Source organism: Osmerus eperlanus, chromosome 1 (genome assembly GCF_963692335.1).
Source record: "Osmerus eperlanus chromosome 1, fOsmEpe2.1, whole genome shotgun sequence".
Lineage (NCBI taxonomy): Eukaryota > Metazoa > Chordata > Actinopteri > Osmeriformes > Osmeridae > Osmerus > Osmerus eperlanus.
In genome coordinates this window covers 8,293,556-8,855,674 of record NC_085018.1, presented here as the reverse complement: position 1 = coordinate 8,855,674, position 562,119 = coordinate 8,293,556, and the positions used below count along the sequence as shown (strand labels likewise).

General features: G+C 40.8%; 17 protein-coding genes across 62 annotated transcripts; 6 read left to right on the top strand and 11 right to left on the bottom strand.

Moving 5' to 3' along the window:
• The first annotated feature begins 5,377 nt into the window (after positions 1-5,377).
• Positions 5,378-53,802, top strand: cast (calpastatin). 27 transcript variants are annotated; one of them, XM_062457178.1, is made up of 33 exons: positions 5,976-6,245; positions 7,023-7,091; positions 25,812-25,862; positions 30,029-30,097; positions 31,920-32,063; positions 32,463-32,546; positions 32,945-33,076; positions 33,860-33,991; positions 34,324-34,368; positions 34,506-34,610; positions 34,800-34,880; positions 37,743-37,784; positions 42,139-42,234; positions 42,357-42,431; positions 42,829-42,906; positions 43,436-43,513; positions 43,929-44,033; positions 44,159-44,275; positions 44,718-44,813; positions 44,983-45,060; positions 45,177-45,269; positions 45,946-46,023; positions 46,433-46,537; positions 46,781-46,897; positions 49,364-49,588; positions 49,735-49,839; positions 50,019-50,111; positions 50,562-50,606; positions 50,798-50,926; positions 51,046-51,132; positions 51,578-51,607; positions 51,825-51,931; positions 52,298-53,802. In XM_062457178.1, exons 1-32 carry the CDS (start codon positions 6,216-6,218, stop codon positions 51,921-51,923), a joined length of 2,913 nt encoding a protein of 970 aa, XP_062313162.1. In that variant the 5' UTR covers positions 5,976-6,215; the 3' UTR covers positions 51,924-51,931; positions 52,298-53,802. The 27 variants fall into 27 exon arrangements, with proteins under 27 accessions (XP_062313171.1, XP_062313223.1, XP_062313241.1 ...); XM_062457187.1 differs by lacking the exons at positions 5,976-6,245; positions 25,812-25,862 and adding an exon at positions 5,378-5,517; XM_062457196.1 differs by lacking the exons at positions 5,976-6,245; positions 25,812-25,862 and adding an exon at positions 5,394-5,517 and having other exon boundaries at positions 7,026-7,091.
• A 214-nt stretch (positions 53,803-54,016) lies between these two features.
• Positions 54,017-56,524, bottom strand: cd8a (CD8a molecule). 2 transcript variants are annotated; one of them, XM_062457423.1, is made up of 6 exons: positions 56,392-56,524; positions 55,515-55,829; positions 55,311-55,409; positions 55,007-55,117; positions 54,875-54,914; positions 54,017-54,701 (listed from the first exon to the last, which is right to left on the bottom strand). In XM_062457423.1, the coding sequence occupies exons 1-6, from the start codon at positions 56,447-56,449 to the stop codon at positions 54,650-54,652; spliced, it is 675 nt and encodes a 224-aa protein (XP_062313407.1). In that variant the 5' UTR covers positions 56,450-56,524; the 3' UTR covers positions 54,017-54,649. The 2 variants fall into 2 exon arrangements, with proteins under 2 accessions (XP_062313407.1, XP_062313416.1); XM_062457432.1 differs by lacking the exon at positions 56,392-56,524 and adding an exon at positions 56,275-56,378.
• Positions 56,525-65,514: 8,990 nt separating this feature from the next.
• On the bottom strand, positions 65,515-71,824 carry cd8b (cd8 beta). The gene is made up of 6 exons (XM_062465840.1): positions 71,611-71,824; positions 69,943-70,317; positions 68,684-68,776; positions 68,466-68,552; positions 66,695-66,728; positions 65,515-66,413 (listed from the first exon to the last, which is right to left on the bottom strand). The coding sequence occupies exons 1-6, from the start codon at positions 71,657-71,659 to the stop codon at positions 66,404-66,406; spliced, it is 648 nt and encodes a 215-aa protein (XP_062321824.1). The 5' UTR covers positions 71,660-71,824; the 3' UTR covers positions 65,515-66,403.
• A 1,442-nt stretch (positions 71,825-73,266) lies between these two features.
• Positions 73,267-82,243, bottom strand: zmat1 (zinc finger matrin-type 1). 3 transcript variants are annotated; one of them, XR_009929756.1, is made up of 8 exons: positions 82,077-82,243; positions 80,712-80,818; positions 80,319-80,402; positions 80,069-80,216; positions 79,160-79,441; positions 77,449-77,539; positions 74,787-77,305; positions 73,267-74,337 (listed from the first exon to the last, which is right to left on the bottom strand). XR_009929756.1 is itself a non-coding variant. In XM_062457142.1 (7 exons), the coding sequence occupies exons 4-7, from the start codon at positions 80,202-80,204 to the stop codon at positions 76,288-76,290; spliced, it is 1,527 nt and encodes a 508-aa protein (XP_062313126.1). In that variant the 5' UTR covers positions 80,205-80,216; positions 80,319-80,402; positions 80,712-80,818; positions 81,928-81,961; the 3' UTR covers positions 74,654-76,287. The 3 variants fall into 3 exon arrangements, 2 of the variants coding, with proteins under 2 accessions (XP_062313126.1, XP_062313112.1); XM_062457142.1 differs by lacking the exons at positions 73,267-74,337; positions 82,077-82,243 and adding an exon at positions 81,928-81,961 and having other exon boundaries at positions 74,654-77,305; XM_062457128.1 differs by lacking the exon at positions 73,267-74,337 and having other exon boundaries at positions 74,655-77,305.
• Positions 82,244-82,456: 213 nt separating this feature from the next.
• Positions 82,457-84,144, bottom strand: gnrh2 (gonadotropin-releasing hormone 2). 2 transcript variants are annotated; one of them, XM_062457163.1, is made up of 4 exons: positions 83,999-84,144; positions 83,417-83,562; positions 83,032-83,115; positions 82,457-82,777 (listed from the first exon to the last, which is right to left on the bottom strand). In XM_062457163.1, the coding sequence occupies exons 2-4, from the start codon at positions 83,552-83,554 to the stop codon at positions 82,739-82,741; spliced, it is 261 nt and encodes an 86-aa protein (XP_062313147.1). In that variant the 5' UTR covers positions 83,555-83,562; positions 83,999-84,144; the 3' UTR covers positions 82,457-82,738. The 2 variants fall into 2 exon arrangements, with proteins under 2 accessions (XP_062313147.1, XP_062313139.1); XM_062457155.1 differs by having other exon boundaries at positions 83,973-84,126.
• Positions 84,145-90,405: 6,261 nt separating this feature from the next.
• ptpra (protein tyrosine phosphatase receptor type A) lies at positions 90,406-116,381 on the bottom strand. 4 transcript variants are annotated; one of them, XM_062457446.1, is made up of 23 exons: positions 116,015-116,381; positions 106,911-106,957; positions 106,565-106,646; positions 105,700-106,140; positions 105,383-105,397; positions 103,694-103,796; positions 102,614-102,687; positions 101,925-102,061; positions 101,423-101,513; positions 100,737-100,813; positions 100,603-100,639; positions 100,388-100,485; positions 99,984-100,103; positions 99,461-99,627; positions 99,078-99,213; positions 98,523-98,684; positions 98,260-98,353; positions 97,877-97,953; positions 97,500-97,634; positions 96,559-96,684; positions 95,797-95,948; positions 94,685-94,820; positions 90,406-93,435 (listed from the first exon to the last, which is right to left on the bottom strand). In XM_062457446.1, exons 2-23 carry the CDS (start codon positions 106,929-106,931, stop codon positions 93,361-93,363), a joined length of 2,556 nt encoding a protein of 851 aa, XP_062313430.1. In that variant the 5' UTR covers positions 106,932-106,957; positions 116,015-116,381; the 3' UTR covers positions 90,406-93,360. The 4 variants fall into 4 exon arrangements, with proteins under 4 accessions (XP_062313430.1, XP_062313445.1, XP_062313439.1 ...); XM_062457461.1 differs by having other exon boundaries at positions 98,535-98,684; XM_062457455.1 differs by lacking the exon at positions 105,383-105,397 and having other exon boundaries at positions 105,685-106,140.
• A 239-nt stretch (positions 116,382-116,620) lies between these two features.
• idh3b (isocitrate dehydrogenase (NAD(+)) 3 non-catalytic subunit beta) lies at positions 116,621-126,288 on the bottom strand. Of its 2 annotated transcripts, none has more exons than XM_062457115.1 (11): positions 126,139-126,288; positions 125,542-125,718; positions 123,708-123,828; positions 122,996-123,056; positions 122,776-122,908; positions 121,123-121,256; positions 120,824-120,926; positions 120,522-120,668; positions 120,138-120,232; positions 119,944-120,004; positions 116,621-117,168 (listed from the first exon to the last, which is right to left on the bottom strand). In XM_062457115.1, the coding sequence occupies exons 1-11, from the start codon at positions 126,184-126,186 to the stop codon at positions 117,091-117,093; spliced, it is 1,158 nt and encodes a 385-aa protein (XP_062313099.1). In that variant the 5' UTR covers positions 126,187-126,288; the 3' UTR covers positions 116,621-117,090. The 2 variants fall into 2 exon arrangements, with proteins under 2 accessions (XP_062313099.1, XP_062313092.1); XM_062457108.1 differs by lacking the exon at positions 116,621-117,168 and adding an exon at positions 117,201-118,826.
• Positions 126,289-136,667: 10,379 nt separating this feature from the next.
• On the top strand, positions 136,668-148,750 carry wdr1 (WD repeat domain 1). 2 transcript variants are annotated; one of them, XM_062457096.1, is made up of 15 exons: positions 136,668-136,827; positions 137,649-137,770; positions 137,938-138,028; positions 138,147-138,294; positions 141,130-141,310; positions 142,612-142,689; positions 143,028-143,108; positions 145,030-145,263; positions 145,845-145,934; positions 146,167-146,321; positions 146,416-146,503; positions 146,683-146,793; positions 146,976-147,149; positions 147,260-147,404; positions 147,793-148,750. In XM_062457096.1, exons 1-15 carry the CDS (start codon positions 136,812-136,814, stop codon positions 147,897-147,899), a joined length of 1,821 nt encoding a protein of 606 aa, XP_062313080.1. In that variant the 5' UTR covers positions 136,668-136,811; the 3' UTR covers positions 147,900-148,750. The 2 variants fall into 2 exon arrangements, with proteins under 2 accessions (XP_062313080.1, XP_062313070.1); XM_062457086.1 differs by having other exon boundaries at positions 145,845-145,937; positions 146,170-146,321.
• Positions 148,751-177,928: 29,178 nt separating this feature from the next.
• Positions 177,929-419,875, top strand: slc2a9l2 (solute carrier family 2 member 9, like 2). 9 transcript variants are annotated; one of them, XM_062456972.1, is made up of 15 exons: positions 177,966-177,981; positions 178,112-178,159; positions 182,350-182,447; positions 185,003-185,101; positions 186,984-187,144; positions 197,788-197,912; positions 199,690-199,835; positions 216,676-216,808; positions 219,672-219,704; positions 222,313-222,500; positions 224,885-224,995; positions 237,899-238,000; positions 238,622-238,697; positions 275,230-275,357; positions 351,731-352,264. In XM_062456972.1, exons 3-15 carry the CDS (start codon positions 182,367-182,369, stop codon positions 351,989-351,991), a joined length of 1,644 nt encoding a protein of 547 aa, XP_062312956.1. In that variant the 5' UTR covers positions 177,966-177,981; positions 178,112-178,159; positions 182,350-182,366; the 3' UTR covers positions 351,992-352,264. The 9 variants fall into 9 exon arrangements, with proteins under 9 accessions (XP_062312994.1, XP_062312956.1, XP_062312965.1 ...); XM_062457037.1 differs by lacking the exons at positions 177,966-177,981; positions 178,112-178,159 and adding exons at positions 179,412-179,457; positions 348,550-348,617 and having other exon boundaries at positions 351,731-351,859; XM_062457010.1 differs by lacking the exon at positions 178,112-178,159 and having other exon boundaries at positions 177,929-177,981.
• An 11,510-nt stretch (positions 419,876-431,385) lies between these two features.
• On the top strand, positions 431,386-432,192 carry LOC134036075 (uncharacterized). Its single transcript, XM_062481230.1, has one exon. The coding sequence runs from the start codon at positions 431,386-431,388 to the stop codon at positions 432,184-432,186; it is 801 nt and encodes a 266-aa protein (XP_062337214.1). The 3' UTR covers positions 432,187-432,192.
• A 35,066-nt stretch (positions 432,193-467,258) lies between these two features.
• Positions 467,259-470,416, bottom strand: drd5a (dopamine receptor D5a). Its single transcript, XM_062465707.1, has one exon. It carries the CDS (start codon positions 470,195-470,197, stop codon positions 468,815-468,817), a length of 1,383 nt encoding a protein of 460 aa, XP_062321691.1. The 5' UTR covers positions 470,198-470,416; the 3' UTR covers positions 467,259-468,814.
• A 2,726-nt stretch (positions 470,417-473,142) lies between these two features.
• otop1 (otopetrin 1) lies at positions 473,143-481,196 on the bottom strand. Its single transcript, XM_062456951.1, has 6 exons — positions 478,866-481,196; positions 478,562-478,698; positions 478,260-478,318; positions 478,042-478,172; positions 476,009-476,922; positions 473,143-475,223 (listed from the first exon to the last, which is right to left on the bottom strand). The coding sequence occupies exons 1-6, from the start codon at positions 479,236-479,238 to the stop codon at positions 475,053-475,055; spliced, it is 1,785 nt and encodes a 594-aa protein (XP_062312935.1). The 5' UTR covers positions 479,239-481,196; the 3' UTR covers positions 473,143-475,052.
• A 1,088-nt stretch (positions 481,197-482,284) lies between these two features.
• On the bottom strand, positions 482,285-484,922 carry tmem128 (transmembrane protein 128). Its single transcript, XM_062456939.1, has 4 exons — positions 484,700-484,922; positions 483,141-483,273; positions 482,834-482,995; positions 482,285-482,555 (listed from the first exon to the last, which is right to left on the bottom strand). Exons 1-4 carry the CDS (start codon positions 484,797-484,799, stop codon positions 482,456-482,458), a joined length of 495 nt encoding a protein of 164 aa, XP_062312923.1. The 5' UTR covers positions 484,800-484,922; the 3' UTR covers positions 482,285-482,455.
• Positions 484,923-490,240: 5,318 nt separating this feature from the next.
• Positions 490,241-506,641, bottom strand: lyar (Ly1 antibody reactive homolog (mouse)). The gene is made up of 8 exons (XM_062456926.1): positions 506,198-506,641; positions 505,853-505,967; positions 505,394-505,501; positions 505,190-505,273; positions 504,669-505,017; positions 504,303-504,368; positions 503,591-503,676; positions 490,241-490,994 (listed from the first exon to the last, which is right to left on the bottom strand). The coding sequence occupies exons 1-8, from the start codon at positions 506,317-506,319 to the stop codon at positions 490,857-490,859; spliced, it is 1,068 nt and encodes a 355-aa protein (XP_062312910.1). The 5' UTR covers positions 506,320-506,641; the 3' UTR covers positions 490,241-490,856.
• Positions 506,642-506,682: 41 nt separating this feature from the next.
• On the top strand, positions 506,683-513,191 carry zbtb49 (zinc finger and BTB domain containing 49). 2 transcript variants are annotated; one of them, XM_062456913.1, is made up of 9 exons: positions 506,683-506,717; positions 506,811-506,893; positions 507,293-507,488; positions 507,687-508,783; positions 508,948-508,994; positions 509,160-509,233; positions 509,446-509,528; positions 510,383-510,544; positions 510,886-513,191. In XM_062456913.1, the coding sequence occupies exons 3-9, from the start codon at positions 507,337-507,339 to the stop codon at positions 511,614-511,616; spliced, it is 2,346 nt and encodes a 781-aa protein (XP_062312897.1). In that variant the 5' UTR covers positions 506,683-506,717; positions 506,811-506,893; positions 507,293-507,336; the 3' UTR covers positions 511,617-513,191. The 2 variants fall into 2 exon arrangements, with proteins under 2 accessions (XP_062312897.1, XP_062312889.1); XM_062456905.1 differs by having other exon boundaries at positions 506,711-506,893.
• Positions 513,192-516,233: 3,042 nt separating this feature from the next.
• nsg2 (neuronal vesicle trafficking associated 2) lies at positions 516,234-523,105 on the top strand. 2 transcript variants are annotated; one of them, XM_062457073.1, is made up of 5 exons: positions 516,234-516,382; positions 516,709-516,858; positions 517,924-518,040; positions 519,815-519,925; positions 521,137-523,105. In XM_062457073.1, the coding sequence occupies exons 2-5, from the start codon at positions 516,730-516,732 to the stop codon at positions 521,335-521,337; spliced, it is 558 nt and encodes a 185-aa protein (XP_062313057.1). In that variant the 5' UTR covers positions 516,234-516,382; positions 516,709-516,729; the 3' UTR covers positions 521,338-523,105. The 2 variants fall into 2 exon arrangements, with proteins under 2 accessions (XP_062313057.1, XP_062313048.1); XM_062457064.1 differs by having other exon boundaries at positions 521,134-523,105.
• Positions 523,101-553,350, bottom strand: stx18 (syntaxin 18). The gene is made up of 11 exons (XM_062457050.1): positions 553,108-553,350; positions 527,417-527,484; positions 526,849-526,964; positions 526,557-526,634; positions 526,091-526,157; positions 525,643-525,740; positions 525,292-525,383; positions 525,020-525,078; positions 524,641-524,710; positions 524,460-524,540; positions 523,101-524,056 (listed from the first exon to the last, which is right to left on the bottom strand). Exons 1-11 carry the CDS (start codon positions 553,258-553,260, stop codon positions 523,961-523,963), a joined length of 978 nt encoding a protein of 325 aa, XP_062313034.1. The 5' UTR covers positions 553,261-553,350; the 3' UTR covers positions 523,101-523,960.
• Between the last annotated feature and the right edge of the window lie 8,769 nt (positions 553,351-562,119).

The window sequence follows — 562,119 nt, the reverse complement described above, 5'->3', positions numbered from 1 at the left end:
GAGGTTCTGAAACTGCTCAGATAAAACGCAGGCCAAAAACAGACACGGGTTAGTGTCAAACTCCCATACTCCTTGTAAATGGGACAAAAGCAGTTTTACGAAACAGGATTTTTTATTCATGAGATTATTGTGAAGGTTTCCGAAGGAAGTGCCATGGGAGCAAAATGGCACAATATAATCATAAATGCGCATAAAAGAGTTAATTGGCAGAGCTCATCATAATCAGACGGGACATCAAAGCATGACCCAACAAGAACCTCATGAGCAAAATTTGGATCTCATGAGAATTAGCATCGTTAATTCTGTTTCCTTTTTTATGAAGACAACGTGAATGTTTCAAAATGTATACTCAATCCTTTGATTATGGTCTGAAAAAACAAACAAATCTGTTATGTAGATGCTGTTCATCCAAATTAAAATGCATATGTAAATTGTTATTCGGTTCAGTTTGTGTTTAAGCCAGACCATTTAATAAAAATGTGTGAGCTTTTGTAGTCTCCCATAAAAGTACACACCTGAGTTTCTTACAGAAATTGGATGACATGATATAATCATGTGATAACTGATAATCAATTATAAAAACCCAATTGTATTTTTTTGTCACATACAGTATGTTGTTATAATTTATTCCTGCACTTTAAGGTATACATATGAAATTCAAAGCCAGAGAAGCCTATGTTTTTCAGTCCTCTACTTGTGGAATACAATGTTATACATGATGTACCTTTTAAAGTAAAAAAAAGTACAATCCATGACTTTAGGGGTGGGCAATGCCCAGGGCCCCCCAGTGCTTGGCCTGATTGAAGACAGAGCAGATGCCATTGGTTGTAATTCAAACAAAGAGGTTTGAGTAGATTGTTATTCAATCTAGTATTTTCTTTTTTGGTCGACATGATTTTTTTTGCCCTTTCTTGTTTTTAACCTGTAGCACTTTGAGATTTTAGCTAATATGAAGTTCATTATAAATATTATTATTAGTATTAGTAACCCAATGACTAATTTAACTTTGTTCTACCAGAGTGATGTTAATGGGGACACAAGGAAACAGATCTTCCTTCCAGGATTCTTGTCACCTGACCTCACTGAGCAAACAGGACTGAACCAGGTCCTAAGCGTAATCTTTAGTCTGCCTAGCAACATCTGTTTGCATTAGGGCACTCACTGAGGCATGCCATGAAAGACTTTTCACTGGAAAACCTGGATCATAAGAGCAGGAGGAAGGGGAGACGGTCTATCTCGCTGATATTTGCGGAACATTGAGATGAATCACCGACATTGTGGTTCCACTCTGCGATTGCTGTTCTATGGGTGTAATCACTGTCTTTGGCTCTTTTCATCCAGTACATTTTTTAATGAACTCGAAGTTCTATTTTTGAAACATCCAATGTGATAATTTAAATAGATAATTGACTGCTTTGTATAGCCAACATCTTGAGATGACACTTACTGTGCTGTGTCATTTGTAGTTCACTTGCTACCACCCACTTTATGAAAACAAATAGAAATGTAGTCAACCCAACTGGCTCAGTGTTCATTCATTTTGTGTTCCTTATTCACACACACACACACACACAATTTCTCAGAAAAAGGTGGCTCTGCTCATTACAGTCCCCTAATTGTTGTTTTTCCAGGTCCAACCAGCTTGACTAAATAGAGAGTCACATTTCAAGGAAAGCCCATGTGTAATGATGTGTGGAATGACGTTGGTGGATCCGTTACAGCTACAGTACATGAAGCTACAAGAGACAGGAAATTACAGAGAGCTGTGTGGCCACCGTGAGTCAACTCAGAACATGTCACTCTCCACAAACGGGATATCTTCTCTGCTTTTCAATTGATACATCTTCATAGTGTTGGCCATGGCTGTGCTGGTACCCCTTAAAACAATAAAACAAAGTTGAACTACCTGCTTTTAGTTATAGTTATATTCCTTCTGTTTCTTAATAGCAATAAACATAATCCATACCGTACACTCAAATGGGCATGTACATTTTCAAGAACATCCACACCAACTGTTCGCAACACCCATAAAAGTGAGGGAGTGGTGAAGCATGCAGTTCTCATCCGCTTTCTGGATGGATTGCTTCTTTTCCTCAGAAACACTCTCTGCTAGGAGTTAGAGAAGGCCATACCTGTCAGTCAGACAATGAGTTTATACTGTATATCTTTCAGCGTTTCCATCATTCTGTCTGTGTGTATGTGTGTACAAATAATTAAGAACACCTTCCTATTATTGAGTTGCAACCCCCTTTACTCTCAGAACAGTCTTAATTTGTTTTGGAGTTATATTGAGTTGCGTCCCATTTTGCCATGAGAACAGTACGGTGGCCGACATGTGCAAACGCGCTGCAAATTAAGAAAACACATGCAGCATCAATTTGTTGTGACCTGAACTCTGCAAAGTGTCAGAAGCGTTCCAAGGGGATGCCATTCCATGTCGACTCTAATTATTCTGCAACAGTCTCGAGTTGGCTCGTGGTGGATCTCTACTCTAAATTGCTTGTTCCATCTCATGGTCTTGATACATCAGTGAACTCTGCAGGCTGCTTGAAACACCTTTTGACCCCCTTGTTAAACCCCTACAAGCACACCAGACTTTTTGTTTCGTTGAACATTCGACCAGTGAACATTGAAAGACAAAATGGCAATGATGGCAGTAATGACATCCTTTGCTCTCCCAGTCTCAACACCTTTGTCAGTCAGACTTGGCAAATGTCAAATATGAGCAGTCTGATTGTGCTGCCACAGCCATTGCAATCAATGGAGACAGGCTGCTATCAGTATTGAGACTGGGAGAGCTTCTGGAGATAAAGCTGACCTTCATATTTTATTGTGAAAGCCATCCCCATCCCCATTGCCATTGCTAAGGAAAGTAGAGCAGACCTCCCCACCCCAAATGTCCCTGATCCCCAAGATCTGTGAACCCACGATCAGAGCACATTGCCCCTGGCCTTTACGAAAACAAAGAGTGGGGAGGAGATAGAGGAAAGCAGAGAAAAATAAAATGGTCAAAAGGGCAAAGAAAATAGGTTAAGTGAAAAATAAATGCAATAGAGGGAGGGAGTGGGGGTAGAGAAGAAATACAAATGTATGACTTTAGGGGGTAAATTACTTGTGAATTGTTCAAATAAGCCTGATATAAATCTATTTACATCAACCAAGTGCAGCCAAAAGCCAAAACTTCACAAAATGTGAAGTAACAGCTGACGTCCTCTCTTCCCAAAAGTAAATTGTCACAAGTTCAAATTATTTGTCCTTCATACTAAGATGTCAGAATCAACAAAAAGAGGTTTTGTGCAGCAGAACTCCTCAGCACCTTGCTGGCAGCTACAGCCAACTCTCTCACTTGCTCGCAGGACACCATATCAGGAAGGACTCATTTCCTGTCTTTGTGCATCGCTCATGTGTGACACTGATAACATTTAGCAACACAAAGGTGCTCTATGGCCGAAGCCATTTTCTAAGCATCTCTCAATTCGACCTCAACCAGCAACACAGAGCCTTGTGTAAACACTCAAGTGGTACCAAACTATGATAGGGTTGTTAGAGGTAGGTGTTGTGGAAGGTGCAATGTGTTGGCAGGAGAGCACAATCTAAATTCTAAGTGGTCTGAAAAGCCTCGCCTTCCACACAGTGTCTATTTGCAGTGATTCATCACTGACATTCTGTGGTGCAAAAAACGTCTAATTTGTCCCCTAGTGCACACAAATAAACACACACACACGCATACACACACAAACGACTTGATCTCAGGGTCACTCTCAGTAATGTTCACACACACACCACTCGGGCTGGTGACGCACATCTCACTCAGTCGTCATAGTCCCCAGGAGGACACGTGTGAAGGAGGCACAGGGGGAAGGGTCTTGGTCCATCTTTTTTTTTATGCTGTTGCAACAGTCAAGAGTGATGACAATCAAATCACAACATGAATTTTGATGTTTTTTTCCTATTAATGGATTTTAATTAACTGGTTAAATGTCATTTATTAAAATGTTGTCGTTTTAGTTCAGCAAAACTGTGGGTTCCTTTCCTTTCGACATGAACATAATGTGTTGTTTTCAGTATATGCAACATAGAAAAAAACTATATTTCACAGCAGTACCCACAACCTAGGCATTAGTGAAACCTTGAAGTAACTAGTTTTGGCACTGTATCAATAAACTACCTAATGACTCCACTAAAACCAGTGTCCTTTGAAAAGCTTGAATAAATAACAGAATGGCGCAACCTCCTGGACAGAATTGTTTAATTGCTCCTTGTTGAAGTTATCCATTGCATTCAACAAAGGCTTTGTGGCATTGTAACGGTACCAAGAAAGAAAAGGAAACCTGGATGCAAAGAAAATGTATAATTGTTTGGTTCAGATTGATAGATGGTGCACATTACGTACAGTAGAACACGTTTAGGCTTTAACAGATACAACTTACCCACCAAATAAATCATTGTGTTGGATTGGTATAAAATATATGTTGAGTGTCTATTCTGAAAAGAGCCTCTTTAGACATACAGATGGAACAGTTTGTGGCCAAAGTATATGTCTAGCCTTACTGACAAACAGGTGAGGTCTTCAACACACTATAAGTGGTCTAATACAAGCAGCCAGAAGTTAACCACCAATGGATGTAGCTAAAATAAAATATAATTTATATTTCCATCTAAATATATTGCAGAGGAGAACAGTATATATTTTATCTGCAGCCTGTGAAATCGACTGCTATGTCCGGTGCTGACCGTTAGGTGCCACTAAGGAGCATTATGTGTCAGTCATGCAAGACAAAAACACTGCGTGTGGTGACTCATTCTCTAATTTTGGGGTGTGCCCTCCCCAGACTGACCGCTGTTTAAGTCTATCAGACGGGTTTGGAACTGTAGAATTCAGAAGAGAAATACGTGAACATTACAGCACATTTCACTTAAATATATAGGATCTAGATAGTACCTTTTTGATACGAATAATGCGAATGTTTGTAAGATCGGTTACATTCCCATGTACCCGTGGACTGTGGTTTGGCATTTCCATGCCCACATAAACGATACATGCGTTTGTGTATTACACACTGGGCCGTTCATTTGGAGGCTTCTGCAAATTCAATAGAAGGAAGGAAAGGCTCAATCCGACATAAAAAACAATGAGGTCTCGACCCTATGAAAAACAAATAGCCAACGTATTTTGCATAAGCACAAATGCAAACGTACACACATAGGTGTAGCACGCATGTAGCACTCCTGTACATGTAGCACCAGCAAAATGCGATAAGACACTTTTCTGAGGTTTCTAGGTGTGACAATTTAAAACCAAATTATTTTTGATGAATGCTCGGCCTCAATCTCAATACCATAGGAATGTGCTCTTAGCGGGAGGGGCAACATCATGCGCGATGAGGGGCAGAATCTACGCATTTGTTTTCCATTCCCAAGCGCCAGGCCTGCACACAGTTGGAAAACCCTTGCTGCTCCGCCGAGATGCCTCACAAAAAAAGAACTCATGGCCATCGTAAAAAGGCAGGACATGAGGTAGGCTACCTCTTTTGCAATGCAGACGGCACATTTTTTACAAAAAGCATACCGTGTTTACAATAATCGACCCGCAAGGGTATATAATCAACAAGCGATTTGAAAGGTTGGGGGCTAAACATTGACCATGGTGCGCCAGACCAAGCGCTACAACCGATGCAGGGATGTCCGAAAAACTGCGCCCATACAAGTTTTGTAAAGAAAAAACGTACTGCATGACGCAATAAACCGTAATAATTATCGCGACAAGCTTAAACAGGCCGTTTGAATTTGACAAAAGGTGCTTACATTGCTGTCTGAACTCGAGACAGATAAGCGCATTCTGGTGCCTCTTTCCTTACGCATCTGTTGCGCAATGTCTCCATCCAGCCCTAAAACACGTTTTGTGGTCTTCCTCGAGCTTTACTCATTATCCTACTGCTCACTCGATTGTTCTAAGGCTATGCGGATGGCTCTAAACCTAACATAGCTAATAACACAATAAAAAGTTCTACAATGCAAATTAGATAGCCTTCATAGTTAAAACACAGTTAGACTATAAGGTAATCAGACTACATTGTTCGAACTTCCCGGGAGTGGCACTTCGACGGAACGCGTGAGATATTTTGGAGAGCATTGTAGACTAGGAGACTTGCCAAAAGGAGACTTCTGACAAACAGGTATTAGATTGGTTTCGTCTTGAGAGCTCCTTGTACCCTATGGCGTACGCTGCATATTGGATGAGCCTCGTGAGTATTATGTCTCCAAGACACTTTAATTTTAGCACTGTTTTGATCCCTCCTGCTCTTTGTTGATAGCCAGTCTTTTTTCGTGAAGTTATTAATTCTAGGATGAATTAGATATAGGCTACAGAGTAGGATCACCGTTTAAATTCAAACACACATTCCACGACAACAATTGTTTTCAGAAAGTTGACATCTATCCAAGTTAAAGACAGCAAAAGACACACGGAACCTATTGTTTCCAAATGAATGAGTTATGTTAAATGGCATAAAAGGGTTTGGCCATATTTCTTGCCAGTTATAAAAACTATATAACAGGGCGTGTTACACTGTTTGCTTACTAACAAGATATGATTACTGCACATAGCCTACCTACTTAGTACTGTAAAGTTTTTCATTGCCTATCCGTCAGTCCGCGCCCACTGAAACTCATTTGGGAAGATATATATTCAAATGTTGTCACTGTAACAATTATGTAGTCACTGCTGAATTTTTTAAATACTTATTTGTTGCCCACTATACAAGAAAGACTAACGTGCTATTAACTCCCAAGATAACCATATCAGCACACCTTACATATTCCTGTAAAATTGCACTGAATAGCACGTTGAATATATTGTAATACACAACGAATGTCAAAACTATAAGAAAAGGACAAGTTCAAATGGTGTTTAGCATTATTTTTTAATTGTCTTTCTCTTTACTCTGAGTGAGTTTGTGTATATATTCTGTATACAGTTGTGTGTATGTGTCCATGTTCATATGTGTGTCTGTGTGTACCAGCAGAAAACCACTGTTGGAGATCAGCAGGGTGGCGGACCTACAACTCATCCTACTTCAGCAGCGGCTAAGGTAACACGTTGTATAACCATCCGAAGTGGACATCCAATCTATTCATTGGGCTCAGTTAGTGTCTCCCCCACCGGTCAAATTATTTCCGACTAAATGGTATCTATTTGACATGATTTAGATGTTTATGCACTCACATAAGATGAAAGACTAAACCCTAAAATATCTTTGAGCTCGGTAAATGTGAGGGATTTTCTATAGAGGTACTAAGACTGTAGATGTTAAGATATAAAGGTACTTAGATTGTAGATTTTAATCTGTAGCCAAATGGGTTACAGATAATTAAAAAAACAAACATGTTCCAGTGTGTACAAAGGGTTAGAGCGTTTTTGATGTCAGTTTTTCTTATGGCTGGCTGAGTTGAACAAGACAATGTTGAAATGCAATTTATTTAAAGATGTGGCTGAGCTGCCGGGGAATTGCTAGCAGTGTAGTAAATGCTAGATAAGGGTCCACACCTGTGAGCAAAAAAACAGAAGTGTCAGAACACGCTCCTACTTATCCTGTCAGAATAAAGTCAAGTTTTACACATTTTACTTGTAATTTTTATAGTGAATTCCTTTAACAGATACTTTGATCCAAAGTGACTCACAAACAGTGCATTGCAATCTGCAGGGGCTGTGGGACTTGAACCTATGATATCATGCACACACTGCACAGCATTGCTGGATGGAACTTTTGTTTCTTGGTGAAGGAGTGGGATTCAAACCCACAATGTGACTGCAATCATGTTTAGTACCATAGTAATATTTCCTATATACATTTCCAGGTCAATGTTTTTGTCCCATTAATGTATGGGACAGTATACAATTTCTTTAAGTAACATTGGTGGTGTACACTTTTATAATTTGTCGCCATCTAGTAGAGACAAGAGAAGAATCAGCAGCAGTTATTTGGATCAGTTTAATGACGCCATATGCTGTCTTTGGATCAACTGGATAATCCACCTCTTTGATCCACTTTAGGGAAGCTTACTGGTACTCACTAACTACTGGTGTAACTTACAACATTTTATATTGTGGATAAAGTGTTTGTTGCATATTATGTCTGTCATCTTCTGTGCTAACTCCCCCTTGGGAGAACAATAGGTATGAAACATTTATTTGTTGTAGATTCCTGCCTCCATCGTTCCTTTGTTACTTTTCTAGAGACATGCAAGAGTAGCCATTTTGTTTGGAAACTATACAAATGTCTTCTTCCAATGTCACACATGTGAGAAAAGAATTGTTTAATAAGCAAACAACTTGAATATGTGGCCTATAAAACAATATTGTGCGTGTCAAGCCTTTGTATATCTACAGTGGAAATGTATGAGGTAGCAATTGGCAGTGCCTCCCTGTCTCACGACAGAACCAGGGACAGTGATGAATGTAGACGTTTGTCTAAATTTAGCTATGAGCACCACTTCATAAAGGATTCTTGTTACATACACTCACAGCCCAAAGATCAGTGCCAACGCTTTTCCCCCTCTCCAGAGTGTTGACAGAGGGTAGATATGGTGACCCTAAGCATAGGGTCCCATGTTTCCACTAATATTATCAGACTTATACCTGTACACAAACTTGTAAGTGCACACACACAAACACATGACACATCAATATGTACTATACAGCCAAATTCATATATTTTCAGTTATGTTCTGACGTGATCTTCAAGACTAGTGATGCCCAACAGACTTCCACAAGCTGAGTTTCGGTGTATGCTGTGTTCAAAAGCAGTCAAGTATCTACATACTGATTGCAAAACTGCTGGGTTATCATATTGACAATCTACTGTAGGTTGCATGCCTTTCATGGGTAGAGTGAAAAGTATGTTCAACTTAGTGCTATGTGGGGTTTTAACAAAGGTCAGAGGTGACAGGGTGTTTCCCCATGATGCATTAGCTGGTTTTACAGGCTGGGCAATGTAATGGAACAGAAGACCTGCAAAGGTGTGTGAATGACTGTGCTCAATGATGGGTGGGGATGATATGTTTGGAATGCGTGTGTGTGGGTGTGTGTGTGTGAAACATGTACACTGCGTGTGTGTACTTTAGTGTTTCTGTCAGCATGTGTGTTAAAACCATATGGGTGCCTGCATGTATGTTTTGTGTGTAAGGTAGGTAGACAAGGTAGTTGCAATCTGTATTTTATAGGGATGGACCACAACTTTATGCTACAGCTACCATGGCCTATTCTACTGCCCCCTACTGTAAGGGATGACCTTTTTCAAGATCTAAGCTTTCACTGGCCAAAGTCCTGAACATAATCAGTTTGGGGTTCAAAATAAAACATGGCAAGCTTTTATATGGACTTTAACAGCCTTTATACATATAACCAATCTGCATACTAGGCTATACTAACTATACAGCTTGAGGTACTCATAACAACATGAAAACTTAACAGTATTTGTAACTGACACAGATATCATATTAAGTACATTCATCTTTCTCATATCATATTTGCCGTAGCACACAATATGTATAAATATTCCTTCTCAGAACAAGTGCACCAAGGATATGTCCAGCTTCGTTTGGTGTCATATGGCAGGTACATTCTTCTTTCACAATCTCAGTCATGGGATCTTGTCACGTTTCTGTCTTGCGTGGAGGACTATCGCGCAATGGCAGTGGTGTTTGGACGGGGTGGGAAAATTAGGCTCCAATATTTTTTGGCTAAAATAGCTCTAGATATTGGGTATCAACGATGTTGATATCTGAAGATGGAAGTGGTGGTCATCATCGTTTGTAGGGAAGAGTCATTTAAATGTTGTCTTAATTACAAACAGCTACTTCACAAAGCATAATGAGATCAAACTCTGCTTTGTCTTTATGCACTGCCAACAACTAAACAATGCATGCAATGCCATTGTTTTTAAACGTTTATCAATAAACCCTCATGTAAAAACATTTTTGCAACACTTTCCCGCAGAAACATTGATGTCTGGCCCAAAGCCAATTTAAGAAGCCATGGTTGCTTGACACTCTTAAACATGACTCGAAGCAAAGGTAATTCGATATAGTAGATATTTTCATTATGCTGGGTTGAACTGTCCCTATATATAGAGAGGAGGAAGAAGAGAACAGAGGAGCTTACATGGAGTAAAATGAAAAAAAATGCAACACAAAATTTATTTATAATCAATAAAAGTAATTGCTCAAACAAAACCATGAGTCAAAATGAGAACTTGAGACAACACCCAGTCCTCACAGTAGCATTTGTCATAACATTTACACAACCTGAACTATGGATGACAAAGGCCTTACCATTAGCTTCTTGTTCAAGCGTTAGCCTGTTAGCATTAGCCATCAGTGGCAATGATCTCACTGTCCAGAGTCCAAGTTGAACTTGGCCTCACTTGGCAAATAGCTGAGATAGCTGTAATTTAAAACATTAGTTCTGGGCCCTACCCTATTCCTTTGGGCAATTAGCTTCTTAGCGTGCACAACTTATCTGTAACTGCTCTGTGTGGAAGGAAGATACTTGTGTTATTGAGGGTGTGGGCCTACTGGTTTTTATAGTTGTTGTTCGTTTTTGTCTTGTAAGTGAATGTGTGTGTTAGAAAAAAAGATCTACACCCTTATTATAGTCAGTGGTTGTACACTGCTGTATTGTAATGTGTGTGTGTTTGTGGGTTTGTGCAGCCCTATGTCAGTCTCTGCCTTGTCTGCTTCCCTGAGAAGTAGCTGCTTGTGCTCCTTCATCAGGCTGGGGTCACTCCGTTTTCACCGTCAGAAGTGTTCCTTTTATAGCCCAAACTCTACATATGGCTATACCCCCCCTCCCCCTCCCATTCCCATCCCCTTACCACCTCCCCTCCTCTTACCCCCACCCTTACCCCAGCCCCCTGCTCTTTGCCACACCCCCTTTTACCTTGCACCCTCCCCTTCCCTTCCTGTGCATGCTGCAGCTGAGAGGCTAGGCAGAGTCAGAGACAAGTCACACGCTCAGACAGACGGCAAACATGGGCCAGTTTCTCAGCTGGATCCGAGCTCCTCGGGACAATCAGGGCCTTCAGGATGTGTCCGTGGAACAGCAGGTGAGGCTGGAACCGTGTGTGTACGTGTGACTTTGTACTTGTGCAGTTTTATGGACATTTTTTGCATTTGTGTTTGTTCAATTGCATTGATATGCGACGATTTAAGTGGTCATGAAAAAGGGTCTGCGCGTGCAATGTGTGCAAGTTTGTTTATGTGACGAGCGAGACATTTATGCGCGTGAGCGTGTATACATTTTGTGTTTGGTAAAGGCTTATACGGGAAGGCATGTCCAGAGGAAAAGTTCTCTTGGCGTTAATCCAAGTCAGACCTCTCGCTCTCTCTCTCTGTCTCTCTCTCTGTCTCTCTCTCTTTCTAACTCTATCGCTCTCTTTTTCTGGAAAGGGAGGAGGAGTGTTGGAATGTTTTAGATTCAGATGTCAGTGTCTGGTGAATTGCATAAAAGTCTGCATTATGAGAGTGAAGACACTGTATGTTAGGGTTTTTATTCGCTGTGTTACCAAAACTACGTCCCTTGGTCTGCTAAAAGATATTATTATTGATGCACATTTTTCTGGCTTCAATTTACATTACTTTAACACCCTGTATTATAAACTAGATATAGGTTAAATTAGAGAAAGAATGATCAGAGTGAAGTTAAGTCAAAATGTGGTCATGTGAATTGTAAATATGAACCAGATAACATTGCAAATTAATGAAATCACGTACAAGGCCAACATTTCAGAGTAAAACGAATAATGACTAAAAACTAAAACAATGATAACAATCAACCATAATGATTGGAAATTAGCAAGAAAGACACATTTAAGGCCACAAAGAAGAGCCAGTGGGAGACGAAGAGAGAAAAGAATGGGCCACATTCACTATTATATCCCATGCATCTATGAGAATCTTGTGATAAACAACGAACCAGACCAAATATTGACTCTAACTGGTCAGCATACATAAAAACCCCATCATGAGGTGTGAATACTTCCGAAAGTCTCAGAATACAACTCTTTAGTATGAGAGGTGGGGGAAGGGCATGTCCCAGCATACAAAACAAACCGTCGCAAGGACAAAGGTTGATTTGTTCATTGTTTGAGTGAGGCTTCAAGCTAGGCTACTTGTGGATGTATATCAGTGTGTAATTGTGTGTTTGTTTACAGGATACATGTAATAGTGAGTGCATTTGAGCACCCAGACCACAATAGAAGAGATTGTGGAATACTCGTGTATGCATGCCTGTGATTTGTTTGTGTTTGATATAAGGATCCATTTCAAAAGGATGAACACTGTATGACAAGTCAAGTAGCCTACAAATCCTCAAAAACACATGCAAAGGAACTGAAATTAACACATAAACTTTACATGTGTTTTTGAGGATTTGTAGGCTACTGTATGTATTCTTTGGTCATAGACAACTGAGACCATTGATTCATTTGTGGACAGTGATAGTGGTAAAGTTATTATTATGTTGGCATGTGTCTGTCTCTGTGTCTCTATGCAAGGATTTGACCTTATGACCCTGTGTCTCCGAAGAATTGATATCTGAGACGTGCTGTGAGGGAGACTCCAGTAGTATATCGGTTGTGGGCCAGTTTCCTACGCTTCCTGCACTGTGAATGTTGATAGGAAAGGAGAGACAGCAGCAGCACTCACTCAAACATGGAATACTATCTTGAGGTGTGTGTTTATTGAAGGTAATAACTTGACAGTGTGGACGACCACCCCTACTTGGCCTATTCTGCCCCTAAAGACTACAACACCCATGGCTTCATCACAGAGACAGGAAGAGGTGCTGGGAGGACTTGATACTGCATTGTCAGTGGAGCTGGATGTATATGTGTGAGGTGTGACATTTGAGACTTGTATTGGTACACTGTGATGAAATCTTTCAGTCATGAGATATATTTTGTATTTCTCAATACATCACATGTAGTGCAGCAATATGGAAATCCATGCTCAAAACATGCACATATTTGAACCAGATGTCAGCATGACGTGACACACATTGAAAAGGTGTGCTGGATATAAAAAGAGGCTGTAACGCAGACTTTAGACAGAGCAACAGGAAATAAACGAACTTGCTTTTCCCTCTAGTCCATCTGAGATTACAAATATTTGGAAGAAATAAGTTTCAGGCCTACATATATAAAGCTAAGCTTTTATGAAGGTTTCTGCAGGGATTCCTGCAGTACTCTACCCATTCTGGGTTGACAATGCAGAATGTGGTAACGTTTGTTTTAGAAAGGCCATGCACTGCTATTGATCACATGCATTGACAGGAAGTTGGGTTGGGCATAGAGCTTTCTCATGTGTGGGAAAGAGTGATAATAACCTGAGGCAATGCTTGTGTGAAAATGCGTGTGTGTTTGTGCATTGAAGGTCAGAGACAGAGAGCATATAATCATCCATCCATCCATCCATCTTCCGCTTGTCCGGGGGTCGGGTCGCGGGGGCAGCAACCTAAGCAGGGAGGCCCAGACTTTCCTCTCCCCGGCCACTTCCACCAGCTCTTCCTGGGGGACCCCGAGGCGTTCCCAGGCCAGCCGAGAGACATAGTCCCTCCAGCGTGTCCTGGGTCTTCCCCGGGGCCTCTTCCCAGTGGGACGTGCTCAGAACACCTCACCAGGGAGGCGTCCAGGAGGCATCCTTATCAGATGCCCGAGCCACCTCAACTGACCCCTCTCGACGCGGAGGAGCAGCGGTTCTACTCTGAGCCCCTCCCGGATGACCGAGCTTCTCACCCTATCTCTAAGGGAGAGCCCGGACACCCTGCGGAGAAAACTCATTTCGGCCGCTTGTATTCGCGATCTCGTTCTTTTGGTCACTACCCACAGTTCGTGACCATAGGTGAGGGTAGGAACGTAGATCGACTGGTAAATAGAGAGCTTCGCCTTTCGACTCAGCTCCTTCTTCACCACAACGGACCGATGCAGAGCCCGCATCACTGCGGACGCCGCACCGATCCGCCTGTCGATCTCGCGCTCCATCCTTCCCTCACTCGTGAACAAGACCCCGAGATACTTGAACTCCTCCGCTTGGGACAAGATCTCCTCCCCGACCCGGAGATTGCACTCCACCTTTTTCCGGTCGATAACCATGGCCTCAGATTTGGAGGTGCTGATTCCCATCTCAGCCGCTTCGCATTCGGTTGCGAACCGCTCCAGTGAGAGCTGGAGGTCACGGCCCGATGAAGCCAACAGGACCACATCATCCGCAAAAAGCAGCGACCCGCATATAATCAAGCATAATTATATTCCCATTCGTATCTATATGATTTCGTATCTACACTCATTTTCATATGAGTGTATGGAAATATATTATTTACAGTTTAGGACACATTTCTTTTGAGAGTCACTTTGAGTGTTTGTGTAAGCTTTTGCACAGCACAGAAATATTCCACTCTATCTACTTATTATTTTTCTCTCAACATAAAATAGCAATTGTGTATCAATGTGTCATTGCATGTGTTTGTGCGACAGGTAAAAAGTGGTTAGTTGTTAGATTTCTCCCTCAACTGTCAATTTGGCTCTGCTCTTCCAGCTGATGCCATTCCAACATACTAATCACAACACATTCTCATCACAAGTAGTTATATAAAAGCACTGTTGGGAGCTTGCCAGACCTCCAGGTTTCACCTGAGAATGTGTTCTCACTAGCAGGGCGTTGAACACAGCACACAGTTTGGTTTTCAAAATAGTTTTCTTCTAATCTCTTGGATAATGGCACGGTTGACTGTCCAGATAGTGTAAAAATCGCTAGGACTTTCTGGGGCAGATAGGAAATACCCTACGCTGTCACACACTCCTGGAGAAATAGGCAATGATATGAACCAGAGCTCCACAAAACAAAACAAAAAGACCCAGGCCTAGTATTACCAGGGGATGGACTACAATCCAACTATGTTTGCTAAATGTTATCAAATATCCTCCTAGTGCTGGCAAGCGGTATTTGATGGTAAAAGGCCTTGGAAATGTGAATGCCCAAAACATTTCGATAGCGATTCGATTTTGGTCAAAAGGTCTGGACTTTGCGTGTGAGACAGGAAGCGAGGACAAACAAACTACCTAGAATGTACAGTGCTAAATATAGCAGTTTGGACGATACAGAGCACTTAGCTAAGTAAAGGATAACCACAGTTAGCAGAAAGAGAGCGAGGAGCGGGATAGAGAAATAACGTGTTTGTGTGTGTGCATGTGTGTGTGTGGGGGGTGAAATGTTTGGAAAGTGAGCAAGATGGGGTGGATAAAGAGAGTGGAAAGTAAGTCAGAGAGGATTGGAAGTGATGGAGAAAGAAACTGATGGCGGGATAAAGAAGTGAGAAGAGAGAGAGAAAAAGAGGAAATGGCCGTACAGGTGAAAAGAGAGGACGGATCCGGTTCCGGTACACCTGCAGTATGGCCGCACTAACGAGAGCTCCGCTATTACCTAGCATTTTGTTCGTGTTTGTAAGTTGTTGATTTTTTTGTCGATTTTGCAGAGTTGCTCAGGTTAGTATAGGTCTTGTCTTAGGCTAGTATAGGTCTTGTTTTAGGTTAGTATAGGTCTATAAGGTTAGTATAGGTAATTATGTGTATTAGTGTATAGTGTGTATTATTGTATATTGCATACTTTTTTTGTATATTAGGATGTTTATTACTATTATAAAAAAAAAAATCTATTTTATTTGAGCTTATCATAGATGTAATATGTTCTTAGTACTTATATGTTATGCTAGGTTGCTTGCGTTGTCTTGTCCCAAGAATTTCAGTGCCCAGTCTGACCTTGTGGTGTTCTGTGCACCTGACAATAAAACTTGAAACGGATGAGGGGGTCAATGAGAGAAAGAGTGGGGGATTGGGTGCACACACTGTGTACTTCGGAGAGACTGAGGCCCTCATGTACTAACGCTTTTGCGCCCACTTCAGGCGTATTAGTTTCACAATTTGTGTGTAAAAGCATGGCGAGGTATATACAAACATGCCACACTGAGGTAAAAGCACAGACTGCCTGTCGCGGGAACTGAAAATGGCAAATTGCGCTTTTCCGTGTCATATGCATTCACGGGAGGGTCAAGGGGAAAGTGGGAGTTTCCCATAAAGAGATGGGAGGGGATGCGTAAAGTGCGCCTAATTATGTATTCTGCGGTATGTACAGAAACCGCCCGTGAAAGTGCACCTCTATTTTGCGGTGAAAATTCTGCGCCTCTTAAAAGCAGGTGTAAACCTGGATGCAAACGGGTTCCCTCGCATATGCCTCCTGGTGAAATGACAGCAGTAATCCGAGCAAGACGAAGACATAGGCCGAGGAGACGATCTGAACCTGGACCTAGCCTGGTCCTAACCAGACTCGTACATTTCATTTGTACAGAGAGTCTGGCCTCACTCCATTGACAAGCGTTGACTTCCTTGTAGGCGGGTACTCTGTTGAAGTTTAAAACTATTGGATCTGCCCAGAGCCACTCTGATCTGCCATAACCAATCGCTAGCGTTCGCCTTAGCCAATTCCTTCACCACTACTGTAACAGAGCTAGCTGCCGTAGCTGGAAAATCTAACTGTTCCCGAACCCCGTGGGGAGGGGGGCTACAACATCATGGCCACCAACAAAACTCAGCAAAACTTGTTCTTGCTCTGGCTTTAGCTTATGGATATTCGGCAGCGTTGCCACAACGGACCGAATGGCTTCGCTCGCATCTTTCTCCGCCGCCATTACGGAACTACAACACAAACTAGCGCACGACAGCCACTCTCTCTATTCGCTGATTGGCCGGTAGAAAATTAACCGGAGACATTTGACTTACTTACCTCATGGCCAGACCTAGTACAGATGCAAAATCAAAATTGAGCGGAAGTACGTAGGAGGGCAGAGCCAGGCTATGGAATTCCGGCCTTGTATACTATTTAAATTCGCTGTTACCTAATGAACAAGCACATCAATTTCGTTATCACTAAATCTTTTGTTTTTGACTTTGGTGACTTTCTCTCTGTGATAGAAAGAGCGAAGGAGGCCCATTCAATTGCACGTTTAAATGCTCGCAATTTACGGTATAGTGGGCGGAGAAAGGCGCTGATTACCCGATCAACTGCAGGTTTCGTAAATACGACGTAAACTGAAGTATCACAGCGTGCGCAATCTGCTGGTTGGCCATGGCGCTAATAACGCTACGTTTGCAAGGGGGCCTCTACGTACGAGCAGTGGCGGCCGGGACTTTGCAGAGTCCCCCGCAAAGTCGGAGCTCGAGGCCCCTCCCCTAAATCCACTCAAAATGTATCTCCATACTATCTTATACATTGCTGTCTACCTTTAAATATAGCATATATTCACCAATGTGAGAGAAATAAAAAAGTTTAAAAATAATAAAATCATAATAGCAGCCTATTTGTGTGGCGTCCTGCAGAAACCCGTCGGATGTCGCGGCCGCTCATTGTTGGCTATAAGCCATAAAAGATCGATTTTTTTTTTCTGTTTTCTATAGTTAACACCGTAAACTTAATTGTAATGTACAAAAAGTATAGCTTCTGAAAAACTGTTAATTTCAACGTTTTTTGGACATGTCAGCTATAGCAAGATTTCCAAGCCATTTCAAATCAAATGCTCAGTTTGCTTGCTCTTTTGAGTGCTGCAGCAGCCCCAAACAACTGATCAATGAAGTCAGGCTGTTAAACTTCAAAAAATAACTTGCTGAGAAGTTATTAATGTAGCCTATACTTAAACTGACATTTACATTCACAACGTGATTACGAACAAAAGGATTTCCTTTCCATATTCGCCACAGAATTAGAATGAAACGGAGTGGAATGCAATTTTCTCGCTTATCACTTTATTGACACAGGTCAACTTTAAAATTATGTAACTTCAGTTGTGATAAAGATATCTGAGTTATTTAAACAGATTTGTATTCAGGATAGTTTGTAGTTTCCAAATATGTATAATACCCAGAAAGACCCAAATGTTCACGATGTGAAGGGTTTCCGCAGGCCGCCACACATTTGTCATTGTTTAAACCAAAGACAGCACTAGCCTTCTGATAGTTCAGCACCAAGGATAGCATCGCCGAAATAACACACAATCAATGGAGGAAAGGAAAACATTTATTCTTGCCAATAAGTAGGCTAAGCAAGTATATTTATTGTTGGTTGCTGGTGAAGACGTGCTGCTGCTAGCTACCTGCGGCTGCGGTAGTGTTTCGTCTGGAGATGTTGATAATATTATTCTCTGGCTGGTCTAAATAAGTGTGTAATCTTCGGGTGTTTTGCTCGAGCTTGTTCAGACAACAGTTATTGCGCTTTTGAGCACCGCGTGCATATTTTCTTTTACTCATGTCTCTACCGTCATCTAGCACGTAGCCTAATGATTAGTATTTTTGAAATGTGCGCATTCAATAGGCGTAATGGCCCAAAAGGCACGTAAGATACGCAAAAGCCATTGTTGCCAGATTCAGGGATTTTTAGACTATTTAGCCTATTTAGATCTGTTACGTTGCCTACATTACGGAATTCCTTTACCTGGCAGTTGAAACTTGGGGCTCTCAATGAGCGCCCTCAAAGAGTTTTCCTTGTTTTTTATATATATATATATATTTTTATATAGGCCCAGTCTGTTTTTTGATATGCAGGGCGGGGCCCTTAGGAAGTGGGGGGCCCCCCCGCCTTTCGGGGGCTGCGGGGGCTTCCCAGCCGCCACTGCGTACGAGGCCCTCAGTGAGACAGAATTAGTACAGTAAATGTGTATGTGTGTGTGCATGCTTGTTCTTCAAAGTAAGGGCCTACATGACCTCATGACTGTGTGTGTATTTACGGTGGTCATTAAGCCAGGTAGATAGTTGGGTGTGCTTTGCCTTCGGCAAGGGCACAACCTTTGTTCTCTCACATATATATTATTTATTATTGTTTATTTTCACCCCCCTAAGGATCAGTCAATATTTGGACTACATACACAACGGCGGTGTCAAAGGGTTCGTCTTGGTAGCGATTACGTTGGTTGTATTTTTATTTAAGTTCCGTTGCATGGTTTAAGTAGAAATTGCGTTTTTGTGGTGAAAAGTGAAGCTAACGGTGGCTAATTTGCTAGCCACAGTCACTGACGTTACTAACGTCACTACGTCACTAACGTCACGAAAACACGCGTGACTACCTGTAGCAGAACATTCGTTTCACGTCTGTTAACTTGGGGGATAGCTAGGCTAACTATAGCTTTACTGCAAGGCAGCTGCAGAAACGCCACAAGCAAAGAGGCCATGGTGATAACTATTTACTCATTTTACTTTGTGATGTGAAACACAATTATAAAATGTAATGTACAATATTAGCTGATATTATTAAGGAAGTAGGCCCACATCTACTTTTGGAAACGGTAGTCTACTATTTCACTGAAGCATTAGCATCATGACATTAACCTCTGTTGCCCGGGCAACACATACTACAGTGGTCTATGATGCATCTGTTTTCAATCTTTAAAATAAACATTCCTCACAAATACATTTTCGTTGTAGGATTTATTATGACATTACATTACAAGTAAAGGATTTGTGGGTGAAATTATCATTACCTGTGGTTTCAAACCAGTGTTGCTCACTGCAACGCTGTGGCCTACGCGAGACACTACAAAAACATCTACACAGCTGTAGGAAGTCAAACGGCGACAGAACATGTTCGGCACTCCCCTTACTTAAATCAAAAGTCTATCTAACTGCTAACCTTAACTTCATTGCCACAGCCTAAACTTTGTCAATCTGTTCGTGAAAATAATTAATTTCAGCCTAAACCGTACAACGGAACGTTAAATCCAATTCAACCAACGCAATCGCTACCAAGACGAACACAGCAGTAGTCTACTGTACTGAAGTAGTACAATTTACCGGGGCAGCTTCTCCACACAGGGCTATATCGCACTTTGCGTTGTTACTGACAATGATCGCTACCAGTGAGCTTTTTATGAAAGCGATTTTCCACTAAATAAATGTCAAGCTTATTTACGTTTTTGGGGGCATATTTTCAGTTAGAAGATGGTACTGTTTGAATCGCGATTCAATCTTCTACTGCCGGTAACGTAGAATAATCTTCAAAGGGGGTTCTTTATTCATGAATGAATGCAATATGAGTAGGCTAAATGCCTTAAAATATCACGAGAAGGGAAAAACTTAAAAGGACGTTTACGTCATAGAGATTAGGTCAATTTTTACACCGGTCTGCGAAATGTATTCGTTTTGATTCAACGATGAGGATGCCTTTTGCAGGGGAAATGAGAAGATCTATTTCATTCTACACTTCACTCGTATTTTCAGTTGTAAATGAGCAGCAAAAAAAAAATGCTTTTAAATCTATGTAATCTTTATAAATAATAAGTATGCATTTTTATATAAAATATACAGAAATATCAGTTTTAAAAATGTCATTCAAAAACGGACCCCTGTGCAACCGACGCAAGCAAGCACACCCTACAATTTCCCCAGAAATTGTACCCTCTCTAGTTATTATTTACAATGCATCAAACCCCTTGTACATGCCATGATTCTTGTACCAACATTTAGCTGATGGCAACTTGTTTCCATTGTTTGGGCAAGCTCAGCCTTCTAGTGCTAGGCAGAGTCTGTTCTTCTTTTTAACCAATTCATTTCAAATGAATCTCAATAAGTTTGTCATGAGGCACAAATGTTCTGAAGCCCTCCCCCCCCCCCACACACACACACACACATACACACTGTATTTTTTATCCTAATTGGATACTTACTATACTTACTTACTATTCTAAACCACACCTGAATCAGAATCCCTTGCATAAGCATTTGCTGTCAGACAAAGGCTAGGAACATTGACATTATGGATTAATCAAGTTGTCAAGAGTACAATATGGTTGATTGTTTTAAAGACACTCAATAAGCTATTGCCGCATCAAAGTTCATCTTTAGGAGTACAATAATTTACGCTTGCCTCATAAAACCTCAAAAATGCCACTTCTTATCAGAACCATCCCACCAGGACTGGTTTGTTCCAACCTCGAGGCCAGACATTGGATTGGTCTGTTCCCCTGGGATGGGTGGAGCACGGCTTAGCTCTGGCTCTGGTTTAGATCGATGTTGTCAGGAGAGATAAGAGTTACCAAATAGCAAATGTGAAGGAACCATTGGTTACTGTGGTTTGCCTTTTTAGGATATTTTTGATGAATGCGATTTTGGTTGGAGGAATGCAGGAACCATTCTGGAGAGACAACTTGCGGGTCACATTCCACAAGTCCATTAATATGACTTTATAACTCTCTCACTTTAGTGGACAAGTAACTCTCCCACAGTAGTGGACAACCATTAAATGCACTGTTAACAAAGCTTAGTTCATGTTTGGCGAATGTCAAAGAATTTCCAGATTAACAGTTGTTTTTTTATAATTCATTTGAGGAAGCATTACTTTATCTGTGTGTTCTTTTACTGTGTTATCCAGTTGTCAGAAAAAGGGAGGGATGTGAGCTACCAGGCAAAGATACAAACCATGTCTCACCTTGTCTCTCACCGGTATTCTCCTTTTCAGGATATTAATTAGTTCACAGCATGAGTTTTGCTAATGTACCCTCTCATGGTTTTAAATGTCTCAGTGCAAAACGTACCACACAAAACAAGTTCTCCCAGTGTGATTACACCCATGTTCTGATGCAGCATGTTCTAAAGGTGGTAAACTGTCAATGTGAAATGTAGTTAGTCAGCAGTCTGACCTTTGTGGTGTATTCCGATTCTAAAGATCTGAAAATGGTATTCTCAAATGAAGTTAGACTATAAGGTAATACATTAAATTAGGTTTAATGACTTGAACTGGAAAAGTATGGATTACCATTTGCCACTCATCAATGAGTTTTAGTTACATTGGAAATTTAAGAGGTAAAGCATTGTTTGGGAGAAGCAGAGAAGTGTAAAATTATACATTACAGGCCTGGAACAATCAGATATAGTGCAAGGAATTTGTGATAAGGTGCATTTGATATGCCTCACAGGAAATACTACTGGTTGTTATTGCACTGGGTAAAAGAAAACAAGTTAACCCATTAATTGCATATGGTAATTGACCCAGGCTTACAAGAATGCTCATTTGGACATTCCAACAACTTTTTTTAAATGCTACAGCACCCCCTACTTTTCAACAGTAGGGGGTGCACATTTTCTATTTCTAGGATGAAATTCCTTCTCTTTAATGTCAGAGATATACTATCTTTTCATATTGTGAAAACACCATCTGAGTCAAACCAGTTTGAATTTATTCTAGGCATGAAACCATTTTAAATAGAGATTTTAATAAATCTGTTTAATTGAAGCCTTGTGTCCATCATGTATACAGGTATGCCAAAACCTCAGTAACCTCCCCAATTAGAATCATCAAGCTACATTTTGGCACTTATTTTTCTGCTTTGAAAACTATTTTGGTGGAGAGAAAACATGCCGAAGCTTGTATTTCCAGGCGCATAGTTGCTCTGTTTTAGTCTCTTTCATTTCCTCCCTCTCTCCTTGCTCCCTTTATCTCTTTCTCTTTGCTCTCTTTTTTCCACTACCGCCCTCCCTCTCTCATCACTCTCCTTCCTCAACCTCCATCTAACTCTCCTTCTTTCTATAAAGGGTGTGGTTTGGGCTAGAGGCAGAATGACGCTTTCTCTTTTATACCGTCTGCATCAATCTCTCTCCTTCTTTCCTTGCACTGTTGTCTCACTGAGTTGCTCTGCGGCCCACATTCCTAAGCAGTGAGTCTCTCAGACACGCCCGAGCCCTGCCAAACAGGCCTGCAGAAGAAGATCAGCTTCTGCCCAGCCATGCGTTTGTAAACCTCCCCAGACAAATCAATCAATCAAATCGATATCTTTGGCCGACTGGCCGGCACGTCCCGTAGAAAGTCTACAACCACGCTCCCTTTGTCCTATGCCAGTGTTCTAGCGTCATAACTTCTCCCTGCCCACATGTATTCTCTAAAGCCCAGCCTAAAGTTTCCTTCACACATGGAAACTGACTGGTCTTGTTGATTTTTCTTGGCTAGCAATGAGAAGGAGGTGGTCACAGAGCCTCTTTCCGGCCAATCGTGTCCTGGCTGCTTCATTGCGCAGTGGAGGAAAGGGAGGAGCTAGAGCAGTACTGCTTTGTTGAGTTACTTCCAGTGGGAGGAGCAGGGTGTGTGTGTGTGTTTTTATTTGTGTATGAACGTGTGCATATGTATGAGTGTGTGTGACACATATAGACTTCAGTGCTCCTACAGAGAGAATCTAAGGTAATCTTGCTTTAGGTCATCTTGGAATATACTATTATAAAAAGGACACGCACAAACAAACTGATGGTATGTACATTGATACAGCTTCTGAATGTACGAGTGTGTGTATTTGTGTCTGCGTTTTAAGTTTTCCTCTCCATTGGCAACTCTGCCAGTCTTTTAAATAACAGTTGAAAGAAAGGACTGTGGTATTTACTAAGATTTATCTTGCATATGCAGACCTCCAGATTAGCTGTGCTGTGTTTTCAGTTGAGACCTACAGTGTAGGTCAGTCAGCTGAGATCAGCACTGTTTTCCTCATGAACAAGCCAAGTCTCTTAAAACTTGTCAAACTTAACGCCAAGGAGGTTTACTCCACATGCTATTTAGGATCGTTAACACATGAAAAGGGGCTACCCTGTGGGGTCTAGGAATTAACATTTTTGATATCATCAGAATGCTGCTGTACAGTGATGATACAGCAACTCAGAAAGGGTACTGTAGCAAGTTAACCTAGTTCCAGCCACATTCAAATTGGAAGCACACATACTCTCAGTTTTGCATGTTACTTGTGAAAGTCATCTATCAACTATGCAGCCAATAATTGTACACCTCTATTTCTAGTTATGTTACATGTTGTCCAACTATTCCAAGCTGGGTGCAGTTGTTTATTTTCATAGACAAAACTACTAGCATTAGCTTTCTAGCTAGCTACAAGCAAATACCTTGTTTTTATCTATTTTGGTGTTACATTCCAGTACTAGATGTACGGTCTGAGAACCTACTGTGCCTTTTTTCATGTAACGACAACCTATTCAGTCATTATGTCATACCACATTTGGTTAACTCTTTAACATTGTAACTAAAGGTAGCGTTATAGCATTTATCCACCCATTTCAAATCGTCTGTTCATAGTTGGTGGGGTGGGGCTCAGTATTAGTCAGCTTCTGCTTGCCTGCTCAGAGACATCAAAACAGCTTATTTTGTTGACTAGGCTCCTACTTCATCTTAAATAAAATAATTGTATTCCCAAATGACAACCATGCTTTTTAGAAATTCTGTATATATGGGACAGCAGCTTGCCAGGCATATTTTGTCTGCTGTATGGCCTGTAAAATGCTGCATGCTGGCATAGTTTCAGATGAGCTTTGATGTTTTTAGACACCTATTTGATAAGAATGTCTCCAAGGGTGTGGCCAAATTAAAACGGAAATAAATCGAAATGTTTCCAGTGTTGTAGACAGCCACTGTTTAAAATGTTGGCTACAAATAACCACAATATCAAACCACAAATGTTTGCTTGAAGTAAATGTTTGAAAAAGTGGGGTAGGACTATAGCCTAGTAGTTAAGCTCTCTTGCCATGACAAGGTTTGGAGTGCCACGTTTTAGTCGTAGATACCGGTGGATGCCTTACATTTACATACGGATTTCCCGGAAACAATGTCAACCCGATAAGCATAGTGGGAAGTAAAGCAGCTGGGACCATAGATATATATGGCTGGGACTGAGTCCTGAATCCTATTCTTCACTGGTTGACACTGTGGATGGCAACCGAAGTCTAGGTTTATTGACAACGTGTGTATCGTGTAGGCGCGGTCATTTTTGTCTAGTTGTGTGTGTGCTCTGTTTGTGCGTCCCCCCGCGTGTTCGTGTCTTAACATTATTGTATATTTTGTGTGCGTGTAAGTGCGCATGCCCCTGAGCATGTGAGTAGATCTGTGTGTTTTCATGAACCGCTGTGTCTGTTGGTGCAGTTTGTATTGTGGCTTTTGCTGTGTAGGCCAAATGTTAACTTGGCATTGTTACATTTATGTTAAATTCGGATCGCTATGTTGACTCGGTTCTTTGAATCTCATTCAAACAAATAGTTTTCTTTAAAATTATTTTCTATCATTTGCGTCAATGTGGCGCGGTTGTGCTGTCTGAACAAACGTTCAATGATTTGTTGAGTTCTAATGATGAACAAATTTGCTTTAGTTAGCAAACAAAGTCAATGTAGCCGTACATGCAAATCCACTTAATTAACATGTAAATTCAATTCAAAGACAAATTAGAAAATGTTCGCATCTGGTGGAGTGATTGTTAGTCATAATGAGCCACTCACTACATTGTTAACCATGTTTTGTTTTGTCCACTTGTGTCAGTTGGGTGCTGTACCCTCTGAATGATGAACAAAATAATCAAAAGCTGTGCCACTTTAATTGTTCACGGCTAAACTTAAAAAATATATATATTCGTGCATTAATATATGCTGTCACTGGTTTACAATCTAAACAATGGATTATTATTATCGGTTAGTGGGACCTATAGTTAGTTGGAGGTTAGAGATGTTGGTCGCAGCAAAATACGTTTTCCCGAGTCAGTAATGATTTGATGAAAAGGATTTTCCTAATCCCTCATCACGCAGTAGGCCTAATGTACTCATTTATTTACGTGCACCTGCATACATTGTGAAGTAGCCTGTGTGTGATTTTCTCTCTTTGTTTTTTGTGCTTGTGTAGCCATGCATCATGTTCATATGTTTGAAGTAATATCCTGCAACAAATATTCTTTCCTTCCTGTAAAACAGACACGCGGTAACTATCGCCCTATTCCTTGTCCCAGACCTCAATTCAGCCAGGTACAAACTATGCAAGTGCAAAATAAATAGTCTACTTTGAGTTTGTTGACTGCAAACATGGACCAGTCATGGTTGGTCGCATCTTGGTTTAGCCTCTTACATACTTGGTAACTAAGACTTGCTTGTGGAATGCTGGTATGTAGCAATTATATTGGAGAGACAGGTTAGGAGACAGTTATAGCATTCTTTACAGAGAGACTCTCAACGCAAAGGTGTGTGTGTGTGTGTGAGAGAGAGAGTTTCCTGATAATGGTCAGTTTAATAGAGAAACCTAAATTTTCCCATTGGTTGCATGGTTTTGGAGCAATTTCTGGGGTGTGTGTTTTGCAAATCTCAAAAGTTTAGTGAACAACATTGATGACCCGTTAAATAGTGACAGCTAGACCTGTTGTGTTACATTTCCCAGTAACGGCAGATGTACATCTTTGTTTTCATCATTAATGTTAATGACTTGCTTATTATAAGAGGAACAGAAGTACTGTAGCAAAGGATTTGTTTGATAACCACATGGCTGACATTATCCTCTTCTGACAACCTCTATTGACAAAGAGTCATTATATTCTTGAGTCAATGGAAATATGTTGTCACTACATGACATCATGCTTGCTGCCCTTGGGAACTGCCTTAAATGATCAAGGATGGTATTGAATGTTTTTAATGGACTGTATGCCATAGGATTGACTGTTTAGTTGGCTGTTTTAACCCTCGTGCTGCCTTCGGGTCACATGACCCAAAGGTTCATAACGAACCATCGTTGTGTTTACCCAATTTTACCCAATACAAAAACAAATTAAAATAATTTTCTTTTAACCTTTGCAATGTGGGGGGTCTGAGACAGCCCAACGGTTAAAAGAAAATGCTTCACTTTGTCTTTGTATGCGGTAAATCTGTCGCAATACGACGGTGGGTCACAATGACTGATGGGTCAGAATGACCCGAAGATAACACAAGGGTTAAATAATGGGCTGGGTGATTCACCTTGGGTGCTTTCTCAACCTGTTATGGACGGAGTGTGTTCTTTTTTTATTTGGGGTGGACACCATGTCATGTTAGCTATGAGACCACACTTTGGTGATGAACATCTTTGTTTATCTGTGTTGTTTTATTTGTGTAATGGCACGAACATCCAAAATATGCACCATGTGTGGTTCACTGTGTAATGGTCACTTCTTTAATACATTAACTTTACTCTATTTCTCTCTCTCTCTCTGTGTCTCTCTTTATGTTCTCTCTTTACATTCTCAACAAGCTAAACCACGTAGGATTGGTTTTATATCAAGATGAGTCCAGTAAAATTAAGCATACTCTGTACCATACCGGTTTTCCTTCTCTTTCTTCATTTTGTTTGGCGACAGTGTGTGTTTCGTTGCCTAGCGGCGATCAGTATTTACACAGAAGAAGCAGGAGCAGCATGACACATGTTTTTTTAGTGGCACTTTCAGCCTGCTCATTTGCCCCACCCCACTTCCACCCTAAGGCCATTTTGAACAGGGCCTGATTTCAAGAAATTCCTCCTTAATTCTTTCTGTATTTTAGGCTTTGTCTATTACTTTTTCTTTTTAATATTTTCCTTGTTTTGTTTTTATAAACATTTAATTTGGTAATATGTGGGACACATTGTAAAACCATTAGAATTGAGATTGACTATTTTTTATTAGGATTGACCTAGGGGTCATTTACTTATTTGACTCATTTGACTTCTATGACATGTCATGTCATCACCTTCCTCCCTCTTAGAATGTTACACAATGGGAAAACTTATGAGTTTTGTCCTTTAGGAACCCTTCAGCAGTTGAGTCAAGAAACATCTTTGGTAACTGATACAATCAAGACATTAGTAATTTTTTAGATTTAGTGTACTGGATAGTATACTTTAATTGAGTATACTATCCAGGTCTACAGGACACCTATCATATAGTGATATATCTTCATTGCCTCTGTAGATATATATGATACGTCTGTATCTCTCTCTCTCTATATATATATGTAGATCTACATATATATATATAGAGAGAGAGAGAGAGAGAGAGAGAGAGAGAGAGAGAGAGAGAGAGAGAGAGAGAGAGAGAGAGAGAGAGAGAGAGAGAGAGAGAGAGAGAGAGAGAGAGAGAGAGAGAGAGAGAGAGAGAGAGAGAGAGAGAGAGAGAGAGAGAGAGAGAGAGAGAGAGAGAGAGAGAGAGAGAGAGAGAGAGAGAGAGAGAGAGGAGAGAGAGAGAGAGAGGAGAGAGAAGAGAGAGAGAGAGAGAGAGAGACGGAGAGAGAGAGAGAGAGAGAGAGAGAGAGAGAGAGAGAGAGAGGAGAGAGAGAGAGAGAGAGACGAGAGAGATACAGACAGAGATACAGACAGAGATACAGACAGAGATACAGACAGAGATACAGACAGAGATACAGAGAGACATACAGAGAGAGATACAGAGACATACAGAGAGAGATACAGAGACATACAGAGAGAGATACAGAGACATACAGAGAGAGATACAGAGAGACTTACAAACATAGAGAGAGAGAGATACAGAGAGACTTACAAACATAGAGAGAGAGAGATACAGAGAGAGACATACACACAGAGAGAGAAACAAACAAAACACAACCAAGCTTATGTAAACTATTTGTTTGTGTGTATATATATATCTACATATATATATATATGTGTTTTGTTTGTTTCTCTCTCTGTGTGTATGTCTCTCTCTGTATCTCTATGTTTGTAAGTCTCTCTGTATCTCTCTCTGTATCTCTCTCTGTATGTCTCTGTATCTCTCTCTCTGTATGTCTCTCTCTCTGTATCTCTCTCTCTCTCTGTGTGTATGTCTCTCTGTATCTCGCTCTCTCTCTCTCTGTGTGTGTGTGTGTTTCTCTCTGTATCTCTCTCTCTCTGTATGTCTCTCTCTGTGTGTGTGTGTGTGTGTATGTCTCTCTCTGTATCTCTCTCTCTCTGTGTGTATGTCTCTCTCTGTATCTCTGTGTGTGTATGTCTCTCTGTATCTTTCTCTCTCTGTGTATGTCTCTCTCTGTATCTCTCTGTGTGTATGTCTCTCTCTGTATCTCTCTCTGTGTGTGTATGTCTCTCTCTGTATCTCTCTGTGTGAGTTTATCTCTGTTTGTCAGTCTGTTTCTGTGTGTCTGTCTCCCGTGTCTCTCTATGTATCTCTCTCTGGGTGTGTCTGTCTTTTTGTCTCTCATATATACATGCCACAAATCTGGAATTTGGAATCTCCTAGTTGATGTAGACTGAACACTGAAATGGAATAGTTCGGTGTATGCATTGACTGTAGTCTTTTGGTTATCACATAACAACAAAAATGTAAACACTGTCCCAACTACTGCTAACTCTATAGAAAGATACACACTTTCCCATCTCTCAATGTACTGTGTTTCAGTCATTTAGCAATACACATGGACTGCTCTCTTTGTGGCTGGTGATAGAGTGAAATACTGCAAATGCTGGTATCTTATCAATAGAGAAGCTTAGCAACTATGGGTACCTTGTGCTTAGTGATAGTTGGAAGCTGAGATGCTAGTTCTTTTTCCCAGTTTTGTGTTGCAAAATGTGTGAGTTGAGTCCAAGTCTTAGTCAGCAGATTATTTACCTGTTAAATTGAGTGGCATGACTAGTTCTTTTTAAAATAAATGATGATTGTATCATTCCTTTTCTTGCTTCCACTTTTCTTGCCAAGATCATGCATAAAGATCTCAAATACTCAGAGATATTTTGACCTATCTTCATTGGCTGTTTTTAATAGATGAGCGATGCTAGTTCAGGCATGGCAATCGGGCAGCGCGCGTCATCCACTCATTACCACACCTGTGTTAGCCAGCACAAGCCCATTGGGCCATGTCTGATAAGACGGCATTAAAAGGCTGCCCGGATACGCACACAATCACCCCCGGTTGTTGTATGATCAGTGCTGCTGCCACCATCCCCTTCTCCCCCATGCTGTCTGTATAGTCTATCCATCAGGGGGATTATATCTCTATTGCTCTCTGCCTCATGTCATGTTTGTATGTGCCGCATCGACTAGGCAGGGAGCGCTTCCCTTAGAATCATCCACTCCGCCAAAGTCAAACCTATTTCCATGTCATGGTATCAATAAATGCTCAAATCTAATACGTGATTGTCTTGACTCAACTTGATCTCTTTTTCTCTCCATCTCTCTGGTACCCTCTAGTCGCAACCCAAACATGCCCCACCAGCCCCGGCGGCACAGGTCTCCTCCATGAAACCAGCTCAGTTTGAGGTATGGTAAACTACTTCACACAGTTCCCCCTTCTCTCTCAGATCTTGTATTTCGCATCCTTTGTCTTGTTCTCCAGGTCTCACATCTTAATGTGTCCAGTTTCCATCCCACCCTTCTTTTATGTGTGCATTCCTTTATTTTCTTCCAACTTGATCCTGTCCACGTTCAAGTCCCAAGGTCCATTCTTGCATCCAGTGTAGTTTACCTCTGACCCTCTTCTTTAGACAGTGTTTTGAATAGCTAATTTACTTCCTGTTTTTGTTGATTGGTGCTTAGAGTTCTATTACCATAACACCTTAAAGAAGTGTAAATGGAGGGTTGGGATCCTTAAGTTGCATCTCTGCTTCCTCCCACTCAAGGCAATGATAGTTTACACCCAACTTTAAAGGACGTGTTTAAAAAAAATCATTGTAGGTCTGGAACAATAGTAGGAAGAGCTGGCCATAGTTTGTGTAATTTCCGTCCTTTGATGTTTGATGTGTTCAAGTTCAGAATGGAAATGATTGCATAATATTTGTTATGTTTTATTGATATACCAAATTGTACCATCATGATGAGGAAAACATGTAACATGTTAACTTCCTTTTACTTCCTGAAAATTTGTGTTAATGGTTGATTACTCACAGAACCTTTGATTAGTTAATTGGTTCTCAAGTCAAAGAACAAAGCTTTAGCAAATGTAATCAATTTACAAAAGCAAAACTGTGCACAGTTGTACAATGTTCATTCTATGCAAATGACCTACTGATGTAGCATTACATCACTAAGATTTAAGTGTGCCGCCAGTATTTGATGTGTAATACAATAGCTCATCCAATTAAAAATAAGAAACAATGAAGAAAATGTATACTTTAAGTTGTGTTGATCTAACAAAACCAAATGCTGCTCTGCTTTCACTGAATAAATTGTAACTATATGCACAATGTCTTCACACAATATATGTATCCATCAAGCAGGTATTTCTTGTTCACAACTATTTGAGTGGATCTCTTTCCTGTGCCCACAACCCAAGCAATGACATTTGGCAGAGATGCCAACCTCAGGGAGGCATATTCATGTTTCGAATGTCACCTATTTTGGTGCCTTGACTATTGTTAGGTTTTGGTTGGACATGAGAGAGTATGCTAAAAGAGGCTATGAGTACTATGAAGCGGTATGAGGTGTATACTGTCAGCATAGCATGTTTTGTTAAGGACATCTCCAATGTAAGAGTACATTATGATAGTTTGAGGTAAAACAGTAATAAAGAGATTTCTGTTAATTGTGTTCTTTTCTACAAGGAGTCAACAAGGAAGTGGTTTCATTGACTGTGTTCTTGTATGTTAGTTTTGTGTTACCCTTGTAGTGCTATCTTATGGTCCTATTCAAAGACTTAACCTAGTTTCTCCACTTACTTTCACTAAGATCAAGTCAGAGATGGAAGCATATAAAGAACGACAGATTTATTTTCTGGACCAGGGTTACAACCGGTCTTTAGGGGCCCACTCATGTGTTATGGTCTCACATACCGATACAAGGTTAATTTAAGTGGGGTTAAAGAAGTTATTTATCGAAGCAACACCCCCAGGAGCTATGATTGATGACCTCTGGGTATCTCTCCTTCTGCCCTTAATCCCTGAGACCCAGAGTAAGTTTTGATTGTAAGACGTGTGTTTGCTTACTTCGTCCTGTGTACTGTTTGTTTACGTACTGAGTAATATAAAAAATCTCATATTTTTTGATTAGTTGTCTTTGAGTTTGAGACAGAACACTTTGGCTATGTTATTTAGTGGTGTTTAAATATAAATGGTAAACAACTTAGTAATAACTTGTTATATTACAGAAGACACCTGTTACATCTGCAGCATCAACCATGGCTACAAAGCCAGGAGTAACCACGACAACGGGCACTACCACAGGAAGTGATGTCAAAGTGTTTACCTCTGCAGGGGTGACACAGAAAGGGATTGCCGTAGTCAAGCCGGAGGTAGAGACAGAAAGACAAGATTGGGTCTAACAAGAGACTGTAGTACTGGTGCTTGTAGTGGTGGTGGCTTATGGTGGCATGTCTAACAGATGTCTTGGCCTTCACTTTCTTGACTCCACTTTGCTCCTGGTGTATGATAGGTTTATGTCTGTTTGTTCTTCTCATCGTGCCCATCTTCCACTGCTTCCCTCAGTCACCTCCACTTTCAGTCTGCCATCTTGACCTATGACACACTTGCATTTGTTTGCCACGCTATTCCATCAGAAAAATGGCCTTCTGCTGTGGCCTTTGGGAATGTGGTGAACACTCCACTTGCAAAGGGAATAGTTCATTTATTCTGTGTCTATTCTGTGAACCACACCCTCTTAACATTTTCCACGCCTTCATCTTGGTTTGTAGACTTCATTTGTCTCTCCTAACACCGGGGTAGCAGGTGCTACAATTATTGATATGACCGGAGGCAGTCCTAAAGAAATCCTCAAGGTAACCCTATTAACATATAGCCAGCTGAATGTGCTGAATATAGATTTCCATGTTTCTTCCCCTGACCCCTTTGTGACAGCTGAAGGACTGTTAAGTCTAGATGTAAGTTGTCTATAAACACAGATCTACAGAAATGCACCAAAGATTTGGTACTCTCCATTCTCTTAACAGGGAGGGGGAACTTCGGATAGATCTGTGTTTCATGGCAAATACATCGTATGCTGAGTTTTGACAATCCTTCCACCTCAAACTAAATGACTAACTTCTTACCTCCATGAGTAAAATGCGTATGAACGCGTGTTTGCACATATTGGAATTGAGATGTGCTTTGAATGTGCTCTTCTGTCTGTTTATTGTATACAAGTTTGGAGTGCTGACATGTTGGTTCTTGGTTGTAGACTGCACCTGTCTCTCAGGCCAAAGCTCCCACCACCTCGGCTGGAACAGCCAGCTCAGCAGGAGCGGCCGCAACCGTGAAAGCTGAAACAACCAAGCCAAAGCCTACTGACTCTCCAAAACAGACGGTCAAGGTAGACTTGAGACAGCAGTATTAATATGATATGAGGGGTGTTTCCGACTTGGGGGTTTCCTCTTATCTGCCCTGGATCTTTTGACCTCACTCCACTGTAATTTCTTGGGTGACTTTGTATTTGAAGTCTTTTGGTCCAAAATGCCTATGGTATGAAGGTGCAAAGCTTCTTTTTTTTCATATACAGTACCAGTCAAAAGTTTGGACACATTTTCCCATTCCTGTATATTTTTTTTCATTCTCTTTATTCTCGTTTTCCTTCGTCCTCTTCCAGACTTTCACGTGGCGTTACGCTTTTGTTCTTCCTTTTTGAGGTGACTTTGGGCTGCTTCTGATTTGGAAGTGTCAGACACTTAAAAGGGACTTGTTGACTCCCGATTCCTGCTGCCAGAGAACTTCATGGACATCATCACTTGTCATACTTGGGCTCACACTCATATAATTTTTTCTACCACCTCTGCCTTTAAAAATAACCTGCTCCTGTCAGGTTTCAGGTTTGCTTCTCTGCCAGTTTAGGGTGGTGAGCTACTGTACATGTTCAGCCCATATATTTTCTTGTTAACAGTGCCCTCTCTTTTCAAACTAAGTGGTGGATCAGTTTGCTAAACCGTCACATCCAAATAACAAACACAGGTGTACGCTTTAGACTTTCCACATATCTTTCATCTTAACCAAGAGTGCAGGAGAAGAAATACAATAACTATGATCTTGAACAAACAAAATGACCACTCCGAGTCATGTAATGTGTTGGGTCTAATGCCGTCAACCATCCTGCGTTTTATAGAGTGCACCAGACCCGGCGAAAAAAGTTGACTCAGCTAAAATTGATCCGGCTAAAGTGTCAAAGCCCGCTGAAGCTGCCAGTGTGGATGGGAGTGCCTCTGTGAAGGGGAAAACAGATGTGAAAACAACTAAGGTAGAGGTGGTTTGACAATTTGGTGTTAAGTTATCTCCTGACAGAGGAGGGAGTTTTGTGAAGCAATCTGGAGGAGGATTGTTGTGGACATGTACATGGATTGTTGTGGACATGCACTCTAAAGGAAAACACCCTGCTTACTAAAATGAACAGCACCCTGTGCTTTTGTGCCTACTTTTCTGTGATATATATTTCAGCCACTGAAATATGGGACCAACACTATACAGTACATGTTGTGATATTTTTTGTTGAGTGTACAGTGTATTACGACTACATACTGTACACAAACATGTATAGTACTACGTTATTCACTGTCCTGGTCTGGTTCCTAGGTACAGGTAGAAGTTGGGCCCCCAGGAACGAAGGCATCCAAAGAGGTAACCAAGTCCCTATATTTCTTCTGTCTAAAGCTCTGTTGTGCTGATGCTGCAATTTACACTCTTGCGCTGATGCTACAAAAGTAATGGCTGGATGTAGTGCTGCTTGAGTTTTGAGATATACTGCATGTGTGTAGGCACCTGAAGTGGACCCTTTTGATGCCTTGGCTGCCATTTTGCCATCATTAGACTCTGTCGCCCACCCAGCCCCACCCAAATATACTGGTCCTGAGGTCAAAGAGGTAGAGCACGTGTGAATGTGTCCAGTGTGTGTATGTTACTGAGCGTGTTTGTGAAAGTGTGTGTGTGTGTGTGTGTGTGTGCATGCATATGAAAGTATGTAAGGTTATGAGTGTTTCTTCATTGTTAGACAGCATGTGTGTCATGTGTCATGGCAGAGTGCTTAACGGTGTGTGCTGCATGTATCACAGCATGGCTTGACAGCAGAAGATGCCATGTTGTGTGGGGTCAGAGAAGACACTCTACCGCCTGGATACAGATTTGAGAACAGGGTCAGTTTCTTGGTCATCCCCCCCCACACACACACACACACACACTCCTCATTGCCATGCTGTATGCCTGCCATTTCTTTGAGTGTTATCAATCAAGAATGTGCTTTTGCATTGTTTTACATTGTTCGGCAACCCCTCTGTGTTCTCTCTGGAAAACAAATCACCATGTATTATTGGAGGGCTTGAAAGTGATATACTCATCACCTGATTTACACAAATCGTTAATAAAGTCAGTTACAATGAAAATGAAATCCACCGGAGTTCGTATAGTGAACAAAACTCCAAATCTACAAGCCTAGTGCATGGGAATAAAGTCTTCAAGAAGTTGAAGATGACTGTCTTAAATACAGAACCCACAGATCTAACCAGATTGTCTTAATCAACAAAGAGGAAGTCTGAAAGCATACAAATTCGAATTGGACCATCACGTCCTTACTCAGTGGCTGCAGTAGACCACATGTGATGCCTTTTGGAAGACAAGGGAATGTGTAAACACATTTTGAACCTTTGCATGCACAAACTGTAAAACCTGTAAATATACATTGTACAAGTCTCACGCATTCGCCGTGTGACTCACGCATTTCAACCTATTCTCACGCAAAACCTTACAGTTAGGTCCATAAATATTTGGACATTGACACAATTTTCATCATTTTGGCTCTGTATACAACCACAATGGATTTGAAATGAAACAATCAAGATGTGCTTTAAGTGCAGACTTTCAGCTTTAATTTCAGGGTATTTACATCCAAATCAGGTGAACGGTGTAGGAATTACAACACATTTTATATGTGCCCCCCCCCTTTTTAAGGGACCAAAAATAATTGGACAAACTAACATAATCATAAATCTAATTGTCACTTTTAATACTTGGTTGCAAATCCTTTGCAGTCAATGACAGCCTGAAGTCTGGAACCCATAGACATCACCAGACGCTGGGTTTCGTCCCTGGTGATGCTCTGCCAGGCCTCTACTGCAACTGTCTTCAGTTCCTGCTTGTTCTTGGGGCATTTTCCCTTCAGTTTTGTCTTTAGCAAGTGAAATGCATGCTCAATTGGATTTAGGTCAAGTGATTGACTTGGCCATTGCAGAACATTCCACTTCTTTGCCTTAAAAAACTTTTTGGTTGCTTTCGCAGTATGCTTCGGGCCATTGTCCATCTGCACTGTGAAGCGCCGTCCTATGAGTTCTGAAGCATTTGGCTGAATCTGAGCAGATAATATTGCCAGAAACACTTCAGAATTCATCCTACTGCTTTTGTCAGCAGTCACATCATCGATAAATACAAGGGAACCAGTTCCATTGGCAGCCATACATGCCCACGCCATAACACTACCTCCACCGTGCTTCACTGATGAGGTGTTATGCTTTGGATCATGAGCAGTTCCTTCCCTTCTCCATACTCTTCTCTTCCCATCATTCTGGTACAAGTTGATCTTGGTCTCATCTGTCCATAGGATGTTGTTCCAGAACTGTACAGGCTCTTTTAGCTGTTTTTGGCAAACTCTAATCTGGTCTTCCTGTTTTTGAGACTCACCAATGGTTTACATCTTGTGGTGAACCCTCTGTATTTACTCTGGTGAAGTCTTCTCTTAATTTTTGACTTTGACACAGATACGCCTACCTCCTGGAGAGTGTTCTTGATCTGGCCAACTGTTGTGAAGGGGTTTTTCTTCACCAGGGAAAGAATTCTTCTGTCATCCACCACAGTTGTTTTCCGTGGTCTTCCGGGTCTTTTGGTGTTTCTGAGCTCACCAGTGCGTTCTTTCTTTTTAAGAATGTACCAAACAGTTGATTGAGCCACACCTAATGTTTTTGCTATCTCTCTGATAGGTTTGTTTTGATTTTTCAGCCTAACGATGGCTTGCTTCACTGATGGTGACAGCTCTTTGGACTTCATATTGAGAGTTGACAGCAACAGATTCCAAACACAAATACGATACTTGAAATGAACTCTAGACCTTTTATCTGCTCCTTGTCAATGAAATAACGAACTCCCATGAGGGAATAACATACACCTGGCCATGGAACAGCTGAGCAGCCAATTGTCCAATTACTTTTGGTCCCTTAAAAAGGGCGGGGCCACATATAAAATGTATTGTAATTCCTACACCGTTCACCTGATTTGGATGTAAATACCCTGAAATTAAAGCTGAAAGTCTGCACTTAAAGCACATCTTGATTGTTTCATTTCAAATCCATTGTGGTGGTATACAGAGCTAAAATGATGAAAATTGTGTCAATGTCCAAATATTTATGGACCTAACTGTATATTTCTCATGATGAGAAGTAAGGGATAATGTGTCCCGCTATATACCCCCCCAAAAAAATTGAATAAGAAACTAATACATATCAGACATGGCCTTTTAAAAGCTGTTCAAAACTGTATTTACAGGAAAAACTACTTTTAATGATAATTTCAGTCTTCATCCATTCCTTTTCCTCTCCAACTGTTGCGATACCCCTCAGAGGCTTGGGTACTCCCAGATGTGATGATGCAGTCTGTTAGGAACAATGCTTTCCACAGGGGAGGAAGGCACTCCCCTCACACTTCTGTTAGCATGTGGATGAAAATGCAAAGCCTGGAAATCCATAATGGGCCATGAATTAGGTACTCCCAAATGCTACAGCTATAGTGTAATTCTTAGCTTTATAGTTGTTGCTCAACACAACATGAAGGTATCCTGCAGATATGATGATCAATATCTAGGAGCAAAAACACAAGATGGCAGATAGTCAAGCTACAAATATGATTGTTGGATAAGTCTCTGTCTGTGCTGTAAGGTCAGCTGAAACCTTTCGCCTTGTTATTAAGACTTAATGCAACCCTGATATTGATCTAACATTTGCGTATTTTTACAGGGCCCAGCTGGCAAACCAGATGTTGTGAAAAAGGACATCCCGGTAAGTTGCTCAGTCCTGGTAAATGATGTCCTTAATCCTTGATGAATCAGTGCGTGTTTGCATCCTCTTCTCTCATTTCACACACCCGTCTCACTCTTTGCCACCTCTCACAATCACATACACACTCTCACTCCCAGACCCACACATACACATGCCATTGCTGTGACCTGTGGCTCGCAATTGACAATGTTAGGTAGCTCTACAGTGCGGAATGTTACACTGAAGTCTGGGTGTTGGCTCAGCAAACAATACTAGGCGCACCTCCTGAAAATCTTACCAGCTTGTTCTACCAAACCCAGTACTTGGACACACCACACGTTACAGGACATACTTAAAAACACCACACCTGATTTACTCAACACTCATTTTTCTTTCATATGCAACTGCCCTCGAATGTTGTTGAAACAGCACATGCATGTTCTTTGTTCGACCAACACTATTGCTTTCAAGCAACGGACACCAAACTTTTATGTCAAGTTAGTTGTTTGTATTAATGAAGCCCCTGAAACTTTGAAACACAACAAACCTCTCTCCGTTGCTTCATCTGGTCTATGGAATGCAATGGGTGTGTCTGTACTTTTCCTCCTAGGTTGACACATGTAGGCTGGTTTGGATTATTTGGTTCTGTTTTGTCTCTTTGAGTGAGTCTCAGTCGCCACCTAGAGGAAAGCTTTACAACAGAACTAAAGTCATATTTCCTTGTAGTTGTGTCGCAGTTGAGTATCCTCCCATTGTGGTTCAGATTGTGTAATTCAATTTAGTGTGTATATTTGACAGTGCATATACATCACTGGCTAGCTCATAGCACAGTTAACTTGAAAATGCCCATAGATACTGTAGGGGGTTTAATATTGGCCAAACATCCAAAACTATTCCCGTATGTTTGAAGGAAACTTAAGTGTATTAACATGAACCAAATAATGCCAATACAAATAGAACTAGAGAGGGTACAATTTCTGGAGAAATTGTAGGGTGTGCTTGCTTGCATCGGTTGCAGATGGGTCCGTTTATTACCTGTAATTTTTACAACTGATATTTCTGTATATTTTATATAAAAATGTCTACTTATTATTTATGAAGATTGCATAGATTTAAAAGCATAGCCTACATTTGTTGCTGCTCATGTACAATTCAAAATACAAAAAGTGAAGTGTAGCATGTCCCTGTACTTACTGTAAGTCGCTCTGGATACGGGCGTCTGCTAGCTAAATGACAATGTTATGTAGAATGAACCTAACCTATATGACTTAAACGTCACCTTAAGTTTTTCCCTTCTACAGTAGTGATATTTTCAAGCATTTAGCCCACTCGTATTGCATTCATTCATTAAGAACCACCTTTGAAAACAAGCTGAACCCCCTTGAAACAAGCTATTCTAAGTAACAACGTTGTCACTGGCAGTATTAGATAGAATAGCGATTGAAACGGTACAGTACCATCTGCTAACTAAAAATATGCCCCCAAAAAAAACGTAAATAAGCTTGACATTTATTTAGGGGGAAATGGCTAATTCAAAAGAAGTTTGCTGGAAGCGATCATTGTCAGTAACAATGCCAAATACGACCATTTGATCTTAGACTAGAGCCCTGCATGGTGGAGAAGCTGACCTCGGTAAACTGTGCTAAGCTAGCCTACTGTAGCTGCTGTTGCTAGACAAACTTAAGGCCGGGGATTGTTTGAATGCGCCGGAAATGAAAAACGTTTCTTTTGACATCAAGTTTAGGCTGTGGCATTGAAGACAGCGACACACCACACAAGCTTGAGTTTAAATACATTATTTAATGTGAAATTACTTACTGTACATGCAAGTCTTGAATTACTTAAATGTATGATCAGAGAATGTCTAATATAGAAACAGGCTCTGGTATGATGCTACCAGTAGCCTACTGTGCGCAACAGTCTTACTACATCTATGCACGTCGTAGTTATGCGTCGTTGGTAACGTGTGCTGACGTTGTGACGTTGGGCTTGCACTGATTCCCTTTGGCGACAAAAGGCACTTTTTGCCACCAAAACGTAATTTCAATTTAAACCGTGCAACGGAACTTGAATAAAAATACAAGCAACGCAATCGCAAATAACACGAACCTTTTGACACTGGCGTTGTCTATGTAGCGCAAATATTGATTGATCCTTAGGGGTGGGAAAATAATAAAAAATAATAATATATATGTGAGAGAACAATGGTTGTGCTCGCCGAAGGCGTGAGCACACCCAATAATAAATGTGAGAGAACAATGGTTGTGCGCGCCGAAGGCGTGAGCACACCCAATTACAGTTATTTGACTCTATGGGTTAAATCAAAGCAAGAATGGTAGAAGTAAGGTTAAATTAAATATACATTTAATAACATTGCAAATGAATGGAATAAATTACAAGGCAAACATGTTACAAAATGAAAGTTAACTCTATTCACTATTCTACCATGATTATTGTAAATCAGAGACAGAAAGCAAGAGGAGAGCAAGGAGAATGATTATAAGGACAAGCCAGAGCTGAGGAGAAGGTCTCAGGAGATCAAGAATCCACAGAACAATGCTTCACATTTCCCTTTATACACAAGGACAACCAATCAGACCACTTCTTGACCCTTACTTATCAATATATGACTAGCAAGGCGGGTGGGGGCAGGGTGACACCCAGCCTTACAATACGAAACTAGAGAGGGTACAATTTCTGGGGAAATTGTAGGGTGTGCTTGCTTGCGTTGGTTGCACAGGGGTCCGTTTTTGAATGACATTTTTACAACTGATATTTCTGTATATTTTATATAAAAATGCATACTTATTATTTATAAAGATTACATAGATTTAAAAGCATTTTTTTTTGCTGCTCATTTACAACTGAAAATACGAGTGAAGTGTAGAATGAAATAGATGTCTTCTCATTTCCCCTGCAAGAGGCAGCCTCATCGTTGAATCAAAACTAATAAATTTGGCAGACCGGTGTAAAAATTGACCTAATCTCTATGACTTAAACGTCCTTTTATGTTTTTCCCTTCTCGTGATATTTTAAGGCATTTAGACTACTCATATTGCATTCATTTATGAATAAAGAACCCCCTTTGAAGATTATGCTACGACGTTACCGGCAGTAGAAGATGGAATCGCGATTCAAACAGTACCATCTGCTAACTGAAAATATGCCCCCAAAAACGTAAATATGCTTGACATTTATTTAGTGGAAAATCGCTTTCATAAAAAGCTCACTGGTAGCGATCATTGTCAGTAACAACGCCAAGTGCGATATAGCCCTGTGTGGAGAAGCTGCCCCGGTAAATTGTACTACTACGGTACAGTACTAGACTACTGCTGTGTTCGTCTTGGTAGCGATTGCGTTGGTTGAATTGGATTTAACGTTCCGTTGTACCGTTTAGGCTGAAATTAATTATTTTCATAAACAGATTGACAAAGTTTAGGCAGTGGCAATGAAGTTAAGGTTAGTAGTTAGATAGACTTTTGATTTAAGTAAGGGGAGTGCCGAACATGTTCTGTTGCCGTTTGACTTCCTAAACAGCTGTGTAGCTAGATGTTTTTGTAGTGTCTCGCGTAGGCTACAGCGTTGCAGTCAGCAACACTGGTTTGAAATCACAGGTAATGATAATTTCACCCACAAATCGTTTACTTGTAATGTAATGTCATAATAAATCCTACAACGAAAATGTATTTGTGAGGAATGTTTATTTTAACGATTGAAAACAGATGCATCATAGACCACTGTAGTATGTGTTGCCCGGGCAACAGAGGCTAATGTCATGATGCTAATACTTCAGTGACATAGTTGACTACTGTTTCCGAAAGTAGATGTACTTCCTTAATAAAATCAGCTTATATTGTACATTACACGTCACAATTGTGTGTCATATCACAAAGTAAAATGAGTAAATAGTTGGCCTCACCCTGGCCTCTTTGCTTGTGGCGTTTCTGCAGCTGCCTTGCAGTAAAGCAGTTAGCTATAGCTTAGCTATCTCCCAGAAGTTAACGAGCTGCTAAACTAATGTTCTGCTAGAGGTAGTCACGCGAGTTTTCGTGACGTTAGTGACGTAAGTAGCGTCATTGACTGTGGCTAACAAGTTAGCCACCGTTAGCTTCACTTTTCGCCACAAAAACTTAATTTCCACTTAAACCATGCAACGGAACGTAAATCCCAATAGAAGCAACTCAATCGCTACCAAGACGAAACTTTTGACACCTAGGTTGTCTATGTAGGCCAAATATTGACTGAGTTTTAGGGGGGCAAAAATAAATAAAAATTAAAATAATAATAATATATATATGTGAGAAAACAAAGGTTGCGCCCTTGCCGAAGGCAAAGCACACCCAATTAAAGGTTTTTGTGTCTTTATTCCTCTCAGAAACCCATGGGCACAGACGAGGCTTTGGATTCCCTTTCTGCCGGGTTCATGACCTCAACTCCCCCGAGTCAGAAGAAGGGAGAAGTGAGTCTCAGAGTGAGCTTGTAGAACAGCTTAGAACCATACGGATGGAACCGTAACAGATTTTCTTTAGAATCCTGTAATGCATGGGGTGATAGATATCATTTGAATTCTGTGTTTATTTTTGACCTCCACAGAAAATAGAGAGTGTGGGTGCCATTAATGCCTCAACTGCTGGCTTCTCCAACTTTGCTCCACCACCCCCTGCCAAGGTACAGTGAGGCTGGTTAACTTGGAGCTGTGTGTGATTGCTTATGTCAGTGCATGTATGCATTGCTGTCATTGTGAAAAAAATATTATCATCTGCAATACCTGACTGAACAGTGGCAAATATGCTGTTAATTTGTTTTAGCAACATAAGTGTTCTACATATCCACACATTACATCTGGCAAATGACTGTCGGGGACAGGAAAAAATAAATAAAAGAATCCTATCACTTTTTCCACTGTTCCACATTTCTTGTGCTGTTTAATTTTCTGTAGGCTTCTATAGATTTTCAATACTTTTGTGCTCTTGTACGTTAAACTAGGTACTGGCAATGTCAAAGTATAACTAACCACTGTGCACAACTAAATTTGAACCAAACTATTTTCTTTTCAAATTTTTAGAAACCTGAAGAGTCCAAGACTGCCCCTGCTACAAAGTCTGCTGTTCTCCCTGCTGACAAGAAAGCCAAAGTTGAGAAGGTAATTGGAAACCGAAATGTAACGATGTTTACATGTGTATTGTGTGTAGCCATACTGTATAAGGCACTCCTACAAAGCAGATTTTAAATTGTTTGAAGTACTGAATGTAGGAAATGTGAATTGTGAAATTCCACAAATTTTAGTAGTCCGGTTTATTCCCGGTAACAAAATATTAAGATTCGATTCAACCATGTAAAACAGACTATAATTCAGTGAATGTAAAGAAGCCAAGTATATGATTTCTGTGAAAAATACAACACTATATTTAAACCACACTTATTGGTTCTTGGTTTGGCATATGAAGATATATTAATTTGGAAATATAGTGGGGGGGGGGGGAAACAAAATCAAATTTCACTGGTGTGATTTCTTTTCTGAAAACCTAATATGTCACTTCTTCCTTTGAGTCCTTCCATTCCATTCCTTTTTAAATTCTTAGGGCAACAAAAAAGGTTTTGTGTCAGTGTGCTACTCAAACACACATTCTCTACATTACTTTCCCCCATCTATTTCTGTTTTCCATTTTTAGAAACCTGAAGAGTCAAAGCCTGCCCCTGCTACAAAGTCTGCTGTTCCTCCCGCTGACAAGAAAGCCAAATTTGAAAAGGTAACACGAAAGATACTGGTAACACTGAAAGTTCCAAATCAAGCAGCACAAGCACATATGCATTGTTGAAATGGTGGACCACACCAAGATGTCATTATGTCATACAGAAATGCTATTAAGTCTTATTGGAGTCATATGAAATTGTTATCCATTAATTAGCATTGCAGTTATCTATTACATAGCCTGTCTGTTTTAGGCACCCTTAAAGAGCTGTCTGTCAGTCTTATAATCCCGCTTAATTCCACCATTTCTTCTTCTCCACCCATCTTTCACTTTCCATTATTTCTTGCCCATCTCTATGCACAGCTCTGCTTGGCATTTTACCAATAGAACTGTAAAAAGCCAGTGTCAGTAGTAATAAACTGTTTATTGTCTCTTTCGCTCCCTCCCCCACCCTCTCCCTCCCTCTCTCCAGGATGACTCCATGTCCCTGGATGCCCTCAGTGCTCTGGGCGACACCCTGGCTGCTCCAGAACCAGCACCTGAACCTGCCAAGCTCAGACCCGAGGATATGGTCTCGGTACGGACTTAAGCAATAGAGCAGTGACTGTTTTTTCAGTGTGGTGGCTTGTAAACCCTTTTGACTCGTTAAACTTCTGTTGCTATTTTAACTTTCTGTATTCATCTTACCTTTTTTGTCTGCAGGAGGGCAAGTTGAAGAAAGAGAAGGGTGTGCGTGTGGGTGAGCGCGAGGACACGCTTCCGCCTGAGTACAGGTTGAAAGACGACAAACACAAAGACCTTCCTGCACCCAAGCCTGAGGTGAGCCTTGTAATGACATGGACCAGTTTCAGTGGTAGAACCAGAGGTCTTTTTTGTGGCTCTCGCAGTAGATGATGAGCATAGTCCTGCCAGAAAAGGTCCCTTCTGAGGACACTTCTTGTGGACACCATGTCCACTTCTGAACAGATTGATATAAACATTCAAAGACTATTTTGACATTGTGTTAAAAAGCAATCCTTAGGGGGTAGTAGATAGTAGTTTATGGGTGAAGTGCTAAGAAGTCACCAAAATTATTGTATGGCTATTTAGGCAGTTTATTAAGTCCTTTGATCTAACAGTATCTTGAAGATGGCATAGGAATATTATTTGTGAATTCAGCCTGATAGAATGATGATTGTGAGCAGCAGTGAAACTAGTCAAAGCTCGTAAATAAGTAATTGATTCCAATGATCTCTCCCTCCCCTCCCTTTCCCCCTTTCAGCCCTCCATGGACTCTGGTGAGGCTCTGGATATCTTATCTGGAGACTTCATGACATCGTCTGTTGCGCCAGCTGCACCCCAAGCTCTTCCCAAACAGGTGACACAGACCCGTTATTGTCTAACAGCTAATCCATCCACACATTGGCTAGCAAACAAATCAATTCAAGTCAATCAACTCACGCTTCTGTAAAGTCCTCCAGTACTTCCTCGTTGTTAGTAATGCATTCAGTTGACTGAACTGTGATGTTGTTTTCTCTCTCTCCAAGCCTAAGGCAGATGTTGTTACACCAACTAAAGCTTCCACAGTCCAGGCCCCTGTTGTTGTTCCTGTACATTCTCCAGAGGTAAACCGTGTGTGTATGTTAGTAATGTTAGTTTTGTCTTGTCATGTAGCCTGGCTGTTCTGTTTGGTGACTTTTGTTGTGTTTGTGTGCCTTCCTCCTTTGTCTCTCATTTGTAGATAGCCATTTGTCCTCCATGTGTGCCACAACCTCTTGACAGGATCCCTAACCCTGTTCCAACTGTGTGCCCTCCAAAGCCTAAACTTGAGAAGGTATCATTAAGATAAATTACTTGAACATATGATTGATACTAGAATTACTTTGTATTGGAAATACAGATTTAAAGATACAACTATAGATACACATTATTTTGCTCTAATACAGGGAAATAGACCAATATGAAGCTTTGTGATGGATGGGTAGATAGATGGATAGAAGACTTTAGTTTACAGGGATTGTGCACCATTTAAGTAATGTGTCAAGGGCCACCCATAACTCAATATATGCAAGGTTTGCCTAAATGTTTTGCTCATCTAGTTGGACAATGTGTAAGAGTGTCAGTGTTGTGTGTCACGTGTTTGCTAGTTGTGTCTCTTCATCCACATGTTTACTGTTTGAATCATTGTCCTTCAAACCAAACCAAGTGAAAGGGTTCAAGTCAGGGTTAGTGCTGCTTTAAGTGTCGATGAAGGGACGCAAGTTGAGAACAGATCGCTCACTCAAACATTCACCCTCTTCACATTTTCTTTCTCTCCATCTACTGTACCCTACCGTACCTCTTTCCTGCGTCTGCATCTTTCGCTCTCTCTGTCTCTCTCTCTCACTCACTTCTCCCTTTGATTGTTTTTTAATTCTTAGGGAAACAAAAAAGGTTTTGTGTCAGTGTGCTACTCAAACACACATTTTCTACATTACTCTCCCCCAACTATTTCTGTTTTCCATTTTCAGAAACCTGAAAAGTCAAAGCCTGCCCCTGCTACAAAGTCTGCTGTTCCTCCCGCTGACAAGAAAGCCAAACTTGAAAAGGTAACACAAAAGATACTGGTAACACTGAAAGTTCCAAATCAAGCAGCACATATGCATTGTTGAAATGGTAGACCCCACCAAGATGTCATTATGTCATACAGAAATGCTATTAAGTCTTGTCGGAGTTAAATGAAATTGTTATCCATTAATTAGCATTGCAGTTATCTATTACTTAGCCTGTCTGTTTTAGGCACCCATAAAGAGCTGTCTGTCAGTCTTATAATCCCACTTAATTCCACCATTTTTTCTTCTCCACCCATCTTTCACTTTCCATTATTTCCTGCCCATCTCTATGCGCAGCTCTGCTTGCCATTTTACCAATAGAACTGTAAAAAGCCAGTGTCAGTAGTAATAAACTGTTTATTGTCTCTTTCGCTCCCTCCCCCACCCTCTCCCTCCCTCTCTCCAGGATGACTCCATGTCCCTGGATGCCCTCAGTGCTCTGGGCGACACCCTGGCTGCTCCAGAACCAGCACCTGAACCTGCCAAGCTCAGACCCGAGGATATGGTCTCGGTACGGGGCCCACACACTCACCGTGGCATGGACAGGATGGATAGGGCACTTCTATTCACAACATAGTGTTCATAGTGACACACCGCATGGTCATTCTGTTGACATGTGCCGGTGTTTTTGTAATTGAAGCCCCCCCCCCAAGTAGAAACTGCATAAGATTACATTTCCCACCGTATTGAAAACTGATGAGTGCATGGCATGGTCACATGCATCCACTTGATGTCTATTTGTATGTGTGTGTAGGAAGATAAACTGGCCTCTGAGAAGGGTGTGCGTGTGGGTGAGCGCGAGGACACGCTTCCGCCTGAGTACAGGTTCAGAGACGACAAACACAAAGACCTTCCTGCACCCAAGCCTGAGGTGAGCCTTGTAATGACATGGACCAGTTTTAGTGGTAGACCCGGAGGTCCTTTTTGTGGCTCTCACAGTAGGTGGTGCATTCATCAGCTGACTTCTGCACTCATCTCAAATGGCATCAGCTGGGACATGTAAAGAAGTCATTGAGGTCCCATACTGTTCGCTGACTGTGCAATTTTGCCTGGCTTGAAACGCCTTATATATTGCAAAATGGTTCACTAAAGATGCCTGAGTTCCAAAATTATATAAGTGTGCTGATATGTGACAACTTCAGGGGTTCAACTGAAATGCTACCTAGACAGCAGCCAATAGCAGACACTTTCATCCAAAGTTAACAGTAAATAGATTTAGAAAGGCTATGAATGGTCAATTTCCAAAGTAAGTAAAGCAATGGTGAAGAAGGCCAAGAGGGTGACGTCTAAATAACGCCCAGCAAGTCATCTCAATACTTAGCATACGATCATGATTTACTACTGTATTTATTCCTATTTAAACAAACTAATTCTAGGCTCATATTACAGCTAAAAACATAATTGTGTTTCATGGGAACGCAAAGAACGATGTCTCATGGTTTGTCACTGGGCCCCTAGAGCAGGGGGGTTCAGTTCAGAATGGTCGTTATCAAGCTATGTGGAAGCCTGATAACGACCATTCATTTGAATCAGGTGTGCTGGAGCAGTGAAACATCTAAAACAGTGTTTCTCACTTTTGGGTTGTGAGCTGGGGCCCGTTCTCCGTACGTTGCTAACTCAGTTAGCTGTATTTGATTGTTGACGATTTGTCATTATCTTGGATTGTTCGGTTCTTCGAAGCTCATCCTGGACTTGCTGTCATAGCAACAGGTCCGTAAGCTTAAACCTGCTCGGGAGCAGGTTTATTTTATGTAAACACTATTAGATTGAGGCTTTACAAGCAGAGGTGATACAGGAAGTCTGTCACAGACATGTCTTGTCCGCTTTTACTACAGGAACCTGTTGCAGAAGGTGCAAGAATAATTAGCAGAATTTAACATGAAACCGAATTAATTGCTCATTGCGTGATAGATAGGCTCCTTAAGCACAGCGCGATATGCTAGCCTATACTTTTTCTCGGTTTTCTCGTGAGGGTGTCATTTACATCATTCATTTGTTGGAACCACATTAAATTATTATATGACATTAGATGATAAACAAAGTAATTATGAAAATAAAAAAATACAAAGACAAATAGGCCTAGCCTACTGTAATAAGCGATAAAACATCTAACGTGGTCACTACATTTAATTTGTCTGCTACTTTTTGCCAGCCCTCTCCTGTATTTTGCTGACTTTGAGGTGTTCCCTGCCGTTTGGTTAAATCTTCCAATTTGGAGTAACCTTCAAGCAAGCTCTTGCTCTGTTTGGCTCTGTTACGGAAAACACGGGGCGCTCTTTTTGGTCATGGTGAGCAGCCATAGACTTATGTGAGCAGCCAATAGCAGCATTGCTGATCAAGATTTCTACTATCAATACATACCCCCTTTTAGACCAATGCATAACTCAATCCAGCTATACTAATCATAAACAACAAGGGTGTTGGAAGAACCGAATTAGCCAGATCATGATTAGCATGATGATGTCTTCTTGGATGTGTCATTTGATCTCGGATGTAATAAGCGACATACGGAGAACGGGCCCCTGGTGTGGAGTGGGTTGTGGACGTGTGCTTCGGCTCCATCAAAAAATCAAAAGGTGCTCAAGCCTCACGCATTCACCCTGAGATACCTAGTTGATAGCCGTCTTGAGTTATACAGAGTTACATGCCACCTACCAGCCAATCAGAAACACCACAAGCACCCCCCACCCCGATCGTAACTTAATGACCAAGGACAAATGTGGGGCCACAGGTTAGACCAGTTGAGAAACACAGAAACACTGATCAAAACCATACAGGACACTGGATCCTGAGGACACCCCTGCCCTAGAGTGTCAGAGTTATTGATCATTTTGCGGTGCTCATCCAAGAGCTTTGTGGTGACCTTGACTGTTGTAAGACTCTTCAATGCCTTCCCTAGTCTGCACGAGGGGTGCTAGGACTTTGGATTGACAGAATTACTTGTCATGGACACCTGTGTGTTGCACACCTTGGGCATCTTGGTACTTGCTAGGCATGTCAAGGACCACTGATGACCATGTTTCTAATGTGGACTCTTATTTTATAAGATCCTGTCACTTTTTTATTACAGTATGTGGCATTTGTCATTAGTCATTTGTGGCATGTATATTTTGTATTGTGCCTGTCAGTGGGGGATCAGAAAGTAATACTTTACTCTCTCCTCTACTGGATGGGGGTCTAAATAATAGAGTTCAGTTGATAGCTATCTTTGTTTATCTCACTTGTTTTCTTTCTTTCTCTCCTCCTCTCTCGCGCTCGCGCGCTCGCTCTCTCTCTCTCTCTGTCTTTCTCTCTCTGTCTCTGTCTGTATGTCTCTCTCCCCCCTCCCCCTCTCCAGCCATCCATGGACTCTGGCGAGGCTCTGGACATCTTGTCAGGAGACTTCATGTCCCCCTCTGCTGCTCCTGTCGTCCAGGCTTCCATCCCCGCTGCTGCTCCTCCTGCATACACTGATGACTTTGCCCTGGACGCTCTGGCTGGAGACTTTGCCCTGGACGCTCTGGCTGGAGACTTTGTTGCTCCCGCTGTGGCTCCTGCGGTCCAGTCAGCTGCTGAACGCCAGGTACGCTCCTCTCTCGCCCATACTCACACGTATACATAGAATGGCACGTGCAGTGTTGGTGGCACGTGCAGTGTTGGACTTAATAGTTGTCACCAACAGTGTGTGTGTGTGGACAGGCGCGTTCATATGTGCACGTGTGTTCTCAGCTCTCCACAGGAACAGCAGACGCCTTGGACTCTTTGTCAGACACCTTGATAGACGCCACTCCTGTCCCTGAGCCCGCTCCCATCCAAGTCAAAGACATCATCAAGGTGCACATCTACAGATAGATCCTGAAACTGGCCTGATTCCAAACGGAAAGTGTCCTTTCCCTCTTCTCGTAGCAAGCTAGTCGGTTTTAAAACTGCCTAGGCTCAGGGTTTCCAGTCAGTGTGGGCTACTGTCACAGCAACATTAAGATTGACCGTATTTGTGACATCTGCCCTCCCAGGAGAAGGAGGTTACAGAAGAGAAGCTCATCAAGATGGGGGAGAGAGACGACAGCCTTCCTCCTGAGTACCGGCCAACAGAGAAGGACCTGAAGGTAATAAATGGGAAATGCCACATCTTAACACACTCTTGTTTGGACCCAAGCCCAGGCCCCAAGCCTTGTGGTGTAGTCTATTGTGAAATGTGCATAATGTTAACTTACCCATACCCCCCTCTTCTTACCCATATCCCTCTTCCCTGCGACACCCCCCCACACATTTATCACTAGAAGTTACACTGTTACCAAAACATGCAGAAGAACATGACCCTATTCCAAATGTAAATGTGCAACAATGAAAAAAGGAAAATTAGGCAGGGGGCACATGTACAGTATACACTATACTGTACATGCTGTACAATCCTATGTACTAGTATCCGTTCTCTCCATTTCTGTATTGACTTGCACATTTCTTGCTCTCTGTGCTTCTGTTTACTTGTTGGTCCGTAGACAACACAATGTTGCATTGTAGTTCTTTCTGACAGTTTTCTTGTATTCCCATCCAAGGCGAAGGCCAAAGCCAAGGCCAAAGCAGATGTCAAACCTAAACAGGTGAGATACGCATTAAAAAAGGACATTTCTTGGTGTTGACCAATCTTGTCCAACGATTTTTCAAGGGCATTCGCATCAAACATTCCACTGGGTATTGTTTTGACACGGCAGACTCCTTCTCACATGTCTTTTATTTACTTACTTTAGAGGTGAGTGATCAAGGTGTAATAACCATTGTTTATGGGCCACAGAAATCTATGGATGAAGCTGATGCCCTTGAGGTGCTGTCTGGTGACTTCTCTGCCTCCGTCACCCCTGCTGCCTCTGTCGGGGTCTCAACAGTGCTGGTGCCACCCTCTCTGCACCCAGAGAAATTGCAGGTTGGTGCCAACTGTGGTCTAATACTATATCTAGGCTATTCTTATTATTAGATTCTGTGGTAAGGTTTTTGTTGTTTTGCTGTGTGTATGTGTTGAATGGCCATGTTGTGTGTTTTTAGGCTGTGTCCGGCCCTGTGTTGGACTCTCTGGCTGACACTTTGCTTCCAGATGTTCCAGAGTTCAAACCAAAAGGAGAAAAGCCAAAGGTGAACCTCCCAAGCATAAACACCGCCCTCTCAAACACAACATCGCAAATTTATCATAGGGGCAGCCATTTTTTGTCATACAGTGCCCCCTAGAGATGTTCAGACACATTACACAGCTTACCTCTCAAGGTTAAAACTTGATTGCAATGTTCTCATTCCACAGGTGATCCACAGGCTTCAAAACCCAGCAGTTTATTACATTTTTTATAAATGTTTGCAAACAGAAAGACTGGACTTTAAGCTTAAACTTTCACTTTAAGCACAAAGAACATGCGCCTTAATAATGTAAACTCATTTCACATGAGTCTCTTCTGTGGCCTTTGCCTGCGTCTTGTGTATTGCGAGTTGTTATAGGTTGAATACTGAAAGGTTTTGGGGGATAATACTGAGCACCCAGGACCCTTTAACAGGATCTCTTTTAACAAAGATGTCGACTTTGTTACAGGGCAAGAGCAAGTCAAGGTCAAAATCCAAAGTAAGCCTGATGGCCTAAAAAAATGCATGATGCAAACCAGTTTCTTAACAGCATGTTTACCAAACAAAAATAAACATAAACTGGCATGCAAGCGTTTTCATTTTTATTTTTTACTTATTGCAGATAAGGGCCAAATGCAAGTCTTCGGTCCGTGGTGTCGTGGTTTGTCTGTCTGTTGAGTATATTGGTTGTTTGACCTTTGGTCTTTGTTTCTTAGAAATATCAGGCAGAGGACCCTTCAGCCTTCGACACCTTGTCTGGAGAGATGAGCTCAGACGTAGTGCCTACATCCATGAAGAAGGGTGGCAAGAGCTAGACATTTGGGTAAGAAAACGTTGATTTAGACGGGTTGAAGGTTGCTCTGCTACAAACTGAATACAGTATACAAATACAGAGTTGCACAACAAACACTGCCAAACATTAGTTAAGCTATTCTATCTATAGGCTATTCTGCACAATTCTGATATTTGTATGTACTAGTGCACAGTGCCTGTGATAAAAAAAATCCACAGACAGACAGAGACTCCTGGCATTATTACCGGGTATGTTCTTTTTCACAGATCAGTGCAATTGCACTGGTGAAACTGGTCAGACTGCATTTCATTGACTTTGTACCTGTACTCTGCACAGGTACAAATGTGAATATAATTGTATTGTACGTACTGTTAACATCTCTGTCATATGTTGCAGATTCCTGGTGCAATACATCTCCCCTGCAACACAGAGGTGCCATTTGTGGGAGTAACTCTAAATAAGGATTCTATTTTTTTCTAAATGATGGAGAATGTATACTGGATGAACGACAACATAACCACACACACACACACACACACACACACTGTGTGCCATGCCTTGACTGCTTGGTGTCACACGACAGGGGATGGTTGGAGTTTGACTGAGGAGTGTTGGTTTCTTGTCCTTGAGAAGTAGAAAGAATAGCATGTAACTAAGAAAGAAAGAATAAAGAAAAATATATATATATTTAAGAAGAAAAAAAATGTCCTAATTTGGAAAATTACCTGGAGAAATATCCCCCAGGAGATGGGCCGTCGTCCTAGCTAACAGTTGACATTTCCACAACATTACATGCTGTTGCTACTACACAGTATTAAAGTTGATGCTGCTGCAACGTTGGGGTAATAGTGATTGTGAGCAGGTGCGGGAGCAGTACATTGTCTGGTCCGCAGTATAAGGATGTGGGTGCAATTTTGTATACAAAAAGAAAGTAGAGTTTTTTTTCTATAATGTGGCAAGCCACCATACAGACACTAGAGCACAGCATAGTCTGCTTAGTTTGATGATCTTAGTTTACAATACTGAACATGTAAAAGGATTTACAGGATGTGGTCTGCCTAATGCAGCTGAGAGATACTTGTGACAATTTATTTTACTTTCTGTTAAGCAATATCTATAAAACAAGGGTCTTTTCATGTGCACATGGCCTTGTAGATGCAAATAGTGGTTTCTGAAAGTACACTTACAAGTGTACTGGAATGGTTGCTACCTCTGTAAACTGCCTTAATTTGTAAACTGTAAAGGAATGTTCTACTGTAAAATGTACACAGTCACAATAGCTATCACTACTAGTCAGAACTTCAAAAGGTGAAGTGGATATTTGCCACTTTTGTTGCCAACATAATTTGTTCGGGTTCAGGTATAGCTCAAAAATCTCAAAAGAATTATAAATATTTGGGTTAGTGTTTTTCATGCATTCAGTCATCAGGGGTCTCAGTGAACAAATTGTTCAACAAAGTAGACAACAGAGAGCCCTAAACATTTTACCACAAAATTATGAAAATCTAAAATAATTCTCTAAGTTAACACTACACACTCAAAATGGGGTCATTTGGTAAAAGTGGTGTAGCCTAATGTAAAATGTACAAATATTATAGTTAAAGGGAAATATTTGACAGTCGTTTATCACGTCTAAATGACTTACTTCTCCTAGTGTGAGGCTTGGTGGTTTTTCAGTGTTCAAAGCTCTAGAAATGTGCTTCCTCTTCTGACAGTTGTGTGATTTCGAATGGGTGTTTCAGATGTCTTAGCAAAAAGTTATTTTCAAGGTTTTATCTTTGCCTGGAGTGGCCTTGGACACTTGCGCACTTGGGTGTAATAATTGATGGGAATGAGGAACATACAAGTAAAAGGATTTCAAGTGTTGTAAAAATGCAAATAAAAAGCTATGTAGTTGTACACTTTCAGACTTGTTATTTTCCAAACGGTATTTCAAAAGTACATTACCGCAAGTGATAACAAACATACATGAGATGCGGACACACACACATACACACACATTTCCCTTGCCCCTGTTTATATATCACGTAGCTTCATTACTTAGCTAGCTCACAGAATAAGCATTCATTAAAACAATTTTTGTGGGATTGAGCATTTAAGGCACACAATTGTAAATCAGTTGAATATTTTTATTTATTTAAGAGCTTGTTTCTGGGTTATTTACAGGCAAGCTTTAAATGTGTTATACTAGAAGCATCCATTTCAGAGCCTTTAATGGATTATTTTCCAAAATCCCAGGTTTTTGATGGAGGAAGAGAGGAAAGAACATGAAATCATTGTGAATTTAAGATATTAAAAAAGAAAAATGCATAAAAGTTATATGTTAAATTTTACTCCACATCGTCCCATCTCATCCCATGACTTTCTTGACAGTCTAAAAAAAAGAATTAACCATGTTATCATTGAGACAAACAAAAAAGTCTGTAGCTCACGAAATCAACAAAAATGTAACAATTTGACAATGGTGCAATTGAACAGGAATAGAGTTTACAACACAAAATAGTACATAGGAGTCAGAAGAGTATATACAATTATTGGTAAGGAGTACTCTGAAGTATGATCCAAGTAGAACCTCACTGTGTCACCAAGCCTTTTTTAAGCTCTAGAAGATGCTGTTTGAAACCCAAATGTGTTTTTCTAACCTCAAAGTGTTTTAAATTAATTGTTTTGTCTCTGTAAAGTAGTATATGTTTTCAAATCGTTCGTTTATTGTTTAAAAATGTTTTAAAGGAAATATACTTAATGGCATTAAACATGTCTTGTAGCCATAGCATGTTGCTTTCCTTGTGCTGTTTGTTTCCTGTGAACAAATAAGAAAGAAAGATCAACAGTTTTTTATAATAAATCAAAAAATATTAAGAAATGGTCACAATTGTCTCAATCCAATTGCTTGTGATACAACAGAAAATCAAGTGGTGACATAGTTTGCCATTTCTTTGTATTTTTGGATTGCATCAAAAATGTTCATCTTACTGTCTTTTGTAATGATGAGGGCAGCGTCTGGTTCTAATACCTACAGAAAATGTATGTTGTTATATAGTTAGAATTTATTTTGGGATTTGAGAATGTATGTGTGTCCGATGTGTGTGTATGTTAAGGACTCACGATTGCAGTAACATATGGTGACTATGAGAAGGAGGACGAGAAGGCCACAGCCCCCAGCCAGTGGGCCCCACATCAAAGGATCACAGGACAGCCCAGAGTTCTTCTTCCCCACTGTTAAACATAATTTTTGTAAGAGTCAATGGGCGACTGGATTAGTATTGTTCTAAAATAATGAAAACAATAGAAAGTATTATCTCAACCTTGACCTTATTATAGCTGAGGAAAAAATTAAGAATATTTTGTGTGTGTGTGTGTGCACCTCATATACATTCTATCAAGGTAAGAAAAATTATATCCATCAGACCTTTATCAGAGTTACAAGCACACGACTTGGGTGTTGTGGATTGAATGGATTGGGCTGTCTTTGCTGGTGCTTTCGTTGTTGTTGTCGTTTTTGGTGCTTCTGAAAGAAAGTTAAGAAAACGTGTTATGGAAAAATGTTGACCATTGAACAGCCATGGCTCTCAAATAGTGTTTTTTTCGATATTATTTTAAGCTATGGAATCACCTGGTCCAGCAAGAAGAGTAACTTCGCCAAACATAAGTTCATTTCTGTTAATTGACATACAGCCGTAAGAGCCACTGTCGCGTTCTTTCTTAAAACTCTTAAGCATGAGTTTATTTTTCATTGTTGGTTTTTTGAATATGTCTTCGTTTATTGGTGCTTTCATTGACCCGTCTGGAGCCATTGTGGTAATAAACTCCATGGCTACGTTGTCCGTCACTCGAAACCAAAAAATCATGGAACCAGAGATTGGTGGCTCGCAGGTAATGTCAACGCTACTTCCATCTTCTGTTACAGTCCCAAATGTTGAAGGTATTCCTGCAATGTTTTTGATACATCAAAACAAATCTGATCTGTTAGGCTTTGTTGAAAGAAAACTAAAGACAGTTTTAAGTGTTGGCTATTGTTTTCTAGATCAAGTCCTAATGGGCCTAAATAATGTGGGGGTATTGGCTAACAGCATGGGTTGTTTATAGCGGAACTGCAACTTCAATTGCATATCAATAATCTACAAATCAATCATGCCCATATATTTCCAATAGACATACGATGTTCCCATAATATATATTTAACAGTTTATCGTCGGCATAGTCAAATAAGAAGGAAAGAACATAACAAATAAACTGCCAAAATCAATGTGTGTGGGTGTATGCCTTGACTGCCATTAGGCATTAGAATATCCTAGGGAAAATATGAGTTGGGCCTAGATTTACATTTTTAGCCTATTGATCTGAGAAAAACAATTATATTTAATATAACTTACTTTGACAAAAGAGCAGTAAAACAACTGCCTGCCTGATCCAACTTTGAGCCATTTTATCTCCTCTGTTTAACAATTTAAGTTTGTCCTCCTGGGTATAGAACACAATGAGCTACTCACCAAGACCCCGCCCGCTGCTCCTGCGGAAGTATTTTACATCACTGTCAAATAAGATCATTGCAGGAGTTTTGCAGAACAATCGTGCACCTCAAGGTGGTCTGCTGCAAGGTTTCTTTGGAGCCTTCTTGTTTTTGTTTTTTTTGCATACGCAGCTTAATTCCAAGGCAAAACAATTGCAACTAGAGAGGGTACAATTTCTGGGGAAATTGTAGGGTGTGCTTGCTTGCGTCGGTTGTACAAGGATTTTTATGCCATTTTTACAACTGATATTCCTGTATATTTTATATAAAAATGCATAGGGCCTACTTATTATGTATAAATATTACATAGATTTAAAAGCATCTTTTTTTTTTGCTGCTCATTTACAACTGAAAATACGAGTGAAGTGTAGAATGAAATAGATGTCTTCTCATTTCCCCTGCAAGAGGCAGCCTCATCGTTGAATCAAAACGAATACATTTGGCAGACCGGTGTAAAAATTGACCTAATCTCTATGACTTAAACGTCATTTTAAGTTTTTCCCTTCTCATGATATTTTCAGGCATTTAGCCTACTCATTGCATTCATTCATTAATAAAGAACCCCCTTTGAAGATTATTCTACGACGTTACCCGGCAGTAGAAGATGGAATCGCGATTCAAACAGTACCATCTGCTAACTGAAAATATGCCCCCCAAAACGTAAATAAGCTTGACATTTATTTAGTGGAAAATCGCTCATTCATAAAAAGCTCACTGGTAGCGATCATTGTCAGTAACAACGCAAAATGCGATATAGCCCTGTGTGGAGAAGCTGCCCCGGTAAATTGTACTACTACGGTACAGTACTAGACCACTGCTGTGTTCGTCTTGGTAGCGATTGCGTTGGTTGAATTGGATTTAACGTTCCGTTGTACGGTTTAAGCTGAAATTAATTATTTTCATGAACAGATTGATAAAGTTTAGGCTGTGGCAATGAAGTTCAGGTTAGTAGTTAGACTTTTGATTTAAGTACAGTAAGGGAAGTGCCAAACATGTTCTGTCGCCGTTTGACTTCCTAAACAGCTGTGTACTGTAGTGTAGATGTTTTTGTAGTGTGTCTCGCGTAAGCTACAGCGTTGCAGCGAGCTACACTGGTTTGAAACCACAGGTATTGGTCATTTCACCAACAAATCGTTTACTAATGTCTGAATAAATCCTACAACGAAAATGTATATGTGAGGAATGTTTATTTTAACGATTGAAAACAGATAACGCTACATCATAGACCACTGTAGTATGTGTTGCCCGGGCAACACAGGCTAATGTCATGATGCTAATACTTCAGTGAAATAGTAGACTACTGTTTCCGAAAGTAGATGTACTTCCTTAATAATATCAGCTTATACTGTACATTACACATCACAATTGTGTGTCATATCACAAAGTAAAATGAGTAAATAGTTATCACCCTGGCCTCTGTGCAGCTGCCTTGCAGTAAAGCTATAGTTAGCCTAGCTATCCCCCAAGTTAACAGATGCGAAACGAATGTTCTGCCAAAGGTAGTCACGCGCGTTTTCGTGACGTTAGTGACGTAGTGACGTTAGTAACGTCAGTGACTGTGGCTAGCAAATTAGCCACCGTTAGCTTCACTTTTTGCCACAAAAACTTAACTTGAGCCTAAACCACGCAACGGAACGTAAATTCCAATAGAAGCAACTCAATCGCTACCAAGACGAAACTTTTGACACCTTCGTTGTCTATGTAGGCCAAATATTGACTGAGTTTTAGGGGGGCAAAAAGAAATAAAAAAAATAATAATAATATATATGTGAGAGAACAAAGGTTGTGCTCTCACCGAAGGCTTGAGCACACCCAATGACGATACATTTGCCATAATCAACTCAAATGAAATCAAAACAGACGTTTGGCATGGTTGGGTTATAAAAACGACAGGCCTGGTCAGCGCAAATTGAAAGGGGAACCGATAAGTCAGCCGTAGTCAGTTCAAATGAGAGAACAGTTAGCCATGGTGTGAGAGACTGATGGCAAAGCGCGTGTGGATCAGCTGCGCGCTACCAACCACACAAGGTTCGGTTTTATGGTTTCCAGAAAGGGACAACACAGCCTTTAAGTTTATTGCAACTAGACATTATAATACATTTATAAATAATAATAAAAAAAATAATAAAAGCTAAAAGACACTGCAAGTTCCAAAAAACAATTAGGACATTACCTTACAGGAGAAATTGAGAGTAAAAATATACGCTCCTATCGAAGACAGATTTCAAAGACTCCGATAGGCTATAAGACTTGCAATACAGAGCATTTGACCTAAAAGCTACCATAATCAGCGTATAGGCTACGTATTCATAATAATTAGCCTAGTCGCTAGACTCCATTGACTAACGACCTTCTAGTGTTGCTCAAAGGGGAGAGGCATCCTGTTTAGCACACTGAAAATAGCTAAATTGAAGGCTAAATTATTCACTTTGTGGCACGACTCGCATAGACCCATGATGTTGCCCATGTTGACGCAAGTTTAGTTTCCCCGGTGCGTAATAGCACTCCCTCATATTTTCGCGTTGTGGTCTTGCAGTTAACTTCTCATGGTTCTGCCCTTGATTCACAAATCTTTCAACGGTTCGCACACCGTTTGACCAATGCACTGAATGAAATGTCCCATGCCACCAGACATTTCGCTATGGACAGACATACAGACTTACATTGTCTGTCACACTATCGCCGGCTCGAGCTGCCCAATCAGTAGCCATCAACCTGACTCGTGCACCTCTGCATCCTCAACGCTTCAGGGCAGTGATGGTCCTTTGCGTAAGTCTAATTTTCAATGTATCTGTTTAATTTCCACCTATCACCATACAACTGCTGTGAATTTCATTCACAGGCTGTGTTTTAGTAGGTATATCAGATTAATCTGATTGCAATTACGTGTGTCCCTGGTCGCCCTGAAAAAAATAGCCAGTTTTTGAGACTGATAACATTGGCCTAAAATGTGATAAATACACACGCAATTTTTGGCTTTAGCGTTAAAGGCTTCACATTGCATAGGGAAAGATTAATCAGAATGTAGCTGTAACCTACATACAAGACAAACCGAATAGGCTATCTTTTTAAATCCACCATTCATTGTATGTTCACTTAGGTATCTGCGGAAATGGAGACATAATCTCATAAGGTCAACGAAAGTAAGCCTACTTTGTTTTTCTTAACTTTGGCTATGCTTATTCACTGTAACCAGTATTCGTAAAATGTGGCGCAATGGTGCGCATTTCCTGTTAAATTATGGAGAGTGGGTTTTAGAGGCAGTCAATATTATGTAAGGTAGCATGTCAGACTGGTTTAAGTGGGCGTATTAACTTTTCCACTGTCGTTGCAGAGAAAACACATGAGTTACTGATATAAATGTCGCTACACTGACTTTCTGACTTTGTTCATGTTGCAATAACATAATTGCGACATCTTGTGCCTGCGCTTCCTCGGTCTATGAAAAACAACAACTGCAATTGTGATTAATCACCCCCGCAGTGCCGTTTCTAGACTTTTTGGGGCCTGAAGCCGGAATTTATTTGGGGGACCCGTCACATGACAACATAACATAGAAGGTATTGTCGGTGGAATATCATGAATGGCAGCCTAAGTAGGCAATGATAAATTGTGTAATACATGAAAATCATGATAATCATACTATAATGCCAGGAATTTGTGTGTGTGTGTCTGTGGCTCAATTATCTCTCGAGCTGGGCACTGTCTGAAGTTGAATTTGGCATGTGTGTGGCTCAGGACCCAAGAACATGCAGTGAAGTTGGTGAAGTTGTTTGGACAAGACAAAAAGTATATTTGAGAATATATAAGGGACACAGCTTTCTAACAGACAAGGCAACCCACCAGGCTGTCCCAGAGGGTTGATAAACTGCCATATTAGCTAGCTAGGTTTGATATGATATCCTTAACATTCTCATAGTTTGAATTAAATGTCAATAAAAGGAAAATTAAGAAGATGTATTATTCATTCTCTCAGGTTTCTATACCAAAAAAACGTTGTCTCTTCCATTTATAGAGTTGGTCTTTTATACTCTGTGAAAAATGTACCAGGTTGTTCAACAAATTGTTAGGCATTTTGATTATACATTGGGAAAAGTACAAGAAAATGCACATTCTGTCTTTTTAACTAGGGAAATAGGGAAATGTACAAGAGAACAGACCTGCTGTCAAATTAGAAGAACTAGCAGCCATAACCAGTCATAGTTTAGTTGCCAATGCTTTATCACTGGCTGCATCACGGTCACTGGCATCACAGGCATGGGTACTGCACTATCATATTATAATTCCAGGAATCTGTGTGTGTGTGTGTTTATCTGTGTGTCACCATATCAACTAACCAATATCTTAATCACCGACTACATCACGGTTGCTGACACTGTACTTGTGATAAATAAGTCCCAAATGTTCTCTTTTAACACTGGGACCACCAGGAATCGAACACCCTGTAACCAGGTTTATCTTTAAAAAATCAATGATGGGCCATTTATGGTACTTCACCAAATATAAAAAGAAAAAAGACCATCGGTAATAAATCAAACACGTAAATGTTCACTTTAGTGAAGTGGAAATATTCTGCCCCCAAACTACATGTCCTTTATAGTCACCAGGGGGATTCTGTTGATGTTCTCTATCAGGTGGGTGTCCAGGAAGACCTAGTCAGACAGAGAGGCACTCTGAGTGTTAGCCCACTCTGAGTTCCATTTGCCTTTTTCAGTGTTGAGTCATACACACACATTCAAATAATCTCTCTCTCACTCACACACACCTTTATGGTGCTTTCTCTCACTGAGTCAATGTCCCCCACCTGCATGGGCTTCCCTGTCTTAGTCACACATGGGATCTCCAGCTGAAACAGAGCAATGTGAGTATGCATGTGTGAGTGTGTGTGTATGTGTGTGTGTGAAAGTGGTGTAGGGGGTGACCAAGGGATGCCAGTGACAAAGAGAGTCCCCTGAACATAAGAATAACAGAATATGACTAACATTCCATTCAAAGAAAGAAAGAAAGAAAGAAAGAAAGAAAGAAGGGTTCTACCATATGAATTGCAACAGACGATCTATCCGGATACTATATGTTAGCTTCGCATCACCTCTATATTCCAGACCCTAGGTGCATTGTGGGAGATGTGGAAAGCAACCTGAAACAGCAGTGTGAAATCATGGACAGTAAGTACACACCAAATCACACATGCACACAAGATTACATACACACAAATATATTCAAACACATTGTACAGTTGAGGTTGAAATGTTTCCAAAATCTTGATGCTGTAAATATAAAGATGATCGGTTGTAAATGATCATCATTACCTTGAAAAAGCCCTGATGGTATAAAATGAATGCTGCTACAATATAGAGCTGGACTTTAGTCCGCACATGTATGGTTGTTACATGAAAGACTTATTTTGTCATTTGATAAGGTCACTAGATTAGTATCTTATATCTTAGTCAAACCACTGCATGTTCTGAACATAATCATGTTACTATGTTGATTTGGGTAATCAGAGTTGACCTTTAAGCTTTTAAGAAACGTACTGTTGTAGAAATTGAAGTAACAAATAAGTAAGACTGTAAATGTATACTATTTTGTCAAATCTATCACTGGATGTAATAAAAAGTTATCTAAATAGATGAATTACCCTATGCTCGGTGAAACATTTATTGTGTGTGGTAGTCAGAAATACCCTATTAATAACAAAGTAGAAAAATATGATTGTGACATTATAAAATTGTTGTACTATGTACAGTCTAGCCTTTAATTATGTAATGTTTTATGTTGCATGTTACATTTAGTACTCAAATACGATGATGGTAAAACATTTTCATACAATTAAATGTGTCAACATGATCATTTGTCTTAAACACTCGGAAACAGTGGGATTGTGTGCCATGGATTGGTATCCTAAAAGCATCAAGCCACTCGAAAGAACACCTACCAGCAAAGGCCTATATAGGTTTTGGACACTATATGGTTTTTGACACCATGTGTTATCGCTGTAGAGAATGATAGTCTAACGTACCTCTTTCATACATTGTCTGAGACTTCCTCACTGCTGTAGCATTGGAAACTATGGTCAAGGTACAAATGTTAGGATACATGACAAAACATTTACATTTAGTCATTTAGCAGACGCTCTTATCCAGAGCGACTTACAGTAAGTACAGGGACATTCCCCTCGAGGCAAGTAGGGTGAAGTGCCTTGCCCAAGGACACAACGTCATTTGACACGGCCGGGAATCGAACTAGCTACCTTCAGATTACTAGCCCGCTTCCCTAACCGCTCAACACAATAGGAAAGGGTTAATAGTTCGCTGTAACGTTTTTTAAGGTTAAAAACTGAAATTTGAGATAACAACAATGAAGAAAACAACAGCAAAATCAAATTAAAATCTTACATGTTTAGGTTAGTGATTGAATGATTTTATGAGTGGCAGACAATGGAATTGTCAAGCAGTTGTTCAAGAAAAAATACATCCTCAAATCATGAGTCAGTGTGGGGTAGGAGATTTGTATGAAGATCATATAAAATAATAGAAAAAAGTTTAAAAAAAATAACTTGCAATAGGACAATTGCAATTTTCAATTGCATTTTTAAATGCCAAATCCAAAATTTCTTAAACGCTTGATGACTGCATTAGAGTTGCTGGAGGAAGTAACCTATAGGTTAGATGAAAAAAAATATTTCCTTTTCTTTTCCTTTTTCCATATCTCATTTGTTATTTTATCATATCTGTATAGATTTATTGAATTTACACTGTTATTGGAAATCACACACTGCCTAAAAGACAAAGCGATGTAAGCTTCTGCAGTTCTTCTTTTTTGTTTGTTCATTCTTAATTAGTTTTTACAGTTATGTATTTGACAGGAAAGACACAACATATCAACACTGTTCTAAACAACAGTATATTAATTAAAATAACCAAAGTTTAGATACAGTTTGTACCACCCTAGTATACGTATGGTTTCACCTTCTCCTTCCCTTTCCTTCTCCCCCTCTCTGTCTCTGCCTCTTGACTGTGGCAAGATCTGTGGTTTTTGCTGTGGTCGTTTTGTTTCAGTTCGAGCTGAGCAACTCAAAGGTAAAAGAATAGAGAAGGAGAGCGATAGTATCTCAACATGCATGTCTTCTCTTTCTCTACCTCTCTCTTTCTTCTCTTTCTCATTCTCTCAACGTTGCACAGGAAAGCGTCTTGTTCACTTGCTTAGACCTAAAGAACCGCTAAAAACAGATGTTTTCTGCTTCTCTGGTTAGAAAACTTCTCTGGTTAGAAAACTACAGGTGTCATAACACTAACCTGATGTGCCGATCACAAGCTGTCAACAACTGGATTGTATCAATAAACATAAACATCACATAGGATTAGGATTAATTTATTTTGAAATAAAAATGTGGAACCTAGATACAGGACTTATGTTAGAGTGATAGGAAGGACCAAGCAGGCTGAAATAATTCCAATGTACCTGTGCTTGTACTTGTTGCAAATGGAAAATAAACTGAAAACTTGAACTACATTTCCATCATGTCTGTGTATGGTGTCTCTAAAAGTGTATTTAATGCAATACTATACAAGTGATCAAAAGGAAGGTAAGAAATTGTCCCACCCATTACTCTCCCACTCTGCTTCCTCCAAACTAAATATTGAAAGAGGGAAACACTCCACCCACTCCACAAACACACGTCTGTAGGTGTGTATTTAGGAAACAGCTCGTTCATAAAGAGTGCCTATAGAAAGTTTATAATCCCTTTCAATCACATAATTGAATCGATTACTTCACTTTCCTTCCCACCTGTCTACACACAGACAAACAGTTTTAGCAACGTTTGCTGATGTACTGACAATCTTAATTACTCTAGCAAAGTATATAATCCTTAGATTGACACATACATTTTCCAAATGAAACAGAGAACAGGCTTTAATGATCACCTCAAAAGAGAGACTTTCTTCGGTACAATCAGAAGAGAACAAATGCACAGTGTAAGACAACATTTCTGTACAGTTTCTGCTTCATTTGAAGATATGCTACAGTCGAGAAATCAGCATCAGGGTGAATGTTTGAACCCTGCATGACACCTAACCAGACTTTAATGAACACGCACAAAGAACGCACACACACACGCAAACATACTTATTCACTTATACCCTGAGTCTTGGTGGATCGTGAATTCTGTCTCATAAGCTTTAGAAAAGATTGCAAACAGCCTTAGTCTCTCACAAAAGACTCTTACATTTAGTAGACACTCTTATCCAGAGTGACTTACAATAAGTACAGGGACATTCCCCCGAGGCAAGTAGAGTGAAGTGCCTTGCCCACGGACACAAAATAATTTAGCACAGCGGGAATTGAACCGGCAACCTTCTGATTAATAGCCCGATTCCCTAACCGCTCAGCCATATGACCCCCTCTTGTGTAATGATGGTGTAGATGTAATTGGAAACCCAACTTTATTGAAATTAGCACGTGAAAGGGCTTATGTTATACTATTCTGGATGCAAGGTTTGAACCTCTGTATCTTGATCAAATAAAAGACTGATTAAAGGTGTTTAGCAACATTCTGTGGAAGAAAGTGGAAGGTTCAACAATTTGTTTGTGATAATACAGTCTTCCTAAGCTAATCACAATAATTACTGTAGCATTAGATTATCCTATGAGTTTGATTAGGTTTGTAGATTTGTTTTCAAATATGGTTGGGACATGTTAAAAAAAAAATCCTTAATAAAGTGTGTGTGTGGGGGGGGGGGCAGATTTGCCATGTTCAAAAAGTGGGGGAGACGTTGTAGTCATGTGCTCAACTGCTTGAATTGCTACTTCACATAGGCAACATTTATGAAGAGATGTTTGATACACTAAAGTGGTACATGTTATTGTACCACTGCTAAATGACTGCTAAATGACTAAATGTTATTACGTGAACACATTACATTTCCACAATTTCGCCTCCCCACAATTTCGCCTCCCATAAGTGAAACTTGGTATGGGAGTGTAAGGCTTTCGGTTCTTCAAGGCTAAGTGGATGTTAATGCTGTTACACCCCTCCCCCACATGGTGCCTTACACTATTGTAGTAGATGCTAACCTGTAATAGCACGTTATTACAATTCCTACATACTTGCAAAGTTTTTTTTTAGCTTTGCTCTGTTGTTACATGGTAGTTAATGTACACTTTCCCAGATGTTCGTTGATCCTTGTGCTTTTTGTTGACCTTTTCCTTTAACTCTATGTCTAATTATCTCTTATTTCAGCTGAATGTTAATGTTAATTAACATGCATGTTACATGTATTCAGTTCCAGAGCCTGGTGAAGACCAGTATTATGAAGTTAATTCAAAGGTGGGAGGTTTTGAGAGAAATTAGTTCATTAGAGATAACATTATAACAGTACATTTACATGAAATTATGGCAAGGACCACATTAAGCTAGAATACATGCAGAGAGGGTTCATAATTATATACAATTAGATATATTTATCAATTATGACATTTTACACACAGCAGTGCTATACAAAAACAAGTTCTGTTGAGATACATGCATTTCTTTAGAAATTATAAGCATTGATTCTAAATATTAAACATATCAAGAAGAACTTGGAGTTGGGCCGGATCAGCAGTTGAGATGTTGAAAGTGATGAAAAGCTGGTAGTTTGCGTCAAATTCTCCTCATATTGAAGAACAAATTGAAGTCCTGAGGCGGGTCCTCTACAAACGTGAACCCAATCAGGTGTTTGGATGAGTTGACGTCAATAAACGTTAAATACATTTTTCAATGGAAAAATCCTGTTCTCTAACAATATTTATCGTATAAAAATATAACCTATTTTTTTAAACATAACCTGGACAAATAAGTTGGCAATAATTGTGGATTGCGTTCTTCAATGTTTCAGTCAAAGTGGGTTTCCTGGGATTGACCTTTCTTGTGTTGAAGTTCAACATTATAAGTGTCCATACAGACACACACCTGTGCCCATCTGTAGAGTAGCCCCTCCTTTTCAATTCAACTACCTCTTCCTATAAAGCAAAAAAGAAAAACATTTTAGAGTAAATAAGAATTCCTGACAAACTGACAATATCATTTTTGGGATGATCAAAAATGGCCTGAAATACCAACCACTAAACAAGTTCAGTTGTGAACTGTGTCCAAAATAACTAGTTATATCTCCTAAATGTATGTACAATAAGTTAGAAACTGTACATGATAGTAATGATAGTAAATACAAATATTCAAATATTCATATGATGAAAACATATATAATTCGGCAACTAGTGTGTTGTGACTTGACGTTACTTACTTGGCAAACTGATGCCTGCACTTTCTTGGTAGTCCTATGTGTGTAAATGAAAAATATATATACATGTTAAACATAAAAAAACATGAATGCAGTTTCCAAATGAAGCATGTTTATGGCCATATACTGTGAGCAGTATATGTGAATGCAGACGGTCAGCTCTAATTTGCAGGCATTTTCCATATTGTTGAAATCAAAGTGTATACAAATTCACAATTTTTCACCCCCCTCTTACTTACTAGTATTTACTGAATTGACACCACAGCTGTCCTCCATGAGGCAGGTGAATAGATGTGTGTGGTTAGTGCAAGCATAAGAGAACTGTCAATATCGAGTCTATTCTATGCTTTGCTTATTGTCACTGTTTGTGGTGCAACAACATGATAAACACAGTGGTTGCAATGCAAACTAAACTGTCTGTCATAAAGTAACATAAAAAATGTACATATATGGGACAAAAACTTGGGCAGTCCTAAATCAACCATGTTATTCATTTTCAAAATGAAAAGCAGAGATGAGCTCAACTATTTAAAACTACCCGTGAGACCAAGATAGATGACCAAAGTACCCTCTCTATTGTGAGTGAGTAAAAATGTACAAAAACTGACAACAGCCCAACATTCACAAGCCTTCTCCAGGATGCAGCCTTAGGCGTTTAAACCTGCAGAACCTCAGTAAGCATGAAAATCATTTAGGCCAGGTTACATTATGCTAAATAGTACCTGAAGAGCTTAGACAGTTGTATTCTAGACAGACATAAAACAAAGTGATAAAGACAAATGAAATAATAAAATTATAATGGCTCAGGAAACTGGATACTGGCTCCTGCATACTCTGGATACTGGCTCACTGATGATTTAACTGGCAGCAACAGTATTAATTCTGAAGTTTAAATTAATATTGAATCTGCTCAGAAACAACAGAATTCCTCCAGCTTATTGGATGGCGCGTCATCATGCAACAACAAACATTCTACCAAAACAACCAAGGAGACTCCAATGGTCAAATGATTCTAACTGTTGGCTAGCTAAATAGTTGACCCTATCCGAATCAAATAAAGTATTAAAGTAAAAAAATTAAAAAAAAAAAAGTTAAAAAATTAAAGTATTTTACACAAAGGACAGGAAACTGATGACAACCCCCCCCCCCCACCCCCCCACCCCTCCCAAAGAGCAGGAACTGAAGACTGCCGCGGCACAGGCCTGGAAGAGCAACATTGTCCGCTGATGATGCGGCCGAGAGCTTGATGATGTCTGTCGGTTGCCGACTTCAGGCAGTGATTGTATGGAAATAATATCAACTTTTAAATAAGAGTATTTTATTGTAGATTATGTTAAACTGTCCAATAATATTTGGTGGTGTATCATACATAGGGAGCCTGTCTTTGGAAAGTGGTATAATTAACTAAATGGATTTTTTGATTTGTAGGAATATCCTCTCAAAATGACGGTGAGAGTCTGCACTTTAATCTAGTTGTTACGATATCCTGACCTACTCAAAGTAAAACACTTGCTAATTGTCAAATTAATATATTGCCAATATTGATTTATTGCCAAATCTAACAGCTTACAGCTCATGTAGGAAAGCGTACATTAAGAAACCTTCTTCATGCAAGTCTCCATAACACAAGTTTATGCCAAGCCAATATATGTTGTGGATGTGGTGGAGGTAATTCAAACATCCTAATCTCATTATGAGGAACAATAAACTACCATGGAATGTAGTCTGCCACAGTCTTTGAACAGAATTTCCAGAAAACAAGACAGACACTCACGACTGAAGTAGTAGAGAGTGGAGATCAGGGCGACCGCCAGGCCCAGAAGTATTCCGACCAGGGGCCAGAGGACCATGGTGCCACAGCCTAAAATACAACACCAGCATTTACTCGTGCAGAATCAGTTACCTGACCCGTTTTATTAAACAAAACACCATAATCAACCAAAATAAGACATGTTAACTGACACAATTAGGGAATTATCAAACAGAGCTTACCTTTAGGGTGATTACTTCTGCTGATGGTACAGCGGCAAATTGGAATGATTTTCCTCTGTGGCTTCGTCACAGGGGGAGGAGTTGGAGGAGATACTGAATGACAAAAACACACAGATATTGTACACGGACATACAATTAGAAAATGATTCAAAATACTAATCAATCAATCTAATAGATCCAACAGTTAAAACTGTTCAAAACCAGATAAGGTTTACCTCAATACTGTGCTGTTGAAGTGAGATATTGGTCTCTCTAATGTTCATTTTGGAATAAATTCATGATTACTATGATGTACAATTTATTGGTGTATAGCCTTGTGTCAAAATTGCAGACAATTGTGTAAACTGCTCTCATCGAACATACGTTGAGCCTTTAACAAACATGTTTTTGTTTGTAATTTTGTGTTTACTTTTTTCCCTTTGTCCTGACCTATTTTGCTTCAGCAAATTCAGGACCTGAATGTGAGAGACTAGGTTATCATACCAAACAGAATAAGGTGCAGCGGCTCTGCACAGACTTCTCTTTGCAACTCTGATCACTTCCTCGATCAAACACCTGACACCTGGCATTTCTAGAATGTGGGATAATGTAGCAGCTCATCATGTTTATAGTGCCAGGCACTGGCAAGGCATGACCTATGTCCTCTGAAGTCCACTTGGTTGGCTCAAAATGTGAAAGTACGAATTTGCCATATGTATACTTTATAGACACTTTTGATTTGTGTAACTCCATGGGTTATCCTTTTGTTTGGAACTGACCATGGGTGACTTCTTGGTTCTTGTTTTGTTGACAGTTATCTAACTTCAAGGTTTTTCTTGAAATGATGAAAAAGGGATATACAGTGGACCTGCAGGCATTTCTCCATAGCCAGCATCTAGCCACTCAGTTTGGCAACCCATACAGTCATGGTGGTAAGAAAGCAGTTTTTTGTGGACTGGGAGATTACTTAATTTTACAAAGCAAGAACAACCCATAGACATGAGTGGAAATGGTGGAGTTGTAGCATTGTGCAATTCAATGCTGTCTAAGTTCCAAGGCATTGTATTTGTGTGTTGAAGTGGGAAGGTAGAGACGTGCATCATAAGTTCCAACTCTAAATACATATCCTGTGTAAAGTCTAAAAGCACACAAATGTGTAAGCAAATTCCTGGTGTTGATAATTCAATACTTTTTTTATTTATCAGGATATTTCTAATACCCATTTAATCCGAATTTGATTTAAAGCTGAGTGTGGAGCTTAACATTTGGGTTACTCTCACCTCCAGGCCTCAGCAGAACCCCAGATCTCAATGGTTCCTGAGGCGTGTTCTGTTTTCGGAATAAACAGAAGTAAAATCCTGCATCCATCTCCGTCACAAAATGTATGCGTAGCAAGAAAGCCACCGTGGCCCCAGAATCTCGCACACTGATCCTGTAACGCTCTTGATCCTTTGGGGCCATGTCAGACCTGTACTTCAATCGCTCTACCTTGTTGGCGTGGACAAGAAATTGGAAGACAGAGCCGTTTTTGCTGTGTACACTGCGGAACCAGAACACATCAATGCAACCGTTGGAGCAATCGCAGGTTAGGGTTTCATTGTCAAAGATCTTGGGGTAGAGAACTTGGAGGGTCATTTCAGGAGGCTGGCTGGACACTGGTTGACAGGAAGAGAAACAGAAAGATTTAGGGTGTGACAATGTGATATGGTCATTTACAGTACCTATAGCAGAATGGAGCTCATTCACATTTACATTTATTTGTGTATGTTGTAAGCCAATAGGTGAGGGGTCAAAGAGCAAACTGTATGAAGAAATGTGCACAAACCAAAGTGTGAATTTTCATGTGCTGGACAGTGTGGTTAGTGAGACTGGACCTAACTTCGTCTGCTTGGATATCATGAATATGTTAAATATCATAAGTATAACACACAAGGCAACATAAAACCTTGTCCTTTTTACACTAAGTTACCGTCAAGAATACATTGGTGTGGAAAGAAGGCAGACTTGTTTGAGCCTAAGATGGCACCATGTAGGATGAAGTAAGCAAGCTTTGACACGTGTATTTATATATATGTCTCAACATGCAACTGGTTGTTTTGCAACAGTGGAAATTTGATAATGATGTTGCTTTCAAACAATTCAGTGGCAGCAAGGAAAGAAAGGAGTTATCTAGAAAGGTTAATGTAAGGCAGGTATTGCGATATTTTTGTAGATCCACTGTGTTTGACAATGATAAAATATGACAATGATGAAATATGCCATGCTAAGCTAGATCTCATTATAGAATAGCTCATGGACCTTATTTCAGAAAATCTCAGTTTTCTGTCTGAAATTCTGTTTGTTTATAGGGGCCGACATTTAGTGCAGGTCTTGGTGCCCTTTGGTCCATCAGCGATAAAGGTCAAACTTGGCACAAAAAAAAATAATAATTAAACTTTCTAACTTGAAGATTTGTTTGTGTGTCAATATTATCTTTATTGTTAGTGCTGGTTAAATAGCTACAGCGTTCAAAAATAGCCATGAAATTGTTGTTTCATTCCGTATTTATGAATTGATCCATTTGTAAAAAATGTATAGAAATAATGCAAAATGTCATCCTATAGCTACAAAACCGAACAGAATCATATAGTATTAATACATTAAAATAATTATATTTTGCATAAAAATATTGGAGTAGAGTAGGACTGCTGTCGTCCATTGTGCAATGCCTCTTAGCTATTTATTTGATGTCCCATTCATGAAATTCCCATACATCTCTACAAAATAACAAAACCATTGCTCTATTTCTGATATTTGAGCTAAATATGTTGAAAATAATGACATGCAGCCTAACCAACATTGATTGACAACTCAAAACACCCAACGTTAATCTAAGGACAGGTTCCCCCTATGACAAAGCGTGTCATATAAGTATAAAAAGACTGAGAGAATTAGACATGGTGACCTACCTGTGGTCCACAAACACATCGCTGCCCATGCTAGCGCTAGTGGGGTCATCCTAGAGGTCAGGAGTGTACGCCTCGAACGTCAGTTGAAGGTCGGCAAAAACAAGCTTTCTTTTCCCTCTCTGTAACTGTCAAAGATGAAGGGAGGAACTGAGCTGTCAGGGCCAAGTGTCGCCAAGCTAACACCCCTACGTGACTACACAGATCCACATACAGGGGGCCTATCACAGACTGAGTTTTACAGATAGCACACACACTACTTATACTGTACAGGACAACACACACACACACAGCTAACACACAGATTGCAGAGATACACTTACACACACACATTCATGCACATTCACAAGGCCCCACCCAGTGATATGCCTTGAAACAGACTTGGACATGCGTACACACACATCGATCCTCGCCTAAATATCCAATATAAAGGTCTTAATCTCAGGACATATTTAAAAAAATATTTTTTACAAATACAAAATCTACTTAAATAGTTATTATTTATTTACATGTATTGTTACACTTTATTCAGTTCTTTGAAAAATTGATGATTACAGCTTCAGGTGATCTTGAGTGTGCCTTGGTCTGAGGTCATGCTCGGATCAGGTTCTCTGCAAGGATCCCTCCATTCGTCATTCATTTAAATCCAATCAGTACCCTGGTCCCTGCTACTTATATGTATGTCCCCTTGGTGTGATGTTGTGATCAACCTGTTTCACCGTAGGGATGGTTGTAGTCAGGTGTTGAGCAGTACCTGGTATTCGTAAAATGTATCTCATGGTATCAAGGCCATCGCGTTAAATTTTAAGTGCCGTTTGGAACTTAAAATTCTAACTGATTCTTACATGTCATTTACTCAGTAAATGCTTCGTTCTAGCCACTCTACAGTAAAGGTCTGACTGATGAAGAGCAGCACATTCATCACCTCCCTAATCAAGACCCTTCCTGGCAAGGCTAGTTTGGCCGGACGACCAGCTGTACAAAAGTGTTGATGGTTCCAAATGTCTTAGTTTTTTTCCTGTAATTATGGAGCTCAATGCGCTCACCATCTCTATTCTGTTTAACACAACTCTATCTCAGAATTATACATTGAGTTGATTCAATTTCATAATTTGGTTTTTGACTTAGTATGGGACCTCATGTATGCAGGTGTGGGACTTTCTAAATTATGTCCAGTTCAAAATGTGCCACATGCAGAATCTATGAAAATTAATTCCATTCATTTTTGAATGTTTAAAAGATGGTAACACAACAAAATGGAAAAAGTGGTGTGAATACCTTTTCAAAAGCCAATATGGACAAAACTCCTGGACCAAGAAGTACAATAAGAAAATATCCCTTTGTTCCCAAAATTGGATTGTAGCAGCTGAACTAATTATATGCAGTATACACTGCTTAGCAAAAAACAACATATCTTCTATTGACAATATTTCTAAAGACTGACAGACCAAGACACACGGAATGGCTTTGTCATTGAGCAGTCACCCCTTGAAACGTATAAAAGCTGTTGAGACTTCTGAAGCAACAACCAAAATGAAGAACTGTTTTATTATGTGGTTTGCGAGTTATAGGGCTGAATCCCTTTGCTGAGCCCTAACCTCTGGCCCAGGTGTGTGACCCAGAGGAGCCCAGCTGTGACAGCACAGCATGCCGTGCTAAATACCGGGGGAGAGAGCCTTAAAACCAGCAAAATAAGACACACAACCCGCCAGAGTCCTTTTTTCTTTTTCTGAAAGAAAAAGCGGGAAACTGACCACTATCAGTGTGTCGTAAATGTTACTACTTTGAATAAAATGTGAATAAATGTACCTTTTTCCATTTGTAAGTCACATAATACCATGCACAGATTAAATTGACTAATGAAAAACTAGCGCATTGAGAAGCTTTTGATACTGCAACCTTGGATGTAACTATGGAATCAAAAGAAAGCGTCTCCACATTTGTTGTCAACACAAAGTTAACACTATAAGGAAGGTAGATCACTGTCAAATAGATGTACATATGTAAATGAACCAAAGTGGCACATATGATAGAACACTCTTAAACTGTTGGAGCGAGTTACAAAGGTCTCAAAAAGGGTCAAAAGCGTACCTTCCAGAAAACATTGCTTGGAAGATCACATTGAAGAATGAAAGAAAAAGTATATTATGTTGGGGACAATACACTTTCTTGCTTCTGAGAATCCATACAGGTAATTAACAGTAATCATGAACGGATAACCCTTTGATTCACAATTCATTTTTTCATGGCACACAGAAGACTCTGATATTTTAATGAAATAAAATACTGCTATATAGTTTGGCAGTGTGTCGTGTGGGTGAGGCTGAGGAATTTAGGAGGCATGGGGGGTGGGTGCGGGGGCACATTAAGGTCTAGGTGGGGGTCGTAAAGGGGAGGATGTGGGCACCGCCTGGCTCTACGAGGGTCTGGGATTCGAAAGAGACAAAGGAACGTGACCACAGGATTCTTTGAAAACAGGAGATCTCAGGGGGGCTTCATAGTATCTCTCTCTCACCCTACACACCTCTGTGAAAGTCAAAGCCTTTGTTGGTGTCTACGACTCAAGTTCCAAAGCCATGTGTAGAAATGTTTTTTGTTGTGTGTAGTGCAGACATAAAGACACAAAGGTCTTTAGAAGTTTCTGTTAAACAAAAATGTCACATGCTATAGTACTTTAAACAACGCAAGGTAAAACATGCACATTTTGAAACTACTACATTAACCCTCGTGCTGCCTTCGGGTCACATGACCCAAAGTTTCATAACGAACCATCGATGTGTTTACCCAATTTTACCCAATACAAAAACAAATTAAAATAATTTTCTTTTAACCTTTGCAATGTGGGGGGTCTGAGACAGCCCAACGGTTAAAAGAAAATGCTTCACTTTGTCTTTGTATGCGGTAAATCTGTCGCAATACGACGGTGGGTCACAATGACTGATGGGTCAGAATGACCCGAAGATAACACAAGGGTTAAAGACCACTACCTAGAGTGAATAGGCATTGTCTCTAATTGAAAATCAGAGTTTAAATATTTTAGTAGTACTCCAATCATAGACCTACTGTAAATTCAAGCTTGAGACAATCTTTCTCCAACACATACACATACATTTATTGACATTTGGGGTGGTTTCTAGGACTATGAAGAATCTCTAATGAGAAAATTCGGATACCGGCACACAAATGTCGGGATCTGAATTTGTTTGGATGGCACTTTCCTAACAAACTGCTTTGTGAATGTTCTAAATTGTACGATGTGGGTGTCAAAAAATACTGTCATTATTTGCTGTGGAAATTCAACAGACATGTAGACATGTGGTAGTATTCACACAAAAACATGCACAGTTCATTTTTATTTAGCCATTCACTAAAGATTATTAAATAAAATGTTTTGGGGCAGTCTTAAGATTATCATAAAAACCTGCTACTTTACAATGACATTCTCATTGTAAAGTAGCAGGTTTTTTTATGTCTACAGTTTGTAAAAGTTAACATTTCAAGGTTCCTACAACTCATCTTATTTGGCCATTCTAAATGTAGTGTCTTGTCTGCTTTTGTATCTTGTCTGTTAGTTGTAGATATTGCGTGTGTGGGAGTTTGGATGACAAATGAGCCACAGTATTACATTCTAGAGCACAAAATAATTTCAGAAACAGAAAGGTTTACTATGGCTCAACAGCACTATCTAGTGGTCGCCATGGATATTGTTATCAGGGAAATGGGATATAATATTATTATCAGTTTACTATTTTAGGTAAACCACCTCTTTCACTCCCCGGTCCATTGAACTGTTGAATAATAAGTGTGCAAGGGTTGGATAGCAAGATAGCAAACCATATATCAACGACATATGGCACGACACGACATATCTGTACACACGTATTATTTCTCAGGTAAATATTGCTTCCTGGTGACAGATTGTTAGAAAGTATTATCAATGTCTCTACCCGTCTCTATCACTCATACAATAGAGTACTTAAAGGCCTTGTATTGTCTGCAGTGTACATTTACAGAATTGGACTGGTTTCATTGTAACGGGTACACTGAAAGTAGAATAAGTATTTGAAAGTAAGACCCAGGTCTTGTTAGCTGAAAACGAAATAAATAAGGGCCCTTTGTTTCCGAGGCTGCTGTTGTGTACCTGATCAAAACAGGTCAAATAAAATGTATGGAAAATAATGTACTACATTGTGGAAATCAGGCCAACAGAACATTGAATCTATGCATGTGTGAATACCGCTTATTGAATCTCTCTCTCACAAAAAGATTTGTATTGTGATGGTATTTGTATTTTGTGAGGTCTGTCAAAACAGTATCCATTCATCAGAATACACAGTTATAATGTAAAGGTACAATACAGAGGCTGTTTTTGGGACAAAAAATCTCACATTGGCTTAATATTAACTGAAAACTAAACAAACATGACCTTACTGAAGTCAAAAGTTCTCAGCCATCATAGACAAAGGTGAACCATGCGTGTTTCATAACATCAATTTCTTTAACATTTTGACAAAGCATGTGGCTGGCCTTCTAGCATACACTGATCAGGCTTTGTGTTGAGAGTGTACAGTATGTCTCTATATATACTGCAGCTAGTCTGGTCGCTCACTAACAACGTCCTCATGTCAAAACAATGTTACACAAGTCTTAATGTGAAGGGAACAGTAAAGCTGCTTTGCTTTACAAGCCTAGGATAGACTCGTCCCATAGCTTTTCCTCCTCTGTCCTGGTGTCCACTTTCTCCTTCATTTTCCTTTTGTCTTTCCTATGCTTGGGTTTATTCTGTTCCCTCTCTTCCGAACTCTCCTTCGTCTCTGACTGCATGTGGACCAAGGTCTGTTCTGCAGATCCGACATTCTCTTCCACAATCTCTTGCTTTTTGACATTCCATCCCCCATATCCCTCTCCGCTGTCCTCACGTCTTCTTTTTACTGACTGTCCCTCTCCATGTCTGGAACTCTTGCTCTGTCTTTTTCTACTCTTCCTTCCCCTCTCCTCCTCCGCTTCATTCCCTCTCCCTTTCCTTCCTTCGGAGTCGTCTCTTATCTGCATCCCCCGCTTTCTCCTCCTCCTCTCCTCCTCCTCGTCTCTCACCCTCCATCTTCTCTCCTTCCTGCTCTTCCCCCTCCCCCTCCTTCTTTCCCCGTGCTCGCTACTGTCGCTGTAGCTGGTGCTGCTGTCACTACTGCTACTGGTATACGAAGAGGGGGACGAGCTCGTGTAAGAAGAGGAGGAGCTCGAATGCTCCCTGGCCCTCTTCCGGGCTGATGGATGGCCATGCAATCTCGACGAAGTCAAGCCTGGGACCAGGGGCTGAGGGGGGAGGTGAGGGAAGGTGGGGCCCCAACCGTGGCTGTTCCGGTCAGTAGGCGCAACCTGATAATGCGGACGCCAGCCTGTGGGGGGATAAAAAGCAGTGGGGTGTGGGGGACATAGAGGATGTAAAGAGAGAGGAAGGTATGGGGTTTTGGCACTGGGTTCTGGGCTTTCGCTCTGGGTGCTGTTCCCTCTTCCTCCCCCGTCTTCCTCCTCCTCCTGCTCCTCTCCTTTGGTTTGTCCCTTTCCCCTGGTGGAGCCCACATTGGTCTTGGGAGCGAGCCCACGAGCCTTTTGGACCTGGACATAGTCAGCTAACTCATCGGTAAACGAGCTGTACGCCTTCTTTTGAGACTTGCACAGGTCGAGAACCTTCTTCTCTCTGTTGGGGCAGGAACAGAAACAGCCTGGAGTGTATCTTATGAAGAAAAAATGTAGCATGGGGCAGATTTCAATACGTAATCCTTCTATATATTTTTTTAGAACTCGAATCAACTTTATTTCTCAGTGTTCTGATGGCCCTACCTGATCTGATGCTTATTTCCTTGCATGTGAGCCTGGTACATTTCCACAGAGTTGAGCTTGATGCTGCATATCAGACATGTCAAGCAGTTTTCTGGAAGATACAGTACAGAAAGAGAGAGAGAAAAAAGTAAAAGGAGACATACACACAAATATAAATGCACAGGCCAAAAAACACAAAAAACTTCTAGCCCATCTACGACAATCACTTTGACCTACTGACCTGTCTAAGCCCTAGAAAAATATATTATAACAACAATATTTTGTTAATTTAGCAGACACTATATCCAAAGCAATGCACAAGGGGTCATTGAACGTGCCCGACTCCACCTGCAGGTGGATCACAGACTTCCTGTCTGACAGGAAGCAGTGTGTTAAGCTGGGAACACAAGTCTCTGACTCCCGGTCCATCAGCACCGGATCTCCTCAGGGCTGCGTCCTTTCCCCTCTGCTCTTCTCCCTGTACACCAACAGCTGTACCTCCAGTCATCCGTCTGTCAAACTTCTGAAGTTTGCGGAGGACACCACCCTCATTGGGCTCATCTCTGACGGGGATGAGTCTGACTATAGGTGGGAAGCTGACAACCTGGTGACCTGGTGTAGCCAGAACAACTTGGAGCTCAATGCTCTTAAGACAGTGGAGATGGTTGTGGACTTCAGGAAGAATACAGCCCCACTCTCCCCATCACCCTGTGCGACTCCCCAGTCAACACTGTGGAGTCCTTCCGCTTCCTGGGCACCATCCTCTCCCAGGACCTCAAGTGGGAACTGAACATTAGCTCCCTCACCAAAAAAGCACAACAGAGGATGTACTTCCTACGGCAGCTGAAGAAATTCAACCTGCCAAAGACAATGATGGTGCACTTCTACACAGCCATCATTGAGTCCATCCTCACCTCTTCCATCGCCGTCTGGTACGCTGCTGCCACTGCCAAGGACAAGAGCAGACTGCAGCGTATCATCCGCACTGCTGAGAAGGTGATCGGCTGCAATCTGCCTACCCTCGAGGACCTGCACACCTCGAGGACCCTGAGGCGTGCAAGGAAGATTGTGGCCGACCCCTCCCACCCTGGTCACTCCCTGTTCCAGCTACTCCCCTCTGGCAGAAGGCTGCGGTCCATCAGGACCAAAACCTCACGCCATAAGAACAGTTTCTTTCCATCTGCTACTGGCCTCTTCAACAAGGCCAAGGACTCCCATTGACATTCATTCACTTATTTAACTATTATAAGTCCATCTAATGGCAATTTCAGTATGCATAAGCCACTTTATCTCAGTATCCGATTGCACTATGTTGACCATTCACGCTGCTCATTATTCTTATTTTTATATATATTTTATTTTATATTTAAATTGTTGTATTCTTAGATTGTTTAGTTCTTAGAAATAGTTAAACTTTTGTACTTTTACTTAATTTAAGATCTGTATATGTTTAGTGTTTTGCACCTCCCTGCCACAGTAAATTCCGTGTTTGTATAACATACATGGCGAATAAACCTAATTCTGATTCTGAATCTACAACCTCTTGAAACGCAGTAAAATGCTCTAACCACTTACCTATACTCATCCCTAGCAGACACTATTCCCCCCATGGCAGTGTATGGGGACAAAGGCAGGGGTCACACAATCAAATAAATCATCCCAAGTCTCTTAGCCTGACTACATCCTGAAACGCTGAAACAGCACTCAGGCCCCAGGTGTAGTGTGGGTTTACCCTGCACGCGGTCATTTCCCAGGTCTTGGAGCAACTGCTGGCGAGAGTGGTTCCTCTGGTGCTTGCGCCCATTGTAGTGCTGCAATGCCATGTGGGGGTTGTTGAAGGAGGCGGCGCATAGGCGACAGTGTTTGTTGGGGTCACTGAGGTCCACATCTGCAGGGGCGTAGGGGTCCGGGTCTGAGTCCTCGTTCCCCTCCTCAGACATTTGGGGGCCCACCGTGCTAGGAGCTTGAGTGGGAAGGGGTAGGCTGGTCTGGGCTACATTCTGATTTGAGGCGCCTATCAACATGCATGGAAAACAAACGAATAAATGGTTGGAATCTGGTGATATATTTTATAATGAGCATCTTTTATCAGAATTGTTCTCTTTTTTTGTTAGATGTAAGACATAAAACTTGCCAATACCACTTAAATGTATTAAAAAAACTGACAGCAGTAGCAGTGGTGGCTGTGATTCATATAAAAGAAAGTTCAGGCTACATTCCGTCTCTGCCAGGGGATACCAGTAGCGCTATATGACGTTACTACAAGCTATTTGACGGTACACTTGGTTGCTGCTAAGGTGACTGTCATGGTACTTCACTGCACTTTGCAGCAAAAGTAGCCTGACCCTACAATATGTTGCTCACCTTTCTTTGTTATGAAGCATTTTAAATATACATACCTACTGTACAGTTTCCTCAAGTCTCAACAATTACATATGACAGATTTCTGCTTTTATGCTCTGACTGTAAATTATCTAATTTTCTAACTCATTTTCATGGCTCTGTGATCTTATAATAAATAAATGTGTTTTTCCTGACTTTGGTAATTGTACATGTTTTATTATTGTAATCGTGACTTGTTGATGAAACCTAGATTTAGGAGAACTAATTACAATTATTGAATGCATTGAAAAATCCTTGCCTGATGGATTGGCGGTGGGGTTAAGGCCCTGTTTGCGCAGGTTCTTGGCATGGACCTTCCCTCTGTAGTGTGAGCGTGCTACCACAGGCGAGCTGAAGACCATGTTGCACAGCTCACAGAAGCGCTTCTTGTCCATCGTAATGCACCTCTGCTTGATACAAAATATTTACCTCATTACCTCAACGAAGAATTGAATACAAATAATGTGTTTGTAGTGGGGATGTCAATGTAAAACGAGAGAGAGACTTACCTGAGAACCGCTGGAGTCTTTATTCCGCTTCTCATCTTTCTTTACTTGCAGGTAAAGTCTCAGCTTCTGAGCGTGCTTCTTTCCCTGTCGTGATGAAGGGAGGTCAACAAAATATCATGCTTTCCCTTGACTTGCGCGTTAATATTTGAGATGTCCATAAATGTATATGAATGTAGACAATTAGATGAATATTCTCATATTTTAAGTTACAAACTTTGACCAATGATTCCCCAGTTGAATGATACAAACCCATGTTGATTTGCAAAAGATGCATCACCACATCAGAGATGGATAGATTGCACATTTTCCTTATACAGTGCACCTTCAATACTGACATAGACAGCTTCACTTTTAGCATGAAATTCAGTTTCAAACATGGAGGCAACAGCACACCTCGTAGTGCGAGACCCTCTGAGACTCAAACAGCAGTACGGCATCACACACATGGCAGTGATCGTCAGTCAGCAGTCCCTTCAGTGTCTGGTCTTCCCCAAGGTCTCCTTAAGTGACAGATAACCAAAAACAAAATCTTCTTACATGTAGGTACAGTAGGGGATTCCTTTATGGGCACAATTAATCATTGCAAATAATACATCCCCAGTGTAGGTTCTTTTTACTCTGCAGACTTGATTTGGATTTTCTTTTTCTGGGTTTTGAAAGTACAGTTTGATGAGACCATTCTGATGTGACATTATACAATAATGTGTGGTAAAACAAAAAAATAGTTACCTGTTTCAGCTTTTCTTCATGTATAGTCATTTAAAGTCAGCATGTCAATTTAATTTAAATAATTTAAGATTGTTTTAAGATTAACTATGTTTAAATGTCCATCAAATCTCTGTATTTGCCCTGGAATATGTGATTTGGAAATGGAGGTGTTCTATGTTTAATATAACACATCAATGTATTTACAATAACCCAATATATGGTTCAGTCTATATATTGAACATATTAATATGACAGGCATGTAATCATTGCTGTGAACAAGGATTTCATATGTACCTGGGCATTTTTCATCCAGGCATTATCCCACAATACTATACCAATATATTTGTTAGTCGCACACAATAGGCTACCCAAAATGGACTGTCAGAAGTGAAGTCCAGGTCAAAATGCACATCTACAATGAAGGTTGAATTGTTATCGAGGACAATTTGAAGATGTGCATTAACCTTTAGCTAGGTCAGACAGAATAAATATATGTATGGTTGTCATTCATTTCCATTTCCAAATAGATACATCCAATTACGTTTTAGAAGGGTACTAGAGCCTAGCCCACATTACTACTACTAAGGTCTTACTATGGGATGGATAGAAAAAGGTTATATATCAAGCAATTAAAAAATTATTTGGCCAAAGTTGGTGGGGGCCGTGAGTATGCTATTTTTGCTAGCTACAGTAACGTTTACTGGTTGCTGGTTGGGTGGCTAGTGCTAGCTCTAGTCTAGCACTGCAGATAAACCACGTAGCTATAGCCACTACTGTGCTCGAATACAACTACTCTTACAACACCTGGGCAGATTTGTAGCTGATTATTAAAGCTTCAAACATGCGTTAAACACGCGCATTATCTGTTAGTTAATGCTAGCTAGATTTTTTGTTTGCTAACCAGCTTGCCTGTTCGACGTAACGTTACGTTAGTAGTACTCGCAGGTAGCACACACGAGCTAAGCTTTGTACTACTGTAGGGAGTCGGAAGTTAGCTAACGTTGATAGCTCAACCAGGCACGTTCATTTTTACACTCTAACCAAACTCACCTTTGAGCTGGGAACTATTGATATTATAAGTGTTTATTACTGTGTCAGCATCTGAAACTGAAGATATTTTAGGAATACTATTAATGTAATTTTCAGTATCTGCCTTTGCCATCGGCAGAGGACAGATACTTCGCTCCTCCATCTTTGTTAGAGTAGCCTACGAACATGCGTATTTCCTGTGCGCAAGATAAATATACATTTGCTGCTTCATCATAGTTATGTTTAACTGTTTTGTTGGACCGCACCTCTGCTGCCAGAATGAAAACCACTTCAAACCTAGGCAGCGGGGTTCAGAACACGTTGCACAAATATGTGAAACCAGCGTGTGAAAAACTTCCATTAAACTGCAATTTAATCTTGATTTGCTGCACAAATTATAGGCACCAAAATCTAAAAATAACACAGCGGGGGAAAATGTATAACAAAATAGATGCTTTATTACAGGAAATTACATCTGTGATTCAGAGTCAATATAAGAAGCAGAAATTGTTACCACAATTGTTTAATTTTAATTTAACGAAATATGCCACCATAACAAATAAATAAAAAAAACAGAACAGTGGGCTTACAGAAAGGACAAAACCACTGGTAAAGCCATCAGCCATTCGTTTCACGGTAAGCTGAACTAGAGCCAGGTTATAGGGTTACCACGATGTCTGATGTTACTTTCTCTTCTGGAATTCTCTGGCCAGGGCATCCACCTATGAAGAGGGTTATAAAAACTGTTTTAGCATGACCGCTAAGATAACAGAAGCAATTTGTGTTGAACACATCTCATTTAGTTTTAATTGGACGCACTTGAGATTTGTTTAACATCATAGATGCAGTTGGCCTACAAAATGTGTATTCTATATTCCTTTTAAAAAGTAAAATTAAAATACATTAGTAGGAAATTCAGTGACATGTGCCATCCAAGTTGAATTATGATTACGGCTTTTCCACACCATTCACTCACAAGAATGTTCTTCAGGATGTTTCTTTGCTGAGGTCTCAGGTAAGTGCACTCTCCTGCCTCACATAGTTTTATCTCCTCAGAAATCTGACAGGAAAAGACGAGGTGGAGAAGATACAAGGTTTAAGAAGTGATTTAAGGTTTATGGCACTGATTTTGTACCAGTTTAGCAACATCAATTAATTACAGCAGAATCTGTGGCAGTATACTTTTATTTGCTCAATAGGCTAATTAGGTTGTGTTTTTTATAGGTTAATTCATATGAGAAAAATACAAATGCAATTTAAAGACAGGTGTCTGTAACTGTTAATTACAAAAGTTATCTTGTACGCACACACACATACAGCCATTTCATACTTAATGCCATTGTCCCTTTACGGTTACCCACCTCTGAAGTGCTGAATGAGTTCAGCTCCCTCTTGCCCCCAGGGTACCAGCCATGAGACCAGTGCTGGGAAGAGGACAACTGGGCTCTCAGACACAGCAACAAGCCCAACAGTAACACCAGTCTAGCCACACACACCATCACTAAAGCTGGAGGAGGAAGGAAAAAGAGAGAAAAATGAACAAATGCACCATCAAAGCACAGACAATGGGGGACGGAGGGGAAAGATTGGCAATGGGAATGAGAAACAAAATGGTTGGATCAAGATATCTTACAAGTTTCAGTGTTAGTGCGTTCATAATTTAAAGGGTAAAAGCCTGATTCTCAAAAACCAACTTTTCCTAACAAAGAAAATTGTTTTAGTATTTCAAATTAGTCTTGCTGTTGTAAGATTTTCACCAAAGTCCTAATCTAACCACTAATCAGGGGCATGGTAGAATAATAGCCTAATCAAATAATAAACCAAACACAATATACAGGTTATGAACTCGTGTTTTTTTTCTATAAATAATAATACAAAAAGTAACAGTGTTCCAAAAGCCACTTTTGACATCCTTACTTTTTAGGTCCTACGTTAGTTTATACCTTCGTGCTACACAGTCTGTCGCTATAGTTGTCCGTAGATCTTCTTATGAGCCGACTTTGCTTCTGTTTCTTCACCTGTTGGAACCTTGTGGCAGACCAGAGATCCCAGTGAAAATGTTGAGTGCAGAGAGAATGGAGCTCTCTTCAGCCTCCTCAATTTATGCCCCGAATTTAAATGTTCCCTCCAACCCACACACTCGCCCTGCCCATCATTGACCCCTGTGGTCCTTTCACTCCCAGTGGTCAGATGATAGTCTTGGGGGACGATGGGTTTGCGTAAAGCCCGCTCAATTCCAATTATCATGTTCAAACAGTCTTGAACCCTTGGGATCGACTTGTCACCCCACCCCCTGCCCTTCTCTACCAATCACCCTTGCGGTAAATCAACAAATAAAACCGTGCATGTCCTGATGTACTTTCATCTTGTGATGTTTAATTACACAGCAACAGTCCGGAAGGGGGATGTTTACACATGCCAACTTCAATGGTAATTTTAAGGCCTATAACAAGATTCAGATTGAGTAACATTTTAGACTGTGCTTTAGAATAGGGCCAGATCTCTTTAGAATCAGAATCAGAATTCGGTTTATTATATGTTATACAAACACAGAATTTACTGTGGCAGGGAGGTGCAAAACACTAAACATATACGAATCTTAAATTAAGTAAAAGTACAAAAGTTTAACTATTTCTAAGAACTAAGCAATCTAAGAATACAACAATTTAAATATAAAATATATATAAAAATAAAAATGAGCAGCTTGAGTGGTTAACATAGTGCAATCGGATACTGAGATAAGGTGGCTATGCATACTGAAATTGCCATTAGATCGACTTATAATAGTTAAATAAGTAAATGAATGTCAATGGGAGTCCTTGGCCTTGTTGAAGAGGCCAGTAGCAGATGGAAAGAAACTGTTCTTATGGCGTGAGGTTTTGGTCCTGATGGACCGCAGCCTTCTGCCAGAGGGGAGTAGCTGGAACAGGGACTGATCAGGGTGGGAGGGGTCGGCCACAATCTTCCTTTCACGCCTCAGGGTCTTCGAGGTGTGCAGGTCCTCGAGGGTAGGTAGATTGCAGCCGATCACCTACTCAGCAGTGCGGATGATACGCTGCAGTCTGCTCTTGTCCTTGGCAGTGGCAGCAGCGTACCAGATGGTGATGGAATAGGTGAGGATGGACTCAATGATGGCTGTGTAGAAGTGCACCATCATTGTCTTTGGCAGGTTGAATTTCTTCAGCTGCCGTAGGAAGTACATCCTCTGTTGTGCTTTTTTGGTGAGGGAGCTGATGTTCAGTTCCCACTTGAGGTCCTGGGAGAGGATGGTGCCCAGGAAGCGGAAGGACTCCACAGTGTTGACTGGGGAGTCGCACAGGGTGATGGGGGTGAGTGGGGCTGTATTCTTCCTGAAGTCCACAACCATCTCCACTGTCTTAAGAGCATTGAGCTCTAAGTTGTTCTGGCTACACCAGGGGTCTCATTTATAAAACTGTGCGTAGGATTTTTACTAAAAGTGTACGTACGCCCAAAAGCCTAAAATGGCATACGCACACAAAAATTCAGATTTATAAAACCGTGCGTACGCACACCTGTACACAATGTTCCCTTTATAAATCACAGATTACCCACAAGTGTGCGTACGTGAATCAGCATTGTACCCCGCCCTGAACACGCCCATTTTTTTACCATAAATAGTCAATGCAAAGCACCTCATGAATGCTAATCTAGTATCTCATCATGACCCTGGCATGCGATTGTTCTTTACGGTGAATCATAGCGCATGACAACTTCTCAGACACTGTTAGCCTATTGGTGGAGCACGAAAACTCCGAAAATTTGGTGGCCGGTTGATCACCAATTAAAAAAAACTGCGAGTGGCGTCAACTGTGCCAGTGATACCGCGAGTCGAGATACAATTTGAAAACAAAAGCGTTTTGTTATGAACAGTAATCTATTAAAGTCTGGACTGATAACGATGACGTGGAGTGTAGCGATTGCGCGGGAGCTTAACGACAGTTTTTGACATATGATGATATATGCACAGTATTAAATAAATATATTTAGTTATACACTGTATTCTGCAGTTATTTAAAGGTAGGATATGTGATGTTATGTGCATTCCATGCAGTCTGGCATTTCCCCCTCCTGCACTCCGGTAGTGGACAATATGATGGTGAGACAATCAACCACTCAAATTTTAAATCAAAATTCAGTTGATTGTACAAGGTGTTTATGGAACAATTATCACTCAGTACAAGCTAAAATAATACTGCTGGATTAAATCTTCATGATAATGATGAAATCGAGTGAAAAAAACGTGTGTGAGGAAAACAAAATATATAAATATTACGAGTAATCGTTCTTCCCACATTTACTTTCTGCAGTCTGACTTGAGTACGGTCATCTGCGTCGCCAATTCCAACTGTTTCCAAAATGTGCGTAGGCCTACGGGAGGGTCAGAGTTTGCGTGGAGGACCGCACATTCTCCCGTCAAGTTTGTTTTTTATAAATCACAACCTTTGAGTGGAAAGTGGCTTACGCACATTTTCAGCCCCGTTTTGTGCGTACGCAAGCTTTATAAATGAGACCCCAGGGGCCTCATGTATAAACGTTGCGTACGCACAAAAAGCTTGCGTACTTTGGTTTTCACGCACACTTTGTGATGTATAAAGATTTACTTGACGTGAGAATGTGCGGGCCGTCACGGAAAGTTTTGAGCAGACGTGAGAATGTGCGGACCGTCCGCAAAGTCTTGTCTGGCTCTGTAACGTGGCGAATTCTAACTGAAAAGTGCCGAAACTCACCAAACATTACAAAATAAAGTTTCCACTACTACGTTTATGACGTTGACTATTCAAAAAACATAAAAATAAAAGTTTGATCATTAATGTGGATGATCACATCAAAATGCCAAAACCCAAAACGGGAAATGCTATATAGCCTTCTGTTTAATCCGCCACCACTTAATAACATGTTAAACTTGAGGGTGTCAAACGAACGACAAAATCACTCAGGAAATGCATGTCACGCTTAGCCTATCTGCCTTGCTGTTACGATGCGCCACCACTCGTTTCTTCATTTAAAGTTTTACATCGGACCATTTCTTCTTAATTTCTGCCATGGTCCAGTTCTCTGAACCCACATCATTTATGGCCCCATAATAATAATAATGATTTTATTTGTAATGCACTTTACATTTAGCTAAATCTCAAAGTGCTACAGGTTAAAAACAAGAAAGGGCGCAAATAGTGACAGTTTTCCACTCCGCCGACTTTCTTTTGTCGCCAATACCTGATGACAGGCCGACAAACAGGACACATTTTCTTGCCTCCACCTCTGTTGTCAGAACCTCGATCTCACAGTCACCGTATTTCTTCGAATAAACGCTGCGGCGTTTATTAAATAACGTTCATTTTTGGTGCAGCGTATATTCGAGGGCGGCGTTTATTCAAAGAAATACGGTAATTCAGACAAAGAAATGACCTCAGGAGCGCATTTATAGTCCATCTGCATATTCATTTATGGGAGGAGGCAAGGCGGGGTCAGTGGCTCGTTCACATGCGGTCAATCTCACGTTGATTGTGATTTATAAAGGAAAGGTGCGCAGGACCTGGCATACGACCGGTTTTATACATGCAAATATTTCTGTGCGTAGGTACTTTTCGAGTTTTGGCCGTACGCCATCTTCTGGTATGAAAGCTGCGCAATCCTTTATACATGAGGCCCCAGGTCACCAGCTTCCCACCTATAGTCAGACTCATCCCCGTCAGAGATGAGCCCAATGAGGGTGGTGTAATCTGCAAACTTCAGAGGGTTAGATTCAACCATTAGGGGAATCCCTATTTAGAGTATATCAGGTATGCGGTTTTCAATGCGGAACAGAAGTTCTTTGGTTCAAGACCCTTTCCCCCAAATTGTAATAGTCTGTGTAATGTGGAAACACTGTGGATGTGCAGCGAGAAACGCTGGCGAATTCGAAAATTGTGGAGAAGAGACAGTCCAAGAAGCGAGTAGCATCTTCAATGATTGACCCATCCATCAACTACAAAGGGTCACACTTTGTCAAATTTCCCTCAACTTCAGCAACCCTGCCGGGATGCATCGTAGCCTAACTAAACCGACCATTTATTTAAAAATATATATATATTTTGGTGAAATGTTGCGGATGGAGGATTTTATGCACGCACATGCCTGTGGGTCAGAAGCGGCACTTAAATAGTAATGTTGTTTTGTGGCTTTATTATTTCTGCACCTACCAATACCTCCTATAGGCTATACAGATGTAGATCTATCACACATTCACTCCCTACTACACTACTGATTCACAAATGATCACATTACGTCTTGTGATTTTTATTTCTACTTCTTAGGTAGACTATTCCATGGCACCTCACGTGCGGACTCCCTTTTTGCAACTAGGGTCTTCCTCAGAGCCACGTGTGACATATAGACCCCCACTATGCCAACATTACTCTCAATACGTGACAGACTTCACTCTTGCAAATAGGATATGACTTTGAGACAAGTTACATTTCAGGTTTAAAATGCAGGTCGAGGCCCTTTTCAGATAGTGTTTGACGATGTGTCGGATTTTTGTTGACATAGTTGATCTCCCAGGACTGACCCTGTGACCCTCCAGCTGGCGTGAAGGGATTGGAGGAAGCGAACGTTTACCATGATGGAGAGGGCATGAGTCACCAGAGACGCCCAGATAGCTCTTCCTGGAGCGCAGTGCGATTGTGCGGTGAAATAAGGAACGTCGTAGAGAAGCTTCCCTCTTGGCCAAATCTTATTTGATAACCACCACTAAAATGAATGAAATTAGCCCACATATGCAGGAAACCACACACAATCTTCTGATTAAAAGATAGATTTAGCTTTTGTTACTATTACTGTTCAATACACCAAATGTTTCAAATGCAGGAATATAATTTTAGTTTTATTTTATATTTGGGTATCTTTCAGTTTTAGATTTAAGATTTAACTGCATTGACAAACAAGATATTTCAGCAATATTAGATTTAAGTTAGATATGATACATTTCAACCAAATCAACCACTGGAACATGGTTTGAAGGTTTTTAAGTTAAAAATGATATTACAATAAACAGGCCTACATTAATACTGTAGGTTGCAAAGGAGGACATGCATGTTGCTTTGAATCTCTATTTCTACGCAAAAATTCCAACTTTATAATTGAGTTTAAAAGCATCATGAATATTTGAATGAGGGTAGGGTTCAAACACTGATTGACACCAGTCCATACAAACAGCCAATAAGAGTGCATGACCCGTCTGAGCTCAACTGTAATGAGACAAACTACCATTAGTCATAATTTAGAATAGCCTTAATTAGTATTGCGTGTGGTACATTGTGGTGACTTAAGATGGTGTGCAACCTGATGTGCATATTGCAATATTGCTATTCGTATTATGTAGGAAAACTACACGTGTAAATGCTACCCCAACTATATACACACACACAATTATAAAATCTCAAGCACTTTATTAAGTTTGAACTGTATCTTGCTTAGAAAGGCCATTTGGCATTATATAATTATATATAATTTTAACATATATATATAATTATATATATACATATATTCAAATTTTGAATAACAAAACGAGAAAATAAACAGATGTTAAGTCAAATAGGAATTTCTTAAGACAATACCAAATTTAAAATGACCAAAGAGAGGGAAACATCTAGTACATTTCAAAATGGTCCCAGTACAGTTTCAATATACATGTTCTTAAAATAAAATAAAGACAATGAGATAATAAAATGAAAAGCAAGGCAGCAGACAGGAATGAAATATAAATAACCTTACATTATGTACAAATGAGAGTTGGGCAATGACAGATCTCCAGGGGAAAGTGAGGAGAAAATGTGGGACAGAAAGGGAAGTTAAGAGGAACAGGTTAGAGGTGAACTGTCTTTTCAACTGGAAACATATGCTTACCGTCATATAAGCTTGAATTTTATGAAACCCCACCACAAAACAGCTTTCTCTCCCAACACATTCAAAATGCTCTTAGGGGCTTTAGCTTGGGTTAAATTGAATGGCAACCAGTGGGAGCATGGAACAAGGGCTCAGACACACCAGGCTTCCCTTTGTAATGATAGGTCAATGACACAATGGTGAAATGATTTTAAGGGTTCATTTGTCATTATATAAAAGAGGGCTGTATGGTCCAACAGTGGATAAAATACAGGAGTCACATGACACTTGACTACATAAATCAAGGGCTTTCTAATGAAATGGAATGAGATGGAGTGGAGGAAAGATGAACACAACCATCTATGGAATGGACTTTGATTTGAAAGTGAACCCTGCATTGGCATGAATGGGAATGGAACCTCTAGGACTATTAGGCTACCAATGATTGACAATCTTCCTTCTTTCCCAAAAAAACAAACCGTGAGGCACTTTTTTGTTGTTTTCTGCCACCATGAAGCCTGGAATCAACAGGGGTTAGATGTTGGCACAGTGTCATTCCTCTGGGGTCAAAAGTAAAGACAACTAAGGTAACAATCTGCCAAACAGACACAATCATTGACAAACCCACATTATTGAAGAAAGGATTGACACAAACATCCAAACAACTGTCTTGAGACTCCCCATTGCTCCACAGACACAGCACTGCTTACCAAATGTTCTTAGATGTTCTCCATTTAAAGAAAACAACAAATCCAAACAAAATGTCATCAACTGTAAGCTATGGGCACTTGATGAGCACGTGATGCTTTGGAAGGATGTGCCAACATGAAATGATGACAAAATGAGAACAGCTCAACTGATGAACTGAAACGTGTGGCCTTTAAGGTGGATCATGTTTAATTAAAATGGTGAGCAATAGACCTAGCTTGAGACTTAATTAAATGAAATGCCCCTTAATTTCTCTAAGGCCAAGACACTTGTCTGGCGTTACATATTCATTGGCTTACTTATTTTGAGGGCTTCTTTTTGGTGCAAATTGACGCAAGGCGCAAATCGATCATCAAATCTATTATTTTTTCTTGATAAAAAAAAATACACAAGTGCTGGATATTTGGTACTTCTACTTTTAACAACACTGTGGAAAATCCAGAACAAACCATAGCCATCCACTACAACATAGATGGAGTATCTAATCCTTATGGTGTTGACTAGCCTCAGGTAAAGCTTTACCTGGGTTTCATGGCTCTTATATAGCTGTTAATACTAAAACATGGAGATAAATGGAGAACTGGGAACTTAAAACAATACTATTCACCTAATTGGACCACCTCAGATCGCGACTTCTCTTACTTCATATCATCAAATATGTAGATGTCTCAGAGACACCACCCCCAACTATCGTCAGTTACAATCATTTTACAATCAGACCGGTTGGAAACAGTAGACTGGTCCAACAGACCAGGATAGGGGTCAGTTCAATTTCATCTCAGTCAACAGATAAAATAGACAGATATTAAATTACTTAACAGGAAATCGTCAGGAGAATACACAATTTCCAGTCATATCCTGCCTTGACCGAGATAGAATGGAGGTTACCTAAACTGTGTAACCGAAATTTTACCTTTCATTACAATCACATCTTAAAATGTTACGAAGACTCATAGGAATGCTTTCAGGTTAACCCAAGATTTCCTTACGCTGCAAGAAGACTTTTCTGAAAGAAACAATCACTGCAAAATATTTCAGGGCACTCTTCATTAACAAAAGGTAACAATGTATTCAATGTCTGAGCAATATCAAAAGTGACAGGATTGAAATACAACATTCTTCAGTAAAGGTGACCTGCTGATGTCAATAATGTAATTCAGATGATCAAAACACAAGGTGAAGCTAAAAGGGAAAGGGTTCTGCAGATGGGTTATTTGATACTATACTTCAACCAACAGAATCAAAAAGGAAATACAGTCAAATGAAATACTAGTCCAAAAAAGGGATGAGTGAACATGTATTATAATTTTCATTTAAAATATGAAAAATACTTAAAATACATCATAATTGGTCCTTAACAACAATGGAGTAACTGATAAGAAAATGTTGAAACCAATGTATCTAGAGTGCAAATGATTAATGTAAGAGAATCCATGAATGAGTCTCTTTTGCAGTACAGGACCATAATGTTTTAACAAAACCAACGTTTCAAGATAATTTTGTGAAAGATATTAGAATGCATTTGACCAATTCTTTAGTATTTATATTATTTTCCAAAATGCTTTACTGCCCGGTTATGCAAATAACCAGAAATTATAGTGTCCTTAAACACAAAGCAAATCCATCCATAATCTAAGACTCACTCACGACTTAGCTGAGAGAATCCTGTTGCAGTTTAATTCTAAAACTGCAACAGGAAGATAATGGATGGGCTTTGGCACAAAGGCGGAAATAGCAATAGTAACAACGTAGCTTATGGCATTTAGCAGACATTATTACACTAAGCAACATACAGAAAGTTATCTGCAGAAATCAGCATGTCTTAAAAGAATAGAACATTTCACATTTCCCTATTTATTTATTTATATATATATTGTTTGTGCCCTGAGAGGAGTTGGTGATAGGGCGGTATGCTTGTGCACTTGTGTCATCAGGTCAGGAGTGCAGTGTGAAAGGAACAACAAGATCCAGACAACACATGATCCACCTTTGTTGAACCTTGACTTCTTGTGACTCTAAAGGGGATTTGGGGCAATTCACTGAGCTGTTGTGGCTGCCCCTGCATTTAGGCTCCCAGATAAAGCATGTGGTTCGTGTATGTGTTTGTGTGTGATAAGACGGAAGAGAACAAGAGTTGTGATAGGCTCTGTAAATGCTTACTTTGAGTCTCACAAACTAGCTTTGACCTGCTACAGCTTGACTGGTGAACCCAACAGCCTTTTATGTGTCTGTCACAACTGCAAAATAATAATAATTAAAAAAAAATACAAATAGCAACACCACAAAGAAAGCCCCAACACCGTTTTCCCGACTCTTGATTTTCAACATAGGCCATTATAGCGTCAGGTTGATGTTCATATATATTTATATTTATATATATACCAATAAAATACACTATAAATGTCATCCTAAAAATGTTGAACTTAGCTGCTTAAAAAAAGAAAAAAAGAAGAAAGGGTAAGTATATATACATTTTGAGGTTGGGGGCAACAAATAGGGCTGTATTAACAAGATCAATATTACAAAATATTTAAGAAGGCATCTCTGATATTCATATTTGATGACTGCACTGCCGTTGTTGCAACTAACACTTCTGTTTCCCTTTTCCTCAGTGCAGTCCGTCCACTCATCTAGGCTGTGAAAAGTTTGTTTGCTTCTCTCTGTTGGGTGCGTGTTTGTGACGGCATATGGGTGTCCATTCTCCTGTTGGTCCCTACTTGAAGTTGGCGTAGTCAGAAAAGGCATCGATATACTCCTGGACCACTTTGTAGCAAAATTCATACTGCTCCTAAAGGGGTTCAAAAGAGGAAGATGAAAATGAGAACCTGCTACTTAAACTGCAGTGCGTAAAAGTTACTTTTTAAACTACCGGTTACTGAAAACAACTGCGTCAAAAATGTACACTAAACCACAGTGCCTAAAAGGTAGGTACTTCAAGTTGAGGTTTATTGGAAATTGGCAATAGCTTTTTTCTCGTGGATTAGGTGAGTCCTTCTCTATCCAATGATGTCATTTGTGGATATTTTAGTTAATCATTGTTCAATTTAAAATGTATATCCTACCCTTAAGCATCCAATACAATTGTATTTATTTTTTCCATTATATTGATAACATTTAGTTACGTTAATAATTACATACATGTAAATATACATAGCACACATTGTGGTCCACTAAGTTGGGAGTAAGAGATTTATAGTCAGTGACCAGAGATGGTTTATGTTTCCCCTACCATTGTTTTGGAGGGAAGGCCCACCCCCCCCAAAACGACCTCCTAAAGAATTACAAAAAATATATAGGCTATAATTACGCTATATATTCCCGGAATATATAATAAAAAAAGCACTTTTGGTGTCAAACCGAACAAGTGAAAAGGCTGAATACATTGTACCGAACAATTACGTTTTTAATGACTCGATAAAATAGAAAATATGGTGCAGTGAGGCGCGCGCGCTTTATAAATGCAACAAACTTGTCGACAGTGAGGAAGCATTACAAAGTGCCCAAGAAAGATGAAAAAATTACCGTGGTAAAGTTAGTTTGATATTCAACAGATATTTGGACAGCCATTGTTTCATCTTGCCGACTTTACTACACGTTCACCCGGGGTTTAGCACCGCACCCATAGGTCTTTATTTACAACCAGCCAGCCACCTAGCCAATGTAAATGTTTAGTGACCGTCAACAAACTACTGAAGAAGTAGGCTAAGTAGGCTTGTGTCTAGGATGATCCTTTGTAGTGGGTTCATCCGCCTTTTTGCACTCTTTTCAATGCACTCTTTAATTAACTACATAGTACGGTACATTCTTTCAGCAGTCAGTTATAGGCCTAATATAAGCTATTAAAAGGCTTTTGTCCCTTGTCTGAAATGCTAAATGTTATACTTAGCAGTTTTAAAATTAAAATGAATAGTTGAAACTGGCATCCTGAAAATGTGTCAATTGAACAACCAGCCTTTTTAAGATTCAACATTCATAATCCCAATGAAAATACGCCTTGTTGTGTATGTTGTAGGTGAAGCTGGTGAGCAGCCTCTTACCAGTGTCTGCACCATGTGCGGCCTCTGCAGCCTCAGGCTCTTCACTGTCTGGAACACATCCAGGATGCCCTCTGCCTTCACCCGCTCTAGGACCGTGCTGAGGGCACAGAAGGTCCCCGTCCGCCCTGCCCCAGCACTGAAAAGAGACAGACACAGACACAAACAGACATACACACACAAACACAGACAGACAGACACACACACACACACACAGACAGACAGACAGACAGGAAGAAAGAGGAAGAAACACACATACACAGATTAGTGCTCAGAAATATTAGGTACAACTACACATATGCAGACCAATACTTGCATTGAGCATATTGGCCAAGATGTCACCCAGAATTACATAAATGTTGCTTCATAATCACAGGCATCAATTTAGTACCTACAGAAAGCTACAAACTGCCACATGATCTAGCTCCACAGATGGGTTTAATGGAGCCAGTAACAGGTAACAAACCTTTTGATTAATTCTTGCTCCAAAACTTCTAATTATAGCAAAGTTAACCTTTTCTCACTGTCAACCAAAGACGTCAAGGTTGATTGTAATGCAGTGAGACATTTAATCATTCTGTGAAGTTCTTCTGGTTATATATTCCTTCCTTTTGAGCTTACTTCCTAAAATCACTGTCAATCAAACTTAAACTGAAGGAAAGCACGGTAGTTGGCAGCACTGTTTCTCATATTTAAATGTATTTATAATGTTACCTTGCAGCTTTAGAGGATAATGCCCACATGAAATCCCCATTATTACATTTACATTTTCATTTAGTCATTTAGCAGACGCTCTTATCCAGAGCGACTTACAGTAAGTACAGGGACATTCCCCCGAGGCAAGTAGGGTGAAGTGCCTTGCCCAGGGACACAACATCATTTTGCACGGCCAGAAATCGAACCGGCAACCTTCTGATTGGTAGCCATATTCCCTAACTGCTCACCCATCTGACCCCCTATTATTGTTGCTTTTGAATTCATGCCTAACTATAACATCCCATACTCTGCTGAAACATTCAATTTCATAAATTAGTTTACATAAATTAGCTTACTGTAGCTGAGCTTGATTGATCTAAATAGCGAGGACGAATCCATTATTATAGAATTCTGTTTACCTGCAGTGCACTGTGATGGGGTGATTGCCTGACTGTTGTTGCTGTTTCTGCACGGCAGCGATGATGTTGATCATGCCTTTGCCGTCGGTGGGGATGCCCACCTCAGGCCAGCCATGGAAATGGAACAGCCGTACCGCTCTGGCCTTGTTCTCCTGCAGTCGGACACAGATGGGGAGATAGGTGAAGGGGAGAGGTAGGTGAGATGGACAGAGAAGGAGAGTGAGAGAGAGAGAGATAATGAATGGTGATTCAGGGGTGGGGAGGAATGATAAGAGAATGAGAACACACTTATAAATCACTGTGGTAACTTCAATTATAGCACAACTATGGTACTACAAGCAGAAATGGTTAAAAATACAATCTTACGACACGATTACTAGAATTTAAGGCTGGGAATTAATGAAAGAAATTGGTTTTAAGTCATTTTATTTTAATGGAACAGATTCAGTTGACCCAAATAACAGGTTTATGTTGTGACCATTAACATTTTGTCTTAAAGTATTTTAAAAGTAATCACATCCTAGCTGATTAGAGCCGTATATAGCGACTATGCATAACTAACTTATGTACAGTCACCACATATGCATGTAGATCTGTTAAATAAATGTGGTTAATATAATAATAAGGAAACAATGAATAATTGAAGACAAGTATATTCATTTAATTCCCAATGTCATTTTCTACAGTATAGTTCATACAACTAACTATGTTAGTAAACTATGTCTGCTTGTAGCACAGTGGCTCCAAGGTGGCCATCCTTACTCTGTTGTTGGTGACCAGCAGGTCTCTGACGGTGTAGCTCTCACTCTCCTCCTCTCTCTTCAGCTCGATGGAGATGTCGCCGTACACCACCACACCGTCGCTGGGCCAGTACTGGGCGCACTTCTCCTATGGAGAGATGGAGAGGCAGAAGGAGGGAGCAAGGAGAGAGAAAGAGACATGGTAAGATGCTTGGGTCCGAGATGAAGTATTACCCTCCCTGTCTAGCTATAGAGCTTTCTTATCCCTCTTTTACAACCATCAGTAATTGATCCCTCTCTCTGTGTTTTCCCTTCAGTCCATCCTTTTTGTCTCTCATCCCTCTCTCATCTCACCATACATGGTATAACAAATGCGTTGTGTGCTACAGATTAATCCTGAATAGAATTGTCCTTTAATTTATAACAGGGTTGTCCAACACTAGTTTAAATATGGTGTTTGTATATGTATATCTTATATATAAAAGGTAAGGGAGTCAGGTGGCTGAGCGGTGAGGGAATCGGGCTAGTAATCCGAAGGTTGCCAGTTTGATTCCCGGCCGTGTCAAATGACGTTGTGTCCTTGGGAAAGGCACTTCACCCTACTTGCCTCGGGGGAATGTCCCTGTACTTACTGTAAGTCGCTCTGGATAAGAGCGTCTGCTAAATGACTAAATGTAAATGTAATGTAAATGTAATTATATTTTTATGGGAATCATATTGTTCCAATTTTGTGACAGCTGTACTGAAATGTTTTATAGTGATTTACATTCAAATTGTATTTAATATGTGCTGGTCCAACTTTGCAACTTAGTCCCGGTCCTGGAAAGTCCACTTAATTAGGACCTTTGTTACTAACTGTTACTGTTAGTGTAAATATACATCTCCTGCTCCCACTCCCTCTACCTTCCCCCTTTCCTATCCTCCTCTCCCTCTGTCGTTGTCGGGCCTCTCCACCCTCCGTACCTGGCCTCTCTCCTCCAGCTCGGTCAGCATGACTATGGAACAGCTCCTCCACTCCCAGATCATCCTCCAAAAGTCTTCAATGGTGTGCTGCAGCGGACCCTGGCAGGCCATGTACGAGTCCTTCTGACGGTAGCCCTGGGGTCCAAAACAAATACACACAAAACAGTCCAGTCAATGTTTTTTGTTTTTTTTTGTTTTTATTGTGCACTGACACAAAGTGTCAAAGAAAGGAGTACTGTATGTATATAGAAAAAAAGATAACCAAAAAGAGGGGAAGATAGAAAGTAAGAGGGAGACAGAACAGGGAAGAAAAGTAGACATGAAATAATATGGCAGTGCAAAAAAAGTCAATTAAATGAAAGGTATTTCATACTCACATCGATAAAGGAAGCGTTGACATAATCTGTGTTCTCCTCACCCCTCTTGACTGGGATAATAACTCTGTTGAACTCATCTACAGTCAAGAGTGAAGATGTATTTAAAGAACACAATAGACAAAATCTTTCCTGTGAGGAACATAGTACTGCAAAAAAAATCTATAGTACATGAACACAGTGCATGAATAATAATACATTTGGAAATAAAACATTTGCAATGGCATAGAAAATGTGGTCCTGTAAAATATAAATTGCAAAACAGAACCATGACATTCATACATACATTCGTACATTTAGTGACCAATTGGAAATACACTTTTATTAAGAGTTCAGGCTGAATTCCACAACTGGCCATACACACACGTGTAACTATCCCCACTCACATGGGATGATCTGGAGAACTCTGTTCTTCTTCATGTTAGCAGGCAGGTTTCCTGTCCTCATCTTGTCATTCTGGATCTTGATAGAGGTCAGTTTCTGCACAGGGTCAAACAATGGAAGAGGGATTCATCAGTAGATTTAGAAACGTGCAACAATACAGCCTACTTAAAATATTGTAATAGATTCGTAATTTCTTCTTTGAAAAGAAAAAAAAAGAAAAAAATAGAAAACATGCGCGCGCCCATACAAACCCACACACACTCACATACACACACACCTTAAACTCTGCCTCCATCCCCCCACAGCCGGCCCCTGGTGAGGGGGCGTAGAGCTTAGCCAGATGGGACTCCAGGGAGGTGACCTCCAGCTCTGTATCCCCATACAGGTAGTGCTCCAGCATGGCCTGGAAGATGAACACGTACTGCATCTGTTGACAGGGAGGGAGATGGGAGGGAGGGATGGAGGGAGGGAGATTCCAAAGAGACATGGAGAGAGAGAGATAAGGAAGAGGGGAAGAGGGAGAGAGAGCGATGGGAGGGAGGGTGGAGGCAAGATGGAAGGAAGGGAGCGATGGGAGGGAGCGAAGGATAGAGGGGGATTTCAGGGAGAGATGGGGAGAGGGAATGAATGATGGACAGAGGGAGGGATAAGAAAGAGGGGAAGAGGGAGAAAGAGCGATGGGAGGAGGCAAGATGGGAGGGAGAGAGGGAGGACCAGAGGACGTGAAGGAGCAACTTCGCACAAACTTTGAGTATGAAAACTAACGCATGTACAGCCTATAGTTATTGAACTCGTTAAGGTCGTTTTCAGTCACACTCACGTCGGTCTGCACCATCTGGCAGCGCTGAGCCCGGATGCGGGTGACAAAGCCGAACACGTCCACCTTCCTCTCAGTGTTCATCATGTCCAGCATGGCGTCGATCACTATAAACGTGCCCGTCCTCCCCACGCCCGCGCTGACACAGGGAATAAGAAGAGCGAGGAAAGACACGCCTCTGTATCAAAACCCTGTGTTAGTCCCCGCAGGTAACACGTAAACCTAACCCAATATAATTCCCTGTAGGTAGCACACCCTACAGATTTAACCTGAAACCCTAACCCAATATAACTTCCTGCAGGTGTGTGTATGTAGGTATATCTCTATCTATCTCTGCCTCTCTCCCTCTTCCTCACACACACACACACACACACGTTCACACTCACCTGCAATGCACCACTATGGGCCCAGCGTACTGCGGGTTGCAGTTCTTGACCTTCTTGAGGAATTTGAGCATGCCTATGGGTGTGAAAGGCACACCAAAGTCCGGCCAGCTGGTGAAGTGGAACTGGGTCACCAGACGCTGGGGCTTCTTACCCGACACGTCGCCCACCTTGAGGGAGGGAGACAGGAATGACTATGGATTATACATATAGAATCAACACCAAAGTTAACCTTGTTAGGAAATTTGAAAGAGGCAAGGAGAGAGAGGGAAGGAGGGGGAGAATGAAAGGGAGAGCGTGGGGGGGAAACGAGGGAGTGGGTCAGAGAAGCAGAGAGAGAGGGACGGAGAGAGAGAGGGAGGGAGGAACAGTGAGTTACCTGCTGGATGCAGAAAGGCAGAAAGGGAAGGAAAGAGTGACAGAGGGAGGGAACAAAACAGAGTGAGGGAGTGGGTCAGATGGAGAAAGAGTAAGAGAGAGGGAAGGAAGGAGAGACTGAGAAAAGGAGGGAGGAACAGTGGGTCACCTGCTGGATGCAGAACTTGCGGATGGTATAGTCCACCAGCACCATCATGTCCTCCACTGACACACGGATGTTACCGTAGGTCCAGCAGCCCTGGTCCGGCCAGTACTGGGCACACTTGCACTGGGGGACGGAGGGAGGAACGGGATAGAGGGAGAGAGTGAGGAGGGGAGAGGAAGAGAGAGGGGAGAGTTATAGAATAGAATTTCGTTTTGAAAGGATAGTCGGATAAAACCCCCAAAGTAGCTACTATGACATTCCATGTCGTTTTGCTTTAACCACGTTGTTTTCTTTTTCTTTGCTTCAGAACCTTTGAGTGGCACCAGCATGGATAACCTTTCACACACACACAGTCAAATCTAGCACCACATCGACGCCTTCCATCTTTGCCCTTCTCTGTTCTCTACCTCTTTTCTCTCCTTCAGATTGGTCACCATGACGATGGTTGCCGTGTTCTGCTCCCAAATCATTCTCCAGAAGTCGTTTACCGTCTCCTCCTTTGGTCCTGAGGGAGACAGAGAGAGAAAACTTGATGTATAGCTGTCAACCAGCAAGAATTCAAATGACTAGATAACTAGAAAAAAGACAAGTGAACGCTCTGATCTAACTGTGCAGTACTTACCTTGCGCAGCAATGAATTTATTCTTCTCCTGGTAACCCTGGAGACAAAAAAAGGAGGGAATGTGCATGAGTCTATTATCCACCACTTTGGATTGAAATGCGGTAATCTGGGCCGTGTTCTCATAACACACTCACATTGATAAAAGAAGCATTGATGAAGTCGGAGTCTGGGACTCCTTCCAGAGACAGGAGATGCACTCTGGAGTGGTCATCTGGAAGAGAGAGAGAGAGAGAGAGACAGAAAGAGAGACAGAGATAGAGAGACAGAGACAGAAATAGAGAAACAACGGAAACAAAAGGAAAGACGGACATATGCCGAGTCTCAAAACAAAACCATCATTAAGTATTCAAACTATCCTTACCCCTTGAAAGATGATACAAAGCTATCATTTACATCATAGAAACAAGAACACTACCCTAATGCAATTTTACTGGCATGGGAGTGGACCTTTTGAAGAGTTCCACTACAAAATGCAATTTGAACTGAACATAAAATACAGTGCCAGTCTCCACTTGCACAATTACACAACCTTTATGTCTGTGATACAGTGTCTATGATACATTGTATGATATTGTGATAACGGCATGCTACTGCTCCCCCTTTTCCTTTACTTCTCCCTTCCCCTCTCTCTCCCCTCCCGCTTTTCTCCCTGCCTCCATCTTTCCCTCCCTCTTTCTCTCCTTCTCCCCACCGCTTTCTTAATCCCTCTCTCCCCCCCCTTTCTCCCTTCCTCCATCTTTCTTTCTTCCCCTCCCTCTTTCTCTCCTCCTTCTCCCCACCTCTCTCTCTCCTCCCCCCCTCTCTCCCCCTCGTCACTCACACGGCAAGATGTTGACGTAGCGGTTCTTCTCCTTGTTCTCCTCTTTGGAGGCGGCGTCGCACGAAGCCTGGATGGGACACACCGGCAGCGCCTGGACAGACAGATGGAGGGAGACGTGTTAGGGGGAGACGAAGGGACAAGCCTGGTTGTACCAGCTCAGCGCTATGGACGGCGTTTGGTATTGCGGCGTGTTCCGTCATGCATTTCTTAAGTACTGGTGATATACAAGGTGGGAAATGCATTGATGTAATATCGGTGCAAATGCATAGATCACTTGGTTGTGAGTGTATGTGTTTACAAACGACTGTGTTAGCATCTGCGTGTGTGAGTGAGCGCATGTTTGATAAGACTTCACACTTTTTTGTGTCTGCTTGTGTGAATGAGTGCGAGAGGGAGTGTGAGAATGAGAAAGAAAAATCTGATAAATGTATGTCTGTGTGGAAGAGCGGGTGAGAGAGTGGAAAAAAACAAAAACAGGGGGACTAGGTGTACTTGGGCTTACATTGAACTCCTCCCTGAAGAGCTTGTTGTCGTCGGCCATGCGACGATTCATCTCCTCCTCCAGCTTGTCGACAGGAAGGGGCGGATACTTCCTGTTTGTACTGGGAGAGCGGGCCAATAGCGGCACACTCTGTAGCTCTGAGCCAGCAAGCAGGAAGGAGAGGAAAGAAACAGGAGGGAAGATAGGTGGAGATACCGAGTAGAAAAAAGGAGAGAAAAAAAGTGAGACCTATACTGTTGTGAAGCAAAAAAATCTAAGCAGCATTATTAAATTCACCTACCAAAACCCAGTAAAATATAAAAACAAATGTATTAGGGATTGTAAAAACCACATTCCAAAACACACGAACTCTCAACATTTACTGTCATACCACACCATGAACACCTGATGTCACTGTAGCATTACACTCCCACTGAGGCACAGAGCGCTAGACGCAGAAGGATCTTAAGTCATTCCAATGAACAATACACTAACAACATTGGCCCAGGAGTTTGTGGATGACAAGGTTATTGGTCAAGATTGTGAGGTCCATCTAATCGTACCCTGGGCCACTTAAATGTAACCAGGTGTGTACACAAATGTACACATCAGATGTGGACTGAATACAACATCAGATGATAGACGTCCACGTATGCTTGCCACACACAAGTATAACGGCATACGCAATACAGCAATAGACATGATTTTACCTGTTTCATCTGATCTGCCGTTGGTCAGCCTGAAGGAATTGGAATGGCTGCCCGCTTGCTTGTACTTCTTAAACCTGTCAATCACCCCATAGCATACACACACTAGGATGAATACATATTTCAGGAATCTCACTCCAGAATCACAATCAGTCATTGCCATGGTAACTGCAGCACCCTGGGCCATCCCCACAGGTCTCCAGCTTGAAGGAACCAATTGATTGAGTGTGTGTTGAGATATGTGACCACATGTTAACATATTTTATTGGGATGTGCTCTAGTGCAGCCTCTCGCAACCCTGGTCTTCAAGGACCCCCTGCCCTGCACTTTTTGACGCTTCCCTCTTTCAACACACATGATTCAAATGAATGGGTTGTTGTCAGGCTTCTGTTGAGCTTCAAAACAATCCATTAATTGGAATCAGGCATGTGGGAGCAGGGACACATCTAAAACATGCAGGGCATCTTTAGGACCAGGCTGCACAAGTGCACACTGGCAGAAGATGCCATGTTGTAAATTTCTCAACACAGGAAGCACATGTAGGTGTGAGCTGCTGAGCAGCACTAGAGACTGAACAACCCCCTGCTAGGCGACACCTGACAGTTTAGCAAGGAAGACCTAATCCCAGATTAAGAGTGGTATCACTCCAATTAGCAATTCATTCGCAAAGAACAATTCGTTCGCAAAATAGAGACAACCAAAACTACTGCTATTTCACCTGTATGATATTACACACGAGCTACATTGCGTTAGAATATTTTTTTATAGAGTGAAAAAAAAAAATTACGTCGACAAAAATCACATTTATATCTTTCTGACTACTTATTTAACCAAAAGAAAGACTTAAAAGAACACTTGAATCGGACAGTCTGCATCATATGAACAGAATTGCGTGTACTGAGTCTGTTGCAAAAACAATTCTACAATATGGATTCAGCTAGATCGAATCACAGATGTCAATGGGATGTGTCTCATTCTGTTGTTCTGACTAACAGACCCACATGACTCGAGTTTGCCGGCTATCTCTTGTACGGTGTGGCAGAAGGGTTTTGTGTGTGTGTTGGCATGTGTGATAAGTCTGACCTCAGCATGTAAAGGATGATGATGATGAAGACTATGACAAGCAGGGAGGAGAGGGCCACCATCACAGCGATGATGGGCATTTCATCAGAGGGGGGCTCTTGTTCTGAGAAAAAGAGTGTGTGTATGAGAGATAGAGAGGGAGAGATAGGAAGAGAGAGAGAGAAATACTTTTTTTTAAGAACAGTAAAAGCACATGTGCCAGGTCTCAAAGTAAATCTGTGACAGTGGTGACAACTTGAGGGTTCTTTTTCCATTGTCATGAGAAGTCTAATGTCATGGTGTCTCTGTTAATATGTTATGTGCTCACAGAGATAAAGAACTACATCACTAGGGTGAACACTCTGTCCTGTGTAATCACTAAAAAGATACATCACTATTTAACTTATGGGCCAATTCCCAAAAAAAAATTGTACCATATAGAACATTTGACAAAAATACGTATTTTTTCAGCATCTGATGCAAGACATGCTGAAGAGTCATGAGTTATTTTTCCTGACATGCATAATTACATTGGATATCAAGTCTACGCACATGCTTAAAAAGCATATTGTTTTCGACCTCACCCTACTCACAATACATTTCATATGCACTGTAAAGTGAGCCCTGTTTGAATATTCTAGAAATAAATCCATCCTTCTGTTCCTAGAGGCAGTATCTGATCTTACGTGATTAGATGAGTCAAGTGTCTCTTCTACACAGTTGTTACAAATCTATTGACATTAGATCAGGGATTTACGAGGGAGGAAGGGAGGAAGAGAAAAGATTAATTCTAACAGCTTTCAAATAGGGTCCAAGAACAAAACAAACGTCAGTCAAGTTTTTTTTCCTCTGATATAAAGGGGCATAATTTGACGTTCAACACACGCCTGTGGTGACATGTCGTGTTGAATTAAATATAGATTAAGATGCAGCTAGCCAAGCAACAATAAACCCTGGAGTGAAACGTTAATAAATAAAATACATAAGTACAAAGTACATGAACAAATACAAATGAGACCTGAATTACTCAATATACTCCACTCAATTGCTGTCGACCAGTATAGTTTCATCACATCTACCACCCCCGATTGGCATGCAAGCAATTCATTTAGAAAATCTTCAGCTGCATCGCAACACCCCTTCATAGAACATTGGATAGAGAGTGATTTACTCTATGTGGAACAGTGTATACATTCTAACGCATCCCCCACAATGGTGGACAGAGAGGCTGACATGGCAGAAGACTGGTCGCCGGCTAATGCCTAGCAACAGAGGAGCCATAGATGGGAGGAGGAAGACAACCCTAACTAACACATTGGGGACAGTCTTATATAACTGACATATAGCAGCTGCTCTGATTGCTGACGACATCTGTTGCATCTCTCCGGGGGCGATATAAGGAAAGACATGCACGGTGGTGTGCTTTGAAGGTGCATGATATGTTGGTTGAAAATTGAGAGACTTGCGGTTTCAGGGACGCTTATGTGTTTACGATGAAAGCGTGAGGGTCTATTGAGGATATATCGGGTAGTTAATAGCCAGTTTTAAGCTTAAGTCTATGATGTTGTTGGTATCAAAGGAAGTCCCTCCAGGGTACAGAATGATAACATTTCCCTGAGTCTACCTTTAGGTGTTTTGTATCCAGTCCATCCTACCTCCATCTGACAGTCATTACTGTACTAGTTTACACACAACTGAGGGCTGTCTCACCTGTCTCGTTGCCACCTGTGAACGAAAAGACAAGAAAAGCGTTCTCACCAAGTCTCGACAGAAATGGCAACATATCAGAGACAACCCATGCATTGTGTTTCCCAGCTTGCTAATCCTATTACTCAGAGGTACACAGGCACAAAAAGCAGGCACCGTGCACCGTGTTTACATATTCAAATCTCTCTGCTTCCTGCGAGAAAAGCTCGAAAAAACGGCACCACGTTTTGTAGCGATGTGGACAATGGACATTCAATATTCTTCTTCTTTTTCATTCATTTAATCGACCCAGTAGAGTGACCGACCACACACACACACACCTGGAATGTTGTTGCTGTTGGCCGATGTGTGCTCAACGGTGGTCTCAGTGGAGGTCTCCATCTCCAGGGAAAAATCTGTACCCATGTCTGTGTACAGCGTTGTGCCTTCCGGACCAGAAGGCCTGGTTGCGTTGTATGCTCCGCCTCCCCCATCCTGGACGACGGTTGTTGAGACTGGGGACTGCACTGTGGTCGGGGGGGCCAGAGGGTCTTTGGTTGGGGCAGGGGGAAGATGGGGAGCAGGCACGGGGGTGGCAGCAGGACCCCCTGTTAATACAGCCTCATTGTTTGTTGTTGTGGCGATTGTTGTGGTGGTCGTTGTGGTTGCAACTGTTGATGCTGTGGCAATTGTCGTGGTTGGTGCAACAGGGGGCGTTAGCACCGTAACATTGAGGAGGGAGGCCGCAGTAAGGTTTGGGGGTTTGGCAGTATGGATTGGACCTTACAAAAAGATGGTAAAGGAGAAACACAAAACATTTGAATTCCAAATCCCTTCTCTTATAGCATTCACGCAAGGTGTCCTTCTGGCTCTCTTTAGATTTCTAAAATTAGGGTCGCATTTCCATGAAACCCCACCATCAAGCGGCAACCATAACTGACATCACATCACACAGCATGCCCTACATATTATGCTTTTAGGAAGTCAAATTACAGTTCCACAACATCACAAGCATTTTAGTTGATGCTCTCCTCATAGAAAAGGTTAAACTCAAGTTCAGTACCAATTCATAGATGATCTTTTCTCAGATCTTTTACAGGTGTACTTTGCTCAACTTTAGCAAGAAACTGCTGTACATAAAATGTCAGCTCCCTACTTTTTAGAGCATCATAGTCCATATTGTTGTGATACGTGTCCCTGTCTTACCTGTCGGGGAGGGAGGTTCCTGGGCAGAGGTCCCCAGGGCTAGACTGAGCAGCAGGAGCAGGGGACACATACCCATACTGCCCTGCACGAACAAACATAGTTTTAATAAGAATCAACCAGAATATTGTCCAGTCATAGATGAAGTTATCAAGATTATGTCTGGATTATAATCCAGTTCTTTAATCTCTAATCTTAATCCCACTTGCTCAATTCTGGACAGTAATCCCATTCAATTTAAGCAAGCCCAGTTTTATTTATTTATTTTCGCTAAATGTATTACTATGTTTAGACGAATATGGCAATGGGTATTTGAAGAGAATGTGATCATTTTAAGGTTTATTCTCACCTTAAAGTGCGAAATTGGCATCAATCACTCATTCGCACAGTGTGGTCCTAGAAGAAACAGAAATGTCAATTTGTTATTTGTATGCTTTTGTTGATTCTAATATTGTCTCTTTATTCAAACTCACGATCAATTCATTCCTCAAGTTTCCCAAGTATTCATTATTTGAAATAAGGTTTTGTTGTTACAAAACACACGTCAAAGCAAAATTCTAGAATACAAGTCTGCACACAAAAAAAGACAACAGAGCAAAATCTCTTGGGCACTGCAAAATCCCAGCAACTCTCCTCACAGCAATGCATATCTCTTGTATACAGGTGGTGCTCTGTAACAATATGAATAATAAATGATAGACATTATTCTGGGACACCAAGGAAAAAGGCCTTGTGTATGTATTCCATCTTGGGTTATGAGGAAGACTGGAGAGCCAGCTATGCTGGGAAAAGAGGCATTTTCAGAAACATGAATCTAAATTACAATGTCAAGTGAACTCCTCGGTCCTTTTCAAATTCCTCATTCAGTTTACACAGATTTACACTGTAATGGAATAGTGTCATACTTGACTTTATGAATTGACTGGATTAGAATTGGACCTTGCTTCTAACTAATAGCATTATTGAAATGAGCTTGAATGAGTTGAGGGCCAAGAGGATAGATAAAGAGCATGGCAGGATGGGTTGACTGACTGTCAGCCTTTGGTGTAAACCCTACCCTGTCCCTTGATGCTGTCTCACTGACAGAGCTGTGATAATTCCGGGCTTAATCTGGTGGTCCTGGCCCTGAGATAATCCAAACCTTCTGGCTCTCTTTATAAAATCTGCAGCCCAGAAGCGAGGGCACTGTAACGTTAGACACAGAATTGCTGGATTTCACAGCAATGGATTACATGAGGGGATTTGCAAAATTAGGTGCTGAAAACAAATACTGTGCCAGTTTAGTGCTTGTGGTTATATAATAAGATACATACAATAAATATAAATGTTTTTGAACAGGGTCACCAAACGATGTATGCCTGATTAGGTTACATCTAAGACCACTTTAAGCACAAGGCCACACCAAAACGACTAACCAGAGCACAGCCAATCTTTGTGGTATCCAATCAAATTTGGTGCCTAATGTCATTCCTTACTTCCAAATTGTGTTCCACCTCCTTGAAATGAGACACAAGAAAGATTGCAATCCAGAACTGCCATGGTAACAGAACTATAATGCTCCATCGTGACAAAGTTATTTTCAGGGATGATTCCAGCCTCTATCTCTTCTGCTGATTCAGACTCCAGGAAACTCATAAAACAGAGAGCTCGCCCTTTCCTGCCCTTGTCGTCTAGCCCAGTACAGCTGGTAGCCACCCAAAAACTCAAAACTTGTACAAAAAAGGGGCAACCTCCTGATCTTTGACCCCTTTCAATGCAACGCCTAAATTCTCATCCAACCACAAGAGGACCAAACCCCATTAAAACCAATAACATAATAGCCGGTAGCCATTACATCAATAATGAATAGGGAGTTAGCGACCCCAAAGTTTGGTACAAAAGGTACCAGTCTACAAATTGTACAAAATGTTGCCCAATTTAGCTTTAACTTAGTTTCAATCGTGATTTTGCCAATGTGAAATCAGTTTTGTGTCATTCAGAGCATTTCTGAACGACCTTTTTTATTGCATGACTCATTGTCACATTATAGATTAGCTGTCGCTCTGCATGGGGTCTAGCAGTGTGACATCCCAGAGTGCGAGCGCTGACAGGAATGCTTTTCAAACGGAAGTCAGCAGCTCGATCAGTAGGTCAGGGTGCGTCTGTCTTTTGAGACCAAGTTGAACGCGTTTCTACCCTCTGAGCACACCCTAACCTTTTCTGTGTGTGTGTGATGTTAAGTGTTCCTAGCTCAAGCATACTACACTAAGCACAAGTGCTGTCCTGTTCCTACATCCTCTGGAGTGATGTGCCCCCTTCTCCCACCCCCCTCCAATGACACTCAAAATAGCATAAATAGGTGAAAGAAAGTGTATTTGTAAATGGGGTATGTAGGTTGGCCTTATGCACTCCCACATATATCATTTGACAATATGGAACGGATCACGTAATAAATATTGAATAAACATCAAGCAGGTTAATTTACTAGTGATTTATTTGAATACTGCGGGATGGTGATGGGCCACTAGATCTAGGCACTGAGTTCTACAAATCACATCTTCTCATGAAAAAGATTTTCCTGGTTGCCAGACATATGCTCTTTGCCATGAGCAGTGGATGCTGCGAGAGAAGTTCTCCCCCTCTTGCTTAAAAATGGTTTCCTGTTACGAAAGCTTTGTTGACAGCCATGGCCAATCAAGATATTCTCCTTCTAGAAGGGACAAAGGAATTAGAACATGCTGCAAGTTCCTGTCTTACTGCTAGATCTTAATCTGGTTCTGTACTGACAATTACAAATCAAACACAAACACGATCTCCATGTTATCCCCTTGGACCTTTAGGTTAGTTACAGTTCTTCAGAATGTTTCCAGAAAACAATGCACAGTTGAGGCTCCCCAGTGCTTAATATTGCTTACCTGGGTTATCAAAATCATGCACACTGTAGAATAAATGCTGTATGCCTCACCTGGCATCATCAGACCAATTCGCTAATGCGTATTCATCTGGAACCTCTCAGTTCCATTTTTTGATTTCCATTAAGTGTTCTTAATGGGCACAGACCAAAATGCCTCTGGGATGCAATTGGATAGAAACAACCAATCAGAGCAACAAAAAGTAATCTTGGTTGCTTACAAAGATGCTTCATCGGCGCTCTTCTGTATTGTCATTGTATCAAACCCGTCCCATTCTAGATAAACAGTTGTGATGTCACTTTTCATGCCAGAGCAAAATCTGTTGGACTAGGAGGGTGGCCAGACCTATCTGCCAGAGCAAATAAATATGAGCTCGCAATTGTCTGGTACCCAGGCTACTATATCTGTACCCATCTTTAGACAAATGTCCTGGTTCTGTATGATAGTTTATGTCATACACTTCCAGAAACCCCTACCAAAAACAATTCTAGAAAGATGTCGCCCAAATGTAAGGTTGTTTTATGAGGGCTAGGCAGCAGGATACAATAGGACGAGGTGGCAAGGTGAAATCTGCTTGAGTACAAAAAAAAACACTAATTACAAATCAAAAGGAGCCATCTTGGGAGACAAATACACCAAAGAGAGTAGTTGGACAACCCATCTGGCAAAAACCTTTATTATGAAATATTCATCATAGACGACTATCCAACCATAGATCCAGTGAGAAAACTGTCGATCACCTGTATGCTTATTTAGACTGTTGGGTTGGTATGTACCAAACCAGACATCTGAAATGTACCTACCATAGACTGATGGTTATCAAGCCTCTCTGCTCCTTTCCTTCCAGGATGTGCCCAGTTCAAGTGCCAAAACTATCCCACCACACCCAATTAAATAACCTACACCAATTAAGCGATATTATAACTTACAACAAAGACACTCTGTAGCAGCACAGCAAGAAGGTCCTATGCAAAAAAAAACAACAAATAGAACTCTATGCTGCACATCCTTACAAGAACGAATGAATGAATCCAACCAATTTGGACCTTCGAAACGTGCCAAGGATATCCCTTTGGCAGAGACCAATCTAAAACCCTATTTTTACACAAAACAGGCAACCCGTTCAGTCTACAAGCTGACCCATTCAGTGTCAATGCTGTAATCCGGTTCCATTGACTTTGCGTAGGCCCTCATACTCATACATATGTTGTGCGTGTTGAATCCGGCGTGACTAATGAATACATTGTTACTCTGCCTGTGGTCAAGTGTTGGCCTAATTAGTGTGACATTTCAGAGTGGACACAGGACTCATGCTCACATAGCATCTGAACTGTATCCACTTAAAGCTGGCCAGTATCAAGGAGGACATGTGGAGGTGTATCTGCCAAGTCCATCTCCATGCCAAACTTAAACTATACAGCATGCAGAACTTCCTTACTTCAATTTTGTTAATCTTTTAGCAGTCCCAGTAGCATCATGGTACTGAATCACATTACTATGCTCACTTTACAAAGAACTGTAACATACTGCCTTCATAGGATGGATTTGCTACACTGTGCTACAGAACTTTGAAAGAATCTAGTCCCTTAGTATTACAAACATAATGCCAGCGGAACCATACCATATTACAGGAAGTCACAGGGAGCTAGATAGTGTGTTCCATCACCAGCCTACTCATCTTGTCTGTGGTGGGTAGGTTTAGACTAACAACATTAGTGTGCCTGGAACCTCATTGATTAGAAGAAGCTCAATGGCCTTGATGCTTTGACAAAACCAACACAAGAAAGTACTGGGAGTCTGGGGGGGGGGGGGGGGGATGATTCAGCAACTGTATCGAGAGGGGGAGTCGTGGGGGGAGTCTGCCTTGCTGACTCCAGGGCACACTGCCCCATTGAGAGATAATGGCGGTCTGTCTGTCCTCCATTCATGGCATATTAATACTCTACTGACTGTGCCCTTGGGTGGGTCTTGTGTGAAAGCCATACTTTGAATTACTCTCTTCATCACAGGCTGTAATAGGCCTTCACCAGGGCCACGAGGGCTCTTCCCCCGAAAACAGACCACAGATTATACCTCCTCAATGCCACATACATTGACCACAATCCATTGGACTTTCCTTTTCAGGGGCTACTACTCTTCCTAGTGTGGTTTGTGTTAACTTAAGCCTCATTCATAACCATGTAAGCTTATGAAAAGTGAGGGAGGGATCCAGGATTGGCACCGTGGGTAAACATGCATAGCATGTCTCCCTGTCTGTCAGCTGCATGTGTGGACAGCTCCTGGTGGTCAAAACATGCCAGGCTTTTATGGCCCAAGACATTTTTCTGTCTCTGGGAGTGAACTTGAGTGAGTCAGGCAAGCTGTGTAGTCTGTGCCCTGCTTTGTTGTGGGGTTTTCTCACAGAGCGTGCAAGGGGCCTTTACGGTCAGCCCACATCATACGGAGTTAGAGGATGTGGCAACACTAACAGTGGCCTTGCCCAAAAGCCGCTCTGACCCGGAGTGTGGCGGTGGGGCCGCCATGGGCTTGCTTAAAAACCCACACTCACTTCTCTAGTCATTCAAACATAGTTTGGATTGCTGGGTCCCTTACTGGCAAACTAGAAAGCACACATATGCCGTCCGGCATATCACTGTAGTCCTACTCAACAATTGCACAAGAGGAACTTCCAAAGTGCCTGTATCTTCACTTGTTCCATCATCTTCCTGTATACAACAAGAGACCCAAACCTAGCCCATCAGAAATCAAAACGTATTTGTAGGGACTGTTGTGCTGGCGTAGGCTACATGGGGCTGTATAATTAATCATATTCATGCTGAAATTGGGATTTGAGCCAATTTTCTTTTTGCTTAATCAGCAAAATGCAACAATTTGGGTTCATGTAATTGACACAGAATCAATGATCAAATGATTACACCTGTTAATGATAATTTGTTTTTGTCGCTTCTTACTACATCTGAATTGAGCAAATCAAGCTACCTTTTTTCCAAAACAAGGTACATCTTTGTAATTTCCTTCTAATACCAAGATACCACTCTAAAATACAAAATTATTTACAATTGTATAGACTGACAAACAAAACGGAATGTGTGCTAGATACATTGAAATGGTACAAACCAAATCATGACTGCAATTAAAATGGCAATATCCATTGAAATAATCATTGTATGGTATTTCAGCCATATTGCACAGCTCTACTCTACACCATGTGCCATCAGTGTATGTAGACTAATCTAAGGTGGGGTTGAGAGGTCACTAGAGGCTTGATACAAGGATGTTCCATGGATAAAACGAACTCTGGCTTTGCTCTTATGGGCATTGTACAACAGAGCCTGGCCACATATCCTCAACATCTGAAGTAATGGATGGAAAAGACACAAGAACAACCAACTCCTATCATTGCTGAAGTCCAAGTGTCTCAGTCAGGTTTAGGCTGTCCTAGAACTATCTTGGTACTCTTTCAAGTACATGAGAGGCACCAAATGACAATATGAAACACTTGGAGCCTATTTATAGGTCTAATGAGACAATTTAGGTCTGAAGCAAATGAAAGGCAGACAGCTAGTGGCAGGCTTGAAAATAAGATAGCAGTTAAGAGCAGAGACAATCTAGCCTAAATTCTGCATCAGACATTCGGTCAATGAGCATTCTAAAATCATAGATACTGTTAATTTTGCAGTTTCTCCCTGAGAATTCCATGAGATCAAGTGACTAGCAAACACCCCTGAACCCTACGGATTGGCTGAATTGTGTTGAAATTGCTCACAAGCTAGCCTGGACATGAGCCTGCATCTTTGGTGGGAAGTGAAAGGAAAAAATAAGATTCTATCTAGGCTTGTATAATTAGATCAAGTACCTTGATCCATTCAGTTGACTGACTGTAGCTTATTAGTCAGGCATGATGGGAAAAGACAGAAACAACACAACTGAAATACATTGATCTCACCCATTAAGTTATTTTTTATAATAAACATGTTCCCACTTTTTAAATATGAAGTAGGGGGATTACTCATTGCTAGATGCAAGCTAAGTACAGCCAACCTGACTTGCTCGATGGTTTGTTACACATATCCATCTGGGAAACAGTTTGGAAAAGGGTAGGCACTTCCAGAAAATCCTTGCAGCCGATTGGATGAACTATCCCCATCCATCACAGGCTAATTTCAACCACGCCCGTAGCTGCCAGCAGTTCCTCATCTGATGCCGATTGGTTGATTCGCAAATGCAGCACAAACACACCAGGATCATACTTTCTTTTTTGGAAACACACCCTCCCAACCCGGCAATGCCCAATTCTCCACCACACAAACAGCTTAAAAGCCGTGGCAATTTGGGGTACCCATAAGACATTTCAACTTAAGTTTAACGCACCCACAGACCCAAACATGGGCACATTCTATCATCTAAGGTTGGAAAATAGGCTAATACCAGAAGGGAGATAGGAAACCTACCACACAGATAAAATATCAAATCTCTTTCCCTTCATGAAAAGCTGGTTGCTCACCAGAAACAATCCTAACCGCATTACATCCAGTCACTGGTTTAAAAGGATTTACTTAGAATTTAAAGGAAATGGGTCTAGCTTCATCTTGGTTCTCTATTAGGCTATGTGACATTAAGGTTATTTTCCCCAAATCACTTTGCCTACCATATTCATTGCTACTGCAATAGTGTGAGTTAAACTACAGACCTTACTATACAACCCATTCAAATATACGCAAGGAGGCCATGGTGAGCGAACAGCATAATGTTTCTTGTTGACACCAAACTCCAGCTGTTGCAATGGATGTCTTGAGGTGTCTTGACAGAGTTTTTTGGGAGGAGCAGTGACAAGTCCAGGCATGAAAAGTCAAGGTCAGAGCAGGCCTGCCAAGAAGCTTGGCCAGTCTAGATCTGGTGAGTCATTGTCAGATAGAAGCAGTCTCAGCTGTGCACTCGGGTAGCTCAGACATGACATACCGAGCTCAGTGGGGGGGAAACGGGATTCAGGAGCAGCACAGACATAGCTAAGTGAGTTGGAGACCATTGTAACAGTTCACTGAAGCGCTCCAGACATGACAAGTCAAGCTCCAGGCGGAAACAGACGCAGCACAGCTCGCTTTAGATATGATATGCTAGCCTTCGCCATACATGCATGGTTTCTTTACAAGCCCTTTAATTCATGACCTTCCCCACATTTGCAGAAATTTGTCTTTGTGACAATCTTTCCTTTGACTAAAACTTTTTTTGATTTTTTTGATTTAGACAAGAGGATGTTACAGTCAATACGCTATAGTTTTGCATTCTTATGGTCTACACAGCAAATAGGTTTATGTGTGTTTGTGTTCCTTCATTTTGTTGAAGTTTGAATGTATCCCCAAGGGAAAGAGAAAGGGTATCAGAGTGCACTTTACTCAAAAGCTTTGATGCAGAAACTGTGATGCTCTGAAGAAGAACAACTTAGGCCTATTATTAGAAAGTGCCACTTTCGGAAACTCTACTGAAAACAGGGGACTATTGTTTTCCATTTAGGTGGTTTACCTTTGCATCATACCACCTCCCGGTAGAGTTTAACAATGATTCAATGTTCAGTAAGATGCTTAGCTCTTCTTGCAGTGTTGAAGAGTTTGATTCTTGACTCTCTCCCTCTCTCCCTCTCTCTCACAAAGTCTAGGCGAGTGTCTAGGCCTACTATTGAATAGAAAGCAGTAGTTAACGGTTAACAGTTTAGGATAATGAAATTAAATATCAAAGCCACTGACTACACTGAAGTTTAAACATAGCAACCAACAACTAAATTAGCAAATGTTTCTTGCTTCTCTTAAAGTCAACACAAACAGATCTATCAATAATTACATAAACCTGTTGAGATCCACATAGGTCCTGATTAGGTAAGATTCAGATCAAAAGTTCGATATTGGCTAGACTGATTATTGCTTTCCAGTCAGAACAAGTAATACCCGGAGAAAGCCAAAGAGCATGAGAGAATATGTGAAAGGGTGTAATGATTATGTACTGAACGTGCTTGAAGGAGAAGACATCTGTTGTGATTTGATGGGGCATGGGTTGTTTCAGACGACCTAATTCCGGGGCTAGAGTCCCACGCAAACCCGCACTCCCCACCAACCCCACCCTTTCGAAACGTGTAGCAACAAAGCGTTGATCAATATGTAGTTTTCAGTTGGGTTAGAACGCACTGGACCCCTTTAGTTTTTTCGCTTTACATTGTTGCGATGAATGCGTTCACAGAACACACTACCGGGCTGACCTCTGATAAAGATATGCTGTGGCACAGTTCCCTCGCCCCCTTTCTCGCCAGACCCCCCCCCCTCCCCCCTCCCCAAATTATCCCTCCCTGCCTCCAAGCTACTTCTATTTTGTTCGGGTCGCTACAGACATTATGGGAAGTTATTTTATGACAGTTATGTAATCCTCAACATAATTATTTCATCTTCTACAATAATCGCCACGGCTTTGCAAAAACATGCGGGACGAGAAAGTGCTTGGGCGACATGGGGTTTACCAAGAGAAAACACGCAACATTATAACAAGTGACAACTAATCACAGAATAAATATACTCACCGGGACTCCAGTTTCGCTTACAAAAGTAATATAATGTTTTCCCTTTTCCACGTTTTAACCCCGGCCCCAGTCTCCACACCCCAGGAAGCAAGAGCGTGTTTGGTGTGGGGGGCCTGGGTGATAGGAATTATCTGGTACACACACAGCCAAACTGGGAAGGTAAGAGCTTGCGAGCCAGTATGTAAACAGGTGTCTAGAACGTTTCTTCAAAATTCCTTAAATTCCCCAAAAGTTGTCCCAAGAAAGTGGTGTCTCTCAGTCTTCCTTAAGGCAGATGGGGACGTAAATCCCACCGTTTATTCACTGTATCCGGGCGTGTCGTCTGCCTCTTCTAGTCCGCCATGTTGTGTGTCTGCAGCAGGAGGAATGGGAAGCAGCAAATTCCCAGACCTGGCATGTCCCGTCACTCCATTGCATCGCAGCGCCATCTAGTGGATAAATGTCGATCTTTTTTAAATGAACATGGTTGGAGAGGTCTAGAATGATGAATTGATCAATCATAAATCATTTTATAAAACACTACATCAATTCCGTCATCCACATTCATGTTTCACATTCCCTGATTTCACATTAAAAATAATGTGTACAACAAAAGCAACAGATGTACCAGATTTAGGAATTTTTATTACTGCTCATAGATGCAAGCAAATTATGGATAACAGTTCCTGAGAATAAATACAATAAATATACCGACACAGTAAATACATCTTGTGATGGAGTCTAAACAAGGTTTATATATTTAATTGTTAAGTTGAAACCACAGTACACTAGTACATAATGGAATGTGACTCATTTGTATGACATTTATAATACACACACACCCCCAAACCATTGCTGGAAACAATACTTGTCTTACCTCCAGCAAGGGTTTTGGCATGTGTTTTTTGCTGGACAAAAATTGTGCGTTTGATATCTATTTGCATTTCTTTTGTCAGTCTGTAAACTGTAATACACACGCAGTTCCTACTTGGAGAATGATGTCTGTTTAAATGGTTGAAAGATTACTTTGACAGGAGATAAACAAAGACTACTGTGTGTGTGTGTATTGGTAAGTGTGAAACGGGGTAAGGGCCATTTTAGACAGCCAGGTTAGCAATGACAGCCCTGGTGAATTCATCGCTGGTGGCGTATCCTCCCAGGTCTCCTGTGCGAACCTGCCACAGACAAAAGAACACCATTACCCACCCACTCGCACATCAGCATCTGCCTTACTCACACAGTGGATCAAACCATCACACATGGGCCACTGATTCAGCATGTTAGAGCCTTGAATTTAGCCATTGCACACAAAGTCCAATATTATAGATTTGTTGGTTGTTAATCTATTTTAGCACTGCTTTCAAAGTATTGTCCACACATTTAGTACCACACAGACACACACCATCCTCTGAGGAACACCAACACACAACTCCTCCTCATCATCATTTATTAGGCATGTGACCACATTGGTATGCATTCAGTTGGCATGCATTCAATCGGCTCTTGCAACACTGAGCCCAAGAGGTGTCTCAACAAGTGCTGCTTAAGGATCAGTTTGTTTCATAGGCTAACCCCTTTCTAATTAATACACACATTATCAGCATTTGCGCTGATAAAACACAGGCCTGGACAATGGAACCAAAAGTTGGCATATACATAAAACACATGGACATATCTGACAATCTCAGAATTATCATTATGGATTTGGGTGTTACAGCAGCATATTCCTTAGAAGGAAACACCAAAAGCCATGGATCTCATGAAAATGGTTGTCACCATTGTACTACTAATGTTTCCCTCCTGTTTTTTGTACATTTTACAGCCCGCACAGAACCACAAAACCCACTGAGATTTCATTCATGCATTCCAAGGCTGAGAATGACGACAGTGTTGAGGATGAGATATTGCCAATCAAAGACAGCGATAAAGATACTGCCACACTTTAAACAGCTGATCAACTTGGCTCGATGTCGGGTTTATTGATCAGATATACAATATCTAACACTTCACAAACCAGTGTAACATTTCTGTCCATGACAATGTATAGTGATTCAATGATGGTGTATCTGATATGAGTGGACACGCCAACACGTTCAGTGGTCCTTGTTTTTCCTTTTCCAAGTCCAAGTGGGTTCCACTTTTCCCCTGTAGAAGGGAATACACTTCCTCTTTGTCCATGATTGTGAAATGTGAAATTGTGAACTTTGAGAAAGTCATCTTGACTGCTTAGAAAGACTTAAGATACTTGACTTTTTCAGTGAAACGAATATATCGGCAGCAAAAAAAGAAAACAGGCACTCGACTAAAGAAAAGCGACTAGAGGTATCTTTTACTTTCTAGTAAAAGATCAAAACAAAGTAGAAGGAAAGGAAACATGGCACAGAGACCAGAGAGGTCTCAAGTATAGAAAAAAGTTGAGCCAAGACAGGTGAAATTAAGACTCAATTAAGACAGGCCAGAGATGAACACCAACCCTAACCCGCATGGGGAAAAAGAACGATACCATAGGGCCAAGGAGAGCAGCAAGAGAAAATGTGCTAATGCAGAGAGGGTGCAAGAATGTTGTAGAAAAGCACAATTGTAAATAGAAATTTTGAGTGAGAGTCACAAGGAAGTTGTTAAAAGAGCGCCTACAATTTCAGAGAAACAAACAGAGATAAGCAGAAACGACAGTGCTTTGGTTCTGGCCCTGTGCAAAGGGGCAAGTTTGAGATCTGCTAAACAGCTGCCCTGATGAGGCTTTTTAGGAACTGGGTCGGTGCCGCAGGTTGTCCACAACAGCACGCACAAAGTCCCCAGTCATGCAGTAACCACCAAGGTCTCGTGTCCGTACCTGGGACAGACGTGTACACACACACACACACACAAACAAGCACGCAAAAAGGGATAGGGTGCAAGGAGGAGAAGGGCAGAGGGATAGGGCACTTCAGACACAGTGGACTCTCGTGGACAGCTGGACATAAGACTTTCTCCAACACATTCCACATTCACACCACACACATCTGACTACCAGTATCAACCCCCCTGCTCCCAGAAATGGTAAACTGTTCTATTTTGGTGGGTAAACATTATTCCCTCATACGTCAATACCAGCTTCCCATCCCTCCACAAAAGACTTCCAAGCAATACAAAGTTATGTTGATCATGCACTTCTTCAATACCACATTGTAAAGCATGCATGTTGTGTGTTAGTTCCCTGGGGCTGCAACGCATATAAGTCTTTGTTAAAGAGTTGGTTTCAACAGCAACAGAGATGTACGTAACTATGCGATTTGGATTTATATCAGGGACAACACACAGTAGGGCGCTAACCCACACACACCTCAGGTGTTAACCAAATACCTCAACACACTGGTGTGAAAGTCAATGCTTGATAAAATTGTACATTTCACAGAAGGCAATTTAGGGTTATGTAATGCTAGTTAGACATTGTGGCATTAATCCACGAACTACGTACATATTTTTCACAGTTAGTGTGTACTCATCGTGGTTCATGCAAATCCTATCCCACAAGAAAAGTAATGTTTTCTCAACAGTCTTATTATGCAGACACAAAACCATACACATTCTCTCAGCTGCAGAACAATTAGCACATGCACAAATGCCAAAATAAGCCTATTCTCACGGGGACAATTTTATATACATCTTCTCCTCCTATCATGGGATGATTAGAGGATAGATTGCTTTTGATATGGTAGAGGGCTGAAGTACAGTCTTATAAGTGAGCAGGGAATTTCAAAATACACTACAATTCTTAAGGAAACCAGTCAGCTGGCCACTGGAGATTTGTCTGGGGCTTGTAGTTTAAAAGTTATTTTCTAGAAGCTAGAATCATGAATTACTCTGTGAATCAATGTATCAGTCTAGAAGTCTGGATCTTCTAAGTCTTCCTCACGTAAAAATGTTTCAATATCCCAATTGGATCAATCCACACACACACACAATCTTACCTTGCCCTGCTTAATGACCCTCTTGACAGCATCAGACACCATGTGAGAGTGGTATTCCAGGCTGTAACACAACACAGTCACTTGAGACAGGCCAAAAATGTCATGCCCATATGTCTGCATGGGTGCAGTATTCAGAATGGGGTACTGAGAGTCATGGACACACACATGGAAACCAAAGACTTTGAACGACTCACTTGAGGTGCTTGAGCATGTTGGCGGCGCTGAGGAGCATGGCAGTGGGGTTGGCAATGTTCCTGCCAACTGCCTGAGCGAAGGGATGCCTTGCCCCCTGTAAGAGAGGCAGAGAGGGAGGGTGGAAAATAAAGAGACAGAAGACAAAAGAAACAAGAAGGAAAGAAGAAAAATAAAGAGAGAAAGAAACAAGAACAATTGGCAAGGTGGGGGGGGGGGGGGATGCAGTAAATAAAGATGTCAGAATATGTGTTTCCAAGTACTCATCCTATGGCTGCACCAATCCTGCATCCACTAAATAAAACATACACAAAAAGAACCGTAAACCATCCCACACCAAGTTGTGGATGGTCAAATTTCTACAGACAGAGAAGAGACAGACTCACAGTCTCGAAGACGGCATATTCAGCGCTGTAGCTCTCCCCTGGCACCACGCCAGCTCCACCCACCAGGCCCGCCGCTAGGTTATCAATGATGTTGCCGTAGAGATTGGGCATGACCAGCACATCAAACTGGTAAGGGTTTTGGACCAGCTGAGAGACCAAACAGTGGGCGAATAGTTAGAAAATAAAATGTAGCATAAAAATTAATTAAATCAAACATCACGCCCACTTATTATGTAAATTCTGTATTGGCAGTGACTAAATACAGTACAGTTGAGGGGGGAGGGGAGAAAGGACAAACGCACCTGCATGCAGCAGTTATCGATGATGATGTTCTCGTATTTGATTTTGGGATACAACTCAGCCACCTCGGCACAGCACTGCAGGAAGAGGCCATCTGCTAATTTCCTGTTTCGAGATCAACATTTCTTTATAGGATTCGTACAGTGTTCATATCACTCAAGTTGCCCTATAATTAGATGAGATAAAATTAACAAATTGTAATGTTGTAACTTCTTACCAAGACTTTATGGTACTTCAATTAACCAAATTCACCTGAAACTGATGTTAAATCCATGAAAGTATTAGGCCAAGAAATACTCACATGATGTTGGCCTTGTGTACAGCTGTGACTTTGCTGCGTCCTTTCTTGGTGGCGTAGTCGAACGCAAACTTGGCAATGCGACGAGACTTTACTCTGGTGATGATTTTCAGACACTCAATGACACCAGTAACACTCTGGTAAACCGAGAAATGGTAGCATGTTAAATCAAAAACATAGTATCATGATTACGGTCTGAAACTGGCCTTGGATAGCCACTCATAACATTACTATTAGATCATGTTGTGAGAGCTATGGATTCCTGTGTTAAGTTAACATGTCAGATCATGTCTGACTGGTTTACACAGACTGAATCCCTACAGATTAATTCCCTATAAAATGCCTTAAGCCACGTTCCACCACAAAGTCCCCGGAGCTACTTTTCAAGGAACTCGAAGGTTCCTTCAGCCCATTGCTGAAAATTCAAGACTTTCCCCAGAGAGTTAGGCAAATGGTCCTTGATTTTTTAATAATCTTGCTTGAATTTTTAGCAGATCTATAGCTTGCTCAATCGGTCAGTCGGCAAAAATGGCCCACCCTTTGGCGGCCACAGATTTTTATCGTAAGAGGCTGAAATTTGGCATGAAGGTTAAGTGTGTGCTGTTGAAGATGTGTGCTTGTCTTCATGCCAAAAGGGGGCTAGGGATTGGTGGAAAAACAGCCAAACTGATCATACCAATTGGCAAAAAGGGGGTGTTACAATGGTAACACAATGGTCTACCAAAAACAACAACAACAACAACTTCTTAATGTATTTACATTACATAGCCAAACTTTGTAGAAAGACACACTCCAACATACACACTTCTGCCAGGTATCATTGGAGTTCCTTTCTCACTGGTGTGAAAACCACACCCTTTTCGTAGCTTATAAACCGTTTGTCATACAGCCTGACTGGAGCCTTTATAGAACCCAGTAGAGAGCAGTTTTTAGCTGCGACTACCAGCTTAATAGTTCACTCTGTTAGTCTGCCCACAAATGTTGCATGCATGCGTTTCGCAGTGTGAAACATTTTGCAGATTTTTCAGAGATTTACGTCATAGCGGGTTGCCAATTCCAATTGCTGCTGGATTTCTGAAATGCTTAAGAAGAAGGCTGATGATCCATCTATCATATGTTCGTTTTGTTCTCCATATTTATGTGTGTGCAGGGTTTTCCCTGCATTGAAAAGGTTAAGTCTAAGGATTTTCTCACACCGCCTATGCCTTTTTGCACTATTCGTAGCAGAAATATTTCTGCGCTATTTCAAGCAGAAATAGGGGTTGTGGTGTTCACAACCAACCACCTAAGCCTATTTTTTTGGCTGCAGAATTAAAGAAAACGGTGGTTAAAAGGTAGCTTGCAATCCGATTGTTGCTGCAAGTATTTAACCAATCAGATATGTTAAGCACTAAGTCCCAACACCTAAATTCCTGTATTTTAGAAATAACTAGACCCAGAGCAGGGACTTCTTGGTTCGTGCTTTCTCCTTCCCAAACTCAATTTAGAGATGGGTTACTTAGGTGGAAACATAGTGAGTTCCACGGTTAAGTTCCTATTTCTGAGGGAAAGTTCCTGCGGTGTAAACACGGTTTTAGTCACTTCCTTCTGTCACACATCTTATAACTTTAGACTTCATATGAAGGTAAAGTTGTGCTGTGCAGATTTGCAGTATACCTCATGCTCCAGAGAGCTGTACTCTCCTTCTGTCTGTTCACGGATGATGACCAGGTCAAGGTTGTTGTGGCGCGTGCTGTAACCCGGCAGGCTGTTCACATGTACCACGTTTGCAAAAAGGTCCAGTTTACGCCTGAGAACAACACGGGGTGTGGTTAAGAAAAAGAAGAAAGGACACACTTCCATCAAGAAAAGCCAGTGCTAGTGACTTTGGCATTACCTCAGTCTCATTTCATAGGAGGCCAGCTCTCCCTTGAACTCCATTGGAGTGTGAATCTTTCCTGCAAAAGCAGAAAAGAGGACAGAAGTTTAGTCTTTAGCCTACTATCTACTACTACTGACACATACAACTCATAAAACTTGACTGATTGCTAAGCAGTTTAAATGACCGTGTATCCTATCAGCCAACTTTGGCTTCTATCAGTAACACTCATTCCACACAGCACGCATAAAGCAAGTGAGCATTGTGTGAATAATAATCGTGCAAGCATTATTATTCAGTGTGTCCTGATGTAACAGGCGTGATCATCGGCAGTGCCCACACGTCCTAACCGTTCGTCACTCGACTCAAACTTGGCACCACCTACTCCGCAGGCGCGACCACTACCAGCTACACCAACAACAAGCTAAGCTTCTAGCTGGCGTGGGTGGTCTGTACTTATACTGAGGAGTGAGTTTAGCCAATCCACATGGGCTACACTGACTCAAGACCCAAAGCATCCCATCCACACATTAGCCCCACATTCATTTTTTCAGATGTCTCTATGACCAAACTCTTGTATGGAGAGAATGTGTGCAACCGGTTTTAATTTGTTCACTCATGATATTTGTGGAATATGTGTATGAGCATGTGAAGGCATACAGATGAGAAGGAAAGCTAATCTTGTCTGACACCAAAGCTGAAACCCTCAATTCCATTAACTCTCCATTACCTTTCATGGCCACCCTGTTGGTTTTCATTGACGCCAGCACCTGATCAAGCTTCTCCTCGCTGGCCATGTTCTGGACCTCGCTCAGGTGGAACTCCTCAAACTCTACAGGGACGTCAGCTGCCTGAAAGAAGAACAAGGTATAAAAAATATTAGTTAAAAGCTGAGGGTGATTACAATGACTGCTGTTTGGATACAGGTCAAAAAGATGTGAATGTAATGGGGAGAGATATTTCAAGGTGGAAGACGGTTGTTTTTGATTTCTAAAAGTAGCAAATTATAGTAGTGGGGTAAGTCTTTTTAACCCCTTTTGTCATCCTGTTTTGCCCGCGAGACAAAAATGCTGCCTCCCCCTCCCTCAGTTACGACGCACTAAATTCTAACAAATATATTTTTTAGACGCTACACGTTATACATCATTGGAAAGCTACGATTCTTGTGCTTCCATTGAAATAAACCAATTCAAGATCAAGTCGCAATAGCAAGCAAAGTCAACGTCTTTTTCCGGTGAACATTCCTTCAACAATGCCAAAGAAAAAAGTTTTACTCACCCTAAGTGGTTCAAATAGGTCCAGTTGTGCAAATCATGCCATCAAAACTTGATCTGCGTAAGTCCCAAGGGTTCAAAGTATCTAACCATGTAAAGTAATTCGTCCAAATACAATGTTTTACGTTCATGAATAGCCATTATCCTTTGTTTCATTATGCAAGTTAGCCGACGGAAGAAACAACTTGTTCACATAAAAGTGTTCTTTTCTCCGGTTAGCAACGGAGTATTTACAATATGAAGGCATCAAAATGTCCGTTGAACCCTCCCCTTTCGATTGACACCTTGTTTGACCCAATAGGAGCTTCCATGCCCCGTTGACAGCCCTCTAAAGCCAACTAGGTCTGTGCGTCCTGCCCCCCCCCCGCCCCCCCCCCCCCCGCCCCCCCCCCCCCCCCGCCCCCCCCCCCCCACACACACACTCGTTCTAAACAAATTTCTCGAACTGGCTTCGACTGGCTCTGAAATTAGCTCGTTAGCCTTGTAGCTGACAGCTAGCTGAAAATGCCAATACCTCATTTGTATGCGTCTGTGGAGCCTTCAAAATAACAGTCGATTGCGCAATATGGTTGACAGAATCAGTGTTCTTTGTGCGCCAATCCTTGGAATCAGATAAAGCACTCCGATGTGTTCATGCTTCAGTTTTTGTGTTTCAGTAATACTAATTAGGGATTTAGCTATTATATATATATATATATATGATAGTTCTAAGTACCACCTTTCATTAGAGATAACAATTATGAAAAATAATACCTTTTTATCCTGAATATTTGACCTTGTTTACAAAGGGTCATTTTGGAGTCTCCAAAAGGCCCTTTTAGAAAATGCCTGGATGTACTCTTATAAAAACATGTGTCAAATATGAATATATTGTGGTATTATGTTTGACTTTTGATTTGAATTGGGTAAGGCTTCAACCTGTGGTCCAATTTAGTCTTCCAGCTAATACCTACCACCTCTAGGCCTCTTCAGGCCTCTGTTTTCAAAACAAAATCTAGGCGGAAATAGAAATTTTCACTTTCCTTGTGTTCAAGCTTCTATTACTCAACACTAGTAGGACTGACAGGGGTCCTGACAACAGGGGACATAACTTCAGAGTGTCAGCTTTCAAAAGAGATCATTTACATGCATGTACTCCAAATGGTTCAAGAACAGCTTCCAATTTACTTTGGGTATGCTGTTTAGGCGTTTTTAGGCACATTTAACAGGAGGCTTAAGAGGGAATCTCAATTAACTTTATTTAAATGCAAGGTCACTTGACTTTGATGAGGCTTGAGGGAGCGACAGTACCTTGAAAACATCCTTGACAGCAGTCATAAGCTCAGGTCCCACACCATCTCCGGGGACCATGGTAACCTTGAAGGTGGAGTCGGCGCGTGCAGGGGGAGCCTCGGGTCCAAACAGTCCTGTGGTGACACTTAAGGTACGGGTGGGCAGCTGCTGCCACTTGGGACCCGCAGCGAGGCCCTTGACACAGGAAGAGGATGTTTACATTAATTTACACAGCTAACTTTAGGGACGTATACCATACATTTTAAGAAGCCTACGGTAGACTAAATGTTAACATGTGGTATATCTTATCTACATCATACCATCTTCCAAAAAATGTATTTTGCATTCTGTTCAGTATTAATGAAAATCCAAACTTTCTTATCAATAATAATAAAAATACAGTTTGCCAAAATTAAAAGATAGTATAGTTATTGTAAAAGTGTGTTGTGACAGAGCAGTTGCCCAAGCTAGCTCATCCTAGCTTAGCCTTGTGACCGGCGTCCTTCGGTTAAGTAATCATTTGTATAGCAAAACAAGGACAATCACACCTATGACAAAATGTTGTAAAATATACAACTTTGACGTGGTTGCCCTGAGCATCTTCAAACGACTCACCTTGACCAATGTTAGAAGGCTTCCTCTCAAGGCGGCCGCCATTGTCATGTAACCTACTTGTTAAACTGCGAAGGAAATGGCCTACGACTTTCTTGGTAATGCAGGGAACGCAACAGAATATACCGCCACCCAGTGCCATGGAATGTAGGACATTAAACATTATAGCCTACACGGTGCGATTGTACGGTGGCCCACGGGTGCACACCACAGCAACATTAGCGAAGCAAACAAAAGTTGAAAACACAACAACATTAACACACAACACAACGACATTAACAAAAACGAAACATTTATAAAAACGCTACATTTCAAAAAACTAATCTAATCTACTACTTGCAACACAACAGCATTGGTTCACACCACCAACATCAGCCGAGAACACAACAGCATTAGCCGAGAACACAACAGCATTAGCCGAGAACACAACAGCATTAGCCGAGAACACCGCAGCATTAGCCGAGAACACCGCAGCATTAGCACAAAACACAACATTTGCAGAAACGCTGCATTTCAAGTTCACACCAAATCGTTCTTCAGACCACTAGGGGCAGTGCAAAGTGGAATTAGTTGGGTTCTCACCAGGGTTGCCAGGTCTGTGTGACAAAATCAGCCCAATGGCCAATCAAAACCAGCCCAAAAACCAGCCCAATATCAGAACTCAAAATATGCCCCTGCCAAACCATATACACTGCTTTTAAAGTCCAACAGCATTGCTATCATTGCCAAATGTATTGTAATATCTACAAAGTAACACCAAATGTTTAGCATGCCAGCATTAAAAGCAGTTTTCAGGAGGTTTTCTCCGGAGACTGAGAGCATTAAGCACGTGTGCACACGCACAGTGCGTGTGTGTATGTGGGCTTGTCAATGTCAATGTGTGTACGTGCTGATCTGGAGTCAGTTTGGTAGGATTTGGGAATAAATAAATTATTTCATTTAAAATATGGATTTTTATTTTAAAATATTCATGTAATTTACATGCAAAATAGGTCTACCCGAACCAGCGACAAAAAATTCAACCCGCGGCAACACTTCAAAAGTAGCCCAATTCCGCGGGAAAACCGCGGACCTGGCAACACCAAAAACACCCCACTTTGCATGCACTGCCCCTAGTGGTCTGTCGTTCGTGAACGATTCGTTCATTTTGAACGAACATTTACAAGGACTCGGGAGTAACGAGTCCTCTCAAAGAGTGATTCGTTCATTTTCTCGTGGCCGCGCATCGAGACTGTTGCATAGGCTCGTCCAAGTAAACAGAAATGATTCATTCATTTCCCGACTCGGTCTTCGGGTACGAGTCTTTGGATCATTTTTCACGTGACCTGCATAAGCTCTGTAGTGGTAGCTAGAGGAAACGCTAGAGGGAACGATTCGTTCATTTCCCGACTCGGTCTTTCTACGAGTCTTTGGATCATTTTTCACGTGACCTGCATAGGCTCTGTAGTGGTAGCTAGAGGAAACGAACGATTCGTTCGTTTCCCGACTCAGTCTTTCTACGAGTCTTTGGGTCATTTTTCACGTGACCTGCATATGCTCTGTAGTGGTAGCTAGAGGGAACGCTAGAGGGAACGATTCGTTCATTTCCCGACTCGGTCTTTCTACGAGTCTTTGGATCATTTTTCACGTGACCTGCATAGGCTCTGTAGTGGTAGCTAGAGGAAATGAACAATTCGTTCATTTCCCGACTCGGTCTTTCTACGAGTCTTTGGATCATTTTTCACATGACCTGCATAGGCTCTGTCCTGGTAGCTAGAGGAAACGAACGATTCATTCATTTCCCGACTCGGTCTTTCTACGAGTCGTTGGATCATTTTTTACGTGACCTGCATAGGCTCTGTAGTGGTAGCTAGAGGAAACGCACGATTCGTTCATTTCCCGACTCGGTCTTTCTACGAGTCTTTGGATCATTTTTCACATGACCTGCATAGGCTCTGTACTGGTAGCTAGAGGAAACGAACGATTCGTTCATTTCCCGACTCGGTCTTTCTACGAGTCTTTGGATCATTTTTCACGTGACCTGCATTGTATTTTTTAGTAGAGTAAACAGTTTCCTCATTCCCTTTCGCGTGGCCGCTGTTTTAGTAAAACGTGAATGATATTCGCTCAAGTCATCATACTGACTGGTTTTGTTATTTTCACTTTACATTTACACACAGTTTAGTGCAGTGTAATTGTTTGCCGTGATAATTAAATGCTAGTGTGATAATAAATGACCAAATCATACAAACTGTCATGATACATTATTTTCATGCAGGAATTTCTTTTAAAATGGTATCTGCTGGTGCACATGTCATGCACTAACCTACATGAGAATATGATACGTGTTTGCAGTGGACGGATAGCCCCCCCCCCCCCCCCCCCCCCCCCCATTGAAATGAACGAATGACTCGAAAAAAGATTCGTTCATTTTACTGAACGAGATTCAAAGAACCGAATCAGTAAAATGATCCGAACTTCCCATCACTAGTTTGTGCTAATGCTGCGGTGTTCTCGGCTAATGCATTTCTGTTTACTTGGACGAGCCTATGCAACAGTCCCGATGCGCGGCCACGAGAAAATGAACGCATTGAGCTCCAAGTTGTTCTGGCTACACCAGGTCACCAGGTTGTCAGCTTCCCACCTATAGTCAGACTCATCCCCGTCAGAGATGAGCCCAATGAGGGTGGTGTCGTCCGCAAACTTCAGAAGTTTGACAGACGGATGACTGGAGGTGCAGCTGTTGGTGTACAGGGAGAAGAGCAGAGGGGAAAGGACGCAGCCCTAGGGGAAAGGACGCAGCCCTAGGGGAAAGGACGCAGCACAATGCACTACTCGGCTATAGAAACTCCCCTTGCTTAACCCACTATACAACAGTTCAGGGACGCAGGTTTGATATCAGCTTTGGCAGGGACATCAATAGTTAATGCGAGCGCGCACATTTCTTTCGCATTCATTTGAGCGCAAATACTGTTTTTTGAGTTTCATGTAATATTGTTTTTATGTTTTAGTCAAAATGAGAGGATCGGTAGGCCTATCATTTAGAAACTACCTCAATTCTGACTTGTGTGCAGAGTCCGACACCTGGGGCCTCATGTATAAAAGATTGCGCCAAAACTTGAAAAGTACCTACGCACAGAAATATTCACATGTATAAAACTGGTCGTCCTGCGCACATTTCCTTTATAAATCACTAATCAACGTGAGATTGACCGTACGTGAACGAGCCACTGACCCCGCCTTGCCTCCTCCCATAAATGAATATGCAGATGGACTATAAATGCGCTCCTGAGGTCATTTTTTAGGTGCGTTCGACATGGACTGACTTCATGCAGCGCTGCAGCCGGCTGCAGGCGGCTGACTTGAAACAGTGAATTCTGGTTACGCTGCGTTCACACTGCAGCGTTTTTTAACGCTCTGCATCGCTTGCCTTCCCAGTACACCACGCACGGGGGTGTGTTAGACAAGTTAATACAGAGTTGTAGTTCTCTAAGGTCACTGTTGTAGTCATGGCCAAGCGTGCAGATTTGGGTTCATGTACTCACAATATCGATCAAAATACCACTTTTACACAACATTTATGTAAGTGCAAGATTTTGCTAGTGCAGGATTACAGTAGAATACATGTTACGCCACCGGTCACTCAACCAGTCGTTTGTAGGCTGGGCTAGCGAGCTAGCAGTGGCACAGAACAGTCACGTAATGTGACGAGACTGAATTTAAAAGTAGGCTATAAAAACACAGTAGGAACAATGACGACATCGGCAACCATGCACCATGCATTATTAGTTTAATGTAATCTTTAAATTCAGGCTCGTCACAATAGTAACTTTGTTCTGAACAGAACTGGGTGTGCAGACACATACGAAAAGTTTCTCCTCCATCTTGAAATTGTGAAACCTAGAAATGTTTATCATGACCAAAGGTTGCTACGTTACAAGAAACAAGAAAACAATCCGATTGGCCAACGCTAGCGTTTTCACGCTCCTCATTTACATAAAGTTGAGAAAATCCAACTTGCAACGCTCCGCTCCGCTCCGCTCGCCTTCCCACAATGCCCTACGCGAGCGTCAACGCCTGGTTTCATTGAAAATGAATTGGAAGCCGACGCCACGCGCCGCCCGCTCCGCTGTAGTGTGAACGCACTGAAACGCTGCGTTCACACTGCAGCGTTTTTTAACGCTCTGCACCGCTTGCCTTCCCACAGTACACCACGCTCGGGGGCGTGTTAGACAAGTTAATACAGAGTTGTAGTTCTCTAAGGTCACTGTTGTAGTCATGGCCAAGTGTGCAGATTTGGGTTCATGTACTGACAATATCGATCAAAATACCACTTTTACACAACATTTATGTAAGTGCAAGATTTTACTAGTGCAAGATGACAGTAGAATACATCTTACGCCACCGGTCACTCAACCAGTCGTTTGTAGGCTGGGCTAGCGAGCTAGCAGTGGCACAGAACAGTCACGTAATGTGACGAGACTAAATTTAAAAGTAGGCTATAAAAACACACTAGGAACAATGACGACATCGGCAACCATGCACCATGCATTATTAGTTTAATGTATTCTTTAAATTCAGGCTCGTCACATTAGTAACTTTGTTCTGAACAGAACTGGGTGTGCAGACACATACGAAAAGTTTCTCCTCCATCTTGAAATTGTCAAACCTAGAAAAGTTTACCATGACGAACACGTTACAAGAAACAAGAAACCAATCCGATTGGCCAACGCTAGCGTTTTCACGCTCCTCATTTACATAAAGTTGAGAAAATCCAACTTGCAACGCTCCGCTCCGCTCGCCTTCCCACAATGCCCTACGTGAGCGTCAACGCCTGGTTTCATTGAAAATGAATTGGAAGCCGACGCCCCGCGCCGCCCGCTCCGCTGCAGTGTGAACGCAGCGTTACAGTGCGTTCACACTGCAGCGTTTTTTAATGCTCTGCATCGCTTGCCTTCCCACAGTACACCACGCTCGGGGGCGTGTTAGACAAGTTAATACAGAGTTGTAGTTCTCTAAGGTCACTGTTGTAGTCATGGCCAAGCGTGCAGATTTGGGTTAATGTACTCACAATATCGATCAAAATACCACTTTTACACAACATTTATGTAAGTGCAAGATTTTACTAGTGCAAGATTACAGTAGAATACATGTTACGCCACCGGTCACTCAACCAGTCGTTTGTAGGCTGGGCTAGCAGTGGCACAGAACAGTCACGTAATGTGACGAGACTGAATTTAAAAGTAGGCTATAAAAACACACTAGGAACAATGACGACATCGGCAACCATGCACCATGCATTATTAGTTTAATGTAATCTTTAAATTCAGGCTCGTCACATTAGTAACTTTGTTCTGAACAGAACTAGGTGTGCAGACACATACGAAAAGTTTCTCCTCCATCTTGAAATTGTGAAACCTAGAAATGTTTATCATGACCAAAGGTTGCTACGTTACAAGAAACAAGAAAACAATCCGATTGGCCAACGCTAGCGTTTTCACGCTCCTCATTTACATAAAGTTGAGAAAATCCAACTTGCAACGCTCCGCTCCGCTCCGCTCGCCTTCCCACAATGCCCTACGCGAGCGTCAACGCCTGGTTTCATTGAAAATGAATTGGAAGCCGACGCCACGCGCCGCCCGCTCCGCTGCAGTGTGAACGCACTGTAACAGTGCGTTCACACTGCAGCGTTTTTTAACGCTCTGCATCGCTTGCCTTCCCACAGTACACCACGCTCGGGGGCGTGTTAGACAAGTTAATACAGAGTTGTAGTTCTCTAAGGTCACTGTTGTAGTCATGGCCAAGCGTGCAGATTTGGGTTCATGTACTCACAATATCGATCAAAATACCACTTTTACACAACATTTATGTAAGTGCAAGATTTTACTAGTGCAAGATTACAGTAGAATACATGTTACGCCACCGGTCACTCAACCAGTCGTTTGTAGGCTGGGCTAGCAGTGGCACAGAACAGTCACGTAATGTGACGAGACTGAATTTAAAAGTAGGCTATAAATAGGCTCGTCACATTAGTAACTTTGTTCTGAACAGAACTGGGTGTGCAGACACATACGAAAAGTTTCTCCTCCATCTTGAAATTGTGAAACCTAGAAATGTTTATCATGACCAAAGGTTGCTACGTTACAAGAAACAAGAAAACAATCCGATTGGCCAACGCTAGCGTTTTCACGCTCCTCATTTACATAAAGTTGAGAAAATCCAACTTGCAACGCTCCGCTCCGCTCCGCTCCGCTCGCCTTCCCACAATGCCCTACGCGAGCGTCAACGCCTGGTTTCATTGAAAATGAATTGGAAGCCGACGCCACGCGCCGCCCGCTCCGCTGCAGTGTGAACGCACTGAAACGCTGCGTTCACACTGCAGCGTTTTTTAACGCTCTGCACCGCTTGCCTTCCCACAGTACACCACGCTCGGGGGCGTGTTAGACAAGTTAATACAGAGTTGTAGTTCTCTAAGGTCACTGTTGTAGTCATGGCCAAGTGTGCAGATTTGGGTTCATGTACTCACAATATCGATCAAAATACCACTTTTACACAACATTTATGTAAGTGCAAGATTTTACTAGTGCAAGATGACAGTAGAATATATCTTACGCCACCGGTCACTCAACCAGTCGTTTGTAGGCTGGGCTAGCGAGCTAGCAGTGGCACAGAACAGTCACGTAATGTGACGAGACTAAATTTAAAAGTAGGCTATAAAAACACACTAGGAACAATGACGACATCGGCAACCATGCACCATGCATTATTAGTTTAATGTATTCTTTAAATTCAGGCTCGTCACATTAGTAACTTTGTTCTGAACAGAACTGGGTGTGCAGACACATACGAAAAGTTTCTCCTCCATCTTGAAATTGTGAAACCTAGAAATGTTTATCATGACCAAAGGTTGCTACGTTACAAGAAACAAGAAACCAATCCGATTGGCCAACGCTAGCGTTTTCACGCTCCTCATTTACATAAAGTTGAGAAAATCCAACTTGCAACGCTCCGCTCCGCTCGCCTTCCCACAATGCCCTACGCGAGCGTCAACGCCTGGTTTCATTGAAAATGAATTGGAAGCCGACGCCCCGCGCCGCCCGCTCCGCTGCAGTGTGAACGCAGCGTTACAGTGCGTTCACACTGCAGCGTTTTTTAACGCTCTGCATCGCTTGCCTTCCCACAGTACACCACGCTCGGGGGCGTGTTAGACAAGTTAATACAGAGTTGTAGTTCTCTAAGGTCACTGTTGTAGTCATGGCCAAGCGTGCAGATTTGGGTTAATGTACTCACAATATCGATCAAAATACCACTTTTACACAACATTTATGTAAGTGCAAGATTTTACTAGTGCAAGATTACAGTAGAATACATGTTACGCCACCGGTCACTCAACCAGTCGTTTGTAGGCTGGGCTAGCAGTGGCACAGAACAGTCACGTAATGTGACGAGACTGAATTTAAAAGTAGGCTATAAAAACACACTAGGAACAATGACGACATCGGCAACCATGCACCATGCATTATTAGTTTAATGTAATCTTTAAATTCAGGCTCGTCACATTAGTAACTTTGTTCTGAACAGAACTGGGTGTGCAGACACATACGAAAAGTTTCTCCTCCATCTTGAAATTGTGAAACCTAGAAATGTTTATCATGACCAAAGGTTGCTACGTTACAAGAAACAAGAAAACAATCCGATTGGCCAACGCTAGCGTTTTCACGCTCCTCATTTACATAAAGTTGAGAAAATCCAACTTGCAACGCTCCGCTCCGCTCGCCTTCCCACAATGCCCTACGCGAGCGTCAACGCCTGGTTTCATTGAAAATGAATTGGAAGCCGACGCCACGCGCCGCCCGCTCCGCTGCAGTGTGAACGCACTGTAACACACGACAACTTTGACGCGTGTTTTGTAATTATTCTGACACCTTCAGTTTCGCCAACGCTCAAATCCGGACCAAACTGTTTAATTGAATTACAAATGTGTTGAAGAAAGGGTTTTAGTCCGCCTCTTCACTAACGGAAAGACTAAGTTTAATTAGGCTATAAATAAAGTAACGTAAGCAAACAGCGCTTGATCGGCCATGACTGACATCAACGCAGCAAAGAGAAGCTGGAATGTCCGACTTCACAGAGCAGTTTTCAACTCCTCCCCGACTGCAAGCGGCTACTCTCACCGGTCGTTTCATGCAGCCGCAGTCCATGTCGAACGCACCTATTAAGTGGTGGCGGATTAAACAGAAGGCTATACAGTATATAGCATTTCTCGTTTTGGGTTTTGGCTTTTTGATGTGATCATCCACATTAATGATCAAACTTTTATTGTTATGTTTTTTGAATAGTCAACGTCATAAACGTAGTTGTGGAAATTTATTTTGTAATGTTTGGTGAGTTTCTGCACTTTTAAGTTAGAATTTGCCACGTTACAGAGCCAGACAAGACTTTGCGGACGGTCCGCACATTCTCACGTCTGCTCAAAACTTTCTGTGACGGCCCGCACATTCTCACGTCAAGTAAATCTTTATACATCACAAAGTGTGCGTGAAAACCAGCGTACGCAAGCTTTTTGTGCGTAAGCAACGTTTATACATGAGGCCCCAGGACTTCTGCAGTGGCTATTTGGCAAGCTCAGAAGAGTGCCCTGACATGGAATTCTGCGGGCATCGGCATGTGCTTTGATTGGAATACTGCGTTTATTTTTTCCGGCATTATCAATCTAAATGAATGCACTGACTAATAAAATAAATTGTTAAAACTCAAAGTAGATTTTACTGGGGCACAGCAGATTTATACTGGGGCACGTGCCCCAGTAAAAAGGGTCTAACAACGGCTCATGGGAATTTTCTTTACTCAACTTTGTCCTGAGGGCAGAAACGTTTGTGATTGGTTTAATTTGACAACCAATCGCAAGAGAGAAGAGAATTGCAGAGGCGGGGCCACCATTTTCAATCTTTTTGGATCGGAACTGGTTATATTTCAAAGTATTCAAAGTAATGTAAATGTAATTTTCACACATTTAAAAAAAACGTGTTTGTTTTTTTACCTCCTAGTGCTATCAACAGCGCTAGCTAAGCTAGCTAGTCAAGCTAATCAGGTTAGCTAGAAAGCTTAGCTAAGCTAGCTAGTGTGGAAGAAATTGGGATTTCCTGTGTGCTTACATTATTCACTAATCAATAGAACTAGTCATTGGATACTAGTTAGTACGTTCTCATGTAAGCTTGCTATTAATAAGAGTATATTGTGTCTATGTGTCAGGGTTAATAGATGTTCGGGGTCAGGAGAAAGTACTGGCTAAACGTTCCTTGTCATGACTACAAGGAGAGCTCCAACTATGAACTCTCTAGTCTGAGAGTTGTCATGTGTTGGGAGCAGTGAATCTCTTTCTCTGAGACTGTTGAAATGTCATTACTGCCTGACTGTCACAATCTATGTTTACATTCTTGTGCCCTATAAAAGATGGTCCTCCGGCTTTCGGAGCTGAGAGAGACATGATTGAGACCTAAGCCTGGTGTTGTGTTGTCATTTATTGTCAGAGGTCTGGTTTTCTCTCCCAGTCTGCAGATTGATAAATACGTATTAAAATCCAGAACTCAACTGAACTTAGTCACTCCGTTTATGAAGAGACGGACAAAACACTTTCTTCATCACTAGTCAAGCTAATCAGGTGAGCTAGAAAGCTTAGCTAAGCTAGCTAGTCAAGCTAATAAGGTGAGCTAGAAAGCTTGTTAATGTACATTGCATTAAGCTTTACTGTACTCGTATTCAAAAAAACAATGGCTATTTAAGGCAGTGTAATCTAATTTATATATTTGGCTTTTCTTCATGGCTGTTTAGTCTCATCTGGTCCCAGGGCAGAGACCATCGTTTCCCGCAATTTTGTCTGAGGGCAGGTGAATCTCTGCTGGTCTCAGGGCAGAAGTCATATTTTTCTGTTCTCAGGGCAGGGAGTCAGTGCTTCCATTATTTTGTTGTGGACATAGATATGGTGATAAACTCTTTGCTGTTCTAATTAGGGACCAAGTTGTCAATTTTGGGGTTAATGCAGCCAGATGCCATACTAGGGTCACTACACTAACTCAAACGAGAATGTGCCAAGACCCTTCCAGACTAGAAAAGTCTCTCTAAAAAGGACATCAGTGCCATTCCAATGACTTTAATGTAGTGTTTTGGGGGAGTGAACACCAGCGTTTGGCATCAGCGTTGAAGCTCTGGATTTGCATCTTTATTTATAACCAGTGTAAAAAGAATAAACCAGTGTGAGAAAGCGAGTGCAATGTAAGTGACCCAATGGATAGTACAAAGGCGTTGTCTTTCTGTAGCAATTAATCCAAAATGAATTTAGTAGCCTAATTTTGGGAACAACGCATGCGTAGTTGGAGTTTTTTGTAGGTTAAATTCCACAGCCCTTACACTACCATATCAGAATTATCATAGGCTATACTATTAGCTTGTATGGTTTTGGTGAATTAAAATATTCAATCAAACGTCATTTCCTTGATAGGCATTGGAGTGCAAATCGAGTGGGTGGCGGCTGCTGCTCGCGTCGTTGCTGAGTTTACTATATATGGGCAAAGACAAGCATACCGAGTGTGCTGTTCGCTTCCGTGTTTGTGCGGATTAGCTGTCTCCAACCCGGTGTAGAGACGTACAGAGGTACGGTGTTTCATTCAATCGGAGGAATAAATAGAGAATCTGCAAACATGTCCTACGAATTGAGTAAGTCTTCTACTTTTAAATATATTACAATCTAACGAATGTGCATAGAAAGATTAATGTACTCCTTTTCTTAGTACAATTACGAGAAACTCATGCCAGTCATTGACAGAAAGTACGCTTTGCTGGTTACCTAGCAAACTGCTAGCCAATAACTAACCTCGCCCATCCTCAAATCACATTCTATGCCCTGATGGACACACATTTAACAGGCCAGTGTAAATCCAATTCGCCTTATTTATCCACCAACAATGTATAATATGTGAAACACGACATGACATACAAATGCGTTCAGTGGCTCAGTTAGCTTTACTATTCTAGCTAGCTAGCAGGGAAATACGCCTGTGCACGGAAATATGCAATGCATTGTTATGACATGTCACAGAATGTGGTGGCGCGTGTGACTTTTATTTTTTAATTCTAAAAGCGGGCAGCAGTGCCTTATTTCGTGCTGTCCAAATTCAGTGCCGTCTGCCATATTCCTAGTCTTTTTCTGAAATTGTCGTTCTTTTATTAACGGCTGATTCGTGATCAGGACACATCCCATAGTGCATATCAATTAAAATAATCAGTCGTGCATTTTTTGTTGATTGGTCTCCTTTGAAATGCTCTTTAAAGTGCACAGCTTTTTTCAAGCATTATTTGGGATTTTAGGTCGAATTGTATTCGTTCAGGATAGTTTAAATAATAGTAGTAGTGGTTGTAAAACTAACAGCAAACGTGAACATTATTTAATTGTTGCTACGCCGAGGACCAACGTTTCACACTTCACTGACAAAATACTGTACACTACAGCATTAACACACCCCTATTTTCTTACACAGAGCATGTCTTTGCCAGCCTCCCGCAGATGGAAAGGGGAGTCGCGAAAGTCATAGGTGGCGATCCCAAAGGCAACAACTTTCTCTACACCAACGGGAAGAGCGTCATCATCAGAAATATTGATGTAAATCTCACACATGAGTTCTAATAAAGATGATCTAAAACTAATCTTGATTTATAAAAACACATAAGCAGCCCGACATGGCAGCATGCATGTGCTACAGAGGACGAGAGTAATGTTTTACTGTACACAATTATAATGCCCGGTCCTTTTGTATTTGGCCGCCTAAGAATCCTGCCATCGCCGACATCTACACCGAGCATCCTCATCAAGTTACGGTGGCCAAGTATGCGCCCAGTGGCTTCTACATCGCTTCTGGAGGTAGCTTATTTAAGATAGTTAATACATTTGAGTGTACATGCATGTGCTTCGCCACCAACCTTTTTACAATCGGTAGCCCAGCTTTACTAATCGCTCTAATCTAATTCATCCTTTTCAGATGTGTCTGGGAAAATCCGTATCTGGGACACCACCCAGAAGGAGCACTTGCTGAAGTATGAGTACCAGCCTTTTGGGGGAAAGATCAAGGACATAGCCTGGACAGAGGACAGCAAGAGGATTGCGGTCGTTGGAGAGGGACGTGAGAAGTGAGTCTTCTCTTGGTGCAACTAAAAAAGGGTCTAGTCACTCTTAAAAGGGATTTTGGTTTGCTATATCTTAGCAGCATATTGCTGTTGAATGTTTTCATGCATTACCACAATGACACACTTAAAGCAGACTTCACTTATGCTGGAGTGCCATATTTACTCTACAGTAACAGTGTTTCCCACAGATCCAACCTCAATGTGTGGGGGCCGACCGGGTGCCGACCGGGGGAGGGGGGGGGGGGGGTTGCGGGCGGAGGAATCATTCGTTCAATATTAATTAGCACAGAACTTTATTGGCGTTAATTTAAAACAAGGCTTTCTCTCCCTGACCCTGTCTTTTTGCCTGAGCAGCACTGGTTGAAGCCTGAAAATATTGTAAACAAATTAATAACAAAACTAAATATAGCTGCAAGCAGCGATGCGGGTTCCTCCGCAAAATGGCAAAATATTATAAACATGTACACTGTAGATGATCGAGACTTGGACAACAAGAGGTAAAATTTCAGAATGATGTCTGCCTGTTTAACTAAACAAGTAATCAAAATTATGACAGGCCAATAGACTGTGCCTGGATACAAACCTGTGACCTTGCACTTTGTAGGACACCGTTTCAACCCATTGAGCTACCCTCAAGGCTGATTATACGTGGTCAGTTACTGTACAAAAAAAGGAAGCCGTTTCTCCTGAAGCACGGATTGTTCGATTTGGCCAAAGTTTTAAACAGCTGTAATTCAATGATCTTTTGACATATCAAGGTGAAATTGCGCATGGTACTTCAGAACGATGTCATCCTGTTTAACTAAACAGATATTTAAATTTAAGACAGGATCAAACACTGTGGCTGGCTTCAAACCTACGACCTTATACTTTGCAGGTCACCGTCCCAGCCCATTGAGCTATTCTCAGTGTTAAATATTGTCATGTTCAGTTACTGTATGAAAAAGTAAGCTGTTTCTCCTGTGGTAAGCGTTGTTAGATTCAGCCAAGGTTGAAACAGCTCTAATTCAATCATATTTTGACATATCAAGGTGAAACTTTGCATGGTACTTCAGAGGCATGTCACCTTAAAGCTTATTAGGTTTGAACCATCCTTCAAAAATACATTTGATTTAGTGACACAAACATATTGAGGCAATGTGGACATTTACATAAATACACCCATTTCAGCCATTTTGTACTTGATTCAATTGCCTTAAGTAACGTTTTTAAATACGTCAATGATACATATCTGTACCAAATTTAAAGTCAATTTCACCTTTGGTTCAAGAGAAGAGGAATTTTGAAGGTTTTCCCAGATTATCACAGTACAGGAAAATCCATCATGGCGGACCTTATGGGTCCTTGAGGCTTTTTTGTTCCTCATGAAAAATGAGGCATGCACACCAAGTTTCAGAAGAATTGGAGCAATGGGGTGGAAATGCCATCACTTTGAAAATCGGACATTTGGGCGTGGCCTGTGGCGCCCCCTATGTCCGATGTGGCCCATAATTGGTGTGGGGGTACCCACTTGGATGTAGTATCAATGTGCCAAATTAGTGACAAGGGACTTTTTGAGATATTGGGGCGCAAGGAGAAGAAAAATAATAATAAGAATACCAACAATAACAATAGGTTCCCTCCTACCGGAGGAACCTAATAAGAATACCAAGAATAACACTAGGTTCCCTCCTACCGGAGGAACCTAATTACTATACTGGTCGGACTGTTCAGCGCTGTTTCAGACTGATACCTCCGGTTCTGGCTGGTCCTCATCCTCAATACGTGCCTTTTTCAGAAAGTACTTTTCTATACTCATCTGGATTGAAGCAGCAAACGTGTTAAAGTAAAAACATTACATAATATTATTTATAATACGTTTATTGGATTCACAGCTGCTACATATAACCTAGCATAATGTTTTTACCTCGACAACCCAACTGCATTTTACCGAAAACTTCCGACTAGATAACTTTCAGGGAATCGCTTGTTTGCTAAGGGTCGGGTCGGGACTCCAACATTAATACACTGACAACATTGTATTGAAATATAATATTTTTTATAGCACTTTTTATTGTGTAAAGAGATACCAACCTTTCGTAAACTTTCGCCAGCCGTCTTCTCTGCACCAATTAGGCCAAATAGGATGATCTCGTTTTCATGACACGCGAGACAGACGTGGTGTGCACGGAGGGGAGGGGCTGTGTGTGAGTTTGTATGTGAGACGCGTGAGTGACAGACACGGAGGGAGAGGAAATGCAACTGAACGAGTACGCTGCGTGTTCGTAATAGCGTAAAAAAACGAAACTCAATGTGTGGCGGCCGGTGTTTAACCTGTGGCGCACCGCCACGAAATAGTCTATGTGTGGGAAACACTGAGTAATGTGAACACTGAATGCTAAAGGAGGATTAGGCCAGAGGTGGCCAACTCTCCTTCCAAGTCACTCAGGCTTTTCCAGTTCAGTGTTTACATACACCAGGATTTTACTCATCAGTGTTTTCATTTTAGAACCAAGACAAGTGAAATTAACCTTGTTAATCATGGTAGAATGAAAGTATTCATACTCTGGGGCACTCAAGGAACAGTCTTACTCCTACCTAAATCAAGTGGTTATGTCTTTACGGAACATGCAGTAGTACTGCACCCTCAACTCGAAAAGAAAAACTGACACTCCAGTCCGGTGCTGTGTATCGGACACAAAATGGCTGAATGTCTGCCTTGGATTTTCATTAACAAATCAATGGTTCTGTTTGGCACTCTTCAAATAAGTCGATTGGATTCCAATATTAAATGCAGTTAACTGAACTACTTTGTCAGAGCTCTTTTGTCACGATGATTGTGTGTGCTTTTGTTGATAGATTTGGGGCTGTGTTCCTGTGGGACTCTGGCTCCTCTGTGGGAGAGATCTCGGGCCATGTCAAAGTCATCAACAGCGTGGACATCAAGCAGACCCGCCCCTATCGCCTTATCACTGGTAGCGATGACAACTGCAGCACCTTCTCTGAGGGACCCCCTTTCAAATTCAAGTTCACCATTAACGTGAGTTTAAGATTAAGTGCGTAGCGCTTGGATGGCTCACTTCCAAGTGGAGCATCATGTTGTAGATTAGGGTCAGAGGTGTACAGAGACGACTTGAGAAGCACGAACACTCAATCCCATTAATCCCTTTTTAATTATTTGATGTTCTGGGAGTAGGTTGGGGTTGCACCTTGTGGAGCATTATGTTGATTAAGAATGAAAAAATTATCATGTTTTGGTTATATTAATCTTAAGGATTCAGTTGATACATGTAATACAAGGATACCTTAAATTCCTGTGTGGTATATTGCTGAGTTGCTTTATTGAATTGTATTTCTGTGAGGAGAAAGGCTGAATAGTCTGTTTTGGAAATTTGTGGTTGACACTTGACACCAATATATCCTTTTACTGCATTAGGAGAAGTAGACTACTGTAAGTCTCAATTCAAATACTGCATTTTAAAGGTTTTCAGTTCTTCTTAGTTTGTACCATTTGGGAAGAACACATAGCACGGTCTTGTGCGCCTGTGCACATATTACAAAATTCTCAGGAAATTCAGAGGATGTTTGTGAACAAAACATTCCTCCGAAAGGATCTCTTACACGGAAGAGGGAAACCATTTTTAAGGGGTATTCTGCTGTTCCGATTCCTTTTTTCTTTACCCTTCCCAACCCCCCAGCTAAAACATTGCTAGAGTAGGCCTGTACTCTGGCACACTTCCTTAATAAGAACATGACCTCACTGCTGTAGTTTTCTTCCTTATTCAGAGAGGCTAGGCGCAGTTTTCTTTTTTGCTAAGCAATTACAATCATATGATCAACTTCGGCACAACTTTTCAGGTTAATGTTGAAAGAGATTAGGCAAAGTAGGCCTAACCATATATGATCTGTGAGGATCTTGCTTGCTGTAGCCTTCCAGTTATATGTGGGTTGTGAGTCACGGAATCAGGTATCTAGTCAGCATGTCCAAGGTTTCTACAGTAGGATACAGTATGCTGATATTCCTTTACTGTGATTGTCATGCAGCGTTTCCCGTCAAGTATTGCATAACCCAAACCCTAGAATTGTAGTCTTTTTATTTAAGGCTATACATTTATCAGGGTTTGTTTGGTTCGGTAGTTGGTTGGTTATTTCATGTTGATAGCCCCAGACAGTTAATGATCAGGAGAGCTGCCAAATTGGCAACCCCACTTGTATGATAAAATATCCATATATAAAAAGTATGGTATTTGAGAGAGTCTGTGTTTTGAATAAAAGACAGCAATAGATCTTGAAGAACACATTTGACCATTACATAAAACCTTTTCTCCTCTTATTTTTTAGGACCACGCTCGGTTTGTCAACTGCGTCCGCTTCTCTCCAGATGGCAACCGTTTTGTCACTGCTGCCGCTGACGGTCAGGTGAGTGAGGCCTCCTTGAACAGTGTCTGAAGGAGCAGGGTTCAAGATGAGCTTGCAAAAAGTACCCCTAATAGACCATCCAGTGTTACCTTTTGGGTTGGAGGGGTATGTTTCCTCTTTTGGTAGAAACGTTTGGTAGTACATAATAGATGAATGAATAAATAAATCCCCCAAAGAGGGTTTTTTTTACAGGGAAAACAATACCAAAATGAAATGTGGTACAATGTTTCTATAAATAAGTTTGATTTATAAAGGTTTCCTTGTAGCTAACTCATATGATTAGTAGCACGTTAGTCAGACAAGAGCACCAAAATGATCACACTGTATTTTTCCCTCAGATCTTCTTATATGATGGGAAGACAGGAGAAAAGATTGGCTCAGTCGGTGGAGAAAAGGCCCATGAAGGTGGAATCTATGCTGTAAGTTTCTTGAATGCAGTTAACATGCAAACTCTTTCAGTGGAGTTATTGCTTTCACTTGTGCTGTACTTTTGGTTATTTAACTGAGCTGTTTCCTCAATGTAAGTAGCTGTTTGTGAGGCTACATTGCTGAGATAGGAAAACCTAATCGCTGAAAGTTTGAGTGCCTGCAACAGGGAGTATTGAGTAAACAAGTTAAATGGAGGCCTTCCTTTTCAAATTAGAAGGGCTGTGTTATACTTTGAGAACACAACTTTCCTTCAGTTACTTTCTATTCAGTGTTGCTGTTTAAATCATATTTTCTTGCCAAATCAATTGGTAATAGTCATTCATTCCTCTGTATAACTACAGTGTTTCCTCTACGATTTTTTTGTTAGCAGCCGAAACAAAGTTCTAACCCTATATTTCGGAGCAGGTTAATGTAATAGTCTAATGTAATATAGCACATATTTTCGTCCTATTTTCCCTAAAGCAATAAAGTTAAGCTACTTAAAGACACCTTCCAGTCATAAAGTATGTTCTAAATGGGATAAATGCTGCCGTTTAATAATTGACGTAACAACTTATTGTAAATGGTCAGTAGCCTAGCCTATCAATTTAAGGTACTCGAAAGCATCAGCTTCATTTGATCTGGATAGGCTAAGCATTCTGTAGCAAAAAATAAAAATAAAACCACTATTTATTAATTAAAACTACTTCAGCATAATAATGCACTTAAAATACAAACGTGAGCAAGGGCAGCAATCGTTATCGAATCAACAGACGTGCAATTTAGCTAGCAGGGGAAGAATACAAACAACGAAAATAACCAGTTAACTTAATTTAAATTTGCAAGAACTATAGACTAATACAATAACAGGCTTAAATGAACTGACAACATAAGTTATAAGACTTACAGTGCGTTCACACTGCAGCGACGCGATGCGAGCGACAACGTGTTTTCCATTCATTTTCTATGGAGCCAGGCGAATCGCTTGCGTGGTGCATTGTGGGTAGCGACGCGACCGAGTTGAGATTTTCTCAACTTTATGTAAATGAGGAGCGATTTTCGCTAGCGATGGCCAATCGGAGTGTTTTCTTGTTTCTCGTAACATAGCAACCATGGTAAACATTTCTAGGTTTCAAGGTGGAGGAGAAACGAATCGTTTGTGTGGCTGCTTACCCAGTCCTGTACGATACATAGCTGTATTCGTACAGATGTAAAAATCGACGATGCATGGCGCAAGGTTGCCGAAGTTGTTGGTGCTTGTACTTTCAAATTCAGTCTAGTCACATTACGTAACTTCGTTCTGTGGTAACTAGCTAGCTAGCCCGCCTGGAACTCCCTACTGTATCTATTAGCAGAGACTTCGAGTAATATAATAAAACGTTTTTTAAACATGTCAACGTGTATGTCTATTAAACAGTTTTGTATTTTGTATACAAGTTGTATTTTGATCGATGTTGCGAGTACATAAACCCAAGTCTGCACACTTGGCCATGACAACTACAACAGTGACTTTAGAGAACTACATTCTACATTAATCTGTTTGAAACGCCCCCGAGCGTGGTGAACTGTGGGAAGGCGAGCGATGGCAAGCGATTCGCATCGCTGCAGTATGAACGCACTGTTACAGTTCTCAAGGACGCACACACGCAATCCCAACTGCGGTGTGAAGCGCGTGTCCATGCTATTCTCCGACATGCACTCTATCACTGCTAATAGACGGCCTTTTGTACAGCCCTATTTCTGATACCCTGGCGGCAGAAATTTAAAGGAAACACTGAACTATATGGTGGTACTCGGTTGTAACCCATTTGTTTCTCAAAGGGATTTCAATTGGGATTATTTGGTCTTCTCTGCTCTAATGTCCCTCATTCCATGTCTGTTCAGAATACACGCATAACTTGCCCACTCATTCTTTTTATTGTGACCCTCCAGGTCAGTTGGAGCCCTGATAGCTCCAAGCTTATCTCGGCCTCAGGGGACAAGACAGTAAAGCTGTGGGACATGGGGACCAGCATGGCCCTGACCACCTTCAACATGGGTGCAGATGTCATGGACCAGCAGCTGGGTTGTCTGTGGCAGAAGGACCACCTCCTCAGTATTTCCCTGTCTGGCTATATCAACTACCTGGACAAGAACAACCCAGACCGCCCGCTCCGCACAATTAAGGTCAGGCTCAATTGTTTCAAGAGTTCGCGGGGGTGGGGCTGGATTAGCCACTTCAGAAACCGTCCAAGGATTATTTCTGAAATCTGATTTTCAGTGTTTGTCAGTCAACACTAGTCAGTGTCTGACTAGTGTTGAGATTAATATATGTAACATGATAATAATCGAGTCTAATTGTCTAAGATGATTTTGTTACACACATTTTACATTACATAGCTTGGGCTACTATGATTTGGAGTTGTCTATTGTGTGGCCAAGGCAACATTTTAAGTGGTGGAACTCATCAATTTATCAAAACCAATTTCGGTTCTGCAAGACAGACTCATTGGGTGTTATTATTCATGACAAGTAGCTGTTCAGTAACAGGAAATGCATCACAGTTGCCAAGAGTCCACAGGATATTTGACTTTTTTCAGAAACTAGGGTTGATTATGAAACTATTTTTTTATTGCATGACAAAATATTGCCTTTCTATTGTCAAAAGCAAAAGTTTCACATGGATCTTTTGAAATTCAAAAGAATACCGAAGAAACACTTTATTCAGCACTTCAGTTACTACTGTCTGATTTCTATGCATCTTTTAGGGTCACAGCAGATCCATTCAGTCGTTAACTGTTCACAAAAACAAGGGAAGGACATACATCTACTCTGGCAGCCATGATGGACATGTCAATATCCTTTCACCACATAAGTGAGACTGCTTAAGTCATGCTTTAGTTATTGTGCATGTTATTTTCTTTACTTATGTAGTTGTTCTGGTACCCGGTAAGTGAACCTTACAGAAGCTTTAATGTGAATTGCTCTTCAGAAGATCAAAATAGCTATACATGAGTAATTTGCTCCTCACTACAGTTCCTAAAGTAACTATACCTGGGGCCACAGTCTTTCCTTAACAAAGCTTCACATTACTGGGATTCTGAATCCGGGGAAAACGACGACTTCTCTGGGAAGGGCCACAGCAACCAGGTGAGCAAGATGGCGGTGGACAGCGCCGGCCAGCTGGTCTCGTGCAGCATGGATGACACTGTCCGCTTTACCAACCTGGAGAAAAAAGAGTACAGGTGAGTCCATGAGTATATACAGCAAGATCTGATTTGAGTGGTATTACATGTTTGTTTTGTGGGAGGAACCCTTTGACACCTGCTGCTTTCATAGTGCTTCCGACTTGGTGAAGATGGACGTCCAACCCAAATGCGTGTCTGTTGCGCAAGGAGGATTGACGCTTGCTGTCTGTATCGGACAGGTAACTGTCTCAACTTGACACAGTCTTTCAGACTAAATACTTTTTCGCAATAAGAACTTTTTACCATGTCCATCTTTAAACTTTACACTTGGGTTTATTATGTTTTAGCCTTTTGGCATTAAAAACGTTTCTTGAATTGAAAATATCTCATGATTCCTCTTGATTTCTGCTGTGGCCAGGTGGTTTTGCTGAAAGACATGAAGAAAGTGTTTACGATGGACAATCTAAGCTATGAGCCCGAGGCAGGAGCCCTCCACCCAGGAGGTGCCACTGCTGCTGTGGGTGGAGCTGTGAGTACCGGCCTTTTAGTGTGACTTGGTGGAATGTAATAGAAATGTACAAAATATATAAATGTCAAAATGTTACAACCTAGTAAAACTATTGTATTACTATATCAACTCAAGAATGTTGAATGTTTTTGTAAAACAACATTATAATTATTGTTTTGTGTGTTTTCCCCTTCTCTCTGCAGGATGGCAAAATCCATCTGTATACCGTCCAAGGGAACACACTAAAGGAGGAAGGTCAGACCATGGAAGCCAAGGGGGCGGTCACAGACATGGCCTACTCCAATGACGGAGCCTACTTGGCCGTCACTGATGAGAAGAAGGTTGTCACTGTCTTTACTGTGACAGATGGGTATTCGGTATGTACTCCTCTCATGTATCCCTTTGCTTTCAACTTAGCCTATATGGTTCCCCAAAGTCGGCCTTAAATAGTAATATGGAGACTGTGTTGCAATATCGCCACCCTTAGGTCAAAAATGACTTTTACGGTCACCATGCGAAGATTGTCACTCTGGCCTGGTCACCTGATAATGAGCACTTCGCCAGCGGCGGAATGGACATGATGGTCTACATTTGGACAGTCAATGATGCTGACAAGAGGCTGAAAATCCCAGGTGGGGGGCACACGCACACACTGCATGAACAAATTTACCTATCTTCTGTTTACCAATTGGGCTATTTTCAATCGTTGTATCTGATCATTTCAAACTGACACCACCTCGTTTCCTGTCTTTATCTTTAGACTTTGTCTTATAGCAGTTTGTTTCCATGGCAGCTTAATATTGCTCTGTTTTGAAATAGTTTGTTTATTTACTTTTAAATAAACTGTTCAATACAGACGAAGGAAAAAATTACCCAACCTTTCATTTGCACAACACATTTATTCACACAAACATTGCGTAACGTCAGTAGTATTTGTCTTTCATACAAATGGATGTTTACTAGTCACCTTTTTAGCAAGGTCAGTGAATGAAATCATCTGAATTGATTCTCTCTGCACAGACTCTCACCGGCTGCACCACGTCAGCGGCTTGGCCTGGATAGATGAGCACACTCTAGTGACCACCTCCCACGATGCCAGTGTCAAGCAGTGGACTGTTAAATTTTGATCTGTCCAAGACATACAATGATTGATCATTAGGAACAAGGACTAATGTAGACCTACATCTCTCTCTTCTCTTACATCTACAATGTTTTCCGTATCTAAATTACAGTCAAACGCATTATTGTCAGACAACCCCTGAAATTGTCAGTGTGTTTCATGGCACGGAAAAGCTCATATCAAAGATCCCTCAAGCGGTGTTTTTGATAACATTTTAAATCAGTTGACTAGTGCACGATGATCAAAACGTTTAACATGAAACAAAAAAAGCACTTGATATCTTGAGCTTTTCAGGGGGTAAGAATACCTCTGGGCTCAACATTCCATAGGCAACAGCCTTAATCTCAGTCAAAACTGAAATGCCTGTCTGCACTGTTGGGGTCAATTCTTCTTAAATGGTAGTAAATGTATGGAATTAACTAAAATACAAATTATGAATTGAATTGTGTTGCTTGTTTCCAAATATTTGAGTTTAGAGTATTTTGTACTGAAGTAATCGACCTCAACTTTGCCCACCTGTAAATTTGTTTGCAACAGATGTGAACGTAACTGTTTTTGGAGATGGGTCTCTTGCTTTTTTTTTCACCTCGTCTTTGCCTCCATAACATGTCTTTGTCACTAAGAAAACAACAAAGGTCTGAGAAAGATGTGGTTGGGGGAGCAATAATAGGAACCTAGAGAAATGAAAGGAATATCACAATATGTTGTGTACGCTCCTGTATTGTTGCAGTGTTTTTGTGGTTATTCTGGCTCACTATGCTCCCATGTCTATTTTTATTATTATTTTGATGCCTCCACTTTTTCTGAAGGGTGGAAATGATTCATAATATTAATGATAATAAAAACACTTTTTATGCATGTGTTGCAATCATGTTTGTTTTCTCCTGTTCCATTCTGCTGTAAAGATGAGTTGGCTTGTTTTGGTTTTGTTGACAGATGTTCTTGGATATTGGTGCTTGTATCGACACATGAAATGGATAGTTTTGGCCATTTATTTTTGCACAAAGGCCTTTATGTTCATTCTTGAATCAGATTATTCCAGATTAAATTTTGCCATCAGAACTATACATAGTTTAGCTTCCATTTTATTTTACAGGGATCAAACACTGTCAAGAACCTTCATGAATAACTCTTTGGATTAACTTTGGATAAGTTTGGATTGACGCTGAACTCCTTTTAAGCACCACATTGATATTATATATATTTCTTTTAAAGAACAAATGGTTGTCTTGAGTTCCTTTATCACTCAAATAATTGTTTACAGTCAGAAAAATAATTTCTCAGGTGTGACTTGTTAGGTGGTCCCTTAATGTAATTCATTCTCTGTAGATTGTTTCTGAGGTGTCCATACAGGTGGTTCCATATATATCCATATATGTCCAATATATATAACTGGTTGCATCCAAAATCTAGAAGGCTGTTTGTTCAGGTTCAGTAGACCTTCAAATGTGTTTGTACTTCCTATTTGAAACCATTTTGGGTTCCATGTTGATTGTCATATCCACCCAGACATATGCAACACCCCTTGTTCATCTTTCCTAGAATTTTCAGTTGGAGTCAAGTCATTCCAATACAAAGCTCCTTCCAATTTGGATAATCTTCCTCTGGAACTTTATGACCTATTTTTGCTACTTCAAGTTCAAGTATTTCATTGTCAAATGCACAGAACAACACAAGGTCAGACTGGGCACTGAAATTCTCAAGACAAGACAACACAAAGCATCAGGTCATCTTTATGTTAAAACAACCTGTTCATGCTTGTGCATTTCAATCTTCAGTTTATTTGCTTTAATTGCTCTTTATGCTGATGTTATCAGGGTCACTGTAACAAATTTTTCTTTTACAATAGCAGAGGTGTGAATGGTAGAGAGTTAGCAAGCTATCTGTATCTGTAGTGTATGTTATGTATTGCTGTTAAGGGAAGAAGAAAAAAAAACACCACCACCACTTATCTTTGAAGGACAATTGTTTTCCTTTTAAATGCAAATTAAATACATTAGGTGAAGACGCTCCACACCAGCCCACCATACCTACTAACTCCAATCCACCTACCCTAACACCATGATAACACACCAACATGAAGAAAACCAATAAAACAACAAGTATACTAATAATATAATTAGAAATAACAACACTAATAAAATAAAATCATTTTACTGTCACTAAACCATACTGTACAGCCAGTTAGGATACTCTCTACAGCGCTGGTGTAGAACCGTGTGAGGAATATTACGATTCATTAGATGCCGTTAGCTCTCCCAGCTGAACGTGCCCGACTCCACCTGCACTGGGATCACTGACTTTCTGTCTGACAGGAAGCAGTGTGTGAAGCTGGGAAAACACATATTTGACTCCCGGTCCACTGGATCCCCTCAGGGCTGCGTCCTTTCCCCTCTGCTCTTCCCCCTTATACACCAACAGCTGCACCTCCAGTTACCAGTCCGTCAAACTCCTGAAGTTTGCGGATGACACCACCCTCATTAGTGTTACGCGCAGGCCTAGTGGCAGGGTGAGAGGGAGGTTTAGATTCCTTTCTCGGGAGTAACTTTTAAATATAACACTTTAGTGGCGCGGCGGCCTTGCACCTGGTGGTGATTGGAAAGGGGAGTGGAACGGTGTCCTGATCGGGGCCCAGGTAATTAAGGGGAGGAGTTTATTATTTTTGAACTCCCGGATGGCAGAAAGAATGGGGGAACCTCAGAGTGGTAGTGAGAGAACGTCACCCTCGATGCCGACCGGTTGTTTCTGTTTCCCCACTGTTGCCGATGTTGCTGTCTTGTACAAACGCCGTGCTTAATGTACCGACCATCCATAAACTGATCAACTCTACGAACCGCGAGCGAGCTGTCCGCCGACCTGAACGGTGGCTTGGGCTGTCCTGGAGACCGGGGTGGGAGTCTACCGGGCTGGGGTGAGTGTTCCCGTTTCTCCTTTCCCTCCTCACCTGTCTGGGCCCGCCGCGGTTAGCTTTATCCTCGGTTTCAATCGACTAGCATACCCCCTAGACAACGACGACCGTAACATTAGGCTCATCTCTGGTGGGGATGAATCTGACTACAATCTGAAGTTGACAACATGGTGATCTGGTGCAGCCAGAACAACTTGGAGCTATATTATTTCAAGGCATTGGAGATGATTGTGGACTTCAGGAATAACCCAGCCCCACTCAGCCCCATCACCCTGTGCGACTCCCCAGTCAACACTGTGGAGTCCTTCCGCTTCCTGGGCACTATCCTCTCCCAGGACCTCAAGTGGGAACTGAACATCAGCTCCCTCACCAAGAAAGCACAACAGAGAATGTACTTCCTGCGGCAGCTGAAGAAGTTCAGCCTGCCAAAGACAATGATGGTGCACTTCTACACAGCCATCATTGAGTTCATCCTCACCTCCTCCATCATCATCTGGTACACTGCAGCCACTGCCAAGGACAAGGGCAGACTGCAGCGTGTCATCCGCGCTGCTGAGAAGGTGATTGGCTGCAATCTGCCATCTCTCGAGGACCTGCACACCTCTTGGTCCCTGAGAGGAGCAAGAAAGGGCTTCACATACGCCCATAGAACTGCCCCTCAGCCAACCTCAACCCTGAAGGAAGACAAGGAAAAACTGATGTCCACTGGCGACCAGGTCCAACGTTAGCAGACCGACGACCAGGCAGATGCTCACAGCTCAAACCCCCCAAACCACAGGGGAGGTGTGGAGGAGGGTGTGGAGGGGGGACAGAAAGAAGAGAGCAGGAATTGGAGAATGCAGGGAGCAACTAACAGTTACAGTAATAGTAAGAATGAGGTCTCCACCGGTCAAGTGTGAACTAATGCAGCAATTTAGCAGACCAAAAAGGGTATTTGATGTAGCCCTTGACATTAAGACAGCGCCAGCCATCCTCGATCGGAACATGAAATCTGTTCCAGGGAAGAGAAACTCTAAAATAAGAATGCCCCGTCCCCCGTTGTCTCCAACTAGCAACAGAAACAATATCAGTAACAATATACAGTAACAGGTTTACTTTATTTGTAAATTCAAGTTATATGATACCGATGTAGACATATAGATGCTTTATTTGTAATTTAAAAGTTATATGATACATATGCAGACAAACACACACTTCAGGTTTGCATTATTTGTAGTGAAGTTTTAAAAGTACACACACACACACACTTTAGCAGCCATAGAACTGACTAAACAGAAAGGTTTTTAACCTAACTTTGAATGTCGAAACGATGTCAGCCTCCTTAATTTAGACAGGTAATTTGTTCCAGAGAAGAGGTGCTCTATATGAGAACACCCTGCCTCCAGCAGTTTTCTTGTTGATTTTGGGAACCACCATCACGGCATCTTGGGATTGTAGTGTTCTTATTGGGTGATACGGTGCAAGGATACCAGAGAGGTAGGGCGGTGCTAATCCATGGAGAGATTTGTAGGCTAGTAATAGGACTTTGAAATCAGCCCTGGCTTGGATTGGGAGCCAGTGTAGAGAGACGAGAGTAGATGTTATATGGTCATATTTTCTGGTTCTGGTCAGTAGTCTTGCAGCAGCATTTTGCACCAGTTGTAATTTTTTTATGTAGGTACTTGGGAGGCCAGAGAATAATACATTGCAGTAGTCCAATTGGGATGTAACAAATGCATGTATCAGTTTTTCAGCATCATCCTTTGAGAGGAAATTCCTTATTTTAGCTATGTTACGTAGATGGAAAAATTCAGTTTTGGTAATGTGCTTAATATGGAACTCAAACGAGAGGTCTGGGTCCATTGTGACTCCTAGATTTTTGACAAGCTGGCTTTGGGATTATTTCTGTATTTTTTAGGTCAAAAATTTTGCACCTCCGTTTTATCTGAGTTGAGAAGCAGGAAACACGTTTCCAGAGCGTGTGGTAGTTCTCCAGGCTTTAGGGACATGTATAGCTGGATCCCATTTGCATAGCAGTGAAAATTTACTCTGGAGTTTCTAATTATGTTTCCTAGAGGCAGCATGTAGAGAGAGTGCCTAGGACAGAACCCTGCGGTACTCCGTATTTTACAGTGGAGCTCCTGGATGAGCGGCCATCATAGTGGCGGTGAGGGAGTCAGGTGGCTGAGCGGTGAGGGAATCGCGCTAGTAATCCGAAGGTTGCCAGTTCGATTCCCGGTCATGCCAACTGACGTTGTGTCCTTGGGCAAGGCACTTCACCCTACTTGCCTCGGGGGAATGTCCCTGTACTTACTGTAAGTCGCTCTGGATAAGAGCGTCTGCTAAAATGACTAAAAAATGTAAATGTAAATCAGTGCCGGGGAGTCAGGTGGCTGAGCGGTGAGGGAATCGGGCTAGTAATCCGAAGGTTGCCAGTTCGATTCCCGGTCATGCCAACTGACGTTGTGTCCTTGGGCAAGGCACTTCACCCTACTTGCCTCGGGGGAATGTCCCTGTACTTACTGTAAGTCGCTCTGGATAAGAGCGTCTGCTAAATGACTAAATGTAAATAGTGGACAAATTGTGATCTGTCAGATAGATACGATCTAAACCACTGGAGTGCCGTACCATGGATCCCAACATAGTTCTCCATATGTTCCAGGAGAATTTGATGATCCACAGTATCAAATGCTGCACTTAAGGGGGTCAAGGGAGGGGGAGGGAGCCACAGGCTGAGCTGATCCCACGTGTGACGGTTGCATTCCCGGCTCAGTAATATTCTCGTAGCGGGCTTTGTTTGCTGTGTCTGTGTGTGTGTTAGGTACTGCAAATAGCTAGGTTAGATATGGAGGGAGACGGGAGCCAAGCCACATCTGGGAGCCCTAATGATTCGCAACACGACCCGGGTAAAATGTTTATCGGTGGCCTCAGCTGGCAAACTTCACCAGACAGCCTTAGAGACTATTTTAGTAAATTCTGGGAAATCAGAGAATGTATGGTGATGAGGGATCCAATGACAAAGCGCTCCAGGGGATTCGGATTCGTTACATTTGCGGATGCTGCCAGTGTAGTAAAGAATATATTGTGCTTATTAAAGTTATGCATTGTGCTTATTAAAGTTATGAACTTAGAAGTGTGCTCAGGCTTAAACATTGGGTCTCACACTGGGTGTGGGAAGCAGGCTGTTCTTTGTGTCTCTATCTCTTCATTTTCAGAAACAACCTTGAAACCGGGTGGAGACGGCACCCGAGCAGGTGGGACGCGTAGGCAAGAACAACTCCCTGATGCACGAGAGAACAAGCTCAACCCTTTTTTAATACTTGTGTTTCAATTGCACTGTATAAATATATGCTGGGGAGGGAAAGATAGCCAGTTGGACTTCGTGAACCAGCCCAAACTCTGTTGCGGGTAGGGAAACTTAGACAACCCCAGAGCTCTGTACTTGTTGATTTCCAACTGCTGCATTAAAGCTGATATTATCGGACCTCTGCGACTCCAGACCACTCTTTCTAGAACACAGATTTGTGTCATTGGATACCATCATTACATATTGGAATAGATACATATATAAGAATCCTAAAAATGGTGACCCCGACGCTGAAAAGAGGGAGTCCAGAGGGTTCCGGCCCGACCGACGGATCGGGGGAGAGACCCATACACCGGTGCGAGGAGACAGACGTAATCGTCAGAGGCCTCAACATAAAAAAAGGTAAGCAGACACCTGTTAATTCAAAGTACTGCTATTCGGAACTGAGAACCAAATTTAGACGATTACTATGTTTCATCGTACCTAGTCAAACCAACAGTGGTGGGAAATCAACCGTTTTTGTGTTTTGTCCTTGTCCAAGGGGAGGTTCGAGTCCTTTCCAGGGGTTAGAGTCCCTAAACTCGTTGTCCTTGTCCAAGGGGAGGTTCGAGTCCTTTCCAGGGGTTAGTCCCTAAACTCGTTGTCCTTGTCCAAGGGGAGGTTCGAGTCCTTTCCAGGGGTTAGAGTCCCTAAACTCGTTGTCCTTGTCCAAGGGGAGGTTAGAGTCCTTTCCAGGGGTTAGAGTCCCTAAACTCGTTGTCTTTGTCTTTTTCACTGTCTATTTGTGTGGAGTCAGATTGAGTTTAATAAAAATAGAGAGGAGTGTGGTGTGTCTTTTCTTTGTCCTCTCCGGTACAAGAGGGTTACAGAATTGAATTGATGTGAAAAAGTAATATTTGTGTGGAGTCGGGTTGAGTTGAACGGTATTTTAAACAGATCTGTCGTTCTTTAAAAAATAAAATAAAAAATAAAAAGATCCACTAGGTGTCCGCCAAGGACCATAATTGCCTTCGGTGCAAAGTCTAACAAGTTTTTAAATTGTGAAATCACTCACTTTTATCAATCTCGTGCTTTTTTCATTTGACCAAGAAGTTACAGAAATCCCAAGGAGAGTTGGAGAAAGGTCGGGGCTAAAAGAGTCCTGTTACTTGAGATCTTACAAAGGTGATCCCAGAGGGTATAGTTCTGCATAATTATGTGAGTATTAATGCTGATAGATGTGTTCGTTTAGATGAATCCCAAGTTTGGTGGTTAACAAATGCGTGATCAACATTTGTTATAATTCCTAGCCAAACAGGGAGGTTTTTTGAAGCCTTTCCGACCAGAACTTGGATTTATAGGCGGAAAATCTGTGATGTGTGACGGTATTCAGTAAAAATGCAGAAATTGAACCCCAGGTTTATAAATTGGTTCTAATACAATTGGAAGAGTTATACTAGAGCAAACCAGCTGTGTTGGTCAAAGAATGGTTTGAGGAAATGTATGTGAAAAATTATGAGGAAGCAATTGGAAAGTTACATAAAGGATTGGTTTAGAGAGGATCATGGAAGGTTATGAAATACAACAAGAACGTTTTGTGGATGTGAAGAGATGATTGGTTTAAACACTGATGTTTTGAAGAGGAAACTATGAATATACTTTGATGGTATATGGGATAACATTTTAAGTCAAAATAGTAAAATCTAGGGTTTTTAAGAGTTTTGATAAAGGTAATAGATATAATTTGGTTAAAAATGAGAAAGAGAACATAACTAAATGTACTTTTATTTGGAGTTTAATTGTAATTTGGTTTTAAGTTTTATTTGAGAGTTTTATCAGAGGGTTAGGGTTATACTGTTTGGGATAAACAGTTAGGCTGTGATAATGTTGTATTGATAAATGGCATTAGTGCATGAAGAGGGTTATTATAACATTCAGTTCTGAAATAATTTGGGAAGACTCATCAAGTCTGATAAATTGTGGTTATGATGGTTTGAGCTAATTGGCTCGTTTTGAACTGCAGCAAAACGAGTTATGAAGTTCTACCTATCTGACCTTTATAGAAAATATATTTGGGAAAAATGTTTGGTTAATAGCTACATTAAGAACATTATTTGGTCTATATTTCATTTAAGAAGCATACGGATTCTGGTTTGGCATAATGAAAATTGCTTTTATCATATCTTTGATAAAAAGAGGTGTGATTTGGTAAAATAGAGAATCTAAAACAATATTGGTCTTAAACTTAACTGTTTTAAAAGACAGAAAAGGTTTTTTGGAGTGAAAGAAATTAAACTAACAGTTGATTTTCTAAAGAAGGGAACAAAGAAACAGATTGTCATTTCTAGGCATGACTAATAGGAGTTGAATATGGGGGCTCGTTATTAGATGCTGTTACATGTGTTTGCTCAACAATAAGAAAACTGAAGGGAAAATACTGCCTGGTAATTATAGATACAGTATGTTTACTATGTGAATTGAAGTATTTCCCAGTCCTATACCAGGTGCATAACACCATTTGAATTGATTTATTGGAGATCATATGTAATACCACAACTTAAACCTTTCACATAGCATGATAAAGAGGCGAATCAAATGGTTAACCAATTTTATAAAAAAATGCTAACTAGAAAAGAGATGTCTTCTGCTAAATTCTGTTCCAGGTGAAGCAGTAAACCAAAGAGTGGAGGAGTCAAACGAGGAGATTGGGTATTGATTAAAGTTATCAATGAAAGGAGGGATCTTATGAGAACTTTAAAATATCCTGTCTAATTTCTGGTTTTTCTATTTGTTTCGAATTTATTTTATTTTATTACAATTCTAAAAGCTTGGCTAAAGTTGTATGTATGTGGTGAAGGGGGCCTGTGAGCATGTCCAGGTCTGCCGTGGATACATGGATGTCGAATGTCCACTCTGGAGTGACGGTGGGTTTTCCCCTATAACATCATTAGGGTTTTCCCACTGTGTCCAGTGTGTCCACACCACTTGGCTATAACGCTGCATAGTCTCATCATTATTGTATGTCAACATTGTGTAATCGGTAATGGGATATTTTGGGAATTTGGGTTTGTTGTCACACCCTATAAGGGTGTGAAAGGAGGGATTTATTTGAACTTTAAAAATATCCACTTTAAATCCTGAAATGGGTTCTTGATTTCAATATCTGTGTTTAATCATTGGTGTTCGACTGTTCGCATCTCATTTGACTCAGTTACTGCTTGATCATGGGAGATAAGGTGATGCTGGGACTGTAACTCTTTTCTGCTTCAGGACGAGTCAGACCGGCGGGTCTGACTACCTAACCCCTGTTCTAAGGCCCCATTCCCCTGGAGACCCTGCCCCATCTGCCCCTATGCCCCATCAGACCTAGGAGTGGTCTGGCCCCCCCTTCCCCTTGAAGACCCTGTCCCACCTGCCCCAATACATCATCAGATGTTCGGGGAAGCCTGTTGTACATTTATGGACAGGACCATTCAAGGTCATCGAGAGAACCTCGCACGCCCTAAGGGTGCTGGGGAAAGGAAGTACGTGGTACCACTGGAGCATGTGTTGTGCTGCTCCAGAATCCAGTCGTACGTTGCAGGAGTTGGTGGAGAAGGGCCAGTGAACCTTTTGCTATTGCTACGAATGTGAGAGTCCAGAAAAGAGGTTTACGACTAGGCCAAGAGTGATACTGCTTGACCACACTAGAATTGTACTGGACTAAGAAGGTTTCCGCTATTTTACTTAAGAGTGTGCTATATCAACATGATTGTTGCTGTATCCCATGTATCAGGTCCCTGTGTAACAGGATCATTGTCTCGGCTGAGGAGAACCCGACGAAGGGGTTCCAAATGCCGTTGCTGGGGCTGGCTGACCAGGACGAGGAGGTGGTGGTTGGTCCGGGCTATGTTGATTGATCTCTGGTGTTTTCAGAGATCAAAAGAGGGATTAAAGAATATATTGTGCTTATTAAAGTTATGCATTGTGCTTATTAAAGTTATGAACTTAGAAGTGTGCTCAGGCTTAAACATTGGGTCTCACACTGAGTGTGGGAAGCAGGCTGTTCTTTGTGTCTCTATCTCTTCATTTTCAGAAACAACCTTGAAACCGGGTGGAGACGGCACCCGAGCAGGTGGGACGCGTAGGCAAGAACAACTCCCTGATGCACGAGAGAACAAGCTCAACCCTTTTTTGATACTTGTGTTTCAATTGCACTGTATAAATATATGCTGGGGAGGGACAGATAGCCAGTTGGACTTCGTGAACCAGCCCAAACTCTGTTGCGGGTAGGGAAACTTAGACAACCCCAGAGCTCTGTACTTGTTGATTTCCAACTGCTGCATTAAAGCTGATATTATCGGACTGCCAAAGGTAGTCACGCGTGTTTTCGTGACGTAATGACGTTAGTAACGTCAGTGACTGTGGCTAGCAAATTAGCCACCGTTAGCTTCACTTTTCGCCACAAAAACTTAACTTCAGCCTAAACCATGCAACGTAACGTAAATTCCAATAGAAGCAACTCAATCGCTACCAAGACGAAACTTTTGACACCTACGTTGTCTATGTAGGCCAAATATTGACTGAGTTTTAGGGGGGCAAAAAGAAATAAAAATAATATTAATAACTAGAGAGGGTACAATTTCTGGGGAAATTGTAGGGTGTGCTTGCTTGCGTCGGTTGCACAGGGGTCCGTTTTTGAATGACATTTTTACAACTGATATTTCTGTATATTTTATATAAAAATGCATACTTATTATTTATAAAGATGACATAGATTTAAAAGCATTTTTTTTGCTGCTCATTTACAACTGAAAATACGAGTGAAGTGTAGAATGAAATAGATGTCTTCTCATTTCCCCTGCAAGAGGCAGCCTCATCGTTGAAACAAAACGAATAAATTTGGCAGACCGGTGTACAAATTGACCTAATCTCTATGACTTAAACGTCCTTTTAAGTTTTTCCCTTCTCGTGATATTTTCATGCATTTAGCCTACTCATTGCATTCATTCATTAATAAAGAACCCCCTTTGAAGATTATTCTACGACGTTACCGGCAGTAGAAGATGGAATCGCGATTCAAACAGTACCATCTGCTAACTGAAAATATGCACCCCAAAACATAAATAAGCTTGACATTTATTTAGTGGAAAATCGCTCATTCATAAAAAGCTCACTGGTAGCGATCATTGTCAGTAACAACGCAAAATGCGATATAGCCCTGTGTGGAGAAGCTGCCCCGGTAAATTGTACTACTACGGTACAGTACTAGACTAGCGTTACTGCTGTGTTCGTCTCGGTAGCGATTGCGTTGGTTGAATTGTTTTTAACGTTCCGTTGTACGGTTTAGGCTGAAATTAATTATTTTCATGAACAGATTGACAAAGTTTAGGCTGGGGCAATGAAGTTCAGGTTAGTAGTTAGACTTTTGATTTAAGTAAGGGGAGTGCCGAACATGTTCTGTCGCCGTTTGACTTCCTACAGCTGTGTAGATGTTTTTGTAGTGTCTCGCGTAGGCTACAGCGTTGCAGTGATACACTGGATTGAAACCACAGGTAATGATAATTTCACCCACAAATTGTTTACTTGTAATCTAATGTCATAATAAATCCTACAACGAAAATGTATATGTGAGGAATGTTTATTTTAACGATTGAAAACAGATACATCATAGACCACTGTAGTATGTGTTGCCCGGGCAACACAGGCTAACGTCATGATGCTAATACTTCAGTGAAAGGTAGACTACTGTTTCCGAAAGTAGATGTACTTCCTTAATAATATCAGCTTATATTGTACATTACACATCACAATTGTGTGTCATATCACAAAGTAAAATGAGTAAATAGTTATCACCCTGGCCTCTTTGCTTGTGGCGTTTCTGCAGCTGCCTTGCAGTAAAGCTATAGTTAGCCTAGCTATCCCCCAAGTTAACAGATGCAAAACGAATGTTCTGCCAAAGGTAGTCACGCGTGTTTTCGTGACGTTAGTGACGTAGTGACGTTAGTAACGTCAGTGACTGTGGCTAGCAAATTAGCCACCGTTAGCTTCACTTTTCGCCACAAAAACTTAACTTCAGCCTAAACCATGCAACGGAACGTAAATTCCAATAGAAGCAACTCAATCGCTACCAAGACGAAACTTTTGACACCTACTTTGTCTATGTAGGCCAAATATTGACTGAGTTTTAGGGGGGCAAAAAGAATAATAATAATAATATATATGTGAGAGAACAAAGGTTGTGCTCTTGCCGAAGGCTTGAGCACACCCAATAACTAGAGAGGGTACAATTTCTGGGGAAATTGTAGGGTGTGCTTGCTTGCGTCGGTTGCACAGGGGTCCGTTTTTGAATGACATTTTTACAACTGATATTTCTGTATATTTTATATAAAAATGCATACTTATTATTTATAAAGATGACATAGATTTAAAAGCATTTTTTTTTTGCTGCTCATTTACAACTGAAAATACGAGTGAAGTGTAGAATGAAATAGATGTCTTCTCATTTCCCCTGCAAGAGGCAGCCTCATCGTTGAAACAAAACGAATAAATTGGGCAGACCGGTGTAAAAATTGACCTAATCTCTATGATTTAAAAGTCATTTTAAGTTTTTCCCTTCTCATGATATTTTCAGGCATTTAGCCTACTCATTGCATTCATTCATTAATAAAGAACCCCCTTTGAAGATTATTCTACAACGTTACCCGGCAGTAGAAGATGGAATCGCGATTCAAACAGTACCATCTGCTAACTGAAAATATGCCCCCCAAAACGTAAATAAGCTTGACATTTATTTAGTGGAAAATCGCTCATTCATAAGACCACTGTAGTATGTGTTGCCCGGGCAACAGAGGCTAATGTCATGATGCTAATATTTCAGTGAAATAGTAGACTACCGTTTCCGAAAGTAGATGTGGGCTTACTTCCTTAATAATATCAGCTAATATTGTACATTACACATCACAATTGTGTGTCATATCACAAAGTAAAATGAGTAAATAGTTATCACCCTGGCCTCTTTGCTTGTGGCGTTCCTGCAGCTGCCTTGCAGTAAAGCTATAGTTAGCCTAGCTATCCCCCAAGTTAACAGATGCGAAACGAATGTTTTGCTACAGGTAGTCACGCGTGTTTTCGTGACGTTAGTGACGTAGTGACGTTAGTAACGTCAGTGACTGTGGCTAGCAAATTAGCCACCGTTAGCTTCACTTTTCGCCACAAAAACTTAACTTAAGCCCAAACCATGCAACGGAACGTAAATTCCAATAGAAGCAACGCAATCGCTACCAAGACGAACCTTTTGACTCCGCCGTTGTGTATGTAGGCCAAATATTGACTGAGTTTTAGGGGGGCGAAAATAAACAATAAATAAATAAATATATATGTGAGAGAACAAAGGTTGTGCTCTCGCCGAAGGCTTGAGCACACCCAATAATATATATGTGAGAGAACAAAGGTTGTGCTCTCGCCGAAGGCTTGAGCACACCCAAATATGGTAGCAGAACAAAAGATAACTGCTGCAGGCGGACCAAAAGAATGCCCATTATTTGAATGTGTATTTGATGACCCATTGTTCACAGAAATAAACATCTTCATCCATCCTGAGAGTTAAGGTCCTTAAAAAGCAGCAAACACAACGCAGGTTACACATGTAAACAGGATTGGGTCCCGCACTATCTCATTCATTCACATCGCTCATGACGTCCACCTTAATTGTCCGGTTGCAAAAACTAACTTGTTACTTTGTTGTTGATGGTTGTCCATGTTGACTCTGTATGTGAGGTTACTGCGTTTTGCAGGCTGTTGTTGCAGTTGGGATTTGTCTTAGTTTTTTTCTATGGTTGTGGTGTTCTGATGTTGTGTATTGGTATCCTTCATGTTTTGGTTGTTTCTGTGTTGAAACGGGGACGTTTTTTTTGGGAGGGGGGGAGGTATGTAAGCTATTTTCTTGTGAGCTTTTATTGTGAAAAAGGGGGTTGTTGTTCAGACGGTCTAACGAGAGTGTGGTCCTGAAAAATAAAGTGAGACATGCGGTACCGTCTTGGTTTCGGCATCGGAATCCCGTGTCCTTATTTTACAGCCAAAAATAATAGCTACTGTCTAAAACCTTCGGCTAAATAACTATGAGGCTGCCTCTTGCAGGGGAAATGAGAAGACATCTATTTCATTCTACACTTCACTCGTATTTTGAATTGTAAATGAGCAGCAACAAAAATATGCTTTTAAATCTATGTAATCTTTATAAATAATAAGTATGCATTTTTATATAAAATATACAGAAATATCAGTTGTAAAAATGTCATTAAAAAACGGACCCCTGTGCAACCGACGCAAGCAAGCACACCCTACAATTTCCCCAGAAATTGTACCCTCTCTAGTTCAGTTCATGTAATACATACAGCCCAACCGTTCATCATGGCCAATATTACCACTGTGTGTACTCCCTGCCTGAACGTTATGACTATGGCGAGCAGCTCTCTCCCCTCTGACCTTTCTGTACTAGGGGTGAGGTCCACTGCACGTTAAAACATCACATTCAACATTTCTCTCATGACAATTCACCCAGTTATTGGCACACACGTTTAAAACAAATCAACCCACCAGTCACCTCCAACACAAGGAGCAATGTTATCAAGGTGAAATATACACACGTATGGTACTTAGTGGCCTGAGGTTGGGGCGCTGCGAGGAGCCACTGGGAGAACTGGCCCAGAGAGTGAATGACTTGTCCAAACAGGGTCGACCACAAACTGGTTGGAGCAGTAGACAGACAACAGGGAACAAGTCAGTTCGGTCGGCAGTGGTCCTTGTCGAGTGGTCGTGTACAGTCTGCTTCCTCTCCGTGTTTCCTTCTGCTCTTGCCGACATGCCAGCCCTTTTCTCCTCTCCGCGTCCGTATTCCCACGCCGCTGAGGGTCAATTAATGACAGGACCTTTCCTGTCAGTCCATCCTCACTGTGCTACATCACACAAACACAATATACCATGGAGCCTGTCCATCGCGACAAATTTACAGGTCTGTTTGTCCAGAAAAGCTCAGGAGTTATGTACAGAACAATTCTTTCAACTTACATCTACAACAATGAATATACATGTAAACGGTTGAGAGCAGGTAAAGCTTACAAACTGCTTGTAGAAGCTCATATAAGTTCCCTTATCCCTTAGACCTAGTTTCCCCCAAAGCACTGGCTAGACTATTAGATGGGGCTAGATCTCCTTCCTATACTTTCACAGTGTACAGTTTCTCTCCATTTCAACCCCCTGTTGATGAAATCCACATGGTCTTCTTGAGAGCAGGGCTGCCTTCCCATGTTTTCTTAAATTTCTGCAAATTAAGTTACCCTCAACCATTCCTCCCTGATAATGCTAACAAAGTTAGCGAACCACTAAATGAAGACCTGAATAACTTGAATAAGAGGATAGTCACAGAATAAGTGTGCAAGAGACCAGAGACTAAAGACAGAAAGGGGCTGTAGTGGTAAGTTTTTGTTTCTCATATTTACATTGAAGAGATTGAGTTGCATGACTGTCATATTTAGGGTTCCTCCGTCAGGAGGACCCTATTGTGTTTGTTGGTATTATTAGGGTTCCTCCGTCAGGAGGACCCTATTGTGTTTGTTGGTATTATTAGGTTCCTCCGGTAGGAGGGAACCTATTGTTATTGTTGGTATTCTTATTATTATTTTTCTTCTCGATTTTCAAAGTGATGGCATTTCCACCCCATTGCTCCAATTCTTCTGAAACTTGGTGTGCATGCCTCATTTTTCATGAGGAACAAAAAAGCCTCAAGGACCCATAAGGTCCGCCATGATGGATTTTCCTGTACTGTGATAATCTGGGTAAACCTTCAAAATTCCTCTTCTCTTGAACCAAAGGTGAAATTGACTTGAAATTTGGTACAGATATGTATCATTGACATTTAAAAACGTTACTTAAGGCAATTGAATCAAGTACAAAATGGCTGAAATGGGTGTATTTATGTAAATGTCCACATTGCCTCAATATGTTTGTGTCACTAAATCAAATGTATTTTTGAAGGATGGTTCAAACCTAATAAGCTTTAAGGTGACATGCCTCTGAAGTACCATGCAAAGTTTCACCTTGATATGTCAAAATATGACTGAATTACAGCTGTTTGAACTTGGACCAAATCTGACAATGCTCGCCATTGAAGAAACAGCTTTTTTTAATTATCCAGTTATTGAACTTTGTGTATTCCATGCCTGGGAATGGCTCAATTGGCTGAGATGTTGTGCTGGTAATCAAGGTTCAATACCAGTCAGAGGCATAGTTTTAAATTTTTTATTCTGACCAAACGGTTTCTAGTCTCCCGATAAATCCTCTGGTTGTAAAACATAGCAATGCGTGTTTATTTGAGCCCATCACAACACTCCGATCATCTGTTTAGCGAGACTGTGTAAACCACTGCAAAACAAGCCAGGTTCACCACAGTAGCTAGCTACTTGTAGTCATGATAGGCATGGTAGAGATAACTCTAATGGTTATCTCTAATGAAGTAAATTAATTGTTCAGGTGGATCCCTTGCCTGTTGCACAAATTCATTTCAGTAACCTGAGCCAGGACACATCCCCACTGATGCTAGGCATGATTTGAAATTTGACAAGTTATGGCACTCCTAACAACCTTTTTAAAATAACTATGAGTAAGTTATTCTTTACAGCAGCAACCCAGTCATTACGTTGTCCCGTTTTTATAGGAAATGTACAAGCAGTTTCAACTTTGGACGAATCTTACAATGCTTACCACAGGAGAAACAGCTTATTTTTTTATACAGTAACTGAACATGACAATATTCAGCACTGAGAATATCTCAATGGGCTGGGATGGTGACCTGTGAAGTATAAGGTCGTAGGTTGGAATCCAGCCATAGTCTTTTGGCCTGTCATAATTTTGATTATCTGTTCAGTTCAACAGGATGACATAATTCTGAAGTACCATAAACAATTTCACCTTGGTATGTGAAAATATGATTGAATTAGAGCAGTTTCAACGTTGGCTGAATCTAACAACGCTTACCACATGAGAAACAGCTTACTTTTTTATACAGTAACTGAACATGATAATATTCAACACTGAGAATAGCTCAATGGGCTGGGATGGTGATCTGTAAAGTATAAGGTAGTAGGTTGGAATCCAGCCATTATCTTTTGGCCTGTCATAATTTTGATTATCTGTTTAGCTAAACAGGATGACATCATTCTGAAATACCATGCACAATTTCATGCAATTTCACCTTGAAATGTCAACTGTTTCTTAACCTTTGTCCCAATGTTGACCAAAGCTAATACTCTGCCCTTTCTATTCAAAGAAACAGTTCTATATCTCAACAGTTGGTGTGTAGCAGAGAGGATAGAGAGACTGCTTTGTTATCTTATGCTCATGAGTTCAAATCCCCATTCAGCCTGTTGTTGGCCAAACATGAAGTAGTTTTGCTCTCTTGTTTTCCAACTCTCGATCTTCGATAGTGTACATGTTTATAATATTTTGCCATTTTGCGGAGGAACCCACATCGCTGCTTGCAGCTATATTTATTATTATTATTATTCTAGTAATTTATCTCATGAACACATTGGTAAAAAGTTTTGAAATTTGGCATATTGATACAACATGCCACAACTACGGCCCAAACACAGACTGGCCCACATCAGATCATAGGGGGCGCCACAGGCCCTAACCCAAATATTGACTGAGTTTTAGGGGGGCGAAAATAAACAATAAATAAATAAATATATATGTGAGAGAACAAAGGTTGTGCTCTCGCCGAAGGCTTGAGCACACCCAATAATATATATGTGAGAGAACAAAGGTTGTGCTCTCGCCGAAGGCTTGAGCACACCCAAATATGGTAGCAGAACAAAAGATAACTGCTGCAGGCGGACCAAAAGAATGCCCATTATTTGAATGTGTATTTGATGACCCATTGTTCACAGAAATAAACATCTTCATCCATCCTGAGAGTTAAGGTCCTTAAAAAGCAGCAAACACAACGCAGGTTACACATGTAAACAGGATTGGGTCCCGCACTATCTCATTCATTCACATCGCTCATGACGTCCACCTTAATTGTCCGGTTGCAAAAACTAACTTGTTACTTTGTTGTTGATGGTTGTCCATGTTGACTCTGTATGTGAGGTTACTGCGTTTTGCAGGCTGTTGTTGCAGTTGGGATTTGTCTTAGTTTTTTTCTATGGTTGTGGTGTTCTGATGTTGTGTATTGGTATCCTTCATGTTTTGGTTGTTTCTGTGTTGAAACGGGGACGTTTTTTTTGGGAGGGGGGGAGGTATGTAAGCTATTTTCTTGTGAGCTTTTATTGTGAAAAAGGGGGTTGTTGTTCAGACGGTCTAACGAGAGTGTGGTCCTGAAAAATAAAGTGAGACATGCGGTACCGTCTTGGTTTCGGCATCGGAATCCCGTGTCCTTATTTTACAGCCAAAAATAATAGCTACTGTCTAAAACCTTCGGCTAAATAACTATGAGGCTGCCTCTTGCAGGGGAAATGAGAAGACATCTATTTCATTCTACACTTCACTCGTATTTTGAATTGTAAATGAGCAGCAACAAAAATATGCTTTTAAATCTATGTAATCTTTATAAATAATAAGTATGCATTTTTATATAAAATATACAGAAATATCAGTTGTAAAAATGTCATTAAAAAACGGACCCCTGTGCAACCGACGCAAGCAAGCACACCCTACAATTTCCCCAGAAATTGTACCCTCTCTAGTTCAGTTCATGTAATACATACAGCCCAACCGTTCATCATGGCCAATATTACCACTGTGTGTACTCCCTGCCTGAACGTTATGACTATGGCGAGCAGCTCTCTCCCCTCTGACCTTTCTGTACTAGGGGTGAGGTCCACTGCACGTTAAAACATCACATTCAACATTTCTCTCATGACAATTCACCCAGTTATTGGCACACACGTTTAAAACAAATCAACCCACCAGTCACCTCCAACACAAGGAGCAATGTTATCAAGGTGAAATATACACACGTATGGTACTTAGTGGCCTGAGGTTGGGGCGCTGCGAGGAGCCACTGGGAGAACTGGCCCAGAGAGTGAATGACTTGTCCAAACAGGGTCGACCACAAACTGGTTGGAGCAGTAGACAGACAACAGGGAACAAGTCAGTTCGGTCGGCAGTGGTCCTTGTCGAGTGGTCGTGTACAGTCTGCTTCCTCTCCGTGTTTCCTTCTGCTCTTGCCGACATGCCAGCCCTTTTCTCCTCTCCGCGTCCGTATTCCCACGCCGCTGAGGGTCAATTAATGACAGGACCTTTCCTGTCAGTCCATCCTCACTGTGCTACATCACACAAACACAATATACCATGGAGCCTGTCCATCGCGACAAATTTACAGGTCTGTTTGTCCAGAAAAGCTCAGGAGTTATGTACAGAACAATTCTTTCAACTTACATCTACAACAATGAATATACATGTAAACGGTTGAGAGCAGGTAAAGCTTACAAACTGCTTGTAGAAGCTCATATAAGTTCCCTTATCCCTTAGACCTAGTTTCCCCCAAAGCACTGGCTAGACTATTAGATGGGGCTAGATCTCCTTCCTATACTTTCACAGTGTACAGTTTCTCTCCATTTCAACCCCCTGTTGATGAAATCCACATGGTCTTCTTGAGAGCAGGGCTGCCTTCCCATGTTTTCTTAAATTTCTGCAAATTAAGTTACCCTCAACCATTCCTCCCTGATAATGCTAACAAAGTTAGCGAACCACTAAATGAAGACCTGAATAACTTGAATAAGAGGATAGTCACAGAATAAGTGTGCAAGAGACCAGAGACTAAAGACAGAAAGGGGCTGTAGTGGTAAGTTTTTGTTTCTCATATTTACATTGAAGAGATTGAGTTGCATGACTGTCATATTTAGGGTTCCTCCGTCAGGAGGACCCTATTGTGTTTGTTGGTATTATTAGGGTTCCTCCGTCAGGAGGACCCTATTGTGTTTGTTGGTATTATTAGGTTCCTCCGGTAGGAGGGAACCTATTGTTATTGTTGGTATTCTTATTATTATTTTTCTTCTCGATTTTCAAAGTGATGGCATTTCCACCCCATTGCTCCAATTCTTCTGAAACTTGGTGTGCATGCCTCATTTTTCATGAGGAACAAAAAAGCCTCAAGGACCCATAAGGTCCGCCATGATGGATTTTCCTGTACTGTGATAATCTGGGTAAACCTTCAAAATTCCTCTTCTCTTGAACCAAAGGTGAAATTGACTTGAAATTTGGTACAGATATGTATCATTGACATTTAAAAACGTTACTTAAGGCAATTGAATCAAGTACAAAATGGCTGAAATGGGTGTATTTATGTAAATGTCCACATTGCCTCAATATGTTTGTGTCACTAAATCAAATGTATTTTTGAAGGATGGTTCAAACCTAATAAGCTTTAAGGTGACATGCCTCTGAAGTACCATGCAAAGTTTCACCTTGATATGTCAAAATATGACTGAATTACAGCTGTTTGAACTTGGACCAAATCTGACAATGCTCGCCATTGAAGAAACAGCTTTTTTTAATTATCCAGTTATTGAACTTTGTGTATTCCATGCCTGGGAATGGCTCAATTGGCTGAGATGTTGTGCTGGTAATCAAGGTTCAATACCAGTCAGAGGCATAGTTTTAAATTTTTTATTCTGACCAAACGGTTTCTAGTCTCCCGATAAATCCTCTGGTTGTAAAACATAGCAATGCGTGTTTATTTGAGCCCATCACAACACTCCGATCATCTGTTTAGCGAGACTGTGTAAACCACTGCAAAACAAGCCAGGTTCACCACAGTAGCTAGCTACTTGTAGTCATGATAGGCATGGTAGAGATAACTCTAATGGTTATCTCTAATGAAGTAAATTAATTGTTCAGGTGGATCCCTTGCCTGTTGCACAAATTCATTTCAGTAACCTGAGCCAGGACACATCCCCACTGATGCTAGGCATGATTTGAAATTTGACAAGTTATGGCACTCCTAACAACCTTTTTAAAATAACTATGAGTAAGTTATTCTTTACAGCAGCAACCCAGTCATTACGTTGTCCCGTTTTTATAGGAAATGTACAAGCAGTTTCAACTTTGGACGAATCTTACAATGCTTACCACAGGAGAAACAGCTTATTTTTTTATACAGTAACTGAACATGACAATATTCAGCACTGAGAATATCTCAATGGGCTGGGATGGTGACCTGTGAAGTATAAGGTCGTAGGTTGGAATCCAGCCATAGTCTTTTGGCCTGTCATAATTTTGATTATCTGTTCAGTTCAACAGGATGACATAATTCTGAAGTACCATAAACAATTTCACCTTGGTATGTGAAAATATGATTGAATTAGAGCAGTTTCAACGTTGGCTGAATCTAACAACGCTTACCACAGGAGAAACAGCTTACTTTTTTATACAGTAACTGAACATGATAATATTCAACACTGAGAATAGCTCAATGGGCTGGGATGGTGATCTGTAAAGTATAAGGTAGTAGGTTGGAATCCAGCCATTATCTTTTGGCCTGTCATAATTTTGATTATCTGTTTAGCTAAACAGGATGACATCATTCTGAAATACCATGCACAATTTCATGCAATTTCACCTTGAAATGTCAACTGTTTCTTAACCTTTGTCCCAATGTTGACCAAAGCTAATACTCTGCCCTTTCTATTCAAAGAAACAGTTCTATATCTCAACAGTTGGTGTGTAGCAGAGAGGATAGAGAGACTGCTTTGTTATCTTATGCTCATGAGTTCAAATCCCCATTCAGCCTGTTGTTGGCCAAACATGAAGTAGTTTTGCTCTCTTGTTTTCCAACTCTCGATCTTCGATAGTGTACATGTTTATAATATTTTGCCATTTTGCGGAGGAACCCACATCGCTGCTTGCAGCTATATTTATTATTATTATTATTCTAGTAATTTATCTCATGAACACATTGGTAAAAAGTTTTGAAATTTGGCATATTGATACAACATGCCACAACTACGGCCCAAACACAGACTGGCCCACATCAGATCATAGGGGGCGCCACAGGCGACGCCCAAATGTCCGATTTTCAAAGGGATAGCATTTCCACCCCATTGCTCAAATTCTTCTGAAACTTTGTGTGCATGCCTTATTTCTCATGTCGAACAAAAAAGCCTCAAGGGCCCATAAGGTCCGCATGATTGATTTTCCTGTAGACTGATAATTTGGGAAAAACTTCAAAATTCCTCTTCTCTTGAACCAAATGTCTAATTAACTTGAGATTTTGTACAGATATGTATCATTGACGTATTTAAAAACGTTACTTATAGCAATTGAATAAAATACTAAATAGCTGAAAGGGGTGTATTTATGTAAATTTCCACATTACCTCAATATGTTTGTGTCACTAAATCAAAGTTCATTTTGAATGATGGGTTTTCAAACCTAATAGGCTTTAAGGTGACACGCCCATGAAGTACCATAAACAATTTCACCTTGATATGTCAAAATATGACTGAATTACAGCTGTTTGAACTTGGACCAAATCTGACAATGCTCGCCATTGGAGAAACAGCTTTTTTTTGTAGAGTAACTGAACATGCCAATACTCAACACTGAGAATAGCTCAACGAGCTGGAACGGTGACTTGCAAAGTACAAGGTCGTAGGTTCAAATCCAGCAACACTGAGTCTATCTTAATTGGAATACATGTTTAGTTAAACAGGATGACATCGTTCTAAAGTACCATGCGCAATTTCACCTTGATATGTCAAAATATCATTGAATTACAGCTGTTTAAGCTTTGGCCGAATCGAACAAGCCATGCTACAGGATATACATCTTTTTTTCGGGGGACAGAAACTGATCAGAATTTCTCAGCCTTGCGGGTAGCTCAATGGGTTGAAGCGTTGTACTGCAAAGCATAAGGCCACAGGTTCGTTTCGAGGCATAGTCTTTTGGCCTGTCATAATTTTGATTACTTGTTTAGTTAAACAGGCAGACATCATTCTGAAATACCATGCGCAATTTCACCTTGAAATGTCAACCGTTTCTTAACCTTTGTCCCAAAGCTGACCAAAAACTAATACTCATATCACGCAGTCGGAGCACAGCTAGATAATCAGCGTCAGCACCCTTGGGTACCCAGCATGCAGTGCGGCATATCAAAAAACGCAAAGACTTGTGGAAAATAGTTGGTTACAACAGCCGTGCAAGGGATTTCAGTTGTTGTGTTCGTTCAGTTAGATGTTTGTAATGTTATTGTTTGTTAGTTAATATAATCTTGTTGGTCACCCTGATTGTGCATGTTGTGTAGTTTAATGGGACCAGAGAGTCGGCTGCTGTACTGTCACAGGCTATTCTCGCAAGGAGCTGAATAATATGAGTGCTGCCCTAGCCCAGTTGCCCACATGACTATTGTTTGTTGTGCATTGACTAAGAGTCTAGAAGGAGATCAACTCAAGAAGAGTTTCAGTATCCTATAAAAAGTTAATAATCAGCCCTTACTAATCATAAAATCTCAGCAGTTGGTGTGTAGCAGAGAGGCTAGAGAGACTGACTAGTAACCTTATGCTCATGAGTTCAAATCCCCGTTCAGCCTATTATTGTTGGCCAAACATGAAGTAGTTTTGCTCTCTTGTTGTCCAAGTCTCGATCTTCTACAGTGTACATGTTTATAATATTTTGCCATTTTGCGGAGGAACCCGCATCGCTGCTTGCAGCTATATTTCAATTTATGTTTGTATCATGTTGTTAATGTTAAATTTAAAATAGGCACTCTTTATGTAATATGACTTCGGTATTCAGCGCAGGATTGTTTGACTGGTCTGGCTGTATGTGGATATGGCCAACAAGCAAGTAACCAAAAAGAAATGGGAAATATTTTTGTACAAATAAAGTTACCCTGGCTGATAAGGTCTTTTGTCTTTGGAAATAATTTTCTGGACACTGATATTGACTTGGAACCCATGGAAATTGCAACCAAAACCAAATGTGCTCTTGAAAACAACTTATTTTTGTGAATGTTCATGTATGAGTTCATTTTGCGAGTGTTCATGCAGTGGACAAGAAACACGTTTTGTGGGCTGGACCTTTCTGGAACTGTTTCAGGGTAGTCAAATTAGTATAATGTTCATTGTTAGTGAAAAACAAGTACACATACTCAATCTACTTTCCTATTAGGATCTATGTTGCCATGCAGGTTAGATCTGTCAAATTTAAGCATATGAGCGTATGAGTTTCTGCGTTGTTTGAATCAGTTTCTTACATTTTTCTTTTTAAATTATTGACATACTCAACATTTATTAATCTGTTGTATCTTATGGTTTCATGTCACCAGAAATTACATTCAAGTAGAACTTATTTGCTTTTTAATGGTGTTCCTCCCATGGATGAAAAGCTGACTGCTTATGATTGAGTAATACAGTGCAGTATAGCCAAGAGAGAGTTCTCAGATTACTACTTGGTTTTCATTCCCTGGTGATTTCTCACTGTGGCAACAGCAGTGTTTCAGTTCCAAAGGTCAAAAGCAGGGAGTTCACAAGACATTACAATCCCAGCCTTATCATCAAGCCACTTGTACAAGGTATTGTAAAACTGAGTGAGTGCTTTGGCATCATGCGTCATAGATACAGAATTGTGGTGTAGATGTTTTGCGGGTTGATTTGATATCTTTATTTTGTCCCTGTTTGTATAGAATCTATCTTTATATGCACCCAGGAAAAAAAGAATGTAGGGAGTATTTTGGTAGTTCTGTTGCATATTCTGTTGCAGTCAAAACTATAAATTGTCAAAAAATATACAGAAATGCATTTTTAGGAGCACATGGCAACAATGTATTGCCTTTCATACATACCCATACAGACTACCACCGAACAGCATTCCAGAGGTTCAGGCAAACTATTAAGAAGGATTAGTAAAATGGGTTTTGTCTGAAAGAGATTTCTTGGTGGTATAAATATGGATCTGAAATTATTAAAATAAACAAGAATGCTTGTTTCACTATTAATTAAATATAATACTCTACCTCAGCTCTTTTAAATCTGTCCTTTCCCCTTTTTAAAACACAGTTTAGATGGGCATGTTAAAACTAAACTAGAAAGGTCAGTAGAAGGGAATGGGAAAGTGCCATTGGTTGGTAATAAAATCCATTCAGTGTACAACTGTACATTGAATGCAGGTACCTGACAAACAGTTACCTTCTGCTACCTTGGTAGGATGAGGGGTGGCAGAGACACACTGAACTGACACCCCAGCGCCCCCTTGGGTTTCCCCTTGCATACAGCAGATGTAGTAGTGCTGTGGTCTTGTCTCATCAGTGACAGGGTTTTGGCAAGTCACTCCCACTGATGACTTACCAGTAGTATGAGTATGGCATTAGTCATGTAAACACCATGCTCTGATCTTTTTTTGTTTTTTAGGTGACATAGTCCACTTAAAATCTATCATTCAAAAAGTGGAAAAATGTAAAAAGATATAATACAGCTGCAAGCAGCGATGCGGGTTCCTCCGCAAAATGGCAAAATATTATAAACATGTACACTGTAGAAGATCTTGGACAACAAGAGAGCATAACTACTTCATGTTTGGCCAACAACAACAGGTTAAAAGGGGTTTTGAACTCATGAGCATAAGGTTACACGTCAGTCTCTCTATCCTCTCTGCTACACAACAACTGTAGAGATTGTATGAATAGAAAGGGAACAGTATTAACTTTGGTCAGCTTTGGGACAAAGGTTAAGAAACGGTTGACATTTCCAGGTGAAATTCCATGAAATTGCGCATGGTATTTCAGAACGATGTCATCCTGTTTAACGAAACAGATAATCAAAATTATGACAGGCCAAAAGATTGTGGCTGGATTTGAACTTACGACCTTAAACTTTGCAGGTCATCATCTCAGCACATTGAGCTATTCTCAGTATTGAGCATTATAAAGTTCTGTTACTGTATAAAAAAGTAAGCTGTTTCTCCTGTGGTAAGCGTTGTTAGATTCAGCCAAAGTTGAAACTACTCTAATTCAATCATATTTTGACATACCAAGGTGAAATTGCTTATGGTACTTCAGAGTGATGTCATCTGTCAAAATTATATTTGATTTATTGACACAAAGAAATTGAGACAATGTGGATTTAAATAAATACACCTCTTTCAGTCATTTTGTATTTGATTCAACTGTCTTAAGTAACTGTCTTCCTCCTACCGGAGGAACCCTAATAATAATATTAGGAATACTAACAAAAACAATAGTTTCCCTCCTACCGGAGGAACCCTAATAATAAAACTAACAAAAACAATAGGTTTCCTCCTACCGGAGGAACCCTAATAAAAAAAAAAAAAACACATACACCACAAGCTGCAAAACCCCCAGCACATTTCCAGCAGCAAGCATAGAGTAGCAGATTGGTAGGCTGGCATGTGTCACTGGGGTGGTTTGCTGATGATTGTGGTTGCATTGCAGCTTTGCATATTTCATTTTCTTCATTTACCAGATGGTTTTATCCAAAGAAAGCTACAAATCGGGCATATAGAAAGTACAGCAGAAGATCAAGGATCAGAATTGCATAGTTCTACAGTATTTCAGTGGTTAGAGTAAAGGGACAGTCTGTTTTTACTAGACGCATTGCAAAGTAACCACATCTCAGCTACCAAGCACGCTGAATAAAAAAAGAATATACAGAACAACGATAACATATCAATGACCTAAATATACGAATCTTGATTAAAGTAACTAGCGAATTATTGTATGGTGAACAAAGAATTAGTACAATAATAAGATCTCAACTCCTCAACTATAGTCTCACAATAATGTCTAAATGACAGCATTTCATAGTAAAGTGCAGCAAAAAATTACATAAGTGCAACATCAAGCACCCATGGGTGCAATCTCTTTCCAGACTGTGAGAACAGGATCGTGAAAACAATGTGCAGAGAAGGGATGTATTTCAAGGTATCGGTAAGAGTAATGAGCTGCTATAGTACCGGTAAGTGTTGCTTTTAGGTGCCTTAGGTGGCCAGGCAATAGAGAAGTTAGTCGTCATTCACCACTGTGGGGCACGGAAGTAGAAGCACCACATAATTGTGGCAAGCCATTTTAACATTTATTTCTACAAACGTACTAGTCACTATTTTGAGGTTACTAGTACTTATTCTTTAGTTACTAGTAACTAATCCAATAGTTACTAGTATCTATTCCAGTTTTACTAGTAACTTTTCATTAGTTACTAGTACCTATTTTTTAGTTACTAGTAACTAATCCAATTCTTACTAGTATCTATTCCCGTTTTACTAGTAACTTTTCATTAGATAGTACCTATTCTTTACTTACTAGTAACTAATCCAATAGTTACTAGTATCTATTCCCATTTTACTAGTAACAAATTGCACAATTTTACAATTGTATTCTATGGGGCTCTGCTTTACAGATATCTACTATTTGTGTCCAACTAGTATCTATTCCAATAGTTACTAGTATCTATTCCAGTTTTACTAGTAACTATTCATTAGATACTAGTAACTATTCTTTAGTTACTAGTAACTAATCCAATAGTTACTAGTATCTATTCCCGTTTTACTAGTAACTAATCCAATAGTTACTAGTATCTATTCCCGTTTTACTAGTAACTAATCCAATAGTTACTAGTATCTATTCCCGTTTTACTAGTAACTTTTCATTAAATACTAGTACCTATTCTTTAGTTACTAGTAACTAATCCAATAGTTACTAGTATCTATTCCCGTTTTACTAGTAACTTTTCATTAGATACTAGTACCTATTTTTTTGTTACTAGTAACTAATCCAATTCTTACTAGTATCTATTCCCGTTTTACTAGTAACATTTTAATTTTTACTATCAAGTAGTCATTTTTACTCGTCATAAGCAATGACGAGTAAAAATGTTACTAGTAAGAATAATAATGTTACTAGTAACAATTGTAATAGTTACTAGTAACTAAAGAATAGTTACTAGTATCTAATGAATAGTTACTAGTAAAACTGGAATAGATACTAGTAACTTTGGATTAGTTACTAGTAACTAAAGAATAGTTACTAGTATCTAATGAAAAGTTATTAGTAAAACTGGAATAGATACTAGTAAGTATTGGAATAGTTACTAGTAACTAAAGTATAAGTACTAGTAACTTCAAAATAGTGGCTAGTACATTTATAGAAATACATTTTAAAACGGCTTGCCATACATAATGGGAATGCGAGGACCCTTCTTTCTTTGAGTAGGAACATCTATCTATATATTATCAGGTCATGAGAAGACCTGATGTTGCAGATTAAGCACCCGAGTCACATACACAGACATCAGAGGCATGAGGGGGATTGTCCCGCATCAAAGCTGTGTTTGGATGAATCCATTGTAAAGAAACCTCCACCTAATGAAAATGAAACGAAAATGACATTGGCACCATGATAGTAAAATCAGCACGTTTTATGTATATTTCTCTCCATGTCTAATCCATTGTCCATAATTACCAACTGTAGAAAACACCAGTTGCCACCAAAATTCGTTAAGCTAGCAGGTGCATATTAGTCTGGAACATCTCCGTAAATGTTTGATTTCCATGGGGTGTTGTCAAGGGGCGCACACTAAAATACATTGTGATGCAATTGGATAGAATTGGATGGATACATCATACATATAATCATCAGAGCAACAAAATGTCATCTTGGTTGTCTCGCTCCTCATCACATCATCATATCCTCATCATATCAAACCTGCTCATATTTTATTGACGATTGTGATTGGCCCGGTTCTATCCAGGTCGCATGGAAATCTGTTTGAATGAGAAGGTGGTCCGCATTATCTGCCAGAGTAAATAAAACATGAGCTTGCAGATTCTTTTGGTTCCCAGACCTGCTAAATATCTCAAATAACTGATCCAACTGTTACGGCCTGTGGGCCTTTTGTGTATTGTTCGTCTGCCCTATCGTGTTTGCCCCTCCCCCTTTTTGTTCTCCCTGTCGTTGTCCGCAGGTGTCTGTCCGCGATTGGCTGTGTTGTTCCGGATCTCGTCCAATCCCGATCCCGTCCGTCTTCCTCGCAGCCTCTAAAACCCCGGAACCGTCTTTGGAACGGGAGGCAGCCATCCGCATTCTGTCTTGTGTGCACATGTATGTTCTGTCGGTAGCAAGTCCTCGTGTTTTGTTGCCTTTAGTGTTGTTCGTTTGGTTGTTCACAGGAGAGAGGGGACAGGTAAGCCGCCCATGGGCATACACTGCCATCACGCAGCTTACTCCCTTGTTAAACTCACTAGGCAAGGAACGGTGCCGCCCCTTGTAATTTTGTTAGAGAGGCATTATTTGGGTTAGGCAGGGTGTTTAGCACTTTTATTGTATTCATTCCTTTGGCACCGTTCATGGTCCCCTTGTTCTCCTGTGACGCCTTTTCTGTTCATAAAATAAAACGCACGGTTGTCTACATATACCTTCGTTTGGAGTTCATGTTGGCTGCTGGTTTGCTGGTTGTTAGTCCCTCCTTTGCCCCTAGACATCGAAAGCCTTAGTTTATTCGGTTCAGTCAGGGAGGGTCGTAACACCAACTGACCGACCAACCTACTTTAGCTATTTTCAAGGGTCTCCCATTGCAAGGTTAACCTACCATAAAGAGTATAGTTGCCTTCTAAAATGCATCAAACTAGCTATTCTACATGTGTCAAAGGATACTTAAACTAAAAAAATGCAATAAAATGCAATAATAAATAAATACTATGTCTTGTGTTAAAGACTAAGACCAACTCCCTTGTTCAATGGAGTCCCACAAGTTGTGGTTGTCTGTGATTCATGATGTTACTTGAATATTTGATCTCTGATGTATCTGATACAGGTTACCTCACCTCTGTTCCTCTGTCTTTTGGTTTGCAGATTCTAATTCATTTATGGACAGAAGCATTGGCAGAAGGTCCGACAGATGCGAGAGAAGCCATCTGTTTGTGTCAGTAAGTGTGTTTTCTTTGTGTGTGTGTGTGCACGCACACGTGTTTGCACATTGTCATTTTCTTATGTTAATCATTTGACAGGGGGAGTTTTTATTGACACAGCACTCTCATGTTTCCTGAATGGATATAGGTCAGTTTGAAGTTTTTCCTTACTGCTAGCTCACTGGACTGACTGGGGGTGAGTCAACATGTTAGTAAATGTGGTACAAATACCGGCAAGGCACACATTTTAAGGCATTTGTGATGCATTGTGGTGCAGCGTTGTTTGATTATATATACACTTTTCCTCTTAATAATGATTTAGTATGAGTTGATCTTCAATATGTAAATGTGGCAGTTAAATTAAAGTTTTAAACAAAAGGGATTCTGGTTTATAAGTCTATACTGGAAAGTAAGATGATGTGCATGATTTGACTACATGACAGCTATAAAATAAAATAACACAAAAAAGTTGCGGAGGTGTGAGGTTTCCCAAAAAGAACATTTCATGTTCAGTTGACACCTTTTATACAAACTTCTTTAAAAAATGTATGCTAATATGGAAAGATATTCATCTAAACTGATATTTCATGAAATTAATTTAAGTAGCCTAATCCAAGATGGCACACGTCTTTTCCAGATCACCAATATTTCTACCTACGTGAAGTTCTTTGTAAAAAGTACATTCAGGTTACTACGTAGAAATGGCAGGTTCACTTCTGATGCAACACTTGTGTTGTGTAGTAATAGTGAGCACTGAAAAGGCTGACATACTTATTTGATCAATCGGTTATAAGATATTTGAATTATTAGTAAAACATCTAAAATACACATTTACATTATCAGATGCATTGTTAAATGTTGGTGTACAAATACTCCTAACAGGTTAACATTTGTCTTAGAGGGACACAGTTCTGTTTTTTTAGTTGACCTTTCAAATACAGTATTTAATTATCAATCAACACAAAAATATGCATTTTGTCTTTTAGACTTGTACTGAGAGAAAAGTTATACCATTACTGTTCCAACTTTTCTTGCACTGTTTTTACTTATTCAGTTCAATAAAGGTTTAGTCCTCATTTACTATAATAAAAAACGAACATGTACTCAGTGTGCGAATTATACAATGACAATCGGGGGGGTCAACTCGTGGGGGTCAAGTCACTCTTCTGTATTGCACACTGCCTGGTCACTCGCGCGCGGTGTTTATTGAGTTTTATTGGGCACTAGTCACTCGCGCTGTGGTTATTGAGTGAATTTTGACTATGGCAGTCAATGTAATAGTGTGTGATATTCCCTGCCATAAAGTCAACATTTCTGTGTATCGCCAACCTGTTATTGAATGAATATGGTAACTATATTTTTATATTTACGATTACAGGTAAGAACGTTATATAAATGCATCGACCCCCCCGACCTGTGGTTTTTACCTCTTTTGGGGGGGGTCCGAGTCTGCAGTCTGTTGATGATAATAAATCCATTCCACAAGCTCATGGGGTACGTACCACACAACAACTTTTGGAGTCAGTGGTCACCAACAAAGTATCGTAAAGCAAAACTGGCAGCAAGTCAGACCCACACACACAACAGCAGACCATAATTTCCGCTCAAACACAGACCCACACAGTGATGTACCAGAACAAAAGACACTATCAACATTACAGGTAACAATCTTTTTTTTAATGACCACCAAGACCTGTTGTTCTTACCTCTTTTTTGGAGAGGGGGTCCAAGTATTAATTAGGGGGGTCAGACCCCCCCTAAACCTTCCTGTAATTCGAACTCTGTGTACATATATGCTGTACACAGAGTTCGAATTACAATTAGTTATAATTCAGCAATATTGTCGATTGATTTGATGTAATTCTAAAAGACCCTTGACCAAACTCCTCTAGGAACTATACTGAAAAAAGTTTCTGTGTCAGTCAGTTTGCAGACTTGAGTGTATGATGCACTGTTGTTCATTGACTACAAAAATCAGTGTGAATGGATATTTATGTTTCATTGATTGCTGCATCCAGTTGAGCACACTTACAAATAATATACTTGACTATAAATATATTGACTATCATAGATAAAAAGTGACTTATGTGCTGCCATTGCACCAAGGCTGGAAATTGATTGGACATAAATGAGTACCACCTGGATAACTATCATGCTTTGATTAGGTTGCAAGGAGCCTTATTAATTCCATTCCCTTTTATATATTTTTTGTAATTGGAATGACCTCACCTTCAGTGTTTACAAAGCTTTGGTAATGATTTACCTATTTATATCAGTTCACATGTCATGTACAAAAAGTTTAAACACTTGTTAGTAGAAGTCATTGACGCGAGGCACCCCATGTGAAAGCTGAAATTTGTTTATACTGTTCTACATACTACTACGCCACAGAAGATGAATCACCTATAGTTAGGGCCCCGGTTGTACGTTTGAATGTCTTTTTATTTAAGGCTTTGTGCAAAGTGTTTCTCATAACAGAAAACAAACATCAATTATCAAACATCATTTAGCAAACATGAATTATTGGCGTAGCCAGAATATGTGTTGCAAGTGTGGCAAGATGAACCAAACTGAACAGAAAAGGGTTGTACTAAACCAAAGTGTGTACCATGTTGTGAGCCCTCTTGTTAACAGATACTACTGCCCTTTGGACGTCAGCTGTTTTTCATAAATGTTTTAAGTCTGTGTTTCATTTCCTTCTGAGGGGGAACTTGTATCATCTTCAGGGTTCTCTGAGAATGGAGCAACCCATTCCACCTGATTTGTTAAAATGGAGTGCACTGTAGGGGCCATGTATTTGTTTTTGGCACCATCTGTCTTTCATTTGTATCTTTATATTTAGCTATAGACAGTAACTGAAGCTCTGTCAATGCAATTGAAGGTGGTAAAAACTATCAAACACCTTCCCCAAAAATGTGGGGCATAACAAAATTAGATGGTACTGCACAATTCAAATCACAAACAAAGCCTAGTTAACTGTGCATGAAAAGTACCGATACGAGCCTTGAAAGTTCTGGAACAGTAGTAGGGACAGAGGAGATGAAAATGAACCTAAACCAGGCGGAGGAAAGAGGATTTGCCTGTTGAAATAAATAAATAAATGGCCGTTATCCATCTGTAAAACATGGTTGGAGGTAGTGCTACATGTGTAAAAGTGCTTGCCTCATAAGATCAAGGTTCCAGTTACTACTGTCATTACTCCACAGTTCATTCCTTCTGTTATTTGCATAGCTATCACATTTGTTGGCAGTGTATTGTGGGGGAAAGTATGTAACTTACCAGACTTTGACCAAGGTGCAACCTTTTTTGAATTACTACTTTTTGGTGAAGTAATCCTAACCCACACAAGTTATAATTACAAATCCTCAACTGACAAGATATATTGCTAACCATAGGGCAGTGTCAAACTGAAATCCTAATTCTGGGATTATTGAACATGCGATTTTCTAAGGCAAGAACATTTTGACTTTAGGGCATTAAGGGTATTTATATAATTGTTAACACTCATGATGAAGCAAAGATTGTTCAGAATGGTACTGCAGATAAGCCCATGAAGATTGTCCGTACCATTGCAAGGTTGCCATAACTGCATCAATTTATGTGCATGCCACGACCAACCAACAAAGGGAGTACAGCTTATCCATGTGCTGTCTAGATTCACGTATTCATGTCATTGATGAAACACACTTAGAGCAGTTATTTGAAAAACTCTGTGTGTTTATCAATGATACATGTTTATGTGAATATGTTTATCAATGATAATTGTTCACACAGTCCCTGGGTAGCCAGTGGCAAAGTATGGGGGTGTGCCAGTGATCCTTGAGTTAGTTTGCATTTTTTGTTGCATCAGTTGCATTTTTTTTCTCAGCAAATGCTAAGCATTAGAGCATTACTATGGTAATTCTTTACCCCTCTTGACCTCTGGTTGTTGCACTTTACAATTAACCACTAGGTGGCAGACTAAATATAGCTTATGCTGTCTAACCCTCAATTAGAGAGCCATATCTTCATCTGATGTTAGCATTGTAGCCTCACCTAGCCATCTAAGATCCGACTTGATAAAATTATATCTGGAGATTATCCAAATATAACTTTTTTTTTACACAAATATGCTTTATTAAAGAGTGTCATGGTTAGGCTTATACTCTCTATTCCACTCTGGGCATACATTACATATTGAATGTTAGAGTGCACCATTGTGAAAAATATACTGTTTGTACTGTATATTATATATTTTACTAGAATTTTTGCTTGGTAGCAAATTTCCTCTTTACGTTGAGAAACACATTTATTTCCCAAAATGAACCACTTCCTTAATCACATTTCCTGTCACCATGTCTCACCAGAGTGAGATAAGTGAGTAACTTGACATCACTCTCATTCCAGTGCCCTGAAAACTAGACATGGAGAAAAACGGTCAAAGTCAACATGTCGAAACAAACAACAACAGCAAGACAGACAATTCCAAAGGCCAACCCAAAGAAGTGAGTATGTAATTTTAGTCGAATTGCTGGATAAGCACAATAGTTGTTTTTTCCTCACCCCCGTCACCATCTCAACTGATACATCTGTCAATCATTCATGTGTAAAAAGTAGGTGGTTGAGATAACAAATATGGGACAAAGCTGTGTCTAGGAATGCTAGTAACCTCTTTACAGACTATTATGCCCCTTGACCCTGACCCATGCTGATAATCAGATGTGATTATTATTGCATTATTTACTTTATGTACAGTGTCTTATGGTTAATTATACAATTCAGGACATGCTAATAAAAAAACTCAGAACGTGGTTTTGTGCAATACCACTTGTTTTAACTAAGCAATTTAAGATGTGTTGAATCTGTTCCATTTGTAATTGTGTTAACACAAATTCACTAAGGATGTAATTTTTCACACTCAAATCCATGTGTTTGTACACAGATCAATCATATCCTATTATAGTTTCTGACAAGTACTTAGATAGCTTTTAACTGACAACTATGTTAACCCTTGTGTTATCTTCGGGTCATTCTGACCCATCAGTCATTGTGACCCACCGTCGTATTGCGACAGATTTACCGCATACAAAGACAAAGTGAAGCCTTTTCTTTTAACCGTTGGGCTGTCTCAGACCCCCCACATTGCGAAGGTTAAAAGAAAATTATTTTAATTTGTTTTTGTATTGGGTAAAATTGGGTAAACACAACGATGGTTCGTTATGAACCTTTGGGTCATGTGACCCGAAGGCAGCACGAGGGTTAACAGACCTGTTGCACTTCATCCTGAAATACCTTATTTAGGTTTTCTGTACAGACTATGATATAACTCTGAAAGTAAAAGCCAACTGTTGCTTAACATACCTGTAATTTCTTCTCTTCATCCAACATTGATAAAAATATACAGTATGACATTACCTTATTCTTGCCTTATAATTAATGTCACATTATGGTCATAGAGGAAGTCAATATGTATTTCCTCTTTCAGTATTTAATGAATGCTATTTCTGTGCAATGACAAGTTATCTTTTAACACTATTATTGGAATTATAGCCCCAGGTTGCATTTTCCACAAATCACTAACATATGTAACCCTCTATCACTGTTAAATCTAAAAATTAACTTGACCTTAGATGAACCATTGAAACCAAGGGCTTGACACATATATTGTTATCAGTTCATACTGAATGTTTAAAAAGATACAGTATTTCCTTATTGCATGGTAATAAGGGGAATACATCTTCACAAAATTGGTTTGTTGGTTAAAAGTAAGGTAGAAGTATGTGGGGGGAGGAAGGGGGTAATTAATACAACAACAAAAAAACATATACACACGTGCAAAACCAACACAACACATAAGACAGGTAATTTAATTCCAAAGTAGTTTAGAATACCACACAAAGCTGTGTCAGGATGACAAAGTGATAAAGGGTACTAGATAATATGACTGGAACCTACAGTATACATCAGTGGTATTTGGGATTCTTCAAGCCATTTGTATGTACTGTAAATGCATGTATTGGAATCTTACACATATATGCAATCACTAAGAGAAACCTTGAGTTTGCAGCAATCCATCTTTTTTCAATCCTCGCACATAGTAGGCGTGCTTGGAGTCCCTATTCCTGCCATTTCAAAGAAGGAACTTGTTACCAATCTGTTGGCATTCACTTGATCTGACATTTTTTGTCAAGGCTGTAGGCTGCTTCCTTCTTTACGGTATGTCCTGAGAGTCAAGGACATATGAAGTAGCCTTCAGTTGTTGCCATAATTTTTGGCAATGACAAATTTTGTGTTTTGCAAAGTTTGCTGGTTCAGGATTTGTGGATAATTTTGTCACATTTCTATGGAATACTGGAAAACAATGACACACATTTCATAGGTTTTAAAAGCTTTTATTGGTGAAAAGGTTCGATATATGGAAATACTCCCCTCTTTTACAGCAATCAATCTGCTCTTTATAAAATCCAATCCGAATGATAGACTGATTTCAGCTGACTGGAACAAGTTCAAACTTTCCCATATGCTGATGATATTACTTAGTGAAATTATGTTAGCAGTCATTTTATGCCAGGGCCCAAAAACTGTGAAATGTGGGTTTTTGTGATGAATTTTGTTGGCCAATGAAGCTTTTATTTAAAAACCATCTGATCACTCCTTGGGGGGTAGGTTGGTTGAGGGGCAGTTCTATGGGCATATGTGAAGCCCTCTGTGACATGCTTGCGTGTAAAAAGGGCTATACAAATACATTTGATTTGATCACTCAGCACAATAATTGAGTAGCAATGTGAATCAACACCACAACAACTGAAGCAGCAAACTTTGCAAACACAAAATGTATGTCACTGCCAATACATTTGGACACAACTGTATATTTTAAGGCCCACGTGGAATGTCCTTACTACCCTTGTTTGAAATGTCACCTTGATTGAACTAAAAATACAGTTCAGTGCCATAAAGGTCCCTAACTGTTTTGTAAGCAGTATGCAGTATATGTGTTTGTATGTAGATTTTTTTATTGCATATTAAAATGACCTCATACAGTATGTGTATTACCCTGCAGAAAATCACAGCCTGCCTGGTGAGTGCAGCCTTCTTCAGTGCTCTGGGGTCATCTTATCTCTATGGTTATAACCTTTCAGTCGTCAACGCTCCAGCATTGGTGAGTCTAACTATTGGATACTTGTGTTGATAGCCCCGTTGGAGGGTTGGGGCTTGTCATTTATGTTCTCATCCAAGGCCTTGTTCACACGTCATGATATATTGCACCAACTAATAATATGGGATTATTAGTTGATTCTGAAAAATTGAAACAATATGACTAAGATATCTAACAACATCTTCAAAGGCTCAGAACACAAGATCATTGAAGCATGCCAAATGCCTCTTTAGTGCTTAGAATTATGATTGCTGCTTGATTGGAAAACATCAAATTTTAATCACATGTATCTCCTGAACTCCCTGTTAACAAACCAAAATGGCTGCAATTAAACCTCATGAATAGATTATTGAGAAAGAAGGAAAATCACCAAAATAACCAAACATCCACTCAATTCTAACCGGCCCATTTGGGAATTTGATGAGATTAGATTGGTTTGTAGCAAGTGTCATAGCCTTTACATAATCACCCAAACCTCTGTCAATCTTTTTTCACAGAGCCCATCAAGCAGCTCAATGATAGGGATTATGAACAACATTATAGAGGACCCATTTTGAGTTTGCAACATGTGTATGGAATGCACAATACAGAGACTCTGATACATTTTTGTATTGCTAGCAAGAATGAGTTGTGGCTACTCAATGGTAAAATATCATCTGTATTTTGCAAAACACTCAACAGAATGTAGACGCTTACAGTCTCAGTGGGTACACTACTCAGCAGTCATTCTTGGGTGGTTCTTGGCTTTAGGGACCAGGCAGAATGACTGCCATGGAATTAGACATTCCACTATATTTCTTGAAAGGGAAATTAAACTCCCCATTAGTTGGTTAATTTGGTGTCCAGAGACATGGCCTATCTCGTCCATAGTTTTTTCCCGTCAATCTATTTCCCACATTGACACACACACATTCAAACTTAAATTGTAGAACATTCAACGTTCACATGCTAGACATAATTTCAATATAATAATTTCATTTAGACATCTATGAGCAAGCACACAGACAACAAGAAAGGAGGTGGCCAAGCACATACTGTAGAGAAGTCGTTGATAGTTTTGGTCTTTACATTTATAAGAAACATTTATTGGTGGATGGCGTTTGGAAGGAAAAGTTCAAGTAAAATAAACTGAAGCTGGAGGAAATGCGGTTTATTGCTACCCTGCAGGTGAGATGTTGCAGTAGTGTAATTTATTTTGTATTTGTTCCCCTCAGTCGTAAAGTCTAAATTTAAAAAGGTTATTCCTATTCAGACAAGACTTAATAAGGCAATATTTAAAATTCCTGTAATATGGTTCATTGTCATTTCTCACATGTGACAATGAACTATTCTTGTCACGCTCCCACCAGGTTCCCCAGTCATTCCACTACAGCACTCACCCTCTCCAGAGTACTAATCACCATCACCTGTTCCTCATCAGCAAGCTCCACCAGTACTTCAGCACACACCTCTGTTACTCAATGTCTAACCTTGAACATGGTAAAGGACTCCTTACCTGCTCGACTTAAAATGATTAGCAGCGTAAGCTTAGTTATTCTGTCTCCAACGTTTCTCTCCAGCGTTCTCCTCATCTTCGTGCCTGTACCTCGTCCAATAAACTACCGGTCACACTAGTCATCTGTCTTTGGGTCTGGTTTATCCTGACGATTATAACCTACCAAAGAGCATACATAACTGTCTTGAAAAAGAACTGCTACAATCTGTGAACGATTGCGTGACAACTAGAGATCTTGTTATCTGTCCACCTATTTGAAACATGTGGCACTCAAAGGTTATGCAAAGGTCTGTGCCAATAACAAAAAAGGCTTTCATAATTTATCCATCAGTTGTGAATTATAAATTGCTTTGCTAAGTCACTTTCCCCCTCTCCCTCTCATATGCACAGTATATACAGGACTTCTACAATAAGACCTGGATTGAGCGATATGGAGAACCAATCGGAGAGGAAACAGTGAAATTGCTGTGGTCCATCACAGTTTCTATATTTGCCATCGGAGGCCTGATTGGAACACTTGCTGTCTCCCTTCTCATTAAAGTAATCGGAAGGTAGGTTGGACGTCAATGTAATATATAACGAAAAGTGCATTTTGGGGTTAAATCAAACAAAGACACATGACCCTTGAGAGATTAGGTCCCCAATGCAGATTATTTTATTTTTGTTCTCCCCTTTGTCTATACCCCATAGTCACATGTTCTAATTTATGCAAAAGAATATTCATAAGAGTTAGGGCACTGGTGGACGTTTGAATGTCTTTTTATTTAAGGCTTTGTCAAAGTGTTTTTCATAACAGAAAACAAACATCAATTATCAAACATCATTTAGCAAACATGAATTATTGGCATAGCCAGAACATTTGTGGCAAGTGTGGCAAGATGAACCAAACTGAACAGAAAAGGGTTGTACGAAACCAAAGCGTGTACCATGTCAACTATCATGCTTTGATTAGGTTGCAAGGAGCCTTATTAATTCCATTCCCTTTTATATATTTTTTGTAATTGGAATGACCTCACCTTCAGTGTTTACAAAGCTTTGGTAATGATTTACCTATTTATATCAGTTCACATGTCATGTACAAAAAGTTTAAACACTTGTTAGTAGAAGTCATTGACGCGAGGCACCCCATGTGAAAGCTGAAATTTGTTTATACTGTTCTACATACTACTACGCCACAGAAGATGAATCACCTATAGTTAGGGCCCCGGTTGTACGTTTGAATGTCTTTTTATTTAAGGCTTTGTGCAAAGTGTTTCTCATAACAGAAAACAAACATCAATTATCAAACATCATTTAGCAAACATGAATTATTGGCATAGCCAGAACATTTGTGGCAAGTGTGGCAAGATGAACCAAACTGAACAGAAAAGGGTTGTACGAAACCAAAGTGTGTACCATGTTGTGAGCCCTCTTGTTAACAGATACTACTGCCCTTTGGCCGTCAGCTATTTTTCATACATTTTGTGTTTCATTTCATTTTGAGGGGGAATCTTGTGAAACAATTTTGACATGAACAGTCCATTAAGTGAGATGTTTGGCTTCATGCCAAGGTCCCTAGTTCCCTTCTAATCTGTCATTAGAGAGACTGGTGGGTGTTGGGTTTTGGACAGGACTTAAATGTCTTACAGACACATTCAAATGTGTAAACAGGGAAGACTTTCAGCTCCAGCACAGCTCTGGCTTTATTTAATGTAAGCTACTGTATTCAGGTGCTGTTTAGTGTAACCTACACACCATGAAAAATGGCTGGGAGCTTTAATATTCATTATAGTCTACTGGGTCAGTAATTATCATGGCACAGATATGAAATTATAACACAAAGTAAGTAGCTTCCTAAGTCGTGCTCTGTCTATTGTCTTAGGACATTTAATGTACTTTCATTGTCCCCGTAATATACTCTCAGGATTGTAGAACAAAATTATCTGCAACAGAGGGTCTGTACACCCAACAGATTTAACATTGGTATACTGCTCTAGGAATTTGTGTGCAACCTTTGTATATGTGCTTTCTTAAGTTCAAACAATCCAGCAGATTTCATAGCATTAAAAATCCCCAAATGAATCTCAGAACCAGACAGATTCCTTTTCATTTAAGTTAGATTTTCAGTTTATTCATGCTGATGATTAGATAGTTTCAACTGTCCGTCATCATCAACTCTTGTTTTCAAGATGAATATTGAGAATACAATGCTAGCAGCAGGCTCCGTATGACTTTGCCATATCCTTAGCGTAGACATGAGAGGTTGTTTCTCTCGTCAAAGCCCATAATGATTCAGCAGAGTTAGATTCCCCCAGTTGCAACTCTTGATTTATGAACTGGGATAGAGGGTGATAATGTAAACCCTAGTGGCATGTTGACACCAGCAAGCAATCATTCCTTGTTTACCGTAAATCCTTAGGGAGCTAGGTGAGTGAGCAAGAGAGAGAGAATGGCTAGACAACCACTTGCTGTAATGAAAGTCAAGGTGTTAAAGTCCCTTAGCGTCATTTATCTCACATTTCTATCAGTAAGAATGTTTTTATGATTGCATAAAAGCATAGCCAGAATGGCCACAACGCAATCCAAAAAATCCTGTATCTCTGAGATTAAAGAATCGCAGTGAAGAATGGTGAGGCTGTCTCACTATTTTGTAAATAAGGGGATTTGTCTTTGCCCCAAGAGAAATTGTCCATAATAGCCTTATGGATATGATCCACAAACACTAATTTGTTGTATGTTTCAAATTGGGTTGATTTACTTTCAGCATGGCCTAAACTCACTTTGCGAATGTGCTAATGTGGTAATGACAGAACATTTTGTGAGGAATGCAAAGTGCTATCTTTGAACAGAATGAATGTAAATCAAGCATGTCGACAGTGGAGTGTAGTGAGGTCCACAAGACCACACGGAGCCAACATCTTGCCACACCTGAAGAGTGATTCAATCACATCAGACAAACCTAATCAGCCCTTGTGACACCCTCAGTATGCTGATTACCCACCAAACGCCGATGCAAAGGAACCATAGAATGGGGGGGGGGGGACCTCCCCAATCTACCTAATCAGCCCTCCTGCTAGCTTGCAAGCTTCAAAGGGCCTGATTTAGACAACACGTCTCCAGCGACCATTTGCTATCCGTTTCGGCGGCGATTTGAACAAAGAACATACCTTGATCAGAACTTTTGAGGAAAGTTCTTGAGACTTCACCTTTACCACAAGAGTACAAGGTGGAGAATTATGAGAGGGATATTTGTTATGTTTGTTACTTTGTTTTAATGTTGTGTTCACTGAAATCTTGATTCTAGTAACAACTCCTTCTTCCTGAAAGATAACCACGTCATTCTTGGTATCTACACGAAGCTATCATAATAAAACAATCATTCAACTATATTTTGTAACTGTACCAAGATGTCCAGAACAATATTTGAACCATTGAATGAACCAGCCAGAGATCAGATCACACCTTTGGTAGGTGTGAAGGAAGGAGGGGGGAGTTGAGAACCCAGCTTCCCCCAATCCACATCTGACCCCAGACGGGTCCTCCCTCGAACTGTATAAAGCCCTAAGATGACCATCAATCTCTGACTCCAGCAAAACCGACCATGGCATGAACGCCATCAGGATTGGCGTTCCAAGGACGTCGCCAAGCTTCTCCTGAGATTCAACTTTATAGTGATCGCGACACTATCTGGACGTTTCAACAGAAGAACCAAAAACGCAATTCCAAATGCGACTTCACTGAGATCCCGCAGACTCAGTCACATGACCCAGCGCAGCCGCGCTGTGACTTCAGATTCTTCAAATGGACCTTTGGCGCAAACCGCCCTCAACATCATTGATCAACCCCTGATCAAACGTAACTATGGCTAACACTCTTTCCTCCTCGACATGGCATTGGCGTGAGCTCTGTTTATGATTTGTAAGGATGTAATCACTGACTGTACAATTTCTGCCTTTCTTTAAGTTAGACCATTTCATTCTGTTCATTGAAACCAATCTCTCATATCAAACCCATAATCCAACTTTTCATAAGATCTGTTTACCTTACTTGAATAAATTCATGGTAAAGATATTTTGACGTGCGTGTTCACTGATGTTACGATTGGCTCTACTCTTAGAACGAATTCATTCCTAAAGATAAGACTGATTATTACATATTAAACATAGGATTCCCTAATGTCCTAAACCAATATTAGGGTGGTGCCCCAGACTTTATGATAAATTAAGTATTTCTATCTTTAAACGAGCAAACCCCGCTACAGGAGTGTGTGAAAATAAGCTGTGGGAAGTAGTACATGTAATAGCATTATGTATTTTAAATACCTTAAACATTAACTGTAATAATTCATGGCTACTTGAAAAAAGAGTAAACATACTACAGAAATGCTTGATGAAAAAAAATGCTTGATGCATTATTTAACAATTACAAAAACAAGTTCACATCAAACTGGTAGGGCAGATTATATTTTCAGAAATCAAAGGAGACTTTTACTGCTCTCCAAACATAGGCCAGAGATCTTTCTATAATCTAAATTAATTATATAGTTTGAATCAATGTTACTCTAGAGTAAAGTTCTTTAAGTCCATTCTAATTTATAATTACCTATGGCCAGGTCCAGGTTTCATTGTCTAGTGTTCTTAACTGACAGTATATTTGTATGATACAATTTAGAATACTGGCCACAGTTCAGTACATATACTGTTATGGGTTGATTTGCTATTGATTTTCCAGACTGAAATCTGTAGCCTGCCAGCAGAGTTGGGGATTGGTCTTGGTCTGATCTATGCGATTCTGTCTGCCTTGGCACAGTTGGGTTGACACTATGGTGTTGAAAGGACTTTGATCTATAAGAATATTACATTCACAGGGTTATTGTAAATAAACAATTAACAATGGAAGGTGTACACAAGTCCCCAATCAACAGCAATATGTTGTCCTAAATCTCAGCTAAGCTAAGCCCTTTCAAAATGCTTCTTGGCTTCATCCCAAACAACAGAGACTAGAAGGCTATGGCCCATGTTCAGGTCATGGGATCCAGCATTAACATTTCAGATGAAAAGATGACTATGGGACATTATGATAAAGAGCAACAAACTCAGTTGTTTAAGTAATATTATTTTATGATTGCTAGGGAAACAGCAATGGTGGGTGCCAGAGCACCTCACCATGAACTACACACAGATTTATGCTCTTCCCAGTGGGACGTGCTCAGAACACCTCACCAGGGAGGCGTCCAGGAGGCATCCTTATCAGATGCCCGAGCCACCTCAACTGGCCCCTCTCGACGCGGAGGAGCAGCGGTTCTACTCTGAGCCCCTCCCAGATGACCGAGCTTCTCACCCTATCTCTAAGGGAGAGCCCGGACACCCTCCGGAGAACTCATTTTGGCCGCTTGTATTCGCGATCTCATTCTTTCGGTCACTACCCACAGTTCGTGAGCATAGGTGAGGGTAGGAACGTAGATCGACAGAAACGACATTACATTAACTCAAAAACACATTATGTTAACTCAAAACGGAAAGGGTTGGTACTACACTTCGTCGCTGATTGGATGCAGTAGGCTAACTAACAAGAAATAAGAAATTGATCGACAGAAGTACAAAATGCAATAGCCTGACCGAGTTACGTGCACCAGGACATTTGTTTGGCTATCGAAGAATGTAGCAAATAGTACACTTCTTATGCAAAAGTATAAATTGCGTGTTAAACGTAAAAATCGATAGCCAAACAACCATTATGGCATTTCGTACTTCTGTCGTGGACTATTAGTTTTTTCTTCTGAAAAGTCCTGCTTCCTTCAACTGCGTTTTTAGCGTGCGCATAGGCCTACTTATTTTAATGTTGTGAATTGTTAACATGTTTCTTCTTTTCTTCCAACCAAAACGATCAACTTCATGATAATGACAGAGTTATGTGGACCAGGATGGTTGTTTGGCTATCGATTTTTACGTTTAACACGCAATTTATACTTTTGCATAAGTAGCCTACTATTTGCTACATTCTTCGATAGCCAAACAAATGTCCTGGTGCACGTAACTCTGTCAGGCTATTGCATTTTGTACTTCTGTCGATCAATTTCCCATAATTCAGGAAATGGATCATGGGTGCTTGGAATAAGATGTATACCCTCCCAGCAGCGGTAATCTGCTTTTTTACTCAAGTGCGCTGCCTTTGTAAATACGGTTTTATGTCTTTACCCGCTATTGTACACCTGAAATGGGCGCAATCCTCATAGTAAATGAGGCCCTGAGAGCCATAACAAAATATTCAAATGAGAGCCATGACAAAATGAACTTCCCAAATAACTAAATTTACATTTCATTATTTTGGGTTTACTGTAAGACCTCAAATAAACAGACTGATTGTTAGCAAAAGCAATTAATTAAAAGTAATTTATATATGAGACCAGAATAGGTAGAATTCCAAAACCATGTACAAATAGTAACCCTGATAATATCAGCAAATTACCCAAAAGTTAAGGATTATTAGTTAGTAGTGCACAGTGCTCGTGATGCAGTCAATGATTAAGATGTCAGTGAAACACAAATACAGATTACTTGAACTATATATAGTGCACAGTGACCATGATAAAATTGGTGGCACACACACACAAAGATTTTTGGAATTATAAATAGACCTCCACATCATCTATTTTAGTCACTTATGCACATCATAAAATACATTTCTCATTATTTTAAACAAATTGCGCATGCTGTGGTACATTCATGCAACTGATTATGTAGCCTTAATTTGTCTGCTGTTTCCTACATTATCAATTGCTCATATTATGTTGATCAAAATGTATTCAATTGGTTCTCTGTAAAATTGTCTTGCCACCACAAACATCTAGTTCATAACATAAGTCATTACATGCACAGTGGTTGAACCAGTTGTCATAATTTTAGGCCTAATTCACCATACAGCACTTGCATGTACAGTTCTTTCTAAGGGATTTCTTCCTAAGGGGTATTTGCTATGTTAACATTAACGTTTGTATTTTTTCCTTTGTGCTATGCAATGTTTCAAAATCGTCTTGTAATTTCAGAATCATAATACCCAAACAGACAGAGATTCTTGGCGATATTAGAGAAAATTGTATGCCAAATGCATGTTATTTAGTTGGTGCATGCTCCTCATACTAGGTAACAGGTAACATTGGAACGTGGTGGTGGGGGACTTATTTAACTCTCCAGGATATAATTTCAGCGAGTTTTGTAATTAGAGTGCCAGGTTTTGTGCTCATTTTGTTCTCTGTGTTGCTTTTGCACTTTCAAGCTTGACCTGCCTCCTAAATTTTCACTCCATTTCTCAGTAGTACATGTTCATTTCAATTTTCTTGGGCTTTGTTCATTTAATAAAGTAAAAGAAAATATCTATAATGGTCAAGGTTGAGATGGCCCTTTGGTTTGGGATTGGACTCAATTTGAAGAGGGTTCTTCAGAATCTGATCTGAGAAAAACTATGTATTCATCATTCTTACATAAATATACCTTATCATTCTTACAGTACATGTGAGGCAAGTCACAGGGGCACCTGGCATAGTATCTTCTAAAACAGCTATTCTGGCAATATGATTAAATAATTGGAAGAATTATTAAGTAGGTGAATAGATATGTATAGTATGTGTTAGCATTAAATATTGTAAGTCAATCCATAAAATTGGCAAGATGTTATTATTTATTATTTATTTATTGTCAGTGTGTTCTTAGGGGGGTTTGTTGAAAATAGATTAATAGCATGACAAGCTTTCATCTTGGCTTCTTGTGAAATAGATGTGAATGCAGCCTAAAATAAACTAATCTATAGGTTTGGATTTTGAATATTCAAGCATCACACAGTATACAAGACAAAATATGGAAAAGTCCATTTCAAAAAGTACATACTGCACTGTGTCCTTTTTTTACTTTGACATATCAGTGCCTCTCTAGATTTAGATTCAGCCCATTAATTGCTGGTGAAATAAAAACCTAGGTGTTATTCAAGGGAATGTATTCACATTGAAAAGGACTACAGGGTCTTTATTACAACAGACATACCGGTAAAGACCTTTGTTGGATTTCCAGCTCAATCACTTGCACTTGATGATGTATTCTTGGTTTGGAGTCAATTATCCTTTTAAAGACTGGAATAATGTCTTGGCTTCATCTAATATTTTATCCAATCAAATACAAATATTCTTGGATTTGATCAGGATCCCATAGAGTTCTTGCTTGTCAACTAGTGTATATGGCAAAGTTAATTATAATAAACTCATATCTCTAACTACCTCTAAACACAGCTGGAATTCCTTGTTGTGCCTTGAATTTTGTATCATTATGACACTCATTCAATAGTTCATCTTAATTAAAGTTTCATCATTATGAAAATTATTAAGTCAAGGACATCGATTTGAACCCTTTGTGCCAGGAGAAATAAGTATTTTATACCATGGTCTGGGTGAATAGCCTACTCAATTGGCTGCAGGGTGTCCATTAAGTAAGAGATAATGCCCGGCGAGGTGTCCATTAACGAGGTATCCATTATGAAGAGTTAATTCCTTATAATGAACACCTTTGTCTAGCATTATCCCTTACATATACAAGACTCAGATAATTGTTTTTTAAATAAAGTGTACAAAAAGTGTCAGTCCCCAAAGCCATTGCGCTGTTTCTGTGTTTTACACCTGCAGAATCCCTAAAGTTGCATTTCTCGGGTGAAAATCCATTTCAGGTTAATGATGTAGCTACAGAGGTCCAGAGCTTTAATTCAGTGAACCAGGCTTTTATTTTCATTTCCCAATCAACAAGCAATGCACAAGTAAGGGCACTTTTAATTACTACCCATCACATAATTATTGACTTGTTTAGGAAATGTTAAAAAACATTTTTGATATGGTCAGATATCCGAGTTTTTGTGAAAATTGTTTGGCAGTCACTTTGCAATGGCAGATGATGTGAGCAATCTATCTCAGCCTTCGTTGGTCTTTTTCTTGAAGGTGCTTTGTCTTAAGTCATTTTAGCTGATGCTGGCAGACAGAAAAGAGAACTGAATGAAAAACATAAATGGATCAGAATTCCATGGTCTAAGCAACAAGCAGTACGCCATCAGACAGCAAGTACTTAGTTTTGATGATAGATGACTTTGGCCTTTGGAGCAAAGTGAGCAGAAACCAGTCATGGCCTCTAAATGTGCTGTCTCCAGAAGAACCATGCATAGATTTGAATGTATCTTTTTGACAGTTTGGAGGCACATTTATCCAATCTCTGCAGAAAAACTATGGAGGGGGTTATTTTGTATAAAAATTGAAATTATGACTTTTTCTAAAGAAGGGTTACAGTATGCTGGTTTCCTTCCCCCAAAAGGAATAAATGCCTAATCAGTGTATGCCTTCATTGTATATGGTATATGGAGAGTGTATATGGACCAATAGCCCTGTGTCTGAATGATTGTAAAGAAATAACCATTTATAGGAACAAAGAATATGATTATATAACCAATAAAAGCAAAGGCACGTTATCTGTTCTCAAGGGTTCTCCTGCTTTCATCTTATTTTGTTGTAATTGAATCGGATGGACTTGGTGAAGCGTGAAGAAAACGATCACAAGCTTGCACAATAATAATAAAAACTGGATAGGGAACCAATGACAAATGTAATGAGTTCTAAACACCAAAAAGAATTGCAGTGATTTTTGGCGTAACACCAGCTGCACTTGGCATGAAGAGTGCATGTCATGGCTAACGTATTATTCCAAAAATATACAATGATGCCGTTTTTTGGTGGATGGGTTAGGGTTTGAATTCTCAATCAGGTCTTAGTTACTCTAATGGAAATGTGGCTGAGATTCCTTCCCTGAATTGCCAATGAAGATGGTTATGTTGCGTTTCCGAATGACTTCTGCTGTGATTTGTACCCCTGAGGGGATAATCTCCTTTCTGTTCTCCCTCCTCTACCTTTCAAGTATTCTTATGGCAACATGCTGTCAGGGTTATCTATAGGGGCTCCCCATAGATATACACTGAGGGATTTTTTTTTTGATCCACTGCTGATTTTATATGTTTGCCCACTGACAAAGAGATGATCAGTCTATAATTTTAATGGTAGGTTTATTTGAACAGTGAGAGACAGAATAACAACCCAAAAATCCAGAAATACACGTCAAAATTGGTATACATTGATTTGCATTTTAATGAGTGAAATAAGTATTTGACCCCTCTGCAAAACATGACTTGGTGTTTGTTGGCAAAACCCTTGCTGGCAATCACAGAGGTCAGAAGTTGTAGTGGGCCACCAGGTTTGCTCATATCTCAGGAGGGATTTTGTCCCACTCCTCTTTGCAGATCTTCTCCAAGTCATTAAGGTCTCGAGGCTGACAACCTTACAACCTGTGAGGTGTTCCATTTCCACCATGCTGTTTTGTTTGAAGTAGCCTATGGTATATAAATAAAATAATAGACAAGACCTGCAGAAATAGACTACCAGTATGCCCCTATTAAACATGGGTTTTGGGATAAACAATGTTAGGTATGAATAAATGTAAGGTAACCAATGTAGAGATGTTTCTCTGTCTCACAAGCAGGCATTTTAATCAGTATCCTATATCCACTGTCATTGTTCTTTCAAACATATTAGGCCTATTTGATGCAACTGACATCTGACATATAGATAGATATCATTAGTTTGTAGCAGTAATTAAGAAAATGTTATTGTTATTTTATGTGTCATGTCCTTGCAATGTTACATGTCAAATTACAGTACATTTACATTTATGATTTAGTCATATAGCAGACGCTCTTATCCAGAGAGACTTACAGTAAGTACAGGGACATTCCCCCGAGGCAAGTAGGGTGAAGTGCCTTGCCCAAGGACACAACGTAATTTGGCACGGCCGGAAATCGAACTGGCAACCTTCAGATTACTAGCCCGATTCCCGAACCGCTCAGCCACCTGACAGTATATCTATCCAGACAGATTAAAGTTTTACTTAAAAAAACAGTACAGTATATACTGTACATACAGTACACACACACACATAAATACATACTGAATAAGCAGTCCGAATCCACTACTGTATGATATGCAAATTAATGGTATTTTTAAAGCAAACTGTTATGCTATTATTTTCACCAATAAGGAATTATCCTCATAACCACACACATTCTCCCCTCTCAGCCACCCATTCTTTTTTTGCTCTCTCTTTCTCCTCACTCTTCCGTCTCACCCTCTTTCTTGCTACAGGAAGGGAACCTTGCTCCTGAATAATGTCTTTGCAGTGATAGCAGCTTTGCTGCTGGCCCTGGGGGAAATGGCAGGATCTTTTGAGATGCTCATCATTGGCCGTCTTTTAATGGGGGTGGACTCTGGTGAGTGCCTTTTTCTACAAGGCTCAAGACATGTTCCCCATTATATTTGTGCTCTGGACTCCAGAAATGTTGTCATGCCACAGCTAATGGAAATCTTCCCCACCCCAAAAAAGAGAAAAAAGGATCCTTGAACTGCTAATAATAGAAATAGGGAGAGATTCAATATTCTCAGTTGCTGATTCATAAAGCCTTCCATACTGTATAAGGGAATGAATCAGTGCCAAAAATTCCTTAGTCGTAATTAAACTGCAGAGAAAAAGCATTGTTTTTGTTTCCTGCACCTCCATGTAGAATCACAATGTTAGTCAAACTCAAGTATCCAACTTGTGTACAATGCACATTTTCCTTTGGACATGGCCGCTATACTTCTTGTAGTATGCAATGCGTCAACTACTGCATCCTGTAACAGTAATAATTTGAATAATTTAGTAATAATAGTGTAATCAACTTGGGTTAACAATCGTTTGTGTAAGTTAAGTCAACGGTATTGAGCATTTCAACTGATCGTTCGCTAAATTCAATAGCTGTAATAATAACTTGAATGACAGAGGCTTCCACATTTTTGGTTGATCTTACTGGGCAAATACTGAAATAGATAAATGTAATTAAAATATATAGCAATTCAATATGGTTGACCTCAAATTACCTCAGTAATTGTCAAAATGGGAAATTGGTAGCCATTCATTATTGCAACCCTGATAGTAAGACATTTCCATAAGTACTTAATTTGTGGGGAGATATTTCACATCACTTAGCTATTACATACGTTTTTATATAGAGCTCATGTTACAAACCAAAAACAACTGGCTGACGTAGCCGCAAATACAGTTGAAGACAACACATTTTTCTTAAGGCTACATGAACTACCATGTAACTGAATAGCAATACCCATTGAAAAGTAGTGTAGGGACATGTGAATTGTTATGTAAGTAAATATAGTAATAAGTAATGTCATACATTTAGTTTCAACTGTATAGGCAATTACAAAAGTGTAAGAAGGCACAGAATGGGGAAGAGTTGTAAGGGTAAGTGGTGTTAGAAAGCTCAGCCTCTCAAATAATAAGGTTTATTTGTGTAATAACTTGAACCGCAAGGAAGTATAGCATTCCTTTGTAACTACAATGTTGTTACTGCACTGTAGGTCTGGCTTTGTAGTTACATGGTAGTTGTCCAATAATGACAACATATTATATATTCTCGTTAAGCTTCTCAAATGTGACTTTAAAAGCTTACATCTCTGTGTTTAATATGATACACATTAAGGACATTTGTATCATTGCCTTTGGGAGTGTGTTGAATTTATGAGATTACCCTGAAATCATTAATCCATACAATTTGTGCGCCAAATCTTTTCCCCTGGGAATACATATATGCATGAATAAAAAAGAAAAGAAAATGGTATAACTCTTTTGTAAGTTTTGCAGCAACGTGCTTGATTGCTCTCATTTGTATTCATGGTGCACCTCACTGATTCACTGGTTCAAAATCAATTTGTTAACTTCAAGCCAGTATAGTGTAGCTTTGTGTCAGGATACTGAGTTCTTGCTAATTAATTCTAAATCAACCTAGCTCTATAACGAATCTTCATAGCCTAATAACGGCTGTCCCAACAACTCCTATTAAACTCTACAGTAAACAAACCACCCATATCTATCCAGCCTATACTGTCATTGTCTTTGAATGTTCTAGACTGAAGCAAATTAGTCTTTTTAAAATCCATGAAGCATGATGTCCTACATTTTGTGCCAATTACGTTGTTTGTTTTTGTTTTGGATAGGTATTGCCCTCAGTGTCCTACCCATGTACCTTGGGGAGATTTCCCCCAAAAGCATAAGAGGCTCCATTGGCCAATTCAATGCTATCCTTATCTGTTTGGGGGTGTTCACAGGACAGGTATTGGGACTTCCTGAACTACTCGGAAAGGTAAGGCTTTTATTGAAGGGGTTGACTGTTTGAATGTTCATTAGCTTAATAAAAAAAATGGGCATTATTAAGGACTGTAGTGATCCTCTTCCATTTGATAGGACCCCTTTCTGGCCAGCCACTTTTTATATCTATATTCAAATTGTAAATTTAGCAGTTGGGGTTACACACACCAGGTTTGCGCCCTGAACCCATTATGCATTCAATATTTTGTCAGGTTTACTGTGAACATATACTTGTTGACACATATTTCCTGGGGGGTGTTGCTGGCGAGGTGAGAGGTAGAGTTTGATTTTCGCAATGAGTTGCTTGGCTTTGTCATGACTTTGAAAGTGAACTGGAACATAGCCAGGGAACATAGATTGATGCTTCCCCTACAAAAAGTGTCATATAGTAGGTTACAATAAATGCCATAGGCAACCAATCCTGAAATCTAGGTTAACCTGTGGATCAGATACTTATGGTGCCTGCTTGGTTTTCTCCTGATTATTTCAATTTGGCTGACTGAACTTCTGGGGCAGCCACACTTGAAGACCAGACCTCTCCTATAGCCACATCCACATCTTCCTGAGGCAGTGATTCTTCCCATTTCAGTAATAGCCTCTATAATGCTTTCAACCCACGTACTGTACCTCTAAAAGGTTCCATCTGTTCCAGTCCTACTCAATAAGGTATCAGTTGGAATTCTCAATCAGGTCTTGGTTACTCTAGTGGCAATGTGTCTGAGATTCCTTCCCTGAATTGTCAATGAAGATGGTTATGTTGCATTTCTGAATGACTTTTTCTGTGATTTGTACTCCTGAGGGGATCATCTCCTTTCTGTTCTCCCTCCTCTACCTTTCAAGTATTCTTATGGCAACATGCTGTCAGGGTTATCTATAGGGGCTCCCCATAGATATACACTGATGGATTTTGTTTTTGATCCACTGCTGATTTTATACGTTTGCCCACTGACAAAGAGATGATCAGTCTATAATTTTAATGGTAGGTTTATTTGAAGAGTGAGAGACAGAATAACAACCCAAAAATCCAGAAAAACACATGTCAAAATTGGTATACCTTGATTTGCATTTTAATGAGTGAAATAAGTCTTTGACCCCTCTGCAAAACATGACTTGGTGCTTGTTGGCAAAACCCTTGTTGGCAATCACAGAGGTCAGACGTTGTAGTGGGCCACCAGGTTTGCTCATATCTCAGGAGGGATTTTGTCCCACTCCTCTCCCTCCTCTCCCACTCCCTCTCCAAGTCATTCAGGTCTCGAGGCTGATGTTTGGCAACTCGAACCTTCAGCTCCCTCCACAGATTTTCTATGGGATTAAGGTCTGGAAACTGGCTAGGCCACTCCAGGACCTTAATATGTTTCTTCTTGAGCCACTCCTTTGTTGCCTTGGCTGTGTGTTTTGGGTCATTGTCATGCTGGAATATCCATCCTCGACCCATTTTCAATGCCCTGCCTGAGGGAAGGAGGTTCTCACCCAAGATTTGACGGTATATGGCCCTGTCCATCACCCCTTTGATGCGGTGAAGTTGTTCCTTCTGGCCCTTAGCGTGTTTGACGGTGGAGATGGTGTTGTTGGGGTCATAGGCGGGATTCCTCCTTCTTCAAAAGTTGAGTTGCTGCCAAAGAGCTCAATTTTGGTCTCATATCAAGAGTCAGGTGGCTGAGCGGTGAGGGAATCGGGCTAGTAATCCGAAGGTTGCCAGTTCGATTCCCGGTCATGCCAACTGACGTTGTGTCCTTGGGCAAGGCACTTCACCCTACTTGCCTCGGGGGAATGTCCCTGTACTTACTGTAAGTCGCTCTGGATAAGAGCGTCTGCTAAATGACTAAATGGAAATGTCATATGACCACAACACTTTCACCCAGTTCTCCTCTGAATCATTCAGATGTTCATTGGCAAACTTCAGACGGGCCTGTACATGTGCTTTCTTGAGCAGGGGGACCTTGCGGGCGCTGCAGGATTTCAGTCTTTCACGGCGTAGTGTGTTTTCTTGGTGACCATGGTCCCAGCTGCCATTGAGATAATTGACAAGATCCTCCCGTGGAGTTTTTTTTATCGATTTTTTTATACATTTATCAAAATTTTGACATGCGTTTTTCTGGATTTTGTTGTTGTTATTCTTTCTCTCATTGTTCAAATAAACCTACCATTACTGTATCCCCATGGCGTGAATGACTTAAGACACCAAAATAGCATTTTGATCAGTGAACCAATGACAGTTTTGTGGAAAGTGTTTTTATTTTAAAAAATCTATATGTATACATTGTTAGTTGATAACAACTTTTCATTTAGGATGGGATAAATCTTCCCTGTGATGCCGAACATATTTAACATGCATACAAACGTTAGCAACAGCAAACATATTCAAGACAAGTTGATCAGAAGAAAACGCAATATTTATTTTTATTAACAATGTGTCACTAGCTCTTATTGCCCTTTGACAGCTTTGTTATCTCCTTAATAAAAGAATGTGATAAAAGAATGGTTGAATGCTGACAGTATGAATTTCCTTCAGAAGAGAGAGATCAAATCCTCCTTGAATTAAGCAATATCACACAATGGGAAGTGTTTTCTGAATATCAGCACGGCTGGGACCTAGGTTCGAGGCCATAAGCCAAAGTTAATCATCAACCAATCAGCACTCATGGAATAATAATAATAATAATAATAAATTATATTTATAATGCACTCTATATTTAGACAATCTCTGAGTGCTACAAAGCATATAGTAATACAAAATAAAAAAATAAAAAGAATCAAAAGCAAAACCTATAAAACACATTTAATGAAAAGCTTTTTTTTTTAAGATAAGTTTTCAGGTTTCATCTGTCGTCTGAGGGGCCCTAAGATGGTCAGGGAGGGAGTTCCACAGCCTAGGCGCAGCAGACGCAAAGGCCCTATCACCCATGCTGGATAGCTTGGTTCTAGGGGCTTTAAGGGTGTGTAATGTTGCAGATCGGAGGGTGCGTGAGGAGGTCTGGGGGGTGAGGAGTTCCTTTAGGTAACTGGGGGCATGTCCATGAAGGCACTGGTGGGTGAGGAGGGAGACCTTGTATTGGATTCTGAATGGGACAGGGAGCCAGTAAAGAGTTTCCAGGATGGGGGTGATGTGATGATATTTGCGCACCCTCATCAGGATCCTAGCAGCGCTGTTTTGAATGTATTGCAGTCTCTGCATGCTCTTGCCAGGGATCCCGATGAGGAGTGCATTGCAATAGTCCAGCCTGGAGGAGACAAAAGCATGGACAAGCTTCTCTGCATCTGCCAGGGTGAGTGTTGGATGGAGTTTGGCGATGTTCTTGAGGTGGTGTTTTATGTGGGTGTCAAAGGTGAGCTGAGGGTCTATTTTAACACCCTGATTGGTGACAGAAGCAGAAAGGGGGATGTTTTGGCCGGAGAAGGTGATACTGTTGATGGTAGAAAGGCGGAGCTGATGTGGTGTTCCAACTTCCGTTTTGGAACTATTTAACTGAAGGAAGTTGAGCTTCATCCACGCCTCTATCTCCTCCAGGCAGGTGGTCAGTGTGGATGTTGGCAGGGGAGCAGAAGAAGTGGGGTTTGTCCTGAGGTAAAGCTGTGTGTCATCAGCATAACAATGGAATGATATACCGTGCCTGCTAATGACTTCGCCAAGGGGGAGCATGTAGATGGAGAAGAGGCTGGGGCCCAGCACAGAGCCCTGAGGGACACCGCAGGTGACGTTGTGGGTGTGAGATTTGGCTTTGCCCAGGGCGACGTGCTCAGTTCTGCCGGTGAGGTATGAGATAAACCAGTTGTGAACATTTTCTGAGAGTCCAATGGTGTATTGCAGGCGGTGGAGGAGGATGTTGTGATCAACTGTATCAAAAGCAGCTGTTAGGTCCAGGAGGATGAGTAGAGATGAGGAACCAGTATCTGCTGCCATCAGGAGGTCGTTGGTGACCCTGACCAAGGCTGTTTCAGTGCTATCGCCAGGGCGGAAACCATACTGAAACTTTTCAAACAGGTTATTTTGTTTGAAGTGATCATGGAGTTGTGCTGCAACTCTTTTTTCCAAAACCTTTGATAGGAAAGGAAGATTGGAAATGGGTCTGTAGTTGGAGAGAACTTCTGGATCCAGAGTGTTTTTTTTTAGTAGAGGTCTGATGACAGCAGTTTTTAACGCAGATGGGATATGGCCGACCAGGAGGGAGTGGTTTATGATCTTGGTGATGAAAGGAGAGACGGCAGAGATGTTGGCCTGGAATGCCTTGTCCAATCAAGTTACTTGGTTGGAACAAACTGTTGTATAATATATTGTTAACTGGCAGTGAACTAATTTCTGAATCATTTAACTAAGCTGTAATAAAGTGAGTAATGGCCAGAATGCAATTAACATTAACATGAATACAGTATACTTATTAATATTTCCATCATTTGGGTAAATGTTTATTGAGGAAGAAGGGTTGTGTCAGAAACCTGGCATTTTAAGGAATCTAAAAAAGACTGATTGACAAATTATTTCATAATAATTGTTTAATCAAGAGAATATGAATAATCAAGTTCAAATTTATATTGTATTGAATGTAATCTTTGTCATCTTCTTCAATGATGTAGACACTAGCCATTGAGTGTAATTCCTAGAATGTATGTTCATTATCTTTGAGCAACAGGTCAGAGACAGAAAGGTTTGAGGAGTTTGTTGAGGTAAGCCTAACCCTAATCAAACACTACAATGCCCAACCATAGCCACTATAATCTTTTTATGAATTCTTTGTTGTTGATTTTGACAAAAAAGATAGTTTTGTAAACAGAGTTTAGGCTACAGTAAAATATGATAATGTTAGTCAAAAGATGCCACAAAAATGGGAAGAGTAGGAACAAGGACAGAATTATCACCCTCAATGTTGACAATCAAGTTGGTGTCAGAATACAATGACTATCATTGATAATGTGATAATACCAAACACCATTGGTTAGCTTTAATATGTACAACAGTGTTGTAGTACTCAAGACTGGTTTTGAGACCACATTTTGAAGGTCTCGGTCTTGTCTCGGAATCGACCGAATTTTTACTTGGTCTTGTCTCGGTCTCGGACAAAGAGAATTCTGGATTTGATTTCAAGACCGGTCAAGACCACAACTGCGGGAATATCACTACATTTCCTGTGCATTGTAATTTATTTGTTAATATCATTACTGTTATTGGATGTAAAATGTCACGCTTCAAATGCAACAAATAACTTAAATCATTTCTCATTTGAAATTAAATTTACATTTATTCATTTAGCAGACACTTTTATCCAAAGTGACTTCCAAGAGAGTGCTTTACAAAAAGTCCATAGGTCAATGATTATAAACAACGAGATAGCCCCAAAAAACATTGCGGGAATCCAAAACATGAGCATACATTGTGATAAGCAACCAAGTGCCAATGGGAAGAAACATAAAAGCAAGTAGTTAAACAAGTTACAAATTAAACAACATGAACCTCAAAAGTGCAAGGGTGTACCTATAGGAAAGCAAGCAACAATAATATAATTTACAGCGAGTACAAGTAGTTAACTCAGTTACAACTAACCAACAGTTACAACTAACCAACAAGTGCAACAAGTCATTGTAAGTGTCATTGTGTTCCTGGAGGAAATAAACTAACATCGGATCCAACAAATCTTTCTTAAGTACCGTTGTACTCCCAGAACAAGTGCGTCTTTAGCCTTTTCTTGAAGGTGGGGAGACGGTCAGTATCTCTGATGGAGGTGGGGAGATGATTCCACCATTGGGGGGTCAGACAGCAGAAGAGCTTGGGTTGGGAGCGGGCGCTCTTGAGAGGTGGGACCACCAGATGGTTATCATAAGAAGACCGTAGGTGGTGGGTGGGGGTGTAAGGCTGGAGGAGAGACTGGATGTAGGCAGGTGCAGTCCCGTTCACCGCTCGGAAGGTCAGTACCAGGGTCTTGAATCTGATACGGGCTGTGATGGGTAGCCAGTAGGGATGAGTATTGATAAGATTTTAACAATTCCGATTCCTTATCAATTCCTGCTTATCGATTCGATTCCTTATCGATTCTCTTATCGATTCTTATTGGGCAAGGGGGTGGGGGGGAAAGAGCACAAACGGGTTTATTTACATTAATTTTCTTTTATATAATTTTCTATAATGCTGCACACCATATACAGTATGTATACATACACATTTACATTTTTCCGTTGCTCTTCTTCTACACTTCTATTAGCTACGCTAGCTTAGCTATATAATCTTCCATTTTCAGCCAAGGTCAAATCATATAATATGACAGTGTCAAACATCGGCCATTCTGTTAAACAATTAAAATGCTAAGTTTAATAATGGATAAAAAATCGATATGCTCAGTTTAATAATGGGTTAACACGACAACGTTTGCTGATAACACACGCCCTCCGATAATTAACATGAAGTGATCAATAATGGGAGACGAATGCCGGAGCTAAAATGTATGCTTCAAACGACGGGACAGAAGATAACATGATTGACTACACACAATAAAGTCAAATTGCTTCACACAGTGACAAGTGGTTGTGATCACTTTTAAGGAGTTTAGCTCTACCTTGGATAGTTAGGCTAGAGATGAAGTGCAAACGTTAGCTGCGCTGCTGCATGCATCGAACACATGACATTCCAGTAACTTCATTCCATGCTGTGTGTTCAAATGCTTCTTCATATTTGTTGTATTTACTCCCTTCGGCGAAATAGACTTTTTACACGTGTTACAAGTGGCGTTGTTGTCATTTTGTCGTGTGAAATACAACCAAACTTTAGAACGCTTCTGCCTAGTTGCCATGTTTGCTACAGTCTGAATAAACTATAAAAGTTCACGCATGCGCAACGGCACAGAGAACCGTTAGCAGAATCATTAAAGAATTTGGCTGACGATTCCAAGGAATCGGTTCACTGAGAACCGGTTCTAAACAAGAACCGGTTCTCGATACCCATCCCTAGTAGCCAGTGAAGTGAGATGAGGAGCGGGGTGACATGGGAGCGTCTGGGTAGGTTGAAGACCAGGCGGGCTGCTGCGTTCTGAATCCTCTGGAGAGGGCGAGTTGCGCATGCTGGGAGACCGGCGAGAAGCGAGTTGCAGTAGTCCAACTTGGAGAGGACAAGTGCTTGGACTAGCAGCTGGGTGGAATGCTCAGACAGGTATCTCCTAATCTTCCGGGTGTTGTAGAGGGTGAATCTACACAACCGGGAGACTGCAGCAATGTGGGCTGTGAGGGATTGTCATCCATGGTAACCCCGAGGTTCCTGGCAGAGGATGAAGGGGTCACCGTCGCAGATCCCAGGGTGATTGAGAGATCGTGGGAGATGGAGGGTTTGGCTGGGATGATGAGAAGTTCTGTTTTGGCAAGGTTCAGCTGGAGGTGGTGCTTGTTCATCCAGGCAGAGATGTCTGTGAGGCAGGCTTCGATTCTGGCTGAGATCCCCGGATCAGTCGGGGGGAACGACACGTACAGCTGGGTGTCGTCAGTGTAGCAGTGGTAGGAGAAGCAATGGTAGGTGATGATCGGTCCAAGTGAGGTGGTGTACAGGGTGAAGAGGAGGGGTCCAAGGACAGAGCTCCTGGGACACAAGTGGAGAGCTGGTGCGGGGATGACACTTTGCCTCCCCAGGAGACCTGGTAGGACCTTCCCGACAGGTAGGATGTGATGGATTGGAAGAGAGGAGAGGGGAGGAGAGAGGACTGGATCAAGGGGACAGGAGGTGGGGCGATGAGAGAGGATGAGGTCAGAGATCTCTGCCTCGGACAGGGGAAAGAAAGAGTTTAGACATTTAGTTGGATTAGTCATAGAGGGTGAGTGAATAGGAAAGATAGGTTCAGGAAACTGGCTACAACTACTTTCTTCTCAAAGAAGGAGGAGAAGTAATCTGCTGACAGGGAGGAGGGGGAGGTGGGTTAAGGAGGGTGGAGAAGGTAGAGAAAAGTTTGTGAGGGTTGGAGGCAGAGTTAATTTTGTTCAAGAAGTAGTGAGTTTTAGCACCAGTTATGTGAGCAGAAAAGGATTTAAGGAGTGAGTGATACTTATCGAGGTCCAGTCCGTCTTTGGACTTGCGCCATGTCCTCTCTGCTGCGCGAAGGGTGGATCATTCTTCACGAAGAACATCCGTGAGCCACAGGCAGGAGGGAGAAGATTGTGCAGGCCTGGTTGACAGGAGACAGAGAGTGTCAAGTGATGCAGTTAATGTGGATATCAGGGTGTTGGTGGCAGTGGGGTGAGACGTGAACTCGTCAATGGGAGGGAGGATGTAACAATGGAAGACAAATGGGAGGGGGATAGGGAGCGGAGATTGCGGCAGAAAGTTACGAGCGGTGGGGAGGTAGGAGGAGTTGGAGGGAGAGAGACAGAGACTTGGATAAAGAAGTGATCAGAAATGTGTAGTGGGGTTACAGAGGTTACGTTAGTGATACAGTTACGTGTCAGAGGTCAAGCTGTTTTCCTGCGTTGTGGGTCGCCGGTGTGTTCAACAGCGTCAGGTCGAAGGAAGTCAGGAGAGACATGAAGTCGACGGCCTTCATGTCCCCATCATCACCCTCGCACCCCAAAAGTGAATGAGGAAGATAAGCGAAACAGTGGCTGTCTGAAGATGTTGGCCAAATCAGCTATAATTACATTTGGTTACCTGAACCACAAAGTGAGTTTACAATAACGTCCAAAAGAAAACACACAGTTTGTGTAAATTCTGCAAAGAGTTTTACTGGCATTTAGAAAGAAAACATTAAAAAAAAGTAAGCTAGGCGTAAGTGACAATGTGCCTCTGTACCAAAACTCTTTAGAAATCTTTTCCCCCACTACACAAAGAGATTTAGCTAGTATTAGCTATGTAACATACTGTATGTTTCAGGGCGTTAGTTTTGGTTGCTAGCCAGATTTGGTTTGTGATAACGAGCCAGGCCACATAAAGCAATGTAGCTAATGATGAATATAAAGTTATGTTACATCAACGTTAACTCATGTCAGCTGCATATCTCTCCCAACCTCATAATGTTAAGTTAAACGCTGCGGTACCGCGCACCTTCACTTTTGTGAGAGAGAGATGTGAAAGCAGAGACCTAGAGTACTAATGCACCTCTAACAAAAAGAAGAAAAAAAACATAGGCTGTTTTGCCTGGCCATAAGCACACAGCAGTACTTTAAGAGTGTTTTTAAGAGATTTTTTGTCCAAATGCAGTTACAGATCAAATCTAACTTATTACTTAGTCAAACCATACTGCTTGTGTATTTTGAGTGGTCTGGTCTTGACCCGGTCTCGCCCTGCCTTGGTCTTGGTCTTGACTCGGTCTCGCCCTGCCTTGGTCTTGGTCTTGACTCGGTCTCGACTACAACACTGATGTACAAGGAAAATATTCTACAATTTTTAAAGCCTTAAAAAGGTTGTGGTAGTTCGACAAGAGGGATCAGTAGTTACATCAAAATTACACAGAAATAAATTGTTTACTGGCATTTCATTTGAGCATTCTATAGTTAGCTTGCTTTAACAGAAAGTTGAACAGCTCTTCTCTGCAAAAGCTAAATATGTTTTTACAATACAGTAGCAGATTCCAACGGTTATTATATGCGTCTTTCTTCAATGCCTCTTTCTTCAATGAGTGAATATACAAAGACATCTGTTTGTCTAAAATAACTCAACTAAATTATTACAGGTACATCTGAAAACTATGTATCATCCCTCCCACTTAACACTTACATCAATAGATGTTGGCTCAGTAAAGCTAGAAATCAATTCATTGTGGATTTTAAATGAGTTCTTGAACTTCAAATCCCCCTGGAATTCTTGGTGTAAATTCCTGAGGATTTGACCAAGTTGCGTAAATATGGTCCTATCTCTGTCACTTTCAGTTTGGACTGACATTTATATGTCAAAAGTGTGGCAACAGGGCACATGGCGAGCTCAGATGCTCATTTTTAATTCATAGGGATTGGCTGATCTCATCAATCATTCCATCCTCCAGATCACCTTCATAAATATTGTATTACAATGCATATGTAAAAAATGTTTTCAATCTTTTACAAAGATCTTTTACCCTAGGAAATAATTGCTCTGTCTACATAAATGGCAGACATGACTCTTTGTTGGCCTTTCAGTGTGAGACGAGACTCCATGCAATTCAAACAGGTCTCTGGTGCTTTGTGACACTTAGTGGCAGATGACCTCTGTTGTCAGTCTCTCTCTGGGTGCAATTTCGTTATAGACTTTGACGAATGATAATCCTTGTGACCTTAACGTATGTCTACCGACCTCCTTGCAGTGGATAAACACAATCATTTTAGCTTTATTCAGCAAACACCTTTGTAGCAATTCCATAAGGAAATTCCTTCTTGAGGAACATGCCTTCAAAAAGGTATACTATTGTAATTGGACAATCAATTGTCTGAATAAACTTCTTATCTCTATCATCAAATACTTTTACCATTTATAATCCTGAAATGTATGTGCTGGTTGATAGCAAGTGGAAAGAAAATCTATGGGAAGTCTCATAGGCATGGCCCCTGGAGTGCAATTCATCTCAGTGTAAACGTATGCTTGGATGGACGATAGAATGTCTTCAGGAATATAAATGTCTTAGCAGACAAAATCGGTCATTGTGTTTCTGTGGAGAAAGTGGTTCGATTTTGTGTATTTAATATTTTCACATCTTAGAGCGTGTCTCTGTACTTTTGTATTTGTGTGGGCAACAGTATGTGCATGCAGGACGGTGCATGTTTGCACTGATTGTTTATATTCTGGTCCACTCTCTTAGTATCCAACCCTAGCCACTGATTATGAGTCCTCTCTAAGGGAATTGTTTGTCAGGCCATGCTGAATGATTGGCCTTAATCCCCACTTGACACACTCTGCCATGGAGAATGTGAACACAGACTAAACATTACTGCATTTCAAAGCAGAGGTAGGTTGTAGAATAATGTCTTACTTACTGGTATATCAACCGTATTTGTAGTACAGCATTTACAGCTTGTGGTATTTGAGTTTATATGCATACAATTGTACCACTTTTACACACCAGAGTTTGTTGCACTGTCTAATAGAAAATTAGCCTGGTCCTAAACAGACTCTCGTACATTTCATTTGTACAGAGGGTCTGGGATCGCTCCATTGACAAGCGTTGACTTCCTTGTAGGCGGGTACTCTGTTGAAGTTGAAAACTATTGGATCTGCCCAGAGCCACTCTGATCTGCCATAACCAATCGCTAGCGTTCGCCTTAGCCAATTCCTTCACCACTACTGTAACGGAGCTAGCTGCCGTAGCTGGAAAATCTAACTTTTCCCGAATCCCGTGGGGAGGAGGGCCACAACATCATGGCCACCAACAAAACTTAGCAAAGATTGTTCTTGCTCCGGCTTTAACTTTTGTTGCTGGTTGTTTTTCCCGATAGACTCTGGTTATTAAGCATGTCTCTTGAGTTGCTAATAGAGATTGATCTGTGGGACAGATTAATTTATGTTAGACAGATCCGTCTAATGCACAACATCCGCTGTTGGTTTATTTTGGTTGCCCTTTCTTACCATCAATGGTCAATTTAATTTTGTTATTTTTTACTCTCCCCATCACTCTAGCTTGAGTGAATCTATTTCACCTTGGATCTGAATGTGGTGTTTGGTCTCAATAATTTACGATTCAAGTCATGATTTCCCACTGAGATGTATATTAACAGGGGTGCTTGTATGGACTCGGAATCAGTACCCAGGAAGAATACAGAGTCAGTGGCTCACTTGACTTACTCCACCTACCACCTCCGCCTTCTTCCTTTTTTCCCTCCCGTTGATGCACACACACACCCACACAAACAGATTGGTTCACTTAGCCACATTTGTTATGCTGGAGATGAGAGCTACAATTACACACACCTTGAAGATCTATGTACGATAAATATCAGAAAAGCATGTAGAACATGTATTATTAAGTATAGTTTTTCCTATTAAGTATATTATTTTGTATTATGCATACATACAGCATATGCATATATTTGTTTAAAATTGTTTTAGTCAAGTGTATTTAAGTATATTAGAGTTTAGATATTATCCCGAACCCTACAGGACTACAGGTTCATGTTGGAACAGGACAGATCTTCAGACAATTGTTTTGGTCTTTGTTGGGCATAAAATTTCCCTCTGTATTGTTTTACTTCACCACTACAAACTGTTGCTACTGTTTTATCTTGGAACTGCAGTTCGAGTATTTTGGTCTCACTTATATCCTGTAAGTGAGATGAAAACTGTACATACTGTGGCAACCAAGCGGCGCAGCCAGGACCGCACGGCACAGCACCACTCAAAAGCACGGTTTGTGATATGCCAAAGCAGGCGTTTATTACCATAAACAACCCCAAAAAATTCTTCCTCGGTTGAGGGAACGGTAGGGACTGGTCTGGGTGGGCTGTCTGGACTCCTCATTCTAGCGATCTCCCTTTGCGGCAGGGGTGGCCCGCCTTTTATAGTGGGGCCATCCTCCATCCCACTCATGAGCCGCACCTGTGGAGCTCGTTGTCTCTTCTTGGGGCGGAGCCCGGACATACCTTCCCCCGATCACCTGACCCCGGGCTTGCCGGTGCCGCTGTCCAAGGTGCTGCGCCCCTGGGTTGCCACAATACACATTTGAAAGTGTTTACATGTGACTGGTTTACAGAGAATGTATGTATGCATAAGCAATTCACTATTAGGTAAACATGTTTTTAAGTCCTAAATGTCTCCTCATATTGCACAGTTTTTTAGTTTTTTTGTGCATTTTTTCTGACTGTATGTAGAGTGTGTTCATGCATATGCATACTTGCTAAGATGTTTTGGCATGTGTATGCTTTCCTTGGAGGTTTTACATAGCCAAGGGACATTGGAGCAGAACAATTGAGCCAAAGAAAACATCCCTTCATACGAGACCTGTAGAGTAGTGTATCATTAAGAGGCAGTAGACTTCCATCCTTATAGGTTCCTCTAAAAGACATGGCAGCTCACAGTGCATAACTGAGATGTGTGTTCTGCTACCGCAAAGGCACTGATGAACCAGCTAAGGCTCTGGGGTACAAGCTAAAGCACTGGTGTAACACTTGCAAAATTACAATAATTTAGTACCTTGCTCACACAATTAATCCAAATGTTGGAGACCTGCACCACGATGTGGGTGGAATGATTGCATAATTGAGTAGTATCGTGGAAGTTTTTGAGAGAATCAATCGTTAAGCTGAAGTCGGGTGAAGTACAGAGTTAATGTTTATTTGACATATACGTAATAACGTTACCAACATAACATCATCGACACACAAACATAAGACAATAACACAAAGACAATTCCATACAGCTCCATCTAGAATTCTAGAATGGAACCGGAAGAATCCAGCCCACCAGCACTACACAGCTGATGGCCCTGAACCCCCCAGAAAATTCTTCAACAGACCATTTTATAGATACGACAGTTCTCAAAAGTCATTGGTCGATCCTACAGACATGCAGCTATACCAAATCTCTTCTGTTATTGGTTAACTCCTTAGAACAATACAGTTGAATCCACAGTCCAACTGCTTCTTCCTCCCTAGGTGATAAGAACTCTTCTAGTCAACCAGACTTCACGTCTCCTAGACTTCACATCTCCTAGTTAGGTGTCATAAAACTGCAGGTGGCATCTCTGCTAAATGGAGTTGAATCAACATTCATTGTATCAAGCTTCTTAGCCAACTGTAAACTTATTTTAAAACACATTCATTGTACATAAGCCCAAAATGTATTTCACAGTAGTGGCTAGTGACAGTTGTCCAACAGTTCAAATGCAGGATTGTGTGTGAGTAGGCTATAACTATGCAGAGATTTAGGACAACCTAAATTCCTCAGGCTGACATGGAAGTTCGCCGACATAGAAATCCCAGATCAGAAAGGCATTTTCATGCAGCCATATTCTTTCTATTTACATATTGGGACATTGACAGCATTGATTGAATGCGTATTGTCTCCGAAGGGGGACTATGTACAGTCCGGCGAGATGAACCAGGTATTCAATGAACAATCATTCATGTCAGCAAACCGTCCTGAGCTTTGCACTGGTTAGTTGATAATTTTGTAATATAAAAGAAACCCGTGCTGAGCCAAGTTAATACAGCAGACATGAGTGAGTTAACTTCTTTTATACCATGGTCTAGGTGAATACTCGATTCTCGATTCAGGGGTGTCCATTATGTAAGGGATAATGCCCGACGAGGTGTACATTATCACCTGATAATGGACGATGCGGAGGCGTGAACCGTCTGAAGCGCAGCGTCTTGATTTGATTTGGGGACAATGACATGGCTGGATAGCTGGCTAGTCTTGTTGTTAAACATACTGTCAAATTATATTTACTGTTAGTCAACCCAGTGCCGGTCCTTGCTATAGGCGACATAGGCAGCCGGCTAGGGCGGCATGAAGAGGGGGGCGGCAATTTCCCAAGTGCATCCAATTAAATTAACCCTCCCGCTGTCCTTGAGTTTCAAACGCACTACCAACAGAGGGTGCCAACCGCGGCATGTCATATGTCCTTGTTGCCCCATATGACATTTTGTCTGACTTCCTCCAGACACCTACCTCCTACAGGGCTCCAGACTCCAGTTGGGAGAGGAGTTGAAAACGGAGCCCTCAAGTCGGATGTTTTCTGCTTTTCGTGGTTTGCTGCGTTTACATCAGTCATATGAGTTTAGATAAAATGTCCTACTAATGTAGGCGTATTTAAATGATTTTGTGTGCTTGGAAATTGCTTGGTCCGGATTTGAGCATTAGCGAAATTGAAGGTGTCAGATGATACAGTGACCAGTCCACCGTTCTATATGTTATATAACCAATTGAACTTTATCTTTAGATTCTTAACTTGAATGCAGATTTTAGATTGGTTAATACTAGCCATCAATCACTCCCTTTCACTGCGCTTCTTCTATTCGTAAATATTGCCGTAACGAGTGAGATTTGACGATATAACTAGAGAGGGTAAAATTTCTGGGAACATTTTAGGTGTGCTTGCGTTGGTTGCAGATGGGCTATTTTTTTTAACTTACATTTTACATTATATTTTTGTCTTTTAAATAGGCTTAAGTCACCTATGCAGACTTATTATTATTGTATAGATTAAAAAACTATATGACTTAAACTGACCCTCAAGTTATTTCCTTCTGGTGATATTTTAAGAATCTAATCATATTGCATTTTATTGCCCTTTGAAACAAGCTGATTCTAATAACGTTGTCATTGGCAGTATCTTAGCTGGAATCGCGATTCAAACAGTACCCTCTGCAAACTGAAAATATGCCCCCAAAAACATAAATAAGATTGAATTGTATTTCTGTAAAACTGGCTGATATAACAACATGTAACAACATGACTAGGGGGTCATGTGACCAGCTATCCACGCTTTAAGTAGGGAAAACCGCCTTGCGCCTATCCACTCCAATCGTTCAAATGTATTTATAATTATTATCGATTGCTCTACAGGACTTATGATCATCATTTGATAGCCATCTCATGTTTAATTGCTTTCATAATATATCAGTCCCACCACAACATAGATTAAAAAGCATACATTTGTTGCTGCTCATTTACACTATACTAAGAGTGAAGTGTAGAGTGAAACAGGGTTCTCTTCTCAATTCCTTTATTGCAAGAGGGAATGGCGATAGGATGTGTGGCAGTATGCTTTTAAATCTATGCAAACTTAATAAACAATAAGTATGCATACTTATTTAAAATATCAGTTGTAAAATGTAAGTACACTCATGAACATTGTCAGAATATTTGGATGTTTGATATTAGTTTAAACAATAGGTTTTGTAAGTGATATAGTAAAATAAAATGGCCCAGCTGCAACCGACGCAAGCAAACCTCACAGTTTCCCCAGAAATGTGATCCTCTCTAGTTTTATTTACTTTAGTCATGGTGATGTGATGGTGGCTGATAGGATGAGGTCTTTCGGTGGTATCCTATCAGTGGGTCACTAACTCATTTTCTGGTTAGAGTCGACCGGTCCTGTTGTCTGCATATCGACGTGACTTAATAGCAAACATTGTCTGCTTGTTTGCCCCGTCTTAGTCTACAGCATGTGTGTAGGGGTGCTTTTGGCTATAAATATAGAGAATAAGACATACATTTGTAGCAGTCTCATCTGACCACATCATTAAAACACAATTGGCCTTCTTCGCCATCCAGTATGCTCTGATTACATCACCAAATGCCCATACAAAGGAAACCATCTCTCCACACTGCATTGTCATGGCCTCATCTCTCCCAAGTAGCTTCAAAGGTTTTTCCTAGACAACCTGACTCACCAGTTGTCTTACCAGTCTCCCTGCAAGATAACCAAGTCATCCATGGGATCTACTTTAAACTAAAATTATAAAACAAATTATTTAACTATATTTTGTAACTTTAGACCAGAAACTATACAAGAAAATGAAAATTATTGTGAACAAACATAAGACCAGTTTACATCAACTGTAAGTGTGGATGAAGTAGGGGAAGATGGGATAACCCAATCCCAATGACCAATCACCTTCTGACCTCAGACACAGGAATCCTTTGACTTCCCTCACGAGTGGTAGATCATTTCAACTGCAGCTAAAAAATTATTTACTCTACCACAACACTTTGTTCTTGCTAAAGCCTCTCTTAAAACTCAACTGAAAACACACCTCTTCATTCAAAACACACTCATCACACTCTCGTCCCCACCTAACTACAATAACTGCTTCAAAGTTTAAATAACATTTTAATAACATTATTAGTTATTCATTTGATTTTGTTTTCAAGTCATTATTACAATGTTACAGAATATGATGTGATTATATGGTGCGGCTTATACACCGAGCTCATGTATTTTTCTTATCTCTTGGGTTGACTGCAGGAGTCCAGATGGAACTTCCTGTTTGCCTTCCTGGCGTTGCCTGCCCTGCTCCAGCTCTGTGTTCTACCCTTTCTTCCTGAGAGCCCCCGCTACCTTCTGATGGAGAGGAGAGATGAGGCTGGAGCAGAGAAAGGTACACACTGTGACATGGCTACACAAACACGAGCACTCACAAACGAACAAAACGAAAATATCTGAAGAGAATTCCCATTGTGCACTCCTCTGTTGAAATGAATGAGGCACCATTTTTAGCCTTTGTGCCTCTTTAGGCTGTCAGCTCTACTCTTGGCTTGAGACCATGGATGGATTTGAGAATAGATCACTCTTTGTTGATTAAATATATTACTCCAGCCCTTCCTATGTACTTCCTATGTACCGTTTCCTGCACTTGAACCAAACTTTATTGTCTGATCCTTTGGCCTTATTGAAAATGCTTTGTGATGCATACAATTAGCAAACACTGTAAAGTTTGAATATTGTTTTCCCACTTACACGGTTAACAACCTTTTAGTACTATTTGTAGGTAGTAAGCATGGTCTTCGACCATGTGTGAAATACATTTTGACTTACATACAGTAATTTCAATAACACACTGAAAACAATACAACACATCCAGCTGTCACCTACCAGTTGTCCTCTTTCTTTGTACTACAAATAATTGGAGCAAACATTCAATTATACCAATAATGACATTTTGATATCAATACAGCAGTGTTAAAACTTGCCAAACACATTCAATCCCTTTACGCCTGTGTCACACAGTTTCAAGTGTATAACAAAAATGACTGTGAGTCTGTCTACATCTGTACAGTTTATAGACCATGAATCAATCAATGTTTTGGAACAGTGTGATGAAGGCTGAAAGACAAAGAGAGAAAGTGCAGGCATGAATAATTACACTTTACTTGGTGTATCAATGAAGCCAATGAGAAAATAATATTAATAGCTTATGCCTATTTACTTTAAGTGTGAAAAAGGTAGTGAAATATGCAATTTATATATAGCCGATTAATTCTTTATCAAAGAGTTCCCACCCATCCACCCTGCGATGCTTCTCCGTTCTAGCTCCCCAGTGGTAGACAGAACTCCCAGTTCAACTATACACGTACCACTGCTGAAGTAATGATGCCAGAATGGTAGACATTGGTTATCCATGGGAAACAGAAGAGGGAGGCCAGCACCCCACCAGTGGCTTAAACAATGGCCCGATATTTGGCAATGATTGAAGTATTTTTCGAAATGTTTTCCCCATTTGGTTGAACTATTCCTCTCATTGTTAAAAATAGTGTTGGGCGGTATGCCTAAAATGGAGGTCTATATCACGGTATAATTCTGAAGCACGGACGATAACGGAAGCACTATATATTTGTTTTCCTTCAAATGTCATAACAATGCAATTCGCACCACTGCGGCTAATCTACCACACTCTGATGTGTGTGATGTTTGCATAGATTGATTGCGATATTTGCATTAAGGTTGATGCAGTGTGGACAGTGAGCTTTATCATGTGCGCACAAGGAACAATCATCAATAAAATGACTGGAGATAGGTCTAAGAATGCTTGAAAACCTAAAGACTTAACCAGTCCCAAACTTTTCAGATGCTAGGAGACCTTAATTGATCATTGATAGGCTGTGTAAAGAAAAGAAAACATGCTGAGAACATGACAGGTTCTGTTACCTTAGGCCTATGATAGTTTTGGGTGGTTGTGATGCAATTTATTTGATGTTTGGGTGGCATTTATGGGTAAACCGTGTGAAAGTGAAAACACTGTGTTTTAAACCTTCACATGAAAATTGTTAATGATCTTAATGGTTGTGCTGTTGTAGTGCTCTCTTCCTGTTGAGCTCTTTCTTATCTCCTCTGAAATCTTGGGTTAAGTGGAACATCCATTGAGGCCACTTGTCAGGAGCTGGAGATCATTCAGTTTCACATGGAAGATTCAAGGTTTGGGTCAACAGAATGGCCTGCAATCAAATACATTTTTTTGAGATTTGTGTTGTACTGAGCAGGTGGGAGTAAATAAATAAGGTAAATATCAACATTTATTTGACCAATGCCAATTAGTACTCACAATGCACCAACATATAAAATAGAAAATCAAGCATAGGCTACTGTACCAATAATACTGTAGGATCTATTCGTTATCCACTTAATTTAAAGCCATCACACATGTTAAGTTATTTCTAAAGCATTGATTTCGGTGTAAAATTGCGAAACATTAAACCACATTTTCCTGGTTATGATGGTACAAAAGCCTTATTAATTCCAAAACTGTACCGACATTCCAAAATAGTTTTCGAACAGATTACTTCATCCATTATTTATTAAAAAAAGATCTCTTTCTGTATATTCAAGTAATAGCTTCTGTTTTCATTCAATTGTAATACAATTTTTACTTAATTTTTTCTTAATTATTCATGATATCAACCTTTTTAAATGCAGTACAAAGTTCAATTTCACTGCACTTAGCTGTTTGCAATAAAAGGGGAAATTAGGTTAATGTGTCTATATTGGCCTAGATTTCTAAAGGTGATTGGTGGCCTGATGGACTGGAATTAGATTGTAGATGGCCACTCATATTGGTCCCCATCATTCTGCCACAGTAATGAAAACCTAAGTATGGATCAGTTTTTTACTTCTCCAATTATTTTTTAATTCTGCTTGCTCTTCAGGATTTCCATAAAGATTTGTGTAAAATGTGTATTTGTTTGGAGTGCCTTTCCAGTGCTTTTGTTTGCCCCTTTACAACATCCACTATGTATACTTATGCTGTTGAACCAACCTATTCCACTATAATTTAATACAATTAAATTAAATAGAAATCTTTTTGTGCCTACAATGATTTTACCATAGATATTTACTAATAATAGTTAATAATCTAAATTAGTTTATTATTAATTTCTTAACATAAATTGTTTTCATATGTTAACTAATGGACTGGTATCAACCCATAAACTCTCAGCCTTTCTGGCATTTGCTAACATTTGCCACAGTTTGCAAGTTGTGTGTGTGTACACAGCATACAGGTGGGTGAGTATATACAGTTAGGTCCATAAATATTTGGACATTGACACAATTTTCATCATTTTGGCTCTGTATACCACCACAATGGATTTGAAATTAAACAATCAAGATGTGCTTTAAGTGCAGACTTTCAGCTTTAATTTCAGGGTATTTACATCCAAATCAGGTGAACGGTGTAGGAATTACAATACATTTTATATGTGCCCCCCCCCTTTTTAAGGGACCAAAAGTAATTGGACAATTGGCTGCTCAGCTTTTCCATGGCCAGGTGTATGTTATTCCCTCATGGGAGTTCGTTATTTCATTGACAAGGAGCAGATAAAAGGTCTAGAGTTCATTTCAAGTATGGTATTTGTGTTTGGAATCTGTTGCTGTCAACTCTCAATATGAAGTCCAAACAGCTGTCACCATCAGTGAAGCAAGCCATCGTTAGGCTGAAAAATCAAAACAAACCTATCAGAGAGATAGCAAAAACATTAGGTGTGGCCAAATCAACTGTTTGGTACATTCTTAAAAAGAAAGAACGCACTGGTGAGCTCAGCAACACCAAAAGACCTGGAAGACCACGGAACAACTGTGGTGGATGACAGAAGAATTCTTTCCCTGGTGAAGAAAAACCCCTTCACAACAGATCAAGAACACTCTCCAGGAGGTAGGCGTATCTGTGTCAAAGTCAAAAATTAAGAGAAGACTTCACCAGGGTAAATACAGAGGGTTCACCACAAGATGTGAACCATTGGTGAGTCTCAAAAACAGGAAGACCAGATTAGAGTTTGCCAAAAAACATCTAAAAGACCCTGTACAGTTCTGGAACAACATCCTATGGACAGATGAGACCAAGATCAACTTGTACCTGAATGATGGGAATAGAAGAGTATGGAGAAGGGAAGGAACTGCTCATGATCCAAAACATACCACCTCATCAGTGAAGCATGGTGGAGGTAGTGTTATGGCGTGGGCATGTATGGCTGCCAATGGAACTGGTTCCCTTGTATTTATCGATGATGTGACTGCTGACAAAAGCAGTAGGATGAATTCTGAAGTGTTTCTGGCAATATTATCTGCTCAGATTCAGCCAAATGCTTCAGAACTCATAGGACGGCGCTTCACAATGCAGATGGACAATGACCCGAAGCATACTGCGAAAGCAACCAAAGAGTTTTTTAAGGCAAAGAAGTGGAATGTTCTGCAATGGCCAAGTCAATCACCTGACCTAAATCCAATTGAGCATGCATTTCACTTGCTAAAGACAAAACTGAAGGGAAAATGCCCCAAGAACAAGCAGAAACTGAAGACAGTTGCAGTAGAGGCCTGGCAGAGCATCACCAGGGACGAAACCCAGCGTCTGGTGATGTCTATGGGTTCCAGACTTCAGGCTGTCATTGACTGCAAAGGATTTGCAACCAAGTATTAAAAGTGACAATTAGATTTATGATTATGTTAGTTTGTCCAATTATTTTTGGTCCCTTAAAAAGGGGGGGCCACATATAAAATGTGTTGTAATTCCTACACCGTTCACCTGATTTGGATGTAAATACCCTGAAATTAAAGCTGAAAGTCTGCACTTAAAGCACATCTTGATTGTTTCATTTCAAATCCATTGTGGTGGTATACAGAGCCAAAATGATGAAAATTGTGTCAATGTCCAAATATTTATGGACCTAACTGTACCTGTCTAATGAAAACATTGTGAGAAAGCATTCATAGAAAGAAAACGTAAGTTCACACAAAAAAGTGAATCTAATCCCAGCTCCATTTTCTTTCCAATTACCCTTGTTCTTCCATCTTTGTTAGCAAACACATTTGTTTTTTTTGTCCAGACATTACCCCCTTGCTGTAGTAGGTTCCTATGCTATTTTGTACAGTCTGTCTGGTCTTTATAAGAACCTCTCTATTTGTGTTACTCTCCTCATTTCACTGAAGAGAAGGTCACATTTCAACAATGGTGCCATGTTGCCCCACAGCCGTCCTTCTGAAAACAAAATAAATCCCATCACAGACACTAAGTCTGTATGTACTATATTTATATTTTCCCCTGCTGCAAGAAAAACCCCATGTCTCATCAAACGCCTAAAATTTGCAATATGAAACCATGCCACTCATTCTGACAAACCCAGCGTGCAGCTAGATTAAAGTGCTTTTTTAATTTTCTTGATTACTGGAGAAAGGGGCCTTCCTGTACACATGATATGCTAATTTGTCTCCTAATTAATGCACATGTTTCTCAAATTAAGTTTACACCGTGGGCGACATGCACAGTTGAATATTAAGTTAAACATAAAATCTTAGAACTCGTGATTCTCATGTCAGTGAGAATACCTGGTATGGAACAGATACCATAACCGTAACCTTCCATATAGATGGCATGGCAAAAGCGCAGGCCGCACTAACAAAAAGACACCTTGTGCTATATACAAACAGTACCACATAATGGTGTACATATTGCAATGAAAACTGGTAATGATGCCAATGAAAACCTGCCACATCCATAGCTCATAACTCCATTCCATGCTCAAGTTCTTGGCCAAGTTGACACATTATTTACTGAATAAAAGAGGCACCTTGAGAGCACATGCCAGTGTAAATGTATTAGGTCTGTGTTTGTGACAGCCTTTACAGCCTTCTTGGGGAAGAAGGATGTCAGCAAGGAATTGGATGAGGTCCACGCAGAGTGTAGAGCACAGAACAGTTTGCAGACGGCTTCCGTCCTTGAGCTTCTGCGTACTCGTGCTGTACGATGGCAGATCATCACTGTCATCGTCACAATGGCTTGCTACCAGCTGTGTGGCCTCAATGCAGTAAGTGGCACCTGTTTTCCTGTTTACCTGTTTTAAGGTGTTTGTTCACCTTATTACTTTGTTATGTCTCATCTGTGTCATATGGAAAAAAAACAATACAACACCTCGATGATAGTAATAACAGTATCAGTACAGTAAGTAATACCTGTAATAACAAAAATGTCCTGATGATTATAATAATTTGGTCAAGTATTTTCTTTTACAAAACCAGAGAGGTATTCAGAATCACCTTAATTCACCAAGTTCACACAAACAAGTAATTTACTGTGGCAGGAAGGTATAGGTATAAGGCATATGATAAACATGAGTCAAAATATAAAATTTTGAAAATGTACAACAGTTATAAATAATTCCAAACAATACTATACAATGTAAAAAATTAAATAAGAATAAGAATAAGAGAATAAAATAAGATAAAATAAATCTGATAAGACATGATTGGTGCATTTTGCAGTGTACAATAAAGTGATAAATGTTGGTAGTTCTGGGCCTTATGAGGCCAGCTGTGGATGGAAAGAAACTGTTGTTATGGCGTGAGGTTTTGGTCATTGAGAATTCTCTCAGTGTGTGAAAGCATAAGAACAAAAGTTTTTCACTAATCCACTATCTGTAACACTATCCACAAGATTAAATAGTACAGTTCCTTTAATGCTTCCTCATAGACAGGGCCTACTTGAAGTCAAGGTCCGATTCATCAAACTGTACAAAGAGACTGAACCATTATAATCAGAAGCTGTCTGTAATGGAAACCAGGGCATTTGAATTAACATACTGGCAATGTCTGATACTGACAGAGACCATCAAAAATGCGACTTTAATAAATAATTTCAAGAGCTGATATTTGCCAGATAAATATGTTTATGGCAATTTCCTGTATGTAAAGAATGCCCATCAAGCTTTGCAGACAGATTAGGACAATAAATGGAATAGAGAATAGAGAGCATAAATAAGCAGTTGTAGGCAGTATGGGTGGTAAATACAGCCTTGCAACAGAAAATTGGAGGATTTACGATTCCTAATGTTAGGGAAAATGCAAATGTAGAAATAACATCAGAATTCGACAGTTCACCGAGAACTCACAAAAACATTACCTTAAATTTCTATTTAAAATGTATTCTGTTAATGGCAATTTTGATTTGATGAGAGCTTGACAGGCAAGATAAGATGGTTTATAAGCATGAGGGCTCATACTGAATAGGAGGTTAAAATAATGTATCCAAAGGAATACTGTAGGTGAACAAGAACAAAAGGGACAGCAAGGGCTTCATGACATTATTTGACCTTCGTACTGTAATGGGCATACAATTCACCAGTTTTCTAGTCCATTAAATTGACTACCATGTGACCATGGGATTTTAAAGGAGTACTGATCTACTGTGGCATCAAAACACAATAGTCCAGTGTATATAGTACAGAATGTCCTCACTTAGACATTATACATACAGTTTACATTGCTTAGTTGAAATTACAGGGATTCCTTATCTTATTTTCAATAAATTAGGACTGAAAAGGGGAAATTACATCTCAAACAGTTTGGGTTCAACAGATGGCAGCAATAGTTATGTGTACAGTTATGTCACAGTTGATGTCATATTTATACTGTTGTTTACTACACTAGCCCCCACTCACTTGCATCTGTAACCATCTAGGCTGAGAAGAATAGAAAATAGGAAACTCAAGAATACAGATTGTTATACAATTGAGTATTTAATGTTATAACATTAGTTGTCACTTAACATTTCCAGCTTTTCACGTGAATTGATGAGCAGTGATCAAGCTACACACTTGGCCCCACCCTTCTAACATCCATAGTTGCCTATAAATTCTGTGAAATTCCTCAAAGGAAAATAAAACGTCATAAATATGTTTTTAGTTTTAAAAATACCTTAAATGCCTCATACTTTTATAATGTTTTACCTAGCTTTAACAAATGTTACCTGCCTGCAGATGGCACATGGTAAAGAAAACTTTTCTTGTGCCACTGACCTTGGGGACTGGATTCATATTCATGGTTATATCAGTCTTTTACATTCTCTTCCCACCCCAGTTAAATACCCCAGCCACTTGCCTCTTTTCTAATTCTGTATGGTCTATCACTGAAATATTGATAAGCCTTCATGTATGTAGTGAAATTGTGTTTAAAATGTTCATTTGTGGCTGGGGAAACTGTATTCAAACACAATGCGAATGGAATATTACGTGATGTGCATTTTGATATTAGCATGCATAATTACCCTGTATATTTTTCTACAAAATCTTGTTCTTTTTCCATTATGTATAATATATATCTGTGTATCTATTCAAAAAGCTGATCTTCAAATTCCCTTGTTGAAGTAAGTGTGAATAATCTGATTGGGTTTGTGGCTTTTGGTTATTCTCAACAGATCTGGTACTACACCAATGGGATTTTGCGAGAGGCAGGATTTCAAGAGCAACTAATCCCATACATCACTCTCAGCACAGGTGGCATAGAGACTCTGGCTGCCATCATTTCAGTGAGTATGATGGACTCTAATGCAAAAGCAGACAGCAAAAATGACACTTTAACAAGCTATAGTAATAACGCTACATTTAAAAAAGTAGTTTCACCTGTCATAAAAGTACTATTATGATGAAGACTAATCAGTTTTATTATACAGGTGTTATCAGACAGTTCATTTAACTGGAAGAATGTCAAATTACATATCAGCAAATTAATTGAAATATAACCTAATACAAAATATAACATTTCAAAATTATCATAATATTTGCTTAGGTCATTCATTGTTTTGTTCCCAGTACCAAAAGAAACCCTCTACCTCTTTCCTTTTGTCAAAAATGACATAAGTAGTTTTCATTTTTGCTTTTTGATCCTTTCTTCTGGATCAATTTCTGCTAATGCAGCCGACTTGACTGAAACTGCAATCAGGCATATGAACTAGGCTATGTTTGAAGCTGTGTCCCAGCGAATTGTCATATCAAAGTTCATTGACTGTGAATGCATGCATTCTGAGTAGCTTTGAAAAAAGTTTGAAACAGACAAGATGTGATCTTCCATTAAGATGGAGTTGCTTGGGACCTAATGTGATGGGCCTCATCAGGGCTGTATTTGCACTGGAAGGAGCTCTTGTCTTGAAAAAGCAGTTTCACAATAATGAAAATTAGCTTTTTCATAGGCTATCATCAAAATGAGATCAAACCATGAGTTAAAAATGAGGGATTACATTTTCTTCTTCAAACATTGATATCAAGCAACAACGATGACAAGGTACACAACCAGTTTTTACTGTAGGAACTGTTGTAGCGCTAAATAGAGTTTCATAAAGTGGTTGCAACATTTGCTAGGAACTGACTAGATAAGTTGTTTTTTAAAAGATATTCTTTGGTCTTTTTTCGGCTAGATATATACACTACCGGTCAAAAGAAAACACCCCCATTTTCTAAATTTTTATTGATATTTAAGCAGTTCAAGTCCAGGGAATAACCTGAAATGGTACAAAGGTAAGCGGTAAACTGCCAGAGGTAAAACAAAATAGTTTAGGAAGACAGACAGACCATTATAACCCTTAAAAGTGTAAGTCTTTACTTTAGATAGAAATTACAAAGAAAGCCAAGGTGTCAGTGAGTACAGTTTCCTACACCATCAAAAGGCACTTAGAAATTGGAGGAAACTCTGACAGGAAGAGGTCTGGCAGACCCAAAGCCACAACAGAATCAGAAGACAAGTTTCTGAGAGTCAACAGCTTGCGTGATAGGCGGCTCACAGGACAACAGCTTCAAGCACAGCTTAACACTGGTCGAAGTAAGCAAGTCTCAGTTGATGGTTGAAAGTGATGGTTTGGGGGCTCTTTTGCTGGATCCAGAGTCGGCAATACCCTCTGGTATACGCCTAGTTGGTCAGGGGTTCATCCTACAGCAAGATAATGACCCAAAACATACCTCCAGGCTATGTCAGAACTACCTTACAAGAAAACCACAAGACGGTAGGCTTCAAATCATGGAATGGCCAGCAAAGTCTCCAGACTTAAACCCCATCGAGCTGGTTTGGGATGAATTGGACAGAATTGGACAGAATTGTTGGGAAGAACTTTCCGAACAATATTTGATTTCCATTGTAGAAAGAATGCTAAATCTGCGATTTCAGATTACATTTTTCATATTTCAGAGTACATTGAGACATTAAACTGCTTACATTTAAATAAAAACTGAAAAAATTGAGGTGTTCTAAAACATTTGACTGGTAGTGTATATATTTTTTATACAGATCAGATCAGAGAAAGATAGGAAAGCAGGGAAAGAGAGTGGGAGGTTAATCTGGTAGGAAATGGCCCAGTCTAGTATCGTACCAGGGCCCTTGCAGTTAAGCGGAGTCAGGTGGGTGAGCGGTGAGGGAGTCGGGCTAGTAATCTGAAGGTTGCCAGTTAGATTCCCAGCCGTGCCAAATGACGTTGTGTCCTTGGGCAAGGCACTTCACCCTACTTGCTTCGGGGGAATGTCCCTGTACTTACTGTAAGTCGCTCTGGATAAGAGCATCTGCTAAATGACTAAATGTAATGTAAATGTAGGCCCCAGCCTTTCTGCTTCTCGCTCTACCTGGTGAGCAGCTGGTTAGCTTGTTACTGATATCAAAGAGAAACAATTCAACAATTAAATGTCCAAATGTATTTACAATCATGTATTTCCTGTGGTGGTTGTAGTTTACACTATTGTCATCCAGGAATAAAAGGAACTAGAGAGGGTACCATTTCTGGGGAAATTGTGATTTTTAAGCAATTACTCATATTGCATTTATTCATTAATAAAGAACCCCCTTTTAAACAAGCTTTTTCCACGTGATAGTTTTAGCTTTGAAGTATAGTAACACTAGTTCAACATTAATCAAATTGTGTTATCATCTGATGGATCCCTCTGTACATCACAAGAATCACCAGTTCGATCCCTGTGTCTGGCAAAAGTATTTAGCTTAGAAAACGAAGAAATTGGAAAATCCTGTGAATTCCTTCTAGTGATATTTTTAAGCGTACTCATGATTGCATTCATTAATAAATAACCCCTATTGAAACAAGCGGATACTAACAACGTTGTCACTGGCAGTATGCCAGCTGGAAATCGCAATTCAAACAGTACCATCTGCAAACTGAAAATAAGCCCCTCAAAACGTTAATATATGAAAGCCCATAGGGGACTATTTTCAAATGACAATACAATTTCAGAAATTCTTTATCATTTTCAATATATATAGGTGTTATTTGAGACAGTATTCAAATGAAAATGCAATAATCCAAATTGAATTTGCATTGTCACATGTCATATGGGCGTTCTATGACAACATTAAAATTATAATGGAATAACGGTTTGACATTTCATTTGCAAAGACGTATCCCTCTTTACAGTGAACTATATTCAAATGTTAATGCAAATGTGAAAATTCTAATGCAATATAAACAATGCAGCTTAATTTTACATTTGTGCAAGCATTATTTGAGTTGTTTGAACATTTTAATGCACTTTCTTACTATTTGAAAATGAAAACGGCATTTGACATCTCATTTTCAAAGACTCGAATATGCTGTGAGGCGTACAAAATTCAAATGCCATATGCTAAACAACGCCCCCTGTGAATTGCATTTCTATTTTCAAGTCACCATGCTCATTTAGGGACTAAATTAAATCATGAAAAATAAATCTGTCAGACCTCTCATCAAGGCGGGTCTTCAGTTAAAATGTTACATTGTGTCCACTCTACAGAAGAAATGTGACGTTTGACACATGACAACCATTCTTTTTATTTTGATACATATTGTTCAATATGTATTAACCTCAAATCTCTCCTCTCACCAATTTTGGCCAACCAGTAGGTCACAGTAGTTTATTATGGGGGTCAGATGGCTGAGCGGTTAGGGAGTCGGGCTATTAATCAGAAGGTTGTTGGTTCGATTCCAGGCCGTGCCAAATGACGTTGTGTCCTTGGGAAAGGCACTTCACCCTACTCGCCTCGGGGAGAATGTCCCTGTACTTACTGTAAGTTGCTCTGGATAAGAGCGTCTGCTAAATGACTAAATGTAAATGTATTTAGGTTTGCCCTTAGTTTGAGTAATACACCTTTGCAAGCCTGTGTTTTCAGATAATCTTTGATCTGCTCCTAAATATTGAGAACTGAGAGCAAGCTGCCACCAGTGTTGTGCACGTTCATACCTCTCATGAACTCGTTCAAAGTTCAGTTCATACAAGTAAATATGAATCGTTCACGTTCATAGTTCACCATTTAAATTCTGAACAGTTCATTCAGTTCATTTCATAGTTTTAAGGTGTGTGTTTACTGTGTGTAAAAATCCCACCAAAAATAATAAGGTGCATCAGATCAGATGTAGTCACTGAGTCTGCGTCTCTGCTTTCACTTGCCATTTTTATGAGACTGTTGTCTTGAAATACGTTGCTTATTTGGTCTACGTGTGTGCGATGAATCATGGGTAACGTAGTGCGAAGTCGAGTTAGTTGGTTTAGGTTAGGCTACAATTTTACGGGCACTGAGCAACATGGTGCAAGCATTCGATTTAGACAGCGTCTCTCCTCAGGAGAAGGAAAACATTCCGTAACGTTTTAGCTAGACCTTGATGAAGAAAGTGTTTTGTCCGTCTCTTCATAAACGGAGTGACTAAGTTCAGTTGAGTTCTGGATTTTAATAAGTATTATCAATCTGCAGATTGGGAGAGAAAACCAGACCTCTGACAATAAATGACCACACAACACCAGGCTTAGGTCTCAATCATGTTTCTCTCAGCTCTGAAAGCCGGAGGACCATCTTTTATAGGGCACAGGAATGTAAACATAGATAGTGACAGTCAGGCAGTAATGACTTTACAACAGTCTCAGAGGAAGAGATTCACAGCTCCCAACACATGACCACTCAGACTAGAGAGATCATAGTTGGCGCTCTCCTTGTAGTCATGACAAACGACGTTTACCCAGTACTTTCTCCTGATCACGAACATCTATTAACCCTGACACATAGACACAATCTACTCTTATTAATAGCAAGCTTACATGAGAACATACTAACTAGTATCCAATGACTAGTTATATTGATTAGTGAATAATGTAAGCACACCGGAAATCGCAATTTCTTCCACAACCTCAAATAATATGAACGTGTTCACCGTTCAAATTCATTATTTGTCATTAACCCTTGTGTTATCTTCGGGTCGTTCTGACCCATCAGTCATTGTGACCCACCGTCGTATTGCGACAACTTTACCGCATACAAAAACAAAGTGAAGCATTTTCTTTTAACCGTTGGGCTGTCTCAGACCCCCCACATTGCGAAGGTTAAAAGAAAATTATTTTTATTTGTTTTTGTATTGGGTAAAATTGGGTAAACACAACGATGGTTCGTTATGAACCTTTGGGTCATGTGACCCGAAAGCAGCACGAGGGTTAAGTTGCGTTCAGTTCATCGTTCTCATAAAAATGAACGTGTTCAATGAACGCGTTCTTTTGAACTTGTTCATGCACAACAACACTTAGTACATAGACAGTACTCTGTCCTGGGGGAACATTTGGTCCACAGAGAGAGGCCTCTTGTCTGGGAGCTTCTAACCCACCAGCATCTGTCAGTCATAGCCCACACCAAGCACAACACTACTGCAGGCCAAACTGCCCTTGGAAAATCAGTGTTCATTATTGTAGCATTAGTATTGCCTTAGCATTGTTTTTTATGTGCCACATGATGTAAGGTAGTTGTGCAACTGCAGTTACAAATAAGGACTGTATAGACTGTAAATGACATTTGAAAAGTAGAGGGTGTTTGTTTGCCTACTTACATTTTGAGACAAACTGTACACAAACTTTTGTAACAGGAGAATCTCCAGTAATCTTCAAACCTTGTCCATGCTCCCCTTGGAGCTTTACTGGCTTATTTTACAAATACTGTAGTTGTTTTTGACAAATGAAAGAAACTGACATTTTCTCCAGAACCATTAGGGAAAGTACTTTTGTGTCAAAGTAACCTGAACTCAAATTCTCAGTTTGTCACAAGGTGAGTGTGTAGGAGGTGGACCCAAAAGCAAGTAGACAATGGCTGGATAACAAGAACCAGGACTTTACTTAATACAAGACATAACCCGACAGGGATACTCACAGACATTGGTACAACGATCGACAAGGACTGACAAAAGGAGCAAACATATATACAGGGCAAGGTAATTAACACATGGACAAAAGCTCAATCGAAACGAGAGACAGGAGGTGCAGTGAACCAGGAGAGACCAGTACCGGAACAAACACCCAGGGAGACAGACATAACACTAGGGCAGGGCAAAATTGGGCGAAGCTGGTTCATGCAGGAGACTCCAAGATTTGTTCGATGTTACTCAGCACACCGTCGCATTACACAGCCTGACACTCCTACTTACAGCAGGGCAGTCTACTTAAAACCTGGTATTTACCCACATTTTCTTTCAAACGCCAAATCAAATCAACATTTATTTGTATAGCCCTTTTTACACGCAAGCATGTCACAGAGGGCTTCACATACGCCCATAGAACTGCCCCTCAACCAACCTAAACCCTCAGGGAAGACGAGGAAAAACTCCCAGAAAAACTCACTACAGGAGAAAAAATTGAAGAAACATTGGGAGGAGCAATTCAGTGAGGGATCCCCTCCTCCAGAGACAGTTGTGTCAAATGTCTGGTCGAATCAGCCTATTTGCATGTATTTCAATTCCTACACATTTGCAGTCAGTGCTTGGACAGCATCACCGTGCCACACAGTCGCAGTCACACGCTCAGTAATGCATCAATACACAGGGCTGTCATTTAGGGGTGAAAGGTGATGACAATTTTAGGGGCCCACAGCCAGGGCCGTCGTTTAGGGGTGAAAGGTGATGACAATTCACGGCGCCCAGAATATCAGCGTTTTTTTTTAGCTAAGAAAGGTGAGAGTGTTAAGATAGCTGCACAGGCGCCCTGCAGTTCACGAGAAATAGCATAGCTCGCCTCGTCCAACGTCACAATGTTGGAGTAACTAATGTTAGGAGCTAGCGCTTAGCCAGCTACTAACATTACTGCGTTAACCGAATGACACTGACGTTTAACATTGTGGTCAGCAGTGTAAAATAATCGCCTGACAAGGCTGACATTACAAAATTATACACTAAATATTATCCACAGAAAAGATCAGTAAGGTTATAATTCGCCAAACGTTATAATACGCTGTCAAAAATTTCCAGTAGCAGTGAGACACAATTTTCCATTCTTACATGAGTGTTTACTAAAACTAAACTGCTATGGTAGCCTGTTGACATGAGTCTTGTAAATGTTAAGCAGGGGCTAATCTTACAGCTTGCCGTCCTCATACAATGATAAAGTGAAGCTGTTTCTCTAGAGCTATGGCATTGATAATGTGAGTTTGGGTGTGTTGCACCAGGTGCTTGATTTTTACATAATACCCAGTGACTCTTTGTTGAGTGGTTAATTGAAAAAACAAAACAAATTGGGTGCATTGCATCAGGCACTGTCAAGAACATAGAGAAACAGAAAAAGAAAGAAAAGAAAGAAAAATTATAATACGTAGGCCTATAGTCTAAGACAAAAGTTAAATTGATCTTTGGTGATCAAAAGTCGGGGGCGGGGGCCCACACCAATATTCTTTCAGGGGGCCCAGAATTCCTAGCAACGGCCCTGTCAATACATTACGACATCAGTGAGCCGGGTTCACGTACACTAGTGACACTCGTCTGGTCTTGTTTGGGGAATGTGTATCGAGCTCTCTGCCACAATGTCAAGATGGTGTCTCGTTGGATTACCGGCGGAGAGTCAGTGCGAGCAGAACCATATTGCCAAGAAAAATGTGTATTCTTAACCCTTGTGCTGCCTTCGGGTCACATGACCCAAAGGTTCATAATGAACCATCGTTGTGTTTACCCAATTTTACCCAATACAAAAACAAATTCAAATAATTTTCTTTTAACCTTTGCAATGTGGGGGGTCTGAGACAGCCTACCTGTTAAAAGAAAATGCTTCACTTTGTCTTTGTATGCAGTAAATCTGTCGCAATACGACGGTGGGTCACAATGACTGATGGGTCAGAATGACCCGAAGATAACACAAGGGTTAATAAACATGATTTAACTACTACTGACTCTTTCTGTTTGACCCAGTAAACAAAACAGTGGGCGTGACACAGCTGCAGTTTCCCTTAACTCCATAAGCAATCCTCAAAAATGTATTCATTCTATTTGGTTCTTAGAAACTGATGAGTGCAGAATACACACTGTTATCTAAACGTCAAGATATTCTTAAATGTAATTTATATCACAAAATACTCTGCAAGGTGTATTGAGCCTTACTTCTTATATCTTCTTAAATCTCAATATATGTTATATTGTTATCCACTCTGTTTTCGGCAGATTTAAGGTACAATTTTGAAAAGTCAGTGTTTCCCCTAGGTTTACAGCTTTGGGGGGGGTTGGGGGTGGTCGCGCGGCGGCGGGGAAATGACATGCCGTCGTGTAAATAAGATAAATAACATAAGGCCATTTAGTTTGTTTAATAAAAGAGCAAGCTATAGACCTGTTTTATAGGAAAGGTAACCTTAAATGACTGATTTTTTTAAATATTTTTTTTACTTGACCCTTCAGGGGGGGAGGGGAGGGCCGTTGGGGGGGCGGGGCGCCCCCCTAATATAATGGTAGGGGAAACACTGAGAGTAGTCAATAGGGATAGAGCACACAGGCCTAATGGATGGAGAACCATCTTGTGAGGATTCAGCTTAACCCTTGTGTTATCTTTGGGTCATTCTGACCCATCAGTCATTGTGACCCACCATCGTATTGCGACAACTTTACCACATACAAAAACAAAGTGAAGCATTTTCTTTTAACTGTTGGGCTGTCTCAGACCCCCACATTGCGAAGGTTAAAAGAAAATGATTTGTTTTTGTATTGGGTAAAATTGGGTAAACACGATGGTTCGTTATGAACCTTTGGGTCATGTGACCCGAAGGCAGCACAAGGGTTAAAAAGGTAAGCAGACCTAGAATTGCCGCCTGGGGGAGAGTAAAGCAGAGTCACAAAGGGGCCTTAGCAGTGTACAGAGAAAATAAAACGGGTTCAGAGATGAATCTGGGGGTTCTTCAGCCACTTCACTGCAGCCTATCATGTAAGGAAGCAAAAGAGAAAAGATGTTATTCAGAGAAGAGTGGTAGCAAAACTGCCGACTGGTGTCTGTCCAGGACAGAGAGCATTCAAGCTCTGTTGAGCAGGTGGTCTGAAAAACACGTTATGTTTTGAAAGCTTGTCACTTTTGAAAGTGTATCGTATTTTTCACAGAGGCACTATTGAAAGAGTGATGTCTCGTAGACAGTCACAGCTTTGACATTTACATGAACATTTCGTTATTTAGAAAATTATTTTATTCAAAGCGACATACAAATAGATATTCAAAGATAAGAAGAGCCCTGATCTTATTGTATTACAAAGGTTGTTGCAAAAAAAACATCTGTATTTGGTGTGCCAAAACCGTGATCTCAACTACAATATTGCATAATACCACGAGACCATAGAACAACATGTCGGTGTAGTCAGGTTTAGTCTGTAACAAGACAGTTATACAAACAAGATCTCAAATACAACATGCACAAAAAAGTCAATTTAGCAGATACCATGACAAATAATGTACATATGATTACTGTGTGACGTGCCCTGAAGTCAGTTGCTTAGTCTGTGACGTTTGAAGTGGTGATCATCAAAAAGATGGCAGGGAGTGAGTGGTGCGTAGTTGAACCAGGATATCGTTCCACTGCTGGGGAGAAGGACGGAGAAGCACGGCAGAGTGGGTGAGCATGAACCCCTCTTTCAGGTCAACCAATAAGGTTGGATTATGTCCTAGGGGTAAGGGTCAGGTTTGAAGACCAGCTGTCCAGCTGCATTAAGGATGAGCTGCAGAGGGTGTGTGGCACAGGCTGGTAGGCCTGCTAAAAGGGGGTTGCAGTAGTCAAGACAAGACAGCAGTGTGGTCAGGTGGTTGAGAGTGTCGAAGGCTGCGAGCAGGTGAAGAAGGATCAAGTCAGATGAGAGGTTGGAGGCTCTAACTGTGTTTAGGGTATCCATCACCACTAGGAAAGCATTTAAGTGACGGGCTTTGATTCCTGATTGGTGGGGATCCAGCAGGTTGTTCCTGAGAACACAACATTCCAGAGTTTTAAATAGGAATAATAGTAGAGATACTATATAATTAAAATATCACACTAGTCACACTGTGGAATTGGAGATAAATGCTTGAATTGAGTACAGTGTCGAGTACTAGCAGCAGTCATTTCAATTTGAATAGTTTATAGTTAATAGTTTTTCACGTGGGAAGGAATTTCAAGAGTAAAGCCAGATGGAAGTGCTGTAGTAAAGAGGATAAATAATAAAAAATAAATGTGTAGGAGCAATTGAGTGGTGATGACATTCTCGGCTTTCCAAGCATATACTGTATGTTACCTAGTGTATCTTTATTGCATAATATCCATTCCATCCCCAGCTTTTACTTTCTGATCTCTGCTTGTTGGTCTCCTATTCTCTTTCTCTAAATGTTTAATAGGATGACACACTACTCACTCTCTTTCACTCAAAAAGAGAGAAAATGAAATTCAGTATGTAACATTTTTTGCCTTGCCTGAAAATGTTTTCTGACACATTGAAACGCTTTTGGCAGATTCAAATGTAATTTGCTGTAATACATTTTGTCAACACTAGTTCACTCTCTGAAACTAGATCCCTTACTGGACTGTACATCAGCAATCAACAGTTCTGAAGGCATACTAATTAAGTTTAATGAAGCTTGCGTGAGAGGTCCATAGTGAGATGGCTTTAAGGAAGAAAAGATGATTGACAGTTGTATTCATTTTGCTCATTCAAAAACCGCTTGTTAAACATTCATATTGACTTGTCAGTCAACTTCAACTGCGTTGAAAGGCCTCAGAAACTCTTCACTTTAATTATACATCAAAGCAATGTTTTTGATTGTTTTTCATGCAAGCTGGTTGAATATTTTTTTTAATTATTGTTCTGCATTCCACTAATGAATCATCAATTACAATAAAATTGGCCCTTTTCAGTAAATTCCTCTGTAAGTCTGTACAGTAGCAAGGGTTAAGCTTGTGTAAGATGAGCAATATGGAGCAATTATTTACTTATACTTGGGCTGGACTAGCCATTGATGTGATGATTCCACACTCCTTTTTCACATCAGTGCTTTGATGTACGGCTAGAGAAAGCCCCCACTGACTTATGTAGCTTTTAATTGGCCTTTCAGGGGAGGGGGTTTGTCTTGTCTAAAGGTTTATATCCTGATGTGGCTGTCCTTACCAGAGTTAAAAAAAATACACACAGTCCAGAATGCCACAGTAATGAGTCATCATGTATTGTGTAAATAACATACCGGTATTAGCTATCTTAATAAAGGTTGTGAAAAGATCTCAGGTTCTCAAGTTAACCCTTGTGTTATCTTCGGGTCATTCTGACCCATCAGTCATTGTGACCCACCGTCGTATTGTGACAACTTTACCGCATACAAAAACAAAGTGAAGCATTTTCTTTTAACCGTTGGGCTGTCTCAGACCCCCCACATTGCAAAGGTTAAAAGAAAATTATTTTTATTTGTTTTTGTATTGGGTAAAATTGGGTAAACACAACGATGGTTCGTTATGAACCTTTGGGTCATGTGACCCGAAGGCAGCACAAGGGTTAAGATGAATGAGCATTATTCTTGCCTCATACATAGCCACCCCTACCCCAGATGTTTTGTCTTGGGGGTCATTGCCATACTAATATTACAACTAAATGGTTGCCTAATGTCTAAATAATGCACTTTTTCACATTTGCCATTTATCCCCCACACATGCCATTGTCCAACTGTGCCATTGCCCTTTTACAGTTTGCCTCTGTTGCCGAGGAAACACACCTATGGGTAGCGTGTCTTACCAATGATGTCACAAAGTGGACTGTGACACATCACATTAGGGTTAATGTCATGCCACAAGCGTTTTGTTGCAGAAAAAGTTATATCAAATGTTGACAGACCATACTCAGGCAATCTGTTAACGATAACTGACCTTCCATGAGGGCAGAATGGATAGCGACAATTTTTGCAACTATTCTGTCAGGTTATGACAGTAGGGTGACACCAGAGAGAAAACAATAGAATCGCTAAGGTCAACGCCTGCATGTTTGCTCTGATTTATCTTAATGCATTCACATACTGTATAGCCATGTCCCAAAGACCTGATATTTTAAATAGCAGATAGGGCTGTGATTGAGAGAGAAGTCACCTTGAGTGGTGGTCTGCTGCCTATAATTCATGTCCCCCTTGAGTGGATTAACTGGACAGGTCTGCGGCCAAATGTATCAAACACTGGGAAACTCTGTAGGCCTACGCTCCGTGCATGTATCATAGGCTGACAATATCTTTATCAGCCTATGATGTAAGCTGCTGTATCAGCGCAAGACAACACAGATTACAAACATTTTGACAAAAATATTTTGTGAATATCAGTCATCCTATGAATTTATCAGTTGTGGGGAAGCATGGCAGGTCGAGCATGGTTATGGACAACAAACCTGGTGAAGATTGTAATGCTGATGAATAAATGAGCTCCCACTTTATCTACTTTATCATCCTTTCTCTCTTCAACTCATTTGCTGCCCAGTGCTGCCGTGAAACATTCTTGACCAAAGCTCTTTGCCTTGAGGAAGTGTTAGTCAAAGGACCACATGTATTGTAATGCAAAGCTAAGAGACCGTGCCATTAGGAGTAACCAACCAATACTCAACAACACAGCCAAGCACATATACAGAAGCTGACACACAATGCATATACATATTCAACTTTTTTTGCTTTCCAGTCTGCACAAATTCAAAAACAGTTTTCTTTTCCGGAGCTGCAGAGAGAACCGTGTGAAAACCCTCATTAATCTCTCCTCTCCATCTTTATTACTCGGGGACCCCCTGGAGAGTGACTCTAAACCAATGACCTCTGAAAGACTGTTCAATCCCACAGCTTGGTTTGAGTGGAGGCTTTCACTGTTAATACTTACATGCTTTGATCCTTGGGAGTGGTTATGGAGGGGAAAAAAGCCATAACTCTTGCTGAAAAACTATTTGTGGGTGGAGTTGCAGGGTTAGGATCATTACACTGTCAATAGAAGTTTGTGAACTTTGGTCATGACCCCTAAAGGGGTTGAAAAATGTGTGTTTTATTTATTACCCCTGCAAAATAACATTGACAAACCATGTAACGGTGGGGTCTTGTTTAGAAAAAGGACACTTTATCTCAGTAGGATGTGCAGGTTGAAAAAAATACATACCTTCAAGCAAACTGTGCTTCATGATATTCAGCCAACAACATTTTCTTATTCTGGTCTCTTTTTCTACATACAGGGTCTTGTAATTGAGCGAATTGGAAGAAGACCTCTGCTCATATTTGGTTTCTCTGCCATGGCTGTGTGCTTCAGCCTTCTCACTGTATTCCTCAACTTCCAGGTCAGTTCAAAGGCAGTTTTTGCATCGTTAATTAAATCCTAAGTCATTAACAATGCAAACGGTGAGCAGACAGATAATATGCATGTGTTAGTCCACAGTCTCTTATTGGACTAGTATTCAACGAATACATTAACCCTAAAGTAGGTTAGTTACCTGTGTTAATTATGTTGCAATCTAACATCATGTGAACTACAATAGCATAATTGGTCATTGGCTGTTATCACATAAACAGTACATTAACAGAACAGTACAGGTACCGCTATAAATGTAGCATTATACTGTTTTCTTATTATGGGAGCAAATACACCAAATACAGTTTTATAAAGCACATAGTGGGCACAAAGCATGAGAGAGAGAGAGAGAGAGAGAGAGAGCATCTTAAATATTTTATTCCGTATTGTATTTCCACTCGTCTACATCTTTAGACGGTAAGAACATATGGATTGCACTATCTCATTGACCAATTTAACTCTAAGTTTGGAAGTGATGTTTATCTACGAACAGTAGATATCAGGCAGAAAGTCCTTCTGTGGGACCATTTTGGACCAATGTAATTTCTGTTCTGGCAACGCAGAACGCATTAAAATCAATTCACTCCTTCTCTCTCTCCCGGTTCCCCAGGACAGAGTTTCGTGGATGCCTTATCTCAGTTTCACCTGTATATTGGCTGTAATTGCCTCCTTCTGTTCCGGACCAGGTAATTCTACCTATTAGGATTCCTCTCTTATCTCTCTGTGTTAAAACTACCAGAAGTGTTAGGTGAATTGGCTACAGTTAGTTGGGGAAAAAGATTTGTGTAGGAGATATGCTTTAAAATATAGGCCTACACCAAAACCTATGCCACCTTCATACCACACAATATTATGTATCACTAAGAATATCAAAACAGTTGTTGAGTCTCAAATTGCTGCATCGGCCTACTGGTTATAATTTCTCTGATTACATTTAGTCATTCAGACGCTCTTATCCAGAGCAACTTACAGTAAGTACAGGGACATTCCCCCCGAGGCAAGTAGGGTTAAGTGCCTTGCCCAAGTACACAACGTCATTATGCACGTCCAAGAATCGAACCGGCAACCTTCTGATTAATAGCCCGATTCCCTAACCGCTCAGCCATCTGACCTCCCAATGATTCTGTATAACCTTACCTTTGTTTGCATATTTTACACCACTTTCACCACTTTTTTATTATTAGGTGCTTTTTTTCAGTTCAGACCACAGTCAAATTCATTAATGAAAAATCTGGCTACAGAAACGCCAACACTTATCCTGCCTTGTTGTAGTTCATTTTGGTTGTTTGAACAGTTACAGAAAACTGTATTGACAGTCGATCCACTGCACTTAAACCATAGAAACAATCAGCATTGCGCCTGTGAAAAGAATCACAGGTGCAGGTGCTAGTACAGATTAGCATGCCAATTAGCAGACAAGGCTTGTCACTAGTCTATTTTTATCAGCCACCAATGCATGTGTTGGGGACAGTCTGCTAGGTGTGTATGAGGAGGCCTGGCAGAAGGCTGGTGCTAAGTTTAAAGTTGTTGCAAATCAGCTACGTTCTACATTCTAATTGAAGTCTGCTGGGAGATTTAATGCTGGGAACTGGGAATCCTTCCAATGCCCATCTATAGAGCTTGTGGGACATTAAGGGGTCTCTCTATGATTTATGGCTTACCAAATCAAACGAAGCCCTCGATGGCAGAGAGAAAGAATACACAGGAGTGATGACCCATGAAGTGCTTTGTGCATTTGTGCGTTAAAAGGAGAGGACACTAGCGTGCCTGACGGGGATTGAGCCGCTTGGCCTGCTGGATGTACTCCAGATTTTTATGGTCGGTGAGCACTTGAAATGGGTGTTCGGCCCACTCAAGCCAATGTCTCCACTCTTTGAGTGCCAGTTTCACAGCCAGTAACTCACGGTCTCCTACATGGTAGTTCCTCTCTGTTGGTGTAAGACGGTGTGAAAGGAAGGCACATGGATGAAGTTTGTTGTCCTCCCCCCTCTGGGAAAGCACTGCTCCAACCCCCACATCCGACGCATCTACCTCCACCACGAAGAGTCTGTCTGGGTCGGGGAGAGCAAGAATGGGGGCAGTAGTAAAGCAGAGTTTGAGTTTGTTGAAGGCTGACTCCGCTTCGGGACCCCAGCAAAAGGCCGCCTTGTCCCCTTTAGTGAGAGCTGATAGGGGAGCCACCACAAAGCTGAAGTTCAAAACGAACTTGCGGTAAAAGTTGGCGAAGCCAAGAAATCGCTGCACCTCCTTCACAGACGCGGGAGTGGGCCAATCCGTGACGGCTTGGACCTTCCGGGGATCCATTTGAATATGGCCGGGCTTAATAATGAATCCTATGAACTGTACTTGGGTCGCATGGAATGTACACTTCTCGGACTTGACAAAAAGGTGGTTATCGAGAAGGAGTCCAAGAACCTTCTTTACATGCTCGATGTGTTCACCAAGGGATCTTGAGAAAATGAGAATATCGTCCAGATAGACGAATACAAACTGATTGAGCATGTCCCGAAGGACATCGTTTATCAGAGCCTGGAAAACAGCAGGAGCATTGGTGAGGCCGAAGGGCATAACTAGGTACTCATAGTGCCCGGTAGGAGTGTTAAATGCGGTTTTCCACTCATCACCTTGTCTAATGCGCACAAGATGGTAGGCACTGGGCAAATCGAGTTTGGTGAAGATGGAGGCTCCCTGCAGTATCTCAAAGGCCGAGGCCATAAGCGGCAATGGGTAACGGTTCCGGATAGTGATTTTGTTGAGGCCTCTGTAGTCTATGCAGGGTCGAAGGCCCCCATCCTTCTTGCCCACAAAGAAAAAACCAGCCCCAGCAGGAGAAGTGGACTTCCGAATGATCCCTGCTGCGAGAGCCCCTTCAATGTACGTGTCAATGGCTGCACGCTCGGGAGAAGACAAGGAGAATATATGGCCTCTGGGGGGACAGGTACTCGGGAACAGTTCAATGGCGCAGTCATAGGGGCGATGCGGGGTAAAGAGGTGGCTCTCTTTTTACTGAACTCTTTTGCCTCGAGTTTATGGTACTGACTGGGAACTTGAAATAGGTCTGGGGTATCTTGAGACAGGTCAGGGGGATCTTGAGACTCGAGAACAGGGTCCCCAGGGGGCCTCTTGCCCAAACAGGGGACACGACAAGTGGGACTCCAACTGAGGACAGCGCCAGTGGACCAGTCGAGGTGAGGGTTATGGCGAAGAAGCCAGGGATGGCCGAGGATCACAGGGAGCTCTGGAGATTGTATCAGGTGGAAACACAACTCCTCCTGGTGTTGGTGAATGGAGAGGCGAAGGGGAGAGGTAAGAAGGGTTACCTTCCCGGGACCCAGGGGTCTTCCATCCAGTGCAGTAACTGTCAGAGGTGTAGCGAGTGAGTCCGAGGGGATCTGGAGACCCCTAGAAAGAGATAAGTCCATAAAGTTCCCGGCTGCTCCTGAATCCACCAAGGCCTTGAGTTGATGCTCCTGAGTTCCCCAAGCAAGGGTGACGGGGAGGAAAAAAAACGGAATCGGAGGGCAGGGCAAAGCAAGTAGTTCCCGTTACAGTCCCTCCATGCCTGTATGGGACCGAGCGTTTCCCGAGAGCTCTGGGCAGGCAGAACGGAAATGTCCAGGCAGTCCACAGTAGACAACAACGCTCCCTCATGCGGCGGTCACGTTCTGACAAGGAGATCCGGGTGCCACCCAACTGCATGGGTTCTGGGCCTTCTTGGGCTGGGGGTAACTTCTCAGTGGGAACTGACTTGACAGGTGTGACACCCCACTGGCAACCCAGGTTTCTCTCACTCAGGCGATTATCGAGCTGTACCTCCAGGTCGATGAGGGTCTCTAGATCATTGGTAGGCTCTCGTGTTGCAAATTCATCTTTGAGTGCCTCAGAGAGGCCGTTCTGGAAGCACACCATGAGACTCGTTGTTCCAGCCGCTCCCTGCTGCAATGGTGCGAAAATGGATGGCATATTCCACAGCACTGCGACTGCCCTGCTGGAGGGACAGCAATCGTTTGGACGCCTCTCGGCCACTGATGGGATGATCAAAGACCCGTTTGAATTCCTCTTCAAATGCAGAATATCCTGAACAGCAATGGCTCTGGGCATTCCAGACGGCTGTTGCCCAGGAGAGGGCCTTACCAGAAAGGAGAGTGATGATATAGGCTATCTTGGCCCAGTCTGAAGGGAATGATGATGGCTGTAGCTCAAACAAGAGAGAGAGCACTGTGTGAGGAATCCACCACAAGCACTGGGGTCCCCCGAGAATCGTTGTGGTGGAGGTAGGCGAGGTTCCACAAGGGGAGCTGACCTTTGAGGGTCCGGGAGTGGTACAGCAGCAGCAGTTGCGGCCGAAGCTTGGACAGAAGACAGCCGATCGAAGATCTGGGGGACATAGGTCATGACATCAGACAGCAATTGTGAATGCTTAGCCATCAAGACCTCCTGCTGGGCTAGCGCTGCTTCATGACGTCGGACTGAGGCCTCATGCTGGGCCACGGTAGCGAGGAGCTCTTGCGTCTCTGGTGGCTTGTTGTTTCTGTCAGAGCCGGAACTCGAACTTGGATTTCCAGTGTGAGGGGTCCACTCACATTTCTTGAGCCACAGGAGGGTGAACCCAAAAGTGAGACACACACGGTACTGGAGAGGCTGAAGGTTTTAATTGGCTCAGCAAAAGTAAGAATAACAAAAAGTAGCACTCCAACCAAAACAGAACTTGCATAGGCAACCGGCATCAGAAAAACCTAAACAACAAGCAAGGTAGGCATGAGACAGTGTCCCCTAAATACACCTAACAGAACGAGGCCCAGGTGAACCTAATAACACAAATCAGAGCTGAGCAAGCCGGGCATGAGGACCTCTAGTGGCCAAAACACAAAAAACAAGCGATACACTGACACTATACTATGCGTAGAGCGGCGCGTCGCTCCTCCTGTGTCACAGGAGGACCACATGACATCCCACTAATTTACTAGTGACGAAAAACAAGGCGTTTTCTGGATGCCCAGGTCATGCCATAATTAACAATGACTAAGGCTATGTGTGCACATCCGTCATGTTTCATACCCTCTGATGCGTGGTCTACGGAACTGTCCCACACGCACGTCCCGTCCAGACCCAGTGCTCGACGAGACGGGCGCCCGCAACCAGCCCCATACACGATCATCTCTCTGGTACCCTTCTCATCCAATGCGGGCAGATGCCACCTCTAGAGCATCGCTGACACTAGCGGCCCATCGACATTTAGCCCAGGATGTACACGAAGGCAGCACAAGACGCTATGCTGGAACACAGGGATATGTTATCTAGTGGGAAGGAACAAGGTGTACGTGTGTGTGTCAGCGGCATGCTGTTCCCTGGCCGGTATCCGTGGTACATCCTGAGATACCTCCGACAGAAGCCATGGTGCGTGCAGCATGCATGCGCATAGGCAACGGAGATTCTACAGAGAAATCCAGCATTGGATGTTCTGATAGCCTTCTCATCCATACAGGGCAGATTTATGCTACCTATAGAGACCTGCCCTCTAGCGCCCGTCGGCGACCCAAAGGATGTACGCGAAGGTGCGTGTGTGCACAGACATGGGATGTTACATGAGGATGTGAGAACAAATGTGTCAGCGGAGCATTCGCTGTTCCCTGGGAGTCCAGGGCATCTCAACGGATATCCCCATGTAGACAATTCTGATGGCTAGCTTAGCGCATCAGAGCACGTCTGCAGATCGCCATGGCTACATGGAGATCCGAAGAGACATTCTAGCATTAGCAATGTACAAAGCCACCCAGCCACAGTATCAGTGATGCTGGTAACGCGGTTACTTAGTAACGCGTTACTCTAATCTGACTACTTTTTTCAGTAACGAGTAATCTAACGCATTACTATTTCCAAACCAGTAATCAGATGAAAGTTACTTGTCCAAGTCACTGTGCGTTACTATTTTGTCATTAATAGTAAAATATATATTTTAGTCACAGCACTGCACAGTTAAATTTACAGAGCAAATCCCACAAGGTGGTACGAAGCAGAGAGCAGGAGGTCCCCCGCCACCCAAACAACAAAAGTTGAACTGCAAAACCAACATGTCTTTTTTCAGGAAATAGTTTTTAAGTTCAACTTAAAATGTCAGGAGATACATTGTACATTGTTGTTGTGTACATTACTGTTAAAATGCACTTCAAAAAAACAGTGTTGGCAAAACCGGTTGTCATTTTTATGTTGGGGCGGCGGGGGTGTTGTCGGCAGCTGCTGAATATAACTAATAAAGTAACTTGTAATCTAACTTAGTTACGTGTAAAATCAAGTAATCTGTAAAGTAACTAAGTTACTTTTTAAAGGAGTATTCAGTAATCAGATTACTTTTTCAAAGTAACTGTGGCAACACTGCACAGGATACATGCGGAACACTCCGGCAACACATTGGTTGCCGGAGGTCTCAGACCCGTTCGGCTTGAGCGCTTGCTCAGCTTGAGCACATTCTCAGCTTGAGCACATTCTCAGCTTGAGCACTATGTCTAGAGTAGACAGTCGCTGAGCGTTATCAAATGCAAGCCTCTATTGTGTACCAGCTGCAAACATTGCCCGACACACAGTCACAGTCTCTGTTCTCAAGCGCTCATGAGTTCTGCGCTTCCACAACGTCCAGCGCGGACACCCGATCCGGAAGGAATGCGCCGTATACAGCTCCGGGGACAGGCCAAATCGCTCGCACAGAACTCCGTGGCGTTGTGTGAGACACGATCTGGTCGTAGCCTTGCCGGCTGCGTCATTGGTAAACGGGCTCATCAGGTGTCGCCCGGGGGCGGTACAGCAGGTACCGGCGCACGAAGGAGAGGGGACAAAAGGTAGTTAGTTTGGACCATCACAATGGTGGTGCCTTTACATGTCACATCAGCTTGAAGTAGGCCCTACTCCGTATACCAGTGAACATCCCACTTCCCGTTATGAAATCGGACATGCATGGTGAGATCGCAAGACGATAGAAAGTAGTGCATCTAGAGGGGCATGTAGACATATTCACCGTACCGCAGAAAGCCGTGAGAAACACTATCGAGCAGGGTGTCGACTTAGCACGAAGCACCCCTGTCTCGGACCGGACACTACAGTAGTTGTGCAGTAAAGGGAGAGGGATAGGGAGACGTTTATCTGCTTTCTGGACGCTGTTTCCGTGTACCGCTTATGACAAGACGGATAGACGGGCTCCCCAGAAGGCTGCTTGATGAAGGATTCGCACACTGAACGTACAACTGGCCACCTGCCACAAATGCTTTGATGGACAATGGTTGCAGCTTGCGGGACTCGAACGGTGCACCATGACAGGGCACAGCACAGACATGTTTACAGGCAGAGGGCTCACAGAGAACGCACCACAGTATGTATAGAATATTGAAGCCAGGCAGAGTCATAGGATTTTCATGTGGAAGTGCAGGCGGGTAATAGGTTGTGCTGCTGCAGAATCGGAATCAGAATCTGCTTCATTCGTCATGGAAGTTCATACAAACAAGTATTTACTGGGGCAAGATGGTGCATACAATAACCGTCTATGGATCTAAAGATGAAAAGTAGAGTAGCACTGTGACGGAACCACCCGGCCCTAATACAGCACGGAAATGCAACCGGAGGAGAACACGAAAAATCCGCTACTAAAATTGTCCAGTGCAGAACGCTCGTTCAACAAATCAACTCAGCGCTCCCGACAGCGTGTCGAACATGCACGGACTGCTGCAGAAGCCGCATGTCACCCGAACAGAAAATTGTTACCACGTCAGCGCACACTGAACAGATGCTTTGAGACGGGTGACGAGGCAGGACCTGAACGCTTCGCTCACATCCGCTTGCCCAGCCGTGCCTGCGATTTTATCATTTGGATGGCATTGTCCACACTAGCGTAACACATTAAAAGGGCCCACGTGGAATCAAGCCGTTAATGCTGGCTACTGCGCCACCGTGCGAAGCCGGCAGGTCACTTGTAAGGCGCTCTTGCCCGACTATTAGCATGTGGCTACACCTTATTGACTTTTCAAGTATCTCCTTTCCGGTCTGAACGACCGGAGAGGAGATACTTGAAAAGCCCCATCATGATTGAACCCTTGCTACTTTTTGGACGAGTGCATCCACGACGCCCGGCTCTCGGAGCGCAGGCTATTGCACACATGACTAACCGTCGGCGGCTCAGCCGGCATAAAACCCACGAGTCAGGACATTAGCAAGTAAACAAACAACGATTGGGATGCTTCTGATGCAGCACAAGTCTCCGACTTTCACAGGGGTTGACGGTATTCACTTGCCCTTTGGCGAGGGCTCAGATCGGGATGCGTTCCCCGCAGGCTAACTGCAGCATGCAGATATTGCGATCAGCATAGCGACATACATTTACGTTGAAATCTATACACGGCATTGGGCCAACAGCGGACGACTGGTTGGGCCCTATACCGTCCTCCGCCCTGCCCTTGATGCAGCCTGCGTGGTGCCTCATTGTTTACAGCCGACACATATTGCAGTTCTTTGACATGGGTCTACCGAGAGCCAGGGATTCGCAAACGAAGAAGGAAGGTGGGCCGGTGTGCCAGGTAAACACTCTGCTCAATCGAGGTCCCTTGCCGACCAGTCTAGCCGCGCATTTATTCCTGGAGGTGTAGGCATGTATTCCAGCCTTCACAGACAGGCATTGTGGTTGTTACATCAATTCACGTTCAGTAATCGTAGCCGCTGGCTTTCATACAGACCATCTCACAAGCTCTTCTTGAAGATTATGAACAAACATACATGCCAGGTAATCGTCCAGCTCGATACATTACTCGGGAAACACATCGCACAGCGTATCACGGTAGGTTACACGCCGGCAACGTTCAATTCGGCCAAAGTTCTTAGACATCCCAAGGCTAAGGTCGCTGCCTTTCAGTAATACGGATTCCTAGAAAATATGCTGACATATTGCATTCCTCTTCTCACGAAAGGACACATTTCTTGAGAATGGCCCCCTCAGACAGTCCCGTGGTGCATAATCATACGTTGGAATATATGTTCATCATTATCATTAGGCTACTTATTTTATCTGAAGCATTGATTACATCTGGAATACATGTTCAGCATTGTCATTACACATTTAGGTATATCTAAATGTGACAATCAATCTAAGTATTGATTGTCTTTTACTGTAACAGACACGTCTAACATATGAAATAGCAAAGAAGAGCATCATAGATTTCATTCCTCCACATTCGTTGCCGTTCAGAATTTGTCCGGTAAGTTTAAGCTATCAACCGATAACATTTTCCGTCTCCATTGTTACTTTAGAAATGTCACTCGGCCGATGTGCTCCAGTGTTTCCGCTATATTCATCATTACTGCTGCTACAGAAACGTCATCAAATGCGAGCGATTAGATTACGGAGCTGTCCGCTCCACGATTTTAACGACTGTCTCCGTTCTCTCTCCGCTGGAGAGGATGAGCAACTGGAACCGTGAGAAGACTTCAATCACTAGCGAAGTCATGACAACCAATTAAACAGCAAAAATCAGCAGCATCTGTTCATCTGTTCGGCTCAGTCAAGCATCGACAATCCGGGCAGATGGTATAAAACAGTAACACTACTAGCTAAAGTAGGCTATCTAGCAAATTCTGGCTGCTCCTTGAATGCATGCTTGTGAAGCAAAGTATCTCGTAATGCCCCCATTATTGTTGACTCCTATTAACCTGATAAGGCGTGCACATTGTATTTGTCCTTGCACAACATTTCAAATCCTACTCCCCGCAATCGATCGGACGCCTGTCCAACAGGTCAGCGCACCGAGAAAACATGAACATGATTCACGTCCGTACCTGCAAATTTCGCTCCTCATGCCTGATATGCTGCGAGTGCTCGTGGTTGGCTCCTGGACGTGGGCCCCCTGCAGCACAACAGCAGCACGGGAAACGGAGCCACGCTTTCCCTTCCCCGGAGCCTTCCCCGGGGGAGCACGCAGTGGCGCGGATGGAATGGCCTCGCCGCACTCGAGGAACAAACAGGAACAGCTCCTCGTGGCCGAACCCCATCTTGTACAACGGACAGTCCTTAATGTTGGCCGATCAAGGCCAAACAGGAACTGCGCCCTGACTCGGCGTCCCGAGTTTTCACAGACCACATAGGTGCAGAGTAGCCTGGTCCTAACCAGACTCTCGTACATTGCATTTGTACAGAGAGTCTGGCCTCGCTCCATTGACAAGTGTTGACTTCCTTGTAGGCGGGTACTCTGTTGAAGTTTAAAACTATTGAATCTGCCCAGAGCCACTCTGATCTGCCATAACCAATCGCTAGCGTTCGCCTTGTAACAGAGCTAGCTGCTGTAGCTGGAAAATCAAACTGTTCCCGAACCCCGTGGGGAGGAGGGCCACAACATCATGGCCACCAACAAAACTCAGCAAAACTTGTTCTTGCTCCGGCTTTAGCTGTTGGATATTCGGCAGCGTTGCCACAACGGACCGAATGGCTTTGCTTGCATCTTTCTCCGCCGCCATTACGGAACTACAACACAAACTAGCACACGACGCATCAACGTCATCGTTCTCAGCCACTCCCTCTGTTCGCTGATTCGCCGATAGAAAATCAACCTGAAAAATCTGACTTACGTACCTCATGGCCAGACCTATGTATAGAAGCAAAAATAAAATTGAGCAGAAGTACGTAGGAGGGCAGAGCCAGGCTAGGTGCAGAGCTCCTAGGACGGAGAACCATCAGGAAGCAGCTCGAAACCTTCTTCCAGATCCCTAAAACACGCACACGCCGTCCGGGTCCAAAGAGACGGACAGGGAAGCGCGAAACGAAAGATAGGCTAACACAAGACATAGAACGGGAAGCGACCAGCAATGGCAGCAGCGCAGAACACAAGGTAATCGAGTATGCGTGTGCGTGCATGTGTGCGACTTTATAGCACTGCCTATCAAGCTAAGCCTATGGGCTACGAACACGGCGATGGGTGATATGACGCACGCTGCCCGAGTGCCATGCCTGAACTTGCTTCGCTCATATAGAGCTCCGGGAGTTGACGTCACGCAATCCCAGCATGCACCAGTCATCGCCATTTTGGCAGGAAAGTGGAGAGCCAAGTGGAGCGCCAGAGTGTACATACATATATACTTACATACATATTATACAGTTTAATTTGCTGCCTATTTCAGTAAACGTTGATTCAACATGGTGGATAGCTGCTGTGCGCCGGGATGCCTGAACCATCGGGGAAAAGATAAAGGGAGAGCATTTTATAGTATTACTAAGATCCAGAGAGAAGAACCCCATAATTCCTGACAACCACCCATGGCTTCAACTGAGGATCATTCAGTCTCTTGGAATGACTTATCTGTAATAAATATGTAATGGCATTTTTGTGATGAAAAGTGCACTGATATAATGTACGTTAGCCAACGTTAGTAGCTAACCGTTGACGAACGTTACAGACTAGCTAACGCTAGCTAGCTATACAAGTTATAAAACTGACTGCATTAACGTTACACATAGCAATTTGTAGCCGGTAGACTTCAAAGCTGAATATTCATCATCAATAATCCAGCTGATTGCGTCCATTTATATCCTTCCAGGCTTTTGTAGGCTTTCAAAGACTCTCCAGAGTAGGATGAATGAAAGTTGATAGAGTTGTAAATATCTGGATACAGAAGGTCAGGGAAGCCTTCCGTTTCACTCGTAAAGGTCGTCAAAATAACTCTGTGAGAATTATGTGGATCACTAATGTTTAATCGATCAAGTTTTGCTTTATAGCTGCCTATGTCTTTTGAATAAAGTGCACAGTGAACTCGGACAGGTTGAAATCCGTGCTAGCGCCGTTCATTTTTGCCCCTACTTTCCTACCAAAATGCCGAACTAAACAGTAAAGTCACGTGACGTCCGGAGCTCTATAGTATGAAAACTGGCATAAGATAAATACACAAAAAAAAACAGGAATAACTTTCCTTTATATCAAGACATTTTAAACCACACATGAAGGAAAGCATGTATCTATCTTTGTAATTTTGTGAAAGGTGTTAGTTTGTTAAATAAGGTAACATAACCCCAGACTGCCATACTATGCCAATTGCACATACAGTATATCTCACCTAACAGGCTGGGCCCACATTCTTTACAAGCTGACATTCTTGTAGGCAACGGTCACACAGACCAGTAACGATGAATGAAATCCCCCCAATTACTTTTGCCAACCCTCTCAGTCAATGCACAGCAGAACACACTAGATGTAGAAGAAGACACTGTCAAGGTTAATTGGGATTTTTCAGTGCCTGGAGCCATAATTTTGACTGACTGCGCTAAAAGCTCAAGTGAATCTGTGTGGGTTTTACCCATTTTCTTTCACTTTTGGGAAACCACTGGAGCTCGAGCATCACTTTGAGCAGAGAGTAAGTCATGATCTCATGTTTTAATGTTACAACTAATTCACAACTTGTTAGAACATGTTTCCCAGATAATTAGCATCAGTTTTTCATGAGTGTCTGTAACTAAACCAACAGTTTTACAGCCTGTTCACTGACAACACCTGCTCAGAACAAGTAGTCTAGGCAGTGGCGATTTTAGACCCTTTTTAGGGGTGCTGAATAATTTTTTAATAATAATTAAAAAGTTCATGAAGGGACATCCTTAGTTTTTTCATTCATTCAATATTTTGCATAATAATACATAAATGTATGAATTCTTATCCAGTGAAATTAGGGATTTATTTACAGGCATGCAAACTCCTCACCTTTTTGAAACCAAAATGGGTAACCTACGTGATTCGTGGCCGTGGCCAACACAGCATTTTACCCGTGCTTCCCAACTTTACAACTGGCTCTGGAACCAATGCTATACAAAAAATGTCTTTATGGTTAAAAGAACATGACATTGTTTACAAGAGCACAGATTCTACATAGATCTAGCCTCTTAATTTTGCTCTCAAAGTGCACCAGATTCATGCGTTTAACTTTAAAATGTAATACATTTTCTTCCGGGGGACAGTGCCCCCGGACCCCCCTAGAGGGTCAGGGGTTCGCCGTATCCTTCTCACCTTTTTCACTCTTGACCTGTTTGCATGCCTGTTATTAGCAAGGGGGTTTTGCACTTTTGCAAGGCACTGTATTCATGTCACATTGTCATTGGGGGCTGAGCACCCCTAAAGGTCTGATCCTAGAATCGCCCCTGAGTCTAGGCCTAGTCATATTTTCGTTATCACACGATGACTGACATTGTCACATTATAAACATATTTTTCCAAATAGGCTTAATAATTTTATTAGCACTAAATACATTTAAGTGTTTTGCATAGTCGATGTTATAGGTCACTTTTAAAATCATGTCATACTTTATCATTATATCCTGGTCATGGATGCATTAATCATTGCTGCCTTTCAAAGATGTCAGGTAAAAAGCAATTAATTAATTAATTAATTTTGAGGGGGGGGGGGGAATGTCACTATTGCCTGTCTTCAAAACTTGAGAGCCCTGATAATTTCACCCACAAATCGTTTACTTGTAATCTAATGTCATAATAAATCCTACAACGAAAATTTATTTGTGAGGAATGTTTATTTTAACGATTGAAAACAGATGCATCATAGACCACTGTAGTATGTGTTGCCCGGGCAACAGAGGCTAATGTCATGATGCTAATACTTCAGTGAAATAGTAGACTACTGTTTCCGAAAGTAGATGTACTTCCTTAATAATATCAGCTTGTATTGTACATTACACATCACAATTGTATGTCATATCACAAAGTAAAATTAGTAAATAGTTATCACCCTGGCCTCTTTGCTTGTGGCGTTTCTGCAGCTGCCATGCAGTAAAGCAGTTAGCTTAGCTATCTCCCAGAAGTTAACAAGCTGCTAAACTAATGTTCTGCTAGAGGTAGTCACGCGAGTTTTCGTGACGTTAGTGACATAAGTAGCGTCATTGACTGTGGCTAGCAAGTTAGCCACCGTTAGCTTCACTTTTTGCCACAAAAACTTAATTTCTACTTAAACCGTGCAACGGAACGTAAATAAAAATACAAGCAACTCAATCGCTACCAAGACGGAACTTTTGACATCGACGTTGTCTATGTAGTCCAAATACTGACGAAGGCTTAGGGGTGTGAAATAATAATATATATGTGAGAGAACAAAGGTTGTGCCCTTGCCAAAGGCAAAGCACACCCAATAATGAAACAACTTTGGAGCCTATGTTAATTTATGAATATAACCACTAATCTGTAGTTCATAAGAATCAGTTATGGGTGCTCACAGACATAAATCCATCTAAATAGTATGCAAACCCCAAAAAGTACATACCTATGCAGTGCAGCTCTTTTACACTTCTTTGATTGTGTAGTGGTGTGAAAGTGCTTAATTATTCACTGGGGAAAAATATAAAATGTGATAGATGTTGCCTACCTCCATCCATCCTTTTCCCTGTATTTACCTGATTACTGAAGGATGATGTGCAGTTCATGTCTTTGTCCCGTGTAGGTCAGATAAAACTTCAAGAAAACCTAGTCCATTATAAGACAATAGACTATCTTCTTTCACAACTAAACAATAATGGCTTTGGCTGCTGTCTGTACGTGTGTGTGTGTGTGTGTGTGTGTGTGTGTGTGTGTGGGTGTACTTACTAGGAATAAGAAAATGCCCCTATCTTCCAAGGTTCTCTTAGCATTGTTTATTGAAATGGACTACAGTTGTTGATAGTGAATCAATCTCCAACAATTAATTTAATTAAAGTCTATAAAGACACTTAATGTAAAACACATCCTACAAGGAAATAAGTAAGTGGCACCTCGTCGTACAAATTGGGTACAGTGCACATGTGCTGTATCTGTCCTGTATGTCTTGTAAGGCATGTTCTCATGCCTTATGCATAATGTATCAGTTTCGTCATGCATTATAATATAATTTACTCAATTCATTTGACAGATGTGTAGACCACCCACAGAGTGTATCATCTCTAAATGATCAACCTCATTAATCACGTCATTTCAATCAAATAAAAATGCAGTTCATGTGTTCGCACAGAGAATGGGAAATAGACACAATGTTTTGCTTTTCCATCAGATCTCCATTCATTTCATTTTCATTTAGTCATTTAGCAGACACTCTTATCCAGAGCGACTTACAGTAAGTACAGGGACATTCCCCCGAGGCAAGTAGGGTGAAGTGCCTTGCCCAAGGACACAACGTCATTTGGCATCGAACTGGCAACCTTCAGATTACTAGCCCGATTCCCTACGTTCAGCCACCTGACTGAGATCTGCACAACATGTCAATGGATTTTTACTGTATGGCATTTTAAGAAGAATGTTTCCATTATAGTGGAGACTCTAGATCACTGTAAATGAAAGATAATCCATCAGTTTCTTCAGATTTTATTTATTTGTTTGAAAAGCCAAATTACTATGGGCATTGAAGATGGCAAGCAAAACGATTTGTTTGGAAGAGAGCCCAGTCTTATGGTTTGCTAGATAAAACGACTTACAGTCCACTGCTTACATTAGAACCTCTTCCAAAAGGTGACTATATTGACAAATAATAATGTAAAGAAAAAATACAGACTGTATAGTTGGTCAGATTTTTTTTTTGCATGCACCTAAGCACAAGCGTGGCTTTTAAGTGCTCACAGAGCAGAGAGAAACTAAAACGGGGGAAAAGGAGCAGTGAGCTACGGTATACAGAGGAATCTTCTATCAGCCTATAAAAAAAGGACTATGCACCTGATGGAGGTGATGATTATCCTTAATGCGAAAACACAAAGTAAGTCATACCTTAGCCTTGGGAACACACCCTTGTTTTAAATCCTTCCCAAAATTTAGGACTGTTGGACCATTTAATTTTGACTCCATGCACCCCAACCACCACCAGGGGGAGTCAGGTGGCTGAGCGGTTAGGGAAGCAGGCTAGTAATCAGAAGGTTGCCAGTTCGATTCCCGGCTGTGCAAAATGACGTTGTGTCCTTGGGCAAGGCACTTCACCCTACTTGCCTCGGGGAGAATGTCCCTGTACTTACTGTAAGTCGCTCTGGATAAGAGCGTCTGCTAAATGACTAAATGGAAATGAAATGAATGGAGATCTGATGGAAAAGCAAAACAATGTAAACCATGCATTGCATATTGGCAGCCACAAATGATGGATGTGCTCCCTGTTTTTCATCATCCTAAGCAATTCAGATGATTCATTGTTGTACCATTGTCTTGTTGCAGCTGGTGCTTTTGAATTCATTGAAATACCTTGATTACTTTTTTTTACTGACGCCAGCACTGATAGAGAATATTATTGTTCACTGGCATTAGACCATCTCTAACCAAACAATGAAGTACAATACAATCTGTCATCAAAATAATTGTCAGTCAAAGTGTCACATCCACATGTGCGTCTGAACAATGCGGATTTTAAGGGAGACAGTGTCCTTTTGGGGCTCATAAACTGTTTCCGTTATGTGTTAATTGGATTTGCGAGATTTGGTGGGGCCAACCAACATTTTGCTGCGTACACAGCAACCCCCCCCCCAGAGACATTTCATGTGTGTATGCACCGCCCCCGCCCCCGGAGACAAGCTTTCACAGGTGTTTGCGCGTCTATGTTGCTTCACTCCGTGTGCCTGCGCCTCGTCCATTACTGTTAGCAGGACAACTTGGTTGCCGTTGCCTTCTCAGCATGAGAAATACAAGGTGTGGCGTGAGAGCGTGTGACCTGGTTGAAATGCGTGTGTCTCACGGCCAATGCGTGAGAGTTGGCAGCCATGCAATATACCAATAAACACATAGTGTTTTTTTGCTGAAAGGGCCAATGGTGGTGCTACATAGCCTTACAGTGCGTTCACACTGCAGCGGAGCGGGCGGCGCGTGGCGTCGGCTTCCAATTCATTTTCAATGAAACCAGGCGTTGACGCTCGCGTAGGGCATTGTGGGAAGGCGAGCGGAGCGGAGCGTTGCAAGTTGGATTTTCTCAACTTTATGTAAATGAGGAGCGTGAAAACGCTAGCGTTGGCCAATCGGATTGTTTTCTTGTTTCTTGTAACGTAGCAACCTTTGGTCATGATAAACATTTCTAGGTTTCACAATTTCAAGATGGAGGAGAAATTTTTCGTATGTGTCTGCACACCCAGTTCTGTTCAGAACAAAGTTACTAATGTGACGAGCCTGAATTTAAAGATTACATTAAACTAATAATGCATGGTGCATGGTTGCCGATGTCGTCATTGTTCCTAGTGTGTTTTTATAGCCTACTTTTAAATTCAGTCTCGTCACATTACGTGACTGTTCTGTGCCACTGCTAGCCCAGCCTACAAACGACTGGTTGAGTGACCGGTGGCGTAACATGTATTCTACTGTAATCTTGCACTAGTAAAATCTTGCACTTACATAAATGTTGTGTAAAAGTGGTATTTTGATCGATATTGTGAGTACATTAACCCAAATCTGCACGCTTGGCCATGACTACAACAGTGACCTTAGAGAACTACAACTCTGTATTAACTTGTCTAACACGCCCCCGAGCGTGGTGTACTGTGGGAGCGATACAGAGCGTTAAAAAACGCTGCAGTGTGAACGCACTGTTAGTGTCTCATTTTTTAACCACAAAAAGATGGAGTTTTAATCTGTAAACTGTGTCATAAACATTTGAGCCTTGAGCAGGTTTTTATTTCATTTGATCAAAACAGTCAGTCATTTTTTAAGTGTGGTAGCTACTGAGAAAGCAGTCCCTCTGGGTGAGTAGGAGCATTTAGCAATATGTTTCAATATGTTTTATTCAATGCTAATCTTACAGTGTCTGTTTTTCAATTTAGATATTTTTTAATGAGTGTATTGCATCAAAAGTCCCTGTATTTTGTAAGTTCCACCCCTGGAGCAGGGACTTCACGGTTCCTGCCTTTTGCTTCCTGGAACTGAATTTAGACTGTGGTTCCTGCTGTGGAAACACAGTGAGTTCCGAGGGAAAGTTCCTAGTTTTGGGGTACCATGGCACCATGACCATAGAAAATAAGCAATGTTTATAAAGGAAAGCTAAAGTGTTGACAGACAAGATGAAGTGGCCAAGACAATGGGGCTAGTGAAGAAGATGAATAGCCTCCAGAACTAAGACACAGAGCAGAAGAGAAGAGAGAGACAGAGCAAGAGAGTACTCAGAAGTCAGTGGAGTGCTGGATGGTAATGAGATGCCTGCTAAGGTGAAAATGACCTGCCACATGGCAAGGCACACTTTAGAGATGTCATCTGCACAGGGAAAAGAAATAGATGGGACAGAGATGGAGAAAGATTGCCTGTCAATGTAAAGTCCAATTTGTTGAAGACAAGAGGAAGTTAAAGAGATATGGTAGAGAATAAGGTACCAAATGATTGACAAGAACAAATTTGTGCTTAACAAATTAAAGATATAACTTACATGACAGAAAGAGGGAGAATAATTAGACTTTATGTTAATGGAGAAATCCATTAAGAATTGGAAATTATTATCCATGTTCACAACAAACACAGTGCTACTCAATCCTTTTTTTTAAAGGGAAAAAAACTCCTATATGTGTACATGAATGCCCAATACTTACCAAGAAAGCTCTGAAATAGCAAGATCGTCATTATGTACATTAACTACAATCATCTTATTGCATACAATAGTATCAGTTTCAGCAGGAGACTTTCTTTCCCCCTTTCTTGCTTGACTCCAAACCACCAAGGTGTGTCCACCTTGATCTTGCCAATCACATAACAAGATGTAAAACATTGACTTGATTTAAAGTCTCTTGCATTTGTATTCACAAGACACTACAACGAGTGACCTTTTTTGTGAATTGTGCCTTTTAGATGAACAATAAAAGGTTTGAGCTTTCAGCAACCTTAATTCATGAAAATTACACTTAGATTTTCTTCTTCCCCTTCTGTAGATGCTTACAAATGATTGCAGATTTTTTTTAAATAGAGTATCTCCTGGTGCTGTATCTTTGCTTTTTTTTATGTAGAAAAGGGAGAATTCAGAAGTCATTTAGCTGGGGTAACCATATGTTTGGGGGGCAGGGTCAGATCTTATGTATACTTTTTTTTAACCTTGTCTGCATTTTGATATTAAAGTATGATTGGTATTGTATGTCATTTTGTATGGAAAATATAACTCTTGTCCTTTATGTCCCTTACCTGTAACAATGCAATGTAAACAGTAACACCAAAAGTTGTTATCCCAAGTATACTAAATGGTTATTTTGGTTCATAGGTTAAATCTATAACAAAAGCCTACACTGCTGATGTTGTACAAAAAGCTTTGTCCAATGTTGCTGGGTCTGACAAATTTAATCTTTGGAATATGTTGCTGAACAGGAAGTTGAAATGCATTATTGTTTCAACATGTTTGTCATATTAACAGAACATCTGTTGAAAGACCTTGAAAGCATATACTTGACTACAGTTAGGTCCATAAATATTTGGACATTGACACAATTTTCATCATTTTGGCTCTGTATACCACCACAATGGATTTGAAATGAAACAATCAAGATGTGCTTTAAGTGCAGACTTTCAGCTTTAATTTCAGGGTATTTACATCCAAATCAGGTGAACGGTGTAGGAATTACAATACATTTTATATGTGCCCCCCCCCTTTTTAAGGGACCAAAAGTAATTGGACAATTGGCTGCTCAGCTGTTCCATGGCCAGGTGTATGTTATTCCCTCATGGGAGTTCGTTATTTCATTGACAAGGAGCAGATAAAAGGTCTAGAGTTCATTTCAAGTATGGTATTTGTGTTTGGAATCTGTTGCTGTCAACTCTCAATATGAAGTCCAAAGAGCTGTCACCATCAGTGAAGCAAGCCATCGTTCGGCTGAAAAATCAAAACAAACCTATCAGAGAGATAGCAAAAACATTAGGTGTGGCTCAATCAACTGTTTGGTACATTCTTAAAAAGAAAGAACGCACTGGTGAGCTCAGCAACACCAAAAGACCCGGAAGACCACGGAAAACAACTGTGGTGGATGACAGAAGAATTCTTTCCCTGGTGAAGAAGAACCCCTTCACAACAGTTGGCCAGATCAAGAACACTCTCCAGGAGGTAGGCGTATCTGTGTCAAAGTCAAAAATTAAGAGAAGACTTCACCAGAGTAAATACAGAGGGTTCACCACAAGATGTAAACCATTGTTGAGTCTCAAAAACAGGAAGACCAGATTAGAGTTTGCCAAAAAACATCTAAAATACCCTGTACAGTTCTGGAACAACATCCTATGGACAGATGAGACCAAGATCAACTTGTACCAGAATGATGGGAAGAGAAAAGTATGGAGAAGGGAAGGAACTGTTCATGATCCAAAGCATACCACCTCATCAGTGAAGCATGGTGGAGGTAGTGTTATGGCGTGGGCATGTATGGCTGCCAATGGAACTGGTTCCCTTGTATTTATCGATGATGTGACTGCTGACAAAAGCAGTAGGATGAATTCTGAAGTGTTTCTGGCAATATTATCTGCTCAGATTCAGCCAAATGCTTCAGAACTCATAGGACGGCGCTTCACAGTGCAGATGGACAATGACCCGAAGCATACTGCGAAAGCAACCAAAGAGTTTTTTAAGGCAAAGAAGTGGAATGTTCTGCAATGGCCAAGTCAATCACCTGACCTGAATCCAATTGAGCATGCATTTCACTTGCTAAAGACAAAACTGAAGGGAAAATGCCCCAAGAACAAGCAGGAACTGAAGACAGTTGCAGTAGAGGCCTGGCAGAGCATCACCAGGGACGAAACCCAGCGTCTGGTGATGTCTATGGGTTCCAGACTTCAGGCTGTCATTGACTGCAAAGGATTTTGCAACCAAGTATTAAAAGTGACAATTAGATTTATGATTATGTTAGTTTGTCCAATTATTTTTGGTCCCTTAAAAAGGGGGGGGGGCACATATAAAATGTGTTGTAATTCCTACACCGTTCACCTGATTTGGATGTAAATACCCTGAAATTAAAGCTGAAAGTCTGCACTTAAAGCACATCTTGATTGTTTCATTTCAAATCCATTGTGGTGGTATACAGAGCCAAAATGATGAAAATTGTGTCAATGTCCAAATATTTATGGACCTAACTGTATGTGACGGGGGACGTAGGGGAGTCAGGTGGCTGAGCGGTGAGGGAATTGGGCTAGTAATCCGAAGGTTGCCAGCTCGCAGATAAAATCACAAAGTGCTTCACAACAAAATGCAATATAACACTACAAATAAAGAATACAGAACATTTAAATAGAAATAGAAACATGACAGACAACCATAAAAACCCCTCAACTAACTAAAAGCCTGCTTGAATAGCAAAGTCTTGACTTGCTTTTGAAAAGCTTCGACCGAAGTTGCACACCGTTGAAAGGGAGGAAAGGCATTCCACAACCGAGGGGCCACTGCTTGGAATGATTGATCCCCTTTAGTTTTAAAATGGGTACAGGGAACCACTAAAAGCTTCTGACCCAATGACCTCAAATTACAATAACTGTTGTTTAACATTGTCTTGTGAGCACTGGATATAGAAAACTTGTCACAAGAACTTCAATGTCTGTAGAATCCCCATGACTTGACACCAAGGCAAATTGTAGGATCTCAAACCTGATCTGCTGGTTTATATTCTTGGTCAATTGATGCACATGATAACACCCAATTTTTTTCAGATTGTTAGAAATGCTAATAATGCTTTTCAATGTGCATATGTGCGTGCACATGCAAATGTGGACGCAAGAATGTCTCGTTGTTTTGACAGCAGGAAAAACGACATTAGTAGACTTTAGTGTTGTCTTTATGTAATTAGTTTTATTTATAGTGTCTGTGCAAAGTTATATAATATCACAAGCCTCCAACTAAAACCCACTGAAGCAATAAACCAGCACAGCTTGTTTCAGTACAAGCATTGAATACAGAAGGTACCAGGGTAATCAGAAATATGGTAAGTTAAGTTACTGACCATATGGTCAGTAACTATGAATTGTAGGGCTCCAGGAATTCTCCACCCATACTGTTACACAACAACTGGGTGAGGACTGTGACGGTGCTGGGTTTATTCTATCTGTCCTTCACCATTCCGGACTGTCAGCACCTCTCTACACTCTGGGCCAAGAGTCACTGCAGCAAAAAAAAACAGTCTCTTCCTTACCCCCCTCACACTATAAACACATGCTGTCTACTCGGAAGGCCTGCAGAAACATCTGTTATCGCTGCAGTTGACACACACACCCTCATTACCACTGCCTCTTCAGACCTCCACAAAGTAAAACTCGCCATGCCTCCACAACATATGAACTCTGATTGACCTTACAGATCAGGACACATTCATGCAATAGTAATGAGGATTAATTTAGATTACTTTTAGTATCTTTCTTTTGTGTAGAAATATACAGATACGGGCGAGGCCTGAATTTTATACTTGACTCTTTAAACTCATGTAATTGGTGGAACAATGTTTTGTATTGTGTAAACAATCCTTGAAGAAAACTTGTCAGTTACAAGATCTAATTTAATCAGTAATCTGATTGAATCAATGTCCACTACATTCTGTTGAATAGTTGTGTTTCAACTAAGAATGCTAAGCTTCCAAATGGCATCAAATAGATCTTATTGATTAAAAAAAATGTTTCCAAAATGAAAATAAGTGATTATCAGGTTATGAGAGGTGAGAGGTTAGATTGGAACCAAAATAGTTTATAAAGACATCTGATTTAGGTCAGTTGAATTGATAAACCAATAACGTGAGCATTCTTTGGGGGGTCATATGTAGGGGAGAACCATATATAAATATATACATATAAAGATACAAGTAGATACAGTACTGGGATATTTTGAGTGCAAAAATATGACGACATTCTGTCCCTGTGCTATCCTGCCTGATTTCATCATCCACAATCTTGCTTGCTTCGTATTGGTTTCAATTTGTATGCACCACGGTAATAGGAATTTCTCATGGGGTGGGGAAGTAAGTAAAATTGGAAATATCTCGTAAATTAATCCAAAGAGGAATTTAATTGCTCATCCCTGTTCACTAAGTTTGCAATCAGCAAATCCACACACACTGAGGATATTTAGGCTTTGGGCCCTTGCAGTGATAAGAGGAGTATTTTGTCAAAGTTTGGTTGGATTATCCTCCAAGTTTGTAGAGATTGTATACTGTGAGGTTCCATGAAAAAAAAAAAATACACTCACTGGCCACTTTATTAGGTGCACCTCGCTAGTACCGGGTTGGACCCCCTTTTGCCTTCAGAACTGCCTTACTTTCAAGGTGTTGGAAACATTCCTCAGATATTTTGGTCCATATTGACATGATAGCATCACGCAGTTGCTGCAATTTTGTCGGCTGCACATCCATGATGCGAATCTTCCATTCCACTACATCCCAAAGGTGCTCTATTGGATTGAGATCTGGTGACTGTGGAGGCCATTGGAGTACAGTGAACTCATTGTCATGTTCAAGAAACCAGTTTGAGATGATTTGAGCTTTGTGACATGGTGCATTATCCTGTTGGAAGTAGCCATCAGAAGAAGAGTACACTGTGGTCATAAGGGATGGACATGGTCAGCAAACGATGCTCAATTGGTACTAAGGGGCCCATAATGGATGACGCCGTTAACATGGCCCTCCACTTCACCCTACAGCACCTGGACTCCCCAGAATCCTACGCCAGGATCCTGTTTGTGGACTTCAGCTCTGCCTTCAACACCATCATCCCCACCCTGCTTCAGGACAAGCTCTCCCAGCTGAACGTGCCCCACTCCACCTGCAGGTGGATCACACACTTCCTGTCTGACAGGAAGCAGTGTGTTAAGCTGGGAACACAATTCTCTGACTCCCGGTCCATCAGCACCGGATCTCCTCAGGGCTGCGTCCTTTCCCCTCTGCTCTTCTCCCTGTACACCAACAGCTGCACCTCCAGTCATCCGTCTGTCAAACTTCTGAAGTTTGCGGACGACACCACCCTCATTGGGCTCATCTCTGACGGGGACGAGTCTGATTACAGGTGGGAAGCTGACAACCTGGTGACCTGGTGTAGCCAGAACAACTTAGAGCTCAATGCTCTTAAGACAGTGGAAATGGTTGTGGACTTCAGGAAGAATACAGCCCCACTAACCCCCATCACCCTGTGCGACTCCCCATTCAACACTGTGGAGTCCTTCCGCTTCCTGGGCACCATCCTCTCCCAGGACCTCAAGTGGGATCTGAACATCAGCTCCCTCACCAAAAAAGCACAACAGAGGATGTACTTCCTACAGCAGCTGAAGAAATTAAACCTGTCAAAGACAATGATGGTGCACTTCTACACAGCCATCATTGAGTCCATCCTCACCTCTTCCATCACCATCTGGTACGCTGCTGCCACTGCCAAGGACAAGAGCAGACTGCAGCATATCATCCGCACTGCTGAGAAGGTGATTGGCTGCAATCTGCCTACCCTCGAAGACCTGCCCACCTCGAGGACCCTGAGGCGAGCGAGGAAGATTGTGGCCGACCCCTCCCACCCTGGCCTCTCCCTGTTCCAGCTACGGTCTGGAACAGGGAGGCTGCGGTCCATCAGGACCAAAACCTCACGCCATAAGAACAGTTTCTTTCCATCTGCTACTGGCCTCTTCAACAAGGCCAAGGACTCACACTGACATTCATTCATCTATTTAACTATCATAAGTCTAAATAAATCTAATGGCAATTACACTATGCATAAGCCACCTTATCTCAGTATCTGATTGCACTATGTTGACCACCCATGCTGCTCATTCTTTATTCTTATTTTATATATATTTTATTTTATATTTAAATGGTTTTATTCTTAGATTGTTTAGTTCTTATAAATAGTTAAACTTGAGTATTTTTACTTAATTTAAGACCCCTATATGTTTATTGTTTGCACTTTCCTGCCACAGTAAATTCCGTGTTTGTGTAACATACATGGCGAATAAACCGAATTCTGATTCTGAACATCTGATCGAATTCTGATTCTGAGCATCTGAATAACGCACCATTGACTTTAGACTATGTTTTTCCTGGTCTGTGGCAGAATTGTTTTTCTGAAACTGCAAAATAGCACCAGGGAACGTTTGCGCCTCGTTTTTTCGCTGAACCGCCCCCGGGAGCGCAAGGTCACTCCCTAATTTACAGACGTGCGTCTGTGGAGGGAAAAGTCCGCTTTGCGTCGAGTGCAAACTAGGAATGATACTTGCGTCGTTGACAAAGTCAATTGCGCTGGGTGCAAGATAGGGCCCACACACTTGATCTGGCTTGGCTCTTTGAAAGGCCACATTAAGGCTTTGAGCATTTTCACATGCAGCATTTTTTTAAGAGCAAATTGGTCTAAGAGACCACACTTTTGGCCCATTAAACAGTTAATGCACAATAAGGAAATTGTTACATCTTTTTTTCAATGTTAGCAGGGTAATTGTTTCCCGTTCCTTGCCTTGCCCTAGACAAGGAGATGTGTGTGTTTGTATGTCTGTGTTTTATAGTGTGTCAAGGATATAATCTCAAAGTGGAGAACAATCATAAAGATATCTTTGATGCCAACCGAGGCCCTCGTTAAACTGCAATATTTAGGATGCGATTTTCATTTTTCTGGCAAGCCTTATGTTTAATCTCCTTCCATATTACAAAATGTTGTCTTAAATCACTTCTCTCCAGCTGTTGTCCCTCAACATAGCCTAATATATGTATTTACATAGTGACCAAGATTTGTATTTATTTAGTTATTGAATGTCCTAATGACTATGATGTTTATAAATAAGCATTACTTCTCACTAGACTGCAACTGAAAAGCTTCTTTCAGATTGCTCTGTCGGAATCTTTGACTTTGTTAATGATTTATTCAATCTTGTTCATTGAACAGATGTCACATATCAAATATGTATTATTCATTCATTTGGAGAGGATAAAGAACTCCCGAAGTGTTGAAACTAATTTTAGATACAACTGAAGTTATGTACAGTAATAGCATGCAAAAATCCATGTTGTTGCATGATCTGGTGGGGTGTGTTTGTGTGAGATTATGGATTGGTGGGTGTTATTGTGCATTTGTTGAGACTGACATGAAAGGGCAAACTTTCATATGTAGCTTGACATTGGGTCGCAAAGTCATTTTGGAATGCTTTCAGTAAAAGTACAGTATTTTTGTCCTCCTGTGTAAGCTCCCAAAAGTCACAAGCAACATCCAACATTCAATGAGACAGTTTTAAGCAAGTTGATGTAATGCGATTTGCTTTTGCTTGCATAACTGCAAGTGTTATTTTTTCATGATGCAATTTAAACTAGAGAGGGTACAATTTCTGGGGAAATTGTAGGGTGTGCTTGCGTCGGTTGCACAGGGGTCCGTTTTATAATGACATTTTTACAACTGATATTTCTGTATATTTTATATAAAAATGCATAGAACTACTTATTATTTATAAAGATTACATAGATTTAAAAGAATATTTTTTTGCTGCTCATTTACAACTCAAAATACGAGTGAAGTGTAGAATGAAATATGATGTCTTCTCATTTCCCCTGCAAGAGGCAGCCTCATAGTTGAATCAAAACGAAGAAATTTGGCAGACCGGTGTAAAAATTGAACTAATCTCTATGACTTAAACGTCCTTTTAAGTTTTCCCTTCTCGTGATATTTTCAGGCATTTAGCCTACTCATATTGCATTCATTCATTAATAAAGAACCCCCTTTGAAGATTATTCTACGACGTTACCGGCAGTAGAAGATGGAATCGCGATTCAAACGGTACCATCTGCTAACTGAAAATATGCCCCCAAAAACGTAAATAAGCTTGACATTTATTTAGTGGAATATCGCTCATTCATTAAAAGCTCACTGGTAGCGATCATTGTCAGTAACAACGCAAAATGCGATATAGCCCTGTGTGGAGAAGCTGCCCCAGTAAATTGTACTACTACAGTACAGTATGCCTACTAGACTACTGCTGTGTTCGTCTTGGTAGCGATTGCGTTGGTTGAATTCGATTTTACGTTCCGTTGTACGGTTTAGGATGAAATTAATTATTATCATGAACAGATTGACAAAGTTTAGGCTGTGGCAATGAAGTTCAGGTTAGTAGTCAGATAGTTTCACCTATTGAAAGACTTTTGATTTAAGTAAGGGGAGTGCCGAACATGTTCTGTCGCCGTTTGACTTCCTAAACAGCTGTGTAGATGTTTTAGTACTGTAGTGTGTCTCGCGTAGGCTACAGCGTTGCAGTGAGCAACACTGGTTTGAAACCACAGGTAATGATAATTTCACCAACAAATCGTTTACTAATGTAATGTCATAATAAATCCTACAACGAAAATGTATTTGTGAGGAATGTTTATTTTAACGATTGAAAACAGATGCATCATAGACCACTGTAGTATGTGTTGCCCGGGCAACAGAGGCTAATGCCGTGATGCTAATACTTCAGTGAAATAGTAGACTACTGTTTCCGAAAGTAGATGTACTTCCTTAATAATATCAGCTTGTATTGTACATTACACATCACAATTGTGTGTCATATCACAAAGTAAAATGAGTAAATATTTATCACCCTGGCCTCTTTGCTTGTGGCGTTTCTGCAGCTGTCTTGCAGTAAAGCTATAGTTAGCCTAGCTATCCCCCAAGTTAACAGATGCGAAACGAATGTTCTGCCAAAGGTAGTCACGCGTGTTTTCGTGACGTTAGTGACGTATTGACGTTAGTAACGTCAGTGACTGTGGCTAGCAAATTAGCCACCATTAGCTTCACTTTTCGCCACAAAAACTTAACTTGAGCCTAAACCATGCAACGGAACGTAAATCCCAATAGAAGCAACTCAATCGCTACCAAGATGAAACTTTTGACACCTAGGTTGTCTATGTAGGCCAAATATTGACTGAGTTTTAGGGGGGCAAAAAGAATAATAACTAGAAAAAGCTGTTCCTGCGAAACAGCAGTGAGAATGCTGACAACCTGAATGGGGATAGCTGACCATGCTAAAAAAGTTGAAAATAGTGAAAATTTAGTAGAAAGTTATAAGCTGAAGGTTCAAAGCGCCCGAAAGGTATTTTTGAAAGGGGCAGGAGCTGGACGAAGGCATAAAACTACAGAAAAGAGAAGAACAATGCAAAAAGAGAAATAATTCAGAAGAATTTGAAAATTTAGTAGAAAGTCAATTGCTCAGGTTTCAAATTGGTCTGAAATGTATTTTAGAGAGGACCTGGAGCTAACTGATTAAAATGCTCCTGCAAAAAAAGTTGAACTATTGTGGGTAGTAAATAAGATCATGCTACATCTAACCAGCGGATCATCTTGCAAGTGTCAAAGTGGTATTTTTACAGACTGTATTAACACCGTAGGCGTGAATAATGCATGTATCGTGATTGTCGTCCATCTGTAGCCGAAGCTAAGCTAGAGAGGATGCAATGGGAGACTTTCTACAGTAAGCCATATCTACTGCTTCAAATTGAAAACGGAGACCATCTTTTGATTAAAGACAAGTTCCTTAACCTCTGTTGTCAATATCGCCAATAAAAAGTAAATACTCTTCAGATACGAAGCATTTGTTTGTAGCTAGGTAACGAATATTATGTCTGGAAAAACGTAGCTAGCTATGTGACCTGGTTTCGCCGTATGATGACAGTCGTAGTGTTACTAGAATGGCCATAACAAAAGATAATATTTCAAATCTGTCTGCTGTTCTACATTGCCCACACAATTATATATATATATATATCAACTCTAACATGTCCTGTATCTTGTATCGAAAGTGCTCGAAAATTTGCTCGTCTAATGTATGGTGGACTGAGAAAACACATTTGTTAGTCAAAGCAGAGCGAGCGGATGTCGTGGGAGAATTCCTACTGTGTTAGATTTACTGATTCAAATTGAAAACGGAGAAGATATTTAGAGTAAAGACAATTTACTTAACATCTGTGTTCAATACCGTCAATTAAAAGTAAAAACTTTCCAGTTACGAAGCGTTTGTTCGTAGGATTAACGCCAGCTGCAGCAAACACTTACCCCAGCCCCGGTTTGGCTGTTCGTGACGGTCAGCTATGGACAGTCTTGAGCCTCTATTTTTGCAGATTTCTGTGAAACTTGCTAAAATAAAAACAATCTAGCTAGATTAGGTACACTTTAAACTCAATGTACATACCTTGTTTGGCCAATTTGGTCGATTGTGGAAAAGAAGTCGAAACATTTTTAGTTATGGAGAGCCATCGCGCTAGCTCGATTATAAGAGAGAATAACAGAAATGTAACTAGAATCCACACCTCAAACAAGTTAACCTAGACGCAAAACTATACGTCCAATCCAAAAAATAAGGATATTTTCCGAGACCCAAACTCTCCCGAAACCATAGATATTTATATGACTGTGCGGTCAGAGATTCAACTCTTGGCAGTTTCGAAAACGTGTACCCAATTCTGCTTTCATGGTGCGTGTCTGTTTGGTTGCCACGGTGATGGCGCAGCTGTGATAACTAACGAGCTAGGCAGAGAGAAAAACGAAAAACATTTACCTAGCATCCACACCTCAAACAAGTTTTTCCGAGACCCAAGACTCTGCCGAAACTGGAGATGTATTTTATATGTCTGTGCGGTCAGAAATATGTCTCTACCGGCAGTTTCGAAATCGTCTTCCTTCTTGCTTTCTCTGACGAATTTTACCCACCTCTCCATTGAATTTAGTGAGAGAATTTGAAAGGCTGCTCTCGCTTCAAGGCTCATAGCTGAAAATCTGTAAATGTGAACTCTTTAGTAGTTACATTGGCTGAAAGAGGACAATTTGTCCTACATTTTAAGGTATAACTTGTTTCTGTAAGTTAAACTATATGAACGTTAGAGGAATGTGTTTGACAACTTAGTTGAATATCAGAAAAAGAACAGCCAGCAGTGTGCCACTCTGCTTGCTGCTCATTCAAAAAATCAAGAAGGAGCAAACATTTTAATGTATTTCAAACTGTCATAATTCAAAATTGGCTGAATATTTGAAAAAGCTGAATCATTTGAGAATAGCTGAATGTCTTGTGAACATTTTAAAGGTTGAATGGTGTCTCTAGCTGAAAGTATGCTGAAGTAGTTACGTTTGAAAGAGGAAGCTTTTTAATGATTTGAAAGGATTTACCATTACTTTTAATGGGAGAATAATTTGCACAAAAACCGTAATGTCTTAAAAAGTATAAAAGTGAGAAATACCAAGTCATAGCCAACATCTCCTGAAGGAGCTGAACGTTTTGATACAAAAATTGTAGGAATCGGTGAAAGTATGCAGGACTAGTTAAAGGCCAAAAAACGGCGGAAGAACTAAGAAGTTGAAAAACAATAGTGAGAATGCTGAACAATAATAATAATATATATGTGAGAGAACAAAGGTTGTGCCCTTGCCGAAGGCAAAGCACACCCACAAATACATCAATCAGATAATATGATATGAGATTGTCTTCAAAAAAACACACCATTTAATTAACAAATTAAAAAATGACAAAACTGAATTGGCTGGCAAAATGGCTTTATCAAGATGACAAGATCCATGCAGACAAACAAACCATATGGCTATAGCATCAAACAATACAGCACAATCTGGATAACAACTAACAGTAACGAACATGATACATCTTGTCTACACTTATTAGCATAGTTTTATGCACAAACATTCGTTAAGAATGGTTGGATGTCCCTAACCAAATCGACTACAATATTGTATGAGTCTGTACAGATAGGGATTTAAACTCCAACTTGACTGGCTGGCGCAGGCATACAATTGTGAGGGGTGCTCGAAAGGATTCTTTCCAGGTCCATGGTGTTTTTAGGGGCCAAGCAGCGAAGCTGCGAGGCACCTATTGTAATTGTTAGTATTATTATTATTAGGGGCCAAGCAGCGAAGCTGCGAGGCACCTATTTTAATTGGTAGTATTATTATTGGGTGTGCTCAAGCCTTCGGCGAGAGCACAACCTTTGTTCTCTCACATATATATTATTATTATTATTATTTTTATTTCTTTTTGCCCCCCTAAAACTCAGTCAATATTTGGCTTACATAGACAACGTAGGTGTCAAAAGTTTCGTCTTGGTAGCGATTGAGTTGCTTCTATTGGAATTTACGTTCCGTTGCATGGTTTAGGCTGAAGTTAAGTTTTTGTGGCGAAAAGTGACGCTAACGGTGGCTAATTTGCTAGCCACAGTCACTGACGTTACTAACGTCACTAACGTCACGAAAACACGCGTGACTACCTTTGGCAGAACATTCGTTTCGCATCTGTTAACTTGGGGGATAGCTAGGCTAACTATAGCTTTACTGCAAGGCAGCTGCAGAAACGCCACAAGCAAAGAGGCCAGGGTGATAACTATTTACTCATTTTACTTTGTGATATGACACACAATTGTGATGTGTAATGTACAGTATAAGCTGATATTATTAAGGAAGTACATCTACTTTCGGAAACAGTAGTCTACTATTTCACTGAAGTATTAGCATCATGACATTAGCCTGTGTTGCCCGGGCAACACATACTACAGTGGTCTATGATGTAGCGTTATCTGTTTTCAATCGTTAAAATAAACATTCCTCACATATACATTTTCGTTGTAGGATTTATTCTGACATTAGTAAACGATTTGTTGGTGAAATTACCATCACCTGTAGTTTCAAACCAGTGTAGCTCACTGCAATGCTGTAGCTTACGCGAGACACACGACAAAAACATCTAACTTACACAGCTGTTTAGGAAGTCAAACGGCGACAGAACATGTTCGGCACTCCCCTTACTTAAATCAAAAGTCTATCTAACTACTAACCTGAACTTCATTGCCACAGCCTAAACGTTGTCAATCTGTTCATGAAAATAATTAATTTCATCTTAAACCGTACAACGGAACGTTAAATCCAATTCAACCAACGCAATCGCTACCAAGACGAACACAGCAGTAGTCTAGTACTGTACCGTAGTAGTACAATTTACCGCGGCAGCTTCTCCACACAGGGCTATATCGCATTTTGCGTTGTTACTGACAATGATCGCTACCAGTGAGCTTTTTATGAATGAGCGATTTTCCACTAAATGAATGTCAAGCTTATTTACGTTTTGGGGGGCATATTTTCAGTTAGCAGATGGTACTGTTTGAATCGCGATTCCATCTTCTACTGCCGGGTAACGTCGTAGAATAATCTTCAAAGGGGGTTCTTTATTAATGAATGAATGCAATGAGTAGGCTAAATGCCTGAAAATATCATGAGAAGGGAAAAACTTAAAATGACGTTTAAATCATAGAGATTAGGTCAATTTTTACACCGGTCTGCCAAATTTATTAGTTTTGATTCAACGATGAGGCTGCCTCTTGCAGGGGAAATGAGAAGACATCTATTTCATTCTACACTTCACTCGTATAAATGAGCAGCAAAAAAAAATGCTTTTAAATCTATGTAATATTTATAAATAATAAGTATGCATTTTTATATAACATATACAGAAATATCAGTTGTAAAAATGTCATTCAAAAACGGACCCCTGTGCAACCGACGCAAGCAAGCACACCCTACAATTTCCCCAGAAATTGTACCCTCTCTAGTTATTATTATTATTAGGGGCCAAGCAGCGAAGCTGCGAGGCACCTATTGTTATTGTTAGTATAATTAGGGTTCCTCCGGTAGGAGAACCCTATTGTTATTGGTGGTATTATTATTATTATTTATTTTTTTTACCCATGGGAGTCAATGGCAGCCCCTAGACCAGTACCGTAAAAAGTTGTGAAATTTGGCATGTTGAAACTGCAGACCATTAGTAACTACCATACCAAACATGGGCCATGTGAGACAATAGGTGGCGCTACAGGCCACGCCCCAATATGTCAATTTTCAAATTGATGCCATTTGCAGGCCATAAGTCCCAAAATTCTGAAATTCATTACATATGCCTTATTTCTCATGAGGAATAAAAAAAGCCTCAAGAAGCTATAACGGCCGCCATATTGGATTTTTCTGTACAATAAAGATTAAGGAAACGCGTTTTTTCCCTAAAAATCTTTGAGATATCAACACCAAACTTGGTATGTCACGTGGAAGACACTACAACATGTTACCATGTGCAAAGGCAACTTCATACCTCTAAAAATGATTGATATAGAGCAAATTGAATTTATTGCTAATGCTAAAATAATGCTTTACACATCCGCCGGCCAAAAACTGATACTCTGATTCAATCACTAGTTCATATGAAGACTCTTGAGAATGTTGAGTACACAAATCTGAGAAGAAGTTGACTGTAACATGAAAACTCGATTTTTAGTGAATATTTGAAACATGCATGCTTGGCTAATTTCTAGGGCTGTTTCCCCAAATCCTCTCTCCCTTTGCTCCTGTGCGCGCGTGCTCCACATTCTCACACACACAAGGGGCCAGAGCCCCTTGACACACGCATGCTTTCTTGAAAATGTGTGCTGACCAAGCCCCCACCCTCGTTTTTTAGCCCCTGTTTCATTTCGCTTCCAATCGCAGCTCGCTGTTACGAATACAAATTATTTTTCGGCGGCCATTGTTGTTTCCCGTGTCCCGTGAAAGTCGTGTCCCGTTAAAGCCGTGTTGGAGGCAGCCACTTTCGGTAAGTCCTGGTTTTACACATTTTAAGCTAGAATTAATGATTGGGTTTGTGAAAGTACACTACTCTTGAATTATGGTGAAGGTTTAGCACTTTTAGACCTTTTAGATCGTGATTCTGAAGTGACGGAAAACCGAACTCGAAAAGTAGCTACTGTAGCTCTACTGTAGCTTTTTTCCTCTGTGTTTTTAATTAGTGAGTCATTTTGCATCTCGGCGAATTGTTCATCAAAAAGGTCGAGGAGAGCAGCCTTTAGGAGAAAAAGCAATTCCCCACAGACCTGTCGGCTCATAATGGTGATTTTTGGCGTGAAAGTCTTTGTAATAAGCCTATGCGGCAGGGAGACCGCATAGGCGCTTAGGCGGCAGCCATGGTTTCGTTGCGTCATGTTCATAAGTTCACCATTTTACAGTTACGTTTACACGAAAAAGGTCGAGGAGGGAAGCCTTTAGGAGATGTGGGAATTGTGCTTTTAGCCAGATGCTCCGATTATTTTTGTGTTTTGTGGACTTGCAATTGGAGTGATACTGCGTCCCGGGGGTACATTGTTTTGACGTTAGCCTCAGAGTCAGGCTCGGCTCACCCACTGGCAGTGTGTAAACAATTTTGTATTTCACTCAATTCTACTCCAAAAACGTCAGGGAGGACTGCTTTTTGTAGACAAGGGCCTGCTTAAGATAGTCAGTATATCTGATTTTTCAAGGCGAGCCTGTTTCATTCGTCATATGCCCTGAGAAAGCGACCTACGTTAGCCAGGCTAGTTTTGCCAATTTCGGTAAGTCAGGCTATTTAAAGGTCTCTTACAGTCAGAATCACTGTTTACAAGCAAAGGTCGAGCTGGTCTTTTGTCAGATGTGTATATATTGACCAGTTTAGAGGTAAATACTCTTGCCAGAGCCTGGAATCGAACCCGTGTTTCGAGTGACTGCATGGGTCTCCATGAGGTCAACACATTTGGATTCAAGTTCAAGTAATGACACTGCATTTCACAGTCAAAACTGAAGTCTGTATCAAGTGTAGATGGGAAAAGCTTCATTTTTCACAACTGACATGGACCCTTTCTTCACTTTGACAAGTCTGGAGGGTCATGCAGAGGCCTGCTCAACAGAGTTCAACAGAGGATGCAACAGACTCGAGGATGGTGAGATCCACACAGACCCCTTGCTGGACGACCCCTCTCTAGCTGGACAGCTTCTCATCAGCCCTGACCCCAGAACAGCTTGATTCAGCTGGCTTGCCTGCCTGCCGGCCCTGCTTGCCCCTGCCTGCCAGCCCTCCAGAGACAGTCACCCCACAGACACAGTAGCTCTGCAGCCTGCTTTTTTGAGGACATTGATGAAAAAGGACAAGCCAGCATTACTTTGATGAAAGTCTAAATGTTTAATCCTTTCCATGTGCCAGTATGCCAAGCTGCTGACTTTGTGTCTTAAGTGATGAAACTAGTTCAAGTGATAGACTTTTGACCTGAATCCAATGATTATTCATCTGAATAAAAACCACTCAAGAGAAGTACTGCTTCTTGGAGCATTTGTGCTCCACATCAGTACATCTCACACATTTGCCTTTGTTTCCATGGGATTCATGGAATTGTTAGTTTCTGCTCAACCATTTCCACCCTAGTGTAATAATAAGTATAATTTAGGACAGCAATTACATTTTTGTGTTATCCTTCCGCATTACACACATTTAGTCAATGTTCTTAAACTCAACCGATTATTGTCATTTTACCATACTGTTCATATTGAACAGACATCAGTGTTTACTTGGAAAGATGACTGTATATTTCCACTTTTGATTTGTATTTCCATCGTAAGTTTGGTCTTTAATTTCATTTGGAAGTGGTATTAAAAGGTCTTACATTTAACTTGTTTATACCTGTAGACACCCTGTGAAGCCCCCACTGCAGAGACAGTTGGTGACAGAGAGGTGCAGACATTAAGTTAAACATGCCTTAAGAATAGAGTAACAAATAGAGACTAAATGTGTAAATGGCTGTTGAAACTCAGTTCTCTGAGTTGGTGCATGTCAGTTTAGGCAAAGGTAACCTTTTAAACCTCTAGGTTTAAAACAAATTCAGATTTGATTGGAACTCTCTTTTATACATTTATAGTTGGATTTGACATTTAATTCATTTAGCAAGTTGTTTAACTCAAACAACCATAACACGGTACATATGGTATACAAAGCTGCAGTCAGATTTGGCGAAATTGTTAGCTTGGATGTTATCTTTACATATAGATGGGGTCTTGTTGATGCGCACGCAGCTTCAAGGCAGAAAGACGCGTTCCATTTCACTTTTACTGTACCTACACCTTTAATGTTCCCGCCATCCCCCCATTTCTGAATAAAGTTCGACTGATCTGATTTGTTGATTTCTGTTGCTATGAAAACCAGTTTAGCCAAGCTAACTAACATTGTTTTTAGCTAGCTTGCATTAACATTCAATTGCTAACAAAACATTAGTAAAAATAGCTTGCTAATCGGGCAGAACTTGAACTCGGGCAGGAGACTCTGAGACCTCAGCGCACCACTAGCATCTCGTCATATCACGCAGTCGGAGCACAGCTAGATAATCAGCGTCAGCGCTCTTGGGTACCCAGCATGCAGTGCGGCATGTTAAAAAAACAACAGCTACGCAAGGGATTTCAGTTGTTGTGTTCGTTCAGTTAGATGTTTGTAATGTTATTGGCCGGGTTTCCCAGATTCGTTAAGAAGCTCTTAACGCTAAGAGCTTCTTAGGAGCGTTCTAGAGCGTTCTTAGAACGCTCTTAAGAAGCTCTTAGCGTTAAGAGCTTCTTAACGAATCTGGGAAACCCGGCCATTGTTTGTTAGTTAATATAATCTTGTTGGTCACCTTGAGTGTGCGTGCTGTGTAGTTTAATGGGAACAGAGAGTCGGCCATTTTACTATCACAGGCTATACTTGCAAGGAGCTGAACGTGGGCTGTGCCCTAGACCAGACCAATTGCCTATGAGGCTAATCTTGATTCTGGATTGACTGAGATTCTGGAAAGAGATCTACTCAAGAAGAGAGTCAATATCTGTGGTTTTCAAGCCATCTTTGAGAAAGTTTGAAAACAATGTTGCGGTTAATATGTTTTGATTGTGGGAGGCAACTTTTGGACTACACCTAAACCTCATGCGGCCACCGCACCACCCGCACTGGCAAAGAGGGAAACAGCATGGATGGGGAAAGTGTGTGGGCAGAGCAAGCAGTAGTAGTACATAAACTACACACGTCCTTTACTAAAGTGTATTCTGACTTTCATAAAGTTATTGTTGTAATCAAAGCTTTTAAAGAATGGATCTCTGCATGATGGGCCTGACCAGAGCACAGGTGGCCTGACAGAACACGCTTCAAAGTTGTCACTTTCAAAAGGGTGGCATTTTAACCCTGTCAATCCAAAATGTCTAAAAGTTGGTACGCATGCCTTATTGCCAATGGGGAACAAAGAAGTCTCAAGAACACATAATGTCGGCAGCATGGATATTTCTCTACAGTGACAATTTGTGAAGAATTTCAAAAAATGACTTCAAATCAGCCATTGATCCAATTGTCTTGAAATGTTGTGTACATGTATGAAATACATGTCTGTGTCATGTCAATTTTGTAATGGTTTGCAATGCTGAGGAGGAACCCGCCATTGCTGCCTGCAGCTATATTTTATTTTATTATTTTTTCTCATGTTGACCTTGTGAGTGACAGGGCTGTTTGTGTTCTCTCTCAGGTGGGATACCCTTTGTTCTAACTGGTGAACTCTTTGAGCAATCATACCGGCCCGCTGCCTTCATGATTGCAGGCATTGTCAACTGGCTGTCCAACTTTGCTGTGGGACTGCTGTTTCCTTTCATTCAGGTGAGTTTAATGATTGTACAAAAAATCTCCACCAACAGTGTGGCATTGACTAGGGTTCTGGGGAGTTTGGCGGTCGGCTGAGAGGAGACACATGACAAAAATAATCACCAGATCAGAGGCAGTAAGGTCTGTTGCAAGGTATACGGCATGAAGGTCCGAAACCTGATTTTTATAGTAAACACTGAGTAGAACACAAAGATAATAAACACTATCTATTATCTTTGTGTATACAGGAAGGGTTGGGTATACAAGCAATGCTAACTAATTATTAGTAATAAGGCAGCCTTATATGTCATGTCATATTTGGTCCTGACGGCTTCCTCCCTTGTCTAAACTCTTGAGGCCCTAAATACATGGAGATTGAACCGGATAAAAGGTGACATGCTTACAAGACTGTAACTTTAATTCATACTGTAATCAGTATGAATTAAAAAATGTATGTGAAGATAATAATGGATAATTTGATATAAGATAATGCTAAGGTAATAGGAAAGTAATACTTGATCTACTGATTGACATTAGCATGTGCAAATGGTAAATCCATACATTTCTACCACATGCTTGAAATCTTATTTTGGGCGACACTACATTAGGATATGTGAGCTGCTATGGACCTACATAGCAACTTTTGTGACAACATTTTAGTTACATAGGAACTGGTATGTTGTTACACTTCATTACTGTTTGGTGGTACGCATTATTACCCAAGTGAAACTTGGTTAGGGGGAGGTTGACTTTGCAGGGGTAAAAGGATGTTAACATAGATCTCATTTGATGACTCCTTCAACTCCCTCTTCACAACATCCACTCACTCCTTACACACCTTCCCCATTCTGTGTCTTGTAATAATTTTGTGATAACCCATACCACTAACACTTAATACCATTTAATTACAAAGCAATTCCTATACTACAGTAGGTTTACAATTACTATGTAGTCACTAGGTTTGGGTATAATCATGTTGGTATAATCTGTATTTTGTAGAACTAAGAATGTGCACGGTAAAGTGCTTTGTAAACAGTAAACTGTCAGAAAGATAACTATGAAAAACAGTAAACTGTTAGTGTTTTCAGAAAATGTATTTCCCATCGCCTCCCTTCCGTTTCCTGGGGTGCCACAGCAGTCTCTTCTTGTCTCCCCTCCTCTACCTCTCTGGAACACTGAACCTCTCTCTCGCTCTTTTCTTTCCTCACTATTTCTGCCCTTTGTTTGAAAGTTTTGAAGATTTAATAGCCTGAGCCACTTCTCTGTATGTTAATATTGGAAGCAGATGGTGTTGGATGAGAGATGAATTAATTTGTTGGCAGTTGGGGGTAATGCTTGATTCTTGGCTTACTGTGTGTTGTGTTTCCTCCTGAAAATGCATTGCAGGTCACGTGAAAAATTATCCAAAGACTCGTAGAAAGACCGAGTCGGGAAATGAACGAATCGTTCGTTTCCTCTAGCTACCACTACAGAGCCTATGCAGGTCACGTGAAAAATTATCCAAAGACTCGTAGAAAGACCGAGTCGGGAAATGAACAAATCGTTCCCTCTAGCGTTTCCTCTAGCTACCACTACAGAGCCTATGCAGGTCACGTGAAAAATGATCCAAATACTCGTACCCGAAGACCGAGTCGGGAAATGAACGAATCATTTCTGTTTACTTTAGGCTGTAAGGTGAACCCCGTTATCGTTTCAACCCGCTCCACAGTCTGGCATCTACACAATCTTTAGCTCATAAAAAAAGAACGAGTCCTGCTAAGCTACCAAAAAAAAGTTTGTCGCTGAAATTCCAGTCGATTGTCGATGCGTCTATGTTTTATGCAGAACTAGTTTCTTCAGAGCGTAATAGGATTTTGGTGGCACGGTTCGACACGTGATCCTTCTACACCAATAAGGTAGCTGCTTTTTGTCAACACGGATGGATATGGTTGTCAAATAGAGGATGGGACCTTGCACGTTTGTTTCCTCTATGTTTATTTTGCCGTGGCGGCCCGCCACGACTACATTTCTGCCGCCATGGTATCAGAAATAGGGCTGTACAAAATTTTAGGACGTCTATGTGATTGTTAGAGTGCATGTCGGAGAATAGCATGTCGCGCTTCACAGTTGACATTGTGCGTCTTTGAGAAGTCGTATAGCTAACTTTTCAGTTAATTTAAGCCTGTTATTGTATTAGTCTATATTCTTGCTAATTCAAATTAAGTTAACTGGTGATCTTCGTTGTTTGTATTATTCCCCTGCTAGCTAAATTGCACATGTCTGTTGATTCGATAGCGATTGCTGCCTTTGCTTACGTTTGTATTTTCGGTGCAACTATGCAGAAGTAGTTTTAATTAATAAATAGTGGGTTTATTGTCATTATTTGCTACAGAATGCTTAGCTTATCAAGCTCAAATGAAGCAGACAGTGTACATGCTTTCGAGTACCTTAGCTGCAAGCAGCAATGAGGTGGACAAGCAGTCGAATGACCCATAAAACATGTTGTACATCCTCAGAAGAGGGTTACGAGTACACGCAACAAGTTTGGTGTGAATCCATCAAAGATTTGCTGAGATACGACCCAACTTCCTGTTTGCTGGCTTAACGGCACATTTTGATTGGCCGTACCGGGCAAACGGTTTTGAAAATCCAAAAAACATATGATGGCTTTTGTGAGGCTTGGTCTGAAGATGATCTCTGCCAAATTTGGTGAAGATTGGAAAACATTTGTAGGAGGAGTACAGAAAAAACGTTTTTTCAGTAATTCAAAATGGCGGCCGCATCAATTCGGCTGTTATCACAAGTTATCATGTGTCACACACTGGATGTCCCAAGATATCATGAGACAAAGGAATCACTTAATAAAGGCAAACAAATCAATAGTTATTGGCCAAAACACATTTTTGCTTCCTGCGGCCACGCCCAGTGATCACATGACACCAAATTGTGTAGACATCCTCAGAAGAGGGTTCCGAGTCATTATACCAAGTTTGGTGTTGATATCTCAAAGATTTGCTGAGATTTGACCCAACTTCCTGTTTGGTTGCTTTTTTGCTGATTTTGATTGGCTGTGCCGGACAAACGGTTTAGAAAATCAAAACGCCATGGGATAACTTTTGTGAGGCTTGGTCTGAAGATCATCTCTGGTCATTTTGAAGAAGATATGACAAAAATTGTAGGAGGAGTAGGCTTTCAAAGGTTTTTGATACAACCGGAAATAGCGGAAAATCTATATAACCGGAAATTGACGTCATAGGGTGCGTTGAACTCGTCTTGATCCAGGGAATCCAATGGTACCTCATTTTTGAAAATCAGTCATACGGTTCAAAAGTTGCGTGTGTAAACACAAGTCCAACTTTGACCCATTGGTGGCGCTAGAGTGGTCTAATTGGATACATGAAACTTGGTGTAGGTATAGAAGGAACTGTCCTTAATGAGTGTGCCAAATTTCACAAAAAGATATCCAAGGGTTCTAGGGGCTGCCATTGACTCCCATGGAACTAGAATAATAATAAATATAGCTGCAGGCAGCAATGGCGGGTTCCTCCTCAGCATTGCAAACCATTACAAAATTGACATGACACAGACATGTATTTCATACATGTACACAACATTTCAAGACAATTGGATCAATGGCTGATTTGAAGTCATTTTTTGAAATTCTTCACAAATTGTCACTGTAGAGAAATATCCATGCTGCCGACATTATGGGTTCTTGAGACTTATTTGTTCCCCATTGGCAATAAGGCATGCGTACCAACTTTTAGACATGTTGGACTGACAGGGTTAAAATGCCACCCTTTTGAAAGTGACAACTTTGAAGCGTGTTGTGTCAGGCCACCTGTGCTCTGGTCAGGCCCATCATGCAGAGATCCATTCTTTAAAAGCTTTGATTACAACAATAACTTTATGAAAGTGAGGATACACTTCACTAAAGGAAGTGTGTAGGTTATGTACTACTACTGCTTGCTCTGCCCACACACTTTCCCCATCCATGCTGTTTCCCTCTATCCCAGCGCAGGTCATGCCAAGGCATAAATGCGGCAGCCGTATGAGTATTAGAAGTAGCCCAAAAAACCACACACAGTCACACTGTTTTCAAAACTGAAACTGGTTAGAAGACCATGGCTATTAGAACTCTACCTGAATTGAGCTCTCTCTAGAGTCTCAGTCAAACAACTGTCAAGAGTCATGTAGGGAACTGGACCAAGGTATAGCTAATGTCCAGCTGTTAGCAAGTGTACCTTGTGATGGTACAGCAGCTTAACAATACTTTGTCATGGTCAGACTCTCTGATCCCATTAAACTACACAACATGCACAATCAGGGTGACCATTACACACATTTAAGTGAACGAACACAACAACTGAAATCCCTTGCACAGCTGTTGTAACCAAACTATTTTCCACAGCTATTTGCGTTTTTGGTGTGCACTGCATGCTGGGTACCCAAGGGCGCTGACGCTACAATATTTATTATCTAGCTGTCTTCCGGCTGTGTAATATGACGAGATGCTAGCGATGAAAACATGAAAGCTTGTCTCGGGGGGTCATGCATGTGATCTCACTACAAGCTTTTGATTACACGTGAGGACTGTTAGCAAAGTATTTCTATTCGTGTTTTGTTAGTGATTGAATGGTAATGTCAGCTAGCTAAAAACAATGTTAGTTAGCTTGGCTAAAATGGTTTTCATAGCAACAGATATCAACAAATCAGATCAATCTAACTTTATTCAGAAGGGGGGGGGGGGGTGGGAACATATAAACTAGAGGTGAAATGGTAGGCATTGTTCTGCCTTGAAGCTGCATGCGCATCCTCATTGTTTGTAACCACCAACCCATCTATATGTAAAGATAACATCCAAGCTAGCAATTTCGCCAAATTTGACTGCAGATTTTTTACACCATATGTACTTCGTTATGGTTTTTGAGTCAAACAACTTGCTAAATGATTAAATGTCTGTTAAATGTCAAATCCAACTTTAAATGTATAAAAGAGAGAATTAAACCTAGAGGTTGAAAAGGCTACGTTTGTCTAAACTGACATGCACAAACTCAGAGCACTGAGTTTCAACATCCATGTACACATTTTGTCTCTATTTTTTACTCTACTCTTTAACGCATGACTATGTTTAACTTAATGTCAGCACCTCTCTGTCATCAATTGTCTCTGGAGTGGGGGATGGGGGCTTCTTATCCAACAAATTACATCCCTGAACTTTTAAAACATATCAATGGCCTACTACAATTGTAAACATCCTTTGGCCTTCCCATGCTGGGAAGAAAACTACAGTTTTTCTTTGATTAAACGTTGACCTTGAATAAACGCTGCACCAAAAATGAACATTGTGTAATAAATGGCACCTTCGATTAAACGCCTCCCCACAAAAATCAGAAAACGGTTATTTAATTGGTTAAATTAAAACACAGTATTTATTACACAAGTAATTTACAAGTGTAGCATACTATTATCCCATGAAACACTGGCAGGCACAAGTGTCTTTCTTGCTACAGATTTATTTGAAGCTTTTTCTCCAAATCCACCGTTAAAACTAAACTCACGCTGTAATGAGAAAATAAAGACCACTTTAGCTTAATATGAACATGCAATGACATGCGCAGCATGTAAATAACATTCACCAAAGTCAAATACAGACACAAAACAACATACTTTGTTGGCTGCATGCTGTAGCCTACACAAGGGAATAGAGGTTTCCTTAGATTGCTAACAACCTCTATAACAACCTTAAACTTATCACTTAGAGTGAATGTGCATAAAGCTCCAGGACCTGACAACATCCCTGGCTGTGTTCTCAAGGCCTGTGCTCCTGAACTGGCAGAGGTTTTCACTGACATCTTTAACCTCTCCCTGTCGCAGTCTGTCGTCCCCAATAGGTTCAAGGGAGCCACCATCATCCCAGTCTCTAAGAAACCATCAGTGAGCTGTCTCAATGATTACCGCCCTGTTGCCCTGTTGTGATGAAATGCTTTGAGACGTTAGTCAAAGACCACATTACATTCTGCCTGTCACCTGCATTAGACCCACTCCAGTTTGCATATAGGCCGAACAGGTCTACAGATGATGTTGTAGCTTTGGCCTTGAACACTGCTCTCTTTCACTTGGATCAGAACAACATATACGTGCGGATGCTCTTCATCGACTTCAGCTCCGTTTTCAACACCATAGTACCATCCAGGCTCATCATGAAACTACAGGACCGGAACATCAGTCCTTCCATGTGCAGCTGGATAGGACACAGGCAGTACGGCTAGGTAACATCACCCCACCAGTCTAACACTCAGCACTGTTGCCCCACAGAGTTGTGTGTTAAGCCCACTGTTGTACTCTCTGTTCACCTATGGTTGTGCAGCCACAAAAAGGTCCAACACTATCATTATGTTTGCTGATGACACCACCATTATCGGCTGCATCAAGAATGGTGATGAGTCTGCCTACAGAGCAGAGGTGGCAACAATGACATCCTGGTGTCAGCATAACAGCCTGTTGCTTAATGTAGCAAAAACCAAGGAGTTGATAGTGGACTACAGGCGGCTGCAGGGAGAACATGCACCCATTCACATTGAGGGCACAGCTGTGGAGAGTCAAAAGTTTCAGATTTTTTGGTATCAACATCAGTGAGGATCTGAGCTGGACCACCATATTGGTGTGGTTACAAGGACAGCGAAACAGAGGCTCTTTTTTCAGCGGCGACTGTGGAAATTTGGCATGGACTGCACTATACTGACCAATTTTTACCGGTGCACCATTGTGAGCATACTGACTGGTGGCATTACAACATGGTTTGGCAACAGCACTGCCCAGGACAGGAAGACACTACAAAGAGTGGTCAAATCTGCACAGCGTATTACAAGGACTGCATTACCATCCATTCAGGACCTTTACAGCCAGCGGTGCAGGAGAAAGGCCAAGTGGATCATTTCTGACCCTAGTCATCCCTGCCACAGTCTTTTCTCCCTCCTGCCTTCTGGAAGGCGATACAAGAGTATAAGGTCCTGTACCATCAGATACAGGGATAGTTTTCTCACACATGCCATAAGGATGCTGAACTGTCCTTGAAATATCTTTTTGCACTACAATTTTTCTTATTTTTTCTACCCTTTTTCTCCATCCTTTAGTATTGATTTTTTTTATTCTGCAAGTTGAACGGACATTGAGCACAAAGAATTTCATTACTTATAAATGCTTTTTATGAGTATATGATAATAAACTTGAACTTGAAACTTTTATCAGAGCTTTAAATTGTCTGTGCTTCGCTTGCTGTTAGGTTGTCGACTCTCTCACTCATGAGCGTCCCAAAAGGCCTTCAAAATAAAGTCACGTAATAATTCTGAATACAATGATATAATTCTAAATTAAGACATTGCTTGAAAAAAAATTATACATTATTATAATGCAATTGCGACAATTGCATTCAGGCCTATAGATAGTTATACATATTGTATACAATATGGCGAGGTAGCTGACTTAACCATTCCTGAATGTGCTTTTCATCAACACCAAGTTTGCGTGCTATAGATCTGTTGCTGGTGGTGAGTGCTTTCTGCACAGGTTTCTGTTTGAAAGCTAAAGTGTAAGAATGTTACGGCATGCTGCGTCAGATTTGTACACAAAGTAGAGACACGCGCGGCATACATTTTACACTGGGCTTTTGTTTGACTTCCTTGTCTATTCTGTGTTTGTCTATGGCTGCACTGCAGCTACAATTCACTGAATCTCTCTTTCCAATTAAACGTTGCCCTTGAATGAACGCCACCCTCGAATAAACGCTGCACCACTAACTGCTCTATTAAAAGGGTTCACTATGAAGCAAACCATTCTAACAAAATAATAACAACATACAATGATTTCAACAAGAAGTCTCTCTGACTTGACAACTCTCTAAACAAGCAACTTTCCAAAGCAATCTCTGAAACAGCTGACCAGTGTGGTAATTTTATGTTGACAACTAAACCGCTGATTGGAAGTGCGCGGCTGATTGCCAATCACGAGATAGGGAGACTGATAGCCAACCGCCAACAAACGCTGACTAGACCATACCTGCATGCAGCGAATAGAAAGAAAGAGGGGAGAAAAGAAAAAACACACAACCACAACTATACAGACTGAATTAGGACATTTTAAACATGGGTCCGTAACAAAGACGTTGTTAAAAATGCTCATTCACATTCATTTTTCTCAATTAATCTTATCACTTAAACACACTGGTTTAGCATTTTTTCCCACAAGGAAGTCTAACCTCAACAGTGGATCCTTGGTCCCTGGATCTCTTGCTGGAACATGGCATCTAAAAAACATAGAAAAACCATCAAAAACTATGAAATGTAACATACCACACTACTGCTTAACAATTTCATAGTCTTACATTATCATAACTTCATACTCAACAGTTCTAGTATACAGACCTTTAAGAAAATATTGAAATGGTTAGGATTCTCAAAACACCAATCTCTGTACTTAAAAAAAATATTTAGACATCCATTATTTACCTTTATTCAATTTACACTGTCTACATTCAAATTTAAGTCTGTAAAATGTAAACATAGAGAAACGGACTCGACTATAAATACAAATTAAGACCAATTGAGAACAATTTATCTTGCAAATGGTTTTTACTTTAAATTCATGTTTCACCAAAAGAATCATCACAGTTTAACACAAATAACCAAACCTTACTGTTAAAATACTGCCAAGCCACTGACTCACATTAGAAAATTAAAACAAATAAACATAGCCTAGAAGATGTACCTGTAGGTCAATTACATAATCAAGAGCATGGAGTAGGAATGGATGGATGACAAAATACCCCGCCGAGCCCAATCCATTAAATATTTCCTACCCATAAGTTAATTTCCTGAAATGCAATAATTCACCAACATTTTGACAATTTCATGCTCCAAACTTTGTGGGAACAGTTTGGAGATGGCCCCTTCCTGTTCTAACATGACTGTGCAACAGTGCACAAAGCAAGGCCCATAAACACATGGATGAGCGAGATTGGTGTGGACGAACTTGAGTGGCCTGCACACAGTCCTGACCTCAACCCAATACAACACCTTTGGGATGAATTAGAGCAGGGACTGCGAGCCAAACCTTCTTGTTCCACATCAATGTTGGACCTCACAAATGCACTTCTAGAAGAATGGTAAAACATTTCCATAAACCTCTTAAACCTTGTGGAAAGCCTTCCTAGACGAGTTGAAACTATTATAGCTACAAAGGGTGGTCCGACATCATATCCTATGGTTTAAGAATGAGATGTCACTCACGTTCATGAGCGTGTAAAGGCAACCGAGCGAATACTTTGGCAATTTAGTGTATAAAATTGATACAAATATAAAATGTTATCAAGAGATAGGAAATCGTGCAGCATGGTACAAAATGCCGATTACAAACGTATTGTAGGTCTATAGGCTTTCAATGGAACTCCTAAACGATCAAACCATGAACCCAAACAAAGCTAGCAAGCAAAACAACCATGGTACCATTGCTACTTGCTTATGCTAGGTAGCTCTAACTGTGCAGCAAACTAGGCTACCTAGCTACAGTTTCAAAAAGAATAACTTACGATGTGAAGACCGTCAGAAAAACTTGGAACGAACACACAAAATTACATCAACAATGACATGTAGCTAAAGATAGAATAACCCAACCGTAGGTACGTACAGTACATAAATTTGAAACGCCGTCCACAAAAGCAAAAACTAGCCTTAAGGGTTATAGCTTGCTCGGCATTTGTTTGACCTCCTTGTCTATTTGTTTGTGTATGGCCGCACTGCAACTACAATTCACTGAATCTGTCTTACTAATTAAACGTTGCCTTCGAATAGACGCCGCACCACAAATGATCATTGTGTAATACACGCTGCAGTGTTTAATCGAAAGACACATTTGGAACTCACCGTACTAATTTAAATTACATCAACAATGACATGTAAAAATAGAACAACCCAACCGCATAGTTACGCACAGTATACAAATTTCAAACGCGTCTCACAGAAGCAAGTATAATGTTAAAGATTTTACGACTTGCTAGCCTGTAATACTGTCTGTACAAAGAGATATCCTTAGCTCAGCTAGCCTAGATAGATTAGCTGCTATCCTGTTTACGACAGTATAAAAGTCTTCAAGTTATCATACGAATACAAACGCTAAAATACATGTTTTGTACTGCCATTGTAGGATCTTATTACTCACTGTCAAATGTAACAATGAAAATCTCTGAGGGCTGCAGGAGTTCTCCAACGATAAAATAAAATGGTCGTCTTCTTGTGCGTGTACCAAGCTCGCGCGTGTGTCAAGGGGCTCTAGCCCCTTGTGTGTGTGAGAATGTGGAGCACGCGCGCACAGGAGCAAAGGGAGAGAGGATTTGGGGAAACAGCCCTAGAAATTAGCCAAGCATGCATGTTTCAAATATTCACTAAAAATCGAGTTTTCATGTTACAGTCAACTTTTTCTCAGATTTGTGTACTCAACATTCTCAAGAGTCTTCATATGAACTAGTGATTGAATCAGAGTATAGTTTTTTGGCCGGCGGATGTGTAAAGCATTATTTTAGCATTAGCAATAAATTCAATTTGCTTTATATCAATCATTTTTAGAGGTATGAAGTTGCCTTTGCACATGGTAACATGTTGTAGTGTCTTCCACGTGACATACCAAGTTTGGTGTTGATAATTCAAAGATTTGCTGAGATTTGACCAAACGTCCTGTTTGGTTGCTTTGTTGCAGATTTTGATTGGCTCTACCGGACAAACGGTTTTGAAAATCAGAAATCCCTACGATAACTTTTGTGAGGCTCAGTCTGGATATCATCTATGGCAATTTTGAAGAAAATTCGACCAAAAATGTAGGAGGAGTAGGGAAAAAACGCGTTTCCTTAATCTTTATTGTACAGACAAATTCAATATGGCGGCCGTTATAGCTTCTTGAGGCTTTTTTATTCCTCATGAGAAATAAGGCATATGTAATGAATTTCAGAATTTTGGGACTTATGGCCTGCAAATGGCATCAATTTGAAAATTGACATATTGGGGCGTGGCCTGTAGCGCCACCTATTGTCTCACATGGCCCATGTTTGGTATGGTAGTTACTAATGGTCTGCAGTTTCAACATGCCAAATTTCACAACTTTTTACGGTACTGGTCTAGGGGCTGCCATTGACTCCCATGGGTAAAACATAATAATAATACCACCAATAACAATAGGGTTCTCCTACCGGAGGAACCCTAAATATAGCTGCAAGCAGCAATGGCGGATTCCTCCAAAACATTGCGAACCATTGAAAAATGTATATTATTCACAAATTGTCACTGTATAGAAAAATCCATGCTGCAGACTTACCAATGGGATACCAAATCTGACCAAATCCAAATATAGCTGCAAGCAGCAATGAGGTGGCCAAGCAGTCAAATGACCCAGAAAACATTTTAGACATCCTCAGAAGAGAGCAACGAGTACACGCAGCAAGTTTGGTGTGAATCCATCAAAGATTTGCTGAGATACGACCCAACTTCCTGTTTGCCGGCAAAGGGTTTTGAAAATTAAAAAACCATGTAATGGGCTTCGATAACTGACAAGAGTCATGCGGGCAACTGGACCACGGTAAAGCTAATGTCTATCTATATGTAAAGATAACATCAACTCTGGAGTTGGGGGTGGGGCTTCTTATCCAACAAATTACACCCCTGAACATATTAATGGCCTACTACAATTGTAAATATCCTTTGGACCTCTTTTGCAATTGGGCCTTGATACTATCTAATGTAAAATCTAATAGTTTCTGGCCATTCTGCAGTTTGTGGGGACTTTCCACACCAGCACACTGTTCCTTTCCTGTATTCTGCATTATTACACTTTTTCTTTGAAACTTTCATATAGGCCCATACTATAGCAGTTACGGATATACATAGAGGAAACTCAGGAGAGTGAATTTGAGATAATGGTAGTGGGAGGATGTTGTACCTTTGTGCTTCTCTTTTTTGCCAGTCCTATGAAACATATCTGGGCACCACTGCTTTTGCCTGCTAGTGTTTGCAATGCTGGGAAGAAAACTACAGTTTTTATTTGATTATACGTTGCCCTGGAATAAACGCTGCACCAAAAATGAACATTATGTAATAAATGGCACCCTCGATTAAACGCCTCCCCCCAAAAATCAGAAAACGGTTATTTAATTGGTTTAAATTAAAACACAGTATTTATTACACAAGTAATTCACAAGTGTAGTGTACTATAATTCCCATGAAGCACTGGCAGGCACAAGTGTCTTACTTGCTACAGGTTTATTTGAAGCTTCTTCTCCAAATCCAACGTTAAAACTAAACTCACGCTGTAATGAGAAAATAAAGACCACATTAGCTTAATATGAACATACAATGACATGTGCAGCATGTAAATAACGTTCACCAAAGTAAAATACAGACACAAAACAACATACTTTGTTTGCTGGATGCTGTAGTGTACACAAGGGAATAGAGGTTTCCTTAGATTGCTAACAACCTCTATAACAACCTTAAACTTATCACTTACAGTGAATGTGCATAAAGCTCCAGGACCTGACAACATCCCTGGCTGTGTTCTCAAGGCCTGTGCTCCTGATCTGGCAGGGGTGTTCACTGACATCTTTAACCTCTCCCTGTCGCAGTATGTCGTCCCCAATAGCTTCAAGGGGGCCACCATCATCCCAGTCCCTAAGAAACCATCAGTGAGCTGTCTCAATGATTACCGCCCTGTTGTACTCACTTCTGTTGTCAATGCTTTGAGAGGTTAGTCAAAGACCACATTACATCCTGCCTGTCACCTGCATTAGACCTACTCCAGTTTGCATATAGGCCGAACAGGTCTACAGATGATGCTGTAGCTTTGGCCTTGAACACTGCTCTCTTTCACCTGGATCAGAACAACATATACGTGTGGATGCTCTTCATTGACTTCAGCTCCGCCTTCAACACCATAGTACCATCCAGGCTTATCATGAAACTACAGGACCTGAACATCAGTCCTTCCATGTGCAGCTGGATATTGAACTTCCTGACAGACAGGCCACAGGCAGTACGGCTAGGTAACATCACCTCAACCAGTCTAACACTCAGCACTGGTGCCCCACAGGGTTGTGTGTTAAGCCCACTGTTGTACTCTCTGTTCACCTATGATTGTGCAGCCACTAACAGCTCCAACACCATCATTAAGTTTGCTGATGACACCACCATTATCGGCTGCATCAAGAATGGTGATGAGTCTGCCTACAGAGCAGAGGTGGCAACAATGACATCCTGGTGTCAGCATAACAGCCTGTTGCTTAATGTAGCAAAAACCAAGGAGTTGATAGTGGACTACAGGCGGCTGCAGGGAGAACATGCACCCATTCACATCGAGGGCATAGCTGTGGAGAGAGTCAAAAGTTTCTGATTTTTTGGTATCAACTTCAGCGAGGACCTGAGTTGGACCACCATATTGGTGTGGTTACAAGGACAGCGAAACAGAGGCTCTTTTTTCTGCGGTGACAGCGGAAACTTGGCACGGATTGCACTATACTGACCAATTTTTACCACTGGACCATTGAGAGCATACTGACTGGTGGCATTACAACATGGTTTGGCAACAGCACTGCCTAGGACAGGAAGACACTACAAGAGTGGTCAAATCTGCACAGCGTATTACAAGGACTGCATTCAGGACCTTTACAGCCAGCACTGCAGGAGAAAGGCCAAGTGAATCATTTTTTGACCCTAGTCATCCCTGCCACAGTCTTTTCTCCCTCCTGGATGGCGATAGAAGAGCATAAGGACTTGTACCAGCAGATACAGGGATCGTTTTTACCCACATGCCATCTGGATGCTGAACTGTCCTTGAAATATCTTTTTGCACTACAATTTTTCTTATTTTTTTATTATCAAACGCTGCACCACAAATGATAATTGTGTAATAAACGCTGCAGCGTTTAATCAAAGGAACATGGTATATGACAGCAATAATGTTTAATGTAACTGGCCTTTCTAACATTACAAGTGGCCCCAGCATTGCCCCTTATGGTCTAGGTGCATTGCAAATGAAGACAAGAGCCTTTTCTTGAGGTTGTCAAATCTCCCATGCAAAGTGATATGGAAAAATTCTAGCGGCACTGTGTAGATTTGAATAGTCAAGAGATGGCGGTTACAATAAATTTATTTTGCTTGTACAAATCAAGATTGAACAAAGTACTTTGTGATCAGTCTAACGAAGGAGGTGCTAGCCACAGGTCGTTCGCCAGAGTGATACAGAACAACCCCAAAACCCTGCCTTATATAAACTTTAGATCAAATGGTTATTCTGAACTCTGTGATTGGTCAGCACTGCTCAGTGACAGTGACTTCATATCAAGTTCCCACGGTTCTTTATTGTGGCCTCTCTCCCCAAACCAGTAGATAGTAAAACCACAGGGGTTCACCAGTCAACTGTCCTTTGTGTGGGCCACTTCAAACAAGTCTACAGGAAGGGTCAGAGCAGCAGATCACAATAACAATACAGTTGAATCCACATTTGTCTCCAGACCAACTGTCTCTTCCTCCCCAGGTGACAAGAACTCTCTCAGGTCACCCAGACTTCCCGTCTCCTAGTTATAAAACTGCAAATGGCATCTCTACCAAATGTAGTTGACTCTTAATCAACTTCAGACTTCCGTTAAAACACATTCCTCATATATGAAACACACACATTATAACTGTATTCCAAAATTTCCATGACAATTCCAAAATATATATATTTTTTTTTTACAATTCCATAAACCCAAACAGTTAATTAAGAAAAATAATTCAAACATTAACATAAGAAATGCTAGTCTCAAGACAAAACCCATTGTACCCCGTACACCACAAAGTCCAGGTTGTCGGAACTGATGCCATCTTTAGTTGGATGTAGGCAAACTTCTGTCAGGCGGTGTAGTCTAGTCGAATCGATTGCAAACGACGATCAAATTGCTCAGGGCAACTTTCAACAACACTGCACTTTGCGCACAGCTCGGAAATTCCTTGGTACTACGCAGAACGCGTATCCTCTGCTTCCGTCTCCAGACAAGGTGCACGCAATGGTTAGCGTGTATCCACGTTGCTCTCCCCTCGATCTTAACCGCCGAATTGGTCGTCAGGAGAATCTGGTATGGCCCCGTCCACCTTGGATTCCTCCAGGCGTTTCAGGTCCTTCACCACGATCCAGTCATCTGGTATCAAATCATGCAGCGGTCCAGTCATAGGAATAGTCTCCTTCACCTGCCTGTGAATCTCACACAAAATAGACTCCAAAAAGGTTGCACAGTGATAAACAAGCACATTCTCACAGAGTTAAAGGTAACTGACTTCTTGTCGTCTGACTTTGTCTTCAAAGTTCTGTTCTCTCATTCAACTGAAGTGATTAACACAATGTTGAATCCTATCAACACCAAAATAACTTCCTTAAACAAGTGTGACCCATTATCATTACATATCCTCAAAGAAAAATCCCATCGAAAATAATCTAAATTAACAAAAGCTTGATCACTGAGCCCCTGAGAAGTCTAAAACTTCTTCCCATCAACAATCATTAAACAGTATCACTTCTCCAAAAATTGAACTCTACAAAATCCATCTATCAATACCCAAATGGTTTCTCTAACCTTAACTGTGAAGCTTATCGTGTTTAAATTCCTTTTCTCATAATACTTGTCCCACATATGAAATATTAACAAAAAAATGACTATGCATCCATTACAAATCCTCTTGTATGCTAAAATGATGCATTCTTGATATCACACAAACTGTAGAGGCATGATCTTTCCATGTGTTAACTTAGCAAAATCTCAAGATAAATGTTTTATGCAGACCATACAACCTCCATTTTTTATTCTCATATCCTTCCTTTTTCCAAAACGCATTTTCTTGTGGATTAGTCCAAGTTTGAATCTCCATTCCACCATTCCTTTCTCCATCTGTCCGCTGTATTCTGTAATTCTTATCAAATATACTCAAACAAAACAAAATTCTCACTCTGGGTTAAATACAGTCCAATATTTTCAACTCAGCAATATCATATCAAACCCTCACAATCCTATCACAAATCCAAACTACTGAAACTAAATTCATAAAACCATAAAACCCCCATAGTCACTCTGTTTGGATCAGTCAGTCATAAATTCCTAAACGTCACCTCTTCCTCTCTAAGAAGCCTGCGCTTCCCTTAAAGAATCTGTAACAAATGTTGTATCAAGGTCACACAACAATTTTCCTCAAAAGAGTCCTGTAAGCCCAAATTTGTCAAGTTAGGCTCATCCGGACATAGCAACATCATCTCATCACTTCCTGTAAACATATCAACATCAAAAACATATTCTAGTTAGTTCATCAATGCATTCAGGCAATCTAGAAACTGCTCCAGCTAGTATCAGCACTAGCATTTTCCCTGTGGAATAATCATAATTGTTAGAGTGAATTCCACATTTGCATACAGCAAGTAGTTCTATAAGTGAAAATAAGAAACTTCCTGTTTCCATACCTTTCCCAAAATCATATGTAACACCAATGATGTATTTAACTATCAGTAAATATGTTAACTCTTTTCCCTTTTATGAATTAACAAGCTTACACTGAAGCAACCAACCTTTGAACCAATTTGTATAAAATAAAACTATTTTTAGAAAACAGCCAAATTACGAATAACCTCAACTTTTAGTCTCTTATTATCTTTTCTTCAAAAACCTTTAGGAACAGTTCAAATGAATACCTTTAAATTTCAGATTCCCTTTTAATTGTTTTTGTATTTAAATTCATTAAATCAAATCTCTCTTTTTCCAAGACATGTAGAAAACCAGCATCACTACCCTAAACCAGAATTTAATCTGTATGATTCCAAAATAAAACATAGACCATAAAATGTTCTTAATGTAACCATTAGCCAAACTTATACCCCATCTATATTTCTATATAGGTTAGATAGGTAGAACTTCATAACTTGCTTTGGCTGCAGTCCAGAACAAGCTACTTCGTTCCAACCATCACACCACAATTTATCAGACTTAATGAGTCTTCCCAAATTATTTCAAAACCAAAATTATCATAACCCTCTTCATGAACCAATACCATAATAAAACAACCTCATCACAGCCTAACTGTTTATCCCAAAACATTGTACCATGCCCTTAAGACAAAAGAAAATATAAACTCTCCTTTTTTTCTTTTAAACCTTAAAATTCACAATTTAACATAAACCCGTAAAACAAAACCTTATTCTTTAACACCTCAAAAGTTTTATCAAAGCATGTAATGTATACACCTTTGAATATTCCTATATTTACCAGCTATCTCAATTACTCTTTGTTAGTGAATCAACTCAAATAAACAATCGCGCATTTCAAACTCGCATCAAACAGCGCGCTCTGGAACAAAGCAAAAACTCTCAACCTTTTTTCATTTCTTTTAAACAACACAGATGGTTGGCGTTTACCAGCTATTCACTTAATTTTGCTAAAGTATAACTTTTCCAATCCAATTAGAACTAATTTATGAACCAGGGTCTAATTTCTGCATTTTTATGGATACCATCACACACCACAGATTTTCCGCTCGTAAATACAAGTTCTGGTCTGAAAGGCTCCTACCTCCCTGTTTGGCTAGGATTTAGAACAAATGTTAAATCATACATTCGTAAACCACCAAACTTCGAATTCATCTAAACGGACACATCTTTCACCATTAATACTCACATAAGTATGCAGAATTACACCCTCTGGGATCACCTTTGTAAAACTCATCGTAACAGGACTTTTTTTTGTTTTTGTTTTGTAGCCCCCACCTTTCCTCTGAATTTCTGAAACTCATTTAAAATGTCCTCAAACAAACAAAACCTTGTTAGCAAATGTTTCAAAATACTCATCACCCAACATATTTCAAAAATAACCAAATTAATATGTAAATTCGCTTCAAATTTATCTATTTCTCTAAATTTTCGTCTTGGTCAATTTCTCAATTTCCATCTGCGCATGCGTCATGCGGTTACTCATCCTGGATCTCAAATATCAAGCTGCAATTCCTTTACTAGCCTGTACCCGCCTGTCGGTGTGCTAGTTTGTTAGCCAATGTCGTTGCCATAGTTGCAAATTCAACTTCCTGGACTCTCCTTTGTCTCAGGACAGAGCAAAATGCACTTCCTCCACGTTTTCACCATTAGCCATTAACCAACAAAGTCACGGCCTTTCTTTACAATTACAACCTTTACAATTCTATCAACCATTAGCACTATTTTATTTTCAACATAAAAATTTGGCTCCGAAATCAACATATGCACCTAATATCACTCGTCAGAGAATGACAGTTTACCCATGTATTAGCATTCTGGTTGGACAAAGCTTCAACTTCAAGTCCATTTAAATAGGTAAATATGAACCACCAAACCCAACACATTTCAACAAATCATCTCAGCAGCAATAAACACACATATGTAGTACCTTTGCCCTTGACAACAATCGCAATTCAGTCTCTCTAACTAGTTCCCCTTGTATACACTTAAGTCCTTCGGACTGGCTCAATCTTTCTAATCACTTCTTCATAACCCTTTACATATTTCTTTAAACAACAGTAACATCTGTGAACTTCCACAAAATTAATTAAAAACAATCGAACATTTCCAGACAAACAAAAATATTCCTTAAACAACATAACATTTCCGTTTGAACACATAACTTTCTATAAAAGTTTCAATAACCCCGGGATTGTAATTCTTAAAATGAATACCGCTTTTATTGCCAAAACTGGCCTTTTACCAATTATCCTACCCAAACACTAAATTTCCAGCGCGTTATTCAACAACGAATCAAGCTCATAATATAGAAAATCGGTCTGTACATAATTTCCAAATCAAGAGTATGGCAACTCACAATATTTTCTTAAGTTCGACAAAGAAACAGAAACACACATCTGTTTTCCCAACCAATATACTTCTCAATTCAACGTCAACTTCTCAATAAAATGAGTGTTTTTTTGTTTGTTTTTTGCACTCACGTGTGGGCACTGCACGCAGAATGAGCTTCACTGAAAGAATCAACTTCCGCTAGGCTCAAGCGCATGCGCCTCTTTTCAAGTGGAGAATTCAGTCAAAGAATTAACATTAGCATTTTCAAAACAGAATGTCTCCGTCTTCAAAAACAAATGCTTTCTGGCGGTAATCAGACCGATGTAAAGTCTAACATCAAATATATAACGGTTAACACAGAGTTGTAAAACAATATAACAAGTCAATCGTCTCTCCTCTACCAACAGTGTCATAACCGATAAACATTGTACGCCACCATTTCGGAACTCAACTTCCGGTCACGAACCCCTCTGATTTTGCGAGAGTTCGCTCACAATTTCCAGAAAACTTTCAACAAAGATGACACATCTCCGGACATTCACGTACATTTTGCTCAAATTCCCACAGTTAAAGCACGCATTTTGGATTGACCATACCTAGCAATTCGTGTTGGCCTACATGTTTTCAACAGCATGTCAACACGCTCTGCATCAGCTTTGACCATAGCCCACAACACGCTTATTCCAAACACAACAGGGACTCAAACCCTTTGTTCCGGAGAGGACTTTAACCTTTCCTTCTTTAAAACACAATGGCAATTGCAAATCAAGGCACAAGCTTCAATCTTTGCGGGAATCCAAAGCAAATCTATAAAGATGGCAGATGTCAGAAGATATCTGACCTATCTCCAATTTCACAACTTTTTACGGTACTGGTCTAGGGGCTGCCATTGACTTCCATGGGTAAAAAATAATGATAATACCACCAATAACAATAGGGTTCTCCTACCGGAGGAACCCTAATAATAATAATAATAAAACTAACAATAACAATAGGTTTCCTCCTTACGGAGGAATCCTAATAATAATAATACTAACAATAACAATAGGTGCCTCGCAGCTTCGCTGCTTGGCCCCTAATAAGAAAAGGTAGAAACACTTAAGTGGCTTCGCCGCTTCGCGGCTTGGCCACCAATAAGAAAAGGTAGAAACACTTAAGTGGCTTCGCCGCTTCGCGGCTTGGCCACCAAATATGATATATAAAACTGTACAAAACAGAATAAGGAATAACAGATTAAGGACACTCAGCCCCTCACTGTCAGTGTCAGGACAGTTATCTTCCAGTTCCTCAGTTTCTTTTGTGTTGGCACAATTACAACAACGACATAAGTGTGTGCAACACAGTCCTGCAGAAAAACATGAACATCTGCCTGTCTCACACGCACTTTTGCAGCCGCAGTGTATCACACGCAAAACACTGTCAGGGGCCGAATTTCTGTTACGTGCAAGGTCCCATCCTCTATTTGCCAAACATATCCATCCATGTTGACAAAAAGCAGCTACCTTATTGGTGTAGAACGATCACGTGTCGAACCGTGCCACCAAAATCCTATTATGTTCTGAAGAAACTAGTTCTGCATAAAACATAGACGCAACGATAATCGACTGGAATTTCAGCGAATTTCAGTTCTTTTTTAAGAGCTAAAGATTGTGTAGATGCCAGACTGGAGCGGGAATCATTTTCTAAAAGACTTTTTGTGGTTCACCTTGCGGCCTACTTGGACGAGCCTATGCAACAGTCCCGATGCGCGGCCACAAGAAAATGAACGAATCACTCTTTGAGAGGACTCGTTACTCCCGAGTCCTTGTAAGAATTCGTTCAAAATGAACGAATCGTTCACAAACGACACATCACTACTGTATATAACATTTCACTGGGTCTTGCAGGCAGCTGTGTGTTTAGCAAGTCGCAGTATTTCCAAGCCCTGATAGTTTAACTGAGATGACGCAGTAGATACGACGTGCATATATGTGCTAGGCTGGATTGAACTAGCACTATATGTGATAGACTGTTGCACAGTACTACTAGTACTAGTAGATAGTACTTAAGCTACTAGTACTACTAGTAGCTTAAGTACTATCTATCGTGCCGTGGTGTACTGGCAGATCATACGTTTAAGCAATTCAAGACTTGCATGTGCAGTAAGTAATGTCACATTAAATAATGTAGCTATTTAAACTCAAGCTTGTGTGGTGCGTCGCTGTCTTCAATGCCACAGGCTAAACTAGGTTATGTCAAAAGAAATGTTTTTCATTTCCGGCACATTCAGTGAAGTTTGGCTAGCAACATCAGCTAGGCTAGCTGGTATGGAAGCAAATCGTTACCAAAATTCAAACGCAAATGCATTTCCAGAAATGCATTTGCATTTTAAGAATGTGGCTGCATTATTTGACTCATAAATGAAATTAGTAATCAATCATCCTATTTGCATTTTAATTTTCTTCTTCAAGAGTGCTCAACCTTTCACTTAATTAAAATGAAAAAGAAATAGACATTTGAGATTTAATTTTCAAAACATGCCCCAGCAAATAGATACCAAAATTCAATTTGAAATGTAAAATTTGAAAATTAAAATGCATTTCCAGAAATGCATTTTCATTTTAAGAACGTGGCTGCAAAATTGTGACCACAATTCAAATTCAAATGCATTTCCAGAAATGCAAAATGAACGAAAAAGCATTCTGAGCGGCGCAGCAGAGTGACGTCAGTAGCCGCTCTTCTTCAGCTCCCTGCTGACCGAGCTACCCATCTTGTTCGGTAGGGAGCGGTGTGCACATCTGCATTGCATTACATTGCAAATGTGCCGGGAAATTGATTGAATTGCCGGGTCTTTAGAGGACGCATCACAGACTGAGCAACTTGATGTCAAACAATGACTAAAACAGTGGCAGAGCTACTAATGTGTAAATCTGTGACAGCAGAGTATGCAGACAAGCTCTCTATGACTTGTTCTACTCGGTCACGGGCATCAGACCCAGATATATTATATTCAGGGATTTTGTATTTTGAGCGAGCGAGAGACTGTCTAATGGTAATTTCTGGTAGAGATAGGTGCATATGGCGCGTCCTGATTGCGTCTGGGGGGGGGGGGGTCTGTGCAGGTTGAGGGGGTACATCATGCGTCCGGATTGCGTCTGGGGGGGGGGAGCTACCTCCCGGAAATGAGTCTCTGCAGGTTGGGATGTCTGAGATTCACCATAACCACGTATTAACACTTATATCTGAAGTGTGGTGAAGTAGGTCAATGGTTTTTGTCGCCGGGTGCTGTGGTGGATCCTAGTATCGGAGTTCCATTGATGTTGGCTTTTAATAGTTCTCATGCCTGCGCTTAACTCAGAGTGGACGTACTCCGAGTTGAACTCATTCAAATCAGCTTTTCTGGAACCGAAAAGTTGGGGTTTCCCATTTTTTAGTAAATCAACTCAGAGTTCAGGGTTAGGTTCACAGTTTGTTGAACCCGCTTTCTGGAAAACCCCCCTGGATAGGTAAGCATTCAATCCAAATTATGGACATCTGTGAACACCTACTTTTCAGGTGCATACACTGTAATTTTTGGACTATAAGGTGCACCTGAATATAAGCCGCAGCAGCTCAATTGAATGATGTGTACATATATAAGCCGCACTGGACTATAAGCCGCAGGTGTTTTAATGTTTAATTACCATATCCCAGATAGCACACATACATCTTGCCGACGTCGGCTTAAGATCGAAACGTCGTGTTCTATTCATAACGTCGGATAAGCATCGGCAAATGATCGTATTTCTTCTCATCTCTGTGCTCTATTTCAAACGTCGCAGATACGTCGGCTCATCGTCGGCTCATCACTGACTCTTTCAGGAAGAACATTCCATTATGCTCATTCCGTGTTGTATTGTAAGCATATCTCGAGCCTGAGACTTTTTAAACCGTCATTTATCTTCACGTAGAAGGAGCAGTATTATTCATTGTTAGGTAAGTAAATGGAAGTAGAAAATATCAAAAAGTTTTGCGATAAGTATGTTGCTTGTAGTATATGCCTACAACAATGTGTAAAGTTATTGTAATGAGCTAGGTTTGAGTGAACTGTAGGCTATAGAGCGAGCGCAAATGGACCCCAACCGGCTAGGCTAGCTCTCGACACACTGGTCAGACATTTTACAAAAGTGTAGCTAATAGAGCAAAATAAACATATACATGTTATGTCAAAGCGTTGTATTGTAATAAGTAACCTAGGACGACATACACATAGGCTGATCCATTCTGGTTTAACAGTGATATGTCGGATTTATTTTCTTCTAATTTCGGCAGTTAGCTACTGTAACCAAGGGAGTCAAGAGGACAGCGAAGTCAGAGGGCGGCGAAGACCAATGGAAGACGCGGAACTGTAGGCAAAGCTGTATATATATAAGGGTTCGTGCACAGAGGGGATTGTCGGGAAAGAGATTAATAAACATTACATTTATTAACATTTCACAAACAAGCAACAAACAAGTTGCATATTTGCATAACGTATTCAAGTGTTACCATTTAGTGCAATAGTAGCTACAGAACATATACTGTGCTGTGTAAACTGTACTGTATCACATAGCGTTTCAGACACACAAACTTTTCAACTTTCAAACTTAAACGGTGCACTCCCAGCGCACATACCGGCAGTGATCTACAGCAGTGGTTTTCAACCAGTGGTCCTTGAGGGAGTGCTAGGGGTTCCCCAGCAAAATTAGTTAATAGCGTCACAATCATTTAACCACTTAACTTTGGCTATTTTTGAAAAACCTTGAAAAAGTGTGCACATCTTTGAATATTTATATTTTTTTTAAGCGAAAATTTACTGATATCTTTGCTTCTGGGGGTCCCTGGCACAAAATATTTTCAATTGGGGGTCCGCGGCCAAATGTGTATCAATTTAGGGGTCCTACGTTTGTTTTCCATAATGAGGGTTTGTGCATGAAAACTTCCTTTGCACAAACTGTCTTGCTCTCGTTCTGTCTCTCGTACCACTCTCGGTTCCACTTTTACTTTTGCGCGCTACCTGTCTCACTCTTTTCCGGCCTCCAGCTTTTCCTGCTGGAGCCCGCCGCTTAAAGGTGGGGGGCGCGGACCGGCCATAGAGCCCATAGAGTTAAAGTTGGTGGACTGTAACCTGTAAAAGCCATAGATTTAGGAGGTCCCCTAGTGGCCCTTAGCTGTAAAAATCCATAGATTAGCCGCACCGTTATATAAGCCGCAGGGTAGAACAATTTGAAAAAATTGTAGCTTATAGTCCGAAAATTACGGTACTGGATATTTTGGTTACTTATTTTCACAAAATTGCATTTCCTTGCCCTAAATGTGTTTTGTTGTCATTTAGACCTTAAGAAACGTTACTATAATTCAAATAAAAACAAACAACACTCACTTTCTTTCTGAGGGATTCCGGTGGTGGATTGTCCTCAATCGTTTGATCTAGCCTAGCCCCAAGCTTCTGCTTCACACTACAAATTCTATAAGAGTGCTCCGGAACCCTTTTTCAGTAAAGAGGTCCCTGGTGCTACCCTAAACGTTCCTCTTGTTGCCGTCTCACTTTTCACTGCGACAGAATAATGCTTGGAACTGAGGGCGAGAGAGAGGTTTCCCCCCAAGAGAGGGATGAGGGAGGAGAACAGAACAGGCAGGCCCCAGTTTTCCCCAAAGAAGGGAGTCACGTAGCAGCCATAGCCTTGTTCAATTTCCTGTCTTGTCAGGGTAAAATCCAAGAGAACCTTACTTCCTTTAACGGAGTCCAATCATGTAGTTTGATGTTTTTTCTTTACGATTCCCTAACAATAGGCTTTTGCTCATGGACAGTGGGGATTTGCTGGTGTGGTTTTACAAGATTTTTGAGTCCTTCAGGTGTACTACAGTAATGTCAGTTAGGTTAAAGTCTGTATGAGGAGGGGCAACTCAAGCAAGGTGACCTTGACCAATCACACTGGCAGTTCTATGTATTATCAATTGTCTTTGTTTTTTTTTATGTAATTGATGTAAGAATTAAAATGCTTTTTGTTGTTGCTTACAGACAGGCAGTGATGTATTTATTAAAATAGCATGCGCTTCATAGGCTAAGAGTTAGGGTTAGTGTTAGGTTTAGGGAGAATTTGGTAGAAGGCATTCCAGTGGTCAGTAATGTTTATTCACATTGTAAAATCTGCTGCACATTCTCACTATAAATCTGTGTGATTTAAGGTGAGAGTACAGTATATTGTAAAATACATGTGAGTGAATATACTGTATGTCCACTATATTTGCCAGATCATTAACATTTTAAGCATCTCACTAATCAACTGGATGTGTTTATAAATAATAAATACTTTCTACTTACTTTGATGAATGCCCTCTCACCTGTTCTTAAATATGCTGTGTGGTCCATGTATTCTTGTCTATATGCTAATAAGTCAACGACACACATGAAAAGTCTGTAGGTCATGCCAACCTTTTAGTTAAGTGGATATCTCTGACATTATCTCTCTAATAATGGCAGGAATCTCTGTGTGTGTACAAATTTGAATGGGTTTAGTTTCCCACGATTAGCTCAAGAACCAGGCACTCTGTAAAGTTCATTTTCTGCATGTGTCCTCCATATATATCCGTATAATCCAACGGAGTGCAGTTCCGCGATTGTGGTGGTTTGGATAAGCATTTCGACATCAAATATTTAAAAAATAATTTGTCGCACCTGTCGCAGGTGATTAACAAAGGCATTCGCAATGAAATGAAACTAATTGTAGTATGGAAAATAGGGAAATTCTGTTTAGTTATTTAGAAGTGAATTCACTTTTATAACCGATATTCAGCTGCTTTCAAAAGGGCTGGATAGCAAACAGAACAACAATATAAAGTGGATATACTATCAGTATAGATCAGTGAATTTTGTTACATGTGTTTACCGATGTCTGCACATTGCAAATGTACAAGCGCTGTATGGTGAATTAGGCCTACAATTATGACAACTGGCTCAACCATTGTGCATGTAATGACTTCTGTTATGAACTAAATGTTTAGGTGTTTGTGGTAGTCAGACTATTTAACAGAGAACAGAGTACATTTTGGTAACATAAATAATTTATAACATAGGAAACAGCAGACAAATTAAGGCTATATAATCATTTGCATGAATGTCGGCTATCTATAATTCCAGGAATCTGTGTGTGTGCCACCAATTTTATCATGGGAGCTATGCACTATCTATAGTACAAGGAAGCTCTATTTGTGTGACATCTTAATCACCGAATGCATCACGGGCACTGTGCACTTGTACTGTAAATTACAAAACAAAATGGTAAAAAGTAAGAAATAAATGTCTTTATGCTATTTCCCGATATGCCATTTGCGACATGCACAGACAGCCTGCAGGCATTGTCTGCACAGCCTTGTTAATTACTGAAACAGATCATGAGACTGAGATTCTGACCTATAGTTGCCTACTGTAGAGGGTTTGAAAGAGTGTTTGAACATGCCCGTGAAGGTGATAGAACGGATGAGTGTGTCTGTGTGGGTGTCAACAATGGTACATTTATCAATAAGAAATATTTTGCCTCTCTATTTGCTGACCTATACAGTAACTAGTTCCCATATCCGTGTATTGGATTTACGGAGATGTCGCAGTACTAAAGAACACAATATTGTATTTTCTGTGGGAGGAATCAATGTGGCTTTCCCAGACAAACTATTAAAAGAGATATCCATAACAGCTCTTAACCAACCGCCCCTCCCCCATCTTCCTTCATATCCCTCTTTCCCCACCTACTTTTGTCAAGGACATGAACAAAATTGCAGTAGTTTGGCATTGGGCCATACTTCTATAATGCTGATGCCAGATCAACGTGGGAACACTTTTATATTTTTTGCCAATATGTGATTAAGTTATTTAATTCAATGCTGACCATGTGTTTAAAAATGCTTCTGCAAGTCAATTGAAATTACTTTTTGCATCATATAGATACTATTATAGCTCACTAAGATATTAGACTTCCCATGCCATCCTCACTAATGGCATTGGTTACAACAAAAGTAATTTCTAGTTAAATCAAGGTTAAATCATTTTCTTTTATTAATGTTGTCTAAAAGCTTGTTTTTCTAAATGCCAAGCTTACATTCATGGACTGGGAAGACATTTGACATGGTCAATAGGGCATTACATATGTCATAAGGTGTGTTATGTATGGAGTACTGTGTCTCACTGGTGGACTTCGAATGCGGCCTTAGAACTTCTCATCCCTTTCGCTTCCACATATACTTGTGTAAGGCAGGCTTTTCCAAACTGATCACACTCAAAAGAAAATGAGGTGCGGTTGTGTGTAACCGAAATGTAATTGGAAATTCAACAGTTTTGCAGGACAAAGCAGGCTGAATTTTCCCATTGAATGATGATTTTTTTTTTATAGTGGCTAATAATAATAAAAGATGGCAATTTAAAAAAATGTCATAGAGGCTAATAATATGAAAATAATAGTAAAAATGGCCTAATAGAGGCTAATAATAATAATAAGAGGCATATAATAATAATGGAGACTAGTAATAATATACCTATTATTTTATACCTTAGCTATAATTATACTACTACTATCATTAATAGTTATTTGATCGGGGGGGGGGGGGTACAGTTCCAAGTACAGAGGAACAGTTTGGGAGGGCCCTATTGTTAGAGGGGCTAGTTAAATTATACATTATGCATGTCTTGTGTTGATATTGAATGTCGTTAGTGTGACATTTGGTTTGGTGCTTCAATCTAGAGGAAAAAGTTTGTGTGGAGCCCTGTATAGGCACTCATAACAACTCAAATGTAATTAAAACAGCCTTTATGTAATCTAAATCACTTCTTTGACAGTCTGTAAGAGAAAAGGTTATGTATAGGGTAAGACAGGGTAATTACCCCCCCTCCCCCAAGAATAATATCTCACCACTCAGACAGGCAGTGATGTATTTATTAAAATAGCATGCGCTTCATAGGCTAAGAGTTAGGGTTAGTGTTAGGTTTAGGGAGAATTTGGTAGAAGGCATTCCAGTGGTCAGTAATGTTTATTCACATTGTAAAATCTGCTGCACATTCTCACTATAAATCTGTGTGATTTAAGGTGAGAGTACAGTATATTGTAAAATACATGTGAGTGAATATACTGTATGTCCACTATATTTGCCAGATCATTAACATTTTAAGCATCTCACTAATCAACTGGATGTGTTTATAAATAATAAATACTTTCTACTTACTTTGATGAATGCCCTCTCACCTGTTCTTAAATATGCTGTGTGGTCCATGTATTCTTGTCTATATGCTAATAAGTCAACGACACACATGAAAAGTCTGTAGGTCATGCCAACCTTTTAGTTAAGTGGATATCTCTGACATTATCTCTCTAATAATGGCAGGAATCTCTGTGTGTGTACAAATTTGAATGGGTTTAGTTTCCCACGATTAGCTCAAGAACCAGGCACTCTGTAAAGTTCATTTTCTGCATGTGTCCTCCATATATATCCGTATAATCCAACGGAGTGCAGTTCCGCGATTGTGGTGGTTTGGATAAGCATTTCGACATCAAATATTTAAAAAATAATTTGTCGCACCTGTCGCAGGTGATTAACAAAGGCATTCGCAATGAAATGAAACTAATTGTAGTATGGAAAATAGGGAAATTCTGTTTAGTTATTTAGAAGTGAATTCACTTTTATAACCGATATTCAGCTGCTTTCAAAAGGGCTGGATAGCAAACAGAACAACAATATAAAGTGGATATACTATCAGTATAGATCAGTGAATTTTGTTACATGTGTTTACCGATGTCTGCACATTGCAAATGTACAAGCGCTGTATGGTGAATTAGGCCTACAATTATGACAACTGGCTCAACCATTGTGCATGTAATGACTTCTGTTATGAACTAAATGTTTAGGTGTTTGTGGTAGTCAGACTATTTAACAGAGAACAGAGTACATTTTGGTAACATAAATAATTTATAACATAGGAAACAGCAGACAAATTAAGGCTATATAATCATTTGCATGAATGTCGGCTATCTATAATTCCAGGAATCTGTGTGTGTGCCACCAATTTTATCATGGGAGCTATGCACTATCTATAGTACAAGGAAGCTCTATTTGTGTGACATCTTAATCACCGAATGCATCACGGGCACTGTGCACTTGTACTGTAAATTACAAAACAAAATGGTAAAAAGTAAGAAATAAATGTCTTTATGCTATTTCCCGATATGCCATTTGCGACATGCACAGACAGCCTGCAGGCATTGTCTGCACAGCCTTGTTAATTACTGAAACAGATCATGAGACTGAGATTCTGACCTATAGTTGCCTACTGTAGAGGGTTTGAAAGAGTGTTTGAACATGCCCGTGAAGGTGATAGAACGGATGAGTGTGTCTGTGTGGGTGTCAACAATGGTACATTTATCAATAAGAAATATTTTGCCTCTCTATTTGCTGACCTATACAGTAACTAGTTCCCATATCCGTGTATTGGATTTACGGAGATGTCGCAGTACTAAAGAACACAATATTGTATTTTCTGTGGGAGGAATCAATGTGGCTTTCCCAGACAAACTATTAAAAGAGATATCCATAACAGCTCTTAACCAACCGCCCCTCCCCCATCTTCCTTCATATCCCTCTTTCCCCACCTACTTTTGTCAAGGACATGAACAAAATTGCAGTAGTTTGGCATTGGGCCATACTTCTATAATGCTGATGCCAGATCAACGTGGGAACACTTTTATATTTTTTGCCAATATGTGATTAAGTTATTTAATTCAATGCTGACCATGTGTTTAAAAATGCTTCTGCAAGTCAATTGAAATTACTTTTTGCATCATATAGATACTATTATAGCTCACTAAGATATTAGACTTCCCATGCCATCCTCACTAATGGCATTGGTTACAACAAAAGTAATTTCTAGTTAAATCAAGGTTAAATCATTTTCTTTTATTAATGTTGTCTAAAAGCTTGTTTTTCTAAATGCCAAGCTTACATTCATGGACTGGGAAGACATTTGACATGGTCAATAGGGCATTACATATGTCATAAGGTGTGTTATGTATGGAGTACTGTGTCTCACTGGTGGACTTCGAATGCGGCCTTAGAACTTCTCATCCCTTTCGCTTCCACATATACTTGTGTAAGGCAGGCTTTTCCAAACTGATCACACTCAAAAGAAAATGAGGTGCGGTTGTGTGTAACCGAAATGTAATTGGAAATTCAACAGTTTTGCAGGACAAAGCAGGCTGAATTTTCCCATTGAATGATGATTTTTTTTTTATAGTGGCTAATAATAATAAAAGATGGCAATTTAAAAAAATGTCATAGAGGCTAATAATATGAAAATAATAGTAAAAATGGCCTAATAGAGGCTAATAATAATAATAAGAGGCATATAATAATAATGGAGACTAGTAATAATATACCTATTATTTTATACCTTAGCTATAATTATACTACTACTATCATTAATAGTTATTTGATCGGGGGGGGGGGGGTACAGTTCCAAGTACAGAGGAACAGTTTGGGAGGGCCCTATTGTTAGAGGGGCTAGTTAAATTATACATTATGCATGTCTTGTGTTGATATTGAATGTCGTTAGTGTGACATTTGGTTTGGTGCTTCAATCTAGAGGAAAAAGTTTGTGTGGAGCCCTGTATAGGCACTCATAACAACTCAAATGTAATTAAAACAGCCTTTATGTAATCTAAATCACTTCTTTGACAGTCTGTAAGAGAAAAGGTTATGTATAGGGTAAGACAGGGTAATTACCCCCCCTCCCCCAAGAATAATATCTCACCACTCACACATGTATGTGGATAATGATTATGTTAAGGCAAATAAATCATAATTAACTGGCTACAATTATTGTTTGTACGGTAACATGGCCCCCCAAAGGGGTAACTGGCCCAGGGAGGCTAGTTACCCCAGTTAGGGGTTCAAAAGTATACATTTTAAAGGGGGCCAGTTGCCCCCAACACACTAATTATATTAACATATAACATATTACTACTGTATAAAAATATATCCAACATTTTCTTTCTAAACAAGTGAATTATCTGTTAAGGCCTTCCTACATACATGAAATATGTATGGATCCAACTCAATTGTAAGTTATCTGGAGCTCTTTAAAATGTCCAAACAATTAGATACATTTACATCAAAATCGTTTTGTGGGAATATGTCAAAAAATGATGATGACAGAGAATTATTATTATTGAGTTTTGGGGTGGGTGGGGGGGGGGGGGTGTAGTTACCCCAGGTGGCTAGATACCCCCCATTTTACCCTAACCTTGCTTTCTTGTACAGGCATTTATTTTGAGCTCTTCTTTTATTTTCTTTAATCTTACTAGCTAACGTGGCTAATGTTGGTTTGATAAATAAGAAATTCATTATCATACCTAGCTCTATAACAGGACCTCTGGGACACTTTTCAATTTGGTCGCCGAAGACAACCAAATGTAAAAAATTCCCTTCCAAGACTATCTTGTAACATGGCCAACGTTAGCTAGCTATCCACAGCCAAACTAATCTACAACTCACCCCTACATGTTTTCTTAAATATGAAGTTGAGTTATTGTAGGCAGAAATTTCAAAAAAAAATTGCAGACAAAGAAGGCAGTACATAATGTAACCATTGTCTTTGGTAGTCTGTAAGGAAAACATAGTTTGGCGTCCACTCATCCTTCTGTGTGCTGTCACTGGCTCCGTTTTATTGGGGAATGGGATGTGGGGCTGTGACACAAGCCAAAGAAAAGACCAGTAAGCCTCTTTGGCTGTAGTCTCTCTGAGAATTACTGAAACAGAACGTGCATTGAATAAAAAACTTTTAAAAAATACAAGTAATAAGTGGAATGTAGCCAAATATAACAGAGTAAAAGTAACAGTTTTTCGTAACAGTTATACTTTAGTAAGAATTATTGTTGCATTGTAGCTAACTTACTGAATCTTAGTGACGCTAGCCTGCGAGGCTCAACGTGTGCTCGCCAGCCAGATACTGAGTGTGGAGCATGAAAATCCAGATTCCTTGGTTATTGTGCTAGGTGACTTTAACAAAGGCAATCTCACTCAAGAACTCCCAAAATATAGACAATTCATCAAATGCCCTACCAGAGAAGGAAACAACTTGGATCACTGCTACTCTACAATCAGCAAAGCATACCATGCGGTCCCCCGAGCAGCACTGGGTCACTCTGACCACGCCATGGTCCACCTGATTCCTGCATACAGGCAGAAGCTAAAGCGCTGTAAGCCTGCTGTGAGGACATCAAAACAGTGGACCAGTGAAGCTATGGAGGATCTGCGGGCGTGCTTGGACTGCACTGACTGACACTCACGACCGCTACCAATAGTCTGGATGAGCTCACAGAGGCTGTGACATCATACATCAGCTTCTGTGAGGACTGCTGTATACCAACACGCACCAGGGTAAGCTACAACAACGACAAACCCTGGTTTACAGCTAAACTCAGAAGGTTGAGGTCAGAGAAAGAGGCCGCGTTTAGGAGTGGGGACAAAGACAGTTTCAAGGAGTCGAAGAACAGGTTTAGCAAGGCGGTGATGGAGGCTAAACGACTGTACTCTGAGAGACTAAAACACCAATTCTCTGCAAACGACTCTGCTTCTGTCTGGAGAGGGCTCAGGCAGATTACCAACTACAAGCCCAGAGCCCCCCACTCCACTAACGACTCCCGCCTGGCCAACGACCTGAATGAGTTCTACTGCAGATTTGAAAGACAATTGGACAGTCCTGAACTACCCCTTCCCACCCAGGAGGCCTCCCACCTCCCCCCCTCTACAGTGACAACTCTCTCCATTCAGGAGGGTGAAGTTAACAGACTTTTCAAGAAGCAGAATCCCCGCAAAGCAGCTGGGCCGGACTCTGTCTCTCCAGCCACCCTCAAGCACTGCGCTGACCAGCTGTCTTCGGTGTTTACCTACATCTTTAACACCTCCCTTGAGACATGCCATGTGCCAGTCTGTCTCAAGTCCTCCACCATCATCCCTGTGCCCAAAAAGCCAAGGCCAACAGGACATAATGACTACAGACCCGTCGCCCTGACCTCTGTGGTAATGAAGTCTTTCGAGCGCCTGGTTCTGGCACACCTTAAATCCATCACTGACCCTCTACTGGACCCCCTGCAGTTTGCCTACAGAGCCAACAGATCTGTGGACGATGCAGTTAACATGGCCCTCCACTTCACCCTACAGCACCTGGACTCCCCAGCATCCTATGCCAGGATCCTGTTTGTGGATTTCAGCTCTGCCTTCAATACCATCATCCCCGCCCTGCTTCGGGACAAGCTCTCCCAGCTGAACGTGCCTGATTCCACCTGCAGGTGGATCACAGACTTCCTGTCTGACAGGAAGCAGTTCGTTAAGCTGGGAACACAAGTCTCTGACTGCCGGTCCATCAGCACCGGATCACCTCAGGGCTGCGTCCTTTCTACTCTGCTCTTCTCCCTGTACACCAACAGCTGCACCTCCAGTCATCCGTCCGTCAAACTCCTGAAGTTTGCGGACGACACCACCCTTATTGGGCTCATCTCTGGTGGAGACGAGTCTGATTATAGGTGGGAAGCGGCCAACCTGGTGACCTGGTGCAGCCAGAACAACTTAGAGCTCAATGCTCTTAAGACAGTGGAGATGGTTGTGGACTTCAGGAAGAACACAGCCCCACTCACCCCCATCACCCTGTGTGACTCCCCAGTCAACACTGTGGAGTCCTTCCGCTTCCTGGGCACTATCCTCTCCCAGGACCTCAAGTGGGAACTGAACATCAGCTCCCTCATCAAGAAAGCACAACAGAGGATGTACTTCCTTCGGCAGCTGAAGAAGTTAAACCTGCCAAAGACAATGATGGTGCACTTCTACTCAGCCATTGAGTCCATCCTCACCTCCTCCATCACCGTCTGGTACGCTGCTGCCACTGCCAAGGACAAGAGCAGGCTGCAGCGTATCATCCGCACTGCTGAGAAGGTGATTGGCTGCAATCTGCCTACCCTCGAGGACCTGCACACCTCGAGGACCCTGAGGCGAGCGAGGAAGATTGTGGCCGACTCCTCCCACCCTGGACACTCCCTGTTTCAGTTACTTCCCTCCGGCAGAAGGCTGCAGTCCATCAGGACCAATACCTCACGCCACAAAAACAGTTTCTTCCCTTCCGCTGTTGGCCTCTTCAACAAGGCCAAGGGACCACACTGACTCTACATTTACATTTATTCATTTAGCAGACGCTTTTATCCAAAGCGACTTCCAAGAGAGAGCTTTACAAAGTGCATAGGTCACTGATCATAACAACAAGATAGCCACAAAAGCATTGCGAGTAGCCAAAACATGAAGCACACATTGTGAACAACCAAAGTAAGTGCCAAAGGGAAGAACCATAAGAGCATGTAGTTAAACAAGTTACAATTAAACAACATGAACCGCTATAAGTGCAAGTGTACCTGTGGAAAAAACAAGCAACAATAATAAAAACAATATATCACAGCGAGTACAAAAATTTAAATCAGTTACCACTAACCACAAGAGCAACAAGTCTCTAAGCAAGAGTCATTGTGATCCTTGAGGAAACTAACATCGGGTCAAGCAAACCATTCCTAAGTACCGTTGTACTCCCGGAACAAGTGCGTCTTGAGCCTTTTCTTGAAGGTGGAGAGACAGTCAGTGTCTCTGATGGAGGTGGGGAGTTGATTCCACCACTGGGGGGCCAGACAGGAGAAGAGTTTGTGTTGGGACCGGGTGGTCTTGAGCGGTGGGACCACCAGGCGGTTGTCTGAAGAAGACCGTAGGTGACGGGTGGGGGTGTAAGGCTGCAGGAGAGACTTGATGTAGACGGGTGCAGTCCCGTTCACTGCTCGGAAGGTCAGTACCAGGGTCTTGAATCTGATACGGGCCATGATAGGTAGCCAGTGGAGAGAGATGAGGAGCGGGGTAACATGGGAGCGTCTGGGTAGATTGTAGACCAGGCGGGCCGCTGCGTTCTGAATCCTCTGAAGAGGGCGGGTTGCACATGCTGGGAGACCAGCGAGCAGCGAGTTGCAATAGTCCAACTTGGAGAGGACAAGTGCTTGGACTAGCAGCTGGGTGGAGTGCTCAGACAGGTATCTCCTGATCTTCCGGATGTTGTAGAGGGTGAATCTACACGACCGGGAGACTGCAGCAATGTGGGCCATGAGGGAGAGCTCGTCGTCCATGGTAACCCCAAGGTTCCTGGCAGAGGATGAATGGGTCACCGTCGCAGATCCCAGGGTGATTGAGAGATTGTGGGAGATGGAGGGTTTAGCCGGGATGATGAGAAGTTCTGTTTTGGCGAGGTTCAGCTGGAGGTGGTGCTCGGTCATCCAGGCGTAGATGTCTGTGAGGCAGGCCTCAATCCTAGCTGAGATCCGCGGATCGGTCGGGGGGAACGACAGGTACAGCTGCGTGTCGTCAGCGTAGCAGTGGTAGGAGAAGCCATGGGAGGTGATGATTGGTCCAAGTGAGGTGGTGTACAGAGAGAAGAGGAGGGGTCCAAGGACGGAGCCCTGTTGGACACCAGTGGAGAGCTGGCGAGGGCCTGACAGTTTGCTTCCCCAGGAGACCTGGTAGGATCTTCCCGACAGGTAGGATGAGATCCACTGGAGTGCAGTGCCAGTGATGCCCATCTCAGAAAGTCTGGAGAGCAGGATCTGGTGGTTAACCGTATCAAACGCTGCAGAAAGGTCCAGCAGAATGATGACGGATGACCTGGAAGCCGCTCTGGCAGACTGGAGGGCAGTGGTGACTGAAAGGAGGGCAGTCTCTGTGGAGTGGCCAGTCTTGAAGCCCGATTGGTTGGGGTCAAGCAGGTTGTTCTGAGAGAGAAAGTTTGACAGTTGGTTAGATACAGCACGTTCAATTGTTTTTGAAAAGAAGGGTAACAGTGATACCGGTCTGTAGTTCTGGAGGACGGCAGGGTTAAGGGAGGGTTTTTTGAGTAGAGGGATAACTCTAGCCTGTTTGAAGGCAGAGGGGAAGGTGCCGGAGGTAAGAGAGGAGTTTATGACATGGAGAAGAAAAGTTATGATGGAGGGGGAGATGGTTTGAAAGAGAGGGGAGGGGATAGGATCAAGGGGACAGGAGGTGGGGCGATGAGAGAGAATGAGGTCAGAGATCTCTGCCTCAGACAGGGGAGAAAAAGAGTTTAGACATTTAGTTGGCTCTAATGACTTCCTGCTTAAAACACACTGCTTTTTGCACTGCATTACAAAATTGTATCTTGTACATTTGTATTTTTTGTCATATTTGTATTTTTGTATTTTTATATTGTAATTTACGGCAATTTATATTTTATTGTATATTTAATTTAATTCTAATCCCACTTAGTACTGCTAGTTTATGTACCCTTAGTATATATAGTCCACATATTTAAATTGTAGGTCCCTATATGTTTATTGTATGCACCTTCCTGCCAAAGCAAATTCCTTGTCTGTGCAAACTTTCATGGCGAATAAATCCCATTCTGATTCTGATTCTTAGTAATTAATTAGAAACTGTCACTAATAAACAGAGCGGAGGACCTTTTTGGCCTGTGTCCCATTCACCGCTCGTCTCCGGATGTGCATGACTTTGACAAGGCTCAACCTATATTCTCTCTCATATATATATATTATTTATTTATAATTATTATTTTCCCACCAAAACGTGAATTTTTGCACTACATAGACAATGTCGGTGTCACAATGTTCGTCTTTGTCCCGATTGCGAATCCGCGCGTAGCCTAGGTGTCAGCTATATTTTTTAATTTTCAGTTACCAGATCGTAAAAAAAATATAGGCTGTCGCTTTTAAGTTATCAGAGCAACAGACAACTATAGCAGGCCTATTTATGGCCAAATGTTGACCAAATAGTCATCTGACAGTTGTATTAAAATCAACAGAAAATATTTTTACAAAAATACATAGGCTTACAGGTTTGGACTGGGATTGAAAAACGGCCCGGGACTTTGAAACGCAGACTGGCCTACGAACGTGTATTATTATAATATATTTTTTGCATTATGCCGCGGCTGTTTGACCGGCCGTTCAGTAAATCTCCCGACTCTCCTGATGGCCAGTCCAACCCTGGGCTACATGTATAAAGACTAAACAACTATAACTCTATGATATCATATATTTATATATATATATATATATATATATATATATATATATATATATATTAGAAGATTGGTGGAATCTTTTATTTGCCATTTTTGTGTACACTACACACACATGCATGGTGACAAGGTTTTGTAATCATGATGACCAACAACATGCTCCCCTGTAGATATGCTTACTGTAACAGAACGCATTTGTTTAACTCTATGTAGGCTATTGCAAAATATTAGTCTTCAATCGTTTTTTTCTCCATACCAAATAAACTTTTTCTAAACTCTTAGGTAATTGCTTAACAGCACAAAGCTGCTGTAACATACAATAATGATGAATGATGAGGGACTAATTCAATTTAGACATTAGAAGTGTGATTTTGATAGGGAACATCACTGCCTAGTATGGGATGTTGATGTGGAATCTGGTTTGCTGGTTAGTTGAGTTGGTTCTGAATAGGCTAGGCCCACTATAAGGTCGCCTAATTGTCATAGTCAGGGCGATGGCATCGTCTGTAGACCTGTTGGACCGATATGCAAACTGCATAGGGTCCAGGGTGGGAGGCAGCAAGGAGCAAATGAATGATTTGACTAGCCGCTCGAAGCACTTCATGATGACAGAGGTCAGTGCCATCGACATAGTCGATGGCACTGACTATAGGCGATAGTCATTCATGCAGGTGACCTTGGTGTTCTTGGGCACAGGGACGATGGTGGTCTTCTTGAAGAAGGTGGGGAGTACCAACAGGCTGAGGGAGAGGTTGAAGATGTCACTGAAGACCCCTGCTAGCTGGTCAGCACAGCCCCTGAGGGCCCTACCTGATAAACCATCTGGGCCAGGTGCCTTGCGAGGGTTGTTCTTTTGGAAGCAAAGCCTCACCTCATTTTGGGCTGCCCTCCAAGACTGACCACAGGCAAGCAAACTAAAGCTTGTTCCCTGTAGAACTATGGCTTGTAATGACTGCAAACAACTTACTCAGAGGATAGTCGAACTGGAGCTAAGAGTCAGAACCCTCTTAGATATCAGAGAGACCGAAGACTTCATAGATTCCATGCTACCTAGCCCGGAGGCTAAGCTACCTGCCAATGAGCCACCCTTGGAACCAGCTTTCTCTCCACCGGCCGTTGGACCGGATGAGTCATGGCCTGCTCTCGGCGCTAAACCAAAGAGGCCTAGCGCCGCTTCTACCTTCATCAGAGATGGGACTGTCACCAAGGATAAACAGCAAAAAAAGCGAGGCAGAAACTCTTCCCGCATCACCTCTCCTCCTGTCACACTCAGAAACAGTTTCGAACCACTGGGAACTTTCTCTCCCTTGTGTGTGGAATCCAAGGCGAAGAGGCACAGGAGTGCTAGCCACGCAGCTAACAAACATGAAGGGCCCAGATCCCCGACACACCATGATGGTAGCTACTACACACATGCAAATCCAACACATCATCGTTTGCTGCGACCGGGAGTCCCCCATTTCACTCCAAGCCCCTCTCAGACCACTCGGGGCGCTGTTCGACCCCCTATCAAGCCTAATCAGACAACAATATCACAGGATTATCAAGATCCAAGGTATGCTAAGACTACCCACAGCCCATCAACACTTAGAGGAGCTAACACTGCTAGCACTATAGAATCTACTGCTAGCACTGACACAGTGTCTAACCTTGGTCTAGCACAAGGTCCTATCATTGCTAACCCAAATAAGATAAGAACTGGCCCCGCAGCTACTGATAAGGCAAACGTTAGAAATGCAAACACAACACCACATATGGCCACTATTTTGATTGGAGATGCCATGACAGCACATGTTAAACTGGCAAAGACAGAAAATATTTGTCTTAGCAACACATCTGTCGAGGAACTGTCCTCAGAGGTACAAACAATCCTCAACAATAAACCAAACAACCCTAAGATTATCATCCACACTGGCTCGTTTGATATCCTACACAAGAAAACTGGCACTGAGATACTTAAAAAACATTTCACCCAGCTACTGAACACACTTAACAGATATCAAGATGTATTCATCAGTGGACCGATTGCATGCTTTCGCAGAGGAAAAGAAGCCTTCAGTCGACTACTATCTTTCAACACATGGTTGGCATCTGTCTGTCTGACACACAAACTGAGATTTATCGATAACTTCAATGTGTTCTGGAACTGTGCAGACCGTTTTCAAGCTGACGGACTCCACCCAAACCGTAGAGGATCTCGACTACTAACAGCAAACATCAATCACGTGCTCCTGACCACAAATCAAGCTTCTCTCCCTATCCCTGTTGTGTCTAAGCTGACTGACGCATCCCAAACAACCTCCCATGGAACAGAACAGAACATTCAAACAGCCTCCTGCAAGGACATGGGCCCTGCACAGATCTGCACCCCCCGGATGAATTCCCTTGTGATGGAACAGCTCAGTGACAGAGACTTTCCCAAAGAAAAGCTACGCTAGGACAGCCACCATGCTATTTCATTGGACATACCGGTCATCATCACAAACAGAAAATGGCATGGTAAAATGCATGGTTACAAACCCGAAACTAGTGTTAGAAGTCACAGAACTATCCATATTCTTCCAACAGATTTATCTACCCCTGTTTTATCTGTTAATACCCCACAGATGAAACTGGCCCTTCTAAATGTTAGATCACTAAATAACAAAAAAATTCTAGTTAATGATCTGGTCAAAGAAAACAACTTAGACTGCATCTGTCTAACAGAAACCTGGCTAAACAATGACACGGCAACAGCAACTTTGATAGAAGCGTGTCCGCCTGATTACAGCTTTCACCAAGTTTCAAGGACATCAAAAAAAGGTGGAGGAGTCGCAGCTATTTTCTCCTCTAAACTGTTGTTCAAAATCACTGAGCTAGGTGAATTCACATCATATGAATATTTTGCTATAGAGCTCAAAACAGAATCAATACTTTTTGTTATTATATATCGGCCACCCAAGCACTCGCCAATATTCATACAAGAATTCTCTGAACTATTATCACTATGTGTCACTAGATATGACAAAGTAGTTTTAAACAGAGACTTAAATATCCAAGTAAATAAAAAAGCAGACCCAAGAACTATTGAGCTCTTAAATCTCCTTGACAGTTTCAATCTAACTCAACACATAACAGACCCAACACACCGGCACAGAAACACACTAGATCTAGTGATAACAACTGGACTAAATATCAATAATATTTCAATAACTGATCTACCCCTCTCAGACCATCATTATATACTTTTTAATGTGGAAATTATCCTAACAAAAAAGAATTCTTAGTCCATAGAAGATATTTAGACGATACAGCTATGATGACATTTTCTGAACAATTTGCTCTATATGAGCCGACTAACCATGATTGCTCTCTGAATGAAATGGTAGAGAACCTCAATGATGCACTATTATCTGTGTTAGACTCTGTTGCACCACTGAAAACCAAAAAGAAGTGCACAAGCAGAACCTCCCCATGGCTGAGAAATAAAAATGTTAGTGAAACGAAAAGAAAATGCCGTGCAGCAGAGAGAAAATGGAGGAAAACAAAGATCACTATCCACTACAATATCTACAAAGATACACTAACCACCTATAACAAAACCATCCGTCTAGCAAGGAGAGAATATTTCTCCAACATTATTACAGAAAATGCCAGAAATTCCAGAGTTCTTTTCTCCACCATTGACCAGCTGCTAAACACTGTCCCTGCCCCACCTCCATCCTCAGCAGTTAAATGTGAAGAGCTTGCTTTGTTCTTCAAGAACAAAATAACTTTGATCAGAGCGAGTATTATTAATAGTAGGGTCGAAACTGACATCAGTAGATTCTGCAACATAACCATGAGCACATTTACCTGTATCACACTTAGTGAACTTTCCAAAATTGTCAGCGAATCTAACTCCACAACCTCAGATATTGATCCTATACCCACAACATTCTTTAAGCGAGTGTTTGATAGTGTCTCAGGTCCGGTGCTAGAGATTATAAACACATCCCTTAGAACTGGCATCTTCCCAGATGCCTTCAAAACAGCTGTTGTAAAGCCCCTATTAAAGAAACCCAAATTGGATAACAGTCTACTTGCAAATTACAGACCAATATCAAACCTTCCATTTATTAGTAAAGTACTGGAAAAGATAGTTTTAGTCCAATTACATTCTTTTCTTGAAGAAAATAACATCCTGGAAGTCTCGCAGTCAGGTTTCAGGAAATATCACAGTACTGAAACTGCTCTCACCAAAATAATTAGCGACCTCAGACTAAACTCTGATGCAAATAAAGTCTCTATCCTTATCCTGTTAGATCTCAGTGCAGCATTTGATACAATTGATCACGACATCCTAATCAATAGACTGGAAAAGCTTATTGGGTTCACGGATAGTGTATTGAACTGGCTGAAATCATATATCACAGGAAGGAAGTTTTATGTTAGTTTAGGTGACCATAGGTCCAAGAAACATGAGAACTGCTACGGGGTTGCTCAAGGAAGCTGCTTAGGTCCATTACTTTTTTCTCTTTATATGTTACCACTCGGTGACATAATCAGAGAACATAACATATATTTCCATAGCTATGCGGATGACACACAACTATATATATCCACTGAACCCAACGATGCAACGGCCATCAATTCCATTACCAACTGCCTGTTGGCAATAAACAAATGGATGAATGATAACTTTCTTAAATTAAATGAAGACAAAACCAAAGTCCTACTATGTGGCCCCAAATCCAAAAGAGAGATGCTTATTAAGAATCTTGGAGGCTTAACCCCCTGTCTTAAACCAGAGGTGACGAGTCTCTGTGTAATCCTGGACTCAGATTTGAATTTCAACTCTCACATTAATAAAGTGACCAAAACAGCTTTCTTTCACCTGAGGAATATAGCAAAGGCACGACCATTCATAAACCAAAATGATGCAGAGAAGTTAATTCATGCCTTTATATCCAGCCGGCTGGACTACTGTAACGCACTTTTCACTGGTCTTCCCAAGAAAACCACTGAAAGACTACAGCTCATTCAAAATTCTGCAGCTAGATTATTAACCAAAACTAAAAGGAGAGAACACATTAGTCCTGTCCTAGCTACTTTACACTGGCTCCCTGTTACCTTCAGAATTGACTTTAAGGTCCTTTTCCTCACATACAAAGCTCTACACGGACAAGGACCTAGCTACATTGCTAACTCCTTTATAAACTACACACCAGCTAGAACACTGCGATCATCAAATGCAGGCCTATTAGAGGTCACCAGAAGCAGTCATAAGAAGATTGGTGATTCGGCCTTTGTCAATTACGCCCCAAAACTATGGAACAAATTCCCCATAAATATTAGGGGAAAGGATCTGTTAACAGAGTGTATGGTTTTATATATACAGACCAGGGGTGAACCAAATGTATGTGTGTTACTTGTAATACTACTTTTATTAGTTATTTAATTGTAGAATCTTGGTTTAGTAAATTTGGGTCATTATTTGACTTGCTATTTTTACTTTGTCTAGGTCAGAGTTGGCGAACTCTGATAGCGTACAAGAACTCTGGTCGTGTGAAGTATTTAAACAAATATGTAAAACAATCTGTATTCTTGATCTGAGGCAAAGGATCTGTTAACAGAGAATATGGCCCATACTCTTGACCTGGGGAAAGGATCTGTTAACAGAGTGTATGGTTTTATATATACAGACCAGGGGTGAACCAAATGTATATGTTACTTTTAAGATGCATGTTTAAAGTTGTTTTCTCTCTTGAACAGAGATCTTATTGGGATTTTTATTTTTGTTTGAATTGTTTATCACTTGTATTATTGTTTTTATTGATTTTATGTAAAGCACCTTGAGCTACAATTCTTGTATGAAATGTGCTATATAAATAAAGTCTTACTTACTTACTTACTTACCTCAGCTACAGTTAATGTAGGCACACCACTGGCTTGGCCTTCAGGTAACTCCACTGCAGGGGGGGTCATTGTCCCTCTCAAAGCGAGCGTAGAAGGCATTCAGCTCGTCTGGTAGCAGGACAGAGGACTGGGTCTCACTGTAGCCTCTCCCTTTTTAGTCTGTGATGGCTCTAAGTCCACTCCACATGCGCCTGGGGTCAGAGCCATGGTAGCTGGACTTTACGCTGCTTTGATGGCCTTCAAAGGTTGTATCTGGCCTTCCTCTACTGATGAGGGTCCCCAGAGTTAAAGCCGGAAGACCGGGCTCATCTTGGGCTAGTAAGTGTTGCAAAGACTGAAAGTTGACAGTCCTTATATGAGACAAGCCATAGTTGGAATACAACATTCTCTACCAGGGGTCTATTGGGTCGTATACAACGTGCAGCAGATATGTGAAATGGCTAAACTCACTCCTCAAGTATACCTAGCCAAAAGTATGAGCATTTGTGATGTCAGACATTGATGTTAGATGAGAGGGCCTGGCTCGCAATCTGTATGGACTTCCGCTTTGTTCATTGGGTTAAAATGAAGCCAAATGGAATGGAGGCGTTTTTTTCATGGTTTTGGGCTGGAACCTTAGTTCTACTGATGAATTAATTTATGCTTGAGTATAAAATGTTACTATATAGACAATTATGTGCTTCGAACTTTGTGTCAAGGCCCTTTCCTGTTTTGGCTTGATTGTGCTCCTATGCTCAAAGTGAGGTCCATAGATCCATCTGCCCAGTGCCCAGTAGTGATCGGGTGTTGGAGCCGCTGTATTGAGGTCCCACCCATACACTCGCCGACCCAATTGCAAGCACACAATAACCCATTTTTATATAATCAAATAACGAATTGAAAACACACTGATGAGAAAAATTAGCACTTAAACAGACATCAGCGGGATAAGAACTACCTTAAATTACAGAAACGATCTTTAGGAAAAAATCATTTGACGTGATTTTTTTGTTTGGCTCATGTCCCATCCGCTAGGGATGGGCAGATCGATCCTAAAGTATCGATATTTTCGATACTGGCATTGTATCTAAAGGATCGATTCTCAATTTGAAATATCGATCCTACCTGGGATTTCTTTTAAACAAGTGATTTTAGAATATTTTTATAATAGTTGTAGGCCGTATAGTATAGAAATGTACTTAACCTTTTCATGTTCCTGTTAAATTTGCCTGAAAACGCCTAAACAGCATACCCAAAGTAAATTGGAAGCTGTTCTTGAACCATTTGGAGTACATGCATGTAAATGATCTCTTTTGAAAGCTGACACTCTGAAGTTATGTCCCCTGTTGTCAGGACCCCTGTCAGTCCTTCTAGTGTTGAGTAATAGAAGCTTGAACACAAGGAAAGTGAAAATTTCTATTTCCGCCTAGATTTTGTTTTGAAAACAGAGGCCTGAAGAGGCCTAGAGGTGGTAGGTATTATCTGGAAGACTAAATTGGACCACAGGTTGAAGCCTTACCCAATTCAAATCAAAAGTCAAACATAATACCACAATATATTCATATTTGACACATGTTTTTATAAGAGTACATCCAGGAATTTTCTAAAAGGGTCTTTTGGAGACTCCAAAATGACCCTTTGTAACCAAGGTCAAGGTCAAATAAAAAGGTATTATTTTTCATAATTGTTATCTCTGGCCCATCTCTGGTACTTAGAAATATCATATATAATAGCTAAATCCCTAATTAGTAATACTGAAACACAAAAACTGAAGCATGAACACATTGGAGTGCTTTATCTGATTCCAAGGATTGGCGCACAAAGAACACTGATTCTGTCAACCATATTGCGCAATCGACTGTTATTTTGAAGGCTCCACAGACGCATACAAATGAGGTATTGGCATTTTCAGCTAGCTGTCAGCTACAAGGCTAACGAGCTAATTTCAGAGCCAGTCGAAGCCAGTTCGAGAAATTTGTTTAGAACGAGTGTGGGGGGGGGGGGCGGGGGGGGGCAGGACGCACAGACCTAGTTGGCTTTAGAGGGCTGTCAACGGGGCATGGAAGCTCCTATTGGGTCGAACAAGGTGTCAATCAAAAGGGGAGGGTTCAACGGACATTTTGAGACCTTCATTTTGTAAATACTCCGTTGATAAATCGGAGAAAATAACACTTTTATGTGAACAAGTTGTTTCTTCCGTCGGCTAACTTGCATAATGAAACAAAGGATAATGGCTATTCATGAACGTAAAACATTGTATTTGGACGAATTACTTTACATGGTTAGATACTTTGAACCCTTGGGACTTACGCAGATCAAGTTTTGATGGCATGATTTGCACACCTGGACCTATTTGAACAACTTAGGGTGAGTACAACTTTTTTCTTTGGCATTGTTGAAGGAATGTTCACCGGAAAAAGACGTTGACTTTGCTTGCTATTGCGACTTGATCTTGAATTGGTTTATTTCAATGGAAGCACAAGAATCGTAGCTTTCCAACGATGTATAACATGTGTAGCGTCTAAAAAATATATTTTTTAGAATTTAGTGCGTCGTAACTGAGGAAGGGGGAGGCAGCATTTTTGTCTCGCGGGCGAAACAGGAGCGTAAACAGGTTAAATAAGAAAGTCAATTGGAACTATTTTTTCTTCCGCTGTGTCTGCTTATCATGAGTTCATCAGCGACAGCGCGCCACGCTCTCTCACTCTCACTCAGTGAAAGCACACTCAGCGAAGATTCGAGTGCATTGCTGCGGTCATGACTGAAAGAAAAAGAAACATAATCTGGAGTTATTTCACTCCAGTTAACAACGATGAAGCTTTATGTGACATTTGTCAAACAACAATACGCCATTGTGGCAATACCACAAACATGACAAGCATCCAAAAGTTCACCTCACTCTAAAGAGCACAACGAAGTACAGCTGACGCGAGCAGAGGAGGCAACACAGACACGTAATGCCTGTTGCGGTTTATTTAATATTAATAACGAATACAAATATTTAGCAATATCAATATCGGTATTGATATCGACGATACTGGTCTTGAAAGTACTTGGTATCGGATCGAAAATGATTGGTATCGCCCATCCCTACCATCCGCTAACATGGAGGGGGCGGGACTTATGACCTGTACTGCAGCCAGTCATTAGGGGGCGATCGAGATTCTTTGGCTTCACTTTTCAGAGCTACCATCCAGTGTTAACCACGGCGCACTAAGCCAATCTTCAGGCTACAGCTCTTACTTTGAAATATGTTTAATAGTGGCCCCTCCTTTCACCCCCCTCACGTATCACCTGTCTCCCCTTTGCCGATTTTGTGATGGGAATTGGGGAACGAAAACACTTGTATGTGTGTCTCGCGAATTACCAAGCGTCAATTGGTAGCACAGGGCTCAAATATATGCCTTGCCAATTGCGAAATGTGATGGAAAAACGATTGTCCACAATATACCCTGACCTTCCAGGCGATATCAACACCCTGTATAATAATGATCATCAGTCCTGTAGTAGAGTAATCAATGCCAATATCCGATCAATATCCGAACAATTGGAGCATGGGCAGAGCGGGGTGTGGCTTCTGTTTTCTCAAATGCCCCGAATCTTTTAGGTGTAAATTTGGGCTGTAATTTTCGACAAATATAACAATATAAGCCCAACATAATGTTTATATTACATAAAGCTTAAAATTAAGCTTCCTGGTGGAGCTTGTACCACCGACTCCTTCTCAATGACTCTCATAGAACAAAAAGAAAGAGTCTAACAAAACTATTTCACCCAAAAGTTAGTGCTCAAAGAGCAAACGTCTTGCCACCGGCGACGTGTCGGACATACCAATGATGGGAAGTGACCTTCTGTCAAATGTCTACCATGGCTTTCAACACCGCCCCTCAAGGTCTCTCTACATTTAGCTATAGCAGTCAACACCAAAGTTAAAAAAACAGCCATAGCCGCCGTTGCACATATTTATAGAAATAGGGTGGCTGTTGTATGAGGGGCCGTGAGGGACATTATTCAGAATACCCTCTCACACACACAACTGAAATGCTCTCACAAACACAACTGAAAAGCTCTCACACACACTACTGAAAAGCTCTCACACACACTACTGAAAAGCTATACGCTCACACACACAACTGAAATGCTCTCACACACACTACTGAAATGCTCTCACACACACTACTGAAAAGCTATACGCTCACACACACAACTGAAATGCTCTCACACACACTACTGAAATTCTCTCACACACAATACTGAAATGCTCTCACACACACTACTAAAAACCTATACGCTCACACACACTACTGAAATGCTCTCACACACACTACTGAAAAGCTCTCACACACACTACTGAAAAGCTATACGCTCACACACACAACTGAAATGCTCTCACACACACTACTGAAATGCTCTCACACACAATACTGAAATGCTCTCACACACACTACTGAAAAGCTATACGCTCACACACACAACTGAAATGCTCTCACACACACTACTGAAATTCTCTCACACACACTACTGAAATGCTCTCACACACACTACTGAAAAGCTCTCACACACACTACTGAAAAGCTATACGCTCACACACACTACTGAAATGCTCTCACGCACTACTGAAAAGCTATACGCTCACACACACTACTGAAAAGCTCTCACACACACTACTGAAATGCCTCTCACACACTACTGAAAAGCTATACGCTCACACACACAACTGAAATGCTCTCACACACACTACTGAAATGCTCTCACACACAATACTGAAATGCTCTCACATACACTACTGAAAAGCTCTCACACACACACTACTGAAATGCTCTCACACACAATACTGAAATGCTCTCACACACACTACTGAAAAGCTATACGCTCACACACACTACTGAAATGCTCTCACACACACTACTGAAATGCTCTCACACACTACTGAAAAGCTATACGCTTACACACACTACTGAAAAGCTCTCACACACACATATGAAAAGCTCTCACAGACACTACTGAAATGCTCTGACATACACTACTGAAAAGCTCTCACACACACTACTGAAATGCTCTCACACACACTACTGAAAAGCTCTCACACACACTACTGAAAAGCTCTCACACACACATGAAAAGCTCTCATACACACATATGAAAAGCTCTCACACACACACATATGAAAAGCTCTCATACACACATATGAAAATTTCAGTTAAAATGGAAGGTGTTTCAGTTGAAACGGAAGGTATTTCAGTTGAAACGGAAGGTATTTCAGTTGAAACGGAAGGTGTCTCAGATGAAACGTAAGGTGCCTCAGATGAAACGTAAGGTGCACAAGGATGTCAGCTCAACCATGTGCTCAACAGCCCTCAAGCAATTCAGCCGAAGCAACGGCGTTACTCAACATATTGTCCTCAGCGGAGACAATCAGAGAGGGTATTCTGAATAATGCCCCTCACGGCCCCTCATAGTTGCTGTCCAAAGATTAATTTAATCTGTCCTTGTTTGTTCGTTCGTTATCTGCCGCTTGTCCGGGGGTCGGGTCGCGGGGGCAGCAACCTAAGCAGGGAGGCCCAGACTTCCCTCTCCCCGGCCACTTCCACCAGCTCTTCCTGGGGGACCCCGAGGCGTTCCCAGGCCAGCCGAGAGACATAGTCCCTCCAGCGTGTCCTCGGTCTTCCCCGGGGCCTCTTCCCAGTGTCCTTGTTAATTCAGTTTTTATCAAAGTAACATTGATGGAAAATTATCACAGTGTCAGTCACCGAGTGATCCTACCATTTGTCAGAACATTCGACATTTAAAGAAAATGTATGTTAACCCAGTTTAACCTGTTTACGTACTTCCTTTCAAATTGAAATCAGGACACAATCATCCAAAATTCTTATGTTGCTTGATGGTCGTTTATTATCAATCAATTACAAAGAGATAACAGATAGAAGTAATCATTCATAAGTACAATACATGTTTCAGCCTTGCCCTCTGATCCTAAACTATGATTTCAATCAGAGTTCATTTGTTAGAGGAAACAGGGAATTTTATGTGCCTTGACAGCATGATAACCTAATCTAAGGATTGTGAAGAATGACACAGGGCACTAATTATGTCTCTTTCTCGAATTCTCACTTCACTCATGCTCTCCCATTGCCTCTATCTCAAGATATTTCGGGAGGAAGACAGTAACTGGAGGTGTCTGGTAAAAGATAGCGAGAGAAGCAGAGAAAGAGACAGAAGTAATGAGAAAGGGAGATAGAGAAATCAAATAGTTAATATACAAGAGAGATGGTCTAGTCAAGAAGTAGCGAGGGATGAAAGAGGGAATAGAAAAGGAGTATGGGGAGAGAAAGAAAGGGAGACAAGTGAAACACTGGCTGAGAAGAGGATGAGTGTAAGAGGGAAAATGACAGGCGGGTTATTTTTAGAGCCACCACAGCAACACAAATAAATCTGCATTGACTGGCAGCACTGGTGACATTGGCAAAGGTACCCCCAGGCAGTGGATGTGTGTGTGTGTGTGTGTGTGTGTGTGTGTGAGTGCCAGTGAGCTCCTTGCACTGAGTCAACAGGGCACACACTGGCACCTGGACCCTACTCTGGCCAAACCCAGGTTGTCTGTCAGAACAACAACCATCAAATCATTCCTCAAACCCTGTCTCGCCCTATGGCCCCTGCCATCGTGACAATTCACCTTAGTATGGTCAGTCAACCTTTAGCTTTGACCCCTGACTTGACCTTAGGCACACTCATTCTGCTGCAGAGGCTGGACTGAAGGCTACAAATCCTCAAACATAAGCACAGCACCGATGTCACCAAGGAAATGTCACCCATTCTTTTCAAGAAAATTCCCTGTTGGCATTACTGACCATTCTACAAGAGGGGGATTTATTGTTTGCTCTGACATAACTGAAAGATAAAAATGTCCATTCAACCACAAAAATGGAAAGTGAAAGCAGTTTCTCTGTAATTGTCATGCAGACAGAGATTTGTAATCCTTTTTACTGAATTACTGTACTTGTTTAGCATTTCGGACTAGTTTCACTGTGAAATAATACTAGGTATTATATCTGTCATTACACATTCACTTTGCATGACATCCATATTACACTATCATCATATCCTGTTATTCCCCCCGAAACTAACTTTTATTATCCCTCCAAGCATTCACAACAACTGAAGACGTATGAGATAATACCCAATTGCTCTGAAAGTGCCAAGTCAATGAAAGGAATAGTTAAGATGAGTTCAAGACAAGTTCAAGACAAAATCAATGTATTTATTACACATATGTGAGGTGCAGATGTATGGAGCTAAAACAGTGACAGTAAACTGAGGTATTAAAAATTGAAATTGGCATTGAAACAACAAGTATTGGCACTGAAAAATTTTCAACTGAAGAAAAAGAAATCTCCCAATCCTATTATTTTATTTTTATATTTGAATTCATCATGATGGGTTTTTCGATTTAAATCTTTACACATTTTCTTGATTTCTGTTTTTTTTTCAATTACATTTTTTTTACGCTGTCAGGATTTTTACAATGTCACTGGTTTTCAGTTTCAACTTTCTGGTTTTCAGTTTCAACTTTGTGTCACTATTTTGGCATAGAGGGGAGGGGCTTGAGGGGAGGGAGTGACACCCCCCTGGTGGAGGGGTGCGCACTCCACCATACAGGTGTCTGTTACACTCAAGTTGAGTATCACAGAAGACTGGACAATGAATACAGGAAATCAAGAGAGTATATGGTATCACAATATGGGAGGATACAAGATGATTAACATAGCCTTCATAGGCACTAAAAAAGGACACTGTATGCTAGATAGCTTTTGTTTAGGTCTTTAGATAGGACTCCTAGAAATGGCCTTGTCGCTCCTTCTATTTTCCTCATTCATTCAAAGTTGTGACTAGGCCCTTCCTAGTCACACCTTACAAAGACCTAACTTATGGCTTTGCAGGCATATTAAAACAGAATCATAACAGTTTATCAATGATACAAGAAACATAATTAATAGATAGACATTTTTCTCTCCTGGACATAACCAAGGGTTATATGCTCATGAACTTAATATTGCAAGGTATAGATCAAACATTGTTTATTATATTCAGAACATTTCAAACAGTATAGAAGTAATAAAGTAATCACTATCTTTAATTGTTGTTAACTGATCAATGGTTTAAGGACAGACCTGCAGAATGCATAAATTTCAACTTTATATTCCAATTACATTTCATGTTTTCAACTTGTCAGTGTTTTACATAGTTTTGGTGATTTACCAAATGTAAAACAGCTATTACTTCCAGCTTTGTGAAAGCTCATTACTACAGAAAGCGATAAGGATTGTCTTTCGCTTTGATCTCCACCTCCAAAATGCAGCGCTCTTCATTCCCTCTCTCTCCACCTTCATTAATTCCCTAGTATGTACCCATACCCGTAAACCGATGACAGATTTAGTTAATCCTAACGTGACTTTGCTTGACAATGTGAAACAATGGTACAACACTGTAGCCCAGGGGTGGGCAATTAATTTTCCCGAAGGGCCACATGAGAAATTGGGACCGTTGTGGCGGGCCGAACCAATACGCTGAACTTAATTCTGCTCAATATTAATTTGATTACTTTATAAACAAACTGTAAATTATATGGTTTTGAGCTGCTACTGGGGATACATGTTACAATAAGGCTATGAAAATATAGCTGCAAGCAGCAATGGCCTCCTTCAAAATGGCAAAATGTTGTAAAATTGACATAATACACTGGGATTAACTAAAAGACTTGAAATTGTAATTTCTGTCAGAATAAAAAAAAAATATATGTTTATACCTCTGACTGGATTAGAACCCACCACCCTTCGCACATCAGCACTGCATCTCATCCTACTAAGCCATTCACAGACTTAAACATTTGATCGTTCAGTTTTTGTATCAGAAAATAAGACATTTCTCCAATGGCAAGCATTGTCAGATTTGGTTAAAGTTCAAACAGCTGTAATTCTGTCCTATTTATATATGGGACATAAAAACGGGACAACGGGATGACTGGGTTGCTGCTGTAAAGAATAGCTTACTCGTAGTGCTTTGAAAAAGGTTGTTTGGGGTGCCATAACTTGTCATGGAAGGGAATTTCAAATCATGCCTAGCATCAGTGGCGATATGTCCTGGCTTAGGTAACTGAAATTAATTTGTGCAACAGGCAAGGGATCCACCTGAACAATCACTATACTTCATTAAAGCTAACTCGGTTGTGAATCTGACACTACCATGCGTAGCCTACAAGTGTGGTGAACCTGGCTTGTTTTGCTAAACAGATGATCGGAGTGTTGTAATGGGCTCAAATAAATACTCATTGCTATGTTTTACAACCGGAGGATTGAACGGAAGACTATAAACCGTTCTGTCAAAAAGAAATGGCTTTGACTGATTTTGAACCTTACAACCCTTCGTTTACCAGCACAACATCTCATCCAATTGAGCCCTTCCCAGATCTGGAATTTGCCATGTTCAGTAACTGGATAATAAAATAAGACGTTTCTCCAATGGCAAGCATTGTCAGATTTGGTCCAAACTCAAACATATTTCTCATGTTTTCACATATCAAGGTGAAACTTTGCAGGGTACTTCAGGGGGGTGTCACCTTAAAGCCTATTAGGTTTGAAAAACCATCATTCAAAATGACATTTGATTTAGTGACACAAACATATTGAGGCAATGTGTACATTTACATAAATACACCCCTTTCAGCCATTTTGTATTTGATTCAACTGTCTTAAGTAACGTTTTTAAATACATCAATGATACATATCTGTACAAAATTCCAAGTCAATTAGGCCTTTGGTTCAAGAGAAGAGGAATTTTGAAGGTTTTCCCAAATTATCACTGTACAGGAAAATCCATCATGGTGGACCTTATGGGTCATTGAGGCTTTTTTGTTCCCCATGGGAAATGAGGCATGTACACCAAGTTTCAGAAGAATTGGAGCAATGGGGTGGAAATTCCATCACTTTGAAAATCGGACTTTAGGGCGTGGCCTGTGGCGCCCCCTACAGTCGAAGGTGTCCCATATTTGGTGTGGGGGTACCCACTTGGATGTAGTATCAATGTGCCAAATTAGAAAATTTATGATCAGGGACTTTTTGAGATATTGAGGCACAAGGAGAAGAAAAATAATAATAAATATAGCTGCAAGCAGCGATGTGGGTTCCTCCGCAAAATGGCAAAATATTATAAACATGTACACTATCGAAGATCGAGAGTTGGAAAACAAGAGAGCAAAACTACTTCATGTTTGGCCAACAACAGGCTGAATGGGGATTTGAACTCATGAGCATAAGGTTACAAAGCAGTCTCTCTATCCTCTCTGCTACACACCAACTGTTGAGATATAGAACTGTTTCTTTGAATAGAAAGGGCAGAGTATTAGCTTTGGTCAACATTGGGACAAAGGTTAAGAAACAGTTGACATTTCAAGGTGAAATTGCATGAAATTGTGCATGGTATTTCAGAATGATGTCATCCTGTTTAGCTAAACAGATAATCAAAATTATGACAGGCAAAAAGATAATGACTGGATTCCAACCTACTACCTTATACTTTACAGATCACCATCCCAGCCCATTGAGCTGTTCTCAGTGTTGAATATTATCATGTTCAGTTACTGTATAAAAAAGTAAGCTGTTTCTCCTGTGGTAAGCGTTGTTAGATTCAGCCAACGTTGAAACTGCTCTAATTCAATCATATTTTCACATACCAAGGTGAAATTGTTTGTGGTACTTCAGAATGATGTCATCCTGTTGAACTGAACAGATAATCAAAATTATGACAGGCCAAAAGACTATGGCTGGATTCCAACCTACGACCTTATACTTTACAGGTCACCATCCCAGCCCATTGAGATATTCTCAGTGCTGAATATTGTCATGTTCAGTTACTGTATAAAAAAATAAGCTGTTTCTCCTGTGGTAAGCATTGTAAGATTCGTCCAAAGTTGAAACTGCTTGTACATTTCCTATAAAAACGGGACAACGGAATGACTGGGTTGCTGCTGTAAAGAATAACTTACTCATAGTTTTTTTTAAAAGGTTGTTAGGAGTGCCATAACTTGTCAAATTTCAAATCATGCCTAGCATCAGTGGGGATGTGTCCTGGCTCAGGTTACTGAAATGAATTTGTGCAACAGGCAAGGGATCCACCTGAACAATTAATTTACTTCATTAGAGATAACCATTAGAGTTATCTCTACCATGCGTAGACTACAAGTAGCTAGCTACTGTGGTGAACCTGGCTTGTTTTGCAGTGGTTTACACAGTCTCGCTAAACAGATGATTGGAGTGTTGTGATGGGCTCAAATAAACACGCATTGCTATGTTTTACAACCGGAGGATTTATCGGGAGACTAGAAACCGTTTGGTCAGAATAAAAAATTAAAAACTATGCCTCTGACTGGTATTGAACCTTGATTACCAGCACAACATCTCAGCCAATTGAGCCATTCCCAGGCATGGAATACACAAAGTTCAATAACTGGATAATTAAAAAAAGCTGTTTCTCCAATGGAGAGCATTGTCAGATTTGGTCCAAGTTCAAACAGCTGTAATTCAGTCATATTTTGACATATCAAGGTGAAACTTTGCATGGTACTTCAGAGGCATGTCACCTTAAAGCTTATTAGGTTTGAACCATCCTTCAAAAATACATTTGATTTAGTGACACAAACATATTGAGGCAATGTGGACATTTACATAAATACACCCATTTCAGCCATTTTGTACTTGATTCAATTGCCTTAAGTAACGTTTTTAAATACGTCAATGATACATATCTGTACCAAATTTCACGTCAATTTCAACTTTGGTTCAAGAGAAGAGGAATTTTGAAGGTTTTCCCAGATTATCACAGCACAGGAAAATACATCATGGCGGACCTTATGGGTCCTTGAGGCTTTTTTGTTCCTCATGAAAAATGAGGCATGCACACCAAGTTTCAGAAGAATTTGAGCAATGGGGTGGAAATGCCATCACTTTGAAAATCGGACATTTGTGCGTGGCCTGTGGCGCCCCCTATGGTCCGATGTGGCCCATATTTGGTGTGGGGGTACCCACTTGGATGTAGTATAAATGTGCCAAATTAGAAAATTTATGACACGGGACTTTTTGAGATATTGGGGCGCAAGGAGAAGAAAAATAATAATAAGAATACCAACAATAACAATAGGTTCCCTCCTACCGGAGGAACCTAATAAGAATACCAACAATAACAATAGGTTCCCTCCTACCGGAGGAACCCTAAATATAGCTGCAAGCAGCGATGCGGGTTCCTCCACAAAATGGCAAAATATTATAAACATGTACACTGTAGAAGATCGAGACTTGGACAACAAGAGAGCAAAACTACTTCATGTTTGGCCAACAATAATAGGCTGAACGGGGATTTGAACTCATGAGCATAAGGTTACTAGTCAGTCTCTCTAGCCTCTCTGCTACACAACAAATGCTGAGATTATATGATTAGTAAGGGCTGACTATTAACTTTTTATAGGATACTGAAACTCTTCTTGAGTTGATCTCCTTCCAGACTCTTAGTCAATGCACAACAAACAATAGTCATGTGGGCAACTGGGCTAGGGCAGCGCTCATATTCAGCTCCTTGCGAGAATAGCCTGTGACAGTACAGCATCCGACTCTCTGGTCCCATTAAACTACACAACATGCACAATCAGGGTGACCAACAAGATTATATTAACTAACAAACAATAACATTACAAACATCTAACTGAACGAACACAACAACTGAAATCCCTTGCACGGCTGTTGTAACCAACTATTTTCCACAAGTCTTTGCGTTTTTTGATATGCCGCACTGCATGCTGGGTACCCAAGGGTGCTGACGCTGATTATCTAGCTGTGCTCCGACTGCGTGATATGAGTATTAGTTTTTGGTCAGCTTTGGGACAAAGGTTAAGAAACGGTTGACATTTCAAGGTGAAATTGCGCATGGTATTTCAGAATGATGTCTGCCTGTTTAACTAAACAAGTAATCAAAATTATGACAGGCCAATAGACTGTGCCTGGATACAAACCTGTGACCTTGCACTTTGTAGGACACCGTTTCAACCCATTGAGCTACCCTCAAGGCTGATTATACGTGGTCAGTTACTGTACAAAAAAAGGAAGCCGTTTCTCCTGAAGCACGGATTGTTCGATTTGGCCAAAGTTTAAACAGCTGTAATTCAATGATCTTTTGACATATCAAGGTGAAATTGCGCATGGTACTTCAGAACGATGTCATCCTGTTTAACTAAACAGATATTTAAATTTAAGACAGGATCAAACACTGTGGCTGGATTCAAACCTACGACCTTATACTTTGCAGGTCACCGTCCCAGCCCATTGAGCTATTCTCAGTGTTAAATATTGTCATGTTCAGTTACTGTATGAAAAAGTAAGCTGTTTCTCCTGTGGTAAGCGTTGTTAGATTCAGCCAAGGTTGAAACAGCTCTAATTCAATCATATTTTGACATATCAAGGTGAAACTTTGCATGGTACTTCAGAGGTATGTCACCTTAAAGCTTATTAGGTTTGAACCATCCTTCAAAAATACATTTGATTTAGTGACACAAACATATTGAGGCAATGTGGACATTTACATAAATACACCCATTTCAGCCAGTTTGTACTTGATTCAATTGCCTTAAGTAACGTTTTTAAATACGTCAATGATACATATCTGTACCAAATTTCAAGTCAATTTCACCTTTGGTTCAAGAGAAGAGGAATTTTGAAGGTTTTCCCAAATTATCACAGTACAGGAAAATCCATCATGGCGGACCTTATGGGTCCTTGAGGCTTTTTTGTTCCTCATGAAAAATGAGGCATTTACACCAAGTTTCAGAAGAATTGGAGCAATGGGATGGAAATGCCATCACTTTGAAAATCAGACTTTTGGGCGTGGCCTGTGGCGCCCCCTATGGTCCGATGTGGCCCATATTTGGTGTGGCGGTACCCACTTGGATGTAGTATCAATGTGCCAAATTAGAAAATTTATGACTAGGGACTTTTTGAGATATTGGGGCGCAAGGAGAAGAAAAGTAATAATAAATATAGCTGCAAGCAGCGATGTGGGTTCCTCCGCAAAATGGCAAAATATTATAAACATGTACACTGTAGAGTTGGACAACAAGGGAGCAAAACTACTTCATGTTTGGCCAACAACAGGCTGAATGGGGATTTGAACTCATGAGCATAAAGGTTACAAGTCAGTCTCTCTATCCTCTCTGCTACACACCAACTGTTGAGATTGTATGAATAGAGTGGGCAGAGTATTAGCTTTGGTCAGCTTTGGGACAAAGGTTAAGAAACGGTTGACATTTCAAGGTGAAATTGCATGAAATTGTGCATGGTATTTCAGAATGATGTCATCCTGTTTAACTAAACAGATAATCAAAATGATGACAGGCCAAAAGATAATGGCTGGATTCCAACCAACTACCTTATACTTTACAGGTCACCATGCCAGCCCATTGAGCTATTCTCAGTGTTGAATATTGTCATGTTCAGTTACTGTATAAAAAAGTAAGGTGTTTCTCCTAAGCGTTAGATTCAGCCAAAGTTGAAACTGCTTGTACATTTGCTATAAAGACGGGACAACAGGATGACTGGGCTGCTGCTGTAAAGAATAACTTACTCATAGTTTTTTTTAAAGGTTGTTTGGAGTGCCGTAACTTGTCATGGAAGGGAATTTCAAATCATGCCTAGCATCAGTTGGGATGTGTCCTGGCTTAGGTTACTGAAATGAATTTGTGCAACAGGCAAGGGATCCACCTGAACAATCAATTTACTTCATTAGAGATAACCATTAGAGTTATCTCTACCATGCGTAGACTACAAGTAGCTAGCTACTGTGGTGAACCTGGCTTGTTTTGCAGTGGTTTACACAGTCTCGCTAAACAGATTATCGGAGTGTTGTGATGGGCTCAAATAAACACGCATTGCTATGTTTTACAACCGGAGGATTTATCGGGAGACTAGAAACCGTTTGGTCAGAATAAAAAATTAAAAACTATGCCTCTGACTGGTATTGAACCTTGATTACCAGCACAACATCTCAGCCAATTGAGCCATTCCCAGGCATGGAATACACAAAGTTCAATAACTGGATAATTAAAAAAAGCAGTTTCTCCAATGGCAAGCATTGTCAGATTTGGTCCAAGTTCAAACAGCTGTAATTCAATCATATTTCGACATATCAAAGTGAAACTTTGCATGGTACTTCAGGGGCATCTCACCTTAAAGCCTATTAAGTTTGAACCATCCTTCAAAAATACATTTGATTTAGTGACACAAACATATTGAGGCAATGTGTACATTTACATAAATACACCCATTTCAGCCATTTTGTACTTGATTCAATTGCCTTAAGTAACGTTTTTAAATACGTCAATGATACATATCTGTACCAAATTTCAAGTCAATTTCACCTTTGGTTCAAGAGAAGATGAATTTTGAAAGTTTTCCCAAATTATCACAGTACAGGAAAATCCATCATGGCGGACCTTATGGGTCCTTGAGGCTTTTTTGTTCCTCATGAAAAATGAGGCATGCACACCAAGTTTCAGAAGAATTGGAGCAATGGGGTGGAAATGCCATCACTTTGAAAATCGGACTTTTGAGCGTGGCCTGTGGCGCCCCCTATGGTCCGATGTGGCCCTATTTGGTGTGGTGGTACCCACTTGGATGTAGTATCAATGTGCCAAATTATAAAATTTATAACCAGGGACTTTTTGAGATATTGGGGCGCAAGGAGAAGAAAAATAATAATAAGAATACCAACAATAACAATAGGTTCCCTCCTACCGGAGGAACCTAATAATAAGAATACCAACAATAACACTAGGTTCCCTCCTACCGGAGGAACCTAATAAGAATACCAACAATAACACTAGGTTCCCTCCTACCGGAGGAACCTAATAAGAATACCAACAATAACACTAGGTTCCCTCCTACCGGAGGAACCTAATAAGAATACCAACAATAACAATAGGTTCCCTCCTACTGGAGGAACCCTAATAATAATAAAACTAACGAATACAATAGGGTTTCCTCCTACCAGAAACAAAGGAAGGAAGAAAAACCCAATAAAAAAAAATACCTGTGTATGTGTGGACTAGGCCTGAGTCTAATGAGCAATACAAAAAAGTAAATTGAAAGCTGTTATTGAACAATTTGGAGTACATGCATGGTTGTGGTTTCTTTTGAAAAGTGCCACTCTAATGTTCTTTCCCTTGTTGTCAGAATGACTTTAAGTGCTTCTAGTTTTGAATAATAGAAGCTTGAACACAATTAAATAGTTTTTTTTGCATACAGATGCTTGCAGATGACTATAGGTGGAAGGTTTTAGCTGGAAAACACAATGGGACCACAGCATGAGTAAAGTAGATTATAATACCACAATAAATGAATACTTTACACATGTTTCTAAGGGTACATCTAGGCGTTTCCTAAAAGTGCCCTTTGGAGACTCCAAAAGGATCCTTGGTAACCATGGTCAAATACTTTATCCATACTAGGATAAAAAGGTATTACTTTTCATAATTCTTGTCTCTAATGAAAGGTGGTACTTAAAGCTATCACATCCCATATCCAAATTAGTATTGCTGACACACAGCAACTGAAGCATAAACACGTTAAAGTGCTTTATCTGATTCATCAGTATTTATTTCTGATACTTCCCACTATTAACCCCTGTTATATAAATGTATGTACTTGAGTTGGATGTACTTTTATTTATTTTTCATTTATTGGGCTTGTCTGCTGCTGGCAAGGCACAACCTAGGCTATTTTCTTTTCATATATATATGTACCGTATTTTACGGAAAATAAGCCGCGGCTTGTACTCCGATTTTACAGTTTTCTTGTGCTTGTGCGGCTTATATTTCGAAGCAGTTTATAGTCCGGTTTTAGAACAAAAAAGTGGCTTCTCTCAAGATCCCTACTGACCGTGCAGCTAATTTTATGCTCAACACTTGAATGGGGGCTTATTACTTGAAAGAATAATTATTTACTGTTTTCTCAGTTACACTATCAGGGCTTGGAAATACAGTGACTTGCTAAAGTAGGCAAATGGCTAGTAGTTAGAACATAACATTTCATAATAATTTCAGTTAATCAAACAGATGCAAACCCAGTGAAATAGGCTAGGCTAGCTAGCCAAATAACGCTAGTGTTACCGGCTCCAGACCTAGGGGATATCTGGACCGGCAGCAAGTGACACACAGGCTGAACAGTACTGTGTATCTTTGATTAAACTGTGAAAACACGGAGACACACAAGAGTTATCGTCTTGCTCAGACCCACGCCAGTTTAATACTGCGTACATAATAATCTTGCAATGCAATATAAAACCAATATATCACATTATACATATTATCTTGAGAAAATGCAAACAATCAAATATACTTGCATATGTAATAGTATAGTATAGTACTGACACGTCACATATATGATACTTTGCATCTCTATATTTACATGTAAATACCTATACCCGCATATCACCCAAAAGTAAAACATATAAACATCCAAAAGAATTTAACATCAATGCATTTCCACAAATGAAACAAGGATTTAACAACCACTAGTGTCTGTTCACCCACACAACCTTTATGCGCTATTCACAGGCCCATTTCACATGCGTAGTCTCACGCATGCGCAAGTTAACTGGCAGCGGCAAAATACATAAAAACGCAGGGCAGACACAACTTCAAACATAACAGTGCAGAAAAGCATCTGCTAATTATAACTAATTACTGTTGATCCGTTAAACATCTTTTCAATACAGCATGTTACCAACATTTCAGTACTGTACTTAAGGTTAAACGTAGTTTACCATTAGTATTGGAACGGGTTAGCATACTATTAGCCAGTCAATGGCGATCCTCAACAATGTTAGACAATCTGTTACTTATATCTACATAACTCACAAAGCTACCAACACACTATTGAAGATCACATTGATATCATATTCATATTTGAATAGCCATAAACTAATTTGGAATATGGTTTATTATACCTGTGAAAACACGGAGACCCACAAGAGTTATCGTCTTGCTCAGACCCACGCCAGTTTAATACTGCGTAGCAGGCTCGGAGGAAGCTATGGTCTCCCGTGATTCACCGGAGCGCTTCAGCGCCATCTAACGACCGGGCGTGTACAAACACGCTATAATGGAAAATTAGAATAGTTTTATGAATAAAAAAATTGAAGGGGGTGTCTGTTTAATGTAAACTAAATCTTAACTCGTTACACTCTCCTCTACTTTAAGAGATGTCTCCGGACATCTAGAACTAAACTAATAAGTCAAAGTCAGGTAGGGTATCAAAGTCTGGAAATGTCAATCATCAGCATGAGTATCGGTAAGTATGTGTCAGTGTCCGTCGGTCGTTTTAGTCTTCTGTCAGGTGTCTAGTATGTCCATACTGCTGGAGTAGGGTAATAGCATGGTTGTGGAAGGACTGGGCATGTAGGCATGGGGTACGGCACACCAGCATACATTGCATGTGCTCCCATCCTCCAAGGCTGGTATGTAGGCTGTCCTGACTGGTTGTATGTGAACATGCCTCTGGGTTTTACAACTCGAGTGGATCTCCGCAAGGGTTGCTCTCTCTCATCCACTGTTTCCAAGGCAGGTGCGGCCTCCATGTCAGGTTCCTCGTCCACAACATCTTCGAGTTGGCCCTGAACTTGAACAGATGGTAGCAGCTCAGTTTGTGTCAGCGTTTTGACTCGCTCTAGCATCATCAAAGGACGAGATTCCTCTTCTTGTTGTGCTTCATCTGACTCGGGTCCTTGAGTTGTAGGCTGGAACTCTGGCGCCACAGCCCTAAGTTCGCTGTGTGGCTCAGAATGCGATGGTCGGAGTCTGACTGATCTCCTTTCATACACGCGTAACGGTCTGGGGTTGCACGTATATCCTTCCTCATCCTCAGAATCGTTGGAGTCGGGTTCAATCATCTCTCTGGAGTTAGCAGGTCGTCTTGTTCTTTGTGGTTTCTTTTTCACACCACATCCCAGGTCATCAGGTTCGAGTGGCAAATCATTTACCGGTAGGAGGAGATTACGGTGGAGCACTCGGAGGGTTCGGTCACCTGTTTCTGCCTGAACTCGGTACACAGGTCCATTTCCCAGCCTTTCAATAACGCGATGCACCTTGTTCTCCCAGTATGCACGGAGTTTGCCCGGACCACCTCTCTCTGACAGGTTCCTGACGAGCACGTGGTCACCTGGTTCAAGCATGATTCCTTTGACACCCCAATCATAATGTTTTTTTCCTTTCGCCGAGCAGCTTTTGCTATTTTCTGATACGATAGGCCTCCTGCATCCGAGAAGCCCAGGTCTGTGCGTATTCCTGTCGCGTCTGTGTCTGCTGTTCAGGTTCAAGATTAAATAACAAATCGATGGGCAACCGTGGAGCTCTTCCAAAAAGGAGAAAGAAAGGCGAATAGCCCGTTGCTTCATGCCTTGTACAGTTATAAGCATGGACTATACTGGGTAGATGGTCTTTCCACTCAGCCTTCTTTCCTTCTTGCAGCGTCCGGAGCATTTGGAGAAGCGTTCTATTCAAGCGCTCAACGGGGTTTCCCTGCGGATGGTATGGGGTCGTTCGAGAATGGGAAATTCCTGCCAGCTGTTGGAGCCGTTGGAACAGGTTGTTCTCGAATTCCCGGCCCTGATCGTGATGGAGCTTTTGAGGGTACCCGAAGCGTGGAATAAAATCATAGAAGATCTTCTCGGCGGCAGGTTTTGCCAGACTTATTCCGAGTTGGATAGGCCTGTGCGAAGCGAGTAAAGTGATCAACCAGGACTAAGATGTACTCATAGCCACCTTTACTCAGTTCAAGATGTAGGTAGTCCACTGAGAGAAGTTCAAAGGGGACACTGGTCGTTATTGATCCCATTGGCGCTTTCTCATGGACGGTGGGTCGCTTTTGCTTAATACAGGGGCACCGGCGAATGACATAGTCTTCGATTTCACGCTGCATGAAAGGCCAGTAAAATCTTTGTCTCGCAAGGTGTATGACTTTGTCAGCCCCGACGTGTCCCATGTCGTCATGTAGGTGCTTAAGTACAGTTGCCTTTAGCGCATTGGGGAGTACCAGTTGTCTATGTTGTCCTGTCTGTCTATACAAAACCCCATCTTCAAGTCTGAGTCTGTTCCATTCATGTATCAGTCTTTGCGTTTCCTGGCCCATTTGTTTTCTGTCTTTTTCATTTGGGTTCCATCCCCTTTTCTTCAGTTTGATAACTTCACCAACAGATTCATCTGTTTTCTGAGCAGCTCTGATGTCTTCTGGGGTAAACATGACTGTGCTGGCAGGCACTGAACCGTCGCCACTGGAACCTATTTGAAGGGCAGCTGCCCATGGCACATCTCCGTCTCTCTGAGCTATGTTCCCTTGCCATATGGCAGATACAACATCTGGTGGCATAGACTCTGTGTACTCTGTGAGATGGTCCTGGAGCTTTACTGGATACCTTGATAGGGTGTCGGCGTCGATATTCGTCCTGCCTGGCCTGTATTTTATGTTGAAATGGAAATCAGTCAACTCAGCCACCCACCGGTGTCCGACTGCATTTAATTTGGCAGTGCTTAAAACGTAGGTAAGGGGATTGTTATCTGTGTAAACGGTAAACGTCGGTGCGTAATAAAGGTAGTCACTGAATTTATCGCAGATGGCCCACTTTAACGCAAGGAACTCAAGCTTGCTGGAATGAAGGTGATAGTTCTTCTCAGCAGGCGTGAGTGTCCTGGATCCGTATGCGATTACACAGAGTTTACTCCTCTGCTCCTGGTATAGCACAGCCCCCAGACCTTCGTTCGAAGCGTCAGTGTGCAGGATGAATGGCAAGTTAAAGTCGGGGTATGCCAAAATGGGAGGTTTGGTCAACATGTCAACCAGGTGTGATACCACAGCACTGTGTTCAGGAGTCCATTGGACTGGTGTCTTGGATGGCAGTTGACCACTTTTCATGCTCTTCTTTGAGGACCGAGTCGTTAAAAGTACTTTGCTGGAATCGCCAGGACTTTCTTGGAGTTTGAAAAGCGGCCGGGCTATTCTGGAGAAATCCTGAATGAAAGAGCGATAGTAGCCCAAGAAACCAAGGAGGGCTCTGACTTCTCCTACATTCTTTGGTTCCCTCTCCTTTTGTCGTAACACCGCCTCCAGGTCCTTAGGGTCTACCTGAATCCCGTCACTTGTCACCAGGCGTCCCACATGCCTCACTTGACGCTTGAACAGCTCACATTTCTTCGGCCGTAACTTGACACCATGCTCCCGTAGGCGACAGAGCACCCTTTTCAAGTCCTGGACGTGGTCATGGAAGGTTTTAGAAAAGCAGAGCACGTCATCCAAATATGGAGAGCAGCATTCGTCTCTTAGACCATCCAGCACACCCTCCATACATCTTTGGAATGCTGCAGGGGCGTTTGTAAGGCCGAATGGGAGGCGGATCCACTCATAAAACCCCCATGGCGTGCTAAAAGCGGTCATGTGTCGGCAGCTCTCCTCGACGAAGCCCTGGTGGTATGCACTGCCTTGGTCGAGTATTGAGAACCACGAGTTGCCCCCAAGGTTATCCAGCAGTTCCTGGATGCGGGGAAGTGGATGTCTGTCAGGGATCGTTTTACTGTTTAGCCCTCTAAAGTCGACACACAGACGTAAGCTCATGTCTTTTTTTCGGACGCAGACCACTGGAGAGGAATATGGTGAGGTGGATTTCCTTATCCATCCATGGTCCAACAAGTTTTGGACATACTCCTTGACCTCTCTGTATAGAGGCTTTGGGATCGCATTGTAGGACTTTTGAACTGGTGTTTCGTCTTTGAGGGCAATTTTCAGTTGCAGAGTTGGGATGCAACCTATGTCAGCATTGTCCTGGGCAAAAACATCAGACTGTTCCACTAACATCTCTCTGACAACCTCCTGTTCTTCCTCCCTTAGATGTGACAGGTCAACCGGAGGATGCCACTTGTTGTTCGTACACTGTGCACTGTTTAGGTTAGTCAGTGTTTTTTTTTCTAACGGAGCTGAGCATGTTCCAGCAGAATTTTTCTGCATGGTCTCGGAACTCAGTGAGGGATACTGAACTGGTTTCACTTCTATTATGTCTTCGAGAGTACCAAGGACTGTTCTCTGGGCTAGATAGATATCATGTCTAGTTGAATTCTGAATAGGGATTTTAGTGCATTTTGAAGACCCTCTAGGAACATCTACTAACGCTGGAAACAGCTCTAAACCCTCTGTACAGTTATTTTCTGGGCAGGGTTGGAACAACATTGTACCGTTCCCTGGCCACTCCCTAACTCGGCATTTAACTTCATATATTTTCCCAGCAGGGATAGTGACGCCTTTCTTGCCAATGCGCACATTACACAAAGGTGTCTCATCAGAAGCAGTTATCTGGAGGGCAGAAACCAGGGCCTCTACTGTGTTCTCAGTGACACTCAAAGCGTCCTTCAATATAGCGGTGACATCAGTGTCATTGCTATTGTCTACATTTGCTTTGATAACCTCAGTTATGACATTGCTACATAAAAGGGGACCGTTACAATTTTTACTAATCAGTAGAGGTACTCTAATAGTCACATATCCATGGTTCTGATTACCGATTCGAAGGTCAACTTCTGCCCATCCATCCAGGGGTACTTCTGTGCCATTAGCTGCAGATATTTCAAGAGATTGATTGTTAAATAGGGATTCGAGTGACTGGATTTTTACACAGGGCAACGCTTTCTCTATCCACTCACGGTTCACCATCGTCACTTGGGCCCCTGAGTCTAGCAGCATTTCAAGAGGCACGTAGTTAACCCTTGTGCTGCCTTCGGGTCACATGACCCAAAGGTTCATAACGAACCATCGTTGTGTTTACCCAATTTTACCCAATACAAAAACAAATTAAAATAATTTTCTTTTAAACTTTGCAATGTGGGGGGTCTGAGACAGCCCAACGGTTAAAAGAAAATGCTTCACTTTGTCTTTGTATGCGGTAAATCTGTCGCAATACGACGGTGGGTCACAATGACTGATGGGTCAGAATGACCCGAAGATAACACAAGGGTTAATGAAACAATGGACCATACATCGCTTCCCGATGAGTTCGGCCACACGTTTTTTTGAGGTTGGTTGACATGGTGGATTTGTCTGTAAGACGTTAGCTGGTTTGACCTTCACTGTGGGCTGTTCAATATTCGAGATCACTGGCTGCCCCTCTCCAGCGACCTCTTCCCATTTCCCGACAATTTCTTTTGAAGACAACCAATGGCCCTATGTCCCGCCTGACCACAAATGAAACAATGGGGACAGCTCATGTTACTATTTTGTACACATTCCTTGCACCTACCCCTTGTATCAGTTACAGGTGGCTGAGGACGACTTTGTATACCTGGGCCTCCAGATTTCACATTCTCAGTCGTTTTGGCCATCTGGGCCAGATGCTTGGTCAAGGAGGACACTTGTGCCGTCAGCTCGTTAATGGCATCACGGTTAGCCTTTAACTCAGAGTCAACTTTGGTTTGATTAGTCGGTTCAGTCATGTCTAGTTTTAGCTACTGTGCCCAGGCGTTTTAACCTCCCTTCTTCCTCATTGGTAGATTTGGTCATTTGTTTTAACAGTAAATCATCATTGACCTGCATGTTTGAGAGAAAGGGTTTAAGATCACGTTTAACGTGACCATTTCTCTCATTTAGCCCTTGATACAGTGTGTGAAGGAAAGCGCCCTGAACCAGTGTTTTGCCATAACTAAAATCTACACCAGGTTGTTGTGACTCAAAAAGTACTCTCTGTTTTAAACCCATTACCCTGTAGAGAAACTGCTGTGGACTCTCTGTCTTGCTGTTTAGCATTATTTAGTTCTTGAAAAAGCTCAGTTACATTTTTGTCCCTAATATGGGAGCGAAGGAATCTTTTTAAACCCTCTACTGTAAGGTCATCTTTACTCGTTAGCATTTCCCTGAAGGTACCAGGCTTAGTTATCTTGAGCACTGCTCGCATTACCTCTGACTCACTAAACCCCTCTTGTAGACTTGTATCAATCTGTTTACAAAGGTTATTGTATGATATGTCAGAACCTGTATCAGAGATTTGACCACCATGTAGTTTACATTCCCTTCGTGGTAGCAGGGCTGTTACATCTGTCAATCTTACCACCGGATCAGTGCTGGATGAACTCATTCTGTCCAGGTGAATTTTCCTGGTAGGTTCATGAGTGTCTCTGTCCATGGTTGATAGGTGTGTGTGGATGTTCTCATCCTTGCTAGCAGAAGGGATGTGTTCATGTTGGTGAGTCGTTGCATCTTCCATGAGCTGCGTTGCCACATCACCAACTTCAGCGGCTCCAGTGTCTGGAACTGGTGACAGCTCATGGAGCAGGTCATGCAGAATGAGGAGTTGAGTCATGCCTTCGTCTTCCCTAGCTTTTAACTCATCACTTCTGATGTACTCAATGATAAAGTAATAGAGCTCAGGCTCACTTAGTTTGTCCATATTGTAAATCTCTTGGCCATCATTAATGGTAGTTGCAACCTCTTGCAGCTGGCTAACATTCAAATCAGGAAGTTTCTTTTGGATCTTGAAGATCAGCATCCGTCGTGGGGTTACTGTAGCCATCTCAACCTTTCTCCTGTGACCGTCGCACTCTGGATGACTCTAGACGCAGTAGCCTTCCCTGAAGCTTGGGCACAGGATCTCGCCGTTGCTCTGGCTGCTTTCCCCGCTCGATGATGCTGAATCCCGAGCCCCCAATTGTTACCGGCTCCAGACCTAGGGGATATCTGGACCGGCAGCAAGTGACACACAGGCTGAACAGTACTGTGTATCTTTGATTAAACTGTGAAAACACGGAGACACACAAGAGTTATCGTCTTGCTCAGACCCACGCCAGTTTAATACTGCGTACATAATAATCTTGCAATGCAATATAAAACCAATATATCACATTATACATATTATCTTGAGAAAATGCAAACAATCAAATATACTTGCATATGTAATAGTATAGTATAGTACTGACACGTCACATATATGATACTTTGCATCTCTATATTTACATGTAGATACCTATACCCGCATATCACCCAAAAGTAAAACATATAAACATCCAAAAGAATTTAACATCAATGCATTTCCACAAATGAAACAAGGATTTAACAACCACTAGTGTCTGTTCACCCACACAACCTTTATGCGCTATTCACAGGCCCATTTCACATGCGTAGTCTCACGCATGCGCAAGTTAACTGGCAGCGGCAAAATACATAAAAACGCAGGGCAGACACAAGTTCAAACATAACAGTGCAGAAAAGCATCTGCTAATTATAACTCAATACTGTTGATCCGTTAAACATCTTTTCAATACAGCATGTTACCAACATTTCAGTACTGTACTTAAGGTTAAACGTAGTTTACCATTAGTATTGGAACGGGTTAGCTAGCATACTATTAGCCAGTCAATGGCGATCCTCAACAATGTTAGACAATCTGTTACTTATATCTACATAACTCACAAAGCTACCAACACACTATTGAAGATCACATTGATATCATATTCATATTTGAATAGCCATAAACTAATTTGGAATATGGTTTATTATACCTGTGAAAACACGGAGACACACAAGAGTTATCGTCTTGCTCAGACCCACGCCAGTTTAATACTGTAGCAGGCTCGGAGGAAGCTATGGTCTCCCGTGATTCACCGGAGCGCTTTAGCGCCATCTAACGACCGGGCGTGTACAAACACGCTATAATGGAAAATTAGAATAGTTTTATGAATAAAAAAATTGAAGGGGGTGTTAACCCGTTACACTAGCATCGCTAACAACATTACTAATTCAACTTTGGTAGTCTAACCGAGCTCTTTGTAAGTTCGTTTTAGATATAATTGTATATGATAGTGTGGACAATAAGACACGGACGCGGTCTCTTTTCATAACTTGTATTTTACCACTGCTCTTCTTGACATCGCCATTCGAACATCCCTCACTGATTTCACGTAATGCTTTCAGCATCAAGCCTACGGCAACTCCCAGGGACAAAACACCCTTGTCCATTGTCACATAGAAACGTCTGCTACAGTAGGCTATCCTCAGGATTTGCAAGGTAGCTAAACTTCTAACATATTTAAATAATTTTGTAGACATAACAATGGATTCTACCACTAAATGAGTGACTTGGATTTATTTCTGGACATACTATCCACAAACGAAGTGTGTTACACAATGCTGTAACGCCTGGGACACACTGCCTGCGATCGCCTGCGATCTGCTGCGACGCGCCTGGAAGCGCCTCCTTTTTTCTTGTCTTTAACGGATTCAGTGATGTGGAATGAGATCGGGAGCTTGGTGAACTATCTTACCGGTAACTTGCTTGTTGGACTCGCTAGTTATTTTAATTTAGCCTATTCAGCCTCCCAAGTATGTTCTTTATGCTATTGTGTAGCTGAATAACTGTTAAAGTGTTACGTTAACATACCGGACACCTATACAGCCTGTTGTTCTGTGTGCTAATGTGTAGTTGAATAACTTGCTTTTCCAGATTAAATGTCTGTTCTTGGTCTTGGATTTTGTGAAATACATTTCTAAATAAATGCAATTTAGGCCTATAGTCCAGTGTGATTTATATGTTTTTTTCCTCTTCATGATGCATTTTTTGACTGATGCGATGTATACGCCGGATCGATTTATAGTCCAAAAATATGGTATACAGCCTGCATAAATATTCATACTATTTATTTACTTTCTTTGTAGGCTACATTTGTTAAAAGAATCAAAGCTGAAATTTGAAAACCATTCAATCAGAATTTCATGGATTACATAAACAACAAAAATTCTAAAAAAAAAAAGATTTAAAGTAAACATGTGCTCTCAAAAGATTTATAAACCAATTATTAAAAATATTCCTTTACAAATGATTAGACTAAGAAGAGAACAAATTAAATACACAGTGGCAAATTCCATGAGCCTAGGATAAACCAAGTACTTTTTACCGATTAAAAATAGCACAAATACATTTCTAATGAAATGTCTGGTAAAAGAATGCTATCCAAAATGGCGGCATCGCTACCTTATAAGTGGCCGTTGTAAAAACCCACACCAGAGCCTCTTGTCTTCTATGCTCTTTGATATTTACAAGGGAACCGAAGTTATGACCAAGTTCACGTGAATGACTGGATGCTTCAGTCGGTGAATTTAGAATCATGCAACAAGAGTCCATGGCTATTTATGGATGTAAGACATAATTTTGGATGAAATATTTCACTTTGCTGGATTGTTTAGACGTTTGACAATGTAACCAGACCATTTTTGTTGGGATGTTTTGTATAACTGTACAACTGTGAGTGTCAATAGGTGACTCGTCTCTGTTTTCTTTCAGTTTGTTGACATATTAGTGGTCGGGAAAATACGTATATTGTACCATTTGTTGCGACTGAATCTTGAAATGGTGTACATCAATAGAATCACAAGAATCCTATCTCTCCAACGATATATGGCATGTGTAACAGTCTTATATAAACTATTTGGTGCGTGCGTAGCATAGTTTAGTACTTAACAATCTGACGGCCCCCGGGTGGCCCATGGAACACTCATTTTGGAGTGTAATTAGATGCCTGCCTCAGCTAGAGTAGGAGCAAAAATACAGATGAAATTCTATTGGATTAAAACAAGACCACCCCAACTAATGTTGCTTAAGTTTTGATTCTGCAGACATTGTGGGGTTAGAATTAGTATTTGAATTACATTACAGGTTGGGGTTAGGGACAGTTTTAGGGTTAATAAGTAAGTTTAGAGTTCAGGTTAGGTTTTTGGGTTAAGGTTTGGGATTGGGGAAAACCGGATTGGACTGAATTCACGTTAAGCCACACCCACCTTAATTACCATTGTTAGTCCATCAAGCATTGCTTCTTTGTATAGCAGATACTACTGTAAACTGCTGTATAAGTAGCATACTGTACCGATCAGTGTAAGTGATTATTTTTGGAGTAATGCCTCCAGATCGACGGTTAGATGTCAGATCATATTTGCAAAACTGGATTTTAAAAGATTACTTACTAGTATGATTAACTACTGCTAATATAATAATAATCCAGTTTTGGATTAAATAGTAACCATAATTTGAAATCCAGTTTTGCAAATGTAATCTCACATCTAATAGCTAACTAGTGTAGGCCTACAGAGAGAGTACAATAAAACAGTACGATGAAACAGACAAAAGTATGTTTGTTAATCTTTAAGATATTCAGCTGAGAATGGGGCATACCACTAGCCTGGGTGCCAGCCAAATTTAGCCCGCCCACAAACAAATTTGGTCGGGAAGTTGGGTCTGGGGTCGCTCGGTTGGGGAAAAACTATGTCCGAACAAGAGCTGTTCGGACCAATCAAATTGTCAGGGCGGGCTTTATACGATGATGGACAGATGATTAACAGTAACGTAATCAACCACATCACCAAAGAGCGCTTGGGTTGAATTCGTTTTCAACAAACAACATACTACGTTGCTCTGATTAGTTGTAGGTCTATCCAATTGAGTGAAGAGGCATTTTTTTCCGGGTTTGGTTGAAACACGCCCCATACTCACAGCCCAACGGAGCGATATCAGACTCATATTCTGACTAGCATATCACACTGTTTTACTCATTTGTATGTTCCATATGGCATTTTGCACCTTAACGACCGAAAGCTTGATGGATCTTCTTCAAGTAGTGACCGGTAGCTAAGGTAGGATTAGTCAAAGCCGTTTTGGGGCATGGCTTTTGCGATAGGTCAATTACATTTATAGTGTAAGTAGGGTGAAGTGCCTTGCCTAAGGACACAACATCATATTGCACGGCCAGGAATCAAACCGGCAACCTTCTGATTAATAGCCCGATTCCCTAAACGCTCAGCCATCTGACTCCCCCAATTGCGAGTCCTCACAAGAATAGCAATACAAACTTGTGTGTGTGTGCGCACGCTTGAGGCCAAGTAGAGTCAGGCTGAGCCAGCACCACAGATTACATTTAGTCATTTAGCAGACGCTCTTATCCAGAGCGACTTACAGTAAGTACAGGGACATTCCCCCCCGAGGCAAGTAGGGTGAAGTGCCTTGCCCAAGGACACTACGTCATTTGGCAGAGCCGGGAATCGAACCGGTAACCTTCAGATTACTAGCCCGACTCCCTAACCGCTCAGCCACCTGACTCCCTGTTCACGGGAGATAAAGTTTATACAGGAAAAAGTAGCTCCCTTGTCCTCCTTAATCCATAGGGCCAGCAAAATTTTTATTAATGACAGGACAGAGGATAGGGACATTTATTTGGTCTATGATTCATCGTGTTATTGTGATACGAACCCTGAGGTATTTTAAGAGGAGATTTTTAAACTTTGCATACAAGCATTATGTCACAAACGCTGTTTTCTGGGTCAGGCAACACAACGTTGCCCTCTTTATTCTGTTAGAAAATATTCGAAAGAGAAAGACAGCCAGAGAATAACATGGTGGTGATATAACCTAGGGTTGCAATTGAGGTCATTAAAGGTGAATACAAATATGAAGTACTTTGAGTCCATTGATGTTTGGCCACAGCATGGTTTATTACTATGGGTAATAGCTTTTATAGGCATAATATCCTCATGAACAACAGATTAAAGTTCCCTCAGTGACATCACACACAGGGTTACTCAAGTTTCCTCATCTCTGGTAATCTCTCTCTCTGGGTTTAAAATCATTGAACCCTGTTATTGGCAGACAGCATGAGTTCATCCTTTATGATTTAGGCTATTTCTGGGATTCCAACTGAAAATGCTAGTAAAATACATACACCTGAAAAGCTGTAACATGCTGATAATTAATTGATATATAAACTAAGTAAACAATGGTTGTTCTGGCCTGAACTTGCTCACTGCTTCGTGCATCGAGGAATTTGAAGAACTTTGTATTCTGTGACTTGCTTTTAACACATTTTGGCCTGTTTACTGGTTTAGAGTTAAAGCAACTTAGATCTCATTGGCAGCTACCCGAGAAAACATGACGACATAATGATTTAATTTACATTTAGTCATTTAGCAGACGCTCTTATCCAGAGCGCCTTATAGTAAGTACAGGGACATTCCCCCGAGGCAAGTAGGGTGAAGTGCCTTGCCCAAGGACAACGTCATTTTTGCACGGCCGGGAATCGAACCAACAACCTTCTGATTAACAGCCCGACTCCCTAACCGCTCAGCCATCTGACCTCCTTTTATTATTATAATATTGGGTTCCTCCTTAATAATAATTTTGATGGAGCTTCAGAATTGCAATTTTAACTGAAGTTTTACTACCTTGAGAGCTAGCCTCTGAGATGTCCTCTGTTCACCCGCTTTGCTGTCTTCACTGGGTGTCTATTTTTAGGATGTGATTCACCAGAGCCGGGATGCTCTTTTGACCCTGGAGGTGAACAGTGGACCCTGAGGCGCTTGGTGCGTGTGTGTGTAACTGTACTGTATGTGTGTGTGTGTGGGGGGGGGGGGGAATTTAGCTCCACTGCTCAATAGGTATGCTACTTCAGTAGAAATAAAATGAATAAGAAACGTCTCTGGGCTTTTATGGCATGTCACTCTGTCAAGCTTTGAGTAACAGACAGGCTAAACATGAGGGCTAAAAGCTGACAACGAGAGAGAAGGGGAGAGAGGGGTACGATGAGAGATAGCATATTTTTTGTTTATTTGGTAGAAAAATCTTGGTAACCCTTCCTTTTACAGTCCCTTAAGTACTAGGTATTTACATAGAAAGTAAAGGGTATGTTATGTGTTTTATTGGGTATTACCGATTGGTACCAAGGTGGTAAATACCTAGATAATTCGAAGTATTTACCCATTAACTAAATACTAACGTACTGGTCATTACTGGGTATATTTTCTGTATTATTAGGTATTATCGATTGGTACCAAGGTGGTAAATACCTAGATAATTCGAAGTATTTACCAATTAACTAAATACTAACGTGCTGGTCATTACTGGGTAATTTTCACTGGTCCTAATTAGGTAAAGACAGAGGACAAAACTTAGTATTTACCTGGAAACTTATAAATATTACTATTTAAATACCGCTGGTAGTAAGTTGGTAACAACGGGAGATATATATGGTAAATTATAATGTGTTATTGGGTAAATACCGCTGCTACTAAGTAGGTAAAGACGGCCAAGCTCCAGCAGGATTACGAACAAAATACTCTGCTATTACCCTGCAGTTACGTAAGGTTTATGTCGGTAACAGTCCACGTCTAATGAGAAGATAAGATAGTACTTTACAATAAAATACCTTTTCAGATACATTTATTGATGATGGCCTCATTTACTTGGCTGGTATAGCTACCTACCTCCGCGGGAAGAGTTTTCCTCTACTGTCACGGTAAATCTTCTTGGATACTGGGTATGTTCTTGCGCATGTTTGGACTATTTACTCAGTAAGTAATCTGAAACTGGACTGTAAAAGGAAGCCGTGTTTGTTTCCATGGTGTTACCAGGCTCTTACCATACCCTTTTTAAGCGAATACCACTTTGTCAACGTTACCCTTAGTAAGAACTTGTACTATATGTTCCAAGGCGATACCAGGTAAACATGGATATTTACTCAGTAAGTAATATGAAACTGGACTGTAAAAGGAAGCCGTGTTTGTTGCCATAGTGTTACCAGGCTCTTACCATACCCTTTGTAAGCGAATACCACTTTGTCAACGTTACCCTTAGTAAGAACTTGTACTATATGTTCCAAGGCGATACCAGGTAAACATGGATATTTACTCAGTAAGTAATATGAAACTGGACTGTAAAAGGAAGCCGTGTTTGTTGCCATAGTGTTACCAGGCTCTTACCATACCCTTTGTAAGCGAATACCTACGGTGGCCGACATGTGCAAACGCGCTGCAAATTAAGAAAACACATGCAAATAGACAAAACACAAGCAAATTAAGAAAACAATTTCATGAATTTGACAACACATGCGCAGCATTCAGCAAACGCGCTGCAAATACACACAACACAACCAAATACATAAACGCGTTGCAAAAACGAAAGCACTCAAACCAAAAACGCTGCCAATACATAAACGCGTTGCAATAACGAAAGCACGCAAACCAAAAACGCTGCATCCAGTTTTCACAACGAAAGTTGTCCAGGCCTCTAGGTGGAGCGCTAAATGGAACAGCTTGATTTTCGGCCCAACGGAGCGAGAGAGAGAGAGACATATGAGAAGTTTGTTTTGGAAATGGGACCAAAATCGAAGTTGCCCTTTTGAAAAACTGTCAAAGAGGAGGGCCGCATGTAAAAATGAAAATAACCTTTTTATGTCGCCTCTTTACTTCGATGTTGGTCCAAACTTCTCATATGCTCTCTCTCTTTCGCTCCGTGGGGCCGAAAATCAAGATGTTGGTTTGTGTGCTTTCGTTTTTGCAACGCGTTTATGTATTTGGTTGTGTTGTGTGTATTTGCAGCGCGTTTGCTGAATGCTGCGCATGTGTTGTCAAATTCATGAAATTGTTTTCTTAATTTGCTTGTGTTTTGTCTATTTGCATGTGTTTTCTTAATTTGCAGCGCGTTTGCACATGTCGGCCACCGTAGGTATTCGCTTACAAAGGGTATGGTAAGAGCCTGGTAACACCATGGAAACAAACACAGCTTCCTTTTACAGTCCAGTTTCAGATTACTTACTGAGTAAATAGTCCAAACATGCGCAAGAACATACCCAGTATCCAAGAAGATTTACCGTGACAGTAGAGGAAAACTCTTCCCGCGGAGGTAGGTAGCTATACCAGCCAAGTAAATGAGGCCATCATCAATAAATGTATCTGAAAAGGTATTTTATTGTAAAGTACTATCTTATCTTCTCATTAGACGTGGACTGTTACCGACATAAACCTTACGTAACTGCAGGGTAATAGTAGAGTATTTTGTTCGTAATCCTGCTGGAGCTTGGCCGTCTTTACCTACTTAGTAGCAGCGGTTTTTACCCAATAACACATTATAATTTACCATATATATCTCCCATTGTTACCAACTTACTACCAGCGGTATTTAAATAGTAATATTTATAAGTTTCCAGGTAAATACTAAGTTTTGTCCTCTGTTTACCTAATTAGGGCCAGTGAAAATTACCCAGTAATGACCAGCACGTTAGTATTTAGTTAATGGGTAAATACTTCGAATTATCTAGGTATTTACCACCTTGGTACCAATCGGTAATACCCAATAATACAGAAAATATACCCAGTAATGACCAGCACGTTAGTATTTAGTTAATGGGTAAATACTTCGAATCATCTAGGTATTTACCACCTTGGTACCAATCGGTAATACCCAATAAAACACATAACATACCCTTTACTTTCTATGTAAATACCTAGTACTTAAGGGACTGTAAAAGGAAGGGTTACCAAAATCTTAGCTCAGTTGAAAATCACCTCAGTTTTTCTTTTTTAAATCAACTTAGAAATTATCTTAAAAGAAGGAAGTGCTGGTATGATCATGTCTACAGGAAATTACTTTAAAAACAGGTATTTTCTCTAATTCTATGATTTGTTTTGTCTTTGTGCAGGAGGGCCTCAAGACCTATGCTTTCCTGGTCTTTGTGGTGGTCTGCGTGCTCGGTGCCTTATATCTGTACTTCATCCTCCCTGAGACCAAAAAAAAGACTTTTGTTGAAATCAGCCAGAGCTTCGCCAAGATCAACAAGATCCAAGATCAAGATGTTTTGAAAGACAAGGAAATGGAAGGAGTACTGAATGTCAAACCTGGAACCAAAGAAGTGGAGAACGAGATAGAAAGCGACATCATCGAGATGGAAAGTTCCTTCTAATTAGAACAAAAGCTGCTCAATGACAGTTACACTACTCTAAAATGTATTTGTATGTATGTATATATTTATTAGGCTGGTGCAGGGATGCCATTTTCTGTATCTGCTTCGCAAACCAAAGTATCTGTTTGTATTCAGAAGGGTATAGGAAGTGGGCAGGGTTTTTTTTTTTTTTTACCGTGGTTTGAAGCATCAAGCCTAATCATGATAACTCGTCTAAATTAATCATTAACTATTTTTGAAAACAATGTAATATTTGAAATAAATTGTCTTTCAAATCAATATTTATAAATTATTTAGTGTTTTTAGTAGGGCGGCTGTGGCTCAAGGGTTAGAGATGGTCGTCTGCTTATCGCAAGGTTGGCGGTTCGATCCCTGACTCCTCCCAGGCCATGTGCCGAAGTATCCTTGAGCAAGACTTGGAACCTCTAGTTGCTCCAGATGGGCAGGCCGGCGCCTTGCATGGCAGCTCCGCCGCTGTCGGTATGTGTGAGTGTGAGTATGAATGGGTGAATGAGAGGCAAAAAATGTAACGTGCTTTGAGTACCGCTAAGGTAGATATGATATTGCATTTACCGCCATTGAGCTGAATTTGTCCACCTTATAATGTGGTCTCATTGATGCTGTTCTTATGTATATTCCACTATGGCAATTTCCTTTAATTAAAATAAAGTTTTGATTTGATTTGAGTTTAGGTTGAAAGGGCAATCCAAACCTCAGACTCCAGAAGAAAACATAGTGACAGTCAGCCTTATCATCAATGTCATTGTGTGCTGTTGAGTTATAGCAACTGCCTCCTCAGATCTGGCCTCAAAGAGGCAACACCCATTTGTGCCACAACAAGGCACTACATTACTAGCCGTTGGGTATTCTGAAAGTGGAATAAGCGCCCAAACACCGTTTTACAAGAACCATAAAAAATGGCAACAAAGGTCAAATCCAGGCAGGCCACTAACACAGTGTAACTGTGCAAAAGACAGCGATACACCAAACTGCAATGCTGGAATCTAGCGAACCTAGCCATTTTAATAACTCTTAACTTTGAAAGGATTCAAACTGAAATATCCCAACACCTCCCTTGAAAGCCACTCCTCCAAAACACATGAACGTGCTGCCTGACTACTGCCGGGAGCTAGGTAGACAGACAGACAAGTACCGTGTCCAATCATTGCATTCGGTCCGAATGCCATCCAATCATTAGTGCCGGTTTAACCTTAATGATTGTTTGTGTTTATTATAGTCCTGTGACGCCCACCGATATCAGATTGATTTCATTTTACTGTCAAACCTTAAAATGTATTGGTTGCTATCAAGATTTGAAGTTTATGTCAGAAAATATTGAATGCAGAACAAAGGATCAGTTGTGGCCAGTTTAGTAGTTGCTGCTGTAGTGTATGTGGCACATACACAGTGCATGATTGTACAATACCATCTGTAGTTTCTTTGTGGGTTTCTGTGGATGAGTTACTGTCAGCAAAATCCAATTGATAAACACCTTAATCTGATTTTATTCCGATTCTGACAGAAACAGCTGACTTTAGACCACTCCAAAAACGTTATAATTTTCAATATCCAAGTGCCGTGTTTCAAGTGTATTCTGCATCAGGACAAGAACAGGAAAATGCTGACCAAGTTTACATTTGCATGCCAAGAGAAAATGGTTTCTCCTCATTATTCTCTGAGCAAATCGCCATGATTAATGAAGTCTCAATAATATACTGACCTGTCTTCAGTCAAGTTCATATCAAGTCAAGTCAATATGAGCACTGCAGCACCTTTTGCTTCTTGTCCAGAAGGAGGATTTGTAAGCTAGGAGACACTCACACCTCTCTTATATGCTCAAGGTTTTGCTTGATATTACTGAGAACTCATTGTGTGACCTCCTGTTGCATTGGTTTTCTTCTGAAAAGTAACAGTCAAGATGTGGACTGATTGGTTGCTCTCACAGTTCATAATTGGATATAATAGGGAATGTGGACCATTGTTCTCTGTTCTTCTTCGGTCTTTTTCTAATGTCTAATGTTTCTGGTATTTATTTATATATACAGTATATACCAATCAAATTGCTAACATAACTTTCCAGTATACTTTTATACTTTTATACCAGACATATTTTAGTAAGTATAAGTGCACAAATATACCCATTACAACATAATGGATTGAAGAAGAATACTTACACTTATAATACAAAGTAACTATAATACTAACAAATACAACTTTTGTTGTCATTCTAAATTGTACAAATTACTGAGTGGTGACAGGACACAAAAGTTCCCATATTGCAGCCATAAGACGTGTTGCAGCCCTATTAGAGAGAGAAGCATGTATGCGCAAGTGACATAAAAGTAGTAAAATAAGCAATGCACATGTATGACCCATTTTCAGAAGAGATTTAAAACAGTGATATAGATGAAATAAGAGCATGGAGGACCTGGATTCCAGGAGAGACACATATTCCAGAAGATTAAAGTGCTAATACTGGAAATAATGTCTTTATTAAAACCCTGTGAGAAGGCCGGCATTAAGGGAGGGAGATAGCAATGAAAGGAGAGAAGCACATAGTAAAAATTATAGACATGGGATCTAGATCCTCCCTAAATCTCACTGCAGTCAAACTGCTTTTCAACACATGGACTCAACTTAGAGGGGATGTGTGACCAGAGTGACGTCAGTCACACATGGCACCAGAAAGGGGTTACTTGCACTTGTGTGTAGAGTGTCAAAATGTTTTGATGCCCATGGACTAAGGAACCCTGGGATGCACAGATGGACAATCAGTTGTGACACAGCAGTGTCGCAGTGTCGTAGTGAAACATCATGAATCCAAACGAGGCTCCATGAAATTACCACCCCCTGAGACAACACATTTTCTGCATTGGCAAGCCGGCAGGCGGGTGAGGAGAAAGATAATTGGAAGTGTCAGGTCTGTAGCTCTGTTTCACATTTGTGAAGAAGAATCACTTAATGTACAGTTATTCTATTCTATTACAGATAGGATATCAAGAAGCATAAATACCAAAATTCACTTGAGGTCTGGAGCAGATGAAGTTTCTGATATGACATTGTCTCAGTCAAAATCATAAATTAAAAGAGACTAAGAATGCAGGGTGTAATTACTCTGACATTATGCAAAGTGGCACTGGTGAACTATGTGGGGGTGCTATGCAAATAGCTTTAGTAACATCTGTGAAGGCTGAATTTAAAGTATTTTGAAATGTAGGCAACAGGAGGGTGCCTTGTAGTTAATTACATAAAAAGGTTTGCGAGACAAAATGAAAGTTGGACAATTTGATTGAAAGGCAATTTCAAGTCATTTAATGTTTTAAACCAAAATATCACTCAAGATGAGACAACAATCAGAAATATCAAATTGATGTGTAGAACCAGGGTCTACAATATTAATGTATAATAGCATGTTTTCGTTTGTCATTATGGAGTATTGTGTGTAGAATAAACTTCCTATAATACAGCAATATGTGCAAAGTGTAGTGATCTGAATACTTCCAAAGTAAACAACCTGAAATGCTTTTTGGTATGTTATGAAAATATCTTACACAAATATTAAAACTCGTAGATGTACTCGCATGTGATATAGATTTAGGTGTTTGTTAAACTCTTTCTCCAATTAGCTGGTTGTTAATACTTTTACACCTAAAACCAAAACTGATTGTCTACCGTGGAGACAGACAAAACATTCCTTCACAGTTACTTGACTGCTGACAGCACCACTGACTGCTGACAGCAAAAGCTGTTGGAAAAAAAGGATTGAAAATAAACTTGACAAGAGTGGTGGCATCAATCTTTTCATCCCCTTGTTGTGAGTGGGCATATTTTGATCAATAGGCAATCCACAACCTTAGGTGTAATCTTGACATAGATATACTGTAAAAATTATAAGTGTTGGGATGACTTTAGCCCTGTGGTGATAAATGGTGTCTGCACTTGATAACAAACTACCTGATTTGGCATGAAGGCTATTTTAACATGAAGAGTTTGTGTCACCTGAAGCAGCTGTCAGCGCCTGAAGTCTCTACCCTTGTGGTTAGGAGTGGGCTGGACTGCTCTAGACACCCCAGAGAACTGTCATACAGTTGTATTACAGTTGTGTGTGTGTGAGTGTGTGTGTGTGTACACCATGTATATTTACGGAACAACCATAGTCTCTGTCTCTGTTCCTGCAGTTTTTTTACTTTCTCATACTCATTAATGGACAGTGATTAGCTTGAAGTACAATTCCACTCTTCACCAAGCCCCTGTCAAGTAGTACCAGTGTGTATTTATGAACCATCAGTCATCCTGATGCATCAACTTTGCATAAAAGTGTCTAAAGTCTGAAATACTAACCTGTGATGGAATAGAGGGCTTTCTTATGGTTGTTTTACAAAACGTGAGGAAGGCAGTGCACGTGTTCTATACAATATAAAGCCTTTAAGCAGTGCACAACCAGGTAAAAAAAATAGGGAAGGAAAGATTAACTTTAAAGAGAGCAATACCATACAGAGGGAATGAATGACTCACTCACAGCCAGAGCTGTATGGATTTTCAGTTTAATACTTAAGGCCACCACACACGGCAGGCGAGCATTGATAGTATAATATAATTGGAAACAGTGACGTCTCTGATATCACTATGGCTGCCTTTGGGAAAAGCTCTGTGATGCAGCATGCCATGCTGAAGAAAGCTTTGTGACATGTTGGCAAGGTTTGCCACCAGCAAGTGTGTTCACTTTGGATTTTGGTATCATGAGCGCTTTCTCATGAAATCGGAGTGAATTCCGTGAAATATTGCAGTGTTTATGGTGAACTAGATTATCTCTTTTGATAATAGCTCTTTGTAAAAAAGACAGGATAGTTTGATGCCTTTTATTACACATACATTTGAATAATATAAACTTTAAGACAAATATTTTATATAAAAATGGAAATATCAATTAAAATGTTAACTTAACTGCTTTTTGCGGATGATGTGGTCCTGTTGGCTTCATCGGGCCGTGACCTCCAGCTCTCACTGGAGCGGTTCGCAACCGAATGCGAAGCGGCTGGGATGGGAATCAGCACCTCCAAATCTGAGGCCATGGTTATCGACCGGAAAAAGGTGGAGTGCAATCTCCGGGTCAGGGAGGAGATCTTGTCCCAAGCGGAGGAGTTCAAGTATCTCGGGGTCTTGTTCACGAGTGAGGAAAGAATGGAGCACGAGATCGACAGGCGGATCGGTGCGGCGTCCGCAGGGATGCGGGCTCTGCATCGGTCCGTTGTGGTGAAGAAGGAGCTGAGTCGAAAGGCGAAGCTCTCTATTTACCAGTCGATCTACATTCCTACCCTCACCTATGGTCACGAACTGTGGGTAGTGACCGCAAGAACGAGATCGCGAATACAAGCGGCCGAAATGAGTTTTCTCCGCAGGGTGTCCGGGCTCTCCCTTAGAGATAGGGTGAGAAGCTCGGTCATCCGGGAGGGGCTCAGAGTAGAACCGCTGCTCCTCCGCGTCGAGAGGGGCCAGTTGAGGTGGCTCGGGCATCTGATAAGGATGCCTCCTGGACGCCTCCCTGGTGAGGTGTTCTGGGCACGTCCCACTGGGAAGAGGCCCCGGGGAAGACCCAGGACACGCTGGAGGGACTATGTCTCTCGGCTGGCCTGGGAACGCCTCGGGGTCCCCCAGGAAGAGCTGGTGGAAGTGGCCGGGGAGAGGAAAGTCTGGGCCTCCCTGCTTAGGTTGCTGCCCCCGCGACCCGACCCCCGGACAAGCGGAAGATGATGGATGGATGGATGTTAACTTAATGTCTATATAAATATAATAACTATTGTCAAGCAATAATATCGAGTGAGTTTTTAAACTGTAATGCAGGTGTTGTTCATCGTTTTTTTTTATCTATGCTCTCTCTAGAAGGACACACTGAAGGAGCAACAGTACAGTAAACATGCATCTACCAGAGAGAAAATATTTATTCAGAACACAAGCTCCACTCCGTTTTTAAAGTCTTTCACTCGGAAGTGGTTGAAATGTTGTCAAGATATTGTTCAAAATATGAAAAAATTCTGGGATGAAGCTAAACCCAGCGCTTTTCTTTCAGATAAAAGTGCTAGAGCTATATGGACTTACATCTTAATTATGATTGCAAAATCATGACTATAAAAACATGCAATCAGCATGATCTAGCAGAAGGCAGCTTGTTTGCCGAAACGCTGTAGAGCAGTACATGAATGAGTGTCTGCAGGTAACAGTGAAGCATGGTGGAGGTTCCTTGCAAGTTTGGGGCTGTATTTCTGCAGATGGAGTGGGGATTTGGTCAGGATCGACAGTCTCCTCAATGCTGCAGGCAGATACTCATTCATCATGCAATATCACCAGGGAGGCAGCTGATTAGCCCCAAATTTCTTCTGCAGCATGACAAAGACCTCAAACATGCAGAAAAAGTCATTAAGAAGTATCTTCAGCGTCCTGGAAGTGATGTAGTGGCCCCCACAGAGTCCTGGTTCCAACATCATCGAGTGTATCTGGGATTAAATGAAGAGAGAGAAGGAACTGAGGCTGCCTAAAGCCACAGAAGAACTGTGGTTAATTCTCCAAGATGTTTGGGCCAAAACTGCTCAAAAACTGTGTGCAAGTGTACCTAGAAGAGTGGATGATGTTTTGACGGCAAAGTGTGGTCACACAAAATATTGATTTGATAGATTTTCCTCTGTTCACTCACTTTGCATTTAGAAAATTAATATATATAATCTTTGAAATTCTAACATCTTGAGCAATTTTTTGTTGTGAACCATGCCCTTGCTGAATTCCATAGATGGGGGACCTTACTTGAAAACCTAATCCTGATGCAGGTCGTCATAAGAAAGATACTAAAGCTGAGGACTTCAACCTTAGCAGATTGTCAATGTCAAAGGTGACTGTTAAGTACATGGGTATCATTTGACTGACAGAGCCTGAGAAATGGTTGAAATGTGTGAGTCTCACGGCTAATGCGTGAGACTTGAGAGCCCTGGCTATGGACTATGTGGACTTTATTACTGCCGTACTTGATCGGGACATTCCTAACTCACGCCTCACTTCCCGACCTCCCTCTTGCTCTCCAGTTAAGTGGTCACTACATGTTCATTGACCCCCACTGTTGCGAGAGAAACCACGGAAGTAAGGAACCATATTGACTCTGGACTATGATCCACTATTGGTTGGTGTCAAGGAACAAATTTGGTCTATTTTTGGTGGCCAAGACGCGAAGCGGCGAAGCCACCTTAAGTGTTTCTACATATTCTTCTTCTTCTTATTATTATTATTGGTGGCCAATAATAATAAGCCTTTGGCGAGAGCACAACCTTTGTTCTCTCACATATATATTATATATGTGAGATATATAGTGTGATATATATATAGTTAACAGCATTCTCACTATTGTTTTCCTGTTTCTCTTTATTATTATTATTGTTGGAATGCTGCTTCAGCATTCCAAGTATTGTTCTTTGAATCTTTATTGTTGGAATGCTGCTTCAGCATTCCAAGTATTATTCTTTGAATCTTTATTCAACTTATTGTTGGAATGTTGCTTCAGCATTGAACCGTTCAGCTATCAAAAAGTTCAGCAGTTTCAGGCCATGGGTGCTATGACTTTTCAGCTTTGTACCTCTTATGCTTGAATTAATATAAATCAATATTCATAGTATTTTTAACATGGGTTTCCAATGGAGTTTTTTTCAAATCCTCTCAAAGTTCTTTAAACTTCTTCAACTTCAAAATCCTTCTTCTTCCTCAATCTTTCAGCTAGAGCCACCATTTAAACTTTAAAATGTTGACAAAACTAAACTATTTTTAAATAATTCAACTTTTTGATATCCATTCAACTTTTTTCAATATCACTGATTATGTTTCATGACTTTTTCAAGCCGTTTCTGAGATTTACATGGGTGTGTACATGAAACCCTAGAGTGCAGACTGAAACGCTTAGAGTGGAGGGCAGCTTCGGATGTCGTTGAAAAAATATTTCTAGTTTGCCAGCATTGCCACAATTTTCGCTCTTCATGCTTCATTTTTAGATCAATAGATAGCTAATTTTGTGCTGGTCGTAGACAGTTGTCTGTTGAATCCAACAGACGTACACATTTTTTCATAGCCCCACGAAAGCGAGACAAAGTCCAACTCTCGCCCCATAGAGACCAATGCAAATCTGGTGACAAAATCGTCAGAGAAAGCAAAAAAAACAAGATTTTGAAACTGCCGGTATTTCTGACCGCACAGAAATATAAAGGACATCTCTGGTTTCGGCAGAGTCTTGGGTCTCTGAAAATATCCTTATTTTTTGGATTGGACGTTTAGTTTTGCGTCTAGGTTAACTTGTTTGAGGTGTGGATGCTAGGTAAATGTTCGTTTTTCTCTCTGCCTAGCTCGTTAGCCATCACAGCTGCGCCATCACCGTGGCAACCAAACAAACACGCACCAGGAAAGCAAAAGGAACACGTTTTCGAAACTGCAGGTAGAGTCGTATTTCTGACTGCACAGACATATAAAGAATATCTCTGGTTTAGGCAGAGTCTTGGGTCTCGGAAAATATCCTTATTTTTTGGATTGGACGTATAGTTTTGCGTCTAGGTTAACTTGTTTGAGGTGTGGATTCTAGCTACATTAGTTATTCTCTCTGCCCAGCTCGTTAGCGATCACAGCTGCTCCATCGCCGTGGCAACCAAACAAGCACCAGGAAAGCAGAAGGAACACGTTTTTGAAACTGCAGGTAGAGTCGTATTTCTGACTGCACAGACATATAAAGAATATCTCCGGTTTCGGCAGAGTCTTGGGTCTCGGAAAATATCCTTAGATTTTGGACTGGACGTACAGTTTTGCGTCTAGGTTATCTTGTTTGAGGTGTGGATTCTAGCTACATTTCTCTTATTCTCTGCCCTCAGCGCGTTAGCAATCATAGCTGCACCATCACCGTAACGACAGACACGCACCACTCAGTCTCTTACACAGGTGATTGGTACGTTTACTTGACCATGAGAAACCCGATTACTAGCAATTGTCGGTTTATGCCAATAATACGATTACTCCGTTTACATGTGTAATTAGTTATGCGATTACTCAATAAACGCGTCTACATGATTCTTTTTATTAATCGTTGTATGCTCCACGGACAAAACTTGCACCATCATCCTTCTGCAACACAGTGTCGCCGTGTCTTCCTGTATCGGCCCTACTGCTGTATGTTTCATTCCATCAACACATTGAATCCTACTAAGAAAGCCGAGTAAACGCACTCAATGCACACATCTGCTACTGCTATTACTATCCCAACTATAATTTCAGCTGATAAGACTATAATATTCTTTTTATGACTAGCTAGCCTAGGCCTACTTCTTCTTCTGTTTAACAGTTCAGCTTTCAGCTTCTCCCGCATTGTATTTCAGCTCTTAGCGTTGTTAGATGATGCAGTTCAGTTTCCACACTGCCTCTTTTGTGTGACTCACACATTTCAGCTTGCGGGTATTTTCTCATTTCAGTATTTTCAGCCATTTAAAAAAAATAATTTCAGATTTCAGCATTCCAACGCATTTTCAGCAGGACATGCCTTTTCTAGTTATTGTTGGAATGCTGCTTCAGCATTCCAAGTATTGTTCTTTGAATCTTTATTCAACTTATTATTGTTGGAATGCTGCTTCAGCATTCCAAGTATTGTTCGTTGAATCTTTATTCAACTTATTATTATTTATCTTCTATTTCTTCCGTAGCACCTTTCAGCGCCTTCAAATATTCAGCTATTAAAACCGTTCAGCTATCAAAAAATTCAGCAGTTTCAGGCCATGGGTGCTATGACTTTTCAGCTTTGTACCTCTTATGCTTGAATTAATATAAATCAATATTAATAATATTTTTAACATGGGTTTCCAATGGAGTTTTCTTTCAAATCCTCTCAAACTTCTTTAAACTTCTTCAACTTCCAAATCCTTCTTCTTCCTCAATCTTTCAGCTAGAGCCACCATTTAAACTTTAAAATGTTGACAAAACCCTAAACTATTTTTAAAAAATTCAGCTTTTTGATATCTATTCAACTTTTTTCAATATCACTGATTATGTTTCATGACTTTTTCAAGCCGTTTCTGAGATTTACATGGGTGTTTACGTGAAACCCTAGAGTGCAGACTGAAATGCTTAGAGTGCAGGGCAGCTTCGGATGTCGTTGAAAAAATATTTCTAGTTTGCCAGCATTGCCACAATTTTCGCTCTTCATGCTTCGTTTTTGGATCAATAGATAGCTAATTTTGTGCTAGTCGTAGACAGTTGTCTGTTGAATCCAACAGACGTACACATTTGTTCAGAGCCCCACGAAAGCGAGACAAAGTCCAACTCTCGCCCCATAGAGACCAATGCAAATCTGGTGACAAAATCGTCAGAGAAAGCAAAAAGAACAAGATTTTGAAACTGCCGGTAGAGTCGTATTTCTGACCGCACAGAAATATAAAGGACATCTCTGGTTTCGGCAGAGTCTTGGGTCTCGGAAAATATCCTTATTTTTTGGATTGGACGTATAGTTTTGCGTCTAGGTCAACTTGTTTGAGGTGTGGATGCTAGGTAAATGTTCGTTTTTCTCTCTGCCTAGCTCGTTAGCCATCACAGCTGCGCCATCACCGTGACAACCAAACAAACACGCACCAGGAAAGCAAAAGGGACACGTTTTCGAAACTGCAGGTAGAGTCGTATTTCTGACTGCACAGACATATAAAGAATATCTCTGGTTTAGGCAGAGTCTTGGGTCTCGGAAAATATCCTTATTTTTTGGATTGGACGTATAGTTTTGCGTCTAGGTTAACTTGTTTGAGGTGTGGATTCTAGCTACATTTCTCTTATTCTCTGCCCTCAGCGCATTAGCAATCATAGCTGCACCATCACCGTAACGACAGACACGCACCACTCAGTCTCTCAAATAGGTGATTGGTACGTTTACTTGACCATGAGAAACCCGATTACTAGCAATTGTCGGTTTATGCCAATAATACGATTACTCCGTTTACATGTGTAATTAGTTATGCGATTACTCAATAAACGCGTCTACATAATTCGGACAAAACTTGCACCATCATCCTTCTCCAACAAAGTGTCGCCGTGTCTTCCTGTATCGGCCCTACTGCTGTATGTTTCATTCCATCAACACATTGAATCCAACTATGAAAGCCGAGTAAACGCATAGGCTACATCTCCTACTGCTAATACTATCCCAACTATAATTTAATCTGTTAAAACGATACTATTCTTGTTACGACTAGCTAGCCTACTTCTTCTTCTGTTTAACAGTTCAGCTTTCAGCTTCTCCCACATTGTAGGCTATTTTAGCTCTTAGCTTTGTTAAGATGATGCAGTTCAGCTTCCACACTGCCTCTTTTGTGTGACTCACACATTTTTTAAATTCATTTCAGCTTGCGGGTATTTTCTAATTTCTCACTTTTATACTTTTTAAAATATTAAGGTTTTTGTGCAAATTATTCTCCCTTTAAAAGTAATGGTAAATCCTTTCAAATCATTGTTGGAATGCTGCTCCAGCCCCTTTCAAAAATACCTTTCGGTTGCTTTGAAGCTTCAGCTCATAACTTTCTACTAAATTTTAACTTTTCAGCTTTTTTGCATGGTCAGCTATCCCCATTCAGGTTTTCAGCATTCTCACTGCTGTTTCGCAGGAACAGCCTTTTCTAGTTATTATTCTTTTTGCCCCCCTAAAACTCAGTCAATATTTGGCCTACATAGACAACCTAGGTGTCAAAAGTTTCGTCTTGGTAGCGATTGAGTTGCTTCTATTGGGATTTACGTTCCGTTGCATGGTTTAGGCTCAAGTTAAGTTTTTGTGGCGAAAAGTGAAGCTAACGGTGGCTAATTTGCTAGCCACAGTCACTGACGTTACTAATGTCACTAACGTCACGAAAACACGCGTGACTACCTGTAGCAGAACATTCGTTTCGCATCTGTTAACTTGGGGGATAGCTAGGCTAACTATAGCTTTACTGCAAGGCAGCTGCAGAAACGCCACAAGCAAAGAGGCCAGGGTGATAACTATTTACTCATTTTACTTTGTGATGTGAAACACAATTGTGAAATGTAATGTACAATATTTACATTTACATTTATTCATTTAGCAGACGCTTTTATCCAAAGCGACTTCCAAGAGAGAGCTTTACAAAGTGCATAGGTCACTGATCATAACAACGAGATAGCCACAAAACATTGCGAGTAGCCAAAACATGAAGCACACATTGTGAACAACCAAAGTAAGTGCCCAAAGGGAAGAACCATAAGAGCATGTAGTTAAACAAGTTACAATTAAACAACATGAACTGCTATAAGTGCAAGTGTACCTGTGGAAAAAAAGACAAGCAATAATAACTAGAGAGGGTACAATTTATGGGGAAATTGTAGGGTGTGCTTGCTTTCGTCGGTTGCACAGGGGTCCGTTTTTACAACTGATATTTCTGTATATTTTATATAAAAATGCATACTTATTATTTATAAAGATTACATAGATTTAAAAGCTTTTTTTTTTTTTGCTGCTCATTTACAACTGAAAATACGAGTGAAGTGTAGAATGAAATAGATGTCTTCTCATTTCCCCTGCAAGAGGCAGCCTCATCGTTGAATCAAAACGAATACATTTGGCAGACCGGTGTAAAAATTGACCTAATCTCTATGACTTAAACGTCATTTTAAGTTTTTCCCTTCTCATGATATTTTCAGGCATTTAGCGTACTCATTGCATTCATTCATTAATAAAGAACCCCCTTTGAAGATTATTCTACGACGTTACCCGGCAGTAGAAGATGGAATCGCGATTCAAACAGTACCATCTGCTAACTGAAAATATGCCCCCCAAAACGTAAATAAGCTTGACATTTATTTAGTGGAAAATCGTTCATTCATAAAAAGCTCACTGGTAGCGATCATTGTCAGTAACAATGTCAGTAACAATTAGTAGTTAGACTTTTGATTTAAGTAAGGGGAGTGCCGAACATGTTGTGTAGATGTTTTTGTAGTGTCTCGCGTAGGCTACAGCGTTGCAGTGAGCTACAGTACACTGGTTTGAAACCACAGGTAATGATAATTTCACCCACAAATCGTTTACTTGTAATGTAATGTCATAATAAATCCTACAACGAAAATGTATTTGTGAGGAATGTTTATTTTAAAGATTGAAAACAGATGCATCATAGACCACTGTAGTATGTGTTGCCCGGGCAACAGAGGCTAATGTCATGATGCTAATGCTTCAGTGAAATAGTAGACTACCGTTTCCAAAAGTAGATGTGGGCCCCTTCCTTAATAATATCAGCTAATATTGTACATTACATTTCATAATTGTGTTTCACATCACAAAGTAAAATGAGTAAATAGTTATCACCCTGGCCTCTTTGCTTGTGGCGTTCCTGCAGCTGCCTTGCAGTAAAGCTATAGTTAGCCTAGCTATCCCCCATGTTAACAGACGTGAAACGAATGTTCTGCTACAGGTAGTCACGTGTGTTTTCGTGACGTTAGTGACGTAGTGACGTTAGTAACGTCAGTGACTGTGGCTAGCAAATTAGCCACCGTTAGCTTCACTTTTCACCACAAAAACGCAATTTCTACTTAAACCATGCAACGGAACGTAAATAAAAATACAACCAACGCAATCGCTACCAAGACGAACCTTTTGACACCGCCGTTGTGTATGTAGTCCAAATATTGACTGATCCTTAGGGGGGCGAAAATAAACAATAATAAATAATAAATATATATGTGAGAGAACAAAGGTTGTGCTCTCGCCGAAGGCTTGAGCACACCCAATAAAAAAACAACAACAATATATCACAGCGAGTACAAACAATTTTAAATCAGTTACCACTAACCACAAGAGCAACAAGTCTCTGAGCAAGAGTCATTGTGATCCTTGAGGAAACTAACATCGGGTCAAGCGAACCATTCCTAAGTACCGTTGTACTCCCGGAACAAGTGCGTCTTGAGCCTTTTCTTGAAGGTGGAGAGACAGTCAGTGTGTCTGATGGAGGTGGGGAGTTGATTCCACCACTGAGGGGCCAGACAGGAGAAGAGCTTGTGTTGGGACCGGGTGGTCTTGAGCGGTGGGACCACCAGGCGGTTGCCTGAAGAAGACCGTAGGTGACGGGTGGGGGTGTAAGGCTGCAGGAGAGACTTGATGTAGACGGGTGCAGTCCCGTTCACTGCTCGGAAGGTCAATACCAGGGTCTTGAATCTGATATGGGCCATGATAGGTAGTCAGTGGAGAGAGATGAGGAGCGGGGTAACATGGGAGCGTCTGGGTAGATTGTAGACCAGGCGGGCCGCTGCGTTCTGAATCCTCTGAAGAGGGCGGGTTGCACATTCTGGGAGACCAGCGAGCAGCGAGTTGCAATAGTCCAACTTGGAGAGGACAAGTGCTTGGACTAGCAGCTGGGTGGAGTGCTATATTATTAATATTATATCAGCTAATATTAGCTGATATTATTGAGGAAGTAGGCCCACATCTACTTTCGGAAACGGTAGTCTACTATTTCACTGAAGCATTAGCATCATGACATTAGCCTCTGTTGCCCGGGCAACACATACTACAGTGGTCTATGATGCATCTGTTTTCAATCGTTAAAATAAACATTCCTCACAAATACATTTTCTTTGTAGGATTTATTATGACATTACATTACAAGTAAACGATTTGTTGGTGAAATTATCATTACCTGTGGTTTCAAACCAGTGTTGCTCACTGCAACGCTGTAGCCTACGCGAGACACACTACAAAAACATCTACACAGCTGTTTAGGAAGTCAAACGGCGACAGAACATGTTCGGCACTCCCCTTACTTAAATCAAAAGTCTTTCAATAGGTGAAACTATCTGACTACTAACCTGAACTTCATTGCCACAGACTAAACTTTGTCAATCTGTTCATGAAAATAATTAATTTCAGCCTAAACCGTACAACGGAACGTTAAATCGAATTCTCCGCCATTTTGAACGTTAAGGAAAAGCGTTTTTTCGTATCTCCTCCTACAATTTTTGTCGAATCTTCAAAATTGCCACAGATGATCTTCAGACCAAGCCTCACAAAAGTTATCCCCTGGAGCTTTGATTTTCGAAATCGTTTGTTAGTTACAGCCAATCAAATTGATTAAGGACTAGGGACCCTGTTCTAAAGAGGTCCAATAGGTCATGCCATTTCACCTCTAGGTGGCGCTGCAATAAGCAAAAATCTGGCACCAATTATCTTCAGATCAAGCCTCACAAACGCTTTCACATGGTTTTTGATTTTCAAAACTTTTTCCGGTAAAGCTGATCAAAGTTGGCGATGAAACCGCCAAAACAGGAAGTGAGATCATATCTCAGGAAATATTTGCAGAATTGACATCAAACTTGGTACAGGTGCTCGGGACCCTGTTCCAAAGAGGACCACAAAAGGTTAGGTCATCTAACCGCTAGGGGGCGATCCCTTGTCTGACACATGTTAACTTGTGATACCAGACGACTTGATGCGGCCGCCATTTTACGTTTTATAAAACGTTTTTTCCCTATTCCTCCAACAAAATGTTCCAATATTCACCAAATTTGGCAGATTATCTTCAGACCACAATCACATTGACATGTCAAAATAGGACTGAATTACAGCTGTTTAAACTTGGGCCAAATATGACAACCGCTTGCCAGTTGAAAAACTGCTTATATTTTTACACAGTAACTGAACACAGTAATTTCCAGCACTGAGAATAGCTCACTAGGATAAATTGGGGTCCTGGCAAGGGCAACGTAAGAAGTTCAAATCCAGCCAAAGCCAACGAGCCTGCCATGTCACTGGTTTTCTGTTTAGCGAGACTGTAAGCCACTGCAAAGGAAGCCAGGTACAACTAGGGATGGGTATTGAGAACCGGTTCTTGTTTAGAACCGGTTCCCAGTGAACCGATTCCTTGGAATCATCAGCCAAATTCTAACGATTCTGCTAACGGTTCTCTGTGCCGTTGCGCATGCGCAAACTTTTATAGTTTATTCAGACTGCAGCAAACATGGCAACTAGGCAGAAGCGTTCTAAAGTTTGGTTGTATTTCACACAACAAAATGACAACAACGCCACTTGTAACGTGTGTAAAAAGTCTATTTCGTCGAAGGGAGGAAATGCCACAAATATGAAGAAGCATTTGAACACACAGCATGGAATGAAGTTACTGGAATGTCGTGTTCGATGCGCGCAGCTAACGTTCGCGCTTCATAAAGGTGAGCTAAACTCCTCAAAAGTGATCACAACCACTTGTCACTGTGTGAAGCAATTAGCAATTTTAACTTCTATCCCGTCGTTTGAAGCATAAATTTTTGCTCCGACATTCGTCTCCCATTATTGATCACTTCACGTTAATTATCGGAGGGCGTGTGTTATCAGCAAACGTTCGCGTTGTCGTGTTAACCCAATATTAGCTAAACTGAGCGACACTGTCATATTATATGATTTGACCTTGGCTGAAAATGGAAGATTCTATAGCTAAGCTAGCGTAGCTATAACTGACATAGCATAGCTATAGAATCTTCCATTTTCAGCCAAGGTCAAATAGAAGTGTAGAAGAAGAGCAACGACAAAATGTAAATGTGTATGTATACATACTGTATATGGTGTGTAGCATTATAGAAAATTATATAAAAGAACATTTATGTAAATTAACCCGTTTGTGCTCTTCCCCCCCCCCCCCTGCCCAATAAGAATCAATAAGAGAATCAATAAGAGAATTGAATCGATAAGCAGGAATTGATGGAATCAGAATTGTTCAAATCTTATCAATACTCATCCCTAGGTACAACGCAGTCGCTAGCTACCTGTAGTCTAGCTGTATATAGTCATAGCAATCCTCACACAAACTATCAAAATTATTTTAGATTTTCGAAACGGTTTGATCGGTACAGCCAATCAAAATCTGCGGCAAAGCCTGCAAACAGGAAGTTGGGTCGTATCTCAGCAAATATTTGATGGATTAAAAGCTCAGAACCCTGTTCTGAGGATGTCTCAAATGTTTTTTGTTCATTTTACCTGCTTTACCGGTTTGGCCACCTCATTGCTGCTTGCAGCTATATTAATAAGGGGTTTAGTTGGGTTGGACGGTTAGGGTTCGGGACTTTTATACAGACAGCACTAGGCTGCCCTTTGTACTTCAAGAAAGCTATATATTTCTTGCAAATTGGAGTCTGCATTGCTCTATTCACCTCTACCCCATCCTGTACAAAGTACGCTCTGCTACAGTATCATCAATAATAATTACAAATCTGACACTCGGGGAAACTGGTGTCATTATCTACCCTAAACAAAGAAAATTAAATTACTTCAGTTTTCAGCAAAGTGCACACAAACATATTAATCTTTGTAATTGGTAGCATTGATCATCAATAGGCAATGTTAATACAGAAGATAAACCATACAGCAGAAACATTTAAAGAAACAGGCACCAAGGTTTTCACATTGTTTTTTATACTGTGAACTCTGAGGTTTGTCAGAATTCCTCCGCTGTTGCTTTAAAACATTGTTGGTACATTACTTTACAGGTTTTTTAACACAATACTGGCATTTGGAATGTGTTTCACCTATAACAGTGTCCAGTCCTGTGAACTGTTTTTCTACCTGCTGAGAGGCTGGAAATAGTTACTGCACTGCTCATAGTGGACACAGAAATGAGTGTGAAGCACCATTTAAGGTTTTCTGCTGTCATCTCAGGGGAGCAGCCCTGTTGGAAGTATATTGCCTCCCAGTTGATGGTGGTACCACTCCACCTGAAGGAAAGTATTGAAACTGTAATTGGGCTGGCATTTGCCCTTATGGGAATTAAGTGTTTGTAACATGGAACATCGCAAAATATTACACAATATGCCCAATGTACTGGATAGAACCAACATTAAAGAAAGGTGACAAAATAAAATGGTTGGTGACCACTGAGTAACCACAATGGTTGTAGTCAATCTTCTAAGAGGTCCTTTTTTCACTGGCGTTTGCAGCTCTCAATGACTGGCTGCAATCCTGGGGAAATGGACTGTGCAGAGTAACTGTGGAAATGGTTGTTAGTTGAAACAGAGTGGGTGGGTAGGCAGTTCCCAGACTCTTCTGGCCCTTAGGGCCTCATTGGCTTTCCTGCCGTGTCTCTCAGTGTATCTGTGTTTACCAACAGCTACTCTCATTTCCATGTGCACTATGCTTCCTCTGTCAGGAGGAGGAAGGGAGGAAAGCTGCTTATTTTTGACAGTAACACCCAGACAAGCTGATTATGCACCAACCATATGTACTATTTGCCCACAGAGTCTGTCGCTCACTTTCTCATTTACAGACTCACACAGAAATTCACACTCTTCATGCACTGTTCACAAATACATGCATATGTATATGGTGTTTCTGTGACACCCTCCGTTTCAATGAATGTGTATAGGTCATAGACCTATACATTCTGTTTTCCCTGTAATTTTTGGTACATGCAGGGAAACATCTGAATAGTATCAAGTTGGTTGTTAGAGATGTCAATTATTTCTCCCTGTGCAACATCGACAAAGTCAATCCCAATCAACAAAACAAAAAAATAAATACTTTGTTTTATAAGGGCAGTATTTCACAAATGAATAATTATAATAAAAGATACAATATAGCATCAATTGATGCCAAGAAAACACTAAGAGTCATTTCACTGAACACGTTGGTATGTCCTGGATGTAATAATTGTCTCCCCACCTCCACACTCGCCCCTTATTTCTCTTGCAATGAAGGGTATTAAGAATGTAGTCCTGTTCCCCTTGCTATGACCTTCACATTTTCCATTGATGTCATGCTTTGTTCATGCATTTTCCTCTTTCTTTCTCTTTAAATGTATTTTCTAAATTAAATGTCTCTCTTTCTCTGTGTTTCACACAGTCAGATGGTTGAGCGGTTAGGAAGTCGGGCTATTAATCAGAAGGTTGCTGGTTCGATTCCCGGACGTGCCTCCATTTCTCTCACATACTTTCTCTCAATACCTTTGACTCCACTAATATTAATTATATATTTATGCTGTGCTACATTTTCATATATTCACCAGACATTCTGTCTTTGTGAACAAATTCCATCTGTCAGGCCACAATAGTTGTAAACCTTAAAAATAGTCACAGGCGACTGACGTATGTTTCTTCACTGAAAAAACAATTTCATGGCTCCCAAAGTGTCACTCCGCTTGTGACATACACTCTCTTTTGTTATCACTGCCGAGCTCCTTAAGGATTGAGACTGATAGCAGAAAGCATAGCAATGTCAGTACCAGTTGAAAGGGTGTTAGGTTCACTTGGATTGAGCTAGATTCATTCAGGATAGGGTGGCCATATACTGTTAAACACAAAGACAGTCTGATGGAATCGATTGAGTGCTGTCAGGACAGACGGAGACCATTGGTTGTTTGGCATCTTACTCTCCACAGTTGTCTGGTTGTGTCTGTGTTTAATTGCTATAAATCTCTGTCCTGGCTCCATCTCATTCAGAAACCCCTAGAGAAAAACATGAAGATTCAAGAAAAGGGGGGTTGTTTTCCATGTGTATTTAGTCAAATCACAATCAGTTTTCATTTAGTAATTATTATTATTAACTATTTAAACTTGTTTCAGTCTTGCCAAATGTAATTGATTGTCGTCTTTGTATCAAACAACAAAAGTTTGATAGATTTCAGAAGCAATTATAGATTAACTGTGCTACAATGTAGCTTACTAATAAGTATGTTTAATCAAATGAATTGATTTATTACTTTAAATCGATAAGTCTTTAAAAGTTCGTTTTCAGTGCCATTTGAAAATCTTACAAAATACCTGGGTCTCTGGGCAGGTCTGTAGTTTCCACCGGGGTTTTAATTGTGTTGGAGTTTACCCTGCAAACACAATTCAGTTTAACAAGATCTGTTGACCAATGTTTTCTGCACCCCTATAGAGTTCTATGTTCTTTTAGCTCTATTTCTTCTTAAATGCTCCTGAGAATTTTTCATTTTCACTTCGGAAATCAGTTAGCCTAGTTTTGCAAGCATTGCAAAATGTAGATCCAATCTTACATTTACATTTAGTCATTTAGCAGACGCTCTTATCCAGAGCGACTTACAGTAAGTACAGGGACATTCCCCCAAGTAGGGTGAAGTGCCTTGCCCAAGGACACAACGTCAGTTGGCATGACCGGGAATCGAACTGGCAACCTTCGGATTACTAGCCCGATTCCCTCACCGCTCAGCCACCTGATCTTTCAAAACGTTGACTCAGAATGCTATATTCCTTATATATTATTGACCTGACAATATAGGCTGGGTTACACACTTGGGTTACTGACTGTTGAGGAGAAACAGAGATGGGTTTTGGTACCCTGTTGCTTATGACCTACGATGACACCTTTCAAAATGATTCTGTTACCATTACCTGTCAACAGGATATAAACATGTTATTTCAGACAGTACCCCATAGAAAGATCGATTTTATTTCCACTTCTCTGCTCTACAAAGCTATCAAGTGGAGGCTATGTACTGTAAAGCAGAAGTGCTCGTGGAAGTTTGAGTGCAAAAGCTTAAGGCTTTACACAAGTGCACTCCGTTATTGCAGATGTCATATGTTTTTTTGATTAGATCCTATGACATAAACTATAAAATGTAGGGTTACTTTTAGCTTCACATTTTATAAGATTGAAGTGCCCAAAGCAGAGGTGGATCGCACAGCCAAGGTTGGTATGGATGGTTATCACAAGAACTGTAACTATGCTGAGTGCAGACATTTTTGTCTATGAATCCAAGAAAAAATGAAAGTCTCTGTAAACCGGAACTCTGAAGACCCTGTGTGCAAAAGGAACCGCAAAGGCGCTGCAGTACTTCCTAAGGTGCTGGGATACAAGCTAAGGCATTGGTTAAACACATGAAATTATACAAATTTGATATCCTCCAGACACGTCCTCTACACACACCCTAGACTTTCGAAGCCTGCTTGTGTCACTTTATGCAGAAAAGATGTAAACGCACCATTGGTGGCATGAAAAACATTGAATGATCAGAGCGTGACTATTGCAGAAAGACTAAAGCAGCAGAAAAATATTGCCCCCTATCTTAAAAGTGAGGATTTCTTTTGTTGACAATTTTCATTCAATGCAGACTTGATTGCGCTACTATACATAATTAATTGCATATGCAAATCATTCACTAGTTCAGCAAATGGAGCCAATAGCTTTATTGCTTCAAAATGTTGCAGGATTGTCCCTCTTCTTATTCTATTGCATACATTTCAGCAATGCAGGGACAGTTGGAGAGGCTGCACAAATGAGTTCTCGGGTGTACACAAGCATGTCATTTCTCAGCTTTCAATTGAGTCCACCGGGAAGAGTCTACTCTGGTTATGAATAATGAATAAGATGTTGCGATGGGTTGTATATTTATTTTTGGTCACTGCATTAAGTGATGACAGGATCACTCATACCTGTGTGCTGGAGAAGAAAAAATAGGTCGAAACAGAGCTACACTTTTTGGATCTTGACTTAAGAGGAAAGGAAGCCAAAGGTTTACACATGCATAGGGAGTCACAGAGCGTATGTTGGGAGTGTTTTTTGGACAGAGATTGGTGATCAATTGTTCGAACAGCACAAGTGTAATTGATTGGCCCTGTATTTCTAATTGAATGAAGTGAGAAAAAGTACTGACAATAGTAAGTAAACATAATTGTATTGGTTCTCATTTCAAATGTAACTTTTAACACAACTGTTTGTAGTGTGATAGTATTGTAATGTTCTATCTGTGTGGTCCAGCTTATCTTTTAGACAGTGGTGAATGTGATGCTGAGTAGAAAGAGAAACTGCTCTAGTTGGAATTAATTTAAACCAAATGATGGCAAAACACCAGAAACATTTCCAACTAGAGAGGGTACAATTTCTGGGGAAATTGTAGGGTGTGCTTGCTTGCATCGGTTGCAGATGGGTCCGTTTATTAACTGTAATTTTTACAACTGATATTTCAGGATATTTTATCTAAAAATGCCTACTTATTATTTATGAAGATTGCATAGATTTAAAAGCATAGCCTACATTTGTTGCTGCTCATGTACAATTCAAAATACAAAAAGTGAAGTGTAGCATGTCCCTGTACTTACTGTAAGTCGCTGTGGATACGGGCATCTGCTAAATGACTAAATGTTATGTAGAATGAACCTAACCTATATGACTTAAACGTCACCTTAAGTTTTTCCCTTCTACAGTAGTGATATTTTCAAGCATTTAGCCCACTCATATTGCATTCATTAAGAACCCCCTTGAAACAAGCTATTCTAGCTAAGTAACAACGTTGTCACCGGCAGTATTAGATAGCATAGCGATTGAAACAGTACTGTACCATCTGCTAACTGAAAATATGGCCCCAAAAAACGTAAATAGCTTGACATTTATTTAGGGGGAAATGGCTAATTCAAAAGAAGTTTGCTGGAAGCGATCATTGTCAGTAACAATAGGTGCGTTCGACATGAACTGACTTCATGCAGCGCTGCAGCCGGCTGACTTGAAACAGTGAATTCTGGTTAGACTTTTTGTCCGACTTGAGACGGCGCCGAGGCTAGGTCACTGTGACGTAGCCATCAAAGTACCGTGAGATCGATTCGAGAACTGCCGGCTGTGTAGCCGAGCGCATTTTCTCAAGAGCAACTGCACGGGTGCTAATGACGACACAGCTATTTCATGATTGGCCAGACTCACACACAACAACTTTGACGCGTGTTTTGTAATTATTCTGACACCTTCAGTTTCGCCAAAGCTCAAATCCGGACCAAACTGTTCAAATGAATTAAAAATGTGTTAAAGAAAGGGTTGTAGTCCGCCTCTTCACTAACGGAAAGATTAAGTTTAATTATAAATAAAGTAAAGTAAGCAAACAGCGCTTGATCAGCCATGACTGACGTCAACGCAGCAAACCACGAGAAGTATGGAAGGCCTAGTGGGCAAGTATTAAGATGCCCCCGTGTGTCAACCATGCGTAATTAACGCCGACTTTGCATGCAAAGACGGCGTCCATTACGCCGACTTCCATACAAAGTCGGCGTCTTTCGCATCAAATTGAACCGTGTCACGTGACACGTTCAAAGCACGCGTTTATTTAGACGCGTGCTTTGTGACACGTTAAAAGCACGCGTCTAAATAAACGCATGCTTTTTTGAGACGTGTCTAGCAAACCACACAAAATTAACGCCTGGTTTTCCAAAATTAAAGTCTGCTTGCTTGAATCTCCGATGGGAAATTATGACAACAATTGTAACATCTAATACGTAAGTAAAGTAGGTCTTAGGATGCTTGTGCGAGCTAGGCTACTATCAAATACAATGTTGGTTAGCTAGTTAGCTATTAGTATGAAGTTGGTGGTCACAATTGCAATACTCTATGTCATGATATAACAAGGGGTGCAGAGGCAAATAAATGCAGTAATATTAGGCTGGCTGGCTGGCTTGGAGCTTTGTGAACTTCCCTTGCACTGCGATTGCGTTGCCTCAGTATTGTGCGCAATTTGGTTTCACTGCCAACATTCCTTAATAGGCAAATGCGCAAACTTAGTTGGTGGCAATATACAACTGTTGTTAGCCTCTACCTGCCTGCCATCCTGCAACAGAACCAAAGACAAAACAGAAGACAATGGAGAGGAGACCCAAACAACGCACATAGAGCCAACAATCTAACATGGTTTATGCCATCATCAGAACAGGCATAACCTCCCGATCACTACAAGTCATTCAGGTAATGGTAATGTCCTATTGACTCATACAGCAGTGAACAGTATCCTTTCTGAAGTAGACATGGCAAGTGTTTGCTGACCATGGCAGTGTTTAACAGCGTTCAACTCAAGTTAAAAGCAGTAGGCCTACATCTTACACAGCAGACAGACAAATATTTATTTCAGGTAATCTGCAAGTCCCAGTGTGCCATTACAATCAGCCCTTGGCCCAGCAGCAGCTTGGTAGGCCTGGTTGCACAGTGAAACCCAGCTGCAAGGTTGCTGCCAGAAGGTGACCTGAGAAGGAGTTGGGCCTTTGGGACATTGTATGTTTACATTTAGTCATTTAGCAGACGCTCTTATCCAGAGCAACTTACAGTAAGTACAGGGACATTCTCCCCGAGGCAAGTAGGGTGAAGTGCCTTGCCCAAGGACACGTCATTTTGCATGGCCGGGAATCGAACCAACAACCTGATTAATAGCCCGACTCCCTAACCGCTCAGCCATCTGACCCCCAGTCTAGTATATGATCTGTTAAGTATAAAGACAACAGTGTGTGAATGTGAAGGACAACCGATGAACCTTTATTTCTGTCACCTTGGCTGTGTATTTCACTTTTCTAGGTCTATACAAGGAAGATGACCGCTCAACAAATTGGCATCACAATATATTGGCACGAGAACCTATCACTTCATAACTGCTACCTCCAATCACTGTACATACTGTCCTGTCACTGTACATACTATCCTGTCACTGTAGGCTACATACGTTTGCACTGGCACCAATTACTGTTATATGTTGTTTTATATGGCATCATGGTCCTGGGGAAATAGGTTTAGTCCTGTGGTCTTATAGGTTTAGTATACTCTATTGTTTATTTTGTATTTATTTAGGAGGTTTATTACATTATATGTTTGCTTGTCATAGGTGTAAACTTGTTCTGAGTACTTATATGTCATGTTATTGCCTTCTGAGTAGCCTACTTATATGTCATGTTATGCCAGGTTGCTTTGCGTTATCTTGTCCTAAGAATTTCAGTGCCCAGTCTGACCCTGTGTTGGTCTGTGCATCTTGAACTTGAAACTCTGTTTCGTTTTTATTATGTACAACCATATGTAATTGAAAATGACAAAAAATTACACTTCACTTGAAGATTAGCCTAACAACAGTTGTATATTGCCACCAAGTTTGCGCATTCGCCTATTAAGGAATGTTGGCAGTGAAACCAAATTGCGCACAATACTGAGGCAACGCAATCGCAGTGCAAGGGAGGTTCACAAAGCTCCAAGCCAGCCAGCCAGCCTAATATTACTGCATTTATTTGTCTCTGCACCCCTTGTTATATCATGACATAGAGTATTGCAATTGTGACCACCAACTTCATACTAATAGCTAACTAGCTAACCAACATTGTATTTGATAGTAGCCTAGCTCGCACGAGCATCCTAAGACCTACTTTACTTACGTATTAGATGTTACAATTGTTGTCATAATTTCCCATCGGAGATTCAAGCAAGCAGACTTTAATTTTGGAAAACCAGACGCTGATTGAGCCAAACCAGGCGTTAATTTCGTGTGGTTTGCTAGACACGTCTCAAAAAAGCACGCGTTTATTTAGACGCGTGCTTTTAACGTGTCACAAAGCACGCGTCTAAATAAACGAGTAGCATGTACCTGCAGAGCCGGAGAGCTGCAGTTTCAGGACCGCAGTTTCAGGACCGCAGTTCTAGGACCCTCGTTTTATCTGACAGCGCCACCTAGCGAATTGGATAACCATGGACCGGAACAAGATAATCAATATTTTCCTGCAGTAGTGAATGCAGGTTACGGCTCGACATTAAATTATAACAAGAAGAGAAAGTAATGTAACGTTAGCTTGTTTCATGACAAGATGGACGAGAATCAGAGTGTAAGTAGCGAATTTGAATCATGTTATGCTGTAACTTTCTAGTTGGCGCCGAAAATGGCTGCCTAGGTAGGCTCCCCTGCCAAAGTAAATTCCTTGTCTGTGCAAACTTTCATGGCGAATAAACACAAATTCTGATTCTGATGTGTGGTTATGTATAAAACAATTCTGGTGTCTTGAATTGGACAATACAGTTAACGTTAGCTAGCTAACTTCAACTTTGCTGTCGAAATCATTTCAAGACACCGGAGTGGTTTTATACACGTGATTCACATTAGCTACTTTTACCTATGAGCTACACTGATTGCCAAACATACAACTGTTAACAACCAAGTTGAAGACAGAAATTACTGTTTGTGGGGAATACTGCTTTGGTCGCACTCTTTTTGGTATTTCGGTGGTCGCGAAAATCTAGAAATCCTTCAAAATGTTGCTGGTTGATGGGGTGGAGGGAATTATGAAGAGTTGGATGGAGCGATGCAGGTGTATTTGGTGGAGGGGTGGATGGATGTGATACTGCGATTGTTATTGTTTATTATTGTATATATATTTTAAATATATCCATATCTGAATAATCAAATTCCCCAGTTTTCCTTGTTTCTTGACTCTCTCAAACCATTCAAATAGCCTATCTTGTTGTGATCTAGTGACACGTACTCAATAGTATATTTCGTCATCCAATTCGCTAGGTGGCGCTGTGAGATAAAACGAGGGTCCTAGAACTGCGGTCCTGAAACTGCAGCTCTCCGGGTCTCCGGCTCTGCAGGTTCATACTATTGAAATAAACGAGTGCTTTGAACGTGTCACGTGACACGGTTCAATTTAAAAAGACGCTGACTTTGTATGGAAGTCGGCGTAATGGACGCCGTCTTTGCATGCAAAGTCGGCGTTAATTACGCGTGGTTGACACACGGGGGCATCTTAATACTTTCCCACTAGGCCTTCCATAGAAGCTGGAATGTCCGACTTCACAGAGCAGTTTTCAACTCCTCCCCGACTGCAAGCGGCTACTCTCGCCGGTCGTTTCATGCAGCCCAGTCCATGTCGAACGCACCTAATGCCAAATACGACCATTTGATCTCAGACTAGAGCCCTGCACGGTGGAGAAGCTGACCTCGGTAAATTGTGCTAAGCTAGTCTAGCTTCTGTTGCTAGCCGAACTTAAGGGGATTGTTTGAATTCGCCGGAAATGAAAAACGTTTCTTTTGACAAAGTTTAGGCTGTGGCATTGAAGACAGCGACACACCACACAAGCTTGAGTTTAAATACATTATTTAATGTGAAATTACTTACTGTACACAGGGCCGGATTAAGACATTTTGAGGCCTGGGGCTAATTACCAGGATGAGGCCCCTATATCACCCCGACGCACATCATGACACGCACACAAACCAACGCCAGGTGGGTATCTATACTTTACTGAAGTAATTATTTTTCAGCCGACTTTCTACTTCTACTCCTTACATTTTCACGCAGTTATCTGTACTTTCTACTCCTTACATTTTTTAAATAGCCTCGTTACTCCAATTTCAGTTCGGCTTGTTTTCATTCCGGCTTGTCGTTCAAAAAAACACACACAAAGAACTATCCAGAAAAAACGCGCCATCCGGATAGAGTGAATTTGATTGTGGTTGGATGAGAAGTATAAACATATACCATTCCGACACCCTATTGGTTTATACGTGATCCATCACCTGTACATGACACAAAATATCGTCAAACTCCAGCAAGGAAATGGCAGACGTATGTAGCCTACTAGTGATGTGTCGTTCGTGAACGATTCGTTCATTTTGAACGAATCCTTACAAGGACTCGGGAGTAACGAGTCCTCTCAAAGAGTGATTTGTTCATTTTCTCGTGGCCGCGCATCGGAACTGTTGCATAGGCTCGTCCAAGTAAACAGAAATGATTCGTTCATTTCCCAACTCGGTCTTTTCTACGAGTCTTTGGATCATTTTTCACGTGACCTGCATAGGCTCTGTAGTGGTAGCTAGAGGAAACACTAGAGGGAACGATTCGTTCATTTCCCGACTCGGTCTTTCTACGAGTCTTTGGATCATTTTTCACGTGACCTGCATAGGCTCTGTACTGGTAGCTGGAGGAAACGAACGATTCGTTCATTTCCCGACTCGGTCTTTCTACGAGTTTTTGGATCATTTTTCACGTGACCTGCATAGGCTCTGTACTGGTAGCTGGAGGAAACAAACGATTCGTTCATTTCCCGACTCGGTCTTTCTACGAGTCTTTGGATCCTTTTTTCACGTGACCCGCATTGTATTTTTTAGTAGAGGAAACAATTTCCTCATTCCCTTTCGCGTGGCCGCTGTTTTAGTAAGACGTGAATGATATTCGCTCAAGTCATCATACTGACTGGTTTTGTTATTTTCACTTTACATTTACACTTAGTTTAGTGCAGTGTAATTGTTTGCCGTGATAATTAAATGCTAGTGTGATAATAAATGACCAAATCATACAAACTGTCATGATACATTATTTTAATGTAATGCAGGAATGTCTTTTAAAATAATATCTGCTGGTGCACATGTCATGCACTAACCTACATGAGAATATGATACAGTTAGGTCCATAAGTATTTGGACATTGACACAATTTTCATCATGTTGGCTCTGTATACCACCACAATGGATTTGAAATGAAACAATCAAGATGTGCTTTAAGTGCAGACTTTCAGCTTTAATTTCAGGGTATTTACATCCAAATCAGGTGAACGGTGTAGGAATTACAACACATTTTATATGTGCCCCCCCCCTTTTTAAGGGACCAAAAGTAATTGGACAAACTAACATAATCATAAATCTAATTGTCACTTTTAATACTTGGTTGCAAATCCTTTGCAGTCAATGACAGCCTGAAGTCTGGAACCCATAGACATCACCAGACGCTGGGTTTTGTCCCTGGTGATGCTCTGCCAGGCCTCTACTGCAACTGTCTTCAGTTCCTGCTTGTTCTTGGGGCATTTTCCCTTCAGTTTTGTCTTTAGCAAGTGAAATGCATGCTCAATTGGATTTAGGTCAGGTGATTGACTTGGCCATTGCAGAACATTCCACTTCTTTGCCTTAAAAAACTCTTTGGTTGCTTTCGCAGTATGCTTCGGGTCATTGTCCATCTGCACTGTGAAGCGCCGTCCTATGAGTTCTGAAGCATTTGGCTGAATCTGAGCAGATAATATTGCCAGAAACACTTCAGAATTCATCCTACTGCTTTTGTCAGCAGTCACATCATCGATAAATACAAGGGAACCAGTTCCATTGGCAGCCATACATGCCCACGCCATAACACTACCTCCACCATGCTTCACTGATGAGGTGGTATGCTTTGGATCATGAGCAGTTCCTTCCCTTCTCCATACTCTTCTCTTCCCATCATTCTGGTACAAGTTGATCTTGGTCTCATCTGTCCATAGGATGTTGTTCCAGAACTGTACAGGCTCTTTTAGATGTTTTTTGGCAAACTCTAATCTGGTCTTCCTGTTTTTGAGACTCACCAATGGTTTACATCTTGTGGTGAACCCTCTGTATTTACTCTGGTGAAGTCTTCTCTTAATTTTTGACTTTGACACAGATACGCCTACCTCCTGGAGAGTGTTCTTGATCTGGCCAACTGTTGTGAAGGGGTTTTTCTTCACCAGGGAAAGAATTCTTCTGTCATCCACCACAGTTGTTTTCCGTGGTCTTCCGGGTCTTTTGGTGTTGCTGAGCTCACCAGTGCGTTCTTTCTTTTTAAGAATGTACCAAACAGTTGATTGAGCCACACCTAATGTTTTTGCTATCTCTCTGATAGGTTTGTTTTGATTTTTCAGCCTAACGATGGCTTGCTTCACTGATGGTGACAGCTCTTTGGACTTCATATTGAGAGTTGACAGCAACATATTCCAAACACAAATACCATACTTGAAATGAACTCTAGACCTTTTATCTGCACCTTGTCAATGAAATAACGAACTCCCATGAGGGAATAACATACACCTGGCCATGGAACAGCTGAGCAGCCAATTGTCCAATTACTTTTGGTCCCTTAAAAAGGGGGGGGCCACATATAAAATGTATTGTAATTCCTACACCGTTCACCTGATTTGGATGTAAATACCCTGAAATTAAAGCTGAAAGTCTGCACTTAAAACACATCTTGATTGTTTCATTTCAAATCCATTGTGGTGGTATACAGAGCCAAAATGATGAAAATTGTGTCAATGTCCAAATACTTATGGACCTAACTGTACGTGTTTGCAGTGGACGGATAGCCCCCCCCCCCCCGTTGAAATTAACGAATGACTCGAAAAAAGATTCGTTCATTTTACTGAACGAGATTCAAAGAACCGAATCAGTAAAATGATCCGAACTTCCCATCACTATAGCCTACGAAGATGTCCGTGGCAGAGACTGGAGAACTCGAGCAAAATGTCCGAACCAAGCACCAGCGATGATGTTGGTAGCTAGTAGGGCTGGGCGGTATGGCCTAAAATGTTTATCACGGTATAATTCGTAAGCACTGACGGTAACGGTATATATCATGATATATTAGTTATTCTTAAAATGTCATGACAATCCACACCGCACCGCAGCAGCTAATCTACCGCACTCGAACGGATTTGGATTGGGTAACTCCGGTGTGTCGCATGAGTTGAATTTTCCAAATGTTGCAATGTTTAATTGCCATGCAGACCGACTTCTCAGTAGCCTACGCGTTCAACAGTAGCCTACGTTTATGGGATCGCAAGAAAACTCTGTAAAATATTTGTTGTGAGTTAGCTCGAGCTATAAACAATTATTACATGGCTGAAGAGGACACTTCGTCGCGTCACCGGGGGGGGGGGGGGCTGGTCATGTAATGCATGCCGCACTATCTGATCAAAATGACATTTCTCTCTACAGTCAGAGCTCGCGCAAGAAGGTGGAACGTAAGGGAGATACCCTTTCCAAAACTTATAAGGGCGTAATAGTTTGTGAAAGACCCAGAGAAACACAAATATCTGACGAGGCAAAATCCCGGACAGTTTTGGAATCCCTGCCCGACGCATTTTTTAGGTCTCGAAAAGAGGACATGTCCGGTTAAAAGAGGACGTCTGGTCACCCTAGCTGAATGGCTACAATAAACATTTCACGATTCTAACCAACCTGGCATTGGATTTGTCAAATGCATTCTGGTAGATTGTTCATATTCGCGCACATGCATGGCTTTGAGGTAGTGAAAAAGATAGTGTTTCCACCTTTGGATAGCACAATTCGACGACACAAATTACAGAGCCTATAGGCTACTGTTTGTTGGTCGATGTCGGATAACCGGTGAGAACTATCACTTGACTTATATTTTATACCAAACAGAAACACTTAACTTAATACATTTATTAATATATCGTGATATCCATGATATGGCAAAATCCATATCATGGCACAACGCAATACCGGTATTCGCGTTCATACCGGTATACCGCCCACCCCTAGTAGCTAGGAAGATTAGCCAACCCTTCTACATCCCTGGCCGTACCTGGAAGAATTTTTCGACATGTTTGGATGCAAAAACAACTCCTTTCGAATGCGCTGCAAGCTCTGCACACCCAAGTAAGGCTACCACGAGCTAATAGGTGCGTTCGACATGGACTGCGGCTGCATGAAACGACCCGCGAGAGTAGCCGCTTGCCGTCGGGGAGGAGTTGAAAACGGCTCTGTGAAGTCGGACATTCCAGCTTCTCGTGGTTTGCTGCGTTGATGTCAGTCATTGCCGATCAAGCGCTGTTTGCTTAGCGTCACTGTGTCCAATCCCGACCGGTTTTTAGCTAACATTCTGATAAAATGCCACTCAAATATTCAAATATTGATAAAAATAATTGTATCACGTTTTCAGCTGATTTACTGATTTCACGTTAAGCTTTAACTTCTTACCTTTCGAGCTAAATATTGTTTAAAAATTTAGTTAGCTTAGCCTTTACTAGAGCCGGTCAAAAGACGCTGGCGCCGGTAAATTAGCCGTGCGCTACCCTTGTCCAAACCCGACCGCACTTCTAAACACTGGCCGCTGCTGTTTTTCTGGGGATATTAACTTGATCCAGGGTCACCAAACTGACCATCAATGCTGTCAACATATACGTAGTTATGTCCTCCACAATAAGATATCACGCTTCAACATCTCCAAACTATGCGATAAAATCTCAATTTGACTGTATACCACCACCTGCTGGATGTTTTGTTGAACTCTTCTCAAAGTTTGCTAGCCCCCATCCCTTCCTCCCCTCAACTACAGATCACGTCACACATGATCGTGTATTTTCATTAGCAAGACAAAGTAGTGTTAAGCCAGCATTGAAATACACTCACATGCTAACCCATAGTAGCAGTACGATGACAACACAGACACACTTGTCAGAGTAAAGATCGTCGCCCAAGCGTCGCCCGAGTGTCGCCGAGTGGTCTTTCGGCCAAAGTAACTTTCCTATATTATTTAGACATGTAAACGTCAATATATGTTCATGACATTTTACACGTAGATTGTTTGGTATGCCTAAAATAATACTACTTACACTTTGCTGGCGATAGCAAAAGAAAATGCTGGCAAAAAGACCGTAAACTGAGTGTCCAAACCCCGTTCGGGTTTTGACAATAGTAGTTTACAGCGGTCGGGATTGGACACAGTGACGTTACTTTACTTATAACTTTATAATTAAACTTAGTCTTTCCGTTAGTGAAGAGGCGGACTAAAACCCTTTCTTCAACACATTTTTTATTCAATTAAACTGTTTGGTCCGGATTTGAGCGTTGGCGAAACTGAAGGTGTCAGAATAATTACAAAACACACGTCAAAGTTGTTGTGTGTGAGTCTGGCCAATCATGAAATAGCTGTGTCGTCATTAGAACCCGTGTAGTTGCTCTTGAGAAAATGCGCTCCGATACACAGCCGGCAGTTCTCGAATCGATCTCACCGTACTTTGATGTCTACGTCACAGTGACCTAGCCTCGGCGCCGTCTCAAGTCGGACAAAAAGTCTAACCAGAATTCACTGTTTCAAGTCAGCCGGCTGCAGCGCTGCATGAAGTCAGTCCATGTCGAACGCACCTAATGGCTTTCACAAACTCGCCGTCTAATTTGAATAAAGGCTATTGATAACATGCCTCTGAAGTTTGACTTTTTGCAACATTATACTTATAGGCAACTAGTCATCATATCTTCCGCTCCATGAAACACATGTTAATGCTTAGTAGTAGGCTACACATATATGGTTCTTTAATGTATTTGCATTGAACTAAAATGCGTTCATTTTCAATGGGCATAAACAGGTGCAGCCCACATTTTTCAACATTAACATTTCAATATAACAAGTCATTTTGGCCTTTGGAAAAATGTTTTTTATATTATAGACCCCTGTGCCTAAGCTTTTGTCCTTAAAGTAGTTTTGAAACCAGTACTTTTATACTTTGACTTGAGTAAAAAGCTTGAATTGATACTTCAACTTCAACAGAAGTATTTTTAAACCCTAGTATCTATACTTCTACTTGAGTAATGAATGTGAATACTTTTGACACCTCTGCACATCAGTGCTTTAAAGTCCACAGAGCCACTCTATAAATATGATCAGTTTAAACATGTGACTCACCATCACCATCATCACATCAGTGATATTAAAAGGCCCGTTTTTGCTCATTCTTAATGCAAACTCATCAATGAGCTCTTCAAAGTCCAGTTGGCGCAGTATGTCATGCTCTATTGACTAGGCACCGAATCCAGGATTTGGTTTCGGCCGAATATTGGGCTTTTTGACGGGAGTCGGTTTCGGCTGAACCTTACAGTGCGTGTCCACTGCAGCGACGCGAATCGCTTGCCATCGCTCGCCTTCCCACAGTTCACCACGCTCAAGGGCGTTTCAAACAGATGAATGTAGAATGTAGTTCTCTAAAATCACTGTTGTAGTTCTCATGGCCAAGTGTGCAGACTTGGGGTTACGTAGTTGCAACATCGATCAAAATACAACTTGTATACAAAATACAAAACTGCTTAATAGACATACACGTTGACATGTGTAAAAAACGTTTTACTATATTCCTCAGTCTCTGCTAATCTGTCGATACGATAGTGAGTTCCAGACGGGCTAGCTAGCTAGCTAGTTACTACAGAACGAAGTTACGTAATGTCACTAGACTGAATTAGAAAGTACAAGCACCAACAACTTCGGCAACCTTGCGCCATGCATCGTTTTTTTATTATTAACATCTCTGTACAAATACAGCTATGTATCGTACAGGACTGGGTAAGCAGCCACACAAACGATTAGTTTCTCCTCCACCTTGAAACCTAGAAAGCTAGAAATGTTTACTATGGTTGCTACGTTACGAGAAACAAGAAAACACTCCGATTGGCCATCGCTAGCGAAAATCGCTCCTCATTTGCATAAAGTTGAGAAAATCTCAACTCTGTCGCGTCGCTACCCACAATGCACCACGCAAGCGATTCGCCTGGCTCCATTGAAAATGAATGGAAAACATTGCGTCGCTCGCATCGCGTCGCTGCAGTGGACAAGCACTGTTAGATTTATTTTCCACCGAACACTACGCTTGCACTACGCTGGTCGAAATAGTGGCGCCGCCGTTGATTACGGGAAGGTGTTTACGTAGGTGGACCGTTCAATGCAGTAGGCTGAGAGAAAGTGAAAATGGAACTCGTGAGCAGAAAAAGTGGGCGATTTCTTTAAGACTGCCCTAAAGTAGGCTATAAAAAAAAATTATGCTCGAATATTTACTATTGTGTTAACATTTTAAATGCGTTAAGAACACGTTCATCTCGAAGACGAGTTCGTTCAGAATCAGCTACGTAGCAGGTCGACTGACTGATTTCCTTCTCATACAGTCCAGTAGTGTCACAGTGCATTTCCCTGTTGAAGCCCAGCTTCAATGGACTTCAATGGGGCTGCTTTGAACAGTTTTTTTCAGTGCTTTGAAACTATACGTTCATTGGATAAATTCTGCGATTATGTCCCGCCCACGGACGCTCAGCGTCTCTGGGGGTGAATGGAGGAGTGGGCTCGCCTGGACTCTGGGCTTCCGTGTGATGATTGGAGGGTCTGTCGAAAGACTGCATCTCCTTTTGATTGACAGCCAGTTTGTACCATAAAAAGTCGCCGAAGCTGTACGAGCTCAGTCCTATCGCGGATTTTGGCCCCACTCTCGTGCTTTCTTTGACCGGTCTTTTTTGTTTTCACTCTGAATGTTTCTAATGTTATGCGCGGTGCCGTTGACTCACTCGACATCGGGCAACCTGAGGCCCCCCTGGTCGCGAGGCCCAGGGCTGCAGCCCCTAAAGCCCATTGCCTTAATCCGGCCCTGACTACATGCAAGTCTTGAATTACTTAAAGGTGACATGACATGAAAACTTCACTTTAGGAGGTTATTTAACATTAATATGAGTTCCCCTAGCCTGCCTTTGGTCCCCCAGTGGCTACAATTTTCGATAGGTGTAAACCAAGCCCTGGGTGTTCTTCTCCGCCTTTGAGAAAATGAAGGCTCAATTGCTCTGTTTGAAAATCTCCTCCTTGTGACGTCACAAGGAGGAAGGTTATCTCCCCTCTCTCTGCTTTGCCCGCCCAGAGAATCTGGCCCGCCCATAAGAAACTGAGCTACGACCGTGCAAGTGTTTTTATCCTCGAGACATCATGGCTTGCAAACGAACAAAGCATTACATTTGCTCAGTTTGGATGTACAAAAGAAAACTAAAATCTTTTTACAGTTCCTTCATCCGAGCCTCTGAAGACCCAGTGTCTTAATTTTATTTTCTCTTGAAATGCGCCTACACAACTTCTGTTGTAGGCGCATTTGTTTTGTATGTCTGCGCCAAACACTTCAGCCACGACTGTTTCATCAACTTGAGATAATACAAAACTGGCCTTGCTGAAATTAAATTCTGGATCAGTACTAACTGTCCTTCGTCCAGCTACTAACCTCGGACAGGTAAGTTAACTAACTCTATATCATTTTTTAGCTTACTGTATATGGTTACCTAGCTTGCTACCCTTAGAATGTGGCTGTAACATTAGCTCTGCAGCTAACAGATGAGTTACTGTCGCTAATGTAAAGGTAGATAGCATCAAGTATGTGTGTGAATACACATGCTGTAACATGAGTGTTGTACACTTCTTTGTTATTTGGATAACCGTTCTGCTGTTGGTGTTATGGCGCGCGCGATATCCGCCTTTCCCCTCATTGAAATGACTGAGTGTGTACCTCTGCAAACCAGGGTTATCAGATGAGAATGGGCAAATTCGAGGCATCTTACAGCAACGGGGCTACAGCCGTTGCGATACATCCATTGTAAACATTAGCGCATGGTGCCGCCCCTCCGCTCCTCATTAGCATTAAAGCTACAGACACCAGAACAGCGCGTTCTGAGGAAAGCTCCTTGTAGGACTGCTAGTAGTGGCTGTAATTCTGCACCAAGGCTGAATTTCGGGAAAGAGACTTGTGATACAGTATTAGGGGACCACTAAGGCCTATATAACAGCATCCAAAAACAGCATGTCATGTCACCTTTAAATGTATGATGCTGCCAGTAGCCTACTGTGCGCAACAGTCTTACTACATCTATGCACGTCGTTGCTAACGTGTGCTGACGTTGTGACGTTGGGCTTGCACTGATTCCCTTTGGCGACAAAAGGCACTTTTTGCCACAAAAACGTAATTTCAACTTAAACCGTGCAACGGAACTTGAATAAAAATACAAGCAACGCAATCGCAAACAACACGAACCTTTTGACACTGGCGTTGTCTATGTAGCGCAAATATTGATTGATCCTTAGGGGTGGGAAAAGAATAAAAATAACTAGAAAGTGCATTTCCTCCAGAAAATGCATTGGAATGCTGAAAGATGAATTATTATTTTTTAAATGGCTGAAAATAGGCTACAGAAATTAGAAAATACCTGCAAGCTGAAATGAATTAAAAAAATGTGTGAGTCACACAAAAGAGGCAGTGTGGAAGCTGAACTGCATCATCTAACAAAGCTAAGTGCTTAAATACAATGCGGGAGAATAAGTTTGAACGTTGTGAAGCAATCGAAGAAATAGTAGAATTTCAAGAGGCAGTGTGGAAGCTGAACTGCATCATCTAACAAAGCTAAGAGCTTAAATAGCCTACAATGCGGGAGAAGCTGAAAGCTGAACTGTTAAACAGAAGAAGAAGTAGGCTAGCTAGTCGTAACAAGAATATTATAGTTTTAACAGCTGAAATTATAGTTGGGATAGTAATAGCAGTAGCAGATGTAGCCTATCATTGAGTGCGTTTACTCGGCTTTCTTAGTAGGATTCAATGTGTTGATTGAATAAAACATAAAGCAGTAGGGCCGATACAGGAAGACACGGCGACACTTTGTTGCAGAAGGATGATGGTGCAAGTTTTGTCCGTGGAGCATACAACGATTAATACCAATAATGTAGACGCGTTTATTGAGTAATCACATAACTAGAGAGGGTACAATTTCTGGGGAAATTGTAGGGTGTGCTTGCTTGCATCGGTTGCACAGGGGTCCGTTTTTGAATGACAGTTTTACAACTGATATTTCTGTATATTTTTTATAAAAATGCATACTTATTATTTATAAAGATTACATAGATTTAAAAGCATCTTTTTTTTGGTGCTCATTTACAACTCAAAATACGAGTGAAGTGTAGAATGAAATATGATGTCTTCTCATTTCCCCTGCAAGAGGCAGCCTCATAGCTGAATCAAAACGAATACATTTGGCAGACCGGTGTAAAAATTGACCTAATCTCTATGACTTAAACGTCCTTTTAAGTTTTCCCTTCTCGTGATATTTTCAGGCATTTAGCCCACTCATATTGCATTCATTCATTAATAGAGAACCCCCTTTGAAGATTATTCTACGACGTTACCCGGCAGTAGAAGATGGAATCGCGATTCAAACAGTACCATCTGCTAACTGAAAATATGCCCCCAAAAACGTAAATAAGCTTGACATTTATTTAGTGGAAAATCGCTCATTCATAAAAAGCTCACTGGTAGCGATCATTGTCAGTAACAACGCAAAATGCGATATAGCCCTGTGTGGAGAAGCTGTCCCGGTAAATTCTACTACTACAGTAGGGTAGACTACTGCTGTGTTCGTCTTGGTAGCGATTGCGTTGGTTGAATTCGATTTAACGTTTCGTTGTACGGTTTAGGCTGAAATTAATTATTTTCATGAAGAGATTTACAAAGTTTAGGCTGTGACAATTAAGTTCAGGTTAGTAGTCAGATAGTTTCACCTACTGAAAGACTTTTGATTTAAGTAAGGGGAGTGCCGAAGATGTTCTGTCGCCGTTTGACTTCCTAAACAGCTGTGTAGATGTTTTTGTAGTGTGTCTCGCGTAGGCTACAGCGTTGCAGTGAGCAACACTGGTTTGAAACCACAGGTAATGATAATTACGCCAACAAATCGTTTACGTGTAATGTAATGTCATAATAAATCCTACAACGAAAATGTATTTGTGAGGAATGTTTATTTTAACGATTGAAAACAGATGCATCATAGACCACTGTAGTATGTGTTGCCCGGGCAACAGAGGCTAATGTCATGCTAATGCTTCAGTGAATGTCAGTGATTGTGGCTAGCAAATTAGCCACCGTTAGCTTCACTTTTCGCCACAAAAACTTAACTTGAGCATAAACCATGCAACGGAACGAAAATAAAAATACAAGAAACTCAATCGCTACCAAGAAAACATTTTTGACACCTAGGTTGTCTATGTAGGCCAAATATTGACGAAGATTTAGGGGTGTGAAGAGAAACAATAATAATAATATATATGTGAGAGAACAAAGGTTGTGCCCTTGCCAAAGGCAAAGCATACCCAATAATATATATGTGAGAGAACAAAGGTTGTGCCCTTGCCGAAGGCAAAGCACACCCAATAATATAAATGTGAGAGAACAAAGGTTGTGCCCTTGCCGAAGGCAAAGCACACCCAATTACACATGTAAATGGAGTAATCGTATTATTGGCATAAACCGACAATTGCTAGTAATCGGATTTCTCATGGTCAAGTAAACACACTCATTGGCGTAGTAGAATAAAACAGTTCCATTAGCAATAGTAGTAAAAGAGATATTAGCAGCACCTGCAGAGTCACCTCTTGTAAATTGTATCAGGTTGAAATACTATCAAACAGACTAATCAGCTAATACCAATCACCTGTGTGAGCGACTAAGTGGTGCGTGTCTGTCGTTGCCACGGTGATGGTGCAGCTATGATTGCTAACGCGCTGAGGGCAGAGAATAACAGAAATGTAGCTAGAATCCACAAGGGATGGGCGAACGATGCCTTGTGAAGCTTTGGTGGTTCCTTCCGGATTGTGCCGGCCCAAAGAGCCGAACTATCGGCGCATTGAAAATGAACAGCGTCATCTAGCAGCCGTTTAAACTGGCTGAATGAGGCGTAGTGGTTGTCTTCGACGGTAGACTACCCTACGTTATTTAATATTTTAATTAAGGCAACGTGTTCATTTTTATCCGATATTAGTGCTCACACATTAAAATGTTGTGATTAGTGGTGGGCATAGATTTAATCTAGATTAATCTCACTGTAATCTTGGCGTTAATCTAGATTAAAATGGCTCATTTGAATTCCGCCGAAGGCATTCAGAATATGTGTGCTACCCAAATAATGACTAAAAGTAAGTCTTTGAGAACGGGTTTCTCAAGCCAGGTGGCGCATTAGACCAGGAGCTCATCTCCTGTTTCCAAAATGCATCACAAACTGCTTGAGAAAGCTGTTCTACTATGATAATTGGTGATGAAAATAATTGATGTTCAATAAGATGTACTTGTGTTTATTGACTGTTTATTAGATTAGTTTGCTTGGCTGATCGTAGTTTGACGACGACTCTTCCCCTGCGCTACATCAGTGCTTGGCCCGGCATCTTCCGCATTAGCTAAGGGATGCTTTGCGTTTAGGTGGTATTTGAGACTAGAAGAACTCCTACAGTAAACTAATTCCGCATAGCACAAGGTGCAAACAACCTTAGTCTTGTCGAGGTTTCCATTGGGAAGCTTCTTAAAAATACATTTTCCCTGAAGCAAACCAGGCGGCTTCATAGCTGCATCCATGTCACGTTTGATGTGATAATTTCATACACAAGGCATACACACAGGTTTGAAGACTTGTTCTCACCCCCTACAGTGCAATTCGGCTAGGTATACATCCGCGCTAAAATATCAAGGTGAAAGTCATCATAGCTTGCGTAGTATAGACCCAGCTCCCAACCCAACTTTGAGAATAGATTAACGGCGATATTTTTTTTATCGCCGATAAGAGTCGCAGCGCATTAACGCCGGTAACGGCCCACCACTAGTTGTGATACATCTGTAGGCCGTTAGAATTATGTCATTATCTCACAGTAAAAGTTAAAGAATATCTTCCGAGGTTCCCTGCACTGGGGCGCGAACTCGGGTATCTAGACTCGCATTATTAATACGTTGTCGTACAACGCTTTAACCAGCTACACCACCGAAAAAGCCGTTACTTGTCGATGCGGGTGGACGGACTTTATACAATACGGTTTTTATATCAATTAAACTAGATTACACTGATTTTTTCTTATTCTTAACATTTGTGATATGTAGACCTATTGTGAACTGGGGGGACTTTATTTTTACAAATTATTATTACTGTTGACAATGTTGACGAATCATCAACATTTGTTTTCTGGGCACTGTATAGACCTACCTAGTCCTATCATGTTACGTTTAATTTCAATAAAATAATACAACACAACACTCAAGTGCACGGATTTATAATTATTACAATACGGATTTGGCTAAATAATAATGACTGATGGAAGAAACTTGAGCGATGCCTGGTGCTGCTTCTCTGGCAATGTGAGATTTGTCTTTAACAAGAAGCTGTGGCTTCGTTCCTTCTATGGCTCTGGTTCAGAAGTGCGGAAAAACTTCGAACCAGTTCGTGACGTTTGAAGCATTGAACGTCATCTATCACGTGGTTTCGTAATTTGATACAAGCTCCAAAACACTTTTTCGAAACACTTTTTTTGCGTATTGGTTTTGCGACATCCCATCCCTAGAATCCACACCTCAAACAAGTTAACCTAGACGCAAAACTATACGCCCAATCCAAAACATAAGGATATTTTCCGAGACCCAAGACTCTGCCAAACCAGAGATGTCCTTTATATGTCTGTGCGGTCAGAAATACGACTCTACCGGCAGTTTCAAAATCTTGTTCTTTTTGCTTTCTCTGACGAATTTGTCACCAGATTTGCATTGGACTCTATGGGGCAAGAGTTGGACTTTGTCTCGCTTTCGTGGGGCTCTGAACAAGCTATTTATTGATCCAAAAACGAAGCATGAAGAGCTAAAATTGTGACAATGCTGGCAAACTATAAATAATTTTTCAACAACATCCGAAGCTCCCCTCCACTCTAAACGTTTCAGTCTGCACTGTAGGCTTTCACGTACACACCCATGTAAATCTCAGAAACGGCTTGAAAAAGTAATGAAACATAATCAGTGATATTGAAAAAAGTGGAATAGATATCAAAAAGCTGAATTTTTTTAAAATGGTTTAGGGTTTTGTCAACATTTTAAAGTTTAAATGGTGGCTCTAGCTGAAAGATTGAGGAAGAAGAAGGATTTGGAAGTTGAAGAAGTTTTAAGAAGTTTGAGAGGATTTGAAAAAAAACTCAATTGGAAAACCATGTTAAAAATATTATGAATATTGATTTATATTAATTCAAACATAATAGGTAGAAAGCTGAAAAGTCATAGCAGTCAGACACTGCTGAATTCTTTGATAGCTGAACGGTTTTAATAGCTGAAGATTTGAAGGCACTGAAAAGTGTCGTGGAAGAAATAGAATAATAATAGAAGATTCAAAGAACAATACTTGGAATGCTGAAGCAGCATTCCAACAATAATAATAATAATATATATGTGAGAGAACAATGGCTGTGCTCGCCGAAGGCATGAGCACACCCAATAATATAAAATACAGCAACTGAAGTCCTAATTTTTGTGTTTTCAGTTTATGAAATAAACTACATGTTAAGTATGTTTTGTATTTGATAAATACAGCTGACTGTAACATTGACAAAATATCACCCACTAACGCCTGGGACACACTGGCTGCAAAGCGCCTGGACGCGCCGCACAGCGCCACGATCGACTACGACTGAGCAAAAGCTGTTCACACCAGACGCGCATTTTTCCGCGCCGGTCACCAAGCCTTTCAGCTACTCTGAGCTTTCCTTTACGCTGACATGGTACATAAACATGACATTGGCTATATCCCAGCATTGATCCTTATCTACGTTGTCCTTGTAAAATTGTTGTTGGGGGTCATACAACAACTCCCTGTGCTTTTCACCTTCGAGAATTCATTTGATGCTGATTTTAGAAATCGACTTGGGGGTTCTCTCTCGGTAGGCTATGTCTGCACGCGTGTTTGTTGTGTGCAACGCGTGACAACTCGTTTCTCTCAAACAAACAAAACAACTATGGGCATGCTAGCTCAACAGATCAATCCGTTTATTTTCATTCGTTTTCATCAGGGTAACCACATGTAAAGGCCGTTCGTTACCAACATTGTGTAATTATAAAGTCTACAACTTTACAAATGTTCACCGTAGTCTACAATTAATGGAGTAAAATCTTAATAACATGTTTTTTTATTCAAATATATCAACTAATATGGTGTATTTCATCATCCTGCAGACGATTTCGCAAGCGTCTCGCGAAAATATTCGACCAGCTGCCGAAACGATCGCTGCAGATCGCAGGCAATCGCGGCGCTTCGCAGCCATTGTGGTCGGTCCCATTTGATAACATGGACGCCGAAAGAAAAAAGGAGGCGCTTCCAGGCGCGTCGCAGCAGATCGCAGCCAATCGCAGGCAGTGTGTCCCAGGCGTAAGTAGTCCCCATATTCATTTTTGAATCCACTAACTGTAATTAGTTTGCTCAAGCAGGCAATGAAACGTACAAGAACAGACACAATTTGTAGCCTTTATTGATCTGTCCAATTTCTTGACTTGAGTGTTTCCCAAAGCTGTTTGTTGAACAGAGTAAAGCAATGAATAACCAAGTACCAAGACTTTCTTAATCCTGAAAGCTCATTCATTGCTTGTCCATGAGCTACAATTGTTTTCAGTCGGCAGAGCCCATGATTAACTAGGAGCAATTTATGACTAGTAAGAGTTCTAGGAGAAGACTGATACCCTATTCACAGGTCAAACCCTGTCTTGGAGAATTTACAGAAATTAAATACAGCCACAACAATAAACCATCCTTCCATGAGTTGAATAAAGAAAACCGTGTGCCCATAAAGTGAGATGAAGATAAAACCGGTCACAGCGAATCCAATACGCACATTTTTTACATCAAAGATTTGTATTGTTCTCATTGATTTTCCCAGGCCATCCCATACACTTCCATGAATGTCAGACAGTACAGAACTGTGGGTATTGTGTGCCAGACTATCTGAGGTTCAAATCTACTCTAATATCTTGGTCCTCCCTGAAGTTGAATGTGATGTGTGGTTGGTGTATGTAATGGCAGCAGACGTGCCGACTGTGCTCCTGGCAAGATCCATCTCTACATTGATTTTGTTTAATAGAAACCTGTGAGCAAAGAAAATAATCTGGGACTTAAGGTGAAACAGAAATAAATCCTTACAAGAGTCCACAGTGTCTGGCAGAGAGAAGCTGTTTTTGGATTTCAACCCAAATCTAATTCATGTTAATTTGATATCCAAGATAGTTTTTAATTAATCTAAGAGATAACAATAATTACATATTCAATTCAATAGCACTCTTATTTGAACTTTCTTTATAGCTGATTAATCTCAGTGAAAACCTGGGAGACAGGTTTAAGTAAGATTAGAGTTTTTGTTTAATATGTCCCTTGATATCAGACATTTTTGTAAAAAGAGGGCCCCTATAAAATACACAGGATGGATGTGGCATTTCAGTAAATACAGGGTGAGCACAGATTCATTTCCTGTGGGGGAATGCTGTCTGAGGTGTAACTATTGTATTCACATTTATCACTCGAAGAGAGCTTATACAGAGCAGGCCTTGGGCAACGCACGAGAACATGAAATGAAAGCAGCTTGATCTCATGCATTTGAAAGTGTTACCCCTTGACCCCGATTAAGTCTTCACGTTTTGGTTTGGCCTCAGGTGTAATTTACACACATGTGAACTGCATTGCTAAAATCTAAGGTGGATCTTTCATGAATAAATGATTGGAGGGTGATGGAATTCTAATACAATAGCCCTACATGCATTACAAGGTATTATGAGGTATGTTAACAAGATGAAGCCTTTTATCTGGCCTAAATGTATTAACTGTAGTCCTAAGTGTCTTGTTTAATGGTCGTAACCCAAACCCTAGTAAAGTCATTGAATAAACCAATGGAATGACAAAACTGAACCATTCACTAATTATGCAAATTTAACATTTGAGCACAATTTGTCTTTACACATGGATTAATATTTGCTGAATAAAACTGATTTGTAGCCTTTGTGTTAAGTTTGTAAATTGAAAATTAATTTGAAAAGAATAGTGATCCAGCAACAGTAATGTGTTTTGCTTTAATCCATAAAGTGCTAAATGTTGAGTTATATAAAATGTGTGCTGTTTACACGTCCATCTTGGAACCATCTTTCATGACATTTCATGAGCATGGCATCTTGTAAGAGGATAAGAATACAACTCATTGTCAACCCCAAACTGTTGTTTAAAAGTGTTATGGTAATGGGACTTTTAAGGGGTATCTCACGCTGAAAAGGCAACGCCAACCCTGTAGCTTTGCTAACGTTGTGAACAGTAACGTACAAGGCAACATAGATGCGCTAATAGATGCGGGGGGGGGGGGGGGGGGGGGGATCGGGTGTTTTGCAGGAAAATTGTGGTTGGCCCCCCAAAATACCAAATCTCGCTCCAAGGTTTTTGGAAAAGTTGGCAGCCCTGATATTTTGTGTCGTATTTTGTGTCAAACTTGTAAATTTCCGTTTGTATTTTGGCTACACAAGCTATTTGCTTTTTCCAAAGGATTTTGTAACGGCGACCCACAAGGCAGGAAAACAGCTCAACCACATCCTGACACGTAACTGTATCACTGACTTAACCTCTGTAACACCACTACACATTTCTGATCACTTCTTTATCCAATTATCTGTCTCTCTCCCTCCAACTCCTCCTACCCCCCCTCCCCTCGTAACTTTCCGCCGCAACCTCCGCTCCCTATCCCCCTCCCATTTCTCCTCCATTGTAACATCCTCCCTCTCTCCCATAGACGAGTTCACGTCCCACCCCACTGACACTGCCACCAACACCCTGTTATCCACATTAACTGCATCGCTTGACACTCTCTGTCCCCTGTCAACCAGGCCTGCACAATCTTTTCCCTCCTGCCCGTGGCTCACGGATGTTATTTGTGAAGAACGGTCCACCCTTCGGGCAGCTGAGAGGAGATGGCGCAAGTCCAAAGACGGTCTGGACCTTGATAAGCATCACTCCCTCCTTAAATCCTTCTCTGCCCAAATAACTGGTGCTAAAACCCACTACTTCCTGAACAAAATGAACTCCGTCTCAAACCCTCACAAACTTTTCTCTACCTTCTCCACCCTTCTTAACCCACCTCCCCCCCCTCCTCCCCAACAGCAGACGACTTCTCCTTTTTTGAGAAAAAAATTCACTGAGATTAGCAGTCGGTTCCCTGAGCCCACCTTTCCTACCCACTCACCCTCTATGACTGACCCAACTAAATGTCTAAACTCTTTCTCTCCCCTGTCCGAGGCAGAGATCTCTGATCGCCCCACCTCCTGTCCCCTTGATCCAGTTCCCTCTCCTCTCTTTCAAACCATCTCTCCCTCCATCATAACTTTTCTTCTCCATGTCCTTAACTCTTCTCTTACTTCCGGCACTTTCCCCTCTGCCTTCAAACAAGCCAGAGTTAGCCCTCTACTCAAAAAACCCTCCCTTAACCCTGCCGTCCTCCAGAACTACAGACCAGTATCACTGATACCCTTCTTTTCAAAAACAATCGAATGCACTGTATCTAACCAACTGTCAAACTTTCTCTCTCAGAACAACCTGCTTGACCTCAACCAATCGGGCTTCAAGACTGGCCACTCCACAGAAACTGCCCTCCGGTCTGCCAGGGCGGCTTCAAGGTCATCCGTCACCATTCTGCTGGACCTTTCTTCAGCATTTGATACGGTTAACCATCAGATCCTGCTCACCAGACTTTCTGAGACGGGCATCACTGGCAATGCACTTCAGTGGATCTCATCCTACCTGTCGGGAAGATCCTACCAGGTCTCCTGGGGAGGCAAAATGTCAGGGCTCCGTCCTTTGACCCCTCCTCTTCTCCCTGTACACCACCTCACTTGGACCAATCATCACCTCCCATGGCTTCTATCTGCTACGCTGACGACACGCACACTGTAAAAAATAATAATTCTGTATTTCTAAATTACAGGAAACACAGATAGAAAGACAATGGCAAAGCGTAAATGTATATTTTTACAAAATACACAAAAATGTCATTTTTATTTACAAATATTAATAAAATGTTCACCAAAATGTTCTGTTAAAACACATCATTTCATAATAATAACATTTTTAGCTAAATGTTCTGTTAAAACACATCATTTCAAAACTAACAATTTTAACAGTTATTTTGCAGATATTTATTTTCATCCCACGGACAAATAACTTCTTAATAACATAATTTTTGGTTTATACATAGGAACCTTGAATTGTGAACTGAGCTCGGGTAGTTGACGTCATGCAATCCCAGCATTCACCATTCAATATCAAAGACTACAAAAGCCTGCAAAAGCCTTTTTGCTGTCATTGACCAATGCACTTTTAGTAAAGCTCTCTCTTTGAAGTCGCTTTGGATAAAAGCGTCTGCTAAGTGAATAAATGTAAAGACTGGTGGAAATTTAGAATATAGTTACAATGTACGTGTTTTATATAAATAGGTAATGTAATGAATGGGGGCTTTATAGGATGCATGCTCTGTAGAATGGATGTAGCAGTTGGTCTTAAGGTATTTATGGTGTTGTTTTATGATGCCTAACTAAGAAGCCAGAGGCACGGAGGTTGGGGGATTCTTGAGTTCCTAAAGGGAGAAGTGTAGATGGATTAGTTGATCTAGCAGCACTGACCTTTTGGCCAAGGAGATTGTGTCCTGTGTCCTGTTTGTGTTTCATTAAGGGTATTTTTACTATCCTCATTTAGAGAGGGAGCCAGACATCAAAGGACTTGGACACTTGGCCTGGGGGGTTATATTTTCTTAACTGTCACTGACCAGTGCTAGCCAATCACAGAGACCACTGCATTGATGTATTGATTATTTATTAGGACATCTGTTTTAAGTTTATATAAGGCAGGGCTTTATGGTTGTTCTCCATCACTCTTGCGAACGATCTGTGGCTAGCACGTCCTTCGTAATGACTGATCACAAAGTACTTTGTTTAATCTTATGCTATTGTACAAGCTAAATAAATTGTATTGAAACTGCATCTTTTGACTATTCAGATCTACACAGTGCCACTTGAATTCTTCCATTGCAAGACTCCAGAGTAGGACGAAGGAAAGTTGATTAGATAGTTGTGTAGCCGCAACGCTCCTGTTACCCAGAATGCCCTGCGACAAGCTGAAAAGCTACAGAGTTAAAGGTTTAAGCTTAGTTAGATAAGCATTGTTTGGAGTTTTGTTGTTGGTGAGCAATATTCCTCTCCAATTCATACATTACATTTACATTTAGTTTAGTTTACATTTAGTTTAGTTTACATACAGCTAGCTGAAGCTATGGGGGACAAGGAACATCAGGATCTACCATAAACAGGACCAACCATTCATCGTCCAGAGGAGGAGAATCACTCGTCCTCAGGGACTACGCCATCCTGGACTTCAAACACCGCCAGAGACACATGGGAGGTGGAAGGACGTGTCCATCCAGCTCAACCCCCTATGCCACCACACCAGCTCTGCACTCCGCCCTCCGTCCCCGAAGGCCCGACGGCGTCCCCGTTCAACACCCTCATCGCCCCCACCACCATCACCACCACCTTCCTGGCAGTCACCACTACACCCGTTCCGGCACCAAGCCCTAAGACCCGGGGGCACCAACACCGCCCCCCAGTACGAGGGTCCGGAAAGGAGAAACCAACCAAAACCAACGGGAAGTACACTGCACATTACATCTGCACCCCAGTACCCTTTTTCATCCCCTCCTTTCCTCCCCTCTCCATCCTCTCCCCTATCATCTCACATGGTTCCAGTTGGCCACACCATCACATCAGCAGCACCAAGACTGGCCCCTCCCCCCCCCACCCACACACCCCACCCTACCTACCCGGACATTACAGAGACCCTCACCACACACAGAGAACACACTGCACTGCACCCGTACTAGGCCTGACCTGCAGCACCCCCAACCGTCCCTGGAGGAGGGGATACCTCCTCGAATGGCTCCTCCCGAGGTTTCTTTGAAATTTTCTCGAAAGAGTTTTTGTGAGGAGTTTTTCCTCGCTTTCTTGGAGGGTTTTAGGTTGGCGCAGGGAGGGCCCAGACTGGTGAAATATTCATGTCTTTTTGGAGGGGTAATTGTCATTGGGTGATTGTGTAAAATGTATGGTCATTATCTGAACTTGGTGAAATGTGGTGGAAGTTTTAACATGTATTTATGAATACCTGTTACTAATTTTGGTAAAACCAATAAAAGCGTAGCTGAAGCTACAGTTGTAAATATCTGGATACTGATTACAGCATCTAAACTTGTTTTGAATGATGATCGTGATATCTTGTTTTGGCTTTATTGAATATTTTTATTTATTGAAAATGCTGTATTTTTACATTGAAGTAAAAAAAATCAGAACATGGGTTTATAATGTGAACGTACACAACGTACATATGTTTGTACAAGTCAGGTAGTCAGGTGGCTGAGCGGTGAGGGAATCGGGCTAGTAATCCGAAGGTTGCCAGTTCGATTCCCGGTCATGCCAACTGACGTTGTGTCCTTGGGCAAGGCATTTCACCCTACTTGCCTCGGGGGAATGTCCCTGTACTTACTGTAAGTCGCTCTGGATAAGAGCGTCTGCTAAATGACTAAATGTAAATAATAGTACACATTTAAAATTAGAAATGCAGTTTTTTTACATAGAAGTTCAATTAATAAAAGTTATATTTACCGGCAAAGAACAGCCTGTAATGTAATATTACAGATATATATTGTTAATTTGGTACTGTCATGGAAATTTTGGAATACAGTTAAAATATGTGTGTTTTATATGAGGAATGTGTTTTAACCCTTGTGTTATCTTCGGGTCATTCTGACCCATCAGTCATTGTGACCCACTGTCGTATTGCGACAAATTTACCTCATACAAAAACAAAGTGAAGCATTTTCTTTTAACTGTCGGGCTGTCTCAGACCCCCCACATTGCAATGGTTAAAAGAAAATTATTTTTATTTGTTTTTGTATTGGGTGAAATTGGGTAAACACAACGATGGTTCGTTGTGAACCTTTGGGTCATGTGACCCGAAGGCAGCACGAGGGTTAAGGGAAGTCTGAAGAAGCTTAATACAGTGACAGTTGATTCAACCCATTTGGTAGAGATGCCATTTGCAGTTTTATAACTAGGAGACGTGAAGTCTAAGAGACGGGAAGTCTGGGTGATCTGAGAGGGTTCTTGTCACCTGGGGAGGAAGAGACAGCTGGTCTAGAGACAATGTGGATTCAACTGTATTGTTATTGTGATCTGCTGCTCTGACCCTTCCTGTTGCATTGGGTGGGGTTAATCAAATACTTGTTTGAAGTGGCCCGCACAAAGGATTGTGGGACAAATGGTACAGAGATGTATTGTTTCAAACTGTCACTGAATTGAGTAAGCCAATCATAGACTTGATTACATTGATGGATTGACCTTATAGAATGCCATTTGATCTAACGTTTATATAAGGTAGCGTTTGTGATTGTTCTTCATCACTCTGGCGAACGACCTGTGGCTAGCACCTCCTTCGTTATGACTGATCACAAAGTACTTTGTTAAATCTTGATTTGTACAAGCAAAATACATTTATTGTAACCGCCATCTCTTGACTATTCAAATCTACACAGTGCCGCTAGAATTTTTCCATATCAGTACAGGAAAATAATTATTTTACGTTTAATTCATGTTAAGATTTTTTTTACTGTAATTTAATGGGTTTAATCTGGCGTCCCAGCTGCCAGATTGTTCCTGTTATTTTACTACAGGGGCGTGTCTAGAACATTTTGAACAGGGTGGCCAGGCAGGGGCACATTCCCCAATTTCCTGTTTTTAATCTAATTTAAAGATCCTGTAAAGTGGAATTAAAAACGAGTTTCAAGTTCACCACACCACAGAATAATGTGTTATTAACTACCCATCCAAATTCGAATGAAAAAACCCCCCGACAAGTATGTTCAATTAGGCTTTGAAATCGTAAGAAAATCAGCAGTCTTCTCTGTTCGAGACTGGGGGGGCGTGTCGCCTGAAGGAGCTGAAGCTCGGCCCCCTCGCTGGAAGGCGCCGCCTCTCTCAAGTAAGCTACCTACGAACCAGATAATGGACGCTACGTCAAGCCGAACAAAACAGTATAGAATTAGAATGTATTTGTTCAATGAGTGAAACATACAGATGCATATAAATGAAATATTCCCCTGAGCTGTAACACAGGAGTAAACATTTACAGCAGACAGCAGACAGTGAGCTCTCCAACTACTTCTAGCACATTAGCTACCATTTCACCAAAATACCATCATTCTACACCGAGTAGCCTAATATCAAGTTAGCGGTTTGCACTAATTATAGCAGAGATACCTCTGGAAAAGTTATCTAGTATAATTATAACAAGCACACAGAACTGAGTGATGAACTGCTGGCGGCGGTGGATGGTCCAGGTGCGACCGGAGGATGAACGGCCGGGGGGGGCGATGCTCGGTACGGCTCCGCGCTGCAAGAGAATCCGTGTGTTGGTGAACCCCGTCTGTCTCTGGCAGTAAAGTAACACGTTACTGTAACTCCACTACTTTTGGCGGTAACTAGTAATGTAACTAATTACTCTTTTCAATTAAATAACGCAGTTACATTACTGAAATTTAAATGGGCTCGTTAGTCGTTACTTTTTTCTTGCATGAATTCCCCAATTTCCTGTTTTTAATCTAATTTACAAGTTTACGGCAACGCAGTGTATGAATGAATCAATCCGCATTTTAGACTAGCTCACACAATGGCCGACAGTTCGGACCATGCAAGCTTTTTGTCATGGAAATATCGACATTGTTTTTCCCATGTCCAGATCAAGGATACAAATATACTGGTTAGTTGTAGTTTGTGTGCAGGTGCGAGAACTTTACCCACTGCGAAGAATAGTAATTATAATCTTCACAAGCACCTAGTAAAACAACACGCTTCTACAAAGCTTATTGTAAAAGAACCCAGTGCTAGCTCCGCTGATCAAGCAGTCGGAGCCCCTTCATCAAAACAGCCGAGGCTTGATTTTAAACAGAAGTATTTCCAGTCTCTAAGCCAGGCAGAACTAAACAGACTGATTGCCAGGTATGTTGTCAAGACATGCGACCTATGTCAACAGTTGAGTCCGTTGCCTTCAGGGAACTAATTAGCAACATACAATGATATAACATTTGTTTGTCCCACACTGTGCCACTGCAACACTCAAATATTATAACTATCTGTGTGCGTTAATTTGATAATAGAAGCAGGAATTAAAAGTAACGCAAACGTTACTTTCCCTTGTAACTAATTACTTTTCTATGCAGTAACTAGTAAAGTAATGCAGTTAACTGCATTACGTATTATTAAGTAACTAGTAACTGTAACTAATTACTCATTTTCGGTAACGTTCCCAACACTGCTCGCCGGTCTCCCAGCATGTTCAACCCGCCCTCTCCAGAGGATTCAGAACACAGCAGCCCGCCTGGTCTTCAATCTACCCAGATGCTCCCATGTTACCCCGCTCCTCATCCCCCTCCACTGGCTTCCCATCACGGCCCGTATCAGATTCAAGACCCTGGTACTGACCTTCCGAGCAGTGAACGGGACTGCACCCGACTACATCAAGTCACTCCTCCAGCCTTACACCCCCACCCGCCACCTACGGTCTTCCTCTGACAACCGTCTGGTGGTCCCACCTCTCAAGAGCGCCCAGTCCCAACCCAAGCTCTTCTCCTGTCTGGCCCCCCAATGGTGGAATAAACTCCACACATCCATCAGAGACACTGACTGTCTCCCCACCTTCAAGAAAAGGCCCAAGACGCACTTGTTCCAGGAGTACAACGGTACTTAGGAATGATTTGCTGGACCTGATGTTAGTTTCCTCCAGGAACACAATGACTCTTATTGAGGGACGTGTTGCTCTTGTTGGTTAGTTGTAACTGATTTAAATTCTTGTACTCGCTGTGAAATATATTGTTGTTACTTACTTTTCTAGAGGTACACTCTTGCACTTTTTGAGGTTCATGTTGTTTAATTGTAACTTGTTTGACTGCATGCTCTTATGGTTCTTACCTTTGGCACTTATTTGGTTTTCACAATGTATGCTTCATGTTTTGGCTACCTGCAATGTTTTTTGTTGTTATGATCAGTGACCTATGCACTTTTGTAAAGCTCTGTCTTGGAAGTCGCTTTGGATAAAAGTGTCTGCTAAATGAATAAATGTAATGTAACAACAATTTTAGACTACATGTTAAGTTTAGTCATGTTTCCTTTATTTCTACAATATAACTACTTTATATTGCAAAGACACATAATATTCAGCCATGTTTATCCAGGGGAGAAGATATAGATAGGTCTCCAAATTTTAAAAGCTGTTGTCACAATGATGGAAGTGCACAGACAAAATGTTCAGACGACAAAATTCCCTGGTTGCTCCAGTCTCCCTGAACTGGAAACTTTTGGGGCCTTTTGAGAGAAAAAAATCGGTAGAAAGGGCTTCATGTACAAATGTCATCGGAGGCAACAGTTATGTATTTTTGATCCTTTACTGTAGACCAGTGTGTATGAGTGTGTGTTTGTGTGTGGTAGTGAGTGAGTGAGTGCATAAATGAGTGAGTAGGTGTGTATGTGTGTGTGTGTGAGAGAGAGAGAGAGAGAGAGAGAGAGAGAGAGAGAGAGAGAGAGAGAGAGAGAGAGAGAGAGAGTGAGAGAGAGAGAGAGAGAGAATGAAGCCATCTGTTAATCTCTTTGTGGCATTTGTGGATTTATAGAAGAGCATGGTTGTGTAAGCAATAGTTAAAGTCTGTCACATATGATATTCCTTAAAAGACCCAGTTGTCAAATGCAAACAACAGACTGACAATTTTCCCTATGCTTTACATTTTATGTAAACATGTAGTACCTGAAAAAATGAATGATTGTTTAACACTCTTTTTATATTTTATTAGCCTATACTAAACTAGAATATAGCATACACATAAATGAGGAACTACTACAAATAAAGACAGCATAATGAATACCATGAACAGAAATGAAAAATATATATAACACACATGGGAATTTAGTGGACATGTTGAAAGTCTAGACTTGTTGTTGTTCACCTATTTCATTAAGAAGTTCAAATACTACATTACTACAGATGATAGGGTTATATGACAGGGACACATCTGGGTTCGATAGCAATTATTTGGCAATTTTCTCCTTTTACCGCAGACACCATTGCACCTTCAGGTGTTTTCTTTCCTCTCCACTGAGCGGAAAGATATGCTTCTGATGCAAGATATTTATTTTTATATAGTATCCATATGTCTTATAACATATACAGTATATTTCCAGTAGTTATGTATAAATAGGTCTGTTCACTTATATCTAACATATCTTTTTAGAGGAAACCCTTATTTTTGCTCAGAAAAATCTTCATTGGTCACTGTTGCTTTATGTAGATACTGGATTGGATTGTTCAAACCAATGTTCCTTCTGATGTCCTATTTACTTTTATCATTAATCAAAAAGTTTGCCACCTATTTTGTGATGGAAGATGGCAAGATGGCAAGAACCTACTTTACCTCTTTCAAATAGAATTACCTTCCAATTATTTTAAGTATGTGCATAATCTTATCTTAGCTATACTGGATGCTTCCAATTCATGCCCCACCCATAGGCATAGATAATGCATAATTTAAAGTCTTGACTCAACTTTTCAATTAGTCTGATTGAGACTTGAGAAAATAGCACAACCAAGGTACCCATGTTTTATGATAGGGTGATGTACAATCACTACTTATGCTTAAACACTAAGTAGAAAATACTATAGGTAATTAATTGTGACTCCATTTCTAACTTCTAGGTATGTTTGCACCAACCAGTTCAAATGGATTATAGTCAGAATTGTCTTCCACCTGGGACTCATGCTCAATTTCACACCAGTTCTCAGAGTTCCCAGAGTGGAATTTATGCTGACAGAGTGCCATAAGAGAATCGGCTACCCATAAACCCTCAGGGGCAGCAAGGCCAATCAATAATGCAGCAAATTACAATCTCTCACTGTGTAGAACAGGAACTTGGTGTTCATCTCTGCTGAAATAGCATCTCTAATTATTGCAGACTATGTCTAAGTCTGGAAATATGAACTGGGAAATGTAACGATGTAAACTAGAGAGGGTACAATTTCTGGGGAAATTGTGGGGTGTGCTTGTGTCGGTTGCAGATGGGTATGTTTCCAGGCTGTGAATATCAACACCCTGTATTTTTTTCTAGGAGCAAAACGGAGCACAGCTGCCAGCTGTAAGTATATGCAGGTAGCAACCAAGTGCTAAATAGCTATTTAGCTGGTCGGCTCCATGACGCCAGGTAAGTAGGGCTTGTGAGACTGCTTACCAAAAGAACGAAGGGGAACCCACTTGTCTAGCAGATTAAGACATGTTCATAGGTACCTAGCGAAAAGTAGCCTCAACTTTCCTAGACTTTTAGCGTACCATTGCTGAGGGCTCGCTGATATGTCTGTCTTACTAGAACGGCGTATGTATGCGTCGTTGCTAACGTGTGCTGACGTTGTGATGTTAGGCTAGCACTGAGGCCCCTTGGTGCACACAAAGCACTTTTTGCCACAAAAACGTTGTAAGCTCTTAAACCGTGCAATGGAACGTAAATAAAAATACAAGCAACACAATCGCTATCAAGGCGAACCTTTTGACACCTATGTAGTCCAAATATTGAGGGATCTTTAGGGGTGGGAAAATAAATAAATAATAATAATAAATAATATATATGTGAGAGAACAAAGGTTGTGCTCATCGAAGGCAAGCACACCCAATGAAGGAGAACATTTGCAGTAGATTTATTTTTATAAAAAAATTGGTACAGTTGGATAAGAAGATCTAGGAATATGCTAGGCTGTGTATCTACTGTACAGTAAACACAGTTCACTGGTATTTTATTTGTAAAACTTTTTTTGCAAATTCAAGTATTCATTATACAGTATGTTTCATTTTGTTGAACGTGCATTAATTAAAAAAACACATAAAATATGTCATATTGAGTGATAATAGGATCCAAGTCCAGACACAAACTGATTTTCAGTCAGACATGCATACTAAATACATACATTACAGCAGACTGAATTACAGACATAAATGAGCTGGTTATATTATTGTTTATGAATATCCATCAACTTCTGGTAGGTGTACTGCTTTTCAAAGTACACACAGAAGCTTGCAATTCCCCCTAGTGGAAATTGGTATATCAGGCCACTTTTAGGTTAGGCATAAAAACCAAGTGGTCGAAATTATGGTGCTAAAGGTTATGGTTAGCGATAATAATTGTATCATTATGATTTACATTGTTATAATTTGAACATTCATATTGATATGCATTTCATGATTATTAACTTTTTGCATGAACATTTTGAATGTCCCCATGTCTAAATGATAAAGTTTGAAACCAGAAGCATTTCCTCAGAGCATATTTTATCATTATGATAATGATAAATACCAATATTTACATCAGAGGTGCCACAACCTTATAAAATTACTGTGAAAGACATCTTTTAAAGCAATTGGTTCAGTATTTTCTATAGGAATCTGAAAAGTTTTGAGAACTCACTTATGGAACCAGAATAAAAAATACCCAACCCCGCAACTAATACTTAAGAAAGAATTACAGTAGCCTATATGGAGTACAGCACTTTTTACTTTTGCAGTCAGAATTGCATTCTCATAATTGTGTGACTTCATCTTGTGAATCTGTATTTAGCCATCTGTTCTTGTTATGATCACAGTATTTTTCACAATATGTTTTATTAGTTCAGATTTAGGATTCCATTCAGTCTACTTTAATTGTGGCAACCATGGATTTATGTCGACAGTGTTGTTTTTGAACAAAGGGAAATACCAGTGGCAGACAAAGGTGTTTGCAATGCCGTTATGTCAATATAACATTCTTGACCATTTTCTCTCAAGCTGTGTAGTGTCAATAAGGATTCCCTGGAGCATTGTTAAAGGAGGCAATTAAAGGTCTAGTTAAATTGCCAAATAAATAAATAAATATTGTGTCCAGGCATAAAAATAACAAGGTCTGAGATAGCAAAAAAGCACCAAACCATTCCACTACTACTGCATATGCAACAAAGTATACAAATTACAATTTTATTTGAGGTAATGAGAATTTGTCCCATAACATAGAAGCAGTACATATGATATTCAATCATTTGTACTGGGTTTGCATTTTACGAATGCAAATATCGTCAAACGATTCCTACGTTTGATTTTTGATTTTTTCCAAATCCAATGTCGGAAGCCAAAACAACAAAAGTTGTTTCATGGACTGCACTCTTTAGGTCAATGATTTAGGTCAATGATTCTCGCCGGGATAGTTTGGCTGCTTTTTACAAAACTCAGTCCAGACCAACTTTGATCATTTAGGAAAATGATTCTCATTCTGTAATTGAACTCTGCCCATGATGCACTGTTAAATTGTCAGCAGCTCAGACTGCAGAATTCAACAAGGGAGTCCAGCACAGTCTCCTGAGGATTATTCTACTCATTCCACAGAAAATGTCTAAATTTTCCTTCCTCCTTTCTTCTGCCAAGTAATCCTGAGTTTCAATATTTCAAACTGTGAAACCGATCTGCAGCCTCTGGGAAGTTATTTACCGGAAAGTCTCCACACTGTTCTAACATAATTCAAAAGACATCTAATCCTGAGCTGAACATGCTGCCCTTGTTATGACTTTCCCAAATGTCCCATCATGCAAAGAGGTGCATGTAAATGCAAATAAACAGGCTAGGTTTAATGAGACATCTAAACCAACATGCAAAAACCAAACAAATAACATTTTACTAAACAAAGATGTGTAAACAAAAGGGTTGTACCCAGTTAACATGTCCCACAATTTCATGAGGAACTGATGAGCTTTTGTTGAACAATGGTTTGGGGGTCAAATGTTCATTTTGGTGTTAGTTGTAAAGCATGATACAACTGTGTGTACTCAAAGGTAATGTGATAATGAAGTTTGACCAAGATGGGGATAGTTGGTTTTCAGAGAGTTGTTACTAAGTATGAAAGGTATACCATCACTTATATCAATAAATCATTCTGAATACCATGATTCACACTGCTGAATGTGTAAATTTTCTTGAGGTTACGGACAGTATTATGGCTTTATCGTAATGTTGTATTTTTAAGGCTTCAATATACAAAATGTGTAACTAAAAACAACAATATAATAACTGTTTAAACTGTCATGTGTACATGTACTTATTGATTTCTTATGACTTGTAAATCCCCATAATTCACTTAACAAATTGTCTGTATTGAAAAATCTATCATTTAATTAGAACTTCATTGGTGTCATACTTGTAGCCTGCCGAACTGAGACCGACACAGGACACAATTACTTTTCCCGGGTTCGTTTATTAACTGTTACTTTCGCAGAAAGCACACCCCAAGAAATGATTTAAAACAAAATAATACAAAACAATACGGCAGTGGACTTAGGAACACTGACAAAGAAAACAAAACAATATAAATATACAGTCACGGAAACACTGGCGTTAGCCGCCACATACGAATCCATAGACATCTATCCAAAAATATATAATAAACACAAAACATCATCCAGTAAAAGATGAACAGGTATAATTCAACCCTTTTAACATACATGTTTTAAACAGTATTACAACATTTACCTAGATGTTTACGCGGTTTACTCCGGCAGTTTCCAAAGGTGCTGCTTTCATGTTCGGACGAAAAAGAAAAGAAAGAACGACCAAGATGCACCGCGTCAACACCTGGTTCTCGACACCGCCACCCAGTGGCCAAAACAAACAACCCAAAATGTACCCCTCAGGTCCACAACAAAATATATATATATACATTTTAGTCATTTTTTAGTCATTTACATACACATGCATTCACCCAGAAACTAAAATGACGGGGGTGCTACAACTAATTCACCACCCGGCTACATACTCATTGAATTTTTACGTCATGACTAGAGATTGATGTTCTTTGTAGGACACCCAACAACCATGACTGATGAGTAGCTGGAGTAAATTACTCAAAGAGCACTTCTCTATCTCAGCTCTAAGCTAACTTTGCTTTACGGTCAGTGAGTGGATAATTATTGCCCTCCTGTAACATGATCAGGAGAGTAGTTGCATAACAATTCTTTCTCTTTCTCTCCCTCTCTTTTACAAATACACACATGTTCACACACCCCAGAACACACGCACAACCTCATGCATTTGTGATGGTTTAGGAAGTTCCTCAGTGTCATTCTGGGGTCAATACTGTGGTCAGGTTACAACTAAAATGAAGCACATGGTGTGAAAAAAGGCATGTTACAATAGCAATTCACACATTTGTAACACATTTATTGTTTGTATAAGGAAAGCGGAAGCACCATCACAGTATCAACAGTGGCACAGGCAATGGCGGAGCCAGGGGGTGGCCGGGGGTGGCCACGGCCACCCCCCGTAGAATCTCGGCCACCCCATTGGCCACCCCAAGCACCACATCAGAGCGGTTAAAAGTTTTGACGGCTGTGGAAAAATGCGGAACCTTTCTCGCACCGCTAGTACACTGTCGGACCCTTTAGCCACGCGCAGCGCGCACACATCCTGTATTTGAATTAAACGGCTCAAGCATGGCCTGAGAATGCCTGTTACCACCTGACGCTTCGACCGGCACCTGCGGCTAAGTGAAGAAACGCAAAACAGAAAGGTATGATATCATAATGGATGTTGTTTTTGTCTTCTAATAACTGTGACTATCCCACCCATGACTATCTATTTTGCGAAGTTTAGAAGCAAGCTAGATCGGAGGAGAACATAGTAAACTGTTAAAATTGCTATATGCTATGCTGTATTTGATAACTACGTTGCCAGAACGTGTTATGATTGTGTCAGGTATATACAGTATGCATTTTGGATAGGTGTCATTAAAGAGGGAAAAATAATGAAGAGGAAGAAGGCAGACATAGCGTCCTTCTTCAGGACAAGTGGAAAGAAGACAGCTAAGGCAAAGAATGAGGATGAGATGGAGAAAAAACAGGCAGAGAGTGAGGATGAGGAGCCCCCAGAGAGCAGCAACTTAAATGGACCTCCAGGTATACAGTATAGAGACTCACATATAGTACAGCTTGATATGATGTTATCTTATTTACAATTGGCTTAAAGTGTGTCTATTCATATACAGGTCAGGTTGAAAGTGCATTGTAAAACATATCAGTTAGTTTTTTCATTACATTAAAGTATGGCATATTTGTATTTGCTACCCAGAGACACTTTCACTAATATTATACTTTAGCTTATAGTGTGTTTGTTAAACACTATATAGCATGCATTATAAAACCTTTAGGAAAATTACCTGTACACCTTATTGTAATTATTTTAGATGTTTCTGAAAGATTGATTGAGAGCAGGACAGAAGAGTCCTCCCTGAGGAGTGGCCCCAGTGGATCCCCAGGTAAATTGTCAATCTTACATTGTATGTTGTACTCTTCTGCTAACTTTTCCATCGATATTGTCCACAAGTTTATATTGAATATGTTTAATGCTGTAGAAAATGTTGAGATGTTTCCTATATGTGTCTAAAATAGCTCTGCATCGCCTGGTGAGACACATGCTTGCCACCCAAAAATTATCACTGGCCCCATCCTGGCCACCCCAATGGAAATTCCCTGGCTCCGCCACTGGGCACAGGGCAAACATGGCAATGTGTGACACAACAATCCCCCCCTTACTCTTGTTTCCTTCCCACCACCCTCTACCCCCTGACACGAAGGACTAAGGCAGTGTACATAGATAAGAACACATAACAGCAAACAAACATTAGCAAAACTACCAATACAACATATCCATTGCTCTGCACATCCATTCCCCTGCTACCTAGGAATCCCACGACCATTACAGGTGGAAACCAAAGGCATTCAGACACAAACAAATTAGATAATTATGCCAATTTCCTCTGTCATCCATGATGCTATCCACATACACCACAGTACACAGTACACAGATAGCATATGTACATCAATAAACCAAAGAATGTATATAATAGCATATACTGTATCCAACATTCTAAACAAGTACGCAAGCAAACAACGTGAAAACATACAGTTAGGTCCATAAATATTTGGACATTGACACAATTTTCATCATTTATACCACCACAATGGATTTCAAATGAAACAATCAAGATGTGCTTTAAGTGCAGACTTTCAGCTTTAATTTCAGGGTATTTACATCCAAATCAGGTGAACGGTGTAGGAATTACAATACATTTTATATGTGCCCCCCCCCTTTTTAAGGGACCAAAAGTAATTGGACAATTGGCTGCTCAGCTGTTCGATGGCCATGTGTATGTTATTCCCTCATGGGAGTTCGTTATTTCATTGACAAGGAGCAGATAAAAGGTCTAGAGTTCATTTCAAGTATGGTATTTGTGTTTGGAATCTGTTGCTGTCAACTCTCAATATGAAGTCCAAAGAGCTGTCACCATCAGTGAAGCAAGCCATCGTTAGGCTGAAAAATCTAAACAAACCTATCAGAGAGATAGCAAAAACATTAGGTGTGGCCAAATCAACTGTTTGGTACATTCTTAAAAAGAAAGAACACACTGGTGAGCTCAGCAACACCAAAAGACCCGGAAGACCACGGAAAACAACTGTGGTGGATGACAGAAGAATTCTTTCCCTGGTGAAGAAAAACCCCTTCACAACAGTTGGCCAGATCAAGAACACTCTCCAGGAGGTAGGCGTATCTGTGTCAAAGTCAAAAATTAAGAGAAGACTTCACCAGAGTAAATACAGAGGGTTCACCACAAGATGTAAACCATTGGTGAGTCTCAAAAACAGGAAGACCAGATTAGAGTTTGCCAAAAAACATCTAAAAGACCCTGTACAGTTCTGGAACAACATCCTATGGACAGATGAGACCAAGATCAACTTGTACCAGAATGATGGGAAGAGAAGAGTATGGAGAAGGGAAGGAACTGCTCATGATCCAAAGCATACCACCTCATCAGTGAAGCATAGTGGAGGTAGTGTTATGGCGTGGGCATGTATGGCTGCCAATGGAACTGGTTCCCTTGTATTTATCGATGATGTGACTGCTGACAAAAGCAGTAGGATGAATTCTGAAGTGTTTCTGGCAATATTATCTGCTCAGATTCAGCCAAATGCTTCAGAACTCATAGGACGGCGCTTCACAGTGCAGATGGACAATGACCCGAAGCATACTGCGAAAGCAACCAAAGAGTTTTTTTAAGGCAAAGAAGTGGAATGTTCTGCAATGGCCAAGTCAATCACCTGACCTAAATACAATTGAGCATGCATTTCACTTGCTAAAGACAAAACTGAAGGGAAAATGCCCCAAGAACAAGCAGGAACTGAAGACAGTTGCAGTAGAGGCCTGGTAGAGCATCACCAGGGACGAAACCCAGCGTCTGGTGATGTCTATGGGTTCCAGACTTCAGGCTGTCATTGACTGCAAAGGATTTGCAACCAAGTATTAAAAGTGACAATTAGATTTATGATTATGTTAGTTTGTCCAATTATTTTTGGTCCCTTAAAAAGGGCGGGGGCACATATAAAATGTGTTGTAATTCCTACACCGTTCACCTGATTTGGATGTAAATACCCTGAAATTAAAGCTGAAAGTCTGCACTTAAAGCACATCTTGATTGTTTCATTTCAAATCCATTGTGGTGGTATACAGAGCCAAAATGATGAAAATTGTGTCAATGTCCAAATATTTATGGACCTAACTGTAGATGTAAAAGACAGTTACCCACAAACATTTATAGTAAAACATAAATGTTCTCATGTAACTTAGATCATCAAATACTATTTTGCATTTTGGCCATATTATAAAAAATATTCTAAGTTATGTTTTATGTTATGAATACTGTCAAAAGCTCCAGTTTTGCAATATCTCGGTAAGAAGAGAACCATTCCCTCACCGACAGCACTGTAGTAGTTTTCATGTTCTACGATATCCGTATGGGCCACTTAACTTCCTGTATGCGGGCATTGGAGTCTGAAGTAAAGAACAAATAGACGTACCTTCTCTCTGTCTCCGTGTACCCTTTCTTTACCTACAAATATTACAGTGGCGACGAGGTGACGAAGTGAATCCACATCACTGATGGAAACTAAAGATGTTTGATGAATATATCTTTTTAGCAAAATTTCGCATGTTGTTTGGTTCAGAAGAAACCGTCAGTGCTATCTGCTAAATAGTTTTAGATGCTAAGCAAGGCACAACATTGAAAAGCGCAAGAGCGCAAGGACGTGGTTTAAATTGACGACGAAAAACTGAGATTAACTGAAAGGGAAGCTAACTGAAGAATTTCTTGAAAGAGGAGGACTTATAAAGTCGCAAGGACATTCGAATACGACTACGACTGCAGAAATGGCATATATTGGAAAGGTTCCGGAATTTGACAGTAAGAAAGAAGATTTTGATTCATATTTGGAAAGGTTTGAAAGATGGCTGTCTGCAAATGACATTGATGCAGGGAAGAATGCAGATGTATTCCTGAGTGTTTTGGGTCCGATCAAATATGGATTACTAAAAAACCTGGTTGCACCGAAAAAGGTCAGTGAGGAGTCTTACGATAACCTCACGAAAGCCATGTCACTGCATTTCAAGCCAACGCCTATCTTGATAGCGGAACGCTTCCGATTCTACAAACGACAGCAAAAGCAAGATGAATCTGTCTCTGAATATATCCTTGCACTGAAGAAACTAGCGAGCACTTGTGACTTTGGACAATTTCTCAATGATGCACTCAGGGATAAGTTTGTATGTGGCCTCTTAGGGGAGCGGTATCCCAAAAGGCTACTCTGAAAAAGAACTCACTTTCAAAAAGGCCTGTGAAATTACACTTGCTCTAGAATTGGCCTACAAGGACACGGAAGAATTGAGAGAACATGCTGAGAAACCAAAAGGTGCAGTGGACAAAATCTTCAATACTTCAAGTGAAAGACAACATCACATGAAAGGTCAAAGATCACGTTACGACTGGCAGGATGATTCTAGAGGGAAACAACGGGTTTCAGAGAACTGGCGGTGCTGTCGATGTGGCAAGGATAACCATCAACCAACTGCTACTACTACTACTGCACTGAAACATGCCATGGATGCGGGAAAGTTGGCCATTTGAAAAGAGTCTGCAAGAAAATAAGACAGAGGGACAAAGCGCAAATGGTCATAGCAACCAGGGAAACTGCTGACTCAGAAGATGGTGATGACGATGAGCTGGAATTGTTTACAGTATACACTGCACAAGGAAAGAAAGACAGCATTTTTGTCAGCATGGAGATATCTGGGAAACCAGTGAAAATGCAAGTGGATACGGGTGCTTCAGTATCTTTGATTCCAGAGTCCCTTTATCAGGAGCAGCTGAAGCCATTCACCTGTCTTCATATACGGGAGATATCATACCTGTGCTGGGGAAGGTCCTGGTGCCGGTGAAGTATGGGGATCAAGAGTGGAAGTTGCCACTTGTGGTGGTTAAAGGCAGTAAACCGCCATTGCTGGGAAGAAATTGGCTGCAGAAGATAAAGCTAAACTGGGGAAAGATCTTCAGCCTTCAGAGAACTGAACCACTCACACTGCAAGACATGCTTGAAAAGCACAAAGACTTGTTCAAGGACGGATATGGGAAGATTAAAGACTTCAGAGCAAAGATTAGAGTGCAGAGCGATGCCAAACCAATCTTCCACAAGTCACGACCAGTACCTTATGCGTTAAGGGAAGCAGTGGAAAAAGAACTTGAGCGCTTACAGAAGAACGGAATCATTACACAAGTGGAAAGGAGTGATTGGGCTGCACCTATCGTCGTAGTACCCAAGAAAGACAAGGCTGTGAGGTTGTGTGGTGACTACAAAGTGACTGTGAATAGATGCATACTCCCAGAGGAATATCCTCTACCAAACGCGGAGGACTTATTTGCTACTTTGGCCGGCGGAACAGTTTTCAGCAAACTTGACCTGTCCTTCGCCTATCAACAACTGCAGCTTGATCCAGAATCAGAGCAGTATCTGACGATACGCACACACAAGGGCCTTTTCAGATACCACCGTCTGGCCTACGGTGTCTCCACCGCTCCAGCAGTGTTCCAACACACAATGGACCAAATCCTTCATGGAATGGAGAATGTAGTGTGCTTTATGGATGACATCCTTGTCTCAGCGCCTACAAAGGAAAGACATTTAGCAATATTAGATGAAGTCATGAAAAGACTGGAAAAGCATGGAATAAGGATCAAGAAATCAAAGTGTGCATTCTTGCAAGATTCAGTAGAGTACCTAGGATACAGAATCGATGCACAAGGACTTCACCCAACAGCAAGCAAGGTAGAAGCCATAGTAAATGCACCTGCTCCACAGAATGTTACAGAGCTAAGAGCATTCCTGGGATTGATTAATTATTATGGAAAGTTCTTGGCAAATGTATCTACATTACTGCATCCACTTCACCAGCTGCTACACACAGACACACCATGGACATGGTCCGAGAAATGTGAAGATGCATTCAAAGCCTGCAAACAGCGTCTCCTGAACAGCAAGTGTCTTGCACACTATGACCCAGAGAAGCCTCTTAGGCTAGCATGTGACGCCAGTCCATATGGTGTTGTTGCAGTAATTTCGCATGTGCTACCCTCTGGTGAAGAGCTACCAATTGCTTTCGCATCAAGGACTCTTTCATCAAGTGAGCGAAACTATGCTCAAATTGAAAAAGAAGCATTGAGCATAATATTCGGTGTCAAGAAAATCCACAAGTACCTGTATGGAAGGAAGTTTGTGCTCTTGACCGACCATAAGCCACTTTTGACCATACTAGGCCCCAAATCAGCAGTCCCAACTCTTGCTGCACTCCGCATGCAACGCTGGGCCTTAATCCTACTGGCATATGACTATGACATCCAGTATAGACGTTCCAGTGACCACGCCAATGCGGATGCGTTGTCACGTCTTCCGTGCAAGCATGACGCTGATGACAGCACAGATGAGAAGGAAGCCTTCTGTGTGTCCCATGTTGAGCAGTTGCCGGTGTCTGCCAAAGACATAGCAGAAGAAACTAGACTAGACCCAATCCTCTCTAAGGTCTTGGATCTGACATTGTCAGGATGGCCAAAGTTTGTGCCCAATCCAGAGCTCAAGCCGTTTTGCTTGAGGAAGGATCAGTTGTCTACAGACCAGGGATGTATTATTTGGGGGTCAAGGGCCATTGCACTGGACCAAGGGATAGAGAATCACGTGAGTCAGTGTGCAGCGTGTGAGACTACACTGAACAGACCTGCTGCAGCACCTCTGCACCCTTGGTCATGGGCTACAACACCGTGGGAAAGGATACATGTGGACTTCGCTGAAATCAACAAGCAGCACTACTTGGTGGTAGTAGATGTCTATTCCAAATGGCTAGAAGTCCTGCCTACACAACTGACAACAGCAGAGAAGACTGCAAATCTTCTCAGGAACCTCTTTGCATCATATGGTCTGCCAAAGGTGCTTGTGTCAGACAATGACCCTCCCTTTACATCGACGGAGTTTGAGCAGTTTCTCAAGAGTAACGGAGTACGCCATGTTCTCACACCACCTTACCATCCTGCGTCTAACGGAGCAGCAGAACGAGCGGTACAGACTTTCAAGAAAGCCTGGACACGACTGGAAGCACAGTCTGTGTCACCCCATCTACGGCTTGCTCGGTTCCTGTTCACATATCGAAACACTCCTCACACAGTCACTGAACGCACCCCGGCTGAGTTGTTCCTGAAAAGACAACCACGCACTCGCCTGTCATTACTGAAGCCGGACATATCCGAAGTGGTGGTCAAGCATCAGCTACAACAAGCGGGCAAGGCCTCTCCGGATGTTTAATCTAGGAGAGAGGGTGTTAGTTCGAGATTTCAGACATCCTAAGAAACTGTGGATTCCAGGGGAAATACTGCAACAAAAAGGATCTCTGACCTATGTAGTGCAAATAGGTCAACGCCAAGTCAAGGTGCATGTGGATCACCTTCGTGCATCTAAGGCTTCAATACGACCAAGGAGAATGGATGACAGCGATTTCCTGGACTACACAGCAAGCTCTGAGGACCAAGCAGAAAGCGTGGAGCAACAAGATGCAGCTGCTGATGCTCCGGAAGCTCAACCTGAGCGTCGCTATCCTGGAAGACAGCGAACAGCACCAGAAAGACTGAATCTCTAAATGTTCATGTAGAGATAATTAATTGTTAAGTCAGTAATTATGTTCTGACTGCTGTGTTAATGAAGTTTAGGGTATGTTACTGTTTATTGAACCCTGCATATGTATTTTAAGGAATGACTAATGCAATGAAGTATGTAGTCTGGCTATCTAGGTTATAATCTAGGAGGGAGGAGTGTAGTAGTTTTCATGTTCTACGATATCCGTATGGGCCACTTAACTTCCTGTATGCGGGCATTGGAGTCTGAAGTAAAGAACAAATAGACGTACCTTCTCTCTGTCTCCGTGTACCCTTTCTTTACCTACAAATATTACAAGCACATGCAGCGATTTCCTGCAACAAGCTATCATCCTTAGCTGCTGTGTGACTAGCTAACAAGAGGCACATATCATTTGTAGTTAGTTCCAAAGATAGGTGTCATAAGTAATTGCAGACACTGAGTGAGTTATGGCTCTCTCAATAATATTAGAAATAATACTTGAGACATTTTCTTAAAATCTGTTAGCTTAACTGTTAACAAAATCTCTGACGACTTAGAACCTTTGTAAATCTTGAAATTCACTGAGGCCTTGTTGCTCTAAAATGTATTGGAGAGCACCTTTCCAAGATGAACACCTTTGTCACCCCCTTGGGGTAAGTAAATTCATCAAAAATCAATGGTTGTGGAAAATTGATGATTGACAAAATGATTTGCTGCAAATGTAGGCACATTTCAGAATGTTATGCCACATAGTGAAAAGGTATGATGCAATTGGTCCAAAATCACATTCCACTATTTGAAGGGGAATGCTGGAATATATCAAATTTGGCAGATTATGTGGATATGTACATTTTTCTTCAGTGGGGCGGCATTAGTCTGTGAATTTGATTTGATGCAAAGGTTTTACTATATTTCTGTTTTGGAAACAAAAATGTTCGAAATTCTTGTAAACGTCTTATGGTAGGCGGAAAATTCCATAACAGAAAGATTCATCATACTCCAGATGTCAATTATTCCATAATCATAAGACATTTCTATATTGCAATTCAAAATGAGTATTCTTCCCACAAAGGAGCTCTAGAGTGGCTGTACACTTGTGAGGGGAGTTAAGGCCACTTGAATTCCGTGATAAAACGATAATGGTATAACACAGCTGCACTGCAAAAAATATTTCACACAAGTGATACCTGGGCCGGGACAGCGTCACCGCCCCTCTACCAAACACACATACTGTCAGGCCCTCCACTTCAACCAAGTCTGTTCCTGTCTCCCCCCTGTCTGTGTGATTCTAGGCTCCGGTATTCCAGTCCATCTCTTCCATCTGTCAACCCTACACATCTGCCATCCATCACTTCATCAACCCAACAGTATTTCGACCCTGGTGTTCCCTCCATTCACCGCCAGATTGTCTGTTATGTCTGCACAGTCAGTCCTGTTTGGCTACATTTGACTTAATTAAACTATTGAGAAGGTAGTTACGTATTTTTTGTTAACAGATTCGCCAGCTCCATCTACCCTGCCCTGCCTGTCTGGTCATTCTGCCTGCCCTGCCCTTGTACACCCGGTCTGTCTGCTCACAATAAACCCCTTGAACCTCAAAGCCATGTGTCTTGGCTTGTGTCATGCACTTGGGTCCACCAGCCAGGCCTAACACATACACACCCACACCCATAAAGAAAGAGGGATTCACAAAAAATAACCGAGACTGATTTGATTCTAAACTCCTTGCCTTAAACCTGACACACTTGACAAATATTATTTCATTTCTGTGAAACTCTTGTTGTTTTTTACAACAGAATCAGGTCACCTTAAATATTTTCAATTAATATTTCACATACTACTTGATTTTGTATCTGGAGTTAAAACAAAACTTTCTGTCAAATGAGAGCACACTGTTTATGCTGCCTCTTATTTTTATTTTTTAAAGATACCAGGCAAGAGTAAATCATCTGTAAATATCCCTATCTCCGTAGGGATTTTGATCAACTCCCAGCTTCCATCCAGTTGCCTTCTAAATATTTAAATAGAAGAAGAAACTTGTATTGTCTCACAGTAAGACACACAAACATGGTCAGGGAGCGGAGACACTAAGAACACACACACACAAGTGAAACCTATTCTCTGCATGTTTCCCAGTCACGCCATCACTCCTACAAGGGCAGGCAGGAGTCCAGGAGGACCAGTCCAAGTGCTCATGCCCATGTTTTGACAGGATAAGAGAACAGCCTGTTCTGCATGTTCTTGTGTTGGGATTCTTTGTGGAGAAAAGGGAGCACGGGGAAAACTCCACACAGAAAGGCCTGGAAGACCCAAGGCCCCCCTGAGCACCAACAGGCCTTGCAGCAATCAAACCCAGGACCTTCATGCTGTATACTTCATACTGTATGGCACACAGTGTATATATAGCATGTATGTATACAGTATATACAAAATACCAAATACCAAACGTTTAGTATTATTTCAAACTATGTTTTTTTGATACAGTGGTAGTTTGATGTTGCACTTATCATATGACGTTTTTGCTGCAATGTACATTGACATGTTATTATTGCACTGTTACATATTTTTTATTGTTCACTGCCTGGTGCTGTAACCAGTAAACACAGACTGTTCCTAGACTCTCAAGACTGAAATACTGTTAGAAATGGGCGGAGCTAGTTCTGGCATGGCACTCAGGCAGCGCGTCACGTCATCAGCTGATGTCAATCACGCAATCAACTGCATGTGTGCAAATTGAAGGTCCAAGCCTTCCCCTTCCAAGATTTTGAATACTGCATGCATTCACAGACCAGAGGCCTGTACTACAAAGCAAGTTCAACATGCCCTGTATATTTAGGCTACGTTCACACTGCAAGCCTTAATGCTCAATTTGGATTTATTTATCAGATCCGATCCAGATCCGGCGTGTTCCATTGACTGTAAAAAGAATGGATGACGTGTCTCTGCTACATCATGTCAACTATTCCTAACGACATACAATATAAAACTATAATAATTATGATATGTGGGCTAAAGGTTTCTGTACCGACAGTAAATCATTTTTGTGTGCCGTGATTAATAAATTATTTTGGTTAAAGTTAATTCAGCAGAATTATTGAAGTTGCGACAGAACAATCACATTCTCATTATTCACAGTTAATGTGAATAATGCTTATTAAAGCTGCAGTAGGAGTTCCACACAGTTCTCACATGGAGAGAATATGGCAAAAAACGACCAAAAGGAGAACCAAATGGCATGGTAACCAAAACAAAGAAGGAATAAACATTTTTTCAACAACTCAACCTCCATATACAAAGATCCTGAGCAAGATGAGAGAGCAAATTAGTTTTGGAATCAAAATAATAAAAGGCTTGGATGAATAAAAATGAATAGGGTGAAACTATAAGATGATCTTATGCATTTTGATTGACACCATAGACTGTTTGACTGTGTACATATCCTTCAAGTGTGAGGTTCTTACTAGTAGTCCAGTCATTTTATGAAAAAAGGTAGGACAAATTGCAACAGAAGCAAACTCAACTGATTTTGTATCCTCAATATGTCCTGAGTAAGGGAAAAAAAGCCCCGAAGAATCCCTTTAAGGGAAAGTTTAAAAAAAGAACCAAATATAGCCTATTCATACGCCTATTCATTCTTTTTCTCACGTGAATAGGGTAATATTTTTAACCTTTAGATATCACCATGAAAATTACTGAGTTGCTTACTTACATCAAGACAAATGAAGAATGTATTACAAGTTTTTTGAAATGTTTTGTTAACATGGGCAAACGGTGCATAATCTAATTAGGTATGCACTAATTTGCATAAATACCACAACATATCTAAACATTGGATATAGCCAGGTGAAAATGTCACTGAATGTCAAGGAATCCCAAATGGTTACACCACATCCCAGAAATAATGAAAAAGTATACAGACCCCTAATTGTTACCATAAGTGGTCTCATCACCTTTCTTTGCAGTTTAGGAAATCATTATTATAGATTAGAAGTGTATCAGACACCTTCTTTTGACCTCTTCTTTTTTAATGTGAACAAGATACACACACCCAAGCTAAATCTCGAACCACATTCTTTTATGTTTTTCTTTTTTTAAAGATTACAGCTGCTCACTGTTGCAAAAAGCATACATTAAAATCAGGGCTGGACTGGCCATCTGGCATACCGGGCATTTGCCCGGTGGGCCGACGCACTTTTGGGCCGACTCGCCGATATAATGTATGTATTTTTTATTTTTTTTGGTCGGGCCGGCCCATAAAGAACTGACAGCGGCCCATTGTATTTTTTGTTTTTTTGGTCGGGCCGGGCCATAGAGAACTGACCGCGGCCCATTTTTTATTTATTTTTTGGGTCGGGCCGGCCCATAGAGAACTGACAGCGGCCCATTGTTTTGTTTTTGTTTTTGGTCGGGCCGGCCCATAGAGAACTGACAGCGGCCCATTGGTTAATGTCCTTAATTGGCACTCGCCTGACCCAATCAAATCCAAGAAGACACGAGCTGTTGGCTAATGCCTAACATGGTTTGTCATCGTTAAAGTTTAGCATCGATAAAAATGGAGAAACGAAAGCGCAAGGGAGGCGCAGAAAAGCTTAGAGAGAAAAAGCAAAAAAAAAAAAAAAAATCCCAGGGCTGATTTTCGGTCCCAGTCCAGCCCTGATTAAAATATTACTTTGTCATATTGCACCACACACTGATGCAGACAGGTTCATACAGTATCGGTTTGCTATTGCATCATTTCCACTGTGGGAAAAAAGGCAGAACAGCATTCTGGTTTGTTACGTCTAAAGCAACTGGATGTAGGATGTCATCCAGGTGCTTTTGACTTACTGCCTCAGACATATTGGGGAACGGGACATACTGTATAGGATGGAAGCATGCCATTTGATACGTAGGTTCAGTACACATGGCATGTCAGCAGACACGACCTGCAACTTGATTCCTGTTGTAGAAACCACTCAACTGCGAGTCCCCATCCCCCATGCCACTCCATCCCCAATCTTTCCACAGCATAGAGAGTGAGACAGAGAGAGAGACAGAGAAAGAGAGAGATGCAGTGTTGTTCCATGCCAGCAACACCAACCACAGCCAAGCATTGGTTGGATCCAGTTACCTGACTCTCCTTCTCGTACTTTGTGGGTCAAGAGTTATTTATTATTATTCTTTTCTGTAGGGGATCATACCCCAGGTCACTCATTTTACCCAATGTCTGCATGCCAAGGTGTTTTATTTATTTCAGCCCTAGGCCTGTTTTTGATATTCTTTCATCATGCATGTGAAATACTGACTTGACAATGGGAAAGCAAAAAACATACAAAGTATTACTGTGGGTTTTAGAATCAATAGCTCTCCAGTCTTAATTGTTGACATTGTCATTTCCATTTCAAGCACACCCTTAAAGGTCCTCCATCACATTGATTTTGTAGAACACCCAATTGTACCGTTTTTTGGGTAATTATCATCATGTCCATGTATATATATCTCCCCTTGCACTTTTCCAATTAACTCAATGTTCTCTAAAAAAATTACATAAGACTGATTACAATTATTTCATGTTAACTTTATTCTTACATAATATTTCTATTTGATTCAGATATTATTGGTGTGTTTCTGTTTTCTGAAAACACTATCCTGCATGCTACTTATTATTCCTCTTCCGCCCAATTTATTTGCCTATTTAACTACACTTTTACATCGGTAATGTGAAATAATGAATTTCAATTGTATTTAAAATAATTGACTAATTCAAAAAACAACAAAAGCTAGAAACACCATTCAAACTTTATTAGATATGCCATGCCCTAGTGTGCTATTACCTTTGACAATGATAACTCAGATAGGGGGGGTCAGATAGCTGAGCGGTTAGGGAATCGGGCTACCAATTAGAAGGTTGGCGGTTCGATTCCCAGCCGTGCCAAATGACGTTGTGTCCCTGGGCAAGGCACTTCACCCTACTTGCCTTGGGGGAATGTCCCTGTACTTACTGTAAGTCGCTCTGGATAAGAGCGTCTGCTAAATGACTAAATGTAAATGTAAACTCTCATGGTGGCTATGTTACTGGAGCCCAAAGCGCTAATAAAATGACTTTATAATCTCTCGGGATAATAAATATCCCCGATATTTTCCACCTACACTGGCCCTAATACTCCGTCGTACTATTCAAGCTATCAAAACAAAATAATTTCAACTGCTTCAGCAAACAGACACATTTTCTTCAGAAAATAAACTGTGATGTTCTGTTTATTTGGGGAAAGGGAGACCCCTAGTGGTAACGTAATGTTTATGTTCTAACGGTCTTGCTACTAGTGATGGGAAGTTTGGATCATTTTACTGATTCGGTTCTTTGAATCTCGTTCAGTAAAATGAACGAATCTTTTTTCGAGTCATTCGTTCATTTCAACGGGGGGGGGGGGGGGGGGCTATCCGTCCACTGCAAACACGTATCATATTCTCATGTAGGTTAGTGCATGACATGTGCACCAGCAGATACTATTTTAAAAGAAATTCCTGCATTACATTAAAATAATGTATCATGACAGTTTGTATGATTTGGTCATTTATTATCACACTAGCATTTAATTATCACGGCAAACAATTACACTGCACTAAACTGTAAGTGTAAATGTAAAGTGAAAATAACAAAACCAGTCAGTATGATGACTTGAGCGAATATCATTCACGTCTTACTAAAACAGCGGCCACGCGAAAGGGAATAAGGAAACTGTTTCCTCTACTAAAAAATACAATGCGGGTCACGTGAAAAAAGGATCCAAAGACTTGTAGAAAGGCCGAGTCGGGAAATGAACGAATCGTTTGTTTCCTCCAGTACAGAGCCTATGCAGGTCACGTGAAAAATGATCCAAAGACTCGTAGAAAGACCGAGTCGGGAAATGAACGATTCGTTCGTTTCCTCCAGCTACCAGTACAGAGCCTATGCAGGTCACGTGAAAAATGATCCAAAGACTTGTAGAAAGACCGAGTCGGGAAATGAACGAATCGTTTGTTTCCTCTAGCTGCCACTACAGAGCCTTTGCAGGTCACGTGAAAAATGATCAAAAGACTTGTAGAAAGACCGAGTCGGGAAATGAACGAATCATTTCTGTTTACTTGGACGAGCCTATGCAACAGTCCCGATGCGCGGCCACGAGAAAATGAACGAATCACTCTTTGAGAGGACTCGTTACTGCTGAGTCCTTGTAAGGATTCGTTCAAAATTAACGAATCGTTCACGAACGACACATCACTACTCGCTACAGTTCAATTATACATGGTGAAGTCACACATCTTTTGTCTCTCGATTTAAGTTGGCCAGAAAAACGTTTGCCTGTAAGTATCTTGACAGTAATTAAATCTTTTGTTGATCCCTTTTGATCGTTATAATGTGTATTTGATTGCATAGGCTAACACATTTGCTACATACGTCTTTAACAGACAATATATCTGTAATCGAATGAAATACTGAGATGTATTCTTTGTTCTTTGTAGTTTTACAGTGATTCCTCAGTAAAGAGCTTGGAAAGGATCATTCATGCTTCATTCTTTATTTTGGGGAAACTGTTAGCTATCTGCTGAGCTAATGTAGCAGTCTAGGCTGCGCCTCACACACACAGAAGCGGGGGCAGAACAGTAAAAAGGCAGCTCTTCCAATGGCCAGCGTTCGTCGATCTGTAGTACAAAATCACCCAAAACAACCACCATGGCACATATAAAGGAAGAAGAGGAATTGGATGAACTACAAAACAAAATCACAAATATCCAACTGCTCAAGAACCAGCAGACAATCTGTAACTAATTCTATGGCATTGAAAGCACGGGCTAAAGCAGAAGCTGCGCGTGCGGAGCTAGCATTCGCTAGAGAAGAGGCAGAGCTGATAAAAAAACAAGCCATCCTAAACGCCAGGCTTCATGAACTGAGACTAGCAAGCGCGGCGGCTGCTAACGCCGAAGCTGAAAGTCTTGAAGCAGCTGCTGAAGAAGAATATAAACTGTCAAATCCACTTCAGCAACAAACAGATATGAGAATCAGAGTAATAGGTCACCAAGTGAAATCAGTGACCACGGGTTTATGGAGCTGGCTTGACACCACTCGCACAGAGGAGAAGACACCTGGACCCCAAATCAGGTACACAGCACTGCACAGAGAAAATCATACAGCTACGGAGAGCTCCCCCACTATGTGAAACAAACCAGTGATGATTTCAAGCCTCCTCAGCCTTACCATGCACAGTCATTCCCTATGTACAACACAAGCCCATCCGGTGCGGTGGCTGCAACAGACCTAGGGAAGTACCTGATGCAACGAGAGCTGGTGAGTTTGGGCCTACTGAAGTTTGATGACAAGCCAGAGAACTACTGGGCCTGGAAGGCATCCTTTATCAGCTCTACTGATGACCTGAAACTGAAACTTCATCATCTGAGCAGGCTAAAAGGATCAGAGCAGTGCACATTCACAATGCACCCACAGGCCTCGGGATGTTATGGCAAAGACTGGAAGAGGTTTATGGCTCACCTGAGGTGATTGAAAATGCTCTTCTGGAAAAAGTTGAAGATTTTCCTAAGATCTCAGCCAAAGAAAATCACAAGCTAAGAGAACTTGGAGACATTCTCATGGAACTTGAAGCAGCCAGAGCAGATGGATACTTACCCGGTCTCTCGTATCTCAACACCTCCCGCTGAGTAAGCCCAATAGTCCAGAAACCCCCTCTCAAGCTACAAGAGAGGTGGATTAGTGTAGGATCACGTTACAAGGACCAACACAGAGTGCCATATCCTCCCTTTGCAGTCTTCGTCAACTTTGTCCGTGAACAGGCAAAAACACGCAACGATCCTAGCTTCGCCAGTATAAGAGGAGCATGGTCATCACGTGAGAACATCAGTTGCTGTGAGAAGGACTGAAACCTCAACAAGTGGCGGCGACAGCGATAATACAACAGCAGTCAGGAAACATGAGGATCCCGACAAACAGTGCCCACTACATAACAAGCCTCATCCATTGAGAAGATTTTGTGGCTTCAGAAACAAAACTCTTGAGGAAAGGAAAGCGTATCTGAAGGAAAAATACATCTGTTTCAAGTGCTGTGCTTCATCCACTCATGTCGCTAAGGACTGTAACATGCCTCTGCTGTGCCAGGAGTGCAACAATGACAAACACCCATCAGCGCTACATCCCAGGGCCCGCCCCATGGAAAACTGATGTATATGTGAGTACTGTGGATCACAGCGGGGAGCGGCAGCCACAGGAGGCCATTCAGTCTGTGACGTCCAAATGCACGGAAATCTGTGGGAATGTGAACACGTCAAAATCCTGCTCCAAAATCTGTCTCGCATTAGTGTATCCTGCTGGCCAAAGAGACCGAGCCATGAATACCTACATTGTTTTTGACGAGCAGAGCAACAAGTCCCTTGGAAGAACAGAATTCTTTTAACATTTAGGAATTCAAGGCACAGGATCGAGGTACACTCTGAAAACATGCTCAGGAGTGGTGGATACAGCCGGGCGACGTGTCAGCAACTTCATAGTGGAGTCAGTGGACGGCAACATCCACATTCCCTTGCCTACTCTGATTGAGTGTGACATGCTGCCAGACGACAGGTCTGAAATACCATCACCAGAGGTAGCCAGACATCATCCTCACCTCAAGCACTTGACAGACAAAATCCCAGCCCTAGATCCCAACGCGTCCATCCTTCTTCTCCTTGGGCGAGACATAATCCGGATGCACAAAGTGCGGGAACAATGTAATGGGCCACACAACGCACCGTTTGCCCAACGACTCGACCTTGGATGGGTGATAATCGGAGATGTGTGTCTGGGAAGAGCACATAAAACCACTACTGCCAGCGTCTTCAGATGAAGCAAACTGCTGGGTACCACCGCTGCCATTCAAGCCAAACAGGCTGCGTCTGCCCAACAACAGACAACATGCTGTCAACCGCCTTGCCTCCCTCCGCCGCATGCTGGAGAAGAAACATGGCATGAAAGAACACTTCTTCAACTTCATGCAAGCAATGTTTGACGCTGATCAAGCAGAAACGGCCCCAGCGCTGAGGCCACAACAAGAATGCTGGTACCTACCAATATTCAATGTTTATCACCCACAGAAAAAGGACCAAATACGTGTAGTGTTTGATTCCAGTGCGAAGCACTAAGGCACCTCCCTTAATTACGTTCTTCTCAGTGGGCCTGACATGAACAACACCCTACTGGGGGTTCTCATGCGCTTCTGCAGAGAACCTGTAGCGGTAACTGCAAATGTGCAACAGATGTTCTACTGCTTCATTGTCCAGGAAGAGCATCGTGATTTTCTACGATTTTTGTGGTTTAAAGACAACAACCCAAACAAACCCATCACTGAGTACCGCATAAAAGTGCACGTTTTTGGCAACTCTCCTTCCCCTGCGGTAGCCATCTACGGCCTGAGAAGAGCAGCCCTGTACGGAGAAAAGGAACATGGCAGTGAAGCTAAACAGTTCGTCATGAGGAACTTCTATGTTGATGATGGGCTTTCCTCATTCCCCACCGACAAAAAGGCCATCGCCATACTGAAAAACACAAAAGAAATGTTAGCAGAGTCAAGCATCAAGCTACACAAAATAGCCTCTAACAGCCGTGCTGTGATGGAAGCCTTTCCCCCCGAGTATCGGGCCAAAAATCTGGTGGATCTAGAGCTAACTGCTGAACCCTTGCCACTGCAGCGCAGTTTGGGACTCACCTGGAACTTGCAGTCAGACACGTTCACCTTCCGTGTATCCAGAGAGAAGAAGCCGTTTACTATAAGGGGAATCCTGTCTACAGTCAATGGACTTTACCACCCCCTAAGTCTTGTGGCACCTGTCACAATTCAAGGAAAGGCCTTAGTCAGGGAGCTGTCTGCCGAAGTAACTGAATGGGACGCTCCTCTGCCAGCGCTGAAAGAGGAACAGTGGAGAATGTGGACGGACTCACTCTGTAAGCTTGATCAGATTCAGATTGAGAGACCCTATGTGGCTGTTTCTTTGATCTCAAAGCAATAAATGAAAAAGGACACACTCACATTGGATTCCTCATGGGCAAGGCAAAGCTGGCACACTGTTCCACGGCTTGTGCTTTGTGCTGCTGTCTTGGCTGTTGAAATAGCAGACTTGATTACAGAAGAACTGAACATAGACATCCACAAAGTCACATTCTACACAGACAGCCGTATTGTATTGGGCTACATCAACAACACAAGTAAAAGACTATGTATATGTCGCCAACAGAGTCACTCGCATCAGAAAGTCAACAAGCCCGGAACAATGGCACTTTGTCAACACAGAACACAACCCTGCAGACCACGGCACTCGCTCAGTGCCGGCAGCCATGTTGAAAGACACCAACTGGTTCACAGGTCCAGCCTTCTTAGCCAAAGACCTCACAGCCAGAAGAGTTTGAGCTCATTGACCCTGCAGCAGACGCGGACATACGCCCACAGGTCCAAGCTTTCATAACCAAGGCCTCCGAAAGCAAGCTGGGATCAAACCGATTTGAACGCTTCTCCAGCTGGAAGTCACTCATTCGAGCCATTACCAAGCTCATACACAAGGCCAGGTCCTGCACAAAGGGCTCAAGCAGCAATACAGATGAGCCGACACAAGCAAAACTAACAATCATCAGAAATGCTCAACACAATGCATTTGCTGAGGAGATTAAATGCCTTTCCAGAGATGAAGTTATTCCAAGTCAAGCCCTCTGAGGAAACTGGACGAGACAAGGACGGCCTGCTGAGAGTTGGACGCATTCCTTTGGCCGACATACCCTGGGAAGAGAAACACCCAATCATTGTCCCTGGAAAGCACCATGTAGGAACCTTATTGGTTAGGCATTACCATGCAAGGGTTGCCCATCAGGGAAGACATCTGACAAAAGGTGCTGTTCACTCTGCTGGACTGATTGGAGGCAAGAGACTGGTGTCAAGCATCATACATACAGGGTTCTAAATTAACAAATGCGGGTTAAAATTCATTTTGGCGGGTGTTAATAAAAATTCACTAGCCAGTTTGGCCGGTGATACGTGAGGCATTCGATGAATGATACATAAGGCTCTGTTCTCGGCATGGTTCTTGGTCATTTATCCCCCTGGCAGTACTTCCTAAGTTTCCCATGAACACTGTGCCGCAATGCTACGTGATAATGTTTTATACGCCCATTGGCTGCGCGCAGTTGAAGTGAAACCGGCGCGAGAAACCGTGGAAACGAACAGAGCTTCCACCAGAAAACACAAGGAAGAAGTAAAACGAAGCATAGCGGATCATAGGAGGTAATAAGAGCTAGCTAGAGTAGTAAAGTAAAGTAAAAAGTTAACTTAATGCGGCGGTGGTTAGGACAAACTTCTGGGGGCGAGAAGAGGAACGAGGCAGGGGATGAGGATATTGATAGCACTAGAGAAACGAAGAAAATAAAATGTAATGCCAAATGGCTGACGGGTCGGGAATGGCTTGTGTTTGACAATGAAAATGTTGTCATGTTTTGTAAGGATTGCCGCATGTAGTCTACGCATAAGAAAAATTGTGTTGCTTACTGACACAGTCTAGTGTAATGTAAATACACTGTTCTTAATAAAGAGTATATTAGGTCAGTTTAATTAATGCCTGCTTAGGACAAAACGTTACTGTAAATGCATAGGCAGGAGTCAATCTCATGACGCGAATGGACGTTTTAGCCATTTACAATAAATCGTGTCCTTACTTAGTCACGTGTTGGTGATTTCACATACCCTTGCATCATACTTCTGTGCTTCATTTTACTTCATTTTCTGTGTTTTTCATGCCAACAATGTTAATAAAATGATCAAATGCATTCAGTGAAACTCTTAATTGTTCTTATTTTCACCGGAAAGAATTTGGCTAGTGGAAATTCTGATTGGCTGGTAACTTTAGAAAGTTACCAGCCAAATTGGCTGGTGATCAAAAAAGTTAATTTAGAACCCTGCATACATAAATGTGTGACCTGTAAAAAGCTGAGAGGAAGAATGGAAGAACAGAAAATGTCAAACCTACCTGCGGAACGACTCAACCCAGATCCTTCGGTCACAAATGTAGGTGTTGATGTGTTCGGCAGTCTGGGCAGTTATCTTCACTTGCATGGTAACAAGAGCTATGCATATCGAAGTGCACGAGTCTCTGTCCTCCTCAAGCTTCGTTAATGCACTGAGGAGATTCACAGCTGTTCGTGGTCCTGTCCGTCTGTTTCGTTCTGACCGGGGAACAAACTTCATAGGGGCATGCAAGGAACTTCGGATCAGATCTGATGACCATGAACTGAATACTTACCTTCACGATCAAAGCAGCACCTGGACCTTTAATCCTCCCCACTCTTCCCATATGGGTGGAGTGTGGGAGCGAATGATAGGTATTGCCCGTAGAATACTGGATGCACTGCTGTTACAGACAAACACTGCTCACCTGTCTCATGAAGTTCTGGTCACACTCATGTCTGAAGTCATGGCCATTATGAACGCTAGACCCCTTGTTCCGGTGTCATCCGATCCAGACATGCCCACAGTCCTTACACCTGCCATGCTGCTAACACAGAAAGTCGACCCAGTGCTGCCACCCGTGGGAGAGTATGACCTTAAAGACCTGTACAACAAGCAGTGGAAGCAAGTACAAGCGTTGGCCGACGCATTCTGGAAACGCTGGCATCAAGAATACCTGGTGTCACTCCAACCAAGGAGGAAGTGGCACGTGGACAAGCCAAACCTGAGCGAAGGAGATGTTGTGCTTTTCAAGGATGCACAGGTCAAGCGGAATGAATGGCCTGTCAGAGTGGTGGTGAACGCCATTCCCAGCAAAGACTCTAAAGTTCGCAAAGTGGACCTGAGGGTGGGCAGACAGGGTACTCAGCGGGTGTATTGTAGACCAGTCTCAGAAGTTGTTCTACTTGTAAAAGGTGAATAGTGTTATAATACATTATAACAAGCGGGGAGTGTTATGTTCTGTTGTTTATTTGGGGAAAGGGAGACCCCTAGTGGTAACGTAATGTTTATGTTGTTCTAACGGTCTCGCTACAGTTCAATTATACATGGTGAAGTAAACGGTCACACATCTTTTCTCTCTCGATTCAACCCTTGTGTTATCTTCGGGTCATTCTGACCCATCAGTCATTGTGACCCACTGTCGTATTGCGACAAATTTACCTCATACAAAAACAAAGTGAAGCATTTTCTTTTAACTGTCGGGCTGTCTCAGACCCCCCACATTGCAATGGTTAAAAGAAAATTATTTTTATTTGTTTTTGTATTGGGTGAAATTGGGTAAACACAACGATGGTTCGTTGTGAACCTTTGGGTCATGTGACCCGAAGGCAGCACGAGGGTTAAGTTGGCCAGAAAAACGTTTGCCTGTAAGTATCTTGACACTAGTAATTAAATCCTTTGTTGATCCTTTTGATCGTTCTAATGTGTATTTGATTGCATAGGCTAACACATTTGCTACATACGTCTTTAACAGACAATCCCCCCTATTTTGACGATCTGAAAAACAAGTATGAAAACGCAAAGCGCAAGTAACTTTGTGGGCGGGACTCCGGCTCGGTTGCTATTTTGCCGGCGGGATAAATGACTTTGCGCCTGGCACAAATCTAAAATGGGTAGGTCCGAAGTAGCTACATTACTAATGGGTGTGGTTTGGGCGTAACGTGCAATAAACCAATCAGAGCGTCATCTCACATTCACTTTAAGAGCAGCGCTTGTTCCATGGCGGATTGCTATTATAACGGCGGATTTGCCAGGCGCACGCCAGGAGCGGTTCACAGCCAAGGAGACCGACGTTCTAGTCAGGGCCGTAACAGATAGATAAGTGACATTGTATGGGAAAGGCAGAGCAGTTTTCTCATTGCACTAAATTGCCCGCTCATGCTGCTCATTCAAATTCTTATTCTTATTTTTATATAGCCTACCCTATATTTTATTTTTTAAATTGTTTAGTTCTTGGAATTAGTTTAACTATTGTACTTTTTTACTTAATTTAAGACCCGTATATGTTTATTGTTTGCACCTTCCTGCCACAGTAAATTCCGTGTTTGTGTAACATAGGCTACATGGCGAATAAACCGAATTCTGATTCTGATGGAGATGGGAGAAGAAACCCACCCAAATTAGCTTCGGTTAAACAGGCGTGGGAGAAAATTGCCTCAATTGTTACAAATCATGTTCACATACATAGAGATTTCTCATGAAAATCTTTTTATAAACATTGAAGAAATGTAACACGCCATAAATCCAAACAATGTAACGTAGCTTCGCAGAAAGAAGACCCTGGCCTTGCCAGCAGTGTGCACGGACCAAGCTTGCGCCCTTAAAATAGCATCTGAATAATGCGCCATTGACTTTAGACCACGTTTTTCCTGGTCAGTGGCGGAATTGTTTTTTATTGTTGTTGTGTGCTTTGTAATGTTATCCCTTCTCTAAACCAATAAAAAGTTTGTTTGCCCTTGAATAAACGCCGCACCAAAAATGAACATTGTGTAGGCCTAATAAACGATGCCCTCGATTAAACGCCTCACCCAAAAAATCTGAAAATAGTTATTTAATTGGTTAAATTAAAACAGTATTTATTACACAAGTAAATCACAAGTGTACAATATAGCGAGGTAGCTGACTTTGCCATTCGCAAATTCGCCTTAGTTTCATCAACCCCAAGTTCGCGTGCTACAGATTTGTTGCTGCTGGTGAGTGCTTTCTGCACAGCTTTCTGTTTGAAAGCTAAAGTGTAAGAACGTTTTGGCATGCTGCTTCAGATTTATTCTACACAATGTAGACACACGCGCAGCTTCAATTTTACACTAAGCTTTGTGTTTGACCTCCTTTTATATTCTTTGTTTGTCTATGGCCGCACTGCAGCTACAATTCACTAAATCTCTCTTCCTAATTAAACACCGCCCTCGAATAAACGCCGCTCTCGAATAAATACTGCACCAAAAATGAACATTGTGTAATAAACAAAGAAATACTGTATTTTCAGATGTCTCCACAGGTTTTGAATGAGATTTACTGCGCATCTGGACTCATCTTTGAGGGTTTAGGTTGGTTGAGGTGCAGTTCTATAGGTAAATGTGAAGCCCTCTGTGACATTGCTTGTAAAAAGAGCTGTAGAAATCAATTGTATTTGATTGCTGGATACCTCAGAGCAGGTTGACCAGTCCTGGGTGTTTTATTGAAGTGTGTTTGGGATCACAGTCCTGCTGGAAGATCCATAACCTTTACAGAGCCACAGCTTTCTAACACAGGGTTCAATTTTGTCTTAAAGGGGTGATTGATTGCAAAACCGATTTTACCTTGTCATAGTTGAATAACGACAGTTCGGTGGGTAAAATGAACATACAGTGAACCTCAAAGTCCATTGACTCCTCTTTCCTATGCAAATCTCAAAATGAAAAAATGTGGCTGTAAAACGCTAGCTTTTCAACAAAGCCACCGGACTGACGTCAGTCCGGGGACCGCCTTTTTTGGCTCTGGTCTGTATCTTTGTCACGCCCCAAAATTTACATCCAGACCAGCCCACTCACTGGTGTTCTTGCCCAGTCCGAGGTAGCGTAGATCTCCGATGCTAGTTTAGCTGCGCGCTGCTCTGTGTAACTACTAAGCAATTACAAAGAATAACGTTTTGAAGTATAACAAGGATATTGAAAATGGACCACGGTCGTAAATGCTGTGTGCATTCGACAGGCATGGCTGCTGTTTGTCTATGAGAAGATCCCGGCGAAGTTCGACACTCAATTATTCATTTGCTCTGAACATTTCACCCAAGACAGTTTTGACAACCTTGGACAATTTCAAGCAGGATTTGCTAAGAAGCTGAACCTGAAAAGATGTGCTGTTCCGACCGTACGCTCATCGCAACCACAAGCTGTAAGTAGGCTACAGTATGATTTTGTCGGTAACAGTTATTAGCAATGCTAACGTCTCCTGTATCTAGTATAGGTAGAATGCTAAATACGTTTCTAAACACATCAACATACTTTACTTAGCAAATGACTCTACCTAGACTAGCTGTAGTCGGCATTAGAAGGGAAGCTTCCGAAAAAATAGCCAGAAAACAAATAGCAGTCTGGCCTATTGCTAACGCCTGTCTAGATTATCTATTTGAAAGAACTGGAGAAAGGCAGGTGCTAGATACAGGATACGTTAGCATTGCTAATAACTGTTACCGACAAAATCATACTACAGCTTGCGGTTGTGATGAACGTAAGGTCGGAACGCACCTCTTTTCAGCAACAGCTTCATAGCAAATCCTGCTTTAGCTACATTGTCCCAGGTTTTCAAAACCGTCCTTGGTGAAATGGTTCGCGCAAATGTGTCGAGGGTCGAACTGCACAGAGATCTTCTACGCTACGGTATAGACAAACATCAGCCATGCCCGTCTAGTCAATGTTAGCTAGACTCTAGCTCATCTGCTTTTTATTAACACTGATTTGCGAGGAATGCAAGAACAGCTAGCGAAAACACCTAGACTGTAGGCATGTAAACTAGTTTAGCTTGCTAACGCAAGAGCATAGGTAGAATGTGTGATAATTTAGCCTAGTTTATTGGCAATGGGGCTAACGTTGTTTCATGTTCCTGACTGTTTCATTCAAATAAATAACCTGTGTTGTTATGTAAATCTACAATTCACGATGCATGTTTGTCCAGATCTTTGTCAGGTTATTTTTCAGCAGGATGTCTAGAGCTAGCTAACTGAAGCTGAGTTGAATCACGATATAGTTTGGTTGCTATAAGCTGTAAAGTTCTACCCACCTTAGTCAATCCAGTTTGCTTCGACAACAGAAGTGGAAACAACTAACGTTATCATTTCATATGATATCTAGTCAATCTGTTGAAAACAGTGTTGTGTAGACACAATATATTTATTTGTTTTAATAATTTAATAGTTTTTATTTCAAGTTACAGTGAGTGCTGTTGGCCGTGTTGCGTTTTTGCTCCCCAGCTTCACTCGTTGAAAACCAACCAATCAGCACGCAGCTCATCTAAATATTAATGAGCATACCATAAAAGGAGAAAAGCTAGTGTTTTTTCCCAGGAAAATTTCAGAGGATCTATCAGGGGGCATAGAACAGCACCCGGGCCATTTTCAACCCAACCAATGTTACATACCCTTAAAGAACAGTGTGAAATACCCCCCAAAAAACAGTCAATCACCCCTTAAAAAATTCCTTGGTTGTCTCCTGATTTAATGATGACATGGATATGTTTAAGACACCCAAAGCCAGAAGGAGCAAAGCAATCTCAAATACCTAACTCCTCCATGTTAGAATGTATGGGCAATGTTCATTTATTTGAAGGGTACATTTGGTTTTGTGTAAACAAAGAGATGGTGTGCTTTACAAATGTACTGTATGAAAACAAGACATTTTCCCTAACGTCTTTTTGGCTTTGAATTCCGGCAGGTGTGGCTTGTTAAAAACTTGTCAGGCGGGTGGTTGGTTGATATTTTCTCCACTATTCAAGCAACCCTTCAATCTTTAATCAACGTTTTTATACAAATTTGTATTTAAACTTTTTTAGTAAGACATTTTTATTTTTTATTTTTAAGGTTATTATCAGTGTTGGGGTAGTCACCTGAGATAACAAATAACAATATATGTACCATATATATGCCCAAATCAACTCAAATTCTTGTTATAATGAGGACATATCTCTTTGCTTTATGCTTTTTAATACCACAAAGCTGACAAAAAATGTTATGAACATCAACCTAAAAGTTGTCAAGCATAACAAAATAAAAATATAGCTGCAAGCAGCGATGCGGGTTCCTCCGCAAAATATTATAAACATGTACACTGTAGAAGATCGAGACTTGGACAACAAGAGAGCAAAACTACTTCATGTTTGTCCAACAATAATAGGCTGAACAGGGATTTGAACTCATGAGCATAAGGTTACTAGTCAGTCTCTCTAGCCTCTCTGCTACACACCAACTGCTGAGATTTTATGATTAGTAAGGGCTGATTATTAACTTTTTATAGGATACTGAAACTCTTCTTGAGTTGATCTCCTTCCAGACTCTTAGTCAATGCACAACAAACAATAGTCATGTGGGCAACTGGGCTAGGGCAGCACTCATATTCAGCTCCTTGCGAGAATAGCCTATGACAGTACAGCAGCCGACTCTCTGGTCCCATTAAACTACACAACATGCACAATCAGGGTGACCAACAAGATTATATTAACTAACAAACAATAACATTACAAACATCTAACTGAACAAACACAACAACTGAAATCCCTTGCACGGCTGTTGTAACCAACTATTTTCCACAAGTCTTTGCGTTTTTTGATATGCCGCACTGCATGCTGGGTACCCAAGGGTGCTGACGCTGATTATCTAGCTGTGCTCCGACTGCGTGATATGAGTATTAGTTTTTGGTCAGCTTTGGGACAAAGGTTAAGAAACGGTTGACATTTCATGGTGAAATTGCGCATGGTATTTCAGAATGATGTCTGCCTGTTTAACTAAACAAGTAATCAAAATTATGACAGGCCAAGAGACTGTGCCTCGAAACGAACCTGTGGCCTTATGCTTTGCAGTACAACGCTTCAACCCATTGAGCTACCCGCAAGGCTGAGAAATTCTGATCAGTTTCTGTCCCCCGAAAAAAAGATGTATATCCTGTAGCATGGCTTGTTCGATTCGGCCAAAGCTTAAACAGCTGTAATTCAATGATATTTTGACATATCAAGGTGAAATTGCGCATGGTACTTTAGAACAATGTCATCCTGTTTAACTAAACATGTATTCAAATTAAGATAGCCTCAGTGTTGCTGGATTTGAACCTACGACCTTGTACTTTGCAGGTCACCGTTCCAGCTCGTTGAGCTATTCTCAGTGTTGAGTATTGGCATGTTCAGTTACTCTACAAAAAAAAGCTGTTTCTCCAATGGCGAGCATTGTCAGATTTGGTCCAAGTTCAAACAGCTGTAATTCAGTCATATTTTGACATATCAAGGTGAAATTGTTTATGGTACTTCATGGGCGTGTCACCTTAAAGCCTATTAGGTTTGAAAACCCATCATTCAAAATGAACTTTGATTTAGTGACACAAACATATTGAGGTAATGTGGAAATTTACATAAATACACCCCTTTCAGCTATTTTGTATTTTATTCAATTGCTATAAGTAACGTTTTTAAATACGTCAATGATACATATCTGTACAAAATCTCAAGTTAATTAGACCTTTGGTTCAAGAGAAGAGGAATTTTGAAGTTTTTCCCAAATTATCACTCTACAGGAAAATCGATCAGGCAGACCTTATGGGTCCTTGAGGCTTTTTTGTTCGCCATGAGAAATAAGGCATGCACACCAAGTTTCAGAAGAATTTGAGCAATGGGGTGGAAATGCTATCACTTTGAAAATCGGACATTTGGGCGTCGCCTGTGGCGCCCCCTATGATCTGATGTGGGCCAGTCTGTGTTTTGGCCGTAGTTGTGGCATGTTGTATCAATATGCCAAATTTCAAAACTTTTTACCAATGTGTTCATGAGATAAATTACTAGAATAATAATAATAATAAATATAGCTGCAAGCAGCGATGCGGGTTCCTCCGCAAAATGGCAAAATATTATAAACATGTACACTGCAGAATATCGAGAGTTGGACAACAAGGGAGCAAAACTACTTCATGTTTGGCCAACAACAGGCTGAAGGGGGATTTGAACTCATGAGCATAAGGTTACAAGTCAGTCTCTCTATCCTCTCTGCTACACACCAACTGTTGAGATTGTATGAATAGAAAGGGCAGAGTATTAGCTTTGGTCAGCTTTTGGACAAAGGTTAAGAAACGGTTGACATTTCAAGGTGAAATTGCATGAAATTGTGCATCGTATTTCAGAATGATGTCATTCTGTTTAACTAAACAGATAATCAAAATTATGACAGGCCAAAAGATAATGGCTGGATTCCAACCAACTACCTTATACTTTACAGGTCACCATGCCAGCCCATTGAGCTATTCTCAGTGTTGAATATTGTCATGTTCAGTTACTGTATAAAAAAGTAAGCTGTTTCTCCTGTGCTAAGCGTTGTTAGATTCAGCCAACGTTGAAACAGCTTTAATTCAATCATATTTTGACATACCAAGGTGAAATTGTTTGTGGTACTTCAGAAAGATGTCATCCTGTTGAACTAAACAGATAATCAAAATTATGACAGGCCAAAAGACTATGGCTGGATTCCAACCTACAACCTTATACTTTACAGGTCACCATCCCAGCCCTATTCTCAGTGTTGAATATTGTCATGTTCAGTTACTGTATAAAAAAGTAAGCTGTTTCTCCTGTGGTAAGTGTTGTTAGATTCAGCCTAAGTTGAAACTGCATGTACATTTCCTATAAAAACGGGATGACTGGGTTGCTGCTGTAAAGAATAACTTTCTCATCGGTTTTTTTTAACAGGTTGTTTGGAGTGCCATAACTTGTCATGGAAGGGAATTTTAAATCATGCCTAGCATCAGTGGGAATGTGTCCTGGCTTAGGTTACTGAAATGAATTTGTGCAACAGGCAAGGGATCCACCTGAACAATCAATTGACTTCATTAGAGACAACCATTAGAGTTATCTCTACCATGCGTAGACTACAAGTAGCTAGCTACTGTGGTGAACCTGGCTTGTTTTGCAGTGGTTTACACAGTCTCGCTAAACAGATGATCAGAGTGTTGTGATGGGCTCAAATAAACACGCATTGCTATGTTTTTACAACCGGAGGATTGATCGGAAGACTAGAAACCGTTTTGCCAGAATAAAAAATTAAAAACTATGCTTTTGACTGGTTTTGAACCTACAACCATTTGCTTACCAGCCAATTGAGCCATTCCCAGACATGGATTACACAAAACTGGATAATAAAAAAAGCTGTTTCTCCTATGGCGAGCATTGTCAGATTTGGTCGAAGTTCAAACATCTGTAATTCAGTCATATTTCGACATATCAAAGTGAAACTTTGCATGGTACTTCAGGGGCATCTCACCTTAAAGCCTATTAAGTTTGAACCATCCTTCAAAAATAAATTTGATTTAGTGACACAAACATATTGAGGCAATGTGGACATTTACATAAATACACCCATTTCAGCCATTTTGTACTTGATTCAATTGCCTTAAGTAACGTTTTTAAATACGTCAATGATACATATCTGTACCAAATTTCAAGTCAATTTCACCTTTGGTTCAAGAGAAGAGGAATTTTGAAGGTTTTCCCAAATTATCACAGTACAGGAAAATCCATCATGGCGGACCTTATGGGTCCTTGAGGCTTTTTTGTTCCTCATGAAAAATGAGGCATGCACACCAAGTTTAAGAAGAATTGGAGCAATGGGGTGGAAATGCCATCACTTTGAAAATCGGACATTTGGGCGTGGCCTGTGGCGCCCCCTATGTTCCGATGTGGCCCATATTTGGTGTGGGGGTACCCACTTGGATGTAGTATCAATGTGCCAAATTAGAAAATTTATGACAAGGGACTTTTTGAGATATTGGGGCGCAAGGAGAAGAAAAATAATAATAAATATAGCTGCAAGCAGCGATGCGGGTTCCTCCGCAAAATGGCAAAATATTATAAACATGTACACTGCAGAAGATCGAGAGTTGGACAACAAGGGAGCAAAACTACTTCATGTTTGGCCAACAACAGGCTGAATGGGGATTTGAACTCATGAGCATAAGGTTACAAATCAGTCTCTCTATCCTCTCTGCTACACACCAACTGTTGAGATTGTATGAATAGAAAGGGCAGAGTATTAGCTTTGGTCAGCTTTTGGACAAAGGTTAAGAAACGGTTGACATTTCAAGGTGAAGTTGCATGAAATTGTGCATGGTATTTCAGAATGATGTCATCCTGTTTAACTAAACAGATAATCAAAATTATGACAGGCCAAAAGATAATGGCTGGATTCCAACCAACTACCTTATACTTTACAGGTCACCATGCCAGCCCATTGAGCTATTCTCAGTGTTGAATATTGTCATGTTCAGTTACTGTATAAAAAAGTAAGCTGTTTCTCCAGTGGTAAGCGTTGTTAGATTCAGCCTAAGTTGAAACTGCTTGTACATTTCCTATAAAAACGGGACAATGGGATGACTGGATTGCTGCTGTAAAGAATAACTTTGTCATCGTTTTTTTAAACAGGTTGTTTGGAGTGCCATAACTTGTCATGGAAGGGAATTTTAAATCATGCCTAGCATCAGTGGGAATGTGTCCTGGCTTAGGTTACTGAAATGAATTTGTGCAACAGGCAAGGGATCCACCTAAACAATGAATTTACTTCATTAGAGATAACCATTAGAGTTATCTCTACCATGCGTAGACTACAAGTAGCTAGCTACTGTGGTGAACCTGGCTTGTTTTGCAGTGGTTTACACAGTCTCGCTAAACAGATGATCAGAGTGTTGTGATGGGCTCAAATAAACACGCATTGCTATGTTTTTACAACCAGAGGATTGATTGGAAGACTAGAAACCGTTGTGTCAGAATAAATTTTTACAAATATGCCTCTGACTGGTTTTGAACCTACAACCCTTTGCTTACCAGCACAACATCTCAGCCAATTGAGCCATTCCCAGACATGGATTACACAAAACTGGATAATAAAAAAAGCTGTTTCTCCAATGGCGAGCATTGTCAGATTTGGTCGAAGTTCAAACAGCTGTAATTCAGTCATATTTCGACATATCAAGGTGAAACTTTGCATGGTACTTCAGGGGCATCTCACCTTAAAGCCTATTAAGTTTGAACCATCCTTCAAAAATACATTTGATTTAATGACACAAACGTATTGAGGCAATGTGGACATTTACATAAATACACCCATTTCAGCCATTTTGTACTTGATTCAATTGCCTTAAGTAACGTTTTTAAATACGTCAATGATACATATCTGTACCAAATTTCAAGTCAATTTCACCTTTGGTTCAAGAGAAGAGGAATTCTGAAGGTTTTCCCAAATTATCACAGTACAGGAAAATCCATCATGGCGGACCTTATGGGTCCTTGAGGCTTTTTTGTTCCTCATGGAAAATGAGGCATGCACACCAAGTTTCAGAAGAATTGGAGCAATGGGGTGGAAATGCCATCACTTTGAAAATCGGACATTTGGGCGTGGCCTGTGGCGCCCCCTATTGTCCGATGTGGCCCATATTTGGTGTGGGGGTACCCACTTGGATGTAGTATCAATGTGCCAAATTAGAAAATTTATGACAAGGGACTTTTTGAGATATTGGGGCGCAAGGAGAAGAAAAATAATAATAAATATATCTGCAAGCAGCGATGCGGGTTCCTCTGCAAAATGGCAAAATATTATAAACATGTACACTGTAGAAGATCGAGAGTTGGACTACAAGGGAGCAAAACTACTTCATGTTTGGCCAACAACAGGCTGAATGGGGATTTGAACTCACGAGCATAAGGTTACAAGTCAGTCTCTCTATCCTCTCTGCTACACACCAACTGTTGAGATTGTATGAATAGAGTGGGCAGAGTATTAGCTTTGGTCAGCTTTGGGACAAAGGTTAAGAAACAGTTGACATTTCAAGTTGAAATTGCATGAAATTGTGCATGGTATTTCAGAATGATGTCATCCTGTTTAACTAAACAGATAATCAAAATTATGACAGGCCAAAAGATAATGGCTGGATTCCAACCAACTACCTCATGCTTTACAGGTCACCATGCCAGCCCATTGAGCTATTCTCAGTGTTGAATATTGTCATGTTCAGTTACTGTATAAAAAAGTAAGGTGTTTCTCCTGTGGTAAGCGTTAGATTCAGCCAAAGTTGAAACTGCTTGTACATTTGCTATAAAGACGGGACAACAGGATGACTGGGCTGCTGCTGTAAATAATAACTTACTCATAGTTTTTTTTAAAGGTTGTTTGGAGTGCCATAACTTGTCATGGAAGGGAATTTCAAATCATGCCTAGCATCAGTGGGGATGTGTCCTGGCTTAGGTTACTGAAATGAATTTGTGCAACAGGCAAGGGATCCACCTGAACAATCAATTTACTTCATTAGAGAAAACCATTAGAGTTATCTCTACCATGCGTAGACTACAAGTAGCTAGCTACTGTGGTGAACCAGGCTTGTTTTGCAGTGGTTTACACAGTCTCACTAAACAGATGATCGGAGTGTTGTAATGGGCTTAAATAAACACGCATTGCTATGTTTTACAACCGGAGGATTTATCGGGAGACTAGAAACCGTTTGGTCAGAATAAAAAATTAAAAACTATGCCTCTGACTGGTATTGAACCTTGATTACCAGCACAACATCTCAGCCAATTGAGCCATTCCCAGGCATGGAATACACAAAACTGGATAATAAAAAAAGCTGTTTCTCCAATGGCGAGCATTGTCAGATTTGGTCGAAGTTCAAACAGCTGTAATTCAGTCATATTTCGACATATCAAGGTGAAACTTTGCATGGTACTTCAGGGGCATCTCACCTTAAAGCCTATTAAGTTTGAACCATCCTTCAAAAATACATTTGATTTAATGACACAAACGTATTGAGGCAATGTGGACATTTACATAAATACACCCATTTCAGCCATTTTTTACTTGATTCAATTGCCTTAAGTAACGTTTTTAAATACGTCAATGATACATATCTCTACCAAATTTCAAGTCAATTTCACCTTTGGTTCAAGAGAAGAGGAATTTTGAAGGTTTTCCCAAATTATCACAGTACAGGAAAATCCATCATGGCGGACCTTATGGGTCCTTGAGGCTTTTTTGTTCCTCATGAAAATTGAGGCATGCACACCAAGTTTCAGAAGAATTGGAGCAATGGGGTGGAAATGCCATCACTTTAAAAATTGGACTTTTGGGCGTGGCCTGTGGCGCCCCCTATGGTCCGATGTGGCCCATATTTGGTGTGGGGGTACCCACTTGGATGTAGTATCAATGTGCCAAATTAGAAAATTTATGACAAGGGACTTTTTGAGATATTGGGGCGCAAGGAGAAGAAAAATAATAATAAGAATACCAACAATAACAATAGGTTCCCTCCTACCGGAGGAACCTAATAATAAGAATACCAACAATAACAATAGGTTCCCTCCTACCGGAGGAACCTAATAATAAGAATACCAACAATAACAATAGGTTCCCTCCTACCGGAGGAACCTAATAATACCAACAAACACAATAGGGTCCTCCTGACGGAGGAACCCTAATAATGCTTAAAACTTTAAATGGAAACATTTCCTCTACTATGTATGCTGCTACAAGTCTGTTTATCTCTGCTTTGGTAACCTGCTGTTGAAAGTCGAGTCGTGGTTGCTTGGCTGGTGTCGGCAACAATGGCAAAGGCAACCTTTTATCGGCGTCAGTGTCACTCAGGGTCCGGGGATCTTTAGCTACTAGTTTTGAGTTACCATGTTGCCGTTGAAGATGCTTTGACAGATTAGAGCTTGTGTTCACGGCGATGGAGAGGTGTTTTTGGCGTGGGCACAATGTAGGCTACATTGTACAGTTACGTGTTTGTCCTTTCGCGCAACTAATACGAAGTAATGTGCATACCTCCATCCCTCAAAAGACGTCCTAAGCGGCTCTGCCAATCTTCTTTCGCCTCCTGAACTCTGGGGCTAAGTCAAGTGACGAATGTTACGCAAACACACGTAGGCTACTGTAAAGGGAAGTTTGATTTGTTGTTTTTTTCTCCTACCGATATGCAGATCGCAGTAATGCAAGTAATGCAAGTAACGCAATACATTTTTGTATTATGAAGGATTCAAAATCTTTGTGTCTATTCCAATATGTAATGATAGTATTCAATGACACAAATCTGTGTTCTAGAAAGAGTGGTCTGGAGTCGCAGAGGTCCAATAATATCAGCTTTAATGCAGCAGTTGGAAATCAACAAGTACAGAGCACTGGGGTTGTCTACGTTTCCCTACCCGCAACAGAGTTTGGGCTGGTTCACGAAGTCCAACTGGCTATCTTTCCCTGCCCCAGCATATAATATACAGTGCAATTAAAACACAAGTATGAAAAGAGGGTTGAGCTTGTTCTCTCGTGCATCAGGGAGTTGTTCTTGCCTACGCGTCCCACCTGCTCGGGTGCCGTCTCCACCCGGTTTCAAGGTTGTTTCTGAAAATGCAGAGATAGAGACACAAAGAACAGCCTGCTTCCCACACTCAGTGTGAGACCCAATGTTTAAGCCTGAGCACACTTCTAAGTTCATAAGACAGAACTTTAATAAGCACAATGCATAACTTTACTAAGCACAATATATTCTTTAATTAGTAACTGTAATGCGATTACTTAAGTTATCAACAGTAATGCGTTACATTACTGCGTTACAGACAAATGTAATCTGATTACAGTAACGCGTTACTTTGTAACTTTGTAACGCATTACCCCAACACTGGTTATTATAGAATAGTACAACAATTCCCATTTTGGACCCCACAGTTTTTTTCTTTAAACCTACATGTACAGTACATTTTGAGATTTAATATATGCCAGGATGTGTTGGTGCTTCCAAATAGTGGTAAAGGTGTTTCATAATGATGATGTATGGAACAAATAGTTACTGATTACAGAAGTCTAATTGCGCAGAATATTAAAATTGCAACGCGAAAAACGTGAATGCAATGAATGAAAATGCTTATGCCTACAGTATATGCATGATTTATATTAAACATCCTGATTGCTCTCAGTCGTAGTGAAACCTCTAGGCCTCTTCAGGCCTCTGTTTTCAAAACAAAATATAGGCGGAAATATAAACTTTCACTTTCCTTGTGTTCAAGCTTCTATTACTCAACACCAGTAGGACTGACAGGGGTCCTGACAACAGGGGAAATAACTTCAGAGTGTCAAAAAAACCTTTATCCTAAAAGGTTAAGGAACATTTGTACAGTATAAGGCTTTCCTCTATTAACCAAATTGTCTTTTTTCCCCAATCAATATATTTTCCTATAGAAAACAAGTTCATTACAAGACTATATAACGGTCACATCTTTGGATCTGTAACTTAATGAGTAGAGAAGTCTGGAAATGTTTACACACTGGCACGGAAACCATGCCAGAGACAAACTTCTGCCATTCCAATAATAGTCACTATTTACATTTATACATAACAATTAAAAATCATAAATTCCATCCTTAGGCTTTCTGAAATGAAATTATTAAATATAACCTCCTTTAGAGTATTAGGGAAATATCATAACTTTCTTCCATACCTTTTCCTAAAACTGTTAGGTGTCTCAGTAAGGTTTAAATGTTGTGTGCCATGGCACCTAGCCTAACGCTTACAGTGAAGGCATAAGTAACGTGACCCACTCAATATATAAACTTTTTGAAGAGCGTTCCACTCTATTCTGGAAGAAAACCGTTTTTTCTTATTGCTCTCTGTGTTTCATGTTGAGGTGTCTTTTCACTTTCTTCAACTGGGCCACCTTATACTTTTGTTGCTGAGCACTCCCCCCACACAAAACTCACTCTGAGGAAATTCAAAGAAACAAAACAACACAAAACGATCCTTTTCTTGTTTAAACGTGGTGGCACCTAAAAAGGGATGTTTGGGGATGCAGTGCGTGTTGTGTGTGCAGGTCATGTGTGGATAGATCTATAAAAAACAATCACACATAATATATTTCTTAATAACACCATAATGACTGGAACAGACAGGATCTTTTTTTTTTATTATGTGGCATTTCACCATTAAATAGGTTCACTTTGGATCAGGAACTTCAGTTTAAGAAATTGACATTGATCTGTTATCTGAACTGAAATAAATATGAATATCCATAACTAGAATATCTACTACTATAATAACTATAGAATAGTTAAATGTATTATAAAGAAAAAAGCTGTGTGAATAAAACACCCCAATCCCATTTTGGGCCATATACATTTTGACAATAAAGAATTAAATGAACAAGTGTCAACATCTGATGAAATGTGATCAAGGACATGCATCGCAATGTCTTTATATGAAAATAGTCTTTGACTAGCAAGAATGGAGAAACGACTGTAGGGAACAATTCAGGATGTGGTTGATTGAATACCACTGGAGAATATTCAAATTGTATGTGGTAGGTAACTGACAAACGAGACATACCATTTGTTTTCCACAAGGAACAGTTAACTGCTTAACCACGATTCTAGAATTAAGCCTATTTCTTCCATCTTGCAATACCTCTTCTGTAAACGAGAAGCAATTTTATGTTGTCCTGAAAGAAAGAAATCTGCAGAGAAAGACAAAGATGAACATAAGCATGTCTTGGGTTAGGATTTATATAGTAAAGAGAAACGGACAGAGAAAAGGGGGGGGTGAGAGATGGGGGGGGGAGCGTTAGAGATGGGGGTAGGGCAGAGAAAGAGACAGAAGAGAGAGAGGAAAGATGTTGATGGATGTGTACTGACAGAAGGTTATATTCCCCCTGAGCCTGCCTCCACTTCCTTCTTCTTCTGTCTTTATGGAACATCAAGGCCAAGCTTACCTTTAATATCTTCTCAAATCCGAGAGGGGAGGAGAAGTGGAGGGTGATATACGCATAGCTCTCTGGTTTTTATTAAATGTTGTTGATACATCTTTTCGGATTCCTCCCTTGGGACTCAATGGTAGAAAGCTTCATTGTAAGCACTCCCATTATTGGCAAGGGAAAAGTACACAAGAGGCAGTAAACGTACATCAGTGAAAACAAAACAGAGAAATAAGCAGATTCCAACTGGTTTTCATCTGAGCATACAGTGTATTTGTATGAAAAATGTGGCCCTGACATTTGGGCTAGGGTGAATCCCCATAAAATGACAAGCGTTTTTATATTTTCTATAATAATTTGACACTGCAGTTTAGAAACATTGCATTCACAGTGGATGAGTGGTGAAACTCTCTGTTTACAAAAAGTACATGCCCTGAAAGTGTTATCTAGTGTCCCGCTTGATCTACTGTGATCTCTTCTTTTCACACTATTCAAAAGAAGTTTAACACTATGAAAATTAGGGATGGGAAGATTCACCGGTTCGCATCGGTGCATCGGCATAAAAGCTCACGATGCGATTGCCCGGATCAAAAAAGTGTGCACCGGATACAATGTGAGATGAAATCGCGATGCATCGTTTCTAAAATTTTTGCGTCGGTATAATCCGATGTATTTATATCGAATAGTGTGTAGGCTAACACCTTTAGTATTTAGAAATGTGACCAATGATTTGTGACCAATCATTTTATATTTAGATAGATTCCTCCTCTCTAACTGTTTCTTACGCGCGCTCTCATCTCCACTCACTGCTGTCAGTGGCCGATTCTCGTCAAGTCTCTCGGCCAAGTTTCGCGCGAGTTGGAGGCGTGTTCGGGCGAGTGTTATCATGGCGGAGGAAGAGTTACACGTTCCTACGAATTGCAATAAATCCAAGGTTTGGCAACACTTCGGATTTTACAATAAAGATGGGCAATTTGACAAGACCCATGCAATTGGCAAGATATGTCGTGCTGCTATAAAGTAGGCAGCACGGCTAATTTAGGTAGTCACCTGAAGAGGCTACATGGTATTTGTGTGGAGACATCTGCCTCCGCCTCGGATTCAGCTATGGCTACAGTCAGTGGCTAGCTCCACCGGTACCCCTAGCAAAAATAGGACGCTATTCTCCGAGAAACAAATCCCTGTTGTGTACGACAAAGACGAGAGATAGCTGAGTCATTGAGAAAAACCTTAAAGTAGGTCGTATGAGTTCAATTTCGTGTGTGGTGTTATGACAGTGTTTACAGCAGCTTGTGACTGCCAGTAATAGTTTACCCTTTTTTACATTCAAAGAACACATACAACAGGAAAGAAGGAGTGGTTTAAGGCAAGGTCCAGGCCTGATGTTATTTTATCTTTTGTCAGAGACTTTGTTTAATATGTGAAGTAAAACTTTCACTTGTTTATTTAATTGATGATTTTCTGTCTGACAAAGAAATAAATCATTATGTACCATATTAAATTGCATAGCATCATATTATTTTGTATCGCATCACATTGAATCGCATTGTGTCGAATCGCACTGCATCGCAATAGGGGTGAATCGTATCGTATCGCATTAGTAGTTGCTTTTATGTATCTTTAATGTATCGGATCGTTGGCAGTGCATCGAGATGTGTATCGCATCGTCCTCAGTGATGGAGATGCACATCCCTAATGAAAATGTATATAACGTTTGTTATCTGAGAAAGCAAAAACAACTATAAGGAAAGGGTTTAGCAATGGTCAGTTATGCTTCACTTCATTGCACAGGCATATTATTTGCACATTGCAGATTTCGTATTTGACATTTAGCAAACATTTTGGATTATTTTCCTCTTGTGCAAGCAATCAAAAGGGGCCTGTGGACAATAATTTACAAATGATCCATTTCTAGGTTCAAAGCAGCTTGTACTCCGATTTTACAGTTTTCTTGTGCTTGTGCGGCTTATATTTTGAAGCGGCTTATAGTCCGGTTTTAGAACAAAAAAGTGGCTTAGTCTCAAGATCTCTACAGACTAGCAGCTAATGTAATGCTCAACACTTGAACGGGGGCTTATTACTTGAAAGATGAATTATTAGTGTGTTTGCTGCAAGCAAAAACACTATTGTTATTCTGCATACTTATTATTAGTGTGTTTTCTGCAAGCAAAAACACTATTGTTATTCTGCATACTTATTGTTGTTATGCTTTGTTGGAATGCTTTGTTGGAATGCTGAAGCAGCATTCCAACAATATTAAAACCGTTCAGCTATCACAAAATTCAGCAGTTTCAGGCCATGGGTGCTATGACTTTTCAGATTTGTACCTCTTATGCTTGAAGTAATATAAATCAATATTCATAACATTTTTAACATGGTTTTCCAATTGAGTTTTTTTTTTTATCCTCTCAATCCTCTTAAACTTCTTCAACTTTCAAATCCTTCTTCTTCCTCAATCCTTCAGCTACAGCCACCATTTAAACTTTAAAATGTTGAAAAAACCCTAAACATTTATTTTTTTTATTCAGCTTTTTGATATCTATTCAACTTTTTTTAATATCACTGATTATGTTTCATGAGTTTTTCAAACCGTTTCTTACAGATTTACATGGGTGTGTATGTGAGAGCTTCAAAAAGTATTTCTATTTTGCCAGCATTACCACAATTTTCACTCTTCATGCTTCATTTTTGGATCAATAGATAGCTAAGTGTTGGTCGTAGACAGTTGCAGGGCTCTCAAGTTTTGAAGACAGGCAAGAGTGACATTTCCCCTCTCCCAGCCCCCCCTCAAAATTAATTAATTAATTGCTTTTTACCTGACATCTTTGAAAGGCAGCAATGATTAATGCATCCATGGCCAGGATATAATGATAAAGTATGACATGATTTTATGTATGACCCATTTTCAAAAATGAGGTACCATTGGATTCCCTGGATCAAGCCGAATTCAATGCACACCATGGCGTCAATTTCCGGTTGATAGATTTTCCGTTATTTCCGGTTTTATCAAAAACCTTTGAAAGCCTACTCCTCCTAGAAATTTTGTCAAATCTTCTTCAAAATTACCAGATATGATCTTCAGACCAAGCCTCACAAAAGTTATCGAAAATAATTTTGATCCTCACAACCGTTTTTCCGGTACAGCCAATCAAATTCTGCAGAAAAGCCGCCAAACAGGAAGTGAAACCATATCTCAGCAGTTCTTTGAGGCAGTGACACCAAAGTTGGTACGCCTACTCGGAACTTTATTCTAAGGATGTCCTCCAAGAATTGTGTCATGTGACTAAAAGGGGGCGTGGCCGGAAGCATAAACGTGTTTTGGCTAATAACTGTTTAAGTTTTTACCTTAATAAAGTAATTTCTTTGTCTGTTGATGTCTTGTGAGATATCAAGCCTGACTATTAATAACTTTTCATAAACTTCGAATGGACGTGGCCGCCATTTTGGATTTTATGGAAAAGTGTAAAAACCTTTTGCACGCCCCAATTTTTGTCCAATGTTTACCAAATTTGGCAAAGATGATCATTAGACCTAGTTTCACAAAAGGAATCAGATGAATTTTCAATTTTCAAAAACGTTTGTTCGGTAGAGACGATCAAAAGCGGTGGCAAAGCCACCAAACGAGGCGCAAGAGCATATCTCAGCAACCATTTGCGCGATTGTCACCAGACTTGGGTTCCATCGTTCCCATGAGGAGCAGAGGAGGCCTGCAGTGTTATACCAGAAAAAAAACTTTAAACTCTCAGTACTCTTGAACGCAAACATATATTTCAACCAAACTTGGTGTGTTGCATGAGTGCAACAGGTTGTTGTGACTTAATTGTTGCACAAGTGCTATGGAGGCCATGTCCTGCTCTGGACTGCTTGGCCCCTCCATTGCTGCTTGCAGCTATATTTATTTTTGGGATTGGACGTATAGTTTTGCGTGTAGGTTAACTTGTTTGAGGTGTGGATTCTAGGTAAATTTCTGTTATTCTCTCGCCCTCAGCGCGTTAGCAATCATAGCTGCACCGTCACCGTGGCAACCACACAGACACGCCACTCAGTCTCTTATAGTGATGTGTCGTTCGTGAACGATTCGTCCTTACAAGGACTCGGGAGTAACGAGTCCTCTCAAAGAGTGATTCGTTCATTTTCTCGTGGCCGCGCATCGGGACTGTTGCATAGGCTCGTCCAAGTAAACAGAAATGATTCGATCATTTCCGACTCGGTCTTCGGGTACGAGTCTTTGGATCATTTTTCACGTGACCTGCATAGGCTCTGTAGTGGTAGCTAGAGGAAACACTAGAGGGAACGATTCGTTCATTTCCCGACTCGGTCTTTCTACGAGTCTTTGGATCATTTTTCACGTGACCTGCATAGGCTCTGTAGTGGTAGCTAGAGGAAACAAACGATTTGTTCATTTCCTGACTCGGTTTTTCTACGAGTCTTTGGATCCTTTTTCATGTGACCTGCACAGGCTCTGTACTGGTAGCTAGAGGAAACAAACTATTCGTTCATTTCCCGACTCGGTCTTTCTACGAGTCTTTGGATCCTTTTTTCACGTGACCCGCATTGTATTTTTTAGTAGAGGAAACAGTTTCCTCATTCCCTTTCGTGTGGCCGCTGTTTTAGTAAGACGTGAATAATATTTGCTCAAGTCATCATACTGACTGGTTTTGTTATTTTCACTTTACATTTACACTTACAGTTTAGTGCAGTGTAATTGCTTGCCGTGATAATTAAATGCTAGTGTGATAATAAATGACCAAATCATACAAACTGTCATGATACATTATTTTAATGCAGGAATTTCTTTTAAAATAGTATCTGCTGGTGCACATGTCATGCACTAACCTACATGAGAATATGACACGTGTTTGCAGTGGACGGATAGCCCCCCCCCCCGTTGAAATGAACGAATGACTCGAAAAAAAGATCCGTTAATTTTACTGAACGAGATTCAAAGAACCGAATCAGTAAAATGATCCGAACTTCCCATCACTAGTCTCTTACACAAGTGATTGGTATTAACGTCACTGTGTCCAATCCCAACCGCCGTAAACTCCTATTGTCCAAACCCGAACGGGGTTTGGACACTCAGTTTCCGGTCTTTTTGCCAGAATTTTCTTTTGCGATCGCCAGCAAAGTGAAAGTAGCATTATTTTAGGCATACCAAACAATCTACGTGTCAAATTTCATGAACATATATGGACGTTTACATGTCTAAATAATATAGGAAAGTTACTTTGGCCGAAAGACCACTCGGCGACACTCGGGCGACGCTTGGGCGACGATCTTTACTCTGACAAGTGTGTCTGTGTTGTCATCGTACTGCTACTATATGGGTTAGCATATGAGTGTATTTCAACGCTAGCTTAACAGTACTTTGTCTAGCCAATGAAAATACACGATCATGTGTGACGTGATCTGTAGTCGAGGGGAGGAAGGGATGGGGGCTAGCAAACTTATGCCCTCGTCCTCCTGGGGGACTTCAATGCTCATGTGGGCAATGACAGTGAGACCTGGAGGGGCGTGATTGGGAGGAACGGCCCCCCCGATCTGAACCCGAGCGGTGTTTTGTTGTTGGACTTCTGTGCTAGACACGGCTTGTCCATAACGAACACCATGTTCAAACATAAGGGTGTCCATATGTGCACTTGGCACCAGGACACCCGAGGTCTCAGTTCGATGATAGACTTTGTAGTCGTGTCGTCGGATCTGAGGCCGAATGTCTTGGACACTCGGGTGAGGAGAGGGGCGGAGCTGTCAACTGATCACCACCTGGTGGTGAGTTGGCTACGATGGTGGGGGAAGACGCCGGTCAGGCCTGGCAGGCCCAAACGTAATGTGAGGGTCTGCTGGGAACAGCTGGCGGAATCCCCTGTCAGAAGGAGCTTCAACTCCCACCTCCGGGAGAGCTTCAATCATGTCTCGGGGGAGGCCGGGGACATTGAGTCCGAATGGGCCATGTTCCGGGCCTCCATTGTTGATGTGGCTGACCGGAGCTGCGGACGCAAGGCGGTCGGTGCATGTCGCGGCGGTAACCCTCGGACCCGGTGGTGGACGCTGGAGGTGAGGGAAGCCGTCATGCTGAAGAAGGAGGCCTATCGGACTTTGTTGGCTGGTAGGACTCCAGAGGCAGCTGATGTGTACCGGCAGGCGAAGCGGAAAGCGGCTTTGTCGCGGAGGCAAAAACCCGGGCGTGGGAGGAGTTTGGCGAGGCCATGGAGAATGACTTCCGAACGGCTTCGAAAAGGTTCTGGACCACCATCCGGCGACTCAGGAGGGGGAAGCAGTGCACTGTCAACGCTGTATATGGTGGGGATGGTGCGCTGCTGACCTTGATGGGGGACGTCCTGGATCGGTGGAAGGAATACTTTGAAGACCTCCTTAATCCCACCAACACGCGTTCCGACGTGGAGGCAGAGTCTGGGGACATTGGGGGGGGCCTTTCTATCTCTGGGGCTGAGGTCGCCGAGGTGGTTGAAAAGTTCCGCGGTGGCAGGGCCCCTGGGGTGGATGAGGTCCGCCCGGAGTTCCTTAAGGCTCTGGATGTTGTAGGGCTGTCTTGGTTGACACGACTCTGCAACATCGCGTGGACATCGGGGACAGTGCCTCTGGACTGGCAGACAGGGGTGGTGGTTCCCCTCTTTAAAAAGGGGGACCGGAAGGTGTGCTCCAACTTTAGGGGGATCACACTCCTCAGCCTCCCTGGGAACGTCTATTCAGGGGTTCTGGAGAGGAGGGTCCGTCGGATTGTCGAACCTCGGATTCAGGAGGAGCAATGTGTTTTTTGTCCTAGCCGTGGAACTGTGGACCAGCTCTATACCCTCGGCAGGGTTCTGGAGGGTGCATGGGAGTTCGCCCAACCAGTCTACACATGTTTTGTGGATTTGGAAAAGGTGTTCGACCGTGTCCCTCGGGGGCTCATGTGGGGGGTGCTCCGGGAGTACGGGGTACCGGACTCCCTGATCGGGGCTGTTCGGTCCCTGTACGACCGGTGCCAGAGTTTGGTCCGCATTGCCGGTAGTAAGTCGAACTTATTCCCGGTGAGGGTTGGACTCCGCCAGGGCTGCCCTTTGTCACCGATTCTGTTCATAACTTATATGGACAGAATTTCTAGGCGCAGCCAGGGCGTTGAGGGGGTCCGGTTCAGTGACCTCAGGATCGGGTCGCTGCTTTTTGCAGATGATGTGGTCCTGTTGGCTTCATCGGGCCGTGACCTTCACTGGAGCGGTTCGCAACCGAATGCGAAGCGGCTGGGATGGGAATCAGCACCTCCAAATCTGAGGCCATGGTTATCGACCGGAAAAGGGTGGAGTGCAATCTCCGGGTCGGGGAGGAGATCTTGTCCCAAGCAGAGGAGTTCAAGTATCTCGGGGTCTTGTTCACGAGTGAGGGAAGGATGGAGCATGAGATCGACAGGCGGATCAATGCGGCGTCCGCAGTGATGCGGGCTCTGCATCGGTCCGTCGTGGTGAAGAAGGAGCTGAGTCGAAAGGCGAAGCTCTCTATTTACCAGTCGATCTACGTTCCTACCCTCACCTATGGTCACGAACTGTGGGTAGTGACCGAAAGAACGAGATTGCGAATACAAGCGGCCGAAATGAGTTTTCTCCGCAGGGTGTCCGGGCTCTCCCTTAGAGATAGGGTGAGAATCTCAGTCATCCGGGAGGGGCTCAGAGTAGAACCGCTGCTCTTCCGCGTCGAGAGGGGCCAGTTGAGGTGGCTCGGGCATCTGATAAGGATGCCTCCTGGACGCCTCCCTGGTGAGGTGTTCTGGGCATGTCCCACTGGGAAGAGGCCCCGAGGAAGGACCCAGGACACGCTGGAGGGACTATGTCTCTCGGCTGGCCTGGGAACGCCTCGGGGTCCCCCAGGAAGAGCTGGTGGAAGTGGCCGGGGAGAGGGAAGTCTGGGCCTCCCTGCTTAGGTTGCTGCCCCCGCGACCCGACCCCCGGATAAGCGGAAGATGATGGGATGGGACTTCAAAGTATACTTTGGAATACTCTAAAATAACCTGTGTAGTGCACTTTCAGTTCATGAAGTATACTTCCTAAAGTACCTCAAAGTATACTTTTCAATACTTTCAATTGCACTTTGAATTACTGTAAGTACGTCAAGAAGTAAACTTAATAAATGTCAATTTACTCTGATTTACTAATATATTTAAATGTTTAGGGGCCCTTCACACGTCACTAAGAGAACGAGGGCCTTCGCCAAGTGACACCACAGATCCTTAGCTGTAAGAAGCTAATTATTGTGTATACACTCATGTTGAAATAATCCAGCTCCTTTTATGAAACGTAACACTCATTTAACTCATGGTTACAATGGTAAACCGGCACAACAATGACAACTAGAGAGGGTACAATTTCTGGGGAAATTGTAGGGTGTGCTTGCTTGCGTCGGTTGGACAGGGGTCCGTTTTTTAATGACATTTTTACAACTGATATTTCTGTATTTTATATAAAAATGCATACTTATTATTTATAAAGATTACATAGATTTAAAAGCATTTTTTTTTGCTGCTCATTTACAACTGAAAATACGAGTGAAGTGTAGAATGAAATAGATGTCTTCTCATTTCCCCTGCAAGAGGCAGCCTCATCGTTGAATCAAAACGAATAAATTTGGCAGACCGGTGTACAAATTGACCTAATCTCTAAGACTTAAACGTCCTTTTAAGTTTTCCCTTCTCGTGATATTTTCAGGCATTTAGCCTACTCATATTGCATTCATTCATGAATAAAGAACCCCCTTTGAAGATTATTCTACGACGTTACCGGCAGTAGAAGATGGAATCGCGATTCAAACAGTACCATCTGCTAACTGAAAATATGCCCCCAAAAACGTAAATAAGCTTGACATTTATTTAGTGGAAAATCGCTCATTCATAAAAAGCTCACTGGTAGCGATCATTGTCAGTAACAACGCAAAATGTGATATAGCCCTGTGTGGAGAAGCTGCCCCGGTAAATTGTACTACTACGGTACAGTACTAGACTACTGCTGTGTTAGTCTCGGTAGCGATTGCGTTGGTTGAATTGGATTTAACGTTCCGTTGTACGGTTTAGGCTGAAATTAATTATTTTTCATGAACAGATTGACAAAGTTTAGGCTGTGGCAATGAAGTTCAGGTTAGTAGTTAGATAGACTTTTGATTTAAGTAAGGGGAGTGCCGAACATGTTCTGTCGCCGTTTGACTTCCTACAGCTGTGTAGATGTTTTTGTAGTGTCTCGCGTAGGCTACAGCGTTGCAGTGATACACTGGATTGAAACCACAGGTAATGATAATTTCACTCACAAATCGTTTACTTGTAATCTAATGTCATAATAAATCCTACAACGAAAATGTATATGTGAGGAATGTTTATTTTAACGATTGAAAACAGATAACGCTACATCATAGACCACTGTAGTATGTGTTGCCCGGGCAACACAGGCTAATGTCATGATGCTAATACTTCAGTGAAATAGTAGACTACTGTTTCCGAAAGTAGATGTACTTCCTTAATAATATCAGCTTATACTGTACATTACACATCACAATTGTGTGTCATATCACAAAGTAAAATGAGTAAATAGTTATCACCCTGGCCTCTTTGCTTGTGGCGTTTCTGCAGCTGCCTTGCAGTAAAGCTATAGTTAGCCTAGCTATCCCCCAAGTTAACAGATGCGAAACGAATGTTCTGCCAAAGGTAGTCACGCGTGTTTTCGTGACGTTAGTGACGTAGTGACGTTAGTAACGTCAGTGACTGTGGCTAGCAAATTAGCCACCGTTAGCTTCACTTTTCGCCACAAAAACTTAACTTCAGCCTAAACCATGCAACGGAACGTAAATTCCAATACAAGCAACTCAATCGCTACCAAGACGAAACTTTTGACACCTACGTTGTCTATGTAGGCCAAATATTGACTGAGTTTTAGGGGGGCGAAAATAAACAATAAATAATAATAAATAAATATATATGTGAGAGAACAAAGGTTGTGCTCTCGCCGAAGGCTTGAGCACACCCAATTACCACGCAACAAAACACTACATTCTAAGCAGACACATAAAAAAAACGAAATTCATGAAGTTACATTTGTATTTCGAACAAACGGCAAACTTATTTGCAAATTTTTACATTATTTACCGCCTTGCATCATGGGAATTGACCAGCCAATGAGCCACGCTATCTTCATTTTTTCACGTCCTTATTTCGTTCTTCAGTCAGTTTGACAGTATAACCTTCAAATGCACAATGCAACCCTTCTGTCTGCTTCTTTCTCAAGTAGCTTTTTCGTTTTTTCCATTAATACTCCAATTGATAATTATTAGTATAAGAGTATAGGGCTTCAAAATGTTTTGGCAGTAATTAAGGTTACAGCTTCAGTACGAAAAAAGATTCAATGTGCAATGCATAATAGATTTTCCTAGACATGAATAATTAGAATGAGATGGATCTAAAGAGTTTAACCTGTAAAGTAGGCCTACTTAAAAAATATTTTGACTGTTTTTGCTGTATAATAATAGAAAACGTACATCTTACTCCAGAAGAAATGTATACAATTTTCTGTTTCGAAGCATACTTCTTAAAAGTATATCAAAAGTGAACTATTTTGAAAGCATACTTAAAAGTACATCAAAAGTGAACTATTATCTAAGTATACTTCTTAAAAGTATATCAAAAGTGAACTATTTTCTAAGTATACTCCTTAAAAGTATATCCAAAGTGAACTATTTTGAAAGCATACTTCTTAAAAGTATATCAAAAGTGAACTAAAAGTGTACTATATTTTAGTATACTTATAGTATACTTTAATATACTTCTTTTTTGTAAGGGTCGACATCAACATCGTTTTTCAAGTGCAGCTCCAAAGTATTTTCTTGAGACAATCATTCGGTTTTTACGAGTAGCACGACATACAAATCGTATAGGCTCTCAAGTATGGCGTGAAATTAGTGCCAGGAGAGCGAGCTCTGTAAAAACGATTTGTAACTTGCAAAAAGGATTTGTGTCTCTGTAGAAAATGATTCGTGTACTTCGTAGTACTCCGTAGAAGAAGGCAAGATTTGTGTACTTGCAAAAAAGATTTGTAACTTGCAAAAAAGATTTGTGTACTTGTAAAAAAAAGTTTTGTGTCTCCGTAGAAGAAAAAGATTTGTGTACTTGTAAAAAAAAGTTTTGTGTCTCCGCAGAAGAAAAAGATTTGTGTACTTGTAAAAATAAGTTTTGTGTCTCCGTAGAAGAAAAAGATTTGTGTACTTGTAAAAACAAGTTGTGTCTCCATAGAAGAAAAAGATTTGTGTACTTGTAAAAAAAAGTTTTGTGTCTCCGTAGAAGAAGGCGGGAACAATGCTCCCAAAACCATCTAAGCCAATCAAATATAGCCATTTCTGTGTCTAGTATCATTGGACATTTTCGTCTGTCTATCACACAAAGAACGTCAGCGAATAAGAACAAAACTAGAATGCTGATGATTTCAATGGCGAGTCATTTGGTAAGTATGTCAAAATATCCATGGGCATGTATCTTTAATCCAACATTTAAAGATTATTCGGTTAGCACACTCTTAACAGTATAAATTAATGGATAAGAGTCGTAGTAAGTTGAATAGTTTTTTAATGTAAATATGTATTCGGATATTTAATTTTTTGCAAGTTACAAATCTTTTTTGCAAGTACACAAATCTTTCCTTCTTCTACGGAGACACAAAACTTTTTTTGCAAGTACACAAATCATTTTCTACAGAGACACAAATCTTTTTTGCAAGTTACAAATCGTTTTTACAGAGCTCACTCTCCTGGCACTAAATTCACGCCATACTCAAGTGCACCACAACATAACTTATATTTTGATGAAACATGAATTAAATAGCCTACTGACAGTTTCCTCAAAGCCTAAGACGAGGGAACCTAGGCTTGTAAAAATCGCCTCGGTTCGTCAAACTACAACTAGCAATACGCTAGGAAGGCAGTGCGCGTTCACGCGTAGGGGAGTGGGATTCTGTGGGGGAGTGAGAATTCGGTCCAACACCTGACACAGTTTTTAGGTCTCGAAAAGAGGTCCAGGTAGAGGACGTCTGGTCACCCTAATTTTGGTGAAATGGTAGCTATGTGCTCGAAGTAGCCTAGTTGGAGAGCTCACCGTCTGCTGTCTCTGATGTCCATTTTTACTCCTGTGTTACAACTCAGGGGAACAAGCTTCATGCATCTGTATGTTTCACTAATTGAACAAATAAATTATCTGGGTCGTAGGTACTTGAGACAGGCGGAGCCTTCCAGCGAGGGGGCGGAGCTTCAGCTCCTTCAGGCGACACGCCCCCCACAGTCTCAAGCAGAGAAGACTGCTGATTTTCTCACGATTTCAAAGCATAATTTAACATACTTGTCGGGTGTTTTTTTCATTCGAATTTGGATAGTTAACAACACATTCTTCTGTGGTGTGATTAACTTAAAACTCGTTTTCAATTCCACTTTACAGGATCTTTAATCAAACAGCTGCAAGACCCAGTGAAATGTTATAGGCTAGCTAGCAAAATAACGCTAGCATCGCTAACAACATTACTAATTCAACTTTGGTAGTGTAACCGAGCTCTATGTAAATTCGTTTTAGATATAATTGTATATGATCGTTTGGACAATAAGACACGGACGCGGTCTCTTTTCATAACTTGTATTTTACCACTGCTCTTCTTGATATCGCCATTCGAACAGCCCTCACTGAATTTCACATAATGCTTTCAGCATCAAGCCTATGGCAACTCCTGAGGGACAAAACTCCCTTGTCCGTTGTCACATAGAAAGGTCTGCTACAGTAGGCTATCCTCAGGATTTGCAAGCTAGCTAAATTTACTAACTATATCTAAAATAATTTTGTAGACATAACAATGGATTCTGCCACTTAATGAGTGACTTGGCTTTATTTCTGGACATACTATCCACAACCGAAGTGTGTTACACAATGCTGTAAGCGCCTATACTCGTGCATTGCTCTTGGTACCCAGAATGCCCTGCGGCAAGCTGAAAAGCTACTAAATTAAGGGGATTAGTTTAGTTAAATAAGCATTGTTTGGAGTTCTATTGTTGTTTTCGTTCTGTTTTGATGTGTAATGCTAGGGTCTATAGTTTAGATAATTTGAGTGTTCACCCTGATTTGGAATGTTGTCTAGTTAGATGGCTTTCCAAGCTGTCCGCTAAGACAGTGTGTCCGGTTATCGATCATGAGCGTTAGTCAGCTGAACGTTAGTCGGCGCAACGGTAACGTTGTTTGTTTAAGTGCGTTTTATACTTAGATATATAAACACAGTGCTATTAGGGCAACCGGGTACTTGCCCAGGGGCACATGACATCTAAGGGGCCCTGGACAATGTCAACTAAAATGTTATATCACGTTATGAACGCAGTCCTAACTTTCCTTAATGAGAGTACTTTATTGCAACTCGTTCGATCAAAATAGTATGTCAAATCACGTCAAAAACAGTGTTTGTGTAGTAGCCAGTGCCGCCGCTCCCATAACGCGCACTACGCGCTGTGAGTAGGGCTCCAACTTTTCTAAAATGGTCTTAAAAAGATAACAGGAGTCAGGGGAAGAAAAAAAGAAAGAAAGAGACTGTGAGATGGTGGCCGTGCATCACTTTCAGGTAAGCCCATGTTTAATCATTGTTAAATATGGGAAATGTGCTGCTAATTTAATGGTTAGCCTATGCATACACCTCAAACTAGCTGACGTTATTGCTAATGTTAGCACACTCAAATATGTTTTAACTTAGGTGCAAGCTAAATTGAAATTACTTTACATTCTATGATGCTTTTATATTCGATTTATCAAATAGTTTTTAAATTAGTAATAAAGGTGGAGAGCTCCTTGGCTAAACCAGGCTAAGAAACGCAAGGTACATGGGGCTGAAAAATTAAAAGACAAAAAGGCCCCAAAAAAGTGCTCGCGCACGTTGCGTGTTCGCATTAATTTAAGAAATCAGTAACTAGCATCACATCAAACACGGGGGGGGGGGGGGGGGGCTTGAGCCTTGTTGCCCAGGGCACAGAAATGTGTTAATCCGGCCCTGACGGTAGTCCCCTAGCCTGGTCCTAACCAGACTCTCGTACATTGCATTTGTACATTGTCTCGATCCATTGACAAGCGTTAACTTCCTTGAAGGCGGGTACTCTGTTGAAGTTTAAAACTATTTTATCTGCCCAGAGCCACTCTGGATCTGGCATAACCAATCGCTAGCGTTCGCCTTAGCCAACTCCTTCACCACTACCTGTTAGGGGGACTGACGAGATCTACAGCAGACTTGTCTCTCTTAACCGTTGGTTGGCTCGCTTCTGCTCAGAACAGGGTTTAGGATTTGTAGATAATTGGTCTAGTTTCTGGGCCAAACCTGGCTTGTTGAAAAGTGACGGGCTCCATCCGAGCTGGAGAGGTGCTTTTCTATTGTCTAGGAATATTGAAGCTATTTTAGAGCAGGCCTGACACTCACTAGAACAAGCCGGGCCACAGTCTCTTAGAGAGTCTGATAGGTTTGTTGATTGGTATGTTGTGAGCTGTTGGGGGCCCGATAGCCTAGCTTGTAGTGTAGCCAGTGTGGTTGCTGATGTCGTTTTTTCCATTGAGACGGTGTCGGTCCTCCGCCCTTTTTCAAAATTTCGGCCTTCAATTATTAGGAATTATACCAATTGAATATGTATTCAGCCTTGCTCCCCCGTTGCTCTTCCTACTAAGTTTTCTGATGACAGTGCCACCTTTTCAGAAGAATTATCTACGTCTAAAGCTGCCAAAAACCCATACTGGAATGTTGGGCTCCTAAACATCAGATCTCTATCCACAAAGGCCGTTTTGATTAATGATCTGATGTCCGAATGCAGCCTGGACTTGATTGGACTCACCGAAACCTGGTTAAAACCTGACGAATATTCCCCCCTGAATGAAGCATCGCCTCCGGATTTTGCGTACTCACACGTTCCTCGTGTATCAAAGAAAGGTGGTGCTGTTGCTATGATATATGAAGCTAGCTTCAACCTCAGCCTAAAATCTGTAAACACCTTTAAATAATTTGAAATAATTTGCATGAAACCACCAACTATTTTAAAAAGGAATAATGCTACTACTCCTGCCCCCCCTCCCTCATTTTGTATAGTTACTCTATACCGGCCCCCCGGCCCGTATTCCCTCTTCCTGGAGGAATTTGCTGATTTTAATGCTGACCTTGTGACATATACTGATAACATCTTAATTGTGGGTGATTTTAACATTCATGTGGATGACCCAAAGGATCCTTTAAGTAAGGCCTTTACTGCTCTAATGTATTCCACAGGTCTCACTCAGGTGGTTTCCAAACCTACCCATCTTCACTCGCATACATTGGATCTAGTTCTCATGTCACTAATCAAGATTAGTGACGTTATTGTCCACCCCCACAATCCTATATTATCAGACCACTGCCTAGTTACCTTCAAAATGGACCTCTGCCAGAGCCTTGGAGGCACTCAGAATATTTCTACTAGACGCTGCATAACCCCAAACACAGCTCTGGAACTGGCTAGTATTCTACCCGCTGCACTAGAAGCACTTGACGTCCCAAATAAATCATTAAATGCTAAAACGAGGGATCTGAATTTGGTTCTTCAGCTATCCCTAGACTCTGTTGCCCCACTCAAACCAAGGAAAAGAAAAGACAAGAAAATTGGCTCCATGGTATTCAGAGGAAACCCGCACTCTCAAGAGGTCCACTAGAAAACTAGAACATAAGTGGCGTACCACTAAATTGGAGGTTTTCCGCCTGGCCTGGAAGGACAGCCAAATGGAGTACAAGCAAGTCCTCATCAGGTCCAGATCAGAATATTTCTCTAAGTTGATTAGTAAGAACAAGCACAACACTAAGTTCCTATTTGATACTGTTGCAAAACTCACTAATAAAAGTACACTCTGTGTTAGTTCAGATCTCTCTCCCAATGATTTCTTAGACTTCTTTGACCAAAAAAATCTATGCAATAAGGGACAAACTACAGACTAGTCCTGGAGGAGTGGCCATCAACACTGAACTTTCCTCTATACCAAGCATGCTGCATGTTGAGGCTCTAACTCACTTTAACCCTATTTCTATGGAAGCGTTCATCGAGCGGGTAGACTCCTCGAAACCCACTAGCTGCCTTCTCGATCGCCTCCCTGCCAAACTCCGTAGGGAACTTCTCCCTATTATTGGACCACCCATGCTTAGTATTATTAATGAATCTATTGTAACTGGCCAAGTCCCCAACGATTTCAAACAAGCTATTATTAAGCCCCTTCTTAAAAAAACAAACCTGGATCCAGGTTGTCTTAGCAATTACAGGCCAATTTCAAATTTGCCATTTCTCTCCAAAATTTTAGAAAAGGCTGTGGCACAACAGCTCACTGAACACCTCTCCTCAAATCAGCTTTATGAACCTCTCCAGTCTGGATTTCGTCTCCACCACAGCACTGAAACTGCATTAGCCAAGGTAGTCAATGATCTATTATTAGCCTCTGACACGGGCTCTATCTCTGTCCTGGTTCTTCTAGACCTAAGTGCAGCTTTTGACACTGTGGATCATGAGATTCTCCTGGAACATATGGAGAACTATGTTGGGATTTCTGGTACGTCACTTAAGTGGTTTAGATCGTATCTATCTGATGGATCACAATATGTCCACTATGATGGCTGCTCATCCAGGAGCTCCACTGTAAAATACGGAGTACCGCAGGGTTCAGTTCTAGGCCCTCTGTTATTTTCACTCTATATGTTGCCTTTAGGAAACATAATTAGAAGCTCTGGGGTAAATTTTCACTTTTATGCAGATGATACTCAGCTATATATGTCTATAAAGTCTGGAGAATTTCCACATGCTATGGAAAAATGTGTTTCTGGGTTAAGAACTTGGATGACTGCAAATTTCCTTCTTAATTCGGATAAAACCGAGGTTCAAATTTTCGGTCCTAACCCTACAGAAATAATTTATCCAATCTGACCTTAGACCTAGACGGCGTCAAAGTCTCTCAAAGCCAGCTGGTAAAAAATTTAGGAGTCACAATGGACCCAGACCTTTCGTTTGAGTACCATATTAAGCAAATTACCATAACTGCATTTTTCCATCTACGTAATATTGCCAAAATTCCTCTCAAAGGATGATGCGGAAAAACTAATACATGCATTTGTTACGTCCCGATAGGACTACTGCAATGTGTTGTTCTCTGGCCTCCCAATTACCTACCTAAAAAATTTACAGTGGGTGCAAAATGCTGCTGCTAGACTATTGACTAGAACAAGAAAGTTTGATCACATAACATCTACTCTTGTCTCTTTACACTGGCTCCCTATCCAAGCCAGAGCTGACTTCAAAGTTCTACTACTAACCTACAAATCTCTGCATGGATTGGCACCACTGTACCTCTCCGGTCTCCTTGCACCCTATTGCCCCGCAAGGACACTTAGATCTCAAGATGCCGGCTATCTGGTGGTTCCCAAAATTAAGAAAAAAACAGCTAGAGGTAGGGCGTTCTCATATAGAGCACCTCTTCTCTGGAACAAATTACCTGTCTCAATTAAGGAGGCTGACACTGTTTCGACATTCAAAATTAGGTTAAAAACTTTATTGTTTAGTCAATTCTACGATTGTTAAAGGTAAGTATGTGTGTATTTACTTCTATGTAAATCTGGGGTGTGTGTTTGCCTATGTGTGTATCACATGTAACTTTTAAATTGTAATTATAGCTTATATGTTCACATTGCCCCATCTGGATGTTACATCTAGATGTTACAAATAAAGTAAATCTGTTACTGTATATTGTCACTGTTATAGTTTCCGTTGCTGTATATTGTTACTGTTATTGTTTCTGTTACTAGTTGGAGGCAACGGGGGACGGGTTGTTTTCATCCTTATTCTATAAGTATAACTTATTTTAGAGTTCTTTCCCCTGGAACAGATTTCATGTTCCAACCGAGGGGGGCTGTCGCTGTCTTGGTGTGTGGGGCTGCATCAAATACCCCTTTTTTGCTCTGTTAAATTGCTGCACCAGTCCACACTTGACCGGTGGGGATCTCATTCTATTATGACTGTAACTGTTAGCTGCTCCTGGCATTCTCTAATCCCTGCTCTCCTCTCTCTGCCCCCCCCCCTCCCACACACATCCCTTGTGGTGTGGGGGGTTTGAGCTGTCAGCACCTGCCTGGTCGTCGGTCGGCCAACGCTGGACCTGGTCGCAAGTCTCCCGGTCCTGTCCTACATCTATAAAGTTGAACAATGGATTTTGGTATTTCAAAACCCATTGACACTGTATGACTATGTTTAGCCTGTGTTCTGCTCCTCTCTCTCACCAACCGTCTCTGGAGGAGGGGATCCCTCTCTGAATTGCTCCTCCCAAGGTTTCTTCCATTTTTTCTCCTGTTGGGAGTTTTTCTGGGAGTTTTTCCTTGTCTTCCTTGATGGTTTAGGTTGGTTGAGGGGCAGTTCTATGGGCGTATGTGAAGCCCTCTGTGACATGCTTGCGTGTAAAAAGGGCTATACAAAAAAAATTGATTTGATTTTGATTTGACCACTAACGGAGCTAGCTGGAAAATCAAACGAACCCCGTGGGGATCAAAGATTGTTCTTGCTCTGGCTTTAACTTCTGGATATTCGGCAGCGTTGCCACAACGGACCGAAAGGCTTCGCTCGCATCTTTCTCCGCCGCCATTACGTAACTACAACTCAAACTAGCGCACGACATCAACGTCGTTCTCAGCCACTCCCTCTGTTCGCTGATTGGACCGGTAAAAAGTTTACCAGAGACATCTGACCAATATACCTCAAGCCCAGACGCAGTACAGAACCACAATGAAAGTTGAGCGGAAGTACGTAGGAGGGCAGAGCCAGTCTAGTAGTCCCCTACCATTACAAAGGTATTACTGGACAGTAAAGAAAATATTCAGTAGAGTAATATTACTTGTTTCATTGGGCTTTTGCCCCAGATTTTGAATGCATTTTGTAAAAAACATGACCAGCTGGATTGAAATCTGGCAATTTACTTGGCCTACATTTGTATTGGGTGAGAAACAGGTCTTTGGTTGATTTTGCAGTCAATTGGGGCTCAATTAGTAACTTGATGCATGACATCCAATGATTTTAGAAGCACCAAATTCATGAAAATGATCTGTACACGGTCAATTAATCCTGCTGCTGATTTCCAAAATCACGTCATTCGGGAAGAACATTTTGCCAGTTCCAGCCAAAACCATACTTGCGTTTTCTTTGTTTCACCATACTATCCTATTTCCGTCACTCTGGTAGGCCCATCTTTGTCTAATATGACCATGAAACTTAGAAATCCAGAACTGTCCTTGCTCTTTTAGGTACTCTTATTTTATTATGACCTGTAATTTTGGTCTTTCTTTGGGATTACAAATGTGAAAGTATTGCTTGTATGTGTGTGTGGTAGACTTGAACTAAATCTACATCCTGCGGTTTTTATTGGACTATAGTATGAATGGTGTTTTATCCTAATCTACCACTAAGGTTGTTAGCAGTGAGTGCCATAGGTTCTTGGACAGTAACACATTTTTCTTTATTTTTCCTTTGAGTTTGACGATGGGGTTAGAATGCATACAGTAGGGTATTGTCTTACATATCAGATGGACCTGTCAGAAACTATAGCACTTTTCACTATAGCACTTTTCATATATTTTACGGCCAGTGTGTGGCATTAGGCTCATCAGCGTGTCCATGCTCAATAAAGTCTTCCAAATTGGTTACACCCATTTCTTTCTTAAACAAAACCTTGATTTTGGAATAGCCAGGATTTCTGCAATTTCCAAGATAAAAACTGTGGATTTTTATTCCTGAACCTCATGACAGCCATCTTAATTTACATTGACAGTGACATAGCCAGGTGGACACAGCTGTGTTTGTCATGTAGTCACACAAAAAAACATCTCAAAAGGCAAATGCTGCAAAAGCCTTGTATCAAAACCAGACATTAATAGTTTTCTCATGCATGCACCCAAAACACAAGACGTGTCAAGAGTGACTGTCTGCAGAAACCTCCTCTTGACATTACATCAAAACATAATTGATTTCAAATATCTAATGGTTGAATATTATTTCTGATGTCTGTCCTAAACATTAAATATCTGACCATCTTAGACTTATTGATCTTTAAAACAATCAGCCTTGGATCATCATCAAACCAGCTACATGCAAAAATAATTCTGCAGTTTTACAGAAGCACCATTTTTCAGAGCTCTTTGCCCACATAGATTTCCAGACTTCCTTATGCAGATTAATACCGAACACCCAAATATATTCTTATTTCTGCAAGAGCATTTTATTTAACACTGATGACACACGTCACTGTTTGAAGGACAGTATACATTCATATAATGTCATCTGAACAGTATTAAAAAAGTGGACATTAAGTGAAGTGGGTAGGCTATTTAACTTCACTGCTCAGAAAATATGTCTCATCTTGAACGTTTAGAATTATTTTAATAATGAGTCTGGAGACAGTTGGTTCAGAAATGGAACTGTTACAGATGTAACTCCAATTTGTACAGTAGCCAATACATCTTCATTTTGACCTTCTGATCTGTTGCGTGCAAAATGGCTCAAATGACAAAATATGCGTGCGTGAGAGAGAGAGCTCTTGAACAAAATAAATTCAACGTTAAGTGGTCTTGAAACATTCCTCCTTACCGCGAGTCAAACTTACACTGAACTCTTCAAGAAAATAAGGCTTTTAAACAACTGCATGGTAATGAAATGGCGTGGTTGCACTGCCTTTAAGGCTTTCATCCCTCAGTCAACAAGACCACGGGCAGGATACGAATAAGCAGCAAGCGATTATTTTTGAATCTGAAGTCAATCTTCTACAAAAGTGACACTAGAATCGTACAAAGTTATACTCTCCACCTGTCAAATGGATGATCTGATATACAGCGCATTGACGAGTCAAGTGAACAAGATAAATTGAATTAAATTCTTCAGCTTCAAATATATAGACGCTATAACATTAAAACAAAAGAAACATAATTTTCTTATGCTATTAGACACCAATACATGTCACTTTTCAGCATGGAACAACAACATCACATCTCAATAATCTTGTTTGAAGAAATACATCCTTTTACGCACGAGGTGACGCCGTTTTAATGTAATCCATTTGGAGTGAAAGGTGTCATTCTGTCAAGACTGATGTCTGCTTCACAGTCGTCCAGGTCACAAATAGAATCTGTGGCATTTTCATTATTGTGAGAAAGTTGCGATATTCTATCAAATGTGTCCTCGTGGTCAATGCATTCCACTACGTTTGGAATCATATTGACATAGGCGTTCACGATTTCTTTATGAATGAGGGTATCTTGGTTGTATGAGACCATCTCGTTGCTAATATTAACAGTTTCCACGGGTGTGCCTGAACAAAAATTACGACAACCTAAAAGGCTGGCAAACGCCTTCCTGAACTCTGCGTTGAAAGCGTAGATTATAGGGTTCAGAGATGAATTAGTCCAGCCAAACCACACAAAGACATCAAATGTGGTCTCACTGACGCACGGTAGACCAGCGTTTAGGTCAGTCGAGGGTCTGTCGCAAAATGGGACTATGCAATTTAAGATAAAGAAAGGTAACCAGCAACACACAAAGACACCCATTATAATCGATAGAGTTTTCAAAACTTTGGTTTCCCTTCTAATCGATGTTTTCAATGTATTGTGGTGTTGGCACTCCAGTCTGGTGGTCCTGCAACTTTGCGCGTGTTCCGCTGCACGCTCAAGGGAAGCGATCCTTCTTATTTGTATTTGAGCAATCCGATAGATTCTCGTGTATGTCACAATCATAATTGCTACAGGGATATAGAAACTTATCAAAGACGAAGATATAGCGTATTCTCTATTGAGGCTCGAATCACAATTTTCCTCCACTGCTTTAACAGTGGATGAATTGAGCTCTCCAATTATATCGTCGTCACTGGCTTTATGCCAGTTTAGTTGGACAGGTATGAATGAAATGAGTACAGACAAAGTCCACGTGACGCTTATCATAACAAAGGCAACTCGTTGAGTCATTTTTCTCTCGTATCGGAAAGGACTCGATATGGCCCAGTATCTATCCACGCTGATTATACAGAGGTTGAGAATGGACGCAGTTGAGCACATAATGTCAAACGCCACCCATACATTGCAAAAAGTACCAAACGGCCAATATCCCGCAACTTCGGCTACCGCTTTCCATGGCATGACCAGAACTGCAACAAATAAATCCGACACTGCTAAGGAAACTATGAAAGTATTGGTTACTTTAGTTCGTAGGTGCCGAAATCGGAGCACGGCAGTGCATACCATAATGTTCCCCAGCAGTGTCCATAAAATTAGGAGGGAGAGCAAACATCCAGTCACTGTCCGGATGATCAACTCCCTTCTGCCGTCGGACGTCGCTTCAGATTCAGTTGCGTTCCACATGATCTCTTCGAAAGGCAACGGGACGGAGTGGCTCTCATGCACCGATGAGAGGTATTTTGCGGGATTCTCCATCTGGCTTCTGAAGAGAACAATCAGGTCATCAATCTACTCTGTGCGCGTGGTAAGACGCAGGAATTATAAAATAACCAAGTCGCGATTTCACTCAACTGCCATACTCAAAGCTGAAACAAAGGAATTCACGTGCATTTTACATTTTACGCGCTAGTACGGAGCCAAACCGATTGTTCGGTGCGCCAAAGCGGTGAAGAGCATAGCTCATTGTCATCTGCATGATGTTACGCGTGCAGTCTGACCTGCCTAGCCAAAGTAAGACAGCTGCAATGAAATTGTTGGTCTGAGCTATTTTGAGTTCCTTAGCGCTCTGAGGGAGGAGGGAGTCCCCTGAGCGAACACGCACATACATGCGTACACCATTATGCTTTTAATTCTGGAAGCACGCGTGGATGGAAACATCTCTACTACACCTATAGAGGTTGCGTAGGCTACACTACACCATATTTACAACCTCAATCAGGAGTTTGAAGTGTTGGGTATTCAGAACACTCATCAACGCCCGGGCGAACTCAATTCAGAGGGCGCTTATAGGCTACATAGGCCTATAGCCTATCATATATAACCAAATTACCTATTCACAACATATATTCCATGAGTGATTTTGCACACGGAAGGCTGGCCTGTACATTATCATCCATGAATCTATATTTGAAATGCAGTCATTGACTTTAATTGTGTTGAAACTAAGAAAAATGGATATAATGTTGTAGCACTTTGTTAGACGCTGCAGAAGCGTCGGCTCTCCGACGAGCTGTCCATGGTACTGAAAACACGCACCGGAGAACCCTGTTTGTGCAGCCTCCCCTTTTATGAGCCGAAAAGGTCTTAAATGCTGTGCTATTATGTTAAATATGACTTCTGACACTGTCACGGTTGGATGGATTGTTATTTCGATTAGTTCTTTACATCACCTAGTATAGCCTATTCTATTTTCCGGTGGTGCATGACAAAAATGTATGTCACTGGCCAATTATTTCATAAAAAGTGAGCAGGACGGTTTCATCGTAAAATATATAGCCTATCCTATTGAGCCACTGCAGCATGATGCAGGCAACATCACAAAATAGGTGAGTCACAACCGCGCTGTGTCCTTGCATGTGAAAACGCAACAACTCGTTATGTGTTGCGAAAATAGCTGCTTTTCCTTTTACAGTTTCCGGTTCAACGTCATTCTTATTTTTAGACATTTATACATGTTTGTCAAATCGTTTTGACGCCCGATCAAAAATAATCTCTTGGTGTCCTGTGCCCAATTCTCTCGAGTATCTAGGCTGCCATGTAAAAATCCTATCAAAATGTATCTCTCTGTACCCTTGTGCCCATGGTGATCTAATCTTTTGACCGACTTTTACTTCGCCTAGTCGCACAATTAATTTAAATCTACGAGCCATACACGTGATCAACCTCCCAGATTATGTAAAAGTAGGTCTGTAAATGTTAAATTGCCTTTAGGCTACGAATATCTCAAATGCAACTGCTGCACTGTTATACATATTCACTACAACGACTAATTAAAATCAATATCATATTCATAATGATCCAATGCAATTGGGTAATCAAGTAGGTCAACATCCACCCACACTAGATTAGATGGAACTTTATTTATCCCCTAAAGGACACGCAAACGTCTAGGCTGCAGCATGCAAATCCAAATAATATTATCATGATTTTAAAACTACAAGAGGCTGAACAATAATACAGTTGAACAACATTTTTTGTTTATTTTTATTTGGCAAGGCGAAGGCCTACATGCCAAGCGACAGGGTTGCTGCTTCAAACAGAATATTTGGCGCCACCATGTGACAGGTTAGTAAAATGATGGATTTTAGACTGGAGTCTTCAGACTGTTGACATTGCTGAAACAAGTAAGGGATAATTACGGTGGCCCTGAAGTGCAAATCACACCCACTAACATGAGTGCATCCCCCAAATGAAAACACTCCCCCCAAATACGAGTCAACTCCCCCAAAATAGGATGACTTGCTCACCTCCCCCCAATACAAGGACACGCTCCCCCAAATGGGAAACAACATTACATTAACTCAAAAACACATTACATTAACTCAAAACAGAAAGGGTTGGTACTACACTTACACGCTGAATGGATGCAGTAACTAACAAGAAATTAGCATGTAGCAAGTAGTAGGCTACTTCACCTCGCTAGTCACGAAGGTGAGGTGAAGTAGCCTACTACTTGCTACTGTTCAAAGTGTCCTTTGAACAGTTTCTGCTGAGACAAATTTGTTACTTAAACTTGAAAACTTCTGAGGCTGGTAATCTGACCAAATAGGGCTCTGTATACTAACCCTGCCTGGTCACAACACAACTGGTTGTCTCAAACAGGAATGAAATTCAACAAAATAACTTTTTTAAAGGCACACCTGTTAACTGCATTGCAGGTGACTATACCTCATGAAAAAGGCAGACAGAATGCCAAGAGTGTGCAAAACTGTCATCCAGGTAAAGGGTGGCTACTTTGAAGAATCTCTATTTTTTTATTAGTTTGACACTTTCTCTCATACTACATGATTCCATGTGCTATAGTTATAGAAAAAATAACTATTCCCTTTTTAAACTGCATATTTAACATGATGTATATACTGTACATATCTATAGCAATACATTCACAAAGCTCATCTCAGTCCATGTGCCTGGACAAAACAAACTACATTTCCGCTATAGAGCAGACAAACACAAGTGCAGCAACCCACCTCAGATTTTGTATTGAAGTAAATGTATATACATAGGCTAACTAAGTAGTACGTCATACCTACATAGCCTTTATCTTTAACTAAAAGATGCATTCAGATAGAAAAAGTAAGATTCAATGCCATATTAAAAAGGGTGTGTAGTCTTTACAATTCCCAAGGACATATTGTATTCAGTTCAAAAGTATGCCATCCCATCATTGAAAAGGGACAAAATGCAGATTTACTTTAATCTTAATACAATGCTGGGGAAATGACCTCACTGCAGTCTCACAGTTCTCACATCACGCCATGACTCGGCATTACTTAATTTGTAATCTTCCATAGGAAAGCTATGTTTCAATTTTCTGCGTTTCTGTATACAGAAAGGCTATTGATATTGTAATTCAAATAGCACAAGCTTTATAGGTTTCCAAAGTTTGATGTATTTATGCATGAAATAGAGAATAGGATGTCCATAGCCTTACTTAACTTTTCCCTTTGTAATCAGTGTTCATATTAGCAGTCATTTTGAAGATATGCGTTTTAGATAACTAACTTTAAAATGAGTTGCTACAGAGCACAAGCTGGTACATACTACCGCAAAACACAGTCAATAAACACAACATTTGTTACTATTAACTTTTAAATCAAATGCTAACCAATTTCTTTCAGCCATGTAATTGCAGTTATTTAACAGTAGTTCCATTGCAGGACACGCTACAAATCTAGGGGAAGAAAACATAACGTGTATTTTGTAAAATGTTCTCATTTATTTGTCAACAAAATATACATTTGAGCCGAAAAAATCCTGTCCCTGTGTGCTCGACTGAAGAGTCCCTTCACCAGCGTTGAGTATTAAACATTCATATAAACTGAGGGAGGTTGAGTCTGCAAGCACATCGTACACCAGATTACGAAAAAGGTAGACAATGCTTTTTGGGTAAATGTAGTTTAAATGCACTATGGCAAAATATATTTAGGAAAAAATAACATAGGATTATAACCATTACATTAAACATATCGAAGAGAAAGTGCCAAAAATAGTGTCAGTTTGTTTGCTCATTACAACTCATTATTTGATTGAATATTTATGAAATACGTGTAGGACCATTTCCAATATTTTTGTCAAGTTAAGCCTCTCAACACAATGGTGTTGAGTAAACGTTATATTCTTATCTGGTAACTGTAAAGGACATAGGAAAGATTGGCCATTGGAATGATTATAAACCAGTATAGAGAGATGAAGCCAAAATAATGAGTATAAGGCCTACACAAATTAAATATTGAACATAAATGCCAATGTTCCATTAGGTTTAATGGTACCTTTCTCAACTGAATGTTGGGCAATCAGCAACCCATAGAATGAAATCCTATGATTGATCAAGTCAGCTAATACACGCTATACTGAAAGATTCTGAGAACTATAGTACAAATATAGTGTTGTCCTAAGACTCGTACCAGCCTTGTAGTTCAAGTGTTCCATACCACAGTGTGTTGTGTATCCTGTGCATAATCATTATGAGAACATTATCCATGTACATTTCATACAAACAAACACAAAAGGGAAACTAAAAAGGCTTTTGCAGTGACATGCCATCTTCACAGTACAATTGTTAGAACATAAAATAATCAAAGTGAGAGATGTTTGGCAACTTGATCATGATGTTTGGTTTGTAACTCAATTCCAAGATGTTAGAATCTTGTTTACTGAGATGGAATTCAAGTTTGGTGGATTCACCACACTATTTCCTGGAAGGCACAATCTTACAGAGGGCGTAATATACTTTAAGTATTTGTAAAATGTCATAACATGTAGTATAAAGTAGTAAACCGTCACTAAATACAAAAGGAAAAACCCTAACATTTAGATAAACTCACATTTAAAGACACTTTCCAATGGAGGGTATCTCACTGTAAAAGTCATTTGTTGCTTTACTATAGGTTGCATACAGTACAGTTATAATGATGCAATATTAGTGTGAATATCTCCTTTTAAACAGTAGAGATCTGATTTGGTCTCCCCGACTTAAGAGTGTTAGTGTGACCACAACATCTCCTGAACGAGTGACCTGTGTTTGCAAAAGGCCTTCTTTGCAGCCTAAGGTGACAAGTGTTTTTGTGCTTGTTGTCTCGTGTGTGAGGCTTAGCTGGCTCTACCCTGGTCACACTCTCCGGAACACTTCGAAGAGGGAGGCCACGGAGTGCATGCGGTAGAAGAGGTTCATGGGTATGGCAAAATTGAGAACTGTGATCCATATGGTGAAGCCATATATCTCCTGCTCCAGTCCGTTATCATATTGGGGTCGGCAGCCAAAGGCAGGGAGGATCCATAGCTTGATGAGGGACAAAGGAAAGTTAGAATGGGCAATACATTTGAAAAGGACTACAAAGCCTATAAGAAAAACAGTTATCTTTTAATTCAAATGGATGTGTTCTAACTTTAAAGTAGGTTGACAGGAGTCATGATAAGTCATGATTTTTGAATGACAAATCTAATCTAATGTATCCGAGTGTAGAACGACTGTATATAAGGTAGCCATCTCAATGTTGTGAACAACATTGCTAAACCATGTTTGACAACCAGAGCTGTGTGGTGGCATTTTCTTCTGCCCCCTTGAACACTGGTTCCCCTATATGCATTAGATTGCTCTAATGTCCAAAAAAACACCAGCAAGGAAAAGGGAGTGGGGGAGGGGTGGAGACAAATTAACTCTTCTGCAGTTGGAGCTGAACTGGAGCCTTAGGACACTTTGCAAACTTGGCATGCACAATGGCTGTCAAATATCAGTCAAGTTTCAAAACTTCCGAACATTGCTTTCAACTTGTTATAAGCTAATCATTGAACTGATTTACTAAGATAATAATCCAAACACAACTCTGAACATATGATCTTTTGTATGTGTATTTTATAAATGAAATATACCTCTGGTGCAGTGTAAACTTTGTGTCTTTATGGTCTTGTTAGCTATAGGTGGAGAAGTGTATTTACCTGAACAAACGTCTATCAGAATAGAGCAGGAAGTAGTATTTAACTATTTATGGTAAAGTATGGTATGTAGTAATCCAATACCAGTAGATAAAAGCTAAATATCAGAACATTCTATGTGAGTGAACTTACTGAGACGTTGCACATGAGGAGGAAGACTGAAATGTTTTTTAGAATCTGCCTCTTCCTGTTTGGGGTCTCCACAACTTCGGTAACTACGGGAAGGGTCACTTCCGATTGTTTCCGCGGGCACCCGTATACCTGTCCATTCTCCTCCTGCTCGTTCTCCAAGGTCACACAACTCTTGTCTGGAGTTTCGTATGCCTGGTTGATGATACCATTGTAGGACGGCGTCAGAGAGGAGGTGACCGAGAAGATCTCTGGAGCAGTTGGCAGTTCGGGATCTTCCCTCTCGAAATCCTCCCTCTGGCGGTACAGGGACTCGATGATGAAGAGGTTTTGTATGTACTTCTCCAGGATTATCAGGAGAGAGTACATCAGGTTGGTCCAGCGGTAAGGGAGACTGCTGCTGGAGGCCGACACGGCCACCACGCTGCACCACGACATGAGCCAGGAGCCCACGGAGGAACTGAAGAGGAGCTCCATGTCCAGCTGCCTCGATGGGTTCTTGGACGTGTCCATGGGGGTTTGATCGTCTCTGTAGATGACCAGACCCACTACCCCGGCTGAGCACATGAACACCAGAATAACTATGCCGTAACAGTAGAACATGGACACAGCTGACTCCCGGGTATAAATTGATTCCTCTATGTGGATGATGTACATCACCAGCACCACAATGGTGCTGGCCAGCGCGAGCAGGCCTAGAAGGGGGCCTATCACCAGGCCTTGGGTCTTCGTCGCTGGCCTCTTCCGATTGTACATGAGGTCGATATTGCGTCCTATGTTCTTCCACATGACAAAGAGCATGGCGGAGACAAATATGTGATACTCGATATTAAATGGGTACAGATAGTACAGGCTGTTGGAAAATATGCCGCAGGAGCTGGTGGTGCAGTTGCAATTAGGTTCGGAATGCACTGAAACTAAAAAAAAAAAAAACACAACAACCCAACATTTAGAATCCAATACTGTATCCATCAGAATTTTTTAAATGAGCAGTCATATAAGTTATTACAGTCTGCAAACAGACTTTGACCATGAATGTCTTCCCAACAAAATTGTAGTCCTGAAGTAATGCAGTAATGCGGTACTAAATCAGTATTGCTGATTTATTAGACACTCAACCAGTCTGTATACGATGCATAAAAATGATCAGTCACAGAAGTAAAAATGAATAAACAGTAATTTTATCAAATCTTCGAACTGAAGAAGTTCTTTTCTGCTTCATGTCCTAGCTATTTTAGAAGTTTTATATGTTTTCCCTCTTTCTCAATAGTCTCATTGTTCATAAACAGGCAGTGTTCACAACGCCTGTAAGTAAAGTAAACATACACAGTCAAATATCCTTTTGGACAATGACACATACTTTCTTCAGCTATTCCCCAAAATACTGATGTGCTTGCTTCTTTCAAGTGCACTGTATTCAAATAGTTTTAACTGGTGAGGCACTCCTGAAAAACACTTTGAATCAACTAAGGCCTCAACCATCTACTTTGCCATATCTTCCACACCCAACACCACAACCAGCAACCCCCTCCAAAGGGCACCACCACGGTCCTGCTCCCTTTAATTAAAAAGGGAACAACAGCCGGGGTGCAGCCAGCCTCACAGTCGTCCGGATATGAGGGGGAACCAGTGAAGACGACCAACCCCCCTCCAGCCTCCCCCTGGCTTAAGATGTCCCCCCTTCTCAAGCCCCTCCACCCCTGGCTTAAGATGTATCAGTTACTGTAATTGCAGTGCCCTTGGGAGCACCAGGGCGGAGACAAAGCCGTCTGAGGTTGAGCTGGGGGTGCCAAGAGGGGGAGTGGGTGGAGAAGGGGAGTGGGTAGGGGCTAGCGGTCGAGTGCATCATGTGAAACCTAAGAGAGAGGCGTTCGACACAAACAAGACCTGCCGGACTGCCTACCTAACCCCCACTGCCCCCCCTCCCCATCCCCCCAGCTCCAAAACCTTTCTTTACTCGATTGAAGTGAGCTCTCAAGTGGACTATTGTACTTTTCTTCTAGATACAAGCCAGCAATCGACCCCATGGCCCTTACCTATGGTAAGGTTTAGAGGGTCCATGGCTGAGACTCTTCTAATGTGGTCGCTCAGGAAGTGCTCTGACTCTGACATCACACCGTTGCACCAGAGGAGGAGGTTGGTAAAGACTGCATGGATGACACCAAACCTAGGCAGGAAATATACATATTTTGTGTCATTGGAAATGTATTGTGTATTTTATTTTTTATGTGAAAGGTTATCATATTCCGCATACCTTTCAAAGGTCTCAAAAGTTTTGATGACGTCTTTGATGTGAAACCAAAGGAAATGCACCTAAAAGATAACACCAGAGAACTGAACAAATCAGCCAACATGGTTTAAAAACTTTAAATCCCAACAACTCTTCAGCTGAAAGTAAAAGTATAAAAGTAACCTGTGTTAAACAATACACCAACATGGACATTGACAGGATTATGGCGTTCATGAAACTTTAAAGCCTGAGAAACAAATACCACACTATTCTGAACAACAATACAGACACAATTCTTTCTAATTAAATGGGGAATATGGTCTTACTTGTGCTATGGTGTGAGTTGCGTGAATGACGGGGTATACTCCATGCACCTCCGATATGCACGTGTGGTAGCCCACATAATAGCCAATACGGAAGGCATCCATTATCAAAGCCAGGAGAGCCAGAACAGTTAATCCACCTACCAATTAATAATGATTGGTTATTATAGAAACACGCAAAAACTTTGAAGAATTGATTGATTTTTTTTTGATAGATTTAGATTACTCCAAATATTCAGTATCCTATTACAGTGACGACTAAATATTGACAGCATAATTGTATATAGCCTACTGTAGGCCTACTTACCTCTTACCCAACAGGTAGTCGCGTGTACATCTTTGTCCACCGGTACATTATTTCGTCTGTCTCGCACTACGACGTACCACATCATCCATACCAGTTGCAGGATCATGAGGGTCGTAATAAACGACAGCAGGTGCTCTTCCTTCACTGATGCTCCTTCGTATGCTATCGCCAGCATCAACGATAAGCCGACTAAAAACAAGTTAGTCCCGTACTGACCGCTGAGGATCTCCGCGTTCTTTCTTGGGTAGTCCTCTGTCAAGCTAACTTTTAACTTGGTAAAAAATTTATTTTCTCGCCCCGAACTGGAAGATGACGAGGAACTGTTACAATATTTATTCAAACACATAATATCCAGACCACCGTCCTCCTCCATGGTTCCTTAACCTTCCAACGTACGAAAAGAGTAGCGTAATTGTTAGCACTGTGCGCTATAAGTGCATTTAGGAAAGGCAAAGTGCGTTAGGCTACCTGTTGCAACAAGCCGGTGGATAGGATGCAAATTAGGTGGATAGGTAAACTCCTCTAACTACATGCCAATTAAATGCTTACAGAGTCGGTTATTAAATATATTTTTCTTTAGAGCGTCACAGTGTTTAATATCGTTTTGGTATCTTGTTGGCCATTTAGCTGAAATTACTTTCTCGCGTCCTAGGTCTATATACCGCTTGTTATGTCACTGAAAATTTACATATTGAGTTTCAGACATGGAGACCCCAAACCGTTGTCCTCCTTGACTTGCCATGGTTCTAGTAAATTTTGTTGACTGGGTCCAAACATGAATTCAATCTAGCCTACACAATAAAAAAAAACGTCACTGCTAAATATCCAATATCTTATCCAATATCTTACAGACCAGTTAGAGACCATCATTCTTTTCAAAGCAGTAGCCAACTAAGAATATCTGTCCCCATCAGGGTGGAATCCGTTTTACCCAGTAGCCTATATAATTAAAATAAAATAAATTATTTAATTAAATAGACGATGATATAGGCTACATGTGGAGTTGAAGTTAAGTGCACTGTCCTCCAATGCTTAGAAGCTCTATGTCCAACAGTCAGCAGATATTTTAATCCATGTGCTTTATCATGGTAAGAGCTATTTTTTCAAGAGTGAAAAAAACCCGAATCAAATTTCAATGGTTCAATCCACAATGGCTCTTTTAGTACACCGCCTTGCTGAGGACTGGGTAGAATCGGTCTCTCTGCGTCGACAGCTTCATTGAAATGTTTGTCTATGGCAACATCTGGCCCTCTTTATATGACTTGGCTAAGAGTGAAATTAGCATAGTCTCGTGGTGCATTTTTAGTTCTTTTGTATAAGTGACATTTACATTTCTATTCATCGATTTTATGGTGGTATCCTATCAGTTACCGTAGAAGATATACCTGACCTGAAAATTATACAATAAGTTCAAAAGCACCATTCTTATTTTTTGGGGAACAAAGGCCAGGATTTGGAAGCATGGCGATGTACTTTCCTTCAGTTACCTATTCAGAGTTTGAGAGTATATGGACACACAATTCCGACGTCTCTAAAAGGTGACGATCTGCTCAAATCCATGAGGGAATGACCTATCCCAGTGTAACGATACGCTATTGTTAAATTCAAATTCCATTGCTGTCTAATACAATACAATTTCTGAATAATAGCCTCAAGTTACACTGTCAAACTCGCTATTTTTAAACACTATAATATCGCATCTGCATGCCTCACAATTTGTTCATCAAAACATCCTATACTATTGATGGAAATGACCAAATGCAATATAGATGTGTGTTGAATTAGAGTGCAATACAATTAGTGAAATTGATAGGCTTAAGGCCTTACAATGGGTTCCATTATATTTCAATACCCTCTTCCAGGGAAAACCTGACCGGATACCCCATGACCAAGATCTGTTCTCAAGTGTATCCCAACTTTCACGCATTTAGGCCAACTCAACATGCCAAATCCTTTTATTTTAAAGAGCCACCTCTGATATTGCTAAGCAAAGTAGGCTAGCCTATAATTAATAAAGGCATGTTTAATTGTCTCAGATATTGCCACCGGAAACCTTTTATACGCCATTACATGGTCTTGAAAGAATGATCCATGAGTAGGCCTACCCTCGGATAGAGATCGAGCAAAAACAGAACAATGATAGGCTACACAATACCATTCATACATACGCCCAATCTTGGTCACAGAGGCCTACAGTACACTTATTGTCCACAGACAATGACTGGTTTGAACCAGAGGCAAGAGCCATCAAAGCGCATCATGCGTGTCGATTGGTTATCGGTTGTTTATCACTTGTTTTAAATAGGCTAGTGCTTCAGCGAGACATTATAGGCAAAATCATTGCGTCGCAGTTTGTTAATTCCAACTGCCTGACTAATGCCTCTGAACGATTCGATTGATGTGTCTTTTGTTCGCGTCTGTTTCATATAAACTAGCACCATTGTAAACATGTTTTGAGAGACTTTCTTCTTGTACAAGGCACGATCGGATCTCGATGACAACTTTATTAACGTGTTTGTTCCATATTCGTTTATGCTGCCAATGTAGTTGTAAATGCCTACATTCAAACACTAAATATAAAATGCGTATGAGAGTAGGCTAATACTTAAGAGTAGTCATTAGCTAACAGCCAAAACATTACAAATAGGAGGTTGCCTTATATAAGCCTACTAGCAAGACTGAAACCAACAAGGCCGCCTGGAGATACTGTATTCCCTTATAAAAAAAACCAATTTAATTAACTTCCATGAGAAATTCTGTAAACTTTTAGACACATTCAAATGATGATAAAAGCCCTGACGTAAAAGGTCAGCAAGTTTTAGCATGAGGTGTTGTAAAAATGATTTGTTGATACTAGGCCTTCTCACAAATACAGTAGATAAATACAGGCCTTGGTACACTAGTCAAGCATTTGCTCTGCAGTTTGGGTTTCAAGAAAAAAAAAAACAATTCTTCAAAATGCCTTCTTTGCAAGTGTAGCCGGTGTGTATTGGTGAAACTCACTCCTCAGGTATGTAACAGGCCACCCGCGTCAATGAATTGCTAGCTTTTTGTTGGCGTAGTTGGTAGTGGTGGTGCTTGGAATGTCAGAGGTGGCAGGTTCGAACCCAGTGCGGGATGAACATAGGCCCGATACCTCTGACGTAGCTTGCAAGACCACGTCTGTTACACAAGTAAGTTTTACAAACATCAGTCAAAAGTGATTTGACAGAATTTGAGATAATGGAATAACACAACAGCTGAAATATGTATTTCCCAAAAAATCCATATTTAATAATAGGTTGAGACAGTTAGAAACATATGAAGTTTGAATGGTAGCTCAGGTTGTATCCCGTTTCAGTACAAAAACAATCCTCAATACTTAAGAGCAAAACGTGGTTACTGACAATAGTGTTGTAGATTGGTGCTGAATTTAAAAAAATAAAACAAATAGACATATAAATACTTCATGTGTTTTCTATTTTAGACTGTTTGATTAAATGAAGTTAGCTTTGTCTTTACTGTATTTAAACATCTGAAATACATGTGCTGCATGAAAGTTTCAATAAATATTATAAATTGCATTACAAACGTGTTTTACATCTTACTTTTCAACCAAGCATGGATATCAGCATCACCACTCCCATGAATTGGGTGAACAGGATTATGGGAGTGAGGAATGACCACACAGGCCAGAGTGCAATATTAAAACTGTGGGGAGCAAAATAAGAATGAGTGAGTGAGGGCAATCAATCATTACTACCTGTAATTCCAGTATGGAGTGGCAATTCTGATTCTGCCAATCATCTAATAGTGCTCGGTCAAGCAGTCTTAATTGAAGTTTAGTTTTTGTCTTGGTTAGCTTTCAGATAAAAACTACAGATATGCATGGTGGCTAGTGGTGGAATTATTGAGGTGATCCTATGTCAAACAATGCAGAGGTTTAACTTGCTCCAACAGTATTATATGGTAAGTCTGGAGTCTCTTGCCTGCATGATGCTGCAATGAAGGATGCGGTTGTTGTTGGGGCAATGGCAGGGTACACCTGGTCATAGTGCTGTATCCCCTTGTACCACTCGAGATACACGATGGAGAAAGTAGCCAAGGACAGACATACTCCAAACAGAACCAGGCCAACATTGAACCACCAGCTGAAAACAAACAGAAATATGTTCCTTGAATGAAGAACTGAGTTAATATCCCACAATACCTTTGAAGCTGTCAAATGGAATTCAGTGGAAAAAAAAGATATGGAAGACATTAACAGAGGCCAACAATAGCTGGACAAATGATCACCTTTTAATGTCCTTGTTCTCCACAATGACTCTGAGGAAGTCCACATAATAAGTCAGGCAAACAGACGCCACTATCCAGAAGACAGAGTGGCGGTTGATACGAGGTAAGGGTTTTACATCATTTTCTTCTTGACCTACAGAAATGTGTAGAATAATACTAAGTTTCTTTTTTTTTTCATGCAGTAATAACAATTGCATCGTTGCCAGGTGAGGTCTCATACTGTGCAATGATCATAGTCAAACTTTTTTTACTGATATTTTTGTCACTTTGAAGTAACACTTCATCTACAATAGTCTAGGTGAAATCCATTATATTGGATAAGGCTAGTTGAGGTCATGGCATATCAGATAGACTCTCGTTTTTCTGATTTGCTGAATGGCTCCTCAGTTCACAGAAGGAAAGAGCTGCCACTAATTCCAAGTAAGATGACATTAAAGGGTTACAATTACAACAAAAAAGTATTGAACTTAAAACATATTATAATAATTTTCAGTCGTAATATGTTTAATCGTCACTTTTCAGGTTTAAAGAGCTTTCAAGATGAAACTAATAGGGTTCTTGTGGCTATAAGATTACTTCTTAGAGAGGTTTTAATCTCTATAATTAAGACTAGTAGTTGAGCAGTTGATTAAATGTATCATAGACAGCAGTTGGCTGGTGAAGTGGTTGAGGTACAAGGTCTGTCCAGGTGGGAATTCAGGTTCAGGATGAACTTGATGCCCTTAAGCATGGACAAAATCTTAATTTTAATGCAACTGGTATCTGCAACTGCAAGTTTCTAATCTGGAATTTATCTTATGACAACTTGTTGGCAGCTACTGTTGCAGGCTGCTCTGAGATGGTGTTCAATAAGACAATTAATACCTTAAAATTAAAAAGTATAAATACAAGGATATCAGCTTGGGGGGGGGGGAGGGGAGAGAATCATAGCCCAAATATCCGGCCAATGTTCAGTCTGCGGTCTTGTGTGCAATATCAGTTTACACTGGCAACTGGCAACTGACTGAATCATGGTTACAGTGCAAAAGGCTTGAGTTTGCAACCAGACTAGATATCATGTTGCCTGCAGTGCTGACACAGCGTTTGCACACAGTCAAAACAATCAAGAATCAGCGGCAGGAAGCCCAGTTAGAGCTTTCAGACAAGACAATTGTCCACTGTCAAATCCGTCTACTAAACCTCTTTGCTCACTGCATAATTGTCAGCCAAATGTTGCACACTGTGCAAGTGCAACACCAAGCCATATTTTTTTTGTTTCGACACGAATACTTAATTACTGACTTCATCTTGGGGCTAGTTTACGTTAGCTATCAGCTAATGGCATAATACAATACCTAGACACGCTGTAGCCTTGCTATATACGTGGGAAAGGTACAGTATATTGCTACTAGCGACTAGTCAGCTAGTAGCCTAACTATATACGTAGTATGAGTCCTACGGTGTATACCAATACCCATACTAGGACTATTTAGATTATGTTTATGGTACTAAATAGTATGGTAGCTGTACTGTAGTACTGTAGTTGGGACGCACCGCGCTAGTCTTGACTGAGAACTTACTCTTTTCATTGTTGTCAACCGCCGAAACTCCTTGCATTAGAACTTCAGCATTGCTCTTAAATCTATTTCGCAGAGTAACAAGCTCACTGTCGTCAAGCATATTGGATAAAAGGCTGATTTGTTTTATAGTCAACTTATGATCTAATAAGCTGGATACGTTTTCTGTTAGCTGATGGTAGAGAGCTAGCCTACTGTGCCCTTCCTGCTTTTTGTCCCTGACGAATTACGCACATTTCAAGGGACAGTTTTTACAGCTGCACCCATAGACATAATAAAGAATAGACGCCGCATCGAACGCTACTGCCTACTGGCGCTGACGAGCCGTGGGGCCGCCATCTTGGAAAGGGCACTCGCTCCACTCAGTGTAATCAGTTTGGTTGGGGCAATGAACTGTTAGCGCATTTAATTAATCATACCGCACTGAATACCGAACTGATTTTCACACGTTTTTTTGTTGTTGCTGCAAAGGTCATACATGTAGCTATGATATATATATATACCTGTTTAGGCGTATTTTAATATTCATAGTGGGTTTGTCGTAGCCCTGCCCTTTTCCAACTAAAATGAAGAAGCGAATAATGAAGAATGAATACAATATAAAGGGATACGTATCTTACCCTGCCCTGTGATTGATAATAGAATATTAACATGTATGAATGCTAATAGCATTATGATGATACACCTACTCTTTGGAGGTGAACCGGGAAGCTGAATACTGATGGAATAACGCCATCTCGGAGTCTGACAATCTGCCCGGTCCTATCTAAATCGCCCTGTTGAAAATGCTGACTGCATAGCACTGAAGAACCACTTGCAGTGAATCCTTGTCTCCGCAAAGCTACTTCCCACTTCCTCAAATCTGTGTCCTTGGGAAACCTTCAAAATGAAAACGGAAGATTTTGGAGTGTACAAGTAGCGACTGCCCTGATACCTACAGTACAGTCGGTGCCACTTGTGTAAAATTCGCTGGCCAATGTTATACCAGTAATATTTGTTTTATTTCTACAATAGCATTCTTGTGTCAGTTGTGTCATCTAAGTCAGTGTTATGGAATATGACTTATCAAGTCTCAGTTCATAGCCCGGTGTACACCGGCCGGTGCAGTAAACATAGGGCTAGGCTAGCTTGCTAGCTACAATTTCAGTACAGTAATATCAAAGATTCTTGCTCCTAATTTCTCAACTCTGGTAAGATTCTATTCACAAAATGCAACAAATAGTACTGTAATGTTAAGTATTACTTGTGAAAAGTAATCTCCTGAGCCCTATTTAATATAATTCGCCGATTAGAGCATGAATATGCTGCACAGTGGTGTGGAATCTTGTTTATTCTGCTGCTAAGCAACTACGAATTTGCCCTTTCCAAGATGGCGGCCGCATTTCTCGCGCCCAGCAGCCAATGGGGCGTCTATTCTTTATTATGTCTATGGCTGCACCAACAGCTTTAAAACTAAACAAACTGCCAAATTATTCTACTTTAATTCAAAACAAACAAGTTATTTGGGACACATCATGCGTACAGCATACATAACATCGTATATATTATGTAGGGTTATGGTTAGGGTTTAAAAGACTAACATCTGTAGGATACTTTTCATATTCATTGATAGCAAGACCATATACATTTCCTGACTTTAATTACTCAACATCAAATAAGGACAGAGAGCAAACAATAATAATAATAACCTCACTCAAATGTAGCCTAACTGAACCATGGATGTATTATTCAGCAGTCCAATCATGCACTGTCTCCAACTCAAGACCCCACCCCTCGCTCCTCGGCTTGAAGCAAAGGCCCTCGTGGATAATTGTGGTATTGCATTTCCGTTTTGGCACTCCGGTGAGTTTATGAACTCAAGTCAAAATAGCCTATGCAGAACGATGTTCCTCAGTATTTTTTCTGTTCTTGAACCTGGCTCAAAATACTCGCTTTTCGTAGAAAATAAAAAATTTCTTCAAATTCAGAATTATTTTGCTGAATTTTGAAACCAATTCGAATTTTTGCTTACGTCAAAGACATAATTTAGATAACCTGTAAGCAGACGAGGTGGTCCGCTTTTCGCCATAATTGGAAGGTAGGCCTACAATTGGTCCAAAGTTTGGACAAAGTTTTGTCCTTTATAAACATTTACATTACATTTAGTCATTTAGCAGACGCTCTTATCCAGAGCGACTTACAGTAAGTACAGGGACATTCCCCCCGAAGCAAGTAGGGTGAAGTGCCTTGCCCAAGGACACAACGTCATTTTGCACGGCCGGGGAATCAAACCGGCAACCTTCAGATTACTAGCCCGACTCCCTCACCGCTCAGCCACCTGACTCCCCATAAACGTGCTTTTCGCTGGTGTAGCTGGTAGTGGTCGCGCTTGAGATGTCAAATTGCATATTTTTTCTTTTTTAATTAATACATGCTTTGCTTCCCTTACAAAGTATGTAGGCCTACTGTTGCATGCAGTTGGCCTACCTATGCATACAATTCAGACATTCTATTTTGCCATAACATTGCACCGTGAACTTTGACCCGCCAGCTCAGATGACCGTCTGTTTGTAGCGCAAAATGTCCATATTGTTGAAGAAAAAAATTGTGCTTCATTTTACCTTAAAAATTCAAATATAGGCCTACTATATATATTAGCAAAGGCTGACCTGATCAGAGACATACTGTCGGACATACTGGATACAATAGGACATCCTGGTATATTTGGCATAGGCTACTGTATTTGATATACTATGTTGGGACATAATAATATTTTTCTGGCATACGAAATAGTTTAGTAGTATGGGTATTGATACACAGGGAGAGTCTAGTATCTCACAGAGACACTAAACACAGTGATGCTGTCAGACTTCCAGTTCAGCTAGTACCAAATATGACTACATCATTAATACGGCAAAAATGTTACACCTGAATATTGGATGTTTGTTTGTACACCAAGCCAGCCAAATTAATAGTAAAATATGCTAAATATAGATTATAATACTGTATGAGCTTTTCTGGATTTAAAGAAAGTGTCTACGGTTAAATCAAATGTGTTTCACTCAGATGTATGTCATATTGGCTACTAAGCTTTAGCAAATGTTTTTATTTTCATTTACAGCACAATTAAAAAGAAAGACATTTAGATATATTAACACATTAAGGCATGAGCACAGCTACTTTTTTTTTTGAGACATGGGTAAGACTCATCAATAAACACCCTGTGCTTGGTCAACAAATAATTCATTCTCAGTGGATAATATGAGAGTTGGGTTTCAGTTGGTGATCTCCCCAAACATTAGGAAACATAGTGATCTTAACAGTGAATTAACAGAGCTTTTGTCACTTGGGAAACACATTTGCTTTAGTGGGGAGGCTCTGTGTTCTTTGCTTGCCTTACCCTTCTTGCTATGAAGCAATAATGCAACAAAGAATGTGAGTTACCAAGAACATGGGGGAACATGCTGCCATGATACAGTAGGTACGAGGCGTAGCCGGATCTCCTCTCTTCAATTATGGGTTACTGGTTTAATCCAATCATAATACCTAATTACTCACTAAAATGATCACCATAACACACCTCCAGACTTCAGGTTACAGAAGATTTTACTTTTGTTACATCACATGACAGGCCCACAGTTGGGAGAACACCAATTGGTGAACTATATGTATACATATATGTATACTATATGTATGTATATACTATGTGTACAGTATATTTTTGCTTCCAAACATAATACTTTTTAGACAACTTGGCAACTCAACAAATGCCAAAAAGGATTAACAATTCATGATCTTGAATCAACAGAAGGAGTAAGGAAAGTGATAATGATTCAAGTGGCCATGTCTACAGTCGTGGCCATAAGTTTTGTCAATGACAAATGTTGTGTTTTGCAAAGTTTGCTGGTTCAGTATTTGAGGAAAATGTTTTCACATGTTTCTATAGAATACTGGAATACAATAAGGAACATTTAATATTTTTTTAAGGTTTTTTGGGGTGAAAATGTTCTACATATGCAAATAGTCCCCTCTTTTACAGCAGTCAATCTGCTCTTAAAATCCAATCAGAATGATAGTGATTTCACCTGGCTAGAACTAGTTCACACTTTACCCTGTGCTAATGATATGATTTACTGAAATTATGTTAGCAGTCATTTTATGCCAAGGCCCAGCAAGCTTTGCAAACACAAAATGTATGTCGCTCCCAATATTTTTGTCCACGGCTGTAGATCAAAACAGTCTAGATAGGGCTTACATGGCTATGGCTGATCACTGTGGAATATTTTCTCATCAGTGACCAAATGTTCTGGTGATGCCAGAAGCTGCGTGTGGGTGGACTGTTAAATATAAGTACTATGGACCAATATTCCTAGCCCAACTCCCACAAAGGCCCACATAAGCAATATAACCAGACCACAGTCTCTGATGTTGAAATCAGGAGATTCAATAAGTTTTGTGATTGACAGGAAAATGTCAGAAACATTTCCATGAACAGAAGATGCTTATGCTTATCATATGCCTTTAGTTGATTCTACTTGCGAGAGATGCATTCTGTTTATATAGCACGGCCCGAGTTTCAATTTTGAAGTAAATTTTAGTTTGTGTTAGCAAACCTGTCGTCTTTCAACCTTCCATTGTAAATAGCTTTGGGTATTATTGATTTGGACTTGCCAAATATGGACTTGCTGTTCCCAATTTGGAATTACTATCAGCATTAGCATATGCACAATCAACAGACCACTCAACCAAATGTTAAGGTGGAAAAATGTGAATAATACAGGGAACATCTAATAACCATCATCATAAAGGTAATTTGAACCTCTTTATGGGCCTGAAAACACCATGGTAATGCGTGCAGGCTTGACAAACAGGTTTACTAATACCAATAGTATGCAATCTACAGTTACAGGTAAGCACTAGGCTGAATGAGGATCAGTGTTAAACTCCACAGGATTAGCAGAGGTTCATAAAGCTGAGGAGATTTCCTTCAGTATGTCCCATCTAGTGTGTTTGAGTGTGCATGTCGTGTGTGTGTTAGTGGGGGGGTTGAAAAAGGCTGCTCATTCTAGCAGTGGAAAATCAGACAGCATTAAAACTTCACCTGCGGCTGACACCAGTGTCTTAAATCTATGGAGCTTCTGTGTACCTGGCCAAGTGAACCCTGTTCGGGGTGCCGAGGAATGTGCATTAGCCCCCGTCCCGTGTGAGAGTCAAATTCACCTCAGGTGCACCTCTACCCCTTTTCCCTCTCTCCTTCACAAACCCCTTCAAAATCCAATCTAGCAGATAAGGTACCATTTCCCAGCCTCGATGTGGGGTTGGAATGTGAAACAGAGCTAGTGCGCTCCACAACTGCCATATTATCCACTGGTGACACATTTGAGGATAATTTGTGCTAAGTGGCACTCTTGCTGACAAATAAGAAATAAAAAAGGTGTATAATAGTACTTATTAGTCTGTACAGTATATGTAGAAAAAAAGAGTTGCATAACGCTTGCGATGACCAATGAAGGATTCTTCCAGGGAAAGGAGCACAAGCGCACAAACTCCAATAATAACACAGAATAAACTAACCAACATTTTAATTACTAGCTGCATCTCAGGCATTGTACTAGTTTGTTGTAAACACAGCAACAAGATTCAAAGAAACTAGCAACTGAAAAAGCAAAATGGCGGCAAAAGAGTCAAGGATAGGTTTCTGGTTGTATGAGGCCGTCAAGAAAAGTAAAAGCACAGGTTAGCTTTATATCTATCAAGCTAGCGTAAACTACCTAGATATACAACATGGTCTGGCTTTCAACAGCTAATGTTTGCTAGCAAGCGACCCCCATGACTAATGAATTGTATAGCCAGTTTACCATTTACAGGCTAACTGACAAGGTTATTCAGCGAACTGTGAAATAGGGAAATGGACGAGAGAAAGCACATTCTTAATTAAGCTAACCTGCGATTGGCAGAGCGATGGAGCCATGGATCATTCATTGCACTAGTTCTATCAAATACAGGGTACGGGTAGTATTAGCAGCAGGTGCAAGGTGTCTAGTTGCAAGGTTGTCTAGTTATTTGTCAAGTGTGAAAGTTTTCATCTCTCTGGAATTAATTGACTCATCCTGCATTTCATAATAAAGATGGTTTATCTTTACAAACATTACATATATGACAAGTTCTGGCACTGAACAGACTAGTTGATAAGTCGAACTTTGTCTTTCAAAACTCGAAACTTGGGATTGTTACTAATCTTCTTGTTGAAGATTGCGCACACTTCCTCTTCCGATTTGAAGTTCTTTTCTCCGATGCATGCGTAGTACGCTGCCAAAACCTGTGAAAAATAAGATGATGCGAATCAGGTAAATTATCAAAATGATGAGAACAATGCCAGGTGTTACGAACAGCATAATGACAGTCAGGTGTAGTTTTTGTAGCATTGACCAAAATATAGCTTTCTGCAATACAGGGGCGCCAACAAGGAACCACAAAGTCTCTGGGGTGCCAGCTAAGGCAGTGGTGCAATGCACATATTTACAAGAATTTGGTATCTTGTATATCAAATTTGAGTAAATAATTCCAGAATTGAGTAAGTTGCTGTTGCCTATAACCAGGTGTTCAAATCAGGTGTTTGACGGTACAAAATGTGGTGCAGTCATTTATCAGTCCGAAGAACGTGAAGAACATTCTTAACAAGAATGGTCTTGAAAGATTGTGAAGACGGATGAAATGCAATGACTTCTGGGATGTCAAATTGTATTCCCTCTGGGGATACATCTGACATCCCCAGAGGGAACCCATCACCAACCCATGCATCCTCAATAAAAGGGGAATTGGTTTGCATTCTCGGTCAATTGCTTTCTTTGGTATGGAAACCGTACTTGGCCTTGAAAGAGGACGTCAAATGAGAAGAATGGAAAGAAGTGGAATGGAAAGAAATGCGGATTGATATACAGGCTGTGTGAAACGATGAGTAACTAGGCAGAGATTGAGACAAAATTCACGAGGCTGAGATGGAAGCTTGCCGATGTAGATTTAACCCTTGTGTTATCTTCGGGTCATTCTGACCCATCAGTCATTGTGACCCACCGTCGTATTGCGACAGATTTACCTCCTACAAAAACAAAGTGAAGCATTTTCTTTTAACTGTCGGGCTGTCTCAGACCCCCCACATTGCAATGGTTAAAAGAAAATAATTTTTATTTGTTTTTGTATTGGGTAAAATTGGGTAAACACAACGGTGGTTCGTTATGAACCTTTGGGTCATGTGACCCGAAGGCAGCACAAGGGTTAAAACAAATATGTATGTATATACACACACACACACACTGGCCACTTTATTAGGTACACCTCGCTACTACCGGGTTGGACTCCCTTTTGCCTTCAGAACTGCCTTAATTCTTGGCATACTTTCAACAAGGTGTTGTAAACATTCCTCCGATATTTTGGTCCATATTGACATGATAGCATAATGCAGTTCCTGCAGATTTGTTGGCTGCACAGCCATAATGCGAATCTTCCGTTCCACCACATCCCAAAGATGCACTATTGGATTGAGATCTGGTGACTGTGGAGGCCATTGGAGTACAGTGAACTCATTGTCATCTTCAAGAAAACAGTTCGAGATGATTTGAGCTTTGTGACATGGTGCATTATCCTACTGGAAGTAGCCATCAGCAGATGGGTACACTGTGGTCATAAAGGGATGGACGTGGTCAGCAACAATACTCAGGTAGGCTGTTGCTTTAAACAATGCTCCAGCCTTACACCCCCCCGCCACCTACGGTCTTCTTCTGACAACCGTCTGGTGGTCCCACCGCTCAAGAGCGCCCGGTCCCAACACAAGCTCTTCTCCTGTCTGGCCCCCCAATGGTGGAATCAACTCCCCACCTCCATCAGGGACACTGACTGTCTTCCCACCTTCAAGAAAAGGCTCAAGACGCACTTGTTCCGGGAGTACAACGGCACTTGGGAATGCTTGGCTGGCCCTGATGTTAGTTTCCTCCAGGATCACAATGACTCGTATTGAGAGACTTGTTGCTCTTGTTGGTTAGTTGTAACGGTTTCAAATTATTGGTTAGTTGTAACGGTTTCAAATTCTTGTACTCGCTGTGAAATATTTTACTGTTGATTGTTTTTTTCTACAGGTACACTTTTGCACTCTTGTGGGGAGTTTCATGTTGTTCAATTGTAACTTGTTTAACTGCATGCTCTTATGGTTCTTCCCTTTGGCACTTATTTGGTTTTCCACAATGTATGCTTCATGATTTGGCTGCTCGCAATGTTTGGGTCTATCTCATTGTTATGAACAGTGACCTATGCTCTTTTGTAAAGCTCTCTCTTGGAAGTCGCTTTGGATAAAAGCGTCTGCTAAATGCATAAATGTAATGTAATTGGTACTAAGGGGCCCAAAGCGTGCCAAGAAAATATCCCCCACACCATTACACCACCAGCCTGAACCGTTGATACATGGCAGGATGGATCCATGCTTTTATGTTGTTTACGCAAAATTCTAACCCTACCATCAATGTCACAGCTGAAATTGCGACTCATCAGACCAGGCAACGTTTTTCCAATCTTCTATTGTCCAATTTTGGTGAGCCTGTGCGAATTGTAGCCTCAGTTTCCTGTTCTTAGCTGACAGGAGTGGCACCCGGTGTGGTCTTCTGCTGCTGTAGCCCATCTGCTTCAAGGTTCGACGTATTGTGCTTTCAGAGACGGTATTCTGCATACCTTGGTTGTAACGAGTGGTTATTTGAGTTACTGTTGCCTTTCTATCATCTTAAACCAGTCTGCCCATTCTCCTCTGACATCAACAAGGAATTTTCATCCACACAACTTGCGCTCATTGGATATTTTCTCTTTTTCTGAACATTCTCTGTAAACCCTAGACATGGTTGTGCGTGAAAATCCCAGTAAATCAGCAGTTTCTGAAATACTCAGACCAGCCTGTCTGGAACCAACAACTATGCCACATTCATTTAAATCCCCTTTCTTCCCCATTCTGATGCTCGGTTTGAACTTCAGCAAGTTGTCTTGACCAAGTCTACATGCCTAAATGCATTGAGTTGCTGCCATGGGATTGGCTGATTAGCTATTTGTGTCAACAACCAATTGAACAGGTGTACCTAATAAAGTGGCCGGTGAGTGTATATGGAGACATTCAACATCCAAAACACATTGCTACATCTAGAACCGCATATTTAGGCTAATGTATGCTAAATATAATTCACACTTCTGTAAGTGTGAAACTTATTATTGTATAAAATCCTCAACTGATTGGATTTATGTAATACATCTGCTTGAGTAATGAATACACTTCCAGTCAAACATAAATGGTTGTCACATCCCATAGGCGTTAGTCACAGGATTGCACCTGCGAGCATCTTTCCAGTGGTACCACATTCTCCTCCGACTCTGGGAACTATAAACTGTTGTTTAAATTATATATAAACTCCTCAAAAAAAGTTTGGAAACGTTATTTCGGTCGATTATTCCTCCCCTTCAATAATACCAATTGGTATTGTATTTTATATCGTTGGAAAGCCTGATTAGTCACCTTTACAACGAGGTACAACTTGTAAGGATCGTGCATTCATGAAATTAGCAACACAGCTAACTGTGTGGGTAGCGGCCCAAAATAATGTGCCAAAATACCCTGCAATATTCTTCTGTTGGTATTCACTCTCGTTTTGAGTTGCTTGGTGGATTGGATGATTGCACTCTCCCACCGTAATAATAAAGAATAATAAGGCACAGTAATAAGGAAAAAAACAACACATATTGGCATATTTTTACACTATTCATTTTACACTGTCAGGGACCTCAGTAGCGTGTGGAAGATCCATACGCAGCCACAACAGCTTGGCACCTCCTCCTCATGCTGGTCACCAGCCTGGTCACACACTGCTGTGGGATGGCATCCCATTCCTCAACCAGGATTTGTCGCAAGTCAGCCAACATGTTTGCGTTGGTCACTCTGCCACGTACAGCACACCCAAGCAGATCCCATGAGGAGGAGGTGCCAAGCTGTTGTGGCTGCATATGGATCTTCCACACGCTACTGAGGTCCCTGACAGTGTAAAATGAATAAAGTGTAAAAATGGCCAATATGTGTTGTTTTTTCCTTATTACTGTGGGAGACTGCAATCATCCAATCCACCAAGCAACTCCAAACGAGATGTACCCACACGATTACAGTGCGTTTACACTGCAGCGACGCAAATCGCTTGCCATCGCTCGCCTTCCCACAGTTCACCACGCGCGGGGGCGTATCAAACAGATTAATGTAGAATTGTAGTTCTCTAAAGTCACTGTTGTAGTTGTCATGGCCAAGTGTGCAGACTTGGGTTTACGTACTCGCAACATCGATCAAAATACAACTTGTATACAAAATACAAAACTGTTTAATAGACATACACGTTGACATGTGTAAAAACGATTTATTATAGTACTCAAAGTCTCTGCTAATCTGTCGATACGACCAGGGAGTTCCAGCCGGGTTTATAGTAGTAGCCCGGCTGGAACTCCCTGGAACGTAACTTTGTTCGAGAGTACAAAGTACAAAAAAAACACCAGGAGCACCGACAACGTCGGCAAACCTGCGCCTGGCCTCAATCTTTTTATTAATGTCTTTGTACAAATACAGAGACGTATCGTACAGGACTGGATATGCAGCCACACAGGCGATTAGTTTCTCCTCCATCTTAAAAACTGAAAGCTAGAAATGTTTACCATGGTTGCTACTTTACGAGAAACAAGAAAACACTGCCATTGGCCATCGCTAGCGAAAATCGCTCCTCATTTGCATAAAGTTGAGAAAATCTCAACTCGATCGCGTCGCGTCGCTACCCACAATGCACCACGCAAGCGATTCGCCTGGCTCCATTGAAAATGATTGGAAAACATGTTGTCGCTCGCATCGTGTCGCTGCAGTGTAAACGCACCGTTAGCTGTGTTGCTTATTCCACGAATGCACGAGCCTTACAAGTTGTACCTCATTGTAAAGGTGATTAATCAGGCTTTCCAACGGTATAAAATACAATACCAAGTGGTATTATTAAAGTGGAGAAATAATCGACCGAGATAACGTTTCCGAACTTTTTTATATAAAAAAGTTTATATAAAATTATTTTTTACATAACTTGCCCATGTGCAGTGGTGTGGTTGGTGGACATTCTTAGCTTTTAAAGGATCCTCACCCTGTGTGCATGTGCACAAATGCACATGACAACTCTGATGCATTAATGAAGGATCAAAATCTAGTTGGGTGTGCTCAAGCCTTCGGCGAGCACAGCCATTGTTCTCTCACATATATATTATTAGGGTTCCTCTATCAGGAGGACCATATTGTGTTTGTTGGTATTATTAGGTTCCTCCGGTAGGAGGGAACCTATTGTTATTGTTGGTATTCTTATTATTATTATTATTTTTCTCCTATTGTTATTGTTGGTATTCTTCTTCTTATTTTTCTTCTCCTTGCGCCCCAATATCTCAAAAAGTCCCTTGTCATAAATGTTCTAATTAGGCACATTGATACTACATCCAAGTGGGTACCCCCACACCAAATATGGGCCACATCGGACCATAGGGGGCGCCACAGGCCACGCCCAAATGTCCGATTTTCAAAGTGATGGCATTTCCACCCCATTGCTCCAATTCTGAAGTACCATGCAAAGTTTCACCTTGATATGTCGAAACATGACTGAATTACAGCTGTTTGAACTTCGACCAAATCTGACAACGCTCGCCATTGGAGAAACAGCTTTTTTTTATTATCCAGTTTTGTGTAATCCATGTCTGGGAATGGCTCAATTGGCTGAGATGTTGTGCTGGTAAGCAAAGGGTTGTAGGTTCAAAACCAGTCAGAGGCATATTTGTAATTTTTTTATTCTGACAAAACGGTTTCTAGTCTTCCAATCAATCCTCTGGTTGTAAAAACATAGCAATGCGTGTTTATTTGAGCCCATCACAACACTGTGATCATCTGTTTAGCGAGACTGTGTAAACCACTGCAAAACAAGCCAGGTTCACCACAGTAGCTAGCTACTTGTAGTCTACGCATGGTAGAGATAACTCTAATGGTTATCTCTAATGAAGTAAATTCATTGATCAGGTGGATCCCTTGCCTGTTGCACAAATTCATTTCAGTAACCTAAGCCAGGACACATTCCCACTGATGCTAGGCATGATTTAAAATTCCCTTCCATGACAAGTTATGGCACTCCAAACAACCTGTTTAAAAAAACGATGACAAAGTTATTCTTTACAGCAGCAATCCAGTCATCCCATTGTCCCGTTTTTATAGGAAATGTACAAGCAGTTTCAACTTAGGCTGAATCTAACAACGCTTACCACTGGAGAAACAGCTTACTTTTTTATACAGTAACTGAACATGACAATATTCAACACTGAATCCAGCCATTATCTTTTGGCCTGTCAATTTTGATTATCTGTTTAGTTAAACAGGATGACATCATTCTGAAATACCATGCACAATTTCATGCAACTTCACCTTGAAATGTCAACCGTTTCTTAACCTTTGTCCAAAAGCTGACCAAAGCTAATACTCTGCCCTTTCTATTCATACAATCTCAACAGTTGGTGTGTAGCAGAGAGGATAGAGAGACTGATTTGTAACCTTATGCTCATGAGTTCAAATCCCCATTCAGCCTGTTGTTGGCCAAACATGAAGTAGTTTTGCTCCCTTGTTGTCCAACTCGATCTTCTGCAGTGTACATGTTTATAATATTTTGCCATTTTGCGGAGGAACCCGCATCGCTGCTTGCAGCTATATTTATTATTATTATTATTCTAGTAATTTATCTCATGAACACATTGGTAAAAAGTTTTGAAATTTGGCATATTGATACAACATGCCACAACTACGGCCCAAACACAGACTGGCCCACATCAGATCATGGGGGCGCCACAGGCGACGCCCAAATGTCCGATTTTCAAAGTGATAGCATTTCCACCCCATTGCTCAAATTCTTCTGAAACTTGGTGTGCATGCCTTATTTCTCATGGCGAACAAAAAAGCCTCAAGGACCCATAAGGTCCGCCTGATCGATTTTCCTGTAGAGTGATAATTTGGGAAAAACTTCAAAATTCCTCTTCTCTTGAACCAAAGGTCTAATTAACTTGAGATTTTGTACAGATATGTATCATTGACGTATTTAAAAACGTTACTTATAGCAATTGAATAAAATACTAAATAGCTGAAAGGGGTGTATTTATGTAAATGTCCACATTGCCTCAATATGTTTGTGTCACTAAATCAAATTTATTTTTGAAGGATGGTTCAAACTTAATAGGCTTTAAGGTGACACGCCCATGAAGTACCATAAACAATTTCACCTTGATATGTCAAAATATGACTGAATTACAGCTGTTTGAACTTGGACCAAATCTGACAATGCTCGCCATTGGAGAAACAGCTTTTTTTTGTATAGTAACTGAACATGCCAATACTCAACACTGAGAATAGCTCAACGAGCTGGAACGGTGACCTGCAAAGTACAAGGTCGTAGGTTCAAATCCAGCAACACTGAGTCTATCTTAATTTGAATACATGTTTAGTTAAACAGGATGACATCGTTCTAAAGTACCATGCGCAATTTCACCTTGATATGTCAAAATATCATTGAATTACAGCTGTTTAAGCTTTGGCCGAATCGAACAAGCCATGCTACAGGATATACATCTTTTTTCGGGGGACAGAAACTGATCAGAATTTCTCAGCCTTGCGGGTAGCTCAATGGGTTGAAGCGTTGTACTGCAAAGCATAAGGCCACAGGTTCGTTTCGAGGCACAGTCTTTTGGCCTGTCATAATTTTGATTACTTGTTTAGTTAAACAGGCAGACATCATTCTGAAATACCATGCGCAATTTCACCTTGAAATGTCAACCGTTTCTTAACCTTTGTCCCAAAGCTGACCAAAAACGAATACTCATATCACGCAGTCGGAGCACAGCTAGATAATCAGCGTCAGCACCCTTGGGTACCCAGCATGCAGTGCGGCATATCAAAAAACGCAAAGACTTGTGGAAAATAGTTGGTTACAACAGCCGTGCAAGGGATTTCAGTTGTTGTGTTCGTTCAGTTAGATGTTTGTAATGTTATTGTTTGTTAGTTAATATAATCTTGTTGGTCACCCTGATTGTGCATGTTGTGTAGTTTAATGGGACCAGAGAGTCGGCTGCTGTACTGTCACAGGCTATTCTCGCAAGGAGGCTAGAGAGACTGACTAGTAACTTTATGCTCATGAGTTCAAATCCCCGTTCAGCCTATTATTGTTGGCCAAACATGAAGTAGTTTTGCTCTCTTGTTGTCCAAGTCTCGATCTTCTACAGTGTACATGTTTATAATATTTTGCCATTTTGCGGAGGAACCCGCATCGCTGCTTGCAGCTATATTTCTTTTTATTCTTTTCCCACCGCTAAGGATCCCTCAATATTTGGACTACATAGACAACGCCCGTGTAAAAAGGTTCGTCTTGTTAGCGATTGCGTTGCTTCTATTGGGATTTACGTTCCGTTGCACGGTTTAGGTTTCAATTCAGTTTTTGTGGCAAAAAGTGCCTTGTGTGGCCAAAGGGAACTCAGTGCTAGCCTAACGTCACAACGTCATCAACGACGCATAGATACTACCTTCTAGTAAGTCAGACAGCGATATCAACGAGCCCTCAGCATTAGTACCATCATGGCCGCGTTTCTGCAATGGGCAGGAAGGGCTGCTGCCCCGGGCCCCGGCCACTAGGGGGCCCCGGCGCGGGCGATTTAAAAAATAATTATCATATTTTTGATGCATTTACCCACCCGTAGTGAAGTCCACGTTCTCTTAGAGTCAGTGACACGCTGCGTCACATGTCGTTGCCGGTATCAAAGCATGCAAGACAAGTTGACCTTAACCTGGCCCTGGAGACAATGGCTTCGCATGAAACGATAAGAAAATATGAAAGTGGGGCTAAAAAAAGAAAAATTAAAATCAGCAAAAGAGAGAGCGACAGGCAGATGTTTTAAGTAAAACCCCAAAACGTTCAACTTTTTTCAAAAGTATCGATTGCCCCCCTGATGATGATCAAAATAGCAGGCCTACTACTGTGACAGTGACAACGTTGTTACCGCTATTGGCCCCGACACCCCCCCCCCCTGCTCCTGCCGAAGTTTCGGTGCTGCTGGAAGAGGAGGCATGCGAACCAGGCACATCAAGGGCTCTTGATGTTTTAGGTGACAGATCATCTGACTTAGTGACATGTTCTCCTAGCAGGCCTGAAGAAATAGTTTCTACTGACATTGCATGTTGGGGGCCAGTGACAGATGATTTACAGCGCTAAATGTAAAAAGATACCTGAGCAAATAACTATTCACCCGTAAAATGTGTAATGAGAGCTTGTTCCTAGGGACTGGCTAGTTTATTCTCCATCGACAGGGAATGTGTTTTGCTTTTTCTGTCGGCTCTTCAGTGGGACTACTACATCTTTTTCTTGCTCCGGTTTTTCCGACTGGAAGCATAGCTTCCGTGTGGAGGAGCATGAGAAAAGCCAGTCGCATAGAAACGCTGTCCTGGTCTGTCTGACACGAACACAGGCCCAGGGAATTGACTGTGAATTAATCCAGCAGTGCAAAGATGAGGAGAGCTATTGGCGACAGGTTCTTAAGCGAGTGGTTGAGGTGACTAGGTTTCTGTCAGAGCGCGGTCTTTCATTCCGGGGAAGTGAGGAGACTTTCGGATCACCACGTAATGGCAATTACCTCGGGATACTAGAGCTTCTCAGCAAGTTTGACCCTTTCTTAGCAGAACACATTAAGAAATATGGGAACAAGGGGAAGGGGACAACCTCCTATCTCTCTAATACAATTTGTGAGGATTTCATAGCACTAATGGGTAAACGCGTGCAAGCAGAAATCATTAGCCAAGTACAGAGATCAAAGTACTTCGCAATGATTGTTGATTCTACCCCAGCTTTGGCTCACATTGATTAGCTGTCGTTTGTGGTCCGCTATGTGTCAGAACAGGGCGAAGTGTTTGAGAGGTTTTTGGCATTCGTTCCCATTTTCAGCCACACTGGCGAAGCGCTTTTTGGATCAGTCTCACAGATTCTCAACGAAACTGACCTTGACATCAAAAACTGTAGGGGACAATGTTGTGATAACGCATCTAATATGTCAGGAGTCTACAAGGGCAAATTCAAGAGGTAAACCCCTTGGCAAACTGGATACCCTGCACAGCGCACTAATTTAATCTAGTTGGAATGAACAGTGTTGACTGCTGTGCAGAGGCAACCTCATTTTTCAGATTTGTGCAATCCTGCTACAATTTTTTCTCAGGATCTCCACGGCGATGGAAGGTTTTAATGGATGGACTTGAACCAAATGAAAACAATCACATGGAGACATTAAAGTCACTGTCATGCACAAGGTGGGCTTCCCACGCACAGGCCACTAAAGCGCTTTCCATTAACTATCGAAATATACATGACGTCTTGAGCAGCTTGTCAAATGATCAGAGTGCTGACACTAAAGATGAAGCAAAATCCCTTGTCAAAAAAATGAACAGACTAGAGAATGCTTTCTTGAGCATATTTTGGAACAAAATCCTGCAGAGGTTCCAGACGACAAGCACAATCCTTCAAACGCCGGACTTGGATCTCGTGAAGGCTGTAGCCTTGATTCGATCACTGATTGATTTCGTTCAGGATTTGCGCAACAGCTTTGAAGAACTGGAACTGGCCGTCAAGCACATGTCTTACCAAACAGTACAGGTCAGAAACAACGCGCCAAGTGACACGAAAGAAGAGAGCCGATGAAGCAGGCACCCCGGATGATCACATCCTCACTGGTGTTTTATGTAATCATTGACACTCTAGTGAGCATGCTGCGCCAGAGATGCAATGCCTATGGAGAACTCTCCGGTCAATTTGGGTTCTTGACTAATCTGCATACCCTGTCCACTATTGAGATGCGCACAGCCTCTCGCAATCTCGTACAGACTTACAGCACAGACCTGCAGCCCGAAATTGAAGATGAGCTTGTCCAGTTTGTTTCATTGTGTAGGAACATGACCACCGATCTCTCACCCAGTAATATGATGAGGCTCCTAAAAGAACAGCAGCTACAATGTGCTTTTCCCAACGTGGATATTGTATTGAGGACTTATCTGACCCTCCCTGTGTCAAATGCTACCGGTGAAAGATCGTTTTCGAAGCTGGGACTTATAAAAAACCGTCTTCGGACGACCATGACGGAGACAAGATTGAACTTCTTGACTGATGTCAACAGAGTTTGACCTGCTTCGCCAAATTGACTTCAACGATGTGATTCGTGACTTTGCCTTCAAAAAAAGTAGGCAAGTGGACTTAAACTAGTCCCACACTGATTAGCCCATGTTCTTTTCAGTAGGCGGCCACAACCTGATAATTAAATTGTTCAATCGACTTGTTTGTATATAGGCCTACGTGTTCGCTGGGCTGTGTGTGTGCACGCTAGACTGCATGTTCCAATGGGTACCTGTTACAATGTAGGCCTATCACAGACTGATAAATTTATTTTTTACATTATGTCTGTCATAATTTAATTACCAATCCCTCTCTCTCTCTCTAATATATATTGATAAAAATAATAGTAATAATAATAAAATCTTTGGCGGGCGGGCGGGGGGGCTCGGGAGGCTTCTTCCCCGGGCCCCAGATGACCTTAACCTGGCCCTGAGTACCGTTGCTAAAAGTCTAGGCCAGTTGAGGCTACTTTACGCTAGATACCTACGAACATGTCTTAATCTGCTAGACAAGTGGGTTCTAGACAAGTGGGTTCCCCTTCGTTCTTTTGGTGTGCAATCTCACGAGCCCTACTTACCCGGCGTCATGGAGCCGACCAGCTAAATACTTATTTAGCACTAGCGTTGCTACCTGCATATATCTACAGCTGGTAGCTGTTTCTTCCGTTTTGCTCCTAGATTCAGACCTAGCCCCGGTAAATTGTAGATCTAGCTAACTACTAGACTTCTGCTGTGTGGGAATCGCAGGAGCAAACCAGTCGAAGGGCGTACAAAAAAGCACACCCCACAATTTCCCCAGAAATTGTACCTCTCTAGTTCAGGTTTAAAAGACCATTGTGTTTGGGGGAAATACCTAAGAGTACACTCAGTCGCAAAAATCTTGTTCCAACAGCACGGGGTTGGGAATATTATAAACGTTTCAGCCTGTTTTGCTGACTCAGGGCCCAGACAGCTTGCAATAATTGAGGGAAACCATTCATTATTGATAGTAGTGGAAACTAGACATGTTAGAAGCTACCAAATCCCAAGGTTCATCCAATTTTTTTTAAAGAATTACAGTGAAAGTTGTGGTAATTTCATAGGCATTAAATATTTATTTTTAACCTATTTTAGACAAGCGAAACAAAGCTGGTTCAAGCAAGAGGGGCCGGTGAGCAATATTGGTCATATTCACTCATCCAGTCATCCTCACCAACGTTAAAACAGTGATCTATTTAAGACCAGAAATACTGAGATTACCGCTAAGTAAGTGCGTTACAAATACTTATAATTTTCGTTGTTCCCATGACCACCTCTTTCTCCACCCATGGCTCCATCTTTGCTAATCTGTATTGAAAGTGAATTATGGATATCTTAGCTCTGCAACTGATGACTTGGGTTGGGTTTCTCAGGCAGATAGCTGTCATGAAGCTGAACCATACCGCCAAATAAAATTATGTGTATTACTAGTAATACTTATTACTGAACCAGATTCTAAGCAGAGATTGTACAAAGGGAGTTTGTCCAGATCCTATTTTACAACAAATGCAGGGATCCAATACATTTTAAAGCATTCACCAACTTTTGTCTCACCACTGTGTGAAACCCAGTATGAAGTTAGTGTGATTAACAATACATTTGTATTGGTGTGTGTAAGGGGAAATTACATGTACCTTCTTCCTGAGTTTCTTCACAGAGAGACCCTCCTGTGGTGATTGTCTGAGGACTGCCTTGATTGTTCCCTTCCAATTGAATTTACCTTGGAGTCAAACATATCATGGATCATTGTGGTTGTATAAAACTTGTCCCATCAGGTGTAAGAACATGTAATAATACTGCCCCTTAGTGGATACAAGGCCTGCTTACAGATCTACCAATTTATGTTTTGTTTTGAGCTGAGATCTGAACATTTTTTGCCTTTCTCAGCTTCATTGGACAGAAAGAGAGACAAGACGGGGAGATGTATGGGGGAGAGAGGCAAATACATGGAGAAATTTCCAAAACCGGAATCAAACCCGGCCTGCAGCCTTTTAAGGCCTCTGCCCATAAGGAACTTGTCCTACTTGGTGAGATACGAGGGCGCAACTGAAATATTTTTATACTACAGAGATGTCTATATCCTATTTACATTTTATGTTAGAATGCACATTTTTACCTAAAATAAATTGGTACAGGCTACCAACAGGAAAAGCCATATCAGCTTATGTTCTGTGTGCAAAAAGCATGCCTAGTGTCATGGCCCTACTCAAAACTGTACCAATATTTCACTTCTACACTTCTTCACACATCTAATGGGCTACAAAGAACACCTCGTTTATAACAATAAGACCATGACAGATTTATTCAAAACTTAAAGTCTATATTGCATTTTTGGAGGAAGGGTACCTTTAGAACCTGCTTCACTCTGAGATTGCTCTGTCGGTTCCACAGCAACCTCTGTGTTTTGGTTATCTGTTGAAGAGATGAAAAGAAGAAAAAAAACACGCTAAAACACGCTCATTCCATTGCTTCCATTAGGCACAGCTACTCCAATCAGATGAGGCAATTTTGACTCCCAACTCAAACAGGACGTCACTGTCTCACCCACATGGAAGAGTTACTGTCACCTGCCAAAAATCAGATCAAATTAAATATCACACAAATAAGTACTGGTAATGTCCCTGTACTTACTGTAAGTCACTCTAGATAAGAGCATCTGTTAAATGACTAAATGTAAATGTAAAGACTGGTTGAAACTATTGTAAACGGCACCTTCACAACTATCCTTGGTTTTCTTCTGTTTCTTAGTAGATTTCCGTTCTCCAGTGTACCCGTTCTCCTCTCCACCCTCCTCCGCAGAGCTTCTCTTTCTTTTCTTGGTCTTTCCTTTGTTGGCCTCCTCCTGCTGATCCTTTGAACCATCATTTTCCTGACCTTTCTTGATTTTCCCGCTCTTCTTCTGTCTTGCCTCCTTGCGCTCTCGCTTGTTCAGCTTCTTCTTGTCAGGAGCCAGCTCCTCTTGTGCTCCATTTTGGTAGGTTGGTTGACTTCCATTGGTGTCTGCCTTGTTTTCGGACACAGGATGCTTTGGTTCCTCCGTTTTCTTAGGGACTTCAGGAGGCTGATGGCATTCATTAAAGACAGAATTATCTTTCATAGTCCCTCTTATCTTAGCCCCTTACTGTAATCAGATCAGTTTGGACTTTGGAGATCCTTATGATAATCTTTAAGCATATATTGCTTGGTGGTTTTAATAAAAATGACAGACTCCCTGAAGAGATTGTCATACTTACATTGTCGGTAGTTGCTGAAAAGATGTCCCACACTTGGGCATGTAGAGTAGGGTTGTAAATCTTTAAACTATTTTTCATCCAGTTCTGAGGAAAAGAACATTTGCAACCCCAAAACTTTAACAAGCTGATATTTGTGTTGTTGATAAATGACAAATCAATGTTTTGCTGCTAATAATGTCTAACAGGAAGCGTGAAACAACCAACCTGAAACTTTGCTTTTTTTCGTGGAACATTGTCATACGAACTGACTTGGTTAAGAACGTCTTTCAGCATGGCGCTGACTCCTTGTTTATTCATGGATTCATGGATTCTCTGAGACAAAACAAAATAAGTAATTTACCAAATGTAAAATTGTCTACCACAAATACCCATGAACTAATTACCAGTTTAATTAGAAGCACATCACATTCCTAAGTAGTTCTTGACTAAGTTATACTAACAACTGCAGGAATATCATGGTGTGCACAATGTCACAATACGAATATAATAATTGATGTGTTGGTTTAAAGGCACACTTTTCATTCAACATACACCTTAGTACACATCCTCAAATTCATATCTTATTTAGGAGAGTCAATGATACCTTCCTAAACAACTATCACCTATAGGCAACTGTTGTAGGCTACAGTTGGCGACTGAAGTGCGACGTTAAATCTTATCTACCTGAATCCATTGTTGCTGTTTAAATTCCCCTTTATTTGACTTGGCCTCAAAGCCTTTGCCTCCATACTTCTGATCCTCAGTGATGCATTTGATGTGGTTCTTGTAGTCTTCTCCCCTGTTTGAAAATAATCGCAAAAAAAAAACTTACGCCAGTTTCACATTTCTTACGATGCACATTAACTGCTGCTACTAACACTAACTTCTAGTTAGTGTAAACTGCCTGTCTGACCAAGCATATGATATTCCCAGCCTGGGTATGTGTATGGTGGTTAACGCTTCAAGATGAACATAGCTAGGTAAAAATCAACATGTCGCGTGTGAAATACAACATTGTATTCCATTTACCAGAAGTCTTTCCCGCAATCTATGCATGATAACATTTGGCAACCACGGCACATGTTCACATGTTTATCGACTTGAGCTTTCTTCAGAGATTCGCCACATGCATTGCACGTAAAGAAAACCATGGTCTGAGTTACTTTCCTCTTCCCGACAGCACTACAAACAAGCCAGACAACAATCTTTAATTCGATTGTAAGAACCGCTTAAAATAAGTATCAGTGCAACATGCGGCACTGCTTAGACGGATGCGGCGGATAGCTTCCCATAAACTAACGTAGCCTTGTTAATTTGTCTTAAGTATTGTGCCGGTTTTTAAAAATGTAAGTACAAAAATCTAAGCTATATTAATGCATTATGCTGTATACACACAGCTAGCTATAAAAAAATATTGGAGATTCCGATACGTCGACCACCAAAACTTTTCAATGAACACACGACATGCGTATTTTAAGGAAGTGTAACGTTATTTACCTTCCGCAAAAAAGAATTTCTGTTCCGGGTTAGGAGACGGAAGATCGTTTTGGTATTGTGTTGATATAAACACGTAAATATATATATGTACGTAGATTCATGTTTATGCTGATCTCTATTGTGTTGATGTTTTTCGTACATTCAGTTGATGTTTTCTAGTGCGTCGGCGAAGTTTTCGCGCAAATGATGTAGCTTTTTAGAATCAGAAAGTGACCGATCATCCAAAAGGTAAGCTATACAAACCAGCCCAAAAAGTATTTTATTAACCATTGATTTCAAAGTAACTTAACAACATTGATTCAATATGTTGTTATCATAGCTTTGCAATAATTGCACAAATGCTATTTGTTCTGTATGGTGTTGTCGTAAAACCTACCAACAGTGTTTTACTCCAATTTTGTCATGGGTGGTCTTTAAGCAAATAGTATGAGTCTCAGCGGTATTACAAACAGGGATGTTAAGTTTTAGCTTCACTTTTATATTTGTTATATGCTACATAGATAAATGATAAGCAGACATGCAATAAATTGTCAGCATATTACTACTTATGTCATTCAGTAACATTACCTGAGGACATGTTGGACCCAGAACGGTCATTGCACAGACTGTTTTTTCTCTGTCCCTTAGTTACATTGATGGGCCGAATTCGTGTGGTCAGCTGATGAGAAAACATGGACACATTGTCTAGCCACAGCTCATACCTCCTCCAGCAATTGCAAGAGCAAAGGATACAGGGATTACTCTGTGACTGCATGCTGGTGGTCAAAGGAGTATGCTTCAAGGCCCACAAAAACGTCCTGGCTGCATTTAGTTCCTATTTCAGGTGCTTATAAGTATATCAGAAACCATAAATATAATTCTAATGTATGATATTGAAGTAGCTGGCCATTCTAGCATTCTTTCAAATGACATAGTCGTTCAACTAACGCACAATAGCCAAATGTTTTATTTAGTCTACAAACTACTGGATTTAGCAAAGGCTAAATTGTGAGATCAGATTAAAATTTTTGTTGCCTTTCAGGTCCTTGTTCCAAAATTCGCCAAGTCAGAAAAATGACGTATTCCAGTTGGTCATCCAAGATGTCGGGGGAATCGGTCAGATACTGGATTACATGTATACCTCCCACCTGGATGTCAATCAAGACAATGTGAAGGCCTTATTGGATATTGCCCAGTTCTTGCAGGTCCCCAACGTACAGAACATGTGCAGCACATACCTTAAACCCTCTCTTCCAGGTGTGGAGACCCCATCGTTCTCTCTGTCCAGCGTCCTCACCTCTGATCATGACTGCCTCCTTGAAACAGGTCTTTCTCAAGATGTAGACATCCATTGCCCTTCTACGGAAGCCCAAAAGTCAGTTTATGGCAGTGGTGATATTGACCATAACAAGAGACTGCCTATCACAGTGCCTCAGGGTACTGCTACCGAGACAACAGGAAATGCTCAGGCCACTCCAGAGAAGCAACTGGTCCATGGGTACAAGCTACGCAACTTTTATAACAAGCAGTACAAACCGAGGGCCAACACTGAAGGCCAAGGTCCTCTGGTGGTCCTCGAAGTGCAGCAGTTAGAATTTGGGGTCACCCAACCTGGGAGTATTCCTGTCTGTTCTGGGAATACAGTTCAGTCAAACCCTCCATGTCCTCCAACGCAAATTGAAAAGAGTTTTAATTTGAGCGTGCCCTCTTTAGAAACTTTAGCCACTCCTAACTCTGAAGGAACGGACTCTGCAGTCAACAAGCTAGTACGGCCGAAAAAGGCTGTGTACCTGAAGAAATATAATTATCTGCGGTCCCAGAAGGCCCTAGAAGAGATGTGTGTCGAACCAATCTCTGAGCCAGTTTTCAGCACCAAAGAGAAGCAAGATAATCCATTGGCCCATAACGAACTTCCAGAGGTCAGTGTCGACTGCCTCGCTGTAGAAGGTAAAGTGTTGTTGGAGTCAGTGATAAACACTCAAGTTTCTAGTTCCCCAACTGCTGACCAAGATGAGCCTAATTCAAAAGCTGTCAATGACGTTGCTGAAATGGCAGGACATAAGCAGTACTGCTGTATTGTCTGTGGGAAGATCTTTAAACACCCGAGCAACCTTGAGCTCCACAAGCGGTCTCATACAGGTACATCACAGTCATACATTGGCTTACCACCAAATACCAGAGTAATGCTGCTGGACAGTGTCCTTTAAGCTTTTGTGATTACCCAAAGATCAATTTAGTAGTGAAAAACATGCTGTATTGGCGTTATGAGGAGGTCATCATTTTTTTCATTGTTGTTTTGACAGGTGAAAAGCCATTTCAGTGTAATATGTGCGGGAAAAACTTTTCACAGGTAATAATTTATTGCTCTCTTTTGCAAAAAATATTGTTGATAGTGTGTAATATTAAGAAAGACACAGTGGACATGGCAGTTTCTGTCAATTCTTATGGAGTCAATACAAAAGGATGCATATACCTAAAATGTTGACTGGAATTTCCTCTGCATATTGTTTAACAGGCAGGTAACTTGCAAACACATTTGCGGCGACACTCTGGAGAGAAACCGTACATCTGTGAACTATGTGGGAAAAGGTAAAGTCACTTGTTTAGCACCCAAGTTGTTGTAGGTGAAGTTGTTGTACTGCATTCAGTGGTATGTTGTCTCTTTGTGCTGTGACACTGGATTCAGAATCATTCTTATTCAATATTTTTGTCTTTTTTTGCTGTTACCTCTGCAGAATTTAAATCTAATGATGATTATCATAATTATTTTATAATTATTGAGTGTCATATTGTTATGACAGTTTTGCTGCCTCGGGTGATGTCCAGCGACACATGGTGGTGCACACAGGAGATAGGCCACATCTGTGTGATATATGTGGACATGGTGAGTGCAAAAAAGATGTGTTGGAATATCTGTCATAAAACCTAGTGTAAACTGCAGTACGGGTGCCTTTTGTCATGAGTGACTTTGACACCGAAAATCCTGACCACATCTCTGATGTGTAGCTATCAATTCAGTGAGCCCTGTGTGATTACAGATCAGAGCAGCAAAATATCTCAACTAGGGAGGCCTTGATAGTACTGTAAAGGATGTACCCTGTTTTTTTTACTAAGCTCAAGAGTTTTGATCGTTATCCTATTTGACTTAAATTCGCACTTAAGTCCTTGAGTACCCTCATGAATAAGTCAATAAAGGGTACAAAAGAATATACCTTCTTAACCACTCATTTACTTAAGTCATTATTTTCTGTCCAGCTGCTAATTTAAAGCGTCAGAAGGTCTTATCCATTCAACTCAATATTTTGAATTCCCAACGAGGAAAGATTTGATATGGTATCACACTAAATCAATCAACACTTGTTTATTACATTTAATTATGTCTTGTATAGTCTTGTTTTTGTATGCAGAACTGGCATTAACACCAAATATAAATATGAATATGAATCTTACAACAACATGAAAGTAAAAAAGCATATCATGATTAATAAAAATATTTTGTATTGTATAAAGTAACATAGGATCTCACCTGGGATGGTAGTAACCAAACTGTGTAAACTGGCCTCTCTTTGCGAACATTTTTCTAAACATTCCATGCATTTCTCTTATTGAGCTTGGAAAAGGGGGCCATACATGAACGCACACACACAAAATAATTTTTTGAAATGAGGGGATCTAAATATTTTCCAAGCGTACTGTAAATGTCTTGAAATGCAATGCATTCCGGACTGTCTTGCTCAGGATTCAGCAACTTCAGCAACTTGAAGGAGCATAAGAAGACCCACACTACAGATAAGACGTTCACATGTGACCAGTGTGGAAAATCTTTCAACATGCAGAGGAAGCTGTTGAAACACAAGGTCCGACACTCTGGAGAGAAGCCACATCACTGTGATACCTGTGGTATGTACCAGTCCATATATACCATCGGTGGTGTCTGTTTAGGGTGTGTAGAACTCTAGTTATTTACCCGTATGCAGGCCTTGTTTAGTCTTTCTTTAGTCTCAGAATGCAAACTTTCTTTCTTTCTTTCTTTGAACACTGTATAGAATATAGAATATCAGGTTTGGTTGGATTGGAATTGGGAATCCAATGTTAGGAAACCAAGAGCTCGTAATTAAACTCAGTGATCAAGTTAAATGAAGCTGCATCTTTCTGTGATCAGTGTGAGCAGCCGGTTGTATATTTTGACTTGCGTTTACAGGGTTACATTTACAAAACCAATACTTTAACATGCTCTACAGGGAAGCGCTTTATCGGCTCAGGTGACTTGCAGCGACACGTGCGGTCACACACTGGGGAGAGGCCCTACATCTGTTCATGCAGCAAGAGCTTCACTCGTTCTGCGCTTCTGAGGAGACACAGTATGCACTGCAAAGGGACCACAGATTCCAGCCCAGCCGTTGCGGTCTACAAAAATCCAGGTTGTTCAAACGGTCCTCTATTCCCCAAACTGGCCCGTCATAGCAAACTGCGTACCACTACCACCGAGCAGCCTTTCCCCGGAATTATGTCCCACCCGGCACTGGACAAGTCCTCACCATCACCAACACATGTCGAATCTCCAGATCTCAGCATGCACCGTGGCGCCCCACCTACCTCAAACACTCTCCCAGAACTGCAGTCCTTTGTCCCCCATCACCTCCTCTCTTCCTCTCAGCAGGACAAGTGCCTCCCTTCCCCCCCCCAACACCCACCGGAACTTCTAAAGTTGTCCAAACCTCATCTACCTCAAGATGGCATCTATGGTCCTTATTTGGAAAATGGAGCAGTAGGGTTGATGCAGGCGGGTCCAGTGACTCGAGGAGGGATGGGGAAGCATTACTTACCTGAACCGGACAATACCTGTGGACAACCAGTGGCAAACAGGACCATTGGTGCACACAATAGGACCCACGAAGGGCAGTTTTTCTCTAGTGTGACACTGTGGGGTTTGGCAATGAAAACACTGCAAAATGATAATGATATGGAGTGAAATGTGGGTGATGTTCATAGAGGTGCATCCTAATTGTACAGTGTAGCCTGCACTTTTTGTTTTACAGAGCACTCCTAATGTAATAATGTTGCAGTAGCATTTATTTTTTGACATTAATGGTCATATCTGGTCATTTCTGGCACCTCTGTCTACCACTACAGTAAATGGAACACAATGTTGTAATATTAAATCTTATTTTATATACCCATAAGTAATGTATATGTTTCGTCACTGAGGATTATATATCGATATATGTGCATTGCCATTATATCATTTTCAGTAATGTTTATAATATTGTTCTCAGGTATTTGTGTATGAATTACTGCTTTTAGAAACTTGATGCAATTTCTGAAATTGCTTTCATTGAAATTTCTCATTATAACGACTAAAACCTTATTACACAGAGTCCCTTTTGTATCTTAAAAACCTTTCCTTATAACTTTCTTGTGATCTTCTCTGCCTGTGATCTTGTTTGACAGTTCTGACTGGTGTTTCCCTACATTTACATTACATTTAGCAGACGCTCTTATCCAGAGCGACTTACAGTAAGTACAGGGTGAAATGCCTTGCCCAAGGACACAACGTAATTTTAGCATGGCCAGGAATCGAACCGGCAACCTTCTGATTAATAGCCCGATACCTTAACCGCTCAGCCATCTGACTACCCTGAGGTAATGTGACATCTTGGTTTGGCAGGGAATACTTTTGAAACAGGGCAGTTGCCAGTGTAATTGCAGCTGTGGAGAGTACAGTTGACCTGTAGTTTCCAAGTTAAGCTGTAACGTGGTAACCCTGCCCCTCCTAGTTTTCCAAGAAGTGATGTACAGTTAGAGTGTGTGCTGGAAAGGTCAGCAAGTGGGCCCTGCAATGTGCTGTACAAAGCTATCCAGGGTGCTGTTTCAGGTGCTGGCCTTGGTGCTGACCAGGGCTTCTCCTGCCTCTGCGCTCAGGTTGTCACACTACACAGACACACAGCCTGTTTTACAGGTCAACCAACTGGCATTTCTCTTTAACAACCTCTTTATGGCTGTTTCATTAATGGTGTATTTGGAGGGTTCCACCCATTCCATACAGACATGATACACATACAAACATAGCACAGGTAACAAACATACAGTGGTAAGGAGAATACAGAGGCAGACACACATAAGGCCTGTGTTGTTTTCTTCCCTGGCATTGGCATCTTCTTCCTTTTTCATCTTTAATGATCTTGATCCATGTTAGATAAGTGTATTTCTTTAATATTGTTACACTGTTGATTGACTTATATTGCCACTAGATCAAACCTTAGTAATTCTTGGGAAGTTGGAGCTCTGATTTATGGGGTAGGATGGCGCAGATAGGGATAGTGTCACGTCCGTGTCCTAATGTTTTCCCTGTGTGTTCTCCGTGTCTGTGTGTTAGTTTTGGTTTGCTCATTGATTGGATTAATTTCACCTGTCTCTGGTTTGGTCCTTGTATGTATTTATGGTTTCTTCCTTGGTTTGTCTTTGTCTGATCCTTGTCTTGATGTGTGAGTAGTTCCCTGTGTTCCTGAATACTTTGATTAATAAACACTTTTTTGGTTCAATTCAATTATGCTTGTGTCTCTTGCGTTTGGGTCTACCTTCACTGCTACTTGACATACCTTCTGTGGTTCTATCATAGGTGCTGGAAAGAAAAAGACAACTGTCAGAATATATACATTCTTGATGATTTGAGGCTTACAGGTTAAGAAGACTTTGTATTTCCCATTCAGGTTTGTGTACTTGTAAGTGGAAACAGGAGTCTTCATGCTCATACTTTATTATCGTACTATAAAAAAATATTAAAGAGTAGTCTGAATTGATTGCTGCTCATCAGAGATGTTGCTAGCTTGGATACCATTCCAAGTCCCCAAGCTTAGTTTATAAATGTCTTAGTCTTTAACTTCATGAATTCTGACTGAGCTATGAGATCTGCTTTAGATACATCCCTTAAGATAACTGTGTTCACACCACCATTAAAGTATCCCCCTAAGACGATAACCTGAGTTTCCCAAGGAACAGGATGGATAGACGATTGCAAGCATCATCAGCACTGTTAACCAAGAAATTCCAAAACACAATTCTCATTGCAAACTCTGACTTAAATCACGCAGACTCAGTCTCACAATCCTTACAGTGAAAGACGTTGGATATTCATCCTTTGACAAGATCTTATTCAAATGAGCCCTCAGACTCTCAACAGAGGGCTCACATTGATCAACCCTGATCAAACATAACTACAGTCTAATGCTTTCTTCTCCCTGTAGCATTGGCGTGACATTTTATCACTGAAATCACACCACTTCTCAAATCAAATTCATAATCATACTTGTTCATATAATTTCATATTTACTTTAAGAAAATCTTTGTAAATACTGTAAATTGTGAGGAACTAGCTTGAAGCAATCAAACAGAGGCAGATTTACACAATTAAGTGACATGAACCTTAACAGCCTCATAAACCCATATGCTAATCAGTGCAGACTGTCAACCAATGGTGTGACTGTCTCCTCCGGTCGCTACATAGCCCCACCTGAGGGGTCAGTCGTCCTTGACCACCCCATCACCCAACACATGGTCCTTCAAATGTCCTGGGTGCCATCACTTGTGAGTGGGTCTTCCGAAGCTTTCAGGAGGTGCAGCTGGAAGAGAGTCACAATATGCAGTGTTTGGGGTGCTGCTGTTGACCACCTCCCAAACAGCCAGTGGAGAAATTGGACAGTATGACGAAAGTCTGTCCTGGTGCAGCACCACCACGAGCCCCCAGCCAGACGGTACACCACCTCATAACCTCGCCAGACCCCTGCCAGTGGCTGCAAAGCTTGGGGGACACCCCCTTCTTCCGGGTGGGACAACACACCCTGACTTTGTTCCCAGGTATGAAGGCCCAGCACCGGGTGGTGTAGGTCCTCTTCTGCCACCCTCCAGAGTTGGCTTGGGTACAGCAGTCCGGTAGGACCACAGAAACGGGGGCAAATGGCGATCCTATTGCACCCCATTAGTCTCGGGCCACATTGTGAAATAGTCCATAGACATGAGGTTGGAGTTGTTTCCAGAGTCAGCAACTGGGAAGGGCTCAAGAATGAACACGCCTACTTTCTCCATGTAGTCCTCAAGGAGGCATTTTAGCTGGTGGCACGGCTGTGGTACGAGGCCATCCCTGCTGCGTTGCCATAGGTTTGCTTATGGCCTTGGGCGTCTCGACGGAGAGGCAGACAGGAGATTTAGCTGTCAGCGTTGGGGCAGGCTGACATGGCACAGGGTTACTAGTTGTGAACAGCTTGGATGGTGGTCTGGGCCCATGGAGAGATGAGCCATAAAGTGATATTAACCCTTGTGCTGCCTTCGGGTCACATGACCCAAAGGTTCATAACGAACCATCGTTGTGTTTACCCAATTTTACCCAATACAAAAACAAATAAAAATGATTTTCTTGATGCTTCACTTTGTTTTTGTATGCGGTAAAGTTGTCGCAATACAACGGTAATACCCACACACCACTGCAAACATGTACAGGGGGTGGAGGGTTCTGTAGGGTTCAGGTACAGGGGGTTCTGTAACCTTGCGGTTACAGAAAGGACAAAGAAGAGAACATGCCAAGTGGACAAGTTAGGTGATACGTTTCCCTGAGAGAAAGACTGTGATTGTAGGCGAGGTCTGAAAATTTCTGCCGTGGCAGTGGCATACACATTGTTATGGGTGCATTAGAATACCAGGACATGACAGCATGAGTAGACCAGCTGTATGTATATCCAGACGTGAAGTGAATTAAGGGGGTTTTGTATGATGAATGAATTAAATAAATATGCATGCCAAACTCATACATTTTATATTGACATTTGAAGTACTGGTTTAGGAAGAAGAGACAGGGACGGAAAAGGGGGGCAAGAGGGAGGGGGGCAGGGAGGTCTAACTAAGCTACCTCAAAGCTTTTATTGTTTAATGGTACCAGCTTTTTATATACATGCAATACTCTAGACTGTCATCCATCTATCCCCTGCCATGACAGAGCTTGTTGCTGCTGAGGCCCTTCATTTCTCATCTAATAATAAATACAAACATTTAAAAAAATCCCAATACCATAAATAGCATTTTAAGATAATGAAAATGTTGTGTTGGCAATGTGCAGACTGATTGCATTTTTTGTTATTCCCGGTTGTAAGTAGTCCATCCTATTTAGCAGACACAAGTTATTTCTTTTTGTCCTTTGCGCTTGAGCTCTCCCCTCTTCTCCATGGCACTGTAGCTTGGCAACAAGCTGAAAGACATGCATGATGAAATTCATGCCATGGGAAGGTTCTCAAGGTTCACAGCACAGTTGAGGCAAAGGCTGACCACTAATCACCCAAAAGCTCAACCTAAATGTGTTCTGTAAAAGCCTTGTTATAATGCACAACCACAGGACTGTGAGTCTGGGCCACAGCAATTAAGTTGAGAATGGTCCTTTTCAACTGTATCAGCATATCTACTCAATTCTTCAACAAGTTTCTTTCTGCCATTATGAACAGCATTGTATTGATTGTTATAAAACAAAAAGTAAAATCAAAGTTGTTGGGTATGATTTTTCAAAATTGGAACGTGCAGCCTCTTGTCATGTTTAGTATGGATGTGATGTTGCTACGTAGCCTTGCAGTGCACAGACCTTGGCCATATTGTGTATCCACCTCGTAAATCGGCTGCGTCACACCTTCACTGACTGTCTACCCTTTCCTTAACAACAGTCTAAGAAATCCACTCGGAATAACGAAATAACGTGAAAAGGTAAGCTCTAGACTAAGTTTGTTTTCGAAAGTGCAGGCGTCTTTCATTTAAATGTATGTGTTTTATATCTGCGTGGACCGCTAATGGAAAGCAATTATTTACTGCGCTTTATGGATAGCGTATAATTATTTTCTTAAAAGAAATATGCCAAATTCATATATCTTTACAGATCTATCTTTAGAGATAATCAGATGTGATATATTGTGTTTCGATAATGTATTCAGAAGAATTGCACCAAAAGCTAAATACGGAAACAATCATGGCATTCAATATTTAAACGACACAGGTCGTCAGACAGTCACATTTTGCGGATATCTTCTGAACAGGCATCGCAATCGTCTTGGAAAATGGTAAAACTGGGAAATAATTTTAGTGACAAGAATAACGCAAAGGCCGTTTCCGAAGATGGATTCGACACAATTCCTCTCATAACACCGTTGGATGCTAGTCAACTGCAGTTCCCTCCACCAGAAAAGGTAAGCTAATCAAATTACTACGTTAAGAACACAATGCATGCTGCATGGTCAGTGAAGGGTCCTTCTTTCCTGTCCTTTTAAATTAATAGGTAAGAACAGTAAGACCAAGGGGCCAAGGGAAACATACATGGTTGAAATGTTTTGTAAATTATTTTCCATGGTGCCAATATAGTGCGCAAGTCAATCAATGTGTCATCAGGGAAAACATCTGGAAACACTATACATACGTTTAGCTATGCCTTTATTTTATTTGTTTAGTTACAGTATATTATCCCCTCTCATACAGCAGACAAATGTAGCATATATCATGGTTTCTCGGTGTGTATAGCTATAGAATAGTATGTTGTGTTATTGGTACCAAATTAACGTTTGGTGGAACTCTTTAGTACCCTGTGTGTGGATAGGAAGATAGACGTGTAGTTTAGCCAATAGATACAGTACCATTGGGGTAAAAAACATATAAAGGCTGGTTTTTACAGAACGTTTTTTAGATCCCAAGATAGAAGGGAGATAACAAAGACATGGATTGCTGAAGATTTCACAACATTCCCCCCCACCCTTGTATACACTGACACCAATACACATTGAGAAAGGGTTAGGAGTTAAACTCTTGATGTATTTTATTTAGTGCTTGAAACTGAAACCACATGTATGACATTTTTGGAGAGTACAAGTAGTATACTGTATACTGTACATTAGAAAGGAGTGTCTACATGTATGGACACTAAATAGCAACAATGCTATGGAATGTGTTTTTTATGGTTCAAAAACTGAAATATAAGTATTTAAATGGCCATGTGGCTTCCAATTAAATAAAATGTGGTGCAAATTTGCTGAATTCTGAATTCAATGTATAGGTGACACTTTTGAAACATCATAAAAACCAAGGGTATTTAGACTCAAATACTTAAAACATTATAGTTGATTAGTCTTAAGGATTCAGTGTAACAAAGCTAAAAAAAGGCCAAATAGTAGACACTGTAAAAACAATCACCTATGTAAAGCACTTAATAAAGTAATGACAATGTTTTATTTCCTCTGACACCTGTGATATGTTCCTTACAGGTGGTGGTAAAGACCAAAACAGACTATGATGGGGAGCACAAGAAAGGCAAGCTGCGCCCCCCGAAAATAGCAGAGTTCTCAATAAGCATCATTGAAGGTGTCTCTGAACGACTCAAGGTAAGACACACATGAAGCTCATAGAAAGTAGAAAACCTAAATCAGAAACAGAATCAAGTTCAATCGGAAAGTAAGTGTACACAAACAAGGAATTTACTTTGGTCGGCAGGTGCATACAGTTAATAAACATATAAGAATCTTAAAAAGGTGCGTGCAGTCCTTATACAATATTTAAAAAAAAATGTACAACAAAATACTGACAAAACTGTACAATATAAAATATAAAGTCAAAGTCTAAATAAAAGAGTACAGTAGGGCTGTATACAGTAAAGTGACAGAGTAGCATTCATTTAACTGACCATCGTTCTGTTAGCTGTACCTGTATGATCATTTTAAGCGACTACATAATCTCTTAAATACTGCAATGGGCACATGAATACAAATTCCGCCTGGCACTCGTTCAGACAGAGCACCTTATCAGGATTGTCATAATACTGTAACAACCGTCTACAATATTTTAAGCTGTATCGCTAAGAGTCAGGGGTGTTTCTGTCTGCTTTGCTCCCCCTCCCCACTTCTCCTTCTTCCCATTCCCCTGTTAGTGGTGCTATCCTGGGAGAAGAAATACATTGTGAGTCATTTAACCCCGCCCCAATCCTTCATTAATTCAGCTGCTGCTGCCATGGCAATGCCCCCTCAATGCTCGCCACTTTATCACTTCCTGTAACGTCCCTGAGACTGAGGCAGATATGATGCTTATAGATCACCTCAAAGGTGTTTAGATTTTTGCAACATATGGTCATGGGGTAAGTGGTTGTGTCAATAAGGGCCGTGATTGTGTTGAAAGGGTCGGAAGAGGGGGATGGGTAAATTGGCCTGGTAAATTAAACAGTAGACAACAGATGAATACATTTATGGATCATACATGTTCATGCATTCAAAATGATGTATGGTTTGCCACTTTTTGATAATCCTCAGTCATTTGATCAGTCCCATCAATTTGCTCCCGTCAAAGAATGTCGGCCATTGTAAAAACACTATACATGATTTAAAAGGGGGGAAAAATCATAATAGATTAATGTGCTTTCAATAACAGACAGTAAGAGACAGAATTGGTTAATTTACTTTACAATTTTGCACCTTTCCTATTAGACTTTGGATTTATTCAATTGATTGTTGTCTGCAAGATTGAGACTTAATGTTGCACTGTCACCTGATGGCTGCCTCTGGCAGTATTTTACAAATACTGAAGTATACTGAATGTTCTGAGGTCTGAAATTCAGATGTCCATTTAAATTCTAGCCATATCTATAATACATCAATAGATGATCTGGATTTACACAGTAGAACCAAATCTACGCTTACTCATGAACATCAAATACAAATCTGTGTGTGCGTCTTGGGAACTAAGATTGAGCCTCATCAGAGAAACTAAGTAGGACAGCCACCAACACCTCACTCGCCTTTCGTCCCTCACTCCTCTATTCCTTCACAGACCATTAGTCATTACTCAAGTATCTCTATGCAGTGAAATTTAGAGATTGCAACATGTTACAGATTTCTCTTACCTGCACTCCTCTCTAGACACTTCTAAATCCACTGTTTGATGGGAGAGATTTGACCTCTTAAAGTAACTTTTACCATATACTTTTTTTGTGGTTTTACATTGAGAGCAGTGTGACCAAAATGCTAATAAATTAGCCTACTGATTGTAGTTCTAAATAATGTGAACTTCTTACAAATGCATAATTTCATTTAAACATAAACTACTTTGGGTTTTATCAGAATTTCTACATTTATTGAGTAAAGCCTGACATCTTTTTTGTCTCCTCAGGTCACTCTGTTGGTGATTTGTGCGTTGGCCTTCCTGGTCTGTGTGGTGTTTCTGGTGGTCTACAAAGTCTACCAGTATGAACAACCTTGCCCCGAGGGCTTTGTGTACACAGTAAGTATCTCCTGTAACTGAATAGCCATACTATGCTACACCACCCTACAAGTACTCTCTTGTTTAGCCTTCTCTTTATTCTCATATTTTTGTCTTGTCTTATCTAGAAGCAGAAAGCGTTATACTGTAACAATTAGTAGCATCATAGTTACAATGTGTTTGCCCATGTTTCTCTTTTTCGAACTAAAATATTTTGAAGGCCTTCATCTGGTCCCTGTACCTTAATTTGTCAATCGTCATTCTCTCTAACCCACATTCCCAAAAGCTCTCCTTTCCTTTTATATTACTAATTTAACTAACTTGTAGTGCTAAGATGATATTAGCATTGCTATTAGCTTGGCTGCAATCTTGTGTCTGTTTACAATGCACACAGTGGCATAAAAATAAATAATTAGCTTGGTGTCATATTGCAGTCCACTGCAATATAAGAAAAGAAGAATCACCTCGAAATTCTAAGTATTTCTAAATGGTGCTAATTATATTACAGGCCATTTCTTTGTGGAATAAGATTAGATGCATTTTTCAGTTTCCACTGTATGTGTATTTTCACCAAAAAAATTGTGTTTTCTGGGAGAAATATTTGTGTAAGTTTTCTGATATTTTCTGCAACAACTGTATATAAAAAATGGTCTATTAGTGGTCTAGTCATCACTATAATGGTCTATAGTGATGTGGAAGTGTGACACTTGGAAATAGTGATTGTTATACATTATAGAATTATGTTATTAAAAAGTTTGAGAAAAATAACAACGTTCAACAGCAAATAATGTAATAACCTACCAATAATAACGATATAACTGTACATTTACATTTATTCATTTAGCAGACGCTTTTATCCAAAGCGACTTCCAAGAGAGAGCTTTACAAAGTGCATAGGTCACTGATAATAACAACAAGATAGCCACAAAAACATTGCGAGTAGCCAAAACATGAAGCACACATTGTGAACAACCAAAGTAAGTGCCAAAGGGAAGAACCATAAGAGCATGTAGTTAAACAAGTTACAATTAAACAACATGAACCGCTATAAGTGCAAGTGTACCTGTAGAAAAAACAAGCAACAATAATAAAAACAATATATCACAGCGCGTACAATTTTTTTTAATCAGTTACCACATTAGGGGCAATTAGGGGCAACATTTTTTAATCACTCTCTCCCACTCTCCTGTTATTTCTGTCCACCCCTTTCCCTTCCCCCTTCCCCACAGCAGCAAGGCCGGTGCATGCCAGCGGGGATGTATGGCTACTACCCCCCTCAGGGCCCAAGCGGACGTGGCCGTCTCTTCACCATCATCAACCACTACAACATGGCAAAGCAGACCATCACCAGGTCTGTGTCTCCCTGGATGACCGTCATGTCCGAGGAGAAGTTCACCCAACAGGAGACAGAGACCACCCAGAAGCTGGCCTAGGAGAGGGAGGGGGATCTGGGTTCTGACTCAACCATTTAAAAGATAATGTGGTGCAATTCAAGCAAACCCCAAATCTGGTCATCATGGATCTTATTTGAGGGGGTTTAATGACAGGTCCTTAGCTGCGGCACTGTTTTAATCGTTAAAAAACCTTTACTGTGTTGTGTTTGAGAACTACAGAATTATTTCAAGTGGGAAGTGTAGTCATATTGAATTTGGCTATTTCGGGCAGTGCAGGGACATCACTTGGGTGGATTTCTGGTTTGTTTGAATGCTGTAGCATTTGTGGTTATTTATTATTATTTTCAAAAGTGGCAGACACTTACACAAAGAAACAACTCGCCACTGGTACACAAATATACTGACATGGACACGATCGCAGACACACCTTTGTACATACACATATGTAACAGAGCAACTCTCAAATTGTGAAATGACTGTCAAACATTGTGTCTGCATATACACATGCACGCATGACTTTAAGCTACTGCATTCCACACAAAACATCTTTAACAGTATTTAATACCTTAATACCAAGTACTACATATCAGAAGTCAGAGCATGCCAGATTTTTCCTATGATATCTGGGAATAGGCCTCATTTTTCATTAATTTACTCCCATTCAACGTTTAGTAGAAAGTACTTAAAAATTACATTGCAGACTGTAGTATAAACTGAGTATACTCAGATATATTTAAGATTATAGTCACATTATATCATGGGTGTCCTTTTAAATGTCATATTTGGGGTTTGGCAGTAAAAGGTGTAAAAACACTATTGCTGTTTAGAAAAAGTTGTTTTACCAACAATAACAACAGCCAATTGGCCTTTACATATTTTTGTTCCTACACACTAAATTAATTCCACATAATGGTTTGGTTTTCTGTGCAAGAGTTAGGACTAGTCCAGCACTAATAAAACCTAATTTAATGGATCAATCTGTGTCAGGGAAATTAGCTCTCAAATTGGCAACAAAGTAGACCTTCAGACGCAGTCACTCTATTTCACGGCATAACGTTAATGTTATGTTGTTGTCTATGCTCGTGAAAATAATTGTACAGTGCTTTTGGATGATTTACGTAGCTGTCACCGTAGAAGGCTATGTATTATATACCAGGCAGAGTGAAGCATGTAGTGGAAGTCCAGAAGTCACGTAACATTGCTGAGAAGTACTGCAGTTTCACGCTCTATTGCTTTTACATGTCTTACTGTTTTTAAGTAGCGCCTTTTGTTGGTGCGGAATGTGTAATTTTGTTTAATAATGAAAATCTGAGGACATGATCTGTTACAAAGAAGGAAAACATTAAAATGTCCACCTTTCATTTCCTCTTCATATTTTCTGAATCCTGAATGTAAAATTATATTCCAACAAGAAAATGTGAATTCAACTTTCCTGAGCCTTGGTGTGTCAGTAATGCTTTAATTTCAGTCTAAAGATAGATTAAATAATAGCTTTTTAAACAACCCTGTTTCACTAGTCTTAATCAAAGTAATATTTGGAAGAACTGCACTGCTTTCACTGGTTCGGAAACATGTCAGAAACATAATCTCATGAATCCCCCCCCCCCCCTCCTTTCTAAGCATGTTTTCTGGAACATAGATGCTGCCTGAGCCCACATTTCCACAGATCTTTATGTAATCCACATACTTTTGATTTGACAGCAAATGATGAGGAAAGCTCAGTCTGTATTATCTATCAGCTAGTGAATGTGTGGGTCTCATGCTGTAATATGGGGTATGTAATAAAAAAGAAAAGTGGACAATTTCATTGATGAACTGTATTTTGTTTTATTGGTTTAGGGGACCACATAATATAAAAGAAAATAGCCCATGCAGTGCAAAATGTTAATAACAAGAGCAATGTCAAAACATAAATCCTATAAATTTGTGTTGCAGCCATTGTACAATGGCTATCATTCTGGAAAACTGACAACCCCTCTTGAATCATAGATTGGAAGCAAAAGTTGTACTGTAGAGAATTTTGAATCTGCCCTTGGCGGCAAAACAAGTTTTCATTATTTAAAGAAATACACATAATATCTACAATGGTTTTGTACAGCATGTGTGGTGAGATTTATTTAAATTATTTCTAAAACAGCAAAAGTCTACATAGTACACTCATGTGCATTTAATAAATAAAAGAATTTAACGGATCTCAAATGGTAACCCAGATGTAACCATTACCGTGTTATTCAGAGTGTCATTAAAGACCATACACTATGATTTCATTTGCAGCAAAACAGTAACTGTTGTTGTAACTGTTTAAAGCATGGTAGTGGTCTTGATTACAGATTGGACATATGCTCAGCGCAAGATGAGAGCACATTATATTTGGCCAGCACCATTCTTCCCTCTACAGGAAGTGCTTCCATGTCGCCCTCTGGTGGGTGAAAGTTTGTGTGTTTGTCATTGAGTGCACTGAAAGGACAGTCCTGGACAGTTAGTTCCAGTCATATCAAAATTGTTAGCTATTAATTAGCACAAGCTGTTCTAGATTCAGTATTGTAGCCTCTTAAACCTTCCATTTAGTCCAATTGTATCAGTATTTCAATGTGAGGGCCAACCAGGGTGAGTCCCATGGTGATGTCCTTTCCTGCAGGGAGCTCTGTCAGCAGTATATGGGTTAACTGTCGTACCAATCCAGGAAAAGCAAAGAGAACGAGCACATTACAAGGAAGAAGAGGATCCAAACACGAAAGCCGGCGTTGTTTTGGATGGCCTAAATATGGAATTCAAACATGAAATTACATTACATACATAAGGCACTTGCTCAGTAGTGACAAGTCAGTCTTCAATACAGCGTTTTACAATGGTTTGGTTAACAATTATGTCTGCGTTTTTAAAATTCAGAATAAAAACCAACAACCACTCTGCACGCTAAATATCATAATGTTTGATTTTAACTTACACATGTTGTGTTGCATATGTGCATAGGCAAAAAAACTAATTAAAATCTAAGATGAGCTAGCAAACAAGGGATTGTTTCCAACAGAACAACTTTCCTGAAATAGGACACTGCTCTTTTCATCTGTTGCAGTGGATGTGCGACTGATGTTTCAACTGCTGCATTTCAGTATTTGCAAGGTCTGTCTGCTAAAATGTAGGTAAAGCTGTTCAATTACCTCTCTAATATCTTCATTTCCTTCTTTGACATTCTCTGTGGCGCCAACCACCAGCTGGTGGATACTATCTATTTCAGTTTCCTGTAAAAAAAAAGAAAAAGAAAAGAGGGTTGATATGGAAAATTTACTTTCAATTACATTTTAAATGGCTTTCAGAGGACGGTACAATGGTAGAACTTACTTGTTGAAGCACCTTCTCTGCAAATATCTCCTGAAGACGTGATATTTCAACAACTTTACCCTCTATTTGCCTGGAGGATAGAAGCAGGGAACCGGTCACACACCTTGGACGTGTTTGAAAGACAATTTACACATTGTGGATCATTAACAGTTTCCCTACACCTATAAACACAAAATCGAAACATATTTATGGAAGTGGATGTCAAGGGAGGTTGTTGTGGATAATTCAGAGATTGCATATTTCCATAAAAGTATACCAGATGGATACTTCAAACAAAAACAAAAAACTGTGCCACATTAGGCTCTACAGCTCTTGCGTTACAGTAAACAAAATAAGACGACTTGTAAGGGGAATAGACCTTATAGGGTACAAAACTAACCTCACTTCATCCACCAGGTTGCTCATCTCACTCACCAGCCTCTGGTTCTCATGTTCAAACTAGACAGTGAGAGACAGACAAAGAGTAAGACGGAAGTGTGAAACACATTCAGTAAATTACTTAACTAATCAACTAACTAACTAATAACTTAAAACTGGAATCAACTACAGTACAGTTAGTGTGTAGGGGTGGATGCATTTCTACATTTGAACTTAATGTACTCAATAAATGGGTAGCCAATTTTTTTTTTATTCCTATGAGTGCATCTGTACCATTTGGATCTCCTCAGGTGAGAGTTCGTCCTCCACCCTGCCCTCCTCCCATGGGTTGATGCTGCTCTCTGGCACCTCGGTCACACTTCTCTCTATGGGGAAACAGAAATAGAAGGTCAGTGACTTCACACTCCTCACCAAGAAAGTGATTCACCAAGTCTCTTTCTTGTGAAAAGTTGAACAATACATGGCTGATGTGGCTGTCTTGAACTTACCTTTCTACCTGGACAGTTTACCAGTAAATTGCAACTGACTAAGACAGAATCAGCCATTAACAGCCAGCTTGTGACTCCATGGAGCAGCCTTCACCTGACCTTGTTCCTCCCTACCCCCACCCCTCTCTTCTCTCACCGGTGCTCTCCTCCTTGGCCGTCTTCTCCTCTGTGTGCTCCATCTGCTGCTGCACACCTTTCTCCGCCTTGCTGTGGTGCTCCGGCTCAAGTCTTGACCTGGAACCACGTCACAGTTGTCGTTTTGGGCTATGCGTTGAGTGAATTAAATGTGCTACGTTCATTACAGTAAATGTATCATTCGAGTATATTAAAAGTAAAACGTTAAGGCTTAAAAAGCTATTAAAAGCTATGCCACAATGATTTTAATTTAACTACCAACTGAAGTAGTCCCAGTGCTTTGGCCACGTGAAATATGTTCACTTTTTGTAACACTATGGCCCATTAATAAAAATCCAACAGCAGTTCCCTTCCCTACTTTGCTATACACATTTGATATACACATATGTGAATGAATAACAATGATTAATCTATATGAATGTAGTATTTACAGTTCCAGAGATACTTACAGTCTCTTCTTGTCCACGACTCTCTTCACCCTTATGGCCCTCTGCTCAGAGTACAGCTTACACACTTCTAAAAACAATTACAACCAACATTGGGTTAACTTGTTGTAGGGGTGCTGATCATCTCTTCAGAATAATATATTGGTATGAAATCTATTCTGCCATCAAACATATCCAGACACTTGTCACCATTGGTCTATGTTAAGTAAAGCACTAGTTAGTACATCTACTTGAAATGAACACAACATAACAAGAATACAGGGGGCATGGCAAGTATGTCTAATCTAGACCATCTCCATGATCCAGATGTTCCCCTGACTACATACTCTGAACAGTAAAATCTAGGGGCCCCATTGGGAAAACCAAAGTCCATAATCACTTTTTTTCTTTTCTTGAGGATCATATTTTTGACCAGACCATTTAGATGGAAAAGGAGTGGAAAAGGCTGACCTATCAATGGAAAACTCACCTTTTAAATACATCTCGATGAGGTCTAGAACCCCCCTTCTGTGCTCCTTTATCTGGGCTGACAACACCTGCTTATCGGCTGTAGGGGGAAGAAAACACTGATTGACTCTGGCTCCTTTCATCAACCATGATTGTCAGTACAATATAACACCCTCCAAAACTTGTTCCTGATTTTTTATCGAGTGCATAGTGAACACATCCAATTTTAAGGGCCCTGCATGATGGAAGTCATGTAGGCAAGAGACAATTTGTTGTGAAAGATAAAGTGTGTTCACACGCTCCCTTGCACACACCTTCAGTGCGTAGCTGCTTGATGGCCTCCGAGCAGGTCCTCATGAAGATCTGGGCATCCTGGTCAATCTGGTCTCGCTCATTGTCCGTCATACATGTCAGGTCTGATGAGATGAGACTGTGAACAGACACACAGTCAACTCATTCAAAGACTCGGAAAGATACATTGAGTATAGTACTGTCTCCATAGTTGAATGAAAGCCTAATGTCTCTCTATGCTAGAAATGGATGTCTGGTAATTGGTGTCAGTAATCCAATCTCTCAAAAGTACACTTAGGAGCAGTAAATAACCTGTCCCGTCACTTCTAGCTTCTGGTCTGGGAAACCCTTAAGGGTGACATTTTAACTAGGTCAGCTAGGCAACAGCTTGCAACTCGCTATTGGGAGAGTGGAGTTGAAGTGGAAATGTTGGTAAAATGAAAAACTATTTATGCAAATATGTTTCAATAAGTTACATCTTACACCTATGTAAGATGCTAGTTTTCATGTTAGGCAAACAGAGAATTGTACTGTGCTAGTCAAATGAATGCCAGTATTGACTTTGCACCAGTTGTAAGTTTTACAACTCACCTTCCTGCATTCACATAGTCTTTCCTGTGCTGGAGAAGAAAGTCTTTCAGCTTGGTAATGTTTGAGATCTGCCAAAATGAAGGGAAAATATTAATTACATTCAGTATGTGTCTGGTTCATCATTGTGCTTATGTGTGTGTCCCTCTCTATGCAGTTTCTGCTAGGAGTTGGTTCCTCTTCTAAGGCCTGGATCTGTCAACAAAGCTTAAGAAAGCTAAAGAAAGTCGCTGGCTCAGGAAAAAAAGTAATTTTCTCTAATGTCTTTCAAAAGGCCAGTATAAACGTTTGAATTTAGAATGTTTGCTTTTTAACGTTAATTTAACTACAGGACATACCTAAATCAAACAGGCAATTTCCTTGTCAAATAACTTATGTAAATAAAATGTTGAAGTCCTCTATATAGGTCTCTGACTGAGGAATCTTAAATAAATCTGAAATTCATAATCGGTTGACTATTTACCACAGGTAAAATGTCCAAGAATATGTGTGCATAAGTAGCCCAACAGGAAGCTTGATTCCATCCAATATTTGCTCCTGTAATTTGGTTGAAAAATACAAAATTGTATCCCTGTCCACAGAGTGGTGCTGGAAGGATAGACATGTGAGTGAGGGCACACACACAGGCTAAGTTTTAGGAAGAAAGAAAATAGAGGGAGACAGAATCCAGGAAAGCCAGGGATTGAAACAATGACACAAGGAGTTTGATTGTGGCTCATAGCACCCAAGATAATTTTGGTAACATAACCACCGCTGTCTCCAACCTCGTCTGTTTTGTTTTGCTACTAATTAACATAATTGACAAATTGACATACCACGACCTAGTCTCAGGCCTCAGATGGCATGTCTAAATATACAGGAATGAAAAGAGACAAGAATGGTTCTTGGTCTAACATGAGACAAAGGTGAAAGGTGATTTTTTTTTACTTGAGTAGACATGAAGATAAATAAGCTGTCAACATTGAGCTGTCAACATCTGCCTGGTTGGCCGTCTGCCAACGTTGGACCTAGTTGACAGTAGGGCTGTCCCCGCTCAGTCGACTAGTAGATTTTCTGGTTGATATGCTCTTGGTCGACTAAGATTTTTTTAGTCGAGCTGCCGTATGGCAGTGTGAGATCTGATTCCCGCTTGTGTCATCATTGCTGAATTAACGAAATGTTCTACATAAATTGTAGATTATATTATTTAAGACAAATAAAGCAACTCTAAAAATATATAATTTAAAAGAAAAGGTGTTACTGTTTTCCCTTTCGTTAATCTGCGCTTTGTTTTGGTTTGGTATTTTGCACACGGCACAAGCACAATTGGCTGCCGAACTACAAACTCTGCCATAGCCTACTTTGTCGGTGTTATTAGTCAAAATGGCAAAGAAATCTGTGTTATGGCAGCATTTCATTAAAGTACATTTACATTTACAAAGTACCGGGTGACTCGAAAAACGTTGAATGCAAACTCTGCCAACAACGGTTTATGTTTCATAGTTCGACGTCGAATATGATGTAGCCTACCACCTGAAAAACGTAAGTTGGCCTAGCCCTACTTCGCTCATGCTAACGCGCTGGGTTGAAAAATGAATATGCCTATTATAAGAATCACATCCAAATCGAATGACATTATCTTCTCCGGCCAAGACAACAAAATCTTTCTCTGTTGCACCGTTCCCCACTCAGCTTCTACGTAAGTTCGCATGCTGCAAGTTCAGGCAGTGATAAGCGCGCTCTGATTTGCATGTTAAACAAACAATATTTTAAATTTGTAGTACATTGTAAGAGATACATTCGGTTACAACAGGACTGGTGATACGAGTCTTATGATTAGTAGGCTATTAGCGGCTGAATCTGCAATGAACAGCAGCCATTAATTCAGATTTTTTGTGTGAAAAAAAAGCGTTTCAAATTTCGATTAGTCGATTTTCAGACGTTTTAGTCGAGTCTTGGTCGACCAAAGAAAATCTTAGTCGGGGACAGCCCTAGTTGACAGTGAATATCGGTCCCCTTTGACAGACAACAGGGAGTTCCTGGTGCCTTCCAGTCCATCCATCTACCGGCTGCCCTATGATGCTGCGCCGATCACACGCCTCCAGCCCTGTGGCTACCACTGCTTAAACTGACATTCGACAACTCTGACCGGAGTTGAATTTTGTATTTCAACATCCACTGGCACTTTTTGTTTTTCTACTCCTGATGTATGTTTTGCCTGTGTTCTGCACCTCTCTGCGTTCACTCACCATCTCTGGAGGAGGGGACCCATCACTGAATTGATACCAAGGTTTCTTAATTTTTTTTTCTCAAATTTGTTTCTCAAATATACAAATAACAATTGATTTTATTTGAAATAAAAAGAATGCTGCAACTAACGTGAAGTGTATCTCCTCTCTTCGAAAGCAAATAGAGGTACAGAGTTGCTATATGTTGCAAGTGAAAGGCTGAGTGAGGTGGGGCTTTGCCCTCAGGTGAACTCTTGTAATAATACAATCATTAGAGGTCAAAATGTTAATCGTTGTTCTGAGCACTTGAGCTCCTGGAGGTTTGAGAGCTTTTCACATGGTTGAAATGTATGAGGAACATTGTATTGTCAGAACAGCGTCTTTTTGGGCTCAAGACTAACACCATCTCAAATGACGTAAACGCAGTTCACAGGCTCTAATTATTATACTTTTGTAGACTGTAAAACTGATTGAAAAGGCAATATAATTTTTTCAGTACAATGACACACTATTGCCTCACAATGTTGCCAAAAGCAAATACGCTATAATTTCTTGCATATACTGTATACAAGTGCAATATTTTCATAAAATCGTTATTAGGTACAGGTCCAAAGCTCATTGCAATGAGACCCCCCTCTCCATCCAACTCTTCGCAACATATCTCTACCACCAACAGGCGGCAGTAGCTTCACATTATTGGGGCCCACCGGCTAATAAAAGGTGTATAGGAAAGAAGAAAATTCAAGAGTGCTGCTGTAGGGGCTTGAGTCATCTCCTGTGTATACACAGGGGCTCAAATTCCCACTGCAACCTCAAGGGTTTGCAGGGGGTCATGGGGATCAATTGCTCTTGTAACCTAAGACTCTAAAGAGCGAGTAATACCCAAACAATGAGGAAAGGGGTGGCCCTGTGCTTGCTGCCGGCTGTAAGAATGTGAGTGTGTATATTGTGCCTGATTGAAGGTGTATGTGTGCATGTGTGTGTGTGTGTGTGTATGAAAGATCTTAGTGAGGCAGGAGGAGACAGTCTGCCGGGCTACATCTAATCTCATCATCATAATCAAGGACCCCCACTTTAGCTCCTAACTTTCTCCCTACCCTGCAGCCTATACAGAGCACAAACAAACCATCAGTGGGAATTATTATGAGGTGGAAAATAAATAAGGGCGTAGCCAGGAGATTTTGGGGGTTTGGATAGATCTTTCTTTAGCTTAAAACATTGATAATGACTGGCCAACAGCTGTTTGGGTCCTTCAGCTCTGATCATTGTCTATCTATTTTCAAGGTTGCAAGGCAAAATATGTTTAACTTAAGAGAGTCATGCCACATGTTGACGCTATTATGGTGTTTACGTCTCAATCACACAGTTTTTGTATTTTATTTTTGCCCCAGTCAGTTCAGTACATTTTGCTACTTCTCAAGGATTTGCGAGGAAAATTGACAAAGCGCCAGATTGACCAATCAACAAGCTGCATCAACTGCTATCGTTTGCTGGCAATAAAATGCTCAGAAATCTCCAAAAATGATGTGCCACACACTTGATTGAGACTATATTGAACATATTTAAACAAACATAACTACCTAGCTACTGTATAACAAATATTCCCAGTGTAGGCCCAGATGTACTGAAAAGAAGTCACACCAAACAACTTATAAAAAATGTATAATGAAGTTGTTTGCTGCAAACACTCAATAACAACTGAGTGTTTATAATAACAAATACTAATAGACAATAATACTTTTTCAACAGAAAAGGCCAAGTGCTTTTTTGTATTCTTTTTGTGTTGTCAAAATACAGAGCTTTATTTTGGTCGCATATGCTCCCGAAATTGTGTCTTTGCAACCTCAAAATATCTTTGGGAGCATTGGTGTGAGTGCAAATAATTGTTACGGTGCAACCTGTTTGTATTTCTTTACAAAACTCACCATTCGCTAAAATAGCAGGAAAAGTTACCCCTTACTTCTCAGCATGAGAAATATAAGGTGTTGCATGAGACTTGAGAGCCCTGCATCAGCGTTACAGACTACAGAAAACAGTGAAATCTAGAATACATTGTATCAGGGGTCGACCGATTATCGGCGTGGTCGATTATCGGCGCCGTTATTAAGCATTTTATGGTTATCGGTATCGGTCATTTTCAAAACCGATTTGCCGATATCTTTTTTTCATTTTTTTTCTCTTCATTATTTGTTCATTTGTTGCTTGTTGTGGTTAACATTTACTTCTGCAGACACGGTCAGTCATAGACAACGGTGTGTCAGCTGTAAAAGTTGCTCCCGGCAACGTTGTGGTAAGTTTGAATGCACGGCAGTGGCTCTATGAGGAATACTTTAAGCCCTGACCCCTACATTGTATACCTTAAAGCCTGTATGTGATTGCAAATGAACTAACACAATGTTTCCTCTAGGATTTTTTTTTAGCAGTGGGGGCAGGTCTGTCTGAACCCCCCCCCCCCGCGCCAAAGCAAAGTTCTAACCCTATATTTCGGAGCAGGTTAATGTAAAAGCCTAATAGCTAATGTCATATTTTCGTCCTATTTCCCCTAAAGCAATAAGGTTAGGCTACTTAAAGACACCTTCCACTCATAAAGTATGTTCTAAATGGCATAAATGCTGCCAATTAATAATTGACGTAACAACTTATTGTAAATGGTCAGTAGCCTAGCCTATTGATTAAGGTACTCGAAAGCATGTACACTGTCTGCTTCATTTGATCTTGATAGGGTAAGCATTCTGTAGCAAATAATAACAATAAATCCACTATTTATTAAACAACTTCAGCATAATAATGCACCTAAAATACAAATGTGAGCAATGGGCAGCAATCACTATCGAATCAACAGACGTGCAATTTAGCTAGAAGTGGAATACAAACAACGAAAATCACCAGTTAACTTAATTAAAATTTGCAAGAACTATAGACTAATACAATAACAGGCTTAAATGAACTGGCAACATAAGTTATACGACTTACAGTTCTCAAGGACACACACACACAATCTCAACTGCGGTGTGAAGCGCGTGTCTGTGCTATTCTGCGACATGCACTACTTCCTTGTAGACGGGTACTCTGTTGAAGTTTAAAACTATTGGATCTGCCCAGAGCCACTCTGATCTGCCATAACCAATCGCTAGCGTTGCCTTAGCCAATTCCTTCACCACTACTGTAACAGAGCTAGCTGCCGTAGCTGGAAAATCAAGCTTTTCCCGAACCCCGTGGGGAGGAGGGCCACAACATCATGGCCACCAACAAAACTCAGCAAAACTTGTTCTTGCTCCGGCTTTACTTATGGATATTCGGCAGCGTTGCTACATCGGACCGAATGGCTTCGCTCGCATCTTTCTTCGCCGCCATTACGGAACTACAACACAAACTAGCGCACAACATCAACGTCATCGTTCTCAGCCACTCCCTCTGTTCGCTGATTGGCCGGTAGAAAATTAACCGGCCACTGCATACTTCTATAAAAAAAAAAAAAAAAAAAAAACATACTTATTCATAAGTATGCAGTGGCATAACGACATCTCTGACGTTGATAACAAACCAAACCGTTTCAAAATCGGTTGAAAATTGAGCAAGTTATGGTAATTTAAAAAGTACATGTAGCACCAACACAATGTTATGGGTGAGCGAGTTGACTGTAGCAAGATGGCCGCCATGTGCGGACGTTCTAGACTCCGCCGTAAGACATCTAGTCTTTATATATATCTATGAGTACGCCTATCGGAAAACAAATATGGAGATCGATTTTCCCAAAATAGCATTTGATTTAATCTATGAATCGTCTGATGACGACAAACAAGATAGGCCTAATACATTCAAGCAGGAGGAGAGCGCATCTGTGTCCAGGTGTGTCTCCATCAGCGCAGATGATCTTGACTCAATTGAAAGGAGCCGACATGAAGCTAATACGGTGAAGCAAACGTCGTGGTCCGTTGACTGTTTTAAAACATGGCTAAGTTGGCTAACACTAACATGGCTAACACTCATCTGGAATGTTGGTTACGTGGCAACCAAGACATTGACAATGGAACTATTGTTTTTGTTGCGGAGAAACAATGGCGAAATAAACATTTTTTTTATCAATAACTGCGTGTTTAAATGTTAATTAGTTGACTATAAAATTGTTTTAGAAAAGCAATATAGTACTCAGAGTACTATAGAGACTGAACAGATGCACTCAGTCTCTCTGTATCACAACTCAAGTGGTCATATCGTAGCTGAATACACAGCTATGACAATAATAAACATAGGCCAACAAAGTCGACAGTGAGACCACAAAAAACAGGCTTTTGTAGGAACTTGTGAGATGTGAACCATATTTTATTAACTTATTAAATTAACAGATCCACAACTTATTAACTTTAAATTAAACAAATGCTTTGATACTCAAAAAGGTATATTGGGAAAAATATATATATAGTGCAGGAGACTTGCAAAGGATCTTCCATGAACATCATGAACATCATGAACATGATAACATCAGTGGACCAGAAGTAGTAGTGTGCAGTATTGGAGCATGTCAAGCCTACTTCCTTTTATAAGTGTACTTCTTATAACGCGGGGGGGGGGGTATCTGGAGCTGCCTGCGCCATTCTTTCAAATTGACTCTCCGCCAAGAGACCCGCCCTCCTCTGACTCTGATTGACCGTGACCCTGCAACAAACTGATCAAACCAACGATGGCAGCGAGTATTAACCAAACGGGTAGAATAGGACGAGCCTTGGAGAGAATCGTTCAGTGATTCGTTCCAAGATTTTTGTTCCCGAACGAGAACGAGAGAATTGTTCAATGATTTATTAAGTAATTCTTGTTTGCGAACGAGAATCACTGGATCTCTTTAGCAAATCGATGAATGAATCGAGAAGGGTCCAATTGCAGGGCTCCCTCATCAGGCCCCTCTTAACCAGAACTCTCTCCTCAGGCCCCTTTTCAGGTGTAGCCAGGTGTTAGTGCCACCGCTGGTTGGAAGATGTACTGCATTTATATATGTAAGCCAATGTGATTTGTACATGAGTGAGCCCGTCTACGGAGAGCCTGTCCACTCCCTATTAAGCCCCATTGTACCGAATTTGGTTGCAGTTTCACCAGAGTTCCACTGGGGGTGATCGCGGGTGAGTGCAAAATGAATGGGAGTCTATGGAGCTAGACGGCAAAATTTGTCTCTTTTGCCTAATTGTCATTGAGAAATCTCAGATTTGATTGTAGTTTTTGCAAGTTAAACATGGATTATAGGTCAAAAGTTGAATGAACAAGTACTTATGTCCTTTCGATTTCTTACAGGGTGAGTCATTGTTACCCATAACATGCTAGCATTTTGCTAAAGAATTCTGATTGTATGACGTCATTGACATTCTAAAAGGCTTTTTAGAACAAAAAAGCTAAAAAACCAAACACCCAGCAGTGTGTATTTTCTTTGCCTCCCCTTTCAAATGCAACATTCAAATTCCTAGACAAAAAATTATATCCCGAGAAAATTGGATTTTGAGGGGTATAGCTACATAGACCTCCATTCATTCTGCACTTGCCTGTGAGCGCCCTCATATGGAACCTCAAGTGGAACTGCAACCAGTTCAGAAGCCGGAAGTTTTCCAAAAGTGGCAGTTCTCCCCTTATTAAACATTCTCTGGTGGTATCTTTCCACCACTGGTTGGAGGATGTATTGCATTTATATGTATGACTTACTTGAACTTCGGTTTTAGTTTAGGTCAATAGTGTTTAACATAGCTAAAAGTCCGCTAAATGAAACTGAAAAATTCTCTCTCCTTGTATGTGTATGTTTATGGCATAAATGTGGTTCTAGCCAGCTAATTTATTCATTTTAAAACAATATTTTGTGATAATGTTCGCCGTACGTAACGCTAGCTTTAATGCTAATTTTCGCTATGTTACACACCATTGACTTCTGCTAAAACCGAAGTTCAATGTAAGTTATCCATTAATATAAACAAGTCGCACCTGACTATAAGTCGCAGGACCAGTCAAACTATGAAAAAGTGTGATTTATAGTTTGGAATATACGGTAGCCTACAGTATCCTCCGACCAGAAGTGGCATTAACACCTGGGTTAACACCTGGGCAATAAGTAATTAATATGAAATTATTTTCACACTAAATTTTCCAAGGACTTGGTCAGTGGTGTAACTAAATTATTTTCCAGAATAAGATTTAATGTAATTATGTTTTAGTGTAGTCTCAGTGGGCATACCACACAGACTTCGGCTGCAGGGAGGAATCACTGAACGAATCCAATATAAGAACGAATAATTTGTGAACGAGAGAATCACCAGATTTCGTTCACAAATCAGCGAACAAATATTTTTGGTGAATGGAATCAAATGATTCGATTCTCTGAAAGGAATCAAAAAACCCATCACTGGAGACTAACGAGCTGAATTGATCCAGTGTTTCCCCTACCATTGTTTTGGCGGCCCGCCCCCCCAAAACAACTCCCCGCCCCCCTAAAAGTGCCAAAATATATATCCAAAAAATGCATCAATTTTCACAGGCAATTCGCTTCTTGTTCGTCACCTTAAAGTTGCGACTAAAGTTTGCGCAATGTTGTCTATTTACACCTGATCGCCTGATGATGAGTACACTAGATCCACAGGCAGCGACTAAATTAGCCTATTTGCTCTTTGCTCCGTGTGGTGCTGGGATTAGCATTTACTGTGCTAGCTGTGTTATTCTGGCTAGTTTTGTTTTTACTGGCAACATCCTGACAATGCTCGTCCACAAATGCCCTAATAAATGCATAGAATAGGGTTCGCTTCTCTTGCTCGGCAACCTGCTTGCGCTGCCAGGTATCTCACACTGCCTTGCGGGGCCTGTCACGTGACTTCCATTGAAAATGAATGGGAGGCAAAATATAGGTCTACCGCCCCCACTGAAAAAATCCTAGGGGAAACACTTTTGAACACCGCACCAATTTTGTGATTGGTTGTTATGGGGGGTGTGGCCAAGGTGGGCCAAGCTCCTGATTGGGTGGAGCCGGACCTGACCCAATACCATGTATTGTCTCGTCTCAAGCTGATTGTATCGTCACACCCCTACATATCTGTCAAGTAATTAGGGCCAAAAAATTATAAATATATAAATTATGTGAAAGTACAGTCGCACGAACATTCTCATTGCTTCTTCAAAATTCAACTATACTGGCAAAAAAAGTGAATAAATTATGTGAAAGTACAGTCGCACGAACATTCTCATTGCTTCTTCAAAATTCAACTATACTGGCAAAAAAAGTGGGGATGCTGAACAAAAGTGTTTAGTTTGCAGAATCCCTGGGTTCCCTCTCATCTCAGAATATCTGGGCTCAATAGACAGGAATTCAAACACGTCATCAGACTTACTCTGTGTTTCAAAATCTATGATAAAGGTATGAGAATATACCAGATTATCATTTCCAAATAAATCTCCCTACCCCTCCATTTTAGTAAAGTGCTGGCTGACTGCCGCACCTTTGAGGGATACCTTCTGGGAACAGCCAGTATGACTGCAGAAATGCAGAGGCCAACATTATTTTCGACACAATATTTAAATATTTTGAAGCAACCGCCTCTAATTGAAACTTGATATGGCTGTGGATGCTGTTGTGAGCATTGAAACTGAGATCACAGCACCCCAAACTGACCCCTAGGAGAACAAATTATTTCTACCAACCCAACCAAACCTGTATAGCCTTTTTGTAAGTTAACTTCTTAGCTTCAAAAGATGTCAAAGTTTCTAATATTTTGAATGAAGAAAGAATTCATCAACTTTTCCCATTTTTATCTCTTTTTGAGGAACGTCTTTGAAAAATAGGAGAGCCCTGCATGTCTTGAAGGGCACACATCTGTTGTACATTATGTGCAGGCCGTCAACATTGTTACTGGGGACCTAATTTAATATTTTCTGTGTTTTGATCTTCCACCTTTAATCACTGGCTCTTGGGAAGGATCGGCTTTCCCAGAGAAATTGTTTGAGAGCCGAAAGAAAATGTTATTGCAGCATGTTTATGGAATCATACATGCAAAGAGAGGGCTCTTGCAAAAAACTAAAATGCAACCTTGTGCGTTGCGCAGAGAGAAATATGGGGGGTTGAATAGTCGGATGAAAGCCACAACATAACTGTACACAGCCACGACATTCCAAACTTCCAATTTCAATTTCTTCCAATGTTGGTTTACCGAGACAGTTGCTGATGATATCTGTAGCACGGGGGTGGGGGGGGGGGGGGGGGGAGAGCCAAGGGCAGCCACCACAGACGAGGTTTAAGTTTCCTTGAATCAGCATCACCTTTTTATTAAACCACTACTTCCAATATCAACTTAACAAGGATGCACAGAAAGTAACAAAAGCATGGTTTTGCTGAGCTAGATGACTGAATGGATTTAAAGCACTAAAGCCCTTGGGACAAGTAGGCCTAGTTCCTCAATTTGAATCCTAGCCCTACATTTCACAGCCGTCAAGCTTTATTTGGCTACTTATTCTATAAACTAGTGGTTTGAAGAAGCCCATCTCTCCTAAATTCAACACCTTTAAGATAATTGTTTAGGCTAATATGCAAATGTTTCATACCAGTGATCTTTAAAGGGGTTATTGCCTGAAAAACCGAGTTTACCTTGTCATAGTTGAGTAACGACAGTTCGGTGGGTAAAATGGACATACAGTGAACCTCAAAGTCCATTGACACCTCTTTCCTATGCATATCTCACAAACTGCCGCTGGAAAACGGTCGGTTTCCAAAAAGGCTTGAACCTTTTTTGTCTCTGGTCTGTACCTTTTGTCACACCCCAAAATTTAGTTAAGTTAAGACACTAGTTTAGCTGCGCTCACGCTTCCACGTGAATTACAAAGAAGGAAGTTTGAAAGTTTTTCAAGGATATTGAAAATGGAACAAGGTCGTAAATGCAGTGTTCGAGGCTGTACAGGGAATGCTAACACTTTTCATAGTCTTCCCAAGGAACCAAACACATGACGGGCATGCCTTATGTTTGTTTATGAGAAGATCCCTGTGAAGTTCGACACTCAATTATTAATTTGCTCGAACCATTTCACCAAAGACAGTTTTGAAAACCTTGGACAATTTAAAGCAGGATTTGCTAAGCTGCTGTTGCTGAAAATATGTGCTGTTCCGACTGTATTCTCATCACAATCGCAAGCTGTAAGTATGATTTTGTCGCTAATAGTTATTAGCAATGCTAACGTCTCCTGTATCTAGCATAGGTAGAATGTGTGATTTAGTTTATTGTCAATGGGGCTAACGTTTTTTCATTTTACTGACCGTTTCAGACACATAAATAACCTGTGTTGTCATGTAAATATACAATTCACGATGCATGTTTGGCTATGTTGCGTCTTTGCTCTGCAGCTTCGCTCGTTGTAAACCAACCAATCAGCGTGCATCATGAGCATACCATAAAAGGGAGAAAACCTCTAGTTTCATTCTAGGGCTATTTCACAGGGTTGCATTAGGGTACATAGAACAGCACCCGGGCCATTTTCAGCCCAACCAATGTGTATACCCTATTCGGAGACCTTAAGGAACAGTGTGAAATACCCTATAAAATCAGTCAATGACCCCTTTAATTAAGGTCTTGGAATTCACTGCACTCATTGTGCATGATTCCATCAGATGGGTAGGCTAGTTCTTTCTTACATCACCTGTAGCCTTAGCAGTAAATTACTGCATTTTGTATTCACGTACTAAAAGTTAATGATTAATGTGTCAGCATTTAACATGGAAATTACAATCTCTCTTATAATGCCAGGAATCTGTGTGTGTACAAATTAGAATGGGTTTAGTTTCCCACGATCAGCTCAAGAACCGGGCACTCTGCAAAGTTCATTTTCTGCATGTGTCCTCTTTATAATCCAATGGAGTGCAGTGCCGCGATTGACATTGTTTGGATAAGCATTTCAACATTAAACTAGAGAGGGTACAATTTCTGGGGAAATTGTAGGGTGTGCTTGCTTGCGTTGGTTGCAGAGGGGTCCGTTTTTTTTTTATATTTCTGTATATTTTATATAAAAAATGCATAACCTACTTATTATTTATAAAGATTACATAGATTTAAAAGCATAATTTTTTCTGCTCATTCACAACTCAAAATACTAAGGCCACGTTGAAGGCCGAAATATGCTTCTGCGTCGCCGTTTACGGATGGGCGGGCGCACGGTTACGCATGGATACGGACGGATAGACTTTGTTTATGGTTCTCCGTAGGCTGTGGGTGCTGAAAACGATTCACCGCCAGAAGAGTAGGTGGCGCAACGTTTTTTTGTAAGTCGTTGTCGAGTGTTTAATTACCTAGGTTATCGAGAAGTCGGAGCAAATTTACAAATTAGCCGTTTTATCAATAAAATACGCACATTTTCAGCAACTACACTGCCCATTTCTCGTCACATTTTAATTCAGATGCTGATTTACATGTACTGTTTAGCTGAAATATGAATTCTAAAAACTTACAGCAATGGCGGTCAAAGGATTCTGTTCGTCCTGTTTATTACGGCAACCCCGCCCCTGACGCAAGCGGTTCTTAATACTGACCAATCACAGCCATGGGGGTCTCCGTAGCTCTCTGAAATTACGACGGACAGTAAGAAAATTCAGGAGGTGCACGTCAAGGTGTCCGAGGCTATCCGATGGCTGACGGAGAGCTCGTAGAGGGCGTTCCACGGAGACGAGGGCGTTGCCATGTGTCCGTTTTTTGAAAAACGCAGAAGCATATATCGGCCTTTACACATAGCCGGGTATTTACAGAAACGAATATTTCTGCCCCTCCGTTTTTCAAAAATAACGTCGTACACACAAGATCCGTTTTCAAAAATGTTTCTGTTTACATTAACCCGCATAAATACGCCCCCGAGCGCTATCATAACTATGCCAAACCTGTAGGCGGCAGTGTAACGAGAAGGATAAAGCCATGCAAACCAATCAGAATTCTCAAAATCAACAACAACTACGAATAACACGATCAACTTACTTTTCCTTTCAATAGTAAATATGGCGCGAGGTTCATTTGTTTGGATGATTCAATAATAAATGTAACGCTTTGCACAAATGTAGGGGAGACCGGGGTTGGTTGGCACACTTTTCACTGTCTGCCATATTTTTTTGGCATCATTTATGTTAGAATATTCTAACCAGCAGCAAATTAAACGTTATGGTCGAAGCTATAATTAATATATAATATGTTTAAAAGTACACAAATATTTTCTAAAATGTGGTAATTTGTGATAAAGTCATGTTGTGCATTTGTGCCAACCAGCCCCATCACGGGGTTGGTTGGCACAATGTTAAAATGCTATAGTTACACAAAATGAAGCAAGCAATAGAAACAATTTGAACATTTAATAAAATAGTTTAACCAATTAATCATTCAATAACATGTTTTATGCAATTCATTAGAAGGAATGTATGTATTAACCCTATCCCTAATCCTCAGGATTAGGCAAAAAAGACTGAAGAACGGAATGTTGACGACAATGTTCTTATTAAACAACATTTAAAAGGGACAATAACCCCAACAGTAGCCTAACAGTAGCCCTCCTAGTAGCCCCTCTCCCCCATCACACCTATAATACATGTCTTGCCACTTTTTGATTAAATTCCTATATCTTCAAAATCACTGTGCCAACCAACCCCGCTCAAATTTAACCCAACTTTGTGATTAAATGATGTTGGCTAGCTACCATTACTCATTACAAACTTTCCAATTTTAAATGAAAATGTAGCTGATTCCTATGTCTATTAACTACATGTAAAAAATATATATATATATCTTTAGCTGACACAGTTTTATAATAAATTTAGTCCACAGACCACTTTTTTACTTTTGATACTATAAAAGTGAAATGTTACCCTCACCAAAACAGTTTGTGATTTTCAGATGTTTTAACATAGTAGATGAGTGCAGGTCGAGAAAGCAAACATTTTGATGTTACAATTTTGTTTCTGTGACCTTCAAAACGACCAAAAAATGCTGTGTGCCAACCAACCTCTGTAGCCCTGCAAGAGGGAACGGTGATCAGCAGCCTCATAGTTGAACCAAAACGAATACATTTGGCAGACTGGTGTAAAAATGGACCTAGTCTCTATGACTTAAACGTAATTTTAAGTTTTTCCCTTGTGATATTTTCAGGCATTTAGCCTAAAGAATGCATTCATTCATTAATAAAGAACCGCCTTTGAAGTTTATTCTAACAACGATGTTACCGGCAGATGGAATCGCGTTTCAAACAGTACCATCTGCTAACTGAAAATATGCCCCCAAAAACATAAATAAGCTTGACATTTATTAAGGGGAAATCCCTCATTCATAAAAAGCTCAATGGTAGCGATCATTGCCAGAAACAACGCAAAATGCGATATAGCCCTGTGTGGAGAAGCTGCCCCGGTAAATTGTACAACTACAGTACAGTACTAGACTGTGTTGTCTTGGTAGCGATTGCGTTGGTTGAATTCGATGTAACGTTCCGTTGTACGGTTTAGGCTGAAATTAATTATTTTCATGAACAGATGGACAACGTTTAGGCTGTGGCAATGGAGTTCAGGTTAGTAGTCACAGGTCAGATAGTTTCACCTATTGAAAGACTTTTGATTTAAGTAAGGGTAGTGCCGAACATGTTCTGTCGCCGTTTGACTTCCTACTGTAAACAGCTGTGGAGATGTTTTTGTTAGCTAGCTACGAGTGTTTCACGTGGGCTACAGGCTGTAGCCTACAGCGTTGCAATGAGCTACACTGGTTTGAAACCACAGGTAATGATAATTTCACCCACAAATTGTTAACTTGTACTCTAATGTCATAATAAATCCTACAACGAAAATGCATTTGTGAGGAATGTTTATTTTAACGATTGAAAACCGATGCATCATAGACCGCTGTAGTATGTGTTGCCCGGGCAACAGAGGCTAATGTCACCATGCTAATGCTTCAGTGAAATAGTAGACTACTGTTTCCGAAAGTAGATGTACTTCCTTAATAATATCAGCTTATATTGTACATTACACATCACAATTGTGTGTCATATCACTAACAGGGTTTTTTCTGCATAGAGAAAATTTTGGCCCTAACCCAGGACACCAATTTATCCTAGTGAGCTATTCTCAGTGCTGGAAATCAGATTTCAGTGACTGCGTAAAAATATACAGAATTTTTCCTGTGGCAAGCGGTTGTCAGATTTGTCTCAAGTTTAAACAGCTGTAATTCAGTTCTATTTTGACATGTCAAGGTGATTGTGGTCTGAAGATAATCTGTGCCAAATTAGGTGAATATTTGGTATTCACCCAAAACGTTTTATTCATTCATTCAAAATGGCAGCCACATCAATTCAGCTGGTATCACAATTTAATATGTGTCAGACACGGGATCGCCCCCTAGAGGTTAGATGACACAACCTTTTGTGGACCTCTTTGAAACAGGGTCCCGAGCACCAGTACCAAGTTTGTTGTCAATTCAGCGAATATTTCCTGAGATATGATCTTCATCGCCGACTTTGATCAGCTTTACCGGAATGTGAAAAGGTTTGTGAGGCTTGATCTGAAGATAAATGGTGCCAAATTTTTGATTATTGCAGCGCCACCTAGAGGTGAAATGGCATGACCTATTTTGGACCTCTTTAGAACAGGGTCCCTAGTCCTTATACCAAATTTGGTGTCAATGCAGTAAAGAGGTGCTGAGATATGACCTCACTTCTTTTATGGTGGCTTGGTTGACGACTTTGATTGACTGTTCCAGTCAAAAGGTTTAGATAATCAAAAAACATGTGATGTATTTTGTGAGGCTTGGTCTGAAGATGATCTGTGCCAAATTTGGTGAAGATTGGACAAACTTTATAGGAGACGTAGCGAAAAAAACATTATATTCAAAATGGCGGCCACATCAATTCAGCCACATCAATTTGATTGCTGTAACTAACAAACGGTTGCGAAAATCAAAGCTCCAGGGGATAACTTTTGTGAGGCTTGGTCTGAAGATCATCTGTGGCAATTTTGAAGAAGATTCGTCAAGAATTGTAGGAGGAGTAGCGAAAAAACGCTTTTCCTTAACATTCAAAATGGCGGAGAATCTATATGACTGGGTATGACGTCATAGAGTGCGTTGAACTTGTCTTGATCCAGGGAATCCAATGATACCTCATTTTGGAAAATGCGGCATATGGTTCAAAGGTAACGTGTGTAAAAGCACCTTCAACTTTGACCCATTGGTGGCGCTAGATGGTTAGAATGGGAGACATGAAACTTGGTGAAATTGATGAGGGGACTGGTCCCAAAGAGTGTGCCAAATTTCACAACTTCTGACCATGTGGTTCTAGGGGCTGCCATAGACTCCCATGGCAGATGTATAATAATAATAACTATAGAGGGTACAATTTCTGGGGAAATTGTAGGGTGTGCTTTCTTGCGTCGGTTGCACAGGGGTCTGTTTTTTAATGACATTTTTACAACTAATATTTCTGTATATTTTATATAAAAATGCATAGGGCCTACTTATTATTTATAAAGATTACATAGATTTAAAAGCATCTTTTTTTTGCTGCTCATTTACAACTCAAAATACGAGTTAAGTGTAGAATGAAATATGACGTCTTCTCATTTCCCCTGCAAGAGGCAGCCTCATAGCTGAATCAACGAATAAATTTGGCAGACCGGTGTAAAAATTGACCTAATCTCTATGACTTAAACGTCCTTTTAAGTTTTCCCTTCTCGTGATATTTTCAGGCATTTAGCCTACTCATATTGCATTCATTCATTAATAAAGAACCCCCTTTGAAGATTATTCTACTATGTTACCGGCAGTAAAGATGGAATCGCGATTCAAACATTACCATCTGCTAACTGAAAAATGCCCCCAAAAACGTAAATAAGCTTGACATTTATTTAGTGGAAAATCGCTCATTCATAAAAAGCTCACTGGTAGCGATCATTGTCAGTAACAACGCAAAATGCGATATAGCCCTGTGTGGAGAAGCTGCCCCGGTAAATTCTACTACGGTACAGTACTAGACTACTGCTGTGTTGGTCTTGGTAGCGATTGCGTTGGTTGAATTTGATGTAACGTTCCGTTGTACGGTTTAGGCTGAAATTTATTATTTTCATGAACAGATTGACAAAGTTTAGGCTGTGGCAATGAAGTTCAGGTTAGTGGTCAGAGACTTTTGATTTAAGTAAGGGGAGTGCCGAACATGTTCTGTCGCCGTTTGATTTCCTAAACAGCTGTGTACTGTAGATGTTTTTGTAGTGTCTCGCGTAAGCTACAGCGTTGCAGTGAGCAACACTGGTTTGAAACCACAGGTAATGATAATTTCACCAACAAATCGTTTACTTGTAATGTAATGTCATAATAAATCCTACAACGAAAATGTATTTGTGAGGAATGTTTATTTTAACGATTGAAAACAGATGCATCATAGACCACTGTAGTATGTGTTGCCCGGGAAACAGAGGCTAATGTCATGATGCTAATGCTTCAGTGAAATAGTAGACTACCGTTTCCGAAAGTAGATGTGGGCCTACTTCCTTAATAATATCAGCTAATATTGTACATTACATTTCACAATTGTGTTTCACATCAAAAAGTAAAATGAGTAAATAGTTATCACCCTGGCCTCTTTGCTTGTGGCGTTTCTGCAGCTGCCTTGCAGTAAAGCTATAGTTAGCCTAGCTATCCCCCAAGTTAACAGATGCGAAACGAATGTTCTGCTACAGGTAGTCACGCGTGTTTTCGTGACGTTAGTGACGTTAGTAACGTCAGTGACTGTGGCCAGCAAATTAGCCACCGTTAGCTTAACTTTTCGCCACAAAAACTTAACTTCAGCCTAAACCATGCAACGGAACGTAAATTCCAATAGAAGCAACTCAATCGCTACCAAGACGAAACTTTTGACACCTACTTTGTCTATGTAGGCCAAATATTGACTGAGTTTTAGGGGGGGCAAAAAGAATAATAATAATAATAATAATAATAATATATATGTGAGAGAACAAAGGTTGTGCCCTTGCCGAAGGCAAAGCACACCCAATAATAAATATATATGTGAGAGAACAAAGGTTGTGCTCTCGCCGAAGGCTTGAGCACACCCAATTATAAGAAAAGGTAGAAACACTTGAGGTGGCTGCGCCGCTTCGCGGCTTGGCCACCAATAATAACTAGAGAGGGTACAATTTCTGGGGAAATTGTAGGGTGTGCTCGCTTGCGTTAGTTGCAGGTGGGTTTGTCCCCTTAAGTTTTTCCCATTTAGTGATATTTTCAAGCATTTAGCCTACTCAAGAACCCCCTTTGAAACAAGCTACTGTAACAACGTTGTCACCGGCAGTATTTCAGATGGAATCGCGATTCAAACAGTACTGTCTGCTAACTGAAAATATGCCCCCAAAAACGTAAACAAGTTTGACATTAATTTAGGGGGAAATGGCTAATTCAAAAGAAGTTTGCTACGTACAAGCTAGCTGCTGTTGCTAGCCAAACGTCATGAGGGGATTGTTTGAAAGCGCCATAAATGAGAATGTTTTTTTTTTTTTACATAAAGTTTAGGCTGTGGCATTGAAGACAGCGATGCACCACGCAAGCTTGAGTTTAAATACATTATTTAATGTGACATTACTTACTGTACATGCAAGTCTTGATTTGCTTAAATGTACAAGTGCTGCTAGTACACCACAGCACGATACTCGCTGTGCAACTGCACATCAATCTATGCGTCGTTGCTAACATGTGCTGACGTGTTGACGTAGCTAGCACTGAGTACCCTTCGTTGACTAAAGGCACTTTTTGCCACAAAAACGTTGTAACCTCCTAAACCGTGCAACGGAACGTAAATAAAAATACAAGCAACGCAATCGAGATCAAGACGAACATTTTGACACAGGCGTTGTCTATGTAGTCCAAATATTGACTGATCCTTAGGGGGGCGAAAATAAACAATAAAAATAAATAATAAATATATATGTGAGAGAACAATGGTTGTGCTCGCCGAAGTCGTGAGCACACCCAATAATAATAATAATAAGAAGAAGAAAAGGTAGAAACACTTAAGGTGGCTTCGCAGCTTGGCCACCAATTTCCACTCAAAATGCTGACAAAAGTTTGATTTACGATTTCCAACGCAGCCTCCATTGGTATTCTTAACCTGGAATGATAATATATAGTGTTTCCACTATGGCTAAATTTCTGCCGCCACGGTATCAGAAATCAGGCTGTACAAAATTTTAGGCCGTCTATCAGCAGTGATTGTTAGAGTGCATGTCGGAGAATTGCACGGACACGCGCTTCACACCGCAGTTGAGATTGCGTGTGCGCGTCCTTGAGAACTGTAAGTCGTATATCTTATGTTGTCAGTTCATCTAAGCCTGTTATTGTATAAGTCTATAGTTCTTGCAAATTTAAATCAAGTTAACTGGCGATTTTCGTTGTTTGTATTCTTCCCCTGCTAGCTAAATTGCACATGTCGAGGGTGGGGGGTGGGGGTGGGGGGGAGATGCAAAACACCTGAGAATAAATACATTGATTAGATAAAAGAGAAAAAAAGAATATATATATTATTATTATTTTTTATTTTTTTTTGAGCATCGAAGACCCATTTTGACCCAGGTAAAACCCTGACTAAGTAAAATGAGCAAATAGTTATCACCCAGGCCTCTTTGCTTGTGGCGTTTCTGCAGCTGCCTTGCAGTAAAGCAGTTAGCCTAGCCATCTCCCAGAAGTTAACGAGCTGCTAAACTAATGTTCTGCTAGAGATAGTCACGCGCATAGATATATCTCAAGACTAGATGTCTTACGGCGGAGTCTAGAACGTCCGCACATGGCAATCTTGCTACAGTCAACTCGCTCACCCATAACATTGTGTTGGTGCTACATGTGCTTTTTAAATGACCATAACTTGCTCAATATCAAACCAAACCGTTTAAAAATCGTTTGAATATTGAGGTTTGTTATCAACGTATGATAACAAACCAAACCGTTTAAAAATCGGTTTAATATTGAGCAACCGATTTTCTGTAGTAAGATGGCTGCCATGTGCGGACGTTCGACTCCGTTGTCCTGCAACGCGGACGAGACATCTACCAGAGCCTGTTTAAGGAGAGCCTGGCCACTCCCTATTAAGGCCCATTGTACCGAATTTTGTTGCAGTTCCACCAGAGTTCCACTGGGAGTGATCGAGGTCGAGTGCAGAATGAATGGGAGTCTATGGAGCTAAACGGCTAAATTTGTCTCTTTCACCTGATTGTCGTTGAGAAATATCAGATTTGATTGTAGTTTTTGCATGTTCAACATGGATTACAGGTCTAAAGTTGAATGAACGAGTACTTATGTCCTTTCGATTTCTTACAGTGTAAGTCGTTGTTGCCCATAACACGCTAGCATTCTGCTAACGAATTCTGATTGGTTAGTGAAGGACTGACTACAACCAGAGATCCCGCTTGATGGCATCCGAAACAGAACCAGAATGTCAGAGCATTAGCAACATTAGCAACAACATTATCAAACCAAAACTCTTTCTAGCATGTGTATTGACAGGGAGAGCCTAACCTGTCAGCTGTGTTGTCGATGCCTCGAGAGAAAAGTGGAAGTAACCAGAGCTTGCCGTCAAGCAGTATCTCAGGCCGTACAATGTGTATGACGTCAATGACATTTTAAAAGGCTTTTTAGAACAGAAAGGCGACTTTTAAAAAAACTATCACCCAGCGGTGTGTATTTTTTTCGAATTCAGAATTCAAATTACTAGACAAAAAATTATATCCTGAGAAAAGTGGATTTTGAGGGGTATAGCTCCATAGACCTCCATTCATTCTGCACTCGACCGTTAGCGACCTCATATGGAACTAGAGTGGAACTGCAACCAGTTCAGAACCTGGAAGTTTCCCGAGAGTGCATCTACCCTATATATATCTATGGTCATGCGAGTTTTCGTGACGTTAGTGACGTCACTGACGCTACTGTCAGTGACTGTGGCTAGCAAGTTAGCCACCGTTAGCTTCACTTTTCGCCACAAAAACGTAATTTCTACTTAAACCGTGCAACGGAACGTAAATACAAATACAAGAAACTCAATCGCTACCAAGACAAAACTTTTGACACCTAGGTTGTCTATGTAGTCCAAATATTGACTGAGTTTTAGGGGGGCAAAAAGAATAATAATAATATATGTGAGAGAACAAAGGTTGTGCCCTTGCCGAAGGCAAAGCACACCCAACTAGAGAGGGTACAATTTCTGGGGAAATTGTAGGGTGTGCTCGCTTTCGTCGGTTGCAGGTGGGTCCGTCGCCTTAAGTTTTTTCCCATCTAGTGATATTTTCAAGCATTTAGCCTACTCAAGAACCCCCTTTGAAACAAGCGAACCCCCTTTGAAACAAGCTACTGTAACAACGTTGTCACCGGCAGTATTTCAGATGGAATCGCGATTCAAACAGTACCATCTGCTAACTGAAAATATGCCCCCAAAAACGTAAATAATCTATTTAGGGAGAAATGGCTAATTCAAAAGAAGGCTAGCCAAACTTCACTGAGTGAAGGGATTGTTTTTAAGCGCCGGAAATGAGAATGTTTCTTTTGACATAAAGTTTAGGCTGTGGCACTGAAGCCAGCGACGCACCACACAAGCTTGAGTTTAAATACATTCTTTAATGTGACATTACTTACTGTACATGCAAGTCTTGATTTGCTTAAATGTACATGTATGATGCTGCTAGTACACCACGGCACAATACGATACTCGCTGTGCAACAGCACATCTATGCACGTTGTATCCATGCGTCGATGCTAACGTAACAACGTTGTCACCGGCAGTATTTCAGATGGAATCGCGATTCAAACAGTACCATCTGCTAACTGAAAATATGCCCCCAACAACGTAAATAAGCTTTACATCTATTTATGGCTAATTCAAAAAAAGTTTGCTACGAGCAAGCTCGTTGCGGTGGCTAGCCAAACTTCACTGAGTGAGGGGATTGTTTGAAAGCGCCGGAAATGAGAACATTTGTTTTGACAAAGTTTAGGCTGTGGCACTGAAGCCAGCGACGCACCACACAAGCTTGAGTTTAAACTTTACATACATTCTTTAATGTGACATTACTTACTGTACATGCAAGTCTTGATTTGCTTACATGTACATGTATGATGCTGCTAGTACACCACGGCACAATACGATACTCGCTGTGCAACAGCACATCAATCCATGCGTCGTTGCTAACGTCTGCTGACGTGGTGACGTAGCTAGCACTGAGTACCCTTCGTTGACTGAAGGCATTTTTTGCCACAAAAACGTTCTTGCAAGCGTCCTTGCAAGAATGGTCTTGCAAGTCCGCAAGGACTTCTGGGAAATCAGAAGCGTTCTCGCTGGTCAAGTCACCATCCAATGCATCCTTGATAAAAGGCGCGGATCAGGAACATTTCCGGGTATTTTGGGCGTTCTTGGTGACTTGTGTTCTTTGGATTGGAACTGTACTTGGGCAATGAAAGATGACGTCAAACGAGTTTGCAAGAACACAAGAACAGAAAAAAACGTGGATTGATAAACAGCCTCTGTCTTGTGACTCCACTAATCAGCTAATACCAATCACCTGTGTGAGAGACTGAGTGGTGCGTGTCTGTCGTTGCCACGGTGATGGTGCAGCTATGATTGCTAACGCGCTGAGGGCAGAGAATAACAAATGTAGCTAGAATCCACACCTCAAACAAGTTAACCTACACGCAAAACTATACGTCCAATCCCAAAAATAAGGATATTTTCCAAGACCCCAGACTCTGCCGAAACCAGAGATGTCCGAAATACGACTCTACCGGCAGTTTCAAAATCTTGTTCTTTTTGCTTTCTCTGACGATGTTGTCACCAGATTTGCATTGGTCTCTATGGGGCGAGAGTTGGACTTTGTCTCGCTTTCGTGGGGCTGTGAACAAATGTGTACGTCTGTTGGATTCAACAGACCACTGTCTACGACCAGCACAAAATTAGCTATCTATTGATCCAAAAACAAAGCATGAAGAGCGAAAATTGTGGCAATGTTGGCAAACTAGAAATATTTTTTCAACAACATCCGAAGCTCCCATCCACTCTAAAGGCCCTTGCACACTGAGTGCGAAATTTTCGTATGTGTTTTTTCGCAATCGTCAGCCTCAACATTCGGTGGCTCTGAATTGCCCAAAAAACTATAAAAATGCTGGCTATGGATGCGAATACGCAGAAAATCGAACCCGATCCTAACTTTTTTTTGACGGACGAAAGTTTCGGAGGCAGTGTGTAAGCGCGATTGACATAACGTGGTCGTATTTATTTTTTAATGTGCGAACATTTCAGATACGAATTTCGGACTCAGTGTGCAAAGGCCTTAAGCGTTTCAGTCTGCACTCTAGGCTTTCACGTACACAGCCATGTAAATCTCAGAAACGGTTTGAAAAAGTCATGAAACATAATCAGTGATATTGAAAAAAGTTGAATAGATATCAAAAAGCTGAATTATTTAAAAATTGTTTAGGGTTTTGTCAACATTTTACAGTTTAAATGGTGGCTCTAGCTGAAAGATTGAGGAAGAAGAAGGATTTGGAAGTTGAAGAAGTTTGAGAAGATTTGAAAGGAAACTCCATTGGAAACCCATGTAAAAAATATTATGAATATTGATTTATATTAATTCAAGCATAAGAAGTACAAAGCTGAAAAGTCATAGCACCCATGGCCTGAAACTGCAGAATTTTTTGATAGCTGAACGGTTTTAATAGCTGAAGACTTGAAGGCGCTGAAAGGTGCCACGGAAGAAATATAAGAAAAATAATAAGTTGATTAAAGATTCAAAGAACAATACTTGGAATGCTGAAGCAGCATTCCAACAAATATCAGAAAAAGAGCAGGCAGCAGAGTGTGCCACTCTGCTTGCTGCTCATTCATAAAAATCAAGAAGGAGCAAACATTTTAATGTATTTCAAACTGTCATAATTCAAAATTGGCTGAATATTTGAAAAAACTGAATCACTTGGGAATAGCTGAATGTCTTGTGAACATTTTAAAGGTTGAATGGTGTCTCTAGCTAAAAGTATGCTGAAGTAGTTACGTTTGAAAGAGGAGGAAGCTTTTTAATGATTTGAAAGGATTTACCATTACTTTTAATGGGAGAATAATTTGCACAAAAACCTTAATGTATTAAAAAGTATAAATGTTATTAAAAAGTGAGAAATGAAAAAAGTCATAGCACACATCTCCCGAAGGAGCTGAACGTTTTGATACAAAAATTGTAGGAATCGGTGAAGGTATGCAGGACTACTTAAAGGACAAAAAACAGCGGAAGAACTAAGAAGTTGAAAAACAATAGTGAGAATGCAGCATTCTCACTATTAACAGCATTCTCACAATTATAATATATATGTGAGAGAACAATGGTTGTGCTCGCCAAAGGCGTGAGCACACCCAATAATGAAAAAATAATTCGCCTCCAGTTTGGCTTGCTCTCTTCGAATCCCAGCCCCTTCACTCTGATTAGTCCGTAGCGAGTTTCCTTTGAATATCTCGAAATCCAGGCACTCTGCAAAGTTAATATTTTGCAGGTGTCCATTTTATAATCCAATGGAGTGCAGTACCACGATGAACTAATGGAATTAACAAAGGCATTCGCAATGAAATATATGTGTGTCACAGACCACATTATTGTGGGCACTGTGCCCTAACAGGAATCTGTGTGTGTGCCACCAATTTTATCACGGGGACTATGCACTATCTATAGTTCAAGGACACAATATTTGTGTTTCACTGACATATTCACTGATTGCATCAAGGCACTTTGCACCAGTATATCCGAAGGCAACTGTAAAGCAGGCAGACAAGACAGGTTCTGTTTGATTAATTCTGTCTCCATTGAATTAGTGGAAACTTTCCAGAAATGTATAGGGAAAATTACTTAACATGAACGCAATAAACTGGTTAAATTCAGCTTCATACAAGCCTAAATTTAATGTAGATGGAGTGACCTTTTCGTCAACGCTGTGACTGTTCTGATGATGGATTAGCTTCAAACAGGAGGCTGATTACAAATGTATACAGCTCGGTGGCTAGGCTTCATCTGTTTAGAGAGCTGGTAGACCAACTGGCGTTCATTTGTTGTAGTTACACAACAATATAACATTCATCAGATGACTAGGCAACAATATTATGTTAAATTATCAGAATCTAGGGTAGCAAGACAAGGTTTAGAGTAGATAGTGACTACATTGAATGAAAGGTTTAGCTGTCGCTAGATACTGACTTCTCGAGTCCAGAATGAAACAAAGTTGGCCATCTAGGGCTAATGATCTAGCAACCTGCGGTGTGGAAGATACTCGTAGTAGTAGCTGGTACTATGAGCACATTTTAGCACCCACAAAGATTGAATAGTAAAGAATATAACTATACTGGCGTGAGTAGTAGTTAAGTAAATGTAGAAGTTTAGGACTCAGTACTTGTAGCCAGCTAGTAAGACTGGCGTTAGAGCTAGCTACAGACAGTAGAGTTAGCTAGCTCTAACGAAATTGTGAGAAGACTCACCACTTCCTTCGCTTTGGGAGAAAATCCATTCTTCGTTTTGCTCCTCTTGAATATGTCGTCTTTCGGAGATTCAATCCCAACTCCAATGGCCTTGTTCCTTGTTTTGACAGTTTTCACACTGGCTTTAAAAAGCAGAGTTATATCAACAGCCATGTCTAAGTAGTGAGATATGCTAGCTAGCAAAGTTTCCTGAGCTCCACTGTCAACAAAGACACGTCACCACAGAAAAACGTCATACTCGTGCGACACACCTCACGTACAAGAGCACTGAGAAGAGAAGCGTTGCAACCATAGACATATGTTGCAACCTCGACTAAAATGGGAATATGCAACAATTAGCCTAACGAATATTAATAACAAGTCATTAACAACAATCAATTGATTATTTATTAAAATATACATGTTAAATAATATATTGTGCTCATTAAAGTTATGCATTGTGCTTATTAAAGTTATGAACTTAGAAGTGTGCCCAGGCTTAAACATTGGGTCTCACACTGAGTGTGGGAAGCAGGCTGTTCTTTGTGTCTCTCTCTTCGTTTTCAGAAACAACCTTGAATTAAAGTTATGCATTGTGCTTATTAAAGTTATGAACTTAGAAGTGTGCCCAGGCTTAAACATTGGGTCTCACACTGAGTGTGGGAAGCAGGCTGTTCTTTGTGTCTCTATCTCTTCATTTTCAGAAACAACCTTGAAACCGGGTGGAGACGGCACCCGAGCAGGTGGGACGCGTAGGCAAGAACAACTCCCTGATGCACGAGAGAACAAGCTCAACCCTTTTTTGATACTTGTGTTTCAATTGCACTGTATAAATATATGCTGGGGAGGGACAGATAGCCAGTTGGACTTCGTGAACCAGCCCAAACTCTGTTGCGGGTAGGGAAACGTAGACAACCCCAGAGCTCTGTACTTGTTGATTTCCAACTGCTGCATTAAAGCTGATATTATCGGACCTCTGCGACTCCAGACCACTCTTTCTAGAACACAGATTTGTGTCATTGAATACTATCATTACATATTGGAATAGACACATAGATTTTGAATCCTTCAAAGTGTATTTATATGCTACTGTAGTGCTAATTATGATTACATTTTAAGAGTAAATTCGCAGATCAACATTGCATAGACAATGATTGATTAATGACGTTTCAATGGAGAATTGGGTCATCAAAACGATACCAACAAATATATGAGAGAAGATTAATGCAGCGTTTATTGGCCTAATGTGAACTGATTTTACATTGCATCAAATGGTGTGCAAATGTTAGCCTGGCTCTGCCCTCCTACGTACTTCCGCTCAATTTGGATTTTGTGTACTAGGTCTGGGATTTCAGTGCATCAGTCGGTTTTCAGAAACACATTTTTTGTAGGTCCAATCAGCGAACAGAGGGAGTGGCTGAGAACGATGACGTTGATGTCGTGCACTAGTTTGAGTTGTAGTTCAGTAATGGCGGCGGAGAAAGATGCGAGCAAAGCTATTCTGCGGTTGTGGCAACGCTGCCGAATATCCATAAGTTAAAGCCAGAGCAAGAACAATCCTTGCTGAGTTTTGTTGGTGGTCATGATGTTTTCCCTCCTCCCCACGGGGTTCGGGAAAAGTTTGATTTTCCAGCTACGGCAGCTAGCTCCGTGGTGAAGGAGTTGGCTAAGGCGAACGCTAGCGATTGGTTATGGCAGATCAGAGTGGCTCTGGGCAGATCCAATAGTTTTAAACTTCAACAGAGTACCCGCCTTCAAGGAAGTTAATGCTTGTCAATGGAGCGATCCCAGACCCTCTGTACAAATGAAATGTACGAGGGTCTGGTTAGGACCAGGCTATGCAAATGTGTCATATAAGTGGAAATTGCAGTCAAAGTCTGTTCATTATTTTGTGAAGACAATGGAACAGTATGAATAATAGCATTAGTATGACCTTCTAATATGTGCCTTTTAACATTAATTATCTTTTTATTACCAAATATTTTTTATTTCCGTTAAGCGTATAACTAAAATCCCTGTGTATGCTCTATGAAAACACGATTTAGAACTGTACCTATTGAATTGAAGAGTATTAGGCCTATTACAAACTTTGAAGAAATGGCACGATAGCATTCTGGCTACTGATGGCATTTTCATCTAGAGTTCTCAATTTAAAATGTAAAGTTAAAAGGTTAACAAATATTTGCTCTTGTCATTTGGAGTATTCACCAACATACATATAAGCTACAACACTAAAACTGTCAAGTTTGCCAAGATAAGTAAGGCTAAAATGATATTCTGTCCAGACTAATGTAGCCATTTTAAATTTAGTCATTTAGCAGACACTCTTATCCAGAGCGACTTACAGTAAGTACAGGGACATTCCCAGAGGCAAGTAGGGTGAAGTGCCTTGCCCAAGGACACAACGTCATTTGGCACGGCCGGAAATCGAACTGGCAACCTTCAGATTACTAGCCCGATTCCCTAACCGCTCAGCCACCTGACTTTACATATATGTCTTATAAAACCTGTTTATTTGCATTTCACTTGTGTTGGCTTTTAGATGCCTATTCAGAGGGGCCCAAAGTGTTGAATAAAAATGTATTTGGTGTGTGGTTTGCTCATTTCCTTTGTTAGTGTAGCACCAGATGTTACAGTGGTCTCCTCTTCTGCAGACTCAGCTTTCTGAATGTTTATGTCAGTCGATTTTTCCCCATGCAAACTCTTGCCTGTAAAAATAGTAGAACCTTCATGAATAGAGTTTATTGCCATAGAACTGTGACAAGACTGGCTATTGGAAGCAAATGTGTCACTATATTATTATAACCAAGAATTCTAGCACCTAATAAATGTATTACATTCAAAAATACCATAGAAATGAAGTGAGGTGATTCCATTAAATATACCTTAAATTAGTTACTTTCAGTATAATGTACAAATATTGTTTCCACACAAAAACATATATTAAAATATATATTTAAAATATATACATTGTTTAGAAATAAATGATTTAAAGCTTTTGTGAAATTGAATAATTAATATGTCTAAATAGCTTAAACCTAAACGTATAATACTTCAGATAGATCTTCAGAGAAGAAAAATCTCTTTTGACAGGGAGGGGGGAATACGTATGTGATGGTATCTACTACCTCTCTGACAGATGAGTCATGTTGTTGCATGCCCTCTGGGCAGTCCACTTAACTTCCTAAAAAGGAACCCCTTAATCTCCACTTTCTCTTTGTTTGGATGATTATCTGGCCTGACAGTTCTGACCATCTTATCTTCAGAGGACTCATCCATTGACTGTTTGATGTCACTTGGTTGTATCAAAGGCTCTTATCTCTCAGGCCAGAAGCTATATCCTTCTTCTGACTGTTTGGAATGGAAAAAAAAGAATCATTTGAGGGGTGTTTTGGATGTATCATTTGTTGTTTCATACTTTGTATCAATATTGTAGATGAGTAATTGGAGTAAAACAAAAACACATTTTGGACTGAAATGCAATTTAAAGTATATTTTCAGAAGGTGAATGTCCATTTGAGTCAATTGCAAATACTCTTAGTAAATGTAAAGCTACACAATTATCTGAGGTAGGAATTATGACCTGACAGGGTAAAAAGGCCTTTTTAGTTTGATAATTCCACACCTTCAATGCTTATAAACAAACTATTGGTCCCAGCACAGTTCTGTCTACACCCTGTTCCATTGTCTGATAGGACTTTACTGGTGTTTGTACATTGAAACTTTAAATCATGACTCTACTTTAGTCCTGTCACATACTGCTAAAATTACACAAAAGAAAGAATAGAGACTCATTATACTACTGTCCTAAAGGTGTTGGGCACAGGACTCAGTACATTACAACTCACACATTTACAAATAAAAGTAGATTGTAAACTCCCAATACAATCATAGTGTATTTTGAATGATTTTCTATGGTGATGAATGAAACAAAAGTTATTATAAATAACATCACTCAATATTAAAGTGAATCAGGCTACCTTATATGTTTTGTGCATGTGTCATGAAAGCTTGGGTGCTGACAGATTGTCTTGCATATTCCCATTGTTTCCATGTCTGAGAGTATTTCAATAATTCTTCTCCTGAGATAACAGCTATGAGCCGGTTTAGCACACAAATCATAATCTTTGCATGCTAGTTCATGAACATGCAAAATTAGCATGGAAAGGACGTGATGCTTAGCTACTTTTGGAACAGTGTAACCACAGAACATCAATGTTGCAATCCCAACTTGGATTTTCTATAACAAAGTTGTTGCTACAAATACTTAATTTAAAATAAAAATAGCCTATTTGTAATGATGGTCATTACAAATAGGCTACCGTATACACTCAGTTTATGTTTCTTAATTTTTTTGTCTTTAAAAGAAGTACAGAATTACATTTACATTACAAATTACCAAATTATAGAAGCAGCTACTCCTTTAACTGTATGCTATTTATTGATGCCACCAAAAATGCACATCTGGAAATTATAATAGTTTTCATGATTGTAAATGAATATGTACTGTAATTTTTATTTATATATGAATATATATTTTTTAAACAAAAACGCCATTCTCTTTTTATCTTTATTGAACAATACATTGTATGTAGGTTGCAATAGATAGAAAATATTTAAAAAAATAATCAAATTTGACTTTCTTGTTCTCTGAATTCGTTTTATAATACCCCTCACTACTTGTTGATTTTGAGAAATGACTTAAATTGAAAATATATAATAATGGTAATTGAAAATGAATGATCAAAATCCAGCAGAATTTATTATGGAAAATGTTATGGCCAAGCTGCAACTAACTATCCTTGTTACAATTGTATTTTAAAAAGGTTGTTGTAAAAAAGGATTCTTAACAGCGGTACGTCTTCAAAACTGGACAGCATTGCACCATCAATGGAAAGGGGATCCTCTTTGTGGTTAAAGCCCAATAGAAAATTGCATGATCTTTTGCAAGTTCCTTATTCACATTCCAACATAATATGACGTTTGAAGTCCCAAATTATAGCTTTCATCAGACAACCATAGGAAAATAGCAACCTGACATCTTCAATAGCAACGTACTCAGTCATAGTCCATATAATTATCAGTAGACCTTGAGGATACTGTACTGTATGTTGGTGCACACCAGCTGTCCTGAGAAGGCATAATGCAAAAAGGTAATTGAACACTTAATTCTGACATATGGTACATACCTGTCCCCTCAGTATAGTAATTTATCTACAAACATCATAATCATATCTCATCTTCAAAGGGACAATTATTTCTGCACCCATCTTCTTTTCAAATGTATCTCAAAAGTGGTAGAAAGCATTTTTTATCCTAAATATTGTGAAAACATTGCAATCTGAGTCAACAGTTAGATAGGATACCACAGTTTTTTGTGCATGTGTTTTTTTCACTAGTACTTGAAATTCTAAAATGTATAACCTCTTTGCAGTCTCATGAAACATAAGCTTCTCTGAAGGCCAACTCACTTTTTCAAGTGTCAAACCACAGTCTTTGTCCAGTTGACTGCGGCAGCAGCTAATGTGCAGTGCCCAAGTGATGACCAAGTCCAGCTCATGAGCAAAGCCTAGTTCAGGTATAGCACTCAGGTAGTGCTGGTGATCTCCCTCATCAACTACACCTGTGTTACTTCAACCCCATAGAACCATGACCAATTACACGGCAATATAATATATGTTGCATGGATACATGTGTACTCAACCCCGGTTGTTGTATGATTCTGTGCTGCTTCTGCCCTCCACTATCCCCATCTTCTTCTTTTTGTCTGTATGTTACTGTCCATCAGGTTTTTTTTTGTGTCTCTGAAATTTCCATGTCTCTGATCATCAATAAATGGTTAAATCAAAACATGAGTGTCTTGATTTAACAGATTTTTTCTAATTTTCACATTGACACAATAGTCAGAAAAGGAAAAAATAGCTTGAAAATAAATTATTGTAAAGCCATTTAAATTTACAGGGGGCTTGGTGGCATTACGCATGGGTTTAACAATGTGTTTAGCGTCCAGCCAGACAAAACAAACTTACAGTGCAGTAAAACTGACTTACTGACTTAAGACTGGGAAGTCACCGGAATATTCTTTGCATCATAATGCCCAAAACAATAGCAGACAATGGCACTTCCTTTAAACAAATGATAGGCCACTAATTTGCATTTATGTGGTTTATCTCATTTTTAACCCCGGGCTTAGAACAAGGTCAGTGCTTTGGGAACAACTTGATGGACCCAGATACGTGACTGGAACCATATAATGTTCGTTAAAAGTACCTCATCTAGTGACAATTTACTGTGGCACATCTATCTGAGATTTGCTCTGTCTCATGCCACAGTTGTTCATGAAAGACAGTAATCGGAGAAGGTCAGTTAGTTGCTAGTCCAATAGCAAAGTGATTGTAATTTGAAAAGTACTTGTGGGATCTGAGGAGAAAATGACTTTGCCACCATACAATGGTGGCAAATACATGGTCAATTAATGGCATGAACATTTATTGTGATGTCCTCTTTTTCTTTTCTTCTGACACTTTAAGTTCAGAGTTGCCAATTATGTTATCTTCAAGTTTACATGGAATAAGCAACCCCAAAAGTCACTATCCAATAATAACCTAAATCTTATGCTACTGTAACTTTTCAAAAACCCAAACTGTTTACCGAGCGCTCATCTTTACTAGACAAACCATAGTAACTTCCATATCTGGAAAATATTTTTTCTTTCATTATGAGTAATAATCAGGTCAAGTCAGTATTGGAGGAATGCTATTTTGGGTGTGCATGTGTATCTTCCTTTTTTAGTCTTCTTCTATGAAAAAAAAGATCCCATACTCTTTTTTACATTTTAATATTTGCAAGAAAGGGTAGAATTAAAACATATTGTATTGAAATAAAAACACACTCAGCAAATACCAGTATATGTTAGTATAGGGGCTTGAGATTGTGGAACAGTGGTTTGTACTATATCATAACTAAACACTGCAGATCCTGTGTGATTTACAGTCACTTCTTATTTTATGTAGCACTCTCTGCATGTTTTTCTGTTGAAATATAGTTCCCTTAACAATACTATATAGACGTGGGCCATGAGAAGACTTTGAAATGAAGCAACCCCTGAACCAGAAAATAATCAGGGGACTTAGACATGGCACTGTGGCCGGAAATTCACTGTGAATATTGGTTTCAACCATGACCGTTTTGGAACTCGCCTTTTTGTCTTTCACATAGATTTTTGTGTGCCTTCCTCTCCCTCTTCTCTTATTGTATGTTACAAAGTCAATTTGGGATATTTCTGACCTAGAATCTGATGAGAGACTTCTCTGTTTTCAAAAAAGCTAACGTCAGGGAAAGACTAATTGATGTACACTTACTATCTAGACCTGTGGTGAAGCTTTCACTTTAACATCCCGGGAATGGTTACTTTTCAGCTTGTCCAGGACAAAAAAATTAAACTTTTCTTGAAACATATTTTTTTTTGCTATTCCTCCTCATCTTTCAGCTTGGAGAGGCTTTTTAAAATCTTGGCCAAGTCTTTTCCACAGCTTGTCTTGATTACTAAGTAGACTAGAAAGCCATGGTTGGATGAAACCAGGTCTCTCTGGTTGCCATTTCCCTCCCTTCATGTTTTGGTGAGACAGCTCTTTTGGTGACAGGGTCCTATAGTTTGTGAATGCTTGAATATGACAAACAGGATTAATTTGACAAAAGATTGGCTTCAATTAAAAAAATTGAATACAAATTATTGACAGGCACTCTCAAATAAAGTGTGGATGCTCAGCTACTCCACAGCATGTTGATATACCCTTTATTTCCCTGGTAAGGTGTAATGATACAGTAAATCCCTTTTCCTCCCATTTCTTCCAAGCCTAAACTTTAGTTTTCCCCCCGACATTGTCAATGTATCCCTACAGGTTCACCAGAGACAACACAACATTTGGTATGTATTGATAATGGGTAAAAACTGAATGGTATGATTGAGAAGATGAAATGTTTATGGACCCAAAGAATGATACATGTATTGACACTGAGATTGACTAATGTACATGTGAATGACACTGTGTACTCACCAAGGTAAAACATTTTTTCACTGAACTGACTAATTCCATAGGTGAGGGTAGGCCATGGTTATCGACCGGAAAAAGGTGGAGTGCAATCTCCGGGTCGGGGAGGAGATCTTGTCCCAAGCGGAGGAGTTCAAGTATCTCGGGGTCTTGTTCACAGGTGAGGGAAGGATGGAGCGCGAGATCGACAGGCGGATCGGTGCGGCGTCCGCAGTGATGCGGGCTCTGCATCGGTCCGTTGTGGTGAAGAAGGAGCTGAGTCGAAAGGCGAAGCTCTCTATTTACCAGTCGATCTACGTTCCTACCCTCACCTATGGTCACGAACTGTGGGTAGTGACCGAAAGAACGAGATCGCGAATACAAGCGGCCAAAATGAGTTTTCTCCGCAGGGTGTCCGGGCTTTCCCTTAGAGATAGGGTGAGAAGCACGGTCATCCGGGAGGGGCTCAGAGTAGAACCGCTGCTCCTCCGCGTCGAGAGGGGCCAGTTGAGGTGGCTCGGGCATCTGATAAGGATGCCTCCTGGACGCCTCCCTGGTGAGGTGTTCTGGGCACGTCCCACTGGGAAGAGGCCCCGGGGAAGACCCAGGACACGCTGGAGGGACTATGTCTCTCGGCTGGCCTGGGAACGCCTCGGGGTCCCCCAGGAAGAGCTGGTGGAAGTGGCCGGGGAGAGGAAAGTCTGGGCCTCCCTGCTTAGGTTGCTGCCCCCGCGACCCGACCCCCGGACAAGCGGAAGATGATGGATGGATGGATGGACTGACTAATTCCCATGCTTTTTCATTGTAAAGTCACCATATTGGAAACATACAACTGGGTTGACTGTTTACAAACGTAAAAATATTTATTCTTCTCACGCTGCCCTTCCAAAATGACTTGACACTGTCTGCCCACCCCTCACCTGGTGGATGTACTGTAGTTCAATCAATGAGAAACTGTAACACTGAGGTAACAATACAGCTAGCATCACCTGGCTAAAAGACA

Coding starts and splice junctions, on each gene's coding strand:
- cast (XM_062457178.1), top strand. CDS start 6,216: ATGGCGTACGCTGCATATTGGATGAGCCTC. Junction 34,611..34,799: donor CTGGTCCTGAGGTCAAAGAG/GTAGAGCACGTG, acceptor CATGTATCACAG/CATGGCTTGACAGCAGAAGA. Junction 50,607..50,797: donor CAGATGTCAAACCTAAACAG/GTGAGATACGCA, acceptor TATGGGCCACAG/AAATCTATGGATGAAGCTGA.
- cd8a (XM_062457423.1), bottom strand. CDS start 56,449: ATGATCTTATTTGACAGTGATGTAAAATACTTCCGCAGGAGCAGCGGG. Junction 55,410..55,514: donor TACTCTTCTTGCTGGACCAG/GTGATTCCATAG, acceptor ACTTTCTTTCAG/AAGCACCAAAAACGACAACA. Junction 55,118..55,310: donor TGCTTGTAACTCTGATAAAG/GTCTGATGGATA, acceptor TATGTTTAACAG/TGGGGAAGAAGAACTCTGGG.
- cd8b (XM_062465840.1), bottom strand. CDS start 71,659: ATGACCCCACTAGCGCTAGCATGGGCAGCGATGTGTTTGTGGACCACA. Junction 68,553..68,683: donor CAGAAGTAATCACCCTAAAG/GTAAGCTCTGTT, acceptor GTTGTATTTTAG/GCTGTGGCACCATGGTCCTC. Junction 66,729..68,465: donor CACTCTCTACTACTTCAGTC/GTGAGTGTCTGT, acceptor TTACACACATAG/GACTACCAAGAAAGTGCAGG.
- zmat1 (XM_062457128.1), bottom strand. CDS start 82,218: ATGGAGGAGCGAAGTATCTGTCCTCTGCCGATGGCAAAGGCAGATACT. Junction 80,403..80,711: donor AGAGGGTCTCGCACTACGAG/GTGTGCTGTTGC, acceptor TCATCACGACAG/GGAAAGAAGCACGCTCAGAA. Junction 77,306..77,448: donor GGAAATAAGCATCAGATCAG/GTAGGGCCATCA, acceptor CTGCCCCAACAG/AGAGAAGAAGGTTCTCGACC.
- gnrh2 (XM_062457163.1), bottom strand. CDS start 83,554: ATGGTGTGTGTGGCTAGACTGGTGTTACTGTTGGGCTTGTTGCTGTGT. Junction 83,116..83,416: donor ACTCATTCAGCACTTCAGAG/GTGGGTAACCGT, acceptor TTTTCCTGTCAG/ATTTCTGAGGAGATAAAACT. Junction 82,778..83,031: donor ACATCCTGAAGAACATTCTT/GTGAGTGAATGG, acceptor CCCTCTTCATAG/GTGGATGCCCTGGCCAGAGA.
- ptpra (XM_062457455.1), bottom strand. CDS start 106,931: ATGCCAATTTCGCACTTTAAG. Junction 102,688..103,693: donor ATCATCCTTTACATGCTGAG/GTCAGACTTATC, acceptor GGTGATTGACAG/GTTTAAGAAGTACAAGCAAG. Junction 95,949..96,558: donor TGCTGGTCACCAACAACAGA/GTAAGGATGGCC, acceptor GTCCGACTGCAG/GAGAACAAGGCCAGAGCGGT.
- idh3b (XM_062457108.1), bottom strand. CDS start 126,186: ATGACAATGGCGGCCGCCTTGAGAGGAAGCCTTCTAACATTGGTCAAG. Junction 123,057..123,707: donor CAACAGGGTGGCCATGAAAG/GTAATGGAGAGT, acceptor CTGCTTTTGCAG/GAAAGATTCACACTCCAATG. Junction 122,909..122,995: donor TCCTATGAAATGAGACTGAG/GTAATGCCAAAG, acceptor TGTTGTTCTCAG/GCGTAAACTGGACCTTTTTG.
- wdr1 (XM_062457096.1), top strand. Junction 145,264..145,844: donor GCCCGCTCCGCACAATTAAG/GTCAGGCTCAAT, acceptor TGCATCTTTTAG/GGTCACAGCAGATCCATTCA. Junction 147,150..147,259: donor CTGTGACAGATGGGTATTCG/GTATGTACTCCT, acceptor CGCCACCCTTAG/GTCAAAAATGACTTTTACGG.
- slc2a9l2 (XM_062457010.1), top strand. CDS start 182,367: ATGGAGAAAAACGGTCAAAGTCAACATGTCGAAACAAACAACAACAGC. Junction 199,836..216,675: donor TTCCTGAACTACTCGGAAAG/GTAAGGCTTTTA, acceptor GGTTGACTGCAG/GAGTCCAGATGGAACTTCCT. Junction 275,358..351,730: donor TGCTGTTTCCTTTCATTCAG/GTGAGTTTAATG, acceptor GTCTTTGTGCAG/GAGGGCCTCAAGACCTATGC.
- LOC134036075 (XM_062481230.1), top strand. CDS start 431,386: ATGCATATCGAAGTGCACGAGTCTCTGTCCTCCTCAAGCTTCGTTAAT.
- drd5a (XM_062465707.1), bottom strand. CDS start 470,197: ATGGAGAATCCCGCAAAATACCTCTCATCGGTGCATGAGAGCCACTCC.
- otop1 (XM_062456951.1), bottom strand. CDS start 479,238: ATGGAGGAGGACGGTGGTCTGGATATTATGTGTTTGAATAAATATTGT. Junction 478,699..478,865: donor GACTACCTGTTGGGTAAGAG/GTAAGTAGGCCT, acceptor ATTAATTGGTAG/GTGGATTAACTGTTCTGGCT. Junction 478,173..478,259: donor ACTTTTGAGACCTTTGAAAG/GTATGCGGAATA, acceptor TTTCCTGCCTAG/GTTTGGTGTCATCCATGCAG.
- tmem128 (XM_062456939.1), bottom strand. CDS start 484,799: ATGCTTGACGACAGTGAGCTTGTTACTCTGCGAAATAGATTTAAGAGC. Junction 483,274..484,699: donor GGTTGACAACAATGAAAAGA/GTAAGTTCTCAG, acceptor ACATTTCTGTAG/GTCAAGAAGAAAATGATGTA. Junction 482,556..482,833: donor TTCATTGCAGCATCATGCAG/GCAAGAGACTCC, acceptor TGCTCCCCACAG/TTTTAATATTGCACTCTGGC.
- lyar (XM_062456926.1), bottom strand. CDS start 506,319: ATGGTTTTCTTTACGTGCAATGCATGTGGCGAATCTCTGAAGAAAGCT. Junction 505,018..505,189: donor TTTCAGCAACTACCGACAAT/GTAAGTATGACA, acceptor GAATGCCATCAG/CCTCCTGAAGTCCCTAAGAA. Junction 490,995..503,590: donor TGAAGAAACTCAGGAAGAAG/GTACATGTAATT, acceptor TATTTTTCACAG/GTTTTGGCAGCGTACTACGC.
- zbtb49 (XM_062456913.1), top strand. CDS start 507,337: ATGGACACATTGTCTAGCCACAGCTCATACCTCCTCCAGCAATTGCAA. Junction 507,489..507,686: donor GCATTTAGTTCCTATTTCAG/GTGCTTATAAGT, acceptor GTTGCCTTTCAG/GTCCTTGTTCCAAAATTCGC. Junction 508,995..509,159: donor GCGGGAAAAACTTTTCACAG/GTAATAATTTAT, acceptor ATTGTTTAACAG/GCAGGTAACTTGCAAACACA.
- nsg2 (XM_062457064.1), top strand. CDS start 516,730: ATGGTAAAACTGGGAAATAATTTTAGTGACAAGAATAACGCAAAGGCC. Junction 518,041..519,814: donor GTGTCTCTGAACGACTCAAG/GTAAGACACACA, acceptor TTGTCTCCTCAG/GTCACTCTGTTGGTGATTTG. Junction 519,926..521,133: donor CCGAGGGCTTTGTGTACACA/GTAAGTATCTCC, acceptor CCTTCCCCACAG/CAGCAAGGCCGGTGCATGCC.
- stx18 (XM_062457050.1), bottom strand. CDS start 553,260: ATGGCTGTTGATATAACTCTGCTTTTTAAAGCCAGTGTGAAAACTGTC. Junction 527,485..553,107: donor CTCCCAAAGCGAAGGAAGTG/GTGAGTCTTCTC, acceptor TCATTTTGGCAG/ATCTCAAACATTACCAAGCT. Junction 524,057..524,459: donor GAAATGAAGATATTAGAGAG/GTAATTGAACAG, acceptor TTCCATATTTAG/GCCATCCAAAACAACGCCGG.